General features: G+C 36.2%; 2 protein-coding genes and 1 pseudogene across 3 annotated transcripts; 1 reads left to right on the forward strand and 2 right to left on the reverse strand.

Moving 5' to 3' along the window:
- Positions 1–139,916: 139,916 nt before the first annotated feature.
- On the reverse strand, positions 139,917–461,572 carry LOC149565205 (uncharacterized). 2 transcript variants are annotated; one of them, XR_016362018.1, is made up of 18 exons: positions 460,912–461,549; positions 442,126–442,651; positions 419,581–419,835; positions 379,646–379,737; positions 334,881–335,087; positions 334,594–334,785; positions 334,248–334,490; positions 305,862–305,992; positions 257,497–257,590; positions 257,346–257,402; positions 257,034–257,168; positions 256,540–256,608; positions 234,411–234,524; positions 168,578–168,739; positions 168,319–168,437; positions 168,079–168,180; positions 167,900–167,988; positions 139,917–140,296 (listed from the first exon to the last, which is right to left on the reverse strand). XR_016362018.1 is itself a non-coding variant. In XM_089818752.1 (18 exons), the coding sequence occupies exons 1-18, from the start codon at positions 461,404–461,406 to the stop codon at positions 140,020–140,022; spliced, it is 3,369 nt and encodes a 1,122-aa protein (XP_089674878.1). In that variant the 5' UTR covers positions 461,407–461,572; the 3' UTR covers positions 139,917–140,019. The 2 variants fall into 2 exon arrangements, 1 of the variants encoding a protein (XP_089674878.1); XM_089818752.1 differs by having other exon boundaries at positions 168,319–168,447; positions 460,912–461,572.
- LOC149565206 (uncharacterized) lies at positions 197,647–198,172 on the forward strand. Its single transcript, XM_089823339.1, has 2 exons — positions 197,647–197,792; positions 197,932–198,172. The coding sequence occupies exons 1-2, from the start codon at positions 197,647–197,649 to the stop codon at positions 198,170–198,172; spliced, it is 387 nt and encodes a 128-aa protein (XP_089679465.1).
- LOC149565207 (uncharacterized) lies at positions 297,266–298,290 on the reverse strand (annotated as a pseudogene).
- Positions 461,573–576,716: the final 115,144 nt, after the last annotated feature.

Here is a 576,716-nt window from a genome sequence, read left to right on the forward strand (position 1 = left end):
GGGGGGGGGGGGGGGGGGGGGGGGGGGGGTGGTGGTTGTGAATAAGGATCTATAAAACTTTTAACTCCTTCAAACAACATAATAGATTGATTGATTCACCCCCCACCCTCTTAGTATCTTGCTTCCCAATAAGACTTCCAACAGTTCTAACAATGTTATAGTTGTTATTGGGGATGGTTTAATGACTAGTGGACAATATTATGAAGCCATGAATAATGAATCATTTCTCTATTCAAAACCAATTATCAATTTAATTTATATAAGAAGTAGGTTTTATTACCTACTGCTATTGTATATATGGCCTTGTTTTGTTAGTGGGTTCTCTTAGTATAGCTCTTACTACGATTGAGATGAGCAAAATGTTCTAAAAATTGAGAGAAGAAATCAAGGTTCAAGCCGTATCCCCTTAAAGAAATCAAGGTTCACTAAATTTGATTTATTGTTTTATTTTTATTTCTCATATCCAATGTGCAAAAATTTAGAAGCTAATTTATATTAAAGAGCAAAATGGAGGTACAACACGTACTCTTACAATAAAAATAGATTGAGTATACTATTTTGGCCTTATACATGGGCATAACATCCAAGATTTGGTATCCATTATTGATAATACTAAGGCACTCCTTGCTAAATAGCTATCCACATATAGAAAAAATTGTTAGTAGATTACATGGTAAAATTTTAAGCTTATCTCATTGATATATTATGCAAGATTGTTTTCATATTTTTATTTTAGATACAATGTTGCATATTTGATTTTAGCTATCACATTCTTATTTTCATTCCTCAAACTTCAAGACATTCATGTTAATTATGTAATTTTTTTGTAATAGTTGAATCTATCCATACCCTATTTTGATATTGTCAATGTTTACGATATGGGTTATATATTAATAAGCATTAGAAATTATTGTCATGTTGTAGGTGTGATGAAATTTGATCTAGCTACAAAAAATCAATTCAAACCTAGAAGGATTGATTTTGAAAGAAAACATGGTTGGTAAACTTGTAGCTATTCATGTTGTAATTGGTGGCAATAGTGGTTGTAATTTATTTCATATTTGAGTATTAATTTTGATTTAGGCCTTTGATATTCAACATTGGATTTTGATGGGTTGTATGCATAGGTTTTATTTTTTCATATTTAAATGTTAAATTTATTTTGATGGCTGCTATATGTGATGTTTGGTTTTTTTCACGATTTGCATTCTAGTGGGGTTGAAAAAAATTCTACTTAGCTAGCATTTTATCCTTTGTAAATAGTTATATTTGTGTAAAGTTTTTTATTTGTATAGAATAGTTCATTTTTGTAATAAAACTAATGTAGGAGGGTGCTCCCTTGTAATTTGCAAACATAACTCAAAATCAAAACACTCTCATAGAGACTCTTCTCCAAAGTAAATTTTAGATTGCAATAATAAGAAAATTTACATTTATATTGACTTTGTAATGTTAAATTCAGTAATCCTTGATATTTTATCCAACTTTTAGAGCTGGTTATAGATGATTGTAATTTCTTAAGAGTTTATTATTTCAAGGTATCCATTAAGAAATGTCTTAGACAACCGTATATAATAAATTAAATACTTTAGAAGAGTGATGATATTTTTGCATTTAGTTGTGCATTTACCCAGGATTATATTATTCCAACATAATAAAAAGGCTTTTTTGAAGTACTCTTCCTTTACAACTTTATTGATTCTTGGTTGTTTGGAAGGTAATTGTTGCAAAGTTTAAAGTATTGGTTTAATGAAATCATCACAATTTTTTCAAATCAAGACTAGTAGATTAACATTTAACTGATAGTTTTGTAGAGTGATAGTTGAGTTTTAGTATTGTGGTATTTATAGCTAAAGATCAAAGTTATACATAAATATTCTTATTTTTTTGTCTGTATTGAGGATGAGCTCTTCATCGGTTCACAATTCTTGTCAAAAGGAAAAGTATAATGCAATATCAAATAAGTAAGTACTTTTGCAAGTGTTGTAAATTCATAGCAAACAACATTATATAAACAAAAGGATTTTAGTTAGAGGATAGAATTTTTGTCTTTGTTCTTCAATTTGTCCTTGATACCTAAAAATTCTTTATAAAGATGGATACTTTGGTGATAAATTCTACAAAATATAATTTTTTTGTTGTCCATCAAAATCTGTATGGTGTTGCACCATGTGCCTTGAAATCCAAAATTCATTTTTATTTATGAAAATTGAATATGTTTAATTTATTCTAGTCTTTGAGATTTTTTTAATTTTCTTTTTTTGAGCTTTCCTTTCAAAAATCAATCAAAACTATTCAGAATGTTATGTTGCTTATAATATGTGAAAGATTTTAAAATGTAGCTTACAATCCTTCGCATAGGCACAAGTAATGTGTGTGCTAAGCATTGGCATTGGTGCAATTATACTAATTTATTCATTTTTTCTAGTCTTTGAGGCATACATGTGCTCTATGTATGAATAACTTTTGCAATGTGCAAATTTTTGAATCTGTACTACAATGCACATGAAGATTTTAGTTAAAACCCATGCCCAAGACTTTAGGTAACATTCAACAAGTCTTATTTATGAAAATCCTCCATTTGTTTCATTTCATTAGAGAACATCTCTTTGAGGCATTTTGTCAAACAATTTATGTGCCTTGTATCCCATAAGATAATATCTCTTTGGGCCAATTTAAATAGTAGCCGCATGTTATTGGATATCTTTTGTACACTTTCTCTTCCTCCCTCACCTTAGGCATAGACTCCAACTACACACGACCCTTGTTAGTTTAGAAAGAGATATGAAAATCCATCAAAGTAGTGAAATGCCTATGACTAGAATGGAGGTTTTAATGAAACAGTACTACTTTTTAGTGTGATTCAATTTGCATTTACTAAATTTTATTCTTCAGATTCCTCAAGATTTTTCTCATTTAGTTTTCCTAAAGTAGGGCATGGAGATACATACTTGGATTTTGAAGGATATGAAAGGTCATGATCTCATCTAACTAAAAGAGAAAATTTGTAGAAATGGATATTATGCATATGGGAAAGCCAAATAATATCAGCTATATCAAAATTTACATGATTTGAGATTCAAATCTAATACATCTTACTGGTTTCTTCAATCAAATAGAGTAGAAAGGTTTAGAAGGTGATTAACTCCTAGGTCTTTATAAAATTATTAAAGTCAAGGCATGTGAAAATGGAAGGCTTCTTCAACATCATCAATAACTTGATCTTTTCTCTAAGTCATAGTTTTCAAGCTACCATGTGCAAAAGTAACTTGTGTTACTTATTGTAAAATAATATAAATTTCACCTTAAGAGGTTGAGTTTCAACTAAATCTCAAGAAAAAATTATTCTTGATTGCTATGTTGTGGTATTACTAGTTTTTCTATATTTCATTCATGATACAAAATGCTAACTAAAAATTGGGTTTACTTTGTGGGGTGAATCAAGAACCAATAAAACTTTAAATTTAATTTACCAATTAACTATTCTAATCTAGTCATATGCATGAAAGACTAAAATAAATAAAAAATTCATAACAGTTGACACAATATTTGGCGACATAGAAATCTTCCAAATAGAAGGTAAAACTAGGGTGGGGATGATACCCACAAGCTTTAGTACTGTAGTATAAAGTTGGTCTGTTAAGGCTTACATATGCCCACTTCTGGTGATTTTCCCTGTTAGGAGCAATAAGGACTGTTAAGTCCACCTTGTGAAAGGATTTATACAATACAATGAAGTATGCACTTAGTTAGGAGATTTTGCCTAAGATTGTTAAGTCCACCTTGTTAGAGGATTTGACTGATCCACTTGTTAGGATGAACTAGGGGCCGATCTTTGCTTTGTAACTCAGTTTGCTAAATGAGATTCCTTTAATGTAAAATTATCACCTTGCAGTGATAAATGAGACTTTACTTTTCCTTATACAGCTTGTAGCCTTTACTCTTCAATTCACGTTCATATTTTTTACACATTAACTCACTTTTTTTTATTTGTATCACACATGATATATTACATATATACCAATCCATACAAATACCTTCTAGAGTTGGCTACAATACCAAATTCAAACAATATTCACTAAGTTAGCTCAATACTGAAACTCAGGTAATATTTTGACACTTGGCAACATAGTGAACTCAGAAAACTCTAGCACTTGGTTGACATTGGTGCTCGGTCCACATTGATCACTCAGGAGTGGACATGAACTTAGTTAGCACTGAAGACTCAAACATTGCATAACTTGGTTGACATTGAAGGGCTCATTTGACATTGCAGCTCCGTCAACACTACCTTCCTTTTGCTTAGTTAACACAACTAGTTGGGTAGACACCACTTTCTGCTTGGTTTGTACTGTGAAGCTCAATTGGCTCTGTGAGGTTCAACTTACACTGCAATAGCTCAATAGCAATGTAACCAACCAAATCATTAAGTGTTTAGTCACTTATTGGCAAATGATTTGACCGTAAGGTCAACAATTATATTTTGGACTTTATAGTTGGTAAATTTTTTTTTGAACTCTACACTATAGATAGATTTGGATAATTTGTATGTTGTTTGTTCACTTGTATTTCCATTTGAGTTTCTTATAGGTTCATTTGATTATGGTTTTTTGTGAGTTTATGATGGGGGCACAACCCAAGAACAGAATGGACACAACAGAAAAGGGAAATTATATTAACTAAGAAAATAAGCTAGTACAAATAGTACAGAGAAAATAAACTTCAGAACATGCCCTAAGGGCTTACAATAGCATAAATCTGGAGAATATTTCTCCTTTTAGCACCTCCTCTCAAACTCCACTCCGAACTGCCTTTTAATTTGCCAAAAATCTCCTTAAATAGACCTCGGAGGGTTAAGGACTAGGAGTACATTCTAGAAAGTGCTAGTAGGCATCCATCGACGAAATAGAAGGTTCCAGAAGCTGTGTTAGAAGTTGGTGCAAATCTAGAAGAATCTAGAAATGGTAACCGAACTTTCGGGAGGCATAACTTTTGAACCGTAGCTCCGATTGACGAACCGTTTACATTTTCGAAAAGCTCTTGAAGCGCTCTATAGCCTATGGACCAGCTTCGCTCATCCCCCATTTTTTGACCCTTTTCGAGGTCATTTAATGCCCCAAACCTGACTTTGAAGCATTCTTAGGAGGTCTCCAAAACTCAAAAAATTGCAATAACTTTCAAACCGTGGGGCCTATTGACCGGATTCTTTTTTTGGAATGCTCTAAATCATGATCACATTCATTTGGCCAATTCACACCTTCTCGTTTATCGAAATGATGGCCCAAATACATGCTCCTATTTTTTTGGGATTTTCAAACGCACTGATAGTTGAACTATGAGAGTTGGAACCTTTATTTGAGCCAAATGGGTATCCAAAAATGTAAAGAAATGAAACAGAAACTAAGTCTAAGTATATATTTTTTTTGGGTGACACAAGATTGCCCTTATACCTCTGGATGCTCCTGCATCAGATGACACCCAGGGTAGATTGAAAAGCGACCCTGTCAGTTTATGGATGGTAGAGGAAATCCCAAAAGGGAAACCTTAGCTGCTGAAATCCAAGTTGAGTCCTCAATCAGCCATCCTTTCCATTTGACCAAATACTCTTCATACTGCCTATTTCTAGTACTCCTACCCACATGATGATCTAGAATGTCTTCTATCTCCTCCTTCTTAGAAGCAGGAATTGGACATGGCTCTAAAACTAGCTCCTCATCTGCACCATCATCATGATACTCTGTTAAATCTGCAATGTTGAAAATGGGAGAAATGTGAATACCATGTGGCAGCTCCACCTCATATGCATTTCCTGAGTCATGTTTCTTCAAAACTTTGCAGGGGCCAAATTTCTTCATTTTCAGCTTGTTGTAAGTACCAACTGGAAATCTTTCTTTTCGTAAGTGCACCATGACTAGATCCCCTACTTGGAATTCCTTATGTCTTCTCCTTTGATCAGCCCTAGCTTTATACTCTTGATTCATCTTGATAATGTGTGCTTGAACCTCCTCATGTAGACGCTTGATGTGTTCAGCAAATTCGTCAGCTTCAACACTTGTCCTCTCCCCTTGTTCTATCTTCCTCAATTCTGGTGCAGTCCTTGGGCTATTCCCATATACAATTTGGAATGGTGATTTTCTAGTACTCCTATTTACAGAGTTATTATAAGCAAACTCTGCCTGTGGTAGAATCAAATCCCATCCCTTGGGCTTATCCCCAACTAAACATCTCAGCAAATTACGCAAACTTCTATATACCACTTCTGTTTGACCATCAGTCTGTGGGTGATGCGTGGAACTGAGTTTTAGGTCTGTTCTCAACTTCTTCCACAATGTCCTCCAGAAATACCCCACAAATTTAGTATCTCTGTCAGAAACTATACTCCTTGGAAGACCATGTAGTCTTACCACCTCTTTGAAAAACAAGTCTGCAATATGGACAACATCATGAGTTTTGTGGCATGGAATAAAATGTGCCATTTTGGAGAACCTATCAACCACCATGAATACTGAGTCATTACCCCTTTGTGTCCTTGGCAATCCAAGAACAAAATCCATACTTATGTCCTCCCATGGCCTTGATGGAACAGGAAACGGCTGATAAAGACCCGTATTGTGACTAAACCCCTTGGCAACTTGACAAACCTGGCAACTTTGTATGAACTTCTTCACATCCTGTGAAATTTGAGGCCAAAAATAATGTTCTCTAAGAATGGAAATGGTCTTATCTCGACCAAAATGTCCTGCCATCCCTCCACTGTGTTTCTCCTTAATCAGATTTTCCCTCATGGAACTCCTTGGAATACACAATTGACTACCTTTGAACAACATGCCATCCTGAATCAAATAATCTAACCACTTTATTCTATCTACAACAACAGGCTCTTTACAAGATTTCCATGCTTCAGCAAAATCATGATCCTCGGTGTACAAATTCTTGAGTTCATCAAACCCAACTACTTCAACCTGCATTACTATAAGCAGTGACTGTCTCCTACTTAGTGCATCTGCAACCCTGTTAGATTTTCCACTTCTATGCTTCAACACAAATGTATAACTCTACAAGAATTCTACCCACTTCATATGCCTCTGATTCAATTTACCTTGGCTATTTAGGTACTGTAATGCCTGATGATCAGTATACAAAAAAAATTCCTTTGGCAATAAATAATGCCTCCATTTCTTTAAGGCCTGAACTATTGCATAGAACTCTTGATCATAAACATAATACTTCTTCTTTGCATCATTCAATTTTTCACTAAAATATGCAATAGGCTTACATTCTTGGCTTAATACAGCCCCAATAACGCTACCACTAGCATCACAATCCACTTGGAATACTTTTCTAAAATCTGGAAGTGCCAACACAGGCTGTTCAGTTACCTTCTTCTTCAGCAATTCAAAACTTCTCGCAGCTGCTGCAGTCCATTTGAACTCTTTTCTATCCCCTATTATTGTATCAGTTGGGGGTGCACATATGCCACTGAAATTCTTAATAAACTTCCTGTAAAAACTAACCAGACCATGAAATGATCTTACCTCAGTAGCAGACCTTGGAGTAGGCCATTCCAAAATGGCTTTTACCTTCTCTGGATCCATTTTGAGACCTTCAGGTGATATAACAAATCCCAAATAGACTAACTCCCTTTTTGCAAAGACACACTTCTTTAGATTAATTAACAATTTCTCTTCCCTTAGCCTTTCAAGGACACTACAAATATGTAGTAAATGTTCTTCCAAAGTCTTGCTGAAAATTAAAATATTATCCAAATAGACAATAACAAATTTTCCCAAGAACTTCTTAAGTACCTCATTCATGAGCCGCATGAAGGTGCTTGGGGCGTTTGTCAATCCAAAGGGTGTGACTAACCACTCATAAAGACCCTCCTTGGTCTTGAAGGATGTTTTCCATTCATCTCCTTCTCGAATCTGTATCTGATGATAGCCACTCTTCAAATCTATCTTTGTGAAGTACTGAGCTCCACTCAAGCAGTCCATAAGATCATCCATCCTTGGTAAAGGAAACTGGTACTTGATGGTTATCCTATTTATAGCTCGAGAATCTGTACACATCCTCCACTCTCCATCCTTCTTTGGTGCAAGTACTGTAGGTACTACACATGGACTCAGGCTCTCTCGAATCAAGCCCTTCCTCAACAACTCCTGAACCTGTCTATTTAGCTCCTCTGTTTCAATAGGAGTCATCCTGTGAGCAGCCTTGTTAGGAAAACTAGCTCCTGGAATCAGATCTATCTGATGACTGATTTTCCTTACTGGTGGCAATCCATCTGGAACATTGTCAGAGATAATATCTCCAAATTCCCCTAGTAAATCTGAAACTTCAAATGGTATTCCACTACTACCTTCTTTATCTTTCCTAGGAATCAAAGCATAACACATATGCTGATGTTTCATGCCATCTAAAAACTTCCTTCCATCAACAAGACAAATCCTAGCACTGCTACATACCTTTTCACCTTCCTTTTTCATGGGCTTCAATTTGTGGCGAACTCCATCCTTTGTCAGAGAGTATGTGTTTGCATGTCCATCATGTATTGCATGTCTATCAAACTGCCATGGTCTACCCAACAATAGATGGAAAACATCCATTGAAATAACATCACAGAGAACTTCATCATGGTAACTCCCAATTTTGAATTTTACTAAACATTGTTCACTTACCAGGACCTTATGATCATATTTTACCCAAGAAATCCGATAGGGTTGGGGATGTTTCTCCCTCTTGAGCTTTAGCTTAGAGACCATCTCTTCTGATACCAAGTTATCAGTGCTACCACCATCAATGATCATGTCACAACATTTATCCTCACACTTGCATCTAGTACGAAAAAAACTCCTTCGTTGTCCTGGTTCAATCTCACCACTTAGTAGGACTCTTTCATTTACCAAGGTCTCTCCTCTTTTTGCATCCTCTGAATGTGATGATTGTGCATCCTCATCCACATGAGCAACCCTAGCTTGGCCCTCAGCTCTCCTATCTGTCCTTCCTTGTCGTTGAGGGCATTCAAAGGCACGATGACCTTCTTCATTGCAATGGAAACAGGTACCACGGAAGCCTCCTCTTTCTTGTCCACGTCCTCTACCTTTTCCTCTTTGATTTCCAAAGTCTTGATCATGGGAGCGGTTGAAACCCTTATTCCTCTAGTTTATGCTAGTACCCACATCTTCATTTTTCTTTTGGGTTTCATTGCGGCCTCCACATGATCTATCGCTTCCCCTTCCTCCTTGATCGCGCCCTCTTTGTCTTCCTTCAAATCTTTTACTCAACTTCTCTTCAACTTGTAAGGAAAACTGGTATGCTTCTTCAACGCTGGTCATTCTTACCAAACTTAATTCCTCCTGGATGCTAGGTCGCAACCCACTAATATAACGAGCAACCTTCTCCTTATTTGCTTCTACTTCTCTAATCAAGAGTCGGTAAATCTCCTCCGTATATTCTTGGACTGATCTTCCTTCTTTCTTTAACCCATGCATCTTCTTAAACAGATCAAGCTCATAGTCCACAGGAATGAACTGCTTCTTCAATTTGTCCACCATGCGATCCCATCTTGTGATCTTCTCCTTTCCTCTTCTAAGTCTTTCCAGTTGAACCTCTTGCCACCAGATTTTGGCATGGCCTTTCAGTTTGGCCTTTGCAAACTTAACCCTATCCGGGTCCCTTATATCCTCATACTCAAAGTATTCTTCCAGTTCATTGATCCAATCGATCAACTCATCTAGTTTCAGATTTCCTGAAAATATACCCACTTCAATTGTAGGTCTTTTCCCAAACTTAGTAATGGCCCTAAAAAGCCTTTCCTATACAGGATTTAGAACTTCCCCATCAACTTCCTCTTCTGGTCCCATTACTTCCTCTTCATTGTCATCCTCACTATTGTCACCTGCGGCAACATTTGCTCCTCTACGAAGCTCCTCTTGCAATGCTTGTACCTACCTCTGGAGGGCTCTAACCTCCTCAGGATCAATAGCTCTAGCCCTTTCGCCATGCTCTCTTTGTAGAGGCATTTTCTAACTCGAACCCACAATCACACAGTCCTGGTGCAAACTGCCTCACAGTCGGCGCTCTGTCTACACACTCTGGAAAACCCGCTCTGATACCACTTGATGGGGGCACAACCCAAGAACAGAATGGACACAACAGAAAAGGGAAATTATATTAACTGAGAAAATAAGCTAGTACAAATAGTACAGAGAAAATAAACTTCAGAACATGCCCTAAGGGCTTACAATAGCATAAATCTGGAGAATATTTCTCCTTTTAGCACCTCCTCTCAAACTCCACTTCGAACTGCCTTTTACAATGCTAGAAATCTCCTTAAATAGACCCCGGAGGGTTAAGGACTAGGAGTACATTTTAGAAAGTGCTAGTAGGCATCCATCGACGAAATAGAAGGTTCCGAAAGCTGTGTTAGAAGTCGGTGCAAATCTAGAAGAATCCAGAAACGGTAACTGAACTTCCGGGAGGCATAACTTTTGAACCGTAGCTCCGATTGACGAACCGTTTACATTTTTAGAAAGCTCTCGAAATGCTCTATAGCCCTATGGACCAGCTTTGCTCGTCCCCCATTTTTTGACCCTTTTCGAGGTCATTTAATGCCCCAAACCTGACTTTGAAGCATTCTTAGGAGGTCTCCAAAACTCAAAAAACTGCAATAACTTTCAAACCGTGGTGCCTATTGACCTGATTCTTTTTCTGGAATGCTCTAAATAATGATTACATTCATCTGGCCAATTCACACCTTCTAGTTTACCAAAATGATGGCCCAAATACATGCTCCTTTTTTTTTTTGAATTTTCAAATGCACTGATAGTTGAACTATGAGAGTTGGAACCTTTATTTGAGCCAAATGGGTATCCAAAAATGTAAAGACATGAAACAGAAACTAAGTCTAAGTACATTTTTTTTTTGGGTGACACAGGATTGCCCTTATACCTCTGGATGCTCCTGCATCAGTTTATAAGTTGTGATTCAATGTTTAAGTCATTGGGAGCTCATATTTATATATTTTCTTCTTTTTGTTTGACATACTTGTCAATGTATTGTTAAATTTGCATGTCACATTGTAAGATATATGAATTGTATATTACTTTAGACTGCCTATACTTATAGTTGCATATATAACTTAGATATTTTGTACACAAATATCTTGATGTTGATGAAATTGCTACTTTATAGCTAGGGTATGTTATGTATTCCATAGTCACGATGAGATGAAGAGACACTCTTACTTGCTGTCAATATTAGGTTGTAATCATGGCACATCGTAGAACTTCCTTATGTTTTTGAGATTTTCACATGACACACTTTTATATAGGTGTGTTGTTGGTGGTTATGCATTGATTCCTATTTTTTTTTGCAGTGACACATCTTCTTATTTAGGATAGCATGGTTTTACTTTACCTTTTGGCACCTTGTGGTGTTGGAATTGTGATCTTTGATTGTCTAGTCTACGTGTTGGTGATCTTCATTTAAGACATGATCATTGCGATGTCATGAATAACTTAGCTAGATAGTATATATTTGGTAGTCCTATATCTTTTTGTTTTAGATAACATAATTTTGCATTATCCTTTGGGAGTTCTTTGTGTCAAGAGTACATGGAATATTTAATTAAGAAATGTTTTTTATGATGATATATATACCTTAGTATGATGACTCATTTTAATGATTTGGCAATGTTGTAGATTCACCATTTGATAATGCATGATCTCTTGTAGTGGTCATTGGTATCATGGAAGATTGGACCTTGTTTATTATATATAAGGAGAATTCATTAACAGCTTGGGCTCTAATAATATGAGATGGTTATCTTCATGTGATTTAAAGATGTTGACACCTTATATAATGTGGGACTCTTCAATTGTTTGGTTGAGGTGTTGGTTATGATTTATCAATTTGACATTTGATCCTTATTTATATGACATTATATTATGGCAAATAATTTATTTGAAGAGGCCTATAACTTTTTACAAAAATCTTACATAAGATATGTTAGTTGAGCTCATCAACATGAAATTAACTAAAGGACAACTAGACTAAAAAAATACAAAACACACAAAGAAAGCCCTCACCCAACATTGGAAGAAAGCCAACACAGAGACATGATAGAACCAACAACAAAAATTTCTATATTATATTTATTATTATCATGATGAGCCCTTTTTAATGAGTTTTGATATGATAGGAACCTTATTAACAAAGAATATGTTCATTTGGGACTTGTGATCTTTTAAAGGAATGTAGACCATGACATCATGGATAGCTCCTAATTATTTAGATTGAAGCTTTGATGTGGTCTTATTCATTCTCTTGGTTTTCAATACATTAGTAATTTATTTGGAGGTTGAGAGTGTGATGGCGCATTTGGAGCTTAACATAAATTGATCAATCACAAGTTCTCATGGGCACTTAGAGTTTTTGGTGAGTCTAAGAGATCTCTTAATTTCAGAAATCATTTATTGATATTTTTAGTGATGAGGTTTCAACACAAAGACTGAGGGTCCTTCACTTGAGTTAGATGCAAGGTCAAGGACTATTGAGGAGAATGTTCTTGGGACAAGTTATGATGACTTATCATAGAGGAGCATTCTGATTCCCTAGTCTTGGTCCTCTAATTATAAGTGATTCAAAGGACATTTCTTACCTCGTTTCAAATATATTTTATTGCATATTATTTTCCTATAAAAATAAATCTTGAGCTATGATGTTTATTCTATAAAGCTTATTTGAGGATTTCTTGACATGAGTTTGTTTTACCTTCTCACAAGAATTAATTTTCTCCCTTTTGAGAAGTGTAGAGTATGTTTTTGGTTTATTCCCTTGGTCTAAGAATGGATTACTTGATTGACATTTCTTTAACTCAAGAGGTTGTAATCTTCATTATGGTTATATGAAGATAATTATTCTCTCTGAATTTCTACGAAGCAGATTAAATTTATCACAATTTGAACATTTAGAAGTGTGTAGGAAGACAAGGTAAATGTTTTGGTATGCAAGTTTTCTTTGGTTGTGTTCTCATTAGATGTTCCATTCACACAACACTTGATTAGAGATTTTTATTGAGACATGATCACTATGTTTGTGATCAAATGTAATGTTTGGTGACAAAGTGGTGGCATTTTTTTATTGTAAGGAAACTTGGCAACAAAGAATATAACCGTTTCCACATAACCCATAATAGATTTGAAATAAACACGGAATTAACATCCACATGCAAGAGAATAGACAACATACCCACAAAATTGTGACACAAGATATACCCTGGGAAACCCTCATTGAGGGAAAAACCCAGCCTCCAAAAGCATCCATCACCATGTATTATTCAACAAAAATACCATTTCCATACAACCATGGAAGCCTTCATGGCCATAGCCACAACCGAGCAAACTATGTGAACAAGCATGAATCCACACATCCCATGCCATGCTTTCAACCTTCACAAATGCTCCCTTGGCTAACTTGTCAAGCCTTGTCCCGCTTGACTCTTGCCTTTTGTCTTCTCCTTGTCACTCTTTTTCTCTATCTCTCTACAACAACTACCCTTGTGGCTGCTTATATAGTAGCAAGTCCCACAAAACCACTAAGTGGTATTACATAAACCATGTGCTAAAACCATGTGCTACCTAACCCACTGACCCCACATTTAATATTGGGCATTTAATTCTTTTCCCCAATATTAAATAATTACATAAAGTATTATCACAATGTTACAATACAACTCATCAAGAATATTCTATGGGAATCTTTAAATGTTGCACGTCCATCTAGGCACAACATTACATAATAAAAAATAAAATAATAAAATAACAATATTATGCAATGTGTGCAACACCCATTATCTCAACAATCTCCCACTTGTTGTATACATTGCATAGGGTCAATCCGTAGCCACATAAAATGAACAAGGGAACAATCCCTCCCAGCACATCCACCATCATGGATCAAAATAAACCAAGTGCTCCATCCTGGTACCCGCAACAAAAATCAAAGTATCCAGCATCTCAAACATGAATGATCTCACCTCCTATTATGCCACTCCCACTGGACATACATAAAAGCCATCCAAAGAGAAAACCACCCAACCTGTCGCATTAGAAGATCATAAAATCCTGTACCAACTGAAATTCCAAGCACAAAAAACCTGATCCAAAGGTAATCACATGTATCCGTAGTTGTCAAAATATCCATAGCTGAAATAGCACCCACAGCAAAGTGCCAAACCCATCCAACTATCCATACTTCAAAGGTATAACAAGTGAATCTCATATCACCGACATATCCAATCTGTAACCTGCAATCACAAGCCTCAAGAGCAATACCTGCCACATATATACCAAGAAGCTCCCACTGCAAAAGATAATGTCAAATCTATAACCAATCCACTCACAACATCTAAAAGAAGTGAATCCATGTAGTATCAAGGACATCCACAATACATAATCCAATAGCCTGCAAGAATGACTCTCATAAAAAGTCTCCAACAATCTCCCAAATTCTCCACAACCAACAGAGGAAAGAGAAAGAAATAACCATGTCATCTCTCATATGACATACATGAGCACAAACCAGTGATCACAATCTCCAACCAATCTCAAATCCAATGTAGGAAAAATTGAACATCCAGGAAGATAACCAAGACCAGAGAAACCATGCAAATCATAACCTGTATCATGTCCTTCTACACACACCTCTAGATGTAAACTGTGCAAGTATGATCTCCTCCATAAAACCCCAAACCATACCATATAGCTAATCATGGATGTAAGCCTCTCACAAGAAGATCAAACTCAATAAACCATTCCTAAATCAAGGAATAACCATTCCTAATCCAAGGAAAATGCCCAATATAAAATCATCTCCCAAACTCAACCAGCATAACAACATATGGACATGGAGATAACCAATGCTAAACCATCTCTCAAATGAACCCTCCAGAACTAACTCATGCACCATAGCTCAATATCCATATCCATGAAAGACAAGCATAAATATAATGCACTTGAGAAAAACAATGGGCTATACCTCTCAAGTAGCAAACTGCCGAGTAGACCAAGAGTGGGGAATGAGAATGCTCATCAAGATACCCAAGTCTCCAACCAAGACTCATCTAAGAACAATCTCCTCTCAAGTCCATATCAGGTGACTACCCCTCAGACTTCCTGCTGAAACCATCAACCATCCCAACAAATACTTCTCTAATCCAAGAGAAATCAACATCACCACCATCTCTAAGTATCCATGAGCACCTGTAACCAATCAATCCATGCCAAATCCAAATGCAACATAGCAATATCATGAAGTATCCAGCTTATGATCAATGTACTCAATACCAAAAAACTAAACCAAGATCAATGTCAAAGTTCCAACCATGGCCTCAGGAACATAAACATGACAACATGATCTTACCATCTCAATTAAAGAGATAACATGCTCCATATGAACACACCATAACATGTCACAACTCTAAACGCGTATCAAGAGTATACTATGACATAATAATGAAACCATCCTCACACCAAGGATAACATGCCAAATAAAAGCATAAACCACACCTTTGCCAAGAACCCTGTGAGTCCTCAAGATGAAACCATCTCCACACACCATGAAGAAAACCATCTCCAGATACTAGGAAGAACCATCTCCACATACCATGAAGATAACCAAGAACTCCATAAGTCCTCAAGATCTAACCATCTTCAAACACCATGAAGATAACAAGTGCACCATGCAAATGTCAAAGACGCTTCTGCAGCAACAGGATCTAAGACAAACCTCCAACATCTGCAAACACTCAATAAATATATCAATGCCAAAAACTCCCACTCAACCGTGGTACCAAGTCACCTATGGCATCATAAAATCAATCCTCTATATGAAGATCCAAACCAAACCAGGAACTAATCCTGCACTGTCACCCCATCACTGTCACAAGCTCCCACTAAACCGTGTATCCAAGCTATCCATGACATCATGATGAAAAAAACCATCTTCTAACCATGAGAATCAACCAAGGTATCAAACCATCAAAGAACTCAAAGTGCACATCATGAGCTCCTCAAAAGAAACCAAATAACCATGATCCTCAACCAAGAAGATATACCACCATAACTGAATCAGAAAATCCAAGCTAATGAACATCAAGGATGTACCTGTATAACCAATCATGTCATGCCAAAATCTATGACACCATGATCACATTCGTGAACCGAGCATCTGGTTCTCAAAATGTCCAACCTGTCAGCATAGTCAACCACAATCCTCCACCATGATTGTACCTGGTAACAACATCTCATCCTTTCTACATGAAGATAAAATCATGTGACTTAGGGCATAGACAACCCAAATCCAAGCCACCAATCTGAATATGCATTAATAATGAAAGATCAATGGGCAAAGACAACCCATAACCAAGCTATAAATACAACCTGTAAGTATAGACCGCTTACAACACTGCACAACTTGTAGACCCAACAAGTCATCATGCATATCCAAACCAAACACTGATAACCATATCATCATGAGACCAATCTGAAATATGAACTAAGTATACAATGACATCAAATCTTAAATTTCCAATGCCATAAACTCACAAGTTACCATAGTCAAAATATATCTATAAACTGTTCAGATCAATATATCACAAAATAAATCATGCCAAACCTGCACCAAATCTGAACCAATGTGTAGAGCTCTCCAAGAGCTTTTCGTTGACAACTCGAAGTCCAAAATCCGACTCCGTATGCCCAAGTTATTCCCCAATCTGTGCTCAAAATAAAGAACATCTGATTTTAGAGCTCTTAAAACCTGACAAAATTTCAAAATCACAAAACCAAACCTACACCATCTTGTAGTGCTCTGAATTAGCTTTCCAACGCCTGTAAGAACTCTGAAATCTGATATTCTGAGAGAAAGTTATGGCCGTTTTACTAAGATAGTCTTTTTACCATTTTCAGTACGATTTTTCATTTTTTATTTTTTTCAGTGACGAAAATTCCGACGGGATTAAATTTGACGGCCATCATGGGCTGAAACTAAAAAACTCTTTCATTTCCTCTAAACATGGCCAAACTAGGGCATATTATATATCAAAATTTATGGAAATGTCAACCCGGATCCAATTGTGAGGTGTGTTTTTACCCAGGAGGTCATTTTTGCAAGCTACTCCCAAAACCCTCATTTTAAATGAAACATCCGAAAAAAAAAAAAATCTTTTTCTCCAACAATTTCACATGCCCAAATCTTTTAACATCCCATCATAACAGCAAACCCAAAACCCTCAGATCTGCAATAAATCATTCATATATCTTGCCCTTTTCTTTTATCCTCTCATGCATTCCCATGGACTCAATCTAGGGTTACAATAATAAAACCATAGCTCTGATACCACTTGTAAGGAAACTTGGCAACAAAGAATATAACCATTTCCACATAACCCATAATAGATCTGAAATAAACACGGAATTAACATCCACATGCAAGAGAATAGACAACATACCCACAAAATTGTGACACAAGATATACCCTGGGAAACCCTCATTGAGGGAAAAACCCAGCCTCCAAAAGCATCCATCACCATGTATTATTCAGCAAAAATACCATTTCCATACAACCATGGAAGCCTTCATGGCCATAGCCACAACCGAGAAAACTATGTGAACAAGCATGAATCCACACATCCCATGCCATGCTTTCAACCTTCACAAATGCTCCCTTGGCTAACTTGTCAAGCCTTGTCCCGCTTGACTCTTGCCTTTTGTCTTCTCCTTGTCACTCTTTTTCTCTATCTCTCTACAACAACTACCCTTGTGGCTGCTTATATAGTAGCAAGTCCCACAAAACCACTAAGTGGTATTACATAAACCATGTGCTAAAACCATGTGCTACCTAACCCACTGACCCCACATTTAATATTGGGCATTTAATTCTTTTCCCCAATATTAAATAATTACATAAAATATTATCACAATGTTACAATACAACTCATCAAGAATATTCCATGGGAATCTTTAAATGTTGCACGTCCATCTAGGCACAACATTACATAATAAAAAATAAAATAATAAAATAACAATATTATGCAATGTGTGCAACACCCATTATCTCAACATTTATCTCTTTCTTTTGTTGACATATAGAAGGTGGGAGTGTTATAAAAATTATAATAAGAGTTGCGTTGCAACAACTTTCTTTTTAGGATGTTCATATTGTTGTGGATGTTCCTAGTACTAATCGACATTGGTTATATTCCATGTGATATTATTGTTGGATCATTGAATATATTCACCATTTTCATATTCAGATTACCTATAAAATAGGAGTTCCTCGTTGTGTATGTTCATGAATAATTTTTTACAAATAGAGTTTGTAATTGCTGTGATGCCCAAATTTTCAGGACAAAAACATGACTTTTTTTTGAAAAGTACACTTGGGTTACTTACACTTCGATATTAACATGTTTCAACATGGTTATCGATTAGCTATGTGTTCGAGACACATCTACTCAAGGTCTTTGAGTAAATGTTATGATCATATGGTATGGTATGCATTGATACTTACTACTATCTCTAATTGAAGGTACTCTCTTTAATAGATTTAATTATTAACAATTTCATGATGTAGTAAAATTTTCCAACTAGGCCTTAGGCATCTCAGGGGCTATATATTTATGATGCAAGAACCTATAGGATGTGGTTAGATTAAGTGTATAATTATAGTTGGGTGACATGGTTAGATTGCTCTTTCCATTTGATACTCTAGTATCACCACATCGATAAATCAATAGGAGATCTATTATGTTATTATTGACCAATACTTGCATTTAATAGAACTCAAGTTATAACCCATTGTTAGATATTGGATTTCATAAGGTATGTTTGTTTACCAAACCTAAGCTATACAAACATAGATATACAACATTAATATAGTTCTACTACCTATCCAAGTGAGTGTTTGCATTTACAAATGCAACTCATTATAGAACCTTTAATGAATATAGGTTCACAAAATTACCTTGGTTTAATGAAATGGATATATAGATAATTAATTATCCATAACTAACTCCAATGTCATTAATTACATTTTGTATTATATCATATATCTATAGCATTTCTCTTGCATAATTGGATTGCTTCATATAACAACTTCATTTCCATATTTCAAAATGCAAGATAGTTGAATAAATAAACCCTTACATATTTAAATCACCTTTTTATATAAATATGCAATTGGTATGACATTGAGATGTATGTCATTATCATATACACCAACTCTCTCTCTCTCTCTCTCTCTCTCTATATATATATATATATATATATATATATATATATATATATATATATATATATATATATATATATATATATATATATATATATATATATATATATATATAAACTAAACTATTTACTAGGCAGATTATACAACTTACCCCTTCACTTAGTTACTCAAACATTCCATAAGTCACTAACCTACTAAATTATTACTCACTACAACTAACAACTAATTATTAAATTATCAAACTTACTAAAGCACTATTCAAATGGTATGATAAAACTACTAACTACATAATACTTTACCACTTTCTAAGTAACATGTCATTTAACTAATATCATATTTAAAGAAATTACTAACATTTATTGATTACTATCTACTAATTCACTAACTAATACTTTATTAATTATGCATCCTCTAACTAATTTATACCATATCATTTACTAACTAAATTATTAACATGTCCCACTATGTAAGCATAATGGCTATCCAACTGATAGAATGGCTAGTTATAGCAATTAATCAATTATTTAAAATTTATAATACTGTGAGATTGTAATTTCAATTGATATTAAATAATAAATAAATGTTTATAAAAAATCATTTTGTCTGTTGGATAGTAACTTCCCTATATAAGCACCAACCCTATTTCACACCACCCATTGACTAATAAATATTGAAATCCCTAACTACTTGCTACCCTTCCCCTCTTCCATTTGAGTCAATGAGTTTGACTCAAAATCACATAGTTAAATCTTGATAGCACTATCACAATTTGATTTGCTGTGGAAATTATTTCCTACTTATCAATTGATGAGCTTAAGGGGCTTTCTAATGAATGGTTCATAAGGTACAACACTTGGTGGAGGTTTTGCAAATGGAGTTACAAGCTTTGGGTCTAACCATGGAAGAAATTTCATAGTTAAGCGCACTCAAGTTGGAGTAGTACTGGGATGGGTGACTTCCTGGGAAGTCCTAGTGCTTCACCCCTGTGAGCATTACCTAAATATGATGAGTGCTAAGCATTTCATTTATTCTCATGAGAGATGGATTCATGTTGAATCACTACTCATAAAACATGGGTCAATAAATTTGACTCAAAATCACATAGTTAAATCCTAAGAGCAATATCACAATATACTCCGTTCCCTCACCTATCATAAACCCTAACCCCCATAAACTCCATGTGGCATTACCTTCTCCCCTCTTAACTCAACTTGCTAAACCACCTATTGCTTGTGCAAGCCTACCCATCACGGACATGCGAAAGGAGTGGGTCACATGGGCGCTTGGTGTTTTGGGAGGAGTGAAGGCGTTGAAAACTTCAAAACTTTCCTCCGACTTTCTAAGCGCCTAAGCCCATGCACTTTTCAAGCCATGCCTCTCAATTGCCCACTTGTTGCGCTATTCAATATAATTCTGCCGAACGCAGTCGCAGTATGCACTGCAAGAGATGGTTTTAGAATCAAAGGTTGACATTTCAGTAAGGCAATTGAAAGTATTTTGTCCGTTCATCTTTCCTCCTCCTTTCTCACTGTACCGAGACTTTGTCACACGGTTTCCTATAATTGTCTTAGACTTACAAATCTCTATTACTCAGAATTACGCATTACGTATTCCATTCATACGCAAGTGGCTGCAATAAATTCATGTGCGTACAACATATGTGGAACTTTTTGTCTCAAAGCTTTGAAGAATCAATGATAAATGTATTTTGTTTTTCTATTTAAGCCCAGCATGTAGTTTTCTCAAAGAAATGAAACGAAATAAAAGTCTATAAGCTTTAGCTTCAACGTCCCAAATGATAAATCTTTTTCGTGCCACTAATGGGATCTAAAACTCAAACATAAGCCATGTATACAACTAGAAATATGGATTCAAGCTTCCACGACTGCGATTTTGAAGCTGCAACTGTCGAAATTGCAGGGATCTTAATTGTTTTTTTGTGTCTACGATTACGCCATGATAGAAGATTGTATTTTGTTGTTGTTAGATGTCAGTGTTTTTAAGGTATTCGAACAGTGGGAATGTCACTGGAGAATTCAAACAGTCAACGAGAATTTTTTGAGAAGTAGGAAGGGCTTCTTGCAATGGGGATAGTGACCAAACTAACCCCATTAGATTGGGGAATGAGTGCATCGGCTCCCAGAGGGCTGGGGATCCGGCTTGCTAAGAATAGTATCTACACACTTCCTCTTGAGAATATAGTAAATGCAAATACCATATGAGTGTTAAAATTCAATTGGTAAAACACTTGGCTTATGAATTGAGTGTATTAAGGTTTCATCTAGAGTACGAAATTCAGAAACTGATCATGGCCAACTTCCTCTAGCATGTTGAGGAAGAAGATAAATGTGAGAGTGGACAATGTCCGGAAACAATTGAAGCTTCATTGGAGAGGATATTGGGAAAACAATTCCCATTTCTGGCATTATTCAATATATTAATACAATAGGATAAATAAAGTTAGTGAAGACCCCTTACTTTCCATAAATCTAGAGGGGATAGTTACAAAAATAGATAAAGAGACAAACATATAGAAAGAAGATAGAGACAAACAAATAAAGATGACGAGAAGAGGAGATCTAGAGATGGAGGTGGAGATATATAAGAGATAGAGGGGAGGAGAGAAAGAGTGAAATATAGAGATATATGGGAAGACAAATAGATATGCATGAGAAGAGAAAGAGAGAGATAGAAAGGTAATGTGTTATGGTAGAAATGAATATGGGACATTAAATGTTAATAAGATATGTATAAAGAGGAGGGTGGGGATAGATAGTGAGATATAGTTAGAGTGAATATGTGACATGTAAAATTAATAGCATATATATGGAGAGGGAGAGATAAAAAGATAGAGGTAGAGAGGGCAAGAATGAGAGATAAAAAAAGGTGTTAGAGATAAGTAATAGAGAGACAAAGAGGAGGATGGATAGATATACATAGAAATTGGATACATATGTAAAGAGAGAGGCTGAGGGGGGGGAGGGTAAGGAGATAGAGATAAGAGAGGGAGATAGAAAGGATACATATGTAGGAAAGGGGAAATGGGGTGAGAAGAGGTAAGGAGATAGAGACAAAGGAGGGAGAAAGAAAGCCTACATATGTAGGAAAAGGGGGTGAGGAGAGGTAAGGAGATAGAGACAAAGTAGGGAGATAGAAAAGATATGTATTTAGGGAGAGAGGGTGGGGAAAGGTAAGGAGCTACAAACAAGGGAGATAGAGATTGGAAGAAAGAAGTAAAGATAGATATGATACAATTTGTCGATGGTGGTTCATTGAGTATGATTTGAAACATTATTTGAGGCAAATAAAATTCAAATAGTTGAATCCAAATCCTACTCAATTAATGTAGATTGTAGAATCTAATGTCTTGTTATTAATTTGATTAATACTATATAGAAAATATTTATAAATGAGACACAAGGAAAGAATGAGAGTGAGAGACAAAGAAAGATAGGGAAAAAAAAAGAGGGAACTTGGTGTAGAGGGAATAGAAGGAGAGAGTAAGGGGATAGAGAGATGTGTGGGGATGGAGACTGAGAAGATGAGGGATATGGAAAGGAGAGGGGGAGATAGAGGGAGAGAGTGGGAATGAAAAATATAAATATAAGAATACACACACACACACAAAGGGTAATGAGAAGAGATGGATGTGTATAGAAAGGGATACATGTCTAGATGGATATAGAGTGAGAGGACAGAAGACAAATGCATAGAGAGTTAGAGATCAATCAAGAGATAAAGATAGTAAGAGAAATAAGGAGATAGAAAGGGATTCATGGTTAGGGAGAGATAAATAGGAAGAGATATAAATAGTGAAATATATTGATAGAGAGATAAAAAGGATAAGTAAAAGGGATATTAGAAAATGGAAAAAGGGGAGATATATAGAGGGAGAGAGGATAGATTATGAGATAAAAATGGAGAGAGTGAAATGGAGGGAGATTAATAGAGAAATAGAGATATGGAGAGAGAGGGGGGAAGAGATAGCGAGAGATAAAGATAGAAAGAGGGCAAGGTGTAGAGGGAAGAGTAAGAGAGATAGAGAATAAGGATATAGAGAAAGGTATGGAGATTGAGAAGAAAAGAGATATGGAGGTGGGAGAGGAAGATAGAAATATAGATGAAGATAGAGTGATGGGATGGAAAACAAATAGATAGAGAAATAGAGATAGATTGATAGACATATGACATATAGAGAGGATGATGGGAGAGACACATAAAGGGACAAATAATTAATTCACCTTCTCTATCTCTATGGTGTACCCATTGCACACAAAGGTGCGATTGCTAGTTTATTTTAAGTCTTTATTTATTTTTGGATTTGAGTTAAGTTGAAGTTTGATGATATTTTATTATTTCTTATTTTACTTTATCATTTTTTGATGTGACTTAGCTATATAAGTCTTGTCACGGGCCACTTATGAGATAGCCTCATCCCTAATGGATTTGGTAGCATTGTTTATAGTATCATAGGATCATTACTATTTTATTGATTTCTACTTAGTGGATTCTGAGGAATATTCCTCCTGATATTTTATTGGATTGTATTAGATGAGACTCATTTATTCATTTCTCATACAAAAATTAGAGAAATATTTACACCTACATACTTGTTGTCAAGCATGTATGAGCAACAACCAATACTAGTTGAATCTATGCTCAAGTATTATGACCAAGATGTTAATGATAATAATCCAATTAATGTATTAAATAGAAATTTCTATTGATTCTATAATATTTTTGTGATCTAACCTTGAAGAATCATAACCTTCTACTTACTTGCAAACAATAAATTTGAGTCTTGTCATACTTTTGAACATGATCAATTTTGAACTCAACTAGCTCTTCCTTCATGACTACAATAAGATTATGAATAAAAATTGTTAATTACAATGTAACAATCATTGACAAGGTAAACATGGATAAATACAAAGTTCTTCACAATATTTCATAAAGTCAATAGACATAATTTAACATACTTTTAATTCCTTTATATAAATATTTAGTACATTAGATTGTCTCATTAGAAGGATTCCTTGCAATATTTTAGTATACCTACCACACTAATCGAACTTCCAATATTATTGCATGCAAACATATCATTGAAGCAATATAACAAATACATAGGGTTCTTTCATAGTCCCTTCACCTCTACCATACAATCATGCATTTCAAAATTGTGAATAAGATGGTGATTCCTCCATTTCAAATTTATTACACAATGGAAAGTTTTCTTCTCTTGTTACACCAACACCATGGACAAATCTAAGATTTTTCCATTTCTCCCTTGAGCACACAATTTGCAAAGACAACACAACAAATAAAAACTCCAAAGAGACAACCCCCAAGCTAGGGGAACAAGGCTCAAATCGGGTTTCATTCCAATCTTACAAATGCATATACATCACATTACAACACTTGAACAATTCCATCCCAAGGATATTTCACAATTTTCCACCAATGGAACCATTAACATAGAGTGAAGGTGGGATCTCCAAGAGGAGAAATATCATGTCAATAATAATCACATACATTGAAAATTTCATCATGCCTATTCAAGGCTTTTCACAACACATTCTTCTTTCCACAATTTCCACTTATCTCCCTTATATCACAATTACAAGACAATGGCTTCAATAGATCCCATACTCCATGAAATCACTCTCCCTCCAAGGAAGAGGCTCTCAACTACATTGTTGAGCCCAAATAACCCCTTCACCCTAGAGTTCTCTTTCCTTCTCAAAGGGCAAGTGAAACTCTCACACTCATAACAATACTCATGCATGAAAACATGGAAAACCAAAAGCAAGAAAAAAATGAAAAAATTCAACTACATGCTCATCACTACACAACACAACATGATACACAATGATACCACACATTTTACTTACAATGGAATTATCACTTTCTACATGTTTACGAATGCAATACCATGATCCAACTTTAAAATAATGAATGAAGGAAAGTACATGGGGCAAAATACCAACCGTCAATCCTTGCAAAATGGTAATGAAAAGTTGTAGAAGAGCTCCCTCCAAGCTTCCAATCCCTGACAGTCTCTAAAGTTAGAGAGTGGGTAGACAACTCACTAATTTTCCCCAAGCCCCTAAAATGCCCCTAAATTCTCACTTCGCTAAAAATGGCCCTAACAAAAAATTCTCCCTTTTCTAGAGCCCTTGCCCCTTAATTTCTAAATTTGCAACCTTGACCAAGTGGGGAAAAACATGTGAACTCTTCAAAATTTGAAATTTGATGAAAGTGACTAGTGAAGAAGGTTTCCAAGGTCACCTAGGTCCACTAAAAGTTAAATTTAGACCCCGATACTACTATCATGTGGGCACTTATTTCTCACCAAAATAACCCTCCTTGGACCACTTTTGGATCCCTAAAAGTTAATAAAAAGTTGGAATTCAAATTTCAAATGGATAGGGACTTATCCTAACATCTTTCAATGTGAGGTTAACTTGGGCACTATGCTAGGGTTAGGTTTAGGCTAGGTTACTTTGCCCAAAAGCCCTAAATGCCAAGTCATCTCAATGTGAACAACACAAGTGTCAAGTGACACAAAAACAACACATTACATTTAAAGTGACTTGTCTCCAATAATACACTGTAATGACCCTGCTCAAATCTGATCCCAAAATGCTGATAAAGGTTTAAGAAAAATACTTTGCATACAAGTGTCATATGTCTGATATAAAATTTTAGTTTGCTTTTATGGCTCTTTCCTTCACTTAGCATCAATAAGAATGCTTGCAAGAAGACTCTAAATTAACTAAACAATGACCTAACATGAATGTGCAACTTATTTTGACAATATTCAATGCATATATGTGACTGAAACTATTTGCAATATGCAGCTACAACAACTAGTAATTTTGACAAACACTTGTTATGCAAAATTATAACATTATTTATGCCAAAAAAGAGAACCTACAACCAATTGGCATTCTGTCAAACAATTGGCATGCAAACTAATAAGTTGATCATGAATGATAAATACATATTCAATTACACTATATCAAACCAATAATTTATGTCTCCTTTATTGCACATAAAATGTTAACTACAATGCTAGTATGAAATGGACAAGACTCTTGGCTCACATCCGCAAGAATAATGCTTGAATCTGTTACAACTTTCACCTACAACCTTACCTTCTAATATGCATCTAAATGATAAGAACAATGCATGTAATATCCAAAAGAACCTAATTGTAGATGGCTGTAATAATTTTCTCCAATGCTACCTTGCTACTTTTCTTTTTTTATGATATGCTTTTTCACCTGCTTTTTCGCTTTTCTTTTTTGAACTACTTTTTTTGATCTGCTTTTTTGGATTGCTTTTTCAGATTTTCTTTTTTGAATTGCTTTTTTGGATCTGCTTTTTCGGACTACTTTTTTCGAATCTACTTTGTCAAACTGCTTTTTCAAAAACTCAAACCCTCAGGTAGTCTGAGTATACAAATTAAGCCCAACTTGAAATGGCCGAATACCACTTCCAAAGTGCAACCCTTCAGAAGATCTTTCACTTCCTCATTTATGTGATCTATTGGGAGGTCTCGTTCCCAAAGACCAATAGACTATCTGAAACCCTTGGCTTTACAATAGACCATGTGATCGTATTCACAATTTGATGTCAAGAGAAATGATAAAAACTGGATGATGAGAATGAAGCCCGGGATGCCTATTTATTCTTTTTCTCCACTTTCTCTAGAAACTTCTAGAACATTATTTTTATTTTATTTATTAAGTGACTTTATAAGATATTTTTCAAGTCACGTTATTAAATTAATTAAATATAAAGTTACCTTTTTAATATTTATTTATTTGATAACTTTATAGATAATTAAGTTAATACCACTTATTTATTTAATTAAAATAACTAATTAGTCATCCTCATAAAATATTCATTACTTTGGACAACTTAATTAATTAAATTAATTAAATCAAATTATCGCCAAAACGGGGACATTACAGTCCGCCCCTCCTGAAATTGCTTGACCTCAAGTAATTCACCACCTAGATCCCATAAGAAGAACTAGATAATGTCCCTATCATCACCAAACAACTCCTACAACATTTTCTCAATCCATCTGTCATTCTATCTTACCAACTCAATACCACCAACGCATTCCACTGGCCTAAGTGAAATGTACAACCTAACTCTGCAACAATGGTGAACATTCCTGAATGAAATTGTACCCATAATGGAGAATACACATATTGTACAACTCCTGCAGTCAACACAACTCTACAGATCACCGACCACTATCTCATAACCATAACTCCCATGCATCACTGATGGTGAATATTCATCACATGATAGATAGCAAGAACTAGAACCCAAACCAAATCTGACGGCCATCAAGTCCTCAACACTTGGGTCCAATGCAAACTGATGAACATACCCTACAATATAATGCTGATTAAAAGAACCAACCTCAGTCGACAACTGGCCATACACAGGTGATGCAACCCACTGCAACTGATCACTAACCAAGCCAAAACTAACTACTGCTTTTGAAGATATTGCCAAGGGAGTAGTGTCACTAGCAGGAACCATGCCAACTGCCGGCTCACCAAAATCACTCATGATCTCTGATACAACATCACTAGTCTCCTTGCCATTCGTAGTAGAGACCACCACCAAGTCAAACACAGCCACAGTGCCCAACTCAACTGAACCTGCCTCCAGTGGAAATGAACCAAACATGCCAATACTAGTATCGAGGATAGATACATCCTCATCTCCACTGCCTCTATCAAAATATTCAATCAGTCTCTTTGTAAACTCCACATATGAGGTAATGTGTGCATGACCCATAGTGACCATACCATGATGCTACCACTCATGTGCTAACCCATCCAGATGAATTGTTGCCTATTTAATAGCTTCTTCTTTAGCCATAGGGTTCAATTGAAAGTATGTGTCAAGCTTTTGAACCCAAGCTCTTGCTATAGACTTCCTCGAGCCATCATAATATGGTAACTGAAGTTTCTCTACTTTCTTCCATAGCTCATAATTCTGGTTCCTGTCGTGTCCACGTGGCATATGTTTCATCTGCACATTCATTTACTCCCTAAAGGTGATTGCAACAGTAAAGTCTAGTCTTTAGCTTCCCAATCTCTCCTCAGCTGATCCTATTTATCAGTGATCATGGGCTCTGGTTCCAGCTACTCTGGAGCTCTAGGAGGAAAGGTGGGAATCATAGGCCTTGAACTCACTATCCTAGCTTGCTGGGGTACATGACCAAATTTGTTCCCAACTTGCTCACCTCAATTTTGTGTCCCATCTTGGTTATTCCCATTTGGGTTATTACCATTTTAATTATTTCCACCACCCATGTTAGCATTCAACCCCATTTGATGAGCCATCACCTGCATCATAAGTTCCAATCTCTGATTCTATTCCTATGCCCTTTGTTCTGCTAATCGTTGTCGCTATGCCTGTAAAAATTTGTCCTCTCTAGGATCCCTATTATTCTTGTCTCCCATATTGCCAATAGCCTATTCACCTATATTAATACGATCCTCTAGATTTCCTTGTTCCTCTTGTCTTGTGTTTAGACAAGCCTTGGTTCTTCTTAAATTATAGGGATGAGTTAAAGATTGAACATTCCAATCTGTCATATCACCACCTTTTCATTGTGTTTGTACTCACTAGGATGGTAGGATAATCTGGCTCTGATACCACTGTAATGACCCTACTCAAATTTGATCCCAAAATGCTAATAAAGGTTCAAGAAAAATAATTTGCATACAAGGGTCATATGATTGATATAAAATTTCAGTTTGCTTTTATGACTCTTTCCTTCACTTAGCATCAATAAGAATGCTTGCAAGAAGACTCTAAATTGACTAAACAATGACCTAACATGAATGTGCAACTTATTTTGACAATATTCAATGCATATATGTGATTGAAACTACTTGCAATATGAAGCTACAACAACTAGTAATTTTGACAAACACTTGGTATGCAAAATTATAACATTATTTATGCTAAAAAGGAGAATTTACAGCCAATTGGCATTTTGTCAAACAATTGGCATGCAAACTAATAAGCTGATCATGAATGATAAATACATATTCAATTACACTATTTCAGACCAATAATTTATGTCTCCTTTATTGCACATAAAATGTTAACTACAATGCTGGTATGAAATGGCCAAGACTCTTGGCTTACATCTACAAGAATAATGCTTAAATCTGTTACAACTTTCACCTACAACCTTACCTTCTAATATGCATCTAAATGATAAGAACAATGCATGTAATATCCAAAAGAACCTAATTGTAGATGGCTGTAATAATTTTCTCCAATGCTGCCTTGTTGTTTTGCTTTTTTCTGATCTACTTTTTCACCTGCTTTCTTCGGATTTTTTTTTTCGCTTCTCTTTTTCGAATTGCTTTTTCGAATCTACTTTTTCAAACTGCTTTTTCAAATCTATTTTTTCAGACTACTTTTTCAGAAACTCAAACCCTCAGGTAGTCTGAGTATACAAATTAAGCCAAACTTGAAATGGCTGAATACCACTTCCAAAGTGCAACCCTTCAGAAGATCTTTCACTTCCTTAGTCATGCAATCTGCTGGGAGGTATTGTTCCCAAAGATCAATAGACTATCTGAAACCCTTGGCTTCACAATAGACCATGTGATTGTATTCACAATTTGATGTCAAGAGAAATGATAAAAACTAGATGATGAGAATGAAGCCCAGGATGCCTATTTATTCTTTTTCTCCACTTTCTCCAAAAACTTCTAGAACATTATTTTTATTTTATTTATTGACTCTATAAGATATTTTTCAAGTCACTTTATTAAATTAATTAAATATAAAGTTACATTTTTAATATTTATTTATTTGATAACTTTATATATAATTAACTTAATACCACTTATTTATTTAATTAAAATAATTAATTAGTCATCCTCATTAAATATTCATTATTTTGGACAACTTAATTAATTAAATTAATTAAATCAAATCACCACTAAAACGGGGACATTACATACATGAATTCAACTATTACACACATACCATTCACATTACAAAATAAAACACATTACAATGAGGGCTGAATCTTCCCACAGATTCAACCTCATCTATGTCATGTTCACATGAGTTTGAGCCTTGATTCCTTGGTAAATCCCATGGTTAAATCCCTACACACTAAACTCAAGCATCAGTAGTCCAAGAAAATCATGTAAGCAATATGTAAATATGTGCCATAAATCATTATGGCATTCAACATTAGGGTTTCATAATTCAACATTTCCAATTAACTTACTTTTTTTTCTAATCATTTTCACATAAAACATTCAAAACATTAAAATATAATATTATGCTTATCAACATTAAACTTTACCTAACATGACCAAATCAACATTCTAAATAACCTCATAAACTATTTTCTATCATAGTGATATAATATTGAATCCATGACTATTGAGTCATCATGCATGTGAATTAGGTCATACTGCATATCAAAATCTATCCTTTAACCCTAATTTCCACTTAAACATTACAATTTGACATTTCAAGCATTTCTACAATTTAGTTTCTATGAAAGCAATTGCAATAGATTGGAACATGAATAGAATCATTAAATATATGATTTAGGTCCTAAAGTGTAGACATAAGTGTGGATCATCAAAATGTAAATATTAAAATTATATAACACTATAGTCTCAAAATTGTATGAAAACATCGAATTAGAAGTATCATAATGCAAATATGTCATCTGTGCTATGGCGGATTTAGTGAGGCCTCACAATTGCATTTTACAGGTTAGATGCATTGATGGATGATGATTACTTATTATGATATGAATAATTTGGTTTTGAAGTTTATTTACTTGGATGTGTTGGCAATCTACTATAGTTACTTCCATATATGGTGATAATTTCTTGAGAACTACCAATGCATATTTTCTACTGTTGAATTTTGTGTTTAAGTTTGGATATTAGTTTGAAGGAAAAACTTATGTTTCCATGTGATAATGTGACATATTTTTTAGTGGTATTTTATATTTTGTGCATTGACATGGTGTAGAAGGAAATGATTTATTTTTTAGATGATAATTGTTTTTAATTAAAAAAAATATTCAATTGAATAAATGGGGCATCTTGATTGCTTGGATGAACATGTTGGCTACAAGAATTGTTCCATTGGTATTTTACTTTTAGCCCTTATGTAATGTATACAAGCATGAAAATGTTGGGAAGTTTGTTGTAACTTTCACAGTATTATGTAATGTAAAATTAAAATTATTTGTTGTGCACCTAATGCAACTAGAGATTTGTGCATCAATTTGTTTTCTTGGAGCCACTTTGTTTGTTGTCAATAACATTTAGATAAATCTCTAATGTGGATTTAAACTTTGGAAACATATCAATATTGAGAAAATATCAATGGGTAAATACTGTTTTGTAGTTTTGTGAAATTATTCCTATAAAAACAGGCACATGTAGCTAAGATTGCCTAAATTGAGAATTTTGGCTAATGCTAAGGTTGAATATATGTTGTAGGTTTCACACATGAGGACAATGCATGGGATGTGTAGTTACATGATTTTCATTTTCTATTCACATTAAGTAATTGTAGAAGGATCGATCTTCTAGATGTGTTCCTGAAGATTCTACAAATGTACTTGTTATCTCTAAAAGTTGCACCCTGACTAAATCCTAAAACTTACTCACTCCAAGAAACATGGAAACACTCTTGGGTAGTTGGTATACCAAAAATATGAGTGAATCTCTGGGTTCTAGGCCAGTTCCTATTGGATAATCACCTATTTGCTCCTTAAACACAAATTTGAACTTAGGAGGGAAAGAGATAGAAGGAGAATGAAAAGAACTTAAAAATTGGAAAGGTGATACACCAAAAATGATAACTTAACAAGTAACTAGTCTCAATCTTGCAAGGTTTTATCTTATAGGTGAAAAATTCTTTTCTATATAGGCTTGCATAAGCATTTCACAATCAAGTCCTAAAAATAACAATTAAGAAAAAATACTTTTTACTTGACAATATTGTGGACACAAACTATGACTTGCAAACAACATACACTTGTGTAAAAGATACTGGCTAAGATAAAATAATGAGGAATGATAAATTCACATATTATTTTTATCAATCATGCATTGAACACAAAGATATAGAAAGAAAAGAAGATTAAAACTGCAAAAAGATATACTCCAAAAGGTTTAGTCATTGTGTAGTTAATTTCCAAACTGAGTTACAAAATTCTACAAAAGTATACTAGGGACAAAGATATGTCACACAAGTTCACTTGTGTAATTAGAACTTGGAACCCCTTAAAAATGAGCCCAAAGCTCAATATTTATATCTTTTACAACCAACTTGCATCATAAATGCAAAACACCCACTCCTTGGGCGAGCTTAGTCAAAAAGGCACTTTTTGAGCCCATGAAAAGACTTCAAAAAGTGTACAAATGGCCCAAAAGTCATGGCCTGATAATATCATCATAACCACTCCTCATAAATGTAGTCATTATCTCCAAGAAGTCTCCCAAAAGTCTCCAAACTGCAATAACTCTCTGGCCTTCAAGTCCTACCAACACATGACTCATGTTATAACTTTGCAAAATATCCCCAGATCCTTCTAATTTTATTTTAAAAGTAAAATAAATATCCTATTCTTATCATTAATATTACATATTGTGATTCATTTATCTAATCAATATTATAAATATCAATTAGATAAATAAATCATAAATCATTTTTTTAAAAAAATTAATAATATTTATTATAACATTCATATTTTATATTTTAATAAGTATTACTTGTATTAATAATGTTATTAAATGATAAGTTAAATCACTTAACAATATTAATCCAATATGATATTTATTGAATTATATATTATAAAGTTTATAATAAATATTAAAAGATGATAAAAAATTTTTAAAAAGAGAAAAAAATAATTATAGTATTATAAGTGTTGTTTTTTAATGTATATCAATTGGATTAATAATGTTAATAATTTTAATTAAGTAATTTAACTCATAAATCACTTAATAATATCATTAATATTGATATATATTATAATAACATTCATAATAGTATAGCAAATACTCCCTTAAAAATATTTATCTTACCTTTAAAAGAAAAAAAACTAAGGAGGGATACTTTGCAAAATTATGGCTCAAGCCTAGCAAATAGTAAAATTTAAGTGTGAGAAGATTCACGACATGGAAATAGAAGACTTCTGGAAATATAAAATATTCCCACAAAAATACCAATGGGAATGAGAAACTTTTAGAGGTATCTTATGAATACCCTAAATCAAATTAAACCCCTTTTCATTTTTACACTTGCAGAATGCAAAAATGGAACTCTACTACTGCTATGAGAGAATGAGGATTTGGAGAAGATAGAATGAATATCTCTATGCATTTTTTGGCCTTGTTTCTCTTGTTGTTCTAGAAAAAATTGTAGACCGACATTTATGGCACCATTATTGAAGATTTGCTAAAGCTTTCTTGGAGTTTTAATGCCTCAATTTTCTATTTTGTTGGACATTTTAATGATAGTTGGGAATTTTTTCCGACCATTGGGCATTTCTTGGTGGAAATCTGGAGATTTTTGGGCATGTTTTGGCTTTATTTCAGACTGCTAGGCACTTCTTGTGATAAATGGTAGATTTATTGCTTGAATCTAGGCATTTTGGTGTGTGCTTTATGGCTATAATAGTTGTGTTTCCTATATCTTACTATCATTTGTTGCTCTTACTCTTTGTTGGCCACCATGAGAAGAGGAAATAAGGAGAGTTTTTTTGGGTGTTAAATACCAAATTAGGAACTCGAAAAGCACCATTTTTTGCATCTTTCTGGGTTCGAATAATAGGCCCATCTCTATGATTTCCTTGCACATTTTTTTCTACTGACTTTGTTGAAGATAATCAGGGTATGCAACATCTTTTCCATGGCCTTTTCTGATATAAAAGTCTGATAATTTTCTTTGCATGAAAATCTGATATACTTGATTCTTGTTTATGTTATATAACTACTTCCACTTCAACATATATGTCATTTATTCAATGAGACCAAGAACATCACACTGTTTTCACTTTGATATTACTGATGACTGAAAATGTTGCTTCTCTATTATTCTTCTATTTCCATATGATCATTTTTATTTGGGGCTTAAATCTATGTCATATACAAAGTTATTTGACAATACATTGTTGCATTCTTGTGATTTTAGATTTTTTTTCTTGTCATTTTCCCTTCAAAACTTCATATGTGATTAAGAAAAAAATGTTGAATATCTCCAAGACTTTTTGTGGATTTTCTATAACATTAACTCTGAACGCTTCTACATGTTATTCTTGAATCTTTCTTCATACTGAAAAAGATGGGAAACACGCTACAGTTGAAGTCTGTACACCTATGGTTAATCTAGCAATCATATTTATGACTTTCATGGAATCAATGTTAATTGATACTTTTCCAAATATCATCTTCTATATTCTCAATATTGTAAGGAAACTTAGGTGCCGAAACAGCTTCCTACACTAATCTCATAAGGAAAGTATGATGCAAATCCAATTAAAATCTTCTACACTTACGGATTCAATATCATGTAAACAACAATATTGCAACCAACCATGCATACAGAAAATAGATAGAGAAAAGAACACATAACACAAGGATTTTCTAGTGGGGAAAAACCTTTCGGTAAAACAACCCCACCCCTTCAAAACCTGCACAATGTATTATCTTCAACACGAGGTTACAATAGACTTGCAATGCAAGTTCAAGATCAACAATAGAAGACTCCAGTAGCTACTCGCAGTACCAACAATACACCTTTTTTTTTTTTTGCATCGCATCTCTTCACAACCCTAAAAACACTTATAACATGCACTTCACTTTAGGGCTACTCCCAAAAGGTAAAATGTATTAGGGTTTTACCATTCTCTGAGAAAATAGGAACCCCAAAATTTTTTACCCCACTATTGGGGTAGAGTGTGCAGTACTCAAATATCTTAGTTGCCACATGTCTTCACCTGTCATTGAATCTTGCTAACATAGCTCTTACATGTCATAGGAATCCGTCATAACCGTTTTAGTCATGATCTCCTTACACACAATCCAAGATGTCGACACATCAACATTATTTGCAAGAAATACATTTTACAAAACAAATAATAAGAATAGGAATTATACAAGGTTGAGACACCTTATTCCTAACATTCTCCCACTTGTCGAACACCTTGTAAGAGCAACAAGAACATAACAGTAACTAACCGCTATAGGCCAAAAGGCCCATAGACTCCGAACACCATCTAAACTTCTTAGTGCCTACTGGTTTCGTTAATGCATCTGCAACATTCTTCACAGTATCTACCTTTTCCAAATTTACCTTTCCATCTTCCACCATATCTCTCACAAATTGATACTACACTTCAATGTGCTTCGTTCTAGCATGGAAAGTTGGATTCTTTGCAAGGCAAATAGCACTCTGACTGTCACACTAAATAGTAATATGTTCTGCATCAACACCAACATCTATTCACAATCTCTTAAGCCAAATGGCTTCCTTAAAAGCATGAGTAGCAGCCATGTACTCAGCTTCTATAGTGGACAAAGCAACCACAGGTTGTCGCTTTCTCATCCAACTGATGGCACCACCAAACATAGTGAACAGATAACCATTGGTGGATCTCCTGTGATCAATATCACCTGCCCAATCTGAATCCACAAACCCATGAATACAAACTGAATGTGGAGATCTAGAAGAGTTACCATGATAACATATGGAGTAATCTGATGTACCCCTCAAATATCTGAATACTCGCTTAAGTGCATGCCAATGTATCTGTCCAGGATTAGCCATAAATCAACTCAGGACTCCCACTGCTTGGGCAATGTCTGGTCTAGTACAGACCATAGCATACATAAGACTGCCAACTGCACTAGCATAAGGTACTCTCTCATGTCCTCCACCTCACTAGGAGATTTTGGACAATCATCTACCGATAACTTTGTTCCCACAGGAATAGGAACACATAGAGGTCTATAATCTGCTATGCTGAACTTGTCCAACATAGACTTCACATACTTACTCTAACTCAACCAAAGTTTTCTGTTAGGCCTGTCTCTACTGATTTCCATACCCAAGATGTACCTAGCTACCCCAAGATCTTTCATCTCAAACTATGCTGACAACTGATATTTAAAATCAGAAATCATACCCTTACCCTTCCCAAACAACAACATATCATCAACATATAATGCAACAATAAGAAGACGATCATTTTCAATTATGAAATAAACACAATGATCTGATTTCGATCTTACAAATCCAATTGACAACACAAAGGCATCAAACTTAAGGTACCACATCCTAGGAGATTGCTTCAAACCATATAGAGATTTCTTTAATCTACAAACAAAGGATTCTTTACCTTTAACAATGTAGTGCTCAGGCTGTGACATATAAATCTCTTCCTCCAAATCACCATGAAGGAAAGCTATCTTCACATTCATCTGTTCTATCTCTAAATCATATGATGTAGCAAGAGATAAAATAAATCTAATGGATCTCAACTTTGCAACATGAGAGAATATTTCACCATAATCTATTCCCTCTACCTATGAATACCCCTTTGCAACCAATCTAGCTTTGTACCTTTCAACACTGCCATTTACACAGAATTTCTTCTTGAACACCCATTTACAGCCAACAAATTTTCTCCCTTTAGGAAAAGGTACAAGGTCCCATGTTTTTTTTTTCTCTAATGAAGCCATCTCATCATCCATAGCCTCATCCAAGAACCTGCATCTTCCATGCCCAAAGCCTCTTTCACAGATCTAGGCTCATCAGTGTTAGTAATCAAAGCAAAAGCACAACTGGAATCTAACATAGAATAACCAAACCTTTCTGGTTGCTTTCTTTCTCTTGTGGATCTCCTCAAGGGGTGAGGTTGAGGTTGTTTTTCCTCTTCTTCTGAACTATCAGAGCTACAAGAGCTCTCCTCATCATTAGACCCAACATGGTCTCTCTGTTCAGTCTTCTCAGGGGTAGGAGGCAACTAAACAACATCTTTTTCCTTTTCTTTTTCATCTGGTTGTAGCACAATAGGAGAAGATGTTAGCTCTCTAAAAATAACAAAACTACTATACAACACCTTACTAGTCACAGGATCCCAAAGCTTGTATCCTTTCACACTAGCACTGTACCCGATGAAAATACATTTAACAACTTTGTTTTCCAACTTAGATCTTTTCTCCATTGGAACATGTGCATAAGCTTCACAACCAAAAACATGAAGATGTCTAATTGAAGGCTTCTTACCAGACCACACCTCCATGGATGTCTTACCAACAAGGGCTGATGTAGGAGATCTATTAACCATATAACAAGCAGTGGCCACAGCTTCGGCCCAAAACCTTTGTTCTAAACCAGCTCCACTAAGCATACTCCTAGCCTTCTCCATCAGTGTCCTATTCATTCTCTCTGCAACTCCATTTTTCTATGGGGTATACAGAGTTGTCTTATGCCTCTCGATACCTTGTTCTTTATAGAACTGTTCAAACTCTGCTAAGCAAAACTCACCACCATTGTCAGTTCTCACACACTTAATCTTCTTACTAGTCTGATTCTCTACAAGGGCTTTAAATTCCTTGAATCGACTAAAGACTTGTATATTACTTTTAAGGAAATAAATCCATGTCCTTCTACTGTAATCATCTATAAAAGATACAAAAAATACAGACTTGGAGATTGAAGGAACTTTTACAGGACCAAATACATCAGAATGAATAAGATCTAAAACATCAGAAGATTTGTGAGAACTAGAGTAAAACTGAACACAATTTTGTTTACCATATACACAATGTTCATAGAAGTCAAACTCAAGATTGCAATCATTTAACCCCTCAATGAGATTTTTATTTTTTAGGGTTCTAAGACCCTTCTCACCAATGTGGCCAAATCTCATATGCCACAACATTGTCTTTTTTGCAGGAAGCTTACCTTCAAAAGTGTTTGCACCCTTAGGTACACTTGTTGCACTACCATCAAAACCACTAACCACAGTCTTCTTTACTACTCATTCAGATGGTGGGGATGAAGTGATAGCTACTCTCTTCTTTGAAACAGAAGAACTATTACACTGAGAAATGTTTGCATCAAGCTAAAACAAAGTACCTCTCCTAGTACCCTTAGCAAGCACCATAGCTCCTCTCATCATCTTACATCCATCTTTAGAAAAAACAACTTGAATACCTACATTCAACATACTTACAGATAATAGGTTTCGTGCCAAACCTGGAATGTGCATAACTCCATTGATTCCCTTTACTCATCCATCAGGAAATTTGATAGTGACCCTTTCGCATCCAACTATCTTTAGGTGAAAATCATCACCCAAGTACACCTTTCCACCATCAAACTCTTCATATCTTGAGAACCAGTTTCGATGAGAGGTCATGTGAAAAGATACACCCGAGTCAACCAACCACACATCATCAGATGCATGGGCTGCCAAAGCTATGATGAATGCATCACCATCTTCTTGAGATTTTTCAAAACCAGAATCTGAGGCTTTCTTCTTCTTCTTAGGCTCTTTATAGTCTTTACAGAAGTGCCCAGTCTTATCACAGTTCCAACATTTTTCCTTGGACTTATTGGAAGTCTTTGACTTCTCACGAGATTTGGATCTACCCTTATTGTCAGACTTATTGTCATTTTTCTTCCCTCTTTTCGTGGATCTCCCACGAACAGCAAGGGCTTCTTTTTTTTGAAATGTAAGCCTTTCTCCGCATCTCCTCTGATAGCAGTGAAGACACCACATCATCCATTTTTAAGGTGACTAATGTGCTTCTGAGAGCCATCACAAGATGGTCCCATCAATCCGGTAAAGAACACAAAAGTGTGTAGCAACGATCCTCCTCCTCTAACTTGACACCAGCTGATGTCAACTGTGCAGCCAGCAGATTAAATGCATTTAAATGATTTGTTAAGGATCCACCTTGCTCCATTCGTAGAGAATACAAATTCTTCCTCATGAACAACTTGTTCACCAAAGATTTGGCCTGGTACACAGCCCCAAGTCTCTCCCACAAACTATATGTGGTTTTCTCATCTAGAACATTCAAAAGGACTGCATCAGTTAAACAGAGTCTTATGAGACCCTTAGCTTTACGGTCTTTGATATCCCAATCTGCTTGAGCTATAGTTGCTGGTCTTGTAGTGCTTGTAATCGCTTCCCATAGGTCACGATCTTCCAACATGTCTTCCATCTTGAGTTTCAACAACTCAAAATTAGTGCCATTGAATTTCTCCACCTCCATTCTTCCATATGATGAACTCGCCATCTCAATCTGCAAATAAGATTCAGGATGCTCTTCACAAGACTCCCACTCAACTTGAGATTAGCTCAAAAAACCCTACCCAACAACTAGGATCAAAAGTTGATCAAGCTCTGATACCACTTGTAAGGAAACTCAGGTGCAGAAATAGCTTCCTACACTAATCTCATAATGAAAGTATGATGCAAATCCAATTAAAATCTTCTACACTTATAGATTCAATATCATGTAAACAACAATATTGCAGCCAACCATGCATACAGAAAATAGACAGAGAAAAGAACACATAACACAAGGATTTTCCGGTGGGGAAAAACCTTTCGGTAAAACAACCCCACCCCTTCAGAACCTACACAATGTATTATCTTCAACATGAGCTTACAATACACTTGCAATGCAAGTTCAACATCAACAACATAAGACTCCAGTAGGTACTCGCAGTACCAACAATACACCCTTTTTTTTTTTGCATCACATCTCTTCGCAACCCTAAAAATGCTTATAACATGCGCTTCACTTTAGGGCTACTCCCAAAAGGTAAACCGTATTAGGGTTTTACCATTCTCCAAGAAAATAGGAACCCCAAAATTTTTTACCCCACTATTGGGGTAGAGTGTACAGTACTTAAATATCTTAGTTGCCACATGTCTTCACCTATCATTGAATCTTGCTAACATAGCTCTTACATGTCATAGGAATCCATCATAACCATTTTAGTCATGATCTCCTTACACACAATCCAAGATGTCGACACATCAACATTATCTGCAAGAAATACATTTTACAAAACAAATAATAAGAATAGGAATTATACAAGGTTGAGACACCTTATTCCTAACAAATATATCTTTGATGCTTGATACAAAAAAAGATCATGTTTTACATTTTCTTAGCAACTTCATGCTTGTATGATTAATGTAGAAAACATTATTTTGTTTTTGTAGTTGAAGTGCTGAAAATAATTTGATTGGTTCAAAATGCATTTTTGAATTGTTCCATCTACCTATTGATAACTTTGCATTTTTTATTCTTATACACTATTGGTCATTTTCTAAATATGTTCTTCACTTGTTTACCTATCTTTGTATCTTTGGATGTATAAAACAACTCTTATATGCATATCTAGTATCCTCATTTGACTTTGCTTTTACTTTCCCCTTCTTGTCTTTGATCTTAGAAGGTGCTGAAGTTGTACTCATTACATTTCTTTATTACTTCTAAATCTATCTTCTTTGCTATATATATGTTGAGGCTTGAAATTGAGCAGCTTCATGTTTGTCTTATTTCTAAAGAGTAAGCCAGGCTCAAAAACCCTTGTGGGAGCCTACTATTATATTCGCGTATCTGTTAGAAACATGACACTGCATAGTGAACAAACACATTAGCAATAAAAAGTTTTGATATGTTTGCTTGCTTCTTTTACTATTGGTATGTGTTCTTATTTTATGAAAATGCGTAGCATCTTTGTAATTGGAAAGTAACGAAAAGATGAGACACCAGTATCGCTTAGATCCATTAAATCTAACATTTTCCCTCTTATCATACAAGATTTGGAAGCTTGGAGAGAACATGATGTAGAACAACAATCAAGCGACGACAAGAAGAAACAATGTGACCAATCATTACAAGCAATGACTGGTGCCCATGACCCTTTCCTTGCTTTTTAATCTTATCATGTTATTTATTTTCAAAAAGTAGGACTTCATAGCAGTAGTTTAGGGCTACTCTTGCAACCAATTGTGTGAGAGAATTTACTTTTAGCACTTCATTTCATTTCATCATGCAAATATCAATTGTATCTATTTTTTGATTCATGAAACACGAACATTCTTGTATGAAATGAATAGCATTCATGCACTTTTTTTCTTCATACTCAAATTTTACATGTGTGCAAAATTTTAGTAACAGTACTATAGTGTTTTTGTTAATATAATAAATGAGGATGGATTCTTTTGGAGGTTAGATTCTTCCCTCTTGACATTTGTTTTTCTAAATTATATCTCATGTCATCTTGATGATATCTTTGCATATTGTTTTGCATGTGAATCTGAATATTTGTTTAGATAAACTCCTTTTTGGGTCACACAGAGATAATTATTTATGGCTATCAATTTTCTTTGAAATTATTTGTTTTGATTTATCATTTTGTTAAAAATTCTAACATCTATAATTTATTCCATAACTATTAAAAACATAGCTCTACAATAAGAGATAAATGCGAATGATGTCTAAAATAACTTTAGAAGTAAAAGAAAGCCATGCATAGGCCAATTTGACACCTGGGTGAATTTAATGGATGAGATCCTTTCCATGTGACTACTTAATCAATGTAGGCTTCTAGTCAAGTGCATGATTATTCATTATTTGTAATATGTTATATATAGTTAGAGATTCCAACATCTATACATCCTAACATGTTTGTATCAAAAAATAAGTTGATTAAAATGATTGATGCCTATGTTTTCTCATAGTTTTCAATTACCAAATTTTTTTGTGTTGATGCATGCATGTTGTAATAAATAAAAAGGATCCCAATAGTTCTCAATTCTTTATTTTTACAGTAATTTAGAACATGGAAAGAATAAGACTTTGAATTATTCAACAACTATATACTTATATTGTGCATCTACATGGAGTACAATGACTTGGAGGCAACCACTCAAGGGTGATATTATACATTACATTCAGGTTTAAGGGTGTTGAATACATAAGTTTCATTTGGAATTTTTAATTTTTGTCATACTTTGAGTCAAACTAGAGGATTTACATATCAAGTTATATATACATTGATAAATAGGAGATATTTTTCGTAGCAAGTCAAATAATTATATTGCTATCAGAATTCAACTATGTAGGTTTTTAGTTCAACTCATAGACTCATATTTCATGAGTAGTGGTTTGAAGAACTTATCTCACATGAGAATAAATGGAACGCAAATCACTCATTTACATCTAGGTGATGCTCACAAAACTGAAAGTGGCTAGACTTCCTAGGAGGTCACCCATACAAGAACTACTCCAACTCAAGTATGCTTAACTATGGAATTTTCTCCATGGTTAAGTCCACTTTTCTTACAACCCCATTAACAAAACCTTGATCAAGTGTTCTGCCTTATGAATAATTCATTAACAAGCTAGCCTCTTAACCTCATCAACTAATAAGTAGGATATATTTTCCACAAGTCACATGTTGATATTGCTACCATGATTCAACTATGTGGTATTTTTAGTCAAACACATGTACTCATGTTTCATGAATAGTGGCTCACAAGTACCCATCTCATATTTCAAGAGTAATGGTTTGCAAGAACTCATCTCTCATGAGAATGTATGGAACACAGAGAACTCATCACATCTAGGTGATCCTCACAAAGTTCAAAATACCTAGATTTCCTAGGAGGTCACCCATACAAGAATTGTTGTAGCTCAAGCATGCTTAACTATGGAGTTTTTGTTAAGTAACATAGATCATTTTTGAAAATGTAATAATATGACCATGTAATTAATATGCTTCAAATGCAGATTTGAATCTCATATAAGTATGAGAGGAGACATGTCTTGTGAAGAGACATGTCTCCTATGTTTAAACATCATTAGTTAGTATAAAATAATATAACTAACCATATGTATAATATACACATTATTATATATGTAATTAATATAATATATGTAATATATATTATATATTATATATAAAAATAAATATTTATATTCTCAATAATGAAACTCATGATCATATCAATCTAAATGTAACTACAAGCTTAACACTCCCTCTTAGTTAGGAATGATTGATATATAATATATTATGTTCTTAAGTATATGAAGAGATATCATCTCAGAATGATATTCCTAGAATGCCATATTTAAGGATATCAACATAACTCCATCAACATACACATATATAATATAATAAATTTTCTACAATTCATAATGAGACTAAAATTCTCAACACTTTTCCTTTAGCAAGGAGGGAAATTAAGTAATTATTATAACTTTAATATAACTTTGAATACCACCTTAAGTGTGGGCTATAATAGATTTAAGTTATGGTTTTTGGTAATATCCGGCTTGAAGAACCATGAAAACCTTCATGGTGTCCAACAAAATCCAACCTAATAGTAATGACAACAATAATTTTGATGGTGTCTAGCAAGAACCAACCTAATAACCATGATGGATATAAATGTGTCTGACAAAATCTGGCCTAATAATAATGACACCAATAATTTTCATGGTGTCTAGCAAGATCCAACCTAATAACCTTGATGGATATCAATATGTCTGGCAAAATCTGGCCTAATAAAAATTACACCAATAATTTTAATGGTGTTTGGCAAGATTTGGCCTAATAATAATGACACCAATAATTTTCATGGTGTCTGGCAAGATCCAACCTAATAACCATGATGGATATCAATATGTCTGGAAAAATTTGGCCTAATAACAATTACACCAATAATTTTAATGGTGTTTGGCAAGATCTGGCCTAATAACCATGATGGATATTAATGTGTCTAACAAAATCTAGCCTAATAACAATGACACTAATAACATTCAAAACTTTTGGTGTTAGAAGGTTGGTTATCTATTGATAAGATCAAGTCACCTTACAATAGTTACCTTTTGTTTGTTATCATAAATTTTGGCCCATCGAGACAACAACTTAATGTAGTCTATTATGATAACAGGTCCAATTATTGGTAAGATCATCACCTTTCAATAACTCCCCTCTAAATATATACATCAATGAAAGATCATCATCTTTCATGACATAATTACAACATCATCATGTAGTAACGCACATGATATCCACCATGAACCAAGTTAGAGGGTGGAACCACCATAGCTACTACTAGAGGGTGGAACAAAAGATTTTCACCTCATACTTCTCTCTCATAGAGAAGAGTGCATTACAAAGAATTTCTCTTAGAAGTTCACCTCATAGAAAAAATATCATCTATTAAGGATTGCATCTCAAAATTTCTCCCTCTGAACATCAATCCTAGGAAATTAGGTCCTCTAGTGACTTCCTCAAAAACTCTCTTCACCCAAGGATTCCTATCAAATTCACTTTGAATCTAATATCGATCTTTAGATTTTCTAGTGATAAGTCAATAATTCCTCATAGGATTAGGCCCATCAAAATCTATACTCCCTCTGAGTATTAATCTTCTAAGCTCCTACGATTCTTTAAGGAAGTGTCATACTCCCTCTTAATGTAGAAGAAACTCATAATCTCAATTATCAAAGATGTTTGCTTCAAGAGCCTCATTTTATCCATCTTGATCATCAAGGTCTTTGGAGCTATTATCATTAGGTTGAGTTTGCACAATGTTTGGTAGCATATGTAAAGTACCGACTTTCTTTTTTTGTAAGAACATCCTTAACTATAAAGGAAAAGATCAATGCAAATAACCTTTATAGTATGTATCGAAATTGCAAATAAGAGAGAGATAAATGTCAAAAAATAAGAATACTTATTTGCACATGAAGATTCATAATTTTATTCTTGAATTATTTTAGAATGGAACATCTCCCCTCTAAAAATGGGAATGGAACATTGACTATTATTCCCCCAACAATGTAAAGTTTTCACTTATTCTTATATTGTTGAACAATTTTGTATCAAATATGATAACTCCTTTCTAATTTTTAACTTTCTCTTTTATCCACAATACGTCAATATCTTGATTAAGTATGATTGTTGCACTTGAATGACTCTACAACTCATATGTCAAATTTCATTTATCAAAGAGAGACTCGTATATGGTTCAATTGAAATCACCACTTTCTCATGATGTACACAAGGGGTAGACCCATTAAAATCACATAGTTGCGTGAATTACAGTCCTCTTGGCTATTACAATTTATCGATCATTGAAGATTCCATCACAACATGGTTTACTCCCTCTGAATCAATATGATCAAGATCATTTAAGGTTGAAAAAATCATATCCTCTATCTATTCCATCTCTTTCAAGGTTGTAGCTGATAACATGGTAGGCTCCCTCTTAATCTCAATCAATCTTGCTTTTCCTACAAGAACATTCTCAGGGGGAAAAAATCAAGGCACATAGCACTTATAGTACATTTAGAAATACAAATAATGAGTAAATAAATACAATACTCAATAATAATAAATACTTATCTCATAAGCATCGAATCATAAATTGTCTTCATATATGTCAAATGCTAATACTTATCTAGACATATACAAGTTATCCGAATTTTCAAATAGCTCATTTTACTTTTATGCAATTATATACATGCGCTTCTACATACAAACATAATATATCGTTTCAATAAAGTGAAATTTAAAATAAGATTTTTCATACCTTAAGAGCCTCATTTCTCACAACCTTAGTCTTCACCATATAAATGTAGGTTGAGTAGCCCACTAATCCTATATTCTTTAGCATGAACATTTCTTTCCTTGTATCAATAATTATATCTTCTCCATCTCTCTCTTACATAACTACCAATTGATGTCACATTATTAGTTTCAAACAATAATGTTTCAAACAACTTCTTGAAAAGAAAATGGAACATGAGGCCATGATGGATTATGTATAGTACAAAAAATTTAAGAAAATAAAACATGTTAACATGTAATTGCTAAATTTTTGTGAATGTCAGGGGTACCTTCAACAAAAGGAAATGAAACCTATGTTCTACCAAGTTACACGAACAAGGATAAAAGGGGATGGTGGGACATCCTTCTGATTAGGTGCACTTTAAGGCCACTCTTGGGGGCATGGAAGGGGACAACTCCTTAAATAAAGCATGCACTAGTTTAAACACTTGAGTATCAATCTTAAATAGCATTGCATTGAAAAGTAACACGTATTCGCTCATTCTCATCCCCAATTGTTTCAATTGTGCATCTTCTCTTACAAATGAGTTTCATAACTTTGAACTTGAAGCATTAAATGCAAGTTTAGTGAATCAACTTCCAAAAGACAATGTAAAATCATAGGGTGCCTCCATAATCTATCCCTGCGTCCTGGTAGGGGAACATGGGTATCAACCTAGGGAGCACATCCCTATGGAGAAAGAATGAAATAAAACACAAGAGATTATGAATGTTGGGAATCCAAAATAACTTCAAGAAAGGAAAATGGGACAAGGATGTAAAACATTATGAATATTTTGAATAACTGCAAGAAAGAGAAATGGAGCTTAAGGATGCCAATGGTGTGTGAATGTTTGAAACAACTTCAAGAAAGAAAAATAGAACACAAGGACATTAGTATTATGAATGTTGGGTATCACATTGAGAAAGAGAAATAGAGCATACAAATGCCAAAATATTATGAATGTTAGGGATGTGGAACATACACAGTATTATGAATGTTGATTATAATTTAAGAAAGAAATGATTTATGAGGATGCAAAAGGAATGAATGTTGTGATACAAGAAAGGAAAATGGAACACGAGGACACAAGGGAATGAATGTTTCAATCAAGAAATGAAAATGGAACATGTAGACACAATGGATTTTCAATGTTGAGAGTAACTTTAGGAAAAGAAAATGAAAGATGGGGCATAAGGAATTATGAATGTTTGTATTACTTGCATCATGAAGACAATTGTAGTCAAACATATTGACAACAAATCATTTGGTTACATTTGAAAAACTATGGCAAGAAAATGCAATTCAACTCTTTAATGATTTTTTAATTAATTTAAAAAATTGCATTAGCATGTTTTTCTCTTTTTCTATTTAATTGAAAAAAATGAATTTAATAATCTAGTCGGCTAGTTAGCTACTGGTAAGAAAATGTAAGGTAACCTAAATAGAATTTACTCGTATCATGATTGATAGTAAAAACTGGAGTGGAAGTATTAAAATAGAAGTCACACAATCCTCACTATCTGACATGAATGCAAGAGCACTTTTTTCCATAGATATCTCTAAGGCATCCCCTAAGAATACTATCTTTTCATTGAATGGTAGATGTCTATCATAAAATAAATGGGCTAGGAGACCTCAACTCTTGTTTCTTTTGTAAAAATGATGGATACCTAAGAGCAAACTAACCTACCCTCAAAGTAGGAAAACTATTGTTAGAGAAAGAAACAAAAGAAGAAAAAAAAGGTCTCATCTTCAATTCCTATTATTGTTGATTACTGAGTCAAGGTCTATGAATTTTACTACTATTGTTGATTACTGAGTTAAGGTCTATGAATGTTACTAGGGTTTTGGTACCATGTATGTCTAATATTAGTATTGTGTGTACTCAATGCTGGTTGATGAGTCATTGAAAAGAAAAGAAATCTTTGAACTCTTCTACTTTTATTTTTGAAAAAATTCTCCTAAGTGGATTGATAAAATTCCCAAACAATCTTCTACTTAAGGAACCAAGCATTTTGATGATGATTTCAGCAGCATGAGCCTAATCCAATCAATAATTTATGGTAATGATATTCCTAATGAGTCCTCAACCATTTTTTGCATTTATGATGGTTCAAAAAGGGAGGTTAAACTTCACCATAGTTTTGAAAACTTATATATAGGAACTAGGAATCCCCTTCAGGATTGGAGGCCCATGGAGGAGATCTACTATTAGATTTGTTTGTAATACTAGTAAGGATTTAATGTTTTGTGCTTGCAAGAACTTAATTGTACCTATTTCTTCTTTGGATGGGCCTATAAATTTATTTAGCTTTATTATATCTTCTTTGTTTCTAAACACTCTAAAGGGAAAAGGGAAAACAATGTTTTGATAAATAAGTAGTCATTATGGTAAAAAATTGATAATGAATTTTCTCTAGGGTAGCTTGAGCAAGAATTTTTGTGAATGGAGATGAGTTTGGGTTTTTCTCTACTTTTTGTTGTAATAAAAAAACAACATAGAATCGATCTTTGATTGAGGCTCTATTATGGATTACCTAAGCTCCCATAAATCATTAGCTAGGGGGTTTCGAGGGAAGCGATTTTAATCTTGTGGAAAATAAAGATAATGTTTTTTCTTCAAATAAAAATAAACATTTTTTTCATCTAACTTTAGAGCAGAGCTTATTTTGTATGACCCTTTGGATGGTTACAAAAAAGATAGTATAAGTGTGTGGTTGGGCTAGACACATGTAAAAAGGATGTAAGAGATTTTTCTCAAAATTAGAAAGATATTACTTTGATAAAAAAATAAATTTAAGATTCCTATTTATTCTAATAGAAATGTAGTCAAGGTTATACCTTCCTCTTTGTCTGGCCATTACCCCATTGAGTACTCATTTGTTGTTTTAAGTGATTGTCTAAATACTATATCTTGTTTTAGTGGGTTATTCAAGCTGAATAGTTCTCTTTTAGAGATAGATTGTGATTGTATAGTTTGTAGAATTCATAGTTTGTGGAACTTTTCTCTAGTTGATGATGAGGGTAACTTTGGCATTATTAATTCATCTATAGTTGTGAGTTATACTTAAAAGTTTTTATTGAGAGTTGGGAAACTTGTAAGGATTAACCTCAGACATAAATAACAATTAAATGCAAATATAACCAAAAAAAAAAAAAAGATCGCACAGAAGAGAACACAAGACACAAAGATTTAATGTGGTTCACCCAATTCTTGGGTTACATCCACCAATAATAAGTCTATTATTATTATCCAGTGATTACAATTTGCAATCCCTTACAACTCAATACCACTACAAGAAGCTACAATACCACCATACATTATGAAATCCCTAACCCTAAGCCATTTTATACAAGCTTTTGCTTCTTACAAAATTAGGCTAGAATGAGTGATCCATTAGAAAAACATAATCCGATGCCTTTTACAATAGTAGGGTCATTTTTTGGCTTTAGGGGTGTTGCCCCAAAAAAGCCTTGGAGAGGCATTACCCCTTGACCCCACCTTGTACTCATGTGATAGGGAGCACACGTGGGGTACTTCCCTAGGACCCCGTAAGGGGCACTACCCCAAACCCTTGCAAAAATAATCTGGGGGGAAATCACACCAATAAACCTCTAAGTATGATTAGGTTCCACATCACAGCAATCTCCCACTTGGAGACTAATTAGACTCCACAATAATTAGAACTTCTAGTCAGGAAGGAGCCACTCTCACTATGAATGCTTAGTTAGACCCTTTTTACATTAAAGATGAGTTGCAGACTAAGAAAAATGTGCCTAATAAAATGTTTCATTTCTTTTACAATAAAGTTGGCTATGAGGGAGTTTTTTTGGAATTAAAGTTTTTAATGTCCTCAACCCAAAATATAATATAACTCTTAAATCTGGAAAATAGATTAAAAAATAGTAGACAAAACTTCATTGAAAACATAGAAATGGTTAAATTAAAATGGAACTATAGAAAATTACTAAACATAATTTGTCTAATATGTGCATCATATAATTAAGTCTAAAATTGATCTATTAGATAAACAACATTACCATATTCAAACTCCATTTCTTCAACAAAAAACCCACAAAAAGTACTAAAGCCACCAATGTCATTGTAACACCACAAACTAATATTGTTTGATTTCCAAATGGGAAATATAGACTACTGTTTGATTAAAAATTAATAACATAAAAAAAACCCTAAAAAAATCTAGAATTAGTACTATTACCCTTTCCTAAGGACTCTTTTATTGGTTTGTGTTGGTGGGTCTATGTTAGGCCTGGCCTTGACTACATCAGTTGTTCTTCCTCTCTCATCCAATGAGGTGTGCCTTGAGGTTATATGTGTGCTCATGGTTGGGCTTGGTTTCTCCTCTTTGGTTGGGGTTCCTGATCAATATAATGGAGTAATGGTGTTGTCTCCTACTTTGGGCACACTTCATGTATTATGTTTTTGGGAAGTCTATTCCTTCTACCTCTTCATCTACGAAAGACATCTTGGCTTCTTCCAGTGCTACTGTAAGGAAAAAGGATATGATTAGTGGCCCATTAGGAGCTCTTTCTTTAGTTGGAGGAGAAGAAGGTTGTTGGGATGAGTCAAGTTGCTTCTGATCTTTTGTCCTTAGCAATAATTTGCAGATTTAAGGGTTTCTTCCCTTGTGTTCTAGGGATCCGTGAATGAGTCTCTAAGAATAGGAAGCCTCTCATTTATGATTTTGTCTAGATTTTCCCTTTTCCTAGGGGTTTTTTAATTTCAAAGTTTGAAAATGTTGTGGATCGACAAGGTATTCTTGTAGGATTTTTTTTACTTGCAAGAATCATTTCTACTTGATGATGAAACTCGAGCATGAAAACTTTAACCCTTCTTTTGAATCCCTCTACAAGGTTTAGATTTAGGTAGACTCCCCTACCTCCCTCTTTATCTTTGGGTGGATCCACTCCTTGAGGAAGTGGGGAATTCTTTAGGAGATTTTATTATGGTAGATGGAGAGTCCCATGACATTTTCCATTTCACCTGTGCTTGTATTGTGGTTGATATTAATTCTTCCAAAGGGTGTACTACTATGATGCAGTGTAGGGTAGGAGAATCCCCAAAGGAGATGTCCTAGCCCCCAAAAAATAGCCACAAAACAAAAACACAACACAAGGTACACAATCTCATACCAAATGCAACTATTTATTCATAAAATAACTGATTACATGCAATGTACCAAGCTGCAAGGCCTTGTTAGTTACAACCAAATAAAAAGAAAGTAATAGTTTTGCAAGATCTCTTAAGATCCAATCCAAACCCTAGCTATTCTAGATCCACACTCTGGTAGAAACCTCCAAGGAAGATCTAAACTTGTTCTCGCAAGCTCACAATGAAATCTCCTTGTTTCTAAACCAAAACCACTAGCCCTTCTCACAAACTCATAACTCCACCACAATCCTGCTATAAACTACCTCACATTCAGTACTCTTTCCATAGACTCAAGAAAACTAGCTCCTCTGCTTCCTCCTCTCCAATCTTCTACTAAGAAGAGATCACACATTGAAGTTTGATTAGAAATTCTCATATGCCTTGCTTAAATAGGCACTCACCATCCAAGATGTTACAAACACAACCAATGCAAAATAAAAGGAAAATACAAATACCTTACAACCAATATTTAATTCCCACCCAAATACAACTAAACACCACCATGTGGCCCAACAAATATTAAATGCATGATTTAAGGAAATGTCCACAAACTTTCAGAAATCCACCTACACACTATTGGAGTTTTTTTGGTAAGGAAAATATCAAGTGAATTTAAACCAGATATTATGAAACAAAGGCATGAACAAACCTAAGGATGGGCTAAATCCTATATTTAGCAGGGCTAAATCTTAGTTCCAAGCCAACATTAATAGAGTCATTAGGACTCACTTCACTTTAGGCTCTACTAAGCCAAGGTGGGAAAACCTAAGGGATTTATCCTATTAATTTGATATTATTCTTTGCAAGATTATTCCCTCTAGCAGAAATGATCAATATTCTTCTATAACTTGCTGACAAACTTCTCAACTGCAATAGCCAATTACAACTAAAGAAAGTAATAGAAAATAAGCAATGACCAACAATTTTATCTCTTCAACACATAAAAGGTAAATTGATTTGTTTTTGTGAATGTCCTATAGTTAAATAAATAATCAGTGTAACCTTGAACTTTGAAATGGACCAGCGCCTTATCCAATGGGATAGAGAGTCAAAGATTTGAAAACATGAACCCTTTTTAATCAACTTGTGATTAAAAATTTCAACATTAAACTTTAAATCAATTACAGAAAGCAATTACCTAATTCTTTAAATCAACAACAATCAATAAGAGATATACAATCTTTTGAATTGCATTAAACTAAAGGAAAACTTGTTCATTCAGTCCCAAGGCTATAGATATATGAAAAATAGACAAAACCTTAAAGGTAATGATAATTAAGGATAAATCCTTCTTGTTTAAATATTAATGTTGCTAATAAAACTCATAATATGACACAAAGACAAAGCCTTTAGTCCCAAAATGTTTTCTTTTTGTATTCAAGTTTGCATACAAATGAACTCATTTAAATGTCCATAGAATACATGGATGGAGTGCAAAATAATACATGACATATGTGGAAAAATTCTATAGACAACTAACCTCTACTTCTCATCTTGGAAATCCATATATAGGATTGCAACAAGCTATAGATGAGAGGAGGACACATTTCAAAAATTTAATGGAAACAAAAAATTTGAGAAGATGGGAACAATAAATGTACAAAACATTCTTCCAAAATATCAATAAAAAAAAAAGTAGTTGAGATGGCAAGAAAACATTTATATCGAGCCTTTGATCTTTTCTTCTCCTTGTACTTTATCGGTCTTGTTTACAAAGTATCTTAGCTACCTCTTGTCGGTAAACTTTAATTTCTCCTAATGCTTCTCATACATATATTTCTCTCTTGGTGGGCTATTCTATAGTTTTTACTTCTTGTAAGTCTTGAGTGGCTCTAATCCACTTGACATCCATGACTGCTTTTGATTCAACAATAAATTTACTTAAATCTATTTCTACCTTGAACATGGAATTGGTCAATTTATTATATGGGATATTTGAAACATCTTCAAAAATTGACACTGTAGCCTCTTCAGTCAAAATATTGTCAAATGAAGCTGACCAATCCTTCCAGTCTTTCACTGTACTAGCAATATCCAAAATTGATGGTATACAAGGCTGTATTCCTTGAGATAAAACATTCAATTTCCCCTATAACTTGCAATTTCCCAGTGAAGAAACCCATCAATTCCTTCACCAGCTCCAATCCCTCCTTCACTATAATTATTTTGTCAGGAAAATTTGGCTTCTTAGTCATCAATACAATTAGCCTCTCTAAGAATTGAATATATGGCCCCCAATGATCGAAAGTGGGTGATAGGTATGACAAGGCCTCATTACAAAATTTCTCAACACTTTGTAAATCAACATGAAAATGATGAGCCTATGGAGACATGTTTTTCAATACTTCAATTTTATGACTCATCATACTTTTAAGGACACTTGTTCTTATATCTCCTCCTTGAGTAGATGGAGCACCATTGCTCATTCTTCTTGGTTCTGATGCCTCCTCTTCTTCCATTTCCTCTATTTTTACTAGAGCCTCAATAGTATCCTTGGTTGGCTATTGTCTTTCATGTTCCTCTTCTCTCTGATCTGACATAACCCTATATTCTGCCTGTGCAAGTTGCTCCTTGGGAGAGGCAACCTCATTCTCAAGTTCTTGAATCTTAGCCTCAAGTTCTACAATTTTCTCTTTATACATGTGGTTGTTCCTAAGCTCATTTTCATAGAGCTTCCTAACACCAATGTAATCATGTATGGATATGGATAATCTTGTTTCTATTTCCTCTACCTTGGCTTCATTCATAAATGAAAAATGTTTGATTGCTTTGGATATCTCTATATTAGAGGTGCCCTGTAGAGTCCATAGAATCATATTACCCTGTTCAGTACTTTGCATATCCATTAACTTTGGCTTATTTGAGGTAGGGGCCATAATCTAGACTACTAGGGATTTGGTATCAATATTGAAACCAATCCCTCTTTTCAATCCATCTGCACCAATTGCCTCATAAGAAATGACACTCTCTTGCCACCTTATTTGATCAAGCATAAATGCTTATTTTCCAAATCCCATTTTAGGCATTAACAACATGCCACTTCTTTGCACTAAGTCCTTGGCCTCCTCTAGAGTCACTATTTCACTCTCAGGATCATAGGCCTGCAACTTCTCAATCAATTCCATCTTCTACTCATCAGACTCTCTTGGCTTCATTTTCAACACAAGTTCACTTTGTTTTATCTTGTATAAGAAGCTATTGAATTCAATCGATTTGATGAATTTATCATCCTTTAAGAACTACTGAGCTTGGATAATTCTATCATCTAGCCTTGCTATAGCTAGTTCTAAGTCTGTGAGAGTAATTTTTGCTGCATTAATTCTATTTTATACATAATTGTGTCTCAAGTTAGCAAAATACTGACTAGTTCCTAGAAAAATTTGTAATGTCATTTGTTTAACCTAAGCAGGAATGTGGACAATATTCTATCTTTTATTTCCCTTTGCAATCCATGATGCTTGATGGGCATTTTCCTCTTCTACCTCAAGTGTTACATCTGGGTCAACGCTGTCAAGGAAAACTCTATCCTCTCCTCCTATGGGGCCCTCTGTCATTTTAGCCATGATCTCAGCATGGTCCATAACCATCTTCCTAATCCTTTGAGGATAAGGGATATCCATGTAGAATCCCACAAATTGGGGATCTATTCTTTTCAATTCTTTCTCCACCCTTATAACATCATCAAGCTTTGCTAGCATGTTAGTTGCCTCACCTTCTGCCACTATTTTTGGAATAATATCCTCATGAGTCAATTCCTTGGTGCTTGGCAATACATAATTTCTCATTCCCTTAAGGGTGACCCTCATCCAACCATCAAGGTCATACATTCTATAAGGGCTAGAGAAAAAATTGTAATGGTGAAGAAAAGAGTGGATTTGGTCTAAGGCCTCTTTTCCAATTGTAAAATCACCAATCCTAAAACACGTACATAAGAAGGTTCTTCCATGCACCTTGGGTCCTAAATACTCCCTGTTGACCATGAATAGTTTCCATATGAATTCCATTATTACTAGTCTAGGAGGGATAAATTTTGGCAATATATGGGGTGGCTAGGGACAACCATCGATTCTCATCAAAGAAAATGTAGGAAATAAGAAAATATCTCCCTAATTATGGTCAAGTCTCTTTCCCTTAGGAAGTAGGGCTGGTCTCAAATGGCCCTTCAATATATCAAGAGCCCTAAAATATCTTGGATCTAACATTTTCATAATTACAACACTAAAATTATTGAAAAATGATACAGAATTAGAAAAATGATAAGTGTTGTACCATACTCATGTTCATAACTCCACTGGTAGGCTTCCATTTATATCAGAAGTTTGATCGATGATCAAAACTCATGTACCCTATATTCTTGTATAGAATCAGGTGCATTAGCATTGAGTAATAATGGAAGGTGAAATCCTTTGATTCCCCACTCTGATCCCTGGCAATATTTTCTCGTATTACTTCTAGAATATGATTGACATAATCATATTTCCCAGCATGGTAAAAATCTTGTACATCTCTTGCAATTATGAATTCTACTCCATACACCATATTGGAGCCATCCTTACCTACCACCTTATGAACACCATATACAGTTTTAACAAAATAATTCTTAAATTTTTCCAATGGCATCATCTTTTCAACCTTCTTAGGGTAATCACACACTTCTTTTAGGTCCATGGGAATATGTTGTAGCATTGATCTCCCAATGTATGCCTTGGTGTTTGCTTTGAATTTCCCCTATAAATCCTTCAAATCTATAGGTTGACCCATAGCTCCATCTAATCCAAAAGCCTCAATGAATGATTCCTGGTCTAGGGTATAGAGAATAGTTCCATCCCTCCTATGGAAATATTTTTTGGTTAGATTATGCATCAAAATAGGGCCTTCATCAGGTCTACATCAAGAAAGACCTTTGGAAATATTAACTTGGTGAGATTCTTCTTCCATGGATTGCAAATAGGAATTTTCTTCTCCCTATTATGATAGAAATATTTGAAAAGTTGAGAACCCATAACACTAGGGCATATGGCATCTCTGCATAGGGCATATGGATCAATAATTTCTCGATCATCTGCAAAATTTACATTGGAGGAACCTGGAAATAGCTTTATCCATTCTTCAGCAAATCTCTGTGGTTTCTTTTGTCTAGTTTTGCCTCCTTTTGAGGTTGAAGTTTCTGATACTACCATGTCTGAGGCTTGAATTTCTTCTACTTCCTTGTCAAACATTTTGATATTATAGATAAACACCATATATAACAACTGCTCTATTCTTAAGGAAATTCTAAATAGAAAACTGGAATGCACAAAAAACTCTGCAACTGCTCAAATTCTTTCTCTCTATAAATGGTGAACTATGATTGTTAAAAGAGAAAATATTCACAAATTAATATGTGCAAACCAACATTCACCTTGCATTGATTTCAGCATGCTTGAAATATAATATTAATCCATTCTATGAACTCAATGGAGCATTGCCATTAATATCAAATGATTTTTTTGTACTGCATTTAAATCCTATTGGTTGAGAATCTCCTATCATTTTTTACCATAAAGAAATTACTTTATTTTACTATTAAAGCAAGGGATACGATGCTATGAAAAAGATAGACAAAAAGATCCTTCATAACGTAATAATGCAATAAAAATGGTTCTCCAATATTATGAAAACCCTTTGAAAAACCCTTATCGACTAGTCCGATACAATGGAAAATCCATTACGACCTTATGATCCCTTTATTGTTGCAACATTGACACCAACTTTATTCTTCTCTATGATTATATGACAAATGACTTTGTAGCATTGCAAATTACCATTTCTTAGCCTATGATCTTACGATCACAGTTACATTCACCTTTTTGTAACATCTCTAGTGATCTCTCAAGCCTTTATGTTGTTAAAACAAACCTTTGACCCTTCACACTGTAGCATCAGTGGCTTAACCACTTTCACGTGCAATCTTGCGACCATGTGTTAATTGTGACATTGAGGGACACCCTTTATAACCCGAGATCTCATGATGAGATATTCATCATAAGATCAGAGACCATCACTTGTCATTTAGAATGTATTTTAATATCATTCTCTAGTCCCACTAATCCTAACATCACATACATCTGGCATTTGTACATTTTTTCTAACCAGTTAGGAAATGGACACTTTTTTGACATCATATCACCTTTTGTTTTCCTTTATCTCCTTTATGATCTTATGATCGTAAGCCACCGTATCATCGCAACATCTCAATATTTCCTTTACAATCCTTCGATGTCCACCTTTTTGTAGTATTGTAGCAACCAAATTCATTGTTCCTGATGTTGTGATACAAACTTTTTGAATTGATACACGATCATATGATACAAAGGAAAATCGTATGGTTGAGAAGACTTCTTTTCAACCTCGTGACATTATGACACAAAATTAATCATGAGATCGGGAGACCTAAAACACTTACTTATGATACTCCGCTAACCCCTTATTGTAACATCATAAGAAATGATGTATTTAGGAAAAAATGAAAACCCACTCAATCTCAAAAAGCTAGGGTTGGGGTTTAGACCAAAATCATGGAGATTTTTGCAGTATGAGATGAGGATGAAACCTAGAGCAATAAACCTCACATTTGGGACAATTGATAGAAATGATTGGATCAGGGCAAGATTTTACAGGGTTTCTTTTGCAATTGGAAACAAGATAAATGCAACCCTAATGATCAATTTAATATTTTCACCAAAAATTTGAAAGTTTAACCCTAGTGAAATTAGGAACTATCAGTGGCTCTATCTGGGGATGATGGATAACTTGTATCCATACAAGAATTTAGAATTTTTGGTTTAAGCAGACCATACACCATCAACTTAAAGTAACAACTTTTGGATATTATGCATTTGAAAAAACACATCTATACAAAGGTTACACACACACACACACACACACACATTGTTGATTGTTGTCTGGATTCCCCATCCCATGAATAGGTGTTTCCCTATTCTTAGAGTGGGGGGCTCCATGAATAGGTGTTTGTTTTCATTCTGGACTGGCCCATCCTGTGGGACCCAATTCCCCTAGGGAGAGGGGCCCTACTATAGATAGGCCCCAAGGAGGGGGGAGATAATTCACACACACACACAAACATATAGGTAATTACAAGAATGTATGTAAGTACAAAACCTAACTATTATTCATGGAAAATAAATACCTTCAACAGAGGTATTTTTTCAAGAATTGTCCATGAACTGGCAATTCCAGAAGATTTTCTGATAATTCCTTAATGAAATATGAATCTTCACCCCAAGCTGAATCCACCAAATAAGGTCCAAGCCAAATGGGATCAAATTTTCCATGTTTACCTTTATCTTCTAATCTTGTATTCTATAATAAGACAAGGTAATTCGATTCAAATTTTCTAACCAAGGCCCTTTTGTCATACAAATGTTTTGTCTACAATTGCAATTTTATGTTCCTGATAGAGGCCTCTTTCCTTTTTTTAGCCAACCCAACTAATTTATCCATCCTTTCATGCATGTCATTAATGATATCATCATCATACATTTGAATATAGTTATAAAAATCCATCAAATTGTTCTGAGGCATTCTGGCTTGAATTCCATACACAAGGTCAAAAAATGATACACATATTGCCTTTTTTATTGTCACTCTATCAACCCAAATAGCTAACTACAACTTTGAATTCCAAGCCCTCTTATTATCATCTAAGGTCCTCTTTATGATCTTTAACAAACTCTTATTTGTAGATTTTTCTTGTCCCTTCCCTTGTGGATGATAAGGTGATGAAATTGATCTAGTGATACCATACTTTTCATAGAAATTGATGAATTCCTCAGATCTGAAGCACATAGCATTGTCAGTTACTATTCTTTTAGGACATCCAAACCTTGTAATGATATTATCCAGTAGGAAATTATTTACTAATTTCTTGGTAGAATTCCTAACAGGGATTGCCTCCACCCACTTTGTAAAATAATTAGTTGCAACAAGTATCCAAGAAAAACCACTACTACAACTTGGTGAAATTTCACCTATAAAATCCATTCCCCATTGTTGAAAGGGTGCCTAAACCTCAATTGATTTTAAAGGTGTATTTCTAGAAAATTTTAATTTTCTTATAAACCTTTGGCATGAATCACATTTTCTAACAAAAATTTGGGCATCTTTAAACAAAGTAGGCCACCAAAAGCCTACTCTCATGATCTTATGGGTAGTATTTTTTTCCATATAATGCCCTCCACACAATCCTCTATGCATGTCATTCAATATCTCTTCTAATTTCTATTGATCAATGCATTTGAGCAACACAGCCTCAAAGTTTCTCCACCATAAATCCCCATTTGCAATAATATATCTAACTGCATGTAGTTTTACAGTTTTCTTTTCATTTTTTGTTAAGTGGGGTGGAGATTAAAAATGTTGCAAATAATAAATCACATCTTTGTACCAATCACAATGATTCATGTCACATGTACCAGAATTGAGAAATTGATTCTGAACATTTATCTAATTTCCATCTAGATTTATCTGTGCCATGAGCTTAGCTAACCTTTGACCCCTTACCAGCTTGGTAATCTGTATGTCCATATTAAATTCTTGGATTCTATTAATCCATCTACATCTTCTGCCAGATACTTCTTGCTGAGAGAAAATGCCCTTTACTGCTGCATTTGGCATAAAAGCAAGAACAATAGCACCTACTAGGTAACATCTGAAAGCCTTAACAACTTTGACTAGAGCATATGCCTTCTTCTCATTTATATCATATTTTAGTTCTTGGGTTTAAAGATAAAACATATTCCAAAGCCTTGATAAAAATCTTTTCAAGATGCTTGCAATGGTCTTTAGCTCTCTTAGAATAAGCAGTCAAGTCATCTTGATAGACTACCATGAATTTGTCAATATATTCTTTGAAAGCTACATCCATAGCCCTCTGACCTGCATTTATGAGACCAAAAGGCATTCTCGCATACACATAAGTTCCCCAGGGAGTGGTAAAAACCATCCATCATGGACACTAAGTCTAAACCAGTCACTTTTTGTAACATAACCTCCATGTTAGACAATCCATAATTCTCTTTTAAAGATGTAATGTTTAGGTTTCTAAAATCAACACAGAGCCTAATATCACCATTCTTTTTTCTGACAGGTACCAGATTAGACACCCATGAAGAATGCCTAATTGGCTTAATTATCCCCCTATCCCTAAGCTTCAATTATTCTTCTTGTATCTTAGGAGCTAGAGTAGGATTCACAAGTCTTTGCTTCTGTCTAAAAGGTTTCACATCTTCTTTAAGAGGTATAACATGTTGGAACAAATCTTGCCTATAAGCCTTGAGGTCATCATATGACCATGAAAAAACATGTCTAAATTTTCTTAACAAATCCATCAAATATTTCCTAATCTTAGGGGTTAAGGTCTTACTAATGTATACTTTCTTTGGGGAATCAGCTCTGCCCAGATTGATCTCTTCTAATTCTTGTGGTTTCTTATCTTGTGCATTTGAATGCACTCTATCCTAATTATCAAAGACACTTCCAATAAAACCAAACCTTTGGGTACCTTGTTAGTCTTTAGTTATAAGATTTCTTGGCCAAAAATCCTTTCTTTCCCATAAATTGTTTCTACCCAAGCACTGCAATCAAGTTCTTACCCATGATACTTATCCTTATTGAGTAGAAAATTTAGAATGTTCTTCTCATCCTCAAAAACTTTCCAACTATGTACATTATTTGGGATTAAAGGCCTATTCTGCACTTCCATAGTACATACACCAGCAAATGATATGTCATTAGGTTTTATAGCTACATTTTCCAATAAATCAGCCATTTTATTATTATGTCTGTCTTTCCATATTATTCTAAAGGCATCAAAAGACTCAATCAGATCCCATACCGCATTCCTATATTGTTTTGGTCTTTTATTTTTTGAAATATACACTCCTCTAACTTGGGAAATAATCAACTCAAAATCATGTATGACATGTAGTTTCTTGATTCCATGGCTTGTTGCAACTTTGAAACCTAGTAGTAAAGCCTCATATTCTACAACATTATTGGTACATGCAAAATTAAGAGAAAAGGAATATCTAAATGTATTTTTGTTTGGGGAGACAAAAATAATTTCTTCTCTTGATCCTTCCTTTGAGCTTGCTCCATAAAAGTACATGTTCCATAATTTTGGTGAATCCATACAACGTGTAACCTCTTGTTCAATTAGTGCAGGAATTTTTTCAACTTCTTGAATGATCAATTCATCTCTAAATGCATTCGCATTTGTGTCTATGAAACGAGTTGTATCCTTGTCAATATTATCCTCAAAGATATAAGTTACTCTTGGCTGTCTATTGACCTTGATAGCCTTTCCCCTACTTGGAAAGTAGCATATTAAAATCACATTGCAAACTACCTCCCACTGCAGCACTCCACTTCCTTGAAAACAACATCCCATAGTAAGGGGGAATATCTACTACAAGGACTCACATAGTTAATTCTTAATCATTTATGTAGCAAGTCTGAAAGGTAAAGCATTAATAGTACCTATGATAGGCATCTGTCTCGCATCCATTTCCCTACACATACCTTGCCTAGTGTCTACTCCTAGACCAAGAGCCTCCATAACCTTAAAAGGCATTATATTATTTGAGGCACCAGAGTCAATCATACAATTTTTTGTTCTTCCTTTTATGATCAAACTCAAGAAAAAAGGGTCAATATCTTGCAAGTATGCAACTGATGAATTATTTAGGTACATTTGGGGTATTTGAGACATGACTCCATTCTCTTCCTTTTCTTTTTCTAGAAATAGGATTTGCTATATAATTGCTAGTTCTTGTGTGACAACATTATTATCTTGTATCCCTCCTAGCCAAGATAGAGCCTTTTTCTTGTGTTCTTATATCCTAAACATTTCTGACAAAGGAACTTTGATAGTGATTTGTGATGGCATTGAAATCATATCAATTGGATCATAAGTAGTAGATTTAACATTAATATCTATGGGAACAAGAGTTTGGACAATAGACGATTCCTTCTGCTTAGCAATTTTAGATTTTGATCCTTTCTCTAATGTAGTTGGCTTAGTAGTTTCTACATCTTGGAACTATACCCTTTTCTTTGGTTCCCACTTCTTATTCTTATTTTCCTTGATCTTAGGAATCCCAGGAAGATTATTCTTATTTTCATGAGTAATCTTTGCAGTAGTGTCCTTGACAAAAATACCTGCTAGCTTCACAGAGACACCATTCAAATTTCCATTCCTTAAATTATAAGTACTTTGGACTTGTGCAACTAACTCTAAAGTAATCCTATAAATTTCCTCCTTGGAAGGTTTTCTCAAGTTGATATGATTAGTTGCAGCCAAAGTGTTACATATGATATTCATATCTTGATCTTCACTATCAGAAAAAATTTGTAGGTGATATGTGTGATACAAATCTATTTGGTTTGTAACATCATGTTCAGATTCCTTAATATCTAATTCTCCATCACTACCACAAAGATGAATCATATTACATGTGACATCCTCTTGGTTTTCATCTTTTTCTCTTCATCATTTTGTACTTGCTGATTTGCAACAAAAGATTAGGCCACAACACAAAAATTAGGGAAATGAGGTGACTGACAAGCGATACACCAAGGGACATCTTCAGTCATATTCATAGAGTTTCTTTGTAAAGGGTCTAGTGTCCCTTTTTCCATATTCCCCTAAGTGGGATTAGGTACTGGCTTACCATCCTTCCACTGAGTAGTATAAGGATAGTTTTGCATCCTAGGTTTCCTATTGAAATTTTTATTAAAGGGAACCTTCTCTGCAACATTTATTTTATTTTCTTGGTAAGGTAGAGGACATAATTTATTTAGTAATCTTAAAACTTTCCGCATTGTATCATTCTTAGGTTTCTTTCCTATAATAGGCTTTTCATTATCTTTCCTACCTCTAGGACTAAATAGCTTAGGGTCATCCCTTTTCCCATGTTTACCAATAGCTCTTCTATTGTTTTCAATATTTACAGCCATTGTATAAGCATCCCTTAATGTTTTTGGATCTTTATCTCTAAGAACACAAGCCATCTTACTATCAAAAGCATTGAAGTAAGTAGTAAGACACACATCTTCATTTAATCTCATTACTTGGAATTGTAGACACCCAAAAATTGGAAAAGACCTAAATCATGCAATTCTGATCAATCAGTCCAAATTAAAGAGAAAATTAGAAGAAACACAATATACTTTCAAATCAAAAATCACATCATGTCATTAATCACCTATCAAACCAACAAGAACTAAATCAACTTTAAAAGAGGAGAAAAATAACTCAAATTTATAAAATGAAATTCAAAAAAGGAGAAGGAAAAAGACAAAAGTGTTGAAAATAAATAAGACATTTATTAAATCAATAAAATCATTTATCCTCACAAGGTTGAAAATCTCCCTTTTTCATTTTAAAAGAATTAGAAATATCCTCAATTATCCTTGAAATCAAGTCTGTTGGACTCTTCCTCCTGGTTTCTTATGAGATATTTTAAGTTTCACTTTCACCCCCAATCAAAGGTGAAATTCCTGATTCTTACCCCAACCCTTTCTAAAATCCTATAAATAGGAGGGTAACCTAAGAGGCAAGGGACCCAAGTTTTAGGCATTTGCACTATAGGAACATTTTGATTCATCATTTTAGCATTAGCATTTTAGTAAGTTCATAGCATTTTAGTATTGCTTTTATGTCATTTAACATCATTTATTGCATGTTGGCTTGTTGCATATCCATTTTGATAGCATATAATTTTCATTATAGTCATAGATCTTGCATGTATTCATTGTAGATCTTCATTTTAAGCATACTCCCATTCTAGAACTGTCACTAAGATGTTGGTTTGAGAGCTATTTTAGCAGTTGTAGTTAGAGAAACATGAGACGCTCATAGAGATTACATTCTAATGATGATATCTTGGGTCTAGTATACTTCATCGTTAGTCTATTTACATTATACATTAAGCTTTCATGAATACGAGTTCGCACCGTGTACAAAATGGTACCCACTATGGGGCCAAACTTAAAGCCTCTATATTTTCAAGTTTTTCAATCTAATCTTTCATTTCTAGTATAGATCTATGTTTCTTCCTATTCTCTTGTGCATATCTGATCAAATACAGGTTCTATAACGTTTGAGAGACCTCATATGAGCAAGAACAACATTCCAAAGTCTTCCTCGAGCATAGAAGGGCCAGATCTGAATCTTCTGATGCTTCTACACTCTGTTTCAACGCTTCTGAGAGATATTCTGATGCTTATGAACTCCATTTTAATGCATTTAATCTTTTTGTAGCACATATACATTGTTCTATAATGCATTTGCATAATTCTGTAATGCATCTGCATCTTCTTATAGTGCTTTTGAAGAGTTCTCTAACACATTTAATCATTTCTATAGCGCACATGATGCATCTTATAGTGCATTTGATTTTCTTATAGTGTATTTGCATGATTAAATAGTGCATATAAGGTTTTTTGTAACACATATGAGCATTTCTGTAGCACATATGGTAAAAATTATAGTTTCCTAAATCTAACTTCTAGATCCAAATATTGTTTGCTTACAAGTCCCTTCTGCGTTAATGAAAAAGCCTTTAGGTTGCAAATAATGCACAAGAGAAACAAAGACCCTCATAAATGTGCCTAGCCTTTGTTAGCTCTAAATTAGGTAGGTGGACCTCGACTCTCATTGATTAAAAGTGTGACATTTCTAAGTTTTCAAACATAGCTTAATAGAAGTGTTCAATCTTGCTGATCTGATAAAGAAGTAGGCCTACGCTCTCAACTCATTGAGTTGATCAGAATGCCCAACCTTTAGTAAAGATCAGTCATAATTTAACTAGGAAAGAATCCACACATAGCCTAACTAGGAGCTCCTTTGTCTTCAGTAGTATAAGGGTTGGTAAGTAAACCTTTGTATCTGCCATCTTTGAGGAGCCAAAATAGTAGGGATATGCTCTCACTCTTCCTAAGTGATCAGATTCCCAAACCTATTTGTGACTTTCATTTCTCACTTTTCACTAGGTAGGATTATCTAGCCATAAAAGGGCTACCTCCCAAGTTGCCTTAGTAGGGCCAGTGAGAGGGATTGCCCCCCAATCTTGTATTCCTAATCGAATCAAGCCACCTATGTTTGGAACATAGCCTTCCTCTAGTAGTCTTGCAAGGGATTGTGCCAAACCTCCCTAGTGTTGATGAGAAGCTCTCTGTCATAGGAGAGGTAAATCCGAACACAGTTAGAATAATAAGACCCACTAGTCATCAACTTTAGCTAACCTTGATAGGAAGCCATTTTCTTCCATTTTCTAGGTACGTGGAATTTTTCATTTTATTTTAGTCTTACCAATATTATGCTTGAAAGAATTTTAAAATTTAATAATGAACACTAGTGTGGATCACACACCTTCTAGAAAGAAAAAACTTCAAGCTGGTATCGAGAAACCAAGTCCAAGATGAAGACATTTCTGAATGACGTTGAAAGTAGCACATATACTGCATAAAACAATGCTTTTGAACATTCTTGTAATGCTTTTGATCTCTATTATAATGCATATTTCTATTAAACTGCACATTTGAGCCTTAAAACTGTTAGAAATGCTTTAGAATAATTGAGAGTGGGGGGGGGGGTGAATCAGTTATTCAAGGTCCAAACATCCTATTGAAACTTTTCACTAAGTATAGTGATCCCATTAAATCATTCATTCATCCAAGCTTTAAATTTTATAATCAACAAGTTACTGTAAATCAACATGCAAGCATAACACATAAGAGATCAACACATAACATAGTGATTTACGTGGAAACTCAATTTGGAAAAAGCCACCAGTAACATGCTACTCAATTCTCACTCTTCTGAAGTGATGCCCTATGAAAGGCCTACCCTATTAAAGGCTTACAACACACTATTAAATGTAAGCTTGTTAGAGGATTTAACCACCTTGTTAGAAGTGGGCCTAGTTAAAGGACTTTAGAACATTCGCTTAGAATGCCACCCTGTTAAAGGATTTACAAATGACTATCAAGCCAACCTAAGTCCATAGGATTTTTAGATCTAATACAATTGCTAGAGAGTATTAGAAAATATTTTGACTTGACTACAACATACAACTTATCTTGCAGATCTCAGATCACTTCTCAGCTCATACTTTTGCCTAGCCTTCAATCACTGCAACTCTGATAGCTTGCCCTCCTTTCAAGCTTAGTCTCCTTGAGTCTCCATGCTCAATGTACTAGTGCAATCATCTCTTCATGACCACTTGTAGAAGCAAAGCCTCTGTGCTATTCCTTCTCTTAAATGTCTTCTCCTTGACACCCTTCTGACTACTTCGTAGTTTGGCTCTTCAGCAGCAATAGTATTAGCAGCATTTGCTTCTTGGTCTATGACTCCTTAAATAGAAGTCTTGGAGTCCTTTTCTTGCTCAATTCTTCCATTCTTTAATTTCAATTCACATGGATTAGGTAGGATTCATTGCATCTAACCCATATTTTGTTTCCTCTAGAAACTTCTTGGATAATCCTCTTGAATTCATCCAAAAATTTTTTACAAAGAATTATGTGCCACCAGCTCATCATCCTTATCTTCCAACTTGTTCACAAAATTCAAGGTAATCACTTTGTCATCTTAGATTTGGAAAATCTTCGTCATTTAAAATAATGCAGCAACTTGGCACTGTTGAAATATTGGTGCTCGACACATACTATGTTACTCAACATCAACTGTGTTTTTCTTGATGCTTGGCACCTAAAGATCAATTGGCACCAACTAAGATTTCCTATTGCTTGGCACCTGATCTTCACTCAACACCACTTGAGAATTTTCTTCGCTTCAACTAACTTGCTTGGCACCCACTAATGATCCTAGTTTAAGCTTTGCATTCCACCTTGTTACAAGTTCTTCCTCCAATGTTTCTAAGTGTGACCAACCTCTATATCTTTGAGTATGTTATCAATAGATCATTTAACCATTGTCTTAACTAACCCTTGCACTTCATTACAACATCATAACTCAACCTTTCCCTTAGGTACTCTTGTTACTGTTAAGTTTTAGAATTTTCACCCTTTACTGAGATTGGAAATGTTCAGTAATCCTTACTTAACATGGGATGCATTTCACTATGTGAGACTAGATAATGAAATGAAACCTCTGGATTCTAGGCCAGCTCTTGTTGAATCTTTCAGTGATAACCTCTAAAACTTAAAGAAAAACTTGAGGGAAAAGGGGAAGAAATTATTGAAAACCAAACCTGAACCTAAAGTTTAAACTAAGGAGGTGACACACCAAAAAGAGGTATGGAAATATAACCCACATGTAACAGAGGGGATTATATAGCTCTATCAAATGCAGATGAAGCACAAATTCCTGTAAAGGCTTGCACAAATGATTTATGATAAGGTTTTCACACTAAAACTACAAATAGAAAGATAAACTAATACCTGACTTTGAACAATTTCACCTAAAAACACATGTCATAATCTGCAAACAAACTTACTATTCTACAAAAAGGTGCTGAAATGAGATAGAAAAACAAGGAATAATGAAACATTCATAGGTTAACCTATCCAATCATTTAAAAATGCACACAAAAATTGTAGAAAGGAAAAGGGCTAACTGATAACTTCACCAAGCATAATCACACTGTTGTTACCTGTATTATATTTTCAGAAATGAATTACAGACTCTGTAGAATGAAGTTCAGGACTCAGAGAATAGCCACAAAACTTCTATCCATAAAATCAGAACCCCTACAAATGAGCCTTCAACTCATACTTAGCACCCTCTTCCAACTGCATCCCTCAAAAACCATAAATGCTTGGTCAGATCTAGCCCCAAAGGCCAAACTTGAGTCCATGAAAAGACTCCAAAAGGTGTACCAAACCCCCAGAAAGCATGGCCTAAAAAGTCATCATAACTGCCCCTCAAAAATGCAGTTATTATCTCTGAGAAAACTCCAAAAGTCTCCAAAATGCAATAAAGACCCCTCAACTACCCTAAAAAAATCAAATCCGACCCAGACATACGAAACTCCTAGATATCCAAAATATCTGATATAAAGGCCATGACAAGGAAAAGATGACCTACCTCCTTTTGCATTTAATGATAGAAAACATTAAGTGATTTATAATTTTATCACCTTAACATTTTCTTTATAAGTAAACTCATGCAAAAGAAAATAAATAATAACCCATATTCTTGCATTTTAAAATAGGAATTTACATTAATGATTTATAAAATATCATTAAATATCAACCCTTTACAATGATTTACATTAATACAAGAAAATAATTAAAATAGTGTCCTTTTATTTTGCATTTGGAAAAGAAAACAATATTAAATGATATAAATTATCATTGAATATTATTTCTTATAACAATGAACTATGCAAAATGCAAAAATAAAAGAAACACTACTATGCTAAGCTTCTCCTAAGGCAAAACATAACCCACCCACCCACCCCCCCCCCTTTTTCATGCGACATAAAAACTTGAAAGGGATTAAAATCCCATATTACTACTTGCAGACTTCACTGATTATGAAATATTGAAAAGGCAAAAAAATCCTTTGTTACCCTAAAAGGGAATTCATCCTTCACCATTTTTTACATTCGCATTTTCTGGAAGAATGAGGAAATTGTGAGGAGGCAATGAGGGTTTGTAGAAGTTTTATGGCCGCTGTTTTGATGGAGAATCCACTGGTCTTCATGTGTTTGCTGAAGGTGAGATCTATCTTTTCGTGATTCTCTTTGTCTTTTGGGCTCTATTAGCTTTGAGCACCATCTCTTCTTCCTCATTTGGCTGCAGGTTTAGCAGCAGGCTATGGTTTGGAAAACATTCATTGCCATGCTTTCTTTGAGGATTTTTGCTAAAATTGTATGGCTCCTTCATGGCGTGAGCTTTTGGTGATTTCACTCCACATTTCTCTCGATTTGTGGGCATGAAATATATATCACAGTAAGCTTTATCTTTCCTTTTGAATACAAATTGTTGTTATGAAATACAGATGCCAAATTCCTTCCATGCTGTTATATAGTTAATCTAGCACATAGAGATTGCAATTTTATGCTGAAGGTTATCATAAATTAAGCACCATATCCTTTTCTTTCTTTAGCTGAGCTTGGCTCTTTGCTATGCTTGAATCCGTCATGAAGCATTAAATGAAACATTCATGCTCACTGTTGGGAAGAAATGATATGGGTTTTGTTTAGATGTGTTGCTGGAAATTATTACTTTTGCAACATACCCAGATGGGATTTCTTGCTCATAATTTCATGCTGAACTTCTTGTTTGGATGCCATTATCATATTTGTTGGAGATTCGAATTTTTCTCTTATGGTTTTGGAACATTCCACTTGTGTATTTCTTCATGGCCACTGATATATTTGCTGAGACCTCCCAAATTTAGCTTGCTGGCACGAGTTTAGAAGGATTTAACAAATTTTTTGTATTTCAACTTGTCTCTTAGCCCGTCCCTGCTAGTGGAAAGAATTCATTCCAGGTTTTATTGTAGTTGTAACAACCTTCAACCCTTTCTCCTTTCTTTTGTTATGTGAATTGCAATTCATTTTAAATGGAAATTTTTCTGGAGCCTTTCCCTTTGGACCAACAGTTACCATGAACACAGGTTGTTGTTATTTCCTTTGCGAATATCTAGATGGGGTTTCTACTCTAGTGAAGCTACCACAAAATGCATATACTGAGGGTTTTTTTTTTCCTTTTGCATACAGCAATGATATGTTGCTGATGATGTGTATTTGTTATGGCTGGGTTTGTTGAAGTTGTATGAATTTGTTGGAACCCCAAAGGAAAAAAAACTAAACCTTTTGTTCTTTGCTGCATTTTGGAAGTCTTTGTGTTTATGGCACTTTCATTGGAAAGAACGAAACCCATGAATCATGAGACATTATGATTTTTTCAACTCATGTGTGTGTCATTCATTGGCTGCATCATATTGAACTTACATCATATTTCAAGTTCTTGAGAAAGTATGTAGATATAAAGGTTTTCCTGATTGAAGTGGCTTCTTACTGACTGTCCAAACTTTGTTATCCACCTTTTATGTCTTCAATTTAATACCTTGCAACTTTATTATTAGAGGTACTTGTTATTTTTAGTTGTAAATAAGCCTTAGTACCCCTGTCATTTACCACACTGTTGTCCTTCTAAATTGGGGTTGTAGTTACGTCATCAAGCTGCATATCAATGCCATGTTCTGATTGATACTCCCCTTTCATCTTTCTTTTGTTGCATTAGAAACTGGAACTCAGATTCCCATTTTCTTGTTGCATGTGTTCATAAATAACTTGATAGACTGTAGATGCTTCCAAATGGATTTATTGCTTGGGTTTTTGGAGAATCCTTCAGGGTCATTACATCACATAGAGTCTTAATTCCTATTTTTCAGGCATCCAAAGCTTCATAATATAGATTTGTTAGTCTGTTCACCTTTTCTCTACCTGTTGCATGTTTTATGAGGTTCAAGCACGGGCTTATGACACTCACAAATGATTTAATTTCTTTCAGCACTAGATTTTAATATCACTATTTTTTTTTTTTCATGATGAAATGCATCGACAAATAGAATATAGGAATAGAGATATATGGTCATTTCTTACATCCCTTAGGATCTGACACTAGTTTCTTTTATGTTTTGCAGATGCTGGAGATCATGGAGCTTAGAGCTGGACGGTTGCGACAGGGATCTCAGGAACACATGTCCAGTTTATAACTAGTAAAAGCAACATGCAATGACTGGTTATCTCTATCACTATTTCTTTCATGCATATGTATTTCTATTTATGTATTTCTTTATGAAAGAAACTTGACAAATTAAACTCATGTCTTGTGTGAGATCTTCTCTAATCAACATGTCAATTCATCTCATACTTTGTAAAAATGAAAATTGCACATATTAGTTGATAATCTATGCAATGAACATTGAATCTCTTTTGCTCAGGGTTTCATATATGATTGCAAAAATGATGGAATATGAATGAATAGAAAATGTATGTTTTCCTTTTGCAATGTTAACTTTTGTGATGTTACTTTTAGTAAAATTCAACATGTGTGAAATTTTTGTAACAGTTACATCTTGTTGATCAAATCCTCTTCATCAACCAACTAAGTGATAGTACTTGGATCTTATAAGCAAATATCATTCCTACTAATAGCAAGTTTGACATCAATGAAAAAACAATGATTAAAAACAATAATCTTCTTTCTTTTTAACAATCTCCCTCTTTGATCTTCAACAATGATATTTTTCAATTAGATTTCCAACAAAAATAGCGCATTTGCTTAGCAAAATGACGCATCTGAATGATTGAACAATACATATAACATTTATAATAGCACAAATGAGCAATAAAATAGTGTATTTGATCACTGAAATAGCACATCTGACCATTCTTGTGATGCATCTGAGTAAAAGCATAAAATAGAGGCTATCTGTATGCATAATAATCACGAACAAACAATCAATTTGGATACCCTTTTCCTTGCTGGTATTTCACAAAGTCTGAGAAATTCTATATCTGATAAAAAACATCCTTCCAAAATAAGTAAAGCTAAAAACATCATTATCAACCCAATATTTATCATTGATTCATTTTGCACATCAAGTTAGAAATGTTCAGAGACACACATCCATCCCTTACCTTACTTCGCAAAAGTGAAACTCATCCTATCAACATTTGTAAACACCTTGTCCAACCTAGCTTGTTACCACAAACAAATCACAGTCAATGGGAACCCTTTCCTTTTTGAAAAATGCCTAAGAACTAAAGGAATTCAACACATGTTTCCATGTCACCACATAAAATTGATACAACTACAAGACCAAAGTGATCACCTATACGAGTGACTGCTAGAATAGCCAATAGAACCATCAAATGCACAAAACCTCTAAATCTCCTCAAGCCTACTATAACAATAGATTGCCCACAAAATCTAGCTATTCACAAGTCACCCTTGTTCAATCAAAACTCAGAATCTGTGGCCACAATGGGTTCCTCTAACGTGTGGGATGATAGAAGTATTGAAACTAAGATTGAAGATTTCCAAAAAAATCCCAAGCTTGTTGACATCATGGACAAGATACTCAAAAAACATAAGAAACATTATATACTAGCATTAGCACAACCAGGTGCGAAACTACCATCTGATTTTGATGTGACCAACTTGAAATGAGATGAAGAAGAGTCACCCCTAGATGTTGTCACACAAAAGTTAGAAGACCTACAAATGGAAATGGAAATAATGAAGAGAGGAAAAACACAACCTACAGAATTCAGCCTCGAGAAGGTATGTCCTCTCCCCTTTGACAAGAACATTACCTTCAAGCCTTTTCCCCAAAATGTACAAATACTAAAATATGATAAATATTTTGGCACATCTAATCCACAAGATCACCTCAGACAATTCTATACCTTGAGAATGGAATTTTTCCTTGACACAACGTACTTGATGCGATTATTTCCTAGAAGCCTTGGAGGGCAAGCCATGGAGTGGTTCTCCAAGATACCCTCCAATATCAAAACCTTTGACCAACTAGCTTCCATGTTCATCTCCTAATATTCCTACAATATCGAAAGGGAAGTTACAATGATTGACCTATGTAACACGAAACAACTCCCTACTGAGTCATTCAAAAATTTCCTACAATGATGGAGACAAACTTTCACTAAGTACCACAGAGACATATTTGATAAAGAGAAGACTGAAATTTTCATTAATAGCCTCTCCAAACCAATGAATTATTGGCTCCAAAGCCAAGGGCCTTAAGATTTCAAAACTACCTTAGAAAATGTTGCTAAGGTAGAAGAGACCTTACTAAATAATGACATCATTAAACTATCAAAAGATGGTAAGGGCTTTTCAAATAACTACACATAGACTCATAATTCCTCTAATTGGGCCACCAATAAACAAAAGTCATCATGGTGAAACAACAACAAGAACACTGCTAATGATGGGATGGTTGAAGCCAACCATGTGAAACCTCAAAACCAATCCCATCTAAACTAGTCATATCTTGTTGTCAACAACACTAACCTGAATGCACCCCAACAATACAATGCCTTCCTGTTCTATCGACACAATGTAAAAACTCCCTCGATGACCAATCAACAGGTTGCTTACAATCAAGCTCCTCCTCCCCATAGATACCAATCTTCTAATATACCAAAGGTGTATACTCCTATCAGAGTGTCTTACGAGAGTGCCTTGCAAACCCTCTTGGCAGATGAGCTCATTTTACTTCCTGAGGCTAAACCTTATGAATCCCAAGTTAAACAAAAATGGTGGAATGACAAGAACATATGTGCCTACCATCAAAACAGGGGGCATTTAACAAACAATTGTTTTGCCCTTAAGGGGACAATCCAAAAATTGATCAATGATGGGGTCATTGAAGTAAACAACATTAGTAATAATCAAGATCATACAACCTTCAAGAACCCCTTCATGAGTCATGAAAATGGTGAATCCTCCAAAGCCAATTAGAATGCACCCCCTCAAACTAAGGTCAATATGCACATCATTATAATAATTCAATTGGCATGATCTTCGAATTTGATGACACTATAAATGTCATCATAATTAAAGACAAAAATAAAAAGCAATTCTCAAACACCATTACCTGAGGCCAAGCATCTAAAGTTATCCTACTAGGACCTGTGATAATTCCTGATCATGTAGCTACAAGTTCCTCCTTTCCCAAGTACAACCTAGTTAACCAATTACTCAAGACTCTGACCAATATCTCCATTTTTGAACTATTACAAATCTCCTTGAAGCATAAAGAAATACTCACTAAGGCCTTAGTAGAAAATGATGTAGATGTGAGTAGATTCCAAAAAATGGTCAGAAACCTCATCGCCCCTCACAATGTATCTTTTTCAACCCAAGATGATGTGTTTGTCATCCAGCCCCAAAACTCTCCTTTGTATATTGAAGTCTTTATCCATAGAAATAAAGTTAAGTGAGCATTGGTTGATGGTGGAGCAGGCCTCAATATTTGCACACTCAATTTAGTAAAAGAACTAGGGTATACAGAGGATGCCGTTGACCCAAGAAAGAAAATTACCATCAAATCTTATGATGACGAGGAAAGATACTCCAATGGCATGGTTATTTTGCTAATAAAAGTAGGACCAGTTGTGAAAGAGATATTTGTTAGGTCTTAGATCTACAATTAACTTATAACATCCTATTGGGAAGACTGTGGATTCATGACATGCAGGCCATCCCCTCCACTTATCACCAGTGTCTTAAATTTCCTTATATGGTTCAAGAAGTGACCATACCCAGACCGACATTTTGCACAGTATTGTAATTCCCTTATCCCTCACAATAGAGAAGAAACTAGCACACCAATAGATGACACCAACCAATCCACAACTATAGACACTTCATGCTCCATTGACTAAAATGACAACCACTCATCAACGTCAACTAAGGGTAAAGAGAAAGTGGGTTGTTTGGGTCCTTCTATTCCTTCACCATCATCATCAAAAGACCCTACATGATCACACTATGAAGAAATAGATAAATTGATGAAATAATTTGATAGAAAGTGTAAATTGCATCGCAAAGGGGTGGGCAAGTACTTAGTTTCCTTATTTGATCCCCCACTTTCTCCAAGATCTCATGAAAAATTGTCATCCACCAAGCCTTATCATGCACATTTTATTAAAGCAAGAAACAAACCTCCAAACTCAGTGGCAAAAATCAGTCAACAAAACATCGATATCTCACCCCACCTACATGGAAAAGGTTTTGACCTAATGAAAAAGATGAGATACATGAGAGATGGTCCTTTAGGAAAAGGGATGGGCATCATTGAACCTCTAATGGCACAATTCAGGTCCAACAAGTCTAAAATAGGGGCAAGATATGATGGACAAGATAGGACACAAACCTCTTCTGAAACTCATCCTAAGCACAGTGATTCCTCCTCTTCCACCTTGGCATGGGTACCTAAACAAAAGGATGGTTGTAGCCAAAAAAAACTAACATCATAAATGAGAATCTATCCCTCTCAGGTTCATATCCCACAAGAGAATCATCTATAAACACCTCTAATAATGAAGAAGATGATGATTCCACTAAATGGGAATTTGAGTCATTATCTAAAGAGTCTATTCATGATAAAGAATGTGATGTGGTTCACATACCCACATCTAATGGTCTAGCTACACAAGGAACAACTCATAGTCCAAGACCCACTTCGCCAAGAATCAGGATACAACAGAGCAGCTTAGAAGATGATGAACATGTCATAGGATTTCAATTTTAAACCCTATTCCCTAACTTCTTTCTAGTAGAGGTTGAGGATAACTACTACGAGCCTCTCACAAGCTCTACTTTTCCTGACACTCTAGAACAAGCTCATGTCATAGATCTAACAAATACAATGTATGAGCCATCCAATGAAATCATGTCCTTAAAGCCTGCCGAACCTGTTCCATATTACAAATCATTACCCCTAGTCCATCTCAAACTCATTAACTAGGATACAATTGAGCCTCAACACATCCCTCATTTTTACACTGACCATGAAATATTCCTCTACCTTAACGTGATTGAACCATCTCATCGACAAAGAATAGAAGAAATGTAAATAGTCGAGTTTGGTATCAATTACCTTAGTCACATTAGAACAAGTCAAGCATTCCACAACCTCAATGATCACTACCAAGTTGTGGCTGACCTCAAGAAAAAAATGGAAACAAAAAGTGATGCATCCTAGGTGAAAACCCAACTGTGGCACCCACAGATGGGATGATTGATACTTTATTTGAACACTCCGAGGAAAGATCTTCTATTTTGATTGAACCAACAGAACTAGTCAACATCGACACAAAGCAAGAACTAAGGGTCATTTATTTAGCACAATCCTTAAGCAAAGAGGAAAGACATGCATTCATTTGCTTCTTTGAAGAAAGAAAGAAAAAATTTGCATGGTCTTATGCAGACATGCCCAACTTAGACCCAAATTTAATCCTCCATCATCTCAATATTTCTTTGGATGCCAAGCTAGTAAAACAAAAGCTTAGAAAGATGCATCCCCATATAACTTTGTTGGTCAAGGTAGAGTTAGAAAATTTAATCAACACCAATTTCATCTGACCCTTGGCGTATGCATCATGGATATCCAACATTTTCCCTATATCAAAATGGAATGGCAACATACACATTTGCATCAATTTCTAAGATCTAAACAAAGCATGTCCCAAAGATGATTTTACCTTCCCAACATCGACAACATTGTCGATCTAAAGTGGGTCATTCCATGTTTTCACTCATGGATAGGTTTTTAGGGTATAATTAGATCAGGATAATACTAGAAGATCAAGAGAAAACAACTTTTAGTTGTGTATGGGGCATGTTTTGTTGGAATGTAATGCCCTTTGGGTTGAAGAATGCTAGAGCTAGCTATCAATGGGCCATGACCACTATCTTTCACGATATGATGCATATCTTCATGGAAGATTATGTGGACAAAATTCTTGCCAAATCCAATAATCAAGAAGAACATCTCCCCATATCGGCCAAAATATTCACCTGACTAGAAGCGTTCAAAGTGAGTCTCAATCCCAAGAAAGGTGCTTTTGGTGTCAAATCAGGCAAGCTCCTAGGATACATTGTCTTAGCCAAAAGGATAGAAGTTGATCCTAAAAAGTTACAAGCCATAATCAGTATGCCACCTCCAAAGGACCTAAGTTAGTTATGCTCTCTTCAACGTATACTTCAATTAGTTCATCAGTTCATTTCTCAGTTGGCAGAAAAGTGTATACCTTTCACCCACTTTCTACGCAAAGGTATAAATTTTAAGTGGGATGACCAATGCCAGAAGGCTTTTAACTTACTCAAAACCTACTTGATGAATCCACCCATGTTGGTATCTCCCATACCACACAAACCTTTTTTATTGTACATTTCTGTAATGGATAAATCAATTGAAGCCCTCCTAGTGCAAGAAAATGACCAAGGAAAAGAACATGCCATCCATTACATCAGTCGTACCTTGGTCAATTATGACCTCAATTACTCTTTTATCGAAAAGGCTTGCCTGGTCGTAGTTTTTGCTTCCCAAAAGCTACATCACTACCTTCTGACACAAAGTCAAGCTCATATCCAAAATTGACCCCCTCAAATATCTTTTCAACAAAACACCATTAATAGTTAGATTAGCCAAATGGGTAATGATCTTAAGTGAATTTGACATTGAGTATATTGATAGGAAGGTAATAAAAGGGTAGGCCATTTTTGATCAATTGGAAGATGTTCCTATAGAGAGTTCAAATCCTATCCTAGAAAATTTCCTAGACATGCATATTCTTTAGATAGAGCTAGTAACACAAAAATTCTATTTTGATGGTTCCTACACACACCATGGATCAAGTGCTGGTATCTTGTTCATCACACCACTAGGTGTTAGCATCCCTTAGTCTTACAAACTACTTTTCCCCTACACCAACAACATGGCCAAATATGAAGCTTTGGTCTTGGGTCTCAAGCTAGCTTTGGAATGGAAATTGACAGCACTAGAGGTTTATGGAGACTCCCAATTGATCGTCAATCAAGTTACTAACACTTTTCAGACCAAAGATGAAAAATTATTGCCTTATAAACATATGGTCAATACACTCAAGGCATGTTCTATTCACATTACTTTTGAACAAATTCCCAGAGAGAAGAATAGAGCAATAGATGCTATGGCCACCTTGGCCTCCTTACTTCAGCTCCTAGAGTAGCACGAGTGGTATGAGTTCCTAGTAGAAGAGGTGGTTCAACCCGATTCCATTATCATTTTCCACTTAGACACTCCCAATTACCTTTGGTACAACCACATCATCACTTACCTCTTTGATAACACCATTCTGTCTGACCTTATGTGTAACCAAAAATAAAATTTCATTTGACAAACCTCCTATTACACATTGGTGGCTGATACACTGTATAGGAAAGATCTTGATGGTACTTTATTTAGATGTCTCAAAAAGGATGAGTTTAGAGTCTCTCTACAGGAAGTCCATTCTAGGATTTGTGGGTCACACTCCAGTGCGTTTACACTAGCAAAGAAGATTCTTAGGATAGGCTATTTTTGGCCAACCATTGAAAAGGATTCTATCGACTATGTTGAAACCTGCAAGAAATGTTAGATCCATGGTAACCTTGTTCATGCACTAGCTTAAGAGCTCAACCCTTTGGCCACACCATGGCCTTTTTATTAGTGGGGCTTTGATTTGATTGGAGCCATCTATCCACCTTCCTCTGGTGGGGATAAATGGATTATCACCACCATTGAATACTTCATCAAGTGGGTTGAAGATGCGCAACTTGCAGACTCTGTGGAAAAATAGATCTCTTCTTTTATTATTAACCATATCATTTGTTGGTTTGGCATAGTTCACACCATTCTCACAGACAATGCCCTGTACTTTAAAAATCAAATAATTGATGAATTATGTGAAAAATTTCACATTATACACCACTTGTCATCAATTTATTATCCCCAAGGCAATGGCCAAGTAGAGGCCACCAACAAAACCATTATCAACATCCTCAAGAGAATCGTCAATGATATTGGTAGATATTGACATTTACACTTGAACCTCACCCTTTGGGCCTATAGGACAAGTGTTAGGACACCTACAGGGATGACACCCTTCTCCTTGGTTTACAACTGTAAAGCTATTCTCTCTTTAGAGGTTGAGATCCCATCCTTGAGAGTTACTCTTTGAGATGTCCTATCAGATGAGGATTACAGAGTAGCCCATCTAGAGTAGCTAGAATTGTTAGAATAACATCAACGTGCAACACATGAACATCTCAATGTGTATTAGAATAGATTATCAAGACATTACAACAAAAAGGTCAAACCCCGTGTTTTTCAGATTGGTGACATAGTACTTAGAGAAAACCCTAAGAACCAAGCAGCTAGGGAAAAGAAAGGAAAATGGGAGGCCAACTGGATTGGTCCTTACCTTATCACTGAATCCTTTGGGACCAATACTTACAGAATTTTAGATTGTAATGGTACAAAGCTAGTAGGACCCATCAATAACATCCATCTCAAATGGTTTTATGTCTAAAAGCTTTAGAAAAGTATCAAAAATACCAAAAAAATTAAAAATAAAAATAAAAGGAAAAAAAAATGGTACAAAAGAAGTGAGAATGCCACCTTTAGTTTGAAAAGGGGCAAGATACAACACCTTTTGACTTCCTTAAACAACACAAGTCCTTCAATGCTGAAAAATAGTCAAGACAGCCCTCAAGCAATTGTCTCTAAACAAATTTTGCTTGTTTCAAGCACCATCAAGTTAATTTCACACATAGCTGATTGAGAAACACTTGTGGGTTATAGTTCTGGGGTCTTTTGACATCAAATGTAGTTCACAACAACAGAAACAACTAGTATGACAGCAATAGTAGAGCAAGGCAAATAGAGCCCATTTAATAGCAATAATAATAACAATAAAAAGAGAAAATCAAAGCCCTTTTCCTTGAGTAAATGTACACCCACAGCTCTTTATGTTCATGCAATAGCCCCTATCTATACCATGAAGCAAAGACTAAACTAGAACTAGACGTGGGAGTAGTGGGAATCAAGAAACATTTGTGGGTCACAATTTCATGGTTCTTTGGCATTCAAATGTAGTTCATATTAGCACAAATAGATAGTATGACAACAACAAAGGGGAGCACAAAAAATTCAAGAAAAAAGGGAGTCCAATTATGTGTTGAGATACCATAGACATGAATTGCAGGAAAATCAATGCACATCTCTGCTATCCACCTTGGCCAATGATCTCTAATGTTTATTTTAGCCCTCAGTCAACCTATTTGATGTCATAAACTCCCTTCATTACCTCTTTAGGTACCTCACATGGTCGTGGTTACCCTCGTATTCCAAAAAATCTCACTCACATCCTTCGTTTCACTCCCACAAACCAAAAAATCATCTAAAATTATCAAAAAAATTCAAAAATTGCCTAAAATTATCAAAAAAATTTCAAAAAATGCCTAAAATATCAAAAAATTCAAATATCACCAAAAATTATTAAAAAATTTTAAAATTGTCTAAATATATCAAAAAAATTCACAAATTGCCCAAAGCATTAAAAAGGGGGTCATAATTACCAAACATGGCCATAAAAGCTCAAAAAATTAACAACACCCCAAAATTCCTATCAATCCCTGCCTCATTTTAGCTCATTTAGGCTATACAATAGGACATAAAATATTTGAACCTAATGTGCCTCGCTGATTATTACAAAGTAGCATAGTAATGTCCTAAAACATTTTGCTAGACTTTGGAAAATTTGGCACAACACAAATAGAGCAAGAGGTGCCCCCGTTTCCTTCCTCTTATCACGAGCAACCATTCCCAATGGATCATTAGTCTTATTTAGTTTGCAGTGGCCATGAATAGTCTAGCCCCCTTCAACAAATATATCAATGCTATCTCGAAAGCCCAGATATTTGTTGAACTCTTTCATCCTCACTCAACCAGGGGCACAACATAAGTAAGCATAAGTGTGAGAGCTTGGCTCCTCACTCTAGTGCCTTTTTAAGCCCAAGTGCCTCTTTTATGCCCCCTCTAGTGCCTTTTTAGGCCCAAGCACCTCTTTCAGGCCCCTCTAGTGACTTTTTAGGCCCAAAGTACCTTTTTAGGCCCCTCAAGCGCCTTTTTCAAGGTCCAAGCACCTTTTTAAGCCCCTCAAGCTCCTTTTTCAAGGCTCAAGTATCCTTTTTAGGCCCCTCTAGCACCTTTTTAGGCCGAAAGTGACTTTTTAGGTCCCTCAATTGCCTTTTTCAAGGCCCAAGAACCTTTTCAGGCCCCTCTAGTGCCTTTTTAGGCCACTCAAGTGCCTTTTTCAAGGCCCAAGCGTCATTTTCAAATCCCTCCAGTGCCTTTTTAGGCCCAAAGCACCTTTTTTTTAGGCCCCTTAAATGATTTTATAGGCCTCAAACACCTTTTTCAGCCCCAATGCCTTTTCTCAAGGCCCTGATTTTCCTTTTTCAAGCCCTGATGTCCTTTGAGCCCCCAACATGCCTTTTTTGGGTTAAAGTTCCTTTTCAAGGCCCTAATTCACCTTCTTGAGACCCAAGTGTCCTCTTTTGTGCCCCAAACGCCTTTTCATAGGCCTTGAGAATGTCTGTCTCGTCACACACCTAGAGAAATGTCCCCACATTAGCCCTATTATTATCTATACCAGTTCTTAATATACACACAGACATTCTCACCTACCAGTCATGGTTATCCTTACTTTATGGATTGTATTGTTCCCACTTTTATAATTGTCAAACCATTCCAATATTTATCACAAAAACACAAAAACATTCAAATATCTGTCAAACATCCCAAAAACATTTAAATATTCAACAAAAACACAAAACATCCATATATATTCCACAAAATCCCAAACACCAAAGATGACAATGCATTACAATCAACATCAGTTGTCCCTTTGATTGCCACAACAACAAACACAAACTTTTTATTCTCCTATGACAAAAACAACAACATTACATTTAACTAGTGTCTGGTAGATTATTTATTCTCGCCTCCCTGGGGGAGGTGGCACAATAGGGTTCCCAATCAATGGTGTCTCTTCAGGCCTAGCGCCAAATGAAGAAGCCCCTAGTGTCAACACCCTATTGTCCACACTACATCCATGGGAATTGGAAACCTCCCACTGCGTAATTGCTTGTTCAACATATGTGTAAATTCCCTATCTATAAACTGTGTCTCTCGCTGATCCTCATTTGGGAATGCCTAATAATAGCATCCCATCCAATAAGTAGCTTCCTGGTGTACCTTTGTCATTTGATTCTTTTCCACGAACACATTCTCCACCAACTTTCTTATCCCCTATGTAGTGATCACTTGTTGGGCCACATCCTGCTCCTATTGCATCTAATCAGTCATTATTTGCCAATGCTCCACATCTACTTTTGCCGCACCCAAACATTGCTGTAGTTGCCTCACCTTCCCTTCACTTAACGCTAACCACTCCTGCAACTTCAATGCCAAGTAGTTATCCTTTACAATGGCCTCCCTAAAAGACTTAGACTATGACTGTAATAACATCAACTAATTTTGAGCACTTTCTAAACCTACCTGCACCATTTTCAGCAATTCTTGCAACCATTGAGCCCGCAATTGTTTGGCCCACATTCTCACATCACTTCCCTCCACTCGCGCATGTTCCACACATAGCTCTATCTCTAGCAATTGTACCCATGCCTGCTCTGCATCCAACACCACATCCAGTCATCTTGCCTCTATTTGTGCCCCATCCTCTCGCACCTTCTCCATCAATCCCAACAAAAATATGACCTCCTATTCTACGTTCTCTGCTCAGACTCTCTCTATAGCTAACAATCTCCATAATCCTCCCACGTCTTGTGATGATTGATCTCCATCTCCCACCTCTAGCTATGGCTCCCCCACATTTATATCACTCATTCTCCCTTCTATTGACCCTCGTCCTAGTGTCTCGAGCTTAATCCACTGATGCATCCCACTCATTACTTTACCTCCACTAACACCTCCCACATCCTTCAGAGTTCCTCCCATGGAATTTTTAGGAGATTTTATTTCCCCCACCTCCTCCTCTACTCTTGACATACTCTTCATCTTCTCAGGTGAACTATTGTTCACCTGTATCATTGGCTCATCATCTAATACCACTTGCATTGCCTATTGCATTGTAATCCCTAATAACATCATTAAAGATGACAAGGGCATTTCTTCTACCTCCATCCCCACCTCTTTGGGTTGCGCTGGCCCTTGTCCTAGTTTACTTGCCTCACCTGGAGCTGAAATTAACGCTTGGAGCTTCGATTGATCCACCCACTCTTTGGAGGTTCGTTGAACGCACTTTTCTCTTTTCCCTTGCCTCATCCACCTACCCTGGCTAGCATCACCCTCTTGCTATGACTAATTTGGTGAGCCTGACATACTTTCACTTGCACGATTCCTACAACTTCTCAATACTCCAATAATCACATTCTACACCTCACTTTGCCTTGATTCATTCCCATACTATTCACCTCCTTATAGTTGTCATCACCCGACGCTTATTTTGTCATAGTTTTCCATGTATCCACTCTTCTCATCTCACCACATTGGTACCTAGTACACTTGACCCTTGGCTCACACATTCAACCACCCCAATTTTTGCTGATGCACACTAACCATCAGATTCTACTACTAAATCACTGCTGACATATCCTATGCCTTCTCATTTTCTTGGTACAACAGTTGCTTCCAGGAAGAACTAAACAAACTTGACACTATTACACACAATTGGAAGCATGCCTAGTTCACAAATAATGGTTTTTTATGCTATCATGTGCTTTTAGTACCTCAATGATGTGTTTGACTAGAGGTGCTGAGATGAATTTATGATATTTTCATTGGTTTTTCACTACTTAACTCCTATGATCCTTTGGTTTCACATATTTGTGGTGTCCACTTATAAGTGTCTCCTCTTGGATGGAACACCATGTGTACCTCAACCAATTATGTGTGCTACCTTAGGTGAGGTCTTTTATTTGACATGTGACTATTGGCGTGCTTGTTTTTATTATCCTATGGCTATAGCTTCTATTTCTTAGTGGTTGTCATGTTTTGTTATACATTGTTCGTCTTTGCTAATACTTGTCAGTGTGACATAGTATTCATATCACTATAGCTGAGATAGTGGTGGTTGTACTTAGTCACTTTTTATCACACGCTTTATGATGATAATTAGTTTGCATCTCTTTAAAAAAGTGACAGTTAGTTGCATTCATCTAGTTTGCATTTTCATATTAGGTTCCTTGAAAACAAACTATTGGCACATAAATTAGGATGTAATTCACCAACATTACTTTGCAACTTCCTGACTGGTTATCAAAACAATAGAAAAAAACATCAACATCAACCTCAAGACACACTTTTGAGCACTCAACTCTCATGGACTTTGACTCTTCATCCCATCCACACCAGCATTCCACTTCATGAATTCACCTTTCCACTCCACTCATTACATTATGTGGCCTTTGAATCTCAGACAATTCTAGTCACTATCCCGTTACACCACTTCATCTACTGCCTTGCGTGGCTTTTGAATCTCAAACAATCTCATTTGATCACTTTCCATCTCATCTACTTCGCTGCATCATCTCCTCTCATACTCCATCTCCTTTCATTTTTCCATGTCATTCATTCATTTTCTGGCCTTTGGATCAAAAGCTGACACTCCACCTCATAGCCTTCAAATCTCAAACAATTTAATTTCCTTCCATTTTTCACCTTCACTCACACTTCATTTGTCTCATCCCATTTTATCACAATTTCATTTATCTTTCCATCTCCTTTCATCTCATCCACACACTTGGGCATTCCTTTGTATTCTCATGTTACCATGTTCCATTCCATGACACTTTGCCACATATTCGTGCATTTACATTTTTTGTGTTCTTTACCCATTTCATCTCATTCCATATTCATTATATCACATCACACCGCATTACATTGGTTTCCATCTCTTTACTTCATTTCATTTCATCATATATCATTTTGTTCATTCAACATTTCATTCCATCTCATTACCTCATTTTATTTCATCATATCTCTTTTTGTCCATTTAGACATTCCATCCCATTTCATTATATCTCATTTTATCACATATCATTTGATGTCATCTCATTGCATTACCTATCATATCATTTCACTTCATTTCATTTCATCCCATGTCATTTCATTCCCTATTTCAATCCATTACCTCTTACTTATCATTTCATTTCATTACATTTTGTATCATCTCATTTCACTTCATTACATTTTCATTTCATTAACTATCATGTCCTTACTTCTCATTTCATTTCATTTCATTAACTATCATGTCATTACATATCATTTCACTTCATTACATTTCATTTCATTACCTATTTTATTTCATTCAATCACATTGTATTTCATCATATATCATTTCTTTCTTTTGCATTTCATCACACTTTTATCACATTTCATTACATTACCATGACATTCACCTCATTACAATTCATTTTTCACAATTCATTCCATTACATTATAACTCATTTTCATTACATCATGTTACATGTCATTATATTCTATTTTCTTATATCCTATTACGACCAATTCATTACATTGCATTTTATTTTTACCACATTTCATTTCATGTCATTACATTCATAATATCACATCAACTTTTCATTACATCATTAAGGACATATCATCTATTCTAAAATCATTATCCATATGTCATGCTACATTAATCACTCACATATATATACACATCTGCATCCACTGCTACCATAGTCATCAATTCACACCATCACATGCATACATAAGTCCATGATATATGAAGTGCACAAGTCCAAACATCAAAAAGCTCAAATATCTCATATATCAAAAAGATCAATTCATCGACATCAAAAGGTCATCAACATCAAAGGGTCCTCATCATTGATGGCATAGATGTTAAGTCCATAAAATAAACACAAAAGCTCCACAAATCAGCTTTGTGTTGCCCCACATACATCATCTATCTGTGTCTGATTCAAAGGTCCCTAGTCATTGGGGGCACTCATCCCATCTTGAACAATTGAACATCGAACAATGACATCAATTTTTTGTCACAAGTGATCATCCAACATTAATCAAATCTCAACATCTAGCTATTCAACTAATAGTTCTATCTTGAACCAATTATTTGTCCTACTCTATATCCTAAGTTGGACATGTTAGTTTTCCCTACTCTATATCTTGAGAGGGGCGCTTTTTCTATCTATCAACATTACCCGATTGATTCTACACATCACTTTGTGACCACATTCCCTATCAATTGTTCTTAGTACACATTTTTAGAAGTAAAATTGGAACATCCCTATTTTGCACATCCTTGTTTTCCAATTTCATTTCTAAGGAGGCAATATATCTGTATCGAACTGGGGCATTCAAACTAGGGCATCAAATTTTAAAAAAAAATCAAAAACATCCTACCTCAGCCAAAAATTTCAAACATCAAGTCTACCAAAACCAAGGTATCCAAGTAGAAATATTGCAACACCAAATCAACACCACAACAAAATCATCAAATCAACAAAAATCAAAACATCAAGTCATCAATGATCAGACATCAAACCATCAACCATACAAACACCACAACAATGATGAAATGTCAAAATATAATTGAATAGACATCCAATCATCAGAACGTGACCTAAAATTAGAAAATCAAGACAATCTTTGAATTAATACGCTTCATATATTAGCTCAAAGAGGGGCATTTGTAGACACCCAAAATTTGGCAAAGACCTAAATCATGCAATTTTGATCAATTAGTCAAAATTAAAAAGAAAATTAGATGAAACACAATAGACTTCCAAATCAAAAATCACATCAGGTTATTAATCACCTATCAAATTGACAAGACCTAAACAAACTTTAAAAGAGGAGAAAAACAATTCAAATTCATAAAATGAAATTCAAAGGAGGAAAAAGACAAAAGTGTTGAAAATAAATAAGACATTTATTAAATCAATAAAATCATTTATCCTCACAAGATTGAAAATCTCCCTTTTTCATTTAAAAAGAACTAGAAATATCCTCAGTTATCCTCAAAATCAAGTCTATTGGACTCTTCCTCCTGGTCTCTTATGAGATAGTTTCACTTTCACTTTCACCCCTAGTCAAAGGTGAAAATCCTGATTCCTACTCCAACCTCTTCTGAAATCCTATAAATAGGGGGAAATATTAGAGGCAAGGGACCCAAGTTTTAGGCATATACACTATAGGCACATTTTGATTCATCATTTTAGCATTAGCATTTTAGCAAGTTCATAGCATTTTAGTATTTCTTTTATGTCATTTAACATCATTCATTGCATGTTAGCTTGTTGCATATCCATTTTGATAGCATATAATTTGCATTATAGTCATAGATCTTGCACGTATTCATTGTAGATTTGAATTTTAAGCATACTCTCATTCTAGAACTATCACTAAGATGCGGGTCTGAGAGCTATTTTAATAGTTGTAGTTAGGAAAACATGATACACTCATAGAGATTACATTCTAATGACGATATCTTGGGTTTAGTATAGTTCATTGTTAGTCTATCTGCATTCTACATTAAGGTTTCATGAATATGTGATCACATCGTGTACGAGAATAACTTATACATACCCTTTTAAAATCTGACATTGAAATTAGAAGCCAATTCATTTGGATTCTTCTTGATGTTGTTGAAGCCATTCAACATGCAATCAACATTAGTCTTATCACCATATTGTCCTTTGAACAATATTTCAAGATCATTCCATGATTTGACATTGTCATCAGGCAATCTTTTGAACCAATCTCTAACATCCTCAATTAGTGAAGGAAAAAAATGTTTCATCACTACATCTTCATGTTCCACCTCATAGTCATTCAACATATCAATGAACTTTTTGAGGTTCTCTTCACCTATAATAGCATTATTTTCAGTGAACTTTGTAACTTTTTCCCTAAGGTCATTTAAAATAGGATGATGAAAACTAGGGATACCCAAGAAAGACATCTGCCTATATTTCTCCATATAAATTGGTTTCCTTTGGGTACCTAGGACGCTTGAAGTACTTGCTCTAGTAAATTGACTTTGGAAAGGAAACTAAGTTTGTTGGATCTATTGAACAAGGGGAATTGGCCCGGTTGTAATAGAAGTTGAACTAGGGGCTAGTTGTGAGGAACTTTGGCATATTATAAGAGGACCAATACTAGATATGCTAGGAAAAACTTGTGAAGGTTGGCATGACTGAGCTACTAGGGTAGAATTTGACTTAATGAACTGGATTTTTCTCCTAGCCTTAGCTACTTGAGCTTCATTTTCTACCTTTTCAAGTTCCTTCATTAGATCTTCCTTTTCTTTTCTTGTCTTCTTTAGATCTAAATCAAGTTTTGACATAAAAAAAGAAATGGGTTTATTAGGAAGATGGGGCTCATTGATTTGTATCCCAATAGCCTTTTGCTTTCCCTTTTCCAAATCCCTCTCATTGACTTCTTCCCCTCTAGTCTCTAAAGGCTTGTAAGGATGAACCTGTGTAACAATAGGGGCCTCTTTTTTTTAAGAAGTTGTTCCTATCTTTGAACATTAGACTTTAGAACACCCATATCTCCAAAAATGTTAGTGTGTAAATTAGAAGACCTCTCTTCCAATATCTTGTTCTACTCTTGTAAGGAAGTCATTCTCCTAAGTAGGTTATCTCTTTCAATAATGGTATTCAAAATAATTTTCTCCTTTTCCTTTTCCAAGCACATATGTCTAGCTTCCTCATCTACAACTTTCTTTGTGAGAAGAAAAAGTTCTGGAAATAGCTCCTCATGATCTATAGTAGCAACCTCATAATCCACTAGGTCAAAATCTATAAGGTTTGATACATATGGTTCTTGTGTAAGACTAAAACTCATATCCAAGTTTTCCCTAAAACCCCAATTGTGGTTTATTTCATTTACTAGATTTGGTCTACTAGGAAAATCCCCCATAGGAGACATATTTTTATCATGACAAACCCTTTTCTCTCTTAATGGGGTTGAGAGTGTTTCCCCCAATAGTATAAATTCTTCTGACTTAGTACTTTTAGAAGATGATTCCCTTTCTACCATAGGGTGATATAATGATCAAGTTGACATATTACTTCTAGGGACCCATGTACAATTAAAATTAGATTTCTTTTTATTTTGTTTCCTTTTTACCCTAGGAGGTAGCTCATCTAATAGTGGTATCTCAAGATGGTTCTTAGTAAAGGCACATGTATTCTTCTTTTTCTCAACCATTTGGCTTAGGATTTTCCTAAAATTTATAGCACTAGCTACAAAACCTTGACTTGAGTTGCCACCCTATGATGGGAAAGTATGAAATAAATCTAGAACAAAGAAGAAAAACATAAAGATTTTGATAGCAATGACCCTAAAACACAACTTGATAAGAACCTCTTAACAAAAAATTAAGTGTAGAGTACTCCCCAGTGGAGTCACCAATTTTTTGGAGATCTTTTTGGTAAGGAACATATCAAGTGAATTTAAACCAGATACTAGGAAGCAAAGACATGAACAAGCCTAAGGATGGGCTAAATCCTATATTTAGCAGGGCTAAATCTTATTTCCAGGCCAACATTAACAAATTCATCAGGACTCACTTCACTTTTGGCTATGCTAAGCCAAGGTGAGCAAACCTAATGGATTTATGCTATTAATTTGATATTCTTCTTTGCAACATTATTTCTTGTAGCAAAAATGGTCAATATTCTTCTATAACTTGCTAACAAACTTCTCAACTGCAATAGCCAATTAGAACTAAAGAAAGTAACAACAAATAAACAATGACCAACACTTTTATCTCTTCAACACATAAAAGGTAAATTGATTTTTTTTTGTGAACGTCTTGTAGTTAAATAAATGATCAGTGTAACCTTGAACTTTGAAATGGACTAGTGCCTTATCTAATGAGATATAGAGTCAAAGATTAGCAAACGTGGACCCTTTTTAATCAACTTGTGATTAAAAGTGTCAACATTAAACTTTAAGTTTCATTTTGATTCTCATCCTTTTCATAAACCGTAGACCTTATCAATTATAGAAAGCAATTACCCAATTCTTTAAATTAGTAGCAATCAATAAGAGATATACATTCTTTTGAATTGCATTAAACTAAAGGAAAACTTGTTCATTTAGTCCCAAGGCTATAGATATATGAAAAAAAGACAAAAACTTAAAGATAATGATAATTAAGGATAAATCCTTCTTGTTTAAATCTCAATGTTGCTAATAAAGCTCATACTATGACACAAAGACAAAGCCTTTAGTCCAAAAATTTTGACTTTTTGTATTCAAGTATGCATACAAATGAACTCATTCAAATGACCATAGCACACATGGACAAACTGCAAAATAATACATGAAATATGTGAAATTTTTTATAGACAACCAACCTCTACTTCTCATCTTGGAAATCCATATATAGGATTGCAACAAGCTACAAATAAGAGGAGGACACATGTCAAAAATTTAATGGAAACAAAAAATTTTGGAAGATGGGAACAATAAATGTATAGAACATTCTTCCAAAATATTGATAAAAAAAGATAAGTAGTTTGAGATGGCAGAAAAACATTTATATCAAGCCTCTGATATTGTCTTCTCCTTGTACTTTATCTGTCTTGTTTACAAAATATCTTAGCTACCTCTTGCTGGCAGAGCTTTAATTTCTCCTAATGCTTCCCATATATATATATATATATATATATATATATATATATATATATATATATATATATATATCTTGGTGGGATATTCTATAGTTTTTACTTCTTGTAATTCCATAGTGGTTTTAGTCCACCTGGCATCCATGACTACGTTTGATTCAAAAATAAATTTACTTAAATCTATTTTTTCCTTGAATAGGGAATCAATCAATTTATTATATGGGATATCTGATTCATCTTCAAAAATTGACATTGTAGCCTCTTGGGTCAAAATATTGTCAAATGAAGTTGACCAATCCTTCTAGTCTTTCACTATGCTAGCAGTATCCAAAATTGATGGTATACAAGGTTGTATTCCTTGAGATAAAACATTCAATTTTCCTTTTATAACTTGCAATTTCCTAGTGAAGAAACCCATCAATTCCTTCACCAACTCCAATCCCTCCTTCACTTTAATTAATTTGTCAAGAAAATATGGCATCTTAGCCATCAATACAATTAGCCTCTCTATGAATTGAATATATGAACCCCAAAGATTGAAAGTGGGTGATAAACATGACAGTGCCTCATTGCTAAATTGCTTAGCACTTTGTAAAGCAACATAAAAATGATGAGCCTATTGAGACATGTTTTTCAATACTTCAATTCTATGACTCATCATACTTTTAAGGACACTTGTTCTTATATCTCCTCCTTGAGTAGATGGAGCATCAATACTCATTCTTCTTGGTTCTAATGCCCCCTCTTCTTCCATTTCCTCTATTTGTATTGGAGCCTTAGCATTATCCTTGGCTGGCTGTTGTCTTTCATGTTCCTTGAGAGAGGCAACCTCATTCCCAAGTTCCTGAATCTTAGCCTCAAGTTCTGCAGTTTTCTCTTTATACACATGGCTTTTCCTAAGTTCATCTTCATAGAGCTTCCTAACACCAATTTAATCATGTATGGATTTGGGTAATCTTGTTTCTATTTCCTCTACCTTGGCTTCATTCATAAATGATAAATATTTCAATTCTTTAGATATCTCTATACTAGAGGTTCCTTGTAGAGTCCATACAATCATATTACCATGTTCAGTACTTTGCACATCTGTTAACTTTGGCTTATTTGAGGCAACAGCCATACTCTAGATTGCTAGGGATTTGGTATCACTATTGAAACCAATCCATCTTTTCAATCCATTTGCTCCAATTTCCTCATAAGAAATGGAATTATCTTGCATTCTTAAATGATCAAGCATAAATGCTTGTTCCAAATCCCATTTTAGGCACTAGAAACATGTTGCTTCTCTGCACTAAGTCCCTAGCCTCCTCAAGTGTCATTATTTCACTCTTAGGATCATAGGCCTACAACTTCTCAATACATTCCATCTTCTGTTCATCAAACTCTCCTAGCTTCATTTTCAACAAAAGTTCACTATTTTATCTGGTATAAGAAGCTCTTGGATTCAGTGGATTTGATGAATTCATCATCCTCTAAGAACTACCAAGCTTGGATAATTCTATCATCTAGCCTTGCTGCAGCTAGTTCTAAGTCCGAGTATTTTCTGTTGCATTAATTCTATTTTGTAAATAATTTTCTCTCAAGTTAGCAAACTACTGACTAGTTCCTAGTAAAATTTGTAATGTCCTTTGTTTAACCTGAGTAGGAATGTGGACAATATTCTATCTTTTTTTCCCCTTTGCCATCCATGATGCCTAAGGGGCATCTTCCTCTTCTCCTATGGGGCCCTCTGGCACTTTAGCCATGATCTCAGCATGGTCCAAGACCATCTTCCTAATCCTCTAAGGATAAGGGATATCCATGTAGAATCCCATAAATTGGCAATCTATTCTTTTCAATTCTTTCTCCAACCTTATAACATCATCAAGCTTTTGTAGCTTGTCAGCTACCTCACCTTCTGCCACTATGTTTGGAATAATATCCTCGTGAGGAAATTCCTTGGTGTTTGGCAATACATGATTTCTCATTTCCTTAAGGGTGACCCTCATCCAACCATTAGGGTCATACATTCTATAAGGGCCAGTGCAAAAATTGTAATGGTGAAGAAAAGAGTGGATTTGGTCTAAGGCCTCTTTGCCAATTGTAAGATCACCAATCCTAAAACACCTACATAAGAAGGTTCCTCTATGCACTTTAGGTCCTAAATACTCCCTATTGACCATGAAGAATTGCCATATGAATTCAATTATTCCTAGCCTAGGAGGGATAAATTTTGGCAATATATGGGGTGGCTAGGGACAACCATAGACTCTCATCAAAGAAAATGTAGGAAATAAGAGAATATCTCCCCAATAATGGTCAAGTATCTTTCCTTGAGGAAGTAGGGCTGGTCTCAAAAAGCCCTTGAATATATTAGGAGCCCTAAAATATCATGGATCTAACATTTTCATAATTATAGCACTAAAATTATTGAAAAAAAATACAGAATCAGAAAAATGATAAGTATTATCCCATACCCATGTCCATAGTTGCACTTGTAGGCTTCCATTTATATCAAAATTTTGATCGATGAAATCAAAACTTATGTACCCTATATTCTTTTATAGAATCAGGCGCATCAGCAGTGAATAGTAATGGAAGGTGAAATCCTTTAATTCCCCACTCTGAGCCCTAGCAATATTTTCTTGCATTACTTCTAGAATATGATTGACATAATCATATTCCCCACCATAGTAAGCATCTTGTACATCTCTTGCAATTATGAATTCTGCCCCATAAGCCATATCGGAGCCATCCTTGCCTACCACCTTATGAACACCATATACAATTTTAACAAAATAATTCTTAAATTTTTCCAGTGGCATCATCTTGTTGACCTTCTTAGGGTAATCACCCACTTATTTTAGGTCCATGGGAATATGTTGTAGCATTGATCTCCCAGTGTATGCCTTGGTGTTTGCTACAAATTTCCTCTATAAATCCTTCAAATCTACAGGCTGACCCATAGCTCCATCTAATCCAAAAGCCTCAATGAATGATTCTCGGTCTAGGGTACAAAGAATAGTTCCATCCCTCCTATGGAAAGATTTTGTGGCTGGATTATAACACCAAAATAAGGCCTTCATCAAGTCTACATCTACAAAGACCTCTGGAAATATTAACTTGGTGAGATTCTTCTTCCATGGATTGCACACAGGAATTTTCTTCTCCTTGTTATGATAGAAATTTTTGAAAAGTTTAGAACCTGTAACACCAGGGCATATGGCATCCCTGCACAGGGCATATGGGTCAATAAAAGCTTGATCATCTATAGAATTTGCATTGGAGGAATCTAGAAATAGCTTTATCCATTTTTCAACAAATCTCTGTGGTTTCTTTTGTCTAGTTTTGCCTCCTTTTGAGGTTGAGTTTTTTGATACTGCCATGTCTGAGGCTTGAATTTCTTCTACTTCCTTGTCAGACATTTTGATATTATAGATAAACATTGGATATAACAATTGCTTTGTTCTTAAGAAAATTCTGAATAGCAAACTAGAATGCACAGAAAACTTTGGAACTGCTCAAATTCTTTCTCTTTGTAAATGGTGAACTATGATTGTGAAAAGAGAAAATATTCACAAATTAATATGTGCAAATCAATGTTCACCTTACATTGATTTTAGCACACTTGAAATATAATACAATCCATTCTATCAACTCAATGGAGTGTCACCATTAATATCCAAAGTTGCACTTTTTTGTACTACATTCAAATCCTATTGGTTGAGAACCTCATGTTGTTTTTTAGCTTAAAGAAATGAATTTATTTTACTATTAAAATAAGGGCTATGATGCTATGGAAAAGACAGACAAAAAGACCCTTCGTAACATGATAATGTTATAAAAATGGTTCTCTGATATTATGAAAACCCTTTGAAAAACCCTTGTTGACTAGTTAGATACAATGGAAAAATCCTTTATGACCTTATGATCCCTTTTTTGTCACAACATCAGCACCAACCTTATCCTTCTCTACGATCATATGAAAAACAACTTGGTAGCATCATAGATTACCCTTTCTTAGCCTACGATCTTACAATCATAGTTACATTCACCTTTTCGTAACATCTTTAGTGATCTCTGAAGCCTTTACAATGTCATAGAATACCTTTAACCCTTCACACCATAGAATTAGTGGCTTAACCTTTTTCATGTGCAATCTTACAACCACATCTTAATCATGACATTGGGTTACACCTTTTATAACCCTAAGATCTCATGATGAAACATTCATTGTAAGATTGGAGACCATCATTTGCCATTTAGAATGTATTATAATATCATTCTCTAGTCCCACTAATCCTGACAGCACATACATTTGGCATTTCTACATTTTTTTTGAGTAATCAGGAAACATACACTTGTCTGACAACATATTACCTTTTGTTTGCCTTTATATCCTTTATGATCTTACAATCATAAGCTACTGTATCATCACAACATCTCAATATTTCCTTTATGATCCTTCAATGTCCACCATTTCATAGTATCGTAGCAACCAAATTCATTGTTCCTGATGCTGTGATGCAAACTTTTTGAATTGATACATGATCATATGATACAAAGGAAATCATATGATCAGGAAAACTTCTTTTCAACCCCTCAACAATATGACACAACATTAATCGTGAGATTGGGAGACCTAAAACCCTTACTTGTGATACTCTACTAACCCCTTATCATAACATCCTAAGAAATGATGTATTTAGACAAAAATAAAAACCCGCTCAATCTCAAAAACCTAGGGTTAGGGTTTAGACCAAAATCATGGAGATTTTTGCAGTATGAGATGAGGATAAAAACCTAGATCAATAAACCTCACATTTGGGACAATTGATAGAAATGACTGGATCAGGGCAAGATTTTCCAGAGTTTCTTTTGCAACTAGAAACAAGATAAATGCAACCCTAAAGATCAATATAATATTTTAACCAAAAATTTGAAAGTTTAACCCTAGTGAAAATAGGAACTATCACACACCTTGATAAATGGAATGACAACCATTTTTATTTATTTTCCTATTTATACCTCTTATGCACCTTGAAAATAGAAATTCCTCTTTTTCTCCTTTATTGCTATTTTTTAAAAAATAATCTTTCTAATGCAAGATGCTCCTGCATTAGACTCCCTAGGTAGATTAAAAAGTGTGTCCCTCACTTTGATGCCAAAAGAATGATCTACAACCATCTTCATCTTCACCAAAGGCTTCCACTCCAATAGGGACAAGAAAACTAATGTGCAAATCATCCACATTTGCATCACTTTATCAAACATAGAATCTCAACCATCAAAATAACATGCTCACTCCTAGGAATAAATTGAACATAATGCTTCATCAACAAATCCTCATCCACAACTAGTGAATCCACCAACATCATCGAACACCATATCAGCAACAATATGTAGCTCGTAAGCAATAAATTTCAAACTCTCAACACCAACCATCTCATTGTTCACAACAAGATGCTCGGAAACATACAAGTCACAACCAACATCAACCAGATCATCCACGACTGAGTGCTCTACAATCTCCATGTTAGACTCAACCAACTAATCATGAAAACCAATCTCCATCTTAGCATCAACAAGGTTAGGAGAATCCTCATCAACAACCTCCAATTAATCTAAAGGTTCTGTATTAGACTCCACAAACTGATTAACAAAATCAACCTCTTCCACCTTGACCTTCTTATGCCATCTTCTCTCTTGAACAAGTCCCTTAACCAGCCAGACAACTCTCATCCAAATCGATAGAATACAACTCCACAAACATCCACAAAATACCTTCCTCACCCTGTCCTTAACTTGATCAACCAACCTAGCTTCAAACTGAGTAGACATCTCAGAAAACCTCCTCTCCACCACATCATAGAGATTCACAATTATCTTAGGGTCCAATCCTCTCAGAGCCATCTCCCAATTTTTTTGCAAACCCTCTACAAAAAATCACCAATAGATCAATCTTCCTAAACTAGATCAACCTTCCATCTTTGCAACCATAAATTGGTCTGCATGTTCTCCCATGGTCCTAGTGCAAACTACCTCAACATTGACAATCTATCTACACACTTAGAAACAACCTTCACTCTGATACCATTTGATGCAGTGCAAGGTAGGAGAATCTCCAAAGGAGATTTCCTAGCCCCCAACAAATAACCACACAACAAAAACACAATAACAATATAAGATCTGATACCAAATCAACACTTTATTCATAAAATAACTGATTACATGTAATGTGCTGGGCTGTAAGGCCTTCTTGGTTACAACCAAATATAAAACAAGTAATAGTTCTTCAAGATCCATCAAGATCCAATCCAAACCCTAGCTAGTCTAGATCCACACTCTACTAGAAACCTCCAAGAAAGATCTAAACTTGTTCTTGCAAGCCCACCAAGAAATCTCCTTGTTTCTAAACTACCACCACTAGCTCTTCTCAAAAACTTACAACTCAACTGCAATCCTACTATAAACTGCCTCACATTTGGCACTCTATCCATATACTCAGGAAAACTCTCTCCGCTACTTCCTCCTCTCCAAGCTTCAACTAAGAAGAGATCACACCTTGAAGCTTGATTAGAAATGCTCACATGCCTTGCTTAAATAGGCAATTACAACCCAAGATGTTATAAACACAACCGATGTGGGATAAAAGGTAACAATACAAATACCTTACAACAAATATTTAATTCCCGCCCAAATACAACTAAGCACCACCATGTTGCCCAACAAATATTAAATGTAGGATTTAAGGAAATTTCCACAAACTTCTAGAATTCCACCTACACATTTTGATAAATTAAATGACAACCATTTTAATTTATTTTTCTATTTATACCACCTAAGCACCTTGAAAACATAAATTCCTCTTTTTCTCCTTTTTTTCTATTTTTAAAAAATAAATTTTCTAATGCAAGATGCTCCTACATCATACTACGATTAAGCTCATGTCTCCAAAGGGCTCTTGTATTCAATTTTTGGACCATAAAGGGATTTCTTTTAGATGTAGAAGGAGTTTCACAACTAGGCATGTCACTGCAAAATGTGGGTTAAAGGATGCTAAATTGAAGAAGTCATCTTTTGTTGGAAATATGAGAGGAGCAACTGAGAGGGGAAGGGTGAATCAGTTACTACAAAATAAACCCAAATCCTTTAGATGTCAATATAAATCAAAACACAAGTATTGTTAAAACTATTTTACTGCTGTAACATGGTTAATATACATGCACTCGGTTAACACTATCAATATGTTGTAACTCAACAAGCACTGAAATAAAAACTATTACTCGACAAATACTTAACATACAGATCTTAAGATATTAAGTGTGATTAACCTTAATTAACTTAGTTACATACACATAAAATAAATAGCATGAACACAAGTGACAATAAGATTTAACATGGAAACCCAATTTGGGAAAAACCACCAATTGTAACTAGTTACTGATTTTCACTCTTTTGAAGTGAGCCCTATTAGGAGCCAACCCTATTAGAGAATTTAATCACCTTGCTAGGAGTGTCCTTGTTAGATATCTTTAGACACTTCAATCTAGAAATGCCACCTTGTTAGAGGATTTACAAATAACTATTAGGCTAACTCTGTATAGAGATTTGATTGACTACTACAATGGTTAGAGAGTAACAATGATATGACATGATTGCTGATGCAAACTTATCTTTGTTGATTTCAGATCTCAATTCTGGCTCGAATACTTGATCCTTCATAATCAAATTGATCTTTGCAATCCAACAAGGATAATCTGCTTATCCTTCCAATTTTCTTCCTCTAAGCATCTTCTTATCTCCCACACATTCTCAGTTGTCTTCAATCCTTGACTTGACCCTATAGTTATATCATATACATTATCAATTGAGCTTGAATACAACTTACAACAATTATTCTTCATCTCTTCAGTCAGCTAGAGGCAATAAACATAACCATTAAACTCAATATGCCAAAACAAGAAAATCCTTTGTTAGCCGACCCAACTTGGTAGACACTAACACTAAAATGATTTTCTATGTTAACCAAGTGAACTTGGTTAAAACTGCAACTTCATAAACTTCCTTTGGTAACCAAGTGAGCTCGGTTAACACTGGTTCGATCCAACTTTCCTCTGTTAACCAGTGAGGTTGACTAAATCTACACTTTTGCAAACTTCTCTTAGATGCCCAAATGAACTCGGTAGACACTATCTTTTGAAGTTGGCAAACACTGGAATGCGTAGAAGACACAGGAAACTATCTTCATCGACTGAGTGACTTGGAAATACACTGACTAGTAAAGATATGACATTTTGTGTAAGATCAAAGACAATATACAATTGATCAATTGTTTTCAACAATCTTCATGGTGGAAGCATGCATCTTCTCAACATTATACTAATTTCAAGCACACTTCTCATGTGGAGGAGCATCAAAAATTCTAAAGAACCAGATGGTGCTAACCTAGACTCCAATAATTTTCTTGATTTATCTACTATGGAAGGAGTAAAAGCACAAACTTGTGTAATCTTTTACAAAGAAAAAGATTCCTAGAACACAAATTGTTCAACTTTAATGACATAAAAATCTTATTTGTGTTTAGAATTTGAACATGATAGAAAATTGATGAAATGTGTGAAACTAGATGAATTTTAAGCCTATATTTTTTTTAAAAAAATTGAGTAAGAAATGATTCATTTTATAAAATTTTGAAGTCTTTTTTTGAACTACAAAAATATAGGGTTTAGTTCCCATCAAATAAGTATATGCAAATTATAATTTTTTGCTCTGATTTGAGAATATGTTATAGATGATATATATAGCTAGGGCATAAAAATAATATATTATTTTTGATGTATATTTTCTTTGTTATAAGTACTCGAGGTCAACCTTATTAGAAACCAACAAATTTTTCCTCCTGTCAAAACTTTCCTATCAAATGTACACCATTTTGAAAAAAAATTACATATTATTGAAGAGGACTCTCTCCTCTAGGGATAAATATATATGTATTTTTTAAAATTATATGATTTACTATTTATTTCCTTTTTTGAGGGATCATCTTCAAAAAAATTAAAATACCTACTTATAATATTTTGAAGTTATAACATATTATAACTAATCAAAACATTATGAAATTTATAAAATGATGATATTGACTCTAAGATCTATAAACAGGTATTTTTAGTTTTTGAAAATGGTTGAATTTTGATAAAGAAATTAGATTTGACCAAAACAAGTTTACAGGTCCTAAAATGTAACACAGATCTATGCTTTTACTTGAAGTTGTTGATGGTATTACCCCTATTGGTGTGGTATCTGATGGTGTCCTTGCTAATGTTGTCTATGTTGGCTCATCACCTAATGTTGTCTATGATTCACCTCCTCCCCTCAGGAGCTTTTTGTGCCTGTTGATACTGATAATGATGGTGCATTCTCTTGATGTTGTTATCTATTTTGCAACCCATGTCCCTAATATGCATGATGTCCTATGGTTGATGGTTGTTATTGTTCTATGGTCTCACTTGCCTGGCAGGATGAGGGTACTAAGATTGAGGAAGGATTGATTGCAATAAGGGGTAAATACTAAGAATCTTCTCCTTCTTTTGATATGACCTTTATGTCTCAAAAGAATGGATCCAAAGGGAAATCCTAAATTAGATGAGTTGGTTGTTATTGGGTAGTTGGTTTCTTAAATGTATTTTCCCTTATGACTATCATTCTTTGTTGTTGTAGGTAAAAGATTTTTTTTCTTTTTCCTAGTCCTTTTCCTATGGCTTATCATGTCTATGCTTTGTTCCTCTTTAAGGCTCATAACACTTATCTTTTGGTGTTGGTTTCAAGTCCCTCCTAAAACCTTGTTTGCAGAGGGTTTTAGGTTCCCTTCAAAACTTATTTTCACTTAATAAGAAAAGATACTAATGAAGTTGTGAATACACACAATAAAAAATTGTTGGAACTACTAATTCTTAAAGCTTGAATGCAATCTCTAGTTGAATTGATCTATGTGAACAATGGGGTTTTGTCCACCATCCACCCTAAATTTGTGAGTTTCCATCCACGTACCTTCAATCTCCATTGTGTTTTCATATTGAAGAACTTTACAGAACATGAAGTTCATACAATGAGAAATTTAAAGTAGAAATGGCATAATCTACCATTTTCCCAAACATTATTTGTATATATCTTGTCCTTGGCTAATTTGGTGGGAAAATCATCAATATAAATATTACAAATTTTCACTTTACTTTTACTTTCCAAATCTACACTTGGTGGGAAATTCATTGTTATAAATATTTTAATTTCCCTCTCTACTCTTTCTTTTGAAATTTTTTCTTCATGGGAAAATTATTAATTAGAAAGATTTCAAATTCCCCAGTCCACTCTTGGTGGGAAAGTTATAATTATAAATATTTCAAACTTCCCATTATGGCACAAAATCCAACTCCCCACTAAATGTTCCAAATATTTTATTTAATATTTGAAAATCATCTTAATATTGACAATATTTAGTCATTCACAAATATTAAATTAATTTTTCTTCTTAGTCTTTTATGAATAACTCATGGAAGAAAAAGTGGTTTACTAAAGTAGGGTTTGATAGTCCTTGGAGAATGGCAGAGCAATAATGAACACACTGGCTAGGGTTTAGGAGGCACGAGGGACTAAGTCACAATGGAAATGTGTATAGAGGATGGTTGTTCAACAAAAGAAACCTGGCTAATTTTCATACTAAGAATAATGGGTATTTTAATGCATGGTCTTAGAAAGAGAAAGCATGGAATGGGAAGTGGCTAGCTCAGCAAAGAGAGATAGGTTGAGATGATAAGAAATATGAAAAAAAGGTTTTGCAAACATACATGTGCATAAATTATTTCTTTTTAAAGATCTAGAAAAAAAATGAAAACCAAAGGACAAAGCGATTGAGCCCCAGAGGAAGAAGGTAAGCTCCAACATTGCACACTCAATTGTAGTATTAGTCTAGGTTGATAATAAAGAATGAAGTGATTCAATTAAATCCTTAGGGAAAGGGTTTTTTTAATCTAAAGTGGAGTGGTATATGGCCAACATTTAAAAAAATTCAAGATTGGTGTAAACAACACTCAGGTGAATGTTTTGAAATCAAAACTTTTCCTAAAGAATTTTATATAAATATTTGTCCTGATAGTAAAGAGAAAGATTGGATTATGGAGAGCGGTTTGTTCATGATGGATGGGAATGGATATTAAATTAAAGATTGGGTCCCAAATTTTACCCTAAAAATAACAAAACATATGAAGTTCTAATTTGGATAATATTGTATAACTTGCCTCATGAATACTAGGACAAGGAAACCCTCAATTATATTATATTCAGAACAAAATAAGTAGTTTAATCATCAAAGCTAGTGAGGATGTTGAAAACAAATATTTTAGCATGTACATTTGGATGTGCAATTTATGGAAAGCTTGTCATCATCTACTTGACATGACTAATTTAAGGTTAGGGAAAGGTATATGGAAGTAAATGATTGAGGTTAAAAGAATTTATGGACTTGTCTGTATTGTAAAGGATGTGGTCACCCATAGGGTGAGCGTTCTATAATAATTTAGAAGGAAAAGGTCTCTGATGGGATGCTTTAACATGTGTTATCATTGAGAGAGAAGGGAAAGCTTGGTTAGAAGATCTGGATTTTATGAAAACTATGCATCAAAGAAGGGTTTTTTTAAAAAACAACGATGACACCACACTGGGTGGGTGTAGTATTGAATTTCTAAAAAAGGTTCACGGTATGGAACAAGACATAATGAAGATGGGGCACATCTACATGGACTATATGATAACAATGGGGATAATGAAATCACATGGGTAAGAGATTGTAACCAATTCTTTCATCCAATTTTTTAGATGTTATAATTGGTTGAAGGGTTAAGGATTTAGAACCATTACAAAGCATGACATATGTAAATGGTTTAGAAAGGTAGGACATGTGATGCAAGAAAATCCTAGGTGTAAGAGAGAAATTGTATCACCCAAAAATATTTCCTTTTTTTTTCTTGAATAAGGGTTGTCATAGTGCAGAGTTTTTGTTTGTGAAGGCTTGCTACTGAGTAAGCTAATCATATGAACTTAGAATGTCCTAATTTCAAAGGTGGATGTTAATCTTGGATATATCAACCTACCATGTTAGGCTTAGTGCCATATTATGAGTATTTATTGATTTATTATGGATTTTTAGTGTGCAATTTTGGCATAAAAACTTTAGGCTCACCATTGAAGTCCTTAGAGGCCTTGTAGAGGATACAAAATGGGGTTGACTAGGGCTTGCACCAGTTAGGCCCTGTAGATCCAAAGTTGTGGATTCCAAAAAGGGGTTATAATAGCCAATTAGAGCAATGGTTCAAAAGTTATGGCCTTCCAAATTTGGGCTAACCAAAATTTCCAAAATAAGTGTCGAAGGTGTTTTGAGCTAACTTTATATGTAATTTTAGAGTTAGTCAATCTCAAGGGTTAGGGTTTGATGTCTAGAAACTTCCTAGGTGGTGTAAAAATGCCCATTCAAGAAATGTATATACATTGCCTAGGACAACTTTGGGTGATAGTTCACAACTCTGTGCTACAAATTTATTGTAAGGAAGACATCCATTTGGGTTTACATGTTGTATTTCATAATTTTGTAATTCCATAGTTGTGACGATAATAAGAAGACCATATTTTGTTCATGCCAATTGTTGTTGTTTTTTTATTTCTATTATGTGATTGTGGTATTAAGGGGAGAACCCTTCATCAAGTGGTATTAGAGAAGGAGTTCCTAAGTGTGTAAATAAATTTCCAAATGTGAGGTAGCTGCACCAGGACCATGGTTTGGGTAGAGTATGTAGACAAATCATTGATTGTAAGGCAGGTTGTACCAAGGTTTTAGCAGAAGCACAAAGATGCCTCCATAAAGAGAGTGTGGTGTGAGAGGTGTAGGTCTTACACTTGAGGGTTTTAGAGCCTTTCAGAAGAAAATGTAACCATTGCAAGAACATGAATGCATAAAGGATTGTATCTTGCTAATAGGAGATGATGAAAGTGAGGATGAAAGAGAAGAAGAAGTAAAGGCAATTCTAAACCCAAAAGAAGAAATAATTTTCAAGGCCATCTCCAAGATTGGAAAAGACCTAAGTTTGAGGTTCCCACATTTTCCAAAAATCTTAACCTTGAGGAGTTAATCATTTGGATAAATGAATTGGAGGAATACTTTGAGTATAAAGATATTGATGATCATAATAAAGTCAAGTTTGTGAAGGAAAAATTGAAGAGACATGCAAATATTTGATGGCAGGAGATTCAATTATAGCAAAGTAGAAGGGGAAATTAAAAAATCACCAAATGGAACTAGATGATAGATAAATCAAAGAAAAAATTCATTCCCGTAGATTATAAGACTGATCTACTAAAAAAAATGTAAGGGTTGAAGCAAGTGAGAAGATCTATTTAAGAGTATACTAAAGAGTTCTACCAAGTTGTCATTAGAACTGACATTGCAAAATCTAATAAGGAGAAAGTTGCCCATTATCTTAATGGGTTAATGCCAACCATTCAAGAGGAGCTAAGTTTGGTTTGATTGACCAATATTAAGGAGGCATACTAGTATTTCCTAAGAGTTGAGGAGAAGTTGAGCAAAAAGTTTGATAACAAGAATAGTGGAAGAGGTTACAATGGAAGATCTGATAGACAGTCTTATGGAGCTTGACATGATGATCGAAAGAACAAGGATGAGGCAAGTAGTAGCAATTAGAACCAAAGGGAAACAACTCCAATCATTTCCATGATCATAAAAATAGAGATCAGAGAGGAAGAGGAAGAGAGAACAGAGCTGGAAGAGGAGGGTTTTGTGGAAAATATTTTCACTATAGAGAAGAAGGGCATAGACAGATTGGAGAACAAAATGACAAACCATAGTTGCACATGTTGATGAAGATGCAAAATCATCTCATTCTAAAGATGCTAAAAGAGGAGAAGTCCTAGTTAATAGGAGAGTCTTGCTAAGTGGTGAGAATGAACCTAATCAAAGGAGGAGTTTGTTTCACACAAGGTGTAAATGTGAGGATAAGTGTTGTGATGTGATCATTGATGGAGGAAGCATTAATAATTTGGTGTTAGAAAATATGGTCACAAATTTAAATCTTAAGAGATAGAAACACCCGCATCCATACTATATTGCTAGAGTGTAGGATGACATCATGCTCATGGTCAATGAGTAGTGCCTAGTGAAGTTCAATATTGGAAGCTATCAGGATGAGGTGATTTGTGATATCATACATATGGACATATGTCATATGTTTTTGGGTAGCCCATGGTAGTTTGACAAACATGTTGTACATGATGGGTGAGAAAATACCTACACTCAAACAAAGAATGGAGTGAAACATAATTTGAAGTCATTGAAGGAGAAATAAGAAAAGCTATGTATTGCTACTAGAATATGTTTTGTTGGTGGAAAGGAGTTTCTCCAAGGTATGAAGCATGAGAATATGTGTTTTGTTGTAATCCCAAAAGATGGTAAAGAAGAAGTAGAGGAGGTACATACCAAAGTTGTAGATTTGTTGAGAGAGTTTCCTAATATTGTGTCAGATAATGTAACTGATGAATTACCCCAAGTGAGGAAGATTAGTTAGTAGATGGACTTGATTCTAGGAGCTAGTTTTCTGAACAAGGAAACACATAGAATAACACTAGCAAAAAGTGATGAGTTGAATAGACAAGTGCATGAGTTATTTTAGAAGGGGTTGATTTAGGAGAGTGTGAGTCCATGTGTTGTACCAACAATATTAGCACCAAAGAAGAATGGAGAATGGAAGACGTGCACAAATTCATAAACTATCAACAAGATCACAATCAAGTAAAGATTTTCATTGCCAAGGATGGATGATATTATGGAATGTTTGAGTGGATCTATATATTTCACAAAGATAGATCTTAAGAGTGGGTACTATCAGATTCACATTAGAGAAGGAGACGAGTGAAAGACTACCTTTAAGATAAGGGAAGGGTTGCACAAGTGGTTCATGCCTTTTGGGCTAACCAATGCATCAAACACTTTCATTAGGTAGATTAATGAGGTACTCAAGGAGTTTATGGCCATGTTTGTCATTGTTTACCTAGATGATATTTTGATCTTTAGCAAGATATTGGAGGAGCATTTGATGCATATTCATAAGGTGTTTGATAAGTTGAGGGAAGAAAAGTTGCCGATAAATATAAAGAAGTGTAGTTTTTTGAAGAAGGAGTTGGTGCACTTGAGATTTGTAGTATCAAAAAAAAGTTTGAAAATGGACTTGAAAAAAGTGAAGGTTATCCTTGGATGGGTTACTCCAAAGAGTGCAACAGAGGTAAGATCTTTCCATGGACTGGCTAGTTTTATAGAAAGATTATAAGAGGTTTTAGCAGTATTTGTGGGCCTTTGACTAGAACAAAGAGAGGGGATAGTGAAGAGTTTAAATGGACTATAGGAGCAAATAAGAGTTTTAATCTATTGAAATAGAATGTCACAGAGAAGCTTGTTTTAGCACTTTCAAATTTTAACATGGTGTTTCAAGTAAACGATGATGCTAGTTGTACTATAGTAGGAGCTAATTTGAGGCAAGAAGGTAGACTTGTTGCTTAGTTTAGTGAAATTTTGAATGATCCCAAAAGAAAATATTGTGTTTATGATCATGAATTTTATACTATAGTTTAGGAATTGAAGAAGTGGAGATAGTATCTTCTTCCTAAGGTTTTTGTTTTGTATACTGGTCCTTAAGCTTTGCAATATTTGAATAGTCAAGGAAAATTGAACCAAAGGCATTCAAAGTGGGTTGAGTTTTTGTAGATTTATAGATTTTTATTGAAACACATGAATGATAAGTCTAAAAGAATTGTAGATGCTCTTAGTAGAAGACAAATTTTTCTAACATAGATGCAGATTGAGGTGGTTAGTTTCAAGGAACTCAAGAATTTGTATTTAGAGGATTTCAATTTTGGTGAAGCTTGGAAGGCTTGTACAAAACCTATTACATTAGATAGGAAAAAGTGTTTGGTTTTCCTAATCCAAGATGGTATAATGTTCAAAGGAAGTTAGTTGTGCATTCTAAGAAGTTCTATGAGAGAGAATCTCATCAAGGAGAAGCATAGTGGAGAGGGTTGCTTGGACACTTTGGTAGAGATAAGACCATTGCTTTGATTGTTGATAATTATTAATGACCACAGTTGCAACAAGATATGAAGAAATTTGTGCAGAGTGGCAAAGCATGTCAGATGGAAAAAGGAGTGAAGCAAAATACTGAATTGTATCAGCCATTACCCATACCAAAGAATTCGTGGGAGGGTATCAACATGGATTTTGTTCTTTGGTTACCAAGGAATCAACATGGGCATGATTCCATATTTGGGATGGTTAATAGATATTCAAAAATGACACATTTCATTCCTTGCAAGAAGACTGGTGATGTTGTTCATGTGGAGGAGTTATTTTTCAGAGAAGTGGTAAGACTACATGGTCTACCAAGAAATATAATTTCAGATTGAGATAACAAGTTTGTTGGGTATGTCTAGCATACATTATAAAAGAAATTGAAGACATATTTGAAGTTCAGTTCACCACATCATGCATAGAATGATGGAAAAAAAAAATTTGTGAACCAAAGTTTGAGTAATTTTCTGAGATATTTGGTTGGAGATAAACCAGAGGGATGGGATCTAATTTTACCACAGGCAAAATTTACATACAATAATTTTGTTAATAGGAGTACTGGTAAATCACCATTCTAGATTATATATGGGAATTATCCCATAAATGCTTATGAATTGAGGCAATTAGATAAAGGAGAAATAAGTAATGTTGAAGCAAAAGAATTTGAGTCATGGTTCATTTGAGAAATGAGCATTTTTTGATGGGTACATAAAATAAGTTGAAAATGAAGAAGTTTGGATTGTGCAAGATAGTAAAGAGTCATGATTCTAGAAATGCCTATGAAGTGGAGTTGCCTATTGAATCGAACATTTTACTAGTATTTAACAATTCAAATTTGATAGAGTATTATGAAGGAGGTGATGGAGATGAAGTTGTAGAAGCATAGTGGAATATTCTAGTAGCTAGTTTGACTACAAAGGAGATTGAGGCAATACAATAGTTGGGGTCAAATTGCAATTACAATTTGCATCAGTGATGTAATTTGTGGGTGATTTTTTTTTTTTTTTTTACAACTATCCCTGATGTTTTCATAATACTAACATTGGCTTCATAATTGTGATGTCGACGTAATTATAAAATAAAAAAAGAAAACACGAAATTAATCAGTACCTAGTTGTTCTGATTGATTGTGGAGAGTTGTACATGAAAGAGGGTGGAGAGCTCTGAACGATGGTAGAGATCTCTGAATGTTGGTGGAGATCAGTGGAGATGTAGGGATTTTTTGTTGTGCCCTTGTGATCACTGCATTTCATTGTCATGCCCCTATGATCTTTGCATTTCATTGTCATTCCCTTGTGATCTTTGTGCCCTTTCTCTATGATTTTATTCAAGGGGAGAAGAGGTACCTATGTAAATGTTCTTTTCTTTTCCTTCTAAATATGTATATCTTTATATGTCCTTCTAAATATGTATCTCTTTATATACATAGAGAGATATTTTTTAAGGTGCTTATTACATCTTATCACAAAATAAAAATTGATACAACTACATACATATTCCAATAAATAATAAAACAATAAAACTCACTTAATCCATGCTAAGTGACTTACCTCAAGATCTTGAACAAAAATAATCTAAACTAGGAAAAATGGGTAGAGTTTGCAAGAAATTTTATAAAAACATATAATAGAAGATATTTTTAGAAAGAACCAAGTCATAACCCGATTAAATTGATCTAGGTGTTGATTAGCTATGTTGATTACAAATTCCTATAGAACTATCATTAGATTAGGTACAATAAAACAAACAGTCAATTGTTCCTAGCTAGTAGGATCAAATACAATTTTCCATGGTGATAAAATTACATATGAAGATGCATCACTTACATGCAAGAATGCAACACATTCCCCAACTTATAAAAAATGGTTGGATACAAAGGTTCCCTACACTGGCCCAAAAATAGAAGCCAAGGACAAAACCATGCATGTATTGGCACAATGTCCCTGCGAGGATCCCAAGTATCTAGTGTTGTTGTTAATTTGGGCATTACTAAATGATCTAGAATGTTATGAAGTATTGAAACTGGTAGTAACTTCTCCCATGTCTCTAGTTAATGTAGCATAGGTTCAAGCTCCCTTGGCTCCTAGGAATTTGTAGCAACTATTCTCATTGCTAGAAGAATAACTCTAGTGAAGAGTTGAGTGTAATGAGTTGAAGAAGCAAGTTTTCCTTTTGTGTAAATGACATAATCATGAGGCTCATTCCCTTATAGAAGCCTCTACCACAATGAAATTACCTCTAAACCATGCAAAGGATGTTGAAGTGGTTTCCAACCTTGAAACACTCTTATAAGCAATGAAAAAGAAAATGCAGATGCAATACATGACAAATTGCACAACTTGTAGTCCTCCTGACATTTAAACTGCAAATTATCAAAGACACTTGTAAGTGATTCCAATGTCATAGTACGTACCACAATAGTTTCCTGGATTCTATCTAGTGGTTCCATAATATCCTCTATGTTGTCTACTAGTTGTTTTAGTTGTATAGTCTCTTTCTAAAGCCTTCTCCTTCTGGTATATTGCCATAGACTCTCTCTCTCTCTCTCTCTCTCATGCCTTAAATTTTGATCAAGCTTTAGAATATCTTCCTCTACAATATCTAAAATCAACTTTACATTGTGTTGTAACTCTCACATAGGGAGGAACCATGGCTAGCGCCAATGGAAGCAGTGTGAAGGGATCGGGCGGGAAAGGAATTTTGAATTCTGCGGGATTAGCGCTAGGTCTAGGATTAGTGTCAGCTAGTGATTCTGTAGGTCCAAGTGATGCTGAAGATGGAGGTATGTTGGAGGACCTAGGAGGAGGTGGAGTTTTGGAGGACTCAGGTGGAGGTCCAAGTCGCTTAAAAAATGGTCGAGTCTATTTGGAGTATGACCCACAGGAAAATCTTGCTTTCCACTAGTTAAAGATACGTTAGCAAAGGATAAAGGTAAGTTTCCCATTGAAATCCTTGATTAGATTATTGATAAAAATATTTCAACCATAGATTCTAATCTAATTGGGAGGTTCATCAAAGTTAGACCCAACATTGATGATGTTAGGAGTTTTGTGTGTAAGAAATGGAGCTTGAAAGGCCAAGTGGATGTCTTTGCGATGGCTAAAGGGTGTCTCTCTTTTTGTTTGTCCTATGATGAGGATAAACGAGACATTTTATGTAGCACCCCTTGGGTTATGGGGAGGCACACCTTGGTTCTCTAGAAATGGTCTCATAATCTTTATGCTATGGATGACTCTACTATTCAAGCCCCTGTGTGGGTTCGATTATCAGGCCTCCCCCTTGAGTTTTGGGTGGAAGATGTTTTTTAGGGTATTGCCACTACCTTTGTTGAGCTCCTTTCTTTAGATCTAGTGACAGTTTCTCAAAAAAGGATGAACTATGCCAAATTTTGTGTTGGGGTTACTCAGGGTATGGATATGCTTGAGTCTATCTTGTTAAAATCTAAGCTGGGCATATGGGAGCAACACATTGATTTTGAATCATTCCCCTTTGTCTACTTTCACTGTAAGAAAGCAGGGAATTGGGCCAAAAAATGTCCTTCTCTTAGAGTCAAGCCCAAAAAGAGTAAAAAAGTGTGACGGTGGAAGGTTGTGAATAAGGATGCTGGATCTATGATAGGTGCAGAGGTTTTTCCTAATGGGGTCTCGTCCTCTAAGGATCAGAGCAAGGATGTAGAGTCAGCTAAGACTATTGAAGTTATTGCCAAGCCTAATGGTGTGGTTGTTGGTGAGGGGGATTCGCAGTTGGTTTCTCCCCTTCACAAGCATCAAAATTGTTCTTCTGACTTGGGGGCTAGTCTTTCTAGGTAAGTTTCTTCCAATGTTTTGGAGAAATGTGTTGAGACTCAAGTTTAGATTAGGACTCAAACCCCTAATAGTGACGAATTGAAGAAAGCCCCTGATGATAAGATTTCTAGCCCTAAGGATGGGGAGAAGAACCTGAAAGTTTTGGAGGAGGACTGTGAGATTTCTCCTCAGGCTCATGACTCTAATAGAGACTATTTGAAGCTTACCCAAGATGATAAGGTTTTTACCCCTATGGATGGCTTGGTTCTGGCTGAAGTGGGTACCCAGTTGGGATCAATTGTTCCTTTAGATCACTCTATCAAGCATTCATCTAAGAAAGGAAACTTTGTCAGAGGTGATGTTGAGGACCTCCTCTCTATTTCCCAAGAAGTGGATGATGAGTGGGATGAGGACGCCCCTATTGCTGAGTGGACTATGGTGGAGAAAAAATCCAAAGGCAAAAACAAGATAAAGAAAAAAGAGAGTGAGAAGGCACCTCCTAAGAGCATGAAGAGAGGACCCAAGCCAAAAGGGGACATATTATAGAATAGATCAGAAGGCCCATTGGCTAAGTCTCTTGGAGCTACCCGTAAGAATGGGGATGTGGGATCTTCCCTTTCTCCAGTTGGTAGACCCTCTAACCAGCAGAAGAGATCAGCTGAGACCATCAGAATCATTGCTGATAGTAGTTAGAGAATTATCCTAGAAGCCAAAAAATTTCATAAATTATGAAGATAATCTCATGGAATATAAGATGGCTAAATAACTCTCACAAATAGGACATTTTGAAGAATATGATCAGACACAATAGGCCGAATATTTTGGTTATTCAAGAAACAAAGATGTTGAAAGATAATGTGGAAAACCTCCCATTGTTTAAGAATGGTAAGATCATTGGAAATGATTTTATGGGAGCTTTAGGTGGGTTGGCTGTGTTTTGGTCTAGTAGATGGATTCAAGGGGAGATTGTGTCTCAAAACTCTAATTTTATGAATATTAGATTTAGTAATTCTAGAGATAATTTTAGTTGGATCCTTACTAACATTTATGCCCCCAGCTCCAAATGGGGAAGGAAGGCTCTTTGGACTAAAATCTCTAATTAGAGGAAGTTTTTTGAGGATGAGAATTGGATTGTTATTGGGGATTTCAATACTTCGCTCAAAGATAATGAAAAGTGGGGGGGGGGGGGGGGGTGGAGCCAGACTCAACTTGATAATAGAATGAATTTAATGGAGTTCATTTGACCACCACATTCTTCATGATATTGACTTACATGGTATCGAGTATACCTGGACTAATAGAAGGGCTGGTAAGGATCTTATTCAAGTTAGGTTGGACAGTGCCCTCATTAGTAATGAATGGCTCCTTCTGTATAAATGTAATCTTAGTGCTCATGTGAGGGTGGGTTATGATCATTACCCTATTCATCTGACTGTTGATAAGATTAATTTCCATAAGAACTTCCCTTTCAGGTTTGAAAAAATGTGGACTCATCATCTGGGTTTGGAGACCCTTATTAAGGAGTGGTGGGATATTCAAGTTGAAGGTACAACAATGTTTAAAGTGGCAGCTAAATTGAAGAATGTTAAGAAAAATATCAAAAATTGGAATAATAATACTTTTGGCAATATCTTTGAGAACAAAAATAAGATCTTGGAGGAACTTAAGGATATTCAAGATAGGATATAAGTGGAGGGTTACAAGACCTTTTCTACGGAAGAGGAATGTGGTAAATTGGTTGAATTTCATGATATCATTGCTAAAGAGGAAACGTTTTGGAGGCAACGCTCAAGAAAGGTTTTCTTAAAAGAAGGTGACCGTAATGCTAAGTTCTTCCATGTTACTACTCTCAAGCACAAGATGACCAACAGAATTTACAAACTTAACATGGATAAGGGACCTACGGAGAATGAAGAGATCATTAAAAAGGAGGCAGTGGATTTTTTTAATCTCTGTTAAGAATCCAATTTGGATCTAGGGAAATAGGAATTTTTTCTTGAGTGCATCCCTTCCTGTGTTTCTGAAAGTCAAAACTTGTTTCTCACATCTATTCCTTCCAATGATGAGATTCTTCAGGCTATTTTTTCCTTTAAAGGACATAAAGCCCTTGGCCATAATGGATTCCCACTACTGTTCTTCCATAAGTACTAGAATATTGTCGGGGTGGATGTCTGCAATGGGGTTAAGGAAATTTTTGGGTCTGGAATATCCTTAAAGAACTGAATGGAACTTTCCTTACACTTATTCCTAAAAAGTCGGGGGTTGATAGTATGGACCTGTTCAGGACCATTAGTTTGTGCAACTCTTTCTATAAGATCATTTCGAAGGTTCTTACTCTGAGGATTATGACTCTCTTACCCAATATTATTTCTAGATAGCAAAATGGGTTTGTTCCTGGTAGACAGATTGTTGATTCTATTATTACTGTGCACGAAAATATTCATTCTCTTTCAGTTTCTAAGAAGGAAGATTTCTTTCTAAAGCTTGATCTTTCTAAAGCTTATGATAGAGTTGATTGGCACTTTCTCCTCCATGTTTTGGAAGCTTTTAGTTTCAGTAAGAGATTTTAGGATCTCATTTTTATGCTGGTTTCCTCGGCTTCTTTCTCGATGCTCGTGAATGGTTCCCCCTCCTCTTTCTTCAAGGCTTCTAGGGGCCTTAGACAAGGTGACCCTATTTCCCCTATTCTATTTATTATTCTTGTTGAATGTTTGGGAAGATTTTTTGACAGGTTGGTTCTTAAAGGGGACTTTGTGGCTCTTAACCCTTCCTCCTCGGCTCTAGTGTGTTCCCACCAACAATTCGTTGATGATTTGATTGTTATGGGTGAAGCGTTGGTGAAGAATGCTAGGAGTTTAAAGAAGGCTTTGGTGGATTATGGTGCTGCTACTGGTCAAATTATCAACTGGAATAAAAGTTAAATTTTCTTTATGAATGTTAGTATGGATAGGAAATTGAAGATTAAAAAGATCATTGGCTATGAGATAGGTGTCTTGCCAAGTTCTTATCTGGGTCTTCCTATGGGTTTATCTCCTCCTAATAGCTTCTGGGACTCCTTGATTGACAAAATTCATTCAAAACTTGCGAGTTGGAAAGGTTCCTTGCTCAGCCAAGTAGGTAAGGTTGTAGTTCTAAAATCTATTTTGCAAAGTGTCCTGCTCTACGCAATGAGCCTTTTTAAAATTCCTAGAAAATATGCTCTTGCTATTGAAAAGATCCAAAAAAAAATTTTATGGATGGTCATGGAGAATAAAAAAAGACTCCCTCTCATTGCTTGGGAAAACATTTGCATGCCTTATAAGAAGGGTGGTCTTGGATTACAGAGGGTTACCTCTATGAATGATTACTTAATGGAAAAACTGTTATGGAGGTGGCACAAAGAGGATGGGGAATGGAAGAATATATGGAATGATAAATACAACTTGGATAACTTTGACTTCTACCATCTCCTAAATAGTAATGTGGAGCAAGGAGGTTCCATGATTTGGAGAAATTCTCAGAAGCTTAAAAATATTATTAGAAAAGGGATAAAATGGAAGGTTGGTAATGGTATGAGAGTTCTTTTTTGGGAAGATGCTTGGATTTTGGATTACCCCCTGTGTGATGACCCAAGATGGAACAGGTTTATGGTTCTTTGTAAGACCCAATTTGGTTCTCTTTTGGCGGATTACTGGATAGAAAATGATTGGGTGGACCTCTCTAGATTGGACCCCATTTTGGTTGAACTAAGAAAGTGCCTGAATGTGTTTTTCCTAATCCAAAAGGAGGATGAGCTGATATGGAGAAATGAACCTAGTGGTTTATTTTCTGTCGCTTCAGCCTATGCTGATTCTTTTGATAACCATGAAGAACCTTGTTGGGCCAAGGCATGGATGAAGGGATTGACACCCAAAGTCAACATTTTCTTTTGGATCCTTTTGCAGAATAAAGTGCTTACCCTAGATAATCTTAAAAAGAGAGGGATTATTACTATTAATAGATGTTTTCTCTGCAAGAATGATGGGGAATCAGTTGATCATATCATTTTGCATTGCCCGTATTCTAAGAAGGTTTGGGATGATTTATTCAAACTTATTAATGTAGATTGGGTCTTCCCTCCCACTATTCAGTTGTTCTTTTCTAGTTGGAAGGCACCTTCTAAGAATGCCTTGATTGGTAAATTATGGGACTTCATTCTGCCATATGTTGGATGGGGCATCTGGAAGGAGCATAATGACAGAATCTTTAGAGATGTTGAATCCAACTTGACTCAAGTCTTCCACAAAATAAAGACTCTATTGATTGAGAATATTAATAATTTGGCTTTAGAACAACAATTTTGTAATGAATGGGAAACTAGTGTTCTTCACAACTAGAATTTGAAGAATGTGACAAAGGGGGATCAGGGACTTAATCCAAGAGATCTTGCTAGATGGGATTTCTGTCCTGACAATTGGTATAAGATTAACTTTGATGGGGCCTCAAAAGGTAACTCGAGAAAACCTATGGTATTGTGATTAGAAATTCCAATGGTGATAATATGGGAAGTCTGGCTATCCCTATTGGATTTCAAACTAATCATGTTGCTGAAGCCTCGACAACTATCCGTGGTCTTCTATATGCGAAAAAAATGAACATGAAGAAAATCTGGTTAGAAGGGAACTCTCTGAATATTATTAATTTCATGAATAAAAAAACCACACCTTCATGGACAATTAGTAATATAATTTATGAGGCTATCCAAATTATTAATTCTTTCAATATGTGTGTGATTTCCCATAATTTCAAAGAGGCTAATGGGTTGGCTGAATGGGAAGCCAACGTGGCTTGTAGAAATGATCATTCCTTCATTTGGGATACTCATGATCCCTTACCTTTGGAGGCTCAACTTCTTTTTAATCATGATAAATGGAGGTAATAATAGAAGGATTTTTAATTATGGTTGTATCAGTACGGGGTTATGATGTGGAGTTATGTGGCCACAGATTTCGTGTTTTAATTCCCAATGATTTTTAGAAAGTCTCGCATGGATTCTGGGTCTATTTTTCCTTTATGTTTGTGGTAATTCTCAAGCTTTCCTTCACTTGGGAGTTGTAGAACAAGAAATTTGAGAGTTTAGGTGCTTGGATAATGGGAGGAAAGAGGAAGCGTGTTGAACCCGTGAGTTGCAGAGAATGGATGAAAAAGGACGAGGTGTGGGAAATTTTGAGAAGAGGTAACTTCACTAGGTCTATGGAGAGATTGAATGGCAACAATCCTACCATCATGCAATAGTTTATAAAAACTTGGAAAGAGGGCTCAGTCATGGTAGGCAATCAACATATGGAGGCATCTGCGGAGGTGATCGTTGAGGCAATGGGTTTGGATATGGAGGGCCTCAATTTCTATAGGGAGCAGAAATTGTCTGACCGAGCCATTGCAGAGTTTGTGAATTCTGAGACTGAGAAGAGCCGTCTGGTTAAAATTGGTAAGTCTTACATTAATCTGACCTCTATCTCTAGTCCTTGGTGGTTCATTATGTATGTTATAATGGAGTATTTAACTTTGGATGGGAGATTTAAAAAATGTTATGGTTATCACTTCATGCTGGCCAACCATTTTAGGCACAGTGTCAAAATCAATTTCCCTTACTATTTGAATTAGTTCCTTAGCATTTATGTTCAAGCTTTACAAAAAGACCCTAATGGTGATCATGTCTGTCATGAGGGTCTAATGGTGCTTATAATGAATGTTTTAAAGTCCAAAAGAATTGTGAGGAACAAAGATCGTATTAAGGATGTAGATTATGATATGGAAGGGAGCATGCAGGAGAAGGGTTACGATTTTGAAACCTAGGATGAAGCTGAAGGGGGTGATGTTAATACAAATAAGGGAACTAGGAATAGGTCTAAGAAGAAAAGACGAGTGGTGGGTCATTCTGACTCTAACAAGGAGAGTGATTTTGTGGAGGATTTGGTGAGGGACTGCAAGAAGAAATATGAGCTTAAAGGTAAGAGGGTTAAGGCGGGTTCAGGGGTGAGGGCTTCTCCCCCTTCGGATGATGAGACCCTGGCCCGCCAACTAGAGAAGAAAAAATACCCTTCAAGGTTCCTTGAGAAAGATTTAGGTGATAAAGGGGAGTCGGGTGATGAGGACACTCAGGAGCAGGAGACACAGGAAGATTTTGATTACAAGTTTGATGTTTCTTCTAGACCTCTGAAAGGGATGTATGGTAATCCGAGGGCTATTCTAAAAGAAATTGGGATAATGAAAGGCCAAATGCAGACACTTGGTAGGGATATGCAAGAATTAAGGACATAAGTTGTGCATGCCAGTAAGATTGCTCGTGGTGAGCGCACTCTTGGCCAACATATTGACAAGCTCATGGAGGTGGTTGGAAGTGTTGAAGATGTTAAAAACTTAATGATGAAGATCGCACAGTTTGAGGCCAAGAATAGGGCTATGGACAGAGACTTCAATGTGAACCAAGGTAAGGTCACCATGATGGAAGCCAAGATACATAACCTTGAGAAACTGATAAAACAATTGGCTAACAATGTGGGTACTTTGATTAAAAAATTGGAAATGGATAAAGGCCAGAACTCCCCTTAGGTGATCGATTGCCAAGGTCCCCGTAAGCACACCAGGGCTCACTCCAAGAAGATTGATGACACAGGAACAAAGGATGAAGTGAAGGTAGTGGCGGAAAACATGCAGATCCAAGTTGGTCAAGTGCTGGATCTGATCAAGGCTACCTAGCTGGGTCTTTACTGTCTTTTCTGTTGTCTTTTTGCTGTCTCTCTACTGTTTCTTTCAGCAGTTCTTTGTTTGACCTCTTTTGTGTTATTTCTGGAGGTCTATTTTGTGTATGCTTCTACTTCCTCTATCTTTTTCTAGCTTAACTTGTTGTACTACGGCTTCGGGTCCTTAAAACCTACTTTTACATAATCAAAACTCTCGCATAGGTGTTTGATCCTCAATAACTTTCATTTCTATTTTCACAATTTAAGTAAATAGGGAAGATAATGTGTATGGCTTGTGAGCATTTGGGTTATTTTGAGATATGTCACTTGTATAGACTTCAATATTGAGTTTAATAGAGAAAATTAGCTAAATTTGTTTTGAGATATGTCACTTTGACTTTAGTATTGGTTTCAATAGAAAAAGATGGTTAATGGAAAGGAAAATCAAGAATTTTTTTTTTAATGATAAATAATTTTATTAATAGAAGTATTAATGTAAAATCTTTACATATAGATTTTAGTATGCTTTTAATAGAATAAATTACTCGTCTAATGGGTAGGAAAATTAATAAGTTATTTCATATAAATAAAAATAAAAATAGAAATCATCTATTATTTTATAATAATAATCAATTCATATTATATATGTGAGCATATGTTAATATGTATATGTATATATTCTGTGTATGTGTGTGTGCATGTGTGCGTGTGTACATTTCTTATATTTATTTACTTATTGGCCCACAATCTATTAATCTTTCTATTATTTGTAATCAAAGATAGCCACCAAGGCACTTCATTGAGAACCTTCCTTTCATCTAAATGATTTAGACCTACATATCATTCTTATCCATGAGATGTCAACCATAAAGTTTACTATTCCAATAATCCACATACAATTAAGAGTTAGCATGTATCATTTAATTGAAAGGTTAAAACAAAGAAAAAGAAACATAAAAAAATGTCATGAAAGACTTTCTCAAGGGGAAATGGAGATTAAAAGTCAAGTGTATGTTCTAAAAATTCTTGTACCAACTATTATTTTGGAAGATTTAAATGGAGTTCACAAAGATCCAAAGTCAGACAAGAGTAGACCTACTTGCATAATTTGATTTGGTGAGAGGGGAATGTGGATATTAATGCAGGGTTAGAGATTAAATTATAGAGAAAAAGAATTGAATAAAATAGTACTCACATAGTCCCATCAAGGGAGGCAAATTCACAAGCTTTGTGTAGCTTATGCCCTACATCAATCATGGCACATAAATACATTTAGCATACTGAAATTGAGAAACACAAGTACACTAAGACATTCATAGAAAGAACTTCCAACACAAAAATCTTTGATGATTCTATGAATGATCTGCACATTGAAAATCTCCACACACAGTTCATACAACAATAGAATTGAATAAGGCCTTCCTTGGGAATACAAGAAGGAATCAAATAGATTATTTTCTCAAATGATCAAATGTGTGAGGGGATATGAATGAGAGAAAAATAGTCCAAATAAGTAATCAATATGAAATGGGAGTTGTGTTGATGCAGTAGATGGAGATATAAATGGAGCATATTTATAAGGGTGAGATGGGATCATTGGGTGAGAAATGTGAAGAAGAAAGGGTGTTTAAGAAGAAGAATAGTGAAAAATGATAGTTTTGTAGTTATCATTAGTTCATTGCAGACAACGTATCTAGTGTTTACGCAAAATATATTCCATCTTTATATCAAGTTTGCCAATGTACTTATTGGGATTCACAAAAATAATGTATATTTACAATAAAAAATACTCAAATGATACTATATAGTCAAATTGCATTTATATGGCAGGTGCCCTACACACTATAGGCACATTTTAATACAATTCATTGAAGAAATACATGGTGATTTTAATCCAGTTCAGTGAAGAAATACCTTGTTCAATAATTCTACCATCTTCAAAACTATATGTGCAGATATAAATAGTAAGTACAACATGTCCAATTTTTTTAGATATACACATTAATTACACCAAATTTTTCTTTCAAAACCATACATGTGCAGATATAAACATTAAGTACAATATGTCAAATATTTTTGCAGAAATACATATTAATTACACCAATTTTTTTTTTCAAAACCATATGTGCAAATATAAACATTAAGTATAACATGTCCAATATTTTTGCAAATACACACATTAATTACACCAAGTTTTTCTTTCAAAACCATATGTGAAGATATAAGCATTAAGTAGAACCAACTCAATAAGGGTGTTAATCTCAGATTGGTTTTGACATATGAGTGACAATATACTTAAGTCACTTAGTTCATGCCAAACAAGTAATGTATGTCAAGCATAAGTTGTCAGATAGCATATGCTGAGCAAGAGATATTTAGTATATATCGAGTAACTAGTAAGTGTTGAGTCACTCAGGTGCCAAGCAGATAGTAAGTGCCAAGTGATCAGTGAATGCCAAGTCATTTAGAGGCTGAGTTACAACATTGAAGAGATAGTGGATGTCAGGCATCAGACATTTCAAGTGCCGAGTAATACAGTTTTGACATAATTGTTTGTAATGGCACAAACTACTATGTAAACCATTTTGGAACTAACTTAAGGATGATTTTATGATTCTAAATTATAAGGATGAATCTTTATTGAGAATCCCTATGCAATACATGCAGCCAATAAAAAAAAGGGAAGGATTAAGCGACAATATAGGTGAATCACAATCATTAGTTCATACCTAAACCTAAGCCACCAAGGTCTTCTTAAGGAGGACAAAACCTAAACTTTTTATGTATGTAGAAGGAGAAAAGAGAGAAGTTTGCATGCACAAACAGAGCATTCATGGTGACTAAGGTATTGTGAATTCAGATATATTGTAGAATCGATTAGAGGAGAATAGAGGAAAAGAATTAGAGGAAAAAATAGATACATCTGATCAAAAGGATCGAGGATATATGAAAAGAGGTGATCTATTATCTAGCAGTAGAGTGCTAATTGAAGGATCACTACTGAGACATTCTAATAGGTGAATCAGTTAAATCTCTTAACAAAGTAGTCTTAACAAGATGTTATAAATCCTTTAATAGGGTGCTTACTTCATTGTAAGTTAAAGTCCTTTTACCAGACACACTTCTAACAAGGGGTTGAAATCTTTTAATAGGGTAAGACCTAACAATCTTGTAAGCCTTTAACAGAGTAGGCCTTTCACAAGGTAGATCATGTTTCATGATCAAACATTGTAACCTTCATTAGATACATTTATTATTATAGTAGTGGAGATTTGTGAGTGTCATCCCCACCCTAGATTTACCTTCTCATTGGAGGGTTTTTGGGTAACCAAATATCTTGTGTCATACATGTGTTGAATTTTACTTGCTTTCATACTATGGATGAATATGTTTAGCTATTTATTTCAATTTACATGCACAATTATGAGATGGATGTGTGGTGAATGATTTTATGGGTAAAGTTTTGAAGAATTGATTCATGCCCTAAGAGTAGCCCAACTTCCAAGTACTTTAAATAAAATGCATGTGTTATTTTTACAGAAGATTCTGAAGAGGTTCAAGGGCGATGCGCCAAAGGATGATACTTTAGGTGGCTCAAGAACATCGCATGTTCTATCCTATGCTTGTGTTTTTCCTGAACACTTTTTTTTAATAGCTCTAACAATCTTGTTTTATTGTGCTCTAAAAATCTCATTTTTCATTTTCTACCATTGATCCTATGTTCACTACACTGCTTGCTACAAGGAGCAAAACTAAAGAGGTAATGCTGACTACAAATTTGGAAACACATAGCATGACCACAAATGCGATGACAATGCTTATTGGTATGTAGATTACTCTTTTCTCTCTCATTTTTCATGTGTTTATTTCACTTGAACTATTATTTCTTAGGGGACATTTTGTAATAGTGGATTCATTTTATGCAGGAAGCAATGAGGACATTCTTGGGTGTACTTGTGTTAGATGTACAAAAACACTAAAGAATTGTGATCAATTGCTTGTGAGCAATGAAGATGGTCTTCCCCTAAGAGTAGCCCAACTTCCAAGTACTTTAAATATTGATCATTTCTTTTACTATACAATCTTATATTCATAATCAAATGCACTGGCCTCCTGTGCACTCCCTTGTAATAACTACTAATCCCATTATTACTTTGCAGGGAAGAATCTATTTTATGAAAAACTTAATGATGAATGTTTGTGCATATTTGGGCTGACCATACGCACAGGATATCATATTTTGATTTCATTGCTAGATCACGTTTCCTTCAAGCGGTTTCTTCAAGTAAATTAAAAGGTAGCTTCAATTTATTTATAAATCTAACATTTTTTTCTTTTTTTGAAAATGGAATTTACAAACTAAAGAGTTAAAGGATAAACTCATTGATGCCATGACAACACTTTTTGGACCCAACGTCTTTCAAAGACTTAGGCTCCTTGAGAAAGAAAGCCAAGCTTTAAAGTATATTAAGGTACAACTATAAGACCCAAATGAAAAATAACCCTTGTTATAAGTGGCCCTCCTATATTCCTATTATTGAGTGAGAGAATCTTAAAAAGGATGCCACTAAGAAAAAATAATACATGGTGGAGAAATAGTACCACCCAAGGAAAGAAGGTATGTAATAATATTAAGAATGAAATTATGTACTAACTACTATTAATACTTATGTGGTCTAACATATTTCAAAGTTCACATAGGTTGCTTGACACATCAAAGGCAACCAAAGCAAGAAAACAAAGGGACGGGCAACACAAGCTCGGCTCGAGTGGATAATCAAAACTTGCTACACGAATTGCAAGTATAAGTATTTGTTTTAAGTCAGGAAACAATGATTATATATTTGTTTAAACTTTAAAGTGAATATATTTATATGTATTAAAATGAATGATTAACATTTCTCAGTATTTCTCTTGAATTTATATGTATATATTGTTGACAAATCCACTGATTATTTACATTGGATTGGAGCCTTGATACACCAACCAAGCACAATGAAGGCGTCTATTTGAATGTGGATCATAGCATTGAAGGTATATCTTTTCTATTTGATTTTTGATTTATGAAATTTTTTAAAAAAATTTATCAGTAAGAGGCTGAAACCAAGATTCATTATTATTATGTGATGTGATTAATTATTATTATTTATTAAGCTTGTGTAGAGTCGAACCCAAGACCTCTCGAACAAGAAGCTCACAATTTACCATTGTGTTGTAGGCTCTTGCCTTGATTTATGAATTATTAATACAAGTAAACAATTTTAACTGAATTTTGTGTAGTAATAAAAATTTAACTATAATATGTGTTGGGATTAAAAAAAATCTTAAATTGCAGTTGTAGGAAATGTAAAGGTTGTTCCTAATGAGTGTGTTGAGGTTCAAGCCGACAGACAAGATGATGTGGTCAGACAAGATAAAGAGAACTACAATGTTATTTAAAATATTTAAAGCCTCATTTTTCTTTTTAATTTAACCCTTTTATTTTTATTGCAAAGCACCCACCTTTGCAAAGGACAATGAGATCGCATCCATGGGAAATAATAAATATCAATGACGACATGAATATGCCTCTGTAACAATATAGGGAAGGTTAAAAAAAGAAAAAAGGAAATGATTCATGTGAACTTATGTAACTTATTTGATAATGATTGATGTTTATGTCTAGATATTTTATTTATGTTCTAAAGAATCTTATGTTTTAATGTTAATGTGAATGTTCTAATGAAACTTATGTGTTAATGAATGTTGTCATGTGATAATTCATGACTATTACATTTTATTAATAGAATGAATTAATTTTAGATGTTAACAGAGAATTTAGATGGGCGGGGGGGGGGGGGAGCGAGTGAGGCGGGGTGGGGCAAATGAGCTTCCACCTTCATGTGGTTGGCCTTGATCAGTATATAATATTAAACTATTCTTGAAACCAAGTGAAGCTCAACATTAACCTATGGTTGTATGAGAACTAACTATGTGAATCTCTTGGTTTCAGGAAATACAGAATGAGGCCATAGTTCAATATGAAATCTCAATTCATATGCATACAACATTAGGTGGTGCTAAAAAAATGCAATAAGTTTGTATTTTTGTTAGTGGTCTTTAATTAGGTACTTTTAGTGATGGACAATCATAAACATTGTAACTTCGACTCTTATAAGCAAGGGCAATGTCCTCAATATGCAAGACAATCAAGACTTTCTATGTGCTGGCTTGTTGAGGACATTCTCTCATCCATAACAGTTAGGGTTCTAACGTTCATGATGGTCTCTAATTTTAAAAACTTAATAGACCTATTAAATAAATGTAAGCATGGTGCATTTTTTCAACTTTGCCTATTGTTCATGCATATAGAATGTAATTACATGTACATTCTCGATTTATTGTAGGATGGGCACCTACAACATGACAGAGGATTCCTCTATGGGGGAGATGGTATTATTGGTTGAACCTTATAGCTTGGACACTATATGGCCTTTTGTCTTTGCAATATGAAGACTTGGAGACCAATTTAAGGATGACCTGAAAAAGAAATGGTTAAGTGTATAAATTTTCTATATCTTATGTCAATTGTTTTAATTTGAAACTTATGCCAACTTTTTAAATTATGGCAGCTTTCTAACATTAGATTTTGTTGCTTTAACGCTTGTTGATTGTGACAAATGGATTGTGCTTGCTAGATATAATGCAAACAATTTTACTAGGATTGCATCAAAATATGAAGTGAGGTATGTAGTACTTGGTACTTTTCTAATCTATATATATCTAATGAAATATATTATAGATAGAATTTAAGAGTTCATTATGTTGAAATGCGGGTTACTTTAGCTAAGAGATCATAAGGTTATTGCTTTCAAGCAAGTTCTTGAATGTTTGGTAAACTATGCTTATGACTTATGGTATATGTGTATTCTAGTCTAAATAACTTAAGGAGGATTATTTTTCCTTCCACAAAAATCTCTAATTATAGAAATAAGGGACTGGAGTTATCAATTTTACACATATGAACAACTCATAAGTTTTAAGACCTCCATCTTTGCAAGATATTTATGGAGATTTATATTTGATTCTAGTCTACGTGCAGAATGTTGACTAGAAGCTGTAGCTTTTAATATTCTCGAAGAAGTCTAATGTTAGTCTAATATGATTAATGCTTGTGAAAATATATCACTAGACAAATTTAAACAACTAGAATTGATGGTAAAAAAACAAACTGGACTAAGAAATTATTATAGACATGATGATTACCAATTGAAATTGTAATCTACAAGTCATATTAAGAATCAATGATGGAAGATTCTATGCGATGTTAAAGGTTCTACTATCGACACAGACTTTTCTTGAATTTATGACTCAAACCACAACATTACCTGTTTTTGAACAAATATTATTGTTGCAGAACCTTCTCATTTAAAAATTATTTTAGAAATTATTCTTCTTGCCACTGCTTATGAACCACCCGCCTGTGAGTCACTCATCCTAGCCGTGATCCACTCGGGAGCCGCCACTGCCTACCTTACTCCACTCACCCTAGCCGTGATCTGCTCGGGAGCTATCACTGCCTATTCTGCTCCATTCCACATCTTTTGTAAAGGGAACTAGGTGCAAGGGCCATTTTCCTCATGCAAACCTACCACAGGAAAACTTTGTTGTAGGAATTAGTCTTCAAATAGGTTTTAGGAGTAATCTTCTGATTGGGTACCAACTGTTTGACGGATTGTGCATCACATTTGGTTTGAGATTCTTTGTTTGCTGTTGTTCCTACACTCTTGACTTGACCTCACTGCTGTGTGGAGGTCTTTTGTGGAATTTGACACATTTTTTATGGAACCATGACACATGATATGCTAACTCTTGGAATAGTTAGTTGTATGTAAACTATTTGACAAAATGCCTAGCCTGTGGTAATGTTATGAGTTTCCAATGGCACCTTCTTTTTGTAGGCATACCTTTGTTCTTTGTGAGCCATGGCACCCATATCTGATCCAATTACACTCCAACAACTCGCTGATCATTTGACTATAGTGGAGACCGTTAATGCTGTCCTGCAAAGTGTTGTTGCTCAGTCAACCTCACTCTATATTAAACTCGTCAAATGGTTGGCTATGCTGAAATCTGAGAACCATACTCTAGGTGATACTGTGCAATCTCTAGTCGCTGAAACTACAGCCCTCAGTGTAATGTCCCTTCTAAGATCCTATAGAACTTGGGATAAATTTCTATATTTTCATTGCAGTAGGCTTCAAAATTTGAACACAATTATTTAATTTTGTCAATGTCTATGGTATTAATACTCTTGGCTTGGGAAATTTTAGGGAAATGGAGAGATTGATTAATGTAGATGACTATGGACTTGATATTACTGGTAACTGACTTGAGTTTGTGAACATTCCTTTAGTTTGCAGATTTTTCAACCTTCCTAATATTACTTGCTCTCCTTTTTGTATTCTTCTCTATCCTCAAGAGGGAATGAACGCTAATTGAGAATGATATCTACGGTTGATGATGTATTTGTCCAAATTTATCACTATCACTGACTGGTCTGTTTATTTTGCTATCACTGACTGATCTGTTTAATTTTCTGGTTGGTTTCCTTCACTATTCAATGTCTTGGATATATGGTGAGTCGACTAATGCAAATAATTCCCAATTTATAGGTGTTTGTATATCTTCATATATATAATGTACCCATGCTTGAAACGAGTATTTGTTTGTGCTCCTTTGTTGATTGGGATTAAGGTTTGTTTGATTGTTTTATCCTCTTCATTTATTTTTCCCACTGATTAACAACTGTGGTGGTGTCTTCAATCTGACTGCAACTCTTCCCCATGGTCTGTACTAGGCGTTGAAGTTCTTCACTTTGTTGATATGTAATCCATATTTTATTATTCATAATCTTCTGAAGATTGTTCAGTGATATTTATTCTCTTATGTCTGTAGTGTTGCTTTCTACCTTGATGATTTCCTATTTGATACCACATCGCAATGTCTTCTGTTCTACTCTCAATATCCTAACCTGACCCCCGCTTCATATTTGCGTGTTGCACATTCTACAGGTCTGCCATTATTATCGTTTTCTTCCTAAGCTATGTATAAACCTTGATATGAATTCGATTCATCCCCAGGTGCTCAACATTAATTATTTTAATAATCTATAATTATTGATTGTGCCTTTATTTACGGTGACATTATTTCTTCTTCCATATTATGAAAGGGATGTTGTGAATTCTATTTTCTGTATTCTGTATTCTACACTAAATATATTTTGTAAATTATATTTCTAGTTTAAGGCTTATCCTTTCTCTCTGATAATGTAATATGATCTTCTGTATCTTTGAAACTCCAGAATCGATTGAATAATTCTTGTGTAATATAAATTATATTGGTCTAACTATGGTAGCAATCTTCTTTAGTTGACTTATATTTCTCGTCTCCTCTCCAAATTATTATGGTCTTCATCAGGGCTATCTGCCTTATACCAGATTGACTTGTTACTCCCCCTTTTTTGTGATATTTCCCATTCTCAGTCTTTAATACTATGAAGGTGTGAAGAGATACGTCTTTTCTACAAAAGTTAGATTTAGTATGATATGACTAATATTATAAGAAAATATATGGTATGTTTGATTCATACTAATATTTTAATAATATTTATTATAAATAATTTATATTTAGTTCTTATATTAATTTATTAGAATTCTGAATTATACTATTCGTTCTTTTAGAATATAGGATCATATTTATATGTTCAATATATGATAATTAAGTTAATATTTATGGCCACACACACATAGACACACAGACACACACAATAGTTGTTTATCAAATCCTCTATTTATTAAACCTATTCAATCTTTAGTTTATAGGATATAACGTGTTTCTATCTCAACAATTACTCACTAAATGTATTTTACTTAATTATTATTTAATTTGATTTATTGATAATATAAAATATATATTATTTTATATTGATAATATAGTTAATTTATTTTTTTATAATTTATTTGAGAAATTATTATTATTATTTCTATGAGTTATTGTTATTATTATTATTTTAGGAAGGGGACATTACACTTAGGTCGAATCTGGATTCTAATACCATGTAGCTTAGGGAGTTAGACACTATCAAAGAGAAACAATTAGAGATCGTGGATGGAAATTCTTCACTGCTAATGGAGACTGAATTAAAGGTGAATTCTTGGGCTTATTTATGCAACTCTACAGCTGAGGCACCCCTTTTAGGTGTTGAGAAGTTAGTACAAGGGAAGATGGACAATGAGCTTGTTAGGCAGACCCATGAACTAAACCTACAAGTTGGTGGTCTCTCCTCCATTGATGATCCCTTGACTGCTAAATACTCTTTCCTCAAGGATCAGCTAGACATTTCAGACATCACACTTGACAGGTATTGGCTAGGCCTAGATGACACTCTCTTCATCTGTTTCCTCTCCCTCTCAGATAGGTTGTAGACTCTAAGTGCAAAGAGAAAGTTATTCTCTCTTTCACCTAAGATCTACCTAGCCAAGGGCATCACCTGATCACAAGTGGTAGAACTCAATCAAGCTCATCCCCTTGTGGCTACCCGATAAGAGGGTAAATATGCAGTAATAAGAAATCTTAAAGAAGTAGCCTGCGACACCTTTCCTATAGGCTCAGTTTCAAGGGCGGCCTCTAAGGCCAAATGACATGCTCAACAGCAGTTGAGCATAGATTATGTGTGCCTCAACTACTGGAACGGTAATGGTATTTTCTGGTCTTTGCCTAGCTTACTTAACAACACTATTGGTTCTGTCGAACTTTATATTATAGACATATGAGAGCCCCATGCATTCTCTTCTCGATATTACTAGTTATTAGTGGTTCTCCTCTTTTAGAGATGAGGTCACATGTTCTAGTGGGGTCTCCTTTCTTATTTGGGACCACCTTTTCAGTACTATTTCTTTAGTTCACTCTAACAACTATACTAGGTTCATGTGGATCCATATCGATCAAAGGAATTCACTCTATAGGGATACCTATATCACTATCTACTACTTCCTGCCAACATCTTCATACTATGTAGTTCACAACACTAAGAGTGGGACTCCTATGAGGACCTTCTTGAACACATTGCCAGCTTCTCTGCCATTGGGGACATCATCATTTTGGGAGAATTTAATGCGTAGACCAGAGACCTACAACCTCTCCTCCATGATCGTAAGTCTAATCCCATGTGTATGATTGCTTCTGATCCAGGTTCTATGGGTTTGCACTGGCTCTTCGAGGATTGTCAGGGGCCCTTCACTCAATATGGTCATAATTTTCTATAGCTTTGCGAGTCCTCAAACTTAGTGATCTTGAATGGGCTCTCTTTCTTTCCTGGCTCTGAGCTCTTCACTTGTTGGGCCCATGGTGGTAGTGCTAGCATTGTGGATTGTGTTCTCTCTATTGCCTCCTACATCCCTTTCATTTTTCGCTTTACCATCTCTTGCCTTCCTATGGCCAACCATGCCCTCCTTAGCATCACCCTTTGGGGGGCCCTGACACCTTCTCTCCCTTGCTCCTCCACTTCTTCTTGCCCCCCTCTTCTAGCGACTCCCCCTCTCCCCCCATGCTTGCACTTCTTTTCACTTCATTGATGGTGATGCAGAGCTCTTCATCCACCACCTCAGATGACTTCTCCCTTGGGATCCCTCTTTGACTCTGGGGACATCACCTCCATGTTCCACTTACTGTAGGGGTTTGCCATTCTCTCCATTCCCCATTGCACCTCCTCACTCACCCTCGCCTGACTCACAGATCTTGCCCCATGAACCATTGGTTCAACAAGGACTACAAATCCTTTCACCACATGCTTCTCTTTGCTCCATTCGCTTCTTCTTCCTCCTCTTCCTCTCAATTGAGGATTGACTACTGCCGCTTTCTTTGCCATGTTGAAAGAAAAAAAAGTTCACTTTGTTGCAGTGTAGATCCCTTTGTGCCACACTCTTTCAGTCTCCAAAGCTCTTTTGGCACACCATGTTTCCTTGCCACCCACACCTCCACTCTAGACCATCACTCCCTTGCCTCCCACACCTCCACCCTCTATGATATTCCTGGCCAGCCCCCTCTCCATCTCATCCCCCCCACCCATTGTCACCAATTCTCCTTCTCCCACATTAGTGATGTAGTTAGAGTTATGAATGGTAGCAAAACATCAGATGAGGAAGGGTTCCAAGCTAAATTCTTCAAGTTGGGTATCTCTGTCCTAGGCCCCTTTCTAACAATGCTAATCAAGTGTTTTGCACCGACTTCTCCAATTCTTGGTCACGACATATTATCTACCCAATCCATAAGTCTAGGCCAACTTTTGACCTCACAAGACCATCATGGTTGGGCATACCTTTGCCAAACTCTATGCAAATGTGTTGAACAGTATCCTATCCAGAGAGCTCGATCAATGACATTATTGAACTATGGGTCAGGCTAGGTTTCATACAAATTTTTAGACCACTGATCACATTTTGACTTTATAGGTGATCATAGAGGAGGCTTGCCACTGCTTCGTGAAAATTTATTGTTGTTTTGTTGATTTTTGCAAAACCTTTGACTTTGTTCCTCGAGTGACTCTCTTTCAACATCTTAGGTACATCAAGATCTCAAAGATTCTCCTTATAGCTATTATGAATTTATATGAGTGTGTTGTGGGCAGATTGAGGACTCCAAATAGCTTCTCTGACCCTATCAAGAGCATTATTAGGGTGAAGTAGGGCTGCCCTCTCTCCCCCACTCTCTTTGACATCTACATCGACGAGCTTGACACATTCCTTTGTGATTGCTTGCTCCATGTGATGACTATCACTTACATTAGGTGTTGATCTCCATTCTCCTATTCGTTGATGATGTGATTCTCCTAGCATCTTCCTTTGATGGTCTTCAATGACTCCTTGATGGCTTGGCCTCTTTCTATGACTTACATGAGCTAGTTGTGAATTTGGGCAAGACTTAAGTCATGGTCTTCAACTATTTGAAGACCTCACACCTCTATTTTACTCCCAGGGTACCAAGATCGAGATTGCATCTTTATATACATACTTGGGGGTTAAGTTTTCTGGACCTCATTTCAGCCTGAGACCAGCCATGTAGCCTCGAGTCAACAAGGGGCTCAACTCCCTCATTATTCTTGAGCGACAATGCTTTCAACACCACTTCCAAGACAACAGGATGAAGATGTCCCTTCTTAACTCCCTAGTCATGCTGACTATCCTCTATGACTCTATTGTTTGGGCCCCCTTCCTCTTGGAGTTTGACTAGACCTTTGTTGAGAGAGTCCAAACTCTTTTCCTTCGACACATTATCAGATGTCACTAGTCCATACCGCACAACATCATTCAGGCAGAGTTTGGAGCTTACCCTTTTAGATTGGGGACTATCTTTTGGCTTCTTCACAAGCTTAAGAGTTTTGTTGATTCCCCTGACGGTCATCAGAAATATTCCTACTTGGCTCATTATTCCTCTAAGGAGGTTGCGGGTTTGAACTTTGGTCACAGGTCTCATTGTTCGTACACCCAGGTCTCTATCCTCTTGGGCTCAATTGGTATTAGTATGGATCATCTTACCCCCTTTCATTTTTCTCTGGACACTCTAGCCCACCTTCTTCCACCTCAATGAGAGTTGAACAAGCATGTTAGACTTGACATCTATAGACAATATGTTATCACGACTTGGAAGAATTCCCTAAGTGGGCTCAGTCCGTGTATGACCTTCTATGTTGAACACTTCCTTGATATCTAGGACATGATCATCCTACACCCCTAATATCTTACTTGTCTCTGGACTCATGCTCTTCACATCTCCTTGGGATCTTTTAGAGTGGGGTCTCACCAGCTACGTATTTAGACTAATCACTAGATCGACAGGGAGGATAGGATTTGCCAACTTTCACACCTCAGGGAGGTTGAGGCCAAGTCTCACTTTATCTTTCATTGCCCCATTTACTATGAGATCCAGGGGAGGTTCTACTATTTGTTCAGAGAGTAGTCGTCTCTTCCCTCATTTTTTAGATATATTGACCAACATTGTCTTGCACTCTACTTTCAGGAAATCATGTGGCTTCTTGAACACACTCCATAGCTCCAACTTTGCTTGACACCAACCCCTATGCAACTCATGACCTCCTTTCTTAGTCCTATAGTTCCTACTTAAGGATTGAAGTGACCTCTCTGCACTATCTCAGTTCACACCAGATCTGTGAGATCCCATAGAGATCACAGTCGACAACGTCTCTTTACTACTACTACTACTTCATGTAGGCCTTAGAGGTGACCCTCCAAAGCACCTAATTATTCTAATGTACACCTTTTCATTCTTTACTACTCGTCGCTTGTGAGGAGTTCTTAGTTGTTGCTCTTCCTTCTCTTGGTTCTTTTGTTGTTTTTCTTTCATGCTCTTTCTATGGACACCGTTTGGTGCTCCCCCTTGCTGGCATTTTCCCTTTGTACTGTTTCTAGTCCCTTAGACCCTCATTGGTCTTTTGTTGGACATTAATAAATTTTTCTTATCTTATCTTATCTCATTGGAAATAACCATGCAAATATCACATCTATAATTGCCATTTGAAACCTAATAATATCATTAGAATTTAATATCATTGTAATATTTAAATTGAACTTTTGATCAAGCCGAGAAGTTGAAACTAATCTCTTGAATGTGTGCAATTTTGATGCAGAGTTTTGGAGAGGGCATACTTTGACTTGAATGCTACCCAATTTTGATATTGAGCCATAACAATGGTCTCTTTGTTTCATACTTATGTCCCCTCATAGTTCTTCATCCTTCATTGATCCCTATCATATTAACACCAAGAGCATCACTACAAAAATATATCTGAAAGTGGAAATACAAAAAAATATTGCATTGAGGATTCAACTATAGCATTATTAAGATGAATCATGTTCCCTTCTTAAAAAGGAATTTGTGACCATACCAAAACCTCAATATAGCACACCTAGTTGAGTTGTCCCGCCACAAAAAGGACATCCCAATGAATCCAATATGTTCACATATGAATTTAAATTAAAAGATCCCAAGCACCAATGTCATAAATGTGATCATAAAATGTTGTAGAGTTTGATATGCTAATACTTATTGTTATCATTGAAATACTATTGAATATAAGCAGTTTTGTAGCAAAGTGATTTGCCAATGCCTTCACCAATGTTTTTTTTGATATATCTTAGATTCTGTGTAAGTGACAAAATCATAGATTGAACGAGATTGAAAACATTTTTAATGAGAACCATATTCAACATAGCTATTTAGTCTACTACAAAAGAAGGGATAACAGTTGTACCTTGTGGACAACACATTAATATTTTGGTGCTCGCATTAGGAAGCCTCTTTGTGAATTGTGCATATTTATTCTGTTTCAAATTCATGAAAATTGATGCAATCAAGAGACTTTTTGTCTTTGCACTATAAAAGAAGAAACCTTACTCAATATTCCAATGAAATTACGAAAGAAGGACTGAAATAAAAAATAATTAATCTCAAACCACATCTATTTATATTTATATGAATATGATTTAAAAAAAACTTGTATCAAAACCTCTAATAGATCAAAAGAGATATATGAAAGTTTGGAAGAAAAGGACAAGACTTTTTAAAGAATTTCAATAAACATTGAAAGGAACACATGGTTAGATATGCACTAACTAGAACAAAAAAATTGAGTCATCCTAGTGCTAATTTTAGAAATTGCACAATCAAATCCCTGTAATAAACTCCCACTCTATCACAAAAGTCCACTACATTGACAACTTGTTGGAAGCATTTCCTTGCTACATCCTCCTTTATCTTTCCTTTGGAAACTTTGTTGAAGAGTCTTCAATAATACATTCCTTTGGTTACCACCTATCTCTCTCATTGCCACATTTAAAAGAGTTGTTTACATGACTAGTAGATGATAAAATGAAGTTTTAAAATGAATAGTGATAATGCTATTATCATAGTCACGAGTCATAGAAGATTGTGAGCAACAGTGGAGAAGGACAACCAAATAATGAGAAAAACAATGATTTTCCTGGTTACAAAATGAAGTGACAATGTAAACAAAACTAAAAATGATGATAAGTCACTAGTGTAGGACATTAGTATCACATGAAGTTCAAAGCTAACTGAGAAAATGATTTCAAATAAAAACATTTTGGTGATTCAAAGGAATCCATGCTACACTGAGAGAAGTCAAAAAATAATGGAAAAGATGTTTTGTTCAATACATTGAAAAAATGTGAATGCATATGATAAAACACAAACTATTTTTCAAAATCTGACAAGAATTTACCTGTCATAACTAATGTTGCTACCTGTTTTTGCTGAAGTAATGGAATACACGATTTCACATTGCACAATATGTTGCTTGGTTTCTGACTTATCCTTGGTTAAATCTGGCTTGCAAAGCTGCTACCAATTTTCAAATTGGGTGTTTTTGAATCCTTCTTTCTGATTGATGAACTATATTTATTTTACAACTCACTTAGGTTTTCCCTTATAGAAACCTGCCCTCCAAGATTTGTAGAATTGAATTTGTGGCTATGGGTGAATTATGTCTTGTTGAGTCTGTCAAAATATTCTTGGTACTAAGAACATTTTTCTTAGTCAATGAGCTAAATCCTTTTTGAGCTATATTCATTGTAGTATGAAAATCCATATTCTCCTCCTCAATTAGGCTTTCCTCCTCAATAGGAAAACATCTAGTATGATCTTGAACTTGCTTTGCAAACAAGTTGGAGTTTGTGTCTAGGGAATTTGTGACACTCTGCACCTTAACTAGGACAATTTACTCCCAAACTAGACTAAAATACAAATTGATTCGAAAGCTTCTTATTAATTACAACTAACTCACTTAAACCACATTGACCTAGTTCTGTAACCACATTTCTTTTCATTGAAGGTGTCCTTTCAATGTCACATTTGTCTGTGCCCCTAACCCCTTCTGGAAAGAGAACTCTGAGACATAGCTCCATGTGAGATAGACCTTGAAGCCTCTTTGACAATAGAAGTGGCCTAGGTGTTACAAACAACATTTTTTTTTAATAATTTGACTAGCCATCACAATTGCAATGACCTGTTCTAACAGCTAGTCATCACATTTACAAGACAACTGTCGCAACGATGTTGCAACTACAATAGCTAGTCCTAATGGATGGATGTCGCTTCCACATCATAGTTGTTGCATCAATGTCACAATTGTGATGATGGAGTTGAATCTTCTGACATCATAATTATGATGACATACTGTCCCAATTGCGACATCATGAAGATTAACTCTTCTCCCTTCCTTCTTCCAAGTTATGATAGTTTTGTCTATCGCTATTATAGAAAAATACCCTCGTTGCAATTTGCAACATCAAAAGTCTGATGCTTATTCGACGAGAGCCAATTCGTGGTTTTTTTGCTTGGGCAACGGGTAGACATTGCAATTGTGACAACATGCCATTGCAATTCAGGTCCAAATATAGTAGTGAGGAGATATTGAACACTCATGTTGGTAAAGGTACAAGGAACATAACTTATGAAGAGTATTTGGTCAAATGGAAAGGGAGACTAGTAGAAGATTCATCATGGCTAGCAAAAGAAGAGGGTAAGTATCTTGGTTTTCTTTTGAACACCTGAGACATAATAGGGTCACTTCTCAAATTACCCTGGGTGTTTGATGCAGGAGCATCTTCGATGTATGAGCAATCTTGCATCACCCAAAAATATTTCCTTTTTGTTTCTTGAATAAGGGTTATCATAATGCAAATTTGTTGTTTGTGAAGGCTTGCTACTTAGTAAGTTAGTCATATGAGCTCAGAATGTCCTAATTTCAGAGGTGGATGTTCATCTTGAATATATTAGCCTACCAATTGAGGTTTAATGTCATATCATGAGTATTTGTGGATTTATTGTGGATTTTTTGTGTGCAATTTTGGTATAAACTTCAAGTTCACTATTGAAGACCTTAGAGGCCCCAGATGGGCTTTAAAATGGGGTTGACTAAAACTTGCGTCAATCAAGCCTTGTAGATCAAAAATTATGGATTCTAAAAAAGGGTTATAATAGCCAATCAGAGAAATGGTTCAAAATTTATAATCTTTCGAAGTTGGGCCAACCAAAATTTCCAAAATAAGTTTCAAAAGTGTATCAGGCCAACTCTATATGTAATATTAGAGTTAGTCGATCTCAAGGGTTAGGGTTTGATGTCTAGAAACTTTTCGGGTGGTGTAAAAATGCCTATTTAAGAAATGCATGTACATTGTCTAAGACAACTTTGGGTGATAGTTCATAGCTTTGTGTTGCAAATTTATTGTAAGGAAGGCATCCATGTTGGTTTACATGTATTTCAAAATTCTAAAATTTTGCATTTGTGGTGATAATAAGAAGCCCATATTTGTTCTTGCCAATTGATGTTGTTTCTTTGTTTTTGTTATGTGTTTGTCGTATTAAGGGGAGCACCCTTCATCAACATGGCTAGGATATAGAGGGCAAATAATTGTGAGTGGATGACTTTGCCTACAAAGTCACATAATTTATTAGAGATCCTAACACGAAGACACACTAAGAGATTAGAAAAATCCGATGAGGAGGATGAAATTGAGTCTTTGAAAGAGGACCTTATAGAATATGGTTTAGATTCTGATAAGGAAAACCATAACTCGCATCTGGTATGTGGGAAAGATATCTCAAGATAAGGACTCTATAATTTTCAAGGACAACCCTATGCCCCCAGCTAGAAAATTTTAGTTGAATCTTCCAAGGAAGCACAAGATAGGAAGGAGAGCATTAACTATGAAAAAGGTGGCTCAATAGATAAAGATTAGGAGGGTGGGGAGGGCTTGGGATTGGATTTGGTAGTAGTAATTATTCACAAAAATCTATCTCTCAAACCTCAACAAAAATAAATTGAAGCAAGGTAAGGAAGAAAAATAAGTTTGGTGATAAATAAGTTATTACTCAGCTGGAGATGGAAAGATATGTAGTAGAGAAAGAAAAGTTGAGATAAAGAAAATGGTATCGTTTTCTTGGGGGAAATGAAGGTCCTATCCTAGAATACCAAAGGTTGCAATGTCCTTAACAATATTTGTTTGATCAAGAAATGTCTTGATCAAACATGCCCAAAGATCTTTCTTTTACATGAGATGGAGTTAAGTGGTGAGGAGGTTGGATTTGGCAGTAGGAATCATTAACAGAAATCTCTCTCTCAAACCTCAACAAAATGAAATTGAAACAAGGTAAGGAATAAAAATAAGTGTGGTCATAAATCTATTATTACTCAGCTAGAGATGACAAGATGTGTACTAGAGAAAAAAAAGTTGAGATAAAGAAAATGATGTCATTGTCTTGGGCAATGAAGGTCCTATCCTAGAATGTCAAAGGTTGCAATGTCCTTAACAAGATTCATTTGATCAAGAAATGTCTTGATCAAACATGTCCAAAGATCTTTCTTCTACAGGAGATGAAGTTAAGTGGTGAGGAGGTTGGATTTGGTAGTAGGAATTATCGACAAAATCTATCTATCAATCCTCGACAAAAAGAAATCAAACCAAGGTAAGGTAAAAAAATAAGTGTATTCATAAATTTGTTATTACTCAGCTGTGATGCAAAGCCTTACCTTGAAAAAATTAGAAGGAAATGAATCACTCAACTAAGTTTGCATCAAGGGGTTCATACACCTTCAGGATTGATTTTTAACTTGCCTCAAATTGTTATCCAATTGACTCACTTAACACCAACTGATAAATTGACATGTGACAGGAACTTCATCGACCTCCTATAGCAAAATTAGATTTTCTTGTACCAACTTAATGTAAACTGACTGCTCTTTCCCACTTCAATTGGAATACATAGACAATTTGACCACCTTCGCATGTAAAACTGAACATTTGCCCAATTATAAATTGACTACTAAGCAACATTAATCCCTATTTGGGTTTACACCACCCTCTTACATGCATGATTTTGGATTACGATCATAGACCGATCGAATCACTATTCCATTTATGCCACCACATCATAGGACTTTATTACAAACATTAAAATTTAAACATAGTAGAGAAACTTGATAGATGCAAAGGCTTTTTAAACATAGTAGAGAAACTTGATAGATTTTTACTTGCTAGAAAGTGGGTTTGCAAGCAATGGGACACAAATCCAAGCATACTCCCATACAAGATCAGAACACTTCCCTAGTAGTTTACAAATTCAAGGAGAGACCCTAGGATGGTGTCCTATTTGAAAAGATATGGATGTGTGAGGATGGTTTTAGAGAAATAATTGTGTATTGGTGGGCCAATGCACCCAAGTAAACAAGCAATAAATCTTTTGTTTTCTTCAAAAATTTACATGTGAAGGAGCAATTAAAAAGATGGAATAGGGAGGTTTCTAGAAACATGTGCTCTAAAAGAATTAGGCTACAATAATAGTTATATGCTTTAAATTTGAAGATCGTTGTAGAAGGGATGCGAGAAGTGGATTTTGAGAAAGAGAAACAATTGGAGACAAAGTATGCAAAAGTTTTCAAATGTGACAAATTTCAAGAGGCAAAAGTCTCGAGGGACATGGCTTAAAGAGGGAGCATGAAATCAAATGCAAGAAGGGTCATAAATAGCATATTCTCTATACAAGATTAGTACGAAAATATATTGTCAGATAAGGAGGTTATTTGCAAGGCTATTACTAGACATTTTATAGGTGCTTTTAATGTTGATGAGAGAGTAAATGATGACAATTATAACATCTTAACCAACATTCTTGAAAGTATCAATGAAGTCCAAAATGCAATGTTAATGAGTGTGATCACAATTCAAGAGGTTCAAAGTACACTCTTTGGTTTAGGAGGTGAGAAAAATCTTGACCTCGACAATTTCCCTTCTTTTTTAAAAAAATGGGACACTTTTGGTGTGAATATTTGGGAGGTAGTGAATGAATTTATAACAACGCTTTTATCCCCAAGAAAGGCTTTTATCATTTATTGACAAAAGGCCTATCTCTTTGCATAACACAAACTGCAAAGCTATCTTGAGAGTGATTACAAACAAATTAAAATGTATTTAGAACAATGTTCTCACATAAACAAAGTAGATTATCCCTGAATAGATTGATTTTATGAAAGTGATTGTTGCACAAGGCCATCCACACCATGCTAAGAGCACACAAATAGAGAATGTTGGTGAGGTTAGACATTGAGTGATCATATGATGAGGTAAACATAGATTTCCTACTCATGGTTTTAAGAAAGTTTGGTTGCAACAAATGTTGGGCATCTATTGTAAGTTGGACTAGTGAGGAGAAAGCATGGGATGTGTAGTTACATGAATTTCATTCACTTTTCACATTAAGTGCTTCTAGAAAGTTTGATCTTCTAGTGGTATTCATGGAGATTCTACAAATGTACTATAATTTTTGTTATTAAAATAATAAATGGGAACAAATGCTGTTGGACGTTCGATTCTTTCCTTATGAAGGTTTTCCTAAACTATATCTTGTGTCATATAGATGATATCTTTGCATATGAATTTGAATATTTGTTTATATAAAGTCCTTTTTAGGTCATGCATAAATAATTATTTATGGCTACCAATTTTCTTTCAAACAATTTGGTTTGATATATTAGCTTGTTAACATCTGGGATCCTCTCCATGTGACTACTTAGCCAATGTAGGGTTCTAGTCCAAATGTATATATGGTAACTCATTATTTATAATTTGTTATGTAATGTCGGAGATGCCAACATCTGTACATGCTAACATGCTTACATCAAAAAAAGAAAAAGAAAAATAAAAATGATAAATGCTTATGTTTTTTTAGAGTCATCAATTACAACCTTTTTCTTTTGTACAATGGCTTGAAGGCATCCACTCAAGGGTGAGATTATATATGACATTCAAGTTTAAGGGTGTTGAAGTCATAAGTTTCATTTGGAATTTTAAAATATTTGTCATACTTATACGTCAACTCAAACTAAAGGATTTATATATCAAGATAAATACACGGTAATAAAAAGAAGATGTTTTCCATAGCAAGTCAATTTGTGGTATTGCTATCAAAATTCAATTGTGTAGTTTTCTGAGTCCAAATCATTGGCTCATGTTTCATTAGTAGTGCACAAGAACCCATGTCTTGTGAAAATTGCATCTTGCCAATACTCACAAAGCTCAAAGTAGTACTCAGACTTCTTGGGAGGTCGCCCATACCAATATTGCTCTTGCTCAAGTGCGCTCAACTATGGAGGGTCCTCAATGGTTAAGCACACTTTGCTTGCAACCCCATTTGCAAAGCCTTTAGCAAGTGTTGTGGCTTATCAACTAATAAGTAAGATATATTTTCTAGAGCAATTCAAATTGTGATACTATTGCTAGGATTCAAACTCACTTCCCATGTTTCACAAAAGTGGTTCACAAGAACCCATCTCTCATGAGATGAATACTTTCATTTGTGCTTGTTCTATGTAATATTGTTACATTGACATAAATTAAGACACTTTCACATGTACTTGTTCTAATATATGTATATTAGGATCTTGACTATGGATTTTGATTGTAGTTTGCCATTGCAAATTGAAGCAACATGACAAATTTAACATTAGTTAATTGAAGAAATACATGATTGCAAGAACTACTGATTTTTGAAAAACTTGGAATATACTACTCATTTCAATAAATTTACATCTTCCACCAAAGAATTATATGTATGTTAATATAGTTTGTATTTGAGCTATCTATCAAAATAATTCACAATATTACTTTTGTTAAAATGTAGGAAGGGCAAAAAAATTGCTTACAAGAGCCCCTTTTTGGAAACCTGAAAATGGATCTACTCAAACAACCGTAGTATATATAGAAGAAGAAATATATAGTACACCATTTATATTGAATAGTAATATTGTGGCAAAATTTGCTTTGCAACAGCCTTTATCATTAGCCAGTCATCTTGCCTTTCCTCTTATTTTTGTAACTTTTTTTATGCTCAAGCAGTTTAGCAGAAGCCCTTCTAACATTAGCTCCTGAATCATGAGTTTGAAATGTCTTCCTCATCGCAGTTTTTTTATCATTTACAACATTGAGACTCCTAATATTGGCAGGACCATTGGTGCTATTATGTGGATGCCCATCTGTACGAAGCCTTTTTGTCACCATGCTGCTATTATGGCTGATTCCATGCTTCCTCTTTCTTGGCATATGAGCACTAGATGACCTACACACCACCAGTACATAGAAATTGAATAAAAGTAACCCATCAATCAGCTCAATTTTCTCTCATGACAACCAAAATTGTATTAGCAGTTTAAAAAAAAATGATGAGTGCAGCTCTCTTAACAATCGTAGACGAATGTATTCCATCCTACAAAAAAGCCATGTTACCATATTTAGTTAACATGATAAAAATTTGGTTCACCTACGTATGACTTTTAAAAATCTGGGTATCTGCAGAGTACAACCCCCTAGGTGAGATTGATTTGTTCTTAATCAGTTCACACAGGTACCACCCTAGGCGAAAATGATTTTTTCTAATGACTTCACAGTCATAGCCTTTGTCAAGAAACACTCAACTGAAGAGATAATGTGTAAAATTACATGTGTTGCTTGGAAATCTTTTTTCATAACGTGATTTTTATCATGTTGGCTTTCATAAATATAACTTTTGAAAAGATGGGTATTTGTAGAGTACAAGCCCCCTCCCTAGGTGAGATTGAATCTTTTAATGAATTCATACAATAGTAGCCTTTGTCAAGAAACCTCATCTGAAGTGACAATGTGCAAAATAACATAACTTGCCTAGCAAAAATCTGGAACCACGTGGAATCTATTTTCATATTGTGTTTTTACCAAAAACTTTAAATTCCTCTGTTAAAGGGACTTGGAATAATCTCACAAAAGTTAAATAGAACAGAGCATGCAATAGAACATGAACATTCACCTTGAATAACTACAACAAAGGAAAATGAAACATGAGGACACAATATACTATGAATGTCAGGAATAACTTAAGAAAGAAAAACGGGACATAAGGATGCAAAATATTATGGATGTTGGGCAAGCCTTCAAGAAGAGAAATTAAGTTGGGAATAGCTTCATGAAATGAAAATGGAACACAGATGTTTGAAACAACTTCCACAAAAGAAAATGGAGCATGAGGACAGGATGGATTGTGTATGGTGGGAATAATTTAAATGAAGTAAAAAATGTTGATATGCAATTGCCAAATTCTTATGAATGTTGGGAATACCTTCAACAAAAGGAAATGAAACCTACATTCCACTGAGCTTTGGGGAAGATGATAGCAGCAGATCGTGGGACATGCTTCCGATACAGGGGTACTTTTGGGCCATTTGGGGGTGAAGGAGGGGGATAGCTTTTAAAAAAAGCATATACCAGTTTCCACAATTGTATATCATTGTTGAACAGTATTGCATTGAAAAGTAACCTACTGACTCATTCTTGTCCCCAATTGTTTCAAGTGTGTATCTTCTTTTGCAACTGAGTTTCATAATCAATTTGAAGCAGTGTCAAATGCAAGTTCAGTGAAGCAGCTGCCAAAAGACTCTGTCAACTTGCAGGGTACTTCAAAAATCTGCCCCTGCATACCTGGTAGGGAAACAGGGGTACCAGCCCAGAGAACGCGTCCCTATGGAGACCAGAATGAAACACAACACAAAAGATTATGAATGTTGGGAATCGCCAATTTTTTAAGGTTGCATGCATTTGCATGTGCATTTTGTTACTTGCATGTACTGTTTTACCATGCCAAGTATCATGTTTTACAGCATGATGGTTTCTCTAAAAATTTTACGATGGGTTTTCGTAATTTTTTCCCTTGAAAAAATTTCTGATGGGTTTTCATAATTTTTTCCCTTCAAAAAATTCTAATGGGTTTTCATTATTTTTCCCTTTAAATTTTTTTATGGGTATTCATACTTTTTTCCCTTCAAAAATTTTCATAATTTTTTCCCTTAAAAATTATTTGATAGGTTTTTAATAAATTTTTCCCTATAAAAATATTATGGTTCTATAATTTGCAAAGTTGCGTGGTATTTCCTTTGTGGGTTTATATTTTTCAACTCAAAAATTATTTGGTGGGGTTTATAATTTTTTCCTCAAATTATTTGTTGGGTTTTACAAATTCTCCTCAAAAACAGTGTAACACTGGTTGAGGGATGTTGAGACGAGTTCTAGGATGGGAATAAAGGGCCTCAATTTGGGGACAATGAGGGAACGACGAGGGTATGACAACATGAGGGCAGTAGGTTGGGAGGACATGGGTGTTGCATACTATACATATGGCACATGAAATAATAGTTATGAAATGATGTTTCAGCATAGCATACCAAATTAACATACTCGCACAACAAAATTGCAACATGAACTAGATTTATTGAACATTAAACATAGTAATATGTTATATACCCAGTAGTAACATTCGTAAATCAAGATTCAAATAGAAATTGAAATTACCAGCAAATAGAATTTATATTAGTTCTATCAAATATCAATTATATCATAATGAAAAAGATGATTACAATGAGTAGCATCGTGCATGATATGAATCATGATCAATATCGAAATGAGTACAACATCATGTCAAAATGACAAAATTAGTGATGGGAAGCCTCTAATCATTCCCCGAGTCAAAGTCCTCATCACTAGAACTACTGGACTCTTCACACTCAAGCTCCTCAAAAGGAACACCAACCATCTTGACATCGTGCTGCTAGGCTCTATTTTTACATCTGTGACTTGCAATCTACAATATGCAAGACACTGTGTACAACAACTAGCTTCTTCCCACTTTTTGAGGTAAATTTGTTCCTCAACACAATGGATGAAGCACCCAAGAACCCAATCACCCAGGTTCACCTGATGCCCCCAAACACCAAAGTCGAAGCGACAGTGGGTGCAACGACTCTTGGGCGGTAGTGGGGGTACTTGCGCACTTGAAGTACCCATCTTGGGGACATCCTCCCATTCGGTAATCTTAGGTCTTGGTCTAGGTGCATGTACGTAGGTTTCATTGCTCAAAAGCAAATTTTTGTATTCTATTATCTGTTTGGATTCTGTTTGGCTTTGATTGATTTTTCACCTCAAAAATCATGTTGGGTTTTGACAAATTTTATACCTCAAAAATTGTGTTATGTTTTCTTCAATTTTTCTCCTAAAAAGTCATGGCTCTTTGTAGTATGTTTTGGGGCATCATGCTCATCCACAAAGTTTGGAGAGTTCGTCGATTTTTCTTCAAAATCATGCTAGTTGTTCTCAAAGTTTGTTTTTGTCTCCAAGGAAGAGTAGTTTCATCATCCAAACATCAAGTTGGATTATTTTTTCATGATTTCTAGTTAGATGCTTTGCTGATCCTGGAAGGGTTAGTGGCTGACTCATCTCAATGGAAAAGTCAATGGCAAGCTCTTTTCTCTTTTTGCAAAGCTTTCTGAAGAAGGGGGCACCCTTCTTTGTTCTTCTATAGGCAGATTTTGGCTTATTGGTAACTAACAATTTCACAAATCCAGGGATGGTCTCAACAGTAACAAATATTTTGAGAAATTTATGACCAAAAGATGACAGTTAGACAATGACCATTAAGGGAGGGTATTAGAATATTTTAATGTTTCTTTAATGGTCATTTTAATTAGTCCTTAGTTTATTAAGTAGTTTCTATTTCCCTCTTTAGTTCGCGATTATTTCTTTAGAAACGTCATTTTCGCAAATCTATATGAGGTTTTATCTCCTTTGTTTAATACAACTACAACAACATCGATTTACCATAACAAAAGTTCTGAAACAACGTCATGCTTAAAGACCCAAGCATTTTGTTGAAGACTTTAGTAACAAAGAGCCTAACCCAATCAATGATTTATGGTGATGATATTTCCTAATGAGTCATTCAATCATTGTTTGAATTTATGATGGTCCCAAAAGGGAGGTTAAGAATTTTAAGATTTCACCATATTTTTGCAAACTTATGTAGAGGAAAAAGGAATCCCCTTGAGGGTTGGAGGCACACAGAAGGAGATCTTCTATTAGATTTTTTTTGTAATATACATCCCAATCACATTCTACAGAGCAGTTGATTTTATTATTATGATTATCTATGAAACAAAGAAATTCATGTGGTTGGTTTGAAAGTAATGCACAACTCTAGAAAATTAAACAAAAAAGATTGGGTCCATATCAAAATTTGGAAAAGATTGAAAGTCATTTCCTAAACCCTGATACAGGAGGTCCATCTCATAAATAGATAGAAATGTGCAGCTGAATTTTCTTCATTGCAATAGGAATTTGAACAAGAAGAGCAGATGTGTCAATTTTTCAGGCACATCATTCCTACAAGATATATAAGCACTGACAAAAAAGAGAGCCATAAATGATCACAGAACCAATCCACATATAGTCATCAAATTGTGTAATTGAGGCATGGTAGTCATAGAAAAAATTGGTTCTTTGCCGCAAATAAGAATGATGGAGCTATGGAAGGGAGATAAAAGGTGCGATTGGACACCAATTGCAAGAAACACAACTAAATACAAACAGGCTTTGACAACTACAATAAACCTTATTGGCATGGACGTGCCTTTAGCGTATTTGCATAGGAGCTATTTGCCTTGATCTTTTCTTTTCTCTCTGGGGATGTCCTTGTAGGAAAAAGAAGATTGATATCAGATTTAGAGAGAGTTTGACACTTTAGATGTAACTTTGGGCGAGGAGCTCATAAGATTGATATCAAATTTAGAGGGAGTCTGATAGTTTATCTTAAGCAATCTTGGATGAAAAGATCAACAGATTGATATCTGCTTAATGAGGTCTCCTCTGTGAGAGAAGTTCGAGGTGAAATCCCTTGTTTCCACCCTCTACATTGAGGCATGGTGGACGCCATGTGAGTTACTACATGACTTTGTGGTTACTATTGTAAGGTGATGATCTTACAATAGTCTAACATTCTATCATGATGGATATCATATGGTCAATGTCTACACAGATCATGATAGATTATATCTTGCATGGTGGATTAATTTCCTTAAACAGACCATGAATAGAATGTTCCTATGGTAAGTATAGCTTATGGTCATTTTGAGTACTTGGTGAATATCATACGACTTGATATTCTGAGGCCATTACTCCCAATATCATGAGGTGATATCTAATGGTGAATATCTTTTGACCAAGGATATTCTTAAACATGTCATTCTTGATATTACTCTGAGGTAATACCATATCATGTGTTTATCCTCCATAATAAAGAGGGAGTGTTGATGTTTTGTAGCTTCAATCGGATAAATCCCATGAGACTAACCCAAAGATATATATCCAAAATACTATTAGGAGAAATTAATATAATAATGATTCAAAGATATTATATGTGTTGATGCGAGTTTTGTATCACTTACATAACATATTAGCAATTGAACATTTGATACAGAGTATCAAACATACAATTCCTCTCTTGAAAAGTTATTGCTCATGGGATATGAGAATAACTACAATGTTCCTTACTCTTGTGGATACTCGCTCAGTTTTATCGATGTGATTTGCTGGTAATCACGTAGGCGGCCTTACGCTATTCATTCAAGGATGACTTGGACTTTGGTGGGATGAAGGCAATGGTGGTTCAGTTTGTGAAATGTGCAAGTGGCAAATAATGTTGATGATGGTGGTCATGAAGGATGTGTCCGCCAGTGATGATGTTGATAGGAAAGCGATGGTTGTGGAAGGTGAATGGATGTGCTCTAATATTTAACTTACTCCTCTAACTTGCTTCTCTAAGCTTCGACTACCCAGCTACTCACTATTCCACTCCTACTCCTATGAATGGAAGGTTAGCAAATGGACGAGGATCGAACCTAATGAGAGTTGACCATCGGCCTCACTTCCACAGGTGCGATGATTCAAAGGAATAATAAACTACTTTACCACACAAGGCTTCCCAACCAGCCACTAGGATGCTAGTGGTCTAGTACTGATCCCTATCAAACATCTACTAATGCTACCATGCAACTATCCATCTAATTTACTCTTGCTTAAACAACTTGAAATGAAATTTGCTTCAACAACTTGAAAATAAATCTAACTATGTGGAAGTAGAAAACATGCAATAATACCCAATGTTCTTCATCAACATGCAAATCGCAACAATGAAGAAGAGAGCAATTTTGGTATTATCTTCACAACAATTTCTCCAACATTTTACAAATGAGAGCAAATGGCCTTTTATAGGGGCCAAAAATACAATGGACGGTGGAGATTAAAACAAGATCAATGCTCTAGATTGGATCCTCAAAGCCCTAATTAAGATTGGCACCCCACCGGCTAATGAGAAGCTGCCACCTCATCAATGGACCAATGGAAAAAGTGCAAAAATTGGCAACCAATGAGAAGGCACCAAAATGGTGGCCAATTAGAAATAGACACCTGTCGTATTTTAGAAAGGGAAATTGCCACTTGGGCTTACATCAAATGATCTTCTAATATAAATCTTCCCTTTTTTTTCATTTTCTTAGCTAAGGCAATGAACTTAGCTAGCCTTTCGTTAACTTCTTCCATAGGAGGACAAGGTGTGTGCTTCGTCCCGAGTTCCACTGATTTCACCACGCTGCTTGCTGCTTGTAGTATCCTTTCATGATCCTTCTCATATTCTTTTGCAAATCCAATAAAAGCATTGAGAGACGAAAGGGTGCCCAAATGCTTCTTCTTGATGGCAACCTTTTCTAGCTCATCCAACCTCGATCCAAAATCTGTCTCATTGATATCCTCTTTGCCAAGGGGGGATTGTCCTTCCTTCAGTCTTTCCCTCATCCGTATCATGTCCACTGTACCAATATTGGTGTCGGTTATTCTCTTCAATTTTGAGAAGAAGGGTTTTTGGGCATCATATCCTCTTTATCATATCGCCCTATTATGGGATGGTAGAGTGGTGGACCAGAAGGCAAGTAGAACCAAGGGAAGCAATCTTAAGACTAGAATGAAAGAAGGATGTCAACTTAAGGACCCCTTGCAACTCTAGATGATGAAAATTCACATTAACCAATAATCTTACAACGACTTTTCGAAATTAGAACTTGACCTTAACAACTTCAAATCCCTTGCAAATCAGAAATTTATCATGCAATTCACCTCTAAATAAAATTACCCATCTTAAGGCAAAAATTGCAGCCTCTTGCAAAAATAAGAATTTTATCTTCCACAAATTTCGGCTCCCACAAAATTCGGCCCCCACAAATTTCGACTTCCACAAAATTCGGCCTCCACAAATTTCGCCCTCCACAAAATTCGCCAAGCAAGAAGAGTGCAGATCTACTCTTGCAAAATTGCCAACGCCTTGAGAAGTGAGAAGTGAAGAAGAAATGGGAGAGAGGCCTCCTCTTATACCCAACTTTCTTACTCTCTCCAAGCTAGCCGACTTGGACCCTGGGAGAAAGAAAAACAAATAATTAATGCAAAATTATGGCCCACAATTAAATACTTGATTAAAATTAATTTTGCCATGATGAAAATTAACTTTTTAAATTGCCATTTGGACCAAAATTGCAAAAAGAAAATAAATAATGGCTTAGAGGTGTTAAATATTTCCATTTAATGAAGATTTAGTAATTAATACGTCATTAAAATTGGATTTTGGCTAACCAAAAGCCATTTTTCAATATTAAATTACCAATTTCATTAAAGGCAAAAAGGTTTTCAAGGCAATTTAATCCATTTAAAGCCAAATTTTGTAATTTAAATCCCAATCGATTTAGCTAAGCAATTTTAGCATTTTAACACAAATAAAATTATTTCTCTAGAGCCTAAAAATTGATTTTGCAATTTGACTTCACCATCACAAAAATTAATCTTTTTCACCAAAAATAATCAAGATTTTCTAAAAGACCAAATATAACAAAATTTTCATTTTTTGAAAATTATCCAAATTTTCAAAAGAAAATGTTTAAGTACAAAATTCATAATTTTATCTTGCCAAGTGTTGCTTTTTAAAATTTGTTCGGCCTAACGATAGAATTGGTGGCTTTGGAAAAATCAAGTGGAACCAGGTGAAAATAAATAACTCTCTCCCCACTGGTCCTGAAGGTGTCCAAGGCTCAAAAATTTCAAAAAATCGAAAAATTTGTTGGACAATCCAAAAATTCGCCAAGGCAAAAAAAAGGAGGTGGTCCCCAAAATTTTTGGGGCGATGGTGTGAAAACCTCACAACATCTACCATCAACCCAAAGAAATGTTCCTGAATATTTCAAGAAATAAGTAACTCAGAACAAAAATCTCAGGATGGCCTATCCACAAATCTACTTAAGGATGAGCACTCAAAAGAGAAAGGACTCTCAAGTTGGAACCTAAGCACTCTGACCATAAGTTACTCATGTGTGTGCAAATGATTTATTCCCCGCTCAACAAGAACTTGATAATCTCTCAGATCCATTAGACTTAGTTATTATAATATCCTTACTTTAAAAGCAACCTGGATAGAGCCCTGCTGCCAGTCAGGCATCTATAGCCCCGACAGAGTTATCGCTGTGGCACCACAATCATAGTTCTACCTTTAGTGATTATTTTTATAGCACTGGTAGAGATGATTGCACACCCTTGAACCAAATTTCATCTTTATCTTCACTTCGAGACTGCTTTTTCTCTTTTCTCATGATATTTTCTCTTTTTTCTTTTTCTTCTCAATCTTTTGTTTCGTTCGCAGGCAATGAAGCTTGCGGAGGGTTTGGAAGACCACAGTGGCGATGAAGTAGGTGTATGATTTTACTAAGCCCAATTTCACTTTGAAACATCAAGAACTCAGAGCAATTAAGTCTGAGTAAAATGTTGTAACCATGCCAGAGATAACTCAAGAACCTCTATCGAGTTAAACCCAAATTTAGTACAAGTCCTACCATAGACCAACGACTAAGCACATCCTTAAATGTCTGAACCTTGCTAGATGTATTTGAGAAATGAACAAGACGGATTCTGTTTTGTCATCAAATATGTAAAATCTATGCACCTTGCCCACGAGTAATAACACGGACCCCCCTTTGCACTTGCAAAGGCCCAAAACCAAAACTGCTCCAACTAAGGGAAGAGTAAAAGATCTCAAGTCAAATGAACTGATACAAATCAAACTCGAGCTCCCTCACAACACCTAAACCAAGCAACTGAAAGAAAACTACTCTAAAAAACTAAAAAGAAAATTACTCTAAACAACTAAAAGGGAAACTACTCTAAAACCTTGGGCCAAATGGTCCAAAACAAACTCTACTCTAAAGAACTCAAAGCAAACTAAACTACTAACTGAAAGTAAACCTAAACCACTCTCCTGAACCAAATGGTCCAAGACAAACCTACCCTAACTATGTACAAGACTCTAAAGGGACAACACTAACCAATCTAATATATATACTAGATCTAACATCGTTTCTCAAGATATTCAAAAGTAATAAGGTTTGGGTGATAGTTCTCAATCTCGCAAACTCATCCTTGTACTCTGAAAAAAATTTGGTCACCTCAAACTCAAACTTTAGATGTAATGACCCTTACTATAAAGGCCACTGTAACCCTCAAACTGGACTTAGGAATTTTGTCAAACAGTTGGCATGTAACCGAATAAGGCTGCAATATTACTAATTGTTGTACAACGAAACCTCAATATATGATGCCAATAATGTATGAACAACAATTCCAGATTATAACACTACCAATCTAAGAGATAGATGACAATATGAAACTCAAATATGAAGTCCAATGCAATTCTGATTTTATGACAGCAAATAGAACTGATTACAATGAGAGACTGTCACAACTATGCACTTCTAATACATCAAGCTCTTGACAATGCAATGTTATGACATGAACAATAACCCAGTTCAGATTTGGAATCCAAATGATGAAACTTTTACAACAGTTATTAATGACTGGAAATAACTATTTATGCAATGACAGTGCTGACTGTTCCATGCAATATTTTGGCAATCAAAACTTCAGTTTGTGCACCTGGATTAGCTCCAATTTTGCCGGATATGAATGCTGAATTAATGCCACACGAAGACCTCACAATCTGCCCCAAACCGACTCACAAAATTGCTGCTGCTGCCCAACTGACAGGGCCGTACAACTACGGCCCAGTACGGCTGCTAGATAAAAATATTGCAGCGTTTTTTTTGTCACTCCAAAAGCAATAAATCTGGGCGCCTAGGGTTGCTGAATAACCCCCTAAAATATGAAATTCATCCGTCAAGCCAATTAGGAGTTATGAGCAAAAACGTGGGTCCAAACCCTGGACTGGCAGTCTGAAAATAATGCACAACTGTGTCTTCAAACCCTGTTAATCAATCCACAAATGCTAGGGCACAACTGAAACCCTTATTCCAACCAAAGTAAACCCTTATAACTGAATCTCAATGAAGTCCAAATGAGATGGCTGAATTACCAACTCCTCAAATGCAACAATTCAGGTGATATTTTACACCCTCAAAGTCGCCAATCCAAGGGAGTGATTCGTTCCCAAAGATCAAATAATAATTTGCAGACCCAAGAGACTACAAATTTGCTCCACAATGGAAGAAGTAGAAGAAATCTCAAATCCAAGCATGTCCAAAATGAGAGGCCCAACCCTCTATTTATTCACTTTTCTAAGAAGTTGCTAGAACTTCTAGAAACATCCTTTATAAAATCTCATTATAATGCACTTTTTATAATAAAGTAATTTTATAAAATAAAAAGTGCAACCCAACTTAAAATTATAACATGTAGGCCCCAATAACACATAATAATAAAATATAACCTCTTAACACTTCTTCAAGAGCAAGATATGACCCTCTGATCCGCAGAATTGACTCTCTCTCCACACCATTTGCCTACGAGAGTCTGGAATAGGCAAAATCCATGATCAATGTCATGTCGAACTAAAGAGGGGACATTACAGTCCGCCCCTCCTGAAATTGCTTGGCCTCAAGCAATCTCAACGCCGGGTGCTGCAAAATAGCTTCCCACTCCCAAGTAGCATCCTCAACAGGTAGATCTTTCCACTTAACCAAGTATTCTCTGATCACTCTTCTGCGAAGCTGCTTTTCTCTGCTCTCCAGGATGGATTCTGGCACTAAAATCAATTTTCCCTCATCGTCTAAAGGAGGTAATACTGCGGAAGGCACCACATTCTGACCCAACGCCTTTTTGAGGCGGGACACATGAAACACATTGTGCACCCTGCTGTCTGCCGGAAGCTCCAACTCATAAGCCACCTCACCAATTCGCCTAATAACCCTGAATGGTCCGTAATAGCGTGGCTTGAGTTTCTCTGCACCACTCTTCTTAAGAGTAAATTGCTTGTATGGCTGCAACATGAGGTAAACCATATCATCCACCTCAAAACTACGCTCAGTCCTTTTCTGGTCTGCATACTGCTTCTGCTGGTTTTGAGCTCTCGCAATATTATCTTTGAGAGTAGCAACTATATCCTTACTCTCCTATAATAATTCTCCTGCACTGGGTACCCGGCTGTCGCCCAACAACAAATCCAAGAAACTAGGTGCTTCATAACCGTAAAGTGCCATGAAGGGTGTCATCTGTATAGTGATGTGATATGTAGTATTGTAACAATACTCGCAGAGATATATCCATCTGACCCAAGCTTGCTGTTGAGCTGCCACATAATTCCTTAAATACCCTTCCACCCATTTGTTCACAATCTCCGTTTGACCATCGGTTTGTGGGTGATAGCTAGTGCTGGGTGTAAGCTCCGTGCCACATAACCGGAATACCTCTTGCCAAAAATGACTCATGAAACGACTATCCCTGTCACTCACAATGTTCCGAGGCAATCCGTGCAATCTGAAAACCTCCCGAAAGAAAACCTCTGCCACCTGAGCTGCTGAGTGGGTAGTGGTGATAGGAAAGAAATGAGCATATTTTGTTAATCTATCTACCACCACATAAATACAATCCCGTCCTTGTACCTTGGGCAAACCTATGATAAAGTCCATGGAGATGAACTCCCACTTCCTGTCAAGGATCGGAAGTGGCTGTAGGAACCCTGTCGGATAGGTGTGTTCTTATTTGTTTTGCTGGCAAACAAGAAACTCTCGAACGTACTGCAAAACATCAGCTTTCAGCCCCTTCCAAGTGAATCGCTCTCGAACTGACCTGTAAGTCTTGAAGTACCCGGGATGGCCTGCTGTCGGTGAGTCGTGAAATGCTCTCAAAATCAGTTGCTTAACCTTCGATCCTGGGACTAGGTAAATCCTGTTCTTGTAAATGATTAAATCATCTACAAGTGTGTATCTGGTATCAATCACTGTTCCCTCCACTATATCGGAGGCCCATGTATCCTTGGCATACTCTGCTATAATCAAGTGTCGCCAATCCTCTGATATCTGAACCATAAGAGTGACGTGTGGCCTTCGAGAAAGAGCATCTGCAACAACATTCTGAGTTCCCTTGACATATGAGATGTCAAAATCATATGCCTGCAACTTACTTACCCACTTTTGCTGGCGATCATTCAAGTCCTGCTGTCCCAAGAAATGCCTCAAACTGTTATGATCAGTTTTAATACAAAACTTGCTACCCACAAGATATTGTCTGAACTTGGCCAAAGCATGCATGATGGCCAACATCTCCTTATCATATATACTGAATGAACGCTCGGGGCCTCTGAGCTTCCTGCTCTCATAAGCTATGGGGTCCTTATTCTGCATAAGTACATCACCTACTCCCTCTCCAGATGCATCACATTGAAGCTCAAATGGCTTCGTGAAATCAGGTAATGCTAGAACTGGGCACGTAGTCATTATCTCCTTAAATCTCATAAAACAGTCCTGTGCCTTCTGAGTCCACACAAATTCCCCTTTTTTCAGTAGATCTGTCATGGGAGCTGCATGTCGTGAGTAGCCACTGACAAACCTGTGATAGAAACCACATAAACCAAGGAACCCCCTCAACTGTGTAAGGTTCTCTGGTGGAGGCCAATCAACAATAGCACGAATCTTTTCAGGATCCATCCGCACTCCATCTGCACTAATAATGTGTCCCAAATATAACAGCTCGGTCATCCCTAAGTCACATTTGGACTCTTTTGCATACAAGGACTCCTTCTGTAAAATGCTCAACACTGTCTCCAAATGCTCTAGATGCTCCTGCCATGATCGGCTATAGATCAAAATGTCATCAAAAAACACCAGTACGAATTTCCTCAACTAATGGTGGAAAACTCTGTTCATAGTGGACTGGAAAGTGGCAGGTGCATTGGTCAGGCCGAAAGGCATGACTACAAACTCAAAGTGCCCACAATGACATCTGAAAGCAGTTTTCTCAATATCCTGTTCACGGACTCTGATCTGGTGATATCCTGATCTCAAATCAATTTTCGTGAAATAACAAGCCCCATGCAATTCATCTATCAACTCATCAATGCGAGGAATGGGATACCTGTTCTTAATGGTTCTCTTATTTAATTCCCTGTAATCAACACACATCCGAAGAGTTCCATCCTTCTTTTTTACCAAAACAACAGAAGATGCAAAAGGTGACTTACTTGGTCGGATGTGCCCCATAGCTAGCAACTCCTCGATGGTCCTTTCGATCTCATCCTTGAGTCGCTTTGGGTGTCGATATGGTGTGATCATGATAGGCTTAGCACCTTCCTCCAGCTCAATAACATGCTCAATGCCTCTGTCTGGTGGCCTGCCTGGTGGAATCTCATTGAATACCTTTTCCTACTTAATCCTCAATTTCTGAATATCAGGATGATATTCCGTCTTATGTTGCTCCTCCTATGTAGGTGTCAAAGTACAAACTACTGCCCACTCTATATCATTATGCCTAGTTAATCTCTCCAGCCGCCTAAATGAGATAGTCCTGATGTCTCCATTACGGATAGCCTTAAGCACATGAGTCCTACCATTCACTTCGAATTGTATCTCCATATCCTCTAGTCTCAAGGTAACCACCTTCAATGAATGTAGCCACTGCATTCCAAGTACTATATCCATGTCACCCATGTTGACCACATGATAGTCCGCTTTAAACTCATAGTTGTTCAGGCGCAAAGGTAGGTCTCGTACCATCCTGTCACAACGAAGAGTGTATCCATCAGCTACCTTAACTCTTAATCCCACGAACTCCTCAGTAATGAGTCCACGCTTCTCCACGAATCGTGCATCAATGAAATTATGTGTGGCACCTGTGTCCAATAATGTAATAACCTTCTGCCCAGCCAAAACTCCCCGAAGTCTGAAAGATCCCTCTCTCTGGATACTAGACAGTCGTGCTTCCTGTAAATGTAGCTTTGTTCCCTGCTGTTGCCCTGCACTGTCTATCTCCTGCTCTCCCTTTGCTTCATCAGGATCCTCATCATGATGTTCTGAACTATCTGAATCTGAGCCTTCGTAATAAGCCCACATTGCTCGGTTGGTCTTCCCTTTTGGCCTCACAGGACAGTCATGGCCATACTCATACGGGCCTTTGCAATAGAAGCATAGCTTCTTCCTACGCAAGTCATTAAGTGTCTCCTTGTCCAACCTCTTACTTTCCTCCTTAGGTAGCTGTGCCTCTCTATGAAAGGGTTTCCTGTCCCTATCTTTTCTTGAAGGGAAACTCTTTTCCTGGAATTTATTTTTAGAAGCTGAAGAGGAATCCATGTCACGAGCTTTCTTAATGGCTTCCTGCAAAGTGGGAGGGTTGAGAGCTTTAATCCACCCTCTCAACGGATCAACTAGCCCATCCATAAATAAAACCAATAGCCTCCATTCGGATACATCTGTTACTAACACTGCAAGTTTCTGAAATTCTGAAATGTATGTTTCCAATGATCCCCATTGTTTAAGCTGAGCTAACTCCTTGAAATGGAGTTCTGGATCCTTCTTATCAAAACGTTCAATCAGTCTCTCCGTAAACTCCACATATGAGGTAATGTGTGCATGACCCATAGTGATCATACCATGATGCCACCACTCGTGTGCTAACCCATCTAGGTGAATTGCTGCATACTTAATAGCTTCTTCCTCAGACATAGGGTTCAATTGAAAGTATGTGTCAAGTTTTTGAACCCAAGCTCTTGCTGTAGACTTCCCCGAGCCATCATAATATGGTAACTGAAGTTTCCCTACTTTCTTTCGTAGCTCATAGCTCTGAGTCCTGTCATGTCCACGGGGCATATGCTTCATCCGCACATCCATATACTCTCTAAAGGTGATTGCATCTGTAAAATCTGGACCTCCTACTTCCCAATCTCTCCTCAGCTGATCCTGTATGTCAGTGATCTGGGGTTCTGGTACTGGCTGCTCTGGAGCTCTAGGAAGGAACGTGGGAATCATAGGTCTCGAACTCACTGTCCTAGCTTGCTAGGGTGCATGACCGAAATTGTTCCCAATTTGTTCGCCTCCATTATGTATCCCATCCTGATTATTCCCATTCTGATTGTTACCATTCTGATTATTTCCTCCACCTATGTTAGCGTTCAACCCCATTTGACGAGCCATCATCTGCATCATAAGCTCCATTCTCTGATTCTGTTCCTGTGCTCTTTGTTCGGCTAATCGCTGTCCCTATGCCAAGGTGTCTAATAACTGTAAAAATCTTTCCTCTCGCTGATCTGGATCGGCATTCCCGCCTCTATCCATATTGTAGTCGTAGTCTTGATCAAAGAATACCTCCCCTGTGTTTGTATGACTGGATTCTATGTCCACCTGTACAGATGAGCTAGACTGTTCGCTCTGTAGGTCTGAAATCCTATCTTGTCTTGCTTTGGTATTGCGGAAATTATAAAGCCTCTGTTGCATGCTCAAACATAAATGTTCTGATTTTAGTGTTTTGACATTTCGTCAAACACTTTCCCTTCTATCCAGCTGTTCCAAATTCCCTATAAGACCTCCACAGGATGGCAGGACTTATAGCTCTGATACCACTGTAATGACCCTTACTATAAAGGCCACTGTAACCCTCAAACTGGACTTAGGAATTTTGTCAAACAGTTGGCATGTAACCGAATAAGGCTGCAATATTACTAATTGTTGTACAACGAAACCTCAATATATGATGCCAATAATGTATGAACAACAATTCCAGATTATAACACTACCAATCTAAGAGATAGATGACAATATGAAACTCAAATATGAAGTCCAATGCAATTCTGATTTTATGACAGCAAATAGAACTGATTACAATGAGAGACTGTCACAACTATGCACTTCTAATACATCAAGCTCTTGACAATGCAATGTTATGACATGAACAATAACCCAGTTCAGATTTGGAATGCAAATGATGAAACTTTTACAACAGTTATTAATGACTGGAAATAACTATTTATGCAATGACAGTGCTGACTGTTCTAATCCATAACATGCAATATTTTGGCAATCAAAACTTCAGTTTGTGCACCTGGATTAGCTCCAATTTTGCCGGATATGAATGCTGAATTAATGCCACACGAAGACCTCACAATCTGCCCCAAACCGACTCACAAAATTGCTGCTGCTGCCCAACTGACAAGGCCGTACAGGTACTGCCTGGTACGGCTGCTAGATAAAAATATTGCAGCGTTTTTTTTGTCACTCCAAAAGCAATAAATCTGGGCGCCTAGGGTTGCTGAATAACCCCCTAAAATATGAAATTCATCCGTCAAGCCAATTAGGAGTTATGAGCAAAAATGTGGGTCCAAACACTGGACTGGCAGTCTGAAAATAATGCACAACTGTGTCTTCAAACCCTGTTAATCAATCCACAAATGTTAGGGCACAACTGAAACCCTTATTCCAACCAAAGTAAACCCTTATAACTGAATCTCAATGAAGTCCAAATGAGATGGCTGAATTACCAACTCCTCAAATGCAACAATTCAGGTGATATTTCACACCCTCAAAGTCGCCAATCCAAGGGAGTGATTCGTTCCCAAAGATCAAATAATAATTTGCAGACCCAAGAGACTACAAATTTGCTCCACAATGAAGAAGTAGAAGAAATCTCAAATCCAAGCATGTCCAAAATGAGAGGCCCAACCCTCTATTTATTCACTTTTCTAAGAAGTTGCTAGAACTTCTAGAAACATCCTTTATAAAATCTCATTATAATGCACTTTTTATAAGAAAGTAATTTTATAAAATAAAAAGTGCAACTCAACTTAAAATTATAACACGTAGGCCCCAATAACACATAATAATAAAATATAACCTCTTAACACTTCTTCAAGAGCAAGATATGACCATCTGATCCGCAGAATTGACTCTCTCTCCACACCATTTGCCTACGAGAGTCTGGAATAGGCAAAATCCATGATCAATGTCATGTCGAACTAAAGAGGGGACATTACATTAGAAAATTATCATGCAAGATCAACAATTGAGGCAACTCATAGGGTCCATGATTAATCCAAATACAAGTTGTTTCTTCAGAGTCTCCATAATCAAAATAAAAACTTTCAAACCTTTCATCGTTAAGAGCAGGGAAAGAAACAACTTGGTGTGCTTTAGGTGGTAGCTCTTGTTTAAACCTCAATTGATCATCCATAGCTTCAGGGGCTCGCAATTGGTGATGAATCTTCCCTCTAACATCTGCATCGAACTCATTGGAAGTCCAGGCAGGATCAATCTTGGAATCCAGCTCATGAAATATCACCTTTGGGGGCTTGTCCTTGTGAACAGTGAACCATGAATCCTTGTGAATCTCTCCAAGTGTATCCTCAAAAATCAAGGATTCTTTGATATTCTCCCCCATTAAACACCTCTCCAAGTTGCTCAAACACAATATCCAACCATAGCATCAACCCAAACTGTTCTTTATTTTCCTTTTCCATGGGAGCAACTTGATGACCACCTAACAATCCTTGCCTATCCTTACCAATAGGAGCTTCATCATCTAGCATGTAATTTCCATTTGTACTATTCTCAGGAACATCTTGCCATTCTTCATGTAGACTCTCACCAAATATAGCACCTTCAAGACTGATAGGAGAACCATCACACATCTTTGTGAGTCGCTCAGCAACTTCCATTTCAAGTGGCAAAAGTTCTAGGGGTCGAAGTTGATGGTGAATCATGCTACTTGCAACAACTTGATCACCTTGAAGTGCTTCGAGCAATGATATATCAATATCAATATGTGCTTGTCCAACATTAGCATTTAGTCTTAATTTTTAAACAATAAGTTAAAATAGGTCATGTTCAAGATTCCAACAAAATAAAAACATAGTTAATGATTGGAGTCTAAAGATTCAATCAATCAGAGTCTGGCTTTGAATCATAAGGATTCGCAAGAAAATCCACATTCTCATCATCATCTCCAACTGCTGAAAGATTATTTGAACCAAGCATGGTTCCACTTATGCTAGATGCACCACGTGCCACACTATCATCATCACTGTCTCCAACTATAATAAGATCAAGAAGTGTTGCATCCAAATTTGCACACTCAGGGGCTACATCCCAAAGCTTTGTTGCCCCTTCCTTGTAATGATCATTCTTACGTGACAAAAGATGCAAGTTGGTGCGGACAAAGACCAAGTCCTCAGCTTTCTTGGGGCCCAACCGGTTGCGCTTCACTGAATGGATAAAGGAGTATGTACTCCAATTCCTTTCAGCGGCAGAATAACTAGCAACCTATAGAGTTGTCACAAAACATACAAATGAAAAGCAAATTAATTTTAACGAATGTGTGAAACACTAAATTCTAAAATGCAAGTGTAAACATAAGATTTTAAAACAAATTTACAAAACAAAATAAAAAATTACTTGTGATAGGACCTTGATTGCAAGAGGTTGAAGATGCTTGAAAGGTTGACGATACATGTACCACCATGTGATAGCTCCCATTCTATTTTGCTCCTTTAGTGCAAATGGAGAATGCTTTAACCTCGAAGCAAACAACCCAAATTCTTCCCTCACTTTTTCATGCATTTCTTCCAATGGGAAGAGTCTTGTAAAAGCTTTGTGGCCCCCCTCAGCAACCTCCTCATCTGCAAACGGTGCAACTCTACTCGGCATACCAACTACCTCGTCACTATAGTACCTAGGAGATCAGGCATATGCAAGAAGGTGCAATGGGGTAGTCATCTTATTCCAATGATCGTGGATAATTGCTTGCACTTGGGTGCGTAAGGCTTCACATTGTGTGGGGTCACTCTCATGTGCTTGTATAGAATGTTGTACCTTCTCAACCGTGGTGTCCATGCTATCATACACATCCCCCAAGCAAGGTGTATCTATATCAGCAAAATGGAGCATAGTTATGATGGGCTCGGTGAAGTCCAATACATATGCCACACGAGCCCACCAACTCTCACTCAAGATCAAATCCCTGATCCTTTGTGCTCTTTCTGAATTTGAGATCTTCCATACACCCCATTGATTATTGATGACCATTTGGTCCAATGCATCTTTTACCTTGAGGAGTCATCTCATAACAATTGTATGAGATGCAAAACGGGTCTCAGCAACCTAAGCAAGTTAACAATATGTCAATTGACAATATAATTATAAATTTTAATTTTTAACTGAATTACAAAACCATGAAACTTAGTAATTTAAAAAAATTAATTTACCTTCAGCAACTCCAATTTGGAGTATGTTCTAAAAATGGATTGTGACATGTGGTGGTTAGTCACAAACATCTGTATGTCCTCCCCCTCTTCATATATTTTCTTCACCCAATCTACTTTAGTGCATGAGGTCCAAAAAATATGCTCATACCGACTCTCAACCAAAGCACCCGCACCCTTGCAATTTTTGGCATTGTCTGTGACCACCTGTACCACATTCTCACTACCCACCATCTCGATGGCCTCGATGAGAATTCTAGAAATGAATTCAAAATCCTTCACTTGCCCCTCAAAATCAATAGGCCTCAAAAACATTGCCCCTTTGGGGGAAATTGCAATCACATTAATCAGTGGCCGATTTCTTGTATCCTTCCAACCATCTGACACAATAGTTAGACCTGAAGTTTTCCCAGATATTTTGATTGGTTGAAGGTCTTTCTCTATATGTGCCTTCTCTTGTTGCAATAGAGTTGTACGCACCTTTTCATAGCCCAGGCTTGTGTAGTCAGTTGGTGATTCTTTGATTGCTGCCACCATTTCCTTCCAATATGGCAATCTCACCAAGTTGAAAGGAAGTCCATTCGCATGGAGGCAACATGCAATAGCTTCATCAGCACGGTCTCTTGCCTCCATTTTAAATGTGGTGTGCAATGGGCCTCTTTTGCAGGTTGAAATTTCCACTTCTTCCTCATCCTCTCCTGGCACAGTTACTTGCAAGAATGGGTGTTGGGAGGATGCAACTGGTTCAGTGGGTGTCTGTAGCTTGCTCTTTGAGGAAGGACTTTGATAGTAGCTTTTTTTTAATATATTGCTCAATGCATCAGCAGCTTCTTGTTCTCTTACAAATGAAAGTATTTCCGCACTAGTCATCCCAGTACCATTTTTGCCTTTGCACATTCCAAATCCTTTGCCAGCAGGGCCCATAAAATGAAGCTTCACTTGGGAATATGAGCTATTGAAAGGTTTTCCTTTGTTACTTTGACAATAATTGCACTTCCAATAGTATGAGCCACCTCCTGAAACCTGTGATATCCGTGTTGTATGTCTCCACAAAGGAGAACCTACATCAATTTTGAAATTATTAGTCCCTTCCCCTCCTTGGCAGCCCACTGAACTTTGACTAGCACTACCACTGGTATCCATTCTTGCCTAGGTTTTTGCAACCTATTTTATAAGAAAATAAATAAATTTAAAGTAGTCCCTAACAACTATGAACATCAATGATCATGCATACAAGTGGAAAGAAGTGAGAAAAACTACTTAAATAGATACCCAAAGTTGCTTTTACATATCTTTCAAAAAAAAAAGAATTGAAAAAAAACTTTAAAAAAATCTTCAAGAACTTGAAAAAAATCATCAAAAACTCAAAAAAAAAACATCTAAATACTCAAGAAAAGGATTGATCACTTACCTTGAATGGTTTAAACTTCTTTGAGAAAGCTATCTCTCCCTCTTCGATCGATCCTCTTCAAAAATGCTAAACTTAGCTTCACAATGAGGAGTGGCTGTAAGTGCAAACAAAGTTCTAAAATGACTCTTATGAATGCTTCTATATTCACTTCTAGGGTCATTTTAGGGTTTCATAGTGAAAAAACACTTTAAAAATGCTTTCCATCACATGTCTTAATGCAAGTTTAAGTGAAAAAATATTATTTTTTATTGTTTTTTTGGGCTTAGCCGGTGCTGGGCCCCCGAAAGCTAGCCACAGGTAGCCGGATGCGAGGGGAAGCTGAGTGAGTATCAGCTTCCCTGCGCATCTGGTTGGCTTCTGGCCAGCACCCACAGGGCATCCAAGTGCATCCGGCATCCGTCCGCCTCGAATGCGGAAGCCACCCCGAACGCCCACAAATTGGTATCCGAGGTGATTTTTGATGAAGTGTTAAGTTGAAAGTCCTCCCAATAGTAAGCCATAAGTCTGTCTTGGGTAGGTGTGTCTGACAATTGAGGAACAAACGGAAGAAGAGGAAAAAGGGTATCCAGAGTCTTAAAAAAATCTCTGAAGAGCATCCAGAAAATGGAAGGCCTGATAAAAAAAGGTCAAATCTGAAAGGGGTACTTGAAAAAACAATGCGAATAAGCTAAGGGTGTTCATATGTACTGGGAAGACCCAACACCAGTAAGCATGGAAAGACGTGAAAATTGTTGTGGATCATACCTATGTAGAGTAGTAGAAAAGGGGGCTAAGACTAATTCAAAAGAACCAATTGAAATTGGACAAGGAAAATTTGAAAAGTGAAATCTAAGACAGCTTCTTTGTACCCAAAGACACAGATTCACTGAGAAGTTTGGAAACTACAAAGTATACAAAAAAATCTAATGCATACCTATAGACATCAAATCCATTTGGTCAGAGGATTCATTCTAGGAGCCAAAATCCTCCAGAGTTAAAATCATGCCCAAAAATGTTGATTCACCAGTAGAGGAAACACTTATAAAGTTTGGGATTTCTGTCACTGCTTATGAGAAAATGTTCTGATCATGCCATGTCTATCATTGGCACGAGTCCTTACACAACAAGGTTTAGGTTAATACAGAATGAACTTTTATGATCGAATTATACTGTGTTTACCGCATAGGGAAAGAAGTTCAACACATGTATAACACAATTCAATTAAAAACTGGTACTTTATTCATGTATGCACTTGCAAATTACATCTGATTACAATGACTACAATGATCAATGATGATTACCATGATGATTCCAAAGTCCATCTCGGACGTGTACATATACCTTTCCGAAGGAGTGACTCAAGCGTCACACGCCCGTTCGGATACTACTCTACCTGTTGGCTACACTATACATTTTACCGACATCATCCCCCCCAAAAGAAAAAAGTCGTCTCCAGACGACAATTACAAAATATCTGAAACAAATTAACAACAAAATACATTAACTGACTAACTACAACAAGATAGATTTGTTTCTGTCACATCACTTTCACATTCATCTCGTGCCTACACCAAACTGGTCTCCAAACCACGTTGCATCTGTAGCCTTTGCTAACACAATACTGTCTCCTTAGTGGACCTTGATAGCCACCCGTGCCACTTTCTCTGTTTCCAACTCCTAGTTACACTGAGCCAAGTGTTGTCGTACTGCCTTCAACTGGATGATCAGCTCCTCCTGAGCTCTCTATGCATCCACCAAGACGGCCTCACGCCCAAACACCTACTCCGAGTGCCACCTCAGACACAGACACTCATGCCTACAGCAGCAGCTCCAGGTCTCATCAACTGGTCACACTTCCCATGACTGATATCCGCAACGACTGGGGTTCTAGGGGGCAGCACCCTAGGTGCACTCATTCTGAACTGTTTCAATCTGTCGTCGTCTTTTTTTTTTTTGCTCTTCCACTTCCTCTTTCCTGCAGACTTGCTTTGTGAATTGACTACAACAATTGCTCTTCCTTTCCTAATACCCTTCGTATGGCTGTCCCAGCTTCTCCCTTTCCTCTGGTCACCAAATCTATTTGAAATGCTTTCTGATCCCACCATACGAACTTTATTCTTCATGAGCCTTCAATACAGACACACTTGATCTCCCAGGGAAATTATTTTCCAGCCGTACGGCTTCTCCTCCTAGCTTGAGATTGTGTTTCAAAACGGCTTCAAATATCTCTTACATATAACGCATACATTCTTATGTGCTTCCTACTCCTGTAGCCGTATGGACCTTCTTTCTTCCTCCTACGTATGGCCTTGCTTCCTCTGGTCCCCCAGCCTGTACGAATTCATGCCGTACGGTCCTTTTGTAATCCTTATTCCACCGTACGGTATGGTCTTTTCCACTAGAGGTCATACGGTCTTTCTATCTTCTATACGGTCTTGCTTGCCCCCTCACCAAAGCTTCGAGGCCGTATGATCATCAATGATTCACATGTATTTCGAACTTCCTTGGGTCCATACGGTCCTCCTTTGTATTCTTTCCCACTAGAGATCGTACTACTTATTCCTTCTATCTGCTTGCTTCGTAGGTCTTGCTTATTCCTTCTATTTGCCATACGGTACGGTCTTGCTCACCTCACCAAAGCCTCGAGGCCGTACGGTCATCTAGGGGCTGTACAGTTATGTAAAACTTTACTCCGCTTTTTTTCATTTAATTTCAACATAAGTTCTTTTTGGGGCCGTACGGCTATCTAGGGGAGCCGTACGGTCATCTAACCGCTTTTCTTTTCAAGGCCGTATGGCCTTTTTCTCTAGACTTTTCCCTATTTTATGACTCACTTTATTAATTTTGCTTCTCCTCTATATAGTCTCTGTTAAGGCTGTACGATAGATTTCTGCTCCTGATTCCTCTTAATACATTTACTTTATGCTTCATTTTATCTTTGACATTTTAAACTATATTCGATTTTAATATTATACATATATACATTATTTACAGACATCTTTTCTTCGTTCATTTATTTGCTTGCGGAGGATCTTTCCTTTCCCTATATATTTTCAACTTTGATCCATTTATGACATCTGGTATTTCTTTTCCGTCTAGTGTCCACATTTTAATTGCTCCGTTATATCCAACTTCCCGTATCTTGTATGGTCCAACCCATTTAACTTTATATTTTCCAAGCCTTATTTCATTTTGTCCATTATACTTCAGTACCAATTGACTGGGTTGAAAGTTGTTCAATTTTAAACGCTTCTGATGCCATACCTTCCACCTGGTTTGTGCAACTTCCACGGCCCATGCTGCATAGTTCTTATTCCTTCGATACGACTGCTTTTGTACGGGTACCGCACCTTCGATTGATGGTATCCGGTGGACACATAGCTCTGGTGGCACTCCTTTTAAGTCCTTATACGTCCAAGCTGCCGCTTCAATACTGGGTTCCAATCATCTCCTCCAAGAATGTTCTTCGGATTTTCCTCATCGCCCAAGTTTATTGTTTTTACTGTCGGCTCTTCATACTTCATTGGTTTATCTTTACTGAATGTATGGGCAAGTGTTTCATCCACCTGCGCTTCTCCCTCCTTCAGTTCATTGTACTCCTTCAAAAACTCATGGCCTTCTTTTCCTTCCTCGATACTCAAAATATTGTAGCTCGGAAAGACCTCATAATCTTCCATTTGCCAATGTAGCAATCCGTTTACTGACTCTAGGTCATCATCAGTTGACCCTCCTAATCTCAGCACCCCTTCATCTGGTTCCATCCTTTTTTTCCCTTCGTCGTCATTCTCAACTTCGCCTTTTGAGTTCGATGACGCTGCTTCTCCTACCATCTGCGTATGCAAATCAATTATAAATCTCCTACCTCCTTTCTCCATGGACAGGGTGTTCCTTTTCCAGTCATGCTTTACCTTAGCTTGCACCAACCACTCCCGTCCCAGGATGGCGTCATACCCTCTTCTCTTTAATGGGATGACCACGAAATCCAGTAAAAATGGTTGTGTCCTAATTGTCACTAGCTGTGCCATCAGAGTGCCCAAGGATTTTATCCCATGTTGATTTGCTGTAACTGAAAGGTGGGTGGCCATAGTGTTGGTTGTCCAAGTTTTTTCCAGATATCTTCCAGCAGCACGTTCACTCCCGATCCTCCATCTACTATTGTATCCATTAGCACCGTACCTAGAATGCCCATCTCCACCACTGCTGGGTGTCTACCTGTCGTAAGTGCTAGTAACATCGGGTTTGTTGCTGCTGCCGTGGTTGTTTTCTTACTGTCCTTTGCTTCCTCCATCACTCTCGGGGACGGTGTCATATTTATAATAGTCGTACGCAACTGTGGCATGGTGAGAAGATCATTTAATTTAATTCGCACTTCCATTTGCATTATCTGTTTCACCATGTTTTGTTCTACCAAGTTTCTTTTCGGAGTTTCAACAGTGTCTTTTACTTATGACTTCTCTGCTTTCATCTACTTCTCTATCTTTGTTCAGGCTTTTTGTAACCTCTCCTTCTCTTCTTCCACATTCGAATATTTTGCTTTCCTCACCTGCTCCCGCGTGATCGCCAACACGTTCTTAGCACATGTTTCAATACTTAATAAATTTACACCTTGCTTTGGACATTTTGAATCTTCATAGTCCCCTGGACCACACCATCTGCACAGTCGTTGCGGCGTCTCCTTCATAGTACAGTCCCTCGTGAAGTGACCCCAAAGATTACATGCCCAACACTGTATCATCGGTCATCCACTCGCATCATATTGTATTCTACTCCGGCCTCCATTGTTATTGTTATTGTTTCCACCCCTTTCGCATCTATTATTATATTGATAGCCACCTGAAGTTGCGTCATTGCCCGTGTTATTGCTATTGTTCGATGCTTCCTGCGTTAGTAACACCTATTGGTGTCCTTTTGCTTTCAAGTTAAACGGGCACTCTTTCAGGGAATGCCCCGCCACTTGGCAGATGTCACAAAACTACTTCTTTGAGCATGAACCCTTCGTATGACCGTCCTCCTTGCAATCTGTGCACCACAGTTCTCCTTTTACTGTATCCGGATTCTTTTTCAAATTTTTGAATTCTTTCATCATTTGAAGCATGTCTTTCTATAGTGCTTTCACCTTCTTGTTTGATTCCTCATCGTTACTACTGCTTTCCGAGGATGAATCATCAAAATCAAAGGATTTATGCTTCTTCTTCTTACTCGTCTTTTGTTCATTTTCCAAATCCATGGCACGAGTATATGCATCGGTGTACGATGCCGGTGGTACAATCTTTATTTTCTTCTTAAGAGCCGGCCATAGCCCCTCCACGAACCACCATTTTTTCAGCCCATCCGTTGGTTGACTCTCCATCTTTCCGATCAATTTTTTTAGTCGCCTGGCATAGGTTCGGACTGTCTCATTCTTTCCTTGTTTGGTGCTGTAGATTTTTGCCACTATTTCATTATCATCTTGGAGTAATCTGAATTCTCCTATAAATTCTTTTTTAACATTCTCCCATGTATTAAGTTTCTGAGGACTAGTGTTAGAAAACCAATCTATCGGCACACCCCGTAGGGTCGCTGAAAATTGTCTTAACAAATCATCCTCATCCGTCACACCATTTTCCGTCCATATGGTTTCACACATTTTACAATGTCTGATAGGGTCTGCTGAACCATCACCATGAAACTTGGGTAACTTTTCTTTAGGGCCAGCCATCGTTACTTGCTTTTGTTTTTGAGGTACTTGTGTACCCGCACTGTTCTGAGCTCTCGCGCTGTTCTGGACTCCCGCGCTATTTGGTGCTCCCGCGCTGTTCTGGACAACAGTCTTGTTTCCAACAACTGCATTGTCTGGTGAGGTCTTCAAGTGACGTTCTATTCTCCGCCTGTATCCGTCCGTCCGGTGTATCAGGAACAAAGAGATCACTCCACGCTCGTGCTCCCTTGGCACTCCGAGGCGTGCGAGTTGCTTCCCTTCCGTTCGGACACTCTCCCCTCGACGTATACAGGTTAAGGAATTCTTTTCTTGTTTCCTCCACCAAATTCAAGCATTGTCGAGTTTCTTCCAGCAATTCCTTGGCACTCCTCAACCTACTAGGTGAGTGCACTCCCTCCGTTTGTGCCTCTTCACCCCTTTGGTGCCCCTCGGCAATCTGCTGAAGTCTTTATTTACGCTCTGCTTGTTGTGTTAAAATTAAAATTTCTTTTGCTATACTTAGTTCATTTTTATCTTTTACCTTGTTCCGATCCTTGTTTGGCAAATTCGGCATTAATCCTCATTCCTTCATTCCAAGTACTTCTAGCAACGGTGCCAAATGTTTACTACATAGGGTAAGAAGTTCAACACATGTATAACACGATTCAATTCAGAACAGGTACTTTATTCATGTATGCACTTGCAGATTACAATCCGATTACAATGACTACAATGATCAATGATGATTACCACAATGATTCCAAAGTCCACCTCGGACGTATACATATACCTGTCCGAAGGGGTGACTCAAGCGTCATGCACCCGTTCGGATACTACTCTACCCGTCGGCTACACTATACATTTTACCGACAACATACTGTTCATTTGGCAGGAATAATGACGCATAAGATGAAAGTGAAATCGTTATAGGTTATCAGTACTTCTAGAACATGGTTTTTGGGAATGCTTATCTAGAGCTGTTTTTTGTCTCAGGAACAAATGAGAAATAAACATTTGCTTATTTAATCACGTCTCTAATTGGAGTTAACTAATCATAATAATAGCACTATACAAGGCACCAACATATGAAACCTACATAAGTGCTGTCATTTGTTTACTCCATTGTAACCAACATCAAGGAAGTGGAATAAAGGCAATCTATGAATAATTGTAGGAAACATTTAAATGGCCAAGAAAAAAGGGTAAAATTCATGTACTTCAATTGCTTTAGTTTACTTACTTTTCTCTATTTGCATGCAAATGACACAAAGCTCCTGCTTCCAGATGATCCGAGAATGTGTTACTCAAAATAGCTTTGTCCTTTCTTTGCTGTGTTCAGAATCCAGATAGATCTTCAATTAAATTTGACAAATATATGTAAAAAATAAATAAGCAATGTGACGACATCACAACCCTAACCTCAACAATGCTTTTGAACAGCTGCATATGTTTCTGCGGCATGATGTCCCTGATAGAATCTGACCCACATTTACGGATCAATATTTCAAGTACCACACGAACCTGTGATTGATGCATGAAAACAAGAACAATTAAATTGACGGTTAGGTTCTAGATAGCAAAAAATTATCTCATTAACTGCACTTCTCAAAATCTTAAAAGTTTTAAGAGATATATGCTAGCTCTTAAATAATTCTGCACCTTTAACTTGAAATGGTTTTTTGAGTCATCTGCCCAGATTAACAGCCCGTCTAGTATATCTGGTAGATATTTCTTGAGATCATCTGCTTGTAATCTCGTTGCTACAACTTTCATAAACCCTAAAGTAGACTAGTTCAAAACATTCCACAAGTTCAAATTATTTTCTCCCATGTAAAATGTCAACATTGACCAAAAGCACAAATTAATGAGAAAATTTTACTATACTTGTAAGCACACTATTATCTATAACGATACATACTTTGACTACCTCCCTGCTTTTGCTGTGCAACAGAAGAAGAGCAGAAGGAAGCAAATTTGGCACTTTTAAGCAAAAATCTGAGAATTCAAAGACCAATCTTGCTAGACCGGCAACTGCAGCACTTATCATGTGTGGGCTAGTTCCAACTAAGTAGCCAACAATCTGGAACCAACAAACAAACAAGAACCAATGTTGCTAACCATAAATATCAGTGATATCCAAACAACAAATTCACATAACCATAACTATCATTACTAAAAGAAAGTGGACACAAACTACTCCCACTGCTAGGGAATATGAACCAACTGATACTGTAGGATATTTAAACCTACATTATAATAAATGTAATTTTCCAACTGTCGTTAATTTTGGCTATATAATTTTCACAGTTACCAATGTCATCAAAATGATTTCAGAAGACAAACTTTGGAAACAGACAGGGAAACCTAGGAAAGTTTAAGCCACAATTAGTGCCATAACTGAAATTCCAAGGATATTTGTCAAGGTTCTACTAGAAAGAAATTATAATGAAACCACAGTTGTTGTAATACCCAGCAATAATGCCAGTTTCTTGGAAATGATAAAAAAATTATCTGCTTTAGCTGAAACAAGCAGGTGATTACTATGTCACTGTCATATGGTTTCATGGTTTAAGTGTAGCTTGAACACATTTGGCAGCCCACATGCCTTACATGTGGCTTACTCCATCTAGCAGTGCCATGATTTCCATAAAATGGCATTCATTATTGGTCTAGAATCTTTAATAAAATGTCTCATTACAGACAAGAGCTTATAGAATTTAATTTATCACTTAAAGCTCCTTTTTCAACATTAAACTGGGAAGTAAACATGAAAATAAATTTGCATAGCACTTTCATTTCAACCTGATAGCTATAATTAAGAGCAACTTCAACCTTATAATCACCACTGTAACTTGGGTGCGTGCACCCGGGTCAAAACCCCAGCACACCGGTGTGCGCAAGCACCCAATGCGGGTGTGTCACGCACTTGAGTACCCCCACCGGGAGTTTTTCCGCCGCCGTACCCCTACTGCACCGGTCGAGCACCCAGGTGCTCACGGGGTGCTCCAAGAAGAGGCCGAAAAAAGTTGAAAAAAAAAAGTGTTTTTGCATTTATTTTTGTTTTTGTTTTTTAGGCATTCTAACCCTAATTGGGTGTGGGTCCCATGTGGTCTATTTGAAGGTTTAATAAGACCAATAGATATCATTTTCATTTCACCATTTCATTTCATTGTTTTGGAGCAACAAAGAGCTAAGTGAGAAAAAGAGTTTGGAGGAGCTTGTGAGAGCTTAATAGGTGGTTTTGCAAGGGATTGCAAGATCAAGAGGAGCAAGAAGATTTGATTTGGCAAGTGTCTCCTCAAATTTAAGGTAGGATTTTTTTATTTTACCATTTTTAGTTTTAGAAATCAATTTTTAATTTTTAAATTTAGTATTTAGTTTTACTTTCAAGTTTCAACTCTAATTTTTTAATGTTTCATTCTTGAATCTTGTTGATAGTTGATAGTTCTTAGTTCTATGATTTTTATTATCTATATTAATTTGAATTTTTTTCATTGTTCTTAAAATAAAAATATGGCAATATGGAATATGCTGAAACGTATTTAGTATTTACTTTTAGTATTTAACTTCCTTTTTTAATATCTTAAATTTTTAAATAGTAAATGCTAAATTTAAATAGTAATGTTTTAACTTATTTTTACTTGGGCTGAAATGTATCATGATCATTTTTACAATTTTATTTTCATTTTGTGAAATGTAGTTTTATAAATGGCATTTAGATGCGGCCAAAGTGCAGAAGACATTGAAATTAATGAGGCAAGTGCATCTAATTATGAGCCTGAACCCGAGCCTGAAGGAACTAATTATGGGGCTAATGTAGGTGGTCAATCTAAGTGTTACATCCCAAATTTTGCCCTAAAATTTTAAACTGATTATAGCCGTTGTTTATTTCTTCATGATCGTGTGAAATTGAGTTGGTTAATTATAGCTGTTGTATATTTCTTCATAACATGTGAAATTGAGTTAGTTAATTATAGCCGTTGTATCAATTTAATTATCATATGAAAGTGAGTTAGTTAATTATAGCTGTTGTATCAATCTATTCATGATCATGTGAAATTAAGTTAGTTAATTATAGTTGTTGTGTATATATATGATGAGAGTGTAGAGTTAGTTATTCTAACATTGATGAAATCCCTAACGATCACTTAATGATTTTGAATTAGCAATTTATAAATCTTGAATTGATGTCTTGGCAAGAATGTTATTTTGAATGATTACAGGAAGAAGACTAAAGAGAGAGGGGAAGCATTGCTAAACAGGGTCATCAGAAGGGAATGGTTGAGTAGTTTAGCCATTAGAATCGACAGGTTTGACCTAAAACCATCTTGGCGAGGTTACTAGAACTTGGCAACATATTTCATGGTGGAACACGCATGAGCTATAAAGTAGAACATTACAATAAATAATGTAAAATAAACATAAATTCTTACCTTTAAAGAATTATCAAATATTAATATTATTTAATTATTATTTTACATTCTCAAATATGATCATATGTAAATAATAATAAGATGACACCATTACATTATAATTAATAATCCAATGATGCCGCCCTATCATTACGTACACATAAGCATAGATGAGAAAATAAAATAATAATAATTTTTAAACCTTTCTTTCTCTTTTCTTTTCAAATCGATTTAAAAGGTTTTTGAATGGTTTCTTGTAATAGATGAAAGTTGTAGAGTCAAATTTTTGTATTATATCTTAGACTCCCGTAATTGTTCAAGCATTCGATTTCTTTTCCTTCAGTCCTTGAAAACCCATGGCCGTTGGTAATCCCAAAAAAAACAAAGCTAAGAAATTCGAGTTTGTATTTGCCTAAACTTTTCTTATCACTTGCCGCGGATCACAATTCTGAAAGTAAGAATTCATTCCAAGCGCAGGCCTTCCAAAATTGCTTAAGGAGTCATGTAAGGAAAACATCGCACCTTGATTTTCTTTCTTTATTTCGCCAAGTCGTTGCATAGCAATCCAAGATTATTTATATGCTAAGTCCGCTGATTCTCAGTTTAGCTCTTTTCATTTTTATAACAATAGTAGTAAGAAAATTGTGAAATCGTTTCCATGTCACGAAAATCTGATAGTTTTATTCAATTGCAAAGAATCATAGGTAGGGAACATATGTATATACACATTTGTAATTTGCTTCATATATTGGAAACCATGCCGTGTAATCAAACAAATAAGTTTGAATCCAAATACATCCAATTATGTAACATAAATCTGATTAGAACATCTCAAATCAGAACACCAATGAAATCACCAGGCAATGGTGCCAAAATATGGTGAAGAAGGTGAATGTTCTACTGCAAATATAATATGATAACACCTAGGAATCACCAGCTTGGAGGCCTGAATAAGGTGAGGAGGTGTAGAGAATCTGCAAAAAGAAGTTGACATCAGTAATATTAAATAAATAATAAATTAAACATTACTTTAGCTCATGCATGTTCCACACATGAAGAAAGTTGTCAAGCTAAGTGGTGGAGATTGGGTTTGTTGACTCACATTTTGAAATCCTTGGCCAACATAGAATTAGGCAGATTTGTTGAACAAGTGATCTTGTTGATTGTCCAGACGCTTCAATTATTTTGTCGAATAACTGTTGGGACTTCAACCCACCTGAATACTCTGATGGTTGGACATATGAACATCCCAAGCCCGACCTCGGGGTAGGGAGGGTCATTCTATTAAATTAGAATAAGTGGGGATAAGTAATGGTCCACGATTGGCAGATTAAGCCTATGTTAATGCTTCTCCTCTCACCAATGCCAAGGTTTGGACAAGTAAAAGAAGTTTCACAAATTACACTATATGATCTTTACACCTCTAAATGTTTAGTTATTTCTTTTCAAGATGAAAGCTATTTACTTTACAAATAGTTTTTTCTTACAAATAGCTTTTACTTTATTTAGATATTTCCTTTCAAGAACATCTATTACTTAATTTCAGTTGAATAATTAGAAGTAGATAATTGATTACAATAAATAATTTCTCAATTTGATATTTCATTTCAAGAACATCTGATATTTACTTTCAGCTGATTATGAAGTTAAATGTTAACATCTCATTTTGTATTCTCGAAAACTCGGTAGAATATGTAATGTATATTGAAAAGAGTTTTAATTTCAGTTTATACCGTTGATGGAAATCATAGTCATAAGAAATGAAATAGGAAATCAGTTTAATTCTAGATTAAAACTTGTTTAGGAAAATCTGTATGTTACACTGAGCCTGAGGAAGGGCCTTCTTATGTTGCACCAAAGGTGCCTTCTATTGATTGCCCTCAAGAGATTCTGACAAAGTATGCTAGGGGTCCTTATGATCCAAAGTCCCCTCTAAAACAGTTTGCTACAAAAATTACACACCCCACACCTTCAGGTGGTGGCACACATAAATGGAAATGCAATATATGTGGTGCAGAATGGTTTGGTAGCATTACAAGAGTTAATTCACACCTTTTTTGGAGTGGCTATGGCATGAACCCATGCATATTCTTATCAAATCCTGAAAATGTCAAATACAAAATTGAAGTGAACAAACTATGGGGCATTCCTGATGATAGTGATGTTCCAGTGCCTAGATCTTTGTTTGCTAGGCAACAGTTACAAAATATACAACAGTTACAGGGGCAGTGAGATACATCTACTCGTATCTTGCATCAAAGAGCAAGGACTATGTCACCTACACACAGTCACTAGGGGATAGCGGTAGGGGGAAACAGAAAGCAACTACAAGTCGTAGTGGTAATAACCCCATTGCTCATTTATTTAACATGTATGCAAGGGACCGGTTAGATGATGCTATTGGTGATTTCTTCTTTGCCAATGGCATCTCTACACATGTAGCTCGATCTCCTTATTTTGTGAGGATGATGTCCATGGCAGTAAACGAGGGAGAGCCATCATATGTACCACCAGGTGACCACAAGCTGAGGACCACAGTGTTGGATAGAGCCTATGACAAGGTTTTGATGGAGTAGATTAAAGCATGTTGGATGGAGTCAAGCTGCAGCATTATCATGGATGGGTGGACAAACATTAGTCATTGTCCGGTCATCAACATTATGGTTACATAAACCGAGGGCCCATACTTTTTGAAGACAGTTGATTGTTCAGGGCATCGTAAAGATGCTGATTTTCAGTTTCATGTGCTTAGGGAAGCCATTGAAGAGGTTGGGCCACAAAATGTGGTCCAATTTGTGACAGATGCAAGACATGTGTGCAAAGCTGCAAGGAGGCTTGTTGAGGCAGCCTATAGGCATATTTGGTGGACTCCATGTTGTGTGCATGCCATGAAAAATGTACTCAAAGACATGGGGAAAATAGAGTGGGTTAGAAAGGTGGTTAATGATGGGAGAGAGGTGTAGATGTTTATCTGCAATCACCATACATCACATGCACTTTTTAGGAGCTTCGCAAGGAAGCAATTCCTGAAACCAATTGAGACAAAGTACACATTATATTATATTCTCTTGGAGAGAATGATTGAGTTGCAAGAGCCATTGCAACTCATGGTTATGACACAAGAATGTAATCGATGGCCTGAGTCCAGGACAAAGCAACGGAAGAGGGTAAAGGAGACAATGAAGAGTGATCAATTTTGGAGTGACGCAAAATACACAGTCTCCATCATTACTCCAATGTTTCAAGTGATCAGATATGGAGATGCAAATTCACCTAACCTTGGAGAGGTTTATGAGTGCATTGATTCCATGCTTGGGTAGATGAGAGTTGTTGTGCATGATAGAGACCCCACTCTAGCATTCTATATGGAGCACATTGAGCCTATCATTCACCACAGGTGGGAGAAGTTGAACACTTCTTTGCACATGACTGCCTATGCATTGAACCCGAACTGGTACATACCTAGGCCTAGTAGAGTCACACCACTTTGGAATGGTGAGGTGAAGAATGGGTTCTTTCGATGCATTACCAAAATGTACGATATTGAGACTGCTAGTGAGATTCGCACCGAGTGGTCCGAAGTTGCTAGTCTTTCAGGTAATCCTTAAATCTTGATTCAATGCTCTAAACTCTTTATAATTATAAGTTCTTCTAATAATTAATTGTTACCTTACTTATAAGTTATAACTTTATTTAAGTTATTTATAATTTTAATATTACGTTGTAAACTTTAAAACTTGTAACTTGTAGGATACTCGGATATTGCAAAGGTGGATCTCAAAACCATGGCACAAAAGAATCCCATTTTGTGGTGGAAATGTCATGCGTCACAAAAGTTAAAGATCACCTCACTAGCCATCCGACTGCTTTCTTAGGTTTGTAATACTAATTACTAATTCTAGCCTTTTTATAATCTTAACTTTAAGAGTTTTACTTTGCTGATTTTAATTTATGATTCATTGATTCAATAATTATTAATCATTGATTTACCATTTATCATTTGTTACAAATTGTATGAACGTTTGTTTGTAGCTTGTAAGTTGTAACTTTCAACTTTGTTATCTTAGGTGTCTAGCTCCTCAGCTGTAGAGAGGAATTGGTCCACCTATAGCTTTATTCACTCTATTAAGAGGAATAGACTTACCTCTAAGAGAGCGGAGAAGTTGGTTGCTGTACATGGTTGCTTGTGGCTCAAAGATCACAAGACATGCGAGAACAAGGAGAGCACTACAACATGATGGGATGTGCAACCAGAGGATCCAGCTCAGATTGATGAAGATGACGATGTAGCAAAAGCCAATGTAGGGCTAGTTGGTGTTCCTTAAGACGATCAATATCTTACCCACAAGGAGTCTAGTAGTTCCAGTGATGAGGACTTCGGTATAGGGGATGATTAGAGAGCACTTGAGATGATTCCATTCTCATTATTGACATTTTGTCATTTTGTTGATTGTACTCACTTTGATATGGCCATGATACATTATTAGTATTTCATTGTTTCATGCTATTCGGCTCATTGTCATCATGAGCATCTTTATGATATATGATATTCATATAATCATATTTGAACAATGAATTTTGAATCTTGCAACTTGAACTAAGTTAATTTGTTAAATGGTCATTAGTAATGGTTATGAAGGTTGTACACCATTCATTAGCCTCTTTCCTAATCAAGTTGTAGAGCAAATAGTAGTCTATTAAGTTTGGTAATTTCATTACTTCAACAAGTCATAACCTTCATACTCAAGTACAAGAAGAATGCTCACACATAGTGGTACCTCCATCAACAAGGATCTAATTGCTATAGCCCCGTGCCATTAAAGTTTATCATATGTATCCATTGTCAATTACTTCAACTTTAATATTCATTGGCAATTCTATTTTTTTTAAATTGTTACAGACTTCTATCTAGATTTTCAACAAGTTACAAATTCCTCTTGAGATGAGCGGAACTAGAGTATATACTCCTTTACTGAGTTGAGCATGATCAATAGGCTGTAAAAAAGGTAAAGTGTGTGTATGCTCATTGCATCTTGTATGTCCTTGAAAGTCAAGCATTTGGATGTAGTTTTGATGCAAAGCTACACCTTTGGAACACTTATTGTGGAATTAGCACTCAAGAAGCTTAAACAGTGGGCTCTTACACATCATGTAAAGGTTCAAACCAAAATTCATAATCTGGGACAGCATCCAAATACTTTAATCCATAACTTTTACAACTAAAAATATATCACAAATTACTTTTATGAGATTGAATATTAATGAGTTAAATACGTTTCTCCAATTTATAGCTCAATCCAATGAGCAGAATAAAAGGTATTGAACTTTTGCCAAAATTCTGAACAGTCTGCACTAAATTGACTGTAACTTTCTCAGATCACGATAAAATCAATCCAAACCAAAGCCAAATTGAAGCTAACTAAAACAGCTTTCCAAAAATATAAGTTGCAGGTATGTATCAATTCATATGTGCTCGTACCAACAAAAAGAACAGTCAGAATTCTGGAAAAATAACTCAGAAATTTATCATAAAACTCACAAAAAAAAACTTCTCTTTATTTCACTTCTTCAAACTTCTCCAACCCTTACATTCTGAAAATCACGACCAAAACATCATATTTTAAAGCCTTTTCAAGTTATATAACTAATTAATTACCCCTCATCACCATTCACCTTCTCTCCGAGTCAACATTTTATGACAATATTTTATTACATATTTCACAATTTTCATCTATATTGACAATATGACTCCAAACATAATAAATGGACCTAACACATATCCAGTAGGATTAAATTAATCATTTTACATTAATAATCCTATTTTAATCATGTTTGAACAATATGACTCTAATTGACTTTACAATTTAAAATATTCCTTGAACGTTAATCCCATGTTTGTATTTCTCCTCTTCGTGTCATCTTCTGGCTTGGGCTTCAAGCACCTAGAGCTGCCATGTCATCTTGAGTTTGACTGTAGGCTTGCTTCTTCTTGGTAACACAAAAACCATTCGTTGTCCATAGCTTGCCATCAGCATCATCATGTGTTGAGCCTTTGTTGTTGCATACAGCTGCAACTTTACCAAATATACTTTCCAATGAAACTTACCTTTGTTGTCAATATCTTCATGCCATATCTCCATGCTTGGAGAAGACATAAACTCTTTAGTCTTGTTGCTTGGAGAAGATATAAACACTTGAGTTTGTCTTGTGTTTCCCTTTGTTTGAAAGCATTTGCGATGACCTCTCCAGTCATGACTTTCTCCCTTCTGCACCTGCTCTTCACCTTTACCGTGGTTTTCTATGGCGTCCGAGCTCTATGATTTGGGCGGTTGTGCATGGGTTTCCTTAGTTTGTTTGCTTTTGTCGTGGCTATTCTCATTGACTACGGGTTACTAGTTTCTTTTCTTTGTGTTTCTCTCTTCAGTTCCCAGAGCCTCTTTCTCCTGCTTTGCATTCCCCTGTTCTTTCTCTCATATCTCTCATTCCCACAGCGTGTTACTAGTGGCAGTTTGCTCTTGTTTGAGTTTGGGTGTGACAACCTCGAGGCTGTTATTGTTTTGATCACTGCTGGTTGTGGGTTGGATACTGTTTGAGATTGTCACTGCCATATTTGCACCCTCTTGGTTCCTGTATTTTCAACTGTATGAAGTTGACTCCTCATTTATACCTCATTTTTACATCTGTCATGGTTGCTTTTGCATATGACTATGTAACTTACTACCAATCAAGGGTGTGTTACCGCCGATTGATGGTGCCGCTGATGTGTTTGCGAATGGCTTTGGTTTATAGGTGATTTTTGTGATTCCTATCGTGAATTTAGAGCAAGGGCTTGCAGATTTTTTTATGCTAGTGATTCTATGCAAGGAATGTGAGGTTTGCATCATACTGGTTATTGCCTGCTGGTTTTATTTACTGGGTTTCAACTATGTATGATAATGGAGACTCTTGCTCCTCACATGTTCAGAAAACTCTAATCTATTAGTGACTTTGTGATAGGATTTCCAAACTGGAAAAGGATAATATGCAGTTAAAAGAGCAAATGATCTCTTTGACTAATACTGTCTCAGAACTCAAGGCCACCACAAGCTCCAACTTGTCTTTGATCCAAGGCTTTTCCGATACTTTCACCTCCAAGATTGCAAGTTTGCAATCCAATATCCATTCCATTATCGCGCAACTTGAGGGGCTTCATACCATCAAAGAGGAACAATCTATTATAGCAACAAAGCATTCTTCTCTTATATTTGAAACTAAACAAAAAGTTAAGTCATGGGCCTCCCTTTGCAAAAACACAGACTCTACGCCTCTAGCTACTTTTGACAAGATGGTTCAAGGAAAGATCGAAGATGAGCGTGTGAAAAGAGTTCATGAACTCAATCTACGAGTTTGTGGACTCCCTCCTATTTTTGATCCTCTTTCAATTGGATGCTCTTTTCTTTGTGATTAGCTTGGCCTTTACAACATCACATTGGACAAATGCTGGGTTGGCCATGGTGGCGTCTTATTTATCCAGTTCCTCTCACTTGGAGACAGGTTACGGGCTCTCAGAGCTAAGAGGAAGTTATTCTCTTTTCCTGACAAAATTTTCCTAGATGAAGATCTCATGAAGGCTTAGGTAGCAGAGCTGAAACATGCTCGTGGTGTAGTGGCCAAGGTAAGTTGTGTTGGTAAATGGGCAGTTATCAAAAATCTCAAAGCAGTTATTCGAGATTCTCCCCTAGTGGTTGGGAAGAGAGACAAGCCCCCAAGGCCAAATGATGGTCCCGCCAGCAGTTGAACGAGAGGGAGACCCCCACTTGCTCCCTTCTTGATAACTGCTAGAATGACAATGGCTCCTTATTTTCATTACCTAGTGTTTTGTATGAGGTTGTGGGGCCCGCAGATATTCTTGTTATTATCGAGACTCATGAGAGCCCTGTGCATCCCCTTCCGAGTGTTACAGGTTATCAGTAGTTATCTATTTGTAGGGAGGAGGTTCGTGCCTCTGGTGGGGTCTGTGGGTCGGGTGGTGTTGCTTGTCTGATTAAGGATGATATTTTCAATGGTACTTGTATTGTTCACTCTGATGTATTTGCCAGAGTCTTATGGGACCGCATTGACCATAAGAGTCATTGTCAATGTGATTTCTTCTTGGCTATTTGTTATTTTCTACTAGCTACCTCCCATTACACTCTCCATGGTACTAAGAATAGGGACCCTTTTGTTGATCTTAGCGAGACTATCTCTCATTTTGCTGCTTTAGGGGACATCATTATTCTTGGGAATTTCAACGCAAGGACCAAAGAACTCCAGACTTCGCTTTACGATCATAGTTCTAATTCTATCTACTCCACTAAGATTGATCCGACCACTTTGGGGCTTCAACATTCTTCTAATGATGCTCTTGGATTGCTCTCTTGTTATGGTCACCATCTGTTGTAGCTATGTCAGTCTTTAGGCATTGTGATCTTGAATGGTCTTTCCTGCTTCTTGGGATCTGAGCTCTTTACTTGTTGGCCTCATTGTAGTGGTGCTAGCATTGTTGATTATGCCATCACCTATCCCTCCATCCCTAGAATCCACAATTTCACCATCCTATGCCTCCCTCTTGCGGATCATGCTCTCCTTAGTATGTGCATCTCTCCTCTCACTTTGCCCCATCTCCCATCGCCTCATCTCTCATCTGTTACTACTCGTTCACCCATTCGTTCCACTTTCTTGACGGCGATTGTGAGCTTTTTTCCTCTCATCTTTTGAGACTCCTCAACCCTACATGTTTCTTTGACTTTTGTGAGGCCAGCTCCATGTTTGACTTGCTTGCAACGACCATCAAGAAGTCTATCGTCCTTTCCATTCCTCACCGTCCTTCGCTGCCCCTCCGCAGTAAACACCGTAATACTTGTCTCATGAACGAATGGTTCGATGTGGATTGTAAAGCTTTCCATCACTTGATGCATTTTGCTTTTGAGGCTCACTCCTCGACTTTGCTTGCCTTCGTTTATCTTACCTTCGTTTTCTTCGTAAGAAGAAACCACACTGATCTATAACCCCTAGCTCTTTTGGCGCACCCCTTTTCCCTATTGTTCCCCTCCGCCTCCACCCTTGACTTTCACTCTCTTGCCTCCCACACCGCAGCTCTATGACATCCCTGGGCAGCCTTCTTTGCACCCCCTCCCGCCTCCTTTTTGCCACATGTTCACCCCTTCTTGCATTTATGAGGCTATCAGATCCATGAGATGTAGCGGAGCGGCAGATGAAGAGGGTTTCTAGGCAAAACTTTTCAAGTTTGGAGCCTCGGTTCTGGGTCCCTCTCTCACTAGAGTTTTCAACAGAGTGATTTGCACTAGGTTCCTAATTTCTTGGTCCAGGCATTTGATTTATGCTATCCACAAGACCGATTTGGTTTTTGATCCAGGGAATTACAAAACCATCATGATTGGGCATACCTTTGCCAAACTTTATGCGACAACCCTTAATACTATGCTGACTGGTGAACTTGACAGGAAAGGTTGTGGGCCTAGAGGGTAGGTTGGTTTCTGGGCTGATAATCAAACCATGGATCACATCTTCACTTTACGAGCTATTATTGAGGAGGCTAGACATAGATCGGAGAAGGTATACTATTGCTTTGTTGACTTTCGCAAAGCTTTTGTTTCTGTTCCTAAGATGGCCGTTTTTGAGAGGCTTCACGAGTTTGGGATTTCTAATATGTTACTTATCACTATTATGAGATTATATCAGACTGTGATTGGCAGATTCAAAACCCTCGAGGGTTTCTCGAATCCGATCCATAACACTATTGGGGTCAAGCAAGGATGTCCTCTCTCTCCTACTTTGTTCAAGTTGTATATTGATGAGCTGGAGGACTTCCTTATGAAGTTTTCACTCCTAGGTGATGGGTGCTATCTACACTAGGTTTCGATCTCCATTTTTCTTTTTGCAGATGATGTGGTTCTTCTTGCTTCCTCTCCAGATAGTTTACAGAGGCTTCTTGATGGCTTGGCTTCCTTTTGTTACCAACGAGAGCTTGTGGTTAACCTTGTTAAGACTCGGGTCATGATCTTTAACTACTTGAAGACCTCCCATCTTCACTTTTTCCTTCAGGGTCAAGAGATTGAGATCACCACATCTTATACTTATCTGGGGGTTAAGTTTTCTGGACCACGATTAAGTATGAGACTAACGATTATGCCCAGGGTCAACAAGGGTATGGGCTCTCTTGCTATGCTTGAAAAACAATGCTTTAGACATCACTTTCAGGATACCTTGTCCAAATTATCCCTCTTGGACTCCCTTGTGCGGCCGACAGTTCTTTATGGGTCTATGGTCTGGCTCTTGTCTCCTTGGTTCTGATTGGGCATCGCTCGAGCAAGTTCAGACATTGCTTTTGCAGCACATCATTAGATGTCATAGGTTTACTCCTCATAGTATCATTCTTGTTGAGTTCGACACTCATCCTTTTAGTCTTGCAGCCATTTTTGATCTAATTTGGTTCCTCCATCATCTAAGTGGTTTTGTGGATTCGGCTAGGGACCATGATTGGTACTCCTACTTGGCTTACTGCACTTCGGTTACTATTGCGAGTTCTGATTTTGGTCCTCGTGCTCACTATTGGTATGCACAATCCTCTTCTTTGCAGGGATTGATTGGAATAGATATTAATCGCCTCCCCCCTTAACAGTTCTCGCTAAATGCCCCAGCTCATCTTTTCCACTCACGACAAGAGTTAAATGAGCATGTCAGACTTGACATTTATAGACAATACATTACCACTACCTAGATTAACTCGCCCACTGGGTTACGTTCGAGGATGTCCTTTTATGCAGAGCACTTTTTGGAGATCTCCGATGGGATTATTGTTCATCCTAGCTACCTTTCTCGGCGATGGTCTAATGCCCTATGTATCTCCTTGGGATCCTTCAAAGTTGGTTCTCACCGTTTTCAGGCTCGGACCAACCATCATATTGACAGCGGGGAACAAATCTGTAAATTGTGTACTTTGGATGAGACTAAGATTGAGTTTCACTTTCTTTTCCGTTGTCTTATCTATTATGAGATCAAAGACACATTTTTTTCTGTCTGTTTTGGGAGTGTTTCTCTCTTTATGATTTTTTTCAGTTACTATGATAAGCGGTGTCTTGCACTTTATCTTCAGGAGGCCACTTTTCTCTGTGATAGCACTCTACATTCACTACTCCCTCACCGGCATACTTCTACTCAGCTCATCACTGCCTTTTTACACCATTATCTCCTTTGTAGGGTGTGAAAAGGTCGTCTAGTTCTACTAGCTCCTCTGACCATTCCAAATCTACCAGATCTGTCAGATCCCGCACCAACTATTTGCAGCAGCGACACTCCTCTGTGAGTTCTCAAAGACAAAGCAAAGCTTCTACTCACCGACAAGCTTATCCTTCTGCGACAGATTTCTTTCTGCCTAGAAAGGAATCTTAGTCGTTTTCCTTGGCCTCTCTTTGTTTCTTTTCTTCTTCTTGTTTTGTTGTTTGATTTTGTTTTTTGACACCGTTTGGTGCTCCTGCTATTGCCAGCCTCATTGTTGTAACTCTACAATCCCATAGACCTTTTTGTGGTCTTTTGTTGGACATTAATATCATTATCTTATCTTATCTTATCTTCTCTTTAGATGAAACCAGGCTTCACAAGCCAAGCCTCTTCTTCATGCCATTTCTTTTGGCGTACCAAACTATCCTCTTTCTCCATGACTATATTCTCTATCATAGGGGTACTCTCTTGGACCGTACCTTTCTTGCTACTTAAAGGACATATCATTGTCCTAATCACTATTGAACTTTCAGCATGCTCACACTCTCTTCGGCTGTCCTTATAAGCTTCTTTGTCTTTTCCTCAGCTTTTACTTCAAGAACCTCTTCATTATTTTGTTCTCTATGTTATTCTTGTTGTACTGCAATATCTTTCTCTTTCAATGGATATATTTCCTCTTACTTTGTTAGGATTGTTGTCCCAAACTCACATACATCAACACCTTGTACAATTTCATGATCAAAAAGTTCTTCCTCCAAACATTCTTTTCTTTCTCTTCACATTCTTCAAATACTGGAAATTTTAATCTATCAATCAAACCTATGCTCTTTGTCATTGGCCATGATGCATCATCATCATCTAATGGAAACAAAATAAACCTTTTTCCGTCCTTTTTGAGGGGATATGTATTCTTTCTACCATCATATATGGTTGACTTATCAAATTGCCATTCTCTTCCTACAATAAGTGACAATCTCTCAAAGGAATTATATCGCAAACAACATCATCATAGTACTCTTCAATATCGAAAGGAACACAAGCTTGTTCAATAACATCAATCCATTGGTTATCATCTAACCCAAATAAATTGTAAGGTGTTTAATGAGAAACTCTTGGAAGCATCAAATTTTTGACCATTTCTATTGAAACTATATTATCAACTTAACCCATATCTACCATGACATTATATACCTTTCCCTTGCACTTGCACTTTGTCCTAATAATTGAATGTCTTTGACGGTGCCATGCTCTTGTTTCATCAACTTCTTCCATGATGTCTTTAACTCTCATTTTTCAATCTGAAAAGTTCAATTTACATGAATCTACTAACTTGCTCTAATACCAATTATGATGCAGAGCTACCCCTCTAGAACACTTCTTGTGGAGTTAGCACTCAAGAAGTTTCAACAGTGAGCTTTTACACATCATGTAAAGAATCAAACCAAAATTCATAAGCTGGGACAACATCCAGATGCTTTATAGATTAATCCATAACTTTTACAAATAAACATATATCACATATTACTTTTATGAGATTGATAATAAATGAGTTAAACACGCTTTCCCCAATTTATAGCTCAATCCAATTGGTAGAATAAAAATTATTAAACGTTTGCCAAAATTGCTACCATAAAAACTAGATTCTTACCAGTCTGCACTAAATTGACCAAAACTTTCTCAAATCACGATGAAATTAATCTAAACCAATGCCAAATTGAAGAAATACCTTTCCAAAGCTATGTCGCACAGGTTTGTATCAATTCATATGTGCATGCACCAACAAAAAGAGCACTCCAATTTCTGGAAAAATAACTCCAAAATATATCATAAAACTCACAAAAACAAACTTCTCTTTATTTCACTTCTTCCAACTTCTCCAACCCTTACATTCTGAAAATCATGACCAACGAATCATATTTTACAGCCTTTTCAAGTTATATAACTAATTAATTACCCCTCATTACCATTCACCTTCTCCCTTACATCAACTCTACATATTGTCAACATTTTATGACAATATTTTATTACATATTTGACAATTTTCATCTATCTTGATATTATTGCACTAAACATAATAAATGGACCTAATACATATCAAGTAGGATTAATTTAATCCTTTTACATTAATATTCCTATTTTAATCATGTTTGAACAATATGACTCTAATTGACTTTATAATATAAAATGTTCTTTGAAAGTTCATCCCTCGTGTGCTCCTGCACCAAGTTTGTGAGTATCCTAACTTAGATCCTTAAAGTAGCCATCAACAAAGGGTTCGATTAAGGCTTATCCAACCATGCAACCTAACCCAATCTACTCACAAAAGGCTATTTGCGAGTGAATTGAAATAGTCATGTCACACCTTCGTAGCAATGAAGCAATAAATTTATTAATTGATAGTATAAATTACATCAATAGAGTTATCCACAAGGGTTTAGAATTACAATTAGACTTAGCCTTGGATTTCAAAGAAATGCAAGTCTACGACTTTGCACCTTCTCAATCCCTATGTTAGAAGCTAATATTCAGTCTAACCATTATGCCCTGCAAGGTTATATCGACGACCTTTATAAAGAACAATGTTCTATCATCTTTGCATCGACCAAAAAAGAAATGCATTGCCCTAAGCACATCTAATAGCAATTTTATAGTTACAATACTAATTGAATTCTCTTATAATTGCTCCTTGGTTCTAGACGCTTGTGAAATGTGTAGACAACCCTTCTTTTACAAGTGCAACAAGATGAATGCTTTCAATGAAAACATTAAAAAATTAGGAACCTCCATGGGACCGATAATGTCATACTAATTACCAATTGGCATGAGATTTAACATAGTACCCTATACACCTTCTTTAGGTAGGTGTTAGAATTCGCATTGCATTAATTCACAATAAAACACTTAGCAAAGATGCAGCCTTGTTCAAGACACCCTTGTAATGCCCACATGTAATGACCCCTTCTACTGGGTCGGATTAGACTGATCCTAGAAAGAATATGGGATTCTCTAGAAGTTGAATCTTGATACAACCAATCATATATAAACCAACTTGTAAGTATCATAACTAAACTTTATTAGTAACTATAGATAATATCCATATTCCCATATATCAAATCTGGTAATGGATGGTAGATTTACAAATGCTCTAGTTTGGACACGATCTACATGTAGTTCTCTTTCTCCCAATGTGAGCAGTTTACTCCTCCCTTGGTGCACACTCCCTATCCACCACATAATTGATACAATGGTTCTTATGGACTTATTCATCATTCACTAATAGTATTTGTTATTGCATTAAACTCCTTACAAAAGAATAATCGCAATGAATGGTAATCATATAATGACTATATCATTAGGATGAATTTGATTGTTATAATCGTATTTTGAATCAATATTACAAATTATGATTACCAAATCGATAATTATAATACCAACTATATTATATACATAATTGTATATACCCTCCTTACATATATTTATTTCCATTTTCATTTCTAATTATATCTTTTTATAACATTAGATTTTATACTTCAACATATACTACATTACTAATATGCAAATTATCATACCTTTTTCCATTGGTTGTGGGACCCTTGCATACCTATTCCATTGGCGATGGGACCCTTGCCTATATGACCCGTACTCAATGGAGTTGGTGGGCTTCCTAAATGGTCTAAATAGCCAACAAATGACATCACCCTATTCATTCAACATGGCTGATATATTGCTTTGATCGGTTCCATTGCATGCATGTGCCCATGCGATGCCTAGTCACCACTGTCCATGTATCTTTTGCCACATTTATACGTGTGTTGTATATATTGTCAGTGTACCTTTTGCCATGTATACCCTACAATCTCCCTTGACTTTGCATTTAACAACCTGTTTGCTTTCTTTTGCCCTCTCTAACATGTCTTTTGACTCTTACGTATCCGATGCTAATTGGTGGTCAAACATGTTGATTGAATTGTGTCTTCAACCTTCAATGATATTCCTTGCTGCCTTGTATGAAGTAGCAATGGTGTTTGCTAATTATACATGCAAAACCTTCGATTATAAGATGATGTTTTTGGTTGATCCCCTTTTCCATGCCCCCTTGACATATATTTATACTTCGATAGTTTAGATAGACCAACATGACTTTATAAGTTAGGTCAATCCATGTGGTCATATGATTTAAATTAAATTAATTATAATTGATGACTATTACACTAATTAATCTTTGACTATAGAATGGTTGTATTATTTAATTAATAATTATTATTGTGATGATATATTATATTATTTTACTTATCAGAGGGAGGTTCTTTTGTTTGTTCAGAGAGTGCTTCTCTCTCTATGATTTCTTCAGCTATTATGATCAGAGATGCCTTGTATTGTATCTACCTGAGGCCACTATGCTCCGGGATAACATGATTCAAACTCTACTTCCACACCGGCACTCATCTATTGAGCTCATTACTGCCTTTTTACACCTTTATCCCCCTTGCGTGGTGTGAAAAGGCCCTCTAGCTCTATTCGGCCTAGTTATCTTTCTAGACGCGTCAGATCCCGTTCTGCTTATAGGCACCAGTGACACTCTCCTGGGACAGGTCGGAGACAGTGTAGTACCTCTACGCATCGACACGTGTATCATTCTATGACCGATTTCTTCTCACCCAAGATAGACTCCTACTGCTTTCTGTTGCTTGTATTTGTTTGTTGTTGTTGCTTTTCTTCGGACACCTTTGTGTGCTCCTACTGGCTTCAGCCCTGCTTTGTTGTAATCTTTCAGTCCCATAGACCTCTTTTTGGTCTTTTGTTGGACATTAATATCATTATCTTATCTTATCTTATCTTATATATTCTTAGTAATAAATTATTATATCATTAAGGACATATCATATTAGTTTATCTTCTATAGTTATTATCTATTATTTATCATTATTAGGGCTCATGACATCACATATCGAATTAAGGGCAACATGAGAAATATGCAATACCATACAATAGTAATTTTTTATTGTTCTATGTGCTTGAAATGATGACTACAATAAGAAGTAACCTTTGCAACAAGATTAGAATGTCTATAGCAAGTTAACAATTCAAGAAGCCTACAAACAGAGATGGAAGAAATAATTTTGGTTGATGCAAGATTACTGTTAATGATGCAGGAGCATCCAAGGTGTGAGGGCAATGTTGCATCACCCATAAATATTGTCTTGTTTTTTAAATAAGGGCCATCTTTGGGCAGGTAACTACTTTTGGCAAGTTTAATATTTTTCCTAAGTTGTTCACTTGAGTATGGATTGTTCCAATTGCTTCCTAGTGGAGGTTTATTTTGGCTATATAAAACTGTCGATAAAATTTCCTAGCAAGGTCAAGCTTAGTTTTGAAGATATTGAATTCTTCGTTTTGATAGGGTGGTACAAAAAAATTTGAGCTCAGTTTTGAAGGCTTTGGAGGCTCCAAAAGGGGGTCAAACTTCGCAACCCCATGTTGTAGAGCACATCAAAACACTCCAATGAGTGCCAAAAACTGTTTGGGGTGTATTCTTGACATATTCAACCGTAGGAAAAGATGATTTCGAGATGATTGGCCTCAAAAGAAGAGTTACAATTTCTAGAACCTTCTAGGGCTTCCCAATGTAAAGAGACAGATAGGAATTACAAGGAGCAACTCTAGTGGTGAATATGGCAGCTTTGGCTTGTAGATTATTATGAAGACGTGCATGTGGCTATAGTATGTTTATTTTTTAATATTGTAATGCCATTTCACTGAAGATAATAGGAAGCAAGTGTTTTAGTGTTTTCATTCTTACAATTGCTCAATTTTTACAATTTTCTATTTATTTCTCTATTGTGGTGTGTGTTTGGGTTAGTAAGGGAAGAACCCTTCATCACTTAAGCTTAGGATGCTCTTCAAACACCAAAGGCAATTGAAAGGTAAGTTCTTTGCATGTTCATTTTAATATAAGAGCCAAAGCGAAAATAGTTCTCCTTAGTTGTGGACACACATGTAGAAGCCTCAATTAATCTACCTTCCCTTTTCATTGAGTATTCTGCATGCTTTGATTCATTGTAGTCTATTTCTAGTTTTAGTTTTCAATACTTCTTAAATCTTCTCCATTGCTTGTTCTAAGATCTAGGGTCCAAAAGCCCTTTCGTGCCTAAGGCTGGGGATATTAAGGTGAAGTCTTTGGAAGCTTCAACATTTAGGGCTTTTGTTACGCTGATGTAGATCACCTCTAATGTTAATGTCGATGGGGTGATAGACTTGTTGGATGTTTGCATAAGCCCTTCTGGTGGCATCCAAAGTGTTGGGTGTTGGTGTAAGGTTGGACTTGGCTAAGACTGGGGGTGGGCTTTCTTGTGCCCAAACTTTATCCACTAGTGGTGGCCTGGGGTCTACCACAAATCGGGCGAAGATCTACCCTCTCCTGTCTTCCGCTCCATTGCTACAGATTTTTATGCAAAAACTATACCAGACATTGAGTAGCGTACCGAGGCTCTCTTAGCTGATGCATTCAGCTATCAATTTAGGGTTATCGAAGACAGGTTAGGAGATTTTTTAATGGTGGATACAACATCTTTTGGTATTCTTCAATCAGCCTATGTTTGTATCCTCATTGATATTGATGCTTCTAAAGGTTTTCCTATAGAGATTAAACTTTGTACCCCAAAGTGGTCTTGGCTTCAATCTTTAGATCATGAGGTATCCCTTTTAGATGTAGAAGATGTTTCAGAACTAGTCATGTGCTAGCAAAATGTGAAGATGAAAGAGTTAAGGCTACAAAACCTTCCTCTTGGTGGACGAGGGTCTCTGCACAGCATTACACATTATTGAAAAGTTTGTCTTAGGAGGTGGAGATTGAAGCAATTCTGGGAAAATGTGTTGTATCCGCTAGATCTAAAGAGGTTCTTAGGTCGGATGTGACTCAAGAAGTCATGGTTGGAGGTTCGGATGTCAATTTTGCTTTTGTTGGTTCCAGACCACAAACCCTTGTTTCAACCTCTATTGGTTATGACCAGCAAGGTGTTGCGAGTTCTAAACTACATTAGGATGTTGGCATAGTTGGTGGTAGTGATGGTGTTCGCTCCTCTTCTTTTGCAGATCCAGATGTTGGTCCTATTGATCCAACATTGGGGGAGTTGTCTCTTCCCATTGTTTTTGTTGGTGGGTCTATTGGCTTCTCCTTAGTTACAGTTGTTTCTGTCCAACTAGATTATGCTAGAATTCTTGCTCCTATTGTCTCAAATATTGCTCCTCGTCCTTTGGTTTCTATTGGTCCTATTTTAGATCCAACTCCTTTCCTATCTATTGGTGTTGATCATGTTGCCCCTTCCTTGAATCCCTTTATTGCTCTCTTGACTCAAGGTGGGTGTTCTCCTTTGATGGATTTTTTTTCTTGGCAAATAATTGTTGCTAAGATGGAAGGCGGGTGTATTATGATTAAAAGGAAAAAATTAAAATACCCTCATGCCAAGTTTGATACGGTCCCTCACTCCCATAAGGGAAAATCTATTGATAAGATGTGAGAGTCTCTCTGTTGTTTGGTCTACATGTTATTCTTTCATATGCTTTGTTGCTGTCCCTTTAAAATCTATTTTGTATAGGGTTTCAGGGTCCCTTCTAAACCTTCTTTCACTTAATCAAAAACATCCGCACCGTCCAAATTGTACAAAACATTCGACTTTTTTTTCACAATAATAAGCACACAAAACTACACTGTCCTCTATATAAATGACTTGATATTTCCTTATCCTCTAGCCTGGCCTAAAATTTCTCATTTTAAACTCGTTATACATACCCTCCGAAAATCTATCCTTAAATATGTTATCACTTCATACTCCTCATGTATCCTCTTCATGTCAACCTTCTCTTTATATTTAGTATTTATTATATCCATCCACTTCTTTGCAATGCAATGATTTCATAAGTTGTACAAAGTCCTTTGGATCAGGAGTTCTTATTTCTCCATCTTTGATACCTATTGATTCCAATACACTTTTTGGATTCTAAATGTAATGTTCTCATTATAAAATAAATCATTTATCAAACTATTGTAATAGGCTGATTGATTTAATGTATCTCGGACCCATTTTTATATTTGTTTCCATAGTTTGTGTCGCCATCCACTATCTTTGTACACCCTCAGAAAGTTTCCAACGGGTATTTAAGCACGGCTTGAAGGTAGTCTTTAATCATGCAATTTAGATTATTTTCTTTGTATTGCGAAATCATGTCGGGATTCTTTATCGATCGCCATTTTGGAAGTGAAAGATCTTTGCTATTTGGTCTTTTCAGTTTTGGTGGGATTCAACCCTCACCCTCTTCCATTGCCTATATTACTTTGCTCAAATTTGGCAAATCAGAACATCATCTTTCTGCATATATACTTCTTGAACCATTATCTGTATTTGAATCATTATTCTTCGGTGTCTGGATTTCATCAAAATCTATGTATTGTGAATGAACAGGAGTGTTCTCACCGTAGGGCTTAGATATCCAACTGCACCACTTCCTTATTCACAATTGTTTTGGCTGTACGACCTTCATCCTCAACTCACACATCTGTACCTAATACGGCCTATCATTCGGTCTTGCACTCTCCTTACACCCTCCTCTTTTCCCCCACCGTACTCCTGTAATCATTGTACGACTAACTTGTCTGCTCATATGGCTTGTGGGTGTCCCCTGTACGGCCACCTTATTGCCACCATTTGGCCACTTATCTGCCACCGTATGGCTTCCATCTTCGTCTGTACTTCCCCCCAATCAACACAATCGCACGGCCCACAATTCTGGTGTATACGTACTTTCACACACAATAGTCAGGAACCCTACACTTGTTTTTTTTACATGCCCACAAAGTACAAAATTATTACAGTGGTATCAAAGCTCATTGATCCTACCAGCCTGTGGACAATGAATGAGAGTTTATAGCAGGAAAAGGACACATTCTGATGATCAAATGGCTGCCGAACTCGTGGCACTACTGAGGAAACTTGCCAGGAACCAAGCATAGATCACTGATATGCAGCGACTCATGGAAGAGACTCTCAAGAAGTTGGCGGACAATAAAATATCCGAAGAACAAAATGGTCACAGCGCAGACTCGGTGTCAGGTAAATCAAACTCTCATCCAACATGCTCTTGACCTTCCACGCTCACTTTTCCTTCATGGACGGAGGCACAACACAAAGGGAAACAACCAACCTTTGAAGAGACGCAAGAAAAACTGAGAGAAGACTGGAAGAATGCAAATTTTGAGGAAGATATATCCTACAAAGATTATGCAGATCTGAGAATGAGATATTCGAGAGGCAGAAACAAAGGATACTTTAATGATGATCTCAAAAGAAAGTTGAGTAAAGTAAATTTGTCTCCATTTGATGGATCCGGATCCATATCCACGGAAGCATGGGTAATGAAAGCCAATACATCCAGCTGAATCCCATGCCAGAAGAAGTAATCAAATTTGCGACACTACACCTAGAGGTAATCGCGCATGGATGGTGGCATCACGACACTATTACACTAGGGCATGATTCGATATATACTTACACAAAATTCACTAAGAGATTGATAGATCGACTTGATGGTAAAGATCCGAAACTCAATTTCAAAGATTTGGCACAGCTGATGCAAACTAGATCAGTCGATTAGTACATTGTGGAATTTTAGAAACTCTCTGTTTTGGTCACGAACATTTTCGAAGGAAGACGGGTAGTACTCTTCATGGATGGACTGACAGAACCTCTGAAAGATAGGGTAAAGGGGTTCAACCTACCACCCTGTCGGAGGCTATCATTAAGGCACGGAGTATGGCATCGTCATCTGCATCATCCTGTCGAAGTTACATGCCAAACCGTCAGCGTTTCTGAGGGAAAATAAACCTCCACCCAGGAAGTCGTCGTTGGATGAAGCTACTAGACAGGAACCTCGAAGGAAGAAACTGTGTTTTAATTGCAAGAGATCTTGGGAGCCTGGCCACAGATGCCTTGGAAAAGGGAAGATCCATTACATTGAGCTCATGTCCGATGATGAGGACGAACAGGAAGAAATGCCTACCGAAGACAACCAACTTCATGATGACACCAGCATGGTCAGTTTAAATCGTATGGAAAGAATTGCAGCTTTGGTACAATGTAGAGGAACCATTGCCCTAGCTGGTAGCCCAAGGTGCACAGTTTTTCGTGTATAGGGAACCCTCCAAGTACAACGGGTTATGGTAATATTGGATAGCAAAGCTACTCTAAATTTCATAAACTCATCTATGGTGAAGCAAAGAGGTCTACCTACGGGACACACACAGGATTTCAGGTCAAGGTTGTCGGAGGGGCTCTTCTACCCTGTACACACCTTGTTCCTTAGCTAAGTATCACAATGGCAAATCACACAATGACTGAGGATTTCTTCACAGTGGACCTTGATGACATGGACGTTATTTTGGGCATACAGTGGATGGAGACACTAGATGAATACACTTAGACCTTCAAAAAATGGATTTCACTTTTGTTGTCAATGGAAAGAAGGTTGTTCTCCGCAAAATGGCAAATGAGGGTCCAAAGGAAGTTTCAACGCATCGGATGGAGGCAATTTTTCAGCGTGATGACGTTGCATGGGCTGCACATTGTTTACTCTCGGCAGAACCTATAAAAGGACAACGAACACCTCCACACGATGATGAGGATGATGAACTCTAGGATATTTTGAGCGAACATGATAAAGTTTTCATTGACATTCCTCCTAGCATACCGCCTCAAGGGTTTGAACATACTATCGAGTTGGAAGCAGAAGCCATGACGGTCATAACCACACTGTATTGCCATCCTAAGAAATTCAAAGATGAGATCAAAAAGACGATTCAGGAATTGCTAGAGAAAGGATGGATCCGTCCCAGTTCTAGCCCTTTTGCGTCATCAGTGGTGTTTGTCAAAAAGGACAAGACAATGCGCATGTGTGTGGACTATCGTGCCTTGAACAAAAAAACAATAGAGAATAGATATCCCATTCCAAGGATAGATGAGTTGCTGGATGAATTGCATGGCGCAGTCTATTTTTCGAAAATAGATCTTCATTTTGGATACCATCAGATCCGCATGAAGGAGGAAGACATAGAAAAGATGACCTTCCATTGTCACTACGGACATTATGAGTTTCTGGTCATGCCATTCGCATTGACAAATGCACCTGCTACATTCCAATCATGCATTACCTGCATCTTCAACAAACAATTGCATAAGTACTTATTGGTGTTTTTTAATGTTCTTATTTATAGCAGGACATGGGGAGAGGACCTGAAGCATCTGAATGAAGTCCTAAGTATCATGAGGAGCAGTCCTTGTTCACTAAGTAATCCAAGTGTGAATTCGGTATGACAAAAATATTGTACCTGGGGCATGTTGTCAGTAAATACGGAGTTCAAGTGCACCAAGAGAAGATTCAGGCTATCCTTGATTGGTCTCCCCCGAAATCACTCACGGATTTGCGAGGATTTTTCGGATTGTGCGGTTATTACCAGAGGTTCGTGAAGGGTTTCTCTCAGCATAGGGCACCCTTAACGGATCTAACAAAGAAGGGGTCTTTCCAATGGAACGAAATGGCACAACTCACTTTCGATAATTTGAAAGAGGCAATGAGCACTTGTCCCATACTTGCATTACTTGATTTCACTCAACTGTTCATTCTGGAGTGCAACACGTCCGAGGAAGGCATTAGCGCGGTACTAATGCAGGATAAACACCCCATAGCTTATGAGAGTAGGAAGCTTACACAAATGGAATGCTTATATTCCATCTACAACAAAGAAATGTTGGCCCTCATACATGCACTAACCAAGTTTCGACAGTATCTGGTGGGTGCCAAGTTTGTCCTCCGTACGGATGACAACAGATTGAGATATTTTCTTGAGCAACGGGACTTGACTGAAAGCCAACAAAAATGGGTAAACAAGGTTCAAGCTTTTGATTTTGACATTAAATATGTGAAAGGACAGAACAATGTCATTGAAGATGCCTTGTCCAAGAAACTTGCCATCTGCTCACTAAACCAGATTTTAGCTAACCGGAAGGCACATCTATTGGTAGAATACTCCAAAAACACATTTGCTTGTGAGCTAATGGATGGCAATACCTAGGATGATCAATACAGAGTGGTGGATGACATCATCTACTATAAAAATTGGATATTTTTGGTGTTGAAATCCAAATTAAAGCAGAAAATCTTGAAGTACACGACTCACCCTTGGCAGGACATCCGAGTTTCCTCAAAACTTACAAAAGTCTCCGAGAGAGGTTTTCATGAAAAGGACTCAAAGCGGACGTGTTGCAATATGTAAGGGAGTGTGCAGTTTCCCAGCAAAACAAATCCGAACATACTCTACCTGTTGGGTTACTACAACCTCTGCCAATTCTAGAACATAAGTGGGAAAGTATCTCGATGGATTTCATAACAGGGCTTCCCAAGGAACTGAAAGGATTTTATTTTCGTGGTGTTTGACAAATAGACAAAGTACACACATTTCTTTGCCATCCCCTCAGATTTTCAGGCTGCACAAGTTGTCGAACTATTCTTTAGACAAGTCTTTCATCTGAATGGGTTACCCCGAAACATTGTCAGTAATTGGGATGGGCGGTTCATCAGTATCTTTTGGACACAATTGTTTCGATTAGCAGGGACAGAATTGTCACCAAGTACTAGTTACCACCCTTAGATAGATGGACAAACGGAGATTCTGAACAAATGGCTCGAAGGTTACCTTTGAAACTATGTCTCGACATAACAACGAGCATGGGTCAAGTGGATACACCTGGGAGAATATTACTACAATACCATGTATCACATGTCCATTGGGATGGCACCATTCAAAGCTTTGTACAGGTACGAACCCCTATCCTTCATCAACACAGTATTGGAAGATAGCCACTCATCGACGGCGAAGGATTGGCTTCAAGAGGGACAGGACATCCTACAACACCTGAAGGAAAACTTGCAATGAGCACAAAATCAACAAAAGATGTACATCGACAAACATCGAATGAAAAGAGTTTCGAAGTAAGAGACTTGGTTTATCTCAGGCTCCAACCATATCGACAATCTTCATTGAAGGAGAAGGGAAAAGAAAAATTGAAGCCACATTATTATGGCCCCTATCGCATCATCCATCGCATTGGTGAAGTCACTTATGAGCTGCAACTTCCAAAGGGAAGCTGCATTCATAACATTTTTCATGTTTCATGCTTGAAGGTGGTCATAGGGAAAAATGTCACGGTAACCACACACCTCCCACCACTCAATGAAGAATGCAAGCTCATATTGGAACCGGCTGAGATCATTGAAGTTCATGAGAAGACTCTACGGAACCGCACTGTGAAGGAATATTTGGTGCTTTGAAACACTTGCCATTGGACGACGCGATATGGGAGGGCGAGCACATTCTCCAACACCCGACATTGCATTTGCTTAAGGACAAGCAAAATTTGGGACGGGAGGACTGTAATGTTCCTGTTATATTAATAAATCATTTATCAAACTATTGTAACGAGCCGATTGATTTAATGTATCTCGGACCCATTTTTACTTTTGTTTCCATAGTTTGTGTCGCCGTCGGCTATCTTTGTACACCTTCGCAAAGTTTCCCGACAGGTATTTAAGCACGGCTTGTAAGTAGTCTTTAATCATGCAATTTGGATTATTTTCTTTGTTCTGCAAATTCCTGTCGAGATTCTTTGTTGATTGCCATTTTGGAAGTGAAAGATCTCCTCTATTTGGTCTTTTCGGTTTCGGTGGGATTCAACCCTCACCCTATTCTGTCACTTGTATTACTTCGCTCAAATTTGGCAAATTGAAACATCATCTTTCGGCATATATACTTCTTGAAGCATTATCTACATTTGAATCATTATTCTTTGGTGTCTGGATTTCATCAGAATCTATGTACTGTGAATGAATAGGAGTGTTCTCACCGTAGGGCTTAGATATCCAACCGCACCACTTTCTTATCCGCAACTGTTTTGGTTGTATGACCTTCATCCTCAAGCCACACATCTATACATAATTTTTGTCCTCCATCAATACCAACATACGACCTATCGTACAGTCCTGCACTCTCCTTACACCCTCCTCTTTCACCCCACCATACTCCTACAATCACCGTATGACTAAGTTGTCTACACCAAAGTTCCAAAAATCGCCATGAAATCGCCGAAATCGCGATAAGATTCATGGCTCCCGATTTTTTTGGAATCGGAAATCGCTGGTGGCGATTTTTTCCTGTGAATCGCCTGAATCGCTAAAATCGGCGATTCATGGCAAAAATCGCCAAAATCGCCATCGTGAATCTCCAGAAATCGGTCGCGGCAGCAAGGATAGAAAGTTCAAATTTTTTTTAAAAACGCATGTTTTATTTGCTTTCTAAGTTGACTTTCCTCTTTGTTATAACCCTAAAGAGCCTTCTATTTGCTTAGTATGAGTAGAAGAGAGGAAGAGTGAGAGAGAAGAAGAGAAGAGAATCCATAGGTTTCCAACTGGCAAGAAGGAAGAGCACCAAAGAGATCAGAAGTCCATCTGGGGAGGCCATAAATTGCATTTGGAGCATTAAGGAGTCAATATCAACACTCCTCAACTCATTTGCAAGAGGTAAGTGTTGGTTTTCTTTTTCCATGTTAGTGTAGTATGCATTTTTTGTTAAATTCTTTTAGTGTTCATTTGCAAATCTTGAATGTTTTTTATTTTTACTAAATTGCAAACTAGGGTTTGTTGTTTTGTAGTTTTTGTTTATTAGTTGCAAACTTTGATTTTTTACATGAATTTTTTTATTGCAGCAGCCCTTTGCTTTCATTTTCCAATTTCCACAATGGGTAAAAAAGATGAATGCTGGAAATATAATGAAGAGTTTCCTGGGAGAACCAAATATCAAACAAAATGTATATTTTGCAAAGAAAAAATAAATTCGGGAGGTATCTATAGATTGAAATACCACATTGCTGGCATACCTGGCCATGATGTCACAGTTTGCACTCATCAAACTGCTGAGGCAAAACGTACTTGTTTAATGGCATTAGAAAAAATTGAACAAGACAAGTTGACTAAGAAAATGCAACTTGAAGGGTTAAGAGGTATTGGCTCTCGTGCTCCCACATCCGCAACCGCATCTACATCTGCAAGTGCATTTGCATCAGCTTCCGCATCCGTAGGTTGTGTTGGAGAGGGTTCTTCTAGGCCTCCTTTTCATCCTAGTGCTAGTGCTCATGTGAGTGTTAGTGGTAGTCGGTCTCATATTGAGACAGAGTCCAACACCAACCTATTGCGGCCTAGAGTGCGGAAAAACAGAATGGATAGTTACTTTGTGCCCCGCACTACTCCTGGCTCCCAACCCATGCTTGAGGGCATGGGTTTGAACGAGGAGATTCATGATGCTGCCAGAAAAGAGATTTGCAAATTCTGGTACTTTTGCAACATTCCATTTATTGCAGCCAGGTAATTGATTCTTTTTTCTTTGTTATCTTCAAAGTTAAAGTTAAAAGTAAAAGTAAAACTTTAATTATATCTACTTGGTTTATGATTTTAGTTTTTGACATCTAAATTTCTAATCAATATCATTATCTATTTGTGACAGGACTCCTTATTGGCAGAACATGATAGATGCAGTTACCATTTGTGGTCCGGGGTTTAAAGCCCCAACTGAGGCTGAGTTGAGTGGATACCTCCTAGAGGAAATGGTTGAGGATATGAGGCATGAGCTTGAGGACAACCGAAAGGAGTGGATTGAAAAGGGTTGCACCATCATGACTGATGGTTGGACAGATAGGAGGGGAAGAACACTCCTCAATTTTCTTGTATCTTGTGGAGGTGATTGATCATTCTACTTTCCTACATACATAATTTTGAATCGTGATTGACTATTTCAAATTTTGATTTGTTGATTGCTAATAGTAATTATAATTCATTGTTTTCTTACTTGTAAGATATACCATGTTCCTCAAATCCATTGATGCTTCTGCTCATGTAAAAAACGCCACATACTTATGTGAGGTTATTGAGGAAGTTATAGCAAAGGTGGGGGAACAACATGTGGTGCAAGTGGTGACGGATAATACAGCAAGTTATGTTGCTGCAGGTAAACTTTTAACTTTTTAAGTTTTGAAAATAAATTTATTTGAATTTTGAACTTTTTCTAATTCTAACTTAGAATTTCTAAGTTTCCTAAGTTCTAACATGTTTGAAATTTGAATTTCTAATTATCTTAAAATTGTTGTAGGCAAACTTTTGATGGAGAGGCACCCCACCATATTTTGGTCCCCTTGTGCAGCACACTGCCTTGACCTCATGTTGGAGGAAATTGGCAAACTTGAGTGGGTCAAGTCATGTGTGGAAAGGGCAAAAAACATATGCAAGTTTATTTATTATCATTCATTTGTCCTTAGCACAATGAGGAAGTACACAGGAGACAAAGAGTTAGCTCGTCCAGGGATCACGAGGTTTGCCTCAAATTTCATCACCTTGCAGTCCTTGTTGACATCAAGGGTTGATTTGAGGAGCATGTTTCTTGGGCGGGAGTGGATTTCATCTTCCTATGCTACGACCACTGCAGGGATAGATGTGGTGGATTGCATATTTGATGATGATGGTTTTTGGAAACCTGCTAAAGAAATCCTTAAGGTAATTTTATTGCAATTTAACATTTAATATTTTACAGTTTACTATGCTAATTGTTTAATGATTTAGTTTTACCTTAAGTTATATTATTGAATTATTCTATGTTTAAGTTTTGACTCAAATTTTTGTTTTACTTTATATGTAGGCCACTGAGCCCCTTGTATCTCTCCTACGAACTGCTGATGGGGAGAAGCCCTCTATGGGCTACATATATGAGGGCATGGATAGGGCCAAGGAGGCCATTAGAGCTCAGTATGCAGGAGTGCAGGAGAAGTATGCCCTTATTTGGGACATCATTGATAGGAGATGGCAGAATCAGCTCCACAGACCCATCCATGCAGCAGCTTACTTTTTGAATTCGGCATTTCGTTTCCGTCCTGACTTCAAGGTGAATGAGGAGGTTCTCACCGGATTATATACAGTGATCCAGAGGTTGAGTACTGATGAGGATAGCAGTGCTGCAATTATTGAGCTTGATAAGTTCAATAATAAAGAAGGGCCACTTTTCTCTAGCAGGGTAGCCAGAGATGCTCGAGAAACAATACAACCAGGTAAAAATTAAATAATATATTCAATGTTCATGAATCTAGATTCTAAACTTAAAGTTGATTATGTAATTTTAGAGTTAACTTGTAATTTGTAATTTGTAAATGAGACTAATTATTTTTATTTTCCCTTATTTCAGATAGATGGTGGCAAATGTTTGGGGCCACAACCCCAAAACTTCAAAAAATTGCCATTCGTATTCTGAGTCAACCAAGTAGCGCTTCTGGATGTGAGCGCAGTTGGTCCATGTTTGAGCACATCCACTCGAAGAGGAGAAACAGGTTGACAGTGCAGAGGTTGAATGATCTTGTCTTCGTTCATTACAACCTCCGTCTTAGGATCAGACAGATTTTGGGCACTGACTCCTCTCCGATCATTCTGGAGGAGATTGATCTAGAATCAGAGTGGCTCACAGAGGTTGTAGATCCAGTCTTCACTGAAAAAGACTGTGCGTGGATTGACCAGGTGGATATAGAGGCTGAGGCAGCTAGAGCACGTTCTTCAGGCATTGGTAGACGCACACGTGCACGCACAGACACAGGCCCTAGCGAAGTTCGTGAGCCCATCTTACATGCGGGAGATATGGCTCGACAGTCCTCTAGGACCTACATTAGACGCCTTGCTACTAGGCTGACTGGATACTCAGAGGCTGAGGCTGAGGCTGTAGCCGAGCTTGAGGATGATGTTGAGGATGATGATGACTCTGAGCCTGAGGCTTGAGCTAGAGCCTTGTTTTTATATTTTGTTTACAGATATTGATACTGAATCAATGATAGACATATGTTTCAAACTTTCATGGATCTTCATCTTAGATTCTTACATACATTTATGATTTGATGTCTTATGGATCATCTTACATACATTCTATGATTTAAATCATTATGATCATTTGATTTCTATTTACTTCAGCTAGCCTACAATTTACATTTTAGATAACATAGTTACGTATGTGATGGATTTTATGTTCCATGTTTATGTATGTTAAGTTTTAACTTCTATTTGATGATGTTATAGTGTGCTTAAGTTATATTCAATAAAGGGTGCATGAAATAAGTTTTAAATTGTTAAAATCTTTAAATTTAAAGGGCTTTTTCAAATTTGCCGATTCATCGTCGATTCATCGCCGATTCACGATTCGATTCGGCCTTGCCGATTCCGATCTGATTCCGATTCACGTTTCTTTGGTCTACACGTATGGCTTATGGGTGTCCCCCGTACGGCCACCTTATTGCCACTGTATGACCACTTATTTGCCACCATATGACCACTTATCTGCCATTGTACGGCTTCCATCTTCATCTGTACTGCCCCCCAACCAACACAACCGTACGACCCACAATTCTAGTGTATTTGTACTCTCACACACAGTAGTCAAGAACCCTACACTTTTTTTTTTACACGCCCATAGAGTACAAAATCATTACACTAAACATGCAAAACCACTAATGTTGTTTTCCCTGTACTTTATTTTCCAAATTATGGTATGCAAACTCTACTTGTGCTAACATTGTATCCCAGTTTATGTTGGGATTGTTACACAAAAATATAACGATTGCATGCAAACATAACTAATAGCACAAAAGGAATAAAGCACACAGAAATCGAATAGAAGAATCTTGGTTCCCCCAATCTTGGGCTATGTCCACCAAATAGAAAGTTAAGTATTATTATTCAATAATTCAACCTTATTACAATCTGCAATCCCTTGCAACTCAATAACATTGCAAGAAGCTACTAAATCATCATATGAAATTCCCTAACCCTAAGTCATTTTATACAAGACTTATGTCGGTTACAAATTTAGGGTTAGAATATGTTGTCCAATAGAAAAATAACTCTCAACGCCTTTTACAATAGTAACTCCCACAAAGGGCATTGCCTCTTGACCACAGCGTGGGCATTGCCCCCAAAGCCCTGTAGAAAAACCAGGGAGGGAACCGCACCAATGGAAGGGGGAATAATTAACCTTTGAGTTTGATTATGCTTCACATTACAACAATTTGTAGTTTATCAACCTAATAAGCATTTCAACTAGTTTCCTAAACTCCTATTTACTATTTTTGTTTCTCCACCAATTTGTGTGCAATAAGTTGAACTAAACTTCAATGCACTCCAAAATAACCAACTAATTTGGTATCTATCCAAAAGACTAAATTTCCAAGCTAAGTTCTCAGTATGGATACAAGCACAAGGATGCATGCAAGAACACAGTAAATAGGGTACAAGAATTGGGTACGTGTGTACAAACCATTTTTCCACCCTTGCTTACATGGTTTCAGGTGAGTGTGTGTGTGTGGGCATGCACGCATGTATAAAAAAATTAATGAAAAGAACTATAAAACTAAATACATTTGATAGTATGATTCTTTATCATTGCCCAATGCCAAAATGCTAGGGATAAGTTTATATATTAAATGCCATTTTCTACAAAGTATTTAATATTTATCTTTATCATTTTTTTTTAATAATGATACTTGTAGTTATCCAAGTCCTCATTCTGGTCGCTACTCTAAGAACCCCTCATTGTGATCAAATTTCTTATATCTATCTTTGTAATGTGTGAGATGATGCTTTTAGGGGCATTCAAGGTCTTTTGGAAAAAAATGGTCAAATAAATTTGTTTTGAGTTGGTTCTTGGTGCTCAACACCTTTGGGTATACCTAAATACATACCTATGTATACATAGATGCTTGGATACACACCCAAGGTGTGCCCAAGTGTACCTTCTAGCGAACCCATGCTGGATGCATTAAGAGCATAACTAGAAACATAGCTTCGAGGTAATCCTGTAATCTATTAATCTCTTTAAGAAATATCAATAATATATACCACATCAAGGGTTTACTTACATACTATGAAATGTTCCATTTCTAAAAATCTATAAACAATATATTCCAGCTTTTTATAAAACTTATATTAAACTCATAGTTTTGTTGTCCCAAGTTTCTTTGGAATCACCAATGACTAAGAAAATTCAACATTTTGACTTCCAACTTAAACCAACAAATTCTATGATCTTGAACATAACTTTTGACATCCTCATACATCTATGGCCAATTACAATTCTCATCTACTATGCTTCATTTTGATCAATTTTTCTCTGATCGAAATTTTCCAAATAAACAAATTATTTCGTTTAAAATTAATATCATTTTGAAAAAAAACAATCCTTTACATCTTTTCCATACATAAGCAAAATCAATATCATTCTCATATAGATTTTGTTAGAAAGTAAAATCCACCAAGAAAATAGAGAGGGGGGTCTGAAACATGTAATCAACAAGTGCAATAACCACAAGATGATAACCATACACAATAACCCCTGATTTGTTAATTAGGGGAACCCTTGATCAGAGGGAAAACCCCAATGGTGATGAAACACACAAAATGATGTACTAATATATAAATTCCTTGTAAGAGGATGCACTCGTTAGAATCCAATGAAATACATTTAGTACATATCAGTCCCTATTAGGAGATTCCAACCATGATAGGAGTTGTGCCAACCCTATTAGGAGTTGTAAAAGGCAAAAGGACCCATTATCTAAATAGCTTCAGGGGCAAGACTGCCAAACTCACAATCCAATTGGCCTCTATTGCACCAAATACTTCTCAAATCTCAATACCAGATCAAAAAACTCGCATTAGAATAATCCCCTAGATCACTTAGTCACATATAGTTTGCATTACAATTCGCTTTCTATTTCAAAAACATCTCATACATACTTTTCAATCACAATAAAAATAACCTTCCTTTATACCAAGTCGTCAGATTAATTCATTGAGACAGCCTTGAGGATTTCCCTATTTACAATTACAATAGGACTTCATTAAAATAAAATAATACATGTTACATAACATCTTTTCATAATTACATAACACTGTCTGCTCAAAGTCTTTAGAAATCTTTCACACATGCAATCTCAAACTTTGAGCGCTCACTGACATCATCATCATGATGTCTTCTATCTCTGTACAATTGCGGATAAAGATATAATCCAATTACCAAGAACCACTTCTCAGGATTGTCTGTATACTATCTTCTGTAAGTTTCAAATAACTGTTATCAGCCTCCAACTTTTTGCATGCGCTCTTAACCATAGCATTAGGACACTCTGTAGAATATGTCCTCAACTACGCTTGACCTCATCTTCAATCCTCGAATCGTTTGGTCTCAATCTCTGTCTGCTTCTCTATTAGTCTTTAGTGTGTTGACATCAATGACAAACATTGCTATGAATGCAACATATGATCACACAAACAATCTTCCAAATGCTTCCAACAATGATAGGATACTCCCTCGTAGGAATATCATCGGCATTCCTGCTAACAATCTTCCCCTTTGGCATTGACGACAACATAGATGAAAAACATTTAAGTTCCAAGAATACCAAACTGCTCCACTATTGTAGTCATCTTCTTTCCAAATCCTCTTCATCAATCAAATCTAAATCTCTCATGAAGAAATCTTCATCAGCGTTGTTGTTCCCTCATTAATATACTTCCCCATATCCGAAAGATGTTTCTCATGCACTCTCTCCCTCATTCTGAGAGGATACTTCTATCCCCCATTCTCAGGAGATGGTTTTCATGCATTCTCTCCCCCATTGACATCAATGACGAAGGCATCACTATGTCAATCTGTACTCAATTTATTTAATCAGCTCAAGTGTCCAAAGACACTGTTGAAATACCAACTACCAAGAGTCCTTCATGACTCAACTCAAACACAGATACTCCCCCATGGAGGAGGCATCAAGCATTTAGTCTAGATAAACAATAGTGCTTTGTACCACCAAACTGATGCAATCTCTGCACCATCTACTCTGAAATAGGCAGGGGCATAACCCTAAGCATACCTCTCAAATACTCAAATGTATCCTTCGGTAAAGGCTTTGTGAATATATTTGCTATCTGCTCCTTTCTACTAACATACTCCAATCTAACCTCTTTCTCTGCAACCTTCTTTCTGAAAACATGATAATAGATGTGTACTTCGTCTTATAATGTAACATAGGACTCTAAGACATATTCCCTGTACTTGTGTTCACAATGTATGATAACAAGTTCACTAAACTCAACTCCAATATCCTTCAACACCTACTTCATCCACATAATTTGATCACAATTATTTGTTGCTGCTACATACTTTGCTTCTACTGTACTTTGTAAAATGCAATCTTGTTTCTTGCTTAGCCAAGAAACCAATCTTCCTTCTAAGAAAAAAGCTCCACTACTTGTACTCTTTCTGTCCTCCATTCCTACAACAATCTCTGATATCCTACCAAAATAGCTTCTTACAAATTCACCTTCCATCATTTTAGCTTCTTGAAACAAACATATCCAATTTTGTAATCTAACCTTCTTAGCATGCTTATCACCTTCATATATAGATTCCAAAGCTTTTCAAATTTCATTTGATAATTTAAAAGATTTTACCTAATTGTATTCATTTTCAGAAAGGGCTAACAAAAGTGCTTCCCTGGCAAGCATATTACACATGAATAACTCTCTCTTTCTTTCAATATAATCTTCAAGCTTTTCTTCATCAATAACTTCTTTCTTTCTCTTAGTAATCAATCAATATCTTGGACCCATGCATAGCAAACGTGTCTTCATCTTCTCTTTCCAACTATCATAGTTGGTTGCATAACACTTTGAACTATTCTTTCTGAAATGACTCATCATAGATCTCCTTAAGTTGTTAAGCTTTTCCTTCAAGGACCTGATGCTTTGATATCAATTGTTAGTAAAGTCCACCACGATAACTAAGAGGGAGGAGGCACCAGTTATGCAATCAAAACAACTTTTTTTATCCTTATTAAATTGAAACACGTAATCAACAAGTGCAATAACCACAAGAAGATAACCATACACAATAACACCAGATTTGTTAATTAGGGAAACCCTTGATCAGAGGGAAAACCCTGGTGGGGATGTTACCCACAAAATGATGTACTAATATATAAATTCCTTGTAAGAAGATGGACTTTGTTAGGAGCCAATGAAATACATTTAGTACATATCATTCCTTGTTAGGAGATTTTGAATCCCTGTCAGGAGATTCCAACCCTGTTAGGAGTTGTGGAAGGCAGAAGGACCCACTATCCAAACAGCTTCAGGGGCAAGACCACCAAACTCACTATCCAACTAGCCTCTATATTATTCGTTTCAAAACAATAGAAAATGATAAGTTGTTCACTAGCACTCTCTACCAAATATAATCACTGTATTCATTCATTGTGACTCTATTGCACCAAATACTTCTCAGATCTCAATACTAGATCAGCAAACTCGCATCAGAATAATCCCCTAGATCGCTTACTCACATATAGTTCACATTAAAATTCGCTTTCTATTTAAAAAGCATCTCATATATACTTTTCAATCACAACTAAAATAACCTTCCTTTATACCAAGTCATCAAATTACTTAGAGTCGGCCTTGAGGTTTTCCCAATTTACAATTACAATAGGACCTCATTAAGATAAAAAATTACACATTACATCTTTTCATAATTACATAACATTATTTGTAATATCCTCCCCTGATTTGAGCTTTGACTTGCAGAAATTTAACTTAAGGAATATTGTCAAACACTTTGTATGCAAACTCATAAAGCTGATTTCCTCAATAAATTGCTTTCCAATGAGTAGATTTACAAACAACTATGAAGTGACATTAAAATGCATAATACACATCATAACATTTTCACAAACACTTGGTACACATTCAATAGTATATGAAAATTCTGGAAACTCTTTCAATCTACTAATAAAGGGTGATTTTTAAATGTAGATGTGCACTTACAGCTGCCTTAAAGGCTGCAACAACTATTCAGACTTGTATTCAACAATTATTATGCAAAATATCAAAATTTGACAGAAGAAACCTGGAATTAGTGGCCGTAGTATTTTGTAGATGTAGTCGGTCAGCCCTCCAAACTTCTAATCAGCCGGAAAAACAAGTAAACTTGATACCAACACTGTTCACGCCGTACTGTAGCAAAATACTGTTCATGCTGACTGTAGAAAAAACTAATTTCAGATCTGCACTTCAAACCCTTGTAAATTTCTTTATGCAAACGCCCCAAATGAAACCCAGCGTGTTTCCTGAAGTGAAAACACCCTTGATCCTCCTGATTGTGTCTTCCAATAGCGAAGAGAATGCTAGCAAAGAGGGATTCCGTCCTCCAAGCCCGATAATCAAATATCCAGCAACATAACATTAATCTTCATCCAAGCATACCTAAAAAAAAGCTCTTCCATTTCTTTTATAGTGTTCTCACAAGAGCTCAATCCTTCGTTTTCTCAATGTGGGATAAAACATTACTCCCTTTATGTACCTTATGTCTCCAATGTGTTATAAAAATAAAGGGAACTCTTTTAATTTAAATATTTCCCACAAACTATAGTCTATGCATTAATAAAGTTAAATATTTAAATTTAACTTTATAAAATGGCTTTATCAATGCATAACAAATCTTATCAATGATAAATAAATCTTCTTGTCGATTTTAAACAATTACCATTGACATACCACTGTGACTGAATGTCCGGCCATGTCCAAGATGACTTACTATAAATAGTAAGTATGCCATAAGTTGCCTCAGAACCCCTCAGAAAGACCTGCAACTGAAACTGTCTAGGCCAAATGGCCTCTAAGCCCCTTTAATGTCCTAGTTAGCCTACGGGACTATGGGGAAATAGGCTAACAACAACATCATGCTATGAATGCTAGAAAGGGGACATTACAGTCCGCCCTTCCCAAAATTGCTTGTCCTCAAGCAATTTCAGCTCTGGATGCTGCAATATCTGCTCATTTTCCCAAGTAGCATCCTCAACAGGTAGGTTCCTCCACTTCACTAGATACTCCCTGATAGTCCTCCTGCAAAGCACCCTCTCCCTAGATACTAGTGAAGGCACCACATTGTGACCCAATGCCTTCTTAAGGCATGACACATGGAACACATTATGCACTTTACTGTCTGCAGGCAACTCCAACTCATAAGCTACTTCGCCCACTCTCCTGATTACTTTGAACGGTCCATAGTAGCGTGGTTTCAATTTCTCTGCTCCACTCTTCTTGAGAGAGGACTGTCTATACGGCTGTAACATGAGGTACACCATATCTCCCACCTCAAAAGACCTCTCAACCCTGTGTTGATCAGCATATTGCTTCTGCTGATTTTGTGCCTTTTGCAAATTTTCCTTCAAGGATCGCATAATGTCCTGACACTCCTGCAAAGTATCCTTGGCCTTAGGCACCCTGCTGTCCCCAAATAACAAATCCAAAAAATTAGGAGCATCATACCTGTACAGTGCCATAAAAGGGGACATTTGAATAGACATATGGAAAGAGGTATTATAGCAGTACTCCCCTAGATGTAGCCACTTCACCCAAGCCTTCTGCTCTCCTGCAATGTAGTTTCAAAGTTACCCCTCAACCCATTTGTTCACTATCTCTGTCTGCCCATCAGTTTGGGGGTGGTAGCTGGTACTCGGAGTGAGCTCTGTTCCACATAACCTGAACAACTCCTGCCAAAAGTGGCTCATAAATCTGTTGTCTCTGTCACTGACTATGCTCCGTGGTATCCCATGTAGTCTGAATACCTCTCGAAAAAATAGTTATGTTGTTTGTGCTGTTGAATATGTAGACGAAATTGCAAAGAAATGTGCAAATTTCGTCAATCTGTCTACCACAACAAAGATACAATCCCGACCCTGTGCCTTGGGGAGGCCTGTGATAAAATCCATGGAAATGCTATCCCACTTCTTCTCTGGTATGGGTAGGGGCTGTAGTAAACCACCCGGAAAAGAATGTTCCTGTTTGTTCTGCTGACACACAAGGCATTCCCTAACAAACTGAAGCACCTCTTATTTGAGTCCTTTCCAAGTGAAGCGCTCTCTCACCTGCCGATATGTCTTAAAGAATCCGGGATGTCCTACCATTGGTGAATCATGAAATGCCCTCAAAATCTTCTGCTTCATAGCAGACCTGGGTACTAAATAAATCCTTTCCTTGTAGATGATCAGATCATTTACGACAGCGTATCGACTATCTTGAATAGCTCCCTCAATAATGCTAGATGCCCAACTATCCTTAGCATATTCTGCCAAGATCATCTCTCTCCAATCATCCATGACTATCCCAACAGCAATCAAATGAGGCCTTCTAGATAAAGCATCTACAACAATATTTTTCTTCCCTTTGACATAGGCTATGTCAAAATCATAGACCTATAATTTACTCACCCATTTCTGTTGCCTGTCATTAAGGTCCTTCTGTCCAAGGAAATGTTTCAAGCTATTATGATCTGTTTTTACTGTGAATCGGCTACCCACTAAGTACTGCCTGAACTTAGCTAGCGCATGCATGATTGCTAGCATCTCTTTGTCGTAGATGCTGTAGGTTCTCTCCACAACTCGTAATTTTCTACTCTCATATGCGATGGGATGTTTGTCTTGCATGAGAACAGCTCCTATGCCCTCTCCCGAGGCATCACACTGCAGCTCAAAGGGCCTAGTGAAATCTGGAATGGCTAAAACAGGACATGTACTCATCAGCTCCTTAAACCTGTCAAAACAATCCTGAGCCCTCTCTGACCACTTGAAACTATCTTTCCGTGTCAAATCTGTAAGTGGTGCTGCTATCTGTGAAAATCCCTTCACAAATCTGTGGTAGAACCCACAAAGCCCAAGAAATCCCTTGAGTTGTGAAGTGTTCCTCGGTGGTGGCCAATCCAGAATGGCCCTAATCTTGTCTGAGTCAACCCGAACACTTCCTGCATTAATAATATGCCCTAGATAGAGCAACTCTGTCATCCCAAACTCACATTTACTCATCTTGGCATATAATGACTCCCTCTCTAGAATACTGAGCACTGTATCAATATGCTTCAAATGTTCCTCCCAAGTACGGCTGTATATCAGTATATCATCAAAAAATATCAACACAAACTTCCTCAACTGATCTCTGAACACTCTATTCATACAGGACTGGAAAGTGGCAGGGGCATTTGTTAACCCAAAGGGCATGACTAAAAACTCAAAATGTCCATAGTGGCATCTAAAAGTTGTCTTCTCCACATCCACCTCTCTAACCCATATCTAATGGTAGCCGGATCTCAAATCAATCTTGGAGAAGTAGCATGCACCATGCAATTCATCAATAAGCTCATCGATGCGCGGGATAGGGTATCGGTTCTTGATTGTCTTCTTGTTTAGCTCCCTATAATCAATGCACATCCTCATTGTACCATCCTTCTTCACCAATACTACTGAAGAAGCGAACAAACTTTTGCTTGGCCGTATGTGCCCCATGTCAATCAACTCCTTAATTGCCTTTTCTATTTCATCCTTATATCTCTTCGGATGGCGGTAAGGTGTGATGATAACTGGCTTAGCCCCTTCCTCTAATTCAATAACATGCTCGATTCCCCTATCCGGGGGTCTCCCTGGAGGTATCTCACCAAACACCTTAGTATGTTTGGTTATTATTTTTTGTACATCAAGTGGATACTCTAGTTTATGCTGCTCTGTCATCTCAGGCATTACTCTAAACTCTGTTGCCCACTGCACCTGATCATGTCTAAAGAAACTCTGCATCCGCTTGAGTGACACCACTCGAAGTCTCCCATCTGACAAACCTCTAAGCACTATCTTCTTACCATTTGCCTCAAACCTCATTTCCATTTTCTTAAGGTTAAATGTGAACTCTACCAGAGACTTCATCCAGTTCATCCCAAGCACCATATCCTGATCACCAATGTTGACCACGAAGAAATCCCCTGTCATGTCATAATCTCCCAAACGAAGCTGCAAGTTGGAGATTTTCTTGGTACATTCAATTTTGAAGCCATCGGCAACCATCACCTTAAATCCCCTATGCTCCTCTGTATGTAGCCCTCTGCGTGTCACAAACTTCTCATCAATGAAGTTATGTGTCGCCCCTGTATCAATGAGTGCCACAACTCTCTGTCCATCCAAGGTTCCCCTAACTCTGAAAGTGACGGCCTCCTGTATACTTGACAACTGAGCTATCGTGCTATCACCGCGTGCTTCCTCCTGTGAAGAACTATCATCATCTCCATCTGATTCAGATGACTGCTCTGAATCTCCATCTACTGACTCTTCGGCTGAAAAGTACTCCATCTGCTTAGCTTTTACTTTCAATGGACACTTATGTGACAAATCCCAAGGCTCCCTGCAATGAAAACAAAGCTTCTTCTTCCTGAGATCATTAAGTGTCTCATTGTCCAACGTCTTACTTTCCTCCTTAGCTGGTTGAACCTCTTTATGAAAAGCTTTCTTGTCCTTATCTTTCCTTGAAAGGAAACTCTTTGCCTAGAATTTATTTTTTTAAGATGAAGAGGAATCCATGTCACGAGCTTTCTTAATGGCTTCCTGCAAAGTGGGAGGGTTGAGAGCTTTAATCCACCCTCTCAACGGATCAGCTAACCCATCCATAAATAGAACTAGTATCCTCCGTTCAGATACATCTGTTACTAACACTGCAAGTTTCTGAAACTCTGAAATGTATGTTTCCAATGAGCCCCACTGTTTAAGCTGAGCTAACTCCTTAAAATGGAATTTTGGATCCTTCCTATCAAAACGTTCAATCAGCCTCTTTGTAAACTCCACATATGAGGTAATGTGTGCATGTCCCATAGTGACCATACCATGATGCCACCACTCGTATGCTAACCCATCCAGATGAATTGCTGCGTACTTAATAGCTTCTTCCTCGGGCATAGGGTTCAATTGAAAGTATGTGTCAAGCTTTTGAACCCAAGCTCTTGTTGTAGACTTTCCTGAGCCATCATAATATGGTAACTCAAGTCTCCCTACTTTCTTCCGTAGCTCATAGCTCTGGTTCCTGTCATGTCTATGTGGCATATGTTTCATCCGCACATCCATATACTCCCTAAAGGTAATTGCAGCAGTAAAATCTGGCCCTCCGGCTTCCCAATCTCTCCTCAACTGGTCCTGTATATCAGTAATCTGGGGCTCTGGTACGAGCTGCTCTGGAGCTCTAGGAGGAAATGTAGGAATCATGGGCCTTGAACTCACTGTCCTAGCTCGTTGGGGTGCATGACCGAAATTGTTCCCAACTTGTTCATCTCCATTATGTGTCTCATCCTGATCATTTCCATTCTGATTGTTACCATTCTGATTATTTCCTCCACCCATGTTAGCATTCAACCCCATTTGACGAGCCATCATCTGCATCATAAGATCCAATCTCTGATTCTGTTCCTGTGCCCTTTGTTCTGCTACTCGCTGACCCTGTACCAAGGTCTCTAATAACTGTAAGAATCTTTCCTCTCCAGGCTCTGGACCGGCATTCCCGCCTCCACCTAATCTTGTATTCATGTCATCTCGGTCACCCATATTGTTGTCTTGATCAAGGAATACCTCCGCTGTGTCTGTATGACTGGATTCTATACCCCCCTGTACAGATGAACTAGACTGTTTGCTTTGCAGGTCTGAACTCCTACTTTGTCTTGCTGTGGTATTGCAGAAATTATAAGGCCCCTGTCGCATGCTCAAACATAAATGCTCTGATTTTAGTGTTTTGACATTTCATCAAACACTTTCCCCTCTATCCGCCAGTTCCAAATTTCCTATAAGACCTCCACAGGATGGCAGGACTTATAGCTCTGATACCACTGTAATATCCTCCCATGATTTGAACTTTGACTTGCAGAAATTTAACTTAAGGAATATTGTCAAACACTTTGTATGCAAACTCATAAAGCTGATTTCCTCAATAAATTGCTTTCCAATGAGTAGATTTACAAACAACTATGAAGTGACATTAAAATGCATAATACACATCATAACATTTTCACAAACACTTGGTACACATTCAATAGTATATGAAAAATTTGGAAACTCTTTCAATCTGCTAATAAAGGGTGATTTTTAAATGTAGATGTGCACTTACAGCTGCCTTAAAGGCTGCAACAACTATTCAGACTTGTATTCAACAATTATTATGCAAAATATCAAAATTTGACAGAAGAAACCTGGAATTAGTGGCCGTAGTATTTTGTAGATGTAGTCGGTAAGCCCTCCAAACTTCTAATCAGCTGGAAAAACAAGTAAACTTGATACCAACACTGTTCACGCCGTACTGTAGCAAAATACTGTTCATGCCGACTGTAGCAAAAACTAATTTCAGATCTGCACTTCAAACCCTTGTAAATTTCTTTATGCAAACGCCCCAAATGAAACCCAGTGTGTTTCCTGAAGTGAAAACACCCTTGATCCTCCTGACTGTGTCTTCCAACAGCAAAGCGAATGCTAGCAAAGAGGGATTCCGTCCTCCAAGCCCGATAATCAAATATCCAACAACATAACATTAATCTTCATCCAAGCATACCTAAAAAAAAAGCTCTTCCATTTCTTTTATAGTGTTCTCACAAGAGCTCAATCCTTCGTTTTCTCAATGTGGGATAAAACATAACTCCCTTTATGTACCTTATGTCTCCAATGTGTTATAAAAATAAAGGGAACTCTTTTAATTTAAATATTTCCCACAAACTATAGTCTATGCATTAATAAAGTTAAATATTTAAATTTAACTTTATAAAATGGCTTTATCAATGCATAACAAATCTTATCAATGATAAATAAATCTTCTTGTCGATTTTAAACAATTACCATCGACATACCACTGTGACTGAATGTCCGGCCATGTCCAAGATGACTTACTATAAATAGTAAGTATGCCCAAAGTTGCCTCAAAACCCCTCAGAAAGACCTGCAACTGAAACTGTCTAGGCCAAATGGCCTCTAAGCCCCTTTAATGTCCTAGTTAGCCTACGGGACTGTGGGGAAATAGGCTAACGACAACATCATGCTATGAATGCTAGAAAGGGGACATTACATTATTTGTTCACAATCTTTACAAATCCTTCACACATGCAACCTTAGACTTTCCGCACTCGCTGGCATCATCATCGTGATGCCTTCTATCTCTATACAACTGCGCATAGCTAGATTCTATCCTTGATAGGAGATATAATCTGATTACTAGGAACCACTTCTCAGGAACTCTGTCTATATCCTGTCTTTTGTATGTATCGAATAACTATTACCAGTCTACAACTTTTTGCATCTACTCTTAACCATATAGCATCAGGACACTCTATAGAACATGTCCTTAACTATGCTTGACCTCATCTTCAATACTCAAATCGTAGGGTCTCAATCTCTATCTGCTGCTCTATTGGTCTTCAGTATGTTGACATCAATGACAAACACTGCCATGAATGCAACATATACGATCACACAATCTCCCAAATACTTCCTGCAATGCTAGGATACTCCACCATAGGAATATTATCAGCATTCATGCTAACATATTCCTCATTCCCTTGGATTGACCACTACAATTTTCATTTCCATTAAAGTTCTATTTAATTTACCATTCTTTGTTTCAACACAAAAGAATAACATGTGATAAACTTACATCACCTTATGTCTCTTTGATTTAATAAACTTGATTGTTTAAAATCTACAATACTTGATAAATTGTACAACAAAACAAGTTCTTTTGGCAACACACAATGTATCCACTTCATCAATGTTTTAACTTTGGTACAAAATTCTTTATTATAGACTAGATTCTTTTTGTTTTCATTATTCAACTATCTAGATAACTTCACAACGTCCAAGGAATATTGCAACAAGATAATGAAATCAATAGAAAAATATGCAATCTAAGATATCAATTATACTTAGACAATCACTGTTGCTCATTACAATCAAGACGTGGCTCAAGAAACCTTACAACTTGGCCTTCCACAATTATCTGACTTAGAGAATCATAGAGTGATGATCTCACTATGACTGATATACAAATGGTAGAACGTTTGAAAATCACATGTCTATATACTTAAGGTACAAATATGTGTGTCAGATATGTTGGTGATGGTATTTCTATCCTACTTGTGTTAGGACACAACTCTCCCACAAGTATGATAATACTGTTATTTGCAATTGGGATATTGTTGAGCTGTTGTGTACATGTTCCTCTTGAAGTTGAGATTGTTGGTATTAAGGTGGAAACTCTAGTCTTAATATTGTGTATCCTGCAAGTAATCTAATGTCACTATAAATTCCAACTGACCATTGTTGATATGTACATGTCTTGCACAATGAGCTTGCAGAGCTTGGTAGTTAGGAAATAGTAAGTCCTTTCATTTTCAATAGACAAACATTTGTATCAATTAGTATACTTGATCTAAGTTCTTTTACTTTCCACTTCTTGTAATTTAAATCTCCCTTTATCATTTAAGTTGTCTTGATCACCTAGCTCACCGAAGCGCTAGCAAAATTGAGGTGGTGCGAGGGTTAGTTCATCCAAAGAATGGTAGTTCATCCCTACTGAAATCCTAAAATAGGCAAGCAATTTTGGGAAGTGGACATATAGTATCTAACTTCCCTAAATTGATTTCCTGCAAGCACTTTCATGTTGATTTTATAGTAGTGCTCATTAACCACAAGCAAACCATCAAATTTGTTGCCTTCCCAACCATAGATGATAAACTCTTATCATCACCTTAGAGCACAACATCTACTCAATAAAACAAATGTATATTCTTTTCTAGGTATCCAAGAAAGGAAGATAAGTCTTCCTTTATACCAAACAAATAAGATTTGCAAAGAGACACCACCCTTCCAAAGTTTGAGCCATCATTAAGTAAATATTAATATAATAATGTTGGGCCCCTTAATATAATATAATTACTAAATTATTATAATTATAAGATAATGATATCATCACAAAGAAATATAGCTATATTATTAATGATATAATTATATTATCTCATTATATAATAACATCTTGCAATAATATAATAACTATATTATCAATATGATTATTATATTACTATGAATCAATAATCTTTTATGCTAAGGTTGAAGGCCAATTAGCATATCATTTGCTTTAGTTCAGCCCAAGAAGGAATCCAACCTATCTACAAAAAAATCAACACTCCCTCTTGGCTAGAAAGGATTTCTTGTGAACAATAAAGTCAAAAGATGTGATGTCATGGCTACTCCCACAAGATGTGATGTCATGGCTACTACAATAGGGTGAAATGGGGGCCAATACCTCAAATTTCTCTCACAGAGAAGAATGCTACAAGGGTTGATAACTCAACTTCTCCCATAGAGAAAAAATCCTACAAGGATTAAAACCTCAAAGCTCTCTCATAAAGAAGAATGCTACAAGGGTTGAAAACTTGAAAGTTCAAACTTCTCTCACAAAGAAGAATGTTACAAGTGTTGGAACCTCGAACTTTTCTCATAGACAAAAATGCTACAAGGGTTGAAACCTCAAATTTATCCATCTTAGAGAAAAATGCTACAAGGGATTGCACCTCGAAGTTCTTCCTCTCGGAGAAGAGCTCATTAACAAGGGATTGCACCTTGAACTTTTCCCTCATAGAGAAGAACTCATTAACAAGGGATTGCACCTCGAACTTCTCCCTTACAAGGCCTTCCAGCATACATACATGGGACTCTATCCAGTGAATCATCATCCTCTGACAACTACAATTTTCTAATCACTAGAGAAACCATCTCAACATGGTCTACTCCCTCTAAACCAATATCACTAAGATCCTCGGAAATCAAATGAAGCGGATCCTCTAGTTGCTCCCTCTGAAGCTCAAGTTCTTGCATCAATAAGTTGACTTCCTCATCCAAGCTTATCTCTAATGGCTTGTCAAAATCTCTCTAAATGTTAATTCCTTCTCTTTGAAGAAATTGATTCCAATCTGTATAGACTCTTCTCATAAAGCATCTCAATTTAGTCCTTAAGGACAATATGGATAGGCCCCTCCTCTCTAATTTGAAGGCAATCAACTCATTGTCATGTAAAGTTGCCAGAAGTTTCACTTCTAGATGTAAAACAAGAATCCAGAACCAATCATGCTTTCTATAAAAGTTTGAAGAACTATACATTTAGACATATCCTACTGTTGGATACTTTTATCCATAGATGTGAGTATCACCGATTAATCAGCGATACGAGATAAAATCGCGATTTTATGGGGCCGGTGATTTAGTCGCCCCAAAAATCGCGATTTTTTTTGCAATTTTTTTCCAAAAAATCGCAAGATTAATCGCCTAAAAATCACGATTTTTTGCAAAAAAATCGCCCATGCCCGGCAGTCACATAAAGTGACGAAAAAACACATTTTTTTCATTCTATTTTTACATTGCTTAGGGCATTTTGGAGAGGAGAGGATAGAGGAGGAGTTCTTGGCAAGAAACAGGCGGAATCGAGTGCATTTGGAGGCCTTTTGATTCGATTTCTTCGTTACTAGGTAAGTGTCATGTCCCCTTTTCAAATAATTAAAAAATAATAATCTTTGCTAAGACAGGCAGGCCCAAGAAAGTGAAGTTTCGGAAAAAGGGAGTTAATCTTTGGAAACCGTTGGACTAATAAATGATAATTATTATTAAAATATGTTTCATTAACCTCTCTTAGACGTGAGTTACAGTTATGCCCTTTTTAAAGAGGTTTGGAGGTATTTTGGGGGGATTCCAGACTTGATTTTCGCTCATTTTTTGTTATTCTTCAGAGGCTGCCAAACCTGTGGAGAAGGAGACCCAAGAACGGGAGTTTGCAGGTTTCCAGGGAGACCCAACAACGGGAGTTTGCAGGTTTCCAGGAAGGCTAAGGACGGGAGTTTGAAGCCATTCCATGTGCATGCTCATACAGAGTTTGCCTTTGTGCTGAACAGTGTAGATTTGTGGGTTTTTGGGTGTGTTTTTTGCATGAGTTTGGTGTTTTCAGTTGAGCACTTCATATCAGTTTTGGTTGCTGCTGTATTTCAGAATTTAAGCTGTTAAAATAGAGCTGAATATATGTATTGGGACGTGATTAAACTTCTGAGATAGTTTATTAGTGTTTTTGTGGTGTTTCCGGGCATTTTGTGTTAATTTCGGGAGCCCGATGAGCATAGTTTTTGTCCTACATTTGTGAGCTGTTGTGTAAAGGCTATATAGATCTGGAAACGTCATTTTGTAGGCTGTTATGCTGCTGAACTTTCTGTAAAAATTTTCACTTTCAGATTTATTAATAACAGGTGAAGCTGTGAAGCTTTTTGGCACTATTTTCGGCATACCCGATTTGGGGTTTCTTGAGAAATTTGGTGGATCTTTGTGATAGCAGTTGTTTGATTTTGAAAATCTGATTAGAGGTGTGAAATACCATATCATATCAAATCAAATACCATATCCTCTTCGTTACTAGGTAAGTGATTTGAATCTTTGTTTTTTATTTTTGCAAGAGATTGTATTTTTTTTTCTTGCATGTAAATGGATAAAAATACATTCCTAATTAGTTAGGAATGCATTTGATGAATGTAAGCAAGATTAAATGCATTCATTTGCATTTTTTTCCATTCTAGATCGAATTTATGCTAGAAATTTGCACTTTTTTGAAAAAATTGAAACCCTAGCAGCTAGTTTGATTGAATGTTATTTGGATTTCAATTTATTGGTGTTGTTGTTGGAATGTTGCTTGAATTCTTTGTTTAACTATTAGCTTTGATCTTGTTATAATTTATTTATAGTTTTTTTTTTTAAATTTGTATGTGTAGGCAGCCCGCAACAGTTTTAAATGGCAGACAAATGGCCATTGACTCCATGCCCCTCATGCTACATTGGCACCACGCCAAAGAATGCAAGAGATCAAGCATGGAAATATGCCTATGAAGCACCCAATGAACCAACCAAAGTGATTTACATTCAATGTGAAAAAGTAATATCCGGGGGCATTTACCGGTTCAAATATCACATCGCACGGATCTTAAAACATGATACGAATCCTTGTGAGAGTACAACAGAAGAAATAAAAAGGTTTGCAAATGCCTTGCTCGCAGTTGGAGAGCAAAAACAATTGCAAAGAGAGCTGAATAAATTGCATGTCAAGGCAGCCATAGCAGAGACCCAGGGCAGTTTCGTTAATGTTCAAGAGGAGGAGGCAGCCATTGAGAGCATGGTCGGCTCTTAACGTGGGCCGCGTGTCCGCAAACAGGGTGGTTTCTCTTTCACAAGTTCCACTCCCACTCCCACTCCTACACCTCCTAGCACTTCCGCACCATCAGGATCAGCAGGTGCTTTTGGGATAGGGAGCTATTTTGTGCCGAGGCACACACCTGGTGCACAACCTTCATTAGAGGCCACTAGATGGAATAAGGAGGTCCATGACCAGTTGGACAATGCACTAGCAGATTTCTGGGTTTTCAACAACCTTCCTATTAGTGTTGTTGACAGTCTTTATTGGGAGGCTTTGGCCAAAAGGTTGACAGTTGCAGGAAAGGGGTACAAGTCCCCTTCTCGTTTTGTGTTGGGTGGCAGGTAAGCGAATAATTTTATTACACTCGATTTCCTTTTAATTTTTAACTTTTTACTTAGTTCTAAATTTTAATTAATTTATCTAGAAATTAGAATGTTGATTACTAAAGTCTAAATCAATTTTAAATTACTAAGAATCTAAAACATAACTAAATTTTGTTTTTGTAAGCTTATTGGAAATGTTGTTGAGAGGGCCAAAGCATTTGTTGAGGAACAGAAACACGAATGGATAAAATTTGGTTGCACCATTCTTTCTAACGGGTGGACAGATGGGAAGAGCACGACCATAATTAATTTTTTGGCCTGCTGTAATGATAATGTGGTGTTCCTAAAATCAATTGATGCCTCCAACAAGGTAAAAAATGCTCAGACATTGGCATTGATGTTGGAGAACATGGTCTTAGAGATTGGCATTGAAAATGTGGTGCAAATCATCACAGACAATGCTGCTGCATATGCATCATCAGGTAAACCGTAATTTTATGTTGCATGTGCATTGTGAATTTCACAACAAGAATTTTTAATAGTTTGATATTTTTGAAAAGTTGGAAACTAATTAGTATTTGCTTTTACAATTGGCAGGAAAACTCCTACAGCAGAGGCACCCCACTCTCTCTTGGACCCCGTGTGCAACACATATCCTTGACCTTCTTTTGGAGGACATGGGCAAACTTGAGTGGGTCACTCCAATTGTGGAGGATGCAAGGCAGGTGACAAAATACATATACAATCACCCATGGGTCCTTAGCCTGATGAGAGAGCACACTGATGGCAAAGAAATTGTCAGACCTGCCGTAACAAGGTTTGCAACAATTTTTTTGACATTGCAAAGCATTCTCGATAATTTGGCTTCTTTGAAGCAAATGTTTGTTTCCAAAAAATGGCTTGCTTCCACATTTTCAAAGAAGAGTGAAGGAGAGAATATTGTGCGGATTGTGTTTGATAAATATTTTGAAGATAAGGCTGATGAAATAGTAAAGGTAACTACAAAACTTTAAGTTTTAGTTTACACTTTACAACTTTATAACATACTAAGTTTGTAACTCAAGTAAATAATAATTTTGTAACTTGTCAACTAATTTCAAATTTATATTGCAGGTGTCTGAGCCTTTAGTCAGAGTTCTGCGTTTGGTTGATGGAGACCAAATGCCAATGGGTGAACTATATGAGGCCATGGACAAGCCCAAAGAATCTGTCAAAAATTACAAGGGGGAAAGCATCAAATATGAAGCCATTTGGCAGATCATTGATAGAAGATGGGATAATCAACTCCACCAACCCATCATGCAACAGGATATTTCCTCAACCCACGTTTTAGGTACACCGTAAGCTCATTCTTACTCAAATTTAAGTTAACGAAGACTTGAGTTCATTTTGCTTTCGTAGGGTGTTGGGTGTGTACTAAAATTGCAAGACTTATTTGTTTTTGGTTTTTGGTTTTAGGGCTGATGGTACATATGCAGATCCTGATGGAGAGGTCATCAGAGGCCTAAGTGAGTGCGTCGAAAAGATGGTAACCAGCGAGGAAACAAGAGATAAAATCATCACTGAGAAAGGAGATCTTCACTTCAGCAGGGGGCAAGGTGTTCACTTCTCTCTGCAAGAAAGCAAGGCTTACACAAACTCCAGGTAATACATTTGCAAACTTCTGAATCTCAAATACTAAATTAACATTTATGTTTCACTTTTTGTTGTCTATTAGTATTTTCTAACTTGTACAATTTTTGTGATGCAGTGGCTTGGTGGACCACTTGGGGTGCAAGCACTCCAAATCTTGCAAAATTTGCTCTCAGAATCTTATCACAGCGTTGTAGCGCATCACATTGTGAGTGCAACTGGAGTTTGTTTAAGGCCATCCACACAAAAAAGAGAAATAGGCTGTCCCAAAAGAGGATGAATGACATGGTCTATGTGTAATATAATCTTAAATTGCGCATGAAAAAGGTACAACAAGATCCTCTTGGGCCAATCGATTTGGATGAGATAGATCCTTATTATGATTGGACGGCACAGGAGTAGGCTCCCTTATTTACACAGGAGGACATCTCCAATTTGGAGAGAGAGGTTGCGGAGGAGGAAGGGGGTGGAACTGGATATGACATCGATTTGGATGACATCGAGGAGGGTGATGATGAGGATGATGACATTGAGCTTACTGCAGAGGACCTTGACATCTTGCGCGCAGCGAATGTGGCGCTACCGACATCTAGTTCTATAGCTACACCATCTCCTGCATTGGCACAGACACAGACACGGGCACAAACCCTGTGGGGTTCTAGTTCTAGAGCTTTACCCTCTCTCGCACTCACTAGTAAATTAATTGGGAAGAGGAAGATGTAGTCCTGTATTTGACATTTGTACTTATTTGTAGTCATGTTGATGTGCTTATTTGAACTCTTTACATTTGACACTTTATTTATGAGAATACTTCTCATGTGTAGTGAACTTGTTAGTTGTTAGTAATTTACAACTTGTCACTACTTACTTGTTAGTAATTTACTGATTAATAACTCTTTTTGCATTGATATATATCTATACATGATTGTTTCTTATGTATTGTTAGTAATTAAGTCATTAGATGCAAAAAAAATTGAATTCTGTAAAAAAATCTCATTTTTTTATTAAAATTTAGTGGTTTTTTAGTTCCCGATTTTTTCCCCAATTTTTTCCTGATTTTTCCCGATTAAACTTTTTCAGGCCTAGGCGATTAATCTCCTCAGGCGATTTTTAAATCAATGCTTTTATCTTTAGAATTTGAAAAACTAATGTCTTGGTGTACAAAGGACAACACACAACACACGTTGTAGTTGCTCCAAGGTAATTATAGACAGGATTCACACCTAAAGACGCCTCATCAAGATCCAAACTCACCATACACTTCAGAATTAAAATCTAGAAAGAATGACCACAGATTCCCATTTGATGATCAATTATGTATGACCCATCATATGCTCTGAGTAGAAGAGTCCACTACACTCCAAATTCCATGGGGGCAACACAACCTATATATCTTCAGTGGTAGTGTCATCGACATCTCAAAATATAGTAGACACATTGAAGTTTGTTGGCTTCAAACCTTGTCCAAGGTTGTGGCAATCCAGGGTTGTGACACCTCAATTGTCTTCATATCCTTCAATTGATGCAATATTCCTAGCATCACAAAATGACTCAGATAAAGAACATAAGACAACAGTTATGACATTGTTCTTATAACATCAAGTAATCTAGCACTCTTTCTCGTGACTTGTCTTGAGAGCCCAAGGTTCTATGTACCATTACTGAGACTGACACCACATCAATAAAATAGTCTAGAGAAAGGTTGTCTTCATTCCATCAAACCTGCTCATAGCCATAGCCCATGCCAAGTAGAGTTTCAAATTCTCAAATATGTCTAACTGTAATGTCCCAATAAGACAATCACTTTGATTTCCTCCAATAGATATTCTTCATCTTTCCAACTAAACTATGCAATGCATAATATCACTTTTCTATTCCCAATTTAGTTGATATGGAAGCAAAATGAATCGGTTCCTGTATATGCATATACACAACCAAGCTCCCTACCATGATCAACATAAATGCATATACACTACTATTACAAAGATTGACACCACATCAATAAAATATTATAGGGAAAGACTATCTTCATTCTGCCAAACTTGCTCATAACCAAAGCCCATTGCAAGTATATTTCCACTTCTCAGAGATATCTAACTCTAATGTCCCAATGAGACAATAACTTCAATTTTCTCCAATTAATACTCTTGATCTTTTCAACTAAACTATTGAATGACAAAAACAAAATAATTTGATTCATGTATATGCATATACACTACCAATCTCCCTACTATGACCTACAACAATACATGAAATTCAGGGTCTTTCATATATTTTCCCCATGACTCTTGTTGTAATGTAACTTCTCTGATTGACCTCAAATTTAGTCTTCTCTCTTAGTATTGCTAATACTACATACTTAACGAAACCAATGGCTTGTCTAGTGATTGAGAAAACAAGTCCAATGACTATGACTTTCATTCAAGGAATAAAGCCCAATGACTTGTTATTTAGTGCGACTAAGATGAAAATAGCATTAATTAATTTCCAGCATGTGCTCGATGTTGTATGACTATCCCCCAAAATTGGTAAGTTGTCCTCTAAACTTTATCTTTAGAATACAATAATACTTGATATGATTTTGTGTAATCGCAAATTGCCTTTACTTATCTTTACTGCAGATTGAATCTTATGAAGTACAAAATCAACGATTGCATGTAATGTCCCTTTTCTAGGGACATTAGAAATATTAAGGGGGTCATCTCCATAATATTAAAATTTACTAGGAGAGCTGAAACTTCATTAATTAAAAGTCAAATTAATATTCCAAGTGGGCAAAAGAGGATGAGGAAAGATAAGACGAAACCCAAGAAAGAAGTCAAAGGGGCACCGTTGTGAGAATAAAAGAAGAGACTCTTTCCTTTGTTATGCTTGATTTACTATTCATATTTCCAGTTCTCTCTTGTGAGAGTTTTTAGAAAGCTTCAGCTTTCAGCCAGTGTGAGAATGTAGCCCCTCATGCAGACAGGCAGTGGACAAAAACCCATTGTCAGAGGAGATATCATTTCAAGTGTCTCGGTTGCGCTTACAGGTTCTTCTCTTTAGTTTTCCAATCTGACTATAGAACCGTGTTTAAGATTGGATTTATAGTTGCTGGTTATTGTATTGCTGTTGTATAATACAATAACATCTAATGAGTCATCTAGAAGTTGCTGGTTATGGTAGTGTTGATATCTAATGCAACAATGTACTTCCGAAGTGTGAGAAAGTTACTGGTTTTGTACTTTGATTTGTATTGCATTTTTATATGTTTGCACCTTTAATGTCAATTTGAAGAAGACTGAGTGTTTAATGTCTGGCCTATATTTGTTGTTCGTGTTTCTTCTTCATGTGAGTGTTCTTGAATATTATATTTAAGATTTGCAGAAATATCTTCTGGGTTATCATTTGTTATTCACCTTTGCTGGTTGTTTGATTAGAGGGTTTATATTCTGGGTTAGCATTAAGGGGGGAAACGGAGAAATATGGTTTGAACATTATAGTGCTGGTTTGAGTGATTACATTGCACTAGCAAATATGATGACACATGGAGTTGGATTACTCCCCATATGCCTTCGATTATGTATATAAAAAAAAAATTGCATAACATTGTATCTCTGCATAGTATATCATTGTGCTCAATTCGCATTCGCAGTGACTTAATATTGTTTCATCGTACATATTGAAATTATACATTGCAGAATTTTGGTAATCCAGTATTCCACCTCCATATAAACTCAATCATGAGAAATATATATTTACAACAAATCTCCAGACTTAGAATATATTTTAATATGCTGAGTCTGCTGACCATACATTATAATCCTTCACTGTTGTTATTGGTTTTCTTGTGTTCAATAACTTAAATATGTGAGACCCGATAATGTGAGGATGCACTTGGGTCATTTTCTCATTTTCAGATATCACTTTTCTTGAGAACGATTGACTCTATCTCTTCTCCGGTGTGGAGCTCGTCTAAGGTACAGAGACCAGATGTTCTTTTTAACGAGTTTACAAAGAAATCACACCAATGTGTCATTGTTTGTGCTACCACCAATAATGGATTGATACCAAACAACGAACTTATCCTTCCATATATATCCCCTCTTGTTCAATACCTTGCCAGGCAATGCCATAGATATGCACTATTTACTTGGTGTAATAGGATTAGTAAATATGATTCAAATACACAAAAGTTTGTATCTGCTCTAATACCATGTTAATTTTACAGTAGTACTTATTAACTATAGGTAGACCATCAGATTTGTTGCCTTCCCAACCATAGATGATAAACTCTTATCATCACCCTCAAGCACAACATGTTCTCAATAAAGAAGATTGTATATTCTTTTATATGTGTCCAAGAGAGGGAGATAAATCTTACAAATGGGATTCACGAAGGGACACCACTGTTCCAAAGTTTGGGCCCACATTAATCAAATATTAATATAATAATTTTGGGCCCCTTGATATAATATAATAAGTATTATATTATTAAAAATTTATTATTATTATTATAATTCTAATATAATGATATTATCACAAAATAATATAACTATATTATTAATGATATAATTACACTATCTCACAATATAATTACATCTCACAATAATATAATAATTATATTATGAATATGAATATTATTATTATATTATTAATCAATAATCTTTTATGCTATGGCCGAAGGCCAATAAGCATATCGTAGCTATAGGTCAGCCCGAGAAGGGATCCGACCTAGCTACAAACAAATCAAAATTTCAGATTCGGATGCTCCAATATCTACTCCATGTAGAATCCTCAACTAAAAATTCCTTGCAACTAACGAGGTACTCCTTGATTGTAAAGGGTTTGAGCCTCCTTTCTCTAAAATTAATAACCTCCATGGGCTCTAATCCAAGCTTGTCCCTATCCTCAAGTGGCAAAAGATCCTTTGAGATCGCAACTACTTGCTCAAGAGTCTTCATGAGGCAAGAAACTTGAAAGACACTGTGTATCATGCCATCCTCTGAAAGTTTCAACTCATGTGCCACTTCTTCAATTTGCCTAATCACCTTGCAGGTCCCATAGAAGTCAACCTTAAGCTTCTCTACACCACTCCTCTTCGAAGAAGACCACGTGGCTGCAAATGAAGATAGAGAAAATATCTTGGTTCAAGATTACGCTCAATTTGATGTTGATATTGATGGAATATTCATCATTGATGTCAAATGAACAATGAGATTGATGTAAGATTGTCATTGATGTCAATAAGGCTGTAAGGAAATTATTAGAAAGTTAGGTGAGCAAGAATGTTTCACTAAATTATTATTATGACAAAAATAAATAAACCAAGAGGTACCTGCCTGCTTGATAAATCAAGGAGTCTTAAATAATCAGCTATGTCAAATTAGAATTGCCAAGTCATAGTTAGATATGTGGAATTGATTGAGACATTGAATTTATATTCCTAGTGAAACATGGATCAGAGTGACAACAAATACAGAAAAGCTCAGTATTGAGCAATTAATTCAACAGCAGCTATGATGATTATATAGTTAGGACAGAATAAGTTTGGATCAGTCTATTCCTACTTCCACGATTTATGATATCTGAATATCCTCCCAAGTTCCAATATCAATAGCAATCGTACAATATGGAAATTCAGTAACTGTATTTGATATCCTACCTTGCAGCAACAGTGAAGCAAAGAAACTGAAGTAACATTTTCATTCAATAGCGATAAATGAAAGTGCCTAATGATACACAGAATGGATAAGATGATACAAAGGGTTTGAAGAAACAAACAGAGATAAGTTTGATGTTGACAGAAAAGCAATCTAATGGTATAATTGCATAAACATAAGCAGAGACGTAGATGATAATATACTGCAGCAAGTAATATATTGGGAACGTAGGATACACAGCACCAATAGAGGATGCCCAATAAAAGAAAAGGAGAATAGCGGCATGTGTATTATGTCAAGTTAGAGCATAGTTGAGTATGCAATGGCAGACAGCAATAACATCTTGACAACCATGTCTCTAAGAGGTGCCATCGGGAGTTAGTAACACATAGTGACATGAAGTATGCAGAGAAACATGTATATGCAAAGTGACGGTATATAATCAATTATGAATCAGTCCATGGTATGAAGACGGCACATTGAATGACATATTGGAGAGATATTGTTCAACCGACATATTAAAGGCAGCGTTGATCATAACTTGTTATATGTTCCAAAATGTATTTCCCAAGACGCAAATCGTCAATCTAAGATATCCACCATATATAGATAGAAGCTGGAAACTGCAATCATCGTTCAAGAAATAAAGCAAGTCAAGAGCCAATAATAACCAGTTAAAAAGAGATTATATTGCAGGAGGACATTTTGATTAAACAATTATAATTGAATCTGCAAAGATCGTTGAAGAAATCTCATTAAATATAGAGATGTTGTCCCTTGTCTTCAAAGGAATGAAAGCCAGCTGTAGCATTCATTTGCGAGACTAAGGAACGATTATTAGAAGTTATTCCCAGCGTGTATAAACACACAAGCCACCAGAAAAGGGTACGAGTTTATTTAAAAGCAAACCAGGAAATGATGTTTGTATTTAATGATGAGACTAAGACCATAGACATTTGGACATAACGAAGTATTCAGACTGAGCATTTACCCATACAAAGAGAGTTATGAACATTTGAACAGAGGTGCCATTGGAATATGAAAGATGCAAAACAAAAATGTTGCCAATAATGTTTATACAAGCCACGATGGAGACAGTAGAGTGCAGGGCAAGATAATTTCAGCAAAGGCAATATACGATATCATATTCAACAAAAAAAAGGAAAGCTTGATATTTGCAGCCATGCACTAATAAAAAGAAAATTATAAACTGTATTTGTGGATGGGCATGATATTTGAGGAGAAGCCTGATGATGAGAATGGTTGAAAGGTGTGTCAATTACAAAGAAATTAAAAATGCAATTAAAAGTTTCATATAATAAAAAATAATTAAAATGAGAAGTTGTGTGTAAGAGACATCTCTAATATATATATATATATATATATATATATATATATATATATATAATTCAGATTTTCAGTCTGATATATTTATCAGAATATAAGGTAGTGATGTTAAGAGATCAAATCAAACACATCAGAGAAGAGTGTGAATGGAACATGAAAATTACTATTAAAATCAAGGAGGGAAAGTTGTAGTTTTATTGAATATAAAATTAGAACTTGTGCAGAGATAATGATTGATGGTGAAAAAGAAGTTTGTGTGTAGTGAGTCGGTGCTCACAAAGACAACCTGGAGTTGGTGCTTCCAGTAGGTCGGAGCCTGCAAAGTGTGGGAGTTGAAGCTTCTAGTGAGTCAGTGCTCATAAATATAGGGTTGGAGCCTCTAGTAGGTTGAAGCCTACTAAACATTATAAAAGAACAAAGTTTATATAAAAGCATTTATTTGTCGTGGTTTTCTCCTGCATTGGGTTTCCATGTAAATCAGTGTCATTATGTTCAAAAGTGAATAATTGTTAATTTCATTATTTGAAGTTATTAGAGCAATTATTTGGATAGAAAGTTTTAAATTGGCAAAATTGATATTATACTTTTTCACCCCCCATCTCAGTATAATCGTGTGCTCTTCAAATATGTGGATATCTTATGTTGATTCTAGGCCTGCCATATATTATCCTTGAGGGATTGAAGGATATCTTGACTCTCCTGCACTAATCCTTTGCCTTGGGCACCCTACTAATTCCTAATTTCAAATCCAAAAATTAAGTGGCATCATAGCCATAGAGTTCCTTGTAAGGTGACGTGCCAATCAACATGTGGTAGCTAGAGTTTTGAGTTGTAACAATGCTCTCTAAGATGTAGCCAACTAATCTGTGCCATTAGCTACACTTATTACCTAATTCCATAAGAAGACCTTCACCCTAATTCCATAAGAAGACCTTCACCTACTTGTTCGTGATCGCACTATGTCCATCCATCTAGGGTAGTAACAGGTACTCAAAGTTAGCTCAGTGTTAGCAAACTTTAAAAACTTTATTCAAAAAGCACTGAGGGAACTACTATCCCTATCACTGACTATTTCCCTCGGAAGACCATACAACCTGAAAATCACGAAAGAGCAACTCTACAATCTAAACCATTCAAAACTCTCTCAGAATTGTGAAGTGAGCATACTTGATCAAATGATCAATCACCACATAAATGGAATCCTTACATTGCACCTTAGGACATCCTGATGAAATTTATCAAAATGCTCTGCTACTTCTAAATGGAAATGGGTAAAGGATAAAGAATTATTGTCAAAAGGTGTGCTGAGACTTGTTTTCTTGGCATGTGGCACGTTGCCTTAATAATTGCTACACGTCATCCTTGAGGCCCTTCCATGAAGAACCACAAATAACACTTGTACTAGCACTCTCATGCTCACTAGTTGGCTTACAGTCATTGTCAACAGCAACTGCAACACAGTTGGAAGTGGAAGCATCCATGTCAATATGCTCAGGCATTGGTACTTTCAAACCTACTTTTGTTGTTGACTACTTGCATGACAACTCTAGATTTCCGCTTTGTACTTTGTCAAGATTACATTTTTGGACACTGCGCAGCTCCTTCTCTATGTATTTTTTGTGTTTGTGTCTGCTTGAAGGTTACGCAGCTGCATCCATCCCATTTTCTAGGAGCAGGCAACTGCAATTCCGTGTTTTTGGCTCAAAGAAGACAATTTCTTCAAATTACAACCCATAATGTCTTCATCTCCACGCAAAGATGTGGCTAGGGCACACAACAAGCCCATTTGTTTCACCGCTAGGAGGTCTTTCGATTTGAGTTTTCCATTTTTTGTCCTAAAAAATAGTGTTTGGTTTTTCTAATTTTTTTCTGTTTACATTTGCTTGAAGATTATGCAATTGCATACACCCCATTTTATGCAAGCACACAACTAGAATCAGTTTTTTGGCTCAAAGAAGATGATTTCTTCATATTGCAGCCCATCATGTCTTCATCTCCCTGCAAAAATGTGGCTAGAGCATAGGGTACACAATATGCCCATTTCTTTGGTTGCTTAGAGGTGTTTTGGTTTGGGTTTTCTATTTTTGTCCTAAAAAATAGTGTTTGTTTTTTTCTATTTTTTTCATTAAAAAATAGTGATTGTTTTTAATTATCTTTTCCTTCAAAAAATTATTTTTGGTTTTTATAATTTTCCCCCAAAAATTATACTAGGGTCTTACCATTTTTCCCCAAAGAACAAAGTTTCATTTGTTGATTTGTGTCTCAGATTTTGTGCTAGCACCTCACTAATATCATTTTGATCCTATGTTTGGGTTTTGATTGATTTTTCTCCTTCAAAATCATGTTATGTTTTCTCGATTTTCTCCACGAAAATTGTTATGGGCTTTCAGTTTTTTCCAAAAGAAATTATTGATGTTGCTGGTCTCAGGATTTTTCATTTTTTATGAAAAAATCATTGGAGGGTTTTTCGCAATTTTTACGACAAAAGTCATGGTTTCTTGCAATTGTGGTCTGCCGAAGGGTTTTCACAATTTTCTGCTCAAAACCATGATTTTAATTTCAGAAGCTGTTCTCATTGTCTCCGGTTATAGGAGGGACAACTTTTTGTTTCTCAATATCAAGTTCAATGGATTTTAGTTATCTTGGTCATTTCCAAAAATTCTGCAGAATTAGTGAGGGTCTCTCAATGGCTGACTCATTTTGCAGAGAGTTCTAAAAGAGAAGGAAGCAACCTTCTCTATGCATCCATGACCAAAAAGGGGCAGCCTTCGATGCATTTGTGACCAAGAGATTTGCAAATTGTTTTTTGTACGGGTAGTAGAATGATATTCATTAAGGGAGGGTATTAAGATATTGTAATGATTCTTTAATGGTCATCTTAGTTGCTTTAAGAAGTTTCCTTTTCCTTCTTCAATACACAAAGTGTTCAGAAAATGGTGAATAACACTCATCAACCAATAACCCAACAGACCTACAATTTTGACATTGTTTCTTCTAACAATGGGAGCTGATCTTGTAAATTATTGCTATCCAAATTCAGAGAGCTCAATGGACATCCCATCAAGGAACGAGGTAGAACTCCTGCAAAGTGGTTATGAGAAAGATTCAGATAACTAGGAGAAACGGCATCCCATATCCATTGGGGAATATTTCTTGCAAGACTGCAGTTTGACAAATCTAAATTGGAAGCTTTGTATTGAGTTAGTAAGAATGTTGGAAACCGCCTTCTATGTTACAAGACCTTAATGCGAGCCTTTCTAAAGAGAATTTTGGAATCCATGTTGACCTAAACTTGAGAGTCAAAAGATTGTTAGAAGTGACTAGAGAGACAAGTTTGCTGAGATTATCAATGTGAGACACTGAGAAAACTCCAGTTAATTGGTTGGATTCTAGGAAAAGCTTCTTCAGGTTAGAAAGATCGGAAAAATTGAGGGGGATGTCACCTTCTAATTTGTTGTTGCTTAGATAAAGACTTTCTAGGGATAAGAGTTGGCCAATGGTAGGGCAGATTTGACCAATCAATGCATTGCTCCTTAGGTCGAGCACAACGAGTTAGTGTAACTTAATAACAATAACTTCTCTTGAGTTTTCATCCCTCCTGGATTGGCCAAACTCAAGCGTTTGTGCTATTTGGATTTGTCATATGCTAGGTTTAGTAGAGACATTCCCAAGGAGATGAGAAACATGCCTTCTTTGCACCACTTGTATCTCTCTGGCTATGGGTTGAGAATGGTGGAAATGCAGATGTGGAAGCGAAACAAGAGAGATTTACGGGAGCTTATCATGGTAAAAATGGATATGGCCAGATTGAAAAGCAATGAGTTGGGCAACGCTCTCTCTACCACGTATTCTCTCGCCTATCTTTAAATATCCCTCAACGAGACGTCTAGAGAAATTTCCCCTTCCCTTGTCAACCTCACCAATGTCACCCACCTCGACCTTAACAGAAATGAATTGAATGGTAGCATCCTGCCTGCCCTGCTAAGCCTTCCAAGACTGCAACAAGTGGACTTGTTCGATAATTTAAATCTAGTAGGGAAGTTGTCAAGCACTATAGCCCTACACTCTACTTCGCTATGCACCTTCATTTTTGCACAACACAGTAGTGGGAGGAAGTATTATGGATTTTGTTGCCAACATTTCCTCCTTAACTGCCTTAGATCTCCATGCCTGCCATGTTGAGAGTATTTCAATCACTACGGCAAATCTCACAGCACTCTAGGAATAGCATCCATGGACTAACATGATAAAAGGGCACATCTTGCCATTTGCGGAAATATCTTCTCCCTTGGGAAGACCTTTTTCTCTAGCCCACATTGATCTTTCCTCTAACCCGTTGGATGGTCCCATTCCCCCAATGCTCTTCGCTGAATTTCCAAACCTCCAATATGTTGATCTAAGTTACAACCAATTGACGGGCAGGTTTCCATCCCCTGCAAATAAGCACCTCACAGTGCTCAACCTAAGGAGCAATGCATTGACTAGGCAAATACCCCCTACCATTAGCCAACTCTAATCCTTGAAAAGTCTTCATCTAAGCAACAACAAATCAGAAGGTGACATCCCTCTTAACATTTCCGATCTTTCTAAACTGAACAAGCTTTTCCTAGAGTCCAACTAGTTAACTAGGATTTTCTCAAAGTCTCACATTGTAATCTCAACAAACTTGTCTCTCTAGTCAGTTCTGACAATCTTTTGACTCTCAAGTTTAGGCCAACATGGATTCCGAAATTCTCTTTAGAAAGGCTTGCATTAAGGTCTTGTAACATAGAAGACGAGTTTACAACATTCTTAGTAACTCAATACGAAGCTTTTGATTAAGATTTGTCAAAGTGTATTCTTGCAAGAAATATTCCCTAGTGGATATGGGATGTCGTTTCTCTTAGTTATCTAAATCTTTCTTATAACCACTTTGTAGGAGTTCTACCTCATTCCTGATGGGATGTCCATTGAGCTCCTTGGATTTGCATAGCAATAATTTATAAGGTCAGATCCCATTGTAATACTTAAGACTACAAGTGCAAAAATTGCTTCCCATTGTAATACCTAAGACTGCAAGTGAAATAAACAACACATTCAATGAGTTGACAGAAATAAAATTTCAAAACAAAATTTATAAAAATTACTATTTAATTCATTTTAAAACTTAAAACATGTTATTGATACCCAAAAAGGAAAATAAGCCAAAAACTTCAAAACAAAAGAGAGTTTAGTTGTAAAGAAAAAAATGTAGGAAAAGAAAAATGAAAAACTTTAAAAACCTACTTCTTTTGTAGAAATCTTCCTCTACAATCTTCTTAACAACAACCAAACAATCGCAAATACAAAGGGATAACACTACAACCAGCTTGGTGTGTTCAATGATCCATCTTCAACTCTATTTGTATGATGACAAGAAAAATTTACCATTGGAGGAAAAGTAATTTATTTCAATATGAAAAATGAGTTTCTTTTGCCTTTTAGATGTTTTCTCTGGAACATTTTTAGTGTCAGGGACAAGCTCAAGCAGGATCAAACCAAGAGTCGGGCTATCTAGGTGCCAAACCAATAACTCATTAAATATAAATAAAAAAATAAAAATACATTAATATAATTGTACATGTGTTATATTTATGAAATATAATACAATATAAATATAATGTTTGCTAATATTAAAGTTAATATTAGGCAAGAGTCTACAACACAACAAGTTGTGAGATTCTCATCTGGAGGTCTTTGGCTTGGGTCTACTTGAGCTTTTCCACTCTATAAATGAAGGGACTCAAGACACCATCTTCAAAGTAGCTTGAGTTGATTTCTGAAAAGATGAATAGGATTGCAATGGAAGGTCTATGAAAGCTTCTTTACTCTTGTGATTCAAATATTAGGGTACACACTATGAGGTGTACGCAATGCTGGAAAAATTATTAACATGGGATATTTTGATGCCATGTCTGAAGTTGTTAAGAAACTTTGAGCATAACCAGACTCAAAGATGATGTCAGACATCATGGATTTGAATGCAGAATGAAGGCAAAACTGAGGAAAACTTGAAGGTTGTTTATAAGGGTGTGGAAAAGAAATACAGTCTAGACGAGTTAAAGACATTCATAAGTGCTAAAGTGGCATCTTGCCTCGAGATACAGTAGATAGGATGTTGGATATTGGGGTAGGAGTAAGCTTTTTCTACCACTAGCCTCCTGTAAGCTATGTAACTGCTTCCTATTTTTGATATATAATGCAAAGGAGCTAACCACCGCACCCGCCCCTGCTAGCACTTATCTCAATATATGTATGTAAGTACGTATATTTAAAAAACAAATTATTCTTGATTATTAATAACTTAAACGAATATAAAGATCCATTCACAGGGTAAGGCAGCAGCAGAGTCTCGCAACAGAATGGATAGGCTGACTAAACTGGAATAATATAGAAGTCTATTCTTTACTTCAAGTTTCAACTACACTCATACTAAAATTGTCCACCATGACTACTGGAACTTGGGTGAAGCAACATTTCTTTGTCAGGAGAACAGAAAAATATTAAAAATCCTTTTGATTTGCTGCAATCTTACAAAAATGTACTGCAAAGTCCCTGCAATACCAAACCAGAATCTGAACCAAATTTCCATTTTATAATATCATCAAATAGTAATGCAAATTGCAAACCAAAGAGTTACAACCCTAAGTAGGCAAGGGAGGGTCAGAGAGAGAGAGAGGGAGGGAGGGAGGGAGAGAGAGAGAGAGGGAGAGATTTTAAAATTTATGATTTATATTTTCTAATACCATAACACGGCATAGTAATAAATTGATTATTTATGTAACAATAAACAACAACTAATTAGAATGTAGGAAATAATGAAGTTAGTAAGTTAAATGTTGCCACAAGGTATAAACCAAAAAAATGCAGTATAGAGAAATTCTTACCATATTGAACAAGACAATGATGTCTTCATTTGGACAACCAGATAAGCCGTCATTTAGTCCATTACCAATTTCAATAAGTGTTTGGTAGGCATATGTACTTATTTCTTTATTTGACTGTAAACAAGATACAAAGCACATGATCCATCAGTCAAAACTAGAATTTTCTAGTGAAAGCAAGTTATGGATTCATCAAATATAGAAGATTCAGATTAAAAACTATACATCCAAATAAAGGTATTTGACTGGAATATTTTCAATCATAAACATGTATATAGTATTTACAAAGTTCAATCTACTCCAAAACTTGGTCCCTACGTTAAATCCCATTAATACAAAATTTAAACAACATTCAAGGACAATGGAACAAACCCCCTCCTACTATTGAAAGAGGTAGCTCGGGTTGGGGGGGACAACAAACTAGCGTCTAGCCTGACGATTACCTAAAACCCACCTTATATTTGTATTTATTGTATCTGAGAACAAATGAATCTATTTGTATGGACGCTGTGCACAAAAAGCATGCATGTGTGCATGCTTAAAAGATTATATAAACTACTCCTAAAACTTAAAAACATGCACAACAGATATTGATATTGCGAATTCATATGATTTTTGAAAATAAATCATATATCCCAATTACATTTGTTATCTAGCATACATAATCTAGAAATATAAATGAATGGCAAGCACCTAGAAAATATTAGACAGTTAAGTTGCAAAAAAATTTGCCCTATACAACTACAAAGAATTGAAAATATTTGACCTCAAATATGAGTCACAACACAGAAGTAAGGCCAGATTGATTGTCAATGTGGCAAGTTTACAAATTTCAGGAAAAAAGGAGACATTGTTATGATTTTACACATCTATCTAGCCACGGGTTTGGGTAATCAATGCCAAGATTCCAAGAACAGCTTCATTTTGAAATATGCACATGATTTTTCTCTAAATATATGACTACACTGCATGTGACAAATTCATCATAGAAAGAGTTTATGAAGAGGACTAAACCACAGTAAGGCAATAAACATTCAAATACAACCAAAGAATGGTATTCAATAATGTTTATAACGCATTTAGTTTTTTGGTTCAGATAGTCAATTGGCGGTTGCTCATACCTCATTATACCTTTGTTCTATATTCAAGGTCTTTGTGCATTTTGTTGTATCTCAATACAGTTATTATTGAGACAGGATTGATGTTTCTCTCTTGCATTGTGAACGAAATTGTGTCTGCACTTGTTCTTGGGTGGAAGCACCAACAATTCTTTCATGCCAATGAGAATGATTTGGTCTCACAAAAAATTGGTCCATAGGACAAGGCCTTCATCAATGAAACAAAAAGGCTACAGATTAGATCATTCCTCATAGTATTATAGAAATCAGTTTCCCTTCAATACAATTAGATCACCTTTGAAAACACCATTCCCAGTTATGTTAGTCCCAGGTATGAAAAAGTGTGAACCAACTTAATGGCAAAAGGGAGCTTCAGTAGAGACATCATTAAGAGCGATCAAGGATACATAGCATGAAACATGTGTCCACTGTTTTCAATGGATGGGAAGATTGCAAAAATACATTTATCAATGTTATAGCTGTGTCCCTTAAAGGGATGATGTTTTCGTAGCCAATGGATTGTGAGGGGCAAGTACGTATCCAAATTTCATTTCCAACATCCTCGTAGAATCTGTTGAAATGGTGTGGCCTGAATGTTGTCCAAGTCATAACCAGAAAGGAAAGATTAAGCCAGAAAAGACATCTGTGAACAAGCATGCACTTTTAGTGTCCATTTTTATTTTAAACCATATGTTCAACAACTTCATACAAGCACAAACTACTAAGACATTAAAGTGGAAACTGGCATGGTTAATTTCCCATCCATTGACCCTTAAGAGGAAAGATAATGTAGTTAGGCTATCTAATAAACTTCAGCATCATAATAACATGTAATAAACACTTTGAGAATAAGAAAGAAGAACTAAAAAAAAGATAGAAGAGAAAAAACCACTAATATACATAGGGAAAGCCCGTTCAGGTGAAAAAAAACCATGTTCAAAAACATCAAACCAATGTATTAATCTTCAACAAACTATTAAAATATACTTGTAAGCCTTTAATTGGAGTCTACATCTTGCCCCTCTAACAGAAATCCAATCGCATAGCCATACAAAATAAAATACAGAAATCCAATAGCATAGCAAAATCAAAAAAAAAGATAGAAGAGAAAAAACCACTAATATACATAGGGAAATCCCTTTCAAGTAAAAGAAAACCATTTTCAAGAACATCGAACCAATGTATTAATCTTCAACAAACTATTAAAATATACTTGTAAGCCTTTAATTGGAGTCTACATCTTGCCACTCTGACAGAAATCCAATAGCATAGCCTTACAAAATAAAATCCTCTCTCTCTTCAACCCGCAGAGTATATACAATCTATAGAGATATACAAGTTTGAAGTAGCTTCTTGACGAAGTCAAAAGAGGTATGCAGTCAAATCTAGGTGGCGCAATTTTCAACCATCTCTTAGCATGCAATAGACACTTGCCCATGATTCTCTAACTTGTCTCACATCTCTGAACTTGGGCAATTCATTTTTTTTCTAAAAATAGGTATAAACAATGCTCTTACTCACCTTACAGATGTCATATATGATGACACTTACAGTTGTTAGAGAAACTATCATAAGCGAATATGATTAACTAATTCTCTAACAACTCATCATCACCCAACATGGGCACCCATATTTTCCCTAAAAGATGTCTTTTAACACTTGTCCAACCTGTCATAGGAATTTGTAGTGCCTACCCCTTGTTAACTTTTCCGATTTTATTGCCAAACTCTTTTAGGCCAATTTATGTTTGTGCATGATTATACTTTGATGATGATTATTTACAGCGATTTCAATTATTTAATAATGTTAGTTAGATGGATTATCTATATATGATTTCTATGGATACTTGCCCCATACTGCATGTGTATGGTGCGCGTGTATGTTTTCTTTATGTATGACGTTTCTAATTTGGTTAAGGAAGGGAGTTGTAGTCACTTGCTAGTCGGGATCTACACGATGCACCACTGCCTACTATTGCCTGTTTAGTTTAGAATATGCATTTGTATATGCATGGATTTTATGCAGATTGTAGGTATCGAGTATCGACTTCCCTAAATTGCCAGGATGAGTGTACCCTATCACAATATCTCAATGGTAAGAGAGGGGAGATAAATTCTTGAGTCCAAATCCTAACCTTAAAACCGATTGTCCAAGAAAATTAGGACAAGTATCTGAGATGATTACCCTTTCGAATTTGTCATATGACGTAAATTCATAATTATAACCCTTGAGTTTGATATGGTAGTGGTATTTTATGATGATTTTTCATATTTTGTCTCGTAGGCCTTTGGTATTTTTTTGTTAATTAAGTCAATCTAAAAGAATATTTAATGATTTAATTTAATGAAAAATTATTAAGATAATTTCAATATTTAATTAATTGGGAAATTAGTTAAATAAAAGAATTAAATTTAAAGAGGAATTTCTAGTTCTAATTTTAGAGCGTAATAATATTTATTTAATTTAATAATAATATATTTAGGAGGTCATTTTTAAATAAATGTTAAATATTATTATTACTTTAGTTAGTAAATATTTTATCAAAAAAAATGCTTCGAAATTAATTAAAAAAAGAAATAGAAATTAATTTATTATAGATATTTTAAATTGCAAAAAGTGTGCATGAATATTCAAAAAGTAAATAAAGAGTTAAAAGATTGTGATCAACGAGTTCCCTTGCGCAATTGCACAATCAGTGTCCGAATTTAGGAGAGAACTCCATATCAAAGATTGAGAGTTCATTTCGCAAAAACTAGGGATTTTTGGAGAAGGGATTTCAGAGAGAAGGTTTTGAGAGAAAAAGAGAATTCTCTCACAATCTTCAGGTGGCTACGTATTAGCATCAGATTCAGGCAGAATCTTGTGCTTTATTCGCATAATGAATTATGTGATTCGATATTCCTATCTACATCGTGTTTGTTGAATCCGTTTTCCAAAATTCAGCTATGTTGAATCTTTCATGATATTCATATCAAATATTGTCTGTATTATGAGAATTGAGATAGTAGAAAACCCTCGTGTTGTAGATTAAAAGTTGATAACTTAATCATGAATAGTTTTGAAAAGGAATCAAAATTTAGAATGAAAATTTCACTGGTTTATTTGGGTTTCCCTATCAGACTAAATTTGCAATGTTTATAATATATATATATATATATATATATATATATATATATTGGGGGGGGTTGATTTAAAAACGATTTATATTAAAATAAAATTTAGTTTAATTTAATTAAAAATTTGGGAGGGAGGAGGGTTTCATACCCCACCTCCCCTCCCGGCGGCGATTGTAAGTCGCAATTGTTCTTAGAAAGGACGGCGGCAATAGCAGCAATACTTTGTACTGCTGGCTACACATATAGACAGGTCGGCGAGTCATAAACGCATGTAAATATCATTTTTTTTAATTGTTTTTAAATTTTAATTTATATAAATTTAATTATTATTTATTAAAAAAATTATTAATAAGTTTTGTTATTAATTAATTAATTAATGTTTAATAATTTATTTATATAGTTTGTTTTAAATAATTATTAAATTAATTTAATTAATTCAGTTTAATTAAGTTTTAATTATTAATAAATATTATTTAGTAACGGTTGAGGTTATTAATTGATAATGTTATTTAATAATTTTGATTGTTGATAAAATCGTAGTATTTGTAATTAATGATCAATAATTATTATTTTAATAATTTATATGGTGAATTATTTCGAGGTCATCTTATGATATTTAGCTGTAATCCTTAAGGTAACAGTAATTGTGCAAATGTTTATTTTGTGAGTTTATGGTAATGAGGTATTCATATTTAAATGTGAAAGTGGATTAAGCTATATGGGAAACATAATAAACTTTATTAGACCAAAAACGTACAATGAAATGAAAATTTAAACCTTACTGTTAACTTAGAGTATGTGTCTTCCAAATCAAACAAAACTATGAATTGCACTGTTTGCTGAGTGTTTTCTTGTATGTCGGAATTTAGGGGTTGACTAAAGTGTTGACCAATCCTAGGATGTTTACCAAAGGCTCAAGAGTTTTTTTTTGTGATGTCATGATCATGATTTGATCTCGATCTTTTATACTCAACCATGGTAATGTGTCTTGTATGCTCTATGAGGAGTTTTGATCTACTAATTGTTATTGCTTTCCAGTGTTCTTGTGTGAAACTGAGGTGAATGGTGTGACCTATTTGATTTAACCCTTGAGTCTTCGATCAGTTATTTTTGGATGCTTTCCAATTGCTTGTAAAATGAACCTAATAAGAGTCTCATCTTTCCTCGCCCACGCCTCAAGTGCTAGTACAGACTAGGATGGAAGTAAAGAGGATGCTTGGTTGTGACCATGCATCGTTAGTATGCCTTGTCAGTGCGAAAGGATACTAGTGCCGCATAGAGTCATTAGGGGAGTAGAGGATTAAAAGACTAGCCGGGTAACCCTAGAGTTGGTTCGTGCGATGGCACTTGCCCACTAGCAGTATAGATTCCCTACGTGTCTTTCTTTGCCTCTGGGTTTAGATGTCGTTTTATCTTGGAACCTTTGAGTTAGGTTACTTTTAGGGTTTTCCTTGACCTAGATATTACTTTTGATTTTTGGGATTGTTATCCTATTTGGGACTTGAGACTATCTCCTCAACGTAGTGGAGTGGACCTTTTTGGGTTACCACAAGGTCAGGTGCTAGTGCCTTTTACTTTTACCATTGAGATCAATCTATTGATGCCATGGCTAGAGTTCCTTGTTCTGCATTTCGTTTCATTCTATCTTTGTGTATTATGATGGATGGTTATATCTCTGTGATGAATGATTTTATTTATTGTATTGTATTTTGTTTCATGGATTCAAAAGGGATGATGTAATCTATTTCATAAATGTATATTCTTTTAGCCTTTCATACCCTGTGACATGTACAATGGATGATTGTGCATTCTGAATTAATGCCAAGTGGCATTGGGAACAAATGTATATTATTTAAATGGATTTGAACTTGTAGTTATTATTTTATGTGGATGCGTTATTTATTGGATTTAGTATTATTTAAATTTAAATGTGATTCAATGTCTTGGGATCCTTAAGGAATGTAATCTGCTATGTGTTGCTTATGTGTGATTGTATGTTATTGCTTTCACTATTTTATAATTGTGGTATATGTTATTCTTCTATTAAAAAAATGTTTGGCAAACATAGTAAAACTTTAGCTTAGTTCTTTTGGATCCCTTGGCGAGGCGTTACAAAATTTGTGATAACCTCACTCAAGAATCCCTCATACAAAGACTTACACAAGTTTCTAAGATGTTTCCATGCTGCAAAATATATCTACTGAACTGGGATGCCTACTTGCTAATGTAAGGGCAAAATACATACTTGTCATCTTCCATATCGCATCTTCCTATGGAGACAACTCACTGTGCCATGTAACACTAGATGGCAAAATATAATGACCAAGAAATTAAAATTTAGGGATTAAATAATTAAATACCATGTTAGAAATGTTTAAGGTTGAGCATCTTGACTCTTGAGACACCTTAATTCACAACAATAATGGACAATGCTCAAAATTGTAGGGCAGCTGGGCCTATATTGGAGTTTACATATGGGCACATTTTTCGAGATCATGTGTGGTCCACTCACTTTAACATTCCATAAGATTGGCACACAAATTGAATTGGTCAAACAAGTCTACACAAAGGCCAAAGAGGTTCAAATGTTTGTGAATAATCATCATAAGTCATAAGCCATATATAAGACCTCCAATATGGAGTTACTAAAGGTACTTAAATTTTACTTTTTAATTTGAATGTTTTATTTTTGTATTTTTATTGTTAATATCAATATGTAATGTGTATTTGTTTATACCACGTTAGGAAGTCGAAACACGATTTACATCTCACACAATCATCTTACGACGACTTGTGGAGGTGTAAGAAGCCTTGAGTTCTATGGTCACAAAAAGCTTGTAGAGTGTATGGAGAGAATCAAGCATGAGAGCCTAAACTGTAAAAGCAGTGATCCTAGATGATGTGTGGTGGGCTCGTGTGGAATCTAAGCATGATTAGTATTGCTGACACTAATCCCACATGTTTTTGCGAAATTTATAATGACATGGACTCTGTGATGAAGAAATTAATAGCAATAATAGAGGGCAAGGGACATGCCCAGATTATGCATTTTTATAGTTGTGCAAAACATTATCGTTAATCATTGCAACAAGATGACCATCCTCTTAAATCTCTTAGCATTTTCTTTGTCACTAGTGCATTATAGAAAGGTAATACATTTATTGCTGAGTGTGGCAGTGACTGCACCATATAGAGATTGGGAATTTGTTGGTAGCTATAAGGCAGCATTTAGAAAGATATGTACAAGTAGAACTGAAGAAATCCAAAACACTCTTGAGTTAGGCGAATTCATAGCTTGAAAAATCATGATGTTCTACTCTTCATGACAAATGCAGGATAAGTTCTTGTGAGTGGTGTTATATGCAGGGTCAAGGCTCCATTTACTTGCAGCCTCTCGCCATTACAATTATCTCCCAAGTATATATCGTTTTATGTTTTATTTTTATCATTTCTCATTCGATGCTGTCATGCTATATTTCATATTTAAATATTTGTATTTTATCATGTTTTTAATTCTTGAATTATAAAATTAATTATTAAATGCTGTATACAAACTAAATAGGTTGCAAGTTCTTCAGCAAGGTAGAATTAGAGTATTAGACTACATACTCCATCTACTCAACCAAGCACAACCATATGGGTACAAATAAAACATGGGGTGTGGTCTACGAGTATATATACTCCAACCTCAGTCTCTTGCCACATAGAAACCTGAACATAACAAAGCTGTGACAACAAATTGGACCTACACCATAAGTGTGCTGATTTAGATGTTAAAGTTACACAACTTGCACAAGTCTCTATAGAAGAGACAATTCTGTACTTGAGACAGCTAGTGGTAGTGGCAATCCGAAAGATTGTGGTTCAAATGAAGTTGAACCAAATGTTTACTGTGATGCTTCTAATACGAAAGAAAGTGAATAATAAATATCGACTATAATTTGAATTTTCAATGTACAATGACATTTCAAGACTTGAGTGTGATCATTTCTTTTAATTATGAACATGATATTATGAGGTATTTAAAAAATTCTATTTAATGGCAATTATAGATGTCTAACACTGTTCTTAAATATAAAAGAATACACACACACACACACACACACACACACACAATCGCCACACACATACCATCTAATTGTCTAATTGCCACATACAATTTCATGTAACACAACTAAAACTTGACAGTACCATTGCATCACATATCACATGTTACATCAAACATGATTTTTTTCACATGGATAAACACCACATGTAATAAGCTCCTCCCACTCACACATGTTCTAAGGTTTTCGGTCAATTATACATGAACCATGTACATGTCTTCTTACTCTAGAACCAAACACAATCTATAGTTTGCAATGCTAGAGACAAACACCTTATTCCTTATTGTTTCTTGCAATAACTCTAAGCATTCCCTAGAACATCACACTCCGATCACCACATATGTTCCAATGGCACCACATGTGCACTTGCACTATTATACATACAACTAAAACTTGACCGTAGCATTACATCACATATCACATGTTATATCAAACATGATTTTTTCACATGAATAAACACCACATGTAATAACCTCCTCCCACTCACACATGTTCTAAGGTTTTTGGTCAATTATACATGAACCATGTACATGTCTTCTTACTCTAGAACCAAACAAAATCTATAGTTTGCAATGCTAGAGACAAACACCTTGTTCCTTATTGTTTCTTGCAATAACTCTAAGCTTTCCCTAAAACATCACACTCTGATCACCACATGTGTTCCAATGGCACCACATGTGCACTTGCACTATTATACACACTCTAATAACTAATCAGACAAAGATGTAGCAATGAGTTCTCCTCAAATGACTTGTACTTGCAAAACAACAATACAATTATAATATCTGCAATTCACCACAACTTATTGTTACCCATTATGTAGCTCTTTACCAATCATTGATAAAACACTAGAATAAGAGCTAGAACAAATTTACCCATCATCTCTTCACCTACAAAATTTCTACAAGTAAATAGTGAACCAAAGTTCCAACAATCTTACATGATATTATAATAAAATGAAAAGATAGTCATGCATGCAAAACTAGATGAAACTATTGCATCCTTACATTAAAAAAAAAGAGTACTTGCAAATTTTGTCAAAAAATCAAAATATATTTACCTAATTGTCAATTTTCTCCATCTGAACTATACTTGTCTCAACCATATCAGTAAGAAAATAGATTAAAATTCTACATGTTTGGTTCAAACATGATAAAAAAACATTCTAGCTAAACAAATTGCACTCAATCACAATTTGACACTAATGATTCTCAACCAATAACATTACAAAGTCTTTCTAATTACACAACTTTCTTGCAAACATGTGTTCCATCCATATACTCAACTTCAGTTGTTGATGCAGCGAGGTAAGGGGATTTTATCAAAGAACCCTACCAAGCAGCCACAATCAAAATTGTCCACAAGAATAATAAGATTTCAAGTTTCAACCTTTATTCGCACATTACATTCAATTTCTTTACTATTAAAATAAAATTATACATTTTATAGTCTCAACAAGATCGCGGTAAGATTAATTCAAAAGCAACAATCTTGCACCGAAATTTCTACACTTGCAAAGGAATTTGCACTCAAATAATCCCCAAATTAATGTGCCCCAAAACCCAGATCTTCTCAAATTCTTTTGATTGCTGCAATTGTCAGTTATCTCCCCTCTCAAATTTGCCAATTCTTGGCCTCTTCCAAAAATAAATCCCTTTTTCAATTCTATTATCTGCCTTTTATGTCTATAGGTGGCAACTAAAACACTTAAAATTGAGAATTAAACTATCTACCACGCATCTCCTTTTGAATAATACCTTGAAATGCTCACCAGCATTTCTTCTCACTAATTGGAGGAATCTAAACCTTTAGGAGCAAGCCATTTGACAGTGTTGGGTATCAAAGCCATTGACGTTATGATGCTCCAAGGACTTGTTCAAGGTTTGAAAAACCAATGGGAACTTTGCAAGCAACCTTCTATCAAGGGTGACAGAGGGAATGAGAAGTATTAAGGATTCTCAATACCTGCTCGACCTCCAACAAGCCTTTGTCCTCATTATGAACCAAGATGAAACTCTTTGTTGGAGGTCCCTTTACGCATTGGAACTTCTAAATGATTCCCTAATTCACCCCTTAGTATTATGTGCAGGTGGACTATTAAAATGTATTAATTGTACATATATATGTTTATTAAGCTGTGAAAAACAATTCGCACATTTAAAATATTTGTTTCCTCTAAAATAGGATTTGAGAATTTGTGTCCTCTGAAACTCAATATGGTATCAAAGAGGGAGAATATTGTGGGATCATTTTTTTCTTTCTATACTTGAGATTGCTATTATCAGAGCCTCTTGCCAAGATTGCTGAAAAGAGTTATCAGACCAGACTTGAGGCAATGAAAATGGTGAAACAACAGATGCTTTGAAATTCCTGTTGGAGGTTGCATGCAAAAGTAATCGATTGAAGGACGATGGACCAGCAACAATATCAGAGCGAGATTGGTGAATGGTAGAAGCATTGTACTGACTAGTTTATCTTAGATCCAAAGAGATCGTGTATTGATGTATTCCCAAGACTGTCACTCGCAGACGAACATTATTTTTTATTTAATTATTTCTTTGTGTTGTATAGAACTAACATGTGTTGAGTTTTGTGCATCGATTTCTGAAAATGTAATAACACTACCATTATATCGATGTGTTCCAATTGCAGATTTGAATGATATATAAATATCATGTATCCTGAAGAGACATGTCTCTTTGATAATTTATTAATTAATCATTAATTAGACAATATTAATATAACATATCTATATATGTATATATATAATATATATAAGTAGATATATATTAGTGATTATCTAATTTATGATTAACCAATGACCATAGAGGGATTATCTCTAGGTCAATTCAATCCAACTGAAGCTACAAATTAACACCCTCTCTTAGCTAGGGAGGATTGTTATAGAACACATTATGCTCTCAAGCATACAGAGAGATATCTCAATATGATATTCTTGGAATGACATATTCAAGGATATAATCTGACTTATGCTATTTCACCAACACTCCCTCTTTGCGAGGGGGGGTTTAAAAAACACAACTATCTGACAAAATGGTGATCTGATTCTGAATAATCTTATCAATATTACATTCTTGTAATATGAGCACTAGTAGTAACACCAAGATGCCTATCCACAAGAATATCATATCCCAGAAAGATATGAGTTATCTGATTTTTGGCACACTCCGAGACAATACTGAATGTAGTCTATCAGATAATAACCTTGATCTCAGGGACAACAAAGTAGTCTCCATTATGACAAGTATCACAATCTCCATCACACTTGGAGACATCAACTTAATGTAGTCTATTGTGATATGTTAGTTATCATGATCTCTGACACATTCTAGGACAAGAAGTTAATAAAGTCTATCATGATAATCGATCAAGAAGTCAAGAACAACAAATATAGCATCATGATCTCCAGCACATTCCGAGACAACAACTTAATGTAGTCTATCATGATACATTTGTTATCATGATACCTATCACTCTGGGACATCAACTTAATGTAGCCAATCATGATAACAAGTCAAGCTATTGTTAAGATCGTCACCTTACAAATACATCAATGAAAGATCGTCACCTTTCATTACATAATGCACATATGCAAAATAGTAACTCTCATGATATTCACCATAAACCAGATTAGAAGGTGGAACAAGGTCTTTTACCTAAACTTCTCTCTCACAAAGAAGAATGTATTGCAAGGAATTTCACTTTGAACTTTTCTTTCATAAAGAAGAACTCATTAACAAGGAACTGCACCTCAAAAAAATTTCTCTGAACAAAGATTTTGGGAAGTCATATCCTCTAGCTACTCCCTTAGAAGCTCTCTTCATCCAAGGATGCCTGTGATAAACTATCGGACTCCCTCTGAATCTGATATCAATCTTCCGACTTGCTAGTGATAAGACATTACTTTCTCATGATATACACAAGGGTACACCCATCAAAATCATGCAGTCACACACGTATTTTTAGACTCACTCTCAATATACAAGGATACTCATAATCTCAATGATCAAAGATACTTCCTTCAAAAGCCTCACTTTATTCAACCTAATCATTAGATGACTAATAAATTCTAGTTCACAGCTTCTTTGGAGCTACTGTCATAAGTTTGAGTTTTGCACAATATGCCTAATGCACCATTCTTTTCTTGCAAAATCATCTTCAGATGCAAAGGAAAAGATCAAGGAAAATAACTCATACAGAACGATATAGAAATACAAATAAGAAAGACACTATAATGAGTAGATAAATGTAATACTTAAGAATAATAAATACTTATCTGTATATCAACATCCTTGATATGAATTTCTCCAATAAAGGTCCATATGCATTAAATCAGAAAATTCCTTCAATGCCCACAATGTAAAATTCCCACATACTTCATTTTTATGGAGTTTTCAGACTTTCAGGGATAGATCATCGGAAGAAGTTAATATTTTCTTCATAAGTCTTTATCTGTTCTGGTAAAACACGGGATAAAGATTCACAAGCATATGGCTAAGGCTTTCCCTTTTCTGGTCCTTCTTTTATGTCCTTTAGATTCTAAGGCTCAGTAGGATGTCATCATGACACTGCTAAACATCTCTGTTAGCAACACCAATAAGGCTCTCATAACTGTTGTGTTGGGTGTTACATTTCTCCATACTAAGGAATAACATTGCTTTGCTTATCATTTTTCAAAAAAAGTCACTTGAATTAGTGCTAAGAATCAGGAATACACAAAAATTGGCAAGAGATAAATTCAATTGAATGAATTCGCCCCATGCATCTTCCTCCAATTTCCATTGCATTTGAGATGTGTGTAGACAAAGTGTGAGTAGGTGTCATTCAAATTTTCAACACAGAGTGCAATACTAGTGTCATCATTGAAATTAGGGCAGTTGCGATATTTAACTCTACACCTGTTATTATAAAAAATCTTTATTCGCTTCTTATTAGTTGCCCATGACACCAACTCCAAATTTTGGCTTGATCAAAGCTCATCAAAATTAGACTTTCATTGACTTAAACCAATTCTGTGTGGTTACTTTCCTGTGAGCTAATCTTACTGCAAATTCATTCATGATTGACAATTTGTTATTGCAATGATTATTTTTCAAGGTCCCAACAAACTCACAACTTCTCATGCTTCACAGACTATCTTGGAGCACCAAATTAATTCACTTCTTTAGGAAATATTGCTCGTTCAACGAATCCTTACTTTCAAATAATAAGAACGCACGTTCCTTCAAAATTATCATTATGAATAAAGCTAAGTCCCCATCTTCACTTCACCATTTCCAATAAGGCTCCCAAGGCTAATATAGAAATGCCAATATAGATTCCTTCTAATGTTAAGCAAAACTATCATTGATCCTATCTCTCTTATTGCTAATGCTTGTATGTGCCACCTTATTTTCTTCCCAACATTATAATGGTTGATCACGACAAGCATTTATCTTATTTCATATCGATTATACTCATCCTCAAATTACTTTCTTTAATTTAACTATTGGTTGGTTTGTGGATCATGTGTTTGGCAGTTCCAAATTATTAAGCAATATTATCTTCTATCTTTCATACCCTATCCAATGGTGTTCCAGCTAGGATGGTGTAAGGAATTCACTGACTTATTCCTTTTCTTGTACTACTTATTCCTCCTATCATTTGATGAATACTTTCTTTTGCACAAAGATCATGCTATTAAGAATTCACATTATCCCTTAAGAAACTATCTTTGTCCTGCTATTGGCTCTTCAAATAAAGGTTTTTATGCCCTCCTCTCATTGGTAGTTTTCTAGCAAATAATATATAATACTTTCCGTACCCTATATGTACCTGCAAACCTCTTTCATCCTTCCCTTAGTACTTTTCATGATACTCTCTAGTCGACACTAATGACATCAAATTTCCATTATGGAATTCTATCCATTGGATCTATTTATATATTTCCTAATTTCCTTCCTATCTGTTCGCTACTATCTTTTGATATTGCTATGTTGTGTTGGATTTCCAAAATCACTTATAACCGCTTATAATATTGACTCTATATTTACTACTTTGTCACTATTGACTGCGATGCCTCTGTTAGACTTATCTACATTGTTGTTGTCTATTTCCATCATCAAAATATGTTTCGTATTACTCTACTACATGTCTATGTCTTTCATCATTGTTTTGTTATGGCTCTAATTTAAAAAATTCATTAGCATTTGTTGTAGAGACTGGACGGTATCACTGGATGCCATTTTAAAAACTCTTTGTTGCCTTTATATGTTTTATGCCTTCAATATGTTGGTTGAACCAAATGTCTTTAGTATGTCATTCAAACCCAAACACTTCTTATGTTGTTCATGCCGATTTCCTCTTTTCAATTGGATAGGTTTCACATATGTCTATGCACAATAAGGTTTGTTGTCGACGGTGAGTAGACATTACAAAGAATTTTATGTATCCACTTCCATCTTAATAAGTAATATTGTAATATAATCAATTCTTATCTACCAGTGTTTGTAATAGTTTGAACATGAAGGTCATTCAATTCAAACATAGCAGAGGAGTTATAATTGTAGGAATGCCAATTGTAGAAAGACCTCGCTCTTATTTCAATTTTATGGAATGTCACAATGTTGAAGTCCTTTTAGTTAGAATTTTGGCCCCCGAAACCAGTCCAAATATAGATGGGATTCATTTAGATTTTCCACAAATGTTCTAATATGCAACTTCTCAATTGGATCTAACTAGACCTACTTAGATCTCCGGATTTGATCCCCTCATATATCTGGGCTGCCAAATATGTATTTGCCTCCATAAAAATTCCCTGTAAAATGGATGGAAGGGGTGGACGTAGTGAGCATCTTGGAAGACGTTAATACTGCTTCGGTGGAAGGAAAACAGATCAAAGATTACTTTTACAACGACGGCTTGCTATTTCTCTGGCCCTACTATGTTCTCGAATGTAATATCACAAGCCATGAATCTTTTGAGTCAAATGCAGAATTCAGTCACGAGTAACATCTAATTTTCCTACTCGATCACAGTTTTGTGATAACAAATCAAACATCCAATTTTTTCAACACAACGCGAGCGGATTGATCTTTTGAAATATTCATCTTTTCTATGCTCTGCAATCCCCATACTGATTTGATGTAAGATAGATTTTATCTGCCTATGCACTTATTCTAATCACTCATGTTATGGCTTCCTTGTCATTGATGCTCTCGCCATTTTCTTTCCTTATATTTGCAGCCTTGCTCTGATACCATGTTGAGTTCTATGGATCGATTTCTGCGAATGTAATAACACTACATTATACCAGTGTTCCAATTGCAAATTTGAATGATATATAAATATCATGTCTCCTGAAAAGACGTCTCTTTAATAATTTATTAATTAATCATTAATTAAACTATATATATATATATATATATATATATATATATATATATATATATATATATATATATATATATATATATATATATATATATATATATATATTAGTGCTTGTCTAATTTATGATTAACCAATGAGGATAGAAGGATTAACTCTAGGTCAATTCAATCTGATGGGAGCTACAACATTAACAACATGACCCCCACGTGGACTAAGTTGGACCATGGTGTCACCGTGGTTGGCTATGGCACCAATAACAGTGCCGTGTACTTCACCTGGTATCAAGAAGTCTTGATGAAAAGTTTGGAAGTGTCCGCATATATAGTGAACTGGAAAGAAAACTTTGTTGAGCCACCATAAACTATTGTCCATGTGTACTTCTCCTGGTATTATACTCTGTGGGTAGATGATTGTCGATAGCTATTGTAACCTTTGTCTTAGGTTGTTTTGTGAGTAACCGCCAACATTCCCCTTCATGATTCACGATGTGGCTTAATTGCCTCCTATGTTCTATATATTGTGTGGTTGTATCAAGCTTTAACAAGCTGATTATTTCGTGCAACGAAAAACACGACGGCTAACAAGTGGTATTAGAGCTTGGTCACAGGTTCAAATCCTCTTAGGTAAGGCTAAGGGGGGGATTGTTGGACTAACCACCAAATACCACTGTGGGATTTGCAACGTGGCTTAACCACCTTCTATGTTCTACATGTCGTGTGGTTGTATTTGGCGTAACAAGTTGATCTTTTGGCAAAACAACAAACATGATGGATAACAAGTTGTTGTCAAGATCACCACATGCTCACAGCCATGGGTTTGGCAGTTTTCTATTTTTCTTTTCTTCCCAAGTTCGTATGGTTGGTTTTGGCCGTAATATACAAAATTTAGCATAGAACTTAATTGATAGTCTAACATCACATGTTAAATAACACCATAGAAATCTTGCAGCTCCAAGAAACAAATTTCAGAAAAGTGGGGAATCAATGTAGTTTTGCCTATGTATCGTATTGTGACATTTTAGGTTTGGCATACAATATTGGATAGAGCTTTCTGCATTACAATCTATGCAATGCAAGCTTTATTATGAACTCCCATACTCTACCCAGAGTCTTGTCGAATCAAGTGCACAAGCATAGAAAATGGTTCACCCAAAATTGGATAGAAAAGTAGTTTCTACACTTGCCCAAGAAATGCACATTTCATACATCAATTTGAAACATTCCATGGGTTCAACATTGATGGAATAGAAGAATGAAGACATACAACCACAAAAGGCATCAAAAATATTATCAATACATAAAACTTATCAAGACAAATCAGATCCAAATGAGTAGATATTTTGATTAGCTATGGTGGTGATTGTGTATGAAGAAATGCATCAATTTAATTTATTAGACAAGACAACAATTTTAAAGTAGAGTAACAAGACTCGTTGTGAGTCAGGCAAGTCTCCCAAGTCAGCGAGTCAGGCATGGCTTACTAGGTCAAAAAAGACCGGTGACTTGGGCTCAATGGGTTAGGGACGGTGACTCACCTAACTCATGTGACTCGCAAGTCAAGGTGTGACTCACAGTCACAATTGGCTTGACCCGGCTACAATAGTCAAAATCCGGGCACGTCAAAACAAAAAACAAAAAAAAAATTAATATTTTATGTGGTGGTTTTCATAACACTCTATTGAGAGAGAGAGAGAGAGAGAGAGAGAGAGAGAGAGAGAGTGCCATTGTTTTGCAACCAGCTAAAAGGAAGAGGAGAAAAGCTTGTATTTGTGACAATGGAGATGGCAAAATCAGCTTCATAGACCCATCCACGCAGCAACCTATTTCCCCAATCCGGCATACTATTTCCGTGAAGATTTCAAGGCAAATGAGGAGGTTCTTAGTGGCCTATACACTGTGATATCAAAGATGGCCACTAGTGCCACATATATATTGCTTTAGACGGATGCCTATAATAATGCAACAGGGCCCATTTTTTCAAGTCAAATTTGCAAAGAGAGTCATACAAAATTGCAACTAGGTAAAAATTGCAGCTTAAGCCTTATACAATCTAGTTTTTAATTATCTAGCTTTAAAGTTCAAATTTTGAAATGAGACTAATATTTTTTTCTTTTCCTATTTTCAAAATTCAGATAGATGGTGGCAAATGTTTGGACCTTCAACCAAAAACTTAAGCAAATCGTCATCACATAATGAGCCAGCCAAGTAGCACTTCTAGATGTGAGCACAACTGGAGCATGTTCGAGCACATCCACTCGAAGAGGCATAACAGGTTATCTGTGGAGAAAATGAATATGCTAGTCTCTGTGCATTACAACTTGCGCATTAGGACCAGGGAGATTTTGGATAATGACAACTCTCCAATTACTCTAGAGGAGGTTGATCCAGAGTCTGAGTGGATCACTGAAGCTACTGATCCCGTCTTTGATGATGAGGACCTAGAGTGGGTTGACGAGGTAGACAGAGAGGCTGAGGCTATGGCTATAGCAGCAAAGGACCAAAGAGCTACAGTTGTTCCTAGTAGAACCTCATAGGCACTGGCAGAGACTACAGTTGATCCTAGAGGCACCTCACAGGTTGGCGCTATGGCTAATCAGTCATCTAGGACCTACCTTAGACGCCTTAATAAGAGGCATTTGATAGATTATATTGAGGCTAAGGTTGAGGTTGGGGATGAGGATGATGATGAGGACTAGGAGCCATAGCTATAGTCTTGTTTTAACTTTTTGTTTAACTTAACATATGATTGGAACATTTGATGATGACTATTGATGTGTTGGATTTCATGGATTTGATATACATTTTGATGGGTTTCATGGATTTATCATTTTACATATCTATGTTTTCTATTTCCTTCAACTACTATTTTGTATTTACCAATTTACCTTTGTACTTATGTAATTGATGTATGTTTAACTTTTAAGTATGTGCATTGTAATCAAATTACCTTCTATTTCATGATGTTATTGTGTCTTTAAGCTTTATTCAATAATGGGTGCATGGAATGGTCTTTAAATCCTAAAAAATCTCAAAATTTCGAGGGTGTTTTCACTTTGTCGAGTCATCGCTGAGTCTAAGCCAGGTCATGAGTCAAGTTACCGTTGCCGAGTCCAAGTCTCATTTCTTTGTTTTAAAGGAACTCCTTGAAGCTATTTCGTAATGGTCAATAATGACAACTTCATCGAACCAAATACAACGACCTAGTATGAAGAAAGCAATAATATCTAAGGGCCCATTTGGTTGTTGGAATTGAATTGGAATAAGGATCTATAAATTCCCAAAAGTTCAAATCCTCAATTTTGGTGCACCAAGTCGGAATTGGGAATAGGAATTTGTATTCCCATTTTGGCCCCAAAATGAGAATTTGCTATTCCACCTAAATAGGTTTTATTGGAATTGTAATTCTTGCTCCCATTTTGACTTTTTCATATTTGATGAAAAATTTCAAGTCCGTTAGAACTCATGCCAGCAAGAGGCCACGAGAAGTGTGCTCGTAAAAGGTTCAACCACGGGAACAAGCTCAAATTTCGCAAATTTCTCAGCCTCGGAGATCGAATTCCTAGGAAAATTTCAACCCAAAGTGTTTGAAACAAGGCAAATCTAGATCTGATGTTGAATCTGGATCTGACATTGAATTATTTCAGCTCAGGGATTTGTCAGAAGCCTTGAAAGCAACAGTCTAAACCCTAAAATCACCTCTGTTGCCATAGAGCACAAGGTCATGGATCTTTTTCCTTGAAATTCTCCCTTTGAACAATGACAATCTGGATGTTGTCTCCAAGTGGCACGAGAAAAGTTCACTGATTTTGAATGGAGGAGATGCATACATTACACGAATCTCATTATTATTCATTAATAGTTCTGGTTCTTCTTGACTATCGTCAACTTCTATGGGAAGAAAAAAAGTTCATTTGAGTTTTGTCTTCTTTTTTTCTGTTTAAGGCATGCCCTACAGAAGATCAACACGATACTTGGCCAGATCAGCGGCCCAATCTCTGCACACAACCGCCGAAGTCAACTTTCTGTTGTTCGTTATCACTGCAATCAGATAAAATAAATAAATTCCAATTTCAATTTTGTAGAACCAAATGGATTTGGAATAACAAACTCCAGAATAGTAAATCCAGAATATAAAATCCAGAGCATCAAATTCTAGCAGCCAAACAGACCCTAAGAGAATTAATATGTCAGAAATCATAAAGAAATCAATGATATATAGTGGCATTTTGTTATTGAAGTAAGCAGGGAACAATAATGAAAGTAAACAATAGAATAACCAGAGATTAACAATATTCCCAGTAATTTTATTTATTTAAACATGTGATCCATTATGAAACTCCACTACTAATTTTTTAATTGGTGCAGTGTGACTTGAAAGAATAAAGATGCGATTTGTTTATGCAAAATAATATGACCAAAGATCAATAGTGGAGAGGCCTAATTTATTAAGTTGATAAAGTTTAGTTTAGTGTTTAAAGGAAATATCATACATGCCAAAAGGTGTGATAATATATCTCCAATAGGTGTGACTTCATTACATGGAAGGATTCAGTTTTATAAAGAGTGGTTATTAGCAAACAATTTACTTTGAAAAAAGACTCTTGCATACCCAAAGATTAAAGGAAAGAAAACAAAAGAAATTAATAGTATAATTCACTATGATAAGCATCAATTAGATTATGAAAGGGCAGCATTCAATAAGAGAGACATCCATTCAAAAGGATGTCTCATTTCATGTACTGGCACTGGCAACAACATTTAAAAGGAGAATAAGAAATGAAAAAGTAGACAGTACAGTGAAACAAGACCATCAAGAAAATACACCAAAGGGAATATATGTGAAGATTATATCAGACATATATGAAGAGTTTTGAACACTTCATGGCAGGTTTACAATCAGACTTCATAAACAGATTCGTTTAGACGCTACAAGCATCATTATGAATATGTTATCAGCCTTGCAAAGAAGGATTCCACATAGAGATAAAGAAGACTTTGGAGCAGCATCATGAAGCATGTTGAAGAAAATATTGTGAGAAATAATTGGACAGATATAAGAAGAGTTTTGTGAGGAGATTGTGAGCATTTTTTATGGTCATAATAATAGCACATTGGAAGGAAAAATTATTAGATTTGTGGACAGACCATCATCTATTGGAGGAGCAACATGTTAAGGTGGAAATTTAAATGAGGGGTTGGTGCCTCTAATGGAGTGGGGGTTGGTGCCTCCAGTAGATTGTGGCTTACAAATTGTGGGAGTTGGTGCTTTCAATGAGTTGGTGCAAGCAAACTTAGAGGTTGGTGCCTCTCGTAGGTTTGTCTTACAAACATTGAATGAGAACGAGATATATTAAAGCAATTATTTGCTGTGGTTTTCTCCTGCACTGGGTTTCCACATAAACATTGTGTTATTGTGTTCTCATGTGCCTAATTTTCAATTTTAGTAATTGATACTGTAGAGGTTGGTGCCTCTAGTAGGTTTGTGTTACAAACATTGAACAAGAACGAAATATATTAAAGCAATTATTTGCTGTGGTTTTCTCCTGCATTGGGTTTCCACATAAACATTGTGTTATTGTGTTCTCATGTGCCTAATTTTCAATTTTAGTGATTGATACTGTGATGAATAAAGTTTAAATTGGTAAAATTCATAATTATTCTGATTCACCCCCCACCCCTCAGTATAACCATGTGCTCTTTAAAAAACCCTTTATTTTATTTACTTTCCACATCCCTATGTTGTGGAGAGATCCTTAAATTTCAAAACAAAGTAGATTTTGTCTCTTTTTCTTCAGATTTGTCCAATCTTTTCCCAGATTTTTCCAAAAATATTCAAAAAAATCGTTTTATTTTTTGTTTGTCAATTTTTTCTCCAGACTATTTTTACTACAATTTTCTAAAAGCCTATAACCAATATATATCCCAGTAAAAATTGTAGAAACTGGTTATATGATAAAACTTAACCTAATTCCTACAACTGACATATTTTAACTATTTGATCCTTCACCTAACTCCTTACAGCATAACAGAAGATACGTTTTTACTCATTCCTAGGGTTTCTAAGCAGGTCGCATGTGGATCTTTCTTCCATCTCAAATATGAAAGCAATACTAAATCGTCATATGCTAAGATTGTTAGCTATACTCCAATATTAATAATTTCAAAGTACATATTCAAAGAGAGTGCCCCCTATGACCACAATTGACATAAGACAAAAATTATTGGGAAGGATTAAAATTTTGGGATCAAGCAAAATATGAGGAGCTTCACAACCTGAGACCCATTGATAAGTTCCTTAAAATTGTATTCCTAAAGCATTGCCCTCCAAAAAATAACTAGCAAATATCTGAAACTAATAAAAAAACTCATTCTTCAATGTAAGTACTAATAAAAAAACTCACATTCTTCAATGTAAGTATAATCTCGCTAATGAATGTCAAAACAGTATCTTCCATGCTTGCACCTTTGTCCTGCACTCCATATAGTAAGTAGCATAAGATAAAGCTGTGAACAAACTACAGACTACTAACAAGTTCCCTGTACTTTATAGGGATAAGTTTAATGTTCTTCATAGTTTTAAATATGGTAACTAGTAAATCACTATATGAGACCTGTAGCTTCATGAGTACAGAGATGAAATAGAAAAAGCTATAAAAAAACAATAAAAAACACTCAAAAAAGCATGATATGATGTTAACATGCAGATAGATCCATTACATCATCTAAATTAAACATTATTTAAAGCAATATTCTTATGGCCAAAACATCAACTATGCCTATTAACAAAACCTCAGAATCAGTTTTACTATAGATATAAAAATATCAAATGAATCAACTAACAACCATAACGCCAATAAAGTTTCAGTAAAAAGAAATTCTTCCTAGAGTCCCTGACCTTCAAAATATAAAGAATTAGATGCTGCAGGCAATCCATACGCCTCTTCCTGATGGAAACATCATGCAATGCCTTTACACCAATTATGAGATCAACCACTTCAGGCAATTTCCTAGGAAGGAACTGCATATGCTCCTGTGTTCAAATCAGCAGGACAACTACAACACTCCTCAGGTAGTTATCAATTGTTGCTCTTGATGGAAAATAAAATGCATAAAATAAGAATGGCATCAACCTAACATCAACAAATGAATTTTCAATAGGGTTGGATTAAAATGTAAAAAAATGTGCAACAACAGTTTCAGTTCATACCTTGAAAATGCTGTTTAAAACCACGTAGGCTTTCTCCTGAACTATGCCACTGGGATCCTATTATTATCTCCGCAGTCAACACAAATAGTTAGCTTTTGAAAGGATGTAAAATATTATAAAAGCCAAGGAAAAACTTCAAAGAGGTCCAAACCTGCAAGCCTGACTTAGCAACAGTAAAAAGTGTCATAACTTCATCTTCACCAAAGGCCTGAATAAGGGACAAGCCTAAATCTAGTACTGTACACCTGCAATTTCCTCACAACAATGTAACAAATGATAAGTAATGATCTTAAATCTCTTTAGAACAAAGTGTTCCAAGACAACCAAGAATGAGACATTTATAAACAATGTACTTTTTCTGCTTTATTTCAGTGAAAAGAGGCTTCTGCATGTTCACTTCAAAATCTAAAAGTCTTGAGATTTTCTCAATAGCATAATCCTGCACATGTACCTTAATGTTTACCGTAAAATGTACAAACACTTGTGCTTTCCATTAAAAAAAATCTCAAACCATATTTACTTGTTCTTAAAAGAAACATAACAAAAAACCCCATGAGTTAAGTCAAAGTTAGTTTAATTCAAATATGAATAACAACATTTCCGTTAAAATGTAGCTTCAGTGGAATTGAAGTACATATTACATTAAGTATATGTAATTGTAATACACTCGCATATATATATATATATATATTGTAAAGACCCTTACTATAAAGGCCACTGAAACCCTCAAACTGGACTTAGGAATTTTGTCAAACAGTTGGTATGTAACCGAATAAGGCTGCAATATTACTAATTGTTGTACAACGAAACCTCAATATATGATGGCAATAATGTATGAACAACAATTCCAGATTATGACAATATGAAACTCAAATATGAAGTCCAATGCAATTATGATTTTATGACAGCAAATAGAACTAATTACAATGAGAGACTGTCACAACTATGCACTTCTAATACATCAAGCTCTTGACAATGCAATGTTATGACATGAACAATAACCCAGTTCAGATTTGGAATGCAAATGACGAACTTTTACAACAGTTATTAATGACTGGAAATAACTATTTATGCAATGACAGTGTTGACTGTTCTAATCCATAACATGCAATATTTTGGCAATCAAAACTTCAGTTTGTGCACCTGAAATAGCTCCAATTTTGCCGGATATGAATGCTGAATTAATGCCACACGAAGACCTCACAATCTGCCCCAAACCGACTCACAAAATTGCAGCTGCTGCCCAACTGATAGGGTCGTACAGGTACGGCCTGGTACGGCTGCTAGATAAAAATATTGCAGCATTTTTTGTCACTCCAAAAGCAATAAATCTGGGCGCCTAGGGTTGCTGAATAACCCCCTAAAATATGAAATTCATTCGTCAAGCCAATTAGGAGTTATGAGCAAAAACGTGGGTCCAAACCCTGGACTGGCAGTCTGAAAATAATGCACAACTGTGTCTTCAAACCCTGTTAATCAATCCACAAAAGCTAGGGCACAACTGAAACCCTTATTCCAACCAAAGTAAACTCTTATAACTGAATCTCAATGAAGTCCAAATGAGATGGTTGAATTACCAACTCCTCAAATGCAACAATTCAGGTGATATTTCACACCCTCAAAGTCGCCAATCCAAGGGAGTGATTCGTTCCCAAAAATCAAATAATAATTTGCAGACCCAAGAGACTACAAATTTGCTCCACAATGGAAGAAGTAGAAGAAATCTCAAATCCAAGCATGTCCAAAATGAGAGGCCCAGCCCTCTATTTATTCACTTTTCTAAGAAGTTGCTAGAACTTCTAGAAACATCCTTTATAAAATCTCATTATAACGCACTTTTTCTAGAACTTCTAGAAACATCCTTTATAAAATCTCATTATAATGCACTTTTTATAATAAAGTAATTTTATAAAATAAAAAGTGCAACTCACCTTAAAATTATAACATGTAGGCCCCAATAACACATAATAATAAAATATAAACTCTTAACACTTCTTCAAGAGCAAGATATGACCATCTAATCCGCAGAATTGACTCTCTCTCCACACCATTTGCCTACGAGAGTCTAGAATAGGCAAAATCCATGATCAATGTCATGTCGAACTAAAGAGGGGACATTACATATATATATATATATATATATATATATATATATATATGTGCCAGTCAAATGCTTATGCGACTCCCCTTGCCAACCCTTCTCATTTTGGTAATAAGTTCTACCGAGAAGATCTACAGTTCAAGCCCGTGTAGAACAGATCAAATTTCTTATTGCCAAAATGAGAAGGGTTGGCAAGGGGATCCGCATAAGCATTTGACCGGTAGAGGTTCCAGACCCTATATATATATATATATAATTATGTTCTATGTGTATATGTATATATATATAAAATCAGGGGATGACCCCGCGGCGTGACGGTAAAAAGTCACGAGCCTCACAAGTGTGAGGTCCTCGGTTTGAGACTTGCAGCCCCTCTCGCTAGGTAGGTCCACTGGCTGACGTGGAGTTTGGAGAGTCTGCTGCTGCTGCCCGTGTCTGTGAGGTGGTGGATGGACCGCTCTGCTCGGTGACTGTATGGCGCTTCACATTTCAAGGGGGTTGCTATTTGAGCGAGGAGGAGCAACAGAGAGATAAGGAGATTGAAGCTCCTGTGCCCCAATTGAGTGTTCCCATCGGTAAGCGTGGAAAACGGAGGCTATGATGTCCCCTGTGCATTATTAGGATGGAGAGATAAGGAGACTTCTTGGAGCGATAAGGTGATGGGCAGTATAAATATAGGTGTATCTAGGAGGCGTGTCGAGGCCTCAACAGCCACATTCTCATCGAGGATGGGGTCCCCTACTAATGTAATCCCACTGGTTCAAAGCTCCAGTCAAAAGCACTTGCCAAAAAGAAATACATACATATATATATATATATATATTCAAAATTACCTATTCTCACTGAGCATTCCTTATATTCTTATCGAGCATCATATAGCCTATGTTACTATTGGTAGAAAGAACCGTTGAGCCTTTAAGTCAAGGAACGCGCATTTCAGTTAAGGATTAGTTGTGGTTAGGTCCACATAGGGACATGACCCTACGTGGCCATAAGCCATGTAGGGTCATGTCTCTACGTAGACCTGATCCCAGCCTTATTACATATATATATATATTGCTGCTGTAAAGAAAGACATTAAAAAAAAGCATTATATATATATATATATATATCGCTGCTGTAGACAAAGACATCAAAAAAAAAAATCTCAAGTATCTACAGCAATGATTTAGAATCTAAGTCTTTAGCATTCAGTCATCTCAAGTTTAGAGTCATATATATGTTTTGATATATTAAATTGTTCACAGCTATATATGTTGACAGTAAGATATGACATAGAACAGATACTTTATTCATTTATGCAATATGCAATCCAATGCTTACAATATGATTATGATGATGGTCCAAAGTCCCTTCCGAATGGTGTACATATACTTTCCCAAAGGGTGACAAAACCGTCACGTACCCTTTCGGATACAATTCTACCTTTCGGCTACAATATAGAATTTACCAGCAACAAAAACAATTATTCAATTGTATATTTTCATTGATGTCACACAAATGTTACACTTTAACCGAGCACTACCAGTAGTAATCGAGCCCAGAAGACTCCAGTATCAGCCGAGCAAAAGTTCAATGATCAAGTGCAAACCAAGATAGGTCAGTCGTTGAAGGATTCAAGTGTTAATGGAGTCAAGTCAGTTACCAAAGGGGTTCAGTGTAAGCCGAGTCAAGTCAGTTACCAAGAAACTCAATGGTAACTGAGTGACCCAATTTCAATATCAGTCGACCTACAACAGAATAGTTTTGTTCATTATTTTATTTTTGTAAGCCAACTTAGTGGATGTTAATTGTTTATTTGAAAGGGCATTCAAGCCGACTTGACATTGGGTTTCATATATATGAAGGTCAAGTTGTGGATTGAAATAATGAAAAAGTGGAAGAAGATAAGATGCAAATAAAGAAGGATATCTAATTAAGAGTAGAACATCAAAATAGCTGCAAAGAACATTCTAATCAGCGAGGATTCAAAGGATAAACCAGAGCAGCGATCTGAATCTGTAAATCAATTGCTTCACTAATCAAGTCAATCATTGTTACTCTCTAACAATTGTAGCAGTGAAGAAATCTCTTAACAAAGGTGGCATTTCTAGATTGAAGTGTCTTAAGAGCTCTAACAAGGCCACTCCTAACAGGGTGATTCGAATCTATAATAGGGTTGGCTCCTAACAAGGTTCACTTCAAAACAATGAAAAGTTGTAACTATTTGTATTGGTGATTTTCCCAAATTGGGTATCCATGTTAAATCTTGGTGTCTCATATATTCATGTTATTTGCTTACTGCTTTATCTTTCTGCAACTAAGTTACTAAGGGTTAATACAAATTAATATCTTGAGAGTGCTTTGTTAACCGAAGTACAGTAAATATCTAGTTCTAACCAAGTTGTGCAAGGATTTGAGTTAATAAGAAATTTGTATTGACATCTAAGGGATTTGGAATTGTTTTAGTGTTAACTAATACACCCCTCCCTCTCAGTTACTCCTCTTATATTTCCAACAATTGGTATTAGAGTTGTTGGTGCTTGTAGAAAAGGTTTCAAGGACCTAAGCTAAAGATTAAGATGTCTTGCAGAAGAGAGATTCTTAAGTTGAATAGAGACAACTTCAAAGCATGGCAGGAACTCATTAAGCTGCATTTGGGAACCAATGGAGATACAGGCCTAAGCTTCTTGGAGAACTAGTATGTGACACCTCCTGATCCTTTGATTGTGGATGAGATGGTAGACAAAAAAGAATTACAACACAATGATGATTGACATTGCTTCTGCTCTCAATTATTCTAAATTTAATGAAGTCAAAGATTGTCCTACTGCTCATGAAATGTGGAACAAGATGGAAAAGATCTAAGGAGAAGATGAAAATGTGAAGAGAGCCAAAGCAGAAAGTCTAAGAGGCCAATTTGATCAAATGAGATTAAGAGAAGATGAAAACATCGCCAAATACAATGAAAGAATCAAAGCAAGTGTGAGTGCAATCAGAGCTGCAGGAGGAACAATAGATGATGTGACAGTAGTCAGCAAGGTATTAAGAATGCTTCTTCCTATTTATGCAATTAGAGTTTCAGCTATTCAAGAGATGAGATGTGACCACAAAAATGATACGACTTTGGATGCACTAGTGGCAAGGTTAACAACTTTTGAGTTGGATAACATTGATAACTATCTTCCTAGATTTCAGAACAAAGAATCAGCATTCAAAGCCAAACTAACTCTTGGTAGAAAGGGAGGAAACTATAATATTCTGCACTTAATTTTTTCTCATAAATGCTGAATGTTTAATAAATGGCATTAATTCAAAAAGTTGATAAGCAGCCTGGGAAAAAGTTCTGATACCGTTGTTATAATCTCACTGAACTTTCTTAATACAAACTACTGATCTAGGAATGAAGAAATTTAGTCAAACAGTTCAATTACAAGATTAAATGACATTACAAAGTATATCCCTGTGATGAGTTCCAGAATTTAACAATTCCAAGAATACATATATATATATATTGGAATTTTGTCAAACATATGGTGCAAGCTCAGGAATGCCCTTTAAATAGTTCTATTTATCAAAATATGTACTTCAACAGTAAGGGAAACTAATTGTTAGACTTCTAACTGTACTAAGCTGAGTCTACAAATAAAATCAAAATTTGGCAATGGCCAAACCTGGAACTATTTATGTAATGTTTGTCATGGTCGTTACACGTTCCCAGCCAATACAATGTAACCACGAACTCTTGAACACGAGGTGGGACTGCCTTCTATAGTGCCACGGGCCTAGCTTCTTGGAATCTCGTGCTATGCTGTTGTCAATCAGTACATTCACACCCTCTGCCCTCCTGGTAACCTGTAAGCCGAAACCCGACTTCAAGAATATCAAATGCTAGACAAAATGAGGAAGCCGACCAAGATGAGGTGAATTATATGCTCGAAATGCGAAACATTCAACTCGTACCCAGTCTATCTGCACATGGATACCCACTGTATTATTCCTAGATGTGTTTAGAAGCAACCCGTGGCATCCTTAGATTTAAGGCACGTTTATTCTCCAAGCCGACTATGCAACTGTATGCGTTCTCAACTTGTAACTAGTATTCCAACTATTGTGAAAGCAGTACTCTATTCGTCCATGCAATACCAATGTAGTTCTGTTAAGAGATAAGGCGTGGTAGTTCCCAATATGCCGACCAAGGTAGAAAAAAAAAATGACAGGGACTCCACAAATTCCTCTTGATTACTACACCCAGATTTAGTTCTCCAATAAGAACAGTCAACTGGAAACTCAGATTTGCAAGAAAACCTACAGATTACGGAATATTCAACTGGCTCAGATTTCCTTACCTCCCACAGCCTGTTCCACTAAAATTTTTACTGCCTTGCCGATTTCTTCCCCAACCTGTATAATGCTGACTAGAAAGAAGATTAGGGTGACGTCCAACCTTCTTAGAGAATTTCAGACTTGAGGGTTTTCGTCCTCAAGGTTCAACCAGTCACATTTAAGCAACCAGAACTCACAATATTTCTTTTATAAATTCTTCTATGTTCATTAGTCCCAATACAAGCTCTATTTTATAGCCTCAAAGTGAGGGAAAACACAAGGAGCAAAGAATGTGGGATTAAAACTTCATTTTCGTCCTATAGTCACTTAAAGTCATTTTATAAAGTAAATAACTTTATAACATTAAAATGACTTAATTCCACACACTTTAATAAAGTTCTGAAATAAATTAAATTAAATCTCATTGTGACTGGTAGACATCCTGTTAGAATAATGTCATTAATCTATCCGAATGTGGAGATAAATTAACTGGCGTCCAACTTACTTGTGCTGAGAAGGGGACATGACAGAAACTCAAAAGGCAAATAATCTGATAGTGAAGAAGAAGAAGAATCAGATGATGACCTTGAAACTATTGAAGCCCTACTTGCAAGAAGGCTACCAAAAGGCAAAGGTAAATATAAAGGTAAAATTTTATTAATTTGTTTCTCTTATGAGGAAGTTGGTCACATTGCTACAAGGTGTCCAAATAAGGAAAGCAAAGGTGACAGAAAATTCAACAAGTTCAAAGGAGAGAAAGATTTCAAAAGCTACAAAGACTACAAAGATAAAGGTAAAAAATCTTGTTATATTGCTAAAGATTCTGACAGTGATGATGAAGATGAAATGGTGTATATTGCCATTAAGTACGAGTCAGAGGATGAGGATAATGAAAAGGTGGCACTTATTTCTCATGTTAGCAAAAATGACACACGGATAATAAATAGTGGTTGTTCTCATTACATCACTGTTGATAAAACTAAGTTTGAACACTTGGAGCACTATGCAGGTGGAAGTGTTAAGTTTGGAAACAATGAACCATGTTATGTGAGGGGAAAAGGATGCATTGCATTAACTAGTGAGCTCAAATGTGACAATGCTTACTGGGTTAAAGGACTAAGCCACAATCTTGTAAGTGTGGCACAGCTGAACAACATTGAATTCAAGGTACAATTCATGAACGGGAAGGCTAGGCTTTTGGATGGTAAAGGAAACCTAGTTCGAACTGGCAATCAAACAAAAGGTAATCTATTCTATCTAGATCTCACTAAAAGTTCATGCTTTTTGGCATGAGTAGAGAAAAGTTGGCCATGGCATAAAAGAATGTGTCATGTAAACTTTGACAAGTTGGTTACAATAAGTAAGAACAGAAGACTAAGAGGTATTTCAAATCTGAAGAAACCTAAAATGGCCATATGCAAATAATGTCAGCTTGGAAAGATGGGTAAAATTAGCTTCAAAAGTAAGAATTACAATACTAAAAAAGTCTTGGAACTAGTTCATACAGATATTTGTGGACCAATAGGCATAGAAAGCTATAGTGGAGATAAATATTTCATTTTGGTTATTGATGATTATTCTAGGATGATGACAGTAATGTACTTGAAGGATAAATCTGAAGCTTTTCAAAAGTTCAAGTGATATCTGGCTAGAGTTGAAAAAGAAACAAGGAGGAATTTAAAATGTCTAAGGTGAGATAGAAGAGGAGAATTCATCCCTAATGAATTCAATGAATTCTATAATGAAAGAGGAATCAAAAAAAAGGTATCTACACTTGGTACACCTCAACAGAATGGCATAGCAAAAAGAAGGAATAGATCCATCATGGATTGTGCAAGAACACTGATGATAGAGAAAAATGTTGCATCCAAATACTGGAAAGAAGCAATCAGCACAAAAGTTCATACCTTGAACCGAGTTCAACTGAAGACAAGTATAGATCATACACCTTAACAATTATGGTATGTCTACAAACCTATTGTCTATTATTTCAAAGTATTTGGAAGCAAATGTTATATCTTGAAAGTGACAAGAAAAGGAAAATTTGATGCAAAAGGTGATGAAGGCATATTTCTAAGATCTTCCAACAAGAGCAAAGCATATAAATGTTTGAATCTTGCTACTCACAAAGTTATAGAAAGTGTACATGTAAAAATTGATGTGTTTGTAGAAAAAAGTGAAGAACAAAGAAACAAGGAACTTGAAGCTACAAAAATTTTGTTTACTTTGAGTTTGATACTTTACCAAAGGTACAAGAAAATGTGATTGGGAAACAACAGATAGCATCACTCACGCAGTCATCACCACAAAAGTCACCTATGTCTATAGTTCAACTCGAGTTTTAGCCAATGCAACCTAAGTTGTAGCCAAAGCAACCTGAGTTGGAGACAGTTCGAATCGAGTCCTACAAAGAGGAACCCAAGCGTCAAACAGATGAAACAGAGCATAGTTTAGAGTTTCATAGAACCTTTGAGCATGGTGAACCAAGTGAAACAAGTCCAGAATCTATAAGAAAGGAACCTGTACTTGATAGATATATCAAAAGGCATCATGCACCTAAGCAAATAATTGGAGATCAGATAGAAGGCACAATGACAAGCCACAAACTAAAAGTTACATGTCTACTTACTGAATTTGAACCTAGAACTGTTAAAGATTCATTGAATAATGAAAGTTGGATACAGGCAATGAATGAAGAGATTGAGCAAATTGAAAGGAACAATACCTAGACTCTTGTTCCTAGACCCAAGGATAAAAATGTAATTGGTACAAAGTGGGTATTTAGAAACAAATTGAATGAAAATGGTGAAGTCTTAAGAAATAAGGGAAAGCTAGTGTATAAAGGATATGCTCAAAAAGAAGGTATAGATATGGAGAATCATTTGCTCCTATTGCTAGAGTTGAAGGGGTTAGAACACTACTTGCATATGTTGCATTCAAAGGATTCAAAGTGTATCAAATGGATGTAAAATCAGCTCTCTTAAATGGAATTCTAGAGGAAGAAGTTTACATTGACCAGCCTGAAGGTTTCATTGGTCCAAGTAAAAGAGACATGGTTTGTAAGTTACACAAAGCTTGTATGATCTGAAACAAGCTCCTAGAGCATGGTATGAGAGGCTACATGGATATCTGGTAAAGATTGGTTTTCAGAGAACCAATGATTATAATAGTGTGTATATTAAAGGAACCACAAAAAAAGATATTGTTAGCAGAATTATTTGGGGATGATATATTATTCACATGTCATGATGACTTATGTAACTCATTCTCTGAAGAACTGAGGAAAGAATTTGAAATGTCAATGCTTGGACAAATAAAATTCTTTGTTGGTTTGCATGTTCATCAAATGAAGGATGGAATTTACCTTACTCAATCAAAATATATCAAGGAGATATTGAAGACCATCAAAATGGAAGATTCCAAACCAGTTGGAACACCTATGTCTACTCGACATAAACTATCCAAGAATGATGATTCAAAAGATGTAAATCAAACTACCTACAGATCTATGATTGGGAAACTAGGAAACTTCAATATATTGTTCACACAAGACCTGATATTGCATTAGCAATTGGTATAGTTCAAAGGTTTTATGCAAACGTCAGAGAAAATCATATGATGGCAGTCAAAAGAATTACGAGATATCTAAAAGGTACTCCAGACTATGGTATATGGCACAAGCAAGGAAGAAACCTTGAGTTGAAAGTCTTTACTGATGCAGATTGGGCTAGAAGCATTAATGACAGAAAAAGCACTAGTAGAGGAGCATTCTTTCTTGGGAAAAAGGCTAGTGTAATGGACCAATAACAAGAAAAATTGCATCTCACAGTCTACAGCAAAGGCAGAATATGTTGCTACAGAACTTAATTGTTCCAACATAGTCTAGATCAAGCAACTATTGTTACAAATAAAAGAAGAAATCAAGGACCTAGTGGTTATCTACTGTGATAACACAAGTGCAATCAACATATCCAAAAATCCAGTGATGCACTCTAAACCAAAACACATTGCAATCAAGTATCATTTTCTGAAAGAATTAGTTCAAGATAAAGAGGTTAGATTGGAATATGTGAACACAAAAGAGCAGATTGTTGATATATTTACCAAACCATTACCTAAGGATGTATTTTTTTTTATCTCAGGGAAAAGCTAGGGGTCATTCCCCTATCTAATGCTCACTAGAGTACAGATTAGTGATGCATCAACCTAACTACATTGAAGATCTATCAAGTTGATGCAAAGAAGTCAGAGCTCATTGCATATAAATCAGTACATCGGGTACATTATAAATGCATTCTATAAATTCTTTGGCATTTGATGTCAAAGAGAGAGATATTGAATATGTCATGTTCATATCAAAAGAATTGTGGGAGAACTTGATCAGATGGAGTATGAAGTTAAGATGTCAGAAGAAGTTCTCATGGATGAAAAATCAAAATAAAACTAAGAACATTATAAAATCTTATAAATCATTTTGATTGCTCTAGGTTTCATTTGCTTATGACATGTGCTGCCATCAATGCCAAAGAGGGGGATTGTTGAAAACAATTATTCAATTGTACATTGCCATTGATGTTAGACTTTAACCGAGCATTGCTAGTAGTAACCAAGCTCAGAAGACTCTAGTAGCAGTCAAGAAAAAGTTCAGTGATCAAATGCAAACCGAGTTAAGTCGGTCATTGAAAGACACAAGTGTTAACTGAGTCAGATCGGTTACTAAGGGGGTTTAGTGTAAGCCGCGTCAGGTCGGTTACCAAGGAACTCAGTGGTAACAGAGTGCCCTGGTTTCAATATCAGCCGACCTACAATAGAACAGCTTTGTTTATTATTTTGTTTTCCTAAGCCAACTTAGTGGATGTTAATTGTTTATTTGTAAGGGTATTCAAGCCGACTTGACATTGGGTTTCATCTATATGAAAGGTCATGTTGTGGATTGACAAATGAACAAGTGCAAGAAGATAAGATGCGAATAAAGAAGGATATCTAATTAAGAGCAAAACAGCCAAAGAGTTGCAAAGAACATTCTGATCAGGGAGGATCCGGAGGATAAACCAGAACAGCGATCTGAATTTGCAAATCAGTTGCTTCATTAATCAGATCAATCATTGTTACTCTCTAACAATTGTAGCAGTGAAGAAATCTCTTAACATAGTACTCCAGACTATGGTATATGGTACAAGCAAGGAGGAAACGTTAAGTCGAAAGTCTTTACTGATGCAGATTGGGCCGAAAGCGTTAATGACAGAAAAAGCACCAATGGAGAAGCATTCTTTCTTGGAAAGAAGATAGTGTCAATGAGCAGTAAGAAGCAAAATTGCATCTCTCAACCTACAACACAGGCAGAATATGTTGCTACAGCACTTAATTGTTCAAACATAGTCTGGATCAAGCAACTATTGTTAGGAATAAAAGAAGAAATCAAGGACCTAGTGGTTATCTACTGTGATAACACAAGTGCAATCAACATATCCAAAAATCCAGTGATGCACTCTAAACCAAAGCAAATTGCAATCAAGTATCATTTTCTGAGAGAATTAGTTCAAGGTAAAGAGGTTAGATTGGTATATGTGAACACAAAGGAGCAAGTTGCTGATATATTAAACCATTACCTAAGGATGCATTTTTTTATCTTAGACGAAAGCTAGGGGTTATTCCCCCATCTGATGCTCACTAGAGAACATATTAGTGATGCATCAACCTAACTACATTGAAGATCTATCAAGTTGATGCAAAGAAGTCAGAGCTCACTGCAAATGAATCAATACATTAGGTACATTATAAACACATTCTATAAAGTCTTTCACATTTGATGTCAAAGAAAGAGATACTGAATATGTTATGTTCATATCAAAAGAATTGAGGGAGAACTTGATTAGATGGAGTCTGAAGTTAAGATGTCAGAGGGAGTTCTCATGGATGAAGAATCAGAATGAAACTAAGGACATTATTAAAATTTTATAAATCATTTTGATTGCTATAAGTTTCATTTGCTTATAACACTGCCATCAATGCCAAAGAGGGAGATTGTTGAAAACAATTATTCAATTGTATAATGTCACTGATGTTAAACTTTAACCGAGCACTGCTAGTAATAACCGAGCTCAAAAGACTCTAGTATCAGCCAAGCAAAAGTTCAGTGATCAAGTGCAAACCGAATTAAGTCGGTCATTTAAGGACTCACGTGTTAATCTAGTCAGGTCCGTTACCAAGGGGATTTAGTGTAAGCCGCGTCAGGTTGGTTACTAAGGAACTCAGTGGTAACCAAGTGACCCAGTTTCAATATCAACTGACCTATAGTAGAACAGTTTTGTTTATTATTTTGTTTTTCTAAGCCGACTTAGTGGATGTTAATTGTTTATTTGTAAAGGTATTCAAGCCGACTTGACATTGGCTTTCATATATATGAAATGTCAAGTTGTGGATTGACAAATGAAGAAGTGGAAGAAGATAAGATGCGAATGAAGAAGGATATTTGATTAAGAGTTGAACAACCAAAGAGTTGAAAAGAACATTCTAATCAGGGAGGATCCAGAGGATAAACCAGAACAGCGATCTGAATCTACAAATTAGTTGCTTCATTAATCAGGTCTATCATTGTTACTCCCTAACAATTGTAGCAAGTGAAGAAAATCTCTTAACAAAGTTGACTTAACAATCATTCTTGTAAATTCTCTAACAAGTTGGCATTTCTAGATTGAAGTGTCTTAAGACCTCTGACAAGGCCACTTCTAATAGGGTGATTTGAATCTTTTAACAAGGTCACACCTAATAGTGTGTTTTGTAACCTTTAGTAAGGTTGGCTCCTAACAAGGCTCACTTCATAAGAGTGAAAAGTTGTAACTAGTTGCATTGGTGGATTTCCCAAAGTGGCTTTCCACGTTAAATCTATGTGTCTCATGTGTTCATGTTATTTGCTTACTGCTTTATCTTTCTACAACTAAGTTACTAAAGGTTAATATACATTAATATCTCAAGATTGCTTTGTTAACCGAGTTACAATGAATATCTAGTTCTAACCGAGTTGTGCAAGGATTTGAGTTAATAAGAAGTTCGTATTGACATCTAAGGGATTTGGAATTGTTTTAGTGGTAACTAATTCACCCCTCCCCTCTCAGTTACTTCTCTTATATTTCCAAAAATATGTAAATATTGACATATTATATTCAACTTTCAAGTATTTTTTCTTCACATGAAATCTTCAGTAAGGTATTATCAAAATATTGTATATAATATATATCACTCTATCAGGGATTTTGTGCACATTTACATGGTATCAGAGCCAAATTGATAGAGCATTGATACTCAGTTATCATCAAAGCTTCAGATTAAAATCATGGTGAACCACGTAAGACTAGAAGATAGACTTGAAGGTGCTTCAAAAAAAATTTCATGGAAAATTCGAATTATGATTATTTTATGAGAACTTGACTTAGAAGGGTATGTGGAAGAAGGTAACAAAATGCCTAAAAATGATCCAACCAAATCAAACTGGGAAAGGCATAATAATAAAACCATGAAGATTATCATAGATTCTATTAAAGATAACATACTTCCATCTATATCAAATCTCAAAACTGCCTATTAAATGTTCATGACTATTAAAATCACATTTGAAACCAATAACACCAACAAATTTCTCAACTTGAAACAACTACTTTATATCAAAATGAACAATGGAGAGACTATTACGTCTTATTTCTTGAGAATTGCAGAATTAAAAGACCAACTTGCAACCATCGAAAATCAAGTAGATGACAAAGAAATATCTCTAATAGCCCTTAAAGGGTTACCTATGTCCTAGGAAACTTTTATTTGTGGAATCAGCTTTAGACCTGAATTGCCAAAGTTCGATCAACTTAAGAACGATTGTACACATGAAGAATCAATACTGATTTCAAGAGGAATTAGTTTAACGGAAAGAAGGGTCAATTCAAAAGGAAAAGAGGAAAAGGAAATCAAACATACAAAAAAAGAGACTGGTCTAAAGCACAATGCTTCAAATGTGACAAATTTGGTCACACTCACAAAGTCTTCCCGAAAAGGAAGAAAATCCAAGCTGCCCTAGTAGAAGTAAAGGATAAAAATTTAGCATTCTTTCGAGCTCTATCAAGTGAGTTAAATACCAACACAAACACTTGGATAATAGACAGTAGTGCATCTAGTCATATAACCGAATTCAAAGACAAATTTGAAACTTTTGAAAGTCATTCCATTGAAGAAGTAACAATAGGGGATAACTCTACATATCGAGTAAAGGGAATTAAAGTATGCTCAATATAACTATAACCAGAGTCACTCTTCAACTAAAAGATGTATTATTTGTACTTGGCATAAAAAAAATTTGGTCTCAATCTCAGGCCTAGCAGATCAAGGGTACCATATCACATTTCAAGAACATAAAGTTATATCTTGGCCTAAGTACTCTAATATTAAGAAGGCAATCACCATTGGTTTCAAAGATGGAAGCTTGTACAAACTTAGTAATCATCAAAACCTAGCATCAAACTATGAAGTTTCAAACTCAAATGAAATCTGGTATAGAAGACTTGGCCATCTTCATTTTCATGCCTTGCCATCTACAGAAAAGAATGTACAAACTTAGTAATCATTAAAACCTAGCATCAAACTATGAAGTTTCAAACTCAAGTGAAATCTAGCATAGAAGACTTGGCCATCTTCATTTTCATGCCCTACCATCTATAGAAAAGATTGTAACAGGTTTACCTAGACTAAAAGCTGATCATTTTGGAAAATGCAAGGGATGCGCATTAGGAAAAAATACCAAAGGATCATTTCCCAAAAGTGAACATAAATCCAAGACCGTACTTGAACTTATTCACGCTGACCTGTGTGGCCCTATGGCAGTTCCTTCCCTAAATGGGTGCTTGAATTATGTAATTTTTATAGATGATTTCTCTAGGGAAACCTAGATTTACTTCCTAAAACTTAAATAATCAAATGAAGTATTATCCAAATTCAAAGGGTTTAAAGCATAAGTTGAAAATCAAACTGGAAAGAAAATCAAAACACTAAGATCAGACAATGGGGATGAATACATTTTTGAAAACTTTAAAGAATTTTGCACCTCTGTCAGGATTAAGAGGGAGTTTTCTATACCATATAATCCTCAACAAAATGCAGTAGTGAAAAGGAAAAATAGATCTATTATAGAATCTACCAAAGCCATGATGCATGACCAAAACCTTCACGTATCATTTTGAGCTGAAGCCTCTAATGCCGCAATTTACATTCAAAATAGATGTCCTCATTCAATCTTAGAGAACATAACCCCTGAAAAAGTATTTACAAGAAACAAGCCAGATTTAAGTCAACTAAGGATTTTTGGATGTCCCATATATATTCATATTCTGAAAGAAAAGAGAACTAAACTAGGACCATCTAGGAAGGAAGGTATATTTATAAAGTATAGCGAATCCTCCAAAAGTTACAAGGTTTGCATTCCTAGACAGAGAACTATTGAAATCAGTAGAGATGTAAAATTTGAAGAAGATACTACTTATAACCTTTCTAAGAACACTGACAATTCAAACATAAAATCAACTACTGAAGCAAATGAGAATCCCATAGTTGAGATTCAAAGGGAGAGTGGTTTTGAAGATCATTCTAATACAAACAATACTGAAAACCCTAACAATAAGAAGAGGTCACTTTGGGCAAGAAAGATGATAGAAGAAAACAAAGTAGAACCTGATGAAGTCTTCAAAGAAACCAAGAAAACGAGAAGCCATTCATGCTATGTTGCTCTAGTATCCGAACTCATCAAATCAGAACCATCAAATGTTGAAGAAAATATCAACCCTGGAAAGATGCAATGATTGAAGAACATCAATCTATATTAAAAAATGATGTATGGGACGTTGTACCTAGACCTTAGGATAAATATGTTGTCTCCTCCAAATGGTTATTCAAAACCAGACTTGCACCACATGGTAGTATTGAAAAACACAAAGCCAAATTCGTAGCTCGAGGATTTTCTTAGAAAGCTGGAATTGATTATGAAGAGACATTTGCTCTAGTTGCTTGATACACTTTTGTCAAAACCATTATACCCATTGCAGCATCTAAAAGGTGGAAGATACATCAAATGGGCGTTAAGAAAGCATTTCTAAATGGTGTTGTCAAAAAAGTGTATTTAGAACAACCCAAGGGATATGCTACTCATGACAAAAATAACTGTGTGCAAATTAAAGAAGGCATTCTATGGTCTTAAACAAGCCTCCAGGGTATGGTACAAAAGCATAGACAGTTATCTCTCTAAACTAGGATACTCCAAAAATGAAGCTAATCCTAATATATATTTCAAACTATCTAATGGTGATATGATTATTCTCATATTATATGTTAATGACTTACTAATAATAGGTGAAGACCATCTTATAGCAAAATGCAAATAGAATCTAGAAAATGAATTCGACATGAAAGATCTTGGACTTCTACATTACTTCTTAGGTCTAGAAGTATGGCAAAAGGAAAACTACATTTTCTTAAAGGAAAATACACGGTAGACATCTTGAGCAAATCTGGAATGATGAATTGTAAGCCTTTGACTACACCAAGGGAAACAAATCTTCACAAGCTTAAAAATGACAGAGTCAAATCTAAACCTATTGATCCTACTTACTATAGGCAAATAATCAGATCACTAATGTACCTTGTGAATATCCGTCCTGATATTTGTTATGCAACCAATACATTAAGTCAGTTCATGTGTGAAACCTACAACATCCACCTCATGGCAGTGAAGCACGTCTTATGATATTTACATGGTACGACTAGATTTGGTCTTAAATATGATCAAGTTAGGTACTCAGATTCTAACTGGGCCAATAGCGCTATTGATTGTAAAAGCACTACAAGATGTTGTTTTAGCCTTGGTTCAGCTATGATATCTTGGTTTAGCAGAAAACAATCATCTGTCACCTTAAGTTCTATAGAAGCAAAATATATAGCTGCCACCGTGGGAGCCAAAGAAGAGGTATGGTTAAAGAAGTTGCTAGTTGGACTATTTGGGACACCCTTAAAACCTACAGTTATACATTGTGACAATTAGAGTTGTATTAAGCTATCAGTAAATCCAGTTTTCCACAACCAATCCAAGCATATTGAGATTCCTTATCATTATATTAGAGATATGGTAGACAGAGATGTTCTCAAGATAGAATACATCAGCACTAATGAGCAAACTGTCGATGTACTTACTAAACCTCTTTCTAATGCCTAAATTGGAGCACTTTAAAGGTAAACTTGGGATGACTCAAGTGTGATTGTAACTCCTACGAATGAATCTCGGTTTAAATTGTTGTAATATATATGAATATTCATTTTTTATGTTTAAAGAGTTACTATTTCATATTGTATAATATGTCATGAAAGGTGAAAATTTTTCATTCATATATCTAATTAGAAGGTAGCAATTGTAAGGTAACGATCTTATCAATAGTTTGACCTGTTGTCGTGACAGACTTCATTAAATTGTTGTCTCAAGGTACCGGAAGTCATGACAACGAATGCATCAAGATTAGACTTCATTAAGTTGTTGGCCCGGAGTGTCGAAGATTATGATATTTGTCATGATATAGATTGTGACATTGTGATTTATTGTTATCTAATAGACTACATTAAGTTGATGTCCTAGAGTGTCGGAAATCAGATTCTTGTTCTCCCTAATAGGCATCTATGAGGTTGATGCCAATGCACGTATCAAGAGAATATAAGTTCTTTTGTTGATTCACTTCTCTCTCGCTAAGAGGGAGTGTTAAAATGTAGCTTATTTCGAATTGAAGCACATATAAGATTAAGTATATGTAATTGTAATAAATTTATGTAATATATATATATATATATATATATATATATATATATATATATATATATATATATATCAAGATTACTTATTATCACCTAGCTTTCCTTTTATTCTTGTTGGGCATCATATAGTCTGCATTACTATGGACAGAATGAACCAACGGACCTTTAAGTCAAGGAACGAGCATTTAAGTTAAGGATTAGTTGTGGTTAGGTCCATGTATGGACATGACCCTACGCAGGGTCACGTCTCTACATAGACCTGACCCCAACCTTTGTGTGTGTGTGTGTGTGTGTGTGTATCACTATCGCTGCTGTAGAGAAAGACATCTGAAAAAATAATATCACAAGTATCTGCAGCAGTGATTTAAAATCTCAGTCTTTAGCATTCAGTCATCTCAAGTTCAGTCATATATATACATATATATATATATATATATATATATATATATATATATATATATATATTTTGATATATTAAATTGTTCACAGGTATATATACATATTCGCATATATATTGAGATACTATCTTCAAGTATATTTTGTTCACATCAGATCTTCAGTAAGGTAATACTGGAATATTGTATATATCACTCTATCAGAGATCCTGTGCACATTTAGAATTTTATGTTTTAAGTATATTTTGAATGCTTATTATAAACAGAAATTGCACCCAAAAAAAAGGTGTGCAATGTACCTTCACTAATGACAGGGTTCTGCACCTTTATAACCAGAGATAATACTGATATGACACCTGGTCTTATACACAGACCATGGTTTCACGAATAAGTTGCATAAACTTTGTTTGCATAAGACATCCCAATTTTTTTACTTTCACAGTTATGTGATGAGAAGGCTTGTAACCATTTCAGAAGAAACAGATTGAACACTGTGGGAACTGCTCTCTACGTAGATAAGATCTTATACTTGGCTTTTTTAAATCCCCCACCATTTTTTGCAGAGACCAAGCAGCATAGAGGACATGTTTGGTAGACTTTCCATAGGTTTATTTGGATACCATAACAAGCCATAATCATCAACTCACTTCCCCTTTCAGAATATTAATTTGGTTTATTCCAGCCCTCTCAAATTCAGCCTATGATAGATGATACAGAAAATCACCTAAATGGTAATATGAATGAAAAAGTATGTTTACCGTACTATAATGCATACAGACAATAGATAAGAACAGCAGAACTCCTTGTATTATTCGCATATGCCAAGAGATTACATACAGATGATGATTTACAATGACCCAAAAGGGTGTATAAATACTTTCCGAAGAACCTTCCCAAAGGGGTCCATCGGCTGCATGACAATTACTGAAGGGCCCGTCGCTTACATAAAAAGAATCTTCCTGAAGGGACCCGTCGGCTGATACACAATTTTACTGACGACAAAGAAAACCTACACATAAAACATTACAAGGATTGGTCTATGCATTCCCTAGACTTCTCAAGATAAGTAAGGCCAGATTGTAACTTGTTCGTGAGAGTTAGCAAAATTGCCTCTAGGTCAAAACCCAACTGGCTGCAAATGGGTTTATTAATTTAACTATAAAGTTCACAATAGTTTGGATAAGTACAAGGATAATATTGTAAAGGAAACTATTTACAAAAAGAGGGGTTAGACTATGGAGAAACTTTCACTACACTAGCAAAGATGTTCACATTTCAGTTGCACCTACTCAAAGCAGCCCAATTTGGTTGAAGGTGTACAAGATGGAATTGAACGGTAACTTCTTGAATGGGTCTATGAGGAGATTAATATGGTGCAAACTGAAGAGATTTTCAAGCACCTAGTAGCTAAGTCAGAAGGTTTGAATTTGAGTTCAATTTCAAAAAAAAAAATTCAGATGAACTTAGGCAAGGTAATAAATCAAAAAAATAAAAAATTTAAAGCTTTTAAATATACGAATTATAATATCATAAAATTATCAAAATAATTTTAAATTTTAAATAGATTTGAAATGCCATTACAAAATTAAAAAATCAAATATATTATTTATTAAATTAAATAATATAAATATTTACAGATAATTTTTTTATACATTATCATTATAGAGTACGAATGTATTTTTGAACAGCACTATAATACAAATTGTACTTAAAATTTAAATATTTTACTATATTAAATACAAATAATAAAAACGTTAAATATTATGAAAATCAATTATATAACAAAAATTTTAAAGCTCCCAATGGAGTGTGAAACTCCATCACGAACTTAAAAAATGTTTCTGATTTGATATCTCCAGGTAAATATTAAACCCAGCTTCGCAGTGTCAGGTTTCAAAAAAATCTTTTTTGGAAGGCAATTTTCATGCTGGTGCCTTTCCTGCAAAGACCTATGATTATTCATTCACCTCAGATTCACTCCTCTAACTCCTGATTGTGTATCAGACGATCAAATATTCTACTGTAAAAAGCTCTGGTTCTGAGCCATACGAACTTTTGGCCAAATTAGAAAGAATTTTTTATATTTTATTGGAATTCGCCAAAATTTGAATTTCATACATGAAATTTGGCAAATGTTGTGACAATGCCTAGTGGTGATCATCTAGCTTGTAGGAATCTTAAATCTGTGTTAGGCTACCAAACTCTGCAAGCACAGTACCCAGAAATTTATCAAGATAACTGAGATTTTGGATTCAAAGCAAATCTTTCTGATGAATCTGAATGTCACAATAGATTGTGATGGTCATGTCATTCTAGTTGTTTCTGTGGGCAACCTTACCATCAGGGAAAGCAGGGGCCACTCCACTGTGATAAGGAGCATACTACTCCTGTTATGCTTTTGAGTCTTTGACATGACTAATCTGGACCTCCAACATGGCTGATCTATGCATCCTATAATGTTCCACAAGTGTAGAATTCTAGCATCGTGAACATTTCATTTTCATAGTTCCAGGCAAGTATGCAGTGAATTTCTTAGAAAGCTTATTCCATAGCATTTTTAGAGACTTTTGTAATTGTGTCAAAGGTAAGATAATATCCAACTTCAGTTAGTTTGCAATTTTCAAATTTTGGTTATGGGCTATCTCATATTTTTTAATATATTCCAATTAGATATTATCTGATATTATCAAATTTTTCAGTTATTCTGTAAGTTTATAATTTTCATATTTATCAAATAGAATTGATTCCAATATCTTACATCCGTGGACAATATTTTAGTTTTTTCTAGCCACTAATATTTTTTTGCTAAAAAAATATTGAACACCTGTGCACTTTCTTAAGGTCACTAGAACCAGGGGTTGCGAACCTGGCCGGATCCACAAGGTTTAAACACAGATCCTGCCCAGATAAGCACGAATCTAGGCATGAATCTGGATCAGATCAAAATCCATACATGGCCTCTAGGGTATGAATCCAGCAACTATGATTAAAAGGGTTAAGGTTGTTCATGGATTAAGATTGTGTGCTTAATTTCCCTTTGCATTTTAGGTTGCTCATAAATACAACTGATAGGGCAAAGGTAGTATGGTTGCACTATTCTTTACAATGGGTGGACGGACGGGAACCCAACATTAATTTTTTGGTAGCTTGCAAATATGATGTGGTTTTTGAAACCAGTGGATAGCTCCAACAAAGTGATTTATGAACAAAATTTTGCTCTAATGTTGGAGCAAACTGTCATGGAGGTGGGAATTGAAAATGTGGTGCAAATAATAACCTACAATGCATCAACATTTGTAGGGGCTAGGAAATCCTCTACAGAAACACGACACTTAGTCATCTTTTGCAGCATATGTCCTTGACCTTCTTGTGGAGAACATAGGCAAACTTCATTAGGTGACACCAATTGTAGAGGACAGAAGGAGTACCACAAACTTATTTACAATCATCCTTGGGTTTTAAGAGATCACACCCCAGGGAAAGAGTTGGTAAGAATAGGTATCAAACTGTTTCTGATGATTTTTCTTATCTTACAAAGCATTCTTAGTTCATTGATGGCTTCAAAACAAATGCTTTTGAGTCAACAATGCTTTCTCAGCTTATTCAAAGAAGCCTAAAGGAGAGGGCTACATGCATAGCCTTCGATAACCTGTTTGTTCAAAGAGGCATAGAGATTGTGAACATGACTTGAAAATTTTGAATTCAAAATCAAGTTGAATATTTAATCTTTTTAAGTCTTTCATCATAAATTTGTAATTTTAAACATTTTGTGTTATCAAATCGTAGTTGTGAAAGCCTTTGTTTAGAGTTCATTTTGCTTGGTAGATGGGAATTAAACCCCAATGGGGTATCTTTAAGAGGCAATGGATAGGGCCAAAAGAGTCTATCAGATATTATTGTAAGGCGAGCTACCTCAAATGTGATGTCATATTGGAGATTATGATGGGAGGAGAAACAATCAACTTCCTTGACCCATCCATACAGTAAGGTACTTTCTCAACCCTTTCTTTTTCTTCTTAAATTTCAACAGAGTGGTTATGGAGGGCTTCACTAGATCCATTCAAAGGATGACATACCAAACTAAAGTGGGAGACCTCAGTGTCAATGAATTATGAAGTTATCGAGAATCAAACTATAAATTCTTCTATTCAAAGCTAGCTATGAAAAAAATAACCACTCAAACACGTATTATATAATTTGGAGTCTTTCGCTTGCATCTTATAACTTATGAATTTCAACTTTAACAAGTTTACAACTATTGATATTTTGATAATATATTTAACCCAAATTTCCCTCCCATCAAGGGTATCCTTTAGTGCAAAAAGATTTCCACAATCCATGTCAATCAAATCCAAATACAAGAAATGCTATTTATAAAATATTTTTTGACTTTGTTTAAATCTTCACTATTTTATTTTGTAGCTTTGGTGGTCAAATTGGAGCGCAAATACCATAAATCTTCAAATATCTACCCTCTGCATCTTATGCTAACCTTGTAGTAACTCTAACTGTGAGCGCAATTGGAGTTTGTTTGAGGCATCCACACAAGACAAACAAATTACCTCAGAAATGCCTTAGTGACCTCAACTTTGTGCAACACAATCTTTTGAGCACAAGAAAGATAGACGAAGTATCACGCAATCCCATTGGTTTGGATGAGATTGATCATTACAGTATTGGATAGAGTGACAAGAGCAGCCTCCACTGTTTATCGAGGATGAAACCTATGACTTGGAGAGGTGGGCATTACAGGAGGAGGGTGAATTGGGATTCATTGGAGGACACTGAGGATGAGGAGTCACTGCCACCAATATCTACATACCAAATGGAGGTCAAGCCACACCTTGCCATGCCGAATGTGGTGGTAGAGCCATAGTGGATTCCTAGGACTAGACCCTCTAGTTCTATCTCTCCCCTAGCTTTCACTAGAGCAGGGAAGATGACAATTTAAAATGTTTTGATATAGTATTTACTTTTTGTATACTTCTAGTTTTACAAAACCATGTTGATTGATATTTTCATTTTGTTTCAAACTATCAGCCATCAATGTTCCACATTTTGATGCCATTTTGTACCCATTTTGCATTCAAATCAATCAAACATAACTAGACTAATATTGTTTGTTAAATGTACTCATATATTGAGTCATTAAATGTGTCTCCTTATTGAATTTTAATAAATAAAAAGTGTTTCTAAGGAAAGATAAGCAATTGTTTAAGTCTATGAGCTTTTTGTCATCTTCTATCTATTAAAATATTGTAACGTTTCTTTAATGGTCATCTTAGTCTTTAGTTTATTAAGTACTTTCTATTTTCGTCTTTAGTTCACAATTGCTTTTTTTAGAAACATCATCTTTATAAATCTATGCCAAGAGCTTTCATCTCCTTTGTTTAATACAACTACAACAACATAGATTTACCATGACATGGTAGCAAAGCGGATCGATGGGATTTCATAAAATTTAACAAAATTCAAGCCTCTTCTAATTTGGAAGCTTTTCTAGAAATTTGTTTTTTCAATTTTTAGAAATAAAAATTATTAGAAGTATTTTAGGAAAACTTTGTGATTCATCTTCAAGGATTTTCGTTGGAAATCACAAGCCCAGTTAAGGGTTTTGACCCCTCCACTTCTTAGTTGCAACAAAGATCTATTTTTTGAGGGCTGCATGTACTTGCATGTTTGTTGCATTTACTTGTATGTGCTGGTTTACCATGCGAAGTCTTGTGTTATGTCGCCCTTAAAAAAATTCTAAGGGGTTTTCATAATTTTTCCACTTAAAAAATTTCTAATGGGTTTTCATAATTTCATCCCTTAAAAAATTTCTTATGGGATTCTATTATTTTTCCCTTAGAGATTTCTAATTGTGTAATTTGTAAACTTGCATGGGATTCCTTTGCAGGTTTATAATATTTTTCTCAAAAATTATCTAGTGGATTTTACCATTTTTCCTAAACAAAATGACGCTTCTTATTTTTTGTTTTTCATTATTTTTTACCTCAAAAATCATGTTGAGTTTTGATTGATTTTCACCTCAAAAAAAGTGTTTGGTTTTTCCAAATTTTCTCCTGAAAATTTGTGCCTTTTTGCAGTATGTTTTGGGGCATCATGCTCATCTACAAAGTTTGGAGAGTTTGTCAATTTTTCCTCAACATTGTGCTAGCTGTTCTCAATGTTTATCTTTGTCTCCAGTGAAAAGCAACTTTGTTATCCAACATCAAGTTGGATGTTTTGTGACGATTTCTGATCAGATGTTTTGGTGATTCTAGGAAGGGTTTGTGGCGAACTCATCTCAGTGGCAGACTCTGTGGCAGGGTCTTGTCGCGTTTTGTAAAGCATTCTAAAGAAGGGGACACCTTTTTTTCTTTTATGGACGAATTTTGGCTTCGTAGTAATTAACATTTTTGTAGATTGAGGGAGGGTATCAACAGCAACAAAACATATTTTGAAATTTGTAACCAAAAGACTACTATTAGACAATGACCATTAAGGGAGGGTATTAGAATATTGTAATGTTTCTTTAATGGTCATCCTAGTCAGCCTTTAGTTTATTATGTAGTTTATCAACTATGGTCATATTAGCCTATTTGAGTTTAGCAACTACAATCAAAACAAATACAACACAATACATTTAGGTAAGTCATTTTAGTTTCTTACAAAATAGGATATGAAATTCCTATATATGTCTAATGTATTGGATAAAAGGAAAATGATGTGCTATAGGCATAGCATTTGTGTAATAACTTGTAGGTTTTTATATCTCTATCTCAGTCCTTGCCTCTACTGCTATACTTGCACCATCTTTAACTTACTAGAGGCTTTATGACAGACTAATCCAAATGGAGGCTGAGAAAGAAAGTTTGAGGGATACATTCCAAACGCTTTCTAAGACCATTGCTTCTATTAAAGTGCAGGTTGATTCCAACTCATCAACCCTCTGCAATTTCTCTGTCACTCTATTTCCAAAACAGCAGAGGTCGAAACTCACTTTGACACGGTCATAGAGAAACTGGGGGACCTTGACACTTTCAAAGAACAACAGAATGAACATGTGGTCAAGAACACTGATCCTATGACAACTAGACAATCCTTCCTCCTAGATCAACTAAGCATCTCACATATCACATTAGTCATGTGTTGGGTAGGACTGGATAGTACCCTTTTTCTTTAGTTCCTCTCACTTTCCGATAGGTTACGAGCTCTTAGATAGAAGAGGAAGCTATTGCCTCTTCCTTCCAAGATCCTTTTGGATGAGGACCTCACTAAAGCACAAGTTGTTGAGCTGAGATACTCTAGGGGTTTGGTTGCTGAGTCAAGATGGACCAGGAATTGGGCAGTGATCCAAAAACTCAGAGCTATTATTAAGGATTCCCCTCCTAGCGGATGGGAACAGATACCGGTTCCTTTAGCCAAATGACGGTCTCATCAACAGTCACATGGAAGTGAGCCTTCCTTCGGTTATCTTCATGTCAACTGTTGGAATAGTAATGACACTCTCTGTCATTACTTGGTCTATTTTTAGGTGTGGTTGGTTCAACGGATATTTTGGTTGTAATGGAGACTCATTAGAGTTTCGTCTACCCTCTCTCAAGGTTTTCGGGATATCAGTGGCTTTTTTTTGCAAAGAGGAGATTCGAGCATCTGGTGGTGTCCGTGGATCAGGCGTGTGGTTTGTTTGATCAGAAACAACCTTGTCAATGCTACAGCGGTGGTTCACTCTAACACCTCTGCTAGATTTATGTGGATACGGATCAACCACATTGATCATCGTCTCAAAGACATCTTAAAGCAATTTGTTGTTTCCCATCGGCCACCCCTTCGTATGCCATACATAGTCCGGTGGATGGAGATCCTTTCTCTTATTTGAATGAGTGCATCTGTAGGTTTTTGAGCTTGGGTGCCATCATCATTCTGGGTGACTCTATGCACGGACTAGAGATCTTCGAAACCCTCTCCACAACTACATTTTGGACTTGACTTGTACTCAAGAGACTAATCCAGCCAGTATAGGTTTTCAGTGCCACTCTCAAGACTGTCTTGGGTCTTGTTGTCCTGTTTTTTGTCACCACAAAATGTAGGTAACAATAAAAAACTTTTTCAACTTAGTTTCACATTTCTCTAGGTTAGTTCATTATTTAATTGGCTAACATTGATGAATCAATCAAATCCCAATTGGTATACCTTTTCAAGAGGCAGTCAATCTCCTTGCCGCCGAGAAAGGAGGGGGTGGCCCCTCGGCCATACCTTTTTTTTACTACCAAACCTGGCCTTCATTTATTCCTATCAGTGATCGACAGCGAACTCTGCATGCAGTTTGAGACTTTGCGATTCTCTCTCCTCATCGTATCTCGAAATACTATTATAGGACGCGGGGTGGGGGTGCAGGGTGAGCGATAGCGAACCTTTAGGGTCTTGAAGGCAAGTCCTTTTCATTTTTCATTTTAATAAGCCTATGCTTAATTTTTGAAGCCTTCAACATCCTTTTTCACATTTTTGAGTATGTTTGTTTGTTTGTGGTCTTTCAGTTTTGTTCAATCTCTTGTTGTCGGTTTTCCCTTCAATTCGGTCTATCTTAGGGCTTAATTGGACTTGGCAATAAAAAGATATGACCAAATAAGTGCTCAAAAAGTGGACTCTCCAGATGCAATTGCATGATTTAAAATATCATGTTATATTATAATCTTGATATTCACTTTTTGAAAAATATAACATAAATTCACTTTATGTTATGTTTTTAATTTACTTTATCACTTAAGTGACTATAGAGCACTTCTTGTTATATCTTCATGTTGAGTTGTTTTTTAAATTTTTCACTTAAGTCACTTTATTAACTATGTTTTATTTAAACCATCTAAGTTAAATATTACGTTTTGAAATGATAACTGCACATAGTAATTAAACTATATAATGTAAATGATTTTTTTTATATTTCCTCAAAAATCAATTAGACATGTGCTTAATTGATCATTTAAGTTGTGCATATATATGTTTTTCAACCTATTTACATGTTTACATGTAAATGTCTCTAGAGAATGTAATTTTGCACTAGAAAGGCATTTTGAATTACGTAAGCATGTAAATGCATATAATTTAAAACATGCAATCGATCTCCTAGAATGCGACTTGCATCTAAAGGCCTCTTTAAAACATGCAGAGACCCTTGGAGAATGTGATTTTGCACTGTATGCTTGTTTTTGACAAATTTTAATACATGTAATGCCCCACCTAGCATGCAATTTGCATCTAAACTCCAAATGTATGCTTTTTAAAACATGCAAATGCACTCCAAGAGTGTGATTTGCATAAAAGACCAAGTTCCATGACATTTAAACTAAGTTGTCGGTTCGGATTCAGATTTGTACGTGGGCTCGACATTCAAGTTCGACATTCACTCCAAAATATATATATATATATATATATATTATTATATAATGTAAAATTATAAATCTAAAGATATACGCACAACGCACAAACCATATATATTAATCAAATATTATTATATAAATATAAAATTATAAATCTGAAGATATATTAAACATGGACATGTTATATATAAATTATACTATAACAACTTAGTATCGTCCACATCCCACAGGCCATGAATGGCTTTTTCTAAACGATCGCCTGTCGGCTACCATCATCTGTCTTCTGAACGGTTGTATGTTGGCTGTCGTCGGCTATCCTCTAAACAGTCATTTGTCGGTTGTCGTTGTCTATCTATTATCCTCACGTAGTGTATTAAGGAGTACGACAAATATTATGGGAGGGACAAGATACAAGTACTGTGTGTCTGTGTTTCAGGAAAGACAAAAAAATAATATTAAAAAATAGTACTAAAGACAAAATTGATGCAAAGAATGGCCCAAATTCGCCCAAACAAACCAAAATTCGATTCCAACTTACTGGAAAGTTATAAATATGGTCAAACTCAACTGACATTCGCCCAAGGTCCCGCATTGCGACTTGGCAACGAATTCCAACAACAATAAACAATTGGGCCGAATTCGCACTACATCCGAATATCGACCGAATCAACTAGCGAATTCCATGGTTGACCAACGAATATGGTAATTTAGCATTTAAAACATGCAAACTCCGTTATGGAGTGTAATTTGCCTTTGAAACACATGCAAATGCATCTTAAAACCACGAATTTGCAAAAAAGGGCAAAATTGTTCATAATCTTCCTCTCAAAGAAAACGTTTTTGCTAAGCAACTCCAGATTTGCTCATTGCACGGCTTGAAATACATGAGACCAAGGTCATTTTTGCCACTTCATGCATTCTCATGCCCTAGACGTTGAATCTCATGCAAAAATCATTATATTTCATGGTATTTTGAGACTACGTTTTTGTTGAAAATGTCCACATTTGGATTTTTTAGGTCATGTTTTTGTCCAAGATGGAGTCATTTTGGGGTTTTAATACTTGATATTAACAGATTTTTGTATTTCAATGCCAAAAACAATTCATGTAAAGGTAGTTTGAGACCATGGTTTTGTAAGAAAACGTCTAAGAGTCTGGTTTTTTGCAAAAAGCGGTTTGTGTATTGGAGCTTGAGACCACGTTTTTGCCATATCCATGCAAAAACGTCCAATCATTTCTCATTAATGTTCATCACTTGCAAAGTTGAAGGAATCAATATAATTATTTGAGGATTCGAATTTGGAGAACTTTTCTTCAAACCTATTAATCTTCCACATTTGGCTCCTTGATCACCAAGTTGAACTTTTCAATTCCTTACTATTTCATTGCATCTTTTCATTCATCCTTGTACATTTGTCCCAAGATGTGCCATGTAAAGTGCAATTTTCCTTTAAATAATATGAGAATTTTCATTTTTGAATGTTTAGAACTTCCTCAAATTCTAAATTCAAATTTGCATAAGAGAGCAACTTTGTTTTTGTCATCTTTGAGTTAAAAACTAAAGGTACTATTTTGTATTTCTTCTTTTCGAAGAAGTTGCAAAGTCTTTCCCAAGAATGCAAGAGCATATCACACATTTTCACATTCCAACTATTCATGCAAGTGCATAGTCTCATTCACATCAATAATTACATGCCATAGCACATTGCATCTCATTCTCCTCCACGTTTACATGTAATCTCATCCTTCATTCCCACTTACGTGCATTTCCATCCTCTGAACCTAATTGCATGTTCACTTTAAAAACCTATTAAATGGAAATCACTTTACATCTAATTACATCTAAAGAACCCGATTTTAGTGAAGGGTCACACTTTTGAACACCAACGTTGTCATTTGTACACATCCATATGCATCCCAACTTGTATTCTTGGTCTTACCCATAAAAGCTCATTTTTGCCCACATGTAATCCATCCTTGACACTTTGATTTTGGTCATTCCCATCCATATACATATGCTTTCTGGTTCATTTCTAACCATCATATATCTAATTCATACTCCGAACACTCATCCCTCATGGACTCGTCATTGTAACTCAAATCCCAAAGATTTCATGGATGCAATTTCATTGGAAGATATTTTCATCATCATGTTCCACTGCACTCTTCAAGATATGCCAGAACTTCTTCAAAGGACAGAGACATCCCATCAAGAAGGTATGCTTTGATCCTTGGGAAGTGGTAATTCATTTGGTCTCCATTTTCCCAATGGTTGTCTGAAAACCCGAGTTCGTATGGGAATGGGCCAAGCAGCTTGCTTCAAAAAAAATAAAAAATAAAGTTGCTAATGGAAAGTTATTCCGAGTTTACATCCGAACACCATCAAGAAGGTTTTCAAAGTGTCAGAGACTCCGGAATGTGCCAATCTACAAAGGAGAATCCACGATAACTCGAATGAAAAAAAGATTGACCACATCAAGTTTTCAAATGAAAATAGGTAATTAATCAAAGAGAGTTAGAGGCTATGAAAAGACACAATATCATTATCATCAATGTGAAAGAAGTGGCACAAAATACAGGAAATTGTGATCTTGTGATCATCTAGGTTTGCATCATCAAGTACAAGGCCTTTGTCGACAATCTACAAGATTGATTCATTTAGAATAAACAACCTCAACATTTTCTTCAAGCGTTTTTCATATTTGTAGATTGGAGAGGATGTATTGCATGAAATTGTGTAATTACATGTAATTCAATTTACATGTCCTTATGACATGTAATCCAATAATTTCTCTCACCTAGTTTGATCAGGTCAAAGTTTGTTGAGCTGCTCCCACTTTTTCATCCCCTTTTTTGTCAACTCATTTGCCTATATGAAGGAGTGCCCCCTCATTGTAAAAATCATCTTTTGTTGAATGCAAGAAAGCTCTGCCAAACTTGTGCAAGCATAACTTTGATTGTGTAGTACCAACTGGGAGAAAAGCGAATAAAAGAAGCAATTGGATTCGAAGCTTTGACTAGAAGCAATTGTGATAGAGAAAATTAGAAGTTTTGACTATAATTTGTGCCTATTGTCTTAGATTCATGTTATTATTGTGTGTTCAATAATAGTGCATAGTGAGTTAGAAAGCAATTAGAGTCGAAGCTTTGACTGGGAGTGACAATGGTGATACATAGACTAGAAGCATTGACTGGGAGTGACTGTGGTGACACATAGACTAGAAGCTTTGACTATAGCTTTTATTAACATCTCAAATTCACGAAAAATAGTTAGAATTTCCCTACTTCTAGAAGTCTTTGCACCCCAATGGTAGAGGTTTTTCTTATAGAATACTACTTTTGGAAGTCTTTACGCATCAATGATAGTGATTTTTCTTATAAATTAGACAAATGGGACTTAGAGCCAAACCGATACGCTTTCAGCCAGCCTTTGAGTTGGTGTTGGTGTATCAATATCACCGTTTCCAGCTATTTGATAGAAGTATAGTTTAGAGATTTAATCTTACCCTTTACTTGCCCCGCGGATAAGTGGATTCTTTCCTAAAAGAAAAGAGGAAAGAATATTGGTAACATCCCTTACAAAATCTCTCAAGTTCTTGCTTACCCTAAGTTGATCCAAGCAACGATAAGAAGGGGGAGCCTTCCCTTTAATGTAAGAGAGACTTGGTCTCATACGTTGTGGTTGGTCTACCTATTTTGCGACTGGATTTTAACAAAACTATTGGTTGCAAAATATCCACCCAACAAGCCTCTTTCTTGCTATGGTCACCATCTCCTCCGACTTTGTGAGTCTTCTGATTTGTTCATCCTAAATGGTCTCTTTGGCTTCCCAAGTTCTAAGCTCTTCACTTGTTGGCCCCATTGTGGGGGTGCGAGTGTGATCGACTATTCTCTTGCGATGGCCTCTTTCATCCCCTCTGTTAGTCGCCCACCTCCCTTTAGCCGACCACTCCATCCTCAGCCTCGTTGTCCGCTTTGCCCCCCCCTCCCCGCCCTCACCCTCTTTGCTCCATCCCCTATCCTTGCTCTTAGGCCCTCGTACCACTTTTTGCTTCTCTGAGTGCAACTGCTATCTCTTCACACTCCACCTCAGATGGCTTCTCCCCTTGACTGCTTTTCAGATTCCTCCCGGGTTTCGTCCTTGTTAGACCTTTTGGCAATCATTATTTGGGAGTCCACCCTCTGCTCCACCCCCCACCACACTTCTCCCTCCCCCCTCAACCTCATTAGCCAAAAATCCTATCCCATGAACCAGTGGTATGATGACAATTGTAAGTCTTTCCACTACTCCTTGTGTGCTTCCTTCGCTGCCCATTCCCCCTCTTATACTCAGTTGCGTTCCTTGTATCACCGCCTTCTTTGTTTCAAGAATTGGTCGTTCGCACTACCATCTTTTCACTCCCTCCACAGTTTGCGGGGTCGTTAGATTGATGAGATGCAACAAAGTCGTCGATGAAGAAGGATTTCAAGTAGAGCTTTTTAAGCTCGGTATTTTGATTTTGTGTTCCTTTCTTTTGGTGCTCTTCAACAGAGTGGTTTGTTCTAGGTTCCTTGATTCATGGTCGAGACATGTGATTTATCCAATCTATAAGTCTAGGTTGGTTTCGAACCCTAATAATTACAAGACCATTATGATTGGGCATACCTTTGTCAAGCTTTATGCCACAATCCTGAAGACCATTCTTTCCAAACAACTTGATAGGAGACAGTGTCAGGCTTGAGGTCAGGCTGGTTTCCATACAGACGTCCAAACTATGGATCACCTATTGACACTCGTTACGTTTGTAGCTTCAGTCTGAATGACTCAATCATGAGATACATTTTTGATGGTAAATCATCATTTAGACAAATAATATTATATATATATATATATGTATGTATGTATGTATGTATGTATGTATGGTTATCTATCTTATTGTTAATATATTATTATTTTCTAATGATGATTAACTGTAGAGACATGTCTCTTCATGAGACATGTCTCCTCATATTTATAAGTCTTTAAATCTGCATTTGGACAATACCAATAACAATGGCAATGTCAGAAAATTTACAGAAATCGATCTGTATAAATTAACATGGTATAAAAGCCAAACTGCAAGTGTAAAAATGGATAAGTCTGAGAAAGACATACAAGGGCAGATAAAATTGTAAAACCACTATACAAAGAAATGAATATTCAGTCAAGAACCAAAATCTAACACAAAAGGTTAGAGGTTGGAGCAGTTACATGAGACTCTAGAAGTGCATGGGGATTGCCAAAGTTTCAAAACAGAAGGGACTTCCACTGGCTGTGTCGGAATCACATGCTACGTCCATTATCACGTTCATCCAGCTCTAGCGTAACTTACTTCCATTCTCAATCATTTCATCAGTGATTGGTATTTGGTACACTTGTTGGAGATTACATATGTGTCTAGACTATTGATGAGTGCTAGATATGTCTATTGGAGGCCTCTTGTGCATTAGCGGCAATTGAAAACAATCTAAAAACTGATCAATCAAACATCAAATACTTCAGCAAGATGACCCAATAAATATTAGGCAGAGAATACCTTACTGTCTAATTTTTCCTGCATCGATTCATCTAGATGGAGTGGTAGCCCCTAAGATTCATGACAACTAAAGAAATAATAGCCGAACCTTCTACGTATCAAAGTATCAACTACTTTATAAATGTTTCAGACTTAGTCGTATCTGGCCTAAATGGTACCTTCAACACAGACGAACTTTGATGAAGGGTTGGCGTTCCTAATAACCATTCTTGAAAGGAGGAAAAGTTAAGTCTAAAATGATTAGAACCCATTCCATAAAAAGTAAATTCTAAGGAAACATCATTTGACATTTCTATTCTTTAATTCAATCCTTGCCGGATCTAGTGCCATTGACAAACTAGCTGCAAGCTAGACAGCATAGACTGGAGATGACATATTGATCGCATGAATAGAAGACCAATCATAAACGACATTATCTGAAGTTGTAAAGTATAGATTTGAAATAATAGCATATCACTCCTAGCGATATCAATTTGCATATTTCAATTGGCATATGAGATAGACCAAACCATTGCTGAAAACAATATAAATTTGTTACACAGACATCATATATACCTGACATCAACAAACCCTTTGACTGAACACTAATAAATCTAAACGTACTCGATCTCTCTGAATACAGCAATAATAATAATAGACTGTTATAGATTCACAAAGCTTTCTGTAGAGAAGTCTGAACAACACATATATCTAAAGAGTTGCGTATACACCAAAAATATTTTGCAAACACCACACAATTAAATTTTCCATAATAACTCTTGAAGAATATCAATAGAAGGAGGAGCACACAATCACCAAAGGATAATTCCAAGCCGAAATTCCAAGATCCATCAAGAGGGAGGAGAAATGATGCAAGTGTTGTTTTCCATATCGTCAAGAATCGAAAATGCTTCGTTCACCCAAAATATTTTGATAAACAATGGTAAGTGCTAAGCTAGGTGGCGTGCAGTATGACTTCCAGTCAGCAACAAATATGTAACATAAAGACAAAACTATATATTTTTTTTTAAAAACTAATAAAACCAATAACATTTGTAAGTGGCAAAGTTAAATTGCATCATCGTTGGAGAGGATATATCATAGCATAGCCGATTGAAGGCAATCTGTGAGGCATAATAGACAAAGAATATATGATCAAAAGAATAGGGGATATGGCATTCTGGAAATCAAGACACCAGAGTAATTGTTTTTTATAAAGTATCAAATCAATATAGTCCAAAATCCATCAATATCCGGTTATAAGTTGTCATCTTCAGAACAAATTAACTAAGATCCTATTAATACAAGATGAATGCTATTAATATATTGACAACAATATGGAATGATAATTATATAATTGATTTTACTGAAGAGTATGATGTTTGACAAGGATCACTAATTGATATAGCAAAAGCAATTAATAGAATAAGAAGCAGTGGTAATAGGAGAGTGTGAAGAACTTATTTTAATTCTCTGATCAATTAATGGGTCCATTTGAGTCATAGAATTATAAGCCATACATGCACAAAACTTATTCTACACTCTCTTTGAATATTTGAATAAGTTAAAAGAGGGAGTTCCTATAATAATTGATGTAATACATAAGAAAGATGGTGCATTTTATGTGGATATTGAAGATACATACTTTCCTAGGCACAAAGTTACAGGTGATAATGTTGCAAGTATTAAGGAAGGAAAGTCGAAGTTGTGCATGTTGAAGGGCTTATCATGAATGTGAGTTTTTCAAAGGACTCCATTAAACACATACACATTTGGTATGATAACCATCACCCTAATTCTACTCAAGATATGCAGATGAGGCACAAGACTGAAGTGGATCTTATGGGTCAACAATATAAGAGTGAGTATTTTACATTGTGAGGGGAATAATAATCAATGTATCATTCCCACTTGAAACATCTTTAGAGGGGAGTTGTACCATTCTCAAATAACCTAAGAAGGCAATTTCTGACTTAATGTGTATGGACCTTCATGTGCAGATAAGTATTTATTATTCTTAAGTATTACATTTATCTACTCATTATAGTCTCTCTGTCATTTGCATTTTTATATGTACTATATGAGTTATTTTCCTTGATCTTTTCCTTTGTATCTAAAGTTGATCTTGCAAGAAAAGGCGAATAGTACATTAGGCAACTTATGAAAGTAGCTTCAAAGAAGTTGTGATCAGACTGAATAAAGTGAGGCTCTTGAAGCAAATATCTGCATTAAGGAGTATGACACTCTAAAAACCCCTAGCTGGCTCCCAATTTGATAAATGATGCACAAACTCTTATTTGCAATATTTAATTGTTCTTCAATTTATTTTGAATTTTCCCAGGTTGATAAGTGATCACAATTACAAGAAGTTTGAAATGACGTTATAAATAAAAACTATAATTGGAAAGAGATTATTTACTTTTGATATGAAAACCATAAATCAGAAATATATGTCTTAATAATGGCACTGAGTTGCAAGTAATTTATTAAGTTGAGACAACGAACAATGCATACGTATATTCTTAGTGCAATTTCCAAATAACAGTTTGAACCTAGATTGCAGTCAAATATGCCTAGCTGTGCCACCAAAATGTCTTCCCTTTACTGCCAATTCCAACCGCAAGTAGTGAATACCCTTGCCGTCAACAAGTGTGCAGATTTTTGGACACGTGTAAGGGGGCTGCAGCTGTGGCGCAACTCCTTCTACACCTTAGTACGGTTGCCTCTATGTAACGTAGGCTCCAGTAGATGTGGCATGGCCTCCCCAATTATTCTAGTACAAAAAGTAAAGAGTAGTATACGATGCTATTGCTGTACAGTCTCTTCCTTCACTGCGGCTGCCAATATGCCGACTTCCAACACAAATTCAACCACCAAAGTAACCTTCCAGCAAGGTCACACAACCTCCACAATTCAGAAATTAAATACTTGCAGAAATCTCCACAATTCAGCCAACATCTCAATTTCCAAACTCCAATATCAGCTTCTCCACAAACATAGGAAAAATAGTAAGAGTAAAGTAGCAAATTATTATAAATCAACAATAATTTGCACAACATTCATAATTCTCAGAATTAAGAAATCAATCCCCAGTCACAGAAAAACATAGTAGGGAGATCTATCCAATGAAGCCACTATATATCAGCAGTAACTCCAAACCAACTTCAGAAACTCAAAGACCCTTGTACATCAGCAAGGGCATACAGTCAAGAACCTAGGAGAAAAGCCACAAAGGCACAAAATCAAATATATAATCAAGCAGATGCTTTACTCATCAAATGGGCTCATATTTATCTCCAAATGGCACAAAGTTTCCCATATGAACTTCACTTAAGAAGCTTCTCACACATAACATTAAAACATAATAAAGTGTCATTATAAACTAATTTATTAATTGCTTTGGCTTCGAAGATGACCTTTTCCACCATAACTTCAAATTTTGACATGTAAGGCCACTATTTCTTGTTCCCATGATTTAAAGCTTTTCATCCTGATTCCAACGAGCTATGATACTAAGGTGACCAACCAACAACACTAACAAAAATAGCAACCTTAGTGTATTTAGATGAATAATAATAATAATAATTCACCCGTCTTGCGAAAACAACTGAAGAAGCATCAGAATCGAAATCTGACAACACCAAAGTGATCCTGATGATGAAAGATGATGAATGAACACGACAAGGTAACTTACTATAAATAGACGCTCCCTCCAAGATTCTTGGAGCCCAAAACGCAAGCCCGAAATAAAAACTGAGAGCATCCTCCAACTCCTCTGACTCAATTGAGCACATTAGAACCAACAAATTGTCTTACTATAAATAGTAAGTCCCTCAAACGAAGCCAAAACACACCATAGGTTGTTGGAAAGCCTATAACCACACAACTAAGACCCTCAAATCCTGTTGTCAGTTCACGAGGGTCACGATGGTGAACTGGCCTTGCCAACTGCAGGAACCTGCTTAACGGGGACATTACAAACACTTCTTCAAAGGCAACGTAGGAGCTTAGAAGATTGATACTCAGAGGTAGTCTAGAAATACATCATGATTTTGATGGGCCTACTCCTATGTACATCATGAGGAAGTAATGACTTATCACCAGAAATTCAGAAGATCGATATCAAATTCAGAGGGAGTCCAACAAACATCCTTGGGTGAAGAGAACCTCTAAGGGAATAACTACAAGACCTAACTTCCCAAGATCATTGTTTAGAGGGAGAATTTTGAGGTCCAATCCCTTGTGAATGATGTCTTCTCTATGGGGGAGAAGTTCTAAGTGAAATTCCTTGTAATGCATTCTTCTTTGTGAGAGAAAAGTTGAGGTGAAAGCCTTTGTTCCACCCTATGACTTGGTTCATGGTGGTTAATATTTTGCATATGTGGATTATGTCATGAAAGTCGATGATCTTTCATTGATATATATATATATATGTTAGTGAACAGATTGTCCTCCAAGAAAATCTGTGCAAATCTGACCCTGAATGCTCAAATGAAAGGACAAACTAACACCAATTGTTGGATAGGTTATCATGGAATTGATAACCTTCCTCTGAATTTTATCAAGTACAGCTCCCTATATAAAATATTTAATGAATCAAATGTGGATGCTTTTAACTAGAAAGCACGAAAGGATATCATACATCTACTCGTAAATACAATATAGATGCAAAAACCTATACTACTGCATAAAAAGAGAATAACGAACAGCAGATGACACAAAGTTCATTTGTTGTACGCTACATTGTGCAATGAGAACAAAATTGTCTTTCACCTTCTTGAGAGAATTAAAAATCAGAGCCTCTAAAGATATTTTGAAAAGATAATGCAACGAGGAAACAGCAATATCAAAATGTAATTCAAAGAAAACTGAAAATGAGACTAAGTTCATTACTTGTGAAAGGAAAATATACCATAATCAAAGTTCTGATATAATTAACCTTCAGTCTCCCTTCCCTGACTGTAAAAGATTATGAAATGTCTTCTACCCATTACAAACAAACCACTGTTTCAAAAAGACAGAAACTTCTTTCATAAGATTACATCAACTATCAAAAATCCTCCCCCTATCTCAACTACAAAGTTCTGAAAAAGAGGAAAAGAAAAATAAAGCCCATGCTCTGCCTCTTGCAGCCTCTCAAGGAAAGTGAAAATGATTTTGCTAAAACTCCTTCCCTTCTGGAACGCAAAGTCTCCTGTCTAGAAGGAAGCAGCCAAAAATTGGAACCCCTCTTGTTTAATGCTTTCACCATTTATAGAATTTGGTGGCAAACTATTCAGTTTCTATAACTGATTCTTGGAAATCTTTTTCGCTTCCCCTTTTCTTTTTAATATAAGCATGTTCTCGGTGATCTTTTTTCAGTTTCTATAACTGAATCTTTGTCATCTTCGAAGGTTCTTTATTTTGAATTACAAGGCCTAATGTTTTCTGAAGACTAAAGTCAGCTTCCTATGACAAAGTGAAATTAATGGACATATGATGTAATTATTCTGACGGGTGTCGAGACACTGCCCCTAGGTGTCACCAAACGCCTTTTAGCTGTCGAGCCATCTGAGAATCATCTCTATCTTTTAGGCTTATGATAACTCTATATTGCAGGGAGGCATTCACTTCTTCATCCGAATTACTTATGACTATCGTTCTTAACAAGCAATGTGTATGATTGAAGGTTTCGACAATCATAATTTCCAAAAACTGTTGTAGACATTTGCCCAACATTTTGAAGACATATCCATACACTCTTGATCCGGGGCATTAACATATACTGCTATATAGTGATCAAAAGCTTTTCGACATGGATGCAATTATCTTTGATGCAGTTCTTGCATAGTTCTTCCTTGGGTCATCCATACTTCTTCATATTTGGATCTTTGTCTATGACCTTGTATTACAATGCAGTAGGAATGTAGAATCTGATTTTGTTTTCTCAGGTCCCATGTGCTTGCATTTTCTGCAATTGTTTATTTAAAGAAAGGCCAGTGGCATCATCAAAGTTTTATCCTTCACCGGCGTTATCCCTTTGCACACTTTCTTCATATGACTAATCATCTATGTACCTTTCTATTGCCTTCCACAAGTGTTGTTGAGTGTATCTAATGCATCGGGTTGTCAAGGGAATGGAAGCTCATTCGGGCTCAAGCATGCAATTCATCCCACACTTCTTATGCTTTGCTGACACCGCTTCTCATTTTCGAGATCCTAAACACCGGCAAATTCGAGGTTTCATTTTTAATGAAGACATAGATGATAACCTATGTCGAAGACATAGGCGGCGACAATGTTTATGTGAATTTTGGAATGACTTATATGCATTAAATTTTGATGAACCCGTGTATCACGATGAGGCAAGAGAAGTCAACCACCTGGCTTGGCTCAATTAAGAAACTTCTGTGATGAATGGCACATGGCAGTGTCTTCATAGAATAGTCTAGTCAATTGAATGAGGCAGCCATTAATCAAAACATCCCTGCAACTCGAACATGAGACCCCCAAACCAGTTCTGTTTAAACTTACTAACCTTCTCCAATTCTAGCTGAGATTCAAGATGTGCTCTATCACGATCCTTTGGATATGTTCGATAAAGTAATATGTATGTGAGATAGCGCAAAGCCATCAGAATAGTGATAGAAGTATAGAGTGCCTCTACCAGTGAAGCGGCATTCTCCCTATCTGTTTCTATCTCAGCATCTTTACTAGAACCTTGAGGAACAGGTCTGTAGCCATAAACCCGTTGGGCGAGAATGCCAACAATTGGTGGTGCAAATGAGGCTAATATTGATTCAAAAGATCAATCCAAGGCATAGATACTTGTTTTGGACTTTTGAGGAACAATTTCAGCAAATCTAGGGTTATTGGTGGTAACTGCATTCCATGATATGCAAAATCCTATAATAAGGAACATAAATCCATGTGCTACACCAGTAGATGGATCCTCTGACAAAACAATTAGGAAAATTGCTCCCAAAGGTATAGCCAAACCTGAACTTATCTAAGAAAGGGTTATCCCGCCAGCATTTGGAAGATTTCTAGAAAGAATGTCACCCATTCGCCCTCCAAATAATCCACCAAAGGAACCAGCAACAACAAAAATACCCATAAGAAAGTCATCTTCTGATTGGATAATCCAATGAGTTCTAGGCACATAGGCACAAATGAAAGTGCAGACCAAGGAAACGATCCTACAACTCCTTGTGCTACATTGCACTGATTTCGTGCAATCCTTGGACCATTCTTAATAAAACCCGCCCCATGTATAATCCATGAAAATATATCTTTGACTAGCCATCTTGCATATGGTTCAATCCATATAGTGGATATCACTGCACTCATTGTTATAAATTTCTCTGAGGTTCGTTCTACAATGAGCTTTCGCAATGCAAAGCACCCATGTGTTGAGTAGCATTTATAAAGGAAGCCCATTCATATAATTCTTCATCAAAACATGTCTTCCATCATCTTTGTGACCTCTAGCCCCAATTCTCAAAATCATCCTCTGTCTTTAATCATTTAGAAACCCATAACTGATAGAGATGATTTATTTCTTGCTTTGAAATTATATCGTCATCTTCAATTCATTTGAAATTGCAAAGTCCGGTTAGAAGAGAATCACAACACATAAAATATTTCAAAAAGCTTTTGCAACATCGCACATGAAGTTTTGATGATAATCCTGTACATTCTAAAACAACCCTCTGACCTTGAAAATAATGATCTCTGAATTGGACCATTTGGAATTTAAACTCAAACTATGTATTTGAACCATCGAACCACTGAAAAGAACTTTGAAGGTTTTTCTACAATGATATTTCACCTTTTGGCTGAGGAGCATCTCCAAACTATGACCTCTGAATTTCTACTCTGAACTTTGAAAATTGGTTCTGAAATTGGAACTTAGAGCTGGATTTTGCAAACTTGAACCTTTGAAACTCTTTGTGAAGTCATTTGATCCTGAATTAAATGGTCCTTATGCCTTTTCTCTAAATTATCAATCTTGAAGACATTGAATCTAAATCCTGTCTCTAAATCTGCATTTTGGGCCCAGAATCTGAACTTCACTTGTTTTGAACCTGCAAGACGGGTCAATTGAACCATCAAACCACTTCAAACTACTTTGAACTAAGGTTCAAAGTGGTTCAAAAACATGAATTACAAGTTTTAAAATTGTGACCATATTGGGTACTAACAATATATATATATTTGGAGGATTGCTATTTTAAGGTGACGGATCTTATCAATAGCTTGATCTGTTATCATGATAGACTACATTAAGTTGTCCTGGAGTGCCGGTAGTTATGATAATTAACGTATCATGATCGGACTACATTAACTTGTTTTCCCGGTGTGTTGAAGATCATGACACTTGTCATGATAGAGTTCATTACATGTTGATTACTAGTGATCTGATCGACTTCATCAAGTTGTTGTACCGGAGTGTCGGAAATCAGATAACTCATATCCTACTAGGATAATAACATATTCTTTTGGTAGGTATCAAAGATTTGATGCCAGTGCACATACCAAAAGAATATAAGTATGATGAATATCATATGATAAATATTTCTTGTTAAAACATACTTCAAATTATATTGAAAGATAACATCTAAGTTGATGGATATATGTTGATATCCTTAAATATGTCATTCCATGAATATCATACTAAGATGATATCTTTTCATATACTTGAAAGCATAATGTATTATATTACAATCCTCCCTAGCTAAGAGGGAGTGTCAAGTTTGTAGCTTCAGTCCGATTAATTCAATCATGAGATACATTATTGATGGTAAATCATAATTTAGACAAATATTCTTATATATATATATATATATATATATATATATATATATGGTTATTTATCTTCTTGTTAATATATTATTATTATCTAATGATGATTAACCATAGAGACATGTCTCCTCATATTTATAAGTCTTCAAATTTGCATTTGGATAATACTAATAACAATGGCAATATTAGTACATTTGCAAAAATCAATTTATATAACATTAACATGGTTTCATTAACAACACTACAGGCTACCATTGAGGAAGCTCAACATCGTGCTGCGAAAGTCTACTGTTGTTTTGTAGACTTTCAAGGCTTTTGAATCCGATCCTAAGGGGATCCTTTTCGAAAGGCTCGAAGACATTGGTATTTCTAATATTCTTCTAACATCGATAATGAGACTTTATGAGAAAGTTGGAGACAAATTTAGGACTCTTGAGAGCTTCTCAGATCTGATTCAAAGCACCATTGGGGTAAAGAAGGGCTGCCCTCTCTCCCCCACTTTATTCGATATCTATATTGATGAGCTCGTGGCGTTCTCAATGAGGCTTCACTCCCTAGGGATGGTTGCTACTTACACCAGGTTTTGATCTGCATTCTCCTCTTTATCGATGATGTGGTTCTTTTAGCCTCCTCTTTGGAGGTGCTCTAAAGGCGTATTGATGGGTTGGCCTCTTTCTGTGACTAGTGTCAGTTTGTTGTACGCCTGAGCAAGACTAGGGGTATGGTCTTCAACAATCTAAAGACCTCACATCTTCACTTTAGCTTTTAGGGTCAAGCGATTGAGATTTGTCTCTTCGTACACTTACCTCAGTGTCAAGTTCTTTGGTCCCTATTTTAGCATGAGGCTTGCCCACCTGCCCAAGGTTTCCAAGGGGATGGATTCCCTCACCATTATAAAGAGACAGTGCTTTCGACATCACTTTCAGGACACTGACTCCAAGTTATCTCTCCTAGACTCACTGGTCAAAACGACAGTTTTATATGACTATGATATGGGGATCTTGTCTTCCTAATTCTGATTGGGCCTCAGTTCAGTCGGTGGAGACGCTTCTCTTTCATCATATTATCAGATGTAACTAGTACACTCCACACAATATTATTTCGGCCAAGTTCAAGACTCACCCTTTCAGGCTTAACGCTATCTTCGATTTAATCTGGTTCATTCAACACTTCATGGGCTTTGTAGACTTCACGGATGGTCACCACAGCTACTCCTACCTTGCATATTGCTCCTCCATTGATATTGCTCACTCTAATTTGGTAACCAGGGCCCATTGCTGGTATACCTAGGCCGCTACCTTATTGGGCTCGATCGAAATTGAGATTGATTGTCTCCCGACTTACTAGTTCTTACTGGATGCTCCCACCCATATCCTCCCCTCACAGCAAGAGTTGAATGGGCACGTCAAACTTAACATATACAGACAGTTCATCACCATGACCTAGATTAACCCTCCCAAGGGTCTGTGCTCACGAATGGTCTCTATTCTAAGCAGCTTCTGGAGATCTGTAACGGGATTATTGTGCATCCTTTCTACTTGAGCAAGTGTTGGAATCACGCCCTCTACATTTCTCTGGGCTCTTTCAGAGTCAATTCTCATTCGCTTCGATGCCAGACAGATCACCACTTGACCAGAGACGACAAGATTTGTCACCTTTGCACTTTGTCGAAGACAAAGACTAAGATCCATTTCATCTTCCAATTCCCCATATACTATGAGATTAGAGGAGGGTTCCACTATTTATTCAGAGACTACAAATCCCTTTCAGCCTTTTTCGGTTATTCCAACCAATAGTGCTTAGCGCTTTACCTCCGGGAGACTTCACCGCTCCGCAATCACACTTTTCAGCTATGTTTCCCTAGAGCCAGGCCTCAGATCAGCTCATTACCACCTTTTTCCCACCCATGTCCCCCTCCACTAGCATAAAGCAGCCACTTGCTACACCTGTCTTTAGGCATACCAGATCTATTAGACCTCGTCATGGATTCACCAGATAGCAACACCCTATCTCCAGTGTTAATCAAAGATGTGACCAAACCCCTAGTCGTCCTTGACCTTATCCTTCGGTGTTGGATTTCTTTTTACCAACAAAGGATATCAAGTTCTCTTGTTTGTTGTTGTTCCCTTTGCTTTCTTGTTCACACTTTCTAGGACATTGTTTGGTGCTCCTGCTAAGTTGTTTTTCTTTCTTGTTGTAATCTTCTAGTCCCTTGGACCCTTTTGTTAGTCTCTTGTTGGACATTAATATCATCTTATCTTATCTTATAGTGCATATTTTCTTTTAGAAGAATGCCTTAAGTTACATGAATATTCTAGGTTCTACCTGTAGAACTCCCTGACCTTATCCTACTAAAAGAAAATAAAGATTTAGCATTATTTCCCAGTGTATATCTGGTCACTTGAAGTCCTAGATGCTAGCTTCATAGTGTTGGTTTTCCATGAATTGTTGCAAATGTAATAGCACTGCCATTATGTTTGGTATGTGTTTTCCACTTTGCAACAATCTCTTATTTATATTAGTAATAAATAAAGAGGAGACATGTCCCTTCGTGGGACATGCCTATTCATTAAAATGGTAACAACATAATTATATATATAATTTATTATTTAATTACCTACACAGATAAATATATATATATAGACGTGTATGTATCACATATATGTAACTCCAATTTAGTCTCAAAGTTTATCCAACTAAAGCTACTAAACATTAATACTCCCTCTTAGCTAGGGAGGATAAACACAAGGCAAATATTACGCCATTGGTAATATTAAGAATGACAATTTTTAAGAATATCTTTGATCAGAAGATATCCACCATTTTGATATCACATTTGATATCATGAGTGTTGGTCTCCCAGAGTACATGATATTCACCAATTACTCAAATGTTTGATATCACATCTGATATCAAGAGTATTGGCCTCCCAGAATATCAACGATATTCACCAAATACTCAAAATAAGGTTTTGTATCACATCTGATATCAAGAGTATTGGCCTCCCAGAATATCAATGATATTCACCAAGTACTCTGTGAGTATTGGCTTTCCAAAATGTTGAGATACAAGATATTCACCATATACTCAATTTGTTAGATCTCATAACACCAATGTTACACGGGGACTCACACCCCCCTCCCAAACCTCAGAGTACCCGGCCCCAAGACGTCCCTGCACTAGGTACTCATGTACCCAAGTACCCCTACCTCTGCCATTCCACAACCATGCTACCACTGGAATGGGGACTTTTATATCTATTTAACTTCTGATTTTTTTATTTTACTATTAGGTATGTAATATATTACTATGTTGATGTTCAATCGTTCTAGTTCATGTTGCAATTTTGCCATGTTCAAGTATTTTAATTTGGTGTGTTCTATTAAAAAATCATTTCATAACAAGCATTTCAAGTTCTATATGTATACTATACAACACTCCTCCCTACCTCGTCCTCCCCTTGCTGTCGTCCCCCAACCGTCCCGAAAATAAGGCCCATTTTCTCCCTGTCACAGAAACCTGTCCCGACGTACCCCAATTCTGGTGTTACATTGCAGAATACAAGTTATTGCAAGATCGTCACCTTACAGTAACTTCTGCAAATACAAGTGACATCATTTGAAAGTCGTCACTTCCTTATGATAGGGGGTGGGCCCATTAAATAATGCAATCACACGCATGATACCAAAAGTTCACATTAAGTCAAAACTCACTCTCATTATTATACAACCAAGACCACCAAAATGAACTAAAACATATCCTCTATCCACTCCTTCAAATGGATGTGTCAGACTCCCTCTAAACATAAATCTGATGAACTCCTCATCCAATGTTTCCTCTGATGAAGTGTCAGATTTTCGGAAGAAAAGATCAAGGAAAATGCTTGTGTAGAAATTCAATTATTATAGACTACAATAATTAGATAAATTAAATACTCAAGAATAATAAATACTCATTTGTAAATCAATATCCTTTTATTTGATCTTTCATTCCATGAGACATTAATTTGATAATGATCCCCATTATTTCAATATAATAAATATTTAATTTAGGTGCCCAAATTGAACATGTGTATATTCCATTTTCTATAAATATACTTTAATCAATATTTTTCAACGTATTATTTCATTATATGTATAAAATCACATTCATAATATCAATTGATTATAATAAATTTAAAATTATCTATAATTACAAATAATTGCTTATCACCTCAATTATTTATTTCCTAAACAAATGTCAATCAAATGTAAAATGATCATACCTTTGTAATGAATCATCCTATTAATATTCCGTTATCTTTATTTTTACTTACTTGGTCTCACCTCATATTCTCTTGATCCTTGATATGGTCCTCTTAATCTCTTGTGTCTCCTAATGACCCCTTCAACTGCTTGGATTATGTTAGTCCATGTGGTGGCTTTTTTCTGAGCAGTCGCTCGGGATTCTAACTTGTCCCGATGGCAACATGCAATTTCCATGTTTTCGCCCCAATGTCATCACAAGTGCTTTTATCCATTCATCCTCATGATCTATTTCCAATTTAATGTGTGAAGAAGAATCCAGTATAGATCAGACCGACACCACTCGATGACTAATGGGGAAGATTTACGCACAAGCAACTGCTCTCAACTTAGGTGAGATGCATTTTATTTGAATGCTACCATGTTTTATTTACAAAAAATAAAAAATTAAGAGCACTGGTTATCACAGTCAGAAGTTTGATGCATTTTTCAGTCACAACTGTGAACAGAAAGAATTTGTGAGGGAGCTATAGGAAAACCCAACAAACCAAGGCGTGCCCTCCTCCTCCAATCAAAATCATGAGTGCTTGCCAATGACAGACTATTTTGCCGCTCGTATATTTAGGGCCATCAAGATATGCAATGTAGCAGTTTTGCTTCTTTCAATGAAACTGCTCCATTGAAAGTGGCCCATGCTAGAAATCGCTGCTTTTGTGGAGAGATATGAAGCCCGTAGAGAGTCCATACTCACAATTTTATCCGGCTTCTTTAAGATACCCCCAACACCCTGAAGTAAATAAACTTCATTGGCATGTTTTTATTTAATCTTTTCTTTCATTGGCATGTTTTTATTTAATCTTTTCTCTCAAAATTCCCCTTTCATGCCACGTATGACAACTGATTTGTGTCAGATATTAAAGGATTGCTTATGCCCTCCTTTACATAAATTTTGGATATCGTTTTTGTTTTATTTTTATTTTTATTTTGTAACTGTAGATAATTAAATAAAAAAAATTATATATGATAAATTATATATATAATTATGTTGTTACCATTTAAATGAATAGACATGTCCCATGACGGGACATGTCTCCTCTTGATTTATTACCAATATAAATAAAAAAATGTTGCAAAGTGGAAATCACATACCAAACATAATGGCTGTGGTATTACATTTGCAACGATCCTCGGAAAAACAACATAGTATCAGAGCAGTTTGTAAATGTAAATAGAATAAAATTCCAAAACTCCAAATATAAGAGTTACAAACACATAGCTACATTTGATACATCACTGAAAGTCATTCTGTGTTCTGCAATATGCAATATTGGAGAAGATTTGTGTAAGGAAATTACATTGAGTGACAAAAAGGGAGATATTCAGATACAATGGAAAGAGATAAAAATTGAAATAAATCAAATATAAATGTTGTGCAAAACTAGTGCAATTTCTGTGAGTCCTGATGCATATTGAAGTTGGAACACGTCATATGTTGGGACCAATAAATGCTCTGATACCATGTTGTTTTTCCAAGGATCATTGCAAATGTAATAGCATTGCCATTATGTTTGGTATGTGTTTTCCACTTTGCAACAATCTCTTATTTATCTTGGTAACAAATCAAGAGGAGACATGTCCCTTCATGGGACATTCTATTCATTAAAATCGTAACAACATAATTATAAATATAATTTATCATATATATAATTTATTATTTAGTTACCCACACACACACACACACACATACATATATGTAACTTCAGTTTAGTCTCAAAGTTTATCCAACTGAAGGTACCAAACATTAACACAGACTTCCTGTTCTCTGTTAAAAAATGTTTAGTGGATTCCAAGTTGATTTTTAAAATAAAAACCCAAAACAAACAGCATCAGAAAGAATTTGGAAATGAATCTTCACTCTGCAGGTAGATAATCCAGACAATCATAAGCAATATATGTAAATACCTATCTGCTTTTGTCATATCTTCATTGTGCATTCCCTCAATTTTTGTAGAAAGATCTTTATTCAAATTGTGGAAAAGAATATCCTTTACTCCCGACTTCTTGGATATTGAAGCAATACATTCAATGGTAGCCTGGCAGCAGAGAACATGTAGAAAAGATTAGATTAAAATAAAATCTGTAAAACGTATATAATGAGACAAGAAGAAAAAACCTGATCATAAATTAAGATTTTATAAAGTGTCTCTCTCCAAGCCTTGTGTAATTTGAATTATTTGATCTTCTACAGGTTTATAGTTTGTCTAATACTTTTTAAAATATATATATTAAGTGTAACTTTGAACTGGTTCAATCAAGCAGGATAATATGATATACTAAAATTTGTTAAAGAAATAGCTAAAACATGACAGATAACTGTAACTAAATGAAGGTGCAGAAGCACAACAAATTTAGTACAAGATAATAAGATTATGGCATTCAAGCTATTTCAATACTTTATATTCATACATGTTATAAAATTTACATCAAAGCAAACATAAAAGTTGTGGACATTAGCAAGTTGAAAAAGAAAGTGTGGCAGGTCTACTTGAGCCTCTCCTAGAAACATTAATAAACCATTTATCCTCACTACAGTGATTTCAAACTCTACGTCTAGTAGGGTTCATAACAAAGCCTTGCCTATTGCAACAGATTCTCCCTAGAACCAAAACATTGTAAACATTTAAATCGTAGCTACCATAAATATGAATGGATTTTGAAATCCAATTCTAAACAAAACTCTTGGACTTCATGTATAAAATCATCAAGTAAATGTAATTCAAGTGTTGGTTTGAGCTGGCTTGGATGAATCTTATTCAATGTTACTTCAGATATTTATCAATATCGTAACAACCATCATATTTTCATGATGATTTAAGGTTGAAGCCTTCCAAGATAAGAGAGCATGTTATGACCTAATTAATCTTGACCAGTTAAAGATGATCCTATTGAGCGATGTCTTTAATCCACATATAATAACAAATCAATATGTTCATTTAGTATATATCTAATTGTTCTTATTTTCTAATTTTAATTTAGTTCAAATATAAATATTACAGTAGCAACCTGACGTATAAACAAACCAACAACAGTAGCAATTTTCCAACAACATTCGTGACTATGCAATGCTATTGTTCCTTGGCCAGTTTTATTTCTACCATTTAAATAATAAACAGCATAATCATAGAGGAGGAAGATCCAAAAACAGCATTTGGTACATGATGACATATAGATAAGATAAGAGAAGAGAAATTTATTAATGTTCAACAAATGACCAACAAGAGGGTCCAAGGGACTGCCAAAACAAAGCAGGACAGTTCACAGCAGAAGCACCCAATGATGTCTGGGGAAAGAAACAGAATAACGAAAGCAAGAAGAAACCACCAAACAAACAACCCAACTAGTTTCTCTGAGCAACTGGGAAAAAATCCAGAACCGAAGGATGGGGCTTGGGGCAAGAAGGGACCCCAAACCGTCTGAGGACCTCTAGAGCAGCAGGAAGAAGGCCGCTCCTGAGTGGAGGATCTGCGAGGTCTCACATCCCTGAGAGGCCCAGAAGGGGGTTCAAGTGGCTGCTTAGTGCCCCATGTGAGAGAGACCATTGTAAAAAATGAGGTGATGAGCTGACAGGAGTGTGGTCTCAAGGGAAACAACCACTATATAGTGTGATCCCAAAGCCTCGGGGTCTATTGAAGATAGAATGTGAGGCACCTCTAATCCATATATCTAAAAAAGGAGGTGAGAGTGGAGTCTCTCTAAATCATAGTTCCTAGACCCGAACTTGGCTCAAGTGGCTGCTTAATGCCCCATGTGGGAGAGACCATTGTAAAGAATGAGGTGATGAGCTAATAAAAGTATGGTCTCAAGGGAAACAACCACTATATAGTGTGATCCCGAAGCCTCAAGGTCCCTTGAAGATACAATGTGAGGCACCTCTAATCCATATATCTAAAAAAGGAGGAGAGAGTGGACTCTCTCTAAACCATAGTTCCTAAAGCCGGACTTGGCTTGGACTCAATAGGCTGACTTGGCTCGAACTTGCAAACGACTTGGCTAGAACTCAGCAAAATGAAAAAAAACCTTGAAATTTATAGATTTTTAATAATTTAAAACTTATTTCAAGCACCCTTCATTGAATATAACTTAAAGACATGATAACGTCATCAAATAGAAGCTAATTTGTCATCACATACATAAACAAGGAACATACATGTTAAATCCATCATACTTCTGAAATTTTTCAGAAAACCACAAAATCTAGATTTTACATCGCAACTACTATGAAGCTGAAACTTATCTAAAACATCTTGATAATATTTATAAAAATATAACCTTTTAGTATAAGAAACTTAGACTTCAATGTTATATTTGTATATATACTCTCGCCCCCTAAGCCAAGTGTTGAATTGCAGAATAACTTGCACGCCTATGCTCAGACCCAGTCAAGTTATGCATGTTCAAACTTCGCGAGTTGGGTGAGTTTTGCCAACCGATCCAGTTATATGAGCCATGGGTCAAAACCCGGTGAGCCGAGCAGCCGAGTTGTCAAAACCTAGAATAGCTGACTCTACTCACCAACTCACCAAACTCGCCTGACTTGCGACAAGTTTGGAAACACCGCTCTCAACAAGACATAATCATAGACTTAGCAACAAACTAACAAGACACTGCTTGGAATCATTTTGTGCAAGGTTCCGGTTTCCAAACCAGCAACACGAGATAATCTTAACTTCTACTTTCACAACCACAAGATAAGATAACAATTTTTCCAAACTTCTTTTTTTCAGATCTTGACTTCAGACTTATGCAATTTCTTCTTCCTTTGCATCTGTTCTTGCACACATTGACTACAAAGAAGCACAAAGATCATGGCATGTTGTTAGGAACTTTAGAGCTTCATCAAGATGGTGATTATGTCTTTTGCAAGTTCCAGATATATTGGCTCATTATGAAGTTACTAAATTACAATCAAGCACATAAAGCTTTCCTCATGAACCTAACACGGTGTACTAGCAAGCTGGCTCTAAACATTATCATGTCCTCTACTAGATTGAACAAGCATTACTTATTGACTGCTAGCCAAAGGCATTCGAACATGAAGTAGATCTTAATTGGACTGTATTTTACCACCCTTAGAGCCCATCCATGATGCAACAACGACAAGGATCTAGAATTTGTATAAGGTAGCAGCATTCAAGGTATCACTCACATCTTCTAGTGCATAAATTTAAGTCTCATAGCCAAATTGTAATGTCCCATTTTTGACAAGCACCAACTACTTATTTTATTTTAGCCTTTATTTTCCTCGGAGGCTAAAAAGGAAGAAATAAGGGGGAAAAGATATACTAAATTAATTACTTATAAGGTTACTAAACAATGAAATATTAAAAAGTAACTTTATATTTAATTGATTTAATATTAAAGTGACTAACATAATAAAATATCAAAAAGTCACTTAAAAGAATAAAGTGTTGGATTCCTCTAGAAGCTTCTTGGAGTTGCTTGTGAAATCTTTATAAGGAGCCTTTGAGGGGTCATTTTACACATCTTGAGTTGCATATTCATCTATTGTGCTGAGAGCCTTAGTGCTTGCATACTTGCCTGAGGGTTTGAAGACTCTAAGGTGCCAATTTCAATTGTGAGATATCAACCCTAGTTGGGAGTGGAGGAATTGGTATTCGGCCAATTCATTTGTGATTAATTGGGAGATAATATTCAGTGATTTTTGTTCAGCCCGTGCATCTAATTTTTGACATCAGTTGGCAAGGAGAAAGGTTTCAGTTTTCGCAGCGGATCCGAAAAAGGTTTCAGGTTTCAGGTGATGAGCAGTTGTCCAGTGTTGGCACTTCTTGATTTCACGCAGCCTTTCATTCTAGAGTGTGATGCTTCAGGGGAAGGTATTGGTGCAGTATTGATGCAAAATCGACACCCTATCGCCTTTGAGAGCCATAAGTTGAGGGGAGCTGAGAGACTATACTCCATCTATGATAAGGAGATGCTCACCATTATGCATGCCTTGGCAAAGTTCAGACAGTATCTAGTTGGGGGAAAATTTGTGGTGAGGACAGATCATAACAATCTCAGATACATCTTAGAGTAGGACTTGAACGAGAGACAGCAGAAGTGCGTTAGCAGGATACAGGCATATGATTTCGACATAGAGTATGTTAAGGGGAAGAAGAACATTGCTGCAGATGCCCTCTCCAAGAAGCCTTGAGCTTGCTCACTCTCTGAGATTTCGGCAGATTGTAAATCCATCTTACTGGTGGAGTACTCCAAGAATACATTTGCTTGTGAGTTGATGGATGGATTGATTCGGGAGGACAAGTACAGGATAGTTGATGATGTGATTTACTACAAGGATAGGATCTACCTGGTACCAGAATCAAAATTGAAGGAGAAAATACTACAATCTTGCCATGATACACCCCTAGCAGGCCATCAGGGCTACTTCAAAACTTATAGACAGATTAGAGAAAGGTTTTCATGGAAAGGCCTCAAGGATGATGTGTTGAAGCATGTGAAGGAGTGCGTGACTTGCCAGTAGAATAAGTTCGAGCATACACATCTAGTTGGGTTACTTCAGCCTTTGCCCATTCCTGAGCTGAAGTGGGAGAGCATTTCGATGGACTTCATCACAGGCCTACCCAAAGTACAAGGGAGAGACGGCATCTTTGTTGTGGTAGACCGGCTCACAAAATACGCACATTTCTTTGCTATTCCGACAAAGTACAAGGCTTCATAGGTGGCTGAGCTATTTTTCAGGGAGATCTTTAGATTGCATGGGCTACCTAAGAACATAGTCAACGACAGAGATAGCAGGTTTATGAGTGCTTTTTAGCAGGAGGTGTTTAGACTGACAGGTACTGAGTTGACACCCAGTACCAGTTATCACCCTCAAACTGAGGGGCAAACAGAAATTGTTAATAAGTGGGTGGAGGGGTACTTGCGTAATTATGTGGTAGGACAACAGCGGGCTTGGATCAGGTGGTTGCATTTAGGAGAGTATTGTTACAATACCACACACAATATGTCCATTGGAATGAGTCCTTTCAGAGCCTTGTACGGGTATGATGCACCTTCATTCGTGGAGATGGCTTTTGGTGAGAGCAGGGCACCTAAAGCAAAAGATTGGATTCAGGAAAGCCACAAATATTGAAGGCACTCAAGCATAATCTAGTAATGGCACAAAATCAGCAAAAGACTTATGCAGATAAACATAGGGTTGAGCGCAGCTTTGAGATTGGTGATATGATATACCTACGGTTGCAGCCCTATAGACAATCCTCTCTTAAAAAGAGTGGAGCAGAGAAACTAAGACCAAGGTTCTACGGTCCATACAAGGTTACCAGGAGGGATTGAAGAGGTAGCATATGAGTTAGAGCTGCCTGCAAGCAGCAAGATTCATAATGTATTTCATGTTTCATGCCTCAAAAAGGCATTAGGTCAGCAAGTGATCTCTTCCACGGATCTTCCACCACTTGATGAGGAGGGACATTTGGTCTTGGTGCCTGAAGAGATCATTGATGACAAAGAGAGGAAATTGCCGAATAGAGTGATTAAGGAGTACTTGGTGAGATGGAGGGATCTGCCTGCAAAGGACGCCACATGGGAGAATGAGCAGATTTTATAGCACCCGAGTTTGCAATTGCTTGAGGACAAGCAATTTCAGGAAGGGAGGACTGAAATGTCCCCTTTTTGACAGGCACCAGCTACTTATTTTATTTTAGCCTTTATTTTCCTCGGAGGCTAAAAAAGAAGAAATAAAGGGGAAAAGATATATTAAATTAATTACTTATAAGATTACTAAACAATGAAATATTAAAAAGTAACTTTATATTTAATTGATTTAATAGTAAAGTGACTAACATAATAAAATATCAAAAAGTCACTTAAAAGAATAAAGTGTTGGATTCCTCTAGAAGCTTCTTGGAGTTGCTTGTGAAATCTTTATAAGGAGCCTTTAAGGGGTCATTTTACACATCTTGAGTTGCATATTCATCTATTGTGCTGAGAGCCTTAGTGCTTGCATACTTGCCTGAGGGTTTGAAGACTCTAAAGTGCCAATTTCAGTTGTGAGATATCAACCCTAGTTCGGAGTGGAGGAATTGGTATTCAGCCAATTGATTTGTGATTAATTGGGAGATAATATTCAGTGATTTTTGTTCAGCCCGTGCATCTAATTTTTGACATTAGTTCGCAAGGAGAAAGGTTTCAATTTTCGCAGCAGATCCAAAAAAGCAGTCCGAAAAAGCAGATCCAAAAAAGCAGTCCGAAAAAGCAAAGCGAAAAAGAAGAGCCGAAAAGCCAGTCCAAAAAAGCAGATCCGAAAAAGCAGTCCAAAAAAGCAAATCTGAAAAAAGCAAAGCCAAAAAGCATGTCATCTCAGCTACTTATTCCAGGTTCTTTTGGTATTTACATTTGGCAATTGTAGATGGATACATTTGACAAGTAATATATGTCTTTTTGTTACCAAAGTATTCAGTTATTGTAAACATTGAAGTATTGAAGGGTAATCAACTTAATTCAGCTGTTCAGTTTGTATGCCAAATGTTTGTAAAAATGTCTCATTGCATAGTCATTCATAGGATGCATGTCAAGTGTTTGTGAAAATACCTTTTGGCTGTAGGTGTACATTTTACATCAGAATTTCATGTACTTGCATTTGAAAAATAATAAAAAGAAGTTGCATATCACTTTGATTTCCAATTAGTTATTTTGCAATTCATTTGTATTCATCAATATCATTGGCATTCAAAAATCATAGCAAAACAACAAACATCAGCAAACTGAGGCTGCAAGGGAAGTGTTTGACAAAATTCCTAAGGCAAAAAAAAGGGATAAAACTTCAAAAATTGTCAAGGCACTTTACATTCTGGTGCATAAATTTAAGTCTCATGGCCATGAGTTCTATCTAATAGGATCAACTCAAATGTTGCTAGTATATCAGCAATACCTTCTAATATTTGTTCCATCCACACAAATAAAAGTTACTAGAGACAAATTGCTCAAACATCAATCAACTACTACTTCAAAATGGCACAACGATGGCTCATAGCCTTACATCAGAATGAAACTAAATACATGGTTTGTTGTCAATAAAAACTATACTACAGCCGACAGGATTAGTTACTGTCTGAAAAGTTGTCTGACGGTTGAGTCACCCCTTCAGGATGTATATATACATCATTCGAATGGAGCTATGAATCATCATTGTACTCATGATTGTATACTCTGCTTAAATGAATAAAGTACTATCTTGTTTTGTGTCATATTCTAGTCCCTTAATGCAATAACTATCCCTTAATCCTGTATGGTAAACATTTGGCATTGTTGCCTATCAAACCTAGTACCAAAGATAAGTTTTGAAGACTAATGTCGAACTTGCTCAATAAAGATCGAAATAAAATAAAATAAAAGGATGATATGTGCACTGCATAGGAAGCATTAATCCTCACACAAGCAAAACGAAGGCAAAAACTTCAACAGCTCACCTACGAGCACCGAAGGGGTGAAGAAGCATCAACCGACAGAATGCATTCACCTAACTGACCGAAAAATACCGAGGACTTGCTTGTAATGTCCCCAGTTGGGATGCACTTTTTATTGAATTAGTGTGAATTATTTTAAGTAAATAATTTTGATATAAAAAAAACTATTCCTCAAATATATCAATTCTTTCTTTCTATCCTTTCACTTTATCTTTTCTTATTTTTAGACTTCTCTTATTAAATATCCCTTAATTCACATTATTTCACATTGCTTCCCAATATTATCTTCTCTTATTAAAATTAAATTAATTATCAATTCAAATTCTCCTCTATCTCTTTATATAATAATAATATCATCTGAATCTATAATATTATATTGTTGAAATAGTAGCAAGTTTACCTTTCACTAATCTTCATTTATATATTTTTATTCCTTAATATATCTCTTTTTACTACGTTATATCTTCCCATTTTCTTGGTTAGCTTTTATGTCTTGCAAGAAGTTTCTCTTGCTTCTTTTTACTTTTCCTATGTTTCTATTTGCTGCACTTATTTAAAATATGATGAAGTATTTAGTTTTGCTCTTGTTTAATCTCTCTTATACTTTGCTTCCTTTTAATGGTTGCAACTTACCTTGAGTTGACTTCCGAATTTTTATTAGCTATTTTTATGGGCAAGCTTCTCTCTTTATCTCTTGATTTTCATGTGGTTCTTATTCTACCTTTTCTCCTTATTTGGTGACATACATTACATGCGGTTGACTACTATTAATTTTCCCTTCTCACATTTGTAAATAATAATCATAAATATTCATTTCCTTTTCTTTTTTAAAATATCTTTTTGGTCCCTTTGTATGATTTTTTATACATTTATTTATGTCTCATATTTCCTTAAAGGAAGTGAATGTATTCTTTCCTATTTTTGTGCCGATTCATATGTATATGTTTATTTATTATAATATTATATTAAGGTATAAGTTAGGTAAGATTTATAGTTATGAATTTATAAAGTGATGCTTATTCATTTAATTATTTAATATCTATTTATTGATTTAACTATTTAATTGAGATACATAAATTATTTATTATTCAATAATCAATTAGCTATTTTATTTTCTAATTAATCACATAATTATTTCAAATGAATATATTAATCATTGTAATTTATTATTGAGTTTCATATGTGAGGGTATACTACATTGCTCAAAGAGACACAGAAAAGGTTAAATTTGGTTGAAAAAACAAAGGAGGAGTTCTTAAACTTGTATATACCAAGCATAGAGAATCTGGATAGAAAAGAACGAATCCGCATGGCTCAAGGTGTCGAAGAAGCATGAGCGTGGGCTGAACTCTTTCTCCCCAATACACCAGATGAATGGATAGAAGTCGAGAATCGAACAACCTTGCTTATAGAAGAACCTTTCACACCACAGAGTAACGCGGTTGTTCGAAGTAGCGTAGTTGTGCAGAACAATGCGGGTACTCAAAAGAACGCAAGTGTGCAAACAACACGAGTGCACTGAACAGTCAGTTGCACAACAACCACAGACACAACAAACAAGGCAAAAGTTAACAATGGCAGGGCCAAAGAAAAACTACCAAAATTTAATGGCGTCAAGACGGTCAATTGAGTTCGACACTGTAAAACATGTGAAACGATATGGACTGCGAATGGCATAATGGATGAGGATGACTAAATTTGTTAGTTTCCAACTACACTGAGAGGCGTAGCAATCAATTGGTTTTCAAATATTGACCAAAAGAAGCTAGCCCCATGCGCTGAACTTAAGAAAGAATTTACAATAGAATTCTGACTACTAAGGGATGACAATGAGATCGTAGCTGAAATTTACAGTACAAAGCAAGGGAAGAATGAAATAATCTGCGTATACATGAAAAGACTGAAGGAGCTAGTAGGGAAGATGGAAAGCCCACCAGCAAATGGATTGAAGAAAAGATGGTTTGTTAAAGGACTATGACAAACATTGTGGAAAAAGATGAAAATAGTACCTCTGGTATCATACAATGATGCATATAACTGCGCAATGGACTTAGAGAGTGAACACAAAGCCAGGAAAAAGAAGAGCGATAGATCTTTGGATTCAGAAGACTCATCCTCTGAAAACAGCAATGACGAATTGAGTAAAAAGGTCCAGGCATTACAAAAAGATATGCTACGTATGATGAAAGAATTAAAAAACAAGAAAAAGAACCCTGGCCAAAACAGAGAAGGGTAACTATGGTGTACGGATTGCAAAGAAGAGGGCCACACAAAGGGCTCTTGCCCTAAAAACCCATTTTGCTTTATTTGCCAGATTGTGGGACATTCCACCAAGGAATGTTCGTTCAATATGAAAACAAAAGGACACCAGCTAGTGCTACTAACGCAAGAAGTATCCACCTCGAGAGCTACGGGAACAAATAATGACATGACAACTTCAACAGGTTATCGAAACAATAATCGACACAGAAACAACAATAACCAGGGTCGTAGCCGAATACAATACGATCCAACCGGACTGCCAATGATACAATGTTGTGCGTGCAACCTTTGGGCCACTTCACCAGAGATTGTAGTACAAAGGGAACACCACAACTATTGTGCCGATGGTGTGGTCCTGGAGACCACAATGACTCAAAATGCATAAGCCCAGGGTGAACTTGTTGAGCATAGAAAGATGTGAGCAAGAAACATTAGCAATCACTCGCGCACAAGCGAAAAAAAAAACATACCCAGATCCGGAGGAGGAAAAGAAAAGGATGCAGTAGGCAAAAATAGAAATAGAAAAAGAGATGGAGGTCGAAAGAATGCAAATGAAGGACACTGTCGGCACCTCACGGAGAAACCAAGCAGAACAAAATATCATACGGCAGGTAACGCAAGCTAAGGTTCCTATGAAACTAAATGACCTTATTCATGCAATGCCTCAATTACAGACAATAATATTAAACATGACACCATCCTTGAAAGCGGTGGACAAGCCAGGAAAGAACACACACCACAGTAGACCCAATGCTACTCACGTTGAACACAAGAAGACATGCTACAATAGTTGAGATGGGTATTCTCGGAACCATCCCCACAAACACCATCGTTGATGGAGCATCAGGCATAATGTGCTACTTGAGGAAACATGGAAGAATTTGGGACAACCAACCCTATGGCCACCTACATTCCAACTTCTTAGCGCCAATCAACACGAAATCAAACCCCTCGAAACACTAATGGTGCAAACCGTAAGGATCGGGACACAACCCTTCTTATTCAACTTTTTGCTTATTCTCTTGAAAAGAAATGGTTACGACACCATCCCCAGAAGGGATTTGCTAGTACAGGCAACGTTGAAACATGACTAGAAAAGTAGCATTCTTTCCATGGAAAGAGGAGGTCGTAGGTTCGTAATTGACCTACACACCCACAAGCTGGGGGAAGATGTCGCGTCATCAAATTCTGAAGGTGAAAAAGGACATGACGAGGGAAAGAAAAGAATGGAACCCAACAAAGAAGGAACCCTAAAACTAGGAGGATCCGACAATGCTGAATTGGACTCAGTGAATGACCTACTCCATGGCCAAAAGGAGATGACGAGGGAAAGAAAAGAATGGAACCCAACGAAGAAGGAACTTTGAAACTAGGAGGATCCGACAATGCTGAATTGGACTCAGTGAATGGCCTACTCCATGGGCAAATGGAGGATTGTGAACTCTTTCCGAGTTGTCACATGCTAGAGGTCGAAGAAGGAAGTCAGGGAGATGAAAAGAACAAATTTCCAACGGAATATAGAGAAGTCAAGGAAGGAGAGGCACAAATCAATGAAACTCTTGCACATCCATTCAGCAATGAGAAACCTATTAAATATGATGAACCCATAGTGAAGACGATGAACTTAGGACACGAGGCCAACCCTAAAAACTTTTTTGTGGGAGATGATTGGAATCCCGTACTAAAAGCAGCAACATTTAAGATATTCATGGAGTATAAGGATGTTTTCACATGGGCATACAAAGACTCAAAGGGGGGACTGCAAGAATTGTGTGTCAACTGCATCCCACTAATACAAGCAGCAGTACCCATACAGAAGCGACCATACCGCATGAATAAACACTACACCACACAGGTCACAAACGAAATTAACCGAATGCTTGATGCAAGCATTATTTTTCGAGTATAGACAAGTGAGTGGGTGTCTCCAATTGTGATATCACTAAAAAAGGATACCACTCAAATAAGAATATGCATGGATTTTCGCTATCTGAATGCAGTAACAATTAAAGATCCATTCCCAATACCGTTTACTAACAGTATTTTGGAGGAAGTTGTCAGCCATGAAATATACTCATTCATGGATGGATTTTTCGATTACAATCAGATATCCATCGCCGAGGAAGATAAGCTCAAAACAACGTTTGTGGTGGAAGATGGAGAGTACACCTACAACATGATGTCATTCAATCTGTGCAACACCCCAACAATGTTTGAAAGAATCATCCTACACATCTTCGACAAGATGTCAGTTGCAAACTTAAAGCGTTCTTGGATGATTGGTCAGTTTTCTATGCGGAGGACAAGCACCTGACCGCACTCAAGGAGTGTATGAAAAGATGTAGACGAGCATGAATAGCACTAAACCCTAAGAAGTGTAGATTCATGGTGCCCCAAGGAAAACTGTTGGGACACATCATTTGTAAGGTAGGATTAAAGACTAATTTGGATAAGATCCGAGGGATTTTGGAAATGCCACCTTCGACAGATGTGAGCAAGGTAAAATCATTCCAAGGACATAGGGTACTACCGAAAGTTTATTAAAAACTTCGTCAAAATATCTTACCCTCTCGACAAACTAACTTGTAAAGGAGAACCATATGAATGGGAAACAAAACAGGATGAAGCTTTTCAAGGGTTGAAAACACGATTAGCCACAACACCTATTCTGGCTTACCCCAACTGGGACAAGGAGTTCCACATACATGTTGATGAATTGAATTTTTCAATCGGAACAACACTGGCACAGATAAGTGATCATGGATTAGACCACCCGGTGTACTTTGCAAGTAGACTCTTATAGAAAGTAGAAAAGAACTACAGCACCACTGAGAGGGAAGCTCTTGGGATAGTATATGTTGTGTAGAAGTTTAGAAACCACTTACTAGCAACTTCATTAGTGTTTTATGTAGACCATCAAGCTTTACTATATTTGGTTAATAAACCAATCAATAAGGGACGAATAAGTAGATGGTTACTTCTTTTGTATGAATGCACATTTAAGATTGTTGTACATCCTAGGAAAAGCCATGTGAATGTAGACAACCTCTCCAGAATCAAGTCAGAGGAACCACCTAAGGGAGTCAATGATGACTTCCCGGACACAGTAGTTTCAGATCGTTGTACTCCCATCGTGGTACGCAAGTATTGGAGAGTATCTTTCCACAAGATAGTTCCCTAGAGAAATGCAACCAAATGAAAGACTGAAAGTCGTATTCAAAAGCTAAACATTCCAATTCATCAATGGGCTACTATACAAGATGGCACCTGACCAAATCCTCTGGCAATGTGTTCTTGAGGAGGAAATACCAAGCCTTAAAAGAAGCACATGAAGGACCCACAGGCAAACACATGGGGCCGGACACTACACACAAGATACTTCTCACAGGATTGTGGTGGCCTACCATACACAACGATGCCAAGGATTGGGTTGTTGGATGTGAAACATGTCAAAAAGCCGAAAAACCACTGAAAAGAGATTTTATGCCCTTAAACCCCTCACATACATAGGAACTGTTCGTACGGTGGGGATTAGACTTTGTTGGACCCTTGAAGGTAAGCAAAGCCCACAAATGTCAATACATTGTCATAGCAACAGAGTACCTCACAAAGTGGGTAGAGAGATGGGCCCTACCAAACAACTCTGCACTGAGCACGGCAAGATTTATCCATGAGCAAATCATTACAAGGTACGGTATTGCACTTCAGCTGACAAGCCACCGAGGACATTTTGTTAATCATGTCAACAAGCTACTCACAACATAATTTAAAACCTACCATTCACTTTCAAGCCCATACTATACAGAAAATGGACAAGCAGAATCAACAAACAGAATTTTGGTTTCAGTGATCTATAAATCGTGCGAAGTTGAAGGTGAAGATTGGGGAGAAAAGTTGCCATCAACATTATGGGCTTACCGTACTTCCTACAAAGTCACTACTAGACACACTCGATTTCAACTAATGTATGGTCAGGAGGCCATAGTACCAACAGAGCTTATAGTATCGAGCTTACATATAGCAATTGAAAACAAGTTGGGAGACATGGAGTCTCGGGGAGAGGTAATATAACCTTAATAAGCTCGACAGACGGAGACTACAAGAATAATGGGCCACCGGCGTTACACATTGTAGGCACAAGGTTTGGCACAACAAACACTTGTCCAACTAGGCCAATTAGTATTGAAATACAACGGGCAAAACGAGATCAAACCTGGCAAATTCAAAGTAAAGTGGATTGGGTCATACAAGATTTGTGAAGTGGGTGATAACGAAGCAATCAAACTATGGACGTTGCATAGGAAGGAAGTGGTCGAAACAGTAAACGGTTCTAAGTTAAAAATCTACCACCAGCGGGATGAAGCCCAGGGAGATAATGGCACCCAAATGAACAATTTAGACAAAATGTAAATATTTATTAATAATAATATATATGTAATGAATAATAATAATCACGAGAGGCTTGGAACAAAAGGACAAAGGAATAGATAGAGGTATCAACATGGAGAAAAGAACAAGGAAATAGAAAGAGTAAGTCATCAATACAAGGACATATTGTACCAAGAACATATTCTTCACACATTGTACCCAGTCAAAGAGAAAATTGCAAAAGATAGGGTCGAAACCACCAAATAGCATATTTGACTGAATGCTACTCTTACAAAACAAGCATCACACCGTACGAATCACAAGATGAAGTCATATCATGAGGAAAAGGTATACTATATGGACTACTAGGAGCTAAGGTGATACTGTATGGTCATCTAGGAAGAAGGAGCTCAGTTGTATGAACCACACGGACATAGAGGAAAAAATATTGTTAAGTATATAGACTATACAAAAGGGACAAAAAGACCGTGCGGCCACACAAGCAGTGATAAGAAAACTGTACAGCCACCCAACCACCTATAAGAAACCCATACGGCTCCTACAAAAAACAAACAAGTTTGTACAATGCCTAGCAGACCGGTATTAAATGGCCATCTGTACAAACCGTATAAAGGGAAGTGAACGTCATACTGCCATCAACTAGTGCAAAATAATTACAATATAGCAAAAGCCACCATACCAAGCAAAGGGGATAGCATGTCACAATGGCATCTTTAAGGAAAACACCGTACAGATTGTGCAAAGGAACTAAAGGAAGTCGTACAGACCATATAGCTGCAACATTCAGCCATAAGGAGTTGGGAGGTATGAAAAACCTTATTGTTTTCGGCAAACAAAAAGATAAAAGAGAAAATCGTTTGGAGTCCGCCGGGAAGAGAGCCTAGAAGAAAAAGTTGGAAGAAGATTAAGCTACAAGTAGCAGGATAAATCCAAATGTGAAGACGTTGCCTTCAAGCAACAGGCACAAGCACAAGCATGAGCAAAAAGAAGGGCAAACAACCAACACAAGCAATGACTACAACAGTATAGCTCACACCACAAACCATTTCTTTCAAAGGCTTGAATGGAGTCTTGTGCTAGATATGGTGCCAAGATACTCCTGAGGACCATTTGGTGAAGAATAGAATTAGAAAGGTGTAGATAGAGTAGGCAATCCAAATGCTAGTTTTTTCCATTCATGATTATGAGGGCTTTATGCGCACGCTGGTAGACACCTATGACCGATTCCCCAAAACCAACTTGTTTTCCTACCTAGGGTGAGACTTGATCATCTCCTTCAAGGAACCAAACTTCACTAGGGTATTCAACCTACCAAGCCATGCATAGGGAGGCGAGAAAATTGATATCAAACCGAAGAAATTGAGTCGAGAGGTGAAAGTTGCCTAATAGAGCTTGTGTGCAGTGAATTGTCTCAAACAGAGAAAGAAGCATTAATGGACACATCTAAAGGCAAAGCATCGACAAAATCTAATATTCAGGAAGGACAATGGCGCTGATGCTTAGACTTGGTTAAGAGTAGGCTCATGGGATCGAGTCACGCGTCTGATATCTCCTTCCCGCAAGTCGCAATGACAAATGGGATCATGAACAAGAGTATATATGACTGGGCCGCATTACTAGCAGAACACATGAACAAGTTCATGATGCTACAGCAAAGGACATTTTACATACCCCATTACACTATTGGATTATTCCTTGATGCGACAGCACAGATAATTCCCTTGGATAGACTAGAGGTCAAGCCTAGCCCACTCACGCCAGGTGAACCCCCCATCATGCAATGGAGACATTTAAACACACTAGGCGGGCAGAAGGCCACAGTCAGGCAGAAGCAACCCAGACAAGTGTTGGACATAGGTCCGAAGCATGTGAATATAGATAGCAGCCAATAGGAGACATCATCTAACGATAGTGAGACGGACAAAGAGGAAGAGGATGTGGAGGATAACGAAGAGGTTGAAGTCATTACCACAACACAATTGCTATTCCCATGACCTACACTCTCAACAACAAATCATTTGGCCCCTATAGGGCATACTATAGGTATGGATATTCTAGGTTTTGGACAGTTCAGACAACCCGTAGTTATGACTCCTATCATAGTAACAAGCACTGACTACATTACAGCCAACGTCTCCCCCATCGCCACCTATAGCCGTACCGGACAAGGTGATGGAGTTACTAGTGCAGGAGGTACTTGAGAGTTCAAGGGCACCTCAGGTTCGACTGGAAGTTGTTGGTTTAGATGTTGTGGTCACTATAGATACTAAGCTATTGGCTACTAGCGAGGGTACAAGTACAACGCAAGACTTGAGTGAGCAAGACTTGAGTGCGTACTTAAGTTGGAGGTTTACCATCAAACCAATAGCGTTGACATCTAGCACTCTCTCACCTATGACAGAAGTATCTCAGGAGATGGATCCTATAGCTCCACCGGAGGAGAGTTAGCCTACTGTTGCAGTTGAGCTACTACCTCCACCTCTAACAGGAAGTACTGTTGAGAGGATATTAGAGGCAGTAGAGATAGCGATGGTCACACAGCAGCCCACATCATCAAGTCCCTCAATAGCCATAGGGGAGGATGTCAAGGCATACTTGGCTGACATAGTGACTCGACGTCGCCAAAGAGTGATTTCCTATAGCTCCACCACAGGAGAGTTAGCCTACTGTTGCAGTTGAGCTACTACCTCCACCTCTGACAGGAAGTATTGTTGAGAGGATGTTAGAGGCAGTAGAGATAGCGATGGTCACAAAGCAGCCCACATCATCAGGTCCCTCAACAGCCATAGGGGAGGATGTCAAGGCATACTTGGCTGACATGGTGACTCGAGGTCGCCAAAGAGTGATTTCCATGCAGACGCACGTGTTGGAGACTATGGTGCAGAAGTTGGAGCAGGTTCTATCGTTAATGCGAGTTGGTTGCCTAGCATAGAGACTCTAGAGATGCGACAGGAGTGGACTACTAGAGAGCCCGTGGTAGAGAGTTGAGTGGAGAAGCTGATGAGGGAGATAGTACAGGGGTATCGGGATATATACTATGCTCTGCAGAAGAGTCAGGCATATCAGGTAGTAGCAGAAAGGGCTCAGGAGGAAACAACTACCAAATTAGCGGTCATAAAAGCCAATTTGGCTATGCTGCAGTCAACTTCAGAGATAGAGCGGACATCACTCATTGTCGAGAGGGAATCAGAGAAGGCAACATTCGTATCTCAATTGGAGGATGCGAAGCAAGCCACCAATCGGCTACAGATGGAGTCGAATGAAAAGAGGTGGAACTCTGAAACATAGCTGAGATGATGAAGAGAGCCTTAGAGATTCATATACAACCTAAGGTGGATCTGAACACCGGATACAAAAGGTGCACGAGTTACGAGCACAATTGAACGAGTTACAGGCACAGAGAACGACTACTACACCTGCTCCACCAAGAACGCACCCTTCTTCTTAGTCTTGTTTTGATGTACCTAGTTCTTCACTTGACTCTATTTTGTCATCCGGAGACAACTTTTCTTTTAGAGGGGATGATGTTGTTGGTAAAAACTATACTACAGCTAACGGGATTACTTAGTGTCTAAAAGATTGCGTGACGGTTGAGTCACCCCTTCAGGATATATATATATATATATACATTGTCCAAATGGAACTTTGAATCGTCATTGTACTCATGATTGTACACTCTGCTTATATGAATTAAGTACTATCTTGCTTTGTGTTATCTTCCGGTCTCTTCATGCAATAACTATTCGTTTACCCTGTAAGGTAAACATTTAAGTCAACCCACTGTTGTAGTTTGGCTACCACATCCACCTCCGACGGGAAGTACTGCTGAGAGGATGTTAGAGAAAGTACAAAAAACAATGGCCATGGAGCAATCCACATCATCAGGTCCCTCAACAGCCACAGGGGAGGATGTCAAGGCATACTTGGCTAACATGGTGACCCAAGGTCGCCATATAGTGATTTTTGTGCAGAGACACGCATTGGAGACTGTGGTGCAGGAGTTGGAGCAGGTTCTATCGTTCATGCGAGTTGGTTCCTAGCTACCTTTCTAGTATGCTTCGAGGCACGCGGGTGGCCTAGTACATAGACTCAAGAGATGCGGCAAGAGTGGACCGCCAGAGAGCCCGTGGTAGAGAGCCAAGTGGAGAACCTGATGAGGGAGATTAAATAGGTGTATCGAGATACGTACTATGCTCTACGAAAGAGTCAAGCGGATCAGGTAGTGGTAGAGAGGGCTCGAGAGGAAACAACTACCAAATTAGTGCTCGTAGAAGCCATTTGGCTACGCAACAGTCAGCTTAAGAGATAGAGCAGGCATAACTCATTTTCGAGAGGGAATAAGAGAAGGCAACATTTGTATCTCAGTTGTAGGATGCAAAGCAAGCCAACAATCGGCTACAGATGGAGTCGGGTGAAAAGAGGTGGAGCATGAAAACATAGCTAAGATGAAGAGAGCCTTAGAGATTCAGATGTAGGCTAAGGCAGATATGAACATCCAAACACAGTAGGTGCACGAGTTACAAGCGCAGTTAAACACGTTATGGGCACAGAGCACGGCTACTGCACCAGCTCCACCACTCTTCTTAGTCTTGTTTTAATGAACTTAGTTGTTTAGTTGTCTCTATTTTGTCATCCAGAGATGACTGTTCTTTTGGGGACAGTTGATGGCATTAGTTAGTGTCTAAAAGCTTGCATAACGGTGGAGTCACCCCTTCAGGATATATATACATCGTCCAAATGGAACTATGAATCATCATTGTACTCATGATAGTATACTCTCCTTATATGAATAAAGTACTATCTTGTTCTATGTTATCTTCTAGTCAATCAATGCAATTACTATTCGTTTACCCTGTATGGTAAACATTTATGTCAGCCCAATATTGCAGTTGAGCTACCACATCCACCTCCAACGGGAAGTATTCCTGAGAGGATGTTAGAGGCAGTAGAGACAGCAATGGCCACAAAGCAACCCACATCATCAGTCCCCTCGATAGCCATAGGGGAGGATGTCGAGGCATACTTGGCTGACATGGTGACTCGAGGTCGCCATGTAGTGATTTCCATGGAGGCATGCATTAGAGACTGTGGTGCAGGAGTTGGAACAAGATCTATCGTTCATGCGAGTTGGTTACCCAGCTGCCTTTGCAGTATGCTTTGAGGCACGAGGGTGGCCTAGTACATAGACTCGAGAGATGCGGCAGGAGGGGACCTCCAAAGAGCTCGTGGTAGAGAGCCGAGTGGAGAAGTTGACAATGGAGATAAAACAGGTGTATCGGAAGGCGTACTATTCTCTGCGAAAGAGTCAGGCGGATCAAGTAGCAACAAAGAGGGCTCAGGAGGAGACAACTACCAAATTAGTAATCGTAGAAGCCATCTTGGCTACGCAACAGTCAGCTTAAGAGATAGAGCAGGCAGCACTAATTGTCGAGAGGAAACCAAATAAGGCAACATTCATATCTCAGTGGGAGGATGCGAAGCAAGCCAACAGTCGGCTACCGATGGAATCGAATGAAAAGAGGTGGAGCTCTGAAACATAGCTGAGACGATGAAGAGAGCCTTAGAGATTCATATGCAACCTAAGGCGGATCTGAACATTGGACACAACAAGTGCACGAGTTACAGGCACAGTTGAACGAGTTACAGGCACAAAGGATGGCTATTGCACTCACTCCACCAGGAACGCACCCTTCTTCTTAGTCTTGTTTTCATGGACTTAGTTGTTTAGTTGTCTGTATTTTGTCATCTGGAGATGACTTTTCTTTTGAGGGGGATGATGTTGTCAGTAAAAAGTATACTACAGCCAACGGGATTAGTTAGTGTTTAAAAGCCTGAGTGATGGTTGAGTCACCTCTTCGGGATATATATATACATCGTCCAAATGGAACTATGAATCGTCATTGTACTCATGATTGTATACTCTCCTTATATGAATAAGGTACTATCTTGTTCTATGTTATCTTCTAGTCTCTTAATGCAATAACTAGTCGTCTACCCTATACGATAAACATTTAAGTCAGCCCACTGTTGCAATTGAGCTACCACATCCACCTTTAATGGGAAGTACTACTGAGAGGATGTTAGAGACAGTAGAGACAGCGATAGCCACGGAGCAACCCACATCATCAAGTCCCTCGACAGCCATAGGGGAGGATGTCGAGGCATACTTGGCTTACATGGTGACTCGAGGTCACCAAGCAGTGATTTTCGTGCAGACGCACGCATTGGACACTGTGGTGCAGGAGTCGAAGCAAATTCTTTCGTTCATGCGAGTTGGTTGCCAAATTGCCTTTGCAATATTCTTCAAGGCACAAGGGTAGCCTAATACAAAGACTCTAGAGTTGTGCCATCAGTGTACTGCCAGAGAACCCATGGTAGAGAGCTGAGTGGAGACCTGACAAGGGAGATAGTACAGGTGTATTGAGATGCATACTATGCTCTACGGAAGAGTCAGGCGGATCAGGTAGCAGCAGAGAGGGCTTGGGAGGAGACAGTTACTAGATTAGTGATCGTAGAAGCTAGTTCGACTACGCAGTAGTCAACTTGGGAGATAAAGCGAGCAAAACTCATTGTCGAGAGGGAATCAAAGAAGGCAACATTTGTATCTCAATTGGAGGATGCGAAGCAAGCCAACAATTGGCTACAAATGGAGTCGGATGAAAAGAGGTGGAGCTACGAAACATAGCTAAGATGATGAAGAGAGCCTTAGAGATTCAGATGCAAACTAAGGTGGATCTGAACAACCGAAAGCAGCAGCTATATGAGTTACGGGCACAGTTGAACGAGTTACAGGCACAGAGGACGGCTACTACACCCACTCCACCAAGGATGCACCCTTCTTCTTAGTCTTTTTTTTATGTACTTAGTTGTTTAGTTGTCTCTATTTTGTCGTCCGGAGACGACTTTTCTTTTAGGAGGGATTATGTTGTCAGTAAAAACTATACTACAACTGACGAGATTAGTTAGTGTCTAAAACCTTGCATGACAATTAAGTCACACCTTCGAGATATATATATATATACATCGTCCGAGTGGAACTATGAATCGTTACTGTACTCATGATTGTATACTTATATGAATTAAGTACTATTTTTTTTTCTATTATCTTCTAGTCTCTTAATGCAATAACTATCTGTTTATCCTATATGGTAAATATTTAAGTCAGCCCACTATTGAAGTTAAGCTACCACATCAACCTCCGACGGGAAGTACTGCTAAGAGGATATTAGAGGCGATAGAGACAGCAATGGCCACAGAGCAACCCACATCATCATGTCCCTTGCCAACCATAGGGGAGGATGTCGAAGCATACTTGGTTGACATGGTGACTTTAGGTTGCCAAGTAGTGATTTCCACGCAGACACGCGTTGGAGATTGTGGTGCAGGAGTTGGAGCAGGTTATATCGTTCATGCGAATTGGTTGCCCAGCTGCCTTTGTAGTATGCTTCGAGGCACCAAGGTGGCCTAGCATAGAGACTCAAGAGATGTGGCAGGAGTGGACCACTAGAGAGCCTGTGGTAGAGAGCCGAGTGAACCTAATGAGGTAGATAGTACACGTATATTGGGATGCATACTATGCTCAATGGAAGAGTCGGGCAAATCAGGTAGCAGCAGAGATGGCTCGGGAGGAGACAACTACCAGATTAGTTGTTGTAGAAGCCAATTTGCTACGAAGTAGTTTGCTTAAGAGAGAGCGGGCAGCACTCATTTTCAAAAGGGAATCAAAGAAGGCAACATTCTTATCTTAATTGGAGGATGCGAAACAAGCCAACAATCGGCTACAGATGGAGTCAGATGCAAAAGAGGTGGACCTCTGAAACATAGCTGAGATGATGAAGAAAGCCTTAGAGATTCAGATGTAGGCTAAGGTAGATCTGAACACCCAAATGCAGCAGGTGCATGAGTTACGAGCACAGTTGAACGAGTTATGGGCACAGAGGATGACTATTGCACAAGCACCATTAGGGACACACCCTTCTTATTAGTCTTATTTCGATATACTTGATTGTTTAGTTGTCTCTATTTTGTCATCAGAGATGACTTTTCTTTTGAGGGGGATGATGTTGTCAGTAAAAACTATACTGTTAAAATTCTAACCATGTTAATCCTACAAGTCTAATAGTACAGACCGTACCCTCTCTTATTAAGAATATATCCAATGATTGGCATTTAATAACTTATATATGCTTCTCCTATAGGTGCCAACAATTTCCAAGAAATGTCTTTTTTTGTTGGTTTACTAAACTAACACTTAGTTAGTTAATTACTAATCTAAGTCTCCTTAAATCATCGACTTAGGAAAGGTTATAATTATTGCCAAGTTAAGGGTTATGTCCCTTGAGGGACATACCCTCTACAAAGGATATATATTCCGTTGTGAAATGCAGTTTATGGGACACAGAATACACAGCAATCTGCTCCTATAAGCATCTTACTTCAAGCGGATTCTAGGTCTGACATATTCTAATTTTCAGATTGATAATAAGAGAATTGGATCTGCATTCAAGATAAATTATAACTTCATCAAAGAATCTGAATATTCATAATATTTAGAAGACCATTCTCAACCATTCAAAACTGAACTAAAAGTCTGATCCAAGAACAAAGAATTAGTAGAATCTTTACATGGAATCAAAGCCAAGTTATTAAATCCAAGGCTCTGCAAATTCAGTAATCAGACTTTATATATACTTAGTAATTTTCTTCTATCTTCAATGGCATATACAATTAGACCCGAGGACAGGTTTGATAGGAAAGAACACTTTGAAGCTTGGAAATTCAGAATCTTAATGATTCTTGAAGAGAAGAATGAAAAACAATTCATTGATGGAGCATCCAAACAACCCCCAGTTGAACCTCACAAATCCATATGGAGCAAATGGAAATAAAAAAGCTGTTCAAATCATCTTGGATGGAGTTAAAAATGATATCATACCTATGCTTATGAAACATCAAACTGCCTATGATATGATGAATGCATTGCAAAATGCATATGAAGTAAACAATGCAACTAGGGTTCTTGCACTAAAAAGGCAACTGAATCACATTCAAATAAAGAAAGCAAAATCAATAAACTCTTATTTCCTCAAAGTTTTCGGCATTAGAGATGAACTATCAAGCATAGGAACCATCATCAATGACACCAAATTAACGCTTATGGTTGTGGATGGATTGCTAGATTCACGGGAAACATTCGCAAAAGAAATAAGTGCCAAAGGTCAGCTTCCAGACTTCAACAGACTGAAGAATAATTGTCTTCAAGAGGAATCCAGAAAACTAAACAAAGGAAGGAAACCAAAAGTAGAAGATGAAGAACTTCACATTCTTAATACAAACTCCTATAAGGGCAAGAAGAAGCATTTCAAGAAAAAAAGGGGAAATCAAAATAATGGAAAGCCCAAGAAAGATCTATCTAAAATAAAGTGTTTTAAATGTGAAAAATTTGGACACTATAGATCTAATTGTCCTGAAAATTCCAAACAACAGGCAAATTGTACAAATGTCATTAGAAAAGCAGATACTTATGATCCTAAGAACCATGTTTTGTAATCCTCTCTATCAAATGAAATTTCAAACAAAGCATGGGTGATTGATAGTGGATCTTCTAGACATATAATGGGATACAAAGAAACTCTAGATTCTTTATCAGAGAAACTTAACGGTGAAGTTACCATTGGTGATAACTCTGCACACTCAGTTGAAGGAATTGGAAATTGTACTTTGAAACTAAAATCAGGAAATGCTCTTCTTCTTAAAGGTGTACTTTATGTACCAAGGATTAAAAGAAACCTAATCTCAATTGCAACACTTGAAGATAATGGACACAATGTTGCATTCATGGATGGCAAAGTAACAACTTGGGCTAACAACTCTTCCATTAAGAAAGCAAAGTTAATTGGTCAAAGAAAGGGATATTAGTATGAATTGAATGCAGAATCTAGTGGAACAATTCAAACCCTAGTTCACAAAGCTGAAGATTCAAACGAAATATGGCACAGAAGATTAGGGCATCTAAATTTTAAAACTTTATCAACTATGGAAAAGATGGTTACTGGATTACACAAATTAAATAAAGATGACCCTAGTATTTGCAAGGGGTGTGCTCTACATAAAAGCACCAGAAGTCCCTTTCATGATAGTACAAGGAAAACAAATAATGTACTAAAATTAATTCATTCAGATTTATGTGGACCTATGTCTGTTCCTTCTCTTGGAGGATTCTGGTATTATATCTTGTTCATAGATGACTTCTCTAGGAAAACATGAATTTATTTCTTAAAATGCAAGGAATCAGAAGAAATCCTACAAAGATTTAAAAAACTCAAAGCATTATTTGAAAATTTTTCAAGACATAAAATTAAAACCCTTAGAACAGATAACGGAGGATAATATACCACAGACTTGTTTAAAAGGTTTTGTAAAGAATCAGGGATCAAGAGGGAGTACATTGTTCCTTATAACCCAAAACAAAACGAGGTAGCTGAAAGAAACAATAGGACAATTATAGAAGCTGCTAGGGCTATGATTTTTGACTAAAATCTAGAATACTATCTTTGGGCAAAAGCCTCTTGTACTGTTGCATATATTCGAAATAGAAGCCCTCGCTCCTATCTTAAAGATAAAACCCCTGAAGAAGTATTTACTAAAGTAAAACCCAATATAAGCCATCTTAGAATTTTTGGATGTCTTGTATATATTCATGTTCCAAAAGAAAAGAGAACCAAATTAGAACCCTCTGGGAGGAAAGGTATCTTTGTAGAGTATAGTGAAACTTCTAAAGCATATAGAGTTTTCATACCTAGACAAAAAACTATTGCACTTAGCAGAGATGTAATCTTTGAGGAAGATCTTGCATTCAAAAGAGTCATAAGTTCTAATGAACCTTCTCCTTTATCGAGTTCTGAAAGAAATAGTGAATCTAGATCCCAGAGGGAGAACTTAGAAGAGATCGAAGATGAAATTCAAAATGTGAACCTTGAAGAAAATACAAAGAAAAGACCACTTTGGGCCATAAAAACAGTTGAAGCAGCTCAAGACTTTGTTGCACCTTCAAGAACAGTCAAAGAAAGTAAAAGACCTAAAAGATTCTCTGGGTATACAGCAAATATGATTGATTTATCCAAAACAGAGCCAACCAATCCTTCTGATGCTATTAAACATTCAGCCTGGAAAGAAGCTATGACAGAAGAATACTAATCATCTATGAAAAATGATGTTTGGGAAATTGTTCGAAGACCTAAAGGAAAATCTGTTATTTCTTCCAAGTGGATATTTAAAATAAAGCATGTTGTTCACGACAGTATTGAGAAATATAAAGCCAAATTTGTAGCTAGAGGATTTTCTCAGAAAGAAGGGATTGATTATAAAGAAACTTTTGCTCCTATTGCCGAATATACCTCCATACGAGCAATCTTAGCAATTGTCGCATCAAAGGGATGGAAGGTATATCAAATGAATGTAAAAACAGCATTCCTAAATGGAAAAATTTCAGAAGAAGTCTATCTGGAGCAATCAGAAGGATTTGGAACCCATGATCCTAATGCATTTGTTTGCAGGCTCAAGAAAGCTCTCTATGGGCTTAAATAGGCTCCTAGGGTCTGGTATGAAAGGATTGATAAATATCTCACCAACTTAAGATTCTCCAAGAATGAAGCCGATCCAAACTTATATTATTAAAAAGATAAAGATGATATGGTAATTCTGATATTGTATGTTGATGATTTATTAATCACAAGTGATGATCATCTTATAGATTAGTGCAGAAAAGATCTAACTAGAGAATTCGAGATGAAAGACTTGGGGCTTCTCCATTACTTCATAAGATTGGAAGTATGACAAAATTCTGACTGTATCATACTTAATCAAGGAAAATACACATCGAACATCTTGAAGAGATTTGGAATGTGGAATTGCAAGTCTCTGTCTTCTCCAATGGAGACTAATTTACATAAACTTAAAGAAGCAGCTGCAGAATCACCTCCAATAGATTCTGCTCTCTATAGACAGATTATTGGGTCCCTTATGTACTTAGTAAATATAAGACCAGATATTTGCTATGTTGTTAATGCCTTAAGCCAATTTATGTGTAAACCGAAGGAGATTCACCTAGTTGTTGTTAAACACATTATGAGATACTTACAAGGCACTCTTAATTATGGACTCAACTATGAGAAAGTTGTTTTAGATTTGCATGGATTCACCAATGCAGATTGGGGTGGAAGTGTTAAAGACAAGAAAAGCACTTCAGGATGTTGTTTCAATTTAGGATCAGCTATGATTTCATGGATATGCAAAAAGAAGTCTTTAGTAGCTCAGAGCTCCATAGAAGCCAAATACATTGCAGTAGCAATGGCCTCCCGAGAAGTAGTATGGTTGAAAAAGTTTCTTGTGGGATTATTTGGGCAAGCCATTAATCCTACGATTATTCATTGTGATAATTAGAGTTCCATCAAGCTTTCAGTGAATCCAGTTTTCCATAACAAGTCCAAGCATATTGAAATTCCTTACCATTATGTAAGAAATATCGTAGATAGGAATTCTGTAAAATTGGAATACATTTGCATTGCAGATCAGACAGTAGACATACTCACCAAACCTCTATCTAGAGTAAAGATAGAACACTTCAGGCGGAGACTTGGTATGGTTGAGTTGTAATCCATTTGTACTCTCTTGATTATTAATAAGATAAAAAAAAAATTGTCAAGCTATTGATTATTATGGGCTCCACCATTTGTATCTATTTGTATTCATTATTTTAAGAGGTGACGATCTCTGAAAAATAATGAGCGCTCGTATAAAACATTATGAGAGGTGATGGTCTCTTAGATAATGTGCTAAACAGTAGAGATCTAGATGAGTTTAAGATCATATTGTGATATTGACATTGCTATGTTCATGGGTCACAAATTGGATAAAGGAAGAATCTTAGTATTCTCTGAGTTTATCCTGTATTCTGGTAGATTTTAAAACTCAGGATCATGTTGTGATATGGAAATACCAGTTTCTATGAAATCATAACTTGGATAAATGAAGAAATTACACTTCAGATTTATCCTATATAATATCACTAGTGTCAATGATTTGTCATATCACAGGTTTAAGTAATATGACTTTGTATCATGTGTTCTATGATACCACATAAGAGACAGACAGATATAGAGTATTAATTCTTGCTTACTCATCTATATTGATGATAGCTAGATATAATGTCTCTCTGTAGAATTATCAGGTTAAGCGGGAGTATTAAAATTCTAACCATGTTAATCCTACAGGTCTGACAGTACCGACCATACCCTCTCTTATTAAAAATATATCCAATGATTAGCATTTAATAACTTATATATGCTTCTCCTATAGGTGACGACGATTTCCAACAAATGTCTTTGTTTGTTGGTTTACTAAACTAACACTTAGTTGATTACTAATCTAAGTCTCCTTAAATCACTGACTTAGGAAAGGTTATAATTATTGCCAAGTTAAGGGTTTTGTCCCTTGAGGGACATACCCTCTACAAAGGATATATATTTGGTTGTGAAATGCAGTTTATGGGACACACAATACACAGCAGTCTGCCCCTACAAGCATCTTACTTCCAGCGAATTCTAAGTCTGAGATATTCTAATTTTCAGATTGATAATAAGAGAATTGGATCTGCATTCAAGATAAATTATCACTTCATCAAACAATTTGAATATTCATAATATTTAGAAGACCATTCTCAGCCATTCAAAACTGAACTAAAAGTCTGATCCAAGAACAAAGAATTAGCAGAATCTTTACATATACTACAGCCGACGGGATCACTTAGTGTCCGAAAGGTTGCTTGATGGTTGAATCACCGCTTCAAGATATATATATATATATATACATCGTTCAAATGGAACTATGAATCATCATTGTACTCATGATTGTATACTCTGCTTATATGAATAGAGTACTATCTTGTTTTGTGTTATCTTCTAGTCTCTTAATGCAATAACTATTTGTTTACCCTGTACAGTAAACATGGTTAACATCCATAAAAAAATTTACCCACTTAAGGAATGGGTATTGGCACTACATTCAGGTAGCAGGTATCTGCAAATAAAATATACATAGAAAGGTTTTCATAACAGTTTCCGATTGATACCTGACATGTACAGTGAGAAACCATTCCTTGAGAAGGCAATCTTTAAGATTTGAAGAAATTAGGAAAGAAAAGACTACACACCTGTAATTCTTTACACTTGTCTTTCGGAGATAATAAGAATATTTTACAGAGAACTGAGAGGAATTCACTGGCAAAAGAGGCTATAATTTTAATGTTTTTGGAGGCAACTTTCTTAGTGTAATGAGCCTTTGCCCTTTCTTCTGCCAAAATAACTTCAGAAGCGTTGGCAAAATTTAAATTTTCAAGGGCATCCTTTGTATCAGCATCTTGCATCTGAATTTGTTTATTCTGCTTGATGAGTATCTGCATCACAAACAGCAAAGAAGCTTACAGATGAACACTTAATTGTACACACTTGCAATATAAAAATAATTAACAAGACAGAAAAACATAAAACAACTAAAACCTGTAAGCTTGAAGTTATGATAGAATGCAGTTTTGGCTCCTTCCTTAGCATATCAAGCATTATGTGTGCAAGAGGTCCAAAACTTTCAGCTGTATCCATGGGGTAGTTGCAAAAGGATGGTAAAAGATCCCAAAGAGAATGCATATAAGCCACTGCTTTCTGTGAAGCAATCAACTTGCCATCTGCAAAGAACTGTGAAATAAGACATTGAAGTTTAGGAAAGAACGCAATTTTGAAAAGGCTGCATTGTCAATCAGACTTGAAAAGTTGCAAGAAAGATGAAGTACCTTCCCAGCCAAATAAGAAAGTTTATTTGCCAAGGGGAAAATATGAAACATAAAATATTGTAAATCAGCTCCAACTATATGCTGCTTCAGAACAGGTAAAAGCCACTCATTGGGTTCTATGCCTTCATCTTCAAAATTCAGAGGAAAAATCAGAAGAAATTTATCTGGACCCATAGCAGCAACAGCTGAACCAACACATTTGTGTAACTATAAAAACCATGAAAAGGAAGATCAGTAAGTAAAGTCCAAAGGACAACATTGAGCAAAATGGAGAAACATAAGTGATTGTACCTATTATTCAGTTTACTACAATACTAAACAACCAAAAACAAACATTCAAAAGAGTAAGAAAATAACAACTTGGTTCATAAATTATTCATTGCAGAACATAAAAAAGCGTAAAATCATGGAAATATGATAATCAAACAAGTTGCTTATAAGAAAATGTACGAGCCAGGGAACTCTATAATAAATGGTCCATAAGGCATTACCGTTGTTAAAGGTTTTGCAAATGGGATAGCAAGCTTGGTGGGTTTGATTGTAGGATAACTTTGCGTGATCAAACCCAGGTCATATTGGGATGAGAGATCTCCTAGAATGTTTTTTCTATTTATCTATATTTTTTTCTATTTATCAAAAAAAAAATTGATTAAAAAATAGTCTTTATATGAAACTTGTGTAAGAAAGTAATAAAAGAAATTACTGGTATTAATTATAAATTAATATTTTTTCAATTTATTTAATGCTTTTATTACTATCATTCATAGAATCACATAAAAATATTTTGTGTTTTTATAACAGAATACAGTATATAAAATTTATTTTGAGCTTCAATTGATTTCATATATTATTTTTACTTAAAGTACATACTATTTAATAAAAACATTTTTTATAGCAAAGTTTTGTCTGCAAATGATGTCTTCATAACCGTTACAGTGAGAAAATAGAATATCTTGCAATAGTTACCTAGCAAACTTCTTGACTCTCATCTTTCTACAAAGAGATCCCACAAGTCTATTGAAAGCTTTAAATTTTCTTTCTTAACTTCCATATGCATAGAGAAATTTGGATCCCACTCAATGAAGATTGCCTAAATTATTTCCTAAGTCACAAGGTTTGGGTTCAAGTTCCAGGTTAACAACTTTGAAGTTCAGATAAAGTTCGACAAGTCAAAAAAATCAACATTAAATTCGCCTATGTAATTTTCAAAAAATATAAATATATACTATTTGTTATTATATATTTATGAGTTTCATAAAAAAAGCAATTATATGTTTAGGAGTTTATTTATTTTTATTATATGTTTATGAGTTTATTTATTATTATTATCATGTCTATGAATTTATTTATTATTATTTGCTATTTATTATTAATGTTTTATTTGATTAAAAAATACATTTAATATGTATTATTATAATCTTATAAAATACTAAAACCTTTAAAAAATCGTATTTATTATTATTATTATTTTAATAAGGTTATCAAAGATGTCAAACCTTATGCCATAATTGGACTTGGACTTGTATTTATAAAAAAGTATTCAAACCAATTACAAGTCCAAACCATAAAGATTACAAGTCCCATTACATTTTGTATGTTGTCGACCATGCTAGAGCAAACCGTTGGTCTTCGACGCAACAAAATGGAGACATGCGAATTTGCAAACAAGGTAAAAAATGGAACACAATCGTTTTGCCCTTCAGCATGCAGACACAGTCAAAAATGCAGACGTTGCATTCAGCTGAAAAACTTCGAGCAGCAAACACTGGGAATGGGGCACAATCGTTTTGCCCTAGTTGAGCTTCACAAGGTTGATTTTTAGCAGATGAAAGGCGTGATTTTACAAGTTTTTTTGCCAGAAAACCCTGAAAAATAGTTCCCTCCGAATTTATGATGAACTTGAGCAAATTTTTTGTATTTTGTATGGGTTCGCCGAATTTTGAATCTGGAGCCAAAAATTCGACAAACCCTATGACTTAGATTATGTCCATTGATGCCCAAAAGGTTGCTCACAACCTATGTTTAGCTTCCTTATTCATTCAATTGTCCAATCAGGATAGATATTTAATCATATCTCCTAGTTCCAGCTTACTCATTTGCATTATTCAGCTTTGCCATATTCCATCAGTTACCAAGCTAAATACCATAGCCTACAAGATCCCATGTTTTCAATAAGCTTGCAGTTAATTGAATCCAGAATTAGACAAACATTCTTTCTAGTGTTGCTCTATGCCCATGCCATACATTGTTTAACCCTCCAAATCCAATATGAGTTGCTTAGCTGATTTGCTTTATCCATCAATCCTTCTTGTAAGCTTACCAACATCTGACTACTTTTTCATGTTGGTCTCTCTTGGCTCTTTGGCATCTTATTGCTGTAATTGGTCAAGCTATTCATATTTATAGTGTTACATGCTATTGTTCTCCTTTGATTTGCTTTTGCTATTGGCCTGCCTTTAAGCATTCTTGGCTTTCTTTGCTTTCCTTGTTTGGGTGCACTCTCGTCAAACTTGCAAACTGAGCCATTGTGCATTCACCATTGCACAGTAATTATATCATTCCTTCAACCAGTCTGAAAATTAATTTCAATTTTATTGGAATTCGAGTAATCTGTAAAATGCATGTTCATAATTTTAGAAGTTCATAGCATATACACATTTGATTTCAACTTTGCAGCTGCATAGAACAATAGCTTTAAACCTTTGAGCAATAAGCAAACCTCATTGTACCTTGTAAAATTGACGTTGAAACAGTAAGTATTTTTAATTTTTTTAAGTTTGCCTATGTTTTTCATGACCAAAACTTCATGCATATCTTAAAAACTTTCTATATAAATGGTGAGCATCGCTTATCAACACAACTGTGCAGTGACTACCCTTGATATTTTGCTTTTTTGAAATACATGGAACAAGATATAACTAATGCCGAAAGTTAGGTTGAGATTGCATGCACGCACATTAAACATCATGACCAAATAGATGAGGGGGGGATGTCCACACCAACTCAATCAGTATACTATGAAATAACATGAGATTACCTCTATCTAGATTTGCAGCGATTTGTCACCATGAAAACTATCAAACTAGAGATAACCAAATGGTGAAAACCAACTACAAACATGAAACTCAAAAATCCAGTTGTTGATAATAGAAAACAATGCAGCAGTTAATCCAGAAAATGAGGGATCCTAAACCCTAGTCACTCAAATCAAATAACTCAAGAAATTTTCTACAAGTACAGCCTCCTTGAGAAAGTACGGCTCTGAAAATATTCTTAATCAGCTCTCATTAACAATATTTAGCACTCTACAACTCAGAAAACTGAAGAAGAAGATCTCAAACCATTGAAGCTCAAGTGCCATCTCTTTATGGCATCACCAAGTTATTTGCCAAATTGTGTTTCAACAACAGGAAGAATGTCCCCTACAACGGGTCCTATCCTCACAAACCAGCAAGAAGAAGCAACAACTCCTTCAAAATCAGAAGCATAAGTCATAAGCAAATCAACAACCCCAAAATGAGAGCCAAAACTATATTTTATAGAGTTTCGATAAAAAATCAGGGCAACATTAATAATAAAATTATAAACTTTTGCCCTTTTAGTATTTCACTTAAGAGCAACTTAAAGTTGCCATTGCCTAGTCATGGCCCAAGGGTAGTGGGTGTTTAGAATACTTTATTTCACTTAATCATTAAGTCACTTTATAAACTTCCGTGAAATAATAAAATGATATTTCCCATCCTTGGAATAACTTGAAACTGAAAACCCACACTTTAAGGATAAGAGAAGGCTGACACTGAGACCAATTGCCAAAAATAGAGGTTACTAAAAATAGCAAGTTTATGACAAGTTGTCTGAAATCACTCTAGCAAGTGTCGTTCATCTCCATTACTTTGTCTAAACACACTAGTGACATCAAAATATCCCTTTGATCCTATTGCCACTATTTACCGTACAATGTAAAAGGATACTTATCACATGTAGTATAGTAAGATGCAACACAGAATAGATACTTTATTCATATATGCAATATGCACTCCAAGTGCAATGCTTACAATAATGATTATGATCATCCCTCAATAGTCCCTACGGATGATGTACATATACTTTCCCGAACGAGTGACTCAACCATCATGTGCCCTTTCGAATACAATTCTACCTGTTGGCTACAATATAGAATTTACCGACAACATCATCCCCCCCAAAAAGTAAAGTTGTCTCCAGACGACAATATAACAAAACTCAAATTACAACCAAAACAATATATTACATCAAGATTTTGACACTAAGAAGAGGGATGCATCCCTAGTGTAGTAGTCATTTGTTCCCTAACCTCATTAAGCTTTGCTCGTAGCTTATGCACTTGCGTTGTCCATAGTTTCAAATCTGCTTCAGCCTCCATCTAAAGCTCCAATGCTGACTGCATCATTCCAGCAATCTCTCCAAGCTCTTTCCCCTTCCCCTCTGCCACATGCTCCTTCTCTACTACCAACTGTTCCTTCTCTGCTGCCACCTTTTGTAGCTGACTCTGTCGGGCTAATAATGTTGCCCTCTCAGATTCCCAAGCTGCTCTATCTGACTACAAGGTTGCCTTCATCTTTGTTACCGTAGTAGCTGACTCCTCCCGAGCCCTTTCTGTCGTTACCTGGTCTGTCTAGCTCCTCCTAGGAGTATAATAAGCATCCCTATGTATTTTGACTATCTCCTGAGTCAAAGTCTCTATGCAAGTCTTCATAGTTGTCTCTCTCGTAGAGGCCCAATCCTAGCGCATATCTGCAGTCTCTATACTCAGCCATCTACGCTCCTCAAAACAAACTGTAAAGGCTACTGGACAACCCACCCTCATAAATGATATAACGTTCTCCAGCTCCTTCACCACTGAGTCCACAGCCTGTATCTCTATAGAGGCCACCACTTAGCGAGCTTGAGTCGCTAGAGTCGCTACATTAGCAAAGAATGTCTCCATAACCTCTCTCATCGTTGTTTCTGATGCCGCTGGAGGCTGCTGTTGGGCACTCATGGTCATCTCCACTGCTTCCACCATCCGCTCAATGGTGCTAGGTGGTAGCCCATCAGTCTATGTCGGTTGACTCTCCTACACCTATGTTTGTAAAAGATCTTCTTCCAAAGCTACCTCTCGCGCAGGTGTAAGAATGCCTATCGCTCATGGTGTTGGCATATGGTTAAACCTCATACTAAAGTTCGAGCTCAACCTCTAAACTCTACTCTCTCTATCTAGCTCCTCAAGGGATGCTAACAATGTTGTATCCACCATAAGCACTGCATCTAAACCCACTACATCCAACTAAACACTGGTCGTCCACAAACCTTCATCTGCCGGCATCTCCATCACCCCCTCCTGAGTGTCCATCTTGTCATCCAGAATAAGTAGATCTGCCCCTGCCTCAGGTACAGTTGGCAACACCTCCAAAACGGCCATCACCCTCGATGAAGGATGTGACTCTATCCCCCCAATAGCCACTGCCTCAGAATGGGTAGTGCCTTTGTACCTGGCTAAATCGCAACTATAGCCGGAGTCATCAGTACTGGCAGTTTGAACTACTCAAACCTTGGAATGTCGTGTGTACCTACTAGAACCAAGTATGTCGTCGCTGAGAGAGTAGGTCGTGGAAATCTTAATGCTGTGGCCATAATCACTTCCACCTCATCCTCTTCTTCATCCTCTCCGTCGTTCTCACTCTCATTTGAAGAAGTCTCCTAGTGACCACTATCCGTATCTCCTCCATTCGGTCTAGGCCATTTCTGTCCCACCATGGTTTTACTCCCAAGTGTGTCGAGGTGCCTCCACTACATGATAGGGGGTTCGCCTAGCACAAGTGGTCCCGGCTTGGCCTCCAACGCGTCATAGGGAATCATTTGAGCTATTGCCTCCAAGAATAGCCCAATTGCATAGTGTGGTATGTAGAAAGTCTTATGCTACAGTGTCATAAACTCGTACATCAATTTCGCCAACAGTGCGGCCCAATCATAACTCTTCCATGTAAGATCACGTTCATCATTGCCACCTGCGCAAATGAAATGTCTGAAGTGCAGCTGGATCTTGTGAGGCGACTTTTTACTACATCCATTAGACAATGCCAGTGCCCTACCTGCACATTGGACTTTTTCAGTCCTCTACCCTTCGACGTGTCCATGGGAGCTTCTTGCTCCGTCTGTGTCAAATCCCCACATACCAACTATATCAGTTGTCTTTACCTCTTGACTCAACTTTTTTGGTTTGTTTTCAATTTTCCTTCCCCCTTGTGCATGACCAGGTATCCTAAATACCCGTGTGAAGTCTGCCAGTCTGAATGATATTACCGAGTTGCATCCAAGATAGGCAAATGTTCTAGTTCGAGAGAACCTATCATATGTTTCTATCATTGTGCGTAAAAACCCTTCATAGTCTCGAATGCATAATACAACCATTAGTATTACCCATTCAACCCGTGCCTTCCGAATGCTGGCCTTCACCGAATGGTTATCAAATGTCTCTTACCACCACTTCTTATATTCAGCTCCATTCAACCCTTCAAATGAAACATTCTATATTGTGGGATTATCAGTTGCAGCCAGTTGTGTTGTTGCTTCCCTTTCTTTTTGCTTGCTCCTGCACTTGTGCCTCCTGCAACATGTACTTCGAATGGCAAAGTCTTTACGTCCCTGTTCATGGTTGCAAATGTTGTTGTATCTTCTTCTAATTTCTTTTTCCAGCCCCTTTTACCGGCTGAATACATAACTATCACCTATTTGTTGTTTTGCTTGAAGATGACAAAATGGTTACGTCAATTGCCTCTGTACACTACTTATTTTGAAGTTTCCTTTTACTTTTGATGGCATTCGTACAACTTTGTACGGCTCCTCTATCCAGTGCTCTTGTACGGCTCCTCTTTCCAATGCTCTATCAGTTATACAGGTGTATTGTTTCTCCTCCTAAGACTGTACAACTAGATGTCTTCTACACCCCTCTAAAATGTATATCGGCCTCACTTCACTTATGAAATCGTCCAAACAACAGCACTTCACTTCTGTATTTAGACCGCCATGCTATGTCCGTACACCATACAATAGCATTTGTAGCTTACTTCTTCTGTTTTGGCCATACGGAAAGAGCCTCAATCTCCTTCGTTCCCCACTTTTGTTGTCTATACAAGCAATGCTCGGTAGCTTGTTTTTATTAAGATCTATATTCCTTTTACCGTACGATAGTACGGTGTGTTTATGACCTCCTTAAGCAATAATCTTTCTCCTATTAAGTTGTACAATTGTATTCCTTGGCTATCCACACAACATAATATCTTATGCGTAACTGTACAGTATTCCCCTATTCACCTCAATGTCGTACGATGGTGGTGTTTCTGTTCAGTACAGTATGAACTTTGGTTTTAATTCATATGCCTGTATACTCACTTGACCATACGATGGCAACACTATTTGTATTAGTTGTACGATGATAACAATATTTGTATTAGCCGTACGGTCATATGATGATCTTGACCCTCTTTATTTAGACTTTGTTGTACAGTGTACAATGAGCACCTTCTTGTTTTCTTACTGCTTGGCTTGCCGTAAGGTGATAGCTTCTTTGTGACCTTCCTTATTTTGGTCGTACGGTGTTTCCTGTAGATTCTCTCCTCCTTTTTGTCCGTATAGTGCTCTCTACTTGGTTTTATGTCTTCCTTGTTGAAGTACGGGCCATAACATGCAGTCTCCTCCCTCAACCAGGGTCGTATGGTATGCAGACTCTCAAAGCAAGACTGCACGATCCACTCTTCCTCTAAGAAGTATTCATTCGCTTGTAATATAGTTATGATGATTTCATTGATTATTATTATGATCAAATTATAATTATAATGTTTAGTCTTTTATTATTTATTTAATTATTTATTATTTATAATGTTCACTTATTTATTATCTTAATTATTATTATTGTTATCTTATTTATTTATAATGATCATTTATTTATTATTATTATTTAATTTATTATTATGATACTCATTCATTTATCATTATCTAAAGTATTTTATTTATTATTATAATAATCATTCATTTAACATTATCTTGATTATAATGATCATTCATTTACCATTATTTTAATTATTTAATTTATTATCATATTTAACTTATATGTCCAAGGAGATTATTTTATATCTCACTCATAATTACAATAAAATATGAATTTAAATAAGGAAATTTCACAATTTATCACAATCCCTCCATCTCAAATTTGCTTGTCCTCAAGCAACTTGAGTGTTTCTTCCTTCCCGAGTAGCATCTTCGACAAGCAACCCTTTCCATTTAATTAAGAATTCTTTCACCGTTCTATTCCTTAATGCTCTCTCTCAAGATTCCAAAATTATTTCCAATTCCAACCAAAGTTGTCCTTCATCATCCAGAAGGGGAAATTCTACAAAGGGTACGATCTACTGGCCCAAAACCTTCTTAAGTTTGGATACATGGAACACATTGTGAATTTGACTGTAGCTAGGTAGCTCTAGTTCACATGCTACTTCCCCAATTCTTTTGATTACTTTGTATGGTCCATAGAAATGAGGTTTGAGTTTCTCGGTTCCGTTCTTCTAAATTGATGATTGTTTATAGGGTTGTAGTCGCAGATATACTAGATCCCCTTCCTGGAATGACCACTCTACTCTATTTTTATCTGCATATATTTTTTGTTGATTTTGGGCAATATGTAAATTATCTTTTAGCTCTTTGATATCAATATTTTTTTGAATGAGTTCCTGTGCACTCGGTACTTTACTATCCATAATGTTTAGGCTTCCAAGTGTCTCTGCTTCATATCCATACAAAGCTTTAAAGGGACTCATCCTTATGGACATATGATATGTTGTATTATAGCAGTACTCGCCCAAGTGTAGCCACTTGATCTAGGCTGTTTGTTGTCCTATGACATAATTTCTTAGGTAACCTTCTATCCACTTGTTTACTATCTCTGTTTGACCGTCAATTTGAGGTTGATAGCTCGTGCTAGGGGTGAGCGAAGTCCCAACTAGTCTAAACAATTCTTGCCAAAATTTACTGAGGAACTTACTGTCTCTATCACTTACAATAACTTTGGGTAAGCCGTGGAGGCGAAAAATTTCCTTGACGAATACTCATGCTATTTGAGGAACCTTGTATTCTGTAGAGATTGGAAAGAAGTGTGCAAACTTTGTGAGTCTATCTACAACCACATAGATGCTATCCTTTCCATGAACCTTAGGTAATCCTGTTATGAAATCCATAGATATACTTTCCAATTTTTTATTTGGAATAGGTAGTGGTTGTAATAACCCTGCTGGATGTGATTGTTTTATTTTGTTTTGCTGCCATATTTCACATTCCTGTACATATTTTTGTATATCTCCTTTCAATCCCTTCCAACAGTATATTTCCCTTATCTGTTTATAAGTTTTGTAAAATCTAGGATGTCTTGCTAATGGATTGTCATGATATTCCTTCATAATTAATTTTTTTACTTTAGATTTTGGAGGCACATAGATCCTTCCTTTGTAGAGGATGAGGTCATAATAGATCTTGAAGTCTTCATTGGATATCTGCCCTTCCATAACTTCTATTGCAAACTGATCCTTTGCGTAATCTGTTATTATGTCTTCTTTTCAACCTGAAATACAAGACATATAGTTGATGTGGGATCTTCTAGACAAGGTGTCTGCTGTTCCGTTGTTTACCCCTTTTAATGTATTCTACATCAAAATTGTAGGCTTGGATTTTGCTCACCCATTTCCGCTGTCTATCATTTTGATCTCTCTGATTTAAGAAGCGTAGACTATTGTGATCTGTTTTGACTATGAATTTTCCACAAACCAAATATTGTCGAAATTTTGCCAATGCATGCATTATTGCCAGCATTTCTTTGTCATAAATTGAATAATGTTTTTCAATTCCATTGAGCTTGCGGCTCTCAAAAGCTATAGGGTGCTTCCTTTGCATTAGTACTGCCCCTATCCCATCTCCTGATGCATCACATTGCAGTTCAAATGGTATGGAGAAGTCGGGTATGGCTAGCATAGGGCATGTACTCATAATGACCTTGCGCTGTTCAAAAGCTAGTGTGCTTTGTCATTCCAAGTGAAGGCTCCCTTTTTGGTTAAGTCTGTAAGAGGGGCTGCAAACTTTTAAAATCCTTTGACAAACCTACGATAGTAACTGCATAATCCCACAAATCCTCTGAGTTGAGTAAGAGTTTGATTTGGGTCATTCCTTGATAGCTTTAATCTTTTCCTTGTCTACCCTCACTCCCTCCTCATTGATTTTATGCCCCAGGTAAAGTATTTCTTTAAGTCCAAATTCACATTTTGAAATTTTGGCATAAAGAGATTCTCTTTCTAAAATACTAAGGACTTCCTTGATGTGATCTAAATGTTCTTCCCAAGTCTTACTATAGATGAGAATGTCATCAAAAAATATGAGGAGAAATTTTTTGCGTAGCTACTATCTAAAGGTATGGTTCATATAAGATTAGAAAGTTGTTGGTGCATTTGTGAGTCCAAAGGGAAGTACAAGGAATTCAAAATGTCCAATGACATCTAAATGCTGTTTTAGGCACATCCTCTTCCTTCATTCTGATTTGATGGTATCCAGATCTTAAATCGATCTTGGAGAATAACGTTCCCTATGTAATTCATCCATTAGCTCATCAATTCTAGGAATGGGATATCTATTTTTTATTCAATGCTCGATAATCTATGCACGTTCTCATGGTTTTGTCTTTCTTTTTACTGCTACAACAGATGACACAAAAGGATTGCTACTTGGTTGTATATGTCCCATGTCTAGAAGTTCCTTAATAGTTTTTTCTATTTCTTCTTTATATTTATAGGGATGCCTGTAGGGTGTGGTAATTACTGGTTTTGTTCCTCCTAATTCAATGGAGTTTTCAAATCCTCTCTTAGGAGGAAGCCCAAGGGGTATATCTTCAAACATTTTTTTTTATTTTTCAAGGATAGGTTGAATTTCCAGATGGAATGTTTTTTCTTTAATGGGATTATTATCCATAATCAAACATTGAGCTATCATTTCTCCTTGATCATGTTTTAAGATTCTTTCCATCTTATTACAAGATACTACCTTGGCTAATCCACCTGTCATGCCTCTTAATATTACATCCTCTCCTTCATGTTTGAAGCATATTTCCAAATTTGGCCCATCCATGATGAAACGTCCTAGGGAGTTGATCCATGGCATTCCCAAAACGACATCATTTTATATGTTTGCTACATAAAGATTCCTTTTAATTATACATCCATTAATAGCGATTTCTACTTGAGTAACCATCTTATTGCAATGATCTAAGGTGCCATCTGCCAACTTGACTTTAAATCCTTCAAAATCTTGATTTTTTGGTCTTCATTTCTTGACCAAGTGTTCGCTGATAAAATCATGAGAAGCTCCTGTATCCACTAATGCAACCACCCTTTGTCCCTTAAGTACACCTTTGATTCGAAAAGGCCTATTCTCATTTTGAGGTATGATTGCCAATGTTCCTTGTTCTAATTCCTCTGTTCTGATTCTTTTATTCGTTTCCTCAATTTCATTTGCTTGTCCTCTTTTGCTATGGTGTCCTCGTTCCCAAGGTTCCCTACATTTAAAGGACAAATTCTTTTGGATTAGCTCTTCTCACAGAGGGCATTTGTGTCCAAAACTCCAAGGCTTGTGACATAGGCGACAAGGTTTATCTTTGTTTTCCTTACTAGTTCCTCCACTTCGGGGGTTTATCTTTGTTTTCCTTACTAGTTCCTTCACTTCAAGGAAAAGTCTTGGAAGGAAAATTCCAGAACCTTTCCTTATTGTTTGATTCAACCATTTTGGTTTTCCTTATGGCTTCTTCCAGAGTTTGTGGTTCATGGGGTTTTACCAACGTCTTTGTTGATTCTTTTAAACCTTCAAGAAACATTCGGGTGAGTCTCTTTTGAGATAGATCGGGGACCATGACTGAAATTTCTTTATATATTCTTCCAAAGCTCCTATTTGCTTACGGTGAGTTAACTCTTGGAAGTACCATTCGGTATCCTTTTCATCAAACCTGTTTATGAGTTTCTGTGAGAACTCCTCATAAGTTTTTACATCTTTATGACCTAATGAGATACGACCTTGTGTCCACCAATCATGTGCTGCCCCCCTAGAAGGGTTATAGCAAATTGGAGTGCTTCTTCCTCTGTCATAGGATTTAAAATGAAGAATGTATTAAGTTTTTCTAACCATTGATGGGTTGACATCTCTCCTGTTCCATTAAGGGTTGGAATTGCAACCTTACTTACTTTACGTTTAAGTTCTTCATTTACATACCCTCTAGGTATCTCCCTTCTTTTATCTGCACAAAATTCCCTAAATGAGACTACTTCTCCAATGTGAGGTTCCAAGGTTGCATATATTCTAGCAATATCTTCTATACTGGTTAAGGGTTGCTCTATCCCTTCCTCTTCTCTCGGATTAATCCTTCTAGGTAAAAAGGTTGGTTGGGGCAGACTTGAACTTGAAGTTGCATTATTGTTTTCTGAATGGATTGAACTAGTTTCTCTCCCTAAGTTGGATTGATTCCTTAAGTTATTAATTGAGTTTCCCATGTTCTGTAAGGCTTGTAGGAGAGCCTGGTTTGATTTCTCCATTTGGTTTAATAGAGTTTGATTAGTTTGGTTGGTTTGCTCCATAAATGACCTCACTTCGTTTGTTAAAGCATTCATTGTTGTCTTTGTTCTTCTTTCATAAGTTTGCATAAGCGTTTACCCACAGGATGGCAGGATTATGCTCTGATACAACTGTAATAAACCCTTGCTGAACCCTGCAAAATAATGTCTGTATTAGTAAGATAAAGATCTGAAACTCAATTTAAAACATAGAATTACAGTATTAAACTACACTCAAACCCATTACTAATCCTTTGACGAGACTCCTTTCGAATCACTCAACCCTTGCTAAGTAATTGTCATAAAGGAGCATCTAGCTTTAGGGATCTTTGATTAATCACTTGGTAATGATCCCTCCTTTACCAAGGACCTTTGTCATATACATATGCTGATCCTTACAATATATATATTGTTGCCTGCAGTTTCTCTCTAAAGAAACTAGAATAATTCATAGGCCTTGATCCATTTCTCATAACTCAAAGTGTGGAATTAAGGTTCCTCTCCAAAGAAACCGATTGCCAAGTCTACTTAACTCGATACCTAGCCAATCCCATGCCTCTGTAAAGGAGCTATTCCCTATCAGAAGTGCCAATCACAACTTTATAAATATATTGGTTTGATCCTAATTCGAAGGCCAATGAATGACGGAATTGTTCTTATATGAATTTTCGTAGAGCCTGATGAATATGAGTTTCGCAGGGCCTGATAAATAGGAATTTCGGAGTTAGGTTCCATTAATGTCTACCTGGAAGGTATGATCGTCTACGACGTCTTCTGCATATGCGTTTTCCTCCAGTGGTTACCTCTGTGAATGTCTTTATCCGTTCTTCCTCCACTCAACTGCTTCTTCGTATAGCTTGACCAATATAGTGTTGTCAAGTGCAATGACGAGGGAGATAATACCGCACCAAACCCTTTCTCTGGTTCTGGATATCATGCAATGGTAGGAAGCTGCCTGCGAATTGTATGTCAATTTTCCTTGTGTTTTTTCTCCCTCCCTGCATTCTTCTACGCCATTAATATATGTCGTGGAAGGACCTATCAAACGACGCACTGTTTCAAGGTATTCATTCGCTTGTAATATAGTTACGATGATTTCATTGATTATTATTATGATTAAATTATAATTATAATGTTTAGTCTTTTATTATTTATTTAATTATTTATTATTTATAATGTTCACTTATTTATTATCTTTATTATTATTATTATTATTATTATCATCTTATTTATTTATAATGATCACTTTGTTTTTTTTTTTTTTTTATTATTATGATACTCATTCATTTATCATTATCTAAAGCATTTAATTTTTTATTATTATAATCATTCATTTAGCATTATCTTAATTATAATGATCATTCATTTACCATTATTTTAATTATTTAATTTATTATCATATTTAACTTATACGTCCAATGAGATTATTTTATTTCTCATTCATAATTACAACAAAATATGAATTTAAATAAGGAAATTTCACGGTTTATCACAGTAGTTACCTTGTATGAAGTACAGTACGCCCATAACGCTGATGGTAACTTTTCTTCCCAATCCTCTCCTTCAATTGCGCAGGATTTATAAATTACTCCAACTAGGATCTTATTCATAGCTTCTGCTTGTCTGTTGGCTCTCAGATAGTACGGGCTCTATAGGGAATGGTATATCTTGAATTCTGTGGTAAGCAGTCGGATGACGTGATTCACTAAGTGTCCCCCACGGTCGCTAGTCAACTATAGCGGGATGCCATACCTTGTGATTATTTGCTCATAGATAAATTTCACTGTGCTTACTGCAGAGTTATCACGGAGGGCCCGCACCTCTACCCACTTGGTAAGGTACTCTTTCGCTACCACGATGTACCTACATCTTCTAGTTTTACTTACCTTGAGGGGTCAACAAAGTCCAACCCCCATCTTTCAAATAACTCCTGTGTGTGTGAAGGATTTAAAGGCATGAAGTCTCTCTTCAATGGTTTTCCAATTCAATGACATGTATCGCAGGCAACGACCCATTCCCTGGCATCATGCAAAATTGGTCACCATAGCCCTGCCAAAAGCATTTTCCGCGCAATTGTATCCAGCCCCATGTTTCCTCCCGCTAGTCCTTCATGCGCTCCTTTCGACACCTTTGGTATTTCCTCCTCTAGAACACACCACAGCAAAATCTGGTCGAATCCCATTTTATACAGTAACCCATTGATCAATTGAAACGTTTGACTCCTTAGCACCAGTTTCCTCCTCTGGTTCCGCAACATTTCACTAGGAACTGTCCCATTGAAAGATACTCCCCGATACACGTGTACCGAGATGGCAGTACGACAATTTGAAATAGTTGCATGTCCAAAAAATCATGGTTAACCCCCTCCGATGGCTCTCCCAATTTTATCCTTGATAAGTGATCCACGCTTACATGACTTTTCCCTAGTCGTACCACAATCTTGAATGTAAACTCCTACAACAATAATAGCCATCTACTTATCCTTCCTTGTATGATCGGCTTGTTTATGAGATATAATAGTGCCTAATGATCTACATAAAATACAAATAGCATCGCCAGTAAATAATGTCTAAATTTTTGTACTGCGTACACCATTCCGAGTGCCTCTCGCTCTATTGTACTATAATTTTTCTCTGCATTAGATAACAGTCTACTCGCAAAGTACACTAGATGATCCAGTCAGTGATCTTCTATCTGCGCCAATGTTGCTCCAATCGCATAGTTCGATGCATCAACATGAACATGAAACTCCTTATCCCAGTTCGGATAAGCCAAGATAGGTGTTGTAGCTAATCTCATTTTCAGCCCATCGAAAGCTTCATTCTGCTCCGCTTCCCATTTGTAAGGTTCGCCTTTGCAAGTGAGTTTGTCTAGTGAATAGGATATTTTCACAAAGTTCTTGATGAACCTCCAATAGTATCCAATATTTTTGAGGAACAATTTTACCTCTGTCACATCCATCGATGGTGACATTTCCAAAATTACCAAAACTTTGTCAGGATCCATCTTTAGCCCTGCTTTGCATACTATGTGTCCTACTAGCTTTCCCTGTTGTACCATGAATGAATCTGCACTTCTTCGGATTCAGTGATAGTGTCGCCCGCCTGCATCTTTCCATGCATTCACCTAGTGCAATTATATGCTTGTCCTCCACACTAAAAATTGACCAATCGTCAAGCAATGTCTTAAAATTCCCTACTAACATTTTATCAAATATGTGCCATATAGTTCTTTAGAATGTTGTCGAAGCATTACACAGTCTGAACAGCATCCTAGTGTAGGCATATACTCCATCTTCAACAATGATTGTTGTTTTAAGCCTATCTTCTTCACCGATGGATATCTAGTTGTATCCAGAGAATCCATCTATAAATGAAAAAATTTTGTGCCCTGCAACTTCTTCCAGAATACTATTGGTGAATGGTATCAAGAACGGATCTTTAATCGTTAGAGCATTTAGGCATTGAAAATCCACGCATATTCTTATCTGAGTGATGTCCTTCTTTAGAGATATCACAATCAATGATACTCGCTCACTTGTCTGCACCCTAAAAATAATTCTTGCTTCCAACATTCGGTCGATCTCATCAGTGACCTATGCGGCATAATTTTTGTTCATCTAGTATGGCGGCTTCCATACGGGTACTACTCCTATCAGTGGTATCCGATGGACACATAACTCCGACAGTACTCCTTTCAAATCCTTATACGTCCATGCAAACACGTCCTTATACTCCATAAATGTTTTGAACGCTGCAGCTTTCAAGACTGGGTTCAAGTCATCTCCCACAAAGATATTTTTTGGATTGGCTTCAACTCCTATGTTCATCATCTTTACAGTAGGCTCTTCGTACCATATAGGTTTGTCTTCACTAAACATATGCACGGGCATTTCATCTACCTGTGCTTCTCCCTCCTTCACTTCGCTACACTCCTTCAGAAACTCATTTCCTTCTTCTCCCTCTTCAACTCCTAAGATGTTACAACTCAAAAAGAGCTCATAGTCCTCCATCTGCCAATGGAGTAAGTCGTTCATTGACTCCAAGTCGTCATCATTCAACCCTCCTAATCTCAATAGTCTCTCTTCATCAAGTTCCATTATTTTCTTCCCCTCATCATCACCACCACCTTCACCTTCGGAGTCCGACGACGTCGCCTCCTCACATACCATTTGTGTGTGTCAGTCGATTACAAATCTCCGACCTCCGCCTTTCATGGACAGGGTATTCTGTTTCCAAGCATGTTTCACCTTCGCCTGCACCAACTAGCCCCGTCCGAGAATGGTGTCATACCTTTTTCTTTTTAACGGAATAACCACAAAATCCAATAAGAATGGTTGCATTTTGATGGTTACAGGCTATGTCATCAAGGTCCCTAGAGGCTTGATCCCGTGTTGATCGGCAGTGAGTAGAAATGTAGGTGACCACAACGTAGGTTGTCCCAACTTTTTCTATATATCCTCTGGTAGTACATTTACTCCTAACCCTCTGTCTACAACTATGTCCGTAAGTATGGTTCCCAGGATACCCATCTCTACTACTGCAAGATGTCTTCCCGTTGTGAGTACCAATAGCATTGGATCTGCTGCAGTCGCTCCGCTGCCATCCTTTCCTGTCTCTTTCGTTGCTCTCAGGAGTGGTGTCACGTTCAGCATCGTCGTTCGCAACTGAGGCATTGTAAGAAAGTCATTCAGTTTCATAGGAACTTCCATTTGCATTACCTACCTTATAATATTTTGTTCTGCCAGGTTCCTCTTCGAGGTGCCAGCAATGTCTTTTGTTTGTAATTTTTCCATTTCCATTTGTTTTTCCAACTCCGTTCATGTTTGCTACAACCTCTTCTTTTATTCCTCTGCATATAGGTGCATTGCCTTCTTTGCTTGTTCGCAAGTGATGGCTAGTATCTCCTCATCACATGTTTCGATTCTTAACAAGTTAACCCATTGCTTAGGACATTTCAAATCCTCGTGGTCTCCCAGACCGCACCATCTACACAACAGTTGTGGCATTTCCTTTGTGGTACAGTCTTTGGTGAAGTGCTCCAAAGCTTGTACGCACAACATTGTATCATCAATCGTCCACTCAAGTCGTACTATATCCGACTTTGGCCCCCATTGTTATTATTATTATTACCACATCATCCACGCTGGTTATTGTTATGGTATCCTCCTGAGGTTCTGTCATTATTTGTGTCTGTTCCTGCTCCTGAGGTGGATAGTTCTTGCATCAATAACACTTGCTGGTGTTCCTTTGTCTTCATATTGAACGAGCATTCCTTTGTGGAATATCCCACAATCGGGCATATATCGCAAAATTGTTTTTTCAAGTAGGAGCCCTTTGTGTGGCCCTCCTCCTTACAGTGCATACACCACAATTCCCTTTGAACCAAGTCAAGATTCTATTTCAGATTTGTAAACTTCATTCGTAACATATCCTTCTACAATGCTCGAACCTTCTTACTTGATTCTTTGTCGCTGCTGCTACTTTCGGAAGATGAATCCTCTGAGTCCAACGATTTGTGCTTCTTTTTGCTCGTTTTCTACTCACTCTTCAGATACATCACCGGATTATACGCATCTATGTACAATGCTAGAGGTACAATTTTCATTTTTTCTTTAGTGTCGGTCGTAGTCCTTCAACAAACCATCTTTTCTTTAATCCGTCCACTGGTTGGCTCTCCATTTTCCCCACCAGCTCCTTCAGCCTTCTTGCATATACCCAAATTGTTTCATTCTTCCTTTGTTTCGTACAATATATTTCTGCTACTATTTCGTTATCATCCCTCAGTTGTCGAATTTTCGCTATGAACTCTTTCTTGACGTTCGGCCATTTAGTTAATTTTTGAGGCTCGACATCCGAAAACCAATCAATCACTACACCCCGTAGGGTCACCGGAAATTGTCGGATCCAGTCATCTTGGTCTGTTACACCGTTTGCCATCCAAATTGTTTCACATGTTTTACAATGTCTAATTGGATCAATCGTCCCATCACCACTAAACTTCAACAATTTTTCCTTTGTTCCTGCCATTATTACTTTCTTCTGATTTTGTGGTACTTGTTGTATACTAAGGTTGTTCTAAGTACCTGCGTTGTTCCAAGCACCCATGTTGTTCTGAGTGCCCACGTTGTTTTGCATAACTGTGTTGCTTCAAACAACCGCCCTACTTTGGACAACCACATTACCCGGTGAGAAAAGATTTTCCTCAAGCAAAGTTTGATTCTCTACCTATATCTGCTGGTCAGATGTATTGAGAATGAAGAGTTCACTCCACGCTCGTGCTCCTTCAACACTTCGAGCCATGCGAGTTACTTCTCTTCCGTTTGGATTCTCTACCCTCAATGTATACAAGTTAAAGAACTCCTCCCTTGTCTCTTCGACCAAATTCAATCGTTGTCGAGTTTCTTCAAGCAATTCCTCGGCACTCCTCGGTCTACTAAGTGAATGCACTCCCTCCGTCTGTGCTCTTTCACCCCCTTGGTGACCATCGGTAAGCTGCTAAAGCTTCTACCTACGCTCTGCCCGTTGTGCTAAAATTAATACTTCCTGTGATTGTGCATATCTCATCCTTGTCTTTTATCCTATTCCCATCTTTATTAAGCAGATTCGGCATTAATCTTCGTAACACTTCCTTTATTCCAAGTTTGACTGGCAACGACGTCAAATGTTTACCGTACACAGTAAGAGGATACTTATTGAATGTAGTACAATATGATGTAACACGGAACATATACTTTATTCATATATGCAATATGCACTCCAAGTACAATGCTTACAATAATGATGATGATCATCCCTCAATAGTCCCTAAGGAAGATGTACATATACTTTCTCGAAGGGGTGACTCAACCATCACACGCCCTTTTGGATACAATTCTACCCATTGGCTACAATACAGAATTTACCGACAATAGCCACTGACACAAAAATACAATGCAAGTTGCACTTCAAGAGAGCCAAGAAATGGGAACATTACACTCCGCCCTTCCCAAATATTGTTTGTCCTCAAGCAATGTCAAAGAAAACTCCACAATCATCAAACTAATCAAAAATCTAACCAAGAATAATTCCAGGGTCCCATATCAATAGCAGAGAAGAACCACCATGTTGACGTTGCATCACACTAATCAAAACTAGCAAACCAACATTCTCAAACTGCACTCTCCTCGCATTATCCCAAAAAAAAGTAATCATCATCAACACCCATTCAGAACAACTTGAGAGTTGAAATCAATGCCATGAAATCTGAAAAGACCACATCTGCAAACTCACTACCAATCACAATCTTGATAGCAAAGAGAATAGTCAACTCATCCAAAATGTAGAAAGATCTCCCCTCATGAAATCGCAAACAAAAAACTGATCTATCACTATCAAGGGGGCTGGAATAGAAGAAGTCAGCATAGACAACCCAACAAAAACCTTAGAAAGTAGTATCTTTGTGTTCACCAACTGATATTATATCACTGACACTTAATATCCAAGTGCAAAGGAAAAAATTCCGGTATGCTTGCAAGCCACACTCACTGTAGTCAACCAATCATCATTTGGAAGCATGTATACTAATATCATGAATTTACTGCAGTCACCAATAGATACTCATCTATACCAAGAAGAGCTCGCACAACTGACTGCATTAATATTGGCAAGAGCTCAAAATCAATATGTTGATTAGAAGAACCCATCCAACTCATATGCAATACAAGGATCAAAATCATGTATAGGCTGATAAAAGTAGACAGAGAAGCTAACATGCATTGATACATCTCCAAGGACCTTTGAAAGATGGACCATAGCATACAGACGTTTGTGGTCCCAAACCAACTCCAAGGATAGATAATGAATTCTCCAAGTATAAGCAAGCGTGAAAAACATATGTTTGCAATAAATCAACTCATAGTGCAAAGGAAACACCTCCGAGCAATCGTCATCTGAAAATCCTTGCTGCCATGACATAGAACAGTGCAGCAACTCTCTTGAATAAGAGAAAACCACAAAATGTAGTGACTGGCCTGCAGCCAAAAAGCAAGCAGAAAACTGAAATTTCAATCTGTTTTTTTGCTAAGTAATACTCGCAAGATTGACCAATTGTTCAATGATCCAATCCTTACTTCAAATTTCTCTCCAATTCATTTATAGATGAACCAATGGAATAACACGATGGTGGTAAGGAAATGAACAGCACTATCAATTCTGAAATTTAGATCCTCTTCCCTCCAAAACTTTCGCCAAGCATTCCCAAGATCCTCAAATACTCCTTTTATTGTGTAAGGTCTTCCATCAAGCACTACACCAAGGAATGTCCCTTGCTGAAGATCACATGCCTTAGGCTTGATTTGAACCACTAACCTCTTGGCTGTCATGTAAATAGGTGTGCCACTAAATTTTTGGTCACAAAGTCTATGGTCCACCAAAGACTATACTTCTTATGGATGCCAACTATACCAACTTAAGTGCTGCTGTCGATAATCAGAAAATCAGAACTTTCTGAGTTTAGAGCAGCATTAAATCCCATCAAGAAACCACCCTTCTCATGATGAGGTGCCATAACATAAGTAGATCTCTTTCATTCTGATTTGCCAGAATCAAGTACAGAACAAGCATCCAACTGAAAATTACATATTTCTTTTTCATGATTGAAAACTAAATCCTGCATCCTCTCAAATATTTGCCTCAATGTCAACCATTCCTGCATTATGTTTGCCTACCTTAGGTGTGGCTACAAAAAATGATTGAATGTCTATCTGGATGACGAAGAATGTGTTAAACAACACTCAAAAACTATATCTTCTGAATCTTGAAGAACCATTTGAGAATCCTTCAAGGAATCAATGGCAACCTTAAAGTTCATAAGTGAGCTTGTCTATTCAATCTTCTATCCTCCTTAATGCATTAGAATAAATCTCATTGAGCTGGATAAGATATCTCTATCAGCGAGTAGGCATAGGAAATCTGATTTCATCACCACAATAGCTTCTCTAAGAAACTGCAAATCTGTAAGGGATAGCTCCCCTTTTTGCACTTTCCACAAATAGCCCGACATTATTCAATGAGTGTCAATAATGTGAGTGAAAGATGCAACAATCATGTCTTCATTTAGCCTCAACAGTACTTCCAAACAATGTGACTTCTGAAGCGAAATTTCTATTTTTTCTTGAGCTCCATCCACAACATTTCTTCCACCATACTCGTGCTCAAAAAAGCGATTATCAACATGATTGTGAATAGGGTACTTTAACCCATGATCCTTTCCAACTGCTATTGTGAAAACACACAATGGGCAATTAGTTTTCCCAACATCAAAGATATGTTTATCAATGCAAACTAGGCTGGCCTGTATTGCTCGTCATGACAAGAGATTGCTGGTTGAATTCAGAAAATAACAATGATGTTCCCTTGGAATGTCTGTTATGGTAAATCGATGTTGTTGTAGTTATATTAAACAAAGAAGACGAAAGCTCCTTATATAGATTTACAACGACAATGTTTTTAAAAGAAACAATCATGAACTACAAACACAAAAAGAAACTATATAATAAACTAAAAACTAACTAAGGTGACTATTAAAGAAACATTATAATATTCTAAAACCCTCCCTTAATGGTCATTGTCTAACAGTTGTCTTTTGGTCACAAATTCTTAAAAACATTTTGTTGCTGTTGAGACTCTCTCTGGATCTGCAAAATGTTAATGACCAAGACACCAAAATTCGTCCATAAAGGAATAGAGAAGGGTGTCCCCTTCTTCAAAGTGCTTTGCAAAACGAGACAAAAGCCTGCCACTAACTCTGCTATTGAGATGAGTCTGACACAAAGCCTACCAGAATCAGCAAAATAGCTGATCAAAAATTATCACAAAACATCCAACCTGATGTTGGATAACAAAGCTGCTCTTCCTTGAAGACTGAGATAAACATTGAGAACAGTGAGCACAAATTTGCAGAAAAATCGCAAAACTCTACAAACTTTGCAGAGGAGCATGATGCCCCAAAATATAGTGCAAAAAGGCATGATTTTTTAGGAGAAAATCGGGAAAAATGAACACAATTTTTTAGGTGAAAAATCGATCAAAACCCAACATGATTTTTGAGGTGAAAAATCAATCAAAACCAGAGAATACAAAGCTTCATTTTTTTAAGAAAAATGGTAGAACCCAATACATAATTTTTGAAGAAAAATTTATAGACCCACAAAGGAATCCCATGCAACTTTGTGAATTACAAAATCATAAATTTTTAAGGGAAAATTTGAAGAAACCCATAAAAAAAAAAAATTTAAGGGAAAATATTTATGAAAACCCATAAGAAGTTTTTAAGGAAAAAAAAATTATAAAAACCCATCAGAAATTTTTGAAGGGATAACCCATCAAAAATTGTTAAGGGCAATAAAACACGAGACTTCGCATGGTAAAACAACACATGCAAGTCCATGCAACAAACATGCAAGTACATGCCACACTCAAAAAATCAAAGACTTTTGCTGCTACCAAGAAATCGCGGGATCAAAACCCTTAAACAGGCTTGCAATTTACTGCAAAAATCCTTGAAGATAAACCACAAAAGTTTCATAAAATACCAACGATTTTTATTTCAAAAATCGAAAAGAAAATTTCTGCACAAAATTCAAGATCAAAAGAGGCTCAATTTATTTTTTTAAAGTCTGCCAAATTTTATAAAATCCCATCAACCTACTCTGATACCATGATATGGTAAACCGATGTTGTAGTTGTATTAAACAAAGGAGATGAAAGCTCTTTATATAGATTTACAAAGACAATGTTTCTAAAAGAAACGATCGTGAACTAAAGACAAAAAGGGAAACTAATTAATAAACTAAAGACTAACTAAGATGACTATTAAAGAAACATTATAATATTCTAATAATGTCTTCATCATCACTAATTGTATTTTTAACAACTGTAGATCTAGATGCTGAAAGTCACATGTTACCATAGCTGTCCTTGGACTTATCCACAATTTCATCTCATGTATGTTCTTTAGCTCTAACCAATTACATGGCAAAGCATCCATGACAAACCAAACATTATCATTTTGTGATCAGACGTTTAAGACAAAATGTTTCATATGATATGGACAAGTATTCCTCCAAAGTGATCATCTATATGACACAAATGGAATCAATCTCCCTAAATGACCAGATATTATTACAATTTGCTTCTTTACCAATCAATTACAGAATTGTCCCATGCAAAGGAATATAGGTAGATTCAATATCTCCATGTAGCTGACTAACCAATGTTGGCTTGGCAAACTCTATAAAAGCATCTTCTTCAACCTTGTGGCTGTCATGAAGACTTATGTGTTCTCCACTTACAGGTGCAATAGCTAATTCTTGTTTGTCCATATCCTCATGTGGGCTGAACTGAATTTGTGAACTTCATCCTCCTTAGGGATCATGGTATCATGTAGCCCATCATCCTCCTTGCTATGACCAGCTTTCTTATCCTTATGCAAGTGAGACTTCAATTTTTCCCTACATTGTTTGGAAACATCATTTACCAATCTCCACACAGCAACAGGAGCACATTCTCGCTTGTGAGTAGCCCATAGCATGGGATAAGATTGGTTGAGGTATAACATCCATCTCCTTAATACACAAAATCATACTGTTCTCCATAGCTGCAGTGATTTCTCTATCATAGATTAGATAGTGAAATTCCATGTCTAGTAGAAGCTTACTCACTTTGGCTTTTGCAATGATTTTCAATATTGCAAACCTCCTGTACAAATGCATGTAACTGGTGTCATCAAGGCCTTGAAAGCTATCATGCGCAAAATCTCCTTCATGGTGTCATCATTATAAGGAACTCGAGGTGCCAAAATTCTCATAATCTCACTTAAGCACCAAATAACCATTACTTTCATCCCAATATGTGAATGCCTCATCAAATTGTGTTGCTTTAAGGAAGTCAAAACAAGGATGAGCTAATTGTAACAAATTTGAAGGTGATTGATCCACTATGCTCAAGCATCCATCTAATTCATTCAGAGTTTTGAAATACACATTTTTTTGTTGTTGAATATTGAGCTTCCTACTTGCCTCTTGTAGAACTTTCACCAACCAATGTATCTCTTTTGAGCCCATGTGTAAATTTAATGCAATAGAAGGCTGATTCTCCCATTTTTCAGCTACTCTTTTCCTTACTTGCACTTGGAATCTCTTTTCCCTGACAATATGAAATCTCCCAGATATAATTAAATTATTCAATTTAATAATTAATTGTATACAGCCTTGAAAGTTAATATTATTATCTCTCAAGCCCTTTTTAACTAATTAGTCAATAATGTTTTGGCAGCGTCAATACATCTATAATCCTTCGGGAAGTTTCTCAGAGCCATATATATAAGGTCGAGTTAGTTATTGTTGTAGGTAAGCAAATTTGGTAGTTTCTTTATATGTGTGAATTCCCATTGGAGTTCAACTTGTTTGTCACTTGGATATGAAAGATCCTCCCTACTTGGTATTTGCAATTTCAATGGGTATCCCTCACCCTACTCTATCATTATTCCAATCATTTATATCTTCATTTGAACGGCACTATAATTTAGTTTAATAAATATATCCAGATCTGGCGCATTCATACCTAGTCAATGTTTAAATTGTGTATTCATTTAATATTGTCTTCGACTTTGCATTACCACTCAAGTTGTAGTGGCATACGCTAGAGATTAGAGGTTGTGCATAAGCTTGGAGACTACTTCCATGGTTCCAAACTCGTGAGGTTGTACAGGCATGACTATATAAATTAAGTTAGGAATTATCACTATACAGTAGAGACTAGTGACAAGTTGCAAGTTGGGGCAGTTGGTAGGTATATGGATTGTCGCACAGACATGAATTGACTAACTGCACATGACGAACACACTACAATAGATGAAAATTGACCAAATCATTGACCCTACGAGATTAATACTGCACATATGGTTTGGCATTCCAAATTTCCCCACTCTATGACTAGGGCAACTCCATCGTACGGCAATCGATGGTACCATCCCTGCAACGTCATTCAATACCATCTAGCCATTAAAACATATGCATAAATCATTTCTAGAATTGACAAGGAGATTGGGAGTTTTTCAACTTTAGAACATTACATTGGTATCAGAGCTAGTGATTCTACCAACCTATTGAGTAGTGGATGCAAGTGTACACCAGAAGGAGGTATTGTTTTATTGACAAAATCGAGGAACCACAAAGATCATGTAGCTGTAGTCATGGCACTGTTAAGGAAGCAAACCAAAAGCCAAGTTCAAATCAGTAACACCATGCTCAAAGAGGAAGAACGACAACTCTACGAAGATTAGCATAAAGGAGGACAAAAGACAAACAAAATGGGCAAAATGATAATACCATCACAAGGAAAGAAAACAAGAAAACATTCAGCATTCACGCTCTTGACCATTGGTGCCAACATTTTCACCAAGAACTAAAGCACCTTGCAGAGAGCAAGAGACCACTTTCCGAGAAATGCAAGAGCAACTAAGGCAAGATTAGAGGAACATGGATCTTGAAGGAGGCATTTCCTTTGGGGATTATGTTTATCTATGAATGAAATACTCAGGCAGCAGCACTCATGTCTACTACAATGATGACCTCAAACAAAAGATAGGGACGGAAAATATATCATTTTTAATGGATCTGGAACAACATCCACATGGGCATGGGTACAGAAGACAAATATATACTTCCAACTCAATTCAATGACATGACACATGACATGGCGGCATCCTATTTTTCTCCTTCTAGGAGTTATTCGTACCCCAAGCCACCCCTCACTCTGAGGGTGAAAGACATTAAACCCCATCCGAAGAAGTCACCACTAAATGAGGCCACAAGACAAGAGCTCAAAAAGAGGAAACTTTGTTTTACCTACAAGGAGGAGGAACCAAGGCACCAATGCCTAAACAAAGGGAAAATTGTTTAAATTGAGGTGATGTCTGAGGAAAGCATGAGGAAATCAAGTCACCAAAAGAAAAGAATGAAGGAGATGGTTAGCAAGACTCAAAGGAGACTATCATAAACCACACAGAGAGGATTTCCACATTGGTAGGGCGGGAAGGCACTATCGCGACACTAATCAATACTCTGAGATGCAGTATATTTCACGTACGGTGTACCCTCCATGGACAGTGGGTTGTCATGATGCTCGACAATGGGACCTCACTCAACCTCATCACCTCATCACTAGTGAACCAAAGGGGTTTGTTGACAAAGAGACACGAAGGGTTTAAAGTCAAGGTGGCGAGAGGAAATCTCATCATAAACTCATTTGGTTCTACGACTGAGCATCACCATGGCAAACTACAATGACCAATGACTTCTTTGTCATAGACTTGGATGACATAGATGTCATATTGGGCATCCAATAGATGGAGACTTTAGATGAATACACGCAAAGTTTTAGGAGGATCCATAACCACAGAGTTTCGAGTGAACATAACCACCACGGCTACTCCTAGAGGGTGGATCCATCATGACTATTTCTAGGAATGAAAACACTAGTGCTCATCGCATATATGTGATGATGTTCAACATGGCTACACCTAGAGGGTACATAAACAAGTGTGCTACATCATGAAATTTCTTTCATGACATCCACCATGCCTACTCGTAAAGGGTGGAATGGGCGCTTTCATCTCAGGCTTCTCAACGAAGAATGCATCTCACCATGCCTACTCGCAAAGGGTGCATCCACCATACCTTCTCATTGAGGGTGGAATGAGGGCTTTCACCTTATACTTCTCCTAGACAAGAATTTATCTTCACCATGCTTACTCGTAGAGGGTGGAACGAGGGCTTTCACCTCAAACTTCTCAAACAACGAATAATGAATTAACAAGGGATTGCACGTCGAACTCCTCCCTCTCAAAGATAGATAACATAAAATTCTAAATGTCTAACAAAAGACCAACAAGCAAGTCCAAAGGACTACGACAACTTGGCAAAGGAAAAGTGAACACATTAGCACCAAATGGTGTCCAAGGAAAGGGACTAAAACAACAACAAAAAGAGCCAAAACAAGAAATTGAGACGAGAAACAAAGCCGCACCCGCACTATCCTAAATCAACGAAAGTCTTGAACCAAAGGATATGCCCCATGGCAAGAGAAGAGCTCATTAACAACGGACTGCACCTCGAACTTCTCCATTACAAAGAACTCATTAACAAGGGGTTGCACCTCAAACTTCTCCCTCATGGGGAAGAGCTCATTAAACAATACCAAGAAATTGGCTCCAATGTTTATCCAACAATGAGCTTTTGCATTCATAATTCTACACCAGCTTGTTGATCCTCTACAAAGGACTTGGCATTCTATATTTACCACTCAAGCTCCCTCCGAATTTAATTTTTAGATTTCTTACTCTTTGAAGAAACTAATCACAATGACAATCTGTAGAGTTTCTTTCTCTCAAATTTCTATCAACGTGCAATTAGCAAGAATTTCTCAGTACTCAATAATCCCTTGAACCACATATTTGACACCCACTAGTCATCACAAATCTTTTACAACCCGATTTCCCTAATCTGGTTTGGATCATTTCCTTTCACCTGCTCTGATGCTATGTTAATTTTATGGTAGTGTGTAATGTCCAACCTTTATGGTTGAGGTGAAATTTCAAAACAATTACTTCTTTGTTTATCCTACTGGATTAAATAAATGAATGCACACAGACAATGAACAAGAACAGCAACAGCAGTACTCCTTTTATTATTCGCATATGCCAAGAGATTACATATAGATGATAAAACGATTTACATTGATCCCGGCTGGGGTATAAATACTTCCTGCCGAACCTTCCCGAAGGGGTCCGTCGATAACAATATTAATCTACCCGTCAGCTACAAAATCTTTACCAACAACATGAACCCGTCAGCTTCACAATTTCTACCGACAACATCATCCCCTCCAAAAGAAAAGTTGTCTCCTGGCAACTTCAAAACTAACAAAAGCAGGAGACCACAAAATACAAGATAGAAAGAATATACACTAGAGAGGAGGGTGTGATCCTGAAGAATGCTGCTGCAAGCGTAATTCATAGACTTGCTCCATCTGGATGCTCAAATCCTTCTGAATCCGTGTGTTAACCTCTACGGCTTCTTTCAAAATAAGCGCTGCATCCATAGCCTGGGTCTTTGCTAACTGCAATTCCTGCTCAGTCAATTCCTTATCCCGTAAAAGTGTTGCACACTCAACTGCCCACGCTGCTTGCTAGCTAGCCAAATCCACATTTACCTTTTCTCTAGCCTCCTTCTCTGCTACTAGAGACCTCTCCACTACGACCCTATCTACTGCCCTATCCGCCTCCACATGCCTGCGAGCATAGTAGACTTCTTTCTATAATCCTACTATTTCGTGCGCCAGCTACTCCATGGGAGTGTTGCACGGCCCCAACTCCGGCTCGATGGCCCAATCCGCCAACATCTCCGATGTCTCGACTGTTGGCCATCCTTTGTCTTCAAAGCAAGAGCGAAACCACTAAGGACAAACCCCCCGAATATAAGCTCGGACTAGATGCCACTTTCTCTGCCGAGTCATGGCCTGCAATGCCACGTTGTGCCCCTTCTCTAGCGCAACCCGCATAGCCCTGAGGTAGTCTCTTCATCTATCCTCATCTGATCCATAATCCTCCTTCGGCACATCGTCCATGGTCCACTCCCCATCACTACTCGTCTCTGCCACTGCTGCGGTAACCATGTCCACATCTGGTGCCGCCTCTTCCTTCCTAGGCGCAACCTCCGACTGTGGAACTGCCACCTCCTGTGGCTCTGATACGGTTGTTGGTCCTAGAGGGACTCCTCCATGACTCAAGGACTGGATGGACGGTCTGACCTCTGCAGGAATGAGCCAAAACTGCTGCCTCATAAATTCGCTCGCTTTATCTATCACCTCCATTCTCTCGGGCTGCTTCGACTGTGCCTCCGTCAACAAGGAAGATGAAATAGTGACCACAGCATCTAAACCAACCACATCCAAAGGAACTTGGGGTTCAGACTCTGGCACTGGCAACTCTATCAACTCTGGCTCTGCTAGTGCAACAGGGTCTAGCATACAATCCTGGGAAGGTATGCCCTCGAGTGAAACATCTGCCACAGCCGTCAGAAATGTAATCTCTGTAGTGGCCACCGGTGCAGCATCTGTCAGCCGTGGAACACTATGTACCACTGCCGGTGGGACATCTACTACTATCCGTGAGACCACATATGCCACTGCCGGTGGGGTCATAATGACCAATGCATGATGTTGACCAAACGAAGGAATGTGTGAAATGGAGGTGGACAAGTGCATCAAAGTTGGCAACTGCGGCGGGGTGAAAAATGTTGACTCGCTAACTACTGGTTCACTGCCAACTTCTATAGAAGTACTCTCGTCCTCATACTCAACCCCACTACTCTCTAAAGTGTCCTCCCGTCCGTTGTCTGTGTCCCCGTGAGCTTCCAGTCCTCGGAATACCTTCTTCTGCCCCGCTGTTGTTCCACCCATGTCCAAATGTCTCCAATAGAATATTGGAGGTTCCCCTTGTGCCAACTTTCCCCATGGTGGAGCCTCAAAATCATCCATTGGTATCCGATTAACTATTGCCTCCAGAAACAAGCCAATGGCATGGTGCAACATAAAGAACGTCTAGTGTTGGAGTGTCATGAACTCCTCCATCCGGTCGGCGAGAACTGTGGCCCAATCGTACACTATGCCATTCATGGTGCCATTCATAAATACAATTTGTGGCAATGCTATATCCGAAGCCCGAGTTGCCCCTGTCAACTTGCTCTTGATGACATCCATGATGCATCGCCAGTGGCCCTCTCGAATAAAATCTCGCCGAAGCCCTCTGCACTTAGACCCCTTTACCACCGACTCCATCTCCTCAAGCGAAAGATCGCGGCCTACCAATCTTATCCAATATTCTTTTCGTTCCTGATATAGCTTGTGGTTCTTGATTTCCACCCTTCGACCACCAGGGCTAGGGATGCCAAAAACCTAGTGAAATCCTTAGGTTTAAAAGAAACTGCCATCCAATGTTTTTGTACAAAAATATGTTGTTTCTATTGTGCCGATTATATGCTTCTATCATAGTTCGCAAAACTAGTTCAAACAATTAGATGGAAAAAACTGAAAGCTGGATGGTTCAATGCACCTGTGCTCGTATTAAAATCTGTTTAATTACCTCTGTGTCCGGAGTCTCTTGCCACCATTTTCGGCATTCGCTGCCATTGAGCCCTTCAAATTGAACCATGATATGTGTGAGTTTGGCCCTTACTTTTTGCTTCTTGCTAGCAGATGCTAATGGCCCTGCAACTCAGATTCCAGAAGCTAAAACTCCTGCATTCTTTTCCATACTTGTCTTCAATTGGTTCTTCCATTGCTTTTGTTTTCCTGCTGATTCCATAATAACGGCTTCTTTCTTGCCTTTATAATATAGGGTTCCTGCCGGTTTTGCCTTCCCGAACAAAATATGCTTTAATATATGTTTCATCCTGCTGCTGGTTTCCTTCCCCTTTGGTTCCCTTTTCACTGTTGACTACGGAAGTTTAAGATGTGCCCGCGGAAGTTATAGCCTTATCAAAACTCGTTCCACGGGAAGACAATGTCAGCCAAGATAGATACCTTCACCGAAATCACCCATCACGCCTAGTCACTAGCATATTTCTCCAAAAGACTCCATAAAGATGTTTGCCAAATGCTTGTTATGTTCTATCCATCCGTCACATCTTTCCTTTGCCATTGAGGCGTTGATCTTAGCTTCACATCTGTAGTGGTTCAGCTTCTAATACCATTATATAGCATTCGAATATCTCAAGACTTCAATACAAATACCATTATCCACGAGTTCTATATTCACAGCATGCAATGAAATGTGATTCGTTCAAGCAATCAAAATCTATCTCTTTCACGGATACTCATTTACAGAAATCCGAGAACACCAATAACCAAAATCATTCCTTACCCTCAGTTCAAAGAGAACATTCACACATACTCTGCTCTAAAAACAACCCTGGAGACACTGCGAGTAACAAAAGGCAAGCACACTGATGACCAAGACTGGACGCGGAAGATGTAATGTCTGCGGAAGGAAAGAATACCACCGAGGGAGAAAAGGACGCCACTGCAGGAGAAAGAATATGCCACCGCAAAAAAATAAGAAAGGTGCACGCGGAAAGAAGAGGTCTAAGCCACGAGAAAAAGACACCGATGAGGAATGTCCGCGGGATAAAAAAACACCCGTGATTGATGTCCACGGGCCTGCGGAACACTACCCATGGGACACGCGGAACACACTGCCCGCAGGACAAGTGTCCCTAGGACAACCTGCCCGCGGAGCAGCAGTCCGCGGGCATGCTTTTTTTTTTCAAATTTTTTTTTTACAAATTTTTTTTTCCAATTTTTTTCAATTTTTTTTTTTTTCCAAAAATACAACAAACTCAATTTTCCCTCCAGACTGACGACGAGGGAGTCGTTCGAACTTCGTCATTCTATGATGACGAGGGAGTCTTCCTAGCATGGTATATCTTCAAATTCGACCCATTGACTACCTAAGGCACTTCTCGTCCGTCCAAAGTCCACAATTTTATTGCTCCATTGTCACCTACCTCCTGGATCTGGTATGGCCCTACCCATCTAACCTTAAACTTTCCTAGTTTGATCTCGTTCCGTCCGTCATACTTCAACACCAACTAGCCCAACTGAAACTTGTTCAACTTCAGATGTTTATCACGCCACGCTTTGTGCCTGTTCTGTGTCACCTCCGTGGCCCATTGTGCCAGTAGCCCTTTCTCCTCGAGCTTGTTCAAATTATGCAACCGTTCTCTCAGGCTTCCCATGTCGCCCAGCTTATTTTCTAACGCAATCCTTAGGCTTGGTATCATGAACTCAGCTGGTACGACTGCCTCCTGTCCGAACATCAACTGGAACGATGTGTGTGTCGTCGTCACCTTGTACGTCGTGTGGTATGCCCAAAGGGTAGAGAGCAGTTTTTCCTCCCAATGTTCACCTTCAACCGCACAAGACTTGTAGATAATTGATACCAAGATCTTGTTGGTAGCCTCGGCCTATCCGTTTGCTTTCAGGTAGTACAAGCTCGATAATGAATGATAAATCTTGAATTCCGTGGTGAGCAATATGATAACTTGGTTAATGAAGTGTCCACCCCTATCACCTGTTAATTGTAATGGAATCTCGTACCTGGTAATGATCTGCTCATTAATAAATCTTTTTGTGCTAACCGCTGAGTTATCTAGTAGTGCATGTGCCTCCACCCACTTGGTCAAGTACTCCGTTGCAACAACAATGTATCGGCACCTTCTAGTCTTGCTCACCTTCAGAGGTCTGATGAAATCCAATCCCCATCATTCGAAGAGTTCCTGTGCATGGGAGGGGTTAAGCGGCATGAAGTCTCTCTTCAGTAGCTTCCCGGCCCGTTGGCAAGTGTCACATCAGATGACCCATTCTCGCGCATCATTGTACACTATTGGCCACCACAATCCTGCCAGCAATATCTTTCGCGCCGTGGTATCAAGTCCCATGTGCCCTCCCGCTGGACCCTCATGTGTTTCCTTTAACACTCATGGTATTTCTTCTTCTAACACACACCATCACAAGATGTGATCAGGCCCCATCTTGTAGAGTAATCCATTGATCAATTGAAAGATACGGCTCCTAATTATCAATTTGCGTCTTTCATTTGGTGGCATCTCACTTGGGAACTGTCCTGTCGAAAGGTATTCTCCAATGTTCATGTACCATTTCAGCAATACTACAATCTGAAACAACTGTGCATCAGGAAAGTCATCGTTCACTCCGTCTGCCAATTCCCTTGTTTTGATTCTCCACAAATGGTCTGCGTTGACATGTTTCTTCCTCGACTGTACAATGATTTTGAAGGTAAACTCGTGCAACAGAAACAACCACTTGTTGATTCTTCCTTGAATAACAGGTTTAATAATCATATATAACAGAGCCTGATGGTCGACATACAACAGGAACAGTGTCGCCAGCAAGTAATGATGGAACTTCTGCATGGCATAGACCATTCCCAATGCTTCCCGTTTTGTTGTACTGTAGTTTTGCTCTACTTTTCATAGCAGTTCGCTAGCAAAGTATATCGAGTGATCCAACCTATGGCTACCTATCTACACCAAAGTTGCTCCAATTGCATAGTTGGACGCGTCGACATGAACATGGAATTCTTTGTTCCAATCTAGGTATGCCAAGATGGGTGTCGTAGCCAATCGTACCTTCAGCCCTTCAAATGCCTCATCCTGTTACTTCTTCCATCTAAACGATTCTCCTTTGCATGTTAACCTATCCAGCAAGTATGATACTTTGGCAGAAAATTTAATGAACCTTCTATAATAGCCTATGTGTCCCAGGAAAGATTTTACCTCCGTTACATTGGTGGATTGTTGCGTTTCCAATATGACTCTAACTTTGTCCGGATGTCTTCAATCCTTCCTTACAGACTATGTGTCCAAGCAGTCTTTTGTGCGAAACCATGAATCTGCATTTCTTCGAATTCAGGGCTAGTTGCGCCCGCCAACATCTCTCCATACATTCGCCCAACGCTGCCAGATGTTTGTCCTCGGCGTTGAATACAAACCAATCATCCAGAAATGCCTTGAAGTTGCTAACAGACACTCTGTCAAAGATGTGCAGTATGATCCGCTAGAATGTAGCTGGAGCGTTGCACATGCCGAATGGCATCCGGTTGTATGCGTACACCCCATCTTCTACGACAAATGTCATTTTCAATTTGTCCTCCTCTACTATGGAAATCTGATTGTATCTAGCGAACCCGTCCATAAAGGAATAAATTTCATGTCCTGCGACCTCCTCCAATATATTGACTGTAAATGGAATCGGGAAGGGATCCTTGCTTGTGAGTGCATTAAGGCATTTGAAATCAACGCATATTCGGATCTGTGTGGTGTCCTTGAGTGAGATTATTATGGGTGACACCCATTCACTTGTTTGCACCTTGAAAATAATATCGGCTTCCAGCATTCGATTGATCTCTTCTGTAACCCATGCCACATAGTTCTTATTCATCTTGTAGGGTCGCTTCCATATAGGTACTGCTCCTTTGACTAGCAGGATCCGGTGCACACAATTCCGGCGGTACTCCTTTCAGATCTTTGTATGTCCATGCGATACATCTTTGTATTCCAAAAATATCTTGAATGCCGCTGATTTTAGCACTGGGTCCCAATTATCTCCCACTAATATGTTCCTTGGTTTGGCCTCATCTCTCAAATTCATGGTTTGCAGTGTGGCTTCGTTGTATTTGATCGGCTCCCCCTCACTGAATGCATGGGCAGGTGTTTCATCCAACGGCGCATACTTGGAAATTCATCTCTATTGTGCCCTTCCTCTATTGTCAGTACATTGCAGCTCTGGAACAGCTCATAGTCATCCATCCGCCAGTAGTAAAGACCGTTGACAGAATCCAAATCGTCGTTCGTTGATCCTCCTTCCAACCGCAGGACTCCCTCTTGATCTGGTTCCATACGCTGCCTCCCTTCATCTTCTTCTTTAGAATCTGATAACAAAGTTTCTTCCCCAACCATTTGGGTATGTAAATCAATGACAAATTTCCGCCCTTTGCTTTTAAGTGATAAAGTATTTTTCTTCCAGTCGTGTTTAACTTTGGCTTGAATAAGCCATCCGCGGCCCAAAATGGAGTCATATCCTTTTCTCTTTAGTGGGATCTCGACGAAGTCGAGTAAAAATGGTTGTGTGCCAATCATCACCAATTGTGCCATTATGGCGAGCGGTTTAATGTCGTATTGGTCCGCTGTCAACAACTGGAATGTAGGTGGCCACAATGTTAGCTATCCCAACCTCTTCCAGGTATCCTTAGGTAAGACATTCACGCCGGACCCTTCGTCGACAATTGTGTCTGTCAGCGCATTTTCGAGAATCCCCATCTCAACAACCACCGGATGCCATCCAGATGTGAGGGCGAGCAGCATTGGGTCTTCTCCACTTACGGCAATTTCCTTCCCTCTTCCTGGTTCTCCTAGTAACTTGGCAGTTGGCACGATATTTGTGAATGTCAATCGAAGCTAAGGTAATCATTTTGGGATGCAAGTCAATATAAGTAAGACTAAAATCATGATTTTTTCTAAAAGCATAAAACATCAGCATAAGTTCTATTTTGAGGGCAGCATTCTTGAGGAAGTTGTGGAGTATAAATACCATGGGATTGACTTCAACAAAAGTCTAAACTGGGTAGGTTGTAAAAAGAAAAGAGTTTTAGGAGGGTGGAAGGCTCTTTATGCGCTCCAAAACAGGTGTCGTGATGCGAAGGTCTGGGATTGGAAAACTACTCAAACTTTGTTTGGGCTTCTTGTGTTACCGGTAGTTCTCTATGGATGTGAAATATGAGCCAGCAGCACTTCAGCCTTACAATGGGAACAAATTGAGGGAATTCAAAAATGTTGGATCACAAGCAAGTTAAAGATCAAAAACACTATCTCATATGATATCATGCTTAGTGAAGTGGTAGATGCCCCTATCAAGGCTCTTGCTATGGTTCGCCTCATTAGCTATCTTAAAGAATTGAAAAAATGTGTGCAAGAAGGTGCCCTAAAATGGTCTTTGATGATATTTTGTGCAAACATAAAAAGACTTGGATGCAACAAAACATCAAGTGGATGAAGAAATGGAATATTCTTTTCAATATGTGTCCAACAAACAATAAACAAATTAAGACCTTTGTTATGGAGAAATTCTATAAGAGTAATTGGGGAAACGAGCTTGGAAGGAAAAGGACTTATTACATCAGCGAATTAAACCCTACATGAGATCAGCTCCAAAAGGCATACATAGAGGCTAACATTTCTCGAAGAGCTAAAACTCTTATTGCTCAACCTAGAACCAACTCTCATCAGCTCTGATGTGAGATCGGACAATGGAAGAGGCCAAAAGAGCCTTGGGAAGAGAGAGTTTGCACGTTTTGCAATTCTAGGAAGGTGGAAACCGAATAGCACTTTATTTTAGAATGCGATGCATACAGGGACAGCAGGGTCGAATTTGCGTGTATTATATCTAACAACTCTTGGCACGACTTATTCAGCAAGGAGAACGTTGAACAATTGGGTGGGCTCATCATCAACTTGCACAAAAAAAGAACCAAATTACCTAAGTCGATTTAGTTAGAAGGCTATCCCATAGGCTATGTTTAGCCTCGTGGACACTAAAATTTCATCTATCTATCGATCTTTCCGTATATTACAATAGAAATAGAAAATTGTTTCCTGTGTCTGGAATGAATGATTTCCGAGTCATTCAATATCTTTCTATATGAATATATGTGTGTGTGTGTGTGTGTGTGTGTGTGTGTGTGTGTGTGTGTGTGTTACAATAGAAATAGAAAATTGTTTAATGTGTCTAGAATGAATGATTTCCAAGTCATTATATATCTTTATATACGAGTTGTTATTATTTATTGATCCCTTATTGTCGATAACTATTTCTTCTCTTTGGCATTAGCTTGATTCACAATTTTGTCACTCTGATGATTATCTTCTTTTATGTTGATTAGGAAATAGACTCTATTAGTTGATCTATCCATTTTGTTAATATTTGACTACGTTATGAAATCATAAATAATCAGTTGTCAAATTGCATTGTTAGACAATCTTTACGAGATCATTTCATATTGCATTATCCTCCATGTGATTGACTCTAGCCCTAATACCCAAATCCATTCCATAATGGTCATATCAATTGTTTGATTACCATTGACGCTCAACCATCTTTGAATCTCATTATATGCAGTCGGTTCCTACAATTGGATTTCATTTTGTTTATTGCGATCAATGTTTATTAATAAGTCTATATCTTAATTAGACGTTTTTAATGGTATATCTTGCACTTATATTATATATTGATTATTATTTGTTTATATTTAATTTTATCATATTATTATATTAATAGGTGATATTGCTCTAATGATTCATGAATACAATTTTATTAATTTTCTAATTATATTCTTATTAATAAATTATAGTTTACTGTTATTTATCCCTTTTTGCTAATTTATTTTTATGATGTATTTTTATATCTTGTTTTAATGTAGGGACATTACATAGTGCTCGTTAACGACAAGAAAACCATCAAATATGTTGTCTTCCCAACCATAGATGATAAGCTCTTATCATCACCCCCAAGCACACTACATATTTTGTACATCGCAAAATTCATTTTCTATTGATGCAAGAAAGGCCATGCATGTAGATGAATCAACGCCTCATGCTAGACCTCCAGTCAGCCTTGTAGTTTTGGCCAATACCAACATGCCAATTAGCCATTAGGTGTACTAGGTCAAGCCTAGAAGCGATCCGACCTAGTTACACATCGATAGATATATGTGTGTCATTTCAACATTTTGCATGGCTTCTACTTCTCAACTTTTAATGAAAGTCCATTGACTTTGATGGAGAAGTCTGGAGATATTTAATGAATTCATTGCTTCATTCCATTTGTAGTTTATGAGTTGCCAATTGCAATACATGGTTAGTCTAAACCTCATTTGGCATAGTTTGATTGTGAATGTTCATTTAGATTGCAGCAATATTTGGTTTTTAGATGGACTATTTATGATATGAAAATCTTTGACTACTTCATATGGCACTGTGTCTTTGTGTTACATCCCAATTTTTGCCCTAAAATTTCTTTAAGCTAAATATAGCTGTTGAACCAAAATAATTTTTCATGTTCAAGTGAAGTTAGCCATTGTTTCATCATGGTAGTTATAGCCGTTGCTTTATTTATTCATGTTCATGTGAAATTGAAGCAGTTATCTTAAGACGTTGCATCAATCTAAATTACTATATGAATTTAAGTCAGTTAAATTTAGCCATTGTGTTCATGTGAAATGAAGATAGTTTTTAGCCGTTGTTCATTCAGTTAGTATTTATGATGAAATTCCTAACGATATTATCTAACAAATTATGAATCATGAATTGATGTTTTGGCGAGAATGATTGTTTTGAAGGTTGCAGGATAAAGATCGGAGAAAGAGGGGAAGCATTACGAAACGAGGTCATCGGAATGGAATGGTCATAAAATCCAGTCATCAAAAATGACAGGTTTGACCTAAAAATCGCCATGGCAAGTTATTTGAATTTGACAACAAATTTCTTAGTGGAATCCGCATGAGCTAAAAAAATTAAAGTTAAAATAAAATAATAATAAATATAAACAAAATTCTTGCCTTAATTTGATTTATCAAATAATAATAATATCACCTTACATTATTGTATTTGCTTAATTAAAATCATAAATATATAAACACAAGATGGCACTTCTACATTAAAAATTATAGTTCAATAATACCACCTTGTGTGTACATACTTATAACCTTAATAAAGATAACAAAATAATATAAAATGATATTATTTAAAACTGACCAATTCATCTTTCCACCTCTTTTCGATTCTTTCTTTCTTTTCCAATCTTGAAGTCGAAATGAGTCTTGTAACGACAGGAAGCCATAAGGTCAAATACGAATTAATAAATAAGCTAGCCTTGTCGTCTTTTAGGCATCCTGAGATATCCGTCTCAAACTCTTTTTGCAAATACATTTATCACCCTACAAAATCCCTCAACCATCCTGCAAATACGTTTATCACTTGCAACATCCTCCTATCTAGCCGCAATATTATACCCTCTAAGCTCCCACAAAATCATTTTTGCACATCTCTGATCATTGGTTTCAGCAGATATCTAACGAGGCCACCAAGCAAGATAGAGTAACCCGTCTGTATAGCCAAAGCAAAGTAAGAATGTGTTAAATTGTTTTTATCTTCCAACTTTCAATCACGTTTTGTCCTTTCTGAGTCGGGTTGATTCAAAACATAAGTTAGAATGTGTTAAATTGTTTTTATCTTCCAACTTTCACTCATGTTTTGTCCTTTCTGAGTCAGGTTGATTCAACACATAAGAGTTGCGTGCACAGTATTGAGTCTTGCTGTTTACCATACGCTCAGATTATTTGAGAATGCCAACAGAACTTGTTTTCATGGTTGCTAATGAAGTAGTTGGTGTTTATAATAAAAGCCGACTATGGAAGTATTAAAGCTTTATGTTCTCAACATATTCATTGTCTATTATTACCGATTGTCATCACTTAAAAAAATACTTTTTGAATATAGACTACACCATTATCAAACCACATATGTCTTAATCTATAGATTTTGTCTTGAAATGTTCTGTTCTCAAACAAACAAACAGTATTAATGATCAATTCTGAATACCAATGAATTTCATAGGATGTAAAGTCATAATCTTATAAATAGGTATAAGATGTAACGGTTCAAGCAGCGAGGAGACACCGATCTGAAGATCTGTTGATGGTGTGAGGTGTACATGAATCTGATAAAAGAAAAAACAAGAATGATATCAGTAATTGATAATGCACAAATTAATCTAATGCTAATAGCTCATGTGATTCCACTTTGATAATTAGTTGTCAAGCTAAGTGGTGGAGATCGGGTTATAAAAACCCACCTCTAAAATCCCTGGCCAGGGCGATAAAAGGCGGACTTGCCACAACAAAACGATCGCGTTGTTGTCTTGATGCTTCAGTTATTCAACCGAATAGCTGTTGGGACCTCAACCCACCTCAATACTCCAATGATTAGATCAATGAACGTCCCAAGCCTGACCTCAGGGTAGGGAGGACCGTTCTATTAATTTAGAACTTGTGGGGATAAGTAAAAAGGTCCGCGGTTGGGAGGTTAAGCCTATGTTAATGCTTCTCCTCTCGCCAAAGTCAAAGCTTGGTCAATTAATTGGAAAAGTCTCTCAAGTAAATCAGTACGTATCTTTGCTTTTAAGTTAGTTTTCCTTATTTTTCAACTGAAAAATTTTTCTTGGAAATAGATGTTATCATAGAAATATAATTTAGTTCTTTTTAGCATGTTAGATGTAACTTCTCATTTCAACAATTCAGATTAGGGTTAAATTTCAGCATTTAGATTCAATTTCAGTATTAGATTAGATTTATTCTCAAAATTTAGATTAGATTTAAATTCAGTAAATAGAATAGATTTAGTTTCAGTTTAACTTCAGTATAGTCTAGATTAATCTCAACAGTTAGTTTAGAATTTTAGATTCAGCTGATTATGTAATTGAATAATGTAAACTCAAAATTGGATTAGATAAATGAAGAAAGTAGTTGTAGAAAATCTAGCTGTTACACTTTGGTTAAGTAGAAAGTAGTCTATCTAAGCGTTATAGATTGTTATGATTGTCCTTAGGTATTAGCAATAGACTCGATTCCCTGACCCTTTCCTTCAATCTTTTGTTTTAGTTTAGGAAGAAGGCATTGGTTAAATTGCTACATTACATGTTCAAGTTTCATCTACTTTGAGATAAAAGAATTCATAAAGTCAAAAAACAATTGTGCAAGTCCCCTCATGACAACCAGTAAAATCACATCATTTCATTAAGTCTATACGCATCATAAAGTTGCATGTTCACAATGTAATCCTCAAGGTTACCTTATATAGCATTTGAGGTTTCCTTGTCTAAAAAAGGATAGAATACTTAGTATATTATTCTATGTAGCTGAGTGTCACAAGAGATGCATTAACATGTGGCCGCTCTTGTACTTTTCCTATATCATTGTTGTGCCAATTGTTTACATGCAAATCATTGTTTATGCCAAGTATCTTTTTCCCTACCAACGATTATCACTTCCTTAATAATCTTTATCCTCAACCTTTAAATCTCGTTTGTTATCTTTAAAAGTTATCATTAATAAAGTCATATCAAATGAAATTCATTTTCTTCAGCAACCACAATATGTCTGATGACAATGATTTTTTAATTGTCAAACAAATGTATTACTTGTTTTGATGGGGATCCCCCACGGGATAATTTGCAAGAGACCATGGATGGGGCCAAGGAGGTGATGAGGGGTAGAATGGAAAATAACAGGGATATGAATATACCATTATGGGAAATAACTGATAGGAGATGGGATTGGCATATGCACTCCCTTATCCATGTTGGAGGATACTTTCCACATCCATCATTTTTCTACAACCCTTAATTTAAACATATTGATGTTGAGATCACACGGGACTTGTTCAAGTACACAGACAAAATGTTCCTCAAGTAGGAACAACAAAATGAAGCTATGTAAGAGTTGCAAATATATAGGCAGGCAAGGGCTTTTCTCACTTCTAGGGATTTTGTGACAAGAGCGTTTCTCACTTCTAAGGGTTTTGTGGAAAGTAGAAAGGCCTTCCAACCAAGTAGACTAGAAACTTTTGAAAGCCTCTTTATCTTGTCAACATGATCATAAAATGTGTTTAAGGTTTTACAATATTTGTACATGATAACATCTTCATATCATGTGTTTCCCAACTCTGTGGTCACATTTTTTTGGTTGAATGCAAAAATCTTGGATGGTCATACGCATTTTGACCTAGCCATGCAGCTCATTCACTTGTGAGAATAATTGGAGTGTTTTTTAACAAATGTATCCAAAGAAATGCAACTGCCTAACACAAGGAAAGATGAATAACTTCGTTTTTGTCCACCATAGCCTCCCCTTGAAGCTTAAGAAACTGATGGTGAGACTTCTAATATACCTCTAGTCAACTGAAATAGTATTTGATGTGCTTTTCACTTGTAAGGCAAAGACTAAATTATACATGGATAAAAATAAGAACTATTAAGGCAGATGAGTAAATCAACCTTGAAGAGATAGATCATGAGTCTAAATGGATATTGATTATGAATAGATATTGATTATGATGATTTTCTTGGGCTAGATGATTTCGATATGATGGCACAAGCCAGCTTGGATCCTTATATTATTGAACAAATTAGGACAAGCTCTCACCTAGGAGCTCCATCATCAAAGCCTCCTACCCTTGAGCATGTAAATGGCTACATTTGATTTTTGGGGGGGGGGGGGGTCTTTGTACTTTGTTTATAGGTTGATTTTGTACGAAGTCACAAACTATATTGTAGTTAGCTTACAGGTTGACTTTGCCCAAAAGTCACAAATGATATTGTAACTAACATTTTGTACTTGTCACCATCTAGTTATTATTTATGTTGTCTGTTTTGTGCAATGTAGAAGCAATATGAAATGAACATGAAAAGATCTATTAACTCTGTTTTATTTGCTCTCAAAAGCTCTATGCAATGGAAATGCCCTTGGATATTAATAAAAGAGAGTTTATAACTGTTTTTCTTCAATTTTCTATGTTTATATAAATCCAATATTCTTTGGCAAATTTTTTTTGAATTTTCCAAAAACTATATTTTTGGTTGAAAGATTAATGTTGCCATGCCCTCACCTACGCTACCCCTTCCTACTCAATCATATTCCCTTACTCATATGTCCTCCCACTTGTTCCCTCACCCATCTTCTTCACCCCCTCTCCCTAATCACTCGATCCCTTTGACTCCTATGCTCCCTTTCAATGATTTCCTCGCCTTACAGTCCCATTTCCTCCCTCGCATACACTCTCCTTTCAAGCTCACTCATCCTCCTGATCCTCTTACTCCCTCTCCAACCTTCAACCTCTCTCTCACACACTCATTTTGTTGTTTTTGCTCTCTCCCTTCTTCCCCCTTGACTAGCTCCTTCCTAATGCCTCTCTTCCTGATTCACTTCCTTTCCTCTCTCTCACTATATACTTCTTCCACATCTCTTACTCCACCTCTCTATAATATCCCCAACTCAATTCACACAAGTCCTAATTTCTCCTAACTGCATTGATTTGTCAAACAGTTTACACACATGCTGATTTCAGATTTAAATGCAATTGTGGTTCATTGTGTTGATTAGTTGCAGACATTTAATGCTCACAAGTAGGAACAATCAGATCATCATTACACTAACAACAGTTCTCAATATGAATTAAAGTGAAACAAATTGTAGAGATTAAAAACAATCAAGTGTGAATGTTTTTCCTTGAACTCAATGACACATTGAAAGTCATTCATATGTGAAGAATAACTCAATCCAGTTTTTTCCAGTTCAGTAATTACAGTCAGGCCAGGTTAAACAGAGTATATGCACCTATTTTGTTCCCAAAATCACACTCTTCACTCCCAATGACATCTCTAGTGCTTTTATGATTCTCCCATCTGTGAGGCAGCTTTAGCACTTTATACAATCGGCTATATCTGTTCTTGTCTATGGGCCCATATGGAAGCCCCCAGAAGTCAAACAGCAGCAGCACAATTATATAATTTAATGTGCCAAACAAATAAATCCTGTGAATGAGAGATATGAACTGCCTGCTTAGAATCTTCACGCAAATATACTAAATCTCCATTCTCATGTTAATGACAATGATGAAACCCGAGGCTCCAAAGATTACCATTCAGAAATCTCTCCTCCTAATTATAACGTTCACATGAAGAAAACTTCCATCTCCAAATCACTAATGATAAATCATATATCACACTTCCCACTGTTTAATCAAATGACTGCAATAATTAATGTTCCATAAAATCAAATGCCCGTGATACATACTCATCATTCCATATGATCAAGTGCCCATGGTAGAGAATGATCATATGCATCCTTCAAAAGCTCCCACAATTTATGATTGTGCCCATCTCATAAGGTTCAATCACCCCAAGTAGAAACGTCAACATCATTAATGCAAGTATTATTCCAGCAAACTAATCGCACAACACAATAGCCAACAATTATTAAACCCCACTGAAATATAAAAGCTGCTCCAATTTATTAAACAATGAAATACATCGGCCTTAGCACACATGAAGAAGGATTGCCATGATTACCCAATCAAAACAAATAATTATGTTTATTGCATCTTCATCAGTATAATATCCAAAGTTGCTTGGATTATAAAATAGTAAACCATATGCCACCATAGTGTATTTTTAATATTACATCATGTTCGCAAATTGTTGGAAATCAAATAGCTACCCTTACGATATAATGGCATGGTTGTGAAAAATGCATCAGAAGAAAATCATAATAGAAGAATTCTGACAATAAAAAACAAAATGACTAATATCAATGAAAATATTTAATTTTGGTAACTCAATGTATCTAATTGAAAATGCTCAAATACTAATCAGAAATTTCTCTTACCATTTCATGGGATTTAGCTGATATGGATGAAAGCTTTTGCAAGTTAGAAAGCCTCTTAAGAGAAGCATCCATTAAAAAGGAGGACGATTTGCCTACAATTCATAGTTAGTGTCAGATGGTACAAGCAACAAAAAATTTCATAGATCTATCCAACCGTTCATTAGGTATAACTTTTCTTAAAAAACAAACTAACCATCATTAGGTCATATTATTACTGTAAAGCCAAGCTAGCATTAACAAAACCTTTGTGACATTCTAGCATAGTACATAGAAAAACTATGACAACATATATAAATTCCAGATATGTAACCCAAAATATCACCTCTCATACAACTGGTGTAGATATCTTAATACATCTTGTTAAAAACTGCTTAAAATGCCTTTCAACATTGATTAAATAATAAACAAATGGTAGTTAAGGCATTCTTCTTGCATTTGCTGCAAACCGGTACATTTGTCCAAAAATAAAACAAACTTCAACTTATTAAAATAAAAACATATCAGGAAAAATGCAGAAATGGCAGAATAGTACCAATAAGGCATTCTCCACATCAAACATACAGAGCTTAAATGTTATGGTGGAGCCCAAATTTATAATTGAAGTTCATGACACAACCTTAATAATAACTCTCATAATACATCAAAGGTTTGAAATGCATTCCAAATACCTCTATATAATATATATATATATATATATATATATATATATATATATATATATATATATATATAATGTCCCAATTCTTGAACCAATCCCACAAGAGCATTAAGTTACTCTGTGGACAAGGAGTACTCCTCGGACGCCAATAGCAAATAGGAGTTAACAGAATTAGTTAGAAGCAAACTATAATTAGTAGAAGAATACGAGTTGAGGAAACAATTTAAGTCTTATAAATAAGACAATTTCCTAATCATCTTATGGCAAATAGAGGTTGATCCCAGGTAAGAACCTTCATTGATAAGCACACTAATTCAGAAAAGCATCGCCGTCAAGAAGACAATTTATATTATGAATACCATATGAGGAAATGATGATCTCTCTATATCACCATAATGTAGATCAGTCGATCAACATGTGCAACCATTGCAGTATGCATAAGTAAAGAGAAGCAAATATAAGGACTCAGCATTAGCATATTAGTCAGTAGTAATCAACAAAGGAGCCTTGACATGATAAACATTGACCTCACCATCAAAATAAGGTGATCAATGAATGATTAACTTCATCCATACCAATCAGCAATGTAAAGAAAGAATAACAAAAGGCAAACATAGGCTCCGAGCAGTGATGGGATGATAGCATAAGGAATCTGATTAACAGTAAGAAAGATTTGAATTCAATTATCTAAACATCGTCTGAAATATAGAACACCTGCAAGAGATAATGTCTTGTGTCAAGGTTCAGCCAAAGCCAGGATAACAATGTGATCATATAAACATCAACCTATGATAAGGATATGATAAAGGATGGAAAGTATCACAAATCAACTAAGGCAAGAACATGACAACATTGATTGAGAATTGATCAAGCAACTCGACAAAGCGGGACTAGCATCTGATTCAGTATCATCGGCCATGATTAGAAGACGACAGTAATCCATAAGTCAATGAAGATAATCACAAAAATCATGGCAATGTCAAGTATGAAACAAGCAGATCATATATGCAAATACAAATATCGAGTTGAAGCATTGACAACTATCAAAACATTGACCAAGGCTCATGAAATTCCAAGATTGATTTAATGAAGTTGACTAATAGATGATTAGTCTTAACCATCAATAATCATGGTTATTAATAATCGATACAGCAAGACAGCATTCAAGTCAATCCATACCAAAGATCAGTAAAAAAAAGTAGAATAATAATCAATAATAATAATCGGCCGTAACCGCCTTTCCTTCTTCCACTTCTCTGTATTCCTTCAGGCATTCATTTTCCTCTTCTTTCTCACCTTCGTTGACCCTTAACATATTACAGCTCGAAAAGTCTCGTAATCCTCCATCTGCCAGTGGAAAAGGTCGTTCACCAAATCCAAATCATCCTCCATCGATCCAACCTCCAACCATAAGAATCCTTCCTCATTGAGTTCCAATCGATTCTTTCCTTCATCCTCTTCTTCGGAATCAGATGATATGGCTTCTTTGCCCATCATTTGTGTGTGTTAATCAATAATGAATCGTCATCCCTTGCTTTCCATTGATAGTGAATTCTTCTTCCAGTCATGCTTAACCCTTGCTTGTACAAGCCATCCTCAGCCTAGAATGGTGTCATATCCTCTCCTTTTCAGCAGGATGACGATGAAGTCGAGTAGGAACGGTTGTGTTCCAATAGTCACTAGTTGTGCCATCAGGATTCCCAACGGTTTGATCCCGTGCTAGTCTACCGTGAGCAACTCGAATGTAGGTGGCCACATCGGTTGTCCCAACTTCTTCCAAGTATCTTCTAGTAGGACGTTTACCCCTCAACCTCCATCCACAATTGTGTCTAAAAGGATCGTTCCTAATATACCCATCTCGACGACCGCTGAATGTCGTCCGGATGTGAGGGCTAACAGCATTGGGTCTATTGCAGTTGCTCCACTTTCCTTCTCCCTTCTATCCATTGTACTCGCTCCACTTTCCTTCTCCCTTCCGTGTTCTCCTAGTAATTTAGCAATCGAGACTATGTCTGTGAGTGCCGATCAAAGTTGGGGCATTGTGAGTAGCAGATCGTTTATTTTGACTGGTACTTCAATTTGTAGTATCTGTCATACAATGTTCTGTTCCACGCAATTCCTTGCTGAGGTACCAGTAGTGTCCTTCAAGTGTGCTTCCTCTGCCTGCGTCACCTTCTCAATTTCCGCCTGTGTTTCCTCTAATCTCTTCTTTTCCTCCGTTGGGTCGGGGTACAGTTTTGCTTGCTTCCGTGTGATTGCCAGAACCTCCTCTTCGTCCATCCCAATGGTCATCAAATTCACTCCTGATTTCGAGCACTTGGCATCTTCATGATCTCCAGGACCACAACATCTGCGTAACAACTTTGGTGTGTTTGTTGTTGTACAGTCTCAGGCAAAGTGGCCCCATGAATTGCATGCTCGGCATTGTACCATCGGGCGGTCGTTCGCATCGTACTGAATTTAGCTGCGGCTCCCATTATTATTGTTGGCATTGTTGTTGTTTTGCCCTCGTCTATTATTTTTGTACCCTTCCGACGTGGCACCCTCATTGCTGGTGTTTCCGCTCCCTCTTGACGCGGAAGCCTCCTGGATCAGGAGCACTTGTTGAGGTCCTCTTGTTTTCATATAAAAGGGGCATTCTTTTGTGGAATGTCGCATGATCTAGCAGATCTCACAGAACTGGTTCTTTGGACAGGATCCCTTTGTGTGACCTTCTATCTTGCATTTTGTGCACCATAGCTCGTCTCCCTTCGTCTCTTTCTGCATGTTCTTAAATTCCTTCATCATTCGGATCATATCCTTCTGGAAAGCTCGGACCTTCTTGAGGCCCTTTTCGTCGTCATTGCTCTCTTCTTCCGAAGACACATTGTCATCTGAATCGGATGAGCTACTCTTCTTTTTTGTTTTCTACTCACTTTCTAAGTTCATTGCCCGATTGTATGCTTCAATGTATGACGATGGCGGCACAATCTTCATTTTCTTCCGTAACTTCAAGCGTAGTCCTTCAATGAACCATATCTCTTTTGCAGCCCATCTGTCAGCTTACTTTCCATCTTGTTTATTAATTCTTTTAATTTTCTGGCATATACTCGAACTGTTTCATTTTTCCCTTGCTTTGTGTTGTATATTTCTACTACAATCTCATTGTTGTCGCGCAGTAATTGAAATTCGGTGATACTCTCCTTTTTAACTCCCGCCCAATTAGTTAATTTTTGGGGATCCGCATCAACAAACCAATCAATTGCTACACCTCTTAAGGTTGCTCGAAATTGTTGGACCCATTCATCTGTATCAGTTACGCCATTCGCCGTCCAAATTGTTTCACACGTCTTACAGTGTCTGATTGGATCGGTCGTTCCATCACCACCAAACTTTGGCAACTTCGCTTTTGGTCCTGCCATTATTACTTGATTTTGTGTATGGGCGTTATTCGGCACTACGACACTGGCGTTGTTCTGCACTCCGAGACCGACATTCTGCACTCCGGCACCAACGCTTTGTATTCCGACACCAATGCTCTGCACTCCGACACTGACGCTCTGCACTCTGACACCAACATTGTTTTGGGCAAACATCTTCTCCCAACAGCTGCGTTGTTTGCTGAAGAAGGGTCTTCGTTAAGCGAAATTGTCCATTCCGGAAGTGTATCACAGACGAAGAGTTCACTCCACGCTCATGCTCCCTCGGCACTCCGAGCCGTGCGAGTTAATTCCCTTCTATCTGGATTCTCTTCCCCTGGCAAATACAGATTCAAAAATTCCTCCCTTGCTTCTTCCACCAATTCCACCCATTGCCGAGTCCCCTCCAACAATTCCTCAATGCTTCATTGTCCATCGGCAATCTACTGAAACCTCTGTCTATGCTCGGCCTGTTGTGCCAAAAACAAATTTTCTTGTGCAATGCGTAGTCCATCTTTTCCCTTTATCTTATTTCTATCTTTGTTAAGTTGATGTGGCATTAGTCTTCATTCCTCTGCCTTCGTTCCAGGTCCATGGGCAACGGCGCCAAATGTTTACCGCATAGGGTAAATAGATTAATGCACAAGAACAATAGTACTCCTTTTATTATTCGCATATGTCAAAGAGATTACATAATGCTTCTCCTGATGATTACAATGATCTCGGAGGGTGAATATATACTTTCTGAAGAACCTACCCGAAGGGCCATCGACTACATAATATTTACCGACGACATCACCCTATTGGCTACATAACAATTACCGATAACACCAACCCATTGGCTACACAATATTTACTAACGACAGGTAGAAACCGGTTGCAAGCAAATAAATACAACTTAGTGAAGGCACCCTAGTTGCAGGGATAGAAAGTTCAGATCAGAAACAGTATTATTATCATTGCTGTAAAAATTCATCTACACGTCTCAAAATGGAATCATATCACTACAAGCAATATTATCATTTGATCATTGCATATACATATAAACATATCAAATACTGCAGCCTATTCTTAATTGCATAAGCATATTGAAATATCAGACATAGCACAGTAATCATTGTTGCACAGTCACGTAGATATATTAGACGCAACATCATATAGCATTATTGCTAACATCAGTGAAAGAAGGGTCATTGCATATTTTGTTAGAATATATAGTCCACTAATATAACTGAAAGGGGGGAAGGGTGAATCAGTTATCCTATTAATATCACAATTATCAACCTTATTAAATTTTAACCATATGAGCAATATAATCATAAACCACTTCTCAGGTACTCTGTCTTTGTACTGCTCTCTGTAAATCAGGTACAACTTCCGTACGTCTTCGACTTACATGTTGCGCATTGAACCACGTCACCAAGACACAGTGAAAAACATGTCCATAAACACGCATCATCAGACAATCAAGACATTGTCCATACAACTAAGATCTCTATCTGCTACTCTGTCAGTCTTCACAGACTTACTGCTATGTTGACATCAATGACAAACACAGTCATGAATGCAACATGTCAATACTCTCCAATGCTTAGGATACTCTTCCAAATAAATTTCATCAGAATTCATGCTAACAATCTCCCCTTTTGGCATTGATGGCAACATAGACTAAAAACATCTAAGTTCCAAGAATACCAAATAATACTCTACTGTTGCTGCTGCTGTTCTCATCTTTTCTAATCGTCTTCATCAATCAAATCTGAAAACCTCTAGAACACTGCTTTGTTTTGCATCTTCTTAGGATCGGCAATAGTTGTTCAAAATAAACAACTTACCATACATATCTCCCCCATAGAGATATTCCTCCTTTCTTACATGAATCTTTCTAAATCTCCCCAATAAAATAGAGATCTCTCCCATTGATACTTTTCTTATGCATTCTCTCCCATTCAACTAGAGGGTATTTTTCATGTACATATCTGTCATGTCCCCTACTTTCATACACTGAAATTTAATAAACAATATAATAAAGCTTATAAATGACTTCTTGTCGTTGAGATGATAATAAATTAATAAGTATAAAATAATATTAAATAAGGAAATCAGTAATATAATATAAGTCCTGAATATTATAATATATTACTATAATATAATATAAATAGACAAATGATTTAAAAATAAATATGTTAATAATCATAATAAAGTTATTATTATTAATATTATAATAATATAATCTAACAATATAATTCATATGTTAAATATAACTAAATTTAATTATGAACTTATATTCAAGAGTTGTGTCTCATCAATTAGACATATATTGAAGAATATATATAACAAAAGGGTATAGAAAAAAAAGGGGAAAGGGAGATACACGAACTATGAATAAAGCAAAAGCCATATATCAGTTAGAAAAGAAGACATGAATACAACGATCAGATCCCTGACAAAGTACAGAAGAAAATAATAATAATAATAAAAAAGAGAATATAGCAACCGCAAGGGGAAAGGAGTTTTCCAGCTTGGCGTTGGAAGAACAGACACCAGTTCAAGGAGACGACTCAACAGCATTGACTGAGCATAGCATGGGAAGGAAAAGATTATAATCAGGTTAGAAGACGGTGACACACTAGCAAATAAGATAAGAAGCATGGTATCGAACAGTGGCAAGAATAACCAGGTCCGAGTCATGGCCAGGAGCATATGATGAACTCAGTATTAATAGAAGTATCATAGCAATATCATTGAAACACCCAGTCATTGTCAGGAATTAACCTAATACAATCAATGAAGAGTTATCATACACGTATATAATTGACCCAACAGTCCCGTCAACACCACAACATAGTGGCTATAAATAAATTGTCTAATCAAAAGTAGCGATAGAGACTAGATAGTGAGAATTGCTTGCACACGTTGGTAAAGATTGAGCATTTGACATGCGGATGTAATCACAAATAGAGATAGAAACCTCCAGCTAAGGGAAAAAGAGGTGACACATCTATCGTAGCAGAACTGATACAAATTAAAGGCTGCCCATAATTATAAATTTCAGGTAAATATGGATGATTAATTTCATGTGCGTCCTTCCACAAATGCATCTACTTATCATAACGAGCAAAGGCATCAAACAAGTGAATCAGTTAAGGAATCAATGACTACTAGTCAATCAATATTTTGGCCAGTCTTATCAGTAATAAAACACCAGTCAATATAGAAAGAATATAGACTTCAGTATCGTGATTCTGCTACAATGCGGATTGAGATATACTAGTACTAAATCATATACATCTGGACTGCATAAGGGTATCAAAGATGAATGTACAATGGGATGGGATTTAAGAAGTTAAACTAAAATAATTTTTCTCTTACACAAACACGACAGCATTCTAAGAGCACATGTCAAGGAATGTTAGAATATCTGAATACCAAAAGAATTATGATATTGTTTTGAATATGGTATAAGAGAATACACATACTCATTGAGAATATATTGTTATAAGGGAAACCTTAAACTGAATAAGAAACTCAGTAGTGGCATTGGTATGAAAGGCTTAGAATGAATGCTAATAAACATATTGGATACAGTTACAGACCCCACTTGTAAGGAGAAATCAACAATTCAACATTCAACATAGACAAAGAGCAGAAGAGATGTCAATGGTTGTCCTGATTTTATAAAGCCTTCAACAAAGGGACATCTCAATATCTCCCCCATTAACATCAATGACAAAGGCCTCATTATGTCAATTTACTGCTCTAAGTCTTCAACCAGCTCAAGTGTCCAAAAGACACTATTCAATATTATTTCTAACAATTCCAGAATTATCTGCTTCTTCATCAAAATTGTAATCTAAAATCCTTTCCTTAGTTCCAAACTTTTCATCAATCTTTACAATTGCGCACTCAACTATTGTCATGGTTTAGTGATTAAAACATCTATATGCCTTACTTTTTTATGAATAGCCAAGAAACATACCTTCATCACTTCTTGGATCGAACTTACCAATATCATCATCTCTCTTAATGTAACACTTGCTTCCAAATATTCTGAAATACTTAATTGATCGTGAATGACCAAACCATAATTCATAAAGGGTTTTGCTCATACCTCTTCTGATACATCAACTTATCAAAGAAAGCATAGCACTACATATATGTCCGTAGATTGGATATCTAATATTTGCATGATTACTAAAGTCCTATAAGATACAGCAGTGATTCATTATCCAATCCATATAGTATCATTAGCAGATTGTAAATATTATTAAGATAATCTTAAGTATTGCAAACATAGACTTAGTTACCTTGCATATTTCCAATTGTCATTTTAGAAATAGTAGTGATATAGTTATCAGTTCTATGCATAAGCATTCATAAGAGATATCATAGATTATCACGCATAGTGTTAAGTGAGACTTCGAGAAAATAAATCTCTAGCAAATGATTCTCATAGGTAATCATCCCTATTTCCCTATGTTAGAAACTATGGAATTTCCGCCAATGTATTTGCACTGCTTGTGTTGGTATGTATTTTCCAAAGGCAACAACCCCTTATATCTATATATATATATATATATATATATATAGACACACACACACACACACAGATATATATATAAGATTTCCATGAATCATTATTATATTAATCTCTCACATAGTTGTAGTTCGTAATAAAGTAATGTTATAATTAGCATTAGTTAAACCTTGTTGGGTTGGGTAGTTAGGAAGCATGGGGATGCATCTATTGGTTTTCCCAACCAACCGACTATTATATGAGAACTCTGGTATATGGATGATGTTGTTTTGGTATCAATAAAGTAATAGTATTTCCTCGCCATTCTGGTATCCCTAGTACGAGTAGTGAATGTTCTATTGGTACTATTGAATCTATTGTTCTATGTAAATTGTGTTAATATCCATTCTACATTTTGGCGCCGTTGCCTAAGTCCAAACCTTAGAGGTCACCAATTGGGCAGGATGGAGTAATGGGAAGACCGTTCTTACCACGTATACAGGTAACAAATAGTGACGGAGAAGAGGAGGAAATAACGAGATAATATAAGTTGACATGTAACCTGGTGGCGGCCTGGGAAGTTTCTATTGACCAGTATGTGCAAAAGGAAGCCCATGAGAGAACAGTTCCGGAGAGCATGGTACGGGACAAACTTTCAGTACCACCAGCAGTGTATGACCTACTTGGACAAATCGCTCGACTGTTGACAAGGAACTTGGTACGTGTGAGGAAGAAAGAACCAAAATGGAAAGAAAATGTAGAAGAAAACAAGTGCTCCAACAGTTCGCCGACAAAACGACACGAAAACTGGAGTAGAGTAACAATCCAAGGAAAAAACTAGGCACTAAACCAATTCAGGCCCCTGCTTCCAAATAAATATCCTAGGTGAGTGCTATTGATTGGTATACAGACTTGGAGGCGGGCAAGAAAAACACATGGAATAATCTTTGTACACCCTTTGAAGACGAATTCAGACTCCTTCGGGATGACGATGAAATAGTGACAGAGATCTATAATACAAGGCAAGGGAAGAAAGAATTTGTCAGAGCAAATAGCAGGAGGCTAAAGGAATTGATAGGAAAGCTTGAAAACAAGCCTGCTGATGGATTGAAAAATGGTGGTTTAATGAAGGGTTGACTCCATCTCTCAGAAAAAAGATGAAAATAGTACCACCATCATCCTTTGTGGATGCCTGTACCCGTGCACTAGCTATAGAGTGAGAATAAAACCTCCAAAGTCAAGAGGCATGGAAGCAAGAGTGAAAGCTTAGAATAGAGCATAGATGAATCCAAGACCATCCAAGCCCTAAGGAAGAATATGATGAGGTTAATGAAGGAGCTAGCAGGAAGGAAGAGAAAAGAGAAGGGAGGGAACTATGGTGCACAGATTGTGAAAAGGAGGGCCACACAAAAGGCACATGTCCACGTAAAGCATTTTGTGATATCTATCAAGTGTCGAGACACACAATCAAAGATTGTTCGTACAATCTAAAAGCACAAAACGCGCAAGTATTCTTCACCCAGGGAGAACAATCCACACCGCCCACCACCCCTCCATGAAATGCAAATACAAATGCCTCACCTGGAGCATACAAAAATAATAGACAGGGGAGCAATAACAACACAGCCCAAAGAGTAATCCTGTATATTTCTAAAGGAAGACATATGATCCACTGTGGATGGTGCAACGAATGGGGGCATTTTGAACGCGACTGCCAGAATGGTGGAGGACAGGAATGTTGTGTAAATGGTGCAGATCGAGTAATCACGAGGATACCAATTGCCCTAGACAAAACGGGTTGAACATGCTCAATATTGCAAAACTAGAGAGCGAAGTATTAGCTATCACAAGAATGCACGCCAGGAAACTTAAATATCTGGATGCTACCACAAAAAAAGAAAGATTTCAGGAAGCCACGAAGGACATTAAAGATATTATGACAAAGGAAGCAGGAGCGAGTATGGCTAAAACTCCAAACAACCTGTAATTAAACAAGTCCTTGAAACCACCATCCCTGTGAAAACTGTGGATCTATTAGAAACAATACTTCAATTGCGGGTGGCAATAATGTGGGGAGCAAGTATGAAAGGCATAACCCTCCAATGAGGAGCAGAAAGAGGAAGTGCAAGGAGGAAAAGAAACCAACACTTTGTTCACCATAGGACTAGGGAGGACACCTGCAGTGGTGGAAATGGAAATAATGGGGTATAAACTATCAAATACTATTATCAATGGAGGTTCTAACGTGAACATCCTATATGAGGAAACATCGAAGGCAATAGGGAAACCCATACTCTGGCTACCCACATTCCAATTGGTGGGTGTAGACCAGCACAGGATCAGGCCAATAGGAACCTTAATGGGCAAAAGGTAGTAATTAGTACACAACAATTCTTTCTGGACATTGTGCTAATTACCCTGGAGAAAAAAAGGTATGATGCATTGCTAGGGAGAATATGGCTAATCACAGCAAAGGCCACCCATGAATGGAAGAAGAATACCTTGTCCATAGAGGTAGACGGCAGAAAGTACATAATAGATCTGAGGAACAAGACTATTAGTCAAGACCTAGCATCAGATTTGGAGACAGAGGGAGAAGACGGAGATGGGGTGGACTCAAATGAAGGAGTACTTTGACTTGGCGAGTGCTCAGAAGATGTAACGAGCTCCGTCAATGACCTATTTCACTGGCAAATGGGAGACTATGAAGTATTCCAACCACAATGTAATACATTGTAAATTCAAGAAGCTGAATCCAAAGAAATATATCTAGAGGGCTATAAGGAATACAAAGAGGGTACGGCAATCCTTAACAATAAACCTGCACACATATTTGAGGAGGTAGAGTACAAGGAGGCTAAGTTGTAGACAACAAACCTGGATGAGAAGGATCAACCCAAGGAGATTCTTATAGGAGATGACTGGGATCCGATGTTGAAGGGGGTAGCATTCAAGATTTTCCTTGATTACAAGGACGTATTTGCATGGACATACAAGGACTTGAAAGGAGTACCCTCAGAATTTTGCGTCCATCGGATACCACTGATACCAAGAGTAAGACCACTACATAGAGGAACATACTGAATGAATAAAAACTATGCAGCCAAGGTTCAAGAAGAAATCAAGAAAAATGCTTGAAGTCAGGATAAAATTCAAAGTACGAACCAATGAGTGGGCATCTCATATAGTCATATCATTAAAGGAGGACGGTAAACAAATTCAAACAAGTGTTGACTTTCGATGCCTGAATGCGGTAACTATAAAAGATCATTTTCCAATTCTTTTTACTGATAGCATTCTAGAAGAGGTGGTTAGCCATGAAATGTATTCCTTCATGGACAGATTTCCAGGATATAATCAGATCAACATTGTTGAGGAGGATAAGCTAAAGACTACATTTGTTGTTGAACAAGGAGTGTATGCCTATAACAAAATGTCATTTGGGTTGTGCAATGCACTAGCCACGTTTCAAAGAATCATGCTACATATTTTCGCCAGTAAGTCAATAGGGAATTTCAGAGCCTTCCTGAACAACTGGTCCGTCTACAATAGAAAGAAGCATCATCTGAAAGTCATTAATGAATGCATGGATCAATGCCAAAGAGCAAGGATGGCCTTGAAACCAAAAAAATGCAGATTTATGATCCCGCAAGACAAACTTCTTGGTCATATAGTATGCAAGGAAGGATTGAAAACAAATCCCGACAAGAGCAGGGTCATTCTAGATATGGAAGCTCCATCAGATGTAATTGGTGTCAAGTGCTTCTTGGGGCACATAAGCTACTACAAGAGGTTTATAAAAGGACTTGCAGAAGCATCTTTACCTTAAAAAAACTAACCAAGAAAACATAATGGTCTTGCTGGGAGCAAGAATAGGAGGAGGCTTCCAGGAGCTAAAGAACAGACTAGTAGGTGCTTTGATTCTCATATACCTTAACTGGAGAAAACAATTCCATGTCCATATGGACCCCTCTAATTATGCAATAGGTGTCATTTTGCCACAAACTAGGAAGGAAGGGTTGGACCATCTAGTGTACTTTGCGAGCAGGTTACAGTCAAAAGCAAAAGGGAACTACAATTTCACTATAAGAGAGGCATTAGGTATGTTCTATGTAGTCCAGAAATTTAGACATTACTTATTAGCTACACCCTTTACATTTTTTGTTGACCATCAAGCACTAATGTATCTAGTAAACAAGCCTATAATTCAAGGGAAACCGAGTAGATGGCTAATCCTTTTGCAAAAATTTACTTTTAAGATCATAGTCTAGCCAAGAAAAAGCCATGTAATTGCAGATCAGTTATCAAGAATCAAGTCAAGAGAAGCCTTTGGAAATGGAGTGAATGGAGACTTTCCTGAAGCACACCTATTTCAAATTCCCATACTACCCTAGTAGTATGAAAGGATTGGACAATATCTGTCAATTGCTACCTTTCCAAGAGAGATGCCAGCAACAGAGAGGAGAAAGATTGCACTCAAAAGCAAGACATTCCAGTTGATCGAGGGATTGTTGTATAAGATGGAGTCTTATGAGGTATTAAGGAGATGTGTTATGGAGGAAGAAATCCTAGGAGTACTGAGAGAATCCCATGAAGGGTTGGCAAGGGGGCACATCAGACCTAATGCGACAGCTACAAAGGTGTTGTTGGCTGGACTATGGTGGCTCGCACAGTATGCAGGGGCTTTGAGTTGTGACACATCACAGAAAGTTGGCAAACCCCTAAAAAGTGATTTCATGTCATTGTTTCCATCACAACCACAAGAATTATTTGAACGTTGGCGGTTGGACTTTGTGGGGGCCTTGCCAGTAAGAAATAACCATAGGTGCAGGTACATAGTGGTGGCAAAGGAATATCTTACAAAATGGGCGGAAGAACGGGCTCTCCTAGACAACACAACTGTCAATACAGCCAAATTTATGTACAAACAGACAATAACCAGATCTGGTATCCCACTCCACTTGACCAGTGATAGAGAGGTGCATTAGTCAATCACACAATCAAGGTAATCACAAGTGAGTACAAAATCTTTCATTCTTTTTCTAGCTCATACTATCCAAAGGGCAAATGGTCAAGCAAAATCCACAAATAAAATATTGGTGACAATTTTGTACAAGACTTGTGGAGTCGAAAAAGGGGATTGGGAGGAAAGGCTTCCAGCAGTTGTATGGGCGTACAGGACTACCTACAAGGCCACCACCGGGAAAACCCCCTTTCAAATAATGTATAGACAAGAGACAATAATGCCAATAGAATGCGTAGTGCCCAGCCTACGAATAGCAGATCAACAGAGATTAAGAGATGATGAGAGTTTACGGGAAAGGCTCAATGCCTTAATAAAACTCGATGAGAGAAGAATGCTAGCTCAATGGGCAACGGAAGTAGCGCAAAGGAGGCAAAAAAATTGGCATGATAGGCATTTGAAAAGAACGAATTTCAAACATGGACAATTAGTACTCATGTATAATAGCAAGAATGAGATAAAACCTTGCAAGTTTAAAATACGATGGTTGGGACCATAAAAAGTCGTAGAAGTGAAGAACAATGGCGCAATAAGCTTATCCACTTTAGATGACAATCTCTTAAAAGACCTTGTTAATGGGTCTGAATTGAAACCCTACGACAAAAGGGAGAAGTCAATTCCCATCGATTCCCTGGAAAGAAAAGAAGATGAAATAATAAGAAAAATAGAAAGGAAGGACAGAATGAAAATCAATGGAGGACCCACCAAAACTGTAGAAAGAATTATAAAGAAAGAAATACCTAACACCGCCTATGGCTATAAAGTAAAATGATGCCCCCTCCGAATAGCATTCCGCAGGCTAAGAAGAGAAATGGTTGAGATTGTAACCACATCGCATGGAGCGTGCACACATGGCAAGGCAGTCAATGTACGTAGACAAGGGAAAACCAGCATACGCCCAATAAAAAAAAACAACAGAAGTTGGCATCCAAGGCACAACCCACATACGACTAAGGGAGGCAACTTCCAACATGTGTCCCAGGTGAAGTCCAAACGTACAGCGTATGGATGGAGGAAACTAAGGCATCCAATGTACAAACTACATCCTGCATATGGATAGAAGCCGAGAAGGGTGGACAAGGCGATAAGGAGGACGAGGCGGCAGGTGTACAAGGTACAAATGTACGGTATCAAGAGCTTGGCGAGCAAGGCGTATGGCTCACTCAGGTGCCAAGTGACACTATCATACGGCTCATTGAGACAAGCATCCAACCATTGGTGGTAACCAAATTCAGATCCTTACAATCCAAAGACAAATTGCAGCAAGACACGTAGTATAAGAAACGGTTGGAGTCCAAAGATAAATGAAGCCGCAAGAGGAACAGCTCCCTATTCTAAAATCATAAAAATAAGTGTTGGCAATCCAAATAGAGGAAAGATTATTGATTCAAACAAGAAACCAATCTTGCAGACACTAAAAGGAGTGATGAAAATATCAAGTAAAAAGGGGAAGGTTGCAAAAAGGACTATTGTTGCTAACATGACTTTCGAAAGTGTGGTGGGAACTGAATGTCGCACCTATTGGTAAAATGCATAAGATGGTCACATACTGAAGGAAGCCTTACACAGAGCCAAGGTAGATAAAGTAAGATTCATGCCGATTTTTGTTTAAAAAGGATTTGAAGCTATATTGTAAACTATGGTGGCTCCTTATGATAAAGAAAATCAAAAATCTGTAATCCAGTACGAGCAACAAACTCTGACAATCTCATACATGGCTAAAGAGATAAACAAGGTCTTTGGGATTCCACACCGAGGACAAGAACTCACAAAAACACTAATGACATTGGAGGAAAAGAAGTGGCTGAGGTTAATATGCAAAGATGATCTGACGAAACAGGAATAGGAGATAAGATAAGATAAGATAATGATATTAATGTCCAACAAGAGACCAATAGGGGTCTAAGGGACTGAAACATACAACAGTACAGTAAAGTAAAGAAACTAGCAGGAGCACCAAACGGTGACCGGAAAAAGAAAGCACAACAAGGGAAAGAGATAAACAAATGGAAGAGAGAAGGCCGTCAGTCCTTTCTTGATACAAAAAAATCCTGTATAGAAGGATACAGGCCAAGATGAGCAAGGGTCTGTGTCTAGCACCGTTTCTGTCTCTATCGTTGCATAATCGTGGGGGTAGGGTGATGCTCTCTAAGGAACCCAAGCCGAGGTCTGACCGATCTGGTGTATCCAGAGACAATCGGACAAGGTCGTTTCCTACCCCGAAAGTGGTCATGGAAGGAAAGAAATTCGTGATGAGCTAATCCAAGGTCTAATGCAGAGGGAATCGAAGCTGTAAGGTGTGATCTCTGAACTGGGAGGCCTCCCGAATAGTGAGTGCCATGCACCTTTGGTCGGAATAACTAAAAAAAGCCGAAAGGGATCTGCAGTCTCTGAAAAGGCAATAAAATCTACCTCTGATCTCATAATACATGGGACATCTGAATATAAAATGGGTCTCTGTTTCCATTTCTAATAACGTGCAAAGGCGGCACACATGTTCCTCTCTGGATAGGTGGTGATCAGTCTGGCAACGGAGTCAATGGGCTCCGACTCTAAAAGATCCTAAGGCGATGCAAAGGGAATGACACCAACAATGGCTCAGATAAGAGGGGCAAACAATGATACCATCTTGGATCTCAAGAAAGTGCTTTGAGTAGAATGCCATCCAAGGGCATAACCCGCCAAGGGGCTAATCCAAGTCGTCGAGATGTACTGCCTATAAATGTTGAGTCTGACGTGGTCGTTCAACTCCTGTCAAGTGGGGAGGAGGGGGGAGGAGCATCCAATGAGAACTGATATGGTGGAAAATGGTCAATGTCCATCCCAATCGAGCTCAGTAAGATAATGGCCTGGGTATACCAAGAGCGAGCCCTAGTTGTCCCCGTTGAGCTAGCTAAGTCCCATGTAGAGCAGTTAGCAAGGTATGAGTAACTGTATCAACCCTCCAACGAATCCGTGAAGCCTCTGAGTCGGTGGATGAACCAAATCAAGTCAAAAACGGCGCTGAGCCGGAAAGGATGAGCTCAAATCTCGACCAAAACAATACTGTGTGGAATGAAACGGTGGCAACGGATGATCTGACGGAGGAGAAGTGTCTATACCTGCTCGATCGAGGCCCAATTGGAGTCCAGAAGAGATAGACCCCATACCAATGCACCGTAAAGAACTGTGGGTCTAATCAGAAAGTCCATGATAGAGAGGTTGGACTTAGTGCCCTGGAAGTGGTGTCGGAAGCAGTCTCTCAAGGAGGGCAAGGGAGCACATGCCCTTAGCCACTCTACGAAGGTGGGCCGGTTTCTTGCTGAAACGAGGGCCAAAAAACTTGACCCCCAAGTAGGTGTAAGAAGAGACAATCTCAATCTACTGACCCTCGAAGCTGAAATGGAGATGCAAGGTCTTCAAATAGTTGAACACCATGATCTGAGTCTTGCTCAAGTTCACCGTGAGCTGACGCTAAACACGGAACAAAACAAGTCTATCAATAATCCTCTAGAGCCCATCCGGTGATGAGGCCAGGAGGACCACATCATCAACAAACAAGAGAATGGAGATCAGAACCTAGTGCAAGTAACAGCCATCCTCAGGGAGCAAAACCTCGCGAAGGAATAACTCAAGCTCATCAATATAGGTGCTGAAAAGCGTAGGTGAAAGTGGGCAACCCTGCTTCACCCCAATGGTGTTGTATATTGGGTCCGAAAATCCGTCTGAAGGCCTAAATCTGCCAATCACCGTCTCATAGAGTCTCATGATCGCCGTCACAAGAATATCAGGAGTGTCAATATCTCTAAGTCTCTGAAGAGAGCTCCCCTAGGCACTGAGTCAAAAGCCTTACAAAAGTCTACGAAACAACAGTAAACTTTCGTAGAACAGTGCCAAGCCTCCTCAATAATAGTCGTAAAGCCAGGATATGATCCATGGTCTGGTAGCCCGCACAAAATCTAGCCTATCCACTAGCATGGCACTGACGCCTGTCAATCTATCTGGTAAGTATAATGTTCAACACCGTGGCATAAAGCTTGGGAAAGGTATGCCCAATCGTGATGGTCCTGTAATTACTAGAGTCGGAAATCAGCCCGGATTTATAAATCGGTTAAATCACATGTCTCGACCAAGAAACTGGGAAACCAGTACAAACCGTCATGTTGAAGAGCACCGGTAGAATTGGGCATAGGATCGGAGTACCAAGCTTGAGAAGCTCAGTCTGAAAACCATCTTTGTCAACCGCTCTACCGCATTTGATGAGTCTAATGGCCTCACCAACAAGAGAGGGGGTGAAAAGGTGGCAATGGGCAAGGGAGGTGGGGTGGGTGGAAGGCTGGCCAAGGATATCATAGAGGATGGATGCATGTGAAACCAAGGCATGTCAGTCAAGGGTGGACAGCCGAGGGGGATGGCGGAGAAACAAGGTACGCCAAAAGGACTTTGGATTGCTAGCAAGAGTATCATAGAGGGATCGGCACTGAGAAGCTACATACATATGCGTCTTGTAGCAAATAAGGCGATGATAAGAGGAGCGCAACTATGTGTAAGAGGGGGAGTGGGCGGCGAAGCAGGCGCACAAGGAAAGGTGGAAAGAATTGCACTCAATGTCAAACTAGAGATTCATCGGGCAAGATTTACGGCTAGCATGGTTGAGGGGGGAAGAGGTGCGATGGGGGATGGAGAGGAAAGCGGATTCCCACATACTACTAGCAATCAAGTTGAAAAGTGGTGAGACCTGGGAGGGGTTAGTGAAGCGGCCTAGGGGGAGCAGTCGTCTAAAGTGGAGGGTGAAGAGGTAGTCATAAAGAGGAAGGTGGTGCGAGGGCCCTAGGATAAGGGTGGGGGGTAGGGCTGGGCTAATGCAAAGACAAAGGATAGAGTGATCCGCAAGGGGCGAGTGATGGTGAAGTTGGTGATGGAAGGGATGACAGAGGCAGGTGCAAGAACGTACTCCACCACACTCGTGCCACCACAATGGGGCCAACAGGTGAAGGACTCTGAGCCTGGAAAGAAAGAGAGTCCATTCACGATCAATAGGTTAGAAGCCTCGCAAAACTAGAGGAGATGGCAACCATAACTCAAGAAGGGCCCCTGGCTGTCAGAAGAGTGGCATTGAAAACCCATGTTGGTTGGATCCAACTTCTTCGTGCAAAGAGTCAGTAACGCGGTCATGCTGAGGGGTCCAGAGGTCTCTGGTCCGAGCATTAAAGTCACCTGTGATGATGATGTCACCCAGGCTAGAGAAATTCAGGATGCACTCAAAAACAACATCAAGAGCATTATCGACAACAAGGAATGGGAGAGCATTATTAGTAAAAAGAATAGTAGGGATTTAACGAAAACCTTCATAGCTGACGAAGATTGGCGATGCATTGTAGACTTACTAAAGACTAAACTTACAGCTGGAAGCCGAACATCGGACATTGCTCCATGGATGTTACCCATAGTAATTAGGTTGAACAAAGGGAAGGTGTATAACAAGGCGTAGTTCCTCGTAGAAAGACTATAGGAGTTCATGGAATTGAAGCACGAGGCATTTTATATGCGTCATTATGCCATTTCCCTTTTCCTAGAAGCCATCAAAACACGGGTGGCAACCGAACACAAGGGTACATTAGTGCCAGCGAACCAAGTGGAGCCCTACAAACCAACCATGACCTATTGGATGTACATGGACACTTTTGGAATAGGGACAGGAGCAGTAGAGCCAAAGAGGAAGAACCCAAACAGGGTGTGAGATCGAGGAAGAGGAGCATTCAGAAGAAGAGGACACATCCTCAGATTCACAGTATGCAGAAATCTATCTAAGTCACTTGAAAGGCACACCTCGAGATATCACCTTCCTACCACCAGGAGAAGGACCACTATTGACAGGGGTACCTGAGTACGCTCAAATCCAGCAATCTGACCCAAGTACGGATGAAGGTGTCCAAGGAGGTATCCGTATAGAGGAAGGGGTCCAAGGAGGTCTTCATACGAAGAAAGGTGTCCAGGGAGGGGCCCGTACGATAGACTGTGAGGATGACCGTACCCTGGACAAAAATAAGGAGAATGAACATACAGAGAGTGAAGGCGATACACGTCAGCAACAGATTCCACAATGGGGGGCAACCACACTTTCACTCCCGAGAGTAGCGCAACTACTTCCCCCAAATCAGCAACCTTGTACTAAGGCGATAGACCTTAGGTGAAAGAAACAGTGTAGACACAAGGTGAGGTTGCAAACACTGTTGGGTACAGAAGTCCTCCACCTTGTTGCTTTGGTGGTGCAACCTACAAGACAATTGGATACTCAGAAGGAGAAATAGGTAGAAGAAACTAGAATTGAGGGGGACATGCTGATTGAGGACATAGTACTAGAAGAGGTTGATAAACTGCTTGAGGAAGAAAGGATGGTATCTCCACCTACACCGACCCCTCTGGAGGTAGACGATGAAGACCCCACAAAAATACAAAATCAGAGAATGGGACCGTCTGAGATATTTTTCTTCAAAGACCAAGCTGAAATATTTATAAAGGAAAAAATTTATGGAACATTCTATCAAAGAAGTGATAAAGCAAGCTAAAAATCAGAATATGGGGGCTATAATTAGAGCAATTGAATCATTGGTAGCATTTATGCATAAAGGCTGTCATACAGACTGGGAGTTGCTTCAGCAAAGTGGGTAAAAATAGGAGGAAATATGTCATGTCCCCAAATTTTAATGTAATAATTAAACTAAATCAAATTAATTAATTGGTCCCAAAGTTTAAATAATATAATAAAAGGACCTTTAATTAGTTACTTTAATTAAGATGGGACCCAAGTTTATAATGTGTATTTGTGGTTCCGATTGATTTAGTATACTTTGGACCCATTTTTATTTAATTGTTTGCATAGGTGTGGCCATCAGCTATCTTTGTAAACCCTCGGAAAGTTCCTCCGAAGGGTATTTAAGCACAGCATGTAAATAGTAGTTGTTATGTGATTTGGATTATTTTCTTGGTATTGCGAATTCCGGTTGGAATTCTCTATTGTTCACCATTTCAAAAGTGAATGATCTTCCCCACTTGGCAATCCGATTTCGATAGGATTCAACTCTCACCCTATTACGTCGCCTATAATACTTCGCTCAAATCTAGCAAATCGAAGCACCGTCATATTTGCAAATTCAAGAAATAACTATATCTAAATTGATCATCTCTCTTGTGTTTGGGCAATTCAATCTTTGGCAACAAGTATTGTGTCTTTCCATTAAATCTAACTTCGACAATATTGGCCCACTATCTGTACATCCCCCTCTACCATTCATCTGCACAACCATACGCTCCCAAGCCAAGCACATCATCATTGTACGGCCCTCCATTCTGCATCGTACAATATTCCAATCTATACCATACGGCCTCCCTTCCTACCACCGTACGGCCTTCCACTCTACATTGTACGGCCTTCCAGATTATACCGTACAAACTTCTTTCTTCTGCCCACCCCCCAACCGTACGGCCTTCCTATACAACCCTTAGCTTTGTCACCCATCTACCACAACCATACTTCGTACGACCCCTGCATCATCACCCTTTCTGCCTCCATTGTACCGCCAGCTCTACCTTGCCTATTGTAGGATCTGTTTGGAGTCAGACTAGTGTGCAGATGTCGAGAACATTACAAAATAGCTGCAGAGAGCACAAAACGATACACCGTACCTCTAGCTCAAGAAAAGCCCCCTCCCATGCAGACACGGAAGCATTAAAGACACACTTAGAACTCCAACAAGGAAAAGGCTTGGCACAATAGTTGGCTAAGTTGTGGGAGATCAAAAAAGTTGCTTTAGAAGGTAGAAATGGCAGCCCTGGAAGAAAATTGGAAAATAGAAAGGGCTGCCTTGGAAGACAAAATCACAACAGCAGAAGCAAAAACAATGGATGCTTTGCGTGTCCTGCAAGGAGTTTGTGCCAAACAAAAGGCGGTTAAACGAGATCTTCAACGACTCCATGGAGCCCCGTAGTACAAGGATGTCTTCCCAACCCTCTTCTTGAAGTTCGGTTTTTCCTTGTTTTGTTGGGTAGTTGTCTGGAAGATGACTTCTTTTTTGGGGGGGATAAATGATTTGATTAGGATCTAGGACGATTACAGTTGAATGCTTAACATAATTACATAAAGTTAATTCAAGTCTTTAAATAAGCGAATTGACGTAATTGCAATGCTTTAATGAACAAAGCAAAATAAGGTAATGCTCTGAAAGAAATAGAAAAGGAGATAGAAGACAAAACACAATTGATAATGGAGTTTGTCCACGAGTCAAACTACATCTCTGGGCCCTGCTCCAATAGAGGGACCGATCTTATTAGCTCCAAAAATCAATTACAAGCGTTATAAGATCTTCCCCTCAAGCACAATGGCAACATTATTCTCTAATGTGTAGGAATAAGCATCAAATCTTCTAGATCATAATTTCCTTCTCATCACCTAGATGTCTTTTCAAAGGCCTAATACTCCCTTTTTATACATAAAATTAGACAACAATGGGCTAAAACAACCAAAACAGCATGATCCCCTATTTTTAATTTCATATATTCGACTTTACCCTTTTACCATTTTATGGTTTTGATTTTGCTGGATAAATATGGGTTTGTTTTTTAAAAAATAACCCTATTTAACTAACGTAGGCGGTTCATTATGGTTTAAAGAACATCTGCGCCATATGTATCCCGTGAACTGTGTATAATGCAATGATGGCATAGCCTTTTATGTACCAAGCAGTTGGAGGTTTATCCCCCACCGCTCATTGTTTTCCTTAATTAGCGCTTGGGAATTGAACAATCAAAGTTGTGCTAAATTTAGCTAAGCGCTCATGGTGTAGCGCAATGGTAGGTGTAACCGTTGCCAAGTAAGTGGTCATGGGTTCGCATCCCATGAATGGAAGTTTTTTTAAAACAAACTCTTAAATCCCCATTCGAGGTGCCATGTGTCATAGTTTGGAAGTGCCATGTGGCATCATATCATTTGAAGGAAATTCGCCACGTTACTTGTTATGCCATGTCACCAAGTTATGATAATGACATCATGTTGATGTCACCATTACTTGCCCTTTTCTTCCAACTTCAAATGAGCATAACTTGCACATACGATCTCTATTTTTGACGAAACTAACACCGTTGGAAAGCTCTTGAGGAGCTATTTAACTTCAGACCAATTGTTGTCCACTTTTGAGATGGTCAAATTTCACCCTTTTTGATGAACTTTAAAGCCCGTTCTGCATCATGGCATCCATCTACAACATCATCCTTCCTAAAAGAAAAATCCATTGGTGTCTTAGGCCAGTATCTAAAGCAAGTTTGAAAAGGAGACCTTTTTGTAGAGGAGTGTGTTGCATGGTTGTAAGCATGCTGCACATAATGAAGACTTTCATACCACAACATAGGATGCTTACTGCAATAACCTCTGAGGAGATCAACAACTATTTTGTTGACTACCTTTGTCTGTCGTCAGTCTGCAGATGGAAGGTTGTACTCTTCTTTAGCCTGATGTCCATGAGTCCCCACAAAGATGACCGAAATTCCCCTAGGAATCGAGAATCTCAATCCAATACAATAGAAGTAGGTAACCCAAAATGAACCCATACAAATTGTAAGTTCAACAGTGACCTCTTTTTTACAAGGCATTATAATACACATTTTGTTGAACTGATCAACTACTACATACAAATAATCATGACCCTTCCTAGACATAGGTAAACCCCCACAAAGTCCATAGACACACTTTCCCATGGACAGGATGGTACAGGTAAAGGTGTGTACAAACCCAATTTCCTGTTACTTGGTTTGCTAGTTGTACACATTACACATCCTTTTATATACTTAGTGACAATTTCTTGCATATGAGGCTAGTAACAATATTTCTACAATTGAGCCAATGTCTTACCCCAAAATGTCTTGCAATCAAAGAGGTATGTGCTTCCCGGATTACATGTGCTTGTTCATCTTTAGGAATGCATAATTTGCCCAAGTGATACAACAAGTTATCTTGCACATGGTAATCTTTCTCTTCTAAATGTTTACCATGGATTAAAGATGCATAGATATCCTTAAAGTTCTCATTATTGGCATATTGTTCCTGAAAACTTTCATGAACCACAGAACTATCATCAAGGATTATCAAAGCTTTCTTAACACCAGGCCTAGAGAGCATGTCTACTACTTTGTTATGGGCATCCTTCTTATACTTAATTACCAAATGAAGCTGTTGTAGAAAACCCATCCACCTAAAGTGCCTACTTTGTTGCAATTTAAATTGTGAATGCAAATATTGAAGTGGCTGGTGATCAGTGTGCATTACAGTTTCTTTCCCCATTATGCAATGTTTCCATTTCTTAACACAATGAACTAAAGCGTAAAGTTCCTTATCATAAGTAGGATAGTTACTTACTGCTACTCAAAAAGTCTCAGAGTGGTAGCAAACTGGTTTACCTCCTTGCATTACTACAGGTTTACCTCCTTGCATTAGTACAGCTCCCATGGCAAACCGAATCACATCTATCTCAATCTGAAATGGTTGATGCAAATCTAGTAATGCCAGAACTAGTGTGGTGCTCAATTTTTCCTTTAAAGTGTCAAAAGTATTCTTTTGTGGACCTCCCCACTGAAAAGTTGCCTTGGAACTGGCTAATGCATGCAATGTTGACGCAATATAAGAAAAGTTTGCAATGAACTTTCTCCAGTACTGAACTGCACCTAAGAAACTCTTGACTTTTGTAACTGTACTTGGCTTAGGCCACTTTACAATACATTCGACCTTTGCAGGGTCTACTTTCAATTGACGACCCCTTATGACATAGCCTAAGTACACTAATGATGTCTTTGTGAATTCGCATTTAGACATCTTTACATAAAGTTTTTCTTCTCTCAATACATCCAAGACTCTTTTTACATGAATTACATAATCATCCCAAGACTTGCTGAATACAAGGATATCATCTAAATAGACTATGACAAAATCATCAATAAAGGGAGGAAAGACATCATTCATGACTCTCATAAATGTAGCCGATGCATTACAAAGCCCAAAGGGCATGATCGACCACTCAAATAATCCATGTTTTGTCTTAAAAGTAGTTTTCCAAATATCATTCTCTACAATTTGAATTTGATGATATCCACTATGCACGTATAACTTAGTGAAATAAATTGCATGTTTCAACTAATCAAGTAAATCATCTATTCTAGGAAGAGGGTACATGCTCTTTATCGTTATCTTGTTCAAAGCCCTATAGTTAATGCACATTTTCCAAGTTCAATCTTTCTTTGGAACTAACACAATAGGAGAACCACGAGGAGAAGTACTTGGACGAATAACTCCTTTCTTAACCAGCTCCTGAACCTGCTTTTTTATTTCTTCATTCTACATAACTGATAAACGATATATGCCAAATTTAGGAAGGGGCACATCCGGTTGTAACTGAATTTCATAATGTATCTCTCTCTTAGGAGGCAATCCTTTTGATTCTTGAAACAAGTCATCATAAGGGGAAACAACCTTGACCATTTCAGACTTATGTCAGGATCACACCCCTAGAATGCCTCGAATGTTTCATCTTCTTTGGCTTTTACAAGCATTAATTCAAAGTTCTTACAGGAATTGACTAACCTTTTCATTTGACCAGCATTAACTAGTGCAAGATTAGTCTTTATCTTATGTGCTCGTACAACATATTCAACCTTATGTTTAAAAAGGTGATACTCATTCTCCCCCTATAAAAGATAGCTTGTCGATCGTACATGTATCCCAAGACAAGACCACAAATATCTAAAGGGACTACATTGGCTTCTACCTTGTCTACAAAGTTTGTAGTGATAGCAAATCTCAATTTGCATTGCTTATTTACTTGTAACTATGCATCATTGCAAACCTATCCAAGAGGATATGGTTTTGGATAGGTGTTATAATCAAGTTAAGCTTTTTAACAACTTCTTCAGATATCAAATTAACTTGAGAACCCGTATCAAACAAACTATCAACCTTAGTATGTTTGATAACAATTTGAATATGAAATAATTCATTCCTTTGCTTATCATTCTTAAGAGAAGATTCTATACTTGTACTTGCACTTATATTTGAAGAACTCATAGTTGAAGAAAGAGATATACCTTTTCCTTTACCTTGGATCCTGGTAGCAATGATCTTTGTCTCATCTCCGGAGTCAAATCCAAGATCTTGTTGAATTGCAGCAGTAGTCTTTTGTTTGCCTTTATTTTCACCATACTGCTTTGGCCTCTTTTTTGGATGCAGCTTCCAGCACTTAGAATCATATTCCATTCTTTCTTACAATGTGAGCATGTGGTTCTTTCACCCTCTTTCTTCACTATAGCTGTCTTTTCCCCCTTCCCTTTGTCTTTGGATTTACCTTCAAACTTAGATGGCTTCATATCAACCTTATCAATGAAAGTACCCTTACCCCTTGACTCTAAGGGTGTTGCCTGTACACATACTCCATCCAGATTACAAGGATTCAAAACCAAAATGGAATGTCTAAGGTAAGAATGAATATTGCCTATATACTTGAGTAAAGTATCCTGGGTATACAATAGGATATTTAATGATAAAGCCTTTTTGCAAAATTCATGGGTGTACAGTTGGATGGACTGACCTTTCCCTGGAGTAAAATGTTGCCAGTTCATCATTAATTGTTGCATATGGCCAAGGGGATAGCATTGCTTCTTAAGAGCACTAACAAATTCTAACCAAGACAAATTGAACCTACCATACTGTGAAGTTTCATCCAGAGTCCTACTCTCTCACCCGGTTAGAGCTATACATCCTAACCAAAGAATAGCTAACTGAATTTTATCATCATCATCTACGAGGTTTTGAACTCTATAGTAGACTTCAACTTGCTGAATCCAGTCATCTAATTTCTCGGCATTTAACTCCCCACAATACTTTGGCAAGTCAAACTTTACATCCAATTTGCTTTGGGGCTTATGTCCACCCTTAAATATTAGAAGAATCAGAATGGGTAGAAGGAGGAGAAGATGGAGGTGTGTTTGGGGGATCATGATCACCTCCTTTCTTTTTCCCTTTGCCCTCACGAGCTGCGCGTATTCGCATCTTTTCTTCTCTTTCCTGTACTAAAACTTCTACCATTGTCTGATTCTGAAGAGTCCTCTAGATACTCTTGGGTTAAAAAAAAAAAATTTCCACCACCTTTGTCTTCCATTTGTGACGGTCAATTAATCCTTCATTTCCCGACCTCAGGGTTGTACTCCTAAAGCTTTCCTTCACCTTGATGAATCTTAGATCTTGTTAGCATTCAAATCTACAATACCAGTCACACAAAAGCTCTGATACCAAACTTGATCTGATTAGGATCTAAAGACGATTATAGAGGAATGGTTAACATAATTACATAAAGTTAATTCAAGTCTTTAAATGAGCAAATTGTTGTAATTGCAGTGCTTAAATGAACAAAGCATAGTAAGGTAATGATCTGAAAGAAAAAGAATAAAGAGATGAAGACAAAACACAATTGATAACAGAGTTTGTCCACTGGTTGGACTAGGTCTATGGGTCTTGCTCCGATAGTGGGACCAATCCGATTAGCTCCAAAAATTAATTACAAGCGTTACAAGATCTTCCCTTCAAGCACAATGGCGACATTATTCTCCAATGTGCAGGAATAATCATCAAGTCTTCAAGATCATAATTTCCTTCTCATCACCTGGATGTCCTTTCAACGGCCTACTATCCCCTTTTTATACATAAAATTAGCAAAAAAATGGGCCAAAACAACATGATCCCCTATTTTTAATTACATATATTCAACATTACGCTTTTACCATTTTGTGGTTTTGATTTTACTCCATAAATAGGGGTTTGTTTTTGAAAAATAACCCTATTTAACTAAGGTAGGCAGTTCATTATGGTTTAAAGAACATCTACGCCATATGTATCCCGTAACTGTGTATAGCGCAACAATGGCATAGCCTTTTATGTACCAAGTGGTTGGAGGTTCAACCCGCACCACTCACTATCTGCCTTAATTAACGCTTGGGAATTGAACAAATCAATGTTGTGCTAAATTTAGCTAAGCGCTCATGATGTAGCACAATGGTTGGTGTGACCATTGCCAAGTGAGTGGTCATGGATTGACATCCCATGAATAGAAGTTTTTGTTAAAACAAACTCTTATATCCCCATTCGAGGTGCCACGTGTCATAGTTTGGATGTGCCATGTGGCATCAAATCATTTGAATGAAATTTGATACATTACTTGTTATGCCACGTTACCAAGCTGACTCTGATGATGACATCATGCTGATGTAACCATTACTTGTCTTTTCCTTATAACTCCAAACAAGCATAACTTTCACATAGTCTTTGTTTTTGATGAAACAAACAGCATTGGAAAGCTCCCAACGAACTCTTTAATTTCAAACCCATTGTTGACCACTTTTGATATGGTCAAATTTCACCCTTTTTTTATGGCTTTTGTACCTAGTTTGACCAAAGTTTGACTGGCCATAACTTCGATTTGCTAGTTCAAGTTGCGTTGGAGTCAAAATTTTGAACACTTTGTAACGATGTTGATTCTTGAAGCATTAGGGACATTTTAATTTTTACTGATTTTTATTCCCCAGATCAATAAATGTAATACGTAATAAAGTAATGTTGTAATTAGCATTATTTAAGCCTTGTTGGATTGGCTATTTGAGAACCGTGGGGATGCGTCTATTGGTTTTCTCAACTAACTGACTATTATATAAGAACTCTAGAATATGGATGATGTTCTCATGTTGTTTTGGTATCAATAAAGTAATAATATTTCCGCGTCATTCTGGTAGCCCTAGTACGAGTAATGAATGTTATGTTGATACTGTCGAATCTAGTGTTCTATGTAATTGTGTTAATATCCATTCTACAATAGTAATAATTGGATATATATATATATATATATATATATATAATTTATATCTCAAATATAATAAATATATATAAATTATATCTCATATACATATATATACATACATACATACATACATATATGTATGTGTGTGTGTGTGTGTGTGTGTGTGTGTATGTCTACAACAGTATTGTCTTGTAGGTTTATAAGATTGAGGCTACCAAACATCAACACTCCTTGGAAGAAAACTGGAAAATAGGAAGGGCTGCCTTGGAAGACAAAATCACAACAGTAGAAGCGAAAAAGATGGATGTTTTGCATGTTATGCAAGGAGCTCATGCCAAACAAAGAGCAGTTAAACGAGATCTTCAGCGACTCCACGGAGCCCCAAGTACAAGGATGTCTTCCCAACCCTCTTCTTGAAGTTTGGTTTTTCTTTGTTTTATTATGTAGTCGTTTCGAAGACAACTTTTTTGGGGGGGATAAATGTAGTACGTAATAAGGTAATGTTGTAATTAGCATTAGTTAAACCTTGTTGCGTTGGGCAGTTAGGAAGTGGGGGATCCATCTATTGGTTTTCCCAACCAACCAACTATTATATAAGAACTCTAGAATATGGATGATGTACTCATGTTGTTTTGGTATCAATAAATTAATAATATTTCATTCTCATTTTGGTATCCCTAGTACGAATAATGAATGTTCTATTGGTACTGTTGAACCTATTGTTCTATGTAAATTGTGTTAATATCCATTCTACAATAGTAATACTAAGATATATATATGTTTATAATAAATATATATATAAATTATATCTCATATACATATATGTATGGATGTCTGTCTATATATATGTCTACAATAGTATTGTCTCGTAGGTTTATCCAACTAAGGCTACCAAATATTAACACTTCCTCTTAGCTAAAGAGGATAAACACAATATAATATTCCCTCAATGTAAATAAAGGAGTGGCAAGGTTTAAGGATATCTTTGATTAAAAGATATCCACCATTTAGATATCATCTTATGATATCAAAAGTAATGGCCTATTGAATGTCAAGTCACATGACATTCACCAAGTACTACAAAATGTTCATAAGGCACATGCACACATATCCTCAACGATACTTACCATAGGAACAACTATGGTCTGTTTCAGGAACTTAATGCACCATGCAAGTAATCATCTATCTTGATTTGCTTTGACACCATAAGATGTTCATCACAATAGAAGGCCATGGTCTATTTAAGGAACTTAATCCACCATGCAAGTTATCATCTATCATGATCTGCTTAGACATCATAAGATGTCCATCATAATAGAAGGTCATGGTCTTTTTAAGGAACTTAATCCAGCATGCAAGTCATCATCTATCATGATCTGCTTAGACATCATAAAATGTCCATCACAATAGCAGGTCATTATCTGGTAAGGAATTTAATCCACCATGCAAGTTATCATCTATCATGATCTGTTTAGACATCATAAGATAAGATAATAATATTAATGTCCAACAAAGGACCACCAAAAGGTCTATGAGACTAGAGAATTACACCAAGAATGCTGACAATAGCAGGAGCACCAAACGACGTCCGAGAAAACCTTACAACAAAACAAAGAAGAGGAAAAGATACAGAGAGAGGCCAGGACAAAGACTAGGAGTCCTTTCTTGGTAGAAAGAAATAAGTCATAGAAGGATACGCCTACAGGTAAAAGCTTTGATCTGTCTCTGTGACCTCATAGAGGAGTTTCGCTCATGCAAGAAGCCGGTACGGGGTCTAACAGACTTGGAATGACGGAAAGAACTGGTAGAACTAGACAACCTTTTCACACCCCGCAGAGAAGATAAAGGTGTGAAAAAGGCAGTAATGAGTTGAGTAGATGTATGTCGGTGAGGAAGTAGTGACTGTAAAGTACCATCACGGAGCATAGTGGCCTCCTAAAGATAGAGTGCAAGACACTGGTGGTTACAGTAACTAAAGAAATTAGAAAGAGAAAAACAATCCCAAAACAAACAATAAAATTTCCCTCTGATCTCATGATAGGGAGGGCAATGGAAAATAAAGTGAGCCTCTATCTCAATCTCATCTAAAGTACACAGCTTATAGATCCGCTCTCCACTATCAATATGATGGTCAGTCTGAGCCCGAAGGACTCCAAGGAGATACACAAGGCGTGAGACCACCACTGAGAAAGGTAGCTAGGATGAACAATAATCCCATCAAAGATCTCAAAAAAATGATCCGCATAGAAGGCCATCCTTGGACATAAGCCACCAAGTGGGTTAGTCCAAGTAGTGATAATGTATTGTCTGTAAATATCAAGTCTAACATGCTCATTTAACCCCTACCGTGAGGGGAGGAGATGAGCAGGGGCATTCAGCAAGAGCTGGTAAGGAGGGAGGCGGTCAATATCAATCCCAATCAATCTCAACAAAGAAGAAGCCTGTGCATATCAACAAGCTAGGGAACAAGAATCAGAACTCGCAGTAGTAACAGAAGATGTAATATCCCCTCTAACAATAGAATCTAATTGTAATTAAATAAAAGAAAACATAATAAAATAATTATTAAATATACTAAGTTAATTAAGCAATAATTATAATCAAAACAAATAAGCAATATTATATGGATTAGTGAATAAAGTTTTCAAATACAATAATTATGATAATAATATTATTATTAATCTATCAATATATATAAATCAAAGAAATTAACAATGTCAAACAAAATAATATTATATATAATTTTCAATAGCACATTGATGTCAAATGGACAAGATCGATAATAATAAGTTATGATGATAAAGTTAAATGATAAACTCATTAATATCATTAGCAATACAAATACTAAAGAAAACTATGCATCCCGAAATTGAAGTGACAATATTATGAATGGTCATGCCCCATAAAATATAGGGTATAAAGCCATGTCAACCAACAAAAAAATAGGTCAGGTTTTAAGGAGGATAACACACAAACAGAACAGAAAGACTGACATGTGTATTTAAAGAGAGATAGCAAAAAAAAAAAAAAATTAAGGAGGGAAGCTTTCTATGGGCTCAACCCATTTGTATGAGCACATAAACTTGGCACAATGAAGTGAATACAATATTTATTGCAAAAATATAAATATTCATCGAAATCTGATTATAATACAATTTGAAGAAAAAAGTAGATAGGAATAGAGTTGGTAAGGATTTTTAAGGAAGAAATCTTAAATGTTTCACATAGGAACATTTCAGAAGAACAATACGCCAAGTAGGAGTATCTATCATGTTCACAAACCGAATCTGCAAAACCACGTAGACGATGAAGGAACCAAATCAAATCAAATATGGCTACAAGACTAAAGGGATGAGCACTAAACTTAGCAAGAATGATACTATGAGGAATGAACTTGTGACATCTAATGATGCGTCGTAAGAGCAAAGTTTGAACCCACTCGATCAAGGCCCAATCAGAACCAAGGAGAAACAGTCCCCAAACCACAAAGCCATAAAGAACCATCGACCAAACAAGGGAGTCCAAGAGGGATAACTTGGACGAGGAATTGTGAAAGTGGTGTCTAAAACATTGTTTCGCAAGCATAGCAAGAGAACCCGTGCCCTTATTAACTCTGGACTAAATCATCGATCTCATACTGAATCAAGGACCAGAAAACTTCACCCCCAGATACATATAAGAGGAAGTGATCTCAATCTCTTGTCGCTAAAAAAGAAGTGAAGATGAGAAGTCTTTAAGCAATTAAAGATCATAGCCTAAGTCCTACCCAGGTTAACCACAAGTTGTTGCTGATCACAAAACAAAGCCAAACCATCAAAAAGCCTCTGTAAACTCTCTGGAGAGGAAGCAAGAAGAACCAGATCATCTGCGAAAAGAAGAATGGAGATCAAAACCTGGTGTAAGTAACAACTGTCACCTAGGAGCAATGACTTCAAAAGGAAGTCCTCAAGCTCATCAATATATAAACCAAACAAAGTAGGGGAGAGAGGACAGCCCTGTTTGACCGAAATGGTGCTATGGATCGGATCTGAGAAACACTTAAGGGTCCTAAATCTACCCACCACAGTCTCATATAATCTCATAATAGCAGTAACATCTTAGAAATTCCAACCTCCCGAAGCCTCTCAAAAAGAGCCATCCTAGGAACAAAATCAAAAGCCTTGCGAAAATCAACAAAGCAGCAATAAACTTTCGCCAATCTATGTCTAGCCTCCTCAATAATAACCCATTAAGTGAAAATGTGATCCATGGTCTGATAGTTGGCCCGAAAACTAGCCTGCCCTCTAGCCCTACAAGCTTTCCTGCCAAGTTCGCTAGATAACATAGCATTAAGGGCTGCCACATAAATTTTGCAAACACGTGCCCAATCATAATGGTTCTGTAATTCCCAGGATCAAAGACAGGACCAGTCTTGTGAATAGGATAAATCAGATGCCTAGACCAAGAAATCAAGAACCCAATGCAAATCACTCTATCGAAAAGTATAGAGATAGGGGCCCAGAACCAAGGCACCAAACTTGAAGAGCTCGGATTGGAACCCCTCCTCATCAGCTGCTCTACTACATCTCGTGGATCGAATGGCCTCATAAATGCAAGAAGCGGTGAACAAGTGGCAAAAAGGAGGTAGGATGGGGTGGATAGAAGGTTGCCCAAGGATATCATAAAAAGTCGCGGTGTGAGAGGTAAGGGAGCGAAAGTCAAGGATGGAGGGCGAAAGCGAATAGTGGGGGAAAATGGTGCACCCAAAAAGTTGGGGGTTATGAATCAGCATGGAGCGAAGGGATTTGCACTGCGAAGCGACAAAGGATCGTTTCTTACAGCAAAGAAAACGAAGGTAAGACAACCGAAGGTGAGCAAAGTCGAGGGAGTGAGCCTCGAAAGCAGAACACACTGAGCAATGAAAAGCTTTGCAATCAACATCAAACCATTGGTTCATGGGGCATGTATTACAGCATTTGTTGCGAAGGGAAAGTGAGGGATAGTGAGGTATGGAAAGGATGGCGGACTTTTGAATGGTCGTTGCAAGAAAGTCAAACATGGAGGTCTCACAAGAGTCAACAAAACATGAAGGACTGAGGAGTCTCCAAAGATGAGAGGAAAAGAGCTCACTATCACCGTCGAGGAAGCGGAAGTGAATGGGGGAACAAGCAGCAGCAGAAGAGGGATTAGGTGACCGAAAGGCAGGTGAAACAAGAGGAGAAATGTGAGTACAAATACTAAGGAGAGCATGGTCCACGAGAGGAAGGTGTAAGATGAAGCTATGGATGAAGGGGATGAAGGAGGGACAGGTGGGGCATAATCAACAATGCTAGCACCTCCACAATGAGGCCAGCAAGTGAAGAGCTCAAATCTAGGAAAGTAGAAAAGACTATTCAAGATCACTAGTACAGAGGACTCACAAAGTTGCAGAAGATGGCGACCATAACAGGAAAACGATCCAAGAGCATCATCAGAAATACGTTGAAGCCCCAAAGTAATTAGAACAATCTCGATGGACCAGATGGAATTAGAGCTTCAGTCATAAAGTGAAGTCCAAAGTTCTCTGGTCCTCGTGTTGAAATCACCTAGAATAATGATGTCTCCTAAAGTAGCAAACTGAGAGATAGTCTCGCTAAGGTCAACAAAAGGGTCACCATCCTCTGTACCATGGATAGCATAATGGGAGGAAGCTAACAAGAAATAACAAACAGCAATAAAGAAATCTCTGTCACAGTGACTCTTATGATCAATGCAAGCCCACAAAAATTTGGCAAACGTATCAGAGTGGACAATAGAAGTACGGTTGAAAATATCATCTCTAATGAAACGAGCCATGCCACCAGACCCACGGACCCCACCAGAAGCACGAACCTCCTCTCTACACGTGGATAATCACTAATAGCCTATAACCCTCAGAAGAGGATGTATAGGACTCTCATGAGTCTCTATAATGATCGCTGACCGCGCAACATCGCGCAAAAGATTAGGTAATGACCATAAAGAGCCATTACCATTCCAACAGTTAACAAGAAGGGAGTAGGTGGGGATCTCCCTCTTGTCCAACTGTTGGTGGGACCGTCATTTGGTCTTGGGGGCTTGTCTCACTTCCCATCCACTAGGGGAGAATCCCGAATAATAGCTTTGACATTTCTGATAACTGCCCATTTACCAACTCGTCTAGCCTCTACCACACTACCACGAGCATGTTTCAGCTCTGCAACTTGAGCCTTTGTGAGATCTTCATCTAGGAAGATCTTGGAAGGGCGAGAGAACAACTTCCTCTTAGCTCTGAGAGCACGGAACCTATCTATAAGTATGAGAAACCGGAAAAACAAGACGTCACCATGGACAACCCAACATTTATCCAATATGGTGTCGGAGAGACCAAGCTGATCACTGGGGAAAGAACGTCCAACTGAGAGAGGATTAGATGCAGGAGGGAGTCCACAAACCCATAGATTGAGCTCACAAACCCGCCTAACCTGCTCATCTTCAATCTTCCCTTGAACAATCTTGTCAAAACTAGCTAGAGGCGTAGTATCTATGTTATTGCAGTGGGAGGCCCACGACTTAACTTTCTGTTTGGTGTCAGAGATTAGAGAAGAATGCTTTGCTGCGATAACTAATTGTTGCACTTTGATGGTATCAAGCCCCTCAAGTTGCACGATAATGGAGTGGATATTGGTTTGCAGACTTACAATCTCAGAGGTGAAAGTATCAGAAAAAACCTTTGATCAAAGATGAATTGGAGCTTGTGGTAGTCTTGAGTTCTGAAATAGTATCAGTCAAAGAGATAATTTTCTCTCTTAACTGCAAGTTATCTCCATCTTGGAAATCCTATCACAAAGCCGCTTATAGGTCAGAGGTTGCTGGCCTTGTGATGAGCAAGAGTCCCCACTGTCAAACATAGTCGAAAGCCAACAGAGAACACCAATAAACAGCAACCAAAATGGAACTAAGCTCACCTGTCAAACACAAAGAGACACCCACTCGAAAACCACAAATCCACTGTCGTGTGAAGAAGAAAGCTCACAAACAACAATCACAAAAATGACACAAATCACCAATAACTTGCGGCAGTTGAAAGGAGGCATCCACAACAACACACAAGGACAGCAACAAAAGTATGTATCCGCATGCAAAATACCCTAGTAACAACACGTGGTTGGAAGGAGGAGCAATCCGCAACACACTAAGCCGTCAACCACTTGAAACACCATACAAAACTACACTAGTAACAAACAACCAGTAGCCCCGAGGTCATCACACCTGTAAGCAACAAAATGTGAGATGCTAGTAGGTTACCAACCCTTGTATCCTAAGCGAAGAAAGGTAAGGTAAAACACGCGAATGGTGACCTGCAACTAGTGAGAAGAGCCAATTGATAACAAGCAAGGAAATGATGAACAGTAGTAGCACGCACAAAAGCCCGCACATTCACAGTTGATAGAAGCCCCTGTGTATATAATAGAAGATTAAGTTATTGAAAGATTGTCACCTTCCAATAACTTTTACAAGTACAAGTGATAATCATGTGGAAGTCGTCACTTCCTCATGATATAGACAGGGGTTAGGCCCATCAAAATTATACAGTCACACACATAGATTTTCAAACTCCCTCTGAATATCAATTTTTTGAGCTCCTCATCCAATGATGCTTCTGACAAAGTGTCAAACTCTCTCTGAATCTGATACCAATCCTCCTTTTCCTGCAAGAACATCCTTCAAAAATATCAAGGCAAATAGCTCTTATAGTACATATAGAAATACAAATAAGAATGTTAACATTAATTAGGAAGTTAGTAATTTAACTCATGCCTATTACTAACAATAGCATAAATGATTACAACATAGCTCTTTATTTTATATTTTCAAAAACAGAAATAAGATAACTATAATACTCAAGGAAAATACTTATTTGCACATCAACATCTATGATGCAATCTTTTATACTTCTTGAATCGTCCTCTTGATGCTAATATCAATACTCATGAAGCTTAAATTCTTGTATACACATGCTCTTTGAATTCCTGCATTGATATCTTTAATTTAATAAATCAGATATTATAGAAGTTGATTGTCATGCAAAACTTCTACACATGTTTGATATAGCCACCTGTATAATTGCTTCTTATATCTTCCCAATTGATCTATCACTCTTTATAGATTTCCTAGTCAATTGATATTACATAGTTTTACACCACAAACTAAATTCCCAATTGCACTGCAATTATCTTAATAACAAAGTCATTATGCTGATATTGCCGTTAGAGCTTTGACTTCTATGACATAGTAAATTGATTGGTATCAATTTCCTTTAATGTACTGTGGGGTGAACTTTAATGTACTGTGGGGTGAACTTCCCTAATGGCACCTCTCTAATTTGTATTTGTACTAAAGCTCTGCATGAAGAGTTGCCTTCCACGTATAGAAAATATTCAATGCTTATCCCAAAAGATTGTTGTTGTGTTGGCTATTCCAAAATGCAATTTGTGTAGGAAGATGTCACTGTTTTACTCGCTCGGTGTTATATAGCTTATTATGCCGCAACCATTTTCTACGAAATAAGGAATTTAGACAATCTCACCCTATCTTTCTCAATCCACCAAGAATTTCTTGTGTATAATTCAACTTCACAAAAAGAAAACATTTTTCGTTAATCATAATGTGTGTTGCATAAATTTATGCATTATCCAAAGAATGCAGATTCAATATGTTAAATGCAATGACCAATTTGAATGCTCTAGTTTCCGATAGACTAGCTGCACAACATAAATTGTTCATGAATTCTATGATGGTCGTCCATGTGTTTTCTAATACTGATCCCTTGTTTCTCACCAATTGAGTTGATGCGAACTTTCTACCTTGGATCACTTGTCCTTTGCATCTTCGTGTATTCCCAGTAAGTTTTGACATTATCCCAAGCATGACATCTGATCACATTCACATACGGGGAGAAAAGGTGAACACAGCCCAATCTGAAATCACGGCCCCATTGTGCAAAGCAGATCTTCATTGGAAGTAATTGGTGAATTCCTGCAGAGGCCAGCAGCACTCTAAGCCACGCAGATCTCTTCGCAGCCCAAGCGCCAACAAACCCTACACATATTCGAGGCCATCCAGCATCACATTCACGTGACCCTGCTTCAATTCCTTTATGCACTGCCCAAAGGCACACACAACAGATCTAGCTTCCCAATCATGCAGTAAGAAAGACCAGCCCCATTTGGCAATGCTCGACATCATCTGTGGGTTCTCAATCATTCACGTAGACCAGGAGGCTCAATCTAAAACTCTTCTGGCTGCCCGCCCATTCCTATTTCATTCTATTCATTTGCAACTTGGCTATGATACCATGTTAGAAACTATAGGATCGCTGCAAATGTATTTGCACTGCCTGTTTTGGTATGTATTTTCCAAAGGCAGCAAACACTTGTATTTATATTAAAATACACCAAGAAGAGACATGTCCCTCCATGGGACATGTCTATATACTATTAGATAATTAATATAACAATAAATTTTAATTATAGTCTTATATATATATATATATATATATTTCCATGAATCATTATTATATTAATCTCTCACATAATAATACTTAGATATAAAAAAAAATCTTATATAATATACACACACACAATAGTATTGTCTCATAGGTTTATCCGACTGAAGCTACCAAATATCAACACCCTACTTAGCCAAAAGGGAGACATCACAATATACGTCATCAGTATCAAATAAACCTGGCTATAAGGCATGGACGGTTGTTAAAGGCTTAATAAATAAGGCATGTTCTTTAACTAGAGGCTTATACACAGGTATCAATTAATCCCAGTCTAATAGATCAGCTAGGCCAGTAGTCATCAGATATGATATAAGCTCTAGCTACTGCTGCTCCCACCTCCTGCTTTTCCTTGCTTTGTTTTCCCTGGAGACCATTTGGTGGTCCTGGAGTTGGTTTAATTCTTTCGTTGTACTTGGCAGACCCCTAGACCCTCTCTGTGGTCCTTTGTTGGACATTAATAAATCTAATCTTATCTAACTAATTTGTCTTATACCCAGGTATCACTAATCCCCGACTAGTAAACGAGTTAGGCCAACAGTCATCAGATATGACATAAGCTCTATTTTGTCTATAACTTCTGACTGCGATAAGGCAAAGCACACTCAAAAGAAATGACAGAACATAGCATTGGCAACAGGCTCCTCACTCAGAAGCTGGAAGACAACTAAGATTAAGTTCAGCATCTGTTCACTGAGCTTATGCTTCTCTTTCTATTCATTCTTCTTGAACTGAAAAGCCCACCAACTCAAGCAGTACATACAAGCTTTTTTAGATGTATCAGCTCAATCTAAGAAGCCTATACCTAGACATCAAATGAGTCCTGATGAACTATCTTTTGGCAAAAAAAATAAGAGTATAAAAAGTAAATTACCATCATGTAAAGTAGAAAGGCATTATATGATCTTAAGCAGGCTCCTACATTCCATTATGCAAAATATAATCATCACTAAGATGTTAAGGATTTTGCAAGATTTCCATCTGATCCAGAAAAGGTTTGTTGATGGCAATTCAAAGTGTTTTGTATACTCATGTAGTGATGATGGCTTATCACTATAAGAAATAATATAAGTGACTGAAGTATAAGCTTTGACATATTACTTCTTAGCATTCAAAATAATGAAACAACAACATCCCTTTCAAATCTCTGCCTAAACTATTAAATAAAAGCTCCAAGACTGAAAAATATAAAATGAATGGTTTGTTTACAACTGATTTTGCCAACTGTCATTGGTAGCTACTTCAGATATCTTCATCAAAATGTAAAATGAATTACCCTTGTAATAGATTATTTGTTGGTTATATGTCTGCTCTGTAAATCAGCTGCATTTTGTATTTGTGACAGTCTTATGGTCGGTGCCTCAAGGATGGTGAGTTGGGGCTCTCAAGAAAGGAGTCCCTAGGGTTGGTGCTCTTTAGGCTTCTTTGTACACTAATTTTTTCGTGAGGCTTGATTAGGTCAGTAAATCCTAGCAACATTTTTCGCAATGGTTTTTCAACCACCTGGGTTTTCCAGGAATTGATGTCTGAATCACAATGAGCAGAGAGTAAATTTTTTGTTTACTTGCATTTCAAATATTCAAATTTTAATTTTCTACTATTAGTTTTACAATTGTCCTCAAAATCAAGAAAAAAAAAATTGTCATCTTCAAAACCAAATCCACCTGTTCTTGAAACTCAGAAACACACTGAAATTTAATCTCTTTAATTTATTGACGCAAACTGTTTGCATGTGTAGCAATCAATTAAAACAATAATTAGTTTAGTATACAGTTTGATGTCCTACATGTCCTTAATAAATGCATATGCATTTTCAGTCTCCACTAGAATACATGTGATTCTTTCCCATCTGCTTTTTGGCTTCTGTTAATTTCATGATATTTGTTATCTCAATATCAAAAGCCTTAACCAATTCAAGAGAGCTCAACCAACCTAGCTTACTAAAAAGAGCTGAAATGACTTCGAATGTTTTGTTGGAAATGAAGCCACAACAATTATCCAGAATGGTCTCAACTGAGCTGCAAATACATTCAATCGGAGTCTGATCTTCACAAAGAATGTCTCCTTTTGCATTAATGTTGTTTATCCCCTCCAAAACCATGCTTTCATCTATACAAGTCTGAATTAACTCCTTCAAGGCATCTGCAGCACAAGATATGACATCTTCATTCTTGGTTGCTAAAATCCCTGCAAGCAAAGGAAGAGCAAAGTCAAGGATTTAGATAATTAAAAAGCTGTAAATAAAAACAAGGAAACATCATGAACAACAAATGCAATGTAAACTGAAGTTATTTACATGATTCCATGCAATATTTGATTTCATGTAGCATTGGAAGCACAAAGAATTCCTATTTAGCAAGAAGCAAAATATGTAGATCTAATTGCATACAAAATGCGAAAAAATGATCATTTATCTTTTTCCTACATGTTGATTTATGATACAAGAATAAACTGTTTAAGGCAACCGTATACATATGTGGATGTATGCATGTATATCAGTTCACCATGAGAACTTGTATACATTCATACACACACATATGTAGCTATTATGTTTGTCTTGCCATTATATATCACAGGTGATTATCCTTGTATTGAAACTAGCATAACAAACTAAGCATGCTAAATCTGTGCATTCAAATTATAATTCTCTTGGAAATCGATCAATGTCTGTTTGCAAAGTATCGATCAAATATTTATTATATTGGATCAAGATTACGATCCATCTCCTTATGTAGATCAGAGGTCACAATAATAATTTGTTTACTAAGTAATCATGCCCAATTATGGAACGAGTCTTTTGGAGATTATACTGCGACTCTCTGCCCTTTCACCAATAGACATATAATGAACAGACAAGTCTGTCCATTATGTCTCATAGTGTATATATATATATATATATATATATATATATATATATATATATATATATATATATATATATATATGGACCGAATCCAAGAGACTAACATAAATGCATTATCTCTTCAGATCGGCAATATCAGAGTTCAAGTTTTATAAATCCAGATTTGTTATACAGTCTGCAATATAATTGCAATTCAGACCCACAGTTATCTGATAAAATCTGCAAAGCAAAACTAAGTATTAGTATGCCTCAAATCTGCAAATAGCCATCATTGCATCAGACTGATCATAGGTTTTCTTTACATTCACATAGTATCGGAGACTTGTTAAGGGAGATCCAAAATCAAACTTGAAAAATCAGTGTACTTACCTTGAAAGCATAGTCGCATTCCATTCTTCAAAATGACAAACAAAATCAGATTTGAGGACCACCTTGAAGGTGCTAACAACTTCACAGCATGGAAATTGAGAATTATGGTGATATTAAAAGAGAACAAGTTAGATTCATATGTAAAAGACAAAAGGACAGAACTGTTGACCCTATGGCAAGACATATTGTCAATTAGTGACAAAACACTTAAGTCATCCAGGAAGGTCAGTTAATACTGCAACCGAGCTTTCCTTCAGTCAGCATGTTTCAGTGTAGCCCGAGCAGATTAAGAATATCCTGTGTTGACCGAGCACTATCTTATGAACAGGCATCACGGTATAAACCGAGTTCACAGTATTCGTAGAGTTCTTAGTATGAACCGAGCATCCAATTCAAGTTAGACATGCTTCAATGTCACCCAAGTGCCAAAGTACTACTTGAGCATCCAGTGTTACCCGAATGCCAGAGTATCACCCAAGCTCATTGTATTGCCCGAGCATCAGCTTCAGCCGACCTAAAGATGTGACTTAATTATTGTAAAGACATCTCTAGTTTGAGCCGACTTGGAATGGAAATATTGTTTATATAAGAAAGACAAATTGCTTTGTCTAAGATGTGAAATATATGGAATATGAATAAGAGAAATGTAAGCAAGTGAAGCAAGCGAATATGGAATGCAAGAAGGTGATAGCGCAGATTGAGTAAGCAGGCTACCAAGCATTATAAAGGGCAAAGTAGAGACACATCTATCACAGTAAGGTGATTACAATATTCAAAGGATCTGTATCAGCAAATCAGTTGCAAACAAGGATCATCCTACTGATTGCATCCTAACAGTTGCTTCAGGTAAATCCTCTAACAAGGTGGACCTAACAATCCTTTGTAAGATCTCTTAACAAAGTACATACTTCATTGTATTGTAAAATCCTTTCACAAGGTGGACCTAACAGTCTTTCATACTCCTAACAGAATGGATCACCAGAAGTGATCAATTGTGAGCCCTAATAGGAGAACTTTATTACTGCAGTAGTGAAGTATTGTGGGTGTCATCCCCACCCCAATTTTACCTTCTCCTTGGAGGATTTCTGGGTTACCAAATATTGTGTCAAAGTGTTATGGTGTTGATTTCATTATTCCTTTATGTTCATGCATGACAGTAGATTAGATAATCTAATGAAGTAAAGCAAAAGTATTCTAAGCGAAAAATTTTAAGTGGTTCCTGATTCACCCCCCCTCTCAGTCACCTATATGTCATTGCATTTCTAACAATTGGTATCAAAGCAAGATTCTCCTATCAGAGGCTTAACAACTTGAGAATGAAGATCTAAGGAAATAAAAGTGTAGGAGTTAGAGAAAGTTATTGAGAATGACAAACTTGATCTACATATGGCTGTGGAACAAGTCAAGAAAGTCAAGGGGAAACTCACTCACTCTCTAAAGAGAAGAAAATAACTGGCTATATGATGAATGACAATCTATACATAGAAGAAATAATAGAAGACCTCTATAGAGAATGAAGTTCAGAAGACGCAGATGCAGCCATAGAAGATCTACTAGTAAGGAATGCTACTCTACAAGAAGAAGTAAGAAAATTGAAAAGAAAACAAGAAAGTCACTCGTTCAGGCTATGTGAAGTATTGGAACAAAAGAACAAAGCAATAAATGACAAAGAAATGGCAGATGAAGACAAAAGATTACTTGCAACAAGATTAAAAGAAAAGACCAATGAAATCCAGCAACTATCATGACATCAGGGAAACATGGCAAATCAGCTAGATGATGCAAATCATGAAATCGCCAATCTAAGAACAAAGAATGACAGTCTCCAAAATGAACTAAGAGCTGAAAAGGAACTCAATGAAGGTTGAGGTCACAAGAAAGTGTGAATCAATTGTATGAACAAACTCTGAATAGACCTTAAGGCACTACTGGCTTAGGGTATACTAATCAAATAGAATCATCACAGCAAGGAGCACACAAGAACAAGAGGCCTACATGTAACAAATGTGGGAAAACAGGTCATACATCAAACATTTGTTGGAGTAATACTTTGCAACCCAAGTTTAAAGGTCATTGCTATAATTGTAACAAATATGGACACAGGGCAAATGAATGTAGAGCCAAATCTCAAAGTTTGAAAGAAGTTGTTTTACATGTCACAAGCATGGTCACAAATCTTCTGAATGCAAATCAAATCAATGGACTCCGTATAATCAGCAAAATGGAACTAGACAAAGAGTATTTATTGGGTGGGACTACAACACATAGGGAATATGTCATTTATGTGGAGAATACGGTCAAATTGGAGTAAATTGTGTAAGAACTCACTTCAAGAAAAGACAAACTAATGTGAGATGTTATGTATGCAAAAAGATAGGTCATTTGACAAAAAAAATGTATGAATCGAGATACGGCAAATTCTGGTGAAGAAAACAAAGGTTGAACAAATCAAAACCCAGATGAATCAAAAATGGGTAAAGATATCAGAGGAAAACACAAGGCAAGACAATAATGCTATTATCATCCAAACCAATGAGTCGGGTGAAGCATCCACATCCAAGTAAGCAATCAAAGAGATGGCTGGAACTAAGAATTCAAGGAAGATCCTGCATCAGTTCCAAATAAGCAAGAAAGAACAATCCAAACATGCATATTCAGATGCACATATGTTATAATTGAGTGAAAACTCAGTTGTAACCAAATTGTCAATCATCACCGAGCTAAGCCAAGCTTCTCGATGATCAATTTATGCCAAGCTTAAGTTTGAAAACCTTGCCGAGTTATCTCACCTTCCATATACTAAGCATTTATTAGCCCCTAAAAGTTGAAATTTTATAAAAGATGGAATCGAAAGTTCATTTTCTCACTGCGAATTCAGAGATCAGTTTGAGCAAAGAAATTTTAGAACCCTAGGTGATCAAAAGTGATTTATTGTGTTATTGGAGTGAATTTGCAAGAGTACATTAAAGAAGGTTATCTATCTAGCTCTAGTGCGAAGGAGAAAAAGGGTTCTAAGATGTTGCTAAAGAATGTGGTCTGTTAGCTAGACTATGGTGACCCACATTATATGTAGATGCTAGAGAATGGGTCTTCAGTTGTGATAGATGTTAGAGGGCAGGCAAACCCCTAAAGAGAGATTTCATGCCATTGTTTCCATCACAGCCACAAGAACTATTAGAACGATGGGGGTTGGACTTTGTAAGCCTTTGCCTACCAGTAATACCCACAGATGCAAATACATATTGGTGGCAACTGAATACCTCACAAAATGGATAGAGGCACGAGCACTCTCCGACAACACACAACACCTCAATACAGCTAGATTTCTCTATGAGCAGATAGTGACAATGTTTGGCATACCACTACAGTTGACAAGTGACAAAGGGGTACACTTTGTAAACCAAGAAATCATAACAATGACAGGTGAGTACAAAATCTTTCATTATTTTTCCAATCCATACTATCTTACGGCATATGGTCAAGCAGAATCTACAAATAAAATATTGGTGACAATTTTGTACAAGGCTTGTGGAGTTGAAAAGGATATTGGGAGGAAAGACCTCTAGCAGTCCTATGGGCGTACAAGACTACCTACAAGACCACCACTGGGCGAACCCCTTTCACTTAATGTACGGACAAGAGGCAGTGATGCCAATGGAATATGCAATAACTAGCCTAAGAATAGTAGTTCAACACAAGTTAGGAGATGAGGAGACTTAAAGGGAAAGACTCAACACTAATAAAATTGAATGAAAGGACACTAGCTCAATAGGCAACTAAAATGGCACAAAGGAGGCAGAAATTTTGGCACGATAAGCATTTGAAGAGGATGAATTTTAGACCTAGACAATTGGTACTCAAGTAAGATGGGAAAAATGAGATAAAACCAAGCAAGTTCAAAGTACGTTGGCTTGGGCCATATAGGGTCCGAAAATAAAGGATAAAGGGTCACTTAGGTTGTCTACCTTAGATAATAAGCCCCTAAAAGACCTCATTAATGGATCAAAATTGAAGCTTTATAAGGAAAGGAGGGACTCAGTTTCTATCTACTCCATAGGTATAAGATACATAAAAGAAAAGGGAAAAGAAATAAAAGAAATAGAAAAAGTGAAAAAAGAGAACACAAATGTGATTGGAGACGAAGAAGAAACAAAGGGAAACTTCAAAGTAGCGCCGAAAGAAAATGTCAAGGGAGATGTAACAAAAATAAAACATAACAAGACCCCTTTATATAAAGCAAGAGGACAGCCTCCAGACATAACATTTTGGGGGCTAGGATATGGAAGAAGAAATTGAGGGACATACAAGGAGGACATGGACAAGTTAGGGAAGTTAGACGCATATAATGTAGAGCCAATGAGAACATACATGTATGCATAAGAGTTAGTGGAGAGCACTAGATATCAAAGCACAAAGAGAAGCAACCTACATACGAAACCCAACAACTGGTGTGCAAGTTGGAGAAGTAACTTGCATGCAAAGCACAACAGGTGGCTACGAGTTGGAGAAATAAAGTTCGGGGGTCGAAGAGAGGTAAATGGCGAACAAGGCACAACACACGACATATAAGAAGCGGGCATACTCGTACGAAAGGTTGGCGCCCGGGCTAGAGCACTGGGAGAAGAACACGTACACAAGGAAGGAGAAGAGGGGGTAGTCATATGACCCACTGGGGTACGAGCAAGATCATTGGCGAGAGGAATAGGACAGATTGGACAAGTACGAGCAGGGCATCATAATAAAGCAATGGTTCCAAAGCGGAATCACAGAGAGACATGAGGAGGGAAAAACGGTTGGAGCACATAGACAAATAAAGCCGCAGGGAGTGTAGTACATGGTCATAAAATGGTAAAGATAAGCGTTGGAAATCGAAGCAGAGAAAAGATTATTGATTCAAAGAAAAAGCCAATCCTGCAAGCGACGAAGGTGGTGAAGAAGATGTCGAGTAAAAAGAACTAAGGCAAAATTGCAAAAAAGACTATTGTTGCTAATGTCACTTTCAAAAGTATAGTGGGAAGTGAATGTCACACTTGGTCGGAAAATACAGAAGACAATCACTCTCTGAAAGAGGTACTCCACAGAGCAAAGGTAGACAAAATAATTTTTATGCCCATATTTTATTTAAAGGAGTTTGAATCTATAGTACAAACCATGGTGGATGGCTATGATAAGAAAGCTCATAAACCCATAGTCCAATATTCCTAGCAAACTCTAACAATCTCCTACTCAGTTAAAGAGATAAATGAGGTTTTTGGAATTCCCAATTGAGGACAGGAACTAACAAAAACCCTAATGACAATGGAGGAAAGAAAGAAGTGGTTGGGGTTAATGTGCAAAAATGATCTCACAAAACAGGACTTGGAGAGCATTCTGAGCAAAAAGAATAGTTGGAGCCAAAAGAAAATTTTCATAGCTAATGAGGAATGGCGATGCATTGTAGACTTGGTAAAAAAAAACTTACAACTAGAAGCCGCACATAAAACATTGCTATGCAGATGTTACTTGTGGTGGCTGGATTAAATAGGAGACGGGTGTACAACTGGGCTCAGTTTGTCTCAGAAAGATTACAAGAATTCATCGAGTTCAAATAAAGCATTCTACATGTCACAACATACAATGGCCTTATTCCTAGAAATAGTTCGAACACAAGTGATTGTTGAACATAGTGGGACATTGGTCCCAGCAAACAGAGTGGAACCCTACAAGCCAGCCATGACATATTGAGTTCACATGGACACTTTTGGAATAGGGTTAGGTGGGGGAGAGCCAAGGAAAAAAAAACTAGGACAGGTAGTGGTACAAGTAGCATCTACTGAGAACTCAAGTGAGAAGATTGGAGAGGACAGTTGAAAGGAGGATGAGACTTGTACACACACAACTTCAAATTCCTAGGATGAAGAAATTCGTCTAAGCCTGAAGGACGTGCTTGGAGATATCACTTTTCTACCAATAGGAGGAGGATCGTTGCCAAGCGGGGTACCTGAGTACGCCTAGATTCACCAAGCTGAGATTAGGGGTGTTAAGTTAGAAGTATGGAGGAGGCTCGTGCAGATAAGTAACAGGAGGAGGCATGTACCCAATTTGGTTATACTAAAGGGGAGGATGCCCCTACACAAGTCCATACCACTAGTACTAAAGAAGGCGTTTGTACTGTGACTACCACACAGGAAGATACAGTTGTTCGTACCATGGAGGGCTGTCGTACAAAGGACCATAGTATAGAGGGGGAAGGTGTATAGACAGCAATAGATTCCTCAATGGGGTGCAACGAGACTTTCATTACCAGGAGTAGCAAACTTGGTGCCTACAGATCAAAAAACTTGTACTAAGGTGATAGATCTCACGGGTCAAAAAAAGTGTGGGCACAAGGTAGGATTGCAAACATCGCAAGGTATAGAAGTAGCACAGCCTATTGCCTTGGTGGTACAAACAGCAAGAAAAACGAACGCACCGATTGAGATGCACGAGGAAGAACCCAGAATTGAAGTTGAAGACACACCAATTAGGGATACACTAGTTGTAGACATAGTACTAGAGGAGGCATTAAATTGCTTGAAGAAGTGGGGGTGGTACCTCCACCCTCACCAACCCCTTTGGAGGTAGAATGTCATGTCCCCTTCTTCGCACTAGTGTTATGGCGCCAAGTTAATCTATCTCCACATCCGGATAGATTAACGGCATCAACAGTCAAGATGCTTACTAATCACACAAGAGATTTATCTTAAGTTCATTTATTAAATTAAAAGTTCTTTGATAAAGTTACTTTATGTTTATAAAGTCATTTACTTTATAAAGTGACTTAAGTGACTACAAGACGAAATTGTTGTTTTATCCCACATCTCTTATTCCAATGCTTTTTCCTCACTTTGAGGTTATAAATAAGAGACTTAGCCTTGGGATTTGAACACACAAGAATTTATGAAATCAATATATTGACATGTTCTGGTTGCTTTAATGTGACTGACCTAAAACTCTGAGGACAAAATCCCTCGAGTTTGGTTTTCCGAGGAAGTTAGACGTCACCCCAATTTTTCCTCTTTGAAGCTAATGCACAATCCAGACAAAAATCGGCAAAGATGAATGTGATCATAGTTGGACCAACTGGAGGTAAGTACAGTCAAAGTACCTAGCAGTATATGATTTGAGTACATTAGTTGATCCCCATTTGGAAGAACAGTTATTCTGGCCACAAATGAGATTTTTTCTCTTGGTACGCAAACCCCATCATAGCATTTAGAGGACGTTCTACAGGCAGGAAGAGAGACGGCATTCCAATCACCCACTGAGCCATTAGCCTCTGCTCCCACCGGCATTCTGTTACATTCTCGTTAGTGTTGAAACACCAGTAGGAAGGATATTACCTCCGGTCAGTGACTAGCCTTATTTTGGAAGCCGCAGGTTACTTCAGAGTTCACGGGTAGCAAACCTCACCAGTAATAGGCGTCTGAACTTCACGTCTGGCAAGGAGGTCATGGCTGGTTGGACTTCCTTTAGTGACAGCACAAACCAGTAACATCTGCATCATCCACCAAGTCGGTTCACACACACAATTGACTCCAGGTTCCCTATTTTTATCTCAGTCACAACATTGTAACAACGTTGGCAATGGCTTTATTAATTCCATTCCTTCAGTGTGTTGTATTGCAATAGTAATTTTCTATTCAGTATAGCTCTAATTAGTTAATCCCATTGACAGTGTAATATCGGAGATTCTGCGTTATTCAATTTATTTCAAAATTTTAAGCATATGTTAGTATAGCTAATCTTACAGTGACTTCACAGTATACACTTTAGAGAACGTACACCAAATGTTTGACAATATTACTTAAGCAAACCTTTAAGTTTTTTGATCAGTTTGGACAGAGAATATTACATAGAAAGGGAAGACAAAACAGAAATACAAAATGAGAAAGTGGGACCATCCGAAACAATCTCATTGGAGGACAAAGCAAAAAGTCTTCTCAAAGAGTTACAAGTTATGGAACACACTACCAAGGAGATTATAAAGCAGGCTAAAGGTGAAAACGCGAAAACCTTGAGGCCATAGTCTGAACAGCAGAATCCTTGGCAACATTCATGAAGAGGAAATGCCATACAGAGTGGATCCTACTCCAGCAAAGTGGGTATAAGCAGGACGAAATAGTTGAGATTTGGACAGCACGATACACCATACTTCTAGCAAAGGATCAGCCACCCCTCATGCCGCACTCACAGAAATGGAGGTAGCATTCAGGACATACTTGGAACTTCAACAGCGAAAGGAATTGAAAAGCCAAAAGGAAAGAGAATGGAACTAAGAAATAGTAGTTCTAGAAGAAAAATGAAAGATAGAAAAAGCTAACCTAGAGGAGAAATTAGCAGCAGGAAAAGAGAAGAAGATGGATGCGTTGCATGTACTCCAAGGAATTTGTGACAAGCAAAAGGTTACTGAACAGGATCTCCTATGCCTCTGTGAATGAGCCCTGAGTCCAGGGACGTCTTCACAACCTACTTCTTGAAGTCTGATTTTCATTTAAGCTTTGTTGGTTAGTCGTCTAGAAGATGACTTCTTTTCTAGGGGAGATAAATGTAGTATGTAATAAATTAATGTTGTAACTGGAACTGGTTAAGCTTTGTTGGAATAGGGTAGTTACGAAGCGAGGGGATGCATCTGTTGGTTTTCCCAACCAATTGAACATTATATAAGATCTTTGGAATATGGATGATGGACTCATGTTTTTGGTAATCAATAAAGTAATAACATTTCCTCGCCATTTTGGTATTCTGGTACCAGTAATGAATGTCATGTTGGTACAGTTGAATGTATGTTATATTGTTGTGTGGAACATGTGTCAATAAACATTCTACATCCACCAAATCTCACACAAAGGACTCTGCCACCGCGGCTAAGTGAATAAATCGAAAGATATTGATCTCTTACTAAGCAACAATCATACTAACAAGTTTTTCTGGTTAGAGAAATTGAAGCAATTTATAATAGCAATAGTTTCAATAATCAACAAATAACAATAATTGAACGGGCGTCATCTCATGTCACAAGGGTGCGACTTCATTAAAGAATACCTCTCATCCCAGGGATCATACGCTTCCAACCCAATGAAGAGTATAAAAGACGCTACATCATTGAATGAAGGGCATTGAACAGCAGCAGAGGAAAACACATATACAGCAGAAATTACTAAACAAACAGCAGAGGCAGTCAAAAGATAGAAGAAATACTTGTTTGAAATACCTTAATTGTGTGGTATGGAAAAAATTGGAACATGATAAGAATTAGAGGATCAAACCAAACAGATACAAATGGAATATAAGCAGCAGCAGCAGACATTGATAGGTATAAAATCTAATATAAGGAATAAGATAAAAATGATCAAATATCATCCCTATTAAAAGCAGATATAGATGGAAGGAGAAAGAAAGAATATAAAGCATAGGAACTAAGGAAGGATTAGGGAAGGAATAGGAAAGAAATAACAAAGTGAATCTTTCAAAGGGCAAAGGGTTGTGACTCTTTCAATGGGTGGTGATGGTGAAAGGGTGTGACCATGGAAGACATGATGAAGAGGTGTATCTCTACCCAATATTGGAAGCTAAAAAGGGGAGAAGGGTTCATTCAAGGAAGAGATGTAAGAGAGATAAATTTGGGAAATGATTTAGCAATGGAGGGTGGTGACCCTATCACTAATGAAGTATAAAAGAGAATCATTCAAAGGTCAATAATGGATCTTCAAGCATTAACCCATTGAAACAAATCCTTTACTCATCCATAAATCGTTAATCCCTAAAGAAATCAAGAAAACAATCAATCAGCAAGATCAAGAAAAAAAATATCAATCATCGTCTTCTTGGGATCAAGACGAGATACGCTTCACTAATCAAGCATTGCAGTGAAACTATTTATATTTCTAATGTGCTATTGAGTTTAACTTATTTCCTTCAGAAATTTGCATTTATACCCACGTGATCGATGTAAGCTTGTGTACGTAGGCAAAGTAAATTTCATTTATCTCAATTATTGTGTCTATTGTTGTTGGTAAAATGTATAGTGTAGCTGACAGGTAGAGTAGCATCTGAACAGGTGTGTGACGCTTGACTCACCCCCTCGGAAAGGTATATGTACACGTCCAAGATGGACTTTGGAATCATCATTGTGATCATTGTAGTCATTGTATTCGGATTGTAATCAGCAAGTGCATATATGAATAAAGTATTTGTTATGCGTTAAATCGTGTTACACGTGTTAAGCTTTTACCCTGTACGGTAAACATTTGGCGTCGTTGCCACACGGACCTGGAACGAACGAATGATATGAAGATTAATGCCGAATTTGCTGAACAAGGATAGGAACAAGGTGAAAAATAAGGATGAACTACGTACAGCACAAGAAGTTTTAATTTTAGCACAGCAGGCAGAACACAGGTAGAGACTTCAGCAGATTGCCGAGGGGCACCGAAGGGGTGAAAAGGCACAGGCGGAGGGAGTGCACTCACCTAGTAGGCTGAGGAGTGCCGAGGAATTGCTAGAGGAGACTCGCCAACGCTTAAATTTCGCAAAGGAAACAAGAGAGGAGTTCCTTAACTTGTATACACCGAGGGGAGAGTGTCCGAACGGAAGGGAAGCAACTCGCATGGCTTGAAGTGTCGAGGGAGCATGAGTGTGGAGTGATCTCTTTGTTCCCAATACACCGAACGAACGGATACAAGCAAAGAACAGAACAATATCACTTGAAGACATTTCACCAGACAACGCAACAAAACAACGCGGGAGTGCAAAACAGCACGAGAGTTCAAAATAGCACAGCAGTTCAGAACAAAGCAGGAATTCAAAACAGCGCGAGAATTCAGAACAGCGCAAGAGCTCAAAAAAGCACGGATACACAAGTACCTCAGAATCAAAGGAAAGTAACAATGGCAATGTCCTAAAGAAAAATTACCCAAGTTTCACGATGATGGTTCAGCAGACCCTATCAAACATTGTAAAACGTGTGAAACCATATGGACGGCAAATGGTGTGACGGATGAGGATGACTGGGTCAGACAATTTCCAGCGAGCCTGCGGGGTGTGGCAATAGATTGGTTCTCTAACACCAGTCCTCAGAAACTCAATACATGGGAGAATGTTAAAAAAGAATTTATAGCAGAATTCAGATTGCTCTGAGATGATAATGAAATAGTGGCAGAGATATACAGTACTAAACAAGGAAAGAATGAAACAGTTCAGACCTATGCTAGACGATTGAAAGAACTGATTGGAAAGATGGAGAGTCAACCAACGGACGTTTCGAAAAAATGGTGGTTCGTGGAGGGGCTACGGCCAGCTCTTAAAAATAAGATGAAGATTGTACCACCGACGTTGTACACTGATGGGCATACTCGTGCCATGGATTTGGAAAGTGAACAAAAGACGAGTAAGAAGAAAAAACATAAATCCTCTGATTCGGATGATTCATCCTCGATAAGTAGCAGTAGCGATGAGGAGTCAAACAAGAAGGTGAAAGCATTACAGAAAGACATGCTTTTGGATGATGAAAGAATTCAAGAATTTGAAAAAGAATCCGGAGACAGTGAAGGGAGAACTATGGTGCACAGATTGCAAGGAGGATGGTCATACGAAGGGGTCATGCCCGAAGAAGCAATTTTGTGACATATGCAAGGTAGCGGGACATTCCTTGAAGGAGTGCCCGTTTAACTTGAAAGCAAAAAGACACCGGCAAGTATTACTAATGCAGGAAGCATCCAACAATAGCAATAACACGAGCAATGATGCAACTTCAGGTGGATATTGAAATAATAATAGACGCGAAAGGGGTGGAAACAATAACAATAACAATGGAGGCCAAAATAGAATACAGTATGATGCGAGTGGACGGCCGATGATACAATGTTGGGCATGCAATCTTTGGAGCCACTTCGCTAAAGATTGTCCTATGAAGGAGACGCCACAGCTACTGTGCAGATGGTGTGGTCCAGGGGACCATGAAGATTCAAAATGTCCAAAGCAAGGCGTAAATTTATTAAGTATTGAAATGTGTGATGAGAAGGTACTAGCGATCACACGAGAACAGGTGAGGAAAACAAAAAATCTGAATGCTGAAGAAGAGAAGGAGAGGTTACAAAAAGCCTAAATAGAGATAGAAAAGCAGATGAAAGCAGAGAAGTCACAAGTAAAAGACACTACCGAAACATCAAAAAGAAACTTGGCGGAGCAAAACATGGTGAAATAGATAATGCAAACAGAAGTGCCAATTAAATTAAACAACCTTCTCACGATGCCACAATTGCGTACGACTATTATAAATATGACGCTGTCCCCGAGAATGACGAAGGAAGCAAAGGATAGTAAGGAAACAATAGCGGCAGCAACAAACCCGATGTTGTTGGCACTTACGACAAATAAACACCCGACAATGGTGGAGATGGGGCATTTTGGGTACTGTGCTAACGGATACAATAGTAGATGGAGGATCGGGTGTGAACGTGTTGTCAAAAGATATTTGGAAAAACCTTGGACAACCAACACTATGGCCAGCTACTTTCCAATTACTTCCAGCAAATCAACATGGGATAAAGCCGTTCGGAACTCTAATGACACAGCCGGTAACAATTGGGACACAACCCTTTTTACTAGATTTTGTGGTCATCCCACTGAAGAAAAGAGGGTACGACGCCATCCTGGGGTGGGGGTGGCTGGTGCAAGCTAAGGTAAAAACATGATTGGAAAAGGAACACCCTATCCATGGAGAAAGGAGGCAGGAGATTCATAATTGATTTGCATACGCAAATGGTAGGAGAAGAAGCAGCGTCGTCGAACTCTGAAGGAGAAGACGAAGGCGAGAGTGACGACAAAGGGAAAAAGATGATGGAACCAGACGAAGAAGGGGTTCTGAGATTAGGAGGGTCAATTGATGACAACCTAGATTCCATAAATGGACTACTACACTGGCAAATGGAAGATTACGAGGTTTTTCCAAGCTGCAACGATTTGAGCGTCAAGGAAGAAAAAGCGAGTGATGAGTTCCCGAAGGAGTACAATGCTCTGAAGGAGGGAGAAGCGCAGGTGGATGAAACACCGGCCCATACGTTCAATAAAGATAAACCGATGAAGTATGAAGAGCCGACGGTGAAAACAATGAACTTAGTTGATGAGGAAAATCCAAAGAACATCCTCGTAAGAGATGATTGGAACCCAATGTTGAAGGCGGTAGCATTCAGAATATTCATGGAGTTCAAGGATGTTTTTGCTTGGACATATAAGGACTTAAAAGGAGTACCACCAGAGCTATGTGTCCATCGGATACCATTAATCGAAGGTGCGGTACCTATGCGGAAGCGACCGTACCGAATGAATAAGAACTATGCAACAAAGGTCACGGAGGAAATTGACAGGATGCTAGAAGCAGGAATCATTTTTAAAGTACAAACAAGTGAGTGGGTATCACCGATCGTGATATCCCTAAAAAAGGACACAACACAGATAAGAATATGTGTGGATTTCCGATGTCTAAATGCCGTAACAATTAAAGACCCGTTTCCAATACCCTTTACAGATAGCATTTTGGAATAAGTAGCTGGGCATGAAATTTATTCATTCATGGATGGATTCTCAGGGTATAATCAAATATCCATCGCCGAGGAGGATAAATTAAAAACGACATTCATTGTGGAGGATGGAATATATGCATACAACAGAATGTCGTTCAAATTATGCAATGCCCCGACGACATTCCAAAGGATTATCCTGTATATATTTGATAAAATGTCAGTTGGAAATTTTAAGGCGTTTCTAGATGATTGGTCAATTTTTAGCACAAAGGACAAACACATAATGGCGTTAGGAGAATGTATGGAGAGGTGCAGACAAGCAAGATTGGCGTTGAATCCAAAGAAGTGTAGATTTATGGTGCCACAGGGAAAGCTACTCAGACACAGTTTGTAAAGAAGGATTGAAGACGGATCCAAACAAAGTCCGTGTGCTCTTGGAGATGCCACCTTCGACACATGTATCAGAAGTAAAGTCATTTTTAGGGCACATCGGTTATTACCGAAGATTTATTTAAAACTTTGCAAAAATTTCTTATCCATTGGACAAACTCACCTGCAAGGGTGAATCTTACAGATGAGAGGATGAACAGAATGAAGCTTTTGAGGGACCAAAAAAAAGGTTGGCTACAGCTCCAATTTTAGCCTATCCGAATTGGGATAAAGAATTTCATGTCCATGTAGATGCATCAAATTATGCCATCGGGGCAACACTGGCGCATACTAGTGACCACAGGTTGGACCATCCAGTGTACTTTGCAAGTAGATTGTTGTCGAAGGTAAAGAAAAATTATAGTACCATGGAGCGAGAGGTGTTGGGGATGGCTTATGCAGTACAGAAGTTTAGACATTACTTGTTAGCCACTCCATTTGTATTCTACGTAGATCATCAAGCTCTGCTATACTTGATGAACAAGCCAATTATTCAAGGAAGAATAAGTCGATGGTTGTTGTTATTACAGGAGTTCACATTTAAGATCGTGGTACGTCCAGGAAAAAGTCATGTGAGTGCAAATCACCTATCAAGAATAAAATCGAGGGAGCCACCTGAGGGAGTTAACGATGATTTTCCAAATGCGCAGCTATTTCATATTAAAGTACTACTAACTTGGTACACACGGATCAAAGAATACCTATCGACGGGGCAATTTCCAAGTGACATGTCACCAAATAAAAGATGGAAATTGGTATTAAGGAGCCGAACATTTCAGTTAATCAACGGGCTATTGTATAAAATGGGACCGGATCAAATTTTGAGGCGGTGCGTTCTAGAGGAGGAGATTCCAAAAGTATTAAAGGAAGCACATGAAGGACTGACAGGAGGACACATGGGGCTAGATACTACTGCGCGAAAGATACTTCTAACAGAACTATGGTGGCCGACCGTATACAACGATGCCAAGGAGTGAGTCATTACATGCGATACAGGCCAGCAGGCCGGAAAAACCATTGAAGAGAGATTTTATGCCCTTGAATCCCTCGCACGCATAGGAACTTTTTGAGAGATGGGGATTAGATTTCATTGGACCACTGAAGGTGAGTAAAACAAGGTGCTGATATATTGTGGTAGCAACAGAGTACTTCACTAAATGGGTGGGGGCACGTGCATTACCAGACAATTCGGCAATAAGCACAGCAAGATTTTTATATGAGCAAATTATTACAAGGTACAGGATCCCACTCCAATTGACAAGTGATTGGGAATGACACTTTGTTAACCATGTTATCAGAGTACTCACTACTGAATTCACGATTTACCATTCACTGTCAAGCCCGTACTATCCAAGAGCTAATGGACAGGCTGAAGCAACAAACAAAATTTTGGTTGGAGTAATTTACAAATCCTATGCAGTTGAGGGAGAAGACTAGGAAGAAATGTTACCATCCGCTCTATGGGCGTACTGTACTTCATATAAAGTAACTACAGGACATACCCCATTCCAGCTGATGTACGGACAAGAGGCAGTGGTACCGACAGAGTTCATGGTACCAAGTTTAAGGATAGCACTCGAGAACAAATTAGGCGATATGGAGAGCTTAAGGGAGAGACTGTACAATTTGAACAAACTTGATGAGCAACAGCTGCAGGCGCAGTGGGCCATCAAAGTAACACAAAACAGGAGGAAGGCATAGCACGACAAGCACTTAAAATTAAACAACTTTCAACCCGGCCAGTTAGTACTGAAGTATAATGGACGAAATGAAATCGGGCCTGGAAAGTTCAAAGTTAAATGGGTCGGACCGTACAAGATACGAGAAGTTGGATATAACGATGCAATTAAGTTGTGGACACTGGACGGAAAAGAACTACAAGATGCAGTAAATGGATTGAAGTTAAAGATATACCATGAAAGAAATGATCCCCCGCCAACAAACAATTGAGGAAAGAAAAGAAACGTCTGTAAATAATGTACATATGTATAATAAGGAATAAAATATTGAAGTTAAACACAGTTTTAAAATGGCAAATAATAAACTATAAGTTTTAAAATTATGAAGTAATAAAGTAATAAGGCATAAAGGAGAATTATCAAGAAAGGATAGCCTGAATAAATTAATAAAGTAAGAAAAAGCATTGAAAATGATGTCGTACGGCCTTGAAGGGATATAATATGAAAGCAATATTCATAAAGCAATATTCATAAGCAGCATTCACAATTGAAAGTAAAAGACCATACGACCTTTTGTTAAATAGGAACCAGAATACCATACGGCCTTTTGTTGAATGGGATCCAGAAGACCGTACGGCCAGGTGAAATCGTTGGAATGAGGGTGCAAAGCCCGTACAGACTTGATTAGTTGAGATATTTCCAAAGATAGTAAATCAAAGAAAAAGTAAAGATAGTAAAGCCCAAATGGCCAGAGAAAGATCACAAAAAAGTCGAAGTGAAGTGCAGACCGTACGGAGAAAACAGAAAACACCACAGACCGTACGGCCAAGCATAGCAGGCACTGAAACGACCGTACGGTGATACCGTACGACTAGTAGAAAGCGTGTATGGACAGGGAATTGTTCCATCTTTTAAATCAGTGTTTGAATTGTTTAACACCATATGGAAAGAAAGTGGAAGGAAGGAACTTCCGTAAGGCAAGAAGAAGGAGAAGCCATATGGCATATGGCTGGAAAAGAACAATTCGTCAGTAGAGAGTAAGCGTACAGTCAGTTGGAGAGATAATTAAATCAGTATTGGAACTACAGTGGCAAACAGAGGAGAAAAAAGACCATACGCCAGGACAAAAAAGAGTTGAAGCAAAGTACCAATTCAGAAACAGAGAGCATTTGAAGCAAGTTCCCAAAGCTAGACACTGTACATAATTTAGAGACAAGGAACTAAGCCATACAGAATTGTGGGACAAGGTACGGATTTAAGAAACAGGAAGACTGTATGTTAGCAAGCAAGAGAATGGAAACAGCTATAAGTTAAGCCCCATACGGTTTCCGTATGCTGAGACAAGAAAGGAGGGAGAGAAAGGCGTAGATGTATTTCATAGCAACACAAGAGATTGTACAGCACATCTGGGAGAGAATTGAATACATGATCAAGTCGTACGGTGGAGGAGTCAAGTTGTTTCAAAACAGCAAGGAAACCGTACCGAGCAGGAGGAGCTAAAGCTAAGCTGTACCACCACCTCGGAAGCCGAATTCAATAAGGAAAGAAAACTATGTAGCCGTACCATAGAAGGTGTACAGTACGAAAGCCAGGACAAGAGAGGACATTATGAAAAAGTCTGTACAGGAGGTAACTGCCCTAATGGTTTGTGATTTATTCACAAAACGACAAAGAAGTGACAGTTATGCAGTCAACTGGAAAGAGGGCTTGGAAGAGGAAACTAGATGAAGACATTGCCATAAACAAGAACGCGAAGACACTACCTTCTGAAATTCGTGTAATAGGAGGGACCTATGCAAGGACTAGTGCAGGTGCAAGTAAGAAAAAAGCAAAGCAACCGAAGCAGCCGAGAGACATTCCTACAATAAAAAGTATCACATTCGAAGGGTTAAATGGTGCAGAGTGCCGGAAGTGGTTGCAGGAGACTCCAGACAACCAACCGGTGAAGGCTAGTACCCAAAAAGCTCAAGTAGAATGGGTAATACAAATGCCAGTATTTTGCATCAGAGACTACGAAGGGTTTTTGCGCATTATGATTGAAACGTATGACAGGTTCTCTCGAACTAGTACATTTGAGTATCTTGATCGCAATTTAGTAGTATCATTCAAACCGGTTGATTTTACATGAGTGTTTGGCAAACCTGGTCATGCTCAGGGCGGGAGAAAAATAGAAAGCAAGCCAAAAAAGATGAGCCGTAAAGTGAAGTTGAAGTTGATACAGCTTGTGTGCGGAGACCTATCGTAGGCAGAACAGGAGGCTCTTTCAGACACGTCCAAGGGTAGAGGGTTAAACAAATCTAATATTCAAGAGGGTCATTGGCGTTGCTTGATGGACATAGTGAAAAGCCGCCTCACAGGTTCGAGCCGCGCTTCGGATATCTCTTTTCCCCATGTAGCCATGAGGAACAAAATCTTGCACGATAGGGTATATGATTGGGCAGCATTATTTGCCGAACAGATGTCAAAGTTTATGACATTGCAGCATAAAATGTTTTATATGCCACATTATGCCATTGGTCTGTTCTTGGATGCGACGACGCGGATGATCCCAAATGATGCACTGGAGGCAAAACCGGGACCACTCACGCCTAGTGAACTACCTATTATGGAGTGGAGGCATTTGGATACTCTTGGCACCAAAACTGTAGGATAGAAGCGACCAAGGCCGATGGTGGAAACACAGATAGTGGCCGAAAGGAGACATCTTCAAAGGAGAGTGGGTCTAACGGGGAAGAAGAAGAGGACGAAGAGGTAGAAGTGATCACGACTACACCTTTGAGATTTTCGCGACCCGTACTTGCAGCCACAACACACTTGGTTCCTGTAGGCATACATGGTATCCCAGGGTTTGGACAGCTCAGGCAACCAGTGGTGATGACACCAATTTCAGCTATGACGTAGCCCACCGTAGAGACACGAGTTGTAGCGGAGTCACATCCGTCACTAACAGAGATAGCAGCTCCAGAGGTACAAATGGAATCGACTCGTGAGACTCTACCAAATACAAGAGGAGAGACTTTGGTACCTGACATGGAGATGGACGCAAAGACAGGGGTGATGGAGGTACCAGCAGGCGAGGAGTTGGGGGCATCAGGTGTCCGACTGGATGTAGTAAGTTCTGATGCGATGGTCACAGCAGATACGACATTGTTAGCATCACCTGAGCAGGACAGAGAGAGCCGAACCCAGAAGGTGAGTACTTTCCTGAGTACATGGTTCCACCGAACCCCGGCACCTCGAGTGACATACCTTCTGACACCCACAGGGGAAGCAATTCCGAAGAACACATTACAAGAGGTCGGGCAGGCACAGAGTGAAGGAGTACCGCATAGCGTTGTTGAGCGTATGGCAAAGGCGGTGGAGAGGGTTATGGGTACACAGCAGGAACACCCAGTAGCGCAAGAGACAGCAATGATAGAGGCATTTTTTTTTGATGAGGTCACAGCTCTAGCATCTCGGGCTCGCCAAGTGTTAGCTTTAGCAAAGACTCGAGCATTGGAGTCAATGGTGAAGGAGCTAGAGGGAGTCATATCCTTCATAAGGTTGGGATGTCCAACTGCCTTTAAAGCTCTAATTCATGAGATAGAAAATTTATACAGGGAGGCATACTACACTCTTTGGAGGAGTCAGGCAGATCAGGTAGCAGCTGAGAGAGCTCGGGAGGAGTCAGTTGTCGGGTTAGCTTCAGAGAGGGCAGCCTGGGAATCTGAGAGGGCGGCCTGGCAATCCGAGAGGACAGCCCTGTTAGCAAAAAAAGAACAGTTGGCAGCAGAAAAAAAAAGATGTCAACAGAGAAGGAGTTGGGAAAAGTCGGAGAGATGATGCAATCAGCCCTAGAGCTTCAGATGGAAGCAGAAGCAAAGCTAAAGATTAGGAAAGAACAAGTCTACAAGCTACGGATGGAGCCAAATGAGTTGAGGATGCGGACGCATCCCTCTATGTAGTACTTATGCATTGATGTATTTTGTTATTCTGAATTTTGTTGTATTGTCGTCCAGAGACGACTTTTCTTTTGGGGGGGATGATGTAGGTAAAATGTATAGTGTAGCCAACGGGTAAAGTAGTATCCGAACAGGTGCATGACGCTTGAGTCACCCCTTCGGAAAGGTATATGTACACGTCCGAAATGGACTTTGGAATCATCATTGTAATCATTGTAGTCATTGTATTCGGATTTTAATCAGCAAGTGCATTATATGAATAAAGTATCTGTTCTGCATTGAATCGTGTTACACATGTGTTAAGCTTTTACCCTATACGGTAAACATCTATAAGGTTAATTTATTAAATGATGCATGAAAAATGTTTTAAATCCTTAAAAACCTTTGAATTCCTTGGGTTTTTCAATTTGCCAAGTCCGAATGCCGAGTTTGAGTCCCAAACCGAAACCAACTTGCCCAGTCTGAGCCAAGTCCAAGTCATGTAACACTGATCCATACAAATGAAAACTGAAAAGATGGAAACACACACACACTTAGTCTGAATCATTTAATGATTTGAATTTTAAACTGTAAATGTACAAGAATGAAAAAACAGTTTTCCATTTTGGTTTCACAATGAGATATTCTAACAGTTTTGAGGTGAAATGTTCTAGATAAGTTGTTTAAAAAAGAGTACTTTGCAACCTTGAACATGAATTCTTTATTTGAATTCAACATAAAAAAGGCATTCACTTATAAAGAATTCACATCACAGAAGCAGCAAGAGTAAATTATGTGCAGAAAGTAGCAATCTCAACAATAGAGAAGCAGCAAATATCTGACCTGTACAGTACAGTCAGCAATCATGGTAGAAAAACTTCTAATAGATTAATCTATTGAGTTTGAGAATGACAGAGAAAAGTTTGAGCAGCTGAAAATATGTTTTTGTTTGCATTGTATTACTTACAAATATTGGTTTGGGGCTCAGGGCACATTTTTTACAGTATGAAATTATTCCAAACACATTTTAAATGACATCTGTCATCATGAAACATCATGGAATCAAACAAGCACGCAAAGTTTCAACTCCAAAGAAATCCAGACTAAAAAACTCTGCTCCTGTCTAAATCCCTGGACAAATCAAACCCAGTTTTGATTCTGAAATATATCATAGCCACAACAGTCTAGGCTTTGGCCAGTTTGATAAGTTAGTCATAATGTAATAAAACAAAGAGTGAGCCAACATTTATCACAAGTGACCCTAATATTTCTGTACCTTATGATGCAAGTAGTTCAATAATTATCAATGCAGTAAACAAACTGCATGACTAAAAATTTTTTGCATTTCAGAGAGGAAATTAAAATATAATCTCAACAATGACTGTGTGTAAATGAACTTAACTGAATCAGTCCATTGAAAATTCCAAATTTGTTGGTTACCAAACAATCAAACGATTGTGTATACATACATGCCACATTCACAGTAATTAATTTATCAATTCGAGTTTGGATGCTTATAATAGTTAATTGAGTCTGGTTCATACTGAAAGAGTAAAAATAAATATATCACCTAAAGAATAAAATAAAGGGCAAATGCCAAAAACAATTGGAAATCTAACATAAAGCAAGTTCATACTCATGAAAAGACCTCAGATGGACATTCAGGAAATGCATACCTGCAATGGAAAGAAATACGTTAGGAAGCTTAGCTGCACACAATTTCTCATCCAACATATGAAGTTTCTGCATGCCATTCTTCAAAAAGGACACAACAAACATTGTTTCATCTGAAGGCTGCTTCTCAAATTTAGAGAGTGACGATGAAATAGAATACATCATATTTGCCAGTTCTACAGCTGGTATTTCTGCAGTACCACAGCTACAAAGTGCTTGCAGAACACTAATGATATGCCTCATAAGGAAACGGTGTCGAATATCTATAAGAGCCTTCAAATGTCTTAACAGTTTGGCAACAACTTTTGTGGACAGAAGCGGTAATATGAGCTTCAAAGTATTTAGAATGTGGAGGACTTTCAATTCTTCACTGCAAACTTTGGTATCTACTTGAGTTCTTACTTTATTTCTTGAAGGAAGCCATTGCTTGAACAAGGCATAAACAGCCTTACTGGCCTTTCCAAGAACTAATGAGCCCTGGAATGACTTTAAGACATGCTCAAGGCATTCCTGCCCACATTTCCTTACCTGTTATCCAAATCAAAGGAGAGGTCAGCCACACAACAGACATGGTTAATTGATGTCCAACAGTTAAGAGTGCTCGGAGCTAATCACTACTCAAGAAAGAATGATAGAAACACAATGACAATGTTCGAATCACAAAATATTATGCCTATTGATCTATGCACACAGAATTTATTCTCTTGATAGCAGCCACACATGAATACTAGCAGTACATTAAACGAGAACAAGATCTCAAGATGATGAACTAAGGAATACAGCACTCACCCTTTAATAAGCATGAAACATAAGATGAAATGTTAGGTGGCTGGGAAATGTGTAACAGCTTTTATGTACCTCAAAGTAAGTGGTGCCAAATATCTGAAAGTGCCTTCATATGTATGAACAGTTGATAACAACTTTTGTGGACAGACATGGTAATTCACTTTACTGATTAAATTGCAAGTCTTTTATTTACCTAAATAAGTCTAATAAAAATATAAATAATCACTAATGATTTAGACTTATCTTCCAAGATCTCCTATGGGAGATAAGATTTCTATTTTGGAAGATTAAATATTTTAGCTAAATAATATAAAGATAGATGCAAGATTGCGAGATTGCGCCATGTGTCATTCACTAACGTCACTACTCCTGCACCGATCGCCATGTGTCACCTTTGGATTCGCTAACGTCGCTACTTCATTAGCCACCTAGATGCCACATGGCGACATCTCACTTTGTCGCCAAACTAACACATTGGGCTAGCGAGCACGCGATTTCGCCACGGCGCCTCCTGCACAGTCATCTTGCCAAGTCTCACCGCCACATGTCACCACAGGTCCATGTCCACCTGGTTTTGTACACATCACTGCCATGTGTTAACCGGCTTGGTCAAAATATATCACCTTATCACCCAATCATCAGAGTAGGCCCACGTTTGTGTCTTAAAAGGCATGAACCTTCTAGACAATTATGTATTATGTGCTCTCATATAAAAGTATTCAAAACAGTTACCATACTATCAATGCGGGATTACAGGTTTTAGCATCTTCCTTCATTCTTCACCGCTATTACATCATAGACCCTTGCGACTTGGTTTTGAAATGATTTATTGAGTATACGGTTATGAAAGAATACCACTTCACTCTCAACACAAGCCCCTTTTAGTCAGTTACAAAGGATTATGGGAGAAATTCACCTGTTCAATATTTACTGTTAGCCATTCTGAGCACAAATTTTGAAGGGAATTTAATACTGGAGGCTTCAAACTCTGGCGCAGTTGTGAACAAGATGCTATATTGCTATCGTTACTGAAGATCCATCTTTGGTAGTGATCTCCTATTTCTTACAAATTGGGCTTCCTCCAGTCAGCACTAAACCTATCCATTTATTAAAAACAAGCCCCCTTCGTGACTTCACTACTAACTGGCACTATGGTTCTTACACTTCCGCTTTGCTCGATGGTTTGGATCCAATCCATGCATGAACGTCTCTTAACGCATCATCATAGAAGACAATTCTTTCAAACTTCAGCTTACAAGGATGGTTATCACTTATGGGAATCCTGAACAGGCCTAAGTCTTGAGATCTCCTGGGACACTCAATTTCTTGTCTCATTTTTTACTGATGTACACAAATGAGAGAATTGTTAAAGGGATCTTATATGGCGGCATTTAACTCTGTCTAAAATGTGTTTGATTGCTTTATTAGAGTAGAATCAAGCCTCTTCATTCATTTCTATTCACGAGATCCCTTCTAATTTTGAGGTAGAATCCCCTGACCAGGATTTTCTATGCTTCAATCACACCTTCTACTGATTTGGAGTAGAGTTTGTTTGGCTGAGAGAAATCATGCTTTCATCTTTGATCTATGCTTAACCCGCACATCTATCTAACATATCCGTTGTTGCAAAAACTTCAACTTGTATACAAGAGCCACCAAGAACAGTCCATTTGTCTTCTTACTTGTCCTTGAATCCAGGCTCCACCTGCTATAACAAAAGTTGTTCCTCAAGATCTCACGGGGACTCTCCACACTCCAACGCTGTGAGGCGTTAACTATAATATCCCACATCTCCATCACACAAGGGTTAATGATCACGTAAGTCGGTTCTGGCAGATTTGAATGGAACAGTAACCTTTCAATCATTGCTAGAAATCCTAGGCTACTAAGTCAATGCTCATTTATTTGTACATGCTCAAACCATTTGTATTATCAAACTCGCATCCAATATCCCATTGAAAATGGAGATAAGAAAATGCACAAGTGTCAGGCTGATTTTATGTGTACTGGATTATGAGCCTCCATCACATACATCTGCACACCGTCTACATACCAAAACTTTTTTACTAGCAACAAAGTCAATATAGTGGAGTCAAAGCTATTAATTTAAAATGCCAACCAATACTGTGTCGTGTCCATAATCTATTTGGTTTCATCTGCATAGGGAATGTATTCTTTGCTCCATTGACCTATATAGTGACTGCAATCAAAACTAGTCTTCATGCATTGGCAAAATGTTACATTTTTTTTATTAGCCAAGCTCATGCCCCATCGGACTCTTCTCACTTGTTTAATTAAAACACTTCACTCATTAAAACATATAGCCTCTCCAACTAACTTTTCTAATACCATCTCTTCAAGGAAAACTTAATTTGGCAACGTGACGTGTGTGTCAAACTCAAACATGCATATGAATAAGGTTGCCTGATTTCCTCAGTCTCATTATAACACTTTGGGGATCAATAAGATCCCCTTTCACCTTTCTTTCGAACGTCATATTGAAAACTCATAATATATTGACTCAATAAGAAAAGCTTCAGACATTAGTTTCAAAAAGATCGGTGGAAAGATTTCAATAAGCGCGAGCATTAGATTTTGATTCTTTTCTTTTTAGTATCAATCCTGAAAAATGTGCAATTGACATGTAGATCAAGTTCTATTCTAGTGAAGAAAAGCTTATAGAGTGTTATCATGAAATGGTTTCAGAGAACAATTCACAAGAAATGCCATTTCTGAAGTGGAAATCAAGAAGTATAAACCACTGGATCTCCGTGGCATGTTTCATTCTCTCTTTTAAACTCCACTCTGTGTATAACCCCACACGTCCATTTGATCCAAAATGGCCATATGCACACTGAGATATTGCAATAATCAAGATCATTAAAACTTATTCTTAATAATCTTTTATCCCAATATGTTATCTCAGTTCGATGCCACCAGCAGGGTCCCAAAGTGGATCTGTCCTTTATGCAAACTGTTCATTTTTTGTGCTAGGAGGCCTCTAAACCAGCTTTTAAAACTGGCGAAATCAAACAACCCGGAGCTGAAACTTGGCATACTGATTCTCTGGTATACATATTCTCACTCTGCAAATTTTCATCTTAGTACGACATCCGAGTCAAAAGATATTAACCTCTGAAGTTACCTCTTTGACATATATCCTACAAACAGCTTGTCAAAAACAAGAAATTTCATTTGGATTTGGCTTTAAAAACTAATCAAATGGTCAATTAAGGAAATGAAACCTAGGACACTTGTTCTTTCCTATATGGAGAATATGCCGATTCATTTTTGGCTAATGACGAATAACTGGCAGCATTCGGCAAGCTCACAAAATTGACCTTTGGAAATTGCAGGCTTGGGCACATTGACAAAACAGAGATTTTTGCATGCGGAATGGACCTGGTAAAGTGTGCGGATGGATTTGTCAAGACTTGCAAACTGGCACACTTGGAGTATTTTGAGAGTAGAAAATAGTGGTGCAATTGGTTTGGCTTCATCTATCACAATTTCAAAATTACAACATTCCATCAAGCCTCCTGATCAATCTGCACTTTTAGTCACCAGTAAACTTTAGAAATTGCATTTGGAATTGCGTTTGAAAACTAGTCAAACAGATTCGTCATAAGCTCAAATTTGAAATATAAGATGTCTTTGACCCTAGGAAAGCAACGGAAAAAGAATTTTCTCAATCGGGTCAACCGGGTCAAAGTTGTGATCAGTCAAAGTGGGCTACTAGTAAACTGTTATAGAAGACAACTAGGCAGTTTTAACTTTTTTGCAAACAGAATCAGCTTGGGAAACCCATCAAACAAATTCATCAAACCTTGAAATTCCAGATTTAGGATGTATTTTATGACTACAACACAGCAGTATGACCATTTCTTTAAAATGCATAATGGGTCATAAAATATTCACTATCAAACAGGGCTTCCCGGAATTTTGAACAATGTGCATCAGCATGACAAAGATAAATACCCAAACTTGAGGAACTCAAAACCTTATCAAAACATGTCAAAACAACTTGAAATCTGAAACGTAGGTTCTTTGATATGCACACTAAGAATTCCCAAAGTAGCGGGTCATGACACTTTACCAGGTGCAAGATATTCAAATGCAAACTAGGCTTCTTAACTCTGTTTGACACGAGCAAAAATGCAGATTTCTCAAATGCTCAAAATGACACTTCACCAAATGACTCAAAACTTGAAACTAATGACCTAAGGTGCATGAACATACTAAATGAAGGGTAATGAGCACTTTGAACGCATACTATGACTCAAAACATCAGCCGGGTACACATGCTTAAAAAGCTCTTATAGGGGTTACTTAAAGCAAAATTTTCAGTCAGGTACTCAAATTGGGCTTGCATTTTTGAGTCCCAACATACTCATCTTAAGTTTGTTTAGGAAAGTTTCATATTCTATCTTTTGTTAATGTTTGTTTTTTTAGAAACAACATCTTTGAAGGTCTGTGTAAGTAACTTCCATTCATATGTTTAATATAACAATAACATCGATTTACCATAACATGGTAATACAGCAGGTCGAAAGGAAATCAAAAAATTTGACAAAAAAATTTCAAAACTTTGTATTTCATTTTTTTAAATAAAAATTATTAGAGGTATTTATGAATTTTTTAGGGTCATTTTCAAAAAAAATTGCTGGAAATTGTGAGCCCAATTAAGGGGTTTTTATCATGTGATTCCTGGTTTGAGCAAAAGTCCCTAATTTTTTATGGTTGCATGTGAGTGCTTATGCATTTTGTTAGTTGCATGTCCTTGCATGTTGCTTGCATGTGCTGTTTTAATGTGTGAAGTGTCCTGTTTTGCCACATGAAGGTTTATCTATTGGGTTTTAATAATTTTTTCCTCAAAAATTATCGGTTGGGTTTAATAATTTCTTCCTCAAAAATTATCTGTTGGGTTTTGTCGCTTTTCCTCAAAAAGAAGTTTTACATTCTCTAATCTGTATCTTAGATTATGTTTTTGGTTTCGATTGATTTTTAACTTAAAAATCATGTCTGGTTTTTTTAATTTTTCTCCTTAAAATTGTTGCTTCTTGCAATTTATTGAGTCATAGTGCTCATCTGCAAAGTTTTTGGTGAATCATCCTGTGGTCTTCTTTGAGGCGTATAGCTCACCTGCAAAAGGGTTTGGCAATTTCCCTCAAAATTGTGGTTTCAATTTCATTTTTGTGTCTCTGGCTACAGGGAGTAATATCTCTATTACCCAACATCAAATTGGATGGCTTCATGGTAATTAAGATTTTTCCAGATCTAGGGAGGGTCTCAGTAGCAACAAAATGTTATGAGAATTTATTACCATAAGCCATGTAGTCTTCTACAGAATAGTTAGATGATGACCTTTAAGGGAGGGTATTAAGATAATAGAATGTTTCTTTAATGGTCATCTACTTGTCTTTAATTTGTTTAGGAAAGTTTCTTGTTCTATCTTTTGTTAATGTTTGTTTCTCTTAGAAACAGCATCTTTGTAAATCTATATAAGGAACTTTTGTTCCTCTATTTAATACATCAATAACTTGATTTACCATAACAATTGTTACAAGGATTCCAGAGTTCAGCATTGAACAAGGAGTTTGTTAAGGATGCACACTTTGCAAACATGCCAAGGCCATCTCCCAAGCAAGGAGCATAGGCCTAAAGGGATTTTAGACTTAATGCATTTGGATGTGTGCAGATTGATGTCAATAGGATCAATTTTTGGAGGGCTGTACTGTAATCCCTCCATTGAGGATTCCCATCACATACCTTGGTCCTATTTCTTAAAGACCGAGAATGAGGTCTCTAGCAAGTTTCAAGAGTTCAAACCTCTAGTTGGAAACCAGAGAAGGAAGAAGATCAAATTTTTGAGATCAGAAAATGGGGGAACGTATAATTCCAAGAAGTTCAAAAGTTTTTGCAAGGAAGCAGGGATAAATAGGGAGCTGATGGTTACTAAAAACCACAGAATGGGGAGTAGAATGAAAATGCTAATTAATTGTAGAGACTGCTAAGGTCATTATTCAAGACCTGGACTTATCACATCTTTGGTTCTTGTGTATATGTCCACATACTTGCAAAGAAGCGGACAAAATTAGAACCTTCCAGCACGAAGGGTTTATTTGTAGGTTATAATACGACTTCAAAAGTATACAAAATATACATTCTAAAGCTAACAAAATTTGTAGTCAACTAGGATGTCAAGTTTGAAGAAGACTTTGCATCAACAAAATTTTAGGAATTCAATTCAATAACAAAACATGAGTAGGAAGCTTCAAAAGTTAAACCTCCAAAAATTTCAGTTATTTATATTTCAAGATAAGCCTACACATGAGGAGAGAGAAATTTGAGTCCCTTGTGTTAGGAGATCTTGATGGTTTAAACAAACACTGAGGAATACAAAGGAGCACATTTAGAAAAATAGATATTTGAAGAAATTTCCTCACTTCATAGCATTAATGAGTAACATCATTGAGTCTTCGGATCAGCAATTCGCTAATATTTTGGCCTTGGTTACCAATTCAAATGAGGATATGGATGCAGATGCGGGAAATGGGTACGCGGATGTGCAAAAAAAATTGGGGAGGGATGCGGAATCCGGATGCGTATGGATGCGTGTGTATATAATATATATATACACACTATGTATATGCAAAGAAATGAAAGAAATGTACAAAATTAAAACATTTTATAGCTTGTAACTCCACCAATACATATTCAAATATTCAATAAGATTATGAACCATATTAATGATATCATATACGTCTATGTTCACAATTCCAGTGCAAACAATCAAAATTACAAAATCAAAATATAGAAATATAGTTCATCATTCAATGTTTATCAATCCAAATCCAGATCATGGATTCGTTAAAATCCCTCATCATTTCCAACTCCTCCAGCTGCTACAAGTTCAAGATCATTTGAACTAAAAACGGTTCCACTTGCGCTAGATACACCATGTTCATGATGTTATCAGCATCATCATCCGTGATTGTAGGAAGATCTCGAATCATTCAATCCAAGTTTACACACTCAAATTCTACATCCCAAAGCTTGGTTGCCCCTTCCTTGTAGTGATCCTCCTTACATGACAAAAGACGCAAATTGGTATGAATGTAAACCAAGTCTTCTGCTTTTATAGATCCCAACCAGTGATGCTACTGTGATGTTTTGATCGCCCGAGTGCCTGATGGCCGTACGGAAGGGGTTGCAAGGAAATCGTACAACAAGAAGTACATCTGTACAATGTCTAGGATGGGCAGCTAGGTACAGGTAGCAAACATGAATGAGGTCGTATGGTATGTATGGAGGCCGAATGGTAGGCTTGAAGGCCGTACAGCAGTTTGGTGATAGTCGTACTAGGTGTGCCAAGGGGTGTGTGGGCTATACGGTGGAGGGGGTATGGGTCATACAGTGGGGGTATGTACCTGGCCATATAGTACAAGGTCGTATGGTAGGAAATAGAGATAGCCTGTGGTGAAAGTGATCACCAACTTGGTCATACGGTATGGAAGAGTGAAGCACGGGGACGATTTGATAGCTGTACGAATGGGTAATACTGTGTGTGTTGTGTAATGGATGGTGTGCGAAAAGGTTGAGGTGATGCAAGGAATTCAGCAATGCCACTTAGAATGCAAATGCAATATACAAAAAGCTTCCAAAAGCCAGAGTCCCAATAGATACAAACTTGTTACAAAATAGTCATGATAATTCCACATACAAATAATGCTCCGATTTGCCAAATCTGAGTTGAGCAGTATACAACAGAATAGGATGAGAGTTGAATCCCACCAAAACCAGAAGAGCCAAATAGGGAAGCTTTCACTTCTGAAATGATGAACAATCCAGAACTCCAACAAGAATTCTCAGAACAAAGAAACAATCCAAATCACATACTTAACAACTAGCTACATGTCGTGCTTAAGTACCCATCGGGTAAACCTTCCAAGGATGAAAAAAGATAGCCGACGGCCACACCTACCTACGAAAACGATTAAAAATAAAAATGGGTCAAAGATATATTAAATCAATCGGCCCATTAACAAGGTTTAACTAAATACATTTATTTTCTGACAGAAACATCATAGTCCTCCCGTCCCAAAATTTGCTTGTCCTCGAGCAAATGCAAATCCAATTCTAGGAAACCTTCCATAATCAACTTCTTCAGTTCCGAGTCAAGCACTAAGTAGATCTTCCCGCCGAAGTAAATGATGTCATCAATAACTTTGTATCTTTCATTGCATACATAACCATCCATCGACTCATATGCAAAAGTGTTCTTGGAATACTCAACCAATAGATGGGACCGCCAATTATCCAAGGAATGGGGTGAGGTGTTGACTATCTTGCTTTTGCTTGTAGCGTCTGGGACCAAATCCTGTTTAAAAATTATCTCCATCTTCTTGATTGTGACTTCCCTCAATCCTTTATTTGACATTCCTCTTAGCAGCACCTTCTTGCCATCCATCTCGAATGAAAAGTCCATCCTTTTGAAACTTTGGGTGCACTGATCAAGAGTTTCCAACCACTGAATGCCCAAAATGATATTAGTATCAACCAAATCTATGACAAAGAAATCATCTGCCATGGTATAGTTTCCCATGGAAATTTTTAGCCGTGGGATCACATGAGTGCAAGTTAACAAGGTTCCAACTGCAACCTTAACCTCAAATCCTCCATGCTCAACTGTACGTAGGCCTTTACTAGTGACCGAAGATGAATTGATGAAATTGAGCATGGCCCCACTATCAATCATGATTGGGACTCGTTTTCCATGAAGTGTGCCACAAACCCTAGAGATACCACTTCCAGTCAATGTAGTGAGGGTAGCAATGGAACCCCCTTTTTGTATCAAGGCATTTATTCTCTCCTATTGGGTAATTTCTTCATCAATTGCTGCAAGTATTTGTCCTTCGTCGTCATCAAGCATCACCTCAATGTAATGAATCTTTCCCTTCCCAAGGTAGCGATGACCAGGTCCCCATGGTTCTTAGCATGTGAAACAAAAATTTTTCCTCCGGAGCTCTTGCCGAGAGTCTTCATCAAATTGAGGTTTCTTCTGAACTGTCTCCTTGTCCTTGTCTTCTTGTGGGGATGGTAATGGTGTAGCTGCATGAGTTTTGGAGGAAGATGCGGCCATGTTAGCAGCTTCTTAATAGCTTTATTGAGTGCACATGGGTTGAACCCTTTGATCCAGCCTCTCAAAGGCTCTCTCAACCCATCCATGAATAACATAATTTGGCATCTTCCAAAGATGTTTGTGACTAGAACTGACAACCTTTGGAAATCCCGTGCACATTTGCTTTAGCTGAGCTAGATCTTTGAAGTTTAGCTCAAGATCCTTCACATCGAAATGGTCAATGAGTCTCTTAGTGAACTCAACATAAGAGGTCAGTTGGTCGTGACCAAGAGTGACCACTCCATGATGTCACCACTCATGCACCACTCCTTCCAGATGAAGTGTTGCGAACTTGATTGCTTCCTCTTTGGGCATTGGATTGAGTTGGAAATAGGTATATGCCTTTAAAACCCATGACTGCGCGGTAATGACTCCAAATCCATCAAATGGCGATAAGTTTACCTTTCCGATCTTTCTCTTGAGATCATCATTAATATAACCATGACTTCCCCTGCAGAATATCTCATTCTTAGATCAACATAGTCTCTGTAAAATATATCACCTTCCATATTCATGGTCTGCCAATCTTCTTGAAGTTTTTCTTGCATTTTCTCAAAAGTGGGCTCTCTTTCTTTGAATGGTGCTTCCGTCCTTGGAAGGAAGATGGGTATCGAGGGTCGAGAGCAAGAGGGTTCAAAGTTTGTCCTTCCCGAAACAGAATCATCGCTATGCCCATTTTGTTCTCCTGTTATCTTTCCCTCAACCAATTTTTGTAGAGTTTCCTGCATAAGCCTTTGGGTTTCGCTGATTTGCATTTGGTTTCTGTTTAGCTCTCTTAAAATATTCATGAGTTCTGTCATAGAATCATGATGATCTACCATTCTACCACTAAGGTTATTTCGTCTTCTCCTTCGAGTATAAAATTGCATTCACTTCCACAAGTGGGCAGAATCAAAAGCTCTGATACCACTGTGATGTTCCGATCACTCAATTGCTTGATGGTCGTACGGAAGGGGTTGCAAGGAAACTGCACAACAAAAGGTACATCTGTACGGTGTCTGGGATGGGCAACTAAGTACTGGTAACAAACATGAATGGGGTCGTACGATATGTATGGAGGCCGTATGGTGGGCTTGAAGGCTGTATGGCAGTTTGGTGATAGTTGTACTAAGTGTGCCAAGGGGTGTGTGGGCCGTATGGTGGAGGGGGTATGGGCCGTACGGTGGTGGTGTGTAATTGGCAGTATGGTACAAGGTCGTACGGTAGGAAGGAGAGACAACCTATGGTGAAAGTGATCACCAACTTGGCCATACGATATGGAAGAGTGAAGCACAGGGATGATTTGATAGCTACACGAATGGCTAATACTGCATGTTGTGTGTAATGGATGGTGTCCAGAAAGGTTGAGGTGATGCAAGGAATTCAACAATGCCACTTAGAATGTAAATGCAATATACAAAAAACTTCCAGAACCCACAGACCTAATAGATACACACTTGTTACCGAATAGTAATGATATTTCCACATACAAATAATGCTTCGATTTGCCAAATTCAAGCTGAGTAGTACACAACGAAATAGGGTGAGGGTTGAATCCCATCGAAACTGGAATAGCCAGATAGGGAAGATCTTTCACTTCCGAAATGACAAACAATCGAGAACTCCAACAAGAATTCCCAAAACAAAGAAATAATCCAAATCACATACTTAAGAACTACCTACATCTCGTGCTTAAATACCCCTCGGGTAAACCTTCTGAGGGTGAACAAAGATAGCCGACGACCACACCTACCTAGGGAAATGATTAAAAATAAAAATGGGTCCGAGATATATTAAAACAATCAGCCCATTAACAAGGTTTAATTAAATACATTTATTTTATGACGGGGACATTACAACTTCAGTAAGTGGATAAAGGAGTATGTACTCCAATTTCGTTCAGCAATAAAAGACTTGCACAACCTAGACAATGTTCACAATTACAAGATTAATTGTAGAATACATGTGGTATACAAAAAACAAATAAAACTTACCTATGAGAGGATTTTGATTAAGAAAGGTTGGAGATGCTTAAACGGTTGACAATAGAAGTACCACCATGTGATAGCTCCCACGTTAGATTGGTCATTTATTACAAGAGGACTAAGTTTTGCTCCCAAAGCAAATAACCCAAATTCAGTCCTAACTCTTTTGTGAATGTCATCATCTAGGAAGAGTCTTGCAAAAAGCTTTGTAGCACCCACTAGCAACTTCTTCATCCACATATGGTGCTACTCTATCTTGCATACAAGTACTTCCTCACTAGAGTACCTTAGAGATAACGCATATGTAAGGAGGTGCAATGGGGTGGTCATCTTTTCTCAACGATGAAGAATGATTGATTCAAGTTGTTTGCATTAGGCTTCACATTTTGTACAGTCATCCTCATGTGTTTGTATAGAAAGTTTTACCTTTTCTACCATTGAATCCATGCCATCGTAGACATCCCCCAAACAAGGTTGACCTGAATCAGCAAAGCAGAGCATAGTCATGATAGGGTCCGTGAAATCTAATACAAGTTGCACACAAGCCCACCAACTGTCATCCAAGATCAATTGCCTTGACCTTTTACGCCCTCTCTAAATCCGAAGCCCTCCATATACCTTACTAGCTAGAAATAACCATTTGGCTTAATGCCCCATTGCACCTTGACAAGTCATCTCATAACAATAGTATGAGATGCAAATCGGGTTTCAGCCACCTAAGTAAGTTAATTATAACAATATGCCAATACATATTAGGCAAGATTATATACAATTTGATAACTGAACATGACATAGATATATTCAAATTAAATAAATAAATGAAATTCACTAATTACTATTTACCGTCCACAACTCCAAATTGGAGAATGCTCTAACTATGGATTGTCACATGTGGTGGTGTTGTGAGGTTTCCACACCATCCCCCATTGCAAATGGGACCTTTTGCTCTTAGTCTAAGGGGTAAAGCAATTTCGGCAACAATTCAAAAAAATTGCAAGCCTTCCAAGAGTCCAGTTGAAAAGGGAAAAAATTGGAAAGTTTAGGCTGCAACAATTCAAAATATTTGCAAGCATTCCAAGAGTCGAGTTGAAAAGGGAAAAAAAATGGAAAATTTTAGCTAAGTGTCAAAAAAATGGGAAAAAGGGCAAAATCCAACAGTGTGGAAAATTTAAAATTTGGTTACAAATGTATTTTAGAAAATTAAAATAAAGGGGGGGGTGGGGGAGGTAAAATATGGCAAAGTGTAAAAAATTGAGAAATAAAAATAAAATTGAGCAACACAATTCATGTACTTGGTTAAGTACATGGTGGTGTGCACTTCACTTTGCATGTGCATGGTGACTACCGCACATTGCATACACTTGCCTATGTCACCCTTAATTTCCACCATGGTTTTGCTATAGTGCGTAGTGGTTTCCACTTTTTGTTTGATGCTTTTGCCTAAGTCCCTAGTGGTTTCCACTTTTTGTTTAATGGTTTTTCCTAAGTGCCTAGTGGTTTCCACTTTTTATTTGATGGTTTTGCCTAAGTGGCTAGTGGTTTCCACTTTTTGTTTGATGGTTTTGCCTAAGTGGCTAGAAGTTTCCACTTTTTGATTGATGGTTTTGCATGTGTGTAGTGGTCTCCATTCCAAGATTAATGAGAGATCACATTTACAAAACCGCCCTACCTCTCCTTGAGTTTAATGAGATGCTTTGAAATTCTGAATTTAATGGGAGATTGTGAAACATGATCAAAGTTCAAAGATATGAATAACATTAAAAAAAATGAGAGAGAAAGTGATGAAATTTAAAAGAAAATAAATTAAAAATTAAAAAATAATAAACCGCTTTCAATTGAGATGAGATCAAATTTTGCATTGACTTTGCACATGGGTTTTAAATTGTGTCGAGATTAAACTTACCTTGAATAAGCAAAAATATGGATTGATTTTAAAAATGAATTTAGTTAATTAATCCATTGTTGCATTGAAATTTTCCAAATGGCCTCAATTTTTAAAAATGGGAGATTAAAATAGTAAAAAATAAATTATAAATGGTAATAAAATAAATATTTTCCAATCAAATTTGTGTTATCCCATTAAATTAGAATTATTGAAAATTAGGTGGCAATTTCGTGATGATTTTCTTAAGTCTTATTGGAATTATTATTTAAAATTTTATAACTACTTACAAGTGGTGGTTTGCCTTGCAAGTTAAGATGATGAGGTGGCATAATGGATCATTTTCCAACTGGTCATTAGTTTCTTTTGATTTTCCTATTGGTCTGCAAGGTGGTGGCTTCTTCTACAAGTGCTCTCTTCTCATTAGTCCAAGTGACGTTGATCCTTATCAAGTTGTTATGGATTTGAATTTTCTTATTGGCCCATGAAGGCATTGCAATTTTTTCATTGGCCCACAAGGTGGTGCTTAATTGTAATTGGGTGAGAATTTAATGCTTGTAGCAGGTAGTAATGGAAACCTTAAATAGGGCTTATGTGCAATAATCTTGGCCCTTGATTTCAAATCAATCTTGGCCATTCATTGTACTTGAGCCCTATATAAGGACTATCTCTCTCATTTGTAAAAGGGGGGACTTTTGGAGAATTGTTGCTAATATAATGAAAAATTTGCTCTACTTTTCATTGTTGTGTTTTGCATGGTGAATTGTTGTGATCAAGTTTGTATTATTGCATGGTGATCTGTGTTTCCTCACTTAGTTTAGGCTTTTGTTTCATGTTGTTAGAAGTAGTTTAGTTGGATGGAAGTCATTGTGGATGTTCACTTGCATGACTCGAACAAATCCGAGCCACTAGCCTCTTATGGATTGTAAGAGTGCCTTGCGTGGTAAGACGATGGAAACACTTAACTTCAATTGATGTTCAATCTTTGGTTTGCATCCAAGTGATGAGATTGGAGAGAGGATATTGATGTGAAAATCATTTTGTGTATATTCCTTACAAGCTTGAATTAGATGGGTGGAGTCGTTGGCGAGATTACATCTAGTAGAGCCCAAGTTCATCCATGATTCCTTGCATTCATGGTAGAAGTAGACGTAAAGGTTAGAAATTTAAGTTTACGTTGTAGTGGAGAATTGAGAAGTTGAACTATATTTTCGTTGCACATTGTATAGCCAAATCTTTAGAGGTGCAAGAGTTGATATCCATTGAACGAATAGTGTAAGTCCCTTTGTGATAACCATAATATCACATCACAAAATTGAGTGAAGTCCACAATTTAGAAGGAACCTTGAAGTCATTTCACGATCTTACTTTGCAAGCTTAGCATGAGAGATGACCTTATATCAAGAGAAGATTGAGTGTTTGGTGTTTCTCTTAGAAACATTAAGTATTTAATTATGTATGTTGTAGTGGAACAAAACTCACATCAACAGGTGGTTCATCATAAACATTTGTATCTCCTCTCCCTCTTGGTATATTTGCTTCATCCAATCTATTTGGGTGCCAATCGGTTGCATGATCAAGTTTAGGGAGTGTATGGTGCATGGTATCCCAAAAATATGGTCATACCAGCCCTTAAACAAAGCACCTACAATTTTTCACATTATCTGTAATCACTTGAACTACGTTCTCACTACCCACCATCTCTATGGCCTCAACAAGAATTTTGGAAATGACTTGTCAATATTTCACTTCCCCTTCACAATCAACTACTTTCAAAAACATTGCCCCTTTGGGTGACACTACAATCACATTAATCAATGGTCGATTTCTCATATCTTTCCATTCATCTGAAACAATAGAAACACCCAAAGTTTTCCATGAACTTCTAATTGGTTGAATAGATCCCTTTAAATAAGCCTTCTCTTGTTTCAATCAAGTAGTACACACCTTTTCATACCCAGGACTTGTGTAATTAGTCGATGCTTTATTTATGGATGACACCATTTCCTTCCAATATGGTGATCTCACCAAATTAAAAGGAAGATCGTTGGCATAAAGGCAATGTGCAATGGCTTGTTCAGCAAGCTCTCTTGCCTCCATTTGAAATGTGGTGTCCAATGGACCTCTTTTGCAGGCAATAGTTTCTACTTCTTCCTCTTCCACTCCCGATATAGGCACTTGCAAGAATGGGTGTTTGGAGGATACAACTGGTTTTGTGGGTAATTGCATTATTTTCTTTGAGGGTGGAGGTTGATAAAAACTTTGTTTTGATCTTTTTATCAATTTACTAGGAGCTTCTTCTTTTACAAATGAAGCTATTTGTGCATTAGACAGCCCCTTCCCATCTGTGCCCATAAAATGAAGTTTGACCCAAGAATATGAGCTATTGAATGGTTTGCCTTTGTTAGTTTGACAATAATTACACTTCCAAATATATGACCCACCTCCGGAAACCTATGACATTCTTGTGTTATGTCTCCATAAAGGAGATCCTGCATCAATTTTAAAACCATCAACTCCTTGCCCTCCCACTGAACTTTGACTATTGGTGGTGATCATTCTTGCACAATACAATATAATTTCTTGATATGACCATAATAAGAAATTAAATCAATTTAGATTAGAAAATAACTATGAACACCAAACATAAAAGTGCAGAAAGTGATATAAAACTACTAAACTATATAGCTAAACTTGTTTCTTTGTTTTTTTTGGGGGAAAAAAAGGAAAAACCTTCAAAAACTTCATCCAAATCTCAAAAAAAACCATTAAAAAACTCAAGAATGGGATCAAATGCCTATTTTAGATGCTTAAAACTCATTTGTGGAGGCTATCTCTTGCCCTACGAACCATCCTCTTCGAAAAAAATCACCTTGCCTTCAAAATGCCAAAAGGGGAGCAAATGAGAAAATAGTCTAGTTGCAAACAAAATGTGTTGAAGAGTGGTTGAATGGCCTCTTTTAGGGCCATTATAGGTTTAAAAGCAAAAAATAGGTTGAAAATTCTAATTCTCCATGTGCTCTAAAGATGTTTCAAAGTGGCAAAAAAAATTTAAAACGGCTTTTTCTATCATATGGGCCCGTAGAGGCTAATGGAGGCACCTACAGTGGCTTTCATGCACATGTGGCTAGCTAGGAGTGGCTTTCAGACAACATCCAAACGCATCCACCTCTGCCTCTGCCTCCAAGCCTTATAGGCACAGATCAATACCTAAGATTCTGGCCAAGACCTTAGCAAAAGGGAGGTTTGAAGCATGCAAAGACAAACTTAGATTAGTGTAGAATTCCATCCTTGCTAAGAGACAGTGTTGACAAGTTTTAGCTCAATTCGGAATGTTTGCACAAATTCAATGTGAACATACAAGTCCTTCAACTTATTTCTATTTTGTGATTCACTTTAATGATTAGCGTAAAAGTCTTTTATTTAGTTAAACAAGTCTAATAAACTGTTAATAATCACTAAAAATTCCAACTTATCTTCCTACACATATCCTATGGGAGATAAAAAAATTATTATTGAAGATTAGATATTTTAGCCAAACAATATACAGATAGATACAAGAAGAAGTTCAACAACTCAGAGCAATGTATATTTCCATGCATCTAATGGACTAGCTATAGAGGTTGCTTATAGGTTTTCGAAGGAATGCAAAGCAGATTGCAGATGTAAAATATTTGTGTCTGATATTCATCATGTCCACCATTTTGATTTCACAATTTTGTGTATGTCATTCAACATTTTTTCAGCACTATACATCATGATGAAATAATTAACAAGCCATCCATTGTTGATATATTACAAAAAGGTAAGATGTGTGTCAATCAACATTACAAGTTTCAGAAAGTCATTGAGCCATCTAGAGAACAACTCAAGTAACAAGGCATTATACTTGACACTTGGGGCATCCCTTGCTTTCTCATTCTTCTAAATTTGTGAATCTTGACAAATATATTAAGTTTGGTGGGGACCAGGAAAGGCCTGTGTAATTTGTCCCACATACTTTCTTAACACTCCTGACACTAGCATAGGTATGAAAATATATGAGGAAGGACTGTTTTAATTTGGCCTTTCCTCTTAGATTAAGGAACTTTTGATGGTATATGGTTCTCTTTTTGATGTAGCAATGACGATCCATTCTTTTGGGTTGGAATCCAAATATAAAGAGGTCTTCTGAGGGGCTGGGTAGTACACTCCTGCTATATTTTGGATGTATTACCCCTATTTGTACAATGTACAGATGCAAATAGAATTTAAAGTGTTAGCAGCATAAATATTATTCTTCCTCTTGGATTGGTTCCTTCCATACTGCTCGAGCTTTGGTATACTGTATTATATATTTCATGGATCGATGCTGGTCAGTTCTGCTCTCAGCATTGGCTGCCCGCCTGGTTGTACTCTGTTGTCATTTATCATGTGACAGTGTTGGTATGGCATCAAGTCTTGCTCTCATCGGCATTGACACACAGCAGTTCGATTTTTTTTCCACATGATAGAAATGGGATCAATATTTTTCTCATATATGGATCAGATGAGGTCAAAGCTACCGAAATTCGGGATTAATTATTCCTTTTTTTGCGGCTCCAGTGTGCCTAACCCAGATATATAAGTCAAAAAGAAACATCTAAATCTTATGTGCTCGATATTGGAGCTTGCAATCACCAAAGTTCGTTCAAGATTTCAGCCCACTTAATGCATAAACCAATTTTTTTTATCTCTACAATTTAATGATAGAGAGCTCTAATACTAAATAAATATAAATTTTCAGGCTCTACAAAATAAATTACACGCGCAAAAATTGCAATTTACATGTAATTCTAACAAGGCCCCATACTTCTAATTAAAAGTAAACATTAATTTCATATCGATTGCTTACATTCTAAAAACTTTAATATACGTTAAGGTTTTTGCTCAAAGAAAAGTTAGAATGAAATGTGTTTCATATTTACTTAATTTACGTCTGACAGACGTAACATACCTTGGGACGTTTATCAAGCGAATAGTTGAGTACAATATTAAATGAAGGAGCCATGACAGGCCAGCTACAATTCTGATCTTGCGTAGCGGCAATAAGCAAAGAGGTGATGCATTTTGCAATAAATTTAACAGCCCCCGGCGGAAGAACGTCGCCTTGTTGAGCATGGAGTGAAAGCAAAACCTCCATGACAGGGGTTGCTTTAGCAGCCAGGAACGAAGAGGGCAGCTTAGTGACGAGCAGTGACAAGAATGTGCAGAGGGCGGTAGTGACACGAGGATCCTCGTCGTTATCTGAGAGATTTTTATTGATCGAATTCATGGTGGCTGCAAAGTATGCGGTGGGGAGGGGGGGCAAACCCTCGTCTTTCAATAACTGTGACATTGCCCCCACAACCGCGCATAAATGGCGGTGTTCGTCTGCAGCAGAGTTACCGTATCGATTCCTAATAGTCTTCTCCATGTCCTCTTCTTCAGTATCTTCCATGTTGTTTTCCATTTAGCCTCTACTGCTAAAACCCTTCGCGAATTACAAATCTCGACGCTTGCACTTGGGTTTTAGCCTAGTTGTCTTCTAATTCCGTTTGGAGGGTTTCGGTTTCTCACGAGAATTTAGAATAAGAAACGAGCGAGGCTGAGGAAGTCTTAGGTTTGTTTTTTCCCTTAAAATAGTAGGACTACATAGATATTGCTTTTATTATTAGTCCCACGAACTAATGTTTTCATTAACCCCCCTCCCAATTAATTTTCAAACAAAGAATCTATTTTCTAGGCTAAGGTTTGGGACTTTGTATTTTTTAATTCATTTATCACAACTAAAGTTTTAATTTCTGATTGGTTCAAGGCTATTTTCCTAGCCATAAATCTTATTTTTTGAATAGAAAAATATAGAAAGAAATAGAAAGGATAAGCATCTAATTAATGTTCTTGTCATTATTTATTTGATGTTTTAGCCAAAGTTTGACAAGTGTCAGTAGGAGTCAGACTGAAGAGCAGATGAATTGACATTTTATCCAAACTTTGGCTACGTGTCAAATGGCGAGCAATGGTGTATTTATCCATGCCTGGCGGAAATGGATGGAGGCTCTAGAAATTTGCACAAGTCAGAATTAGTATCCATTAAAAAAATATTGAAAGTTAATCAATTCCTATGTCTTTCTCCTGCCGTTGATATTCCTTTGGCAATAGCACCAGATGCTTGTAATTAGTAGTTTATAAGCTCACTCAATCCAAATCTCAACCGAGAAGTCTGGTCCTAGATAATTTGTTTACTTATTTATTTATATTCATTACAAATTTCTTCTAAAACCTAGGCTGAAATAGGCTGAAAGATCTTGTATTTTTTAACAACAGGTACAAATTTCTTCTAAAACTCTAAAGCTTCTTTCTTTGCTTTGGTTCTCAACACTAGAAGCTTTCCCTGGAATATTCACTTCTCACCATTAAGAGGGTTTTCCCTTCTTTGCAGAGGATTCAGTAGAAGCCAAGCTAGAATGGCAAAATGATTGGGGTTTTTTCTGCATCATATGGAAACTCTGTAGACAAAGAATGCCTTTACTACAACATTGAATTGATCAGCAGAAAGTAACGTAGCAAATTGGAATTTGTATAATGTCACAACCCACTTCATCTGAATTCCAAATAAATCAGAATTTCTTTCCTACGTGGATTCATTTTCTTGAACTATGAAATTATGTTAACTAATTTAATTATGTATTGGAGATAATGTGACGATTGATACAAAAAGAATCAATGACTTGGATAAATATAATAAAGTTTTACAACGAGAAGGCACTCAAGTTTAGGGAAAAGAAAAAAAAGAAAAAAAAATGCATCTCTGGCTATCATGGTTATCCTGTAGGAAAAAGGACAGGGATGTGCTAAATGAACAAGTTGAATGGTGACGATGTCATAAGGGAATGATGTGGCAGTAGATAGATGTTTCCGTCAAGGAGAACAATCAAATAATTATGTGATAAAGATTAGTAAGCTTTATTTATGGTTTACATCAGACCTTGCAACTTTTAGTCTCAATTTCCTGGGTTTCATAGATGGACAATTTCATATTTTGTTCTGATTTGAGATTGATTATAGTCCGAAAATATTGATTTTATATATGATATTGATTTTGTTACTATCCAGTAAATTGGGAAATGATGAGACTCAAAACCAGTTTGAATATCGAGACAGAACCAAATGAACATGGATTTTGTTATATAGATATCGAGTCTTTATTTGCTAGGTATATTAAGGATTTTAACTGAATCAAGAATTAGTTTTATACTACCAACTTTCAATTTGATTTTATTGTGTACCATGTCACGCTCCTAGTAAGCTGTTGAATTAAGGTTTTAAACTGATTTCAAGAATTAGGTAATTAGATTCAAGATATTGGGTTCCTTATAACGGATTCAAATATTGGCCAAAAGAAAAATTAAAACTAGGGTTTATGGTTCCATCTGCATGTTATTGATTTTGCTTAGAAGTATTGGTATTGGTTTAAAAGTCACATATAATAGTCCTGATTATAAAAATTGGTATAGGCTTGCTTGATCAGATCAGCTTTAAAGTCTTTATGAATTTGTATATTCAATATCATCGGCTTATTGCATTTGAACAGATTAAAGGGTGTAGATTCATGTAATATGGAAAATATAAATGAAATGTTTGTGATATGAGTGAAGCTGATAGTAAGGCTTTAGTTTGAAGATGACTACATATGGTAATGTTAAGAATGTATTGTCATGGTCATTCAAGAAGAAAATGATAGGTGAATTTCTATGCAAACGGAAGTATCTGCTGCTAGAATGGCTTTCATATCTGTTTTGGTTCTCCTCAACCCATGTAACACAATTATCCTTGCTAGAAATGGTGACAAATGCAATTCAATTATTATGGCGCCATCATTCTATTGCTCTTTATCTGACCATCTAAAAATAGTTAACACCATTGAATGAAGAAACTTCCTTGTCTACTTCATGCCTATGGGCATTCCTCCTTTGCTAACTAGAGACCAATGGAAGGGAATTCTTTGATACATTTTTAAAAAGGGCTGAAAATTCAGTAGAATCTTGCTCTGAGTTGACCCTATCTTTGTTTTGGAACCAGACACCATTGCTTCTTTCTTGGGCCTACTCATGTGGGTATCAATAGATTTCATTTTTATTGGGGTGCCTTGATGATTTTTGATGTTAGTTTCAACAGAAGAGGATCTCGTCTGCTCATATTTAAGAGAAATCTAAATCTAACTGATGCCAATCCGCAGCTTTTGATATAAATTCTAAGATGGACTTTGATGCTCTGCATCAAATGTCCAAGTTGCCTGCAACGAAAACCACAATTCTGCTCTTGGGCTCGTTATGTGATAGTTTTAGATATGATCTGATGGTATGATTAATTTTAAAGACTACTTTATTAACTCACTATGCTATGACTTCCATAACTTTAAATGATACGCTTAAAATTTAGCTTCTCCAAGCATCGTGTTTAGGTTTTCTATGACAAGATTAATTGCACTGAACTATATGACTCTTAAGAGATGAAGTTCTACATTTTTTTTTGGGAAACAGTTTTCTTTGTTAAATTCTAGACGTTGTGACCTGTGTGCAAGTTCATAGTATACCCAGCTTGGGATATTCAACCATTAAAAACTTCTAAAATAAGATGTGCATCTGGAAATTTTAAACTATTTGAAGAATTATAGTAAGAATTGCAACTTGGCATATGAATGAGTAAAATTATGAAAATGTGTAGAGAGCACATTTGTATCATGATAAGCTATGCATTGTTTATGAAAATTATTTGGAATGACCTTATATTTACAAGAACTATTTTTAAACACTTTGGTAAATTATACTAATATTAGAAGTGACTATATTATGTAGCACATATTGCATTACTTCTCTTGGTTTTACCTGGTTAGTTTTTCCTCGTTGTCGGGCTGGGTATCTTTCATGTCAGGAAAGATTCTGGGGAAGCTTAAACAGCTTTGTGGTAGGGTAGTAAAGCACTCCTACAATATTCTTGCCCTTTTGTTCTTAGACAGGTTCTGGAGCTCTTTTCAACTTGGTCATCATGGTTATACCACCTAGTATCTGGTATTTGGTATTAGTATAACAAATTTACAGTTTCTTTTAAATTTGAGCATATATGTATATGTATCAATTTTATTAAAGTTAATGATAGTTAATCAACTAATGTTGACTGGTCAATATTCAAAAGACTTTGACTCTCATTGGTTTTTTCGCATATTACGGAGATTGCTAATGTGACATTTGTTTTGTAGGGGCAGTCATTACATATGGTATCAGAGCTCTTGGTTCCACACTTGGGCCTTGAGTTCACTATGCTAGACATAGAACTGTAAGTCAACTTGTTTACCCTATGTTGTATGAGTTGATGAGATGGGTTGCATGTTGTATCTCTCAGTTATGATTATTATGACATAAAAGGATATGAAGTTTCTTATGCATGTCATGATTTTGAGTTAAAATTGCATTCCTTAAAAGATTGTCAAAAATGGAAAGTTTATGGAATGACTGGTAAATTGCATACATCATATGTTTATGATTATATTTACTTTACACCATATGATGGTATAATGTGTGTATTGGAGTATTAAAATTGAACTATTGAGATAGTCAAAGGATGGTTGACTTTTGCACTAGGCTCTGAGAGCCTACCAAATGAAGGTTCAGCTTGTGATAGCAATGCAAAATATCTTTTTATTCAATGTAAATGACATGTGATGTACATGTAGTGCAAGAATTTATTTCTATTTTTTCCAGATTCATAAGGTTCATTAGGTAACCTAATAGGAAGAAGATGGATTTCATTTGCAAAAGTATTGTATGTTCCATTATGCATTTAGAAATGTGTGATTATCAAGATAAATTGCATGTGATGCATGAGAAGTTTGGTTATGTTCTTAGTGATCCTTGGATGCAAGGTTTCGTTAATACATCTACTCCCTCTTGGTGACTAGTGAGAGTCATTGTGCTTTAAGTGAATTGGATTTCATTTTATTATGTTCGATTTCATGAACTTGGATGTGATGAAGGACTAGCTTGAGATTTTATGTTATTTGTAACCACCAAGCCACCAATTTCTTATGTGAGCTATTTACTTGACTCTTGTTCACTTTTATTTTGGTTTGTATCTCCTTTTTGGACTTTTACTTAAGAATTATGAATCTTGTTTTTAAGATTTCTTTGATCTTAAGGTGGCTAGGGTGTGTGCACATATTTTTGATGTTGCTAGTCCTGTGATTTGGAAGTGATTTCATCTATGATGTTCATTATGGAGCATTGATAGGATGTACAAGGGAGTAGATCGTGAAGAACATGTCATTCTTCCTTTTGCATTTATCTTATGTTATTTTTATTATTTTGAAAAGTTTACCTTCCAGTGTGGGTGCCGAATGTGGATAGACAAACAAGGAAGGTTAGATGTTGTGTATTTTCCTTCATGGAAGGGTGTAATGTAGCGATTATGGGACAGATAGGTGGATATCTTCATGTTTAATTTCCCTATCTGCCAGTTCTGTAGAATGGATACATGTCTGTTCTTGTTTCTTCTACAGGTAATTTTGGATTTTAAAAGTGCTTAGCCAAGCCATTTTGTTATCCAAATATTGCATATGTGTACATGGTTATGCTTATTTGGTTTTACTATTACATTTCGTGTTTAGACTATTGGGCACATGGTTGTAACGTAGAAATGTTACACGGTTTTTTTTTTTCCCAGCTACATTCCATGTTTAGACTACTAGACACATGGTTGCAATGTAAAAATGTTTCACGGTCGCACCAGATCCATCTAATCCATCTTGTTCTGGGAAGCTAGGCTTCTCATGCCAGGGTCAGGGAATTCTGTGTTAGGAAGAATTCTGGGGAAAGTGTCACTTTGCGGTTGGCGAGGTTAAAGCGCTTGGGCCACACTTTTGTCTCAAGAAGTAGGTGGGAGATGTCCTACAGCTTTGGAGACTGGATTCATTGAAGAACACAATGTCATCTCAGTTTGATTGTTTTGCTTATCATTTGAGATGTACTTAATTATGTCATTATGTGATGATTGAATGGCGTAAAGGCCATACATCACAACACGTGCTTATATGTTGGTTAAGCACACTATGGTGACAAAATGGGCGTGAGGGCCTGAGGTCATTCAATTTATGAAAATTAGATTACTGATCCTTGTAGGTGATTGGTGCGCATACCTAGATGATTTACTTAATGGTATTGATCATATGATAGCTGACACTGCACTTGTATGATGTTCTTATTGTTCCATGTCTGACGTCTAGGTCGACATTATCTATGATGCCCATTGAGGTATGATACTTTACATTATCCTTCGTATATTTATTAAGTCATGCATTTGATGGATGGATTCCTTGGATAATGTCATGTGTTACATTTGTAAACGCATAATTATTGTTAATCTTTGATTATGGTAGAGAATTAGATGTTAGCTAATCAAGCTATGGGGTTTTCTTATTTATGTGATTCTTGCAAATGATAATGTGGAAATTACTTAGTAGGATATGGTTTTACATACGATAGAATAAAATTGGACATGTAGGTTGACTTCTTCTGATATTTTCATTTATGGCATAGTCATGTGATGATATGTTGTGTTCGACAATTTGGTCGATAATTGGTTATAAAACGTAACTTTATTTGCACCTATCATTTTGACATGTATGTTGGAAAATAGAATGAAGTTGCAACTTAATTGGAAGATATTGTATCTACTTGTTGACTCAACTAATTGTAGATGACTTTTGACTAACCTAATTGACTTTTTGGCCTATGTGGCAAGTGTATGAAAATATGGTCTTCCTATAAGGATGCCGAGAGGTATGTATAGATCCCTCTTTTATCTATTTTGATAATATTTTTGCATTGGTGTTATGTATATGTGATGATCCACCATGCATGTGACCTTTACTTTATAGAAGTTGTTAACACCTTTTATTTAGTCAATTTGGTCAATGAATAATGATCAATGATGTAATCATCTTGAGTTATCTGTTTGACTCCTAGTCAATATGGTGTTCAACATAAACTTAGATCCTTTGGTTGACTTTTGTGTTTGGAATTTGGTTGAATTATCTATTGGTGTAGAACTTGGATAAATGTTATTTGACACATTTGATTGTAAGATGCTCCATCTTTGATCTATCTATAATATTGGTTAAAGATACGTTGTTAATTTGGAGCTATATGATGCATTAATATGCATAGTGATGATTAAATGTTAATGATTACATTAATGATTTTATATGTGCATGTCATTAATTTTCCTGATGATCTAATGAGGATGACTTAGATGTAATGAGATTGCATTACTTGATGATGTTTTGTGGACATTGGTCTATTGATGTGGATAATTACTCACTTATCAAGCACATGTTAGATGGTATGTATGGTACATATGGCTTGTGATTATAAGATGAGTTAAGAAGTCATAAAGTTGAACAAAAATTTTGACTACTAATATTTGAGTTGATCTCCTTGAGATACTAATTAGTATGGCAGGATGTGGATAAGAAGTACCTACTAGCAAGGAAAAATCCAAAGGTGATGCCAGGGTATGGTAAGTGCACAGGTATGTGTATGATATCATGTGATTTTAAGTCAATATGTAACAAATTTTGAGACTTCTTGAGATAAGGAAGTATATGATTTTATATTTCATTGGAAAGTCAATTTGATTTATAATATATGATGGATTGACATTTGGTGTTGTTCCTATGAATGAACAAAGGGAACGACACAATTTAAGAAAGGGGGAATATTGTCGGAGAGAGGTAGCCTAACCTTGTAAAACTATAGAATGGTAATGGAATTCACACACTCACATGTAGAAAATGATCTTGAAATGATTGCTAATACATGTGCTTCTACAAATGTGTGTTATTTCTCTATAGTTATTAATGTGTTAATATTGTCTTTGAAGAGATAGATCCATGAAAGTCAATGTGTTAATGAAATGTAGATTTCTTATAAGGAAAAGAAAAGTTAATTTTAATTACAATAGCTGAAAATCAATACTTGTTTCTATAAGAGCTAAATGCAGATGCATGTGTTACTATGTAAATAGAAGTTAGATCTTGATCTTGTAGATTCATTTCCTTGTAGATATATAATTGGGTATGATTGTGATTTTTGCATATTAGCATCGAGGACGATGCATTTTCTAAGGGGAGGAGGATGTCACAACCCGCTTCATCTGAATTCCAAATAAATCAGAATTTATTTCCTATGTGGATTCATTTTCTTGAACTATGAAATTATGTTAACTAATTTAATTATGTATTGGAGATAATGTGATGGTTGATACAAAAAGAATCAGTTAAATAACTAAGAAAACAATTGTACAATGACTCAGATAAATATAATAAATTTTTACAACGGGGGGGCACTCAAGTTTGGGGAAAAGAAAAAAATAAAAATAAAAATGCACCTCTGGTTGTCATGGTTATCCTACAGGAAAAAGGACAAGGATGTGCTAAATGAACAAGTTGAATGGTGACGATGTCATAAGGGAATGATGTGGTAGTAGATAGACTTTTTCGTCAAGGAGAACAATCAAATAATTATGCGATAAAGATTAGTAAGCTTTATTTATGGTTTACATCAGACCTTGCAACTTTTATTCTCAATTTCCTGGGTTTCATAGATGGACAATTTCATATTTTGTTCTGATTTGAGATTGATTATAGTCCAAAAATATTGATTTTAAATATGATATTGATTTTGTTGCTATCCAGTAAATTGGGAAATGATGGGACTCAAAACCAGTTTGAATATCGAGATAGAACCAAATGAACATGGATTTTGTTATATAGATATCGAGTCTTTATTTGCTGGGTATATTAAGGATTTTAACTGAATCAAGAATTAGTTTTATACTACCAACTTTCAATTTGATTTTATTATGTACCATGTCACGCTCCTAGTAAGCTGTTGAATTAAGGTTTTAAACTGATTTCAAGAATTGGGTAATTAGATTCAAGATATTGGGTTCCTTATAGTAGATTCAAATATTGGCCAAAAGAAAAATTAAAACTAGGGTTTATGGTTCCATCTGCATGTTATCGATTTTGCTTAGAAGTATTGGTATTGGTTTAGAAGTCACATATAACAATCCTGATTATAAAAATTGGTATAGGCTTGCTTGATCGGATCAGCTTTAAAGTCTTTATGAATTTGTATATTCAATATCATCAGCTTGTTGCATTTGAACCGATTCAAGGGTGTAGATTCATGTAATATGGAAAATATAAATGAAATTTTTGTGATATGAGTGAAGCTGATAGTAAGGTTTCAGTTTGAAGATGACTACATATGGTAATGTTAAGAATGTATTGTCATGGTCATTCAAGAACAAAATGACAGGCGAATTTCTATGCAAACGGAACTATCTGCTGCTAGAATGGCTTTCATATCTGTTTTGGTTCTCCTCAACCCATGTAACACAATTATCCTCGCTAGAAATGGTGACAAATGCAATTCAGTTATTGTGGCACCATCATTCTATTGCTCTCTATCTGACCATCTAAAAATAGTTAACACCATTGAATGAAGAAACTTCCTTGTCTGCTTCATGCCTGTGGGCATTCCTCATTTGCTAACTAGAGACCAATGGAAGGGAATTCTTTGATACTTTTTTAAAAAGTGCTGAAAATTCAGTAGAATCCTGCTTTGAGTTGACCCTGTCTTTATTTTGGAACCAGACAACATTGCTCCTTTCTTGCGCCTACTCATGTGGGTATCAATAGATTTCATTTTTATTGGGGTGCCTTGATGATTTTCGATGTTAGTTTCAACAAAAGAGGATCTCGTCCGCTCATATTTAAGGGAATTCTAAATCTAACCGATGTCAATCCATAGCTTTTGGCATAAATTCTGAAAGTTGCCTGCCACGAAGACCACAATTCTGCTCTTGGGCTCGTTATGTGATGGTTTTAGATATGATATGATGGTATAATTAATTTTAAAGACTACTTTATTAACTCACTATGCTATGACTTCCATAACTTTAAATGATACACTTAAAATTTAGCTTTTCTAAGCATTGTGTTTAGGTTTTCTGTGACATGATTAATTGCACTGAACTATCTAACTCTTAAGAGATGAAGTTCTACATTTTTTTTTGGGAAACAATTTTCTTTGTTAAATTCTAGACGTTGCGACCTATGTGTGAGTTCACAGTATACTCAGCTTGGGATATTCAAGCATTAAAAACTTCTAAAATAAGATGTGCATCTAGAAATTTTAAACTATTTGAAGAATTATAGTAAGAATTGCAACTTGGCATATGAATGAGTAAAATTATGAAAATGTGTAGAGAGCACATTTCTATCATGATAAGCTATGCATTGTTTATGAAAATTGTTTGGAATGACCTTATATTTACAAGAACTATTTTTAAACACTTTGGTAAATTATACTGATATTAGAAGTGACTATATTATGTAGCACATATTCCATTACTTCTCTTGGTTTTACCTGGTTAGTTTTTCCTCATTGTCGGGTTAGGTATCTTTTGTGTCAGGAAAGATTTCGGGGAAGCTTAAACAGCTTTGTGGTAGGGTGGTAAAGCACTCCTACAATATTCTCACCCTTCTGTTCTTAGACATGTTCTGGAGCTCTTTTCAACTTGGTCGTCATGGTTATACCACCTAGTATCTGGTATCTGGTATTAAAATAACAAATTTACAGTTTCTTTTAAATTTGAGCATATATGTATATGTATCAATTTTATTAAAGTTAATGATAGTTAGTCGACTAATGTTGACTGGTCAATATTCAAAAGACTTTGACTCTCGTTGGTTTTTCCACATATTACAGAGATTGCCGATGTGACATTTGTTTTGCAAGGGCAGTCATTACATATAAACAACTTTGAAAGTTTTTAGCCATGAAAATTGACAGATCTAAGGTCAGCCAGACAACCCTTGCCATCACTTCAATTTTGCCACAATTAAGACAAATAAAAGAGAGAATACAAAGAAATCTTTGCCACACGTTTTTGCAACAAATGCGTAGTGGAGTTGCAGGATTGGGGTAGAATAAATAATTGTTTTTATTTGCAGTTGAAACGTTTTAACTTTCTTCATATTTGCAGTCATGAGGATTTTTAATAAATTTTCACTATAAGATTTTGTTTCTAAATTATTTCATAAATCCTCCTCGTCTAAATAATTATACTTTAACACTTTATTAGTCCACAAACTTATCTTTTTGTTTGCCCTCCACCTATCAATTTTTCTCCAGACATTTGCAAAATATGTTAAGGTAGAGAAATAATAGATATTAGATATTTACATAAGATTTTTTTTTTAAATTCAAAATATTTGTATTGTACATATTTGATTTCATAACATAATACTATAATGCATTATATATGAAAAATATTGTTAAAAATCTAACTTCTAATTATAATTATAATTATTAAATATATTTCAATAGCTAAATATATCTCTTTTACTTCATCTATAATTTGAGCATATACAATAAGAAATAAAATTCATGAATAATTTATTGTAAAACTGTCACTTTACTTTCTAAGTTGTTGTCCTCTTTTCTTTTAAAATATATCAACAATCTTCTCATTTTTTAAATTTTTTTCATTTTATTAAAAATTTATATTTCAATTTAAATATTTTCAAAATTTTAATATAAATTTGATTATAGTTTATTTATGCATTTCATATTTATTTTACCTTTAGTAACTATGATTGAACTATTTGATAAATTTATCTTTCAGCTTTTACTACAACACCTATTAACACTTATCAGTATGCCTTTGATTCTATGTTTACACCTTCATACAAATGTTATTGGATCCCTCTCTTGCATACAATATTTTTCATCTCTCTTATTATTCTCAAAGGTAGGGACTCCAACTCTACAAGAGCTCTTGTTATTTATCTATTTTTTTCTTAATTGAACAAATAGGCTAGTAAGAGGTAGCACAAAAGAACAATGGGTGTAGGCACCAAAGTTCCTATCTTTAATGTGGTGGGTTTTAGAATAAGAGTTGAGTCAAGTTGTACATTACTTGAAATAGAATGCCATAAGTCACGAAACATTATATAAGTGCAATGACAATAGTAGAAAGTTATTATAAATTGTCGATTGATATCAACACTAAAATTAGAGATCTAAGGTAAAAATTAGAGAAGATATTTGAAGCCCACACATCTAAATTAGATGAAGGAATTGTTGAAGTAGAAATGGCTCACTCTAAGTGAAATTAATAAGCTTGACCTTGGGCTTGGATACCTAAAAACCAAAGAAGTTACTGCATGTAATGGCATAGTACAAAACTAGGCTTCTCACCATTATCATAAACTCATTGTCCTTCAATAGAAACCAGCTGAGAGAGGAAGCTAGCAGGGGGAGCTAGTGTATTATAGGATTAAATTTAAAAATATTTATATTGACAATAACAGATTTCTACAATCCATGATCTTATGTGTTATGCTTCTGGATGAGATTGTTTGAGTTTTTTTATCATCAACATTTTGGATCATACTCAATGATCCATCATCGAGATGAGAGAACCTTTTTTCATTCTTGGGCTCTCTCATCCTGATGATGATATGGTCTTTTTTCATTCTTGGGCTCTCTCGTCCTGATGATGGATCATTGAGTATGATCTGAAACATTGATGATAAAAAAACTCACACAATCTCATCAAGAAGCATAACACATAATATTTATATTAATCAATTTTTTAATCGTATTCTATGCATAACTAAAATAGCTATTAAACTTATTCTATTGCATAAGTGAATAAATTATATAAATTGTAAATTAAATTTTATTTCCAATAAAAAAATTAAAATTAAAATAAAGTATATGAAAATTTAATGTTTAAATTTAAATTTTAAAACTACTTAAATGCAAAGTAAAATTATTCTAAATTCAAATATTAATAAAAAATAATAATATTAAGTAATTAGTAATAATGAAGTAAGTTTAATGATGGATTTAATTAAATGAATATGAATATGAGAACGAATTTGAAGCAAAAGATAATGATAAGAGAAGCATAAAAAAAATATTAGTAAATATAAATTTAAACTAGCTTGGTAAGAAAGAAAAAGGAGTTAGTGGTTCATTGTATAGCAAGTGTAATTCTCATAATGGTGGATTGGATGATGCTGACAAAGCTAAGCACTGCAACCAAGGCGGCTAGGGTGAGCATGTCCTAGCCCGCTCTTCCTCGATGTTTTTTTGTTGTTGCTTTTGGGGTTGTGCGACATCTTTGTTGCCAGCTATGGTTGGTTGGTGGTGCATGGAAAGGGGGAGGTATGTTTGTGGGGGCTGGTTTAGGGTTTTGGTGGAAGCTTCTAAGGATCGGGGATGGCTAGGGTTGAACCTAGGTGTGGGGCTTCTACACTTTAGTTGTGCATGGTGCATGGTAGATTGTTGTTGATCGAAGGTAAGGGTCTTTTAGATTTTGCTAATAGGGCTTCTTTAGATTTTGGTCATGAAGCAACTAGAGATCCCCTCATCTTAAACTTTATCCATTGATATAGAGATGGTTGATTCCTCTATGTTGATGCAAATCTCCCAACTAGGGTTGATGCTTCATCTCCAAAGGGGATTATTCAAATAAAAAGGTGAATGGGTGTCTGGAGAGATCCAATGACTAACCAATATTGGTTATTCAACCTAAGCATATTTTTGAGGATGTAGAATGGATGTCGAATGGTCTACCATATTAGAAGTTCTTGATTGGAGAAGCTTTGATCATTGGCCCATTAAACTTTATGTCACTCCCTTCAAGGCTACTAAAGATCCTTCTTTCAAATTTCAGTTGATGTGGTTAAGAGATCACTCTTTGCAAGATCTTATGACAGTTTGGTGGCATGAGAGTAGGCCTTCTCATGGTACTTCCATGTTCTCTTTCGAGAAGAGGCTTCAGCATTTGAAATTTAGGCTTAAAAGGTGGAATAAACAGTGTTTTGGGATTCTACAAGACCAAAAGTTGGTGGCTTAGTCTAGGCTAGACAGGGTCACTCGCCAGATTAGGGACCAAGGAATGACTGTGATTTAATTATTGTTGAGTCCTCAACTCTAAGTGTGTTAGAGGAATGGGAGCTTCAGGAGGAAATCTTTTGGAAGCAAAACTTTTGGGTGGATTGGCTTCAAGAGGGAGATAGGAACACTGCTTTCTTCCATAGCATGGTTAAAGCTCATAGGTCTGGTAATTATATCTCCTTTCTTGTCTATGTTACTAGAGCTCAACTCTCTTCCAGAGAGAATATTTCTCTAGATGCCATCAGATACTCTTCCCAACTTTTCTCTAGGGAGGAACCAATCCCAATGTTGGACACAAGGACCATTTTAGATTGCATTCCTCGCCTAGTTTCTAATGAAATGAATAGGAATTTCTTACGACCTATTTCATTAGGTGAGCTAGAGAAAGTGATTTTTGGTATGAAGAAAGGAAAAGCCTCGGGCCCAGATGGTTTTCCCATTTTTTTTTTTCCAAGAATTTTGGGAGATTATTAAATTTGAACTTCTTGAAGTGGTCTAGGAATCCCATAAGAACAAACAAATGCTCAAGTCTTTGAATGCTACCTTCTTGGCTCTTATACCCAAGATTGATGTAGCCAACAGTTTGGATCAAGTCAGGCCTATTGCTTTGTGTAATGTTACTTACAAAATTATCACCAAATTAATTGTTGAAAGGCTCAAGCCTTTTTTGGCTACTTTGATCTTTGAGGAGCAAGGAGGCTTTGTTGGTGATAAATAGATCCTTGATGGGGTTGTAATTGCATCAAGGCTATTCACTCCATGGCCACCTCCAAGGAAAAAGCCATGTTCATTAAGCTAGATTTAGCAAAAGTATATGACCGAGTTAGTTGGGACTTCTTGAGTAGAATGCTTCTAGCTTTTGGTTTTGATGTGGAATGGGTTGGATTGGATTCTTAGTTGTGTGGCTTCCCCCTCCTTTTCTATTCTTATAAATGGTGAACCTATTGAGTTATTTTCTACTTCTTGAGGACTTTGTCAAGGGGATCCTCTATCTTCATACCTCTTTATCATTATGGCCAAGGGATTAGGCAGATTTATTAAATTTTAGGATAAGCAAGGGTTCATCCATGGGTGGAAATGGAATAATAATATCCCAACATACTCTCACCTCCAATTTGTGGATAATACTGAACTAAAGGGCTTGGCTACAATCAATGAGGCAAGAAATTTTAGAAAGATTTTAGACACCTATTTGAAAGCTTCTAGGTAGAAAATAAATGAAGGTAAGTCCTCCATTTATTTCTTTAATACTTTGCAACCTATCTAGCACAAGATTCTTAGGTTTCAGATCGATTCTCTTCCTCTAATGTACCTTGGAGTCCCTAGCAGCTCTAGGAGCTCAATTGAAGGATTATTGGCAGGACCTTTGGATAAATTTCATAGTAGAGTGAGCCACTAGACGCATAGGTGGCTTTCTTCCACTGGGAGAGTTATTCTCCTCAAGATAGTGGTTTAGGCTCTTCCCATTTATAGGCGTCTTGTACAAAATCCCCCTGCTGGTGTTATGAAAGGATTTGATGCTTTGTCTTCTCAATTTCTTTGGTCAAGTAACCTTTTCTCTTTGAAGTGGAGCTTAGTCAATTGGGACACAGTTTGCTTGCTAAAGTTTGTTGGGGGCCTAGATCTCAAGTATATGGCTCTTGTTGCCAAGGCTCTAGCTGCTAAATTATACTAGAGGTAGTGCAATAATCAGAATCAGGATTGGGCCAAGATTCTGGCCCAAAAGTATTTTTCAGGGGTGGATTGTTAAGATATCCCAAGACTTGCTCTAATTGGGAAAGGTTCTTTTATTTGGGATACTCTTAAAAAGGGAGCACATCTTATCAAGGATGGCCTTTTTCTAGATATGTAATGAGGTATTGTGTGCTTTGTTCTAGCAGGATTTGTGGGATGACCATCCTCTCATTCTTTCCAGTTATCCCCATTTCTAGCCTCTTTGCCATATCTTTATGGATGTAAGGTGGATTAAGGTGGCACACTTCAAGACTATCAAACGGTGTGGCTCAATGGATTTGGCTTGCTAGAAGGACCCACAGGAGTAGCCTTTGGGTGGTCCCATGGTGATTCGGGTTGAAATTTCTAACCTCCTCTCTAGTAGGCTCTATAGCTCTTCTAAAGACAAGGATATCATTGCCTAGGGTCCAAATCCTAAGGAAAGTTCAGTGTTGCCCAAGATTATGCTTGGTTCGATAAACAACGACGTGGATTAGCAGAAGTTCCCTAGTGGAAGAAGGTTTGGAATAATTTTTCTTGGCCTAAGTGTAATTTTTTCTTATGGTTGGTGGCTCAAAAGAAATGTCTTACTTGGGATAATCTTCAAAAGAGAGGGTTTCATGGGCCCTCGCTTTGTCCCCTCTATATGCAAAATAGGGAGAGTCTATCCCACTTATTTTCCTATGCCCCCTCTCTAGAGAGATTTGGCACATGTGGTGGGAGGCGTGGTGCCATGGTTGTATCCATGTTGAGTCTCTTATTGAATTTTGGGAAAGCCTTGGTAGACCCCCAGTGAAAACCACTTTCCTCTAGGTGGCTTGGGTTGTTGGACCTACTTTCATTATATGGAATCTTTGGTTGGAACAAAATCACAAGATTTTTTGTAACTCTAGTTTGGGAGTCACTAAATTGTGGTAGATGATTTTGAGCAAACTCCAGGAAACTATTTATGTCAAGTGTGATATGAATAAACATGTGGACCCTAGAGATTATAGTATAGTAAGGAATTTGGGACTGGTGGACAAAGGAATGGGATGCACAAGAGGCAAGAGATCTTAGCTGCTCAAGAGAAAGGCTTGTAGAGTTAGGAGGTGAAGGCCACCTCTGATTGGCATCCTATAAATTAACATTGATGGATCCTCACATGGGAACCCTCGACATGTAGGTATTGGGGGCATAGGTAGAGGTAAGGATGGTGAAGTTATCTTTCTTTTATTTGTTTACAAAGGAGAGCATTCTAATAATATGATGGAGGCCCTTTCCATAAAGTCAGTTGTTGGGCGGGGATGTTCTTTAGGATGGAGGAAGATTATATGTCAGTTAGATTCTCAGATTGTTGTGGACATGATAAACAACTAGAGTGTGGATGATGTTAACTGGCAGTTAGCCTCTATTATTAGAGAGATTTTGTATCTGAGTAATCATGCGGATTGGATCTCTTTTTGTCATATTCCTAGGGAATGTAATGGAGTGGCTGCTATTTTGGCAAAATGTGCATTAAAGAAAGGAGTTGGTTGGGATATTGTAGGAAAGGATAGGCTTCCTACTGACTATATTGGGATTTTGGAGCAGTTAGTGGAAAAGGAGAGGATTTAATTGTTATAGTGGTTGTTTCTGGTTCTATTGGGCCTGAGGCTTTTTGTATTATTTTGGCTCTAATTGAATAATTTTTTACGTACTTGTTTCCAAATGAAGTAAGTTTAATAAATTAAAAAATAATTAAACAAAAAATAAATTTTAATTGAAAAAATTATTATAATTGATATTGAATAAAAAGTTAAAAATATTATTAATATAAAAGACACTATTAAAATCAATTGAAAAATAGATCTAATATTATAAAGTTAAAATGTATTCAACAAAACATTATTGCCAATGTTTACTTATCAATTCAATTATAAAAAAAAGTAATGTAATATAATTGACATAGGATTAAGTAGGCACACATTATTTTTGTCCTTTTATTACACTCTATAGACAACATTACATCATTTCAAATTGTTAAATTTGTGTGATTTTTATTTATGGAATATTGATTTTTCTACTAACGATGACTAATAGAGAATAAGAAAAATAATATATTTAATTATTTAGAATATGAATTTAGAACAAATTATAATGCTTTTCTTTTTAGACAAAATTTATTCTAAAACTAATTCTCCAGTGTGTACTAATGTTTAGAATGTATGATAAGACATAACATTCCAATATGAATCGACAATATTATTATTAATTATTAAAGTATTACTATGAAGTCCTTGTATGATTCATAAGATCAAATCAAGCACAAATTTTCTTGAAATCCTTTTGGGGCATCATTGCAAAAAAAGAATTTGGGAAATAGGAAATTTTTATATTAGCTATAGTGTCAATGTGTGAGGTGAATACACCACCGTAATGGAAAATTCCACACCTATATGAATTCCATGTAGTCCATAGAATACAAATTATCACCAAACAAGATGAGGACATGTTCTATGTGTTTTTGGTGACATCCTGTAACCAAATTAATCAAGCATTAGCTTAAGGTGTTATAATCCATAAAAAGGTGAATCTGACGATTAGGCAACTTTCAAATTCATAATAAGACTATTTTTACATGCTTGAACAAGTAAAGTAAATTTCCTAATTGTATCTGTTGTGTCGTGAAACCATTTCTTGCCATTTGGTGTCTGCAAAAGTGAAACATTCATACCATAATGTTAAATGTACAAATATTAAAATCTGAAATCCCAATTTTATCAAGTTACTTGTATGGAATATTACAGGCCACATTTATAAAAATGTGCAAGATGTCAAAGCACAAATAAGATATATGCACTTTTGACAAAAAGCCACAACTTCTCTTGGTAAAGTAAATTATAGAACGTAGCTAGTTCACAACATTGCCACATGGTGGAACCTGGATTTTGTCTTCATGAACAAAAATTTTCTATCATTTTTTGTGTTCAGTAGCTATTCAGCTCCATTCAAGTGTTGTTTATTTCTTCAACATTCCTGATGTTTTGTCAAGAGCATTTCTCAAACATCAACACTTCTACATTTATCATTCAAATATTGGAACCAACAACTATCCATGGAGTACAAGACAGTTCAGAAGATCATTAGAACTGACATTCTGTTGGATCTTAGGAATCCATGAAGTCAAGTTTCGATGCAACTGATTTACAATGTAAATAGCAAAAATTGCAGGAACTCTATTAGGATGCTATAGATGTTGATTTTAGCTAACAATTATGAATTTAAAATAATTATAAATTTAAAAATGTTGCACAAAACATTATGTTAGATTGTGAATAAATTATATTTTCCAATAAATTTTCAATGGGCAAAAGTTAAAACATACAACTTCGTTAGGTATCCCTAATCTTTTGGAAAGATTTGAATTTCAAATAACTATTTAAAGAGTTAAATATAGTAATTTTTCACATTGTATTGATGCTTTAATAGCATACATGTTAAATTATCTGATTCTTTCTTGAGCATCATTGGAAATGCAAATTGATTAAAGGATAGTGAAAGGGGGAACCTGTTTTAATATGAATGAATAAGCCATAAAAAACAAGGCAAGATAAAACTAATTATATAGTCTTTGTGCCATCGACATCGTTCTCATCATGGTGATGATCTACATTTAAAAATACACCAAACCTTTATAAGATTTCTACATGGGCTTTCCATGCCACATTATAAAAGGAACAAAAGAGAACAGAGAAGATTCCTTAAAGAAAAATAGAAAGAAGATAACATAGCAAGATTAAGGTTTTCATAAATAATAATAAACAATGTAAGTTTTAAGAATATAGTAGGATTCAACATTCCTTAAATGAAAAACTACAACTACTCAAAATAATAATAGGAAAATGCAACTATTAAGAACTATGAAAACAATTTTAATCTATTAAGAAGAGAAAGAGAGATTCAGGATTACTAAAATAGAGAAATTTGTAAATATTAAGAATTGATGAAAAATATTTTTGATCTTATAAGGAGAGAACAATAATCTTTAAGAAACCCCCCTCCAAAAAAAGATATAAAATATTGACAAATCTTTCACTATTTTGAAAATAAAATAAAAATAAATAAATAAATTCTATTCACGAATCTTTCAAATATTTTATTTTAAATATTATTTATATTAGCGATTATTTTGGAATCGTAATTTTTGTATAGAATATATTGGTGAATCACCATAGAATATTACAAATAATAGAATATAGAAATTTTATTAATTACCATAGAATATTACAAATAAAAATTGAATATTTTTTAACTTTTGGATTATTATGAGGATCGTTACATTATATTTTATATCAATAGTGAAAACTAAATATTGGTGATATATCCCTTAAGCAACTAATAATTATGATAATTATTGGTGAATTAATTTTAATTTCTCCAATAATATATAATATTTAGGTGAATCAAATCTAATCATATATCGAATATTATGGCGAATCTTTGAACATTAATTTTTTAATAAAATAAATTATTGAGCGATTTTAAATATTTTAAAGCTAAAATTTATAAAAATATGGCAATTTAGGTTGCGTTAAATCTTAAATTATTAGCCAATCTATGAATATTAGCCACTAAACAATACCTTGAGTAGCAAAATTCAAGATTCCTCAATTAGAAAGTTGTGAATATTAAGAGTTAATATCATCCAAGATTGTAATGCATAAGTTGAAGAAAATTCTAATAAATCAAGTTGATTATTCTGTTTGTTATGTCTCAAAAAAACTAATAAACCAAGTTGAGTATTTTGTTTGTTACGTCTCTAGGCTTTCTATTTGCACTCACAAAAATAATCGAATGCTTAAAATCTTCAAACATTCAAAATAAAGTATGAAAAATTAAAATACAAAACATGTATGCAAAGCTTTAAAAAATTACAATCACAAATGCAGAGAAAAAATAGACCAAGAAGAATCCTTGCTTGAGACAAAAAAAAATTATTAACTGATCTTGTGATTGTCTCTGCACAGATTTTTCTAGATTAGAATCACTACTTTGGCAGGTCATTTCTAGATTTTTCTAGACAAAGCTTCTCCAGGAAGCTTCTGCATTTTCATATTGTAATGATTTCTTTATTTTTCCAAAAAAAATTTGATTTTTTTCATTGCTTTACCCAATCAAAAATGAAAGAAAACATATTGTTAAATTTCTATAAATAATAAATAATAATAAACTTTAATAAATTTGATCACTAACTTTAAATAATTTCATTTGATTGGTCAGTTGACTAGTCTAATAATAAAATATGTGCCTAAATGAATCCATAAGTTACCTACCATAGGCAAGAACTAATAACATGCCACTATACAACGAGACTCTATAAACAAGGTTGTCAAACATAACCCAGATCATTAGAAGCAAAGTATAAGGATAAATCTTAAAGACTCCTTCGACATAACCAAAACAAAGTGCATAGTGACATCAATTTACAAAATTCAATGATATCAATATTACATAATTGAAAAGGGTAGCAATGAATCTGTTGAAGTTATATTCCTACCAAAACATTATTCTTTGCTAAGACTGAAAGTTGTGAGTACAAAAAAGTGACCTAAAATATTATATTAGAATAAAGGACAAGAATGTCGGTTTCTTGAGAATGATTATTTGAGAACATAGTAGAATATCTAGACTTCCATATATGTCTTAAAATTACTTGCCTAATTGAATCAACAATGATTACATCATGTAACCCAAGATGAAGAAGAACCTCCTTCCAATTCAGCATATGGTGGAAAACAAATGAAAGGTTTTTGAAAATTGCATTTCATAACTTTTTAACAAGTGAGCAATCCCAAAATATGTGTTTCATATTTTCAATGCTCAAACAAAAATGGGCAACTAATACGTTAATAAATTTAAGTATATCATCAATAGGAAACTTTTGATGTAAAACTTTCCAAGCTAACAATTGGGTGTCTAAATCACTTTTGAAACTCCATGTTTGCATAGACATTTTGATCCACCTTCTAGCAGAAATTTTACAATCCCATTTATAGTTGAGGCGAGGAAGCAACCTCCATGAAGGTAACGATTGAATGTAAAAAAATTAAAGAGGAAAATGTTGAAAATGAGAAGTAGATAGCCATTTCCAATCTTCAAAGAAATAGCAATCAATAGGAGTATAGATTTTCATGACTAGCTCAGGGGGAACCAACAACCGCACAAATATAAGAAAACCTTTAAACTTAGTATTCAACCCAAACTTCTCACTGATTTTTAGCCATGAAGTCCAGTCAAAAATATCAAAGTCCCGTAAGTCTTTAAATTGCCACAAACCTTTATTATACAAATAATAAGCATTCTTTGGGAAGCAAACAACAAGCAGATGGTTATGATAGTTAACAAGTTTGTTCCACTAGTCAAAAACATCGAAGTCCCATAAGTCTTTAAATTGCTACACACCTTTCTTATACACATAATAAGCATTCTTGGGGAAGCAAACAAAAAGAAAATGGTTATGATAGTTAACAAGTTTGTTCCACCAAATTGAAGATGAGGAAAAGCTAAGTCCATGCTGGAGTGAAGAACCATTCCAATGAAGAAAGTGACAAATTTGTTGTTGAGCTTTCTAGATGGACTACAAAGGAAAAGACAATTTGATTTTAAAGAAGGGAGACATAATGATTTTATCAGACCAACTAATTGACTTCCATTTACTATTGGTTGTAGCTTGACATATCCAATTATGAACAAGTATTTTCCAAGGTTCATTTGCCTTTTCCACACTAATAACCCATTTCACAACAAGACATTGTTGGAAATTTGTTCAGTGCTCCCCTCGGGATTTGTGACAAGGGCTTAACCACCTCTTGTGTACTATAAGTTGAGTGGTTGTATTGGGCATTGATAGATCAATATATTGGTGCAATGACAACCCTACTCTAACAAGTGAGCTTTATTCACAGGTTTGAATCCTCTGACCTTTGAGTAACACTGACGAAAAGATAGTTGGAAAATTGTTTAGTGCTCCCTCGAGATTCATGACAAGGGCTTAATCGCCTCCTATGTATTATAAGTTGAGTGGTTGTATCAAGCATTAACAAATTGGTCTTTTGGTGCAATAGTAACCCCACTCTAATAGACACAACCCTTGGGTTTTAGGATCAATAACTCCCAAATTGCCCTTAAGTTTGGCTTGAATGCACTGAGACCAAGATGCTACAATAAAACCCTCACTGCTATCCCATTTTGACCAAATAAATTTCCTAATTAGTTTCTTCAAATCCTCATATTTACTCTTGGAAGGCATCCAATGGGAAGAAAAATAACTATGAGATGCAATAAAAAAATTATTGGCCACTTGAATTCTTCCAACCATTGACAAAAATTTATTGCCCCAGTTGAAAAGTTTTTTTTAAAGCTTGTTTAGGAATCAATCCCACATGTCAGAAAGAGGGACTCCCAACCCAAAGGAAATGTTGAGATATCTAGAAATCTCCCCATGTTTAATATGCATCCACTCTTTGGGAACCCACTCAGGAACATGTCCAACATGTGACATCATAAATTCAATCTTATTGTAAGCTAATTGAGATCTAGAGATAACACAATTTAAGTTAAGGATATCCAACATGCTCTTTAGGTCATTTTAGAATTTTGCAAAAATAGAAAACTATCATCAAAAAGTGAGAGTTGATAATCACATTATTCTAAGGAATAGATATACCTCTAATAAGATTCATTTGGTTGGCACCTTGAAGAAGGTAACCCAAGGCATCAACTGAAAGAACATATAAGAAGGGAGCAATGAGGAAGCCTTGCTATATGGACCGTTGCAATACAAATGAAGCAGTCAAGGAATTATTAATGACCAATTAGGCATTAGCATCATGGAATAGCACACACACATGGTTTAGCATTTTAGGTCCAAAGCCCAACCATTGAAGCATTTTAAGAATAAAATTCTAGTGAATTTTGTCATAAGCTTTATCAAAATCTAACTTGACCACTAAAGCATCTTGACCTGATTGTTGAGCCTATTCAAGAGTCTTCTAGGCTAACATTAGGTTATCCAAAAAAGAACTGCCTTTAATAAAACCATTTTGTTCATTTTTAATAATACCTTGTGTTGTGATGTCCACAACACACGCCTCATTCCTTGCTAGGAATGGGGACCCCCTACTTTTTTCAACTCCCAGACTCACAGTTTGAGAGTCAGGAGAAGATATTTTATTAGAATTAGAGTTCTAGAGTCGTCAAAAAAAAAAAAAAACAAAAAAATTTGAAAATTTAAAAAAATACAAAAAATTTGAAAATTTGAAAAAACACACAAAAAAAAAACACAAAAACATCAGAAAAATTTGAAAACATAAAAAAATTGAAAATTTGAAAAAAAAAATTCAATCACGTGCTCACGCGCGCTGAAGGAGTGTGCATCGTGCACTTGGCCTGGCGGATGGTAGGGTTATAAACCCCCCCCCCCCCCCCAATCAACACTTGACATCATTTTTTTGAAGGCAACAGGTTCGGTATTCACCCAACCCCTATGCTAAGGTGAGACATATGCGCGGTGGCCTTTTTTTTTTTTTTTTCACACTCGCGCCCGTGGCTTGGGTGACGGTACCTTTGTTTCACGCTCGTGTGTGCTGCTAGCATAGTAGCACTTGTTGTTTGTTTCATGCTCGCATGCGTTGCTTGCGTAGCGACACTCTTTTTTTGTGCTCGTGCCCACGGCAGTGCCTTTGTTTTGCGCTCGTGCTCGTGCGCACTACTTGCATGGCAGCGCTCTTTATTTTTTGTGCCTGCGCCCATGGCTTGCGCGACAATGCCCCTTATAACACCTATGCCTAGCGCCATATAACTCTTGTGCATTCACTCATGCGCCATGCGCTTGGTGCCACTTTTAACTACCATATCACGGTGCTATATTTGCCACGCTACAGAGCGCTTGCGCCCGCATGGTGCCCACTACACCCACGGCGCGCCTTGTGCTTTGCATATCTTTTTCCTTTTTTTAAAATTATTTTTTATTGTTTTTAGAAGGTGATTTCAAATATATATATATATATATTTTAAAAAATATATATAAATAAATAAATAAATAAATAAATAAATAAGGGGTAAAATGGAAAAATAAAAGTAAATAAAATGCCCAAATGGGATTTTTTTTGCTCATGTTTATATATATATATTTTTAAAAAAAATAAAAAAAAATAAGGGGTAAAATGGAAAAATAAAAGTAAATAAAATGCCCAAATGGGATTTTTTTTGCTCATGTTTATTCATAGCTTTTACATTATCTTTGGACTAATAACGTTTTTTCTCACAACGTGCAGGTAATCAAATGGCGTCCACATCTGGAGTAGCACCCAAACCTATCATGTTCAAGTTCCAAGGTGTACCCTCTAAATTGAGATTTTATGATGACCACATAGAAATCAAAGATATCGACATCAGACACATAGATCTAGGAGAATTTTTGAGAATTTGCAACAAACCAATGGAGAGGTCAGCCTTGGTATCCGTATTGATCCATGCCAGATTAGTAAATGCAACGTCTCAACCCGTGTCAGTTCAATCGACTGAACTAATCACGACCCTATCACAACATTTTGTTCCTGATGAAAGAGTGGTTAAGAGCGTCATAGGGGAAGTTGTGTTGGATCTTCGACCCAACAATATTGAAAGGGTCTTCCATCTTCCTAGAGTAGACCAATTTATTCGACTTTCCTATGAAACAACTGAAAGGTGGTATAGGGAGCATCAACAAGAGGCCATTGACATAATACAGTGCTCGTACCTCATTGAGAAGCCTCCTTAGGGAAGGATAACCGACAAAGTGGATATGACTTGGGGATACATGAAGGAAGACATTGGATATTTTATCATTCTCCTAAGCAAAGTCATGGGCTTACCCACAGCAGGCCACCTCAGTATTTTCATGGTCAACTTTATTGAGACCATCAGACAGGCAAAGATGCCACTAGATTGGGCCACCACACTAAGTGAAAACTTGTGTAAGCAACTGAGGATAGTGAAGGATAAGAAGAAGTTTTACATGACTTCTTACATGGTGTACCTACTTGCAGAAAGAGCAACAAACTATCCTGGTTTGTACAAGAAAGGCAATATGTAGGACCCCAACGCTTGGCCGTATATAGTTTACCCTCAACTGGTGAAGAAGAAGCTCTTAGCGCAAAGTAAGGAGTACATAATCGTGAATGATGCATTCATCTTTGTGATCATTCGATTCATTGAGAGAGACTATGTGAAGAGGTTATTTGATGAAGCCAAAACACAAGTCACAATTCTTGAAGCCTACTTTATTCAATTCAAAATGTTCACATATCTGTGGGTAGTTGGTGCCTCTATCAATCCTAAGAAGCTCTCGAGATACCCAAGTGACAAACTAGTACTGTTGGAGATTTCTCGACAAATTGAGTTGGCATATGAGGAAATAAAAAGACAATGAAGGCCTTGATGGGCATGGCCAGTGGTCATTGGACCATATTAGGTGAAGCGGAAGCAAGACATTTCGTCTTTTGAATGGGAGTGGGAAAACTATCCTCTAGAAGAATACAACTCTCCCCGACCATATTTTGACAATGTTGGAAAAGTGGAGAGTCTAGCAAGAAAGGACTTCCATCATGAAGATGTTGTTGAAGAGCACTGGATGAATGCCACAAATGACTATGATTTCCACATTAGGGACTATTGTAGGATGACTTTGTATCTAGTAGAAAAGGCTTTCTAGTTGAATATCCCATAGGAGATAAAGCAATAGGATTCTAAAGAGTTATTGGATCCTCTATTCAACGCTGACGAAATTGGTGAAAGTCCCATTATGAATGTAGAGGTTGACGGGGAAGAAGGGGATGATATTAATCATCGAGCAAGGCATGTCATCAGAATGACAAAGGATTAGATCAAGAAACCTTTTCCACTTGATCCAATTCGTGATACTATGATCTTCCATGCACATGCTCGCCCAGAAAGAGGTAGAGGAAGGAAAGTAACAATTCCTACCTTCGTAGCTCAGTCTCCTATTAGGCTAGAAATAGTGTACCAGCTTGATTGCCCAGTTGGATATTATCACCCTCCTAAAAGGAAAGGGAAGAATAAAAGAAAGAGGACCTCTCCTAAGAGGATTCAAACTGAATAGGCATCTCCCCAATAGTAGGAATAGAGTCCACAAGGATCCCAAGATACTGGATCTACCCAAGTCCAGGATGAACCGCAGTTGCCTCTTGTTGTGTCTAGCCAACCAGAAGAGGGAGAGATTCCACAAGCTTCCATTCCTCCTATGCAAGAAGAGCTAGCTTCTCCTTCTACCTCCAAGAAACAAAAGAAAAGGATTAAGATTCAGATGAAGAAAAGGAAAAGGTTGAGTAGAAGATTAGTGCCTAATCCATCTATTCTTGAAAGCATTCTGGAAGGAGACGAAGAGGAGGAAGAAGAAGAATCAAAAGAGGAAGAGGAACAAGTGCCCCTATAGGGAAAAACTTGGCTAGTTAGAGCCACAAAGTTGCAAAGGAGAACTGCCATCTGCTCAAGCAAAACCTTTAGAGCTCTCTTCTTCAAAAGATGAAGTACAACAGTGGGTGGATGAGTAGAGTGAAGAGAGTGATGATGTTTTCTCAATGTCATACTTTGACTTCATGCTCGTAGGAATAGAGTTGATTGAGGATAAGATTAGGGACACCCTTGTAGGTGAACCTCAATAAGAAGACTGAACGTAGATGCCGCCAGATACACAAGGTCCTAATCTTACTCCTCCATCTCCACCATGAGTTACAATGGTAGAATAGGGCTCGATGACTCCCCCACCTCAAAGTTCAGAGGAAGAGCATGTTCAGAAGGAACCATTATCAAAGGAGAGACTAGAACAAATGGAGACCAGTGAAATGTTAGAAGGACAAATGTTGGAATATTCACAACCACTTTCCCAAGACACTGAGGTTCAGGCTACAGGGTCTACTAAGACTAAGGCTATGGAAGAGGAGCCCTCCCAACAAGATACAACTCCTAGCAGAAGCAAAAAACGGAAGGAAGTAGTAGAACATACCCCTTTGTCATCAAGAGCCAGGTCCTCAACAAGACGCATCCCTAGATGGATTCAGAAGGAAATTATGAGGAGTACTAAGCCTCAATTCTATGCTTTAGAGGAAGACATTTGTGACATTGCAGAGATCTTGAACAAACCTGAGTCTCCATCACATGAGGCAATGCCATTGGCATTTGTTACCACCATAGGAAACTTGGATTTATTTGCACAAGTGGCTCTCCCTTCTGAAGGCACATATGCGAAAGGCCTTAGTCTTGAAGATTATGAGTTAAAGGATGTTATGTTGGGAAGACCTACATGAAATTCAGCCAGACAAATGATGACTACAGGAGCCAAAGAGGTCCTCAAGTACATGGAACAAGAGGAGATTGAACTCCAAGCACTTCAAAGACAAGTCGAGATCCTAAAAGGATATCTAGCCGAAGTCATTGGTCCTCTTGATCTTGAACACCTAGAGCATACTTTGAACACTATACTTAGAGAAGGGGGAGCTATGCAACTTGATCCATTTTTGAAATCTTGTCAGGAATGGCGAGAAAGTTTTGAGGAGAAAGGTGTTACGATCATCATAGGGAATTTGAAGTTATTGTATGATACGCAGGAGAACATGAATAAGATTGTAGTATTTTTGAAGCAAGACTTCAGTATCATGGATGAGGTACATGCCTGGAGTAAGGATTTGTAGACTCTACAAGCCATAAAGGACCAAAGATATCAGGTTTTGATTGATGTATATCTCGGGGAAGAATTAGACATGATTGATGACTGTATAGAGAAAATAGCAGATAGCAATAAATTAATGGAAACATTACATGAGCAGATTCATCGGCTCAAGGACCAAGCTCAAGAGTGAATTTTGGAAGTAGAAAGACACTATAGTGATGCATGCTTGGATATTTTTGAAGATGAGGAAGGAGAGAGGTTGTTACTTGTAGAGATAGTAGTGGAGAATTTAAGGAATATTTTTGTGGAGGCTGATGATGATGAGGACATTCAACAAGCCTTCAGGATAGAAGAAGCCCTGTTAGAGTTGGACACTAAACTCGAAGATTTTGCAGAGACTCGAATTGAAGTGGACAACTACCGATAGAAGGTCAACGATAGATATGAGGCTTTAGATCTTCTAGATGTAGCTAAGATTACTGAGATGATAGAGAAATTCAAGGGCAAACATCCAAACATAGCTTTGGGATGAAGAAGAACAAAACCTAGATGCTAGAATTTCAATTTTGACCCTTAGTAAAATTTTGAGATTTTGACCCTGTCAAGATCTGTAGCTCCACAGGTATGCAAGTCCGTAGCTCCACAATTCAAAGGTCCACCGACAGTTAATTGCTTGTTCCAAAAATAGCACTTTCCATGCAACAGGAATGCATTTTGATGACAGTTTAACTTCAACACACACCTAGTAAAGGACTAGCTTCTATTTTTGGCACCTCCAAACACTCCTACTTCGACTGAAGGCTTCTTCCTACTTTCTCTCTCATGCTTTCTCTATTTTTGACTTGTAAAGGGCTCATGCATCTAATTAATGAATAAAATATGGGTGGAGTCCCTCTAAGCACCACATTAATTGTTAGTCTGTATATATTTAGTTTGTTTTAATGTTTTAAAAGCATTTTATTGCATGAAGATATCTCTCACTCTCAACACAAATTAAGGAGATGATTTCTTATAAATACCCCATTGTAAAATGTAATAAGGGCCACCATTATTATGTAATAAAATTATGCTTTTGGTGCTCGCATTTGGAGTATAGTCATTCTTGCCTGAATGTGTCATTGTTTTGTGAATTTTGTTCATGAGATTGTGATTGAGCTAAAGGTTTATTGCATTGTTTCTAGTTGTGCGATCATTTAGTTTTGCTGTTTGCTACATATTTACGAATTTCGTTGATGTAATGAGCTTGAGAAGAGATCATCAAATTGTGCCTACATAACTTGTTGTCTTGTATGAGCGCACTTTCTTTGGCCTTGTGATTTGATGAAAGGTGAAATATCATATGATTGTTAAAGTTTCTCACCGACGATTGCATCAGTGGATTCTAGGAAGTGCTACTCCTATTTTCATTGGTTTCCTACTAATTTCTTCAAAAGTTTAACTCACAGCGTGTTGTTTTCTGTAGCTTATGTCTGTTTAGGATTTCAATTTCATGTTATTTGCTTTCAGTTTCATTATTTGCTTTGCTAACCCTTTGTTAGAATAGGAACTCATTTTAGTTGCATTGTTAGAAGTGCATTCATTGAAAAAACTAGAAAATACAAAAATATTGTTCTTTTGTGTATTATTTTGAGACAAAAAAATAGATCTACTTCATTCCAAGATCATAATAGAACCAACAAAGGCCTCCTTGTGAACAATCACATTTATCTTCAACTGAGCAGATTTTAGTATGTCACACAAATACTGAACCTTGGAGTTGATCCCAGAAGATTAGCTATTCAAGAGAGGAATTGCACAATAGATTTCTGTCGTTGACCTCATGCATAACAAGTGCCCAACACCTTGAACCATGGGTTTAATCCTGATAGCCAAGGTTTTTGCAATAAATTTATAAGAAGTGTTCAAAAGTGTAATTGGTCTTCAACTAGTAATTGTCTTTTTGTTTTTACCTTTACGAATTAATTTAATAAGACCTCTATTAATGATTAGACCTAAGGAGTTAGAATAAACTGCCTCTAAGTAAAGATTATAGAGATCCTCCTTAATATGATCCCACATAGTTTGATAAAATTCAGCTAGTAGACCATCAATGTCTAGGCTCTTATGTGGTTTCATAGAAAAGAAGAGCACGTTCAATATCCTCCATTGATAGTGCATTATTTTAAATACTTATTGTACCCATGATCAATCTAGTTAGGAATATGAACTCTAACAATATGTTCTAATGCTTTATGCACATCCTCCCAGTTCCTCTCTTCTTTGAAAAGGTTTTCATAAAAAAATTAAAAAAATCATAGCAATTTTAGCAGGATCAATGTGAATTCCCCGCTCATCCAAAATGGATCCAATCTTCTCTTTTCTATGCTTTTAATAAAAATATTTGAAAATGTAATTAGATCTTTTATAATTTTCTTCTTTAATCCAGTGAAGCCTAGCTCTTATTTTAGCATCTTGGCCTTTACAATTGTCTAGATTTCTAACATGTGATTCAAGGACAACCATGTACGTTTGAATTCTTTCATCATGTGGCCCTGGTTTATTTGTTTCCTAGCTCAAGCTTCCCATGAAGAGATTTTTCTTTACACTTCCTTTTCCAAACCAATCTTCACCCAAATGATTGAAGGAACTCAATTTGTTTCAAGGTAGCCCACCATCACTCAATCCATGAACCCCTTCTTATGGATTAGGGATTGTGTTCCAAATTCCTTTTAGAGTAGCAACACATTCAAAATTCTTTAAATGGGAAATATTAGGTTTATAGGGGAGTTGAGAAGGCATGTTAATTGTTAGAAGAGAGGAAATAGAGTATATTATAGGGAGATGATCAGAGAGAGTGGTAGAGCAATCCACTAACCCAAAAAGCCATGATGAATGACTCTCCAATCGAATACTATGGGAAGGATAAAATCCATCCAATATGCTCAACTTCCTTTCATCCCTAAATCTACAATTAGACCATGTAAACCAATTATCTATATTACTAGAAAACTTGTTATGGATGGGTTCAACCACTCCAACTATATCACTACAAAAAATCCATCATCCAAATTCATCATTAGAAAGCTTGAAATAATTATACCAACTATGATTTTCATGATGCTCTATTGTATTATCCCTCCCCCCTCAAAACAAAAAAGCAAAAAAAAAAACCCAATCAACATTTGGAAGGCTTTTAGCCATCCAATCCCAAAGAGTATATTGAGCTTTAGTATCATTAGGTGCGTACATATAGAAAAATCCTAAAGGTTGTAAACTGATAAAAGAGAGGATCCAAACACAATTATGAGAGGGATCCTCAACCTTATCAATGACATTTTTAGATAACCATAAAGTTAACCCAATCGTTGCCCCACCACTTCCATGTCTTTGCGAGGTATAAAAGAATGAAGCATCCTTCCGAGCATTTAACAAAGAAAGATCAAGACGAGTACTACTCAATTTAACTTCTTGAAGGAATAAAAAATTTCGTTTCCATTTATCAACTATCTTATTTACGCTAATTTTTTCGACGAGGGAGAAACAACCCTCTTACAATCCATGACAATACTTTGCAATTCATGATGAAACAACATTTTTATTATCATCTTCTTGTGGTAAGGCTTAGAAGTTGTTAGAAAGAGAAACAATGTGCCCCTAATTGGAGTGATCATCCAGCCTAGAAGAAGGTGGTCTTGATCTTTGGCATGTGTTAGGAGTGGGAGAAGGAGAAGATTTGATGGGAGACTTTAGAGAGCTTGGGAATGATGGGATGGGGACTTTACACATATGGAAGAATGATGGAAAGGAGACTTGGACGAGGTTGGAGAATGATAAGATGAGGAAGGGCTATAAGAAGGTCAAAGAGGCTTGACACTAATAGAAGGAGGTTCCTTTCTATTCCTCACAATTTTCCACTCACCTGACTTAACAACATCAGTAGAAGGTGAACTATTATCAAAGACCCTCATAGGCAACTAGAAACTAATGAGGAACATTTTGGAGGCAAGAAACATAAGAATTGTTTTGAACTGGCAAAGGGGGAATGCTTTTCTATTTTTCCTTATTAGCAAGATTAAGAGGAGATTGGACAAAAAGGGCTCTATTCTTTCTTATTGGGAAATGGTGAATAAAATGGTTATTTTATCAACAAAAGAACCACCCATTCTATTTGTTTAAATAAACAATAGGCTACTCCAACTCAAATCCTGGGCCAAACAACTTGATGTGTTCAAGCAAAGGCTTGTTCAAGTCAACATCTAAACAAACTCTTTGGTGGACTTGAAGGCTAGAAAATTTTTCAGTAGGTTATTTGCACCACATTACTCTATCAAGGTGTGATACAATATCCTTAAGGAACGATCCAAAAGCTAAGTTCAAATAAGGTAATTCTAACCACATTGGGTAGCAAGAATGGGAAGGGCCCTCTAGGTGAAAATCAAAGGTCCAAGCTTGGAGATATTATACTTGACCACAAATAATCCAAGTACCATACTGAAGAACTATGTGGGCATGGTTCTCTATCTTAAACATCCAAGAAACATAGCCTTTTCTGAGGAGGTTGTTGGAGATAAAATGGAGAACAAGGACTATTTTTATTATTCCTATTTTTGTATAGCTAATAATTATATATTTGATTTATTTAATATTTGTACATTAGTATTTGTTAGTAGACTAAATACTATTATAATGAGTTTTGTTAACTCATTATTAACTAATTATAACAAAATATTTTTTCATTTTTGGAATTATTATTTTTACAAAGTAAAGAATATATGCACATTTTTTAAGTTACTAAATTACTGAAATAATTTTCTTTATGTTGATTGGCTAAAAAAATTTAAGGTCTTATCCATTGTAACTTTTATTGCAATGTTTTAAAGAAATGGTACATTATGAAACCCTTCATTTTAAAAACTTATTTTCTTGTATATATTTTTAAGTTCCTATTTTTATGATCTCATTCAATCCATAGACAAATTCTAATTGCAAAATCAATTTAATTATTATATTTTAATTAAAATAATATATTGTTGTTGGAAAATGGCTCTGCCTTCATTTGCAAGGAGAAGAAATGTGATAGCTGATGGGTGAATTCTGAATGTGGAAGTAGAAGATCTTGTTGATGATGATATCAAAACCCTAAAGATACTGTGATTATTGTAAGAATATTGGGCAAAAATCTGTCACATGAAAAAATTGATCTTGGGTCTGACAATACGAGGGAGATGACATGCCTTTTTTGAACAGATTAACGATGTATTCATTTATCATAGCATTCTAAATGTTGATCCCCATCAGATCCATTACAAACTCAATATTGTCAAACCAAGATCAATCTCTCCATTAGTTGCTCAAATCCTTTAGACTGATCTAGTTAGGAAGCCAGCATGAAGGAAAATGAATAACAAAAAAATGCAGGAAGATGCTTTGGCAATTGATCAGTCTTCTATCAAAGCATACCTTACTCGTTCTAAGGGATTGTGCCTTCTCTTGGTGGACATTGACTTGCATATTTACTGACGATCGGGGGACGGATTTGCGATGTTGTATCATGATTGTGATGGTGTTGTTGCATGGTCTTTTGGGGTCATTTCTCAATGACACTATGAAAATATGGTATATGTTGATTTCATCATATTTATTTGGGTGAGGATGGTATATGTTGAGCTCATCATGTTTCTTTGGTGAGGATGGTGTTGTCAATATGCTTGTCTTGATCTAATAGGTCCTTTCTCTTCATGGTGCTCCCACTAGGTCTGTAGGCTCCCATTTCATCTTTCTCATGTTGTGGTTGATTTGTCATATACCAATTCTCAACTCATTTGGCACTCCTCTTGTTACCATCTTTCTTTCTCTTGCTCTGTTTGATGTGTCATGCATCTTTTCTTAACTAGTTTGGCACTATGCTTGTAATCATTTGGCTTTGCATATTATTAGTTCCTACCAAAGGCAGGTAACTATTGGAAACATTGGATGATTTATATCTACAAATATTATTTTAAATGAATATTTTATGTTATATTTATTAAATTATTTTTAAAAGTATATTCTATTTATAATAAGATTTAAACTTTTGACATGTAGATGGTTGTCAAATTTAACTTTTTAGAATAAAAGTTAACATTAACACGCTAACACCATCTCACTCCCCCATTCTACCATTGTAGAATGCCTATCGACATTAACTAGTTTGGCACTCTGCTTGCAATCATTTGGCTTTGCATATTATTAGTTCTTGCCAAAGGCAGGTAACTATTGGAAACATTGGATTCCAATATATTTTTGAGATTTAAAGATTTATGAAGTTGATAAATATATTTCATAAAGTTCTATAATTTCTATTATTTTTCAATTTAAATAATACCATTTATTAAGAATCCTATTGGCTATAAGTTAAAAAGGCAATGAAAAAAATAAATTTCAATTTTAAAAAATCAATAAAATTGAGTAACTATTTAAATACTATCATTAATATTATTATTAATAAATCTGACATAACTGTCCTCCTAGCTCATCTGCCAAAAATGTCTAATCATTCTACTTGATGTCTCTTTTTTATTATTTTATAATATCTAAATATAAAAAACATTGATTTGGCATTGTTTATTTGAAATCCTTGTTTGAAGATGCATGTCGTTTTTTTAAACTACATTAGCGACATTCATATTTGTGGTTGGGCTTTAAATAAATCATTTTTTAGATTTAAAACTAATCCATTAAAGTTTCAAAACTCATAAATTTTTGCTACAAAATATTAGAATGGATTTAAATAAAGTTTGAGGTTTATATTTATTATTGTATTTATTATTGACAAAGGTTGCTTATGTAGAATTTTTAGTTTCTTAGTTTTAAATTAACGATAATTAGTTATGTTATGAATAGTTAAAATAAATTTTATTGTTTTATTAAATTATTTTTGATTTATTTAATATGAAATTTAATTATTATTTATAAGAATATTTTAATTTTTTAATTGTTAGTATAAGAGTTGAAAAATAATTACATATTTAATGTAAAGTATTTTAATTCATGGTTCGAATTAGAATCTCTTTTTCAGTATAAGTATTTTAAATATTTTTCTTTTTTGTATTAGAGATTATATAGTTGTGTATTAATGTTATTAAAATCATAGAAAATGTGTAGCTAATGCATGTAAATATTATTATTTTTAAATAGTGGATAAATAAGTTTATTATTCTATTTTATTAGGTATACATAAAAGTCCTAAAATTAGTTCTACATTACATTGATTTTATCTAATTTTTTTTTTTAAAAATGTACTTGTATAAATTGTATTGAAGTTAAAATCAATTTCTAGATGCATATATGCATTTGTGGACCTTTTTTCGAATGTCATCTATTATCTACCTTCATCTCAATTTTTCATTTTTGAGACCCACAATACTTCAACAACTACAAATATGGTAGGAACTTTGGCCAAATGTTTTATTCCTCAACTTTAACAATTATAATTTTTTTACAATATTTTATCCCATTCAAAGTGCTAACACTAGGGGAAAAAGGATGGGGTAGAAAACCCTTAGTGTAGTTTGGGACTGAAGTCTTGTATACAAGGAAAGGGAAAGGAGGGTCCTCTAATACATATTTGAGAAGGCATACCCTTTGTTAATAATAGCCAAGTAGATGGCGGAGGTGGCATACCACCTTTAACAATTGCCTTAGAGTGAGGGCTTTGGGCTGGTATATCAGCTCTTACAAAAGAATTCACAGAAGTAAAGTAGAAAAAGAAGGGGGCGTCGGATAAAATGCTTCCTGATTGTAGACTTGAGTTCATCTAGATTATGTCCTACAATCATAACGAACATGGCAACCATACAAACAAATTGAGGGTGTGGGGATGGTTAAAAGGTTCCCTCACCCAAAGAAATACTAAGAGACATAAGTAATCCCTTCAATGATAGAAATGTTAAAAGATATTGCTAATGATACTTTAACAGGTGTAACCGAGAAGGATATCACGATGAAAAATGCACAGTTAGCTTTTAAGACCCAATATAATGTCTCCATTTTGGAGAAGAGTCTTGTTATCCAAATTGGGAAAGATATGTGAGTCTGTAGTTCCAAATTGATGATGACATAACCATACCTTCACCTTTCTCTTTACTAGAAACCAAAAATGAATACAAAACCTAGAAGCCAAAAATGAGCTCCATACTAGAGAGGTGCTTAAGCAAAGTTGTAAGAGAGGAACCATTTACACCATATATAAGAGAAGTTAAGTTCCTGTGTGCACCATATCCTTAGAAAATATTCACAACCAATAGATGCTTGGATAGGTAGGGAAATGGCGATCAAGGAGTGGGAGAAGCAATAACTCTAGAAGATATATACAAGAGTTTGTATACCCAATTCTCATTTATCATTAGCATTGAAGCCATTACTAGAGATCAATATAACATAATTTAAAGCTTACCATACCATAAAAGTAATTCCCAAACAAATCATTAAGAACTAATATTAGAAGAGATGACATGAGAAGACTAAAGCAAGACTTCATCACACATGTATACATTATTATTTAATTAGAGCTAAACTGAATGTTTACATCTTCACTTTACACATGGGAGTCCATTTCCCTTTTATTATCTTATGCAAACATAGCAAAAATCAAGAGGAATCATAATTTATGCATAAGGAGGGTAGGGAGGAGAGGGAAGATACCTCATCCTTAAATATAGACATAATAGAACCCTCCAAGGAAGGGAAATGAGACCCTGTAGAGAAGGGTGACACTTGCGAAAATGAAAGAATGACTCATCAAGATACTTTCAGGGCATGAGGAAAGGAGCCTAGAAGTTCTAGTCTATAACTAGATGGAAGTTAAAGGGCAAGTGAAACACACTCTACTTTTATAACTATTCTATAAAGAAATCCACAAGTTCACTAGGGGCTTGAATTTAAGCAATAGGGTGGAGTCAAGGTGGGGGAAGGGATATGGGGAGCGAGATTCCTTATGCATAAATATTCAAGCTAAAGAATTTAACTAATGTTTTAGAGTAGAGCATCAATTTCAACCAAAATTTTGATAATAACAAGACCAAAGTAACCCAAATGGATAATGATTATAAAATTCATAGTAAACCACATAAGTCCTCATCCTCAATGAGGATATCCAATAGAGAGTAGTCAATACTATGAAAAAGAAGGTCCACAAAATATAGAATTTCCAATCAATAGGAATAGTGTGGAAGGAAAGAGGAGTCTGGGGAGCAAGGAAAATAAGAATTTGAGGAAGTTGGATCAACGTATACAAAATAAGGGAACACATTTTTTCTAGGCTTTTATCAGCATAATAGATGTTTTCAAGTTAATTTTATAGCATTCAAAACATAGAAGAAAGAAACTTGAGTAGGAGTCACAAGCTCCATAATTCAGGGGGGAAATATGAATTACATTCATCCAAAACTTAAATCATTTAAACATTGTTAGAAAAAATTGACCTAGCCCTGACCATAGTAGTCAGGGGTAAGAATTAATCAATGTCAATGCAAATATCACTTTGGAAAAATCATCCAAGCAAAATATCCTAAAGATCGTGATGAGCCCAAATTATATAGAAGAAATTATAAATTATTACTATTGCACCTTCCTCCACATAATTCACTACAAATTGAGGAGAGAATATATATAGTCAACCATGTATAAGAGACCATAGCCTAAAGATAAGAAAACCATTCATTACTTCATTTGAAAAATCAAAATTGAGGCAGATTGGTTTCAATCACACCCAACCCAACTAAAGATAGTAAAAGGAAATAATTGCAACTGCCCCATAAAATGATAGAAAGCCAAGTTTAGCTTAGCATAAATGGGTTATCACCAAAATTAAACTTATAAATTGAGACAAACACATAATACGAGGATATCCAATATTAACATACAAGCTGACATTAAGGAGTCATATAAAGTTGTTGAACAAGTTTTTGAGGATGATATTAGCATATGAGAGATACAATTTTATCAAGAGTAAAATAAGAAAAGCAAAAAACTAGCTACTAATTTCTACTACTCTTTGTCAAAAGAAGAGTTGACCTCCACTTTGCTATGGGCATTAACATAAGCTAGCATTAAGGATTCATATAAAGTTGTTGAACAATTTTTTGAGGACAATAGTAGCATTTGGGAGGTATGGTTTTATCGAGAGTAAAATAAAAAGGCAAAAAACTAGATACTGATTTCTACTACTCTTCATTGGAAGAAGAGTTAACCTCTACTTCATTGTCATCCACATGGTTAGCCAGGAGAAACTAAGCAATTCTGTGCCATTTAGGGGGATTGTGGACATTCATAACGTCTAGAAGAAACCACTAGTTTAAGTGAATGGAGGGGACTCTCGAGTTGAATTTTGCTTCATTGTTGATGATGAGAATAGGTTTGACTTCTACAATCCTATTCACCACCCCAAAGTTGCTATGATTTGGAATGCATTGGTTAAGCTCCATGTTGTTCAAGATTAAACCCATTTTGGCTACCAATCGAGCCTTAAAGAAATTATTACATAACTCCAGAATTGCCCTATCCCTGCCAACATGGAGAATGGAAAAAATTAACATTGCCACTATTTATGGATTGGATTTAGGCCTTTCATCAAGCAATGAGAATTCATTTCCCATAATTTTCCTTATTGCTCTCACAATCAAACTATGAGCAGAGTAATCATAGAACATCGGTCTTAGTCTCCTCTCTGAAATTCTTCCTCAAATTTGCAACATGCACTTACCCATCTTCATTATTATGGTGGTATCCATTTTTTTATATGAGTGTAATGGGAATGTGAAGGGCTATATAAAGAAAATTCACCCACAAAGTGTGTGAGTTGTCTAAATCTACTTAAGAATAAGGGGGTACGACACCTTATTGAGATAATCAATTAATGATGATAATACTGCCAAAGAGAGGGATCACATAGATCTTTGTACTACATGGAAGGAAGTTGATAAATCATAATTCCAAAAAGAAAAGAAATCCTTTCAAACTAATGATTAAGAATAATTATAAAAAGGGGATGAGATAAGACAATGTAAAGGGGTTATAACTAGGGAGTTAAGAAACATGATTTTTTTGTTAGAGGCTAATGATGAAGGATAATCAAGTAAATGGGACCCATCAACCCCTTGATTAGCTAGGAAGCCCACTTGAGTATTGCCTTCTCTATAAATATGGATGATTTTATATGTTTTGAGAAGATCTAGATAACTTAAAGATCTTGCTAATCTAGAGTTAAGGGACTAGTTAGGGGTATTTTTTTTCTTGAGGGCATTTAAAATGATCTAAGAGTCCTCTTCTATAGTCAAAATTTTAATTTTTAGGAGCCTAAAAGATTTTAAACCTTCTACAAGAGCCTTTATTTCGACAAGATTATTAGTGGAGGGAATTATAGGTTTAGCACCACAAGCACAAAAATTACCATTCCAATAATTTATATTGAAGCCTATTTTAGTAGTCCCAAGGTTACTCCTAGATGCTCTGTCAAAGTTAAGTTTACACCATGAAGGAGAGGGAGGGGTCTAGATGCAATTATGTCGATCAAATTTGGTGGAGGATCCACCTTTCTCCACATAAACCAAGGCAATGATACCGAACCATTCTTTCTTTATTACAACATCCCAATCCGAAAAATTACCTTCATAGTTTCTAATGGAGCAAAGTTTATTGTTAATATTTTCCCCAATACTAGTCTCGATCTTGTTACAAAGAGAGGAAATGTTCATTTTAGTGTCTTGAAAGATTCTTCAATTTTGTTCCTTCCAAATTTCCCAAATTAAAATTTATAGTGTTAATTTCCATAGAGCACCCTAAGTATTATTATTAGACTTTGTAGGCCAAGCTTTGAGATGGCTAGAGAGGTTAAAAGTTAAGGGGGATTAAAGATGGAACTTATTATAAAGCCATGCCTAGGATTGTTAAGTATAAGGGCATTGAAGAAGCAAGTGATCCATTGATTCCTCATCATTATCACATAGGACATATCGAGAGGGTCCTTCAAAGCCAATTTTCCTAAACCAATCTACTATTAGGATTCTATTTTGGGCTACAACCCATAGGAACATTTTAGCCTTAGGTAGGAAATATTTATATGAACAAATATCTAAGGGGATCTTTGTAGGAGCCCACTACATTTGAGAGGATATGGCCTTACAACTATCTTTGGCATTGTATACACTACTTTTGTAAACTATCCATATAAATGAATCATCAAAGTCTTTAGGAAAGACATGTTTGTCCTTGAGAGTTGTGATGAAGAGAGCCCTTTCCTCTAGGGATATGGGGAGTTTTCCCATGATTCTAGTTATAATCAATTACTTGTTCATTATTAGTTGTGTTAGTATAGTTAATGGGATGTGGCCCCATGTTGCTATCATGGAGTTGATAGTGTTGACGAGTATAATTATTTTAAGGAGGGGATAAACTCCCAAAGAAAACTCCCAAAATAGAGTTGAGTGGCCATTCCCAATATCCCAAGTGAGATGTTGACTAATGATATGTCTATTGCCTAACATAAAATTCCAAACTCTAGATCCTTTAGGTGGAGAGTTTCTTTTGAAGATGCTGAGAGGATCTTAAGGGGAGAGGTATTTGTGGTATATTATCTGATCCCACTTTTTATTGGACTCTATGAATAGCCTCTAGACTAATTTAGCACCATCTTTGCTTTGCCATAGCAACTTTTTGATTCCAAGACCCCCATATGAGATAGGTCTACAAATATTACCCCACTTGATCAGGGCCAAATTTTTTTGCTAGGAGACTCCTTGGCAAAAAAATGTTGTAGTCTTCTTCTACAACTCAATGTTGGATTTAGAAGTTAATGGGAGGAATTACATTCAACAGGAGGGAAAATTCAAGAAGGCAAATTTGACCATGGTCAGACAACCTATATTGGATAGCCATCTAGTTTTCTAGTTGTCCATCTTGTTGTCCATGTTTGAAATAATATAAGACCAAGACTTATTTGACTCAGTGCCCTTATATAAGGGCATTCTAAGGTATTTGCATGGGAATGCCCCTCTTTTAAAGCCCAATATGTTACATATCCCATCTTCAAGATGAGTGTTTGAGTCAATGAAAAAGACTTCAGATTTATCATCATTAATAATCTGACTAGAGGCTTTCATGTAAATCTCAAGGTTTTCTTTAAGAGAGGTTGCTTAATTCATAGAGCAAAAAGGAGGAATACTAGTATCATCATAAAATTGTTGGTGGGTTATATTTGAGACTCCATTAATGATTATGATGCTATGTAAAATGTCATGATCTTGAGATGCTCTAATAAGTTTACCAAAAGCCTCTGCCATAATTACAAACAAGAAAAGATAGATAGGGTCTCATTCCCTGAGACCTTTGGACAAATCAAAGAATCCTTTGGGAAAAACATTAATGAGAAAAAACATCTTAGGGGAGAAAATACAGCTAAAGGTTAGATGGATAAATTGTCTAGGAAAAAACAAAAATCTCTATGCATTTATATAAAAATATCTAATCCACCTTGTCATATGATTTTTGAATATCTAGCTTAACTAACATGCAACAAGATTTATTGGATCAACAAAGTGAATGATTTCATGAATGATTATAATCCCATCCATGATGGATCTACTAGTGATAAAGCATGTCTATTCTTTAGAGATAATGAGAGGGAGAATATGTTTTAGCCTATTGTCCAAGGCTTTAGTGAGGATCTTATAGATTGTGTTGCACAAAGCTACATGCCTTAAATCTCCAAAGTGAATTGCTTCATTCTTTTTTGGAATGAGAGTAAGGAAAGTGTGATTGATTTATCTTAAAATATTTCCTGAGTTTCTAGTGCCTTCTATGGCTTTCCAAAGTTCACCACCCAGGAAATGCCAACATTTTTGGAGGAAGCCAACTTGAAAGTCACCGAGACTAGGGGGCTTATATGGATGCATATAGAAGAGAGCCAAATTGATTTCTTCTTTGGTGAATGTCTTGTTTAGAATAGAATTGTGTTCATTAGTTACCAGTTAATTAATTTTGTTCAAAAGGGTTGATTGGGCCAAAAGGTCAGAGAAGTTTGAGTTGTTAAGAGCTTCCTTAAAGTAGTTAATGGCCTCAAAGGCAATAGCTACATATTCTTCCGCCATGATACCTTAGGAGTTTCTAAATTTAATGATTCTATTTATAGATTATCTCATCTTGGAGTTGTTATGGAAGAACTTGATGTTTCTATCCCCCTCTAGGAGCTGAGAATCTCTAGATTTCTACTTCCTAAATATTTCTTCTTTTGGGAGGAGATTGGCTCTCTTGCTAAGGAGTTCTTTTTCCCAAAAATAAAGATCATTTTCCATGGCTGTACTCATCACTTCATTTAATTCTATAATGTATAGGTCCACTTCATTAACTTCTTCAAAAATGTTACTGAAAGAGAGTTTGTTCCACTCAATGATTTTCAGTTTTAGGTGCCTTAATTTCAATACAAAATAAGACATCTTAGATCCATGGAAAAAAAACCTTATTCCACTAATTTCCTAGGAGGGATAGGAATTTTTTGTCCTGAAACAACATATTCTCACACTTAAATGGATTTCTACTTGTTTTAGAATCTTTAGAGATGTCAAGCCTAATGGGGAAGTGATTTGAGCCTGATAGAGACAAAATATTTGTAGAAAAAAAAAATGATAGGAGGCCAAATCCCCACAGAACATAAATCTATCCATCTTTTCAGCTATGAGCTCCTAACCAAATATCTTGTTATTCCAAGTACACACCCTATTAGTGGTGTGAATATCTAAGAGGTTACAAGACAAGATCTATTGGTTGAAATTACATGATACTTGGTTCAAGGTCCTAATGCCTCCTATCTTTCATCTAGATTAGAGATGGCACAAAATTCCCCCCAAAGTGACAAAATTGTCCTAATGTTCCAAGATAAAGTTGGATATCTCCCCCCATATCTTCAGCTTCCCAAAGGAAGAGATAGGACCATATCTGTTGATTAGAATAAAGGAGAGAGAGGGGGAGAGGCTCTTCACCCAACCACTCAACCATCTTGGGTGGATTTCAACAGGGGTGAAGTGAAGTGATTTTGGGTTCCAAAAAAATGCAAATTATTCAAAGGTAATAGAACTAGATGTACACAAAACTTCCAAATGCTCATTTTCTTGTCAAGCATTGCTAGTTGTTTTGCTTATAACTTTGATTGTTGGATAAGAATTATGTCTGAAGCTAGGGTTTTTTGGTAGCACTTTAGCAAGCATTACTTGCTAGGGCTATTGCATCCTCTTATGTTATAGGATGTTATATTCATTGAGAGAGTGGAAGGCCCTTCCATTTCCCATTCCAAAAAAAGTGAAGTAAGTTTAGCTTAGTTCCTTGCATTACCATCTTGTTTTTTATGATCTGATTTAGATTTTCTACCTCTTTTCTTATAAATTTTGCCAATGTTAAGAGATTTCTTTCCTAGAAAGTTTTTAGGTAAGCCAAGGCATGAAAGAGGGAAATGAGAACCTCACTCCATGAACTCCACATCCATCTAAATCAAAAGATGATTCCACATCTAGATGACAAGGATTAAAGTTGGGTTTTGATTTAGGAGAGCACAAAACATCATAATAATTGGTCATTTGGTTGATGTAAAGCATATCATAGAATGATTCTAATTCCGTAGGAATTTGTTTAGTATCATTTTACTCTTTGGTGGTTGTATCAATTGAAGGTTGGGAAAAAAGCATGCGAGATTCAAACTCATATCACCTAAGAAGTTCCTATTGAACTTATTTGTGGGTGTATGTGAATCCCTCCATCAAATCATTTAGCTGCATCAATCTAGTTTGTAGTGAATTAATAATAAATATTTAAAATTGTTAAATTTAAATTAATTTTAAATATTAAAGATAATTAAACTCAAATTAATAAATACTAAATATAATTGAAATTTAGGACTCCATCAGTGATTATGATGCCATGTAAAAGCATGCAAGATTCAAACTCATGTCACCTAAGAAGTTTCTATTAAACTTATTTGTGGGTGTATGTAAATTCTCCATCAAATCATTTAGCTGCATCAATCTAGTTTGTAGTGAATTAATAATAAATATTAAAAAATGTTAAATTTATATTAATTTTAAAGATTAAAGATAATTAAACTTAAATTAATTTTTAAATATTAAATATAATTAAAATTTGGAATTCCATTAGTGATTATGATGCCACATAAGATATCATGATCTTGAGATGCTTTGATAAGTTTACCAAAAGCCTCTACCTTAATTACAAACAAGAAAAGGCAGATAGGGTCTCCTTCCCTGAGACCTTTGGAAAAATCAATGAATCCTTCAGGAAACCCAATAATGAGGATAAACATCTTAGGAGAGGAAATGTAGCTAAAGGTTAGATGGATCAATTGTCTAGAAAAAACAAAAGCCTCCACACATTTACATAAAAATATCCAATCCACCTTGACATATGCTTTTTGAATGTCTAGCTTAACTAACATGCAACAAGATTTATTGGATTGAACCGAGAAAATGATTTCATGAATTATTATAACCCCATCCATGATGGATCTACCAGAAATCAAACATATTTATTCTTCATAAATAATGAGAGGGATAATATGTTTCAGCCTATTGTCCAAGGCTTTAGTGAGGATCTTATAGATTGAGTTACACAAAGCTACATGCCTTAAATCTCCAAAGTGAATTTCTTCATTCTTTTTTGGAATGAGAATATGGAAAGTGTTATTGATTTCTCTTAAAATAATTCTTGAGTTTCTAGTTCCTTCTATGGCTTGCCAAAGTTCACCACCCAGGAAATGCCAACATTTTTGGAGGAAGCCAATGTGGAAGTCACTGAGACCAGGGGCCTTATCTGGATGCATCTTGAAAAGAGCCAAATTGATTTCTTCTTTGGTGAATTTCTTGTTTAGAATAAAATGGTGTTCATTAGTTACCAGTCAATTAATTTTGTTCAAAAGGGTTGATTGGGCCAAAAGGTCAGAGAAGTTTGAGTTCTTAAGAACTTCCTTAAAGTAGTTAATGGCCTCAAAGGCAATAGCTACAGGTTCTTCCACCATGATACCTTGGGAGTTTCTAATTTTAGTGATTCTATTTATAGATTATCTCATCTTGGAGTTGTTATGGAAGAACTTGGTGTTTATATTCCCCTCTGAGAACCAAGACTCTCTAGATTTATGCTTCCTAAATATTTCTTCTTTTGAGAGGAGATCGACTCTCTTGCTAAGGAGTTCTTTTTCCCAAAAATAAAGATCATTATCCATGGTTGTACTCATCAATTCTTCATTTAATTTTATAATGTATAGGTCCACTTTGTTAACTTCTCAAAAATATTACTGAAAGTGAGTTTGTCCACTCAATGATTTTTAGTTTTAGGTGCTTGAATTTTAATACAAAATAAAATATCTTAGATTCATGGAAAGAAACCTTATTCCACCAATTTTCTAGGAGGAATAGGAATTTTTTCGTCTTGAAACCACATGTTCTCACACTTAAAAGGATTTCTACGTGGTTTAGCATCTTTAGAGATGTCAAGCCTAATGGGGAAGTGATCAGCCTAATAGAGACATGATATCTATAGAAAATAATCATAGGAGGCAAAATCCCCATAGAACATAAATCTATCCATCTTTTCAACTATGAGCTCCTAACCAGATATCTTGTTATCCCAAGTACATACCATGTTAGTGGTGTGAATATCTAAGAGGTTACAAGATGAGATCTACTGGTTGAAATCACATGATAGTTGATTTAAGGTCCTAATGCCTCCTATCTTTGATCCAGATTAGAGATGGCACGAAATCCCCCCATAGTAACAAAATTGTCTTGGTGTGCCTAGAGAAAGTTGGATATCTCCCCCCATACCTTTAGCTTCCCAAAGGATGAGATATGACCATGTATGTTGATTAGAATAAAGGAGAGAGAGGGGGAGAGAGGCTCTTCACCCAACCACTCAACCATCTTGGGTGGCTTTCAATAGGGGTGAAGTGAACCAATTTTGGGTTCCAAAAACATGCAAGGTCTTCAAAGGCAAATACAATTAGATGTACCCAAACCTTCCAAATGCTCATTTTCTTGTCAAGTCTTGTTAGTTCTTTTGCTTGCAACTTTGATTCTTGGATACAGATTATGTTTGAAGCTAGGGTTTTTAGGTAGCACTTTAGCAAGCATTGCTTGCTAGGGGTATTGCATGTTATAGGATGTTATATTCATTGAGAGAGTGGAAGGCCCTTCTCTTTCCCATTCCAAAAAAGTGAAGTAAGTTTGGCTTAGTTCCTTGTCTCACCATCTTGTTTTCTAAGATCTGATTTAGATTTTTTGCCTTTTTTCTTATAAAATTTTCCAATGTTAAGAGTTTTCTCTCCTAGAAATTTGTTAGGTAAGCCAAGGCATGGAAGAGTGCAATGAACACCTCACTCCATGAACTCCACGAACTCCACACCCATCTAAATCAGAAGATGATTTTACATCTAGATGACAAGGATTAAAGTTGAATTCTGATTGAGGAGAGCACAAAACATCATAATAATTGGTCATTTATTTGATGCAAAGCATATCATAGAACGATTCTAATTTCATAGCAATTTGTTTAGTATCTTTCTACTCTTGGGTGGCTGTATCAATTGAAGGTTGGGCAACAAGCATGCAAAATTCAAATTCCTGCCACCTAAGAAGTTCCTATTGAACTTATTTGTGGGTGTATGTGAATTCCCCATCAAATCATTTAGCTGCATCAATCTAGTTTGTAGTGAATTAATAATATATATTAAAAATTATTAAATTTAAATTAATTTTAAATATTAAAGATAATTAAACTTAAATTAAATTTTAAATATTAAATATAATTGACAACTTTATTTTATCAATTACATCTCATGAACCAACATTATGGATTACATGATTTATGTTATGTTATCTATGCTTTATAAAAATTGCAATGTAAGTGTAATGACCCATGTTCAATTATTAGTTTTCCCTTTTTTAATCGAGTAAGATATATTTTTTTCTAGTTCAGTGATTGCCTCTAAATATATGCCCAAAAATTGTGACTTTTGGATATGTCTTTTGTTTAAATTATAAGATACACGTTAATTAATATAATATATTTGTTATTTGTTATTTTTCAAATGAGTAATTATATTAGTATATTTGGGATTTGTATTAGAAAATAATTACTACCCTTTAGTCCATCATTTTATATTGTTAATATTCACTTTTATGTTAATTGATTATAGATTTTGATATATTAAATATAATTCTTATTAATATTATATTAATAAATCATATTTTCTATTAATGATGATATTATTATTAATATATTCTTTTATATTTGATAACCCTCTTATCTATGTTATAATTTTATTAATTCTTCCTTATAATATATCAGTAATATGTTATTCTTTTATTCTTTTATTTGTTTATTTCTCTATATATTTATTTATTATTATATTTTAGTTAATTTATCTAAATACTGAGGATACAAAAAGGAGATATGACAATGCTCCCCTATCGAATTTTCTTGTCCTCAATCAATTAATAGCTCAAATTCATTATATTTCCTTGCATATGTGTAATCAAGTACTAGCAAAAGTATGCATGTTAGTATATATTAATCTATGAAATAACATATAAATGAAGACACAAAGTAGACACAATGCAAACATGAGGTTGACACATGAATGATGGAAGACACAAAGAAGACATGAAACAATCATATTAATGCATAAAGATATAGTGTAGACACATAGCATACATGTTAAAACTTTGCTAGATTCTTGTTTACAATTTGAAATAAGAAAAGGTAAGGAAATGTTTTACCACTTTGATCATGAATGTCATGCTCCTTTCCCCTTTCTGTAAATCAAAAGTTCTTGAAGATGCATATTTTAGCAACTCTCCTTTAGCTAGTACTACAATAGGGTGTATAATTGCCTAGTGGATGGTAGATTTACTGCAACTTGAGTTTGGACATGCTCAGCTTGGGGCTCCCTTAGATCTTTATCCATATTGGGACTCTCTTGGCCTAATGCAATCGATTTACTCGTCCAACTGTGCACACTCCCTACCCACTAGGTATATGTTTAATTTCATTATGGATGGTAAATTTATTGCTACTCAAGTTTGGACATGCTCAACTTGGAGCTCCCTCAGATCTTTATCCATATTGGAATTCTCTTGATCCAATGTGATTGATTTACTCCTCCCCCTGTGCACACTCCCTACCTACTCAGTACTTGCTTAATTCAATAGTGGAATGTAGATTTATTGTTGCTCGAGTTTAGACACCCTCGACTTGGGGCTTCCTCAAATATTTATCCATATTGGGACTCTCTTGCCCCAACATGAATGATTTACTCCTCCCTCTATGCATACTCCCTATCCATCATGGATCAAGCACAAATATTTTGAACAATGTCCCCTTCTAAGACCCAAAGTTCTATCCACTTTGCTTATATTTTTATCTTTCAATTTAGACACAAAATCAGTTTACATATGTTACACAAAACATTATACCCACATATATATAATTATCTATAATAATGATGTACAATATATCAAATTTATTATTTAAATCATTGATAACTTTATCAATAAATTATCATGCATTTCTAGAGTATAAATATGATTCAAAATTAGTGAAATTAATGTATTTATTTCAAACAAATCACTAACAAGTAACATGCCATATTAATTAAAATGTAAGAAAAATCCATTCTATATAGTTACCTCCTTAAATAATGAACACACCTTAAGCATTTAGGTTGCAGGTCCCATCCACTATGGACTTTAAAGGAAGTGTTAATTGAAAATGCTTGCCTTTTTAGCAATAATAATACTAACACTTGTGCCTTTGAAGGGTCAAGGATAATGCCGATAGTTTGATGTATAAGATGATGTTACATTATTTACTGTAAGGTAATTTTTTACTAACCTCGACAAGGTTATGGTGATAGCGATATATCTATTTAGTTCTGCATCATTGATGCAAAATAGTTACATCTTGTTTCTACTACTAGTTGATCCAGGCAAGATTCCTCTTTCTTTCATTTAATTGTGTATGGGTTATTTTTCATTTTAACATACCTTTCCAAGGTAAAACTAGGCTGAATACAAAGATTAGTTATTATTTTTACTCTTGAAATAGCAGTAAATGTCATCCCTTGTCTCTCTATTCTACTTATGTCAACTGTTGCTTTCTAGAGTGTTAACCCTTGTGATTTATGTATGGTAATAGCCCATGACATAGTGAGTGGGAGTTGTCTCTGGCTTCCTAATGTGATAGGAACAATTCGTATGGTCTTTAGATCATGTTCATCCCATGATGCCCCCTATAATTATCAAAACACACGGTAACATACATGGGAAGACTTGGTGGTTTACATCCTGGCCCGTAAATAATGTCAACAACCTCACCAAGAGCTCCATTCACCAATCTTGTCTCTATCCATATATTTGTTGTAAGCATGATGTGTTGTCCCTTACAAAAGAGGACATGTTTTCAAGCCATATTTTGTCCACAATATTATGGTTACCACTTAGAGAATACACTACTATACTGAGTGCAACTAGAGAATTCAATGATTTCAACATCTTCTTATTATGTAGTTTTACGATATCATTAGTTGCAAATAAGTGTGTAGCACCATTAAATGTTGTATTTTCAGATGTTGTTAGGAGTATGTCTGTATGTGTCATTAATAGCTTCCAATCATCCTCTATTGGATTTGCATCTCAGATATTATGTAACATTCACTAGAATCGTTCTTATATGTTGTCGTCTCCTACTTGTAAAAAAATCGTGTGCAAAGTGACGACTATTGTGAATTGGTCCAACAATAACTTAGTAATAGAATGTGATGTATAGATAAGTCTATCCATTATAGGTGGGAATTGGGATAAGTCACCAAATAGTATCATTGAAACACCACCAACATATTCATGATGTTGATGGGGGAGGGCTTCACGTAGTCTACTATCAACTTTGAGAAGCAACTTTGGTCCTATGAAGCTCATCTCGTCTATAAGGATATATTGACTATATTTCATTTCTTCCTATAATGTGGTTAATGATTGGTTTTGTAATGGTTGAATCTCTTTAATAGGTATTTTTAGCCTTGCATGTATTGTCGAAGCATGTATATTAAATGCGACCACCCCTGTTGGTGCTAGTGTGAGTAATTCACTCTTTGTGATGTAGGGCTGGTCAAGACCTCTCTTATACATGAAATTAAGTATGATTTCCTTGTACCTAAAATGACCTATACGATCATGTGCAATAGTTTATTAGATCAACATTTTTTATGCTCCTCAATAATTTGGAGCGCTAGTCTCTGTTCTAGTGATAACAATGACATATCATGCCTGGTTATTACTGGTGTAGGTTCACAACACCTATTCATTTTTTTAACATGTATGAAATGTGTAGCAATTTCATGTAAATCTTGTGCGATTGTACTATGGTCCCATTTATAGTTTTTATCAGATTTATGTCTCTCGAGAATATCAAGGTCATTTAGTGATATAATACTTGTTGGGCCCATTTGAGAGAAAAATTCCCATTTATTTATGTCCATTATTCCATCTACATTATTATCTACTGCATATTGTTCTATAATCTCTTCTTCTTCTAAACTACTTTCTTCTTCAATGATGCGATTGATATGCCATACGTTATATTACTCGGTGTATAACTGTATCCAATTTATGATTATTATGTCTCTCATGAGGCATATATCTCTTTCTATATTATGAAATTGCTTGTATAATAATAGCTTGCTCTAGCAGAGTATTTCAAAGTGTTCTAAAGTACTTTCTAGGATTGTGTAAAACCTTGGAAATACATTAACAACTACAATATATCCTTGAAGATTCAAGTAATGTTATATTTTCTAACTCCGATAGATGATCAATATAAGAATATGTAGCTAGGTTTTAAACCACTTCTTTCTAATGTTTTAGTGATATGATGCAACACTTTTCGTCCAACATTCAAGATATCCAGTTGAGTAGATACATCATTGATGATGTATTGTTTGAAATCTGATATCAAATTGGATAGTTTGATGTTCGATACTCTTGAACTGCCATTAGACTTATATGGTAGATCTCTAAGTCCCCTACCTTTCTTTATAGAGGCCCTGTAATAGTTTAGACATATGCTTTGTATATCAGTCTAGTTTTTTTGTGTGATATCTCCTCCTACCATTAGATCTAAAGCTTCAATACTTCCATCATTTATGCCTCTCAGAAAAAGGCGTTTCTTTGATTCTTAATTTAGTTGATGCTGTGTATTACACTACAGGTTGAACATGAATCATTAAACATAGTCTTCCAATGTTTCATCACCCTTTTGGGACATTTTGGAAATGTCATCCCCTTTCAAATCCTGACCCCTGGAGTATTATTTATACTTTGTGAGAAACAAGTTGCTCATTGCAGGCTAGTCTCCTACAATGTTGGCACCCAATCCCATGAACCATCTTAGAGCAGCTTCCTTCAAGGTGGATGGGAACAACTTTAGCTTATGAGAATTAGTTATATATTCATAACTTCAAAAAATGATATCAAAATCAAAGATGAAGGTCTTAGGGTCTTTAGTGATTAGGTCATAAAACTTGGGGAGTGTAGTGAAAGGTATGTTCTCCAAATTTTGATTTTCCTACTAAGGTGGGATAGGAAAAGGAAATGTAGGCTGAGGCTAAGCCATTCTTGGAGGATGACCTAATGGTGGTGGTTGATAGATGACAAGGGCAAGTGGATTATCTTGGTATTCAGGTTTAGCAAAGAGATCATTAAAATGTAAGGATTCTTTTGAGGATGAGGGTATTCATTCTTGAGCAGCACCAAATGGGTTCTCAAAAGGTTCTTCTTCATTCTCACTGTGAGGTTCTTCAGGCTCAAGATTAAAAATGTCTTCCTCAATATTACGGGGAAGAAATCTCCCAAGGAGGTCTCTTCTTCTATGCATGCAAAATAATGCAGAATTTAAACTGACATAATGACTTCAGGGTTGAACTAGATTGACATCACCTTGTCAATGACACCAAAAAATGGTTGGTTAGCTTAATACCTTAGTAACAAAGGATTGGACATACTTACACAATGATTCTAAGGTAAAAAACCTCACGTGTTCTTAAAATAGTACATTGACTTCATTTAATTTTTCAACCTATGAGTATAAACTTGAGAGGATGATTGCAAAGTGTATCATCTAATTCTCCTTTAAGTCACTATGACTAAAGCAAAGACAATGTTGAAGGAAATTTATGCTAGAAATTGAAACAACTTAACTCAAAGCTTAAAAGTAATGCTACAATGGTAAAACTATCTACACACCTATGTTATAGGAATAGTTCACCGATTCTATTTTCAATGGCTACAAGAGAAACAAATTTCTACTTTGCAAGGAAACAAACAAGGAAATGAAATCTACACTAATGGAATAGTTCACTCACCAAGTGGGCCCCCTTGGATGGGTGAACAAAAAAGACAATCAAGATAAAGGAAATAAACTTGAACTACTCTTTCTATTCATTCATCGTGAAAATATTATAGTTAAAAACATTATCACAATTTGTTGCTATGAAGATCAACCTCCTATTTTTCTTAAAAAAATGCACTTAAAGCTACAAAAAACATTATTTAAAGGAAACTACAACTACTCCCTAATACGATCACTCTATTAATGTAGATCAATTATAGATTCATAAATTTTGAAACATAATCAACATTAATCAAGATTAAATCCTCTAGGAATGTAGCATGTTGTGGAAGCTACATTCATGCATTGTTCCAATAGAAATCATCTAATGAATTGCTCCACTTGTGATGGTTCAACAATCCAGTTGGCTTTGACTTAATGCTAAGGTGTTGACCCTTGAAAATCCACGAAAAGTACCTAAAAAGTACTCAATGCACACACAACTTCCACATATATATTTATTTCATCATCAATATTAGAAAAGATGTAAGGTTCAAATTACTGCTCTTGCAAATCCTATGGCTATAGGAGGAAAACTACCCAAGACATAGCATAAATGGGGAAACATTTATCAACATGTAATATTACTTCATTATACCAATTTTGTCTATATATTCAAGCAGTTATAGCTTATTTGAGCTATCCATACTTCTACTTCATGTCTTCACACACACACACACACACACACACACACACACACACACACACACACACACACACACACACACACACACACACACACATGCATAAAGATATAAGTTCATCTACTTAAAACCATAAAGCCATGACTATTTCTACAAGATAACTACTTGAAAACAAGATAAGATCTTAAAATAATGGCCTTTTAGAGGCCCATAACACACCTTCCTCTAAAACACAAAAAAGGCGTATATAAGGGTGCACACATGCGCACCCCATCAAGGTGTGCATGTTTACACCCTTTGCGCACATGAAAAAAATATTAGACTAAGTTTTTCCCCCTTTAGATTTTCTTTTCATGTGTGTAGTTACATGCATGCACATGTGCTCACCTTATCAAGCTGTGCAGGTGCGCAACTGTGCCAAAATGGTTATGAAGCAATCGTTTGAGCACACCTAGTGCACTTGGAAAGATATAAAAGGTGCACTTTTTTGAATTATAGGGATATTGGGGGGGACTAAACTAGCTTTCCACTATTTTAGTGTTTTGGGTTAGATTTTCAACTCTCTGGACTAAAGTTTTCCTCTTTTGTATAGATAAAAAGGTATCCTTAAATTCTCGAGGTCATAAATTTTGACCTAGAGCTTGGATTTCAAAACCATTTACACCATTGGAAAGAACTAAAAATATAATTTTAGTCCCTAAAATAATGAGCTTTCGATTTCCCAATTTTAGGGTCTGATGTAAGTTTCAACTCAAAATTTTGAGCAGAATGACTTCCAAAAAAACTAGTTAAAAATGCCTAGAAAAGCTTGTTAAAAAATATATGAAAACATTTCAACATTTGATTGTTTTGGATAATTTTAATCACCTAGTCTTTTAATGGGAAAGATTAGGTAGCTGGAGAGAAGAAAAATTCAAGGAATAGACTTCATAGTGTGCGAAGATGTGCATAACATGAAAGTGTTTTGCATAACACTTAAGTGCATAGATTATCATAGCATCTTCATTATCAATAGCAATAGAGATCTCACCTAAGCTAGTAACCTTCACCTTCAAATGAGTCACAAGTAACTTTTGATTCATGAATTTACACTGAAGATCATAGATATAGAAGTTTGATACATGAACAGGAACAATTTCCTCAACTTATGAAACTATTAATGGTAAGATTCAACACATGTACTTTGGGAGTTTAGATAGAAGAAGTAGGAGTTCAAGTCTATGACACTGTTGGGCTATACAGAGGGTATAAATCATCAAAAATGGAAAAATAAGCATACAAGAGTGCTCCTAGACCTTGTCTGAGAAAAGCCCAAAAACCATTTTCAAAATAGAGAAGTTCAATTTTTTGGTGAATTAAGCACCTTGTACAAATTCTATAAAGGTACATAAGGTGTGCTGGTGTGCTATTCATAGATGTGCACTGATAGTTAATTGCTACTTCCTAATTTAGAGCTTTCAATGCACCAGAAACACATTATGATGACAATTCAACTCCTAGTAACACCCAAAGAAGGTCAAGCTTCCATTTTAGAGCTTCTAGTGACTATCAGATCCTCTTGCAACTCCTCTCTTCTTATCTATTTCTTATTTTATTATTTTAAGTCATGTAAAGGCTCATGCACCTACTAATTGATATATACAAGGGTGGATTCATACTTAGTACCATTTAGAGAGTCAGTTTGTACACAATTAGATTTGTTTTATTAGTTTAGAAGCGTATGTTTTCATTAAGAGATCTCTCACTCTCAACACAAATTGAGGAGATGATTTCTTATAAATATAGGGATGTAATATGTATTTGAGTTTGTTATTTTGATGCAATAATATATGCTATTGGTGCTCTCATTTTGAGTGTAGTTATTCTTGTTGAAGTTTGTTATTTTTGTGAATTCTTGTTCATGATAACAATGGAGCCAATAGTTTTGTTGTGTTGATTTGATTGTGCGATCTTTTAGTTCTGGTGTTTTTCATGTGTTAATGAATTCTGCTGACATACTAAGTTAGAGAAGAGATCACCCTATTGTTCCTACATAGCTTCTTGTCTCACATGAGCACACTTTTCATGACCTTATGATTCAATGAGAAGTGAAACGTCTTTCAATTATTACTACGTTCCCATAGACAATTGCATCAGTGGAATTGAGGAAGGGTTGCTCCTATTCTCATTGGTTTCCTACCTAATCTTTTTGATGATTTAACTCACATATGTGTTGTTATCATGGTTAATGTCCATTAGGAATTTCCATTTCAAGTTATTTGCTTTCATCTCTCATTAGTTTATCTTCATTATTTTCTTTGCTAACACTTGGTTAAATTAGGAATTCATATAGTTGCATTTTTAGATTGCATTAATTTAAAAAGGAGAAAATACCAAAAACATATCTCTTTTGTGGTTAATTTTGAAACAAAAGTAGATTGAACATCTTATCTAAAATTGGTTGGAACCAACAAAGGCCTCCATATGAACAAACACATTTATGTTCAACTGAGTGGATTCTAGTAGGTCACAAAATCACCCAGAACCTTGGAACTGATCCCAGATTAGCTTTTCAAGAGAGGAGTTCAAAAGGATTTCTACCATTAAGCATCATGCAAAATGACAACTCAACATTACCTTTAACATGGTTGGCTCTTAACCAAGCTCACTTTAGAAGAGTGAAAAGTGATAGCATGTTACTTGGTGATTTTTCCCAAATTAGGTTTCAACGTTAAATCCTAGTGTCATATATGTGTGATGCATGTTATTTAATATTAGTTGGTATATAGTAGATAAAGAGTTAAGTGGTGAATGAATATGTTAAGTTGCTAATAATTTTCTATATGGACCGAGTGGTTTAATGAGATTGTATAAGTTGTTTGAAGTTAGTACAAGTTAAATTGGTACATTTGGACTCTAGGATAACTAATTCACCCCCCTCTTAGTTATTCTAAATATTCTAACAAGATTTAGTTGTATTCTATGTGATTAGATCTCTCATTTCTTCTCTTTGTTACATTTGTGTGGTTAGATCTCATTAGGTTTTCCTTTTGTGATCTCCCCTTATATGATCTTAATTACACTAAGTCCAACCTATAGCATTCATGTTAGGCCATGTCATAGACTCATGGGCTCCTTTGATCATGACTCCTCTTTTCTACGTAGAACTCATGATTACACTAACATATTTTCTCACAATCTTAATCCTATATTGGAGCATAACTCTTCTCACCCATCTCATGATGAAGGTGAATATTTAAGAGTTTCTTCTTTACAAGTTGATAAACTTTCACATGAATTTGATAAATTAGAACCTTGGCTTATGCAAGATCATTAGAATCCTTGTAGTGTTGTTTCTATTGATTTTCTTAAGAAACATGTTAACAATGATGATAATAACATTTTCATCTTGCGTGGTATATGTCATCTTATTAATACTCATGTTAAGTCTTTGAAAAAATGTTCTCAAGAGTTTAGATATCCTCCTCCTTCCACAACTGTTGAACCTTATATTCCAATTTCCACTACTATTTCTGGCATAGATACATATGCTTCACCTCTCATTCCAACTTCTACACAAGTGTACACTCCTTTTAAGTGTTGATTTTCATAGACTTTCACTTCTTGTGAGTGTTTCTCCTACTTCCATACCTTCTTTGCTACTTTCATATAATGTGGTTCCATTTACTTATTTGAACCCTTTACCCTTTCCTTCTAATCCTCTATCGACATCTTTACATCTTCCTTCTACTTATAAATTTCCTAATACATCTTATATATCTATGTATGCTAACACATCTTTTGATGCTATCATTAGTAGGTTGGTTCAAAGCATCACTAAATTACAACAAAATGTGTCTTCATTCACTTAATCTAAGTATAACATTACTACATGTGACATTTCTAATACCCTTTCCTTAGATATACTTCATATTGTTATACCACCAACATATTGAGGTACCTTGTCTTGAGACATATAATGGTAAGAGAGATCCCATGATTCATGTTAAAAATCTCTAGACTATAAGTAGTGATTTTTCTCATGATTATAGGCTCATGGGTTGTTTCTATGTACTTTTAGGGATAGAGCCTTGCAATGGTATTTATGTCTACCTCCTTATTCTATTATTTCCTTTCAAACTCTTGTTAATGCTTTCATTTAATAATTTCAAAATAATATTGGTCCTCAGATTTCTTTAACTGATTTAATGCATTGTAAGAAGAATGTTAAAGATAAAGTTATCTATTTTTTTGGTAGATTTAAACATTTGTATTCTTAGATTTATTATCCTATGCTTGATCATGATATTCAACACATCTTTATTTCTAATTTATAGAAATATATTGGAGATAAGATTCTCTTTATTGAGTAGACCTCCTTTTTCTCATCTTTATGTAGTGCTTTACCATCACCACTTACAAGTGAGTCAACTCGGGAGCTCTACTTTGATGGCTCTTGTTTCTAGTGAGAAGAGTGATGTCATTAGTACTTCAAACAAGTTCTCTAAACCTAACAATTTCATCAAAATCAAGTCAAAAAATACAATTTTTGATCAAGTGGAAACTAAATCCAAAGGTACAACTACTTTTTCTTTTGTATATCATCCTAATCATAAGTACACTCAATTATTTGAACCTTTACTTGAGGTGATGACTAAATTTATTCATGTCATAATTTTTAAGCTTTCTCCTATTCATATTATTAATACTAGCAAACCAATGCCTAAGTCATTTGATTTAAACTTCTTTTGTCAATGCCATCATCAACTTGGTCATGATACTCAAAAGCATTATGATTTGAAGAATGGTATTCATGACCTTATTGACTCTAATGTTATATTTATTGATGCTCAAGTCAATAATGTGAATAAATCTATTGCACCTCCTAATTAGAATTAGAGAATTTATACTAATCCTTCACCTTCACATTCAATAATTTTCATTAATCAATCTTCTTCTTTTGACCAAAAAATTGACTATGATGATAATATTGAACAAGCTAATCATGTGGTTAATAATGTTGAATTACAACCTCAACCTTTGATTTATTCTCCACCCAAACTTAAGAAAATTCCTCCTATTACCTTTAGTTAGTCAATATGTTAAAGGTACCTAACAGTTCTCTTTACATAACTTCTAGAATTGTTCACATTCCTTCTCATTGTATTTTGATTGATTCTTCCCTTGCAGTGAATATTATCACTGAAGAACACCTTCTTTATAAATGATTGTATAAGATACCTATTATACAACTCTTGTATGGATTCAAACTTGTATTAGCTTTCTTTATTGTCCTCAAGGGACTATTAGTCTATGTAGTACTCTTTTAGGAAAGGTTTTTTATACTACCTTTATTGTTACTCCTACTTCTGATCAATTTCAAGTTAAGCTTGGTATTCCATGGCTTTCTTCCATACAAGTTGTAGCTTCTCCTATTTATAAGTACATTAAATTTTTCCACAATGAAAAAATTGTCACCATTAATCATTCCCTTTATAAATCATTGCATCCTCAAGATTGGGTTGAGATTGATTTCTATTGGTCATCTCTTCCTAAAAAATCATCTACTCATTCTAATCATCTTTATCGACACTATAAAAAATATAAGGTAGCCAAGATTCTTGAGGTTAGTATTCCTAAGGGTCACTCCCCTACACCTATCTTACCTACTCAATCTATGCCTTCCACTTATGAACATATTTTACCTTCTATATTTAATCCTTCCACTACTATACTTGATCTTGTTGTTATTACTTCTTTAGAATGTATGGTAGTTGGTACTAATCCTTCTAGTTAATTTCACAAAACCATTTGTAACCAACACGCCCATCAGCATTGCAAGAATTGTCAAAGTAAAGCTAAGGCTAAAGCTCATTCTCTCACTTCTCAACCTGCATCTTCATATCAACCCTTACCTTCTTTTGATCAAAGCATGTGTGAGTCTTTGGAGGAAGATAAACAAGGCAACAATATACAAATTGGAAACATAATGATTCTGTTCATATTTTAGATTATTTTAATCTTGATATGGCAGATACTCTTGATGATGGACATGTTAGTAGTGATGATTATTTAATTGATATGGATAATTATTTTCCAACATTCTTTCTACACATCTTACAATAACTTCTAGTGACGAGAATAATGACACTCATTAAATTCCTTGCTTGGAACTGACTGTTATTCCTACTGTGTTAAATTTGATTCCTCTTGTGAGTCACCATCCTTCCCTTAGCATTTGAGACTATGATGGGAGGTACATGGAATGCTTGATGTACTGTTTATTCAACATGATATTCTTTGTGTTCTTGTTTTTTTTTCCTGCAATATTCTTTTGTTATATGTTTTGATTAGATTGCTTTAGATGATCCTTATTGATTTGATTAACACAAAAAAGTAAAGTGATCAAACTTGTCGTACATATTCTTCTATTCATATGTTTCTTCTTCTATATTATGTTACATGTTATAGTTTACTTGAACTATTATTCATGCTAGTGATCTTGTATAGTCTTCTTGGTTTCTTATGATATGGTTGTTAGAAAGTAAAGTCCACCAAAATAATTGAATGGGGGGTGAATTAGTTATATAACTATTATAACAATTATCAAACTTATTAATCTTTAAGAATGTAAACAGTATAATCATAAACCATAAGAAGATACTCATACACAATAGCACCAGATATGTTAACTAGGAAAACCCTTGATCAAAGGGAAAACCTCAATGAGGATGGCACCCAAAAAGTGATGTACTAATATAAATGCTCCTAGTTAGAGGATGGACCCTATTAGGAGTCAATGAAATAAATAAAATACATATTAGTCCCTATTAGGAGACTTTGAATCCATATTAGGAGTTGTTCCAAACATCTTAGGAGTTGTAGCAGGTAGATGGACCCACTGTCCAAACAACTTCATGGGCAAGACCATTGAACTCACTCTCCAACTGATCTCTATATTCTTCCTTGCATAATAATAAAAAAGAGCTATATTTTTACTCCCTCTTCCTCTATCCTATTAACCAAACTTATCTTCTTTTGATCTCAATACCAGATCACCAACTTCACATGCAATAATTCCTTGGATCACTTACTTGAATTTACCACACACTCTGCTCTTGTTCGCACAGTTTGTACTTGATCAAAATTAAGTTCACACATTACCAAAAGGAAAATAACCTTCCTTTATAAAATGTCCTTAAAAAAAATTCCTTGACTCAACCTTGAGGCTTTACCAATTAATTATAATAGGACCTCATTAAGATAATTAATTAATTTACAACACTGTCAGCTCACAATCTTTACAACTTCTCACACACATGACCTCATATATTATTCACTCACTGATATCATCATTAGCCTATCTGTTATTATTGTCTTACCTTGCATATCAAGATTCTATCTCAGCAAAGAGATACAAATCAATAATCATAAATTGGTTCTCAGATACTTTATTTGTATACTGCTCTTTATAAATCAAGTATATCTTTGGCATGTCTTAGAATTAATAGATGCACACTTAACCTTGTCATTAGGACACAGTATAGAAAATGTCCTTAACTAGGCTTTACCTAATCATTAATTCCCTATTCATATGACCTTGATCTCTATCTTCTATTTTGCTAATCCTCGTAGAAATAATGCTATATTAACATCAATTACAAACACAATCATGCAAAAAATCTTCCAAATACTTTTGAAATGCTTAGGATACTCCCCCAAGGGAATACCATTAGAATTCATGCTAAAAATATCCCCCTTTGGCATTTATGGCAACACAAATGAAAAACATCTAAGTTGAAAAATACCAAAACAACACTCTATTGTAGCTACTGTTGTTATCTTCTTTTCAAATCCTCTTCATCAATCAAATTTGAACCTCACTGGAACACTATTCTATTTACATCTTTTTCATTAGGATTGACATCAATTGTTCATACTTTTATTCTCAAGAACAACTCTCAACTTCTCCCCCATTCAATGTATCTCCCCATTGACATCAATGATACTTTCTCCTTATTATGCTTAGAGGATCTTCTCCCCCATTCATGATACTTGTCTATGAAATCTCTCCCCCATAGTACTAAGGAGATGTTTTTCATGAATTGTGTCCCCCATTGATATCAATGAAAAAGGCTTCATTTTGTCAATCATCATCTCCAAGTCTTCAACCAACTCGAGTGTCCAAAGACACTATTCTAGACCAACTACCAAGAGTCCTAGATGACTCTACTCATCTTAGATACTCCCCCATATAGGAAACATCAATATTCAATCCAATCAAACAATATTGCTTTGTACTAGTGGACTGATGCAATCTCTACATCAAATACTCAGAAGTAGGTATGGGAATAACCCCAACCATACCTCACAAGTGCTCAAATGTATCTTTAGGAAAATACCTCATAAAGATATCTGCAATATGATTCTTTGTACTTACATATTCCAATCTTATTTCTTTCTCTACTACATTTTCTCTCAAAACATGATACCTAATGGATATATTCTTAGTCTTAGAATGCAATAAAAGATTCTTAGACATAATTACCATATTTGTGTTATGACAATGTATGATAACATAAATTATTGTAATATCTTTTAGCATTTGCTTCATCCACAAGATCTGATTACAATTTTTTGATAGTGCTACATACTCTGCTCTATTTTACTTTGTGAAATATAGTCTTGTTTCTTTCTCATCCAAGAAACCAATCTTCCTCAAAGGAAAAATGCTCCACCATTAGTGCTCTTTCTGCCATCCATACTTCTTGCCTAATCTATATCAATATAAGAACAAAAAGCAAACTCACTTGATCTATCATACCACAATCCATAAATTAGGTGTACCCTTCAAATATCTTAATATCCTCTTTATTGCTACATAGTAAGATTCCTTATGATTAGCTGAATATTACTACTATCCCAATTGCATTTTCTATATTTGGTCTAGTATGAGTTAGATATTGCAAAACCCCAATCATAGATCTATACTGCTTCTGCTAAACTATAGGTGTCTCATCTTTTCTAAATAATTTGTGACCAATTACAATTGGTTTACCAATAGGCTTACAACTTTCCAAGCCAAATATTTTCAAAAAATCTTTCAAATACTTATCTTGTGATATGAAAATAGAATCTCTATTTTGCACAATCTATAAACCCAAGAAAAATTTCATCTCACTAGTCATACTCATCTCAAACTCATTCTTCATCTCTTTAGCAAACTTATCACTTGCTTCATCATTGCCTCCAAAGATTATATCATCAAAAAATATCACAATGATAAAAAAAACCATTTTCAATTTCTTTCAAATACATATTACTATTTGTTGTACCTTTAGAAAATCCAAGTTTTTACAAATACTTATCCAACCTTATATACAAGGCTCTGGGTGCTTGCTTTAGACCATACAATGCTTTCCTCAATCTGCATACCATGTCTTTTTGTTTTGTCAAAGGAAATCCTTTAAGAAGCTCAATGTAAACCTCTTCTTCAAGTTCTCCATTTAAAAGGCTAACTTGACATCCATCTTACACACTTTAAACTTTTTATTTGCTGCATAAGCCAAGAACATTCTCACTGCTTCCATTTTGGCTACTAGGGCATAAGTCTTCATAATCTATGCCTTTGTGTTGTGAATATCCTTTGCACACCACTTTAGCATTTTTCCTCACAAGTTCACCTTGTTCATTCATCTTGTTTCCAAATACCCATTTAGTTCCTATAATATTCTTGTCTTTAGGTCTAGAAACCAATTCCCTTGTTTCATTCTTCCCAATATGATCTAGTTCTTCCTTCATTGCTTGAATCCAATGATCATCCTTGCATACTTTTTTGGTTTCACAATGCATGCCCCATGTCTCCTAGAAATGGGGATCCCCTAGTAGTTCTTGTGGTTTTCCTAGACCCCTAGTCTAGGGTCTAAGTTATTTTTGGGACTCTACCTGGGGTCTAGGTCCTACCTAGTTATATTACTTAAAAATCTAGTTGTTAGAATTGAGGGTTTGAGTGTTAAAAGGTGATTTTTGAGCTAAAAGGTGCACTAGTGCACCTAGCCCACATGTGCACCTTGTTAAGGTGTGCAAGTGTGCAAGTGCACACTTTTCTCCTGTGGAGATGCACACCTACACACATGCATAGGTGCACACCTCCAAAGGGTTCACACTATCCCAAGTCTATAAATACTTGGGACCCCTCTCCCCTTTTATCATTATTTACTCCACTCCATCAAAAAATGCACATCTATACCTTTAGAGGTGTGCCAACATCTCCAAACCTGCACACACACAAACAAAGACATAAGTCATCAAAGGTGTGCACATACACACCTATTCAAGGTGTGCATGTGTGCACTTTTTCTCACACTCAAAACCTAAAAAAACCTAAGTAAAAGGTGCGCACATGCACACCTTTCATTTGCTCACCATTTTCTACCCAAAACAAAAAGGCTAAGTGTAAGGGTGTGCACATGTACACCCCATCAATGTGCACATGTGCCCATCCTTCACAAAAAAGAAAGAAACTAAGAAAAGTTCTCCCCATTGCACATGCAATGTGCACAGTAGTGCACATGTGCATCTGCACACCCTATCTGGGTACACATTTATAAAGGTGTGCAACTGTGCACAAATGGCCTTTTAAGGGTATTAAACACATCTCATGCACCTATCAAGGTGCACAATGTGTGCTAAATTGAATTTCAAAGATTAAAGAAGGAATTGAGATGATTTTCTACTATTTTGAGGTTTTGGGTTTTTTTTTTTGGTAAATAGGGTTTGTATAGGGTTTAATTTACAACTTTTCATATTGATGATTTTCTATTGTGTGTAGATAAAATGGCATCCTCATCACCTTTTCTTGTAGAAAAGATGGCTCCAAAATCCAAAGTATTCAAATTCTAAGGAACACCAAAGAAATCTTGCTTTCAGGATGGTTATTCCAAGATTAGAGACACTAAGCTTGGTCACATCAATTGGAATGTTTTCCTCACAATATGCAACAAACATAATGAGAGGTTCACCATGTTATCAACAATGATCATATCAAGATTAGTAAATATAGTGTCACATCCCACATCCATGAAATCCTATAAACTTATCATGGAATTAGTAAAAAATTATGTACATGAAGAGAAGGTGGTGAAGAGCATTATAGGGGAGATAGTCCTAGACCTAAGACCTAGGAACATTGAGAAAGCTTTCCATCTCCCAAAAGCTAATCAGTACATTAAGATAACCTATGATTGAGTCAAGAGATGGTATATGGATAATGAAAAGGAAGCTTAAAAAATGATATAATCTTCATTTTTGATTGATAGAACACCTATGGGATGCAGATCTAGAAAGGTAGACATGACACGAGGATATATGGAGGATGGCATTAGATACACTATTGTTCTTTTGAGTTGAGGCATGGGCTTACCAACAGCTAGACATCTTAATGTATTGATGGTACACTTCATAGGTACAATAAAAAAAGCCAAAATGCTAATATATTGGGCTACCATCCTTAGTGATAATCTACATGAACAACTCATAGGAGTACAAGCCAATCCAAGATTCTATATGACATCACACATGGTGTATATACTGGCAGCTAGAACGATGGATTACCCAGGTCTTTATAAGAAAGGTAGCATGCAAGATGCTAATTCATGGCCTTATGTGGTATACCCCCAACTAGTGAAGAAGAAGCTCTTGAATCAAAGAAAGGAATACCAAATAGTGAATGATGCCTTCATTTTTGCAATCATCTGATTCATAGAGGGTGATTATGCTAAGAGGATGTCAGTAGAGACAACAACAAGGATCACAGAGATAAACGCCTATTACATCTAGTTTAAAACATTCACTTAGCTAAGGGTATCTTGTATGATGGTAAATCCAAAGAAACTCCTAAGATATCCATCAGATAGACTCATTTTGTTGGAGATTGCAAGAAAACTCACATCTACATATGACAATGAGAAAACAACATAAGAAAACATGGGTGTGGCCAATCACCATAAGTGTATTTGAAGTCAAGCAAAAGAAGGATATCATGACTTTTGATTCAAAGTAGAATCAATATCCCTTGAAATATTACAACTCCCCTCGTCCCTTTTTTGACAATATTGGTAGAGTTCAACATTTGGTAGGGAAGTAATTAGTGCACAAAGATGCCATTGAAGATCATTGGATGAACATGATAGACAACTATGATATCTAAATAAAGGATTATTGTAGGATGACTCTATTTTTTGCAGGAAGTGCCTTAAAGATAAAGGTCCCACTCAAGGTTGTTAAACAAGACACTCAAGATGTTCTGGATTCCTTGTATAATTGTGATAAGATATATGTTAGGCCAATTATGAATGTAGAGATTGACAAGAATGAAAATGTATATATAAGTCATAGGTCAAGGCATATAATCTAGTTGATAAGAGAATGGATTAAGAAGCCTTTTAAGTTTGACCCAGCTCCTTAGGTAGTTATCTTTCAAGCCACAATGCACCCAATTAAGGGTAAAGGTGTAAACATTACCGTGCCAACTTTCTTTGCTCAATCCTTAGTTAGAACAGAAATGATGTATCAACATGAGAGCGAAGTTGAGTATTTTAGAGTGGACAAAGGAAAGAATAAAAGAAAGAGTAAAACAAAGGGGATTGAACAAGTTGATCATGCCTAGCCATCTCAATAGGATTTGGCAGAAGTAGAGCCTCAAGATGAGTAAGTAGCTCAAGTTCAAGAGATTGCACAAGTGCCCCCGTCTGAATAGGAATAGGAACATGAGCTAGAATAGGAAGCATAAGAGGTGTCACCACCTATTCAAGAGGAAGAAGCCTCTCCTTTAGCTGCTAAGAAAGCTAGGGTTAGAACTACTATAAGAAGGACATGAAGGAAAAAAATCCAAAAGAAAGTTATACCTATTCCTCTAGTCCCTGAAACCATCCTTGAGGCAGATGAAGATGAAGAAGATGAAGAAGATAATATCCCTTTGAGTCAAATGACATGCTTGGCTAGGGCTACCCTAGAAGAAAGAAGAAGAAGCTCCACTGTGATATTGTCATTCATTCCTAAGGAACCTATTCAGGTTACCATTTTTGAAGATGAGTAACAACAGTGGATTGATGAGCAGGAAGGGCAAGAAACACATATTTTTAGCATGTCTTATTTCAACTTTATGCCTGTGGGTACTGAAATGGTGGGTGATAAAATAAAAGATACACGCACAAACAAACCTTTGGGAGGGGATTCAAATCAAATGCCACCTCTACCACAAGGGTCTCTAGGTACATCACCACCATCATTTCAAGACTTATCTTTCTTAGACAAAGGCTTAGCCACTCCTCTCCCTCCTATCATTGAATAAGAATGAGTAGTACATGGAGAATAACTAGAACAAAGGCCAACCAATGAAATATCAAAGGAGTGGAAAATACATGAAGAAGCTCAAAAAACTTCTCAAGATACAGAGGCAAGAATTGTGGCTATAATAGATACAAGGACTCCTAATGTAGATCTCTCTTAGTAGGAGAAGACTCTAGAAAGGAGTGATAAGGGTAAAGGGCCTATAGGAAAAACTTCCTCTTTAGTCAAATACTTGTCTCCCATGGGTACTACAATAACTTGGTTGAATAGGGAGGTTATGATTAGGAAAAAGAGGCAGCTGAACATGACTGTCGAGGAGAGTATTGATGAGCTAACGGAAGTGATCAAGAAGCCTAAGCCACCTATGGGTAATGCACAACAATTGGCCTTCATAATGAAGAATAAAGATCATGACTTGCTTTCCCATATAGAGATCCCTCCTCTACATGCATATACCAAGGATTTGACTCCTAAGGACTATCAAATTAAATAAGTACTATTAAGAAAGTCCATAGTAGACAAAACTAAAGTAATGATCACTATGAGCATCAAGGAGGTGTTTAGGCAATTAGATGGAAATAAGTCTAAATTTGTGATGTTGCACAAATAGAATGAGCTTTTAAGAGGTTATCTGCATGAAATTGTAGGCCTTTTGGACCAAGATCACCCATAATTTACTCTTGTTGCAGCATTGGAAAAGAAAGACAAAGGGAATGTGTAGGTTGGCTCATTTTTGGGAGCATGTCAACAATGGCGTGACAGTTTTGAGTAGAAAGGTGTAGAAATAATATAGGGTAATCTAAACTTGTTACATTACATTCAGTCTAGTTCGGAGAAATTGGTATCTATAGTAGACTAGGATTTTGGGCTTATGGATGAGGTGCATACCCAGGGAAAAGACCTTCAAGTACTTCAAACTATAAAAGGTCAAAGGTATCCTACACCCATAGAGGTGTATACAATAAATGAGATTGATATACTCAAAGATTGGATTGAAAAGATAGTTGCTAGAAATAAGGTCATGGAAGAACTTCATGAAGATCTTTAGAAGTTAAAAGACTAGTCTCAAGAGCAAATTTTGGATGCAGATAGGTATTATGATGCTATTTCCCTTGATATTTGAAAGATGAGTTGAAAATAAAGCCCAAGTCAGTGCAATTAGTGGTCGATCAATTTCAAAGAACTTTTAAGGATGCTTTGTCTAATAAAGATATTAGGCAAGCATTCAAGATTGAAGAGGTATTATTGAAACTTGATAGTAGAATTTACGATTTTGTGAAAACACAAATGGATGTTAGTAATTATTGGCAAATAGTCAAGCATAAATACGAGGCTTTAGATTTACTAGAGGCTTCCCAATTAGCTAAGATTATAGAGAAATTCAAGAGAAAACATCTAAACATAGCTCTGATATAAAGGGGAAGAAAACCTAGAAGCTAGAAATTCAGTTTTGACACTTGGGATTTTTTTGGGATTTTTTGAACCTGCCACCAAGGTGCACTATTCTAGAGGTGCACTGACAATTTTGAAGAAGTGAGAGTGCATTGATACTTAACTACTAGTTGCTAATTTAGAACTTTCCATGCACCAGAAACATATTTTGATGACAATTTAACTCCTATAAATGATTAGAGAAGGCCAACCTTCTATTTTTAGAGCTTTCGGTGACTCTCAAATCCTCTTATGACTTGCTTCTTCTTATCTACTGCTTCTTTTTTTTTTTAAGACATATAAAGAATCATGCACCCATTAATTAATATAAACAAGGGTGGAGTCCTACTTATCACCATTTAGAGAGGCAATTTATACATAATTAGATTTTTTTATTAATTTAGAAGCATATGTTTACATTAAGAGATCTCTCACTCTCAACACAAATTGAGGAGATAATTTCCTATAAATTTAGGAATGTCACATGTATTTCAAGCCATTATTTTGATGCAATAATATATGTTATTGGTGCTCTCATCCTAAGTGTAGTTATTCTTGTCAGAGTGTGTTATTTTTGTTGATTCTCGTTCATGATAATAATGGAGCCAATGGTTTTTTTGTGTTGATTTTATCATGCGATATTTTAGTTCTGGTGTTTGCCATGTGTTGACAAATTATGTTGACGTACTAAGTTGGATAAGAGATCATCCTATTGTTCCTCCTAGCTTCTTGTCTCGCATGAGCACACTTTTTGTGGCCTTGTGATTCAATGAGAAGTGAACCATCTTTTATTTTTTATGAAGTTTCCATCGATGATTGCATCAATGGATTTGAGGAAGCGCTTCTCCTATTTTCATTGGTTTCCTACCCAATCTTTTCAAATATTTAACTCGTAGATGTGTTGTTACTGTGGTTTATATCCATTAGGAATTTCCCTTTCAACTTATTTTCTTTTGTCTCTCATTACCTTATCTTTTTTATTTACTTTGGTAACACTTTGTTAGATTAGGAATTCATATAGTTTCATTTTTAGATTGCATTCATTTTAAAAAACATAAAATACCAAAAACATATCTCTTTTGTGGTTAATTTTGAAATAACAAGTAGATTGAACATCTTTTCCAAAATTGGTCAGAACCAGCAAAGGCCTCCCTATGAACAAACACATTTATCTTCAACTAAGTGGATTCCAATAGGTCACAAGATCACCCAGAACCTTGGAGCTGATCCTAGATTAACTTTTCAAGAGAGGATTTTGAAAGGATGCTCACCATTAAGCATCATGCAAAATGATAACTCAACACATACCTCATCTGCACTCTTAGGTTCAACTTGAGAAATCAAACATAATTCCTCATGTACTATATTTCTTTTCATCACTTCTTTGTCTTTTCTTCCAATAATCTACTTTGCAAGGTGATTGTTTGCCAAATTCCTATTTGATGTAGCAGTTGCTATCTCAACTCTTATTTTTTTCTCTTGGTTTAGTTCTCTATTCTCCTCTTTGCTCAACAATTTGTACATCATTCTTCAAGTCATTTTTAGTCTCAAAGAAAAATCTACATTATATTTAATAGATCTAGGATTATCTTTCTTCCTCATTAGAATTATAATCCATCATCCTTTCTTTAACTCCAAATGTTTCATCCACTTTCACATTTGCAGACTCAATAATTATCTTAGTTCTATGATTAAAACAATTGTAAGCTTTGCTTTTCAATGAATCAAAAAGAAACATACCATCATCGTTTCTTGGATCAAACTTACCAATATTATCATCTCTCTTTATGTAACACTTCCAAAAATTCTAAAATACTTCATTGAGGGTGTATGACCAAACCATAACTCATAATGAGTCTTGTTTGTACCTTTTCTAATATGCACTCTATCCATGTTGTATACTACTGCATTGAATACTTTCCTCCAAAATGTCTTAGATACATCATTCTCAAGCATCATTGCTCTTTTTGCCTCTGATATAGACCTATTTCTTCTTTCTGCTATCCCATTTTTCTCAGGAGTCTTGGGTGAAAATAACTATCTCTTAATTCCACTCTCTTCACAAAACATGTTAAACTCTCTAGAAGTAAACTCTCCACCTCTATTTGATCCCAAACACATTATCTTTACACCAGATTCATTCTCATATCTATTTTTAAATATCTTAGACTTGTCAAATGCCTCAAACTTTTTCAAGAAATGCTACCCAAATAATTCTAGTGAAATCATAAAAAAATTTCATAAAATACCTTTCTCCATTGAAACCTCTTGTTCTAGTAGGACGACTCTAGTCTATATAAACAATCTCCAACTTTTTAGTAGTAGTGAAATTCTTGTTGGGAAATAAAACCTTCTTCTACTTGGACATGATATATTCTTTGCAAATAACATCAATAGGCTTCATGATTCTAGGCAAATCTTTGTCTACAAATGTACTACTAGCCTTCACAATGTTATCAAAGTTTATACAAAAAATCCTTCAATGCCACAACCAAATGTTTTCAACTTTTGCAACTAAACAAGTCATCTCAATAATATTCAATTGAAACACATTACCTCTGGATCTTGTACCTATTCCAACCAACTTCCCATCCTTATCTTTGATAATGCCAATCTTCTTTGTAAACTGCAATTGATAACCTTTATCAACCAACTTTCCAACACTTAACAAGTTGTGTTTTAATCCATCAGCAAAATAAACATCATCAATGTTAGTCTTTTCATCAAGAGTAATAGATCCTATCCCTATGATGTGACAAGCTGCAATATTTCCCACTCTAACAATTCCTTCATTATGATTTCTGAACTCAACAAACTTGTTCATATTTCTTTTTAACTTTAGAAACTAGGGCTTTTTATTCTCTAATTTCAATTTTAGAAATTTCTTTTTTTATAGCCACAAATCCTAACTCATTGTCATTTTCACTATGAACTCTTTCCTTAGATTCATCATCTTCATTTGAATACAAAAAATCTCTAGGTCTTTTAGGCTTGAAACTTCTCTTATACATTTTCTCTCTTTTAGGACACTTAGAAGCATAATGACCAAATTCATCACAAGTCCAACATTTGAAATTTTTCTTACCATCTGGTCATCTTCTCACAAGTAGGGCTATTCCTTCTTCAATCTTCTCGTCTTCTATAGATTTGGATCTACTACTACTAGCATAGTCTCAATTGGTGCTTGCACTTCTTTTAAAGAAAGGGAAAGCATTTAATGCACTAAAGGTTGTCTCTACTCTAGTCAATTCTCCATATTGCCTCAAACTTGATTCTTCTACTTCCAATCTTCCCAACAAAATTTATTTGGTGGACTTGTCAGTATAGGGTATCAAAAGTTTAATCATTTGTGCTACTTTTTTAGATGGTGGCATAATTTTTTTCAAAATATTCTATACAATCTCATATTTCTCTTTAGATCCTTCAAAATAATTAATTCCAACAACAATCTCAGATATACTATCAATATAACTTCTAATGGATTCATTTTCCATCATTTTAGCATTTTCAAAAAAACATATCCAATTCTATAATCTCATTCTTTTAGCATTCTTATCTCCTTCAAAAGTTTTTTCCAAAGATCTTACATAACTGTATTCATTTTCAAGAAGAGCTATCACTAATGCTTCTCTGACTTGCATATTGCACATAAAACAAATCTCTTTCTTCTTCAATGCATTCCTCAAGCTTGCTTTCTTCCATAATTGCTTTGTCATTCTTTGTCAAAAGCCAATATCCTTGATCCACACATAGAAAATGAGTCTTTATCTTTTGCTTCCAGCTTTCATAGTTAACTGAGAGGGGGGCGGGGGCAGGGGGGCGCAGGTGAATAATTTATTTAACTACTATAATAATTATCAACCTTATTAATCCTCAAGCATGTGAATAATATAATCAATAACTATAACAAGATACTCATACACAATAACACTAGATATGTTAATTAGGGAAACCCTTGATCAGAGGGAAAATCCTAGTGGGGATGGTACCTACAAAATGATGTACTAATATAAATGTTCCTAGTTAGAGGATGAACCTTGTTAGGAGTCAGTGAAATACATTTAGTACATATCAATCCCTGTAGGGAGACTTTGAATCCCTATTAGGAGTTGTAGAAGGTAGATGGACCCACTATGCAAATAGCTTCAGGGGAAAGACCACCGAACTCACTCTCTAACTAATTCTATATTATTCCTTATAGAATAATAGAAAATAACCATACCTGTACTTCCTCTTCCCATGTCCTATCAACTAGACTTATCTTCTTTTGATCTGAATACCAAATCACCAACTTCACATCCAATAATCCCTTGGATCGCTTACTCACACTTACCACATACTCTTTTCTTATTCACATTTTGTACTTGATCAAAACAGAATTCACACATTACCAAAAGGAAAATAACATTCCTTTATACCATGTCCTTAAAATAATTCCTTGAGACTTTCCCAATTAATTATAATAGGACCTCATTAAGATAATTAATTAATTTACAACACTTTCAACTCACAATCATTACAACTTATCACACGTGCGACCTTAGAAATTGCACACTCATTGACATCATCATCAGACTATCTATTGTCACTATCTTACCTCACATATCATGATTCTATCTCATTAAGTATATACAAATTGATCATCAAAAAATGCTTCTCAGATACTCTATTTGTATACTTCTCTCTATAAATAAAGCATATCTTCGGCATGTCTATGACTTAATGGATGTGCACTTAACCTTATCATTAAGACACAATGAAGAACACATATTTAACCACACTTGACCTGATCATCAATTCTTTATCCATACAACCTTGGTCTTTGTTTGCTATTGTGCTAGTCCTCACAAAAATACTGCCATGTTGACATCAATGACAAACATAGTCATGGATGCAACATGTCAATCATGCTAACAATCTGACACATGATTTTTCAATGCCTAGGATACTCCCCCAAGGGAATACCATCAAAATTCATGTTAACAATGGTAGCACTGATTCTTTTGGTCTCGATGTTATTGGCCCAAAAAGAATCTTCTTCATGACTCCATGCGTCTTTTGCTCTATTGTGTTGTATTCTACCTCCTTTGGGGAATGATGATATTTCATACTTGATATAATATTACATAGTATCATAAAATCATGTTGAACCTAAAGTTAGTAGGTCCCTTTGTGTGTTTTTTTTTTCATGTGCTCATTTAGCTTGATACATTTCTCTTCTTGGGGGCATCTCATAGTGGAAACATTCTTTAGTGAATGCATGTACACTTATGTTAAAGAAATTGCTCCCATTAAGGTCTTGGAAATATCTTTAATGTGGGGGCATACACTTTGCTCATCCTTTTTGGTTATGGAGTAGCAAATATGAATTCTGAGTATAACTTAGAGTACTTTAGCCTTGTATGCTTGGTATGATTTTTGATATATCCCCAAATCTATGCTCGCTCTCTCTCTCGCTCTCTCTCTCTCTCTCTCTCTCTCTCTCTCTCTCTCTCTCTCTCTCTCTCTCTCTCTCTCTCTCTCTCTCTCTCTCTCTCTCTCTCTCTCCCCTATAAATTATTAGTTTCTTAGAACTATTAATAGTTCTTAGGGTCTTGGTATCTTTAGATATCTTTCTAAACTATGGACAGTTTGGGAGGCTCGATCCTTGTTTTTGACCCTTCTTTTGACTATTAATAATTTGGGAAGCTTAGTCTTGTTTTGATCCCTTACCAACTATATCATCTTAAAATGGAAGAACTTCCATGTTATGAGTGTTTATCCCTCTAACTAAGTGGTCTAGGTTCATGAAAAGTGCCTTGAATGGGTCTTTGCATGGATCTAGATATTTTCCCTTGTTATGCTTCTCTCTCTATTTCCAACCTATTTTTGACAACTTCCTCTATAAAACTAAGGACTTTGACTTTTGGGTCAAGGATAAAATTTTAGGTCAAGGTCAACCTCAACCATAATCTAGGTCAAGGACAACCTTGAACCTAACTTAGGGTAGGGTCGACCCTCATCTCAGACCCCAAGTTCATTTTTCAATTTCCAGAAGTTTTGGAATCTTGGGCTTTAGAAGGTTTCTTTTTCTACTTCTGGGTTGGTTGTTTTCGGTTTCGGAATGGTAGAATCTTAAATTTCATTTAATCTAGCTCTATTCTTATGTGTTAAGGTTAAATGGGATTTAATCCTCCTATGTCGACCTTCTCTGGGAGTTAGTGCCCTAGATCTCTATATAAGGAAGCCTTCTTCCCTCATTTTGACATCTATCTATTATCTACTTTTCATGAGAGCATCCGCTATCTATGAACGAAGTTATTATCTACTTTCTATGGTTAATACATATATCCACCTACTATGAAGTAAGGATCTACTACCTATCAAGCATATAAGCATCTGATTCATCAAGGAGATCCATTGTTAGCCATTAAAGGGTTCAATCTCGATGGAGCCCTCTTGTAGAATTTGTTTCCATCCACATTCATTCAAGCCTTTTCTATGAAAAGATACATTCAAGTTTGGTGTTTAAGATCTAATGCCATTGATTTAAGACGTCATACATACATTTCTACATTCATTTGGAGCATCTATATTTGTGGATTGAAGGATTCAAATCCTCCACAAGGATTTCAACATAAGCAAAGTGAATAGTTCCATTTACTTTGTTTATGCATATTAAAATTTCAATTAAATTTCAAGGTTAATTCCAAACTAGGGTTTAACTAAGGCAAACCCTCCATTCAAAAAAAAAAACCATTTTTCTTATAGATACAGGTGTGGAACATTGAATTGAAGAGCATATTTGGATACTCTTTTCATCAAACTTGCACAATTCTTGAACAAAGATTTTTTCAGAACAGTATAGGTCAAGGTCAAATTTTTAGAGTACAATTGTGCCCTAGGGTAAGATTGTGCCTTGATATTAGGGTCAAGGTCAACATTCCTTCAAAAAGACAAAATATTTCTAGGTTTTCTTTGTCTCGACATTTCCAGTCCAAAACAAGTGCATAATTCCTCGAAACTATACACAGACATCAAAAATCAACATTTTCCAGATTCAAGGTTAGTATTTTTCATTTATCAATTTCATGATTTAAGCATACACCCCTCATAATAGAAAGACCATTGAACCCCACTTTCTCCCTATTCTCCATCGCATGATCTTTTTATGCATTGATCACTTTCTGTGCTTAATCAATTTGGATCATGCCTTTTGGAAATTAGAGTTAAGAGAGGGACAAACCTTATTTTCTCTTTTCTTTCTATTCATTTTGGTGAAGCCGACACCCTTACCCTCTTTTATTTTGTGGAATTAGATGCCCTATTATGTTTTATGATGTTATATTTCATTTCATATTTGTTAGGTCTTTTCTTGCATTAAGATTATATTTCATTTATGCTCTTGCATTTTAATTAAAAAATAAAAACAAAAATTGCAAAATTTCTTTCAAAATACAAAAATATTCATGCTTTATATTTTCTTAGTTTAGTTCATTTGCATTACATTGGTCTATGAGCTTTATTACTTCTCGTCCTACTTCTAATCTTAGGGTTAGACTCAGTTGTAGACTAATGGGGACCTTTGAGCCTGATTCTCCTTGTCCTTTCCTCAGGATTCCAGATAAGCCTTTATTTCTTCTTGATTCTAATCCTTTTATGGAGAAAAAATCTTCTCACTCATCTCATGATGAGGATGATGCTTTAAGAGCTCCTCCTGAACAAGTCCAAAAACTTTCAAATGAACTTGATAAAGTGGGTGATTGGCTTCTTCAAGAAAACCATAATCAAGATTCTATTCAAGCTATTGAGGCTCTTAAGAAAGTTCTTCATGATAGTGACCAAGGTGTTAATCTCTTGCATGGTATTACTCACTGTAGACACCTAAATTTGATTGCATCAATAGGTAATCATATTTAGTCATCTCCTAGACATAAATTCATTGAATATTTACTATTTAATTAATCAATCATTATCCCCTAGTTAATTAATTAATTAAATTAACTATAGTCCAATTTGATAAAATCAAATGATCACCCAAAATCAATTTATCAATTAAATCCCTATTCCTCTATTAAATTGAATAAATCCTCAAATCTATTCAACTTAATTCCATACCCACATTTTATTAAATAAATCATTTAATAAAATATCTAAAATCCTAAAAGCCTCCATAAACCCTATCCTAACCCCTAATCCAACCCATTCACCCATACTAACCTCACTTAGCCACCTAACTAACCCATCCCATAAAAGCTAAACCACTTACCCCCTAACCCCCTTTCTAAGCCAATCCTAATCCCCCTCTTAAACATGTGCACAACTTTAAGCAAGGGTTAAGACTTGCTAACCTACGCCAAAGTCAAAAAACTCAACCACACCTCTTACATCCTCATCAATGACTCTTACACCTCTTACACCTCCCTTAATGACTCTTACATCCCTCTTACATACTCAACCTCCTTCATTACTCCTTTGGCCAACCCTTATCCTATCCTCTCACACTCATCCTCCTTGTGACAAGTGTCACCTCCCTATTGGTGCTAAACAAGCACAATCCATGTGCTCCCTTTTGAGTGCATATTGACTCTCCCTCACCATCTTATCATCCTTGCATCCTGACCATCCATCTCTCTACCCCTTGGCCTATAAATGGAATCCTCTCCCTTCACAAAAATCATCCACCTTTCATGCAATGTTATAATGCTATTTTGAGAGCTTGAAAGCTACAAAAATACCATTATAATGCTGAAATACCTCCATGACTCCATTATTGAAACCATCCTTTATGCACACCATCCATCCACTTGAAGCTTGAGCACAACCGTGAGCACACATATCTACTTATTAGGGACAAATCTAATTCACCATGGGTTATGCCATAAGGAGCGTACCATTCTTGGTTTGCTTCCTTTGGTGGTGATAACCATATTTTTCCTATCATAAGTGTTTACCATTTTTAGTATTGAGAATGCTTTTAATAGATTAGTATTCAATTTGCACTACTGGATAATAGGTGATACACTCACCTTGTGCATTCCAATGTTAAAAATTTAGCTCAAGAAGCTCAAGATTTAGGGTTGTTTTCTCCTATCACTAGCATCAAACCTCCTTCTGTTCCTCTTCCTAGTGTTCCTATTTATACTCCTTCTTTGGTGACTATGGTGGTTTCCTCTATCTTTATGAGTGTTCCTCTTGTGTCCCTTCCTACATCACAACCTTCTTATCATACTATTCCTTTTACATATTCTACTCCTATGCCAACTATAGTTCCGAGTGTTCCTCCAGTTGTGTCTTCTATTCATGTAGCTTCTTACACTTTACCTAGAATATCTAATGTTTCTATTCCTCCTATTTCTTCTCATGATTCTAAAATTATTAGTTTGGCTCAAATTGTTCCATCTTTACAACAAAAACTTGCATCCTTGACTCAAAACAAGTTTAGTATCCCTACTTGTGACATAGTAAGTCCTTTGTCTCATGATATTATTCATACTCCCATTCCTCATCAAGATGATATGCCTCATCTTGAGAATTATAATGGTAAGGGAGACCTTGTTCATCATGTTAAAACATTTCAAATCCTTTGTAGTGATTATGCTCATGATCATAAGATTTTAGCTAAGTTGTTTGCTTGAACTTTTCATGACAAGGCATTACAATGGTTTTGTTCCTTGACTCCTTATTCTATTACTTCATTTCCTCAAATTGCCAATGCTTTTATTCAACAATTTCAAAACAAAATTGGCCTGCAAGTGTCTTTGATTGATTCGATGCATTGTAAACAAAATTCTAAAGAAAAATTAACTAAATTTATTGGTAGATTTAAGCATTTTCATTCTTAGATTTCCTATCTTGTTCTTGATATCGACATTCAATGTATGTTTATTTCAAATTTGTAAAAGGATATTAGAGATAAAATTCTACTTACTAAATTTACTTATTTTCAACAATTTTGTGTAGTGCTTCATCATATCAATTACAAGTGAGTCAATTTGAGAGAACCACTTCAATGGCTCCTATTCCTATTGATAAAAGTGATGTCGCTCCTTATCCAAATAAAGTTAAAAAATTCAACAACTATGTCAAGATAAATAAACAAGAAAATGTAGTTATTGATCAAGTTATTGTTGCATCTCATAATACCACTTCTACATCTAATGATTTTCAATTGAATTGCACATTTACTCCTCTTTTTGAATATTTACATTCTATTATAAATAGGTTGTTAACTACTAATATGATTACTTTACCTCCTATTTGACCTCTTTTACTTGCTATAATGATGACTAAATCTTTTGATCTGAGAGCTTTTTTCAATATCATCACTAGAATGGTCATGATACTAAGTATTATTATTCTTTAAAACATAAAGTTTAGGACTTAATTGATTCTAGTACTTTATCTATTGATAATTTTCATGGTAGTAGGAATAAGTCTGTTTCTCCTCCTAATCAAAATTTGCAAATCTATATGAATCCTTTACCTACACATGATAGTAATACTATTGCTCAACCATCTTCTATGGATATTGTGTATGATTTGAAGATGGATGATCTCAATCATGTTGTTAATCAAGCAAAGAATGTGGTTCAATATATATCTCCACCTCAAACTCAACCTCTACTTCAATCTCAAGTTTCAGCTCCACCTCAATTGAAAACTAAGCCTAAATTGAAGCCTCAACCTAAACCTTGACAAAAACCTAAGAAAAATGACCTTAGAAATTTTTGATTACCTTTGACGATTCTAAGATTTTTAAAGCTCCTATTGGTCCCCTTTATGTTTATGCTAAGATTGCTGAGATAACCACTCGTGGTTGTCTTGTTGTTCCTACCTCCTTAGTTAATATTATTATAAATGAAAATATTTTTATTAAAAATTTGCAATGTGATTTTTATGATACATTAGATGTGTGGATTCAAACTTGTAATGGTTTTCTTTATCCATCACTTGGTTCTATTGATTTATTGGTTGAACTTTGGGGAAAGATTGTGAACACCACCTTTGTTGTTGTTCCTACTTCTAATCCGTTTCAAGTTAAGCTTGGTTTACCATGGTTAAATGCCATGCATGTTATTGCTTTACTTATTCATAAATGTCTAAGTTTTTTTTATGATGATGAAGTGAAGACCATTAATCATAGTTTATATCATACCTCTAGGTCCAGGGATTCTGCTACCATTGATTTCTTTTGGCATTCATTATCTAATTCATGTCCTTTTTGACCTAATCATTATTTTTGCTCATATCAATTTTATAAGCATCTTAAGATTCTTGAGTTAAGATTACCTTGTAAGTATCTTAACCATGGTCTTTTGCCTATACCTTCCATACCTCGTTTATCTATGGCTTCTACATCTATTAATCAAGCTCCTCTTGTTGCTTGCTAGTCTTTTGATAATCCTCCTATAGAACCTATGAATGATCTTGTAATTGTTCTACCTAGTTCTCAACAAATTTCAAGTAAGGCAAAACATAATTGATCTACTAACAAACATCATAAAAAGTGTTGTGCTCAAGATAAAACTCATAATTCCGTTATTCAAAAATCTTTATCTTCTTTGGATACAACTATGCACGATGTGTTAGAAGAAGTTATTATTACTAATGATGTTAAGTTGCATGATTCTGGTGATTCTATTCATATATTAGATCCTATTTTGATTATTCTAGATGAAGAAGATACTCTTGATGATACTAATGATGTTAATGATGAATATGAAACTATTGATAATGCTGTTGATTTACCTAATATGCCTTCCTCACAATTTATACTTACACTTAGTATTGAACATTGTGATTCTCAAGAGAATCCTTGTTTGGAACTAGCTAACATTCCTACTATGTTGGATATAGTCCCTCTTGCGAGTTACCCACCTTCCCTAAATGATATACTATGAGTTGGGGAGAGTAGGTGGCATGCTTGATTGGCTTATATTTCATGGTAGCCTTTGTTGTGTATTTTTCTATTGTATTATATTTATCTTGTGATGTATTTGTTAAATGTTGTGAGATTCTTTTATAATATCTTTGTTTCTTTGTTAGTGCAAGGTGATAAAAAAATCAAACTTATTGTGTTATTCCTTTATATGTATCTCTATTCTCACATATGTTGTTTCATGTTATGTTGTATCTATGCTATTGTTTGTACATGTTTCCTTGTGTAATCTACTTGGATTTGTGACTTGGTAGCACTAACTCTTTTAGGTCTCTAGATCATGGTCTGAAAAGATTCTCCTTTGTATCTCTTATGTGATCTTTCCTCCTTTGTGATTGTAGTTCTACATTCTTTGGGGAATGATGTCAATTAATTTGCAATAATATCATGTATATATTATCTTATGATCACACTGACCCCGTAGTAGGTAGATCCCTTCCATTTTCTCTATATGTTTATCTGGTATTTTCCTTTAGTTGCCTTTGTCTGGGGGCATCTCGTAGTGGAAACATAATAAGTGGAGTTATTTACATTTTTGTCAAAGCCATTGCTTCTGTTAAAGTGTTAGCAATGAATTTAACTTTGGGGCATACACTCTTTGTTAACATTAAGGTCAATTTTTCTATTAATGACTCAACCCTTAGTCAATTGGTTACATTTCTACCGAGCTCTATAGTTGCTATTGAGCTTATCATTTAGTTTGTACTATTAACCAAGTGATTTAGTTGTTCCTAAGCTAAGTAATCAAAATATAGTGTCTACCGAGCACTTGAGTTAGTTTGTAGTGTTTATCGAACTATGCAGTGTTTACCGAGCTTTAGAGACAAAGTCCAATACAAACTGAGTGTAGTAGAGGATACTAATCTAGTTAGTGGAAGTGAAGAATATTTTAGTGTTAATAGATTTTTGTAGTGTTAATCAAATCCAATAGTGTCTAAAGAGCTCACATGGTTAACGAGGTGGATCTAGTGTTAACCAAGTTATTCAGTGTCAACCTAAGGATCTAGTTGCTACCTAGTTTCTCAATGTTTATTGAGTCACATAGTACTGACCAAGTTTGAGCTACTTGGAAGTGATTAGTATGGACTGAGCTTCAAGTTCAACTAAGTACCAAAGATTCTTGAGAGTTGGTAGTATTTTTTGAGTATCTAAACATCACCAAGTTTCTCTTCAGAACTTGAGTTACAACAGTTTGGCCAAACTTTGAATTGTGATGAAATTGGTATTGTAGTTGACTCTAGTAAGTTGTGATTTGGATTGGTATATATGTAATATTTTATATCATATCCAAGTACGTATATGAAAAAGTATATGATGAGCAAGAGTGTGAATTAAAGAAGGCTACTAGTAGTAGAAGGGACAATAAAGATTTATCTATTCAAATTAGGTGATCATTGCATTACAAGTAATCTCAACTAGAAAATCAGAGTTGTAGATCAGAGATCAGCCACTAGTTCATCCTAACAGGTGTATTAGTTAAATACTCTAATATGGTAGACTTAACAGTCTTTTCTAAACCTCTTAACCAAGTGCATAATTTGTTGTATTTTTGTAAATCCTTTAACAAGGTGGATCTCATAGTCATTATTGCTCCTAACATGGCAGATCACTAGAAGTGGTCAATTGTAAGCCTTAACAAGTTAACTTTATATTGGAGTACTAAAGCTTGTGGGTAGTATCCTCACCCTAGTTTTACTTTCTAATTGGAAGGTTTCTAGGTTATCATATCTTGATTCAAAGTGTTATGAATGTTTAATTGCTTTCATTCTTTCATGCATGCCATTAGATTAGAATATTATATGAAGGATTAATTGGTGAAGTAAGATAAAGTTTAATTGGTTCTTGATTCACCCCTCCCCTCTTAGTAACCTTGACCACATTATATTTCCAAAAATTAGTATCGAAGCTTTTGGTTCTCACATAAGAAGTTTAACAACTTGAGAAAAGATCAAAGGCAATGGAGGTATATAGACTAGATAATGCTATTGACAATGAGAAGTTGGATCTTGAATTGACTATTGGGTAACTAAAGAAAGCAAAGGAGAAACTCTCTCAAAAATTGAAAATAAAAAAAGATCTTGCAATACAAATGAATGAAAATCTCTAAATTGAAGAAAGAATTGAACATATATATCTTGAAAGAAATTTAGATGGAGCTGATGAAGAAATCAAATATCTATTAGAAATGAATTCCAATCTTCAAGAAGAAGTCAGAAAGCTGAAAAGAGAACAAAAAATCCAATCAGTCAGATTACGTGAAGTCATGGAAGAAAAAGACAAAGTTAAAGAAGAGATAATAGAAAAGAACAATGAAATCCAACAACTATCCCTTCAACAAACTGACTTCACTGATAAGCTCATTAATGCAAATGAAGAAATTATGACTCTAATATCAAATAATGAAAGACTGTACAATGATCTCAACATTGAAAAGAAAATTTATGAAACAATGATGAAATCTTAGGAAATCATGAATCAATTAAATGAACAAATTTAGTATAGACCCAAAGGAAAAGATGGAATAGGATACACAGAAGTAGGTGAATCATCTAAGCAAGGAGCTCAAAAGAATGAAGGACCTACTTGAAATCATTATGGTAAGATAGATTATACATTGAACAAATGCTAGAGTAATGGAAAAGTAAAATTCAATGGAAAGTGTTATAGTTGCAATAAGTATGGTCATAAAGAAAGTGAATGCAAAGAGAAACTAAGTTTGAAGGTAAATGTCATAATTGCAAGAAACAAGGATACAAATTCTTAGAGTGCAAAACCAAGTAGTGGAACCCATTGGAAAAAATTGTGAAAGAAATATTCAGATGGGATTACAACACATGGTGTAGATGTCACTATTGTGGTGAATTTGGCACATAAGAGAAAATTGTATGAAACATCACATAGGAAAAGAGATACTAAAAAAGACATTTTATTTGTATAGAAATTGATCATCTTTCCAAGAACTGTATGAACATAGGTAGAATTGAAGATGAAAAGAAATCCAAAATTGACAATATCAAAAAAAAATGAGGCAGCAATGGGTACAGAAATCTCCAGAGAATGCAAGTCAAAATCATGAAGTAAATGACATCCAAGTCAATGTTGGATGGCTAAAAAATTTCAACTTAATTCCTTATGGAGGTCATTGGAGCTATGATTCAAAAAGAATAATCTAATATCAGTTCTAACCAGCAAGCATAATGATCCAATCAACATTCAAGATGCATAGGGATCCCTAAATAGGATGGTAAGCAGGAGACCTTACTGAGCAGGTCAGGTTGCATATTTTTTTTGGTTACAAAGTTAGTAGTTCCTCCTAAGCATTAAAGAATAAAATGAGTGGAGGAAAACCTGTCTCTAAGTTAGTATGAAGTATAAAGAATTGATGGTGATCAATAAGAGGAAATTTTTTAAAAGGAAAGAAATCAATTGCATTGTTTCACCGTGAATTTCTAGAGCTATTTGTGAAGAGAGAATTTAGAGCCCCAAGCAATCTAAGCAATTCTTGAATTTTTTAGAAACCCTACTAAGCATGGCATCTTCAAGTAGCAAGGCGAAGAAAGGTTCTAAAATGCTAGTCCATGGAGTCAACTACAAGGCAACAAATTTTAAGTTAAGTCTAGTGATTGCAAAGGCACTCAACCTAGCTGGTGCACAATCTCAAATTTTACCTAAGGTATTACTTGTGCATGACATTCATTCCTTTTATCACTATTCTATCCAAGAACTTGGAACCCTAGAGATGAATGAGGCATTTAGGGAACTATGTGTGGATGGTGCATTGAAACCTAAACATCAACATTTGGAAGCAAAGGGCTTGATGCATATCTCTCATATACCAAGAGACTTCCAGGTCAAATGGATGAGATATATTCTGAGCCATGTACACAATGGGTAGTTATGGTTGGAACAATCCATTCAGACAATGAAGAAAATAATTCATAGAATCACTGGGCTTCTAATGCTTAACAAAGAAAAGACAACCAAAACCATAGGTCGGATTGAATTGGAAAAGTGAACTCTTGTCGAGTGGGACAAAAGATGTATGAAAATTAGTGGTGTAATAGATATGGAGCTAAACTTTGGCATTAATGTTATTGCACACAACATTTATAGTTATAGTATATTACACAACATGTCATGTAAAGTTGTTGATCTTGCATACAAGGTTGAGAAGAATAGCCTATCCTTCGACCTCACTAAGTTACTATTGAACCAATTAAACAAAAACATGGAGAGCATTAGAGGATCAAAGAATAATCCATGTAAGTTTGAATCTCTTTTGACATGTTTATACTTCTTTGTTCAAAAAATTTTCCCTTCCAAAGGTACAATAGTATAGAGGAAAGATGCACCTATTTTATATTAGATTAATGAGTATATAACAGAGATGAGTGAAAATTTTGATATCATCATGGATAAATATTTTGAAACATTCAAGGAGAATATGCACAATAGATTTAGGATCCCCAAGAAACTTGTAGAAGGTTATAAGGATGATATTTATTTCATGGTGGATTGTGACAAGGTGTACATACAAGTAGTCAGACCCAAAGTGGCATGGGTTAAGACTCTAGAGTATGAGGTTAACATTGATGACACTAAGGATATCATAAAGGCTTTGCTGAATGAGCCTATGGATCCCAAAGCTATATACTTTGGAACATATGATGAAGCTATGGCAAGAATAGAGCTTGAGATTAAGCTACCTCAAGAAGTTAATAAAGGAAGGAAAAGAGTAGAAAAGATACTGAAAGGCACAAAGCAAGCAAGTTCCCCTCTAATGCTTACCAAGGGAAAAGGTGATGATATAGAAGTTAATGATGCAAAGGATGAAGAAGAAGAAGCCAAATCTAAGGAAGAAAGTAAAGGTTATCATAACTAGACTTACTAAGTCATCCCCTATTGTACTCACAAGAAGAGAAAACAAGTCTAGGAAAAAATTGAAGTTAGGTGAAGATGAAGCCAAGAAGATTATCTTCAAGAGATCTGCACCTACACTTCAAGAAATATTGAAGAAGATGGAAGAAGGAACTGACATGGCATGTTTCAAATTCCTCAAGTATGAGTCAAGGAATGAAGAAGAGAAAAGGTAGATAGCGGATGTTTTTTTGAACAAGCTATGTAAATGGAAGTACTCTCCAGAAGAGCTTGCACATAAAATACCTAATGAGCTTATATAGGTAATAAAACCGGTGGGAAAATGCATAGAAAACTACCAAGGATATCTATGAACAGACCTTGAGGCAACTCATGCCAAATCTTAGTAATAAGGAGGTAATTGAATCCTTGAAGAAAAAGAGAAAAAGCTCACTCTCAATCTAGGCACATGCATGATACTGCTCAAAGACATTGAATATGTGGTGAAAGTAGTTATAAAAACATGGGAAAACATCTATAGGTTACATCAACCTAGTGACTTTGTAGTGCATGTTGATGATAAAGATGATGAAGATGAGGAAGAGGATATAGAAATAAAAGATGATGAACTAGATGATGTCAATATAGATGATGAGGAGGAAGAACATGAAGCTAGTGGACGAAGTATTCCAAAGATACAAGGTATTGATGAAACTGATGTAGATAAAATTGTAGCAATGGTCATAGCCCCATTTCCTCACTCTCCAAGCATAGCCTTAGTGCAATCTAGCTTAGAGATAGCTTTAAACTAAGTTGGTTCTAGATACCACTACTATAACAAGAACCCAACCAAGCTCTAAATCTATTTAGTTGAATGCTACAATGACTGAAGTACCCAACACTTGATCTACTCCATCATCAAGCTTGATCGAGAGGAAACAAGGTATTTTAGTTGTTAGTACCATTTCAATAACTTTTTCTAGTCCATTAGTTTCCACAATTATTCCCATTCCAAATATTTCCATGGCTAGTACAATGAGAATCAAGAACTAGTCTCAACTAAGTACTGAAGTCTTAGAGAAGGGTAAACAAATTATTTCCACCATTTTGAAAGAAAAAGGGCAAAGAAAAAAATTGTTGATCTGGATGAGGATATAGTTATTCCAAATTGGGATATCTCTAACCTCATCCCTAATCAAATGAACACCATGGGTGAGCTATTAAAGAAGAGAGCTAAGTAGCATAACCTTATAGAAGAGAAGAAATAAAAAAGTCTCTGAAGACATAAAGAGCATATTTGTTGATTCTCTAAGTATTGAGGTTCATGGTACTCAACCTATTCTAATTAGTTTGTAGAAATTGTCCAAAAATTCAATGAATACTTGAATGGACAAGAGAAGCTACTTCAAAGAGCAGATAGGAAATTTGGGAACATAGTGTTGGAACAAGTTGCACAAAGAATTGTAATAGATCAACTAGAGTTAGCTACTATTCTTGGTTCACTAGAAAACTCTGTTAATAATGTTGTATCAGTATTTGTCAAGTTATGTGACACATCTATCTTCACAAAGGAGATTAAGGATAAATTGTCTAGATAGATGAAGACATGAAGGAGGATGCACATTAGCTGTCACTTGACCTAAACCATTGTTCTACACATTATTCAAAGATCAGATATCTGACTAATTTGTAGTTAGAATTATTGAAGAAAGAAGCCAAGATCAAGGCCACACTTGCAGAAATCCAAGGCACGATTCTTCCAAACATGGATGCATTGTAGAAACATACTGCACATGCAAAGACACTCATCTATGATAACAACTTCTCCATAGTTGATCACGTGACAAAATTATCAACATAAGTTCATATTACATTGCATGCAAGTAGGTGCTACATGAAAAATTAGGACAAGATAATGGTACTCATTCTAAAGGTACATTATGAATTCTTGTCACATTTTGGTATTAACATATAGATATTATCCTAGATGTCAAACTTCTTGCAAAAACTCTAGTTGGGTATTGTATTTAATGTAGTATCTTTGAAATTTGAACTTAAGAAAAAAAAATCCACATATTGTGTAGTTAATTTTTCTCGTCAACCTTTTGAGTCTTATCTCACAAAAGTTGAGCAATGGTCATTTCTACAAAATTCAATATCATTGAATGTTGATCTTAACAGAGTTGGTTGTGCAGGGAAATTAATTTGACTAGTCAAATAACTAGAGATGATATGATACAGTTATATCATGTTGGGAAACCTATCTACCAAGGTTTCTATTTCAACTCCAAAGATTCACCAAATTGCTTTTGTGGATTGATCCCACAACCCAATGGAGTCTAAAAATAAGGGCTATGGAAAAAAGTGGCAGACACCATAATAGCACTTGGTGCAGATCCACATGAATCATTACATTCTAGTTTGGATTTTCCTTCATCTCTAACAAAATTGGATCCAACATGTTATGTTAATAGCATACTTCAATGGCTTTACATGAATAACTCATTCAGAAATGGTTTCTTTTCTACTGAGCTTGAACTTTTGCAAGAACAACCAATTTTATGCCAACTTTCACGAGTATTTTCATAGCTCCATTTAGGCAAGAAGGTTATAGTAGGCTCCATTGTATTAACAATAAAAATGGAACTAGATAATGGAGTCCAACAAGATAGTCATGAATTTATGACATTACTTCTCTCTTTATTGGAACAATTTCTTAGTCACTCAAAAATTCCTCAAGCAAAAACTATGGTATCGGATTTGTTTCGTGGAAGTCTCTCACATGTAACTCAGTAAGTTGTCTTGGAAAATTATTTTGGGATACCTTATTGATGTAGTACACTTACTTTAGCATATATTTAAAAAAGTTGTTAATTTAAGATTCTACTTTTACTTCCAACAATTATCAATACAAGGGAGATGTACCATAGCTAGTAGCTCTTACCTTTGACAAATAATTGTACTTAAGATATAGCATGCCTATAATAAACCTTCATTACATATTTAAAATTTTTTTTTATTAGGGATTATCAATAGGTGCAACAACACTCACAATCAAATTCCCAACAACCCACACACTTTCATTCACAATTTTAAGCCCAACAATCTTTGCAATAGTATGGTCAACATTTGCAATAGTCATAGCAACATGTTCAACAAACCCCATTTGGCTATGCACCATCTTCATTAAAACCATCTACATATAGGCAATTTTTTATTTCTTCATCTCTAATCTAGCCAAATGTTGTTTCCTCTCTTTAAAAAATTCCTCCTAGCATGTCATTATCTAACATACATCCCCAAGCTCAACAACTATCACAATAGTAACTAGTGCAACAACTATCACAATAGTAGCCAACACAACAACTATCAAAACAACAACCCTCTAGTCATCTATTACAATAGTAAGTGCCTACTGTGTAGAACAATATTCAACCCCAACAACACCTTTCATTTCAGCAACAAATCCAGTTTTCCAGAGCTAGTACTAGCACCTTTAGCACAAGCCTCAACTCAATCCCAATAGCAACCAATCTTGATGCGCCCTCAGAAAAAGAAAGTGCAAGATAAACATTGTTAATAAATGTAATGACTCAAACTAGTTGAGTGAATGTGAAATATCTTAAGATTACTTATTCATGAATTCCATTTTTCATTGTTATTCTCAAGTGGCTCCAACATAATAACCTAGAAAATAACAAGTTAGTAATGCATCTATGACTTAGTTGTTGATTTATTTAGGATTGTTAATGTGGTAAAATATTAGCATTGTTATATGTTGTTGATAAATTCATAGACATTCTCAGCACAACTACAAGGAATTGTGACAACTAGCTCTACTAGCACACTTTTTGTGTCTGCTAAAACCAAGACTACTACAATTATTACACCAGTTAGTGCCCCTAGTTCTACATTGCTGATTTGTGTCTGGATAGGACATAGTTCTCCATAGGGATACAAGTATTATTCTAATAGTGTGATAGGCAAAAGCAAGGTTTTAAGCAATATTTTTTTATTTAATCTTGTTAGCTTCACTTGAAATTTTTTGATTATTTTTAGAAGTTTAGATTGTGCAACTTTCTTAACAGAGGCCACTCTTTTTAGTTAAAACGCTATCATTTGGAAAAAAATATGATACAGCTTCTTATGGTTTCCAATTTATGTTATTTTGCAACTAGTAGTCATGCTAAAAAAATTTGAGCAAAAAAAGTAACTACAACATCCTTGACCAGAACTACAACAACATCATCAACAACAAGAGCCTCAAATGTTGCAATCCCAATAAAAACAATAGCCTCAGATGCAATAGTCCAATGAACAAGAGTAGTTACAACTTTAGCTGACCCAACAACAACATCAACCTCAACTACAAAAACCATAGTAACTTGTTCAACCTTAATTATCAACTATGATTTTTCCTTTTATATGATGTTCCATGTGGATCATAGTAGTGAAATATAATAGTAATTTGGTACTTAAAATTTTGATATGAATTTTTACTCATACCTTTGTGTTAACCAACAAAATAGATCAACTAATTTTTCAATAATGTATAAAACCTCTTTAGCCTCTCTGACATGGAATCTTACAAGTTTTCACCTTCAAAGAATGTGGGTGGAATTAGTTGTCCAATTTTTAAAGATAATTTATTTTAACAATAGAAATATAATTCATGCCTATGGAACACTTTGCATGCTTATTTGTGTTCATTGGTGTGGTTTCAAGGAAAATTTTAGATTTTTCTATACAAGTAATTATTGTTTTAGAGTTCTTGATACATTTTCACTTACTTCCTTTTGGCTACTATTACTCCTAAAAATAAACTCTTTTGTGTCTTATCTGTGCACAATGTCATGTGGGCCTAGTAGTCATCATTTTATTTTGAAATGAAAAATACTTTATAATCATTTTTTTAATTTGTTCTTTCCTTAAAAAATAAACATTTGTTTTGTGTAACTACATGGTCAAATGGTGGATGCATAATCTGTAGCTGCAACTACATGTTTGATGCATGACCTTGGTGATGTTACATCAAAATTTAAGGCAATATTTAAAATCATAAGTGGAAGAGCAATGCTTTACCTAAATACAAGCACTTGACTACACAGATATTGCAAGCTAAATGATTTGAGAAAGGCACAAATTCTAATGTGCTCCTTGTAACACTTGATATAATGAAAGATAGGATTGAAAACAACTTCAAGTCATCTAGCTCTGGAACTCCTAATGCTATACATAACCTATTATAGCTAAATATACTACTAAATATGCTATGAAATGCACTCATACAATTCTATACACATTGTATGATTATTCTTCAAAGGGTATTAGCTCAATGGAAGAGCACTTGGTTTTAAAATAGGAGGATGGTGGTTTGATTCCATCATGCCCTATTATAACTAAATATACTACTAAATGTGCTACTAAATATACTAGTTATGTGACCAAATAGATCACTACATATAAACCTTTAAAAATGACTAAATCAACTTTCAAATTTACAACTAAATAGTAGTTAATATCCAGTCATTTATAACACTACTAAATATACTTCTAAGTGATTTTAGTCACTGATTTTGATCTGTGACTAAAATATACTACTAAATATACTACTAAAAATCAATCAAGTGACCAATACTTGTCAATATCTAGTCATTTATAACACTACTAAATATACTACTTAGCGATTTTAGTCACTGATTTTGATATGTGACTAAAATATACTACTAAGTATACAACTAATTTAATAGAATATTTTAGTCATAGATCAAAATTAGTGACTAAAATTTCTTAGTAGTATATTTAGTAGTGTTATAAATGACTGTATATTAATTACTATTAGTCACTTGACTGATTTTAGTCACATTGTTGTTTTTGTACTAGTGGAGTGATTATTTTGCAATTGGCTACATTGATTTATTATTGCATTTTGTGATAGATAAATCTAAGTATAGATTTGTTGCATTTGATGAGATCACACATCATGCCCATCAAGCAACCTTGGAAAAAGCATCTCACAAGAAGGTTGATCACGAAGAAAGCATTATCTGAGGTTGGAATGATAGAGAGTGAATCTGATGTTGTAAGATAGATAATGAAACAAGGTGTATTGAACATTCAGCTCTTGTCTATTTCAATTGTAGAGACAACATTGAGAGAAAGTATACCATATGTAGCAGTATTTGATGTTCAACATAGTGAACATAAGAGAAAATTAGAGAGATTAGCTAAAGTAGTGCCTACAAAGGCAAAGAGAGTAAAAAAGATAGCTTCAACACCTAGAAAGAAGCAAAAAGCAATGTTGACAATTGAATCCAGTACTAATGAGAAAGTTAAGGAACAAGAAACCAAGAAAACTAAAAGGGTGACTCCACCTAAACCTACAGCAGGCAAAGCTTGGCAACCATGGAAATCAAATATTGAAAAGATAAATACATCAATTGCTAATAAGGGAAACTTTGGTTAGATGAACAAATTTTATGATCTTTATAATAACTTTAGGAAAGATCAAATTGATATCTCTACTATAAGACATATCATTGTGAATGATTTAAGTATGAAATATATCAAAGGAGTAGTGAACCAAAAGGTCTATGAGAGACTCATAGAGAAGAAGACTTGGCAAGGGAAGAAGACCTTGAACTTTAGAAGTCTATGCTAAGGACCATCTACAATGCTAATGATGAAGATGAGATAAAGAGATTGTTGAATAACCTCACACCATACTTAAGGAACAAATGAAGGATATTTTAGTTTATGGTTGGTGAGAAGGATAAGTTAAGGAAGGAAACAATAATAACTATTAGCCAAATGTTATTAGAATCATAGATAGCAACTCCTCTAGCCCCTAGAACCGTGGAAGTATCAATTAGTGGAGATACCATGAAGATTGATCAAACCAATGTTACTCTTACTATTGATGATACCAACCCATTTTGTGGTTTTGAACCAAATTTACTTGATATTGAAGATGTTGAAGAGAAGTCAAAACAAATTGAGGAGGAAAAGAGGCTTATAGAAATTGAAAAGCAGAAATTGGTTGAGGATAAAAGAAAAAGAAAGGAAGAAGAAGATAATAGAAGAATTGTAGAAGAAGAAAGGAAAAGGAAAATAGAGGAAGAAGAAAAGAAAAGATCTAAAGAGAAGAAGGAAAGAGAAGAAAAAGAAAGGAAAGAAGAGGAAGAAAGGAAAACTAAGGAAGCAAAAAAGAAATAGAGGGGGGATGAAACTAAACCATCTAGTTCATCTACTCTGCTCTCTCTTGCAAGTTTGGCCATTGATGATGATGATTAGATTGATCTAATTTAATCCTTATCCAAACTCCTACAAAAGAATAAGATAGTAAAGAGTTTTTAGAGATCACTAATGGAAGTGACTGACAAATTACATAGTACTTTGATAGTACAATACACTAAGTTAGATCTCAAATTGAGAGCACAACCAGTGCTAAAGTCTTTTGATGAAGGGTTTACAATTTTTTTGAATGTTGTAGAGGTAAAAGCTCAAATTTCCCATGATGCTAACTTGTTTAGCACCATCTTCTAGAATATCACAAACAACTTAGTTAATCTTGACACATGCATAAAAGAACTTTAGAGATATCATTAGAAAGGGAAAGCTTTGTATGTTAAGTATAACTTATTATAAAAACTAACTAAGCATTTGGATAGTCAGTTAGAGGCCAAGATTAATAAACTTGAGGCTTTACCCACCCTAATCTAACACCCATATAGTAAATTTGATAATATTGAGATTCAATTTGCCATTATTTATAGAAAAATTAGGAAACTAGAACTTCAAAAAGAGCAGATATTAAGAACATCTAATTTTAGAGAATCCATTTATCTAAAGTTATCAGTTGTAGAAAAGTAGATAGAAGAATGTGTCAACGCTAAGCACACATATACAAACTTTTGGTATTTAGATATCAATGCAGTTGAGATTGCATAATATGAATTATGTGCAATTCTCTCATCAACATAGTCTACAAAAGAGACATGGACAAAAGGAATGAATAGTTTTGTTATGGTTTCATAATGCACACCCCATTTCTTCTAGAAATGGGGACCCCCTACTTTATTTTTTGGCTTTTTTTTGGAACCCTAGTTTGGGATTTGAGCCTTTTTTGGGGTTTTATTTAGTGTCTTAGTTCATGTTCAATTCCCAGTTTGAAGATCTACATTCTGAAAACTAAGTTTTGGGAGGAGATCAGTCATTTTGCAAAAAGAGGCACACTAGCATACCTAAGGAGGTGCACTAGTATGCCAAAGCTCTTGGTAAAGGTCATCACCCTTGGTGATGCATAGTTGCACAACACCAAGGGGACCCCCTTCTCCCTCCATCATTTTCTTTTTTTTGCTCCCACAAACCATAGCTCCACACCTAATTAGGTGCACCTCCTAGCCTTTCTTCCCTACACAAACTCAAAAAACCTAAGGTGCATAGTAGTGCACCTAATTAGGTATGCTACTATGCACCACTCTTTGCAAAAAATTCAAAGAAAAACTAAAAAAATAAAAAGGACAAACAAAACACCATTTAAAGGTGTGCAATAGCACACCTAATTAGTTGCACTACCATGCACCCTTAAAGACAAAACACTTTATGCATAAAGTTAAAAAAATGGGTTTGTTGAGGTGTGTTGATGCATACCCAATACTCAATAAAATGTAACAAAAGAAGGTGCACCAAGTGTACCTGTGAGGTGTGACCAGTGTGCCCTTTTTTGTAATCAAAAGTTAAAATTAGGTTTTTTGGCGTTTTCAAGCAATTAGGTTTTTGGGTTGTATTTTTCCCACTATTAGAGTTTTCTTAAGGTTTGATTTTTTTATTTTTGGACTAATGTTTTCTTCTTTCTGTAGGTAAAAATGGCATCCTTAACTTGTCAAGGTCATAATTTTTGACCTAGAGCTCAAAATTCAAAACTATTTACACTATTGGAAAGACGAACTAAAAATCTAATTTCAATCCTTAAAATAGTGAGCCTTTAGCAACCCAATTTTAGGGACTGATGAAAGCTTCAACTTGAAAATTTGAGCAAAAGACCTCTAAAAAAGCTAGTTAAAAATGCCTAGAAAATCTTTTGAAAAAGTTCCAAACATTTGATCATTTTGGATAATCTGGATCACCTAGTCTCTCATTGAAAAGGATAGGGCAGTTGGAGAGAAAAAAAAAGATCAAAGATACAGAGGTCGGACACATGAACTAGAACAGGTTCCTCATCTTATGCAGCTAGTAATGACAATATTCAAAATAAGTGCCTTGGAATTTCAGATATAAGAAGCAAAAGGAGTTCAAATGTATGAAAGTGTTTGGCTATAAAGAGAGTATAAATCATCAAAATGGGGAAATATAAGTATAAAAAAGTGATCTAAAATCCCATTTGAGCAAAACCCAAAAATCATTTTCAAAATTGAGAACTTTAATTTTTTGGAAAATTGAGCTTCCAAGGTGCACTAGTGTGTTAGTACACTTTTCGATGGTGTTTTGGAAGATTTTTGAAGAAGTCTGAGGTGTCTTAATAGTTAAGTGCTAGTTCTAAATATAGAGCTTTTCATGCATCATAAACACATTTTGATAGCAGTTTAACTCCTATAGACACCTAGTGAACATGGAGCTTCTATTTTTAGCACTTCTAGACACTCCTACATCAACTGAAGGCTCTCTCCTTATTTTCTCATATTTTCTTTGTTTTAAGACATGTAAAGGCTCATGCATCTAATTAATTATATAAATATGGATGGAGTCCTACTAAGAACCAGTTAGAGAGTTAGTTTGTACATAATTAGATTTGTTTTATTAGTTTAGAAGCATATGATTGCATAAAGATATCTCTCACTCCCAACACAAATTAAGGAGATATGTAATCAAGGCTGCCATTATTTTGCAATAATATATGAATTTTGTGCTCACATTTGGAGTGTAATGATTCTTGCCTAAGTGTGTTATATTTTATGGATGTATGTTCATGAAATGTAAATGAGCCAAAATTTTATTGCATTATTTCTAGTTGTGTGATCTTTTAATTCTGGTGTTTTCTATTGGTCTACAAATTTTGCTGACATACTTAGTTCATGAAGAGATCACCTTATTGTTCTTGCATAGATTTTTGTCTCACATGAGTGCACTTTTTGTGGCCTTGAGATTTGATGAAAATTGAAACATCTTATAGTTACTGAATTCCCATCGATGATTGCATCAGTGGAGTTAAGGAAGCATTGCTCTTATTTTCATTGGTTACCCACAAATATTTTTGAAAGCTTAACTCACAAACACATTGTTTTTGTGGTTTATGTCTGTTAGGATTTTACTTGCATGTTATTTGATTAAACTTCTTGTTACCCTATCTTCTTTATTTGCTTTACTAACCCCCTTTGTTAGAGTAGAAATTCATATAGTTGCATTGTTAGATTGCATTCATCAAAAAATAGAAAATACCAAAAAACATATCTCTTTTGTGATTAATTTTGAAACAATAAGAAGATTGATCATTTGATCTGAAATTGGTTCAAACCAACAAAGGCCTCCTCATGAAAAAACACATTTATCTTCAACTGAACGGATTCTAGTAGGTTGCAAGATCACCCAGAACCTTGGAGTTGACCCCAAATCAGCTTTTCAAAAGAGTAGTTTGAAAGGATTTATGCCATTAAGCATCATGCAAAACGACAGCTAAACAAGTTTGAAGACTATTTTTGAAGATTGTATGAAGATTATTACAGCATAAAGGCAAGGACAACCATTTTGATAATTTTTGGACATATTCTTGACATTTTGACCTTTGTCATTAATGTCAAAAGGGGGAGTAATAGTAGAGAAAATTGTATACATGAGATTGGTGGGAGAAATAATTGTTTAGTATGAAGTATATTGTAAGTGGGGAAATATATGTAACATTGTAATAGATGTAATGTTTATTTTGATAGTTAAGTTTTTGTCACTTAGCCAATTTTTCCTATTTTATTGCCATCAATGCCAAAGGGGGAGATTGTTGACAATTGGCTAATTGTGATGTGTAATTGTTGTCATTAATGGAAACATACACATGATGTACATATTGACTAGAAACCTTAGAAATAAAGATACTTAGTGTTTGGTTATCAAAAAATTGTCTAAGTATACAATTTGGTTTACAACAATGTATTATTTTGTTTATAACATGTTGTAGATGTCATATTATAGTAAGCAAACTTACATGGAGATAGTATACATGTCGGTGATGATGTGTATAACCTCAAAAGTTTTTACAAACTATACAAAACTGAGTTAGTTATGTTTTGATGAAGAAGGATAGCAAAATTGAAGGAAATAATTATTTTGGTTGCAAAACGATTACTTGTCCAATTAGGGCTGACATCCTAGATGCTTACTCTAACTTGGAAAATTGAATTTTGGTCTTAGCCAATCTAGTACTATTTTATGTAAAGTCTGGTATTCATGTAAAGGACTTCTTGCAATAAGAAGTGTGTAGTGCTTGTATTGAAGTGCTATCAAGTAAGATTGCAACGTGAGTGAACTTTTGTGAAAGTGATATATGCAATGTTTTGTTTAAACTATCTGGTGATCTAAGATTGAGCTAAAGAAGATTAGAGATTACACAAGGAAGGAAAATAATAGTAGATTACTTGTATGAGCAGTGAGCTATTCTCATAGTTGAAATTACATGTTTGGGTAGTGGGCTCATCTTGCATACTTAACAACTCCTAACAAGGTTGGGATCTCTTAATGAGGATTCAAAGTCTCCTAACAGGGATTGTTATACTAAATTTTTTTATTGAATCCTAATAGGGTCCATCCTCTAACAAGGAATATATCAGTATATTATCTAGTGGGTATCATCCCCACTGGGGTTTTCCCTTGGCTAGGGTTTCCCTAGTTATCAAAGTATGGTGTTATGAGTTATCTTTGTGCATTGTTACTATTACTATTTAGCACTAATTTATTGCTTTGTTCTGCATGGTTTAAAGTAAGTAATAATATCTAGTTGGTGACTAAAGTTTGTAGATTACTGATTCATCCCCCCCTCTTGGTAATACCTATTTATAACAATAACTATTTCGTAATTTTCTCCAAGTTGTTCTATTAGCACTAAAATTAGCACTATTACTGGCCTATTTACATTCCACATTAGTACATTCCCTATTGAAAATAGATTGATACAAGTATGAAAATGTGTTTCAATCATTGTTTTGTCACTAATGTCAAACTTGCTAATTTCAGGTAAGACAACTAACTAGTTGATTTGAGTGCTATCATTTGTTTGATTAGTAAGGAGGTTTTGATCAAATGAGATTTTAAAAAACACCTAGAGAAAAGGTTGATTATGGTATGAAAAAGGAGTATAGAGATTAGTTAAGACAATGATGATCTAGTGCAATGATTATCTACTTAAGGTTGCAAAGGTTGGATACACTAACAAAGTCTAGAAGAATAAGTAAGAAGAATTGAGTCTTCCAAGCTTGACTGAGTGGATAGTAGGTGCCAAGATAAGTTAGTGAAAGCTGAGAAAAAAATAGTTGGAGCCGAGGAAAAATCAAATTTTAGTGCATGCTAAGTGATACAGTATAAGCCGAGTAAAGTGTAGTTGATGTCGAGCAATAGTAAACTTTAGTGTTTGTTGAGTTATCTAGTTGATGACAAGTGGAAGAATAGTATAGAAGTTGAGTGACAACATATTGATGTTGATTTTTAGTATTCATGTTAAATTATGGATTTGACAAATCTAAGCCAACTATTTTACTTTCTTGAATTTTGTGAAGTGTGTAATAGATAACTATGATGAGTTGGTGTTACAAAATTCATGGTAAATTATTTTGAGGAAAATTCAAAGAGGATTGAAAGAGAAGTTTATAGAAGGGACTAAAATGAAAAGATGGGGAGATTTATTATCCAACCTAATTCTACTTAACCCTAAAATGGACAATAGAGGATAAATGACAAAATATCTTAATTTTCTATTTATAGAGATGGTTGTTCAGAAGCAAGGTTGATCAATGTTGGAGAACCTAAGTTAGACAAGAGGTCTAAGGTTTTTCTTCATTTAGAGACTAAAAAAAAGAGATTTTTATTGGCAAGAAAAGTAAGAAGGCTTAAGGGTATGAATTCTTGAAGGGTTAAAAAGCTTTCAAAGTTGAAGTGTGTGAAAGCCAAGTAGAATGGAGGACAAAAATATAGATTTGTAATCTATTAGAAATAGGAATTACTAAGAGGGGGGTGAATCAGTAATATACAAACTTTATTCATCAACTGGATATTATTTCTTACTTTAAATCATACATAATGAAGTAATAAAGTAATGTTGAATAGTAATAGTAACCACATCATATTTTGTTAACTAGGGAAACCTTGGCCAAGGGAAAACCCCAATGGGGATTATACCCTCTAGATAATATACTAATATATAAGTTCCTTATTAGAGGATGGAACCTATTAGGATTTAATGAGAAAATTTAGTATAGAGAGTCCCTGTTAGGAGACTTTGAATCCCTATTAGGAGATTCCAACCCTATTAGGAGTTGTACCAACCCTGTTAGGAGTTGTAGTACAATAGATGCAAGATGAGCCCACTACCCAAACATGCATTTCCAATTACAAGAAGAGATTATTGCCCAAAAAAGTAATCAAACTTCTAGAATATATATTCTTTCTCAATTTGATCTTGGATCACAAAATAGCTTCACAAACTTTAAAATATATTGCTTTCACAAAAGTTTGCATACAATTTCTGAACACAATTTCTCCAAGATAGCACACTTGAATTCACAAGATGTCCTTTGCATAATACCATGCCTTTACACAATTTTTTTCTAGGTTGGATAAGACCACAATACACTTTTCCAACTTAGAGTAAACATCAATGATGTCAGCCCTAATTGGACAAGTAATTATTTTGTAAACAAAATAATTCTTTCTTTCAATTCTATTGTCATGTTTCACTTAAAATCCAAGTATCTCTTTTTTGTATAGCATGTACAAACTTCCAAGGTTATAGACATCATCACCAACATGTATACTATCTCCATCTAACTTTTCTAGTCATAATATGACATCAACAACAAGTTACAAACAAAACAATAATTGTTGTCTACCAAATTTATACTTAAACAATTTTCTAAGTATCTTTACTTCCAAAGTTTCCTATAAGTGTGTACATCATGTGTTCCCACAAATGAAAATAATTACATATCTCCATTAGCCAGTTGTCAACAATCTGCTCCTTTGGCATTAATGGCAACAAAATAGGGAAAATTGGCTAAGTATCAAAAACTTAAAATAAACAACACATTAACATTACAATTCGTCCACCTTATGTATCCTCCCCCTTACAATATACTTTACAATAATTTATAATTTTATCCTCTTTACCTAATTTATAATTTTCTTATGTACTTCTCCTCCTTTGACATTAATGACAAAGGTCAAAATGTCAAAAACTATCCAAAAACTATTTATCTATTGTCAAAATCTCTAAAAATGTTTGCCTTAAATTGACAATATCTTCATGCAATCATCAAAATTTTTCTTTCAAACTATCCATATCTTTAGTCCATGTTTCTTTAGTAGATTTAATAGAGATGTTAATTGCACATAAGGCATATGATGAAATCTCAACTACATTAAGGTTAGAGTATAAAAAATTAGAATAAGTGTCCTTGGCCTTAACATATTCCTCCAACTATTTGTCAACAAAATAATTTTTTAGAGCAATAGATTCTCTAAAATTTGATGCTCTCTTCAAAATTTGTTCCTTCCAAAGTTCTATTTTATTGATTTCATTATGAATATTGGCCACTTTTCCTTCAAAATCATCAATCTTACTAATTGGATGATGTATTTGGCTAGATAGAGCTTCTAGCTCACTCATTTTTCCTTCAATCAACTGTCAATATCCTTAGTCAGCTTGTGAGATAGAGTACACCTAATGTACAGTATCTTCCCATCTTGTTGACACTTTTGAAGTTCCTTGATACAAGTATCAAGACTTATCAAATCATTCTTAATATTTTGACAAATGGTGCTAAACAAGTTAGCATCATGTGAGATTTGTACCTTAGTTTCAACAACACTCAACAAATTTGTGAATTCTTCATCAAATGACTTTAGCACTACCTGTACCCTCTATTCTAGACCTACTTTTCTATGTTGTACTAGTAGAGTACTATGTACTCTATTAGTAACCTTCATCAAGGTTTTTTATAGGCTCTTCACTATTATGTTCTTTTGAATGAGTTTTGAAAAGGATGAGATCAAATCAGTTTGATCATCATCATCAGTTCCTAGGTTGGCAAGTGAAAGTAGAGTAGATGAGCTAGAAGGTTTAGTGTCATCTTCCCTTTATTTCTTCTTAGTTGTCTCTTTGAATCTTCTTTCTTCTTCCTCTCTTTCTTCTTTTTCCTTCCTTTCTTTTTCTCTCTTTTCTTCTTCTTCTAATCTCTTCTTCTTGTCTTCCTTTTTTTTTCTTTTCTTCCCATCTTCAAGAAATTTTCACTTGGCCTCTTCTACTTTCATTTTCTCTTCTTCTAGTAATCTTTTCTCTTCTTTAATTTGTGTTAGTTTATCTTCAATGTCCTTGGTATGAGGTTCATTCTATTCAGAACCTTCAAATGGATTTGTATCATCAATGTTAATGGTAACATTGGTCTGATCTATCTATATTGTGTCATTGCTCATTAACACTTTCGAGGTTTTGAGTGTTGGTGAAGATGATGCCTTAGACTTTTTCATCATCTAAATTATAGCTATCATAGTCTCACTTAACTTGTCTTTCTCACCCACCATAGACAAAAATGGTCTTACCTTGTTCCTCAAGTATGATGCTAGATTGTTTAACAATCTCTTCATTTCTTCTTTGTCATTAGTCTTGCATATTGTTCTTAGCATAGACTTTGGAAGTTATAAATCTTCATCTCTTGCAAAAGCCTTCTCCTTCTTCTTCTTCTTCTTCTTCTTCTTCTTCTTCGGTAGACTCAACAATTGTCAAACAATTTCTTTTGCCTCTTGCTTAGTCTAGTGGCTTGTAGCTTGAAACTTTTTTGTCTTTGTGGTCATAGCTTCCACTAATCTCTTAGATTTTCTCTTTGGTTCACTTGTCTGAACATATGACACTACTACATATGGAATGCTTTGTTCCAAAGATGTCTCTACAATAGATACTGATAAATTTTTCACATTCAGTATACCTTACTCCATGGTTTTCCTAACTACTTGTGACTCACTCTCAGTCATACTAGCCTTTGATAAAGCTTTATTGATTGTAGTTTCTATCTTCTCGTGAGATGCCTTCTCCAAGAATTCCTAATGAGCTAACTAGGTAATCTCATCATAAGTTCCAAATTTTTATTTATCTTTTTCCTTCTCTAATCTTAATAATAAATCAATGTATCTGACTACTATATCATTATTCAATTCATAACCTAAGGGATCAAGAAATGTTTCCTGAGGTTCTACTACTTGAATATAAGCAAATCTATATCAACCATAACACAAATATCATCTTTAAATATATCTATAATTGTAGGTGCAATTCTGAATCTCTATCTCATTTCATTCCAAAATGTTTTCATAATCAAATTTCCACTATCCAATATCTTATCTATTGGATGTCTTCTACATACTTTTGGGATCTTCTCCATTGTACATTTATTATTTCTCATAATCTTTATGATTGATAAATATGGAAATATTTTAAGTACATGGAAGAAAATGTTATTGATCAGTGACTAAAATCTAGACACACCATTCTTAGTCATCTTGATCTTTTCTAGGTTCCCAAGTAGTTGCATTCTTAAAATTTCACTGAGATTAACTTGTTCCTTCCCAATACATATCTTGTAGGCTAGATAGATGAATTTGGCCAACAATTCATCAATATTTGAACTTGCACATACAAAGTAGGTAATGATTCTACTTAGGCTTCTTACATCATCTTTCCTAATGGTACTAATCACCATGGTCTTTCCATTATATACTGCCTTTATGCAGCTCTTTCTTCTTAACCATTTTCTCACTTATAGGTATACTACCTTGTTTACTAAGACTAGTTACTTCATGAATAAGGTTGGCTAAAATATCAACTATGCTATCTTGTATCCATAGTTTCCCATCATGTATCCTACTTAATATGATCTATGTCCACTCATCTATGTCCAATTCATGGTAGAAATGATATTTGAATAGGTCTAGTTCCTTCAAGTTGTTTAATTCTAGGTTTCACAATCATGTCATGATTGAAAACTAATTCCATATCCTTGTTCATATATTCACTCCCAATAGATTCAAACTTACTAGTAAGATAACTTCCTACATCTTCCAAATACACTTTTTTGAAAATAGGGTTTACCTTGACAAGTCTCTTTTGAATACTCTTTGCTTTGGATGGATTTGCAATGAATTGGAAATCAAGGTTGTACTCCATTTATTCCATCAACTTGAACTTTCATTAATTGCATACTTTGAAAACACAAAAAATCTATTAATTACATTATGAAATCAAAAAACTACTCAAGATCATCTATCTTATATTTAGATTCCACCCGATGTTTTCCATAGCCTCCTTTCATCATGAAAAAGCTCCACACAACTTTTCTTCATGAAATTCTCTACAAAAAAATAGTTTTCATCTTTTGCTAAAAAATTAACTTCTTCTATAATACCAATAACTCTTAACTCCTACATAACTAGTTTAGATAAGCTTCACATTACAAGCAATCTTAGGTACCATCTAAACATATCTTGATACACCTTTTCCCAAACCTCTAATTTGATCTCTAAATGAAGTTTTCAAATTTTGGTGTTGTAAACAAGCTTAATTAAACTTAATTGAATCAAAGTTGATACCTAACTTCAACCTTCCTATGTCACCATCATCTAACTTATCGTTTGAGATGTCTAATCCTTTTACAAATGCCTCATTGAGTTCTTCTCAAAGTTCATTGACTACATTTCTTTGTTAGTTCCAAAGTTCCTCTCATGGTTCCTTCTATTATTTCTAACATTTCTTCCATCATTCCTTCTATTTTCAAAATTTCTTCCATTGTTCCTATTGGAATAATCAAGTGAGAATAAAAGGGGGGGGGGGAAGATGGGGGGTGAATCAGAAGTATCACACTTTAACCTTAAAAACTTTTAACTGAAAATAAATTGCATGCATGTAAACATATCAAATAAGCATAAAGTAAACACATGCATCAACAACACATAACACCAAATTTGGTAACCCAGAAACACTCCAAAATTGAGAAGGTAAAACTAGGGTGGGGATGATACCCACAAAATCACTGCAGCAGTAATGTTTCACCACTTATGATGGTCTACCCTATTAAAGGCTTGCCCTTTTAAAGGCTTTACACTGTATCAATAGTGACCTATTTAAAGGATTTACAAACACTTTACATGAAGTGTCACCCTATTAAAGGATTTTATCACCTCTTCAAAGGATCTACAACCTAGCTATTAAGCTAACCCATCAACATATGATTTTCCTTCTAATACAATTGCTAGAGAGTAATAAAATTGGTTAAATGTGTTGACACTCAATTGTCAAAACCAATCTGAGACCAACAATCTCCCCCTTTGACATGAGTGTCAAAAACACTTAACCAAGTATTATTTATCTAACCTTATGAGTACATTATCCAATCTATTTGACATATATACAAAATTTCAAAAAACTTGTTCAAAATTTTGTAAGGAACAATATACCTTCAAATTCTTATAATTGCCCCTAAGTTGATTGTGTCATTTCATTCCTGTAACCAAAATTCTTGTGCTGATGTATCTAGTACTCTTTTCCTTTACCCTATTTTTGTACTCTGTACCTGTGTTACCTTCCATACAATTCCCAAAACATTGTATCTCCCCACATTATGTCTATCTCTTATCTCCCCTTTTTGGCTATCTACAATCTTTCCCCTTATCTCCAAAAGAATGAAACAATGTAATCACTAAAATATTTAGTATTCTCCCCCTTTGTTATATCTCCCTTATTATATCTCCCCCTTTATTTTATTTCTCCCCCTTTTTGACACTTATGTCAATGGGTGCTAAGGAGTAATACCATATTTTGACAAAAATGTATTGTTGACCTCCATTATCATCTTAAGAGTTGCATCCCAATTTTCCAAAGCAATATCTAGTGACTTATGTTGGATAGCAGTCTCTACAGAAAGATGTACAAGTCCATCTAATGTAGAAAGATTAGGATCTTTCTTTAAAATAGTTTTAGCATAGACTTGCTCTTTTTGGAGTACTTCCAAATGTGGGGTTATGGAATATTGAATCTACATTAATTTGGCCTTTATATTGGCCTCTTCACTTGTAAGTGTAGCTAACTCCTTTTGGGTGTGAAGTGATTGGGTAAAATGCTTCTCACTTTGAGTTGGGTCTTGTGGTAGTTGCATGCTAAAAATCTTTAGATTTCTCTCCAAGCTTAGTATTCTTTGGCCTGTCTCTTGTGTGAAATTAGAAAAATCACACAGCTTGTTGTCTAATGAGAAGATATTCTCAAGTACAATTTTGACCTTTTTAATCTTCTTGGCCAATTCAACTTGTTGAAGTTCTATTTAATTGGATATTTTCTCATTTACTTTTCCTTGAAACTTCCTTTCAGACCATTCCATGAGTTTCACATTTGTTTCCTAGTCTTCGCTTGTCACCTAGTCAACAATATCTGACAATTGCTCCATTACAAGCTTTGTCTCATCTGGTGACTATAAGTTGAAGGCATCCATAAAGATGTCCTTAATCTCATGCAATTATTGCTTATGTTTATACTCATTTTTTAGTATTTCTTGCCTCTTTCTCCTATTCAGTGCATCCTACATCTCTGTGATATACTCAATGCTAATTATCTTGGAGTCATAGGTAGGTATGACAATTTCTTCATCTAGCTCAAGGTCTCCATAGTTAAGTACCCTAGTCACTTTGGTTGAGCTCAAGCCTACTATAGAGATTTGCAAAGGTATTTCATTAGTGCTCAGCTTATGAAGAGTTTTTGTAGGAGTGTCTATTTTTGGTAACTTGACCAATGTTTGTATTATGGCTTGCTCCTTTTCTTTTGATTTATCCTCCTTTTCCTCATCTATTCTCCCCTAATCAATCACAATAATCTAAGGTGAACCTATTGGCTATACTATAGGATTAGATATAGCAATCTATCCTATTTGTTCTTTTGATGTATCTTTATCTGCTCCTCCTCTTGGCTTTTGCTGCATGGCATCACCTATTCTAGATGTGTCTATAGTTGGAAGTGGTGGTAGAAGCATTAAAATTTGAGTACTAGTAGTTGTAGAGTTGTTAGAAGATGGTTCTTGTGGTTTCACCTTGTCTCTAATTGTTCAAATATAGCCTTTTTCAACTCATCCACACTCACCAATACAAGATTTATGCATAATTGTGCCTATAGAGTGTATTGGTGAAGGATCTTCTTGAGATCCTCTACAATCAATGGATTGATGTTCTGAGCAAAGGTGTTAGGAACATCCTTCATAGTTATAGTGTCTATAGGTGTGATGGTTACATGAGGAGGGATAGGAGGTGTCAATTGTCTATCTTGCACATTCTGGTCTTGTTGCTTCTCCTACTTAGCTATTGCCATTTGATCTCCTTTTTGTGTCTCTTCCTCCTCACCTTTTTCATTCTCCTCTTCATCTTTCTTCTCTTCTTCTTTCTTTTCTTCTTCTCTCTTCTCTTCTTCTCCTTTTCTTGATTCCTCTACTTTTGTTTTGTCTTCTTTCTCCTTCTCCTTCTCACTGGTCTTAGCCTTATTTGTTTCTACATCTTTCTCTTTTTCTCTATCTTTGTCATATGTTAGGTTATATATTGATTACCATAGTCTTATTGATTTTTAGAAAACTTCTTCAATTTTTTTTTGTAGGATGCTAAAGGCTCTATACTTTGGTGCAAATTTTCCACCATGTTTCTTGTTAGCCTTAGTTATTTGACCTCTAGTCAAATTAGGCATCACTTGTGCTAGTGTTGATTCTCCTATTTCCTTCTCTATTTTTAAACAATAATGCCATTTATTTTCAATAATCTCATATAAATCTCTAGGCATAATGTTGTCTAACTCAAGAGGTGTATTCTTAAATTTTTCCATCATGGCATACACTGACTCTTCTATCTTGTTTTGATCCTCTTTACTTAACTTATTTAAATCAATATTTTTTAAATCAATAAAATCTACATTCTTAATATTTTCAAAAATTTTATCTATGCGTGACTTAGAAGGATGTCTTACCACTTTATACTAGCCGATGTCCTCTGATTCAGTCTTCTCCTCATCATTAGAATCTAGTTGCCCTACATATTTCCTCCTTTGCTTCTTCTACACTGGACTAGTCTCCTCAATAGCCTTCTTCTTTTCTTTCACTTGCTCCTTAGCCTTTTGAGTAGAGGCCCTTGTGGTAGCTCTTGTCACTAGTGTTGGCTTGGCTTGAGTTGACTCTATAGCCTTCTTTTCTTTAGGGTAGGTTGTAGGCTAAGTCTTTTCTCTTTTTTTGTTTTCTTGGACATAGCTTGAGTTGGTGCTTCCTTGGCTTCTTATTCCTTTGCACCTTCCTCCTTATCTTCACCTAAGCCTTGAGTTAATTCTATTAGGCCTTGCCCTTGTTCTTCTTCTTCACTCTCACTTTCTTCTTCTTCTTCCTCTTCAGCACCTATTGTCCCTTCAATTTTTGGACCAAATTTCTTCTTTATCTTCTTTACCAATTTATCTTTCCTCTTAATTATAGAGGTTATCTTCAACTCTTTTTCATGGATTTCTTAAAATCCTCAAAGTAGCTTGTCATTTGTGCTTCACAATTATCACCCATTTGTTCAATATACTCATTGATTTGAGTAATTGCAGATTTGCTTGAATTCCAGTTCACTTTCCCAATTAAAGGAAACTCTTCCAAAGCATAGAAGAATATGTAGACAAGGACTAAACCAAACTTACACTGATCTCCTTTGGATCTTCTGATTGCTCCTAGATTCTCCGTGATTTGCTACGACATCAATTTTGACAGATCATATGTATGATCTTTCTTGACAAGTTTATATGCCACATCCACAACAATACATGGTACACTATTCAGTCTACTGGATTGATAGAACTTGTGAGAAATGATTCTCATAAAAAAGTCTAGAAGGGGATCTGTGATTGTGTCAATGGTCATGCCCCTTTTATTCCATTTAGCCTCGGTGTTCTTTTCAATGGCTTCTTTAGAATCACTACATAGGGTCTTGGGCCAATCTAGGGTTGAAAAGCCTATAACCCTATACACTATCCTCTTTGTTATTTTAATTGGTCCTCCTTCCAACCACAAACATCCATTGTGTATTCTGTTGAGAACAATCTTTATCCATTCAATTTTAAAACCTATGGGGTAAAATAGGGCATGGGTTAAACCCTTTTTTCTCGACTATTTGAAATTCATCCTTCAATATTTTGTTATCACATAGTTTATCATACACTTGAAAAATTTCCAAGTCTCCTACTACACCTATCTTGCAATTGTAACACTTCTTGACATCCTGTACCATGACAACTTTGGGTGAAATAATGGACAATGCATCAGTAGGGTCATTTTTATAGGCAACTTATGGGATTGGCCTAAACTCGGGTTGTTTGACCTCATTATTGAGTAACTAGACCTCACAACCTTCCTTAACCTTTGGGTTCTTAGAATTAGAAACCATTTCACTGATCTAGGGTTTTAAAGGATTTAAACTTTAACACTACATAACTTGGCACTTGAAGAATACCTTAGATTGACAAAATTTGTGCTTGATCACTGTTGAAATCCATGCAAATGGCTTCAAATGTTGTTCTTTGGTCTCTTCTATGCTCTTCTCATCTTTTCTCTATGTTTAAATGACGTGAAATGATTGAAAATTGACCTTATACCTTTCAAAACCTTACATTAAATGCTTAGTGCATATAGTTGTACATTCAACTCTTGAAGATTTCAACATGTCTTAACTTCCATTGGTTTTCCATTACTTGGCACTAACTATATTTCCACGTCACTCAACTTCTATTGACATTTCTTAACTCGACACTAACTATCAACTCAGTCACAACTGACTACTCGACATCCACTAGAGCTTTACTCAACATCTAGGGATAGCTCGGCAACACTTGCAAAAATTTTAAGTCTTAACTTGGCATCTTTTCTCATGTTATTTTCTTCTTTACAGTGCTTTTTTGTCTTGGGACTAATGTATGATATAACTTTGTAAATTAGTCCCATACACCTATCCATGCTTAGTTGGATGAGGTGTGACCACTTGACCTATTAGGTGAAGTGATCCCTTCATTTGATGAGCTGCACTCATCTTTCTTCTTCCATATCTTGTTCATTTTCCCTTTGATGTGTTCAACATCTACCTTCTCTTTTCCTTTGCTGACTTTTGACTTGGGCGCCTTTGACTTTGTTGGGCAATTCTTGCTAATATGACTAGTCTTCAAGCAACTAAAACATGTGGTTTGACTTAGCCATCTGCTATAGTTCCCTCTAAAATGTGTCCTTATGCAATTTTCAAGAATTTATCCATATTCTTGATAGTAGTGATAGCTATACCTAGTGTTATAGTCCTAATTGTGGTGATGACCATGGTTATTTCCCTTTGTTGGTTGATTAGGTGTCCACATAGGCTTTGATCTGCACTCAAATGCTCTATGTCCATACTTCTTGCAATTGTAGTAGTGACCTTCAAATTTTGGTGTCTTGATAATCTTAGTCCTGTATTCATGTGCTTGACGTCCTTACTTTTTGCACTTGTGATAGTGGCTTGCATTCTTAGGCTTATCATGTTGATAGGAATTCTTTCTCCTACATACATTAGAAGTATGTCCCTTTTTACCATAGAAATGACAAGTGGGTTTAGTGTTCTTACCTTTATTACTCCTTTCTTCTATAGTCTTGGATGATTCTCCTTGTTCAATGCTGGTGTAACCAAGTCCTAAAGTATCATTACCAGCCCTTGGTGATTTTAGTAGCTGCTCAATACTTAATTGCCTCATTGGGTTTGTTGAAGCTTTCTACAACTTCCTTCTCTCTTTTTAGGTCATTTTGCAATTTTTCATTCTACATCTTTAGTGTAGAGATCTCAATGTCTTTCATATTTAGCTCATGATGTGCATTCATCATTTGGCTTAAGGTGTCTAGCTACATGTTTGAGATTCTTTCAAACTCAATTGCCTTTTCCTCCAATCTATTGGTAAGATTTCTCTTGTCATCTTCTAGCATAACCTTGTCTTCAATGGCTCTCTTCTTCTATTCATTCACTTCACAAAACATTATGGCTTGTGATTCTTGTTCAAGCTTGAGTATTCTAATTTCTTCTACTTGAGCACTTTTCTTCTCCATCAATTCTACTATTGCTACATCAAACTCTTTGGAATCTCCATTGGCAAACACTTTTGTGGTATCAATCTCTTTGTACTGTGTGTCATTTTCAGCTATGGTAATTTCTTTTCTTCTCTTTAAGGATTTTCTCAATTCTTCTCTAGCTTCCTCCAAGTTGTGTAGAGCGAGATGCACATCAATCACCTGATTGTATATAATCTTCCCAAGTTTGAAGACTTCCATCTTTAGATCTTTTCTCTAAGTTGTTAGGATTCTCCTTGTGAGAACTCAGCTCTGATACCAATTGTTGGAATAATCAAATGAGAAAAATATTTCTAAGAGGGGGGTGAATTAGAAGTATCACTCTTTAACCTTAAAAACTTTTAACTGAAAATAAATTGTATGCATGTAAACATATCAAGTAAGAATAAAGTAAACACATGCATCAACAACACATAACACTAAATTTAGTAACCTAGACACCCTCCAAAATTGAGAAGGTAAAATTGAGGTGGGGATAATAACCACAAAATCACTACATCAATAATGTTTGACCACTTTTGATGGTCAAACCTATTAAAGGCTTTATACTGTATCAATAGTGGCCTATTTAAAGGATTTACAAACACTTCACATAAAGTGTCACCCTGTTAAAGGATTTTATCACCTCTTCAAAGGATCTACAACCTAGTTGTTAAGCTAACCTATCAACATAGGATTTTCCTTCTAATACAATTGCTAGAGAGTATTAGACTAAATAAACCTAATAGCTTATAATTCTTGATTGCTGAATTTAGGCACTTGATCTAATCATTCTGATCTTGATCCTCTAAGATATAATAACTATTTGATTTCCATGCTTTGTTCTAATCAACTGGATACTGCAATGCTACTCTATTCCTCTAAGTTTTTCACACTTCCCACTGAATTTCACTATACTTTACCCTTACATTGCTCTCTTCCCACTCATACAATGGGGTTTGTGTCCTCCTTTTAAAGATTTCAATGACTTAGGGTTAGGTATGGATCTACAATCCATATTGAATCTTTATTCTCACTTACTCCTTGCACTTTTCTTATTGGTTGCCTACCTTCTCAATTTTTCTTATTGGCTACATGTTGATTGCATAGGAAATATAAAAGATTCATTTGTATCCTTATTATCCTTTGAGATCCTTCTATCTCAGCCCAAAAAATGGTTTACATCTGAGTTTGTGAAGGCACAAACTCATATGTTGATTCTATGTTACTCGGCACATACTAGATTACTAGTGCTCAACACATGTATGATTCTAGTTTTCTCAACACCGATTGCATTTTGGCTTGCTCAACATCAACTATGACTCGACACCTATATCATGCTGGGCACTTGATCTTCACTTAGCATCTAAAGATTTCTTGGCACATGAAGATCACTCAACTAATATGATTCATTCAGCATCTATAGAAATTCTAGCTCAACACATATAGTGTACTCAGCTTCTATATGAAAATTGGTCAAGTGAGTTGACACTCAATTGTCAAAACCAATCTGAGACCAATAGTTCCTTCTATCTCCAAAGTTTTTTTCCATTCTACAATAATTTTTTGTATGTCCAATGTTGTTGCATAACTAACATACTAGTGTTCTACTTCTAGAATTGTACTAATTATTAGGTGCATGACAATTCCAAGCAATGTGTCCAAAGTTGTTATAAATATAACATGTGGTCTATCTTCTATCTTCGTAAGGTCTTCCTTCTCTTGATGTCCTTTCATTAGATCTTCTTCTATCTATAGGGTTAGTATTTCTAGACATTATACTATTCCTTCTATCATTATCATATTTAGGCTTCCTACAATCAATTGCTTTATGACCCATACCATGACAATTATGACAATAAAAGTCCTTAATGTGATTAAATGACTGATTTGTATGATCTCTTTTCATATGACCATCTCATTACATGAAAAACACTTACATCTAAATTCATACCTAGTTTCCTTGGGAGATTCTACTTGCTTTGGTTCATCCAAAATGTCAACTTCCTTGTCTTATCCAACTTCTTTAGGTTTATCAGAAGATTGACTAGATTCAATAGTATCATCAAATTTATCTTTTTCTTTTGAATTTGCTCTAATCTTAGGTTTCTTTGCATATATGTTAATTAGATAACCTAGGCTAGTCTTATCATAAGTAGGTCTCTATATTGACATTGAATCATCAAGCCTTTCACTGCTAGAATAAATATTCTCAAATTGTTTCTTGCACTAAGTTAATTCACCTTTCACAATAGTATTTTACTTATGAAGATCTTCATGATCTTCTTTCAATGCTTCAAATTTAGATGTCTTCTTTACTAGACTTTCTCTAAGATTTGCATTCTCAGTCTTCAAATTAGATTCAACTTTGCTAGGATCATTTCATAAAGCCGACTTTAGATTCATAATCTTCAATTCATGCTTCAAGATCTTGTACTTTGTCTTCAATTTTTGAATAAGCATCATCACTAGTTTTAGATTTAGTAGATTCAGGCTTTGATTTGAGATGTTCAATCTTTTCCTTCAATTTTCCAATATATACTATGGAGTCTTCATATCTATCCTTTAGCTTATCTTTGTTAGTGTAGTTTTTTTATTTTTTCTATTTTGCTAGGTTTTTCCTACACTTTTAATAATCTCGCTTAGGTTAATAAAGCATGTCTTATTAGGTGAATGGTTGTGAGATGTCATCTTCCTACATGTGAGCATCCATTAGCTATCTTGGGAAGATACTTTGCTATCTTTAGTCCGATAGATGGTTGCTCCTCATTGGTTGGTGTTGCCACCTCCTCCCTCTTCCTTGCCTATATAAGCATGTTACCTGGCTTGTATTTGTATCTCTTGTTTTTGCATCCTCTTAATGCTATTTTGCTTCCAGCATTTGCATTACTCTCTTGGAGACTAACTCTATGATGCTATTTTGATTTTGTATCATTTGCATTCATAGTTTAGATATTTACTCTTTGCACTAGTTTTCTGGGTTATTAATCTTTTCAGATTCTAACAATCTCTTTCTTCAATAAGGAGATCAATTTGTTCAACTGCCTCTTCAAGGTTCTTCATCATCCATTCGATATCCATAGGGATCTTACTCAAGCTGTTAAGCCTCTTTAGAGTAATTGTGCTCTGACACCCATTGTTATAAATAGGAATTACTTTTTTTTTGGGGGGTGGGCGGGGGGGTGGGTGGTTGAATTAGTAATTGACAAACTTTAGTAGCTAACTAGATATTATTTCTTACTTTAAACCATAAATAAGAAAGTAATGAAGTAATTTTGAATAGTAACTCTAACCATGCACAAAGATAAAACCACTGCAAGATGAGCCCATTGCCAAAACATGCATTTCCAATTACAACAAGAGCTCATTGCCTAAACAAGTAATCAAACTTCTAGAATATAGATTCTTTCTCACTTTGATCTTAGACCACAAAAATAGCTTCACAAACTTTGCATATATTGCTTTCACAAAAGTTTGCATATAATTGTTCAACACAATTTCTCCAAGATAGCACACTTGAATTTGCAAGATGTCCTTTGCGTAAATACCATACCTTCACACAAATTGTTGCTAGGTCAGCTAAGACTAAAATACACTTTTCCAACTTAGAGTAAACATCTAGGATGCTGACCATAATTGGACAAGTAATTATTTTCTAACCAAAATAATTATTTCCTTCAATTCTGCTATCATGTTTCTCTTAAAACACAAATATCTCTTTTCCATACAATTTGTATTAAATTAAAAGATTATACACCCCATAATTAACATGTATAGTATCTCCATCTAACTTTGCTAGTCATCATATGACATTAGCAACAAGTTACAAACAAAATAATACATTGTTTTATACCAAATTTATACTTAGACAATTTTCTGAGTACCAAAAGCTAAGTATCTTTATTTCCAAAGTTTTCTATAAGCATGTACATCATGTGTTTCCATAAATGGAAAAAATTACATGTCTCCATTAGCCAATTGTCAACATAATTTGCAAGTGAGTCATAAGTTATTATCAGATCAAGCCTTATTATTTCTTTCTAATCATCATACTAGTCTAGGTTAAATCCTTTGGATTAAAGTTGACTTAACAATAATTTGTAAATACTTTAACCAAATGAATTATCTGAAGTCCTCTAACAAATCTCACTCCTAATAGGGTGATTGAGATCCTCTAACTAGGTCACATTTAATAGTTTGTATTGTAACCATTAACAGGGTTGGCCTTTCGTAGGGAATCACTTTAGAAGAGTGAGAATGAGTATCAAGTTACTAGTGGTTTTTCCCACATTAGGTTTCCACATAAAATCATTGTGTCCAATGTGTTATTAAATCTAGTGTGTTTCATGCTTACATTTCTACAAAGTTGTTCTGACAGTAACCTAGAAGTATAAGTTATTGTATGATCTAATGGATGCATGCATGATGAATGTATTTTATGGATATGGGTTCACTAAGTCATGAAAAGTTTTATTTCTATATCTAGACCTTGGATAACTAATTCACCCCCACCCTTAGTTATTCTAAAGAATTCCAAAAATTGGTATTAGAGTCATCTACTTAAGAGGATTAGTTTGAAGGTAGTAGAAACAAAAGATCAAGATATCAAAAAGAGAGGTACCCAAGCTTAATAGAGATAACTTTCCTACATGGCAAAGTTTGATGAAGCTACACCTAGGAGGTCTTGGAGACCATATACAAGCTACCATCACTATTGAGCATGTTGATCCTATTGGATCCTAACTACTAAAGATCTTTAAAAAATGAAAGAACATAATCAGGCAATATTGGAGATTGCCTCTGCCCTCAATATTTCTCCAAGATAAAAGATGCTGTTAATGTTATAAGAGGATCTACTAGTAAGATAGATGATGAGATTTTATTAAGAGAAGTTTTGAGAACATTTCTGCCCATCTATGCCCATGTATGTATATATATGTATGTATATATGTATGTATATGTATGTATAGAGAGAGAGATCTTGTGGATTGTGGAGATTAGTGGAGATCTAGGATTTTGTTGTTGTGCCCTTGTGATCAGTGGATTTTGTTATTGTGCCCCTATGATCTTTGCATCTTGTTATTATGCCCCTATGATCTTTGTATATGTATGTATATATTTATGTATATGCATACATATAGATATGTATATGTATATATATGTGTATATTTATGTATGTATGCATATAAATAGAGAGATCCGGGCATAATAGAGAAATAATAAAACTCACTCAATAGGTACCATGGCCATGGGTATTGTCACAAGATTTTAATCATAACTATATAAGGAGTAAGTTAGGATGTATATAGGTTAATCTTAAACTATAAACTACAACACAAAGGTTGCACTAAGGTATTACAGTATTGTAATTATAGAAAATTTCTTGATTCACCCAAGTGGGTGTATGATGGCAAAGAGTTGTGTTAGTTAAGTAAAGCTCACCAATGGTTATAGGAATACAACTACATCAAAACAATTAGAAACTATAACTACACAATCATTAGAGTGAGTAGTTCAATGGTCTTGATCCCATGGATATGGGTATGTAGCAGCCTAGTAGGTGGAGTATGCCTCCAATGTGCAGATGCCTTGGACATAGTTAGGTAGAACTTAACTATTTTAAGACATTATATGTTAACTCATGAAGATTATATTTCAAGACATTATATGTATCTTGTATACCTAGTTTTTGAAAATAGAAGGCTAAACTCTATGTTTTAGCATTAACAAGGCTTATATTTTAAGACATTATTAGTTGAGCTTGAACCTTTTGTAGTACTTCATTTCCATTATTTGCGCTCTCTCAATCAAAGGTATATAACTTTATCACTTGTAACTATAATTTTCAAATAGTACAAACTACAATAGTTTCTTATAATTCTATGGTTCTCTTTGTAAGTTTATAAAATTGAAGTTTAAAAATTAATTACATTTATGTACATCATTTTCAAGTGTAATATATCTCTTTTTCCTAACTCACAGTCCAAGAATAATTTTTCAAAACACATATTGGCTAGTTGGAGATTAAGCCAAAAAATTGTAAGAATGATTGTGCCAAAAAAAGCTAAAAGACATGATCGGTACATGATAATCATATTTTTATGCTCTTTTTGGCACAGTTGTTCTTACATTTTATGATTTTTGGCGAGAACAAAATTCCAAACTAATTAGCTAGGTGATCCAAAATTAAATCATAATTGGTTGAGGAATTTTTGAATACCTTATTTCACATGTTATTGAATGTTATGTGTTTATTTGCTACTATTAATGAATGTTAAAGGATGAACTAATGTTAGGTGTTAGCTTTGGATATTATGAGGTTATTTAATGGAAGCTCATAATTGTTTTTACTTCATGTGAT

The sequence above is a fragment of the Cupressus sempervirens genome, chromosome 3 (genome assembly GCF_028749045.1).
Source record: "Cupressus sempervirens isolate cs-2001-9-10 chromosome 3, ASM2874904v1, whole genome shotgun sequence".
Lineage (NCBI taxonomy): Eukaryota > Viridiplantae > Streptophyta > Pinopsida > Cupressales > Cupressaceae > Cupressus > Cupressus sempervirens.

Coding starts and splice junctions, on each gene's coding strand:
- LOC149565206 (XM_089823339.1), top strand. CDS start 197,647: ATGGATAGTTACTTTGTGCCCCGCACTACTCCTGGCTCCCAACCCATG. Junction 197,793..197,931: donor ATTCCATTTATTGCAGCCAG/GTAATTGATTCT, acceptor TATTTGTGACAG/GACTCCTTATTGGCAGAACA.
- LOC149565205 (XM_089818752.1), bottom strand. CDS start 461,406: ATGGAAAACAACATGGAAGATACTGAAGAAGAGGACATGGAGAAGACT. Junction 256,609..257,033: donor TAATTCTTTATATTTTGAAG/GTCAGGGACTCT, acceptor TATGGAGTGCAG/GACAAAGGTGCAAGCATGGA. Junction 167,989..168,078: donor TGTTCAAAAGCATTGTTGAG/GTTAGGGTTGTG, acceptor TTCTGAACACAG/CAAAGAAAGGACAAAGCTAT.